This window comes from Diabrotica virgifera, chromosome 1 (assembly GCF_917563875.1).
Source record: "Diabrotica virgifera virgifera chromosome 1, PGI_DIABVI_V3a".
NCBI classification, from domain to species: Eukaryota; Metazoa; Arthropoda; class Insecta; order Coleoptera; family Chrysomelidae; genus Diabrotica; species Diabrotica virgifera.
Window position 1 is genome coordinate 290,907,057 of NC_065443.1, and position 576,716 is coordinate 291,483,772.

General features: G+C 33.4%; 8 protein-coding genes and 1 long non-coding RNA gene across 11 annotated transcripts; 4 read left to right on the forward strand and 5 right to left on the reverse strand.

Annotated features, from left to right (window-relative positions):
• Positions 1-1,042: 1,042 nt before the first annotated feature.
• On the reverse strand, positions 1,043-28,623 carry LOC114329755 (2-oxoisovalerate dehydrogenase subunit alpha, mitochondrial). Its single transcript, XM_028278963.2, has 6 exons — positions 28,398-28,623; positions 20,532-20,775; positions 16,196-16,471; positions 5,355-5,691; positions 4,816-5,082; positions 1,043-1,138 (listed from the first exon to the last, which is right to left on the reverse strand). Exons 1-6 carry the CDS (start codon positions 28,473-28,475, stop codon positions 1,060-1,062), a joined length of 1,281 nt encoding a protein of 426 aa, XP_028134764.1. The 5' UTR covers positions 28,476-28,623; the 3' UTR covers positions 1,043-1,059.
• A 2,673-nt stretch (positions 28,624-31,296) lies between these two features.
• On the forward strand, positions 31,297-33,288 carry LOC126879146 (uncharacterized). The gene is made up of 2 exons (XR_007695988.1): positions 31,297-32,233; positions 33,107-33,288. It is a non-coding gene; the product is annotated as an uncharacterized LOC126879146 (long non-coding RNA).
• A 28,067-nt stretch (positions 33,289-61,355) lies between these two features.
• Positions 61,356-113,062, reverse strand: LOC114329758 (ionotropic receptor 93a). Its single transcript, XM_028278965.2, has 15 exons — positions 112,772-113,062; positions 112,391-112,543; positions 112,236-112,331; positions 104,328-104,477; positions 101,774-102,144; positions 100,331-100,498; positions 89,083-89,307; positions 86,350-86,491; positions 84,370-84,614; positions 83,223-83,385; positions 81,829-82,049; positions 79,604-79,787; positions 79,466-79,544; positions 65,881-66,038; positions 61,356-61,580 (listed from the first exon to the last, which is right to left on the reverse strand). Exons 1-15 carry the CDS (start codon positions 112,869-112,871, stop codon positions 61,483-61,485), a joined length of 2,553 nt encoding a protein of 850 aa, XP_028134766.1. The 5' UTR covers positions 112,872-113,062; the 3' UTR covers positions 61,356-61,482.
• A 4,123-nt stretch (positions 113,063-117,185) lies between these two features.
• LOC114329759 (lysophospholipase-like protein 1) lies at positions 117,186-128,342 on the reverse strand. Its single transcript, XM_028278967.1, has 4 exons — positions 128,114-128,342; positions 127,705-127,826; positions 117,790-117,937; positions 117,186-117,554 (listed from the first exon to the last, which is right to left on the reverse strand). Exons 1-4 carry the CDS (start codon positions 128,190-128,192, stop codon positions 117,220-117,222), a joined length of 684 nt encoding a protein of 227 aa, XP_028134768.1. The 5' UTR covers positions 128,193-128,342; the 3' UTR covers positions 117,186-117,219.
• On the reverse strand, positions 121,627-127,002 carry LOC126879144 (uncharacterized). The gene is made up of 4 exons (XM_050642140.1): positions 126,768-127,002; positions 126,230-126,426; positions 125,875-126,058; positions 121,627-125,390 (listed from the first exon to the last, which is right to left on the reverse strand). The coding sequence occupies exon 4, from the start codon at positions 125,247-125,249 to the stop codon at positions 124,179-124,181; it is 1,071 nt and encodes a 356-aa protein (XP_050498097.1). The 5' UTR covers positions 125,250-125,390; positions 125,875-126,058; positions 126,230-126,426; positions 126,768-127,002; the 3' UTR covers positions 121,627-124,178.
• Positions 128,343-144,420: 16,078 nt separating the features above from the next.
• On the forward strand, positions 144,421-164,830 carry LOC114329760 (soma ferritin). 2 transcript variants are annotated; one of them, XM_028278969.2, is made up of 3 exons: positions 144,421-144,687; positions 159,272-159,496; positions 162,239-164,830. In XM_028278969.2, exons 1-3 carry the CDS (start codon positions 144,589-144,591, stop codon positions 162,437-162,439), a joined length of 525 nt encoding a protein of 174 aa, XP_028134770.1. In that variant the 5' UTR covers positions 144,421-144,588; the 3' UTR covers positions 162,440-164,830. The 2 variants fall into 2 exon arrangements, with proteins under 2 accessions (XP_028134770.1, XP_028134769.1); XM_028278968.2 differs by lacking the exon at positions 144,421-144,687 and adding an exon at positions 153,901-154,104.
• A 16,028-nt stretch (positions 164,831-180,858) lies between these two features.
• Positions 180,859-459,663, forward strand: LOC114329749 (uncharacterized). 2 transcript variants are annotated; one of them, XM_050642134.1, is made up of 7 exons: positions 180,859-181,135; positions 195,457-195,907; positions 401,021-401,264; positions 424,069-424,298; positions 447,470-447,645; positions 448,945-449,073; positions 453,247-459,663. In XM_050642134.1, exons 2-7 carry the CDS (start codon positions 195,527-195,529, stop codon positions 453,371-453,373), a joined length of 1,287 nt encoding a protein of 428 aa, XP_050498091.1. In that variant the 5' UTR covers positions 180,859-181,135; positions 195,457-195,526; the 3' UTR covers positions 453,374-459,663. The 2 variants fall into 2 exon arrangements, with proteins under 2 accessions (XP_050498091.1, XP_050498092.1); XM_050642135.1 differs by having other exon boundaries at positions 195,491-195,907.
• A 17,097-nt stretch (positions 459,664-476,760) lies between these two features.
• LOC114329764 (uncharacterized) lies at positions 476,761-486,518 on the reverse strand. The gene is made up of 4 exons (XM_028278974.2): positions 486,401-486,518; positions 481,950-482,120; positions 480,874-481,047; positions 476,761-476,999 (listed from the first exon to the last, which is right to left on the reverse strand). The coding sequence occupies exons 1-4, from the start codon at positions 486,461-486,463 to the stop codon at positions 476,838-476,840; spliced, it is 570 nt and encodes a 189-aa protein (XP_028134775.1). The 5' UTR covers positions 486,464-486,518; the 3' UTR covers positions 476,761-476,837.
• Positions 486,519-503,189: 16,671 nt separating this feature from the next.
• On the forward strand, positions 503,190-544,651 carry LOC114329765 (gamma-aminobutyric acid type B receptor subunit 2). The gene is made up of 10 exons (XM_050641198.1): positions 503,190-503,369; positions 506,803-506,992; positions 509,000-509,137; positions 509,401-509,676; positions 509,762-509,827; positions 516,364-516,582; positions 517,834-517,894; positions 525,407-525,798; positions 539,672-539,950; positions 543,534-544,651. The coding sequence occupies exons 1-10, from the start codon at positions 503,335-503,337 to the stop codon at positions 544,047-544,049; spliced, it is 2,172 nt and encodes a 723-aa protein (XP_050497155.1). The 5' UTR covers positions 503,190-503,334; the 3' UTR covers positions 544,050-544,651.
• The last annotated feature ends 32,065 nt before the right edge of the window (positions 544,652-576,716 follow it).

The window sequence follows — 576,716 nt, forward strand, 5'->3', positions numbered from 1 at the left end:
TAATAGAGAATTGAATTACCTATAAAATGAGCTATCACATGACCCCTATTCTCATTTAAAAAAATTCAAGATGACGTCATCACGCCCAGATGGGTGACGTCACTAGTATGATATATATGCCAAAAAGTCGCAATTTAAAAATAAAAATTGACCTTTTTCGGGATTTCTTTCCAAAATCGTCCATTCTCGAGAAAATGAATTTATTCCAACCTTTACGTGCTCACTGTATGTCTAATAAATAAAAATGATGTTCGGAATCGGTAATTTAGGAAAATTTCAGAAATTTTTTTTTAAGTAGAAGGCTGTTATTGCATATTTGAATATGGTTTTTAATTACAAATATCTTTTCATAATAAAATTTTTTGATATTTTGAAATATAAAGGTAGTTTGCTCTTGAGCGAAATTCATATTTTTTGACATACCTCGTATACTGTTGACAAAATTTGATATCTGATGATTGCATCTTAGGTTTTAGACTATGCAGAGCACTTTATGCCTTTTTTTTTTCGTAAAATTGATATTACAAAAGTTTCCCATATGGTTCCAAGTTACGCAGACACCCTGTATATATGCTATTTTAAATTATAAATAATATTAATAATACATACATAGATATTATATACATAATACTAAAATATAAAATATGTACTAACTCGATATGTTACTGACTTACTAATCGTGGTATTTTCTTTCTATTGACCTCTGAATTTTTTACTAAGCAACAACATATTTGTTTAATTTAGTATTATTTTGTATTTTGACGACGACACCCGACTTGGGCGTCGAAACGTTAATAAAATCATTTTTTTGGTAAATAGTTGATTATAATCAATACTTTATCATATATTTTTGTTCAGATAAAATTTCGTGATTAATCGTATTAGTAGAAAACTATAAGGCCATTAGATACTGATTCCATTGGTACTGTCACACACGTCAACGCATCTCTAAAAAAGTATCAAGGTTTTCACTGGAATGTGATCACATGAAGATATATAATCTTTTTGGTAATTTTTAGCAAGAAAATAGAAGACTACCTAGTTGTTTTATTTTACAATTTATTTGGATTCAAATTTGTCGAGGGGATAGTGTTGCTTGTAGATGCTCAGGTGCTGTTCCATTTCAGTCTTTTGTTTCCTAAAATGATAAATATATAAAAACATTGATACATAAGTCATCAACATCTTATAAAATTTATGTAAAATAATTACGAAAATTCATTAACGCTGTTTTACGTAAATACCCCGTAAATATGAAAACTAACAATATAATGTATTTTTTAATGGCACAGATATTAATGATTCAGCCAGTCGTAATCAGATTATAGTGTAGTGTGTGTTGAGTAAATGTCTTGTTACTTAGCAATGTCGACTTCATTATCTTTGCAAAGAGACACTAATTTTGTATCCGAACATTAGTGTTGCCCAAATGCAAGACCAAGACGAGACTAGAGAATCTTGGTCTTGGTCTTGCTGCAGTACACCTGGTCTTGGCCTTGATCTTGGCATTGCGCTCCAGGTCTTGGTCTTGGTCTTGGTCTTGCAGCAAGAATCTTGCAAGTCTCGCAGTTGCCCATTAGCCTATTACATATCTTAGAACAACGTAACAGAGTAGGTCAATTTTAAGCTTTAATATCACAGCCATAGTAAAGACTAGCCAAATTAATAAATATTAAACAACTGACACCGGGTGGGATTTGAACCTACGATCTAAGCGATCCGTGTCTATGTTCCAACTAACCAAAGTTTATTAGGAACTTACGTATTTTTTCGAGTATTTGCCATTGACAATGTGTGATTTGAAAAGCATTCAATTCGGTGACAGATGTGCACAATATGAAGGGTCAGAGGGGGAAAAGGATGAATGTCAATTTTTGGTCATTTTGAGATTTTGTGCAATCTGTTTGTGAGCTTAGAAAGAGTACTATCAACCTGTGAATGGACAAGGGGAAATAAATATAATAATCGTATTAAAATCACGTCACAAGATTGGACGCAAGGGGTAAAAACAATGAATATGTAACTTTGTTTCTTATTTTACCGAAAATGCTTGCAGATAGACATTCATCGTTCTTTCCCTTGGCCCTTCATATGTTAATGCCAGTTCTCATTTTGGTACCGAATACCAAACAGAGAATTATATACTTCTCCAAGAAATTAAGGCACCTCCTTAAAAATGGGACATTTTTGATATCTCGAATTTCCTAAACCTGTTGTCTGATTTAAGTGATTTTTTAATATTAGATATATATCCTTATTCGGTAACAATATCGCTGTAATAATATTGTTGCTAGAAGTTAAATTGTCGTTGTATAGGTACCGGATTCCTTATCGGTACTAATGAGTGTACCAATCAAACTGTGTTTTTTCTCAAAGTTAACATCATCCTGTGGAATATTCTAGCATTTATAAAATACTGAAATTAAAACCAACTACAGTCTGATATTTTTTTAACATTTAGTTTTTTCATTCCTTATGTTGGATAACAGTAAAGTTAGGTATTTTAACAACTAGCCATGTTTGTTTTTCATCAATACAGAGTGTTTTTAAATGGCAATAAAAGTATGGCAAATTTTAAGGGGTAATTCTAAACAAACGGGTCATGTTATCCGTATGCGCGCCAATTGTGAATATTAAATTCTTAATTGTATGTCAAAAATGCGTAATAACTACCTCTTAAAACCCACCAAATTTCATTTGCATATCTCAACCGGTTTTAGAGCAATAAATAAATAGTCAGTTTGTAAGATAAATTTTAACACTCCCTATTTTGGAAACGAAGCATTTGTGAACATACATTTATAAAGCAAACTGTCAAATTATTTTTAGTGCAGAATTACCCCTTAAAGTTTACCATACTTATTTAAAAACACCCTATATTGACGAAAAACATGGCTAGTTAAAAAAGTACCTAACTTTTTATTATCCAACATAAACGAATGAATCAAAAAACAAAATGTTAAGAAAATATGAGCCCAGAGTTGGGTTTTAATTTCAATATTTTGTATATGCTAGAATATTCCACAGGGTGATGCGAACTTTGAGAAAAAAAATACAGTTTGATTGGTACACCCGGTATACAATGACAATTTACCTGTCTAAAACAATACCTAAAACAATTTACCTGTTTTAGAAACAATATTATTACAGCGATATTTATACAGAATAAGGCTATATTATTATCAAACATCAAAATCAAATAAATAAAAAATCAAATTATCAACCACTTAAATCGGACAGCAAGTTTAGGAAATTCAAGACACCAAAAATGACCCGTTTTTAAGGTGGTGCGTTAATTTCTTGGAGTAGTGTATATCAAAGAGTAACAAAAGAACAGTCGATTGATAAAACAAATGAGCAATTTAATTTAACTACCTACAGAAAAAACTGCTATAAATGTCCTTTTTTTTTCATGTATTTCACTGTAAATATTTCTTTATTGAATGTCTCGTAGACAGTATATTGTTACTAAATATTTGGGCATTTGGTTACACGGTATAGCCGGCACGGCATTATCTGTTATTAATCTGTCTCGTTATCGTAATCACACTCAGCAGAAAAAATATACATAATAGTCTTATTTATTCTATATATCCATATGATTTTTGTGGTGTTTAAATTCCTAGAAAACTAATTAAGGAAAAAATGAGCTACTTATTAGGTATGGTATGTTTAACAGTAAATGGTTGAGTTCAATTAGTTACCACTATAAACATCCTGGATTAACCGATAATAGTATAAAAGGCCCGGTTTCAGGCAAAATTTATTTCAGGCTTTATTATGGGAGTACCGTCTAGTCAGTGTTAATTGCAAAAGACCAACTCTGTCTACCTCGGTGGCTTATCGCTACGGGTGGGTCTTAACAATGGGCCAGGTCAGATAAATTTAATAATATTTAAAACCGCACTAATTGAACTCAACCATTTACTGTTGAACAAACCATAGGTATATTTTTTATCAGCTAAGGTCTAAGGTGACATATTTTTAAAAAGTTTCGATACATTAATTTATGAATAGAGTGGCTATTCTCAAAACCTGGACAATTAAAAAGCGAAGAATGTATGTTTGTTTATGGTATTGTTCGTAAGGTGCATAAGTCCAATTTTACAAATTTTTTTGCTTCTCATAGAGTACCTAAGAATATACCCGAACTAATATACTTCATAAAACGACCCTCAGTTTTAATTGCAAGACGCAAGAGTCTTGCAGGCTTAGTCTTGTTCTTGCTCAAATCTTGCACGGTAAGTCTTGATCTTGGTCTTGCTCAAATTAGGCAGTCTTGGTCTTGGTCTTGGTCTTGCGAAGACGCAAGAACAAGACCAAGACTGCAAGACCAATACTGATTTTGGGCAACACTACCGAACATCTGCTGTTACACAGGAATATCGATCCCCCAAAGATATAAATTATTTTAATTTATTAAATTTTTGAAGTTATACTTCTTTAGGCACGAGGGTAAATTTTTACATTCCCTGGCGCATGCGCACACCGACAGTATGTTCTTAGTTGCTAAACCATCCAAGTTATGTATGTATCATCGCAACAAAGGTTTGAAAATAATATATTAGTGTTTTTAGTAAATATATTTATTATAATTTTTGTGTCTTTGGATTTGTCTTCCTTGGGAGTAGATAATAGGTAAGCATTTTAAACATTTTTATTTTTAATACTTCATTTGATCTATTTGTCACCGTCGTCTGTAATTACGTCCCAGAAGCAGTAAAAACAAAAAGATAGAATGCATTCCTGTTTGATGCCTCTTTGAATCTATGTTGTTATTAAAAATAATTGTTGTTAAAGATAATATATACTTACTTTAAGTGGTCGGGAATATATTTGTACACTTCAGTGAACATAACATCCCACTTGGGCTTCATTTTCTGCTCTCCAACCTTAAAAGCCTCCATAACACTCTTTCTAGCTGCCTCTAACCATTCTTTATCCTGCTTATCATCCCACAGTCCTTTCTTATTTAAGTAATACTTCAGTTTGTCTGTAGGGTAGTCATTTTTGGCCCACAGCTCTACTTCTTTGGGATCTCTATATTTAGTACTGTCATCGGAAGTGGTGTGGTGACCTACCCTGCAAAGCACAACAGAAGAAGCTAATCTATACATCATGTATGCGCAAAAGATGGAAGTAAGACTGTTTTAACTATTTTAGAAACTAATACCAACGAATAAAGACGCAAATGAGCGTCTATCTCTCTCTCTATATCCCTCTCTCTCTCGCTCTTGGACCATCACTGCTAGTGGAGAATTGGGTGCATCTGCGTTTCTTGGCCGGTGGTGTAAGACGGCCGGTGGCCAGCTTAGCGCTTCAAATGAGCGTCTATATTCGTTGCTAATACATACCTGTAGGTCATAGCTTCTACAAGAACGGGTTTGCTTTCTTTTAGAGCATACTCCTTCGCCATCTTGGTCACGTTGTACATAGCCAAAACGTCGTTACCATCCACTCTTAGTGTATTAATTCCATATCCTGGACCTCTAGCTGCAATTCCATCTCCTTGGTACTGTTCCTCAACTGGAGTTGAGATAGCGTAGCCATTGTTTCTGCAAATAAATATGACAGGGCAGTTTAGAGTAGCAGCGAAATTAAAGGCCGCATGCGCGTCTCCTTCTGATGCTCCACCATCACCGAAGTAGCATGCTACAACTCTGTTTTTTCCTCTAAGAGCGTACGCAGAACCTGGAAACAAAGCATTGTCAGTGGCGTAGCTGAAGATTGAGGGGCCCTCCCGCGACAATTTTTGTGGGCCCCCTTATTTTAAACATACCGACAACTAATAACAGTATAATAAAATATGTGTAAATGACAATTTTTCAATTCTATAATAAGTTTTCATCAGTTAGTGTTAATAGATTTTTTGGGAATAGACATGAAAACCTGTTGTAAAAATTGTACATGTCTCTTAATCCGACAAACCTATTAGTAAGTTGTTGCAATATTATAGCATATCTAAATCTTCATTGAAAACATTAACTTCAAATTTGTTTTTTATACAAGTAATTTTTTCGTCGCAGTATCGTAAAATTTTTTATACGTTTTATCCGTTTATTTTTAAATTCCGGTATAATACCCCACTATTCTGCAATTCCTACTGCTTCTGCTAAAGTTTCGGAAAACGAATTTCTCATTTCTCGAAGATTATCATGAGTTTTTTCAAAAAGTTGAAGAGCGACCGTTAACTCTGCCGTTTCAGATTGCAAAAGTTTTGATGGTAGATTAGGTAACCTAATAAAGTTAACTATTTTAGATTGTATAGTAATGTTAACGGCAAATTAAAAATTATTCATATTATGCTCTAATAATGTATTATTATTAGACCATTATGTAAAGATTTCATTATTTAAAAAATTGAAGAATCTCAGATGCAGAATCCACCAATTTAATAAATTAAAATGGTAGATAGTATTTTAAAACTGAGATTTTTCGTGTTTGAAAGTTCTTACTGGTACATCCTTAATCTGCGACTTTTTCAATTAATAAGACAGCAGACGACGAATATAGAAAACGAAAGGGAAACGATCACATTTCGCTTTCATTCGTCTAGGAAAAACGGACAGCAGAGGAACTTTCAGTACTCAAATCCGAGTAAAGGAAATAAAAATAATAAATGATGGTTTTGCTTGTTTTCGATTCAGAGGGTTGCACACCAGCTAGACAGGCACTGTTTCTACCCTTTCAGGCGTCATCAGTAGCTTTCGAAAGTGTGCCCACCTCTGAACCGAAAAATAGCTCCACCATCATTTTAAAGGGAATCTGAAAAATAATTCAAATTTCCCATCAGACGCGATACAGCGACATCTACTAAAAAATTGAAGAATCTCAGATGCAGAATCCACCAATTTAATAAATTAAAATGGTAGATAGTATTTTAAAACTGAGATTTTTCGTGTTTGAAAGTTCTTACTGGTACATCCTTAATCTGCGACTTTTTCAATTAATAAGACAGCAGACGACGAATATAGAAAACGAAAGGGAAACGATCACATTTCGCTTTCATTCGTCTAGGAAAAATGGACAGCAGAGGAACTTTCAGTACTCAAATCCGAGTAAAGGAAATAAAAATAATAAATGATGGTTTTGCTTGATGGGAAATTTGAATTATTTTTCAGATTCCCTTTAAAATGATGGTGGAGCTATTTTTCGGTTCAGAGGTGGGCACACTTTCGAAAGCTACTGATGACGCCTGAAAGGGTAGAACTGGTGCCTGTCTAGCTGGTGTGCAACCCTCTGAATCGAAAACAAGCAAAACCATCATTTATTATTTTTATTTCCTTTACTCGGATTTGAGTACTGAAAGTTCCTCTGCTGTCCGTTTTTCCTAGACGAATGAAAGCGAAATGTGATCGTTTCCCTTTCGTTTTCTATATTCGTCGTCTGCTGTCTTATTAATTGAAAAAGTCGCAGATTAAGGATGTACCAGTAAGAACTTTCAAACACGAAAAATCTCAGTTTTAAAATACTATCTACCATTTTAATTTATTAAATTGGTGGATTCTGCATCTGAGATTCTTCAATTTTTTAGTAGATGTCGCTGTATCGCGTCTGATGGGAAATTTGAATTATTTTTCAGATTCCCTTTAAAATGATGGTGGAGCTATTTTTCGGTTCAGAGGTGGGCACACTTTCGAAAGCTACTGATGACGCCTGAAAGGGTAGAAACAGTGCCTGTCTAGCTGGTGTTCAACCCTCTGAATCGAAAACAAGCAAAACCATCATTTATTATTTTTATTTCATTATTTGTCGGAAAACTCACGCAAAGCCATAACAGCATCATGTCTGGATGACCGCCGGGTTTCACATAACCTTTTAAGTGTTGGCAAACGCGATGAATCCAAAGTAGTAATAATACATCCCATATTTTATCCCATCTTTTAATACTTGTACTAAAAAAATTATATACTCTCTTAATTATATCGTAAAAAAATCAACTCCTGTACACCAACAACGGCATCATTCAACACTAGGTTCAGATTATGGGATGCACAATGAACATAGGAAGCTGTTTTTTCAATGTCAGTTATGCGCCATTGTACGCCTGAACATACACCACTCATAACGCCTGCCCCGTCATACCCCTTTCCTCTGCAGTTGTGTACGGAAAGGTCTTTGATTATATAAATTTTAAAAATTCATTTACAAGACCTTCTGCACTTTGGTCTAATATGCGAATAAATCCCAAAAACTTTCAACAACTTCTGCTTTGGAAGGTAAATTATTTTTATCGCTTTTTATTTTTACATATCAACAAATATTATTTTTACATACCGAAAAATATACTAAGCTGACCGTGTTTTGAAATATCTTGAGTGGTATCAAAAATTATTGAATAAAAACAACTTTTTTTAAATAAATTAAACAATTTATTTTCAGTTTCTTGAGCCAGCAAATTTATAACTTCGTTTTGTATTTGGGGGCTCAAGTAATTTGTTTTTGTTATTGTTTTTATCGATTAATTTAGCTAACACAACATCATATTTAGCTAGTAAAGGAGCCACCGACAAAAAAATTACCTTTTTGGAATTCACTTTCATCTAAACTACCAACATGTCCACGAAACGCTAAATTGCACCCGGAAAGACTAAGAGTTACGTCAATTACCAGTTTAATTACTCCCTTCCAAATTCCCCATTTTGATGCTTATTAGGAAAATATGTTTTGGTCCCCAATTTAAAGAAAGTAAGTATTAAGCTTATTAAAGGCTTTAATGGGCTGAGCAGGCTTTCTGTTGAATTCCTGTTTCCCTAATTATTTTACATCAAAAGACATTAAAAACTATTTGTAGAGGATTCAAATTTGTATTGAAAACAACTATTAAAATTGTTCTACGAATTAAACATATTCCAAAATTTTGTAAAAATGTGATACATTTTTCTGTTTTTCAGCCCAATACTAGGCCACACACAGTGCAATAATGTGTCACAATGAAGTTATTATTTTCACATTTTTGAACTATCAATATTTTTATTTTATCATTTATTGTTTAAAAACAATACAGTTGATAAGATACCCTCAGTTGCGGAGAAAGTATTATTAAATAAATATTTTTATTCAGTGAATGGTGTGAGCACTGTCAGTTAAATAGTAACGTATGACCTAACTTTTACACACATACCTACTGTGGCAAATGTATATTTTTCAAAATTTTGAAGTGCATTTAAATCGTAGAACAATTTTTATTGTTGATTTTAATACAGATTTCAATCCTCTACAAATATTCTCTCATGACTTTTGATGTAAAATAATTAGGGAAGCAGGAATTCAACAGTTTAGAATTTTACATTGAGTTTCCTACCCACATAACAATGATGTTCGTATCATGTTCTAAGCATATACTACCAACATTCGTCGGAGTATATTTTGTTTAATATATGCGTAGTACAAGCATAGCATGTACCTTAAAAAACATTCTAAATTTCATGTTCTTTGCATATACTTTAAGTATATTCTCGTACCGAATATACTGAGTACATTCGTGTACGTAGTAACTCGGAATATTCGTAAAAGTTTATTCTTAGAATATACCTTTATCGAATATTCTTAGCACATACTTATAAGTACATTCTTAACACATACTTATAAGTAGATACTATTCTTAGAATATACCTTTATCGAATATTCTTAGCACATACTTATAAGTACATTCTTAACACATACTTATAAGTAGATACTTTTAAAATATCTTAAAAATAATATGTATGTATAGTATAGGAAGTTTATCAACTTCGTTATATTTTAGAATAATTAATAAAATTTATGTATGTAGGTAGTATTGGACGAATTTCATTTCAAAATTGTTGTATAGTATAAAAGTTTAAACATTAATTGTATTAACGGTTACATAGATAGATACTATTAAAAATTCGTTTTCATAATTGAAATGACTTTACCATTTCGAGTTTATCATGAATCATGAGTATTTTTATATCCTTGGAATTTGAATTTAGGTACATTTCGCAGAACCAAAACGTGCCAAACTGCACAACCAAAGGCTTTGGCGTTGCCAACCGTCGAGTAAGCTTTTTCCGTCAACTTACCTTAAAAATTCCCACTTTTATAAAAAAAACTTCCCTCCTGTTTACAAAATCTGAGAAAATATGTTTAATTATTTTCAAATATCTTGATTTTTTCTTAATATTTTACAATTTGGAATGGATAAGTTACCTTTTGAGTTAACTTTTTCCTTTTATCACCTTGTTGAAAATTCCCGCAAAAAGGGAAATTTCTCTCCGTTTGGCAACACTGACCACCGATGTTATTCCACAATACATACATTCATATCCCCCATCTGACCATTTCTTACCTGAATGGATCAGGGATAGGAAAAAACCGTAAAATATGAAAAAGAAAACAGGCATTATTTCATTATTTGTATCATCTATGGATCTATGCAGTGTTGAGGATGAAGACGAATGATGTAGTACTAGGACTAAAGAACATACATACAATATCTTTATTGTAATATCTTTATTTTGTTTGCGGTGCTTCAAAATACATAAAATATAATCTATTTTGGTAACTCATTAAATAGGTAAGTACATATAAGTATTATATAAATTTTAGTTACTTATGCATAGTTTAGTTTAGCTAAATATATAATGATTTATATAAATGACTAAAATTTATAAATATGTACTTACTTTTTAAGTAATATTGTAGAGTGTAGGTACTAACTACATTCTCATTTGCAATTAAAATATGTAAATATAATAAGTATTTGGTAGAACCAGTAGAACCTAAGATGAGATTAGGTGATGCTGAAAACATACTTCTAAGCAATATAGCACTTGATAGCACTTTCTTAGAATATTCTTAAAAATATATATTCTTCCCATACAAAGATGTGCGGTAGTAGGTACGTTCTAAGTATATAGATAGAAGGTTTATATCACTTCCTTGGAATATTCTAAAAAGTACCTTCTTGGTATAAACTAAAAAGATGTGCGGTAGTATGTTCTAAGTATACACATAGAAGGTTTATAGCACGTCCTTGGAATGTTCTAAAAAGAACATTCTTGGTATATACTGAAAAGAAGTGCGGTAGTACATTCTAAGTATATACATAGAACGTTTAAGTACTGTAATGTAGTATATACTCAGTATGTGCTCTGAACATTCGCAATGGTAATTACGCATATTCTCAGTATATACTTTTTCTGAAAAGTATGTTCTATGAATCTACTAAGAACATGAAATTGTTATGTGGGTATGGCCCGTTTTACGATTCACCACCCGGTATAGCCTAATAAGATTATTATTAGATTTAAGATTATTATTAATTAGATTTAAGATTATTATTACAACCCTTGACAATTTGTGGACAACGTTTGAACCATCTAAGGTACGCTAATGACATCGTATCGATAACCGATAAAAATAAGAATTGTTTGAAATGATGAAAAGAACTGAACATAGAAGCTGGAAAGATAGGCCTTAATATGAATTACAGAAAGACCAAAATCATAACAAATACAAATGAGGACATCACAATGAGGATCGGACAAGATGAAATTGAACAAGTTCACGATTATATACAGGGTGATTGATTAGTAGGGTAAAGCTCAATAGCTCCGCTATAGTAATAGCAATAAAAGTTAATAACAAAAATTTTAGCCACCTTTGAGCTTCACATTACAAGACTAGTTAGAATGTTACAGGGTGTTCGATAACACAGTGGCAGACCTCACTTATGTTTTTTTAAATGGAACATCCAATATTTTATTTTATATTCGAAATCCTGTTAACTTCTCCATCACAAAAATATAAAGGTTTGTAATGTTATACAGGGTATTTACAAAAGTTATAACCAATTTTATATGAAAATCGTAACAAGTTCAACTCCCTGTATAAATAAAAATAAGCACAACAGCAATGGTTTATTAATGCCATATTTTTTTATTTATTGTCAAAATTTTTAAGAATTATTGATATTGCTAATTTTCTTTATATCAAATACAGGGTGAGTCAAAACGCAAGTACATTATTTTCTCAGTAATGTTAAATGGAACACCCTGTATTTTATATCATTATTGAAAAGTAACATTAACGTACTTTAATTTTTATATAACATTCCCTCTGCCCAAATTTATTAGTTTTCGAGATATTTTCATTTTTCAGAGCAAATTATTTTAGGTGTTTAAATTTATCTAAATTTTAAGTAAGCCATGTCTGAATTGACAATTGAAGATTACCGATTATCACTCCGGTAATCAATGTAATACTGTAGCAAATAAAGAAATAAAAATAATTTATTAGTAATACATTTTACAAACAAAAACCCAACCACTATATGCAACATTTTTGAAACAATTAAAAACTATCTTTTTATGTAAATGCAACAAATAAACAAAGAAAATTAGTAATAAATTTTACAAAAAAACACACAAACACAAAATACAACATTTTGTGAAGACATTTATACACTACTTATGTATGTAAATGTAACAATGTAAAAAATAAAGAACGACACATAATTTATCAGTAATACATTTTGCAAAAAAACATGTTTGAAAAAATTAGAAGCTACTTTTAATAAAATATTTTTAATATTTAATTACATAAGGTGTTCCAAATTATCTCCTAACACATTTATGTACGCCTAAAAACGATCATTGAATGAGCTACTTACTCTACGGAGCATTTGTAAATTAACACATCGAAGTACACTTTGTATTCTATTTTTCATCTCATCCCTTGTTGTTGGAGGTATTTTATAAACTTCATTATTAACGTAACCCCAAAAAAATCAGTCCAGTTTATTAAATTCTGGTGATTTGGGTGGCCACGCTACTGGTCCATTGAAAAATTAAAATATCTCGAAAACTAATAAATTTAGACATAGAGAATGTTATCTAAAAATTAAAGTACCGTAATGGTACTTTTCAATAGTGATATAAAATACAGGGTGTTCCATTTAAAATTACTGAGAAAATAATGTACTTGCGTTTTGACTCACCCTGTATTTGATATAAAGAAAATTAGCAATATCGACCATTCTTGAAAATTTTGATAATACGTTAAAAAATATGGCATTAATAAACCATTGTTGTTTTGCTTATTTTTATTTATACAGGGAGTTGAACTTGTTACGATTTTCATATAAAATTGGTTACCTATAACTTTGTAAATACCCTGTATAACATAACAAACCTTTATATTTTTGTGATGGAGAAGTTAACAGGATTTCGAATTTAAAATAAAATATAGGCTGTTCCATTTAAAAAAACATAAGTTTGGTCTGCCACTGTGTTATCGAACACCCTGTCACATTCTACCTAATTTTGTAATGTGAAGCTCAAAGGTAGCTAAAATTTTTGTTATTAACTTTTATTGCTATCTATTACTATAGCAAAGCTATTGAGCTTTACCCTACTAATCAATCACCCTGTATACCTGGGTCAAATTATAAAACTTAACAAGGAAAACCAAAAAGCAGATATCAAAAAAATGAGGTAGACTGGCATGAGCGGCATTTGGCAAACTAAGCTACATCCTTAAAAACAAAAGATATCCACAACATCTTAAGAGGATCGGTACGTATTTTCGGCTGCAATGCTATTCAAATGGGGATTCATTTTTTTCGAATCCTGAGAAAACTAATAAGTATTTTTGAAAAATTTAAACGCAGAATGAACGATTACGTTATTAGCGAGGGCCGAAAGTCCCTAAGAACTTCTATGATGTTTATTTTAATAAGTTACAGGGGTGAAAAACTAAGAGAAAATTTAGTGTGATTTTTAATTTCAAATATATCATTCAAAATAAACTTTTTATTTATTCTAAGGGACTTTCGGCCCTCTGTAATAATTTAGTCTTTCATGCTGCGTTTAAATTTTTCAAAAATATTTATTGGTTTTTTCAGGATTCGAAAAAAATGAACACAATGCCGTGGTAATATTTTTAAAATCTATCTTTGTCTTACAACGCACTCAGCCGAATATAATATTGTCAGCATATATTGTCAGTCAGACACTGACAATCAGTGACAATTTTAAATATTTGACATTGCATCGGGAATATGTTGAGTTATTGATTAAATATTATTGATATATAGTGTATTTGATAAATAATTGATTTAAGACGTGAACTTGATATAAAGTTATTTATTGTGTGTTATTTGTGGAAGATCCAAGCAGAAAATACATCAGGATAATATATTCTGTGATCCAAGTATTTTGTTGTTAAAGATGTTCAAAATTGTAAGCGTTCCATAACAATATATTATTAAAAAATCACTTTAACACTTTTCCTCTTTTCTCGATTGAGTATTAGTCTTTTCCGCAAATCGCCAGGAAATTTTGACATTCCTGTCAAAATTTCTTGAAGAAAAAGTCAGGACTTCCTTACTGTAAGGAAATGTCATTTCCTTACTGTAAGGAAATGATATTTCCGTACAGTTGTTAGTGTTCTACATAAATGATAGAAAACACCAGCAATTAAATTTATAAGCGTCAAGTTTGACAATTCAACCTCAATACGTTTCCATAGTAACCCAAGTAATTTTATTAGGAATTTCAAAGCACCATTTATTTGGGAATAAAATTATCGCGTGTTTTTTAAATCAATCAATATCTGTCGAATTTTAAACGATTTGCGGAAAAATAGTATGTTTACCTCGTAGGAAAAGCCACATTCCTGGACTCTGTGTTGCTAAGTCTCGGCTTGCGCCTCGACTTAGCAATCTTCACAGTCTTCCAGGAATGTTAAGCTTTTCCTACCCGGTAAACAATGTACTATTGTTGTACAAATAAATTATTACAATCACTGAATACATAGTTAGTGAAAAAATTATCACATTTATTAACTGAATTAATAATTTGCAATTATAAAAATAACAGTTATCCAAGAACATTCAAAACCTATCTCTTTAAAATAATGATGACATTTTCAAGTAGAATGACATTCTAGTAATGTTTACATATCCATACCAGTGTGAATTTTACTACACGTAATTTGCCGTGTAAAGACAGAAAAAGTAGGGATACACGTAAAATATTTGCGAATTATGTAACCATAGCCTTAAGACCAAGGTATACAATCAATGCGTACTCCTTTTTCTTACTAATGGTTTTCAAATGTGGACGTTTACAAAAGCAAACATGGACAAATTTATAAAAACGCAAAAAACAATGGAAAAACAAATGTTGCACATAAGACTAATGGATAAAAATCGAAATGAGTGGATAAGAGAGAAAACAAAAGTTAGAGATGTTAGACAAGAAGTTGCAAAATTGAAATGGAGATTTCCGGAGACAATATAAGACAAAAAGAAGACCGATGAAACAAAATTCCTATAAATTGGAGATCGTGTGAATGAATATAAATAAACGAAGCAGAGAAAGGCCCTAAATGGGATGGGCAGATGATATCAAGAAGCACGTGGGCTCTAGGTGGATGACTATAGCGACAGACAGAGAAGAATAGAAAATGATTGGGGAGGCCTATGTTCAAAGATGGACCGAAGAAAGCTAATTAGATAGATAGGTAGATAGATAGAAAGATAGTTAGAAAAGATATCACCAAAAATAAATTTCTTTCCTAATACGGCCCTAATATATTTCTTTATTAATATTACAGAGTACGCCTCTGTACCATTAGTTCTTTGTATTTTAAATCTATTTTCACCGCAAAAACGGTCGAAATTTCCATTAACTACCTTACCTCATAAATAAAACTTGTCATATATAAGAAAACGAATTTTTACATAATATTTATTATCTCTACCCTACTTGACATCTGCATTTCCGACTTCCTTTTTTGTACATAAAATTGAAGGGACTCTCTGGTAAAAATGGTAAAAAAACCCAAGGCGCTAATTTATACCTAGGTAATAACACTTAAATTTCCATTTATGGTCATTCGAGCCGTACCTATGCATTTTTTGTTTCTCTAATCCTACCAAAAGATTTTCAATGTCGACCACAAAAAACAATGAGTTGCTTCGAGACTTCAAATTACAAACCCATAAATAAGTTCAGTAAAAATATCCGTTGAAAGGTTATTTGTCCCCTTAAGATTTCCTATACAATGCTCTTTCCCGGTACACCATCATTCTCTAGTTCTCAGTTGGGACGACAACACCCTTCACGCGCTCTACGTACCTATAATTCATCGTTAGTTCTCACATACGTTCACTCTCAAAATATTTGATTACTGTTTTTTTAATCATTAAAAAACTTATTTTTACCTGCAGCTTGTGGGATTTGGGTACTCAAAGGACTGGAAATTGTTACAAAATTCAGCTCTTTGCTTCCATAATGTACAGGCATCTGCTTTCCCTGTCCAGGATCATCGATATTACCATAACACTGATCTACGAACTGTTGCAGAGAATACCCTCTCCACATCAACACTCCCACTTCTCTGTATTGTCCATAAACTACGTCACTGGTGTCTAAAGCTGCAGCGCTGCCAACCTGAGTTGCTTCTTCCCCGTAATTGGTCAGGTAGAAGGATATCCGTCCTAAAAATTTACGTTGTAAATTTTAATATCAGAAACAGTAAATACAGTGATTAGTAAAAAGTATCGAGTATGTGTAATGCTGAACGTGAGCCTTTGAGACCACATAACAAACCAACAAATCAGGCAAAGATCAGAAGTTCAAGAGGTCGTCTAAAGAGCTACACGACGCTTAAGTGGAACTGGGCAGGACACTTAGCTAGAACAGAAGATGGACGGTGGACACGACGAATCATGGAATGGACGACTAGATGAACCGACGACATAAAAAGGCATGATGATCGAGTATTGAAGGATCCGACATAGTTGTTGAACGTAATATAAGGATATCAGAAGAAGAGACTTACTGACCCCAAATTTACCTGTTTTTCTTACAGCAGGAACCATTAATCTACTTACTTACTTACTTAGTCCTAAGCCTTTCTACCTTTAGGTGTAAGGCTGGTGGAGTTGAGTTTGGCATTGTAGTCTCCATGCTTTCCGATCTTGCGTTGGGTTTCTTGCATTTTCCAATGTCAATCCCTTCTTCTCGACTTCTTTCCTGATTTCATCTACCCACATAACTCTTGGTCTTCCTCTTTTGTTTTTCCCCTGCACTCTTGTTTCGAACACTCGTTTTGTAAGCCTCTCGTTCGACATTCTACACACGTGCCCGAACCATCTAAGTTGTCCCTCCACTATTTTTTCATTGATTGGTTCCAGTTTTAGGTTTTGTCTAATTGTTTCGTTTCGTATTTTGTCTGTCCTCTTTCTGTTTGCTATTTTCCTCAGGAACCTCATTTCCATAGCATTGACTCTGGATTTTTGTCTCCCCGTCAATGTCCATGCCTCGTTGCGATACATGATTGTTGGTCTAACTACTGATTTAACGACTGCCGTTTTTACTTTCTCCGGTATCTCTTTTTCCCCAAAAATGTTGTTTTCATAGCGTTAAATAAGCTTCCTGTTCGTCCCATTCTCTCGTTTATTTCCATGTCTGGTTTACCATTTGCTTCGATTATTACTCCTAGGTATTTAAAATATTCCACTTGCTCTAGTTGTTTCCCGTCTAATTCTGTTGCGTGTGTCTTCTTCGTATTTGAAATTATCATTGTTTTTGTTTTCTCTGTATTAATTTTCATATTTATGTTTGATAGTTCTTCTTCTAGGATTTCAAGATTGTTCTGTAGGTCTTCTCTGTTTTCTGCTATCAATACCATGTCGTCTGCGAATAGTAGCTCCGATAGTTGAGTCCGTTTCATTTGCCAGTATCCTAATGTTAGTTTTCTCATTCTTCTCTTGGCTTTCTTTATCGCTTCATCCAGTACCACTGAGAATAGCAGTGGACTCAGCACGCATCCCTGTTTGACGCCTTGACTTGTAGTAAATTCTCTGGATTCCTCGTTATTGGTTCTTATTGTATTTGTATTATTTTTGTACATATCCTTTATTACTTCTATTATGTGTCTGTCGACTCCCCTTTCTTCTAGTGTCTTCCATACGTCCTTTCTTCGGATTCTGTCAAACGCCTTTTCCAGGTCAATTAAGCACACATGTATCTCTCTATTCTTCTTTGTATCTCTCTATTCTTCTTACCATTAATCTATCAAGTTTCAAATATCTAGAATTCCTTTAAGAAAAAGAAAAAGTATAAGAATATGAGAAGGTGAAGATATACATACTGGACCCAATTTAATTTAGTTCTTTCTTGCAACAAGTTTTACAATGTTTCAATTCTCTGGGACTTCTCTTTGAAGAAGATGATAATGCATAAGAATATAAAAGAAGACGAAAACCCTAACCCAAATTTAATAAGATTATTTTTTTGCTCAATAGAAACTCATGTACCACGATTTAAGTTTTTAGGATCGTATCTCATAGACGGGCAAAAGGACAGACATATGGGTAACAAACATGATATTATTCATAACCTGTCGGGTCCTTATAAATACAAAGTAATAAAAGAACAAAGAGCGAAAAATAGAAAGGGACTAAATTGTTAAAAAGAACGGTCAAAAATAATGGTCTGATTCTGCACACAACAATGGATTATAAAATAAAACAGCCGAAGTGTCCATCTGAGCTTTCAATTTGTATGTGTTTAGATATAATACTGTTATGCCAGCCCCTGCTACGCTCCTGCTCCGCCTCTGATCGAACATCAGCTCGGCGTTCGATCCAGATTTACAGCTTTTCTGACGTGACGACTGTTCTACTGAATTCTAGAAGTATTCCGACAAATAAAGCGACTATTTTAGTGTTAGTGTTGGAAGACTAAATAAGATAAACATTACATTTGTGCCAGAATGTGCCAGAAGCAAATGATACTGACTCTAGTCTCAAAAACATTGTATGTGGAGTACCACAAGGTTCAGTATTGGGTCCTCTAGTGTTCCTTATCTTTATAAATGACATCACTAATTTAAGAATCGATGGGAAAATTTTTGTTTTTGCTGCTGATACCAGTATCACTTGGAGCAACTCAACTATTGCATCTCTTCATGCAACTATAACTTCTGATTTGCTTACGATAAAAACCTGGTCTGACTCTAATTTACTCTCTTTTACCGTGGATAAGACAGTAGCATTATCCTATAAAAGTGCTCTTCAACCCCTGCTTGTTAATAACAGCTAGATCTCTACCGTTGTTTCTGTAAAATTTCTTGGTATTTTTTTAGGCAGCAACCTCAAATGGTCCCTTCATATCGATTTGTTAAGTAAGAAACTCGCCTCAGCCTGCTATGCTATAAGATCTGTTTCGAAAGAACTCAATTTAGTATGTTCTAAACTAACATATTTTTCCTTGTTCGAGTCTCATCTTCGGTATGGTCTTCCTTTTTGGGGTTCTAGTACAGCTGTCCAATTAGATGTTATTTTTAAATTACAAAAAATAGCAATAAGGTAACTGTTTGGCCTCAGAAGAACAACACATTGCAGAAGTTACTTCAAATATCACGGAATTTGAACCCTTTCATCTTTATATATTTTAGAAACTGTTTGCTTAATTCGTAAACACATGCATGTCTTTCCAGCAAGGCCTCATCATGACTACTCCATCAGAAATTCAACTTTTGATGTTTATTTACCGATCTCGTACTCTGAGTTAGTAAAGAAATCTGTATTATATTCGGCAAAAAAACTATACAACCATCTCCCTTTACAACTCAAATACTCAAATCTGCAACATCTTTCCCCAAGTTCCGTAAAATGATAAAAGCTCATCTATCTAAAAGACCATATTATTCAGTAGAAGAGTTTCTTAATGACTAACTAAGAAATTACAGTAATGTACAAGTAACCAAACTTATCTATATTTGGGTGTCACATGCAGCAGCTTAAACCTATTAATTCCTATGTCTGTATTTTACTTTGGTGTATGTTCACTTTGCAATTTCTATTAATTTTTGCAATACTTATATCGGTTTTGTTTTTTTTCTATAATTTATTAACTTGTATTTTTTTATATTGACGATTTATCAAATTTCAGAAAATTGTATTTGTTATTGTTATTATTTATTTTTTTCTTCTGACCTTATGTTAAGCTTTGTCCATAAAATTTGTATAATTTTCAGTGACAATAAGACCTATTTCTATTCTATTCTAATTGGATTATTTAAATAAATTTTGTGAAAAATAGCTACAAAACTTAGTGATTTAAAAGTGACTAATTTACGACTGGAATTGGAAGATAGAGAATCCAATTTTGCAGGAGTATATGCTGAAAAACTGAAAGTCATGGAACAACTTCCTGAAACAGTTAGAATCAGCTGCAGGAGCGAATGGATGGTCCGAGAAAGAAAATGCCGATTGTTGGTCTTCTGGCCTTAAATGTGCTTCAAACCATAGCAGTAAAGGAGACAGTTGATTTTGAACAACGTAAGAAGATACTCAACATGCGATATGGCCACGAACACTTGGAGTATGACTACCAGTCCCAGTTTAAAAATCTGCCCTTCACGAATATGGGGCAGATATTGCCAGTTTAGGTTAGGTTGACAAACATGGTGTCCAATCACCAGCGAGACTGTGATCCTGCGATAAAGATATACTATAAAGATAATAGAAAAAAAACGAAGGTACCCACCTTGTCTTTGGGCTTCGTATAATACTTTGTCCAATGCACCTAGTAGCGTCATATCTTTGTACATCTTTACCAGAATGTTGTCGGGCAACTTTGGATCATTTTCGGGGTTAATAACATTCCCCTGTCTATCCAGTACTCTGTAAACTGGAATGGGTTTGTAGGAATGAGATCCAGTGAACTCCAGATTTTCCGTCCATGTTGTTTTGGCCCCGGGAAAAAGAGGCCCTTCAGTAGAGTATTGTCTCTGTAAAGGTAAAAAACTTTAGAAAAAAACATATATACACCACGGTCGTTATAATATTATTGTACCTCGTTTTCTTCTATGAACTTTCTGTCATACTTTCACTTTTGTATTTTCTTGGTTTATTAATTATTATTCATTCTGGTTTTTCGTATGTACCATAAGACTTATTGACTTGCGTTTGACACTTGCGTCTACCACTTTCTGAAAATTTTCAGAGTGTAGATTGGACGCTTTTCCGCACGCACAACACCTTATCAGCGCAGTTATGTTTTGTTATTGCAAAACCATAATTTTTAATTTTAATCAAAACATTATACGTTAAAATAAAATAAATTATTTTTGTCGGACAAAAAAGAGGGAGCGATCGTCATGTTCGACACCCGCAAGATGTCATTCTAGCGCGGTGACAGATTGTGAATCTATAATCCGTTCTTTAACGGTAAAATATTGCAAAACCTCTAAATTTTAAAGAACCGCTTGGATTGACATGGAATTTGGCATACACATAGATAACAAGTCAAAGAAAAAAAATGATATTGTGCCGATATGTGCTTTTGCCCTGGGGATGGTTTTCACCCCCTCTTGGGGGTGAAAAAATATTCGTCCAAAGAAAGTCAGGAAATGGATAAACTGGCTAATTTTAAGTAACTTTTGTTCCATAGAGTTTTTTCACTAAGTAAATACTTTTCGAGTTATTTGGCAGTGAATATGTTCATTTTTTCAACAAAATAACCACGCTTTCAGACGGTTTTTCGCAAATAACTCAAATAGTAAGTATTTTGTTGAAAAAATATTCCTAGCAAAAATATAGCCTGTAAAAAATTTTAAAAAATGGTGTATATATCACGTCTCTACACCTAGTAGAAGCAGAGTTATAGCTAATGAAAAATAGGTTCATATTCATCAAATTCCAAATGGAATACTTTAACGTGAAATAACCAAAAATGAAGCACATTTCGGGGAAAACTCATTACAACTTATTTAAAGTGTTTAAAATAAGCTTCGTTTTTGTTTTATAAAATAAAATTCTAGCATCAAAATTAAATAAGTTACGCTCAAAATAAAGTTAGTCCCTTTTGGTTTTGGTAAAAAAATCGAGAAAATCACCCCCTAATTAGTATCTTAAATGAACTTAATCGTTACGACTTCACAAGTTTCTTGACTCGTGTATATATTGTTTATATGATCTGTAAGTTTCATCGGTTCAAAGTCCTTATTATTGAAAGGGCTGTAGTTAAAAGGGGTTGAACGAGTCACTGATCACGAATGTATGCAAATTTAGAAACACCAAATCTTAATCAATTTTTGTCTAACAGAAAAACAAAAAAATACATGATATTCAGAAAAGCAAATCTGACTTTTTTTGTTTTTCGAGATTTTTGGTATCTCTAACAATTTTTAAGTTATTTTGAAAAAAAAACATATTTTTCAAAATATAAATTTTTAAATATTTTACTTTGAAACCAATTTTTTTCAAAAGTAAGCACTTTTAAAGATTAATTTCATTTAAGTTGCTAATTAGGGGGTGGTCTTCCCGATTTTTTTTTCGCAAAAACATAAGGGACCAACTTTATTTTGAGCGTAACTTGGTTAAATTTAATGCTAGTAACTTTTTAAAAACAGAAATAAAGTTTTTTTTAAACACTTCAAAAAAGTTATAATGGGTTTTCCCCAAAAAGTGCTTAATTTTTTGGATATTTCACGTCGAAATATTCTATTTGAAATTTGGTGAATATGAATCTATTTTTCATTGGCTATAACTCTGGTTCTACGAGATCCAGAGACCTAACGCATACACCATTTTTTTTTTACTTTTTATAGGCTATATTTTTGCTAAGAACGTTTTTTCGACAAAATACTTACTTTTTGAGTTATTTGCGAAAAACCGTCTAAAAATGTGGTTATTTTGTTGAAAAATGAACATATTCACTCGCAAATAACTTGAAAAGTGTTGACTTGGCGAAAAAGCTCTATAGAACAAAAGTTACTTAAAATTAGTCAGTTTACCCATTTCCGGACTTATTTTGGACATATATTTTTTCACCCCCAATAGGGGGTGAAAGTCACCCCCAGGGCAAAAGCACACATCGACACAATATCACTTTTTTTCTTTGACATGTAAGCTATGCGTATGCCATATTTCATGTCAATCCAAGCGGTTCTTTAAAATTTAGAGCAAAAACCGTGAAAGAATGGACTACTATTGTCCGACAAATTTACAGCCTCGTTTGACAATGTAAATATGTTAATTATGGCAAGCTATACGCTCCCGAGGAAGCTAAAGCTCTTTTCACTTTCTTCTTGATGTGCCTATCCGTGACGAATGTTGGCGATCATCATGGCAATCTTCAGTTTATCTGCAGCAACGCGGAAAGCTGCACATATGTTGTATTGAACCAGGTTCTGAGGTTCTTTAACCAGGATGTTCTTTATCCAGGATGGCTTGTAGGAGAAAAGGGCATATCTGGATTCATTTCGGATAATGTGTCCAAAGTATTCCAACTTTCGAGATTTGATGGTGGTTAGTACTTCTCGGTTCTTCCCCATTCTTCTAAAAACCTCCTCATTTGTGACCCGATCAGTCCATGGGATTTTAATAATTCTCCGATATAGCCACATCTCAAATGCTTCCAATTTTCGGCACATATCCTCGTTCAAGGTCCATGATTCAACACCATAAAAAAGGACAGAGAAGACGTAACATCTCAGCATTCTTACTTTTATACCAAGAGAAAGGTTGTGGCTCTTGAAAAACGCCTCCATACGGTTGAAGATTGATCTAGCTTTTCCGATGCGCGCTCTTATTTCTTGGTTGTTGGTCCATTCTTCATTTATTATGGTGCCGAGGTAGTTGTAGTGCCTCACTCTTTCTACAGGGGTTTGGTTGATATGGAGTTGACCTTCTGTTATCTTTTTCTTGCTGACGATCATAAGCTTTTGGTAGGGGAGCAAAGTATGCTAAATGTGCAGTCACTCGAGCGCTTTGGAGACCTATTGTGTTGTGAAGAGTAGGTCCTAAAACCAAAAAAAGTTAAGTAACATTTTTCATTTTCGTGGGCGCTTGCCATTTTTTAATTTAAATTTCCATTTCCAACAATCGTTTTTTCCGATCATAACATATGCATAATTCGAAAAAATGTTTCGAATAAAAGTTACTTATTTTTTCATAAAGAATCCAAATCTGCAATAAAAAATGGGGGCTCCTATTTAATATTTTAAAGTAACCCCCACCCCTGCTCCGTGGGGAGTCGTGTTTGGTGTCATTCGATAGATTTTTTAAAAATATTAAATAAGTGTATTTTACAGTTTTTCGACCTGATGTTCATTTCGCGAAATATCGCGGGATTCGTATTTAAAATATTAAATTTACCCCCCACCCCTCTCCGTGGGAAGTCGTGTTTGGTATCATTCGATAGATTTTTAAAAAATATTGAGCACATATTTTTTAGTTTTTCGATCTGTCATTCATTTCGCGAAATATTCGCTTTTTTCTTGTGAAATTTTGTGACTCATCCATTTCCTTACGCCCGGCTCACATCGTCAGATTTTTGAAATATACACTCTTTTGCATGTACTTAACTTACCTTACCTTAATCTGACAATTTCGAGTTTTCTTAAGGATAGATTTTTTTTTTCGGGCCCCCTTAACGAACTCCCTTGTGTTAAGAGCCAATATATGGTAGAGGTACATATGCAGGGTACCAGGTTTCTCCCCATATGATAATCTGACGCGCTCGAGTAACTGCAAAAATCCCCGCTTGGGCTCCCCTACCATTTGTTTTCTTTACGTTTATATTGAGTCCATATTGTTGACTGTAATACGTGATTTTGTCCATGAGGACTTGTAGGTCTTCTAGGTTGTCCGCAAATACTATGGTGTCATCTGCATACTTAATATTATTTAGCCGGTACCCGTTTAGTAGAATACCTTTTTCAGTTTCTTGCAAAGCTTCTATAAATATTCTTTCAGAGTAAAGATTGAAAATTATGGGGGACAAAATGCAGCCTTGCCCAGCCGCGGCTCGTGGCCTAAAAAAGTGGTGAAGATGAGGAAAGTCTGCCGGACCCTAGAGAAATTTCGGTATACTTATACCTATGACGCGCCCAAATCTCATTAAAAATTCTTTAAAAAATGTTTAGAGTTTAGGGCCCTAACAACTTGAAAACTTTTTTATGGCACTTATATTAGAGACGAGGATAAAGAGATACTTAAATAAAAAAGCAGTATGTATTAGATAGATTAATAAAACTGACTTAATCAATTTTTATAAATCAAGTCGAGTCTTTGATCATTTATGGAAGCAAATCTATCAATTAATTATATCTTCATAGAAAGGATAAACTAAAAGTTTTTAGCCTTTTTAAGCACGAAAAACTTCTCTTTCTACAGATACGGTATTCGATGGAATTGTCAGAATTAAACAAAACAAATTATAGGCTTCTGTAACAATGTCTTTAGTTGGTTGTAATTTTATAACCATTTCTTGCAAATTGCCATTTTTTAAATTTCCGTCAGCATAAAAAAGGGAGAGCTCTCTTTTAAGTCTTTGAGTTTTAGTAAATATTTGCCAAAAACTCAAAATAAATTTTGAAAAGCGTCGGAAGGAATGATCAAACTGTATGACCCAAACTTTGTTGTATCTGCTAAGCTTATTCATCACAATCACAATTCATAAAGAATATTAATTCATCACAATCCTGAAAATGTAATCCATTTCCATTAAAATATATATATTAAATAAAAAAATTGGGTAGAATTTGCATTCGTGCTCATACCATCATCACACCTATAGATCTTTTCAAAGTATTAATAACGGTCATTGTGCTTGCTTTGTCAAAAACAGAATTAAAAAATTATTCACTTCTTTTATCACGTATTAATTGACGAGTCCTTTTTATCTAGTTTAAACAAAAATGAATATCTATAGGGACGTTTTTTTTAAGAACGTCATATAAAATATCTGTTATAATATGAAACATGTCGATAAAAACTGCTAAAAATGTAAACTCAAAATCATTTAAATCTCATAAAAAGCCTTTAGCCAGCTGAACTGATTTGCGGTCTTCCATCTTCCGAAAAAAAAACGAATACTGCCCATCATAGCACGCATCCAACTAAAATTTTACTTAGGTGAATACGGCGGACTTATTTTAAAATTCATCTGCACTTGCTAATTTGGGTACTACCAGTGCCGATATGATGACGTCACGTTGCCATGACAACCGTTGACGCTTGTGCAGCCGAGAGCCGAAATTTCAGCTACGTCTTCTCGAGTCATAGAAGTCAAATGACACAGGTCAGTATCTGACCGTCAAGGACCTACAGTTTTAATTTTTGGATTACATATTGAAATTTTTTTTTAATTTTTGGATTACATATTAAAATTCTTTTTTAATTTTTGGATTAATTAAAAAAACAGGTTTATAATTAATTTCAGTATTTAGATATAATAATGCTACTTATATTTTTTTATTTTTTTTTGTCTCAATTTGATTATATTTTTTGGTGAAGATCACCTTCACCTACTTCACCTGGCCGGCCGCCGCTGGCCTTGCCTCACTCCAGATATTATTAACTTTTACTTATAAATTATTAAAGTTAATAAATAAATACTCATTTTAAAAATATTCAATACTTATTTACCACATTGGAACGACCCAATTACTAATGACAAGGAAAATCCAGGTCCGGATTAAGAAAACAATACAAAGTAATTGTGACCTTGAACCAACACCCTGTATATTGAAATTTTAAAAATTTGTCTGCGCATTTTAAAAGAGCATGAAAAACTGTGATTAAAGGATTATTTTAATTTTTTCGCCGTTGATTTAATTACATCAATTTGAAATTATATTAAAATTTAAAAGAACTCTGAGATTAAAAACCAGGTATTGTTAACTTTTAATAATAATTTAATGTTAATGAATCAATACTTATTTTAAAAATACTTAATACTTATTTACTACGCTGGCTTCATATATTCTCTGGATTTGTAGCTATATGCACGTAATTAAAAATTAGAATTGAGAGAATTGGGATATTTTAATGATTTAGTAAAGAATTAGAAGAACTGCTATATCTAATAAAACAAAAATTCGTTACAATTCAACAGTTTAACATAAATTAAAATATTTTGAACTTTAACAGTTGCTCAAAATATCCGCCATTTTGTTCGATGCATTTTCTTGCTCGTTGTAAAATATTTCGAATCGATTTTCTAAGTACATTGGGATTGTTCTTCATTTTTCTGGTAGCTTCTTGTGACCTTGACAGAATTAATCAATATGATTTCAAAATTTCTGTAATTAAATTATCTGCGCAAAAACTTGACATGCACCTTTTAACGCAGATTTAATGCTCTTTTAAAATACATAAACAAATTTTCAAAATTTCAATATACAGGGTGTTGTTTGAAGGTCACAATTACTTTATATTTTTTTCTTAATCCGGACCTGGATTTTTCTTGTCATTAGTAATTGGGTCGTTCCAATGTGGTAAATAAGTATTGATTATTTTTAAAATGAGTATTTATTCATTAACTTTAATAATTTATAACTAAAAGTTAATAATATCTGCTTTTTAATGTCAAAGTTCTTAAAAAATTCAATATAATTTCAAAATTAAAGTCATAAAATTGTCTGGTCGAAAAATTGAAGCGAACCATTAGACTTACTTTTTTGTGCTCTTTTCAAATATGCAAACAGATTTTCAAAATTTCAATATACAGGGTGTTGTTTTTAGGTCATAATTACTTTATAATTTTTTGTTAATCCGCACCTGGATTTTTCTTATGGTTAGTATGTCGGTCGTTTGGGTTTTGAATGAGACATATGTGTACCAAATATCAAAAAAATATACAGGGTGGTTCTAAAGTTATGGCTTAGGAAAGAAATGGGCAAAATCGATAAAACACCCTGTAACTCGGTTATAAAAGTCTGTAGGGCAAAAAATGTACTATATCTAGAACCGGCTCGGTGACCTCTATTCACCATTAAAGTATTTCCGTTTCCCAATGAAACACCCTGTATGTTGCTCGACAATATTGATATGATATGCAATTATTAATGTGAATTTAATCAATGGTAGTTTGCTTGTAGTACAATGTTTACCTTTTAATAACATAGCCTCAATCTTACTTTTTCTTCTTATTCTTTTTTGGGCTATGGCCTTGACAATTATCCAGTAACCAGGACTAATATAATTGGAAAATATAATTAAATTAAAAGTGCTAAAAATGTGGCGAGCTATGAAACTAGGTGTCTCTCTTCCGAACTTGCACGGTCCCAATAGCTACAGGTTTAGGTGTTGTGCGTCCGGAAAGGCGTCCAATCTGCACACTGAAAATTTTTAGAAAGTGATAGACTCACTCAAACAAAGCAGTTATAAGTATTTAAGACTTTTGTAATCATTTTCAAAAAAGGACGGTGTACTGGGGACTATAACGTCTATGCCATTAAAAAAGCCTTATACGAGTTCATTTTACATATTATTTTGTACTTGCTGTTTCACTATGGTCATAAATTGATTAAGTAACAATAGTACCTATCGCAGATAACAGAGGGTACTTAACATACGAGATGAGTTTAAATTTTTTGCAGAAATTCTTTCTCTCACTACTTACCCCAATTACATCCACTTTGTGTTGAAATCTTCTCACCACGGTTTTCCCGAACAATAAGAAACTCCTATTCACAACCATTTTCTTAAACACAATGTAGTTTTTGTTTATCACGAACTTAGATAAGAAATTATGTATATAATATGTTAACTTAGCCTTGACACTTGTTTTGTAATATAGCTTTTTGACGTTGCTAATGGTAATGAGAAAGTACGAACAATGTTATCTTCGAAAAGGGGTTTAATGACGATTTTTAATGATAATTATAAGTTCATTATTGATAGATAATTATCAGTTAATGTAGAAATTCGTGAAATGCAAGTGATAAGCTAAGTCGCACTATAGGTACTTACCTATGTAGTTGTAACTTACACACCGGTTTATGAATATTTATTTATGGATTAATACAGTGTTTTTCAATCACTTTGATGTTGCGACGCCTTTACGTCTTAGGTTGAAATATTCTGGCGACTCCCTGGTGTCATAGAAAGCCAAAGAAATATTTTAATTAAAAACTAAATATCTACGTTAGGTAATATTTTTTCCTATTTTGGTACATTTATCTTTTATTCACGCGAGCCAAAAATTAAAGAACAGCCAACATTTTGCTTTGCAATTTGACGAATCTACAGGTGTTTCCGACTGTGCACAGTTTGCGGTATTTGTGCGCTTTGAAGCAGATGACAATATCATGGAAGAAATCTTATTTTGCAAAGCACTTCCTGCAAACAGTGGCGTAACAAAGTCCGTCGGGGCCCCCCCGCAGAATTTGAAATGGGGCCCCTTTTAATCCGGAAGCAATCGCGCCGTTAGAAAAAATGCAACTTTTTATCATTTTCCGTGATAACTTAATGAAAAATTTTGCAACATAACTTTCCACTTGTAAGTACCTCGAGGAAGATTGTAGTAAAGCGTAGGATTTTTTTTTAATATTTTTTAATTTCATTTTCATTTTTTTTGTGGAATTTATGGCTTTGGTGGGAACTAAAAAGCATTTTTTAAATTAGTCTATCTACCCAAATAAAAATAAAACCAGTTACCTGGAACTACAACGAGCGTAATTAATCTGCTCGACGTCTAACTCTATTTCTGGGTTTTCATTTTCATTTTGAGTAGGATTAGTAAATATTGTTTCCTGACCAAGACCAACTACATCTATTGATGTTTCACCAACTTCACTAGGCTGCTGTTTTAATTCACCAGTGGTCACAAAAAATGATGAAATTTTTAGTAATTTTTGTTTTTGCTCGGATTTTTGAGCACGTAACTTTTGTTTTTCTGCCCCACTTTTATATTCCCTCTTAGAACTCATTCTGTCTCCTGCAGATATATTACAATGACAGCGTTATTAAAAGTAGTGGAGTCAACGGAGTTTTTGCCCACCGAAAATATCAAACAAGATAAAACTTTTTATAATTTCATTAAGAAACGTACCTACTATAATTAATAAACAGCATATCAAAAAGTTCTACTCCAAAAGTGGATGCTTAATTTTTTATTAAACAAATTAACTGCGAAATTAGTTTTTTTAATATACACGAAAATATAAATTTTAGAAAAAACTGACTCGACCAGTGAAAATTCAGAAAATATTACATAACAAAAAATTAGAGGTTTTTCTAAAATTACATCTACAGCTTCTATATTTTTTTATTTATAACGCTCGAGTCACCCTTCCCACAAACATTGGCAGTGGCGCACTATATGGCAGCGTTCGTCGTAGCGAGCAGTTGAGTTAATTTAACATTACTTTTTAAAATTAGAAAATCTACGGATTCGTTTTTATTTAAATCTGTCTCCTGCCGAATCGAGTCGACACTCATTTCATTACTTTTTAACTAATCAATCAAATTAAATTTTACAAATTTTCAATGAAAGAAGAACGTTAACGATATCTTATAATTATATCACAAAGAAAAAAAATTATGTGCATAAGTATAGTGTGGGTGTAAAATGTGGTACTAATATAATTTTACCTATATAAATCTGAAACTTACACGAATTATTTTTTAAACATTGTACTAAACCATGTTTTATACATTCAAAGGGGGTGTAATGCAAGTTCGCGTCCGCAGGTAATACTGCACGTGCACCCTGGGTAAACTAAAGAGCTAGCACAAGAGGCGCCAGACAATCTTTCCTAAAGATCTCCTGGCAGATATCACAGTTATTTTGGAATAATTATTAAAGATGACACAGTTATTGAATGGAGTTTCCAAAGAAGAATTTACAAAAGAAATTGGACCCAATGTAAGAGTTTGCCAATTAAATATAGAAGGTATAAGTAGAGCCAAATGTCAAATTCTACACAAACTATTAAAAGATAACGATATTGATCTGGTAGCATTACAAGAAACGCATACAGAAAACGAATTTCAATTGAGTTCAAGAGGAAAAATCCCCGGCTATGATCTACTGGGTGCTACCTACGACAGAGCCTACGGTGTAGCAACTTACGTACGTACAGACATAGAAAATGCAGCCTTGATTTCTACTTCTACCAAGAACAACATCCACGAGGTAACTGTGAAATGTGATCTTTATTTTTATACAAAAACTGTGATAGAGCCATACGCTAAATAAATAAATAAATATTAAAAAAATATATCAAAACTTTTATTCAAATAATACAACGTCTCAAAAAATGTAATTTTTGAAATCTTCGTAGTTTTACAGAATAACTACCACTTTTAACTGGATATTACTTAAATGTAAACTCCCATATTACAATTATTGTATTGGTGTTTTTTTAAAGCCTAAGGTGTAATCACTAGTAATACCACTAGAGGTCAAATTATTTCCGGAAATTTTTTTGAGATCATGAATATTTTGAAAATTTCCCGAGTCGCAGACGAGGGAAATTTTCTAAAAATATTCATGATCAAAAAAAAATTTCCGGATATTAATTTGACTTCGCGTGGTATTCGGTAAGAAAATTCCACACCAAATTTGCATTTGAAAATCCAAAGCCGCATGAACAGATTAATAGCGCGCCATAGCTTTGTCAGCAATTATTTAGGCTTTCAAATTCGTAATTTCTACTCATGGAATACCATTTCAAGGCATGGGAATACCATTTCAAGATAGAAAATAGTATATTCTTCAATTTTACATAAGTTTTGAGTAACTACAAGTGATAGAAAATGAATCAAAACTAAATTATGTAAACAAATAGGCCGTTCCAAGATGCTGTCAAAATTAAATCAATATGGCTACCGGAAGGCAAACATTGAATATTATTCTATCAGGTTCTTATGGTTTTAGATCATTTTAGTTGTTGTACAAAGATTAATTTAACATTTTCTCTGGAAGTATTAATTTAGAAAGATAATATGCCTCATTGGTGTTGTGTTTTGAAGTGTGAAATGCAAAGTAATCGTGATAAAGTTAGCTTTTACCACTTACCATCAGTGCTACATTCTAAGCACAAAACTGAACCAATTTAACTAAATAAGTTATAGTTATCATCTGAGAGACAACAACAATGGTAAAATGCAATAAAATATTAAGGTTTTACTAGCAAAATGGAAATTCCCCTGTAATCATCTTATATCTGGTAAGTTACAACATTTGAACATTAACCATTTTTGAAGATGTTAACAGTCTAATCTTGTAGGAAAACCAGCCGACTTAACTGATAATAACAATCCAGATTGGGTTCCTTCAATAAATATGGGGTATATAAACACAATGAAATGAGTTCCCCAAAATCTAAAATGGGAATTAAGGTACCAAAGGAGAATTAAAAGAAAAGGGTACCTACAAGAAAAAATTGCTTTTTTATTCCTCTTGAAATGATTTATAAGACACTGGACTGTCTTATATTCTACAAATACTAGGTAGGTCTATGATTTTACACATTTTTCATTAATGATACATTACTGTTACTTTAGTAGATTTAGAAACAGTGGATAGTTAGTGGTAGATAGCAGTTATATGGTATAAAAGCTAGTTTAGTAGAAGACAAGATTTTGCCAAATAGTCAAACATATATTACAATGGAAAAATGAACAAATACATTTTATGTCATTAACATTAACACAGGATTTTAAATATCAGCTTAAGAAATTAGCTTTATCTTGTGAAAGTATAGAAAATGATGATGCCAAAACTAAAAATTATACTGGTTTAGCAAATTACAATGTTTTTAAAATAGCTTTAAAGTATATTACACCATTTATCAAATACCATCAAAATACTGTTTTGTCACCAAGTGATCAAGTATGGCTTACTTTAGCTAAACTAAGCTTAAACTTAGATTATAAAGATTTGGGATATAGGTTTAGTATTTCACCCTACCCGGTATCAACTTATTTCAAAAATACTTTGTATATAATGTGTCTTAGGTTAAAAAAATTTGTGTTCTGGCCTGATAGAGATATTTTAAAGAAAACTATGCAAAATTCACTTAAAGAATCTTTTCATGGAAATACTACAGGTATAATTGACTTTGGACGAATGTTGGTATGAAACGAATTATTTATTGTTCTGAAGCTAGTTATTTGAGGCATTTTTGTAATTAACTATTCTAATTGGGAAATAAGCCACAATTTAACTTAAAAAATAATTTTATTAATCTTTCGACTTCCAAATCAGACGTCATTGTCAAAATACAAAATATTATTATTTATGCATATTATTACCTGTAAATATTTCTTCTGATTGTTAATTGTAAAGGATAGAAAAATTACCATTTATTTTATTTTTTTTAGAATCAGCTGAGAGAAGTGGTCTATAAAAACCCAGGAAGGAAACGGAATATGTGGCTACGAAAGGCAAAAGAAAGGTTTACAAAGCAAATGTGACACATTTTTTTGAAATATTTAGGAATATCAGTAAATTGCATTAAAAAAATGTATGAAAAGATTTTGTTCAATAAAAATGTTTATATTTATCAAGGATGTATTAATTGGTATGGCCACATATCGTCAGTGATGTAATAATACATCCTATTTGTTTTTTCATGAGTTTCGTAAGAGAGACTAAAATCTTGTCTTAGGGTCACCTCCTGTTTTCATATGATATTTTTTGACTTGTTTTGTAGTAAATTAAACTATCTATGAACTACAAAACAAGTCAAAACTTACATATGAACACAGGAGGTGACCTTAAAACATGTTTTTCCATCTCTCCTACAAAACTCATGAAAAAACAGATAGGAGGTATTGTCACATCAGCAAGGATGTACAGTGATGAGTGCCCTAATAACCGGCAAAATAGCACAAAAGACTGGCAACATATTTAGTTGTGAGATAAAAAGAAATGAAACTGGGAGCTGGTCGAGCTGGGAAATTTAGCGAAATTAACCTTTAAATTTTATTTTATATTGATTGTTTCCCACCTTTACACATATCAGAGGAGTATGTCAACTAAAACTGTCACTGTGACAGTGGTAGTTTCCAAACTCGTCTGATACGTCTGAAGGTGGTACACAATCAATACAATCTAAATGTATAAGTTAATATCGCTAAATTTCTTAGCTCGACTAGTTTCATTTCTTTTTATCTCACTACTTAATACGTTTTCCATCTTTTGTGCTATTTTGCAGGTTATTAGAGCGCTCATCACTGTATTTCTGGTATATCCAGGGAATGTCTACAAAATATATTTTGAATGTCCAAAGAACATTCGTGGACATTCATGGAATGTTCCAATAAGACATTCAGGTAATGTTTAAAATGCTGACACAGGATTTTCCTGGCATGTTCAGGGAACGTGTTTTCGGGGATATTCCAGGAATTTTTCAATGTCTGTGTACCTTCTATGGAGATATATGGAATATTTTGGTGTTATTAGCACCGCATTCCACTTGCGATTTGTAATCAGGAAGATTGAACACATTGTTTCAAATACAAGTCAATCCATTTGTAACTAAATAATCATGGATTGACTTCTATTTGAAAGAATGTGTTCAATCTTCACGACTACAAATCGCAAGTGGAGTCCGGCGCTTAGAGCTACTTCCTCTTCGGTATTATGTATTATACTGCAGAAATTAGGAACTTTCCTTCTAAATATATGTATGCATCTTGGCCATCAAACATTTTTTTAAGGGGTTACATAGGTATTATGGGTAAAAAAAGTGACTTTTTAAAAAAATTATATCTCGAAAACTAAAATTTATTTTTATTTATAATTGGAACATGTAAAAGTATAGTACTTAAGGTAGTCTCAAAAAAAGGTTCAGCCAAAAATATTCATTTTTGTAGAGTTTAAGTTTTTTTGCGGTGGGCAGCATAACTAAGTCCAGTCTCATTTGAAATCAAAAAGTTTCTTGTAGTTTATACCTCTGGCTAGTAAATGATTGAAGGAATTAAAAAAAATGAAATTTGAAGATTTTACATAAGTTTAAACACATTTTTGACCCCAATTTTTCTCATTTTTAAAGTAGTTTTTTTTTGATAAAACAAAAATGACCTCATCTAATAAAAAAATCTTTGTTCATTCACTAACCAGAGGTATAAACTACAAGAAATTTCAGATGAGACTGGACTTGTTATGCTGCTCACCGCAAAAAAGGGCTGTTGTCGAAAAATTGCAGTCAACTCTACAAAAATGAATATATTTGGCTGAAATTTTTTTGAGTGTACTATACTTTTACATGTTCCAATTATAAATAAAAATAATTTTTAGTTTCCATGATATAATTTTTTTAAAAAGTCACTTTTTTTACCCGCAAGACCTATGTAACCCCTTAATAACTGCCTTTCCATGCTGTAGCAAACTTAACAAATTGTTGATTTCAAATTGTAACAGTTAAGTTTTGCAAAGTATGCTGCCCTCTTGTATCTTCTGTGTTATCTTCATCATACAATTACTTCATCTAAAAACTTTCTGCGATATATTCATTTTGTTGCTAAAATTATTTCCTGATCCATGGGTTGAATAAGCGATGTATTTTTTGGCAAAAACATACAACTAAAGTTGCCATGTTTTGATCATAGAATATTTTCAGAGGGATGAGCAGGAGCGTTGTCTAAAATCAAAAAACATTTCACCTCTTCCGGCAGATTCTCAGTTTCTTCTCTTGAAATTTTTTCACTGCAGGTACAGTCGGAGAAATGAAAGAGTACCCATGAACGATCACATATTATTAACATAATTAATATATCTCTATCGTTTGTTATTTATAGAAAAAGAACAGCAAATACAAAATATGTGATTGTACCTGTTTGACGTGACCGTTCATGGGTATTCTTTAATTTTTCCGACTGTACAAATTTTTTAAAAGGTCAATTTTTTAAGATATCTGGGGTGAACCACTATGATGAAATTATTTATTTTTATAGCTCCACAATTATATACAAATCCTACCTCAAAATATTTGTAAGAATTTAAACTCTTGAATGCCTTCATTTGTTGACCTGTGTAAAAACTATTACTAAGCTCCAAATACAAAAAAAACTATGTCCATGTAAGTAACTATATTTGTCCATGTTGTCACCCTTGAAAAACTTTTTCTACTGTAGGTTAACTCATACCCCTTGAGGGAAAATGGATCTATATACCAAAAGCTTTTGAAAATATTTACTTATGTTTATTTATTCACTGCTTACAACTAAATACAGTCGTTAAAGTACTTCTACAGCTAGAAGCTACAGAAGTCAACAGCAAAATGTTCGGAAAATACAACTATAAAAAACTATTATACAACGATTAAACTATTATATAAAAACAATTATATAAACCACTATTTTATAACAACAATAACTATTTTATAAAAAAACTATTAAACGTAAAAAACTTAAGAAACTCAATGCGGTACAAATATAAATAATTTCAATGTTTGCCTTCCAGCTTTCAATTAGTGTCATAAACGTCAAAGTCTTGAAATGGCCTATAAAAACACTGATAAAAACCAGTCTGTCAAAAATGTTCTGTTATTGTAAACGTCAAAAAATTTCCACTATAATTCGCTGTTGGGTACCCCACGAGCAAAAAATTTCCGATAAAATACCTCCGTTGCCATGGTGATCTGTCAAAATAACCTATTTTGATTGGTTCAAAATTACAGGTGTGGAATTTTCTTTAAAATGTAATTATTTTACTTTGAAAATGAAATAAACAACTTCTTTTGTTGTTTTCTGTACAACTTACCTACAATACATTTAATAACCAGCTTTAAAAATAGTAAATGTTAAAACAATTCTTTCTTGATATCTTATATTATACAGTGTGTTTGCGTAGCTTGGAACCTATGGGAAACTTGTTCATTATCTATATTACGAAAAAAAGTTATTCTTCATAAAATACTGTGCATGGTATAAAACCTAAGTTGCAATAATCAGATATTAAATTTTATTGATTTTATACGAGGTATATCAAAAAATATTAATTTCGCTCAATAGTACCTATACTACCTTTATATTTTATAATATTAAAAAATTTTATTATAAAAAGTTGTTCGCAATTAAAAACTATGTTTAAATATGCAATTATATCATTCCAGTTGAAATATTGTGAACTATAAAGGTACTTAACTCTTGAGAGAAATTCATATTTTTCGACATACCTCGTATAAAGTTGGTAAAATGTGATATATTGCGATTGAATCTTCGTTTTGAGATAATGCAGATGCAGAGCTTTTTATAAAGAATCTGATAAGAATTTTATAAATATTTTTTTCGTAAAATTAAAAAATTAATAATAAAATAGTTGTTATACTTGTAATAAAATGATGTTGGTTATCGGTAATTTGAGAAATATTTGGAAAAATTAATTTTTTATTTACAAAGATGTAATTACATATTAAAACAACATTACATATTAAAACAACATATTAAAATTAACATTGTATATTGTTAAATATAAAAGTACTTTATCCTTGAGTTAAATTTCTATTTTTTGACTTACCTCTAATAAAATTGATAAGCTTTGATATCTGATGGTTTATCTGGCTTATTTTGTATCTCAGATTTAAGACCATTCAGAGCATTTCATAAAGAATAACTTTTTTCGTAAAATTGATAATAAAATGTTTCCCATATGGTTCGAAGCCACGCAGACATACTGTATAAGTGCTCAAAAAAATTTATTTTGAATTTTCAAATTGTAATGTCTGACAGGGCCGTAACTACCATTGGGGCAACCGGGGCAATGTTTCGGGCCCCCGCGATTGTAATCGCGTTATACTGCCTATAGGCAATATAACGCGATTAAAAACCTACATTATAGCCGAAGAATGTAAGTAACATTATTATGTAGTATATTTTTGAAATGAAAACAGAAAAGATGTTAGTATATTGATGGTAAATATTTGCAAAGTATTTAGCTTAAAATAATGTGATTTCAAATATTTTTGTGTTGGTCAACTAAAATAGCAATATGTAGGTAGGTACAGGAAACTTCAGTCATGGAGTACATTAAAATGCGTTTTCAAGTGGTTAAATATCAATTTTCCCGGACTCCTTCTGCTGGGTGATTAACCCCAGATTGTAAAATAAAATCGATAATGTCAAACATATCCTGGACACGCTGTTTTCTTCATCGGCAGGCTCTAAGGTAGTACCTTCTGATATAAATAACGTGCTCAAGAAGGTATTAAAAATTGTAAATTCTATCAAAGGTAAAGCTTTGCAAACCCGGCTATTCAGAATCGTTTGTGAAGATATGGACTCTTTTCATCAAAATCTCCTTTATCACACAGAGGTCAGTTGGCTATCCAAAAGAAAGGTGTTGACAAGAGTTCTGGAACTGAGAGCTGAATTGTTAATGTTCTTACAAGATGCAAAATCTAAATATGCTTACGGTTTTTCTGACCCTATTGGCTCTTGAAATTAGCATTTTGGCAGATCTTTTTAGCCACCTTAACAATTTGAACAAGAACCTTCAAGAAAGAGAATATTTTAACAGCTAAAGATAAAGTAAAAGCATTTCACAAAAAACTTCGTTTGTAGTCAACCTCTCTGCAAAACAAAAATGTTTGAGTGTTTTCCATGTGTATAGAAGATTTGTGAAGATAATGCAACAGACCAAAGTTTTGTAGTATCGGCTCACATTTTTTTCATTATACGGAGCTTGCATAGTTTACAAGAGCAACTTTTGACATACTTTCCAGAGTTGCACTCTGAAGCTGACAATAGGCGTAGATGGATTCTAAACCCTTTGTTGGACACATCAATAGATCTGACTGATGTCAACAAAAAAATGAAAGAGTGTCTTCTGATTTAGTCGCTGATGGCATGCATAAAATGAAATTTTATTCGCAAAGTGTCGACGTATTTTGGATAAAAATAAAACACCAATACCCAGAGCTGGCAAGGGAAGCTCTTAAATTATTAGTGCAATTCGCCACTTCATACTTGTGTGAACTGACATTTTCTTCAATGGTAGACATTAAAATTAAAAAGAAAAATAGACTGCAATTAGAAAATGATTTGATTAAAAATAGTACCACAATTTGATAAACTTTTGAAAAAGAAACAAGCACATCCTTCCCACTAAAATTGTGTTTTAAGAACCTCAACTTTTTCTTTCAGTCGACGACCCCCGAGTAAGGCTTCGCGACCCACAGATTGAAAAACACTGGGTTAATAGAATTGAAAGCAGGTAGAACAGTTAATAAAGCTTATTGAATCTTTTTTATATTTCGGTCTATACTAAATTAGTTATAGATGAAGAAACGTTCATATAGGTATACGGATTAACATTTTATCTTACCAATGTTTACCCGGTTATCCTGAAAAGTAGCTTCAAAAAGTCTTCGATGATTGTTCCTCTTTGTACATTTCTAAAAAAATCTGTCACCTTATATTATTATAGTCTAATAATATGGTATTATTCGCACGTATTACCTATTTATTAAGGCAACGTGTAAAAGTCTTCTATTTTTAATATATACTAAGGATTTTGACAGTTTTCATTGTATTCCTTCACTCAACCACAGTATAAAGAGGGAACCTCTATATACTGTGACTCAACCGTTCTAGCCAGTTCTTTTTGTTTTGCCAGTCCACTTCGTGTAGATTTCTTTCACTTTATTGCTTCGTCCATTTCATCTCTGAAAGATATTCGGATACTGCCTCTCTTTCTTCTTCCTATCGGGCTCCACTCTGTTATTTTGTTTATCCAACGTTTTTTGCCCGCTCTTCTGACCTGTTCGTACCAGATTAATCTCTTTTGTCCTATGTAGTCTATTTTATTTGAGTCCATTCGCATTCTTTTCTTAATATCTATGTTATTTATTCTATCTCTTCTTGTTACTCTGCAGCTTCTCTTTAGGAAATACATCTCTATTGCTAATATTCTGTTTTTGGATTTCTTTGGATTTATAATCCAATTTTTACACCCACAAGTCAGGATACTTGTTGTCATGGTGTTATATATTCTTCGTTTTGTTTTTATACTGATGTTCTTATCCCACAGTAACGGGTTCAATTTTCGTATGCAGTCTCTTGTTTGTCCTAGTCTATTTTTTATATCTTCTTCAGTTGTTGTTCTTTGTTTCAGATTATAAAACCTAAATACGTGTACTTATCTGTTCCTCTAATTTGTTTACCTTCGTCTATTTCCAGTTGTTTTATTTCTGTATTCTCCGTTCTTAGATATTTAATTTTCTTTAGGTTAATTAAGTAATTAAGTAAGCGGTCAATTAAGGTAATTATCTCAGGTTTTAGGGTTGATTACAAGAAAATCACGATAATCGAACAAATAGTGTATTTTCGACTTTACGGTACAAAATCTCGATCCTAACTGACTAACTAAAACAGAAACTGAAAAATAGGGTCTTTTGTGTCTTTCTTCCATATGTTAAAAGAGGGCATCGGGCCCACATAAGTACCGTTTTCCGGAAAGGCATCTGCCCTCTGATTCCTTACCGACGCGTTCCTTACATAGACGGCGTAGAAGGGGTCGATTTGTTACAAGGTTTATTTCCATGTCATATAAAAGATCCGGGCCACTAGTTACGGTGTTTAAACAGTGATAGTCCACGCAAAGTCTTGTACCGCCATCCTTTTTCGGCACTAATACAACCGGCGCGGCCAAAACACTTCCGAATTATTCGACGATGTCTTCCTCCAAGGGTCTATCCAACTCGGTCCCAAGCACTTCTCTCTTGGCAGGTGACACCCGGTAAAGTGGTAATGAATTTGGTGCGCTATTTTCCGTAGTAGCATAGCGGGCAGGCTCTCCCCCCATTCTGAAGGTATTCTTCCATCTTCTTTCGTTGGGTCGAGCTCGTTCATAATTTAGAGCTATGTCTGCGGAAGAGAAATCTATCGCGGATGCTTCCGTATGCCTAAACTCTGGGCAGTTAGCCCTAATAAATCCCGGATTACCACAACCGTAACACTTTAACGGGGTGTTTAGGCTATTGCGCGGCGAATTCGAAGTAATTGCTCCGACGGTAGCACTGTCCGTACGCGAAGAACTCGCAATTTCTTTCGAAATCGTAGGTCGATCGGTGGATTGTCGATCACGTAATTTTCGACACTCATCCTCACAATGACCGGGAGCACCACAATAGCCACATCGCAGCCGTTTTTCGTACGATTCTCGATTGTGGGTGGCTTCGTTCTTGTTAGAACGAGGTTTCTCAAATGTATCTTCAACTTTCCGTGCTGCTGTAAGCAGCGCCGTAAAAGTGGAAACGGAATCTCTTGAAAACTTTTCTCGAATCCCCTTGTTTAATAATACATACACAATATCTAACTGGATCTCTTCTGTAAGGCTGCCTGGATCTAGTTGCGCAAGAACAGCCCTACAACGGCAAACACAGACGTCCACTGTCGTTTTTTCGTCTTGCTCCTCGGCGAATAACTCGCGGTACATGCGATATGCAGTTTTTTTTTCGGACCGAACGTAACTCTTAGCAAACTAACAAGTTCCTCCCATGTCTCAATAGTATCCTTGACGCCTTGATACCATTTTGCCGCGGAATCATCAAAAAGCATAGCGATTCCCCGAAATGCATTTTCGTTCGACACTAATGCGCAATCTTTATAAATTTCTACAATTCTAATGAAGGCAATTACGTCGGTGTCCTTGTGTCCGTTAAAGCGCGAATGGCATTCCGACAAGTTGCCACTTTGGACCGACTGCGACGGCGGAACGGGAGCTCTTGAAATTGTTCGTTGGTTAACACTACGTTTTGAGTCATGTCTGTAATGTTTATTGCCACAGATCTATTTGAACCAGATTCCGACTCAGAAGTAATTCTACTCGTACTCAAATGTTCAATGTTTTGCGTGGAACGCAAATTGTACAAATGATTGGTCATGTAAAAATTGGAAAGTACTTGCCAGTAAATAGCTGTGTCCACGCTTGGATAAGAATACCTCCAGCACCTTTCTGCACACCACCTGTACGCTCCTTGGAACAACTAGCACTAATCACTTTCGAGTTTGACAAAAACAGAAGGTTTTTACACGTAACCGAAGCAGTCAATTGTCTAATAAATAATAAAAATAGACAAAAGCGTCTGAATAACTAAAGAACTTTGAACAATATGTCGACTAATTATTATATACCGAAGCTGATGTCCAATACTATAATTACCGACTTTGTTACTTGTTATCACACAATAGGTCTACTAGTTTTTTTACCGAAACGAATTATGGTCCGAATATGAAAAGTAACTAGCGAAGCACTTAATTGTTTTTAACTTTTGAGTTAGCGATCTTCTTTTGAACACCGTTGCGAAAAGGGTCCACACTGAATAATTTAACAATTATTATTGCTGAAACGCACTTTTCTAAGGCGATTTTTCATTTAAACTACCGAAATATATTATTTATCGCGTAATTTTCATATAAGCCACAAGATGGGCGACAGTTTAAAGGTCAATTAAGGTAATCGAACAAATTGTGTATTTTCGACTTTACGGTACAAAATCTCGATCCTAACTGACTAACTAAAACAGAACCTGAAAAATAGGATCTTTTGTGTCTTTATTCCATATGTTAAAATAGGGCATCGGGCCCACATAAGTACCGGTTCCCGGAAAGGCATCTGCCCTCTGGTTCCTTACCGACGCGTTCCTTACATAGACGGCGTAGAAGGGGTCGATTTGTTACAAGGTTTATTTCCATTTCATTATTTGTATTTCCCTGTTCCAGTTTTGTCATCATAAAGCTGAGGTCATCTTCATCTTGTGCGATCACTATTTAGTCGTCAGCAAAACCTAGGGTGTATAGGTATTCGATTCTTACTGGTATGCCCACTCCTTCGCACTTTTTTTCCATGGTTTCAGAGTATTTTCCAGAAATATTTTGAACACGACAGGAGATATGGAGCAGTCCTGTAGTAGTCCCATATTCTATTGACCATTTTAATAGCTACTTTGTTATTCTTGTAGAGTGCTTTTAATGCTTTATTAATATTCGTGGAACTTCGATGCCTTCCATTGTTTCCCATAGCTTGGTTCTAGGTATCGGGTCATAGACCTTCTTAAGATCTACAAAAGCCAGATGGACGGGTCTATCTTTAAGTAGCCTTTATCTAAAATACCCTAAATTTTTAATTATGTAAGTAGTAAGTAAATAAAATAATTACAGGAGCATTTAACCTCAAAACAATCATCTCATGAAATATAAATATGACCTTATAGATACTGTCACTGATACTTATTTATTTTAAGAATGCGGCTCGTGTAATTCTTCTTTAATCTCTTTAAGATTTGTGCAACGTACGATAGTAATATCGCTGTTAGGTAATTAGTTCACATAATATACAGTGAGCACGTAAAGGTTGGAATAAATTCATTTTCTCGAGAATGGACGATTTTGAAAAAAATTCCTGAAACAGGTCAACTTTTATTTTTAAATTAGGACTTTTTGGCATATATATTGTACTAGTGATGTCACACATCTGGGCGTGATGACGTCATCGATGACTTTTTAAATGAAAATAGGGATCGTGTGATAGCTCATTTGAAAGGTAATTCAATTCTCTATTCGGTAATATAAACATTAACATAATTATTTATACAGGGTGCCCAAAAAAATTTTTTTTGAATTAAATTTATTGACATAAAAAGAAGAATGTGTGTAATTTATTTAATTCAAAATACATTTTACTGCTATCAGAAAACAGGAAAAAATATTTATTTGGCAAATAAATATTTTTTTTGATTGATTTCAATAATAAAGCAGCCACCCACAAGCCTCGTGACAGTTTGAACATTTAATTTAAGCGTAAAGCCATGATTATTTTTCAAATAAACATTTTTCTCTGTTTTCTGAGAGCAGTAAAATGTATTTTGAATTAAATAAATTACATACATTCTTCTTTTTATGTCAATAAATTTAATCCAAAAAAACTTTTTTTGGACACCCTGTATAAATAATTATGTTAATGTTTATATTACTGAATAGAGAATTGAATTACCTTTCAAATGAGGTATTACACGACTCCCATTCTTATTTAAAAAAATCATAAATGACGTCATCACGCCCAGATGGGTGACGTCACTAGTATGATATATATGCCAAAAAGTCGCAATTTAAAAATAAAAATTGACCTGTTTCGGGTTTTTTTCCAAAATCGTCCATTCTCGAGAAAATGAATTTATTCCAACCTTTACGTGCTCACTGTATAGTAAAGAACCAATCAAAATATAAAAACTTTTTATGCTAACGATTTGAGGTCTTAAATAAATTTACCTATCTGGGTACTCTCATAACAAGCGATAATGACACATATGAAGAAGTAAAACGAAGTATATTGCTAAGGAACAAATGTCATCTTGGACTAAGCAAGCAGCTAAAAAATATACATTTCAGTAAAAAAACCAAACTCATCATATAGAACACTCATCCTACCAATACTTACATATGAGTTGGAAACATGAACTATCTTCAAAACTGGCACAAATCGTCTGCTCGTCTTCAAAAGGAAGATACTAAGATACCAATGGGCGCAATCTGTGAGGATTATGTTTGGAGAAGTATAAAGAAATAAATGGTAAAGATGAAATGTGTTTCATAAAAATAGGTAGGCTTAGATGGGCTGGATTTCTGTCAAGAGAAATTGAAAATTATCCTCCCAGACAAACCCTCCCAAAAGTAGATCAAGAGAGAAGAGATGGAGGGTCAGTGTAGAGTGTAGACGAGAACGCGAGGACGATCGGCATACCAAATTGACAACAATTTCCGATAAACAAAAACGACTGGCTAAATAGTCTGGGGAAAGTCGAGGCTCAACTAGGGCTTTAGCAACACTGATGATGATGATTGAGCAGACAAAGAAAAAGGACATGAATACAAATAACTCGGGAAAATGAAGAAGAGAAAAGAAATTGCAAAAACTGAAATTTGAGGCATACCAAATAAAGTAAACAGCAAATGCAAAAACAAGAAAAAAAGATAAAGCAAAAGTAGGAACTTGTGACGTGAAAACCATGATATTAGTAGGGAAAATGCGGGAATTAGCCTAGCAGATGAAAAAATATGAGCTAGATATTTTATCACTGCAGAAAATAAGACGGAAAAAGAGAGGAAGATAAAAAAGGAAAAGCTCACACTCTATTATTTTGGAGAAATAAGCAGGGAAAAAAGAAACTGCATTTATGATCGGTAAAATATCTAAGAAACGTGAAGTCATGGATTTCAGAGCAATTAGTGGAAGAAATTCATACATCAAAATCAAGAACATACAAGCCAATACGTTAATAATAAACAAGTAAATTTAATAAAAAAAATATTTTTTGGTAAAAGGTATAGTAGTTTAAAAAGCGCCTATAGGGCTACAAACATAAAAACAAAACGTTTTCGCTCTGTAACAAGAGTATCATCAGTATTACAAGAACATGGTGAGCCACCCAAAAATACAAAGGTATTACCTTTTAAAAATTGACTAAAAGTCTTATATATGTGTAAACATCGTAAAATCCAAAGGATGGATATAAATCCTTTGGATATGGCCTTAGGACAACATATGACTCCCACACGTGGTAAGTGGGTTACTAGGTAACAATTAATTAGGTCATTATGTTAAAATAGTTGAAAGACGACTCAGGGGAGTAATGTGTAGTGTATGTGTTGAGTAAGTGTCTTGTTACTTTGCAAAGTCGAGGTCATTATCTTTACAAAGAGACGCTAATTGTATCCGAACGTCTGCGGTCCCTCCGGTGAGTACCGATCCCACAAGGGCACAAACTAATTTCATTTATTAATTTATAATAAACGAAAAATGTCTGACCCTGGTGAGATTCGAACTCACGACCATCCGGACCTTTCGATCCAAAGGTAGGTGCTCTTACCACTGAGCCACAGAGGGGGTAAAACTTCTGGTAAAATTTCTATTATACAATCAATGACAATGTCAAATATTTCACAGCCAACTATTAACTCGGGCTCAATATTATCAGTCACTACTAGGCCCAAGCAAATCATCAAAAAATCTCGCAGGCTTCTTGCGCCGTTTTCCTTAATTTGATGTAAATTCTGGATTTATTCAATAACTTATTTGGTCTGGTCGACGTCGAGCCCCTTACGACGTCGGGCCCCTTACATCGCCGGGCCCCCGTAAAATGTAACGTTTGTACCGCCCTCTCAGCGCACCTGTTCATGAGTCCATTTGGTGATCATTTTGAACTCGATATCTGCGGCTGTTTCAACAGTTTCTATGGTAAATTTTCTGGAGCGCAGTCAACTTTTTATTGCATTTTTTATTTAGTTATGTATCGACAGCGCCGTATTGTTTGGTGCGCAAAATTAAGCAGCACAATAAATAAGAGCTAAGCTAAGCCTGAAGACCTGATTGTGGATGCTGCTCTGAAAAGTGTGTAGCAGAGCTTGTGAATTATTATATTTCTAGTTTTTAGCTTCTCGACAACTGTTGTTTCATAAAGCTTAACGTTCTGTCCAAAATCACGGTTAGGTATTTTGGGTGTTTATAGTGTATTATCAAAGTGAATGTTAAGTCTTCTTGAAGTTAAATTGTTGTTTAGGTCGAAAGGTTACTTCGGTTTTAGAGGCGTTGGGTCGAAGTCTCCATTTTGGAAAGTAACTTCTCATAACTTTTACGTCTTCGGTCAAAATCTTCTAGGAATTTTGGCTTGAGTGTAATGCTGGTTCGCGTCCATAGTGCATATTTTATGTTCATCTTGGGAAATGCTAAATCGGCTAAGATAGACACTCGGTAAAAAATCTTAGTATCTTCTAACCTCGACACATAAAAACAAAAACATTTCTGAATTATTTGAAGACGAAAGGCTTAGTATCCTATACTGATGTAGGATACTGAACTAAACAAATAACTTTCATGTACATACGATATTGCCATATTGAAAGATATCCTCATCTTGAACCTGTTTTATTTTTTGGAAGAGTGCAAGAGTACAATAATATATACATTTATTTTTATAATATATTTTTGTATATATTTAAAAAACAGCTTAAAAATATTGCATATCTTCATATTGTCACGTCTTCACTTTGCAATCTATGCCCAATAATATTTTATCAAACACAGTAAACAAACGAGACCTCGCCTTGGCATGTCATGTTACAGTGATCAAACAAATGAAACGATCGACGCCATATTTTAACATTTTTGTATTTTTATCTTTTGTTTTTTTTAACTCTTTGCAAGTCAGGATTATTTGAAACCAAACAATACATTAAGATTTTTCAGAATCTTCAAAAAATCGGTTGCAAGAGGTTAATTCTTTCGACGAATGATCATCAATAATTTCAGATCAAAAAATCCCTTGCTATCAGGTTCTTTGCGTCACATATGCGCTTATAAAGCTAAAAAGAGAAGCAGTAAACAATAAACATGCAGAAGACATAGCAAAACACTTGAACCGGTTGAAACAGAAGATGTTGAAACTGGCTAGAACAACATCACAACAAACGGAATAGAGGCAGCAGAGAAAACAATAGAACCAAGGCAAAAGAATGAATCAAAGAGTGATCTGATGAAGAATTCAAAGCCAAGAATATAGAGAAGAAACAAGCATCAATGACATGGATAAAAATCGGAACAGATGAAAAACTACATGAATGCAAAAGAACAAAAGAGGAAGTGGCAAAAGGATATAAAAAGAAAAAACCTAAGAGATTAAAGAGCAAGCAAATGGAAGCAATAGAGATAAATAAAAACAATATAACAACAGGACCTTTTAAAAGACCTAAAATCAGCAAAGAGAACTGTAGGAAGCATTTCTATAACTTGTACAAAATCAAACAAACAAACATATGGCAGTAGAGGTGTGGAGGTGTAGAGGTGCAGAGGTGTAGAGGTGTAGAGGTGTAGAGGTGTAGAGGTGTAGAGGTGTAGAGGTGTAGAGGTGTAGAGAGGAGAGAGAGAGAGAGAGAGAGAGAGAGAGAGAGAGAGAGAGAGAGAGAGAGAGAGAGAGAGAGAGAGAGAGAGAGAGAGAGAGAGAGAGAGATTGTGAGAGATTGTTTAAGAATAAGTAATTCAGACTAGAAATAATATTTGTAGTCTGAATTATGAATTATATAATATTGAATATATTATGAATTATAAAATAACATACAATGTGTCCGTTACTGTTTTAAAGCTCGGCTCCAAACTATTTGAGAGCTCCGAGCTGACAAGAACCACGAGCTCAACCTGCAGCTAGAAGTGCAAGCCGAGCTTCTATCTCAAGCTCTCAAACTTGTCAACAGCTCGGCTCGAGTCCATCCCTAATGTTTTCTGTTTTATTAACCAGCTCATTGGTTTTGTTTTTGTTTTTTTTTTATAATATATTCTTGTAAATAAGAATTCTAATAACAACATATTAAAGATATTGTTTATCTTCACATTGTCACATTCTCATTTTACAATATCTGCCCAATAATATTTTAATTATAGTAAACAAACGAGACCTCGCCTTGGCATGTCATGTTGCAGTGATCAAACAATGAAGCGATCTACGCCATATTTTAACATTTTAATATGTTTATCTTTTCTTTTTTTAACTCTTCGTAAGTCATGGCTTATTTGACACTAAATAGTACATTAAGATTCTTCAGAATGTTCAAAAAGTTGGTTGCAAGAGGTTATCTCTGTCGCCCAATGATCATAAATTTCAGGTCAAAAAATCCCTCTTTATCAGTTTACGTCAGATATGCGCTTCTTATTATAAAACTCTTTGAAAGTCCTGAGAGTTCTCAGTTTTAGAATAATCGTCACAGAAGTGCAAGTGGAATTTTTGTGAAAGTTCCAAATATTTTTATGTGTCAATGAGAATTTTTGAGTTTTTATTAAACTCTAGAAACCAGGGAATAAGGTGAGTGGACAAAACTAAAACGAACATTATTATTTTAAAAGAAGCTTCTTGAAAGAAGATTTTTCCGTTTCAAACCACACGATTTTGTTACGTACAATAACTAAGTTCTTTTATTTCTCTATTTCTGCGTTTTCAAAACTTCTATTCACTAGTTTGTTGTCTACACATTTGGGTTTTATTTAATATATTTTAACACTACTAGCCTTTGGATTGCTCCATTAAGGCACGTATCCATTGCGTTGGTGCTCCGTGCTCCGTGTAACTGCTCCAATGGATGCGGCATGCGCTCCCCTACATGTAAACCTTCAATGATTGGAGCACCGAGGCGTATCGCGCACTGTTGCACCGAGTGAAAGTGCCAACGTAATGGATATGTGCCTTTAGAGGTTTTGTTTGTATGGCATATTACCAAATTTTTAGTAATGTTGCTTTTACAAATTTACCTTCTTTTACCTTTTACCTTTTGGTAACACGTAATTTGGGCCACATTACTAGAGGTTCGAAATGAGATATTAAGGCTCAGAATGCAGGGCAAAATTAATGGAGAAAGATCAATAGGTAGAAGAAGAATTTCCTGGCTGAGAAACTTACGAGAGTGGTATAGTTGCAGCTCAGTAGATCATTTCAGAGCAGCCACCAATAAGATATGGATAGCTGTGATGATAGCCAACCTCCGGTAGGAGAAGGAACTACAAGAAGAAGAAGATCTTTTACCTACCTTACTAAAGATGATTCATATGCATTTTCTATCTTGGTGAATGTCTGTTGTACAATAACAGACAGGGCTGCATTCTTTCCCCGCTGTTACAGGCTCTGCAAGATGAAAACTTTGGATCAAGATCAATGGTGAAATAATTAATAATTCTAGATACGCCCACAATACTGTTATCTTATAAGATAGTCTCCAGGTGCTTCAGAGTTGTTGGATTGGGTTAACACGACAGGAAGAGAAATGGGTCTAAAAATGACTGGTTCTGAGACAAAATTTATTATATGTAGTCACCAACCTCACCACAATGCTTCCCTACAGATAGATCAACAAAACATTGAGAAAGTTATTCACTTAAAACATCTGGAATACTGCATTACCTACATACCAACTAGACACAAGTAAATAGATCAAATGCAGAATTGAATTAGCTTGCATGTTTCTAAAAATGATATCATTATTCTGTAGCCACAGTTTAAGTATAAAATTATGTCAAAGAACGGTCAACTGCTATATCTGGCCAGTGTTGTTACATGGTTGCCGAACCTGGACTCTGAAGGCTGATACAATCAATCGTTTAGAAATGTTTGAGATGTGGTTGCATATAATAATGCTCCGAATACCTTGGACAGTGATGCAGACCAAGGAAGGTAGGTTAAATACAGCAAATGCTGTTCGTCAGTTATTGGAAACTATTAACATAAGAAAAATTTCATATCTAGGGGGCATGTTTTTAGAGGAAACCGATACACTCCTTTACCGGACTCCTTTAGCTTATCACGAAAGGAAAATCGAGGGCCGCAGAGCACTTGGAAAGAAGCAGATGGCTCAAGAACATTTGCGATGGGACGACAACACGCAGTGCCAAACAACTATTTCGATTAGCTGAAGACAACAAGAATAAACCACTTGCTAATGCAATTGCAATCCTTAGGGGCGACCTAATATGACACCAAGAGAAGAAGAAGACAACAAAAATATAGTATACTGGCTAAAATAATATGTTATCTTCATATATTTTCTAAATATCCCCTTATTAATTAAAGGTTGTCTAAACTATCGTTTGCTTATAAAAATACAAATTGTTTCTAAAAAGACTCTTGAAACTATTATGTCCAAGGATGCTATACGCTGTACATCATCGAAGAACGTGATATATATTATGACCTTTATTATCTTTTTACGCAGTTAATGTTTTATTATCATCACTAAGTACCGATTAAGCAGTTTATGAACACTGTTTTCTTAAAATTATTTTGACAAACACACAAAAAGTTTTGTTTATCAAAAAACGTTTGATAAATAACATCAAATGTATTAATTAAAATGTGCAAGTAGATATGCATTAAAAAAGAATGTGTGTGTACTTTGTACGCACGTAAGAAGTTGTAATTCTATTATTATGATTTCAACGAAATTAATATACTTAACAGGTTATTTGTATTTTATTTAAATATTAAACTAACTTTCTTTACCTACCACTTTTAAAAAATTTTTATTAAAACGATACCAACTCAAGAGTTGGTCTGTGCCCATTGAATTGGCAAGTACCTAGTATCTTCGAGCAGGGAACCATGGCACCCTTTTAGCATGTGTTCCACTTTATCCATTAACATCGACTTGTAGTCATAACATTTTAACATATTACATTATGTAAACCATATATGATGATGTTAACACTATTTACAGTGTGCTAGTTTCAAAATACTAAATATATTTACTAAAGACACTAATAATATATTAAAAAATCAATGGGAAAATCCCAATAGTTGGCTGTATACCATAGTTTAAAAAACCAATACAGAAGTAAAAACTTCGAGATGTATTCTGGTATAAAATCGTTTATTTAAAACTATAAAATGTCATCGATTGCAGAACGTTTTCGTTCTAAACAGAACATCTTCAGTGCATCCTGCCGAGTATTTTGAAACTAGCACACTGTAAATAGTGTTAACATCATCATATATGGTTTACATAATGGGCCAATTCAATGGGCACAGACCAACTCAAGAGTTGGTCTGTGCCCATTGAATTGGCAAGTACCTAGTATCTTCGAGCAGGGAACCATGGCACCCTTTTAGCATGTGTCCACTTTATCCATTAACATCGACTTGTAGTCATAACATTTTAACATATTACATTATGTAAACCATATATGATGATGTTAACACTATTTACAGTGTGCTAGTTTCAAAATACTCGGCAGGATGCACTGAAGATGTTCTGTTTAGAACGAAAACGTTCTGCAATCGATGACATTTTATAGTTTTAAATAAACGATTTTATACCAGAATACATCTCGAAGTTTTTACTTCTGTATTGGTTTTTTAAACTATGGTATACAGCCAACTATTGGGATTTTCCCATTGATTTTTTAATATATTATTAGTGTCTTTAGTAAATATATTTATTATAATTTTTATGTCTGTGGATTTGTTTTCCTCCTTATACGTATTATTGAAAATGTTTATTTTCAATTAATGTATCTGTCACCGTGATTGTAATTATGTCCGAGAAATGATCGACTGAATACAAACCGGTGGTAGCTGATCGGTAGAGCATTCGCCTAGGGATCGAGAGGTCCTCTGTTCAAATCCCGGACATTCATATCCTTTTTTTTTTAATTTTTGGTATTCCTTTTGTTCTTTTTAAAATTAGTTTAATATTTAAATACAATACAAAAAACTGTTTAAGTAGACAGGTATATTGATTTCGTTGAAATCATAATATGAAGTTAGATTATATTATAATAGAAGTATAACTTCTTACGTGCGTACAAAGTACACACACACATAGCAGCATAATAAAATGACATATGTACCTATTTTAAAATGACGATAACAAAAATTGATGCAAAAATTAAACTAAAAGTAAACTTAAATCTAAAAAGTGGTTGCGTTTGCATTTAATCAGCATAACGCAGTAAAATGTTCAAATTAAAATTTTCTCGTGTTATCCAAAAGCGTAGAATTATATTCAGATAATATTCTTTTAACACTCTCACACACTCCCAATGTTGATATAAGGAACAGGAACACTTTAACAAAAGCCTCGGCTACCAAACTGAAAAACACAGGGAGGAACGGAAGGGACACGGACCATGTTAGGAATAAACCTTCGAGATAAAATAAAAAACGAGGAGATCAGGAGAAGAACTAACGTGATTGACGCCATCGAAAGGATAGCCAGGCTAAAAGGGAGATGGACAGGATACATAGCAAGAATGACAGATGGGCGATGGACAAAGAGGTTATTGTAATGGAGACCAAGAGAAGACAAGAGAAGTGTCAGTCGGCCATCTACACGATCGACTGAAGATTTAAGAAGATAGATAGAGACGACTGCAGAGAAATTCTTGACGAGTAGAGGAGGTTCGGAGCCACACAGAGTTGTAAAGCCAGGATGATGGTGAGGTAGCAGCAATTGTCTAAGTACCCCATTCAGTAACAACAGAAACAGAAGGCAATGGAACTTTTTCCGCAATTGCCCTAAATGTTTCTACAGCGGAGACCGGTTTCTAGGCTTTGAACATTGATTGGTTGATAAATATTTGATTTTATAAAAATATTTAAATATTTCGCATAAATATCTAACATATTCTCTGATATACTATGGACTATGGAATAAAATAATTGGAAAATACCAGGCTCGGTTAACAGATGCTAAATCGACAATTCTTCAGATTTCTACCCTCGGACAAATTTTAGAAAAACACTTGAGTATGGCGTAGATATCCATCCATCCAATGGCCTTACAACCCAAACCGGGCTTGCGCTACTTTAACAAGCTTCTCCAATCATTTCGATTTACTGCTGTTCTTTTTCATGAACGCGTTTTTACGAAGTTTTTAGCAATCTCTTCTACTTCGTCATCCCATCTCTTTTTTGGTCTGCTAACAGATTTTTTCATTGCATTATTGCATTTAGCAATTTTCTGGGGATTCTGTTCTCGTGCATACGGAGTACGTGTCCTGTCCACCGTAAGCTCTGCAGTCTAGTGTATTGGGCTAGTGTTGCTTCGCTATGTTGTTCGTATATTTCTTTATTATATCTAGGCGTAGATATACTTATCACATATTTATTGACATTTTACGATCGATCGAATTTGCTACTCAGGTAGGAGTGAATCAGTGGCTTCACCTATCAGTTGAAGATAGTTGCAACAAGCTCATGATGCTGCAATTTGTGACCAAATGATGAGAAATAGATTACGCTTATGCAAATTAGTTGACGAGAGACGTCTGTACATACTAAGCTTATATCGCATCGCAATAGCTTTTAATTTTGACTAATTTGGTTTTGTTTTCTTTTTAGTTTGGATAGAAATTTAGGCACAAAAAAAGACAGCAAGAGAGGTAACTCCGGAAACTACAAGGAACAACAAATCCTTACCAGAATACATCACGTACCGTAGATTTTTGTTCCGCCGTTCTAACCTTAAGCGTATTCAAGATGGTAGTAACCATTTACTCAGCCCCTAAAAAAGCCTCTGACAGTTGGTGTGTCACCCCAAAGTAAGTGTATAGCATTAGGTTTATTTTTTAATGACTATAAACGTTACAATGCATTCATAACAGATTATTGGTATTTAAAGCTGCGATCCAACGGAACGTGGCATGGCATGCCTTGCGAAATAGAAAAAGATAAAAAATAAAAACTAAAGATGGGAATCAACCAGTGGCGGCTGGTCAGGGTCGGTAGGGTCGGCAGTGCCGACCCACACATTTATGGACACATTATAGATTTTTTTAAATATTTAATTTAATCAGAGTTGATGATATTCGTTTCTGTGAAATAAAAAAAATATCTGTGAGATAATACAGACTAAATTTTATTCATTGTTTTTAAAATAATTCGATCGATCGCATACGTTAAGTGATCTCTGTGTGCTGCACAGTGGTCCAAAACGATGAAAAAGTTGGCCAAAAATGAAGTTGTAGTTTGATTTCGATGAAATTTTAGGTAGTGGGGTTTGAGGGGTCGCTCATCATGAAAATAGAGTCAAATTTTAGGAAAACAAAATGGCGGATCAAAAATTAGAGGTTATGTTTGTGAAATTTGATAATATATCATTTTTCACTATATTTCAGAAATTTTCATTGTATTATCAATTAAAATTCAACTAAGTTATAGTTTAAAACCGAATGTATGGTTGTCTTAACCATAAAAATAGTTGATAAGTTTCGTATTTCGGTTGTTAGTGAAAATCAAAATCTGGTATATTTTGAGTTGGGATTTTGAAAAGCACATATGTTTAGAGTTGCAAATAACGAAATGACTGTGTAAAAAAATATTTATTCATTAATTAATATAATATTACAGTCGCTACTTAATACTTAAACTTAAAGTTTTTATTGTGTATTATATACATATCAAGATAGTTTTAAAAAGTACATGACATTAAAAATCGTAATCCAACTCGCATTCATCGTTATCAGAACGTTCACTGTCACTTTCTTTCGCAACATGAAATTTCGCAAATGTTTGAACAAATAAATCTCGAACTTCAGGCGGAAATGGTTTGCTCACTTTGCTTTCATAATTTTGCAAGCTGGAGATGAAGGGATCCGAAGATGCGAGTAGCCGCTGAAAAACATCTTCCATTGTCTTTTCTCGTGAATACTTACGAGAAAAGTTTTCACGATAACGTGTGATGTCTTTGTTTCTGACTTCCTGCGCATCTTCGGATAATCTTCCAATAGGTAATGGCAAAGCTTCGATTATGGCGTGACCATGAATAAGTTTTTTTCTTTTATTCTGCACGATTTCTTCCACTTCTTTTTGAATTTGGGCAGCAACTTTTTTACGTCGTTGATGGAATCCAAATGTATCGTGCAGGATGCGGGAAGTTTTTTATTGAAATGTTTTTCCAAAAGTATTATCTGCTCGTTTATTTCATTTGGCAGATCGTTTTTCACTACTTCAAAAATTTCCCTGCGAGTATAACACAAATTTCCCTGTAAGTCCCAGAGCAGGGTACTGGAAAGTAAAAGAAAAATTCTATCATATATTATCCTGAAAATCACAATTATGGAAATTTAGTGCGTTAAAAAGAACACCCTTTCTAGAGCATGTCTAGAGTCTAGAGCATTTTTCTGAGAGAACGCCAGGTATACAAGTACAGGCGCCGCCTGTACTTGTGATGACTCTCGCGGTCATCGTCGCTCGACGATTGGATAAACGCGTGCGGCGCGAAACAATTTCATGCTACACCCAAAGTAGCAAAAAGTAGCAAGAAATTTTGGATGATTTTGATTTCAAATAGCATTACTTTTACTAAAAACATAACTACAGCGTGGGATCTCGCGGGTTCATAACTATTTTGATGATTTTGTGAAGATAAATAAATAAATGTTAATTTATTACAGGTGCTTTTTAACGCTACTTTCTAAATAAAAAAAAATATACTTCAGATTTTTAAAGATTGAAATTTTTTAACATACCTTCAGGATTCCCCTCCATTTTACGGATTTACAATCCGACACACCGTTGAATTTTGCTCCCACCGACACTGTCGCGTAAAGATAGACAAATAGGCGCGTATGAGATGCACTCCGGCGGAGCCGGATTCTGACTGACACACAAGAGCGAGTTTTAAAGCTACCTGCCTATTTCTTTCAGGATAATACGTAGACCCTTTACAATAAAACAAGGTAAAACTAAAAAATAAAAAAAAAGTTTTATTTAGTTTTGGCCAGCTTTTTTGTCCCTTTGGACCACTGTGCGCTGTGCGTAAAAGACTTTTCAAAAATGATCCCATAGCCATGCACCCGATTGCGATTGTGTGTTTTCGGCAAGCCGTCCCCAGATTGAAGATTTGCTTGTAATAAGAAGCTATGGAATATTAGCCGATAGGCAACCGATTTAATACAGTAATTTAATATTATCTCTATAGAGATGTGTGGCGCTGGTCACAATACTTTGTTAGGAATTACCATTTAGGTGACAGGATGAATTGGAGGATTCGTTACATCAAGTTAATTATAGAGAACAAATAAAATTGTTTAAGAAATTTTCTAATTTACTTTCTGACTCGAAGACATTTAGCGACGTACCTAAAACAGCACAGAATGAAAGAATCAATTAGTAGTTACATAGTAACTACATTAGCAGCACATGGTATATTCCCTATTTAAAAATAAGGTGTTGGAGAAGTGGAAGGGTGGTGGTTGACAAATGACAGATGTATGTAAAGAGGTGTCCCCCTTAGAACACAAATCGACCTGTTACCTACTGCCAAATATCGAGGTGGACTGTTTTCTTTGGCCCACCCTTTATAGTATATACCTATAGAGGTCAAGAAGGTCAAGTCACCAGTTAAGTGTAATATTATACACTTTTCATGGTAGCAAACATAAATAATGACGTTATCATTATAAAAATCATATGAAATATGAGTAGCCTTTGGTGACGATATTCTGCTTTTTCCTACTAACCATTTGTTTTTTCTTGCAGCAACTTCGACGACAAGAAGGAAAAATCAAACTCTTTCCAATCCAAGAAAGATATCAAACCACAACCGAAGGCAAACTCCTACGGAGCTTGGGGACCAACTTTTAAAAATAAAGATCACTTTGCTAGCCTTCATTATTGTTAGTCTATAAGATTTTGTACGAAATTTAAATGTATGTGGTTGGATATGTAACTTAGAGGCTTAGTAATAAATATATTTTTCTAAATTTGTAAATTTCATTGATTTCAATTGGAATGTAAAGTTAATTAAAGTATTTGGGGACAAAATGTGTTTTTTTGTGAGTATAAATGAAATAAATGCTCTTTTATAATTACCTGTCATCTTTCGTATTGTTATATCATTTGCTATATGTTGTTATTAACTCTATGATTGAAGATGATAGCACCTACCAACGTACCAACTCTCGACCATAGAGCTGGAGTTTAAAACCTACAAAACTGACTGACCCGTCGTATTACAGATTACAGTTCTTATAAATGTTCTCGTCGAACAAGATTTTTTGTATTTCTACTTTTGTGATACAAAATATTGTTGAATTATTTCGATATTTAATCCCCTGTTATTCAGCACATTCTTATAAACTATTTCCTCCTAATCAAATCCTACTTATCAAATAGATATTTCTCTGTAAAATTCAAAGACCAACAATCCAGCCTCTGTCCTATTAACTTCGGAGTTCCGCAAGGTAGTGTTCTCGGCCGTTGCTTTTCTCACTCTACACAGCCGATATACTAGAGTCTCATAATACTACGATCGCTTCCTTTGCTGATGACGTAGCAGTACTAGCTGTAAATGAAGATCCCATACAAGCCTCACAAGACCTGCAACACCATCTGGACATACTCAGTGAATGGTACACAAAATGGCGAACAAAAGTAAACGAAACAGAATCAGCTCAGATAATGTTTACCAACCGCCACAACACATTGTAAGAATGGAAAATGTACGAATACCAACAGTAACAGACGCTAAATACCTTGGCCTCCATCTTGACCAACGTCTTACTTGGAAGAAACATATCCAGACCAAAAGAAGACAGCTAGACTTGAAATTTCGGCAAATGTATTGGCTCCTTGGGCGCAGATGAAAACTCAACATCAAAAACAAAATTCTTCTGTACAAAGCAATACTCAAACCTATTTGGTACTACGGACTACACCTCTGGCCTGGGGCTGTGCAAAGTCATTATCACTTAATATCAAGATTTCAGTCTAAAGTTCTAAGATCAATACTGAATGCACCATGGTACGTAAGTAATCAAACACTTCACGGAAACTTAAATATATCTTTCATCAGAGAAGAAATCCATCGAGCCACGGAGTCACCAAATGAGCGTACCATTCACCATGAAAATGAGTTAGTAAGGGAATTATTCCATAATGGCCCTGTCACAAGGAGACCAGATAGAACCTGGCCTCAGGAAATATTTTAAAACTTAAACATAAATAGAATAAGATGAGTAAGATGAGATAAAAATAGAACAAGTAAATTTGTTCCATGTTTTTGGGCATGAAGAAGAGTCTTCCAATGATGTCGACATCATTGTAAGTCTCTTCTTCATGCCCAAAAACATGGAACAAATTTACTTAATACTCTTTTAATGATGTAGATTGTAAATAAACATAATTACATAAAAAAAATCAGTACATAGTTTTGATCTTCCAGTTATTGAGTTGTGACAATAACTTTTTCAAAAGTTTATGGATCAAAATAACTGTACAGTAAGGTCTCTTTTTATGCGGATTATTTTAATTCGATTTTGAAGTTGTGCGGTTTGTACTTTTTCATACAAAATTTCTATTATTTACAACTAGTAAAATATTAATATCAACTATTCCCATCCAGATGCCAGTAATCTGAGAGTTTGCAATTCGGGTATTCCCCTTGTTACATGATGTAGCATGTAGCTATTAAATCAATCTGAGTTTCGCATTGAAATGTATAACCTGTAATTGTTTTGAAACTAAATTTAAATGTTTAAGTATTTAAGAGTTTAAAATGTCGCTGATTTCAAGTTTCAGTATAATAAACAGAACATTTTGATTTCTGGATTAAAACATTTAATAAGTGTCGTAAAGTTTTATGTTCCATTAGAAGAGGTTTTTGCAATGTCAATATCGTTAGTCTGCGTTTTTAATTTCTTCTTTAAGATTTTATTTGGCAAAATGGAGAAAAAAACATCAAAGACATAAAATACGGAACGTATCTCTACTTTTTCAATGCAAGTAAAGTCTTTTTTATGCGATTTTTCTATATGCGATTTTCTGTAGAACGTATCCACCGCATAAAACGAGACCTTACTGTATATTGTTTAATTTGTTTCAAAAATATTTCGTCTTAAAAAAATAAAAATTTTCGATAAAAATTTCACTTAATAACAAATAAAAAAAATTTAACACCACTAATGTTACACATTTTGATCCGTTTTTTGTGCGATTGTGAATCATTTATCGATTTATCCAAATATATACTCTATCTATCATAGCGAGTAACTGTGCTTTTCTAGTTTCCTCAGAACGGGAAGTAAAAACTTCGGGCTTAAAAAATATTCTCCCACATATAGGCTATTGATTATGTACTATAGAAAGGAACTACAACGTTAACGGGGTTTTATTATTTGATATGGTTAATGAATCTCTCTATATGAAAAAACCGCGGAGTGCTACCATTTAAAGGGGTGCGTTTTTGAGAAATGGGTGAATTAGTCCCTGGGCACAGGTTACATTAGGGTGAGTTCTATGCACTTTTGGTACAAACACGTCTACATACAAATTGTTCCTGATTAAATTTCCTATCTAAATATAACTTTTTAAAGTCAAAGATACTTTTTTTTTATAAAAATATATTCAAAAGAAAAAGCACAAAGAAACCCAAAAGAAAGAAATTTTGTTTTTTGTCCCATAACTTTTGTCCACGGGGATATAGGTATAGACATTGCTTCACAGAAAAAAAACTTACATAGGTATTTTCTCTTTAAAATGATGTTTGGTAGTTGTCATTAGGATTTACATTTTTCGAAATATGATTTTTCAAAGTTCGCCACTCACAGCAATTTTGGTCAATTTTCCTTGTTATTTCGCAAATATTGTTTTGTAACTTTTTTCTACGTAACTTTAGGCATATGCAATGGTACATGTAAGAGGAATAGAAATCAATTACCTTTCAAATGTTCTACTGTATAATGTTGTATGGCTTCTTTTAAAGAGGTTATCTTTTTCAAGATTTTATACTTATAACGAGTTTTTATATTTTTACGATTATTTTTTAAAATGCAAAGTGATGTTTTCTAAGACCAATGTTTATGTAATTTTTGTAATAGAAATAATTTTAAATAATACAGGTAAAAAAATATCAAAGAATCACTCGGTTTCCATTATTTAAATATAGATATGCACCATTTTAAAGAACAGAAAGTAAGCCCTCTTTATTGAGCAATATAATATATTATATTATAGTACATTCATGTACAAGAAAAAAAGTTATAATGAGATATTTAAAAAATAATCCTAAAATCAAAAATCGTTGCAAGTACTTATTACATTTTGAAAAATAATATCTTATTTAAAAATAATCGTAAAAAATGTAAAAAATAATATTTTTTTATATTAGGTATTATATAATATATTATATAATAATATTATTTTATTTTTATATATTATAAAAAATCGTTAAAAGTATAAAACCTTGAAAAACCATCATCTCTTTAAAAAAAGTCGTACAACGTTATACAGTAGACCATTTTAAAGGTAATTGATTTCTATTCCTATTACGTGTATCATTACATATACCTAAAGTTACGTAGAAAAAAGTTACAGAACAATATTTGCGAAATAACAAGGAAAATTGCCCAAAATTGCCGTGAGTGGCAAACTTTGAAAAATCATATTTCGAAAACTATAAATCCCAATTACCTCTACTAAACAACATTTTAAAGAAGACATGTAGGTTTTTTTTCTGTGAAGCAATGTCTATACCTATATCCTCGTGGACAAAAGTTATGGGACAAAAAACAAAATTTATTTCTTTTGGGTTTCTTTGTGCTTTTTATTTTGAATATATTTTTGTAAAAAAAAGTATCATTGACTTTAAAAAGTAATATTTAGATAGGAAATTTAACCAGGAACAATTTTATGTTTATATGTTTGTACCAAAAGTGCATAGAACTCACCCTAATGTAACCTGTGGCCAGGGACTAATTCACCCATTTCTCAAAAACGCACCCCTTTAAATGGTAGCACTCCGCGGTTTTTTCATATATAGATGTCCATTGACCATATAAAATAATAAAACCCCGTTAACGTTGTAGTTCCTTTTAGCTATCTTATTTTGAATATAATCAATAGCCTAATAACTTTTAAAGGTGAGTCCGAATCCGTCTTATTTTTTGTGTATATCTTACAGTTTTGGAGGTACAGTTTTGTACATACTAATTTTCTAACGGACAGATCAGACAGAAAACTAAAACATTTCTTAGTTTTAAGAAACTAAAAAAAAGGAAGTTTTTATAAATATTTATTTTTAATGAATAAGTAGGTACCCATCTTCATAAATAATCCTGTACATGATTTGCTTAGAAATAAAAGAAAAACAGACAATGTAGTTATTTCTGACATTTTACTATTCATATGATACAATATTTTTGTTTTAATCTTAATACATCTAAGTACACTAAAATACTCCACGAATTCAGTTGTGGACTGAAACTATTAAACTTTTCTACTAGTTTATGTCACAAATGGCTGAATAGTCTTTTGCTTGTGTTTGCCGAAATGTTTATTCCACAGTTTTTCGAACAACAGAATCAGTAGAGACGCTGTAAAACCTACAAAACACACAATGAGTTCGACAATTCACTTAACAAAGAAAACAAAATAAAAAATAGTTAGCTATACATTATTTTTACTCTAGTGTCAAAGCCAGCTCTTCACATAGAAAAGTACAGGTGGACCATCATATCTGTGCAGTCAAATTTTAGACAGATGCGCGTGACCTAAAGAGAGAAAGTATTCGGATAAAATGAGATATGTCGCTACTCTGTATTGTACCGATAATCGTAAATTTCAATATATGGACAGCTTATTGAAGAACAAATTATCTGCAAGTAAATGTAATAATAGACCAGGGCGCATCTGTAAAAGTATTAGTACATAATTTGGACGTTGAGAGGTGACTCAAATTTTTTTGCAGAAATTGCTTGAAAATAACTCAAATAATAATATTTGAGTTATCCTCCCTCTCAAAAAGGTCCGAAACATTGTTTAAATAATCAAAAAGTCAAAAAATTAAGAAAGTATTCGATTTTTTTCTTCGTTTTTTGATTATAATTTTAAAAGTATTCATTTCCGAGAAAAGTTGTACTGACATAAAAGTTGTGTAATTAAATTTCTTACAACAAAGAATTGGTTAAAAATTTCAAAAATAGTCACCCTTGTTGCAAAATAGCAATACTTGCGAAGCATTTTACGTTTTTCAACCATTTATGCTAGTCCACTTAGGACCTTCATATTTCACCCAGAAAAACTTTATGATACAGTAAAACAATACTGTAAATTTCAATAAGATCGGTTCAATAGATTTTGCAAAATAAATTTTTAAATCCAGCTTTCGCAAAAAAAATTCATTTTTTCAAAATGTTGCAGGACTGAAAATAAAGCAGATAGCAAGTTGAATTTTTTTTGCGTATAGAAGTGTACTGCACCTTTCATTTGCAATTTGCAAAATTAAAATCGATTAACTACCACGGCGTGAGACTTTTTTATAAATAAACATTAATTATTGGTGCTACGCGCAGGACAGCGGAGAGTTTGCTCTGATTGGGCATTCCAATGACCTTTGATAATGATTGATACATTTTAATTTTTATTACATTTCGATATAAATAAATAAATTTGTTTATTGCAAAATAAAAACACATACTATATCCTTTGAAATAAAACTTATTTTAGCAAAAACTTTCTTTGTTTTTTTTGTTTTTTTTATGGCATTGACTTGGGTGTCATTTAGCCAGTCACAACTTTTTTTTTTTGTTTTCTGTTCATACATAAGGAAGGCAATGAGGTCCTTAGAGTTCCATAGCAAACTCTTCTACAGCTCTCTACTCAGTTCAAAAGCTGGCCGCTATGGACTGTCCAAGTTGCTCACCACATTTTCCATTATGTATCTTCTTCTTCTTTTTAAGTTAGAGAATATTTTAAGTTAGAGAATAAAAGTTTATTATTTTTAAACATATGCAATTGTTTAAACAATATTTCACAAACAATAATAAAATTAGTTTGGCTTTTGTGGAATTAAAATTTTAAAATACAACAAAATATAGAGTAATAAAATAATATATTAGATAAAGATTGGAAGAAATTTTGCTGGAAATCAACTTGTGTGAATCGAACACCGCTGTCCTGCGCGTAGCACCAAAAATTAATGTTTATTTAAAAAATTTCCTGACGCCGTGTACAGTACACTTCTATAAGCAAAAAAAAAATTCAACTTGCTATCTGCTTCATTTTCAGTCGTGCAACATTTAAAAAAATGATTTTTTTTGCGAAAGCTAGATTGCAATAGCTATTTGTATAACAAGGGAGGAAAGTGCTACTTTTCCTCCCGAGAATGAAGTTTACTGCCCGACGCGTAGCGGAGGGCAGTAATCAGTCATGGGAGGAAAAGGCACTTTACTCCCATGTTATACATATGGTTTTTCCACCTTCCTCAAATAACAGTCATTTTTTCATTTTTACTTAATTTATTTATGTAACTAACCAACAAAATTTATTAGAATTAAAACTAACAAGTAGGTACAATATAACTGTCAACTGTCAAATATAAGTCAAATTATTAATGTAAACATTGTTAAATCAGAATAACAATTTACTGTTTTTTACCATTCTGCAAAATAGAGAATGTTTTTAAATAAACGTTAAAATGTATAGATACTTACGTAATAGAAAATAGATATTGTACAGGGCGCCAATAAGTTATATTTCATGAATGAAATACCATGACGTCACTTTTACTTTTCCTCCCTAGGGAGGAAAAGTACAACTCTGCTCCCTACAATCAGGTCCGGAAAACTATACTTTCGGTAGAGGTAGGTGGAAAAATCTATTTAACCGATCTTAATGAAATTTACAGTGTTGTTTTACTATATCATAAAGTTTTTCTTGGTAAAATATGAAGGCCCTAAGTGTAGTATAAATGTTTGAAAAACGTAAAATGCGAATACTGGTTTTTGTATGTTTTTTTTACAATTATTGCTATTTTACAACAAGGTTGACTATTTTTTAAATTTTTAATTAATTCTGTATTGTAGGAAATTTATTTACGCAACTTTTATGTCAGTACAACTTTTCTCAGAAATGAATAGTTTTAAAGTTATAATCAAAAAACCAATAAAATAATCGAATTTTTCCTTTATATTTTGACATTTTGATTATTTAAACAATGTTCAGGACTATTTTGAGTGGGAAGATAACTCAAATATTATTATTTGAGTTATTTTCAAGCAATTTCTGCAAAAAAATGAGTCACCTCTCAACGTCCATCTCAAAACAGATGCGCCCTGGACTATAAGGTGTATTACCCAGAGTGAAATTTGAAAAGTGATTATGTATACGCTGTGAGCTCGTACCTACGTAGAGGGGATATTTACAAATTCGCGAACGCTAGTAGTGACAAGTTTGTAAACGTTTACTGGAAATTTGACATAAATGTCAAAGTGATTAATTTAAAATTAAAATTAAAAACATTAATTATAAACAATATTAGTTGGTCAAAGCTGTGGTATATATTTTTACCTTAAATATACTTACGTTTTAAATACTGAATTTAAGTTTTTTTAATGTTTCGTAATATCTAATTATAAATAATCTATTATAATCTTAGCGCCATCTACACGATTATTGTCAAAGTGTCCGAAGTAAAAATTGATATTTTATCAATAGAACGTCAAAATGATTAGAAAAATCTTAAAAAAATCGATTACAATTTAATTACTTTTTTGCGTTGTAAATATTAAGCGATAACAATTAAATAATAAATTTAAAAATTACCGGTAAAAGTTGAATTAGTAACCACTAGGAGCGACACCAGCGAAGCTCAGAGCGTATACCTACATCATAAAAATAATACTATACGCTGTGAGCTCGTACGTAGAGGGGATATTTACAAAGTCGCGAGCGCCAGTAGTGACAAGTCTGTAAACGTTTACCGGAAATTTGACATATATGTATGTCAAAGTGATTAATTTAAAATTAAAATTAAAAACATTAATTATAAAAAATATTAGTTGGTCGAAGTTGTGGTATATATTTTTACCTTAAATATACGTTTTAAATACTGAATTTAAGGTTTTTTAATGTTCCGTAATATGTAATTATAAATTAATCTTAGCGCCATCTACACGATAATTGTGAAACTAAGAAATTCATATTTTATCAATAGAACGTCAAAATGATTGGCAAAATCTTAAAAAAATCTATTACAATTTAATTACTTTTTTGCGTTGTAAATATTAAGCGATAAAAATTAAATAATAAATTAAAAAATTACCGGTGAAAGTTGAATTAGTAACCGCTAGGATCGACACCAGCGAAGCTCAGAGCGTATATGTATATGTACGTCGGAATTGCAAAAAAACCTTAAAAAGGGATTAGCTGTTGAACAACAATCTATTTTTGTCTACTATTCCATCAATACGGTCTCGATCTGCGACAATGACGTCAAGCTGAAATAATTCTTCTTCTTCTTGATGTGCCTTGATGTTAGCTATCATCATGGCAATCTTTATCTTATCTGCAGCAGTGCGGGAAAGCTGCACAGATGTTGTGTTGAACCAGGATCTCATGTTCTTTTACCAGGATGTTCTTCTTCTTCATGAATCTCGCTTTCCAAATATTTTTCCTTGTAGGATGGCTTGTAGGAGGGCATATTTGCTTGTTACCCACATGCTATGTGTTATAAAATAAACATTATTAATAATAATTTACTTAATAATCGTCTAATCCATGTCATTGTACGAAACCGGCACCGGCCAAGGTTCACTTACTTAAGCGATAAAGACAAAAAATAGTCCCGAAAAAAGTATGTATATTTGAAATAAACTTATATAAAAATTGTATAATATTTCATACCCATAAACAGCACAAAAAAGCTTCCCTGCATATCATCCAGATTCACTGTATGGTTGTTTACTTCAATGAGATGCCTGTTCTTCCAACATCTGTCCCGCTTTGGCAAATAATCCTTTAGCCATTTCTCTATCAATCCCATTTGATGTAATTTTTTAATCCTAAAAATATAAGAGGTATACTTATACGTGTTCTCGTATAGTGGGTAGAAGTTTGAGAGACATGGTGCAGTCTTTTACAAGGCTTGTGGACGCGGCAAGTGAATTGGGACTTGTGTGTAAACGAGGAAAAAGCCAAATATATGTTGGTTTCTAAAAACTCCCAAAATATCCAATAGAGAATTCAAATCAACAACCATACCTTTGAGGAAGGCAAAGAATTCACATAGTATCTTGGTTCGCTAGTAAACGCAACAAACACGACAAGCGACGAAATAAAAAGACGCATAGCAATAGCAAACAGAACTGTTCACGGTCTCCAGAAACATTAAAAAAATAAAAATATAAAACGTGCATTAAGTACACTCAATATATACAAGACCTTTGTTCAATCTCAAATATTCATCATTCATATCCGATATTAAACAGTATATTTTTATCATCCCGTATATCACATCAACCAATTTGTTATTATATTTAAACATGTGCGGGCTATTTAATTTGTTTAGTTGTTGCAAATCATAAACAATATTTTGGCAATCGACAATAATTGTGCTGACTAAATAAAAACTTTTGTTCTTTTGGTAGTATGGGCTATGACCCAATTCATGTTGCCAACAAGAGAGAACATACGTTTAGATTCAGTCACTAGAGTCAACTCAACCAGGCAAGATGTAGTTTCATCAAGGTAGTCTCATTTAATTTTCATACGAATCACATATCGGTACAGCAACGTCTCCCGGGGGTTTAGGTACCCTAGTGTCGGCCTCTATCAATAAATTATCTAAGTGCATTTTGGTGTTTCAATAAGAGACGATAGATCTCCAACTGAGCCTGAAGATTAGACAACCTTAATAAGGCCGGTTTTGATATATGGGACTGAAACGCGGATCTTATCTCAAAATGATGAAAGACTTCTTGGTATTTTTGAGAGAAAAAATCTTAGAAAGGTTTTTGGAATCGTAAATGAAAATGGGCTACGGAGTCGAAGATACAACTTTGAACTATATCAGTTATACACCGATCCAGATATTGTAAAATTCGTTAAGGTGCAGAGACTTTGATGGGCTAGGCTAGACACATTGCTAGGATGTCAGATCCCAAATATACGAAGCAGTGGCGGATCTACGGGGAGGAGAAAAGGGAAATTCCCCCCTAACAAGTTCCAAAATTTAAAAAAAATTGAAACATAATAAAAATATATTAGCTGTCATGAGATTTAAACCACAGACAGACAAATTCAACCCACTAAACACGCTAGTTAGGAAAATTGAGGGAACTTAATGCACATAAATTGTTATTATTTATGTCTTTTATGTTGTTTGGGTTTATCTTTTTTATGTCTTTTGGTCATGTTTCATTGGAAGTTCCCCCCTAAGGTAAATTTCCCCTCCCAAGGCAAATGTCTAGATCCGCCACTGAATTATGAAGAGATTAGGATTTTCAAAACCAGAGGGCACAAGAAGTAGAGAACGACCACGAAGAAGATTGATTGATGATGTGGAAAAAGACCTAAAGATTCTAGGTGTCAGAAGTTGGAGGGAAGTTGCCAGGAACCGAGAGGAGTGACAAGTTGGTGAGCAGGTCAAGATCCACAACGTATTGTCGAGCCACTTATGATGATTCGTGTGTTTTATCTAAAGATCAGGGGCGTAACAGAGGCCCCCCAGCATGAAACCTGCGGAGGGCCTCAATATGTCAGGGGCCCATTTTGTCGTCTAATGTAAAAATGTGTTATTGATATTTTACGCAACGTTTTTTAAGCAATGCAGTATTGAAAATTAAGTTTCCCATCAGATAGATACAATGTATCGTATTTATGTATTATAGGTCTGGATCCCACGTATGAAAAAAAAGTTGATTAATAGCAAGCTGAAAATGTGTTATTAGCTTAAGGGTGTCTAGTCGGACAAACATTAATATATGGGAACACTGGAACAGGGGAAGTTTTAACTGTGGAACAGGTTAAAAATTTGGAACGGTCAGACCACGAAAACGGCACATGTATTTTGTCCGACAGAACAGACTTAAACTCTCCGAACACACCGAGAGAAAAAAATTCTTGACATAAAGAAACTTTATTAATATTTAAGAAAGATCGACTTGGCATATTGCCTAAGAAATATATCTTTGTATGTAAGATATAATTTTCTAAAATATTTCAAATAAATTCTATTATAGCCAAAGAAATATATCTTAAACATGATTGAACTATCACTTTCTGGCAAACTTCAAACCCATTTATCAGAAAGAAATTACACTTGATGTTAATTAATTTTATTAGTCATAAAAATATATTTTCTACACATTACAAAACTATTCTTTCTGAGCGATAATATTTCTTAGTAAGGAATATTATTATTTTACTATTAATAATTAATGTATTTAATGTTAAGAAATATATTTCACAGAGATAAACGTATATTTAGAGTTAAGTTAATATTTCTTGAAAATAAAGTGATATTACATACGGCGAAATAAATCATTGTGTTAAGGTAAAATCATTATTTATTAATAAAACAAGATATAAAACGTTATTATTACATACAAATATTTTCTCCACTCTTAAACCACTGGCTTCTACACAACAATAAAAGGATGGAGAGGCAAATCCAACTTCCTCAAATTTTCCTTCTTTTGTTAATAGCTCCTTGTGTATCAGCAATGCACTAAAACAAAATCGTTATGTAGAAAGAGTAAACTTACTTTAATAAAAATTTTTTTATAAAGATATAGATATTTATTTTGACAAATTTAGGAAATAAAAAAAAAATACACGGCCCCACATAAGAACTATTAATACTAATAATAATCAACCATATTTAGTTCAAACATGGCATTATTTAACCTACACATCTTTGATTATTTTTTTCTTTTTGTTAATGAAATATTAATTATTTATCTGTATAATATTAAGTCACACAATAAACATTGTTTAGCTAAAACATGAGGGAAAATACAACCAATGTAAAACATTGAAGCAGACATAATAATATGTAATTTTCTTAATTTTTATAATCTAAAAGAGACAGCATACCTAATCATTAAGAAATTTTATTACGGGAAAGTATTATTAGTTTACATCTAAGTCATTTAATACATATTAACTAATTCACGGTTTTCGGCAATAACATTTCTTAACCATAAACATATATTTCTTTTAGACTAACTGATTTCTTTATCTCAAATAAATTAACAGAAAACATCCTTAGCGTTGCACCCGCCATGTTTGATATAGCGTTGTATTGTATATTTTTATAGAAGACGATACATTCATGAAACCTATTATAGTTGATACTCATAAGTATACACATTTTTAAAAAGGTACTTACATGTATGAAGTTCTACCATTTCTGGAAGGCCCCGCAGTTGGTTAATAACTCCTTTCTTAATATTGTTCTGAAGCTATTTATTATATCATTCTGTCCCAGCTTTAAATTGTGGCATATTTCCCAGTTAGAATAATAAGCTCCTTTATTTCAGAGTCGTCCATCATTATACCTAAAAAGCATATAAAGATACTATTATGTTTCTTTTTAACCATTCGGATACGAAACAATATTATTATTACATCTTAAATTACTCAATTTACTTTTATTTAATACCTATATATGTACGTACCTTCAAAATATCCGTTAATTTTTAAAGAACACCAATAAATCAAAAACCCATCTATATGAACATGAACATATCACGCCATCTTGACAAACACTGACGACCAAATCATAAATAGTTAATCTGCGCAATTCATTTGTGGAAGAAAATCTCTTTGCAAGTAACATTTCGGTATTAATGACAAAGTTTTTATTTTATAACCACAGTTACTACAGAGGGTATTTCTGAAGAATTATTTCTTGTGGTTTAAAATATTTATTTGATTGCAAGAAAATTTCTTGTTCACAAATATAACTATGGATTAACTTAACATTATATTTCTTATACTGCAAAATATTTGTAGTTTTCAATTTAAGAAATAAAAACTTTAGGATAAAAAAATTAAATGTAACTATTAATGCATTTCTTAGTATTGAAGAAATTATCTGTAAGAAATTATTGAGTTGTGTTTAAAAAACTCGTTTCTTTATATGTGAACCGGTATCTTTAAGTTAATAGGATATGTTAACTTTTAAGAAATATTGCTCAAAGAAATCGGTGTTTTAGGAGAAAAGAAACTGTTCTCTCGGTGCAGAGATTAAACTCTCATGCAAAAATCAGGCTGCTATTTATCACCAAATTGGCGTTTTAATGAGTGGAACATGTAGAATATGTCAAATGACAGGAATTATGACAGGTGATAAATAGCAGTCTGATTTTTGCATGAGAGTTTAATCTCTGTTCGGAGAGTTTATGTCTGTTCTGTCGGACAAAATAAATGTGCCATTTTCGTGTTCTGACCGTTCCAAATTTTTAACCTGTTCCACAATTAAAACTGCCCCTGTTACAGTGTTCCCATATATCAAAGTTTATCCGACTAGACACCCTTAAGCTATTAACAAATTTTCAGCTTGCTATTAATCAACTTTTTTTTCATACGCGGGATCCAGACCTATTAATAAAATTAAAGTTGTTCATCTCATAAAATAATACTACCTATGTAATAATGTAGTCGTTTATTAATTTTGTTTCTATTTTATTCTATATTAATAAAGATGACAAATGTACCTAAGTTGTCGTAAACAGTGCATGAATACACTAATAGCCCAGTAAATGACTGCTTTGTAGCGTAATTATCAGCGTCACGATGTATTTGCTTGGCAATTTGAATTTAGATTCATATACTTATTCTCCACTTTAAAGTTGGACTTGTGCCGTTGGTCGCTTTTACTTGGGGGTGAAAGTCACCTTTTCTCGTGGGTGAAAAACATACGTTTAAAATAAGTACGTAAATGGACAAACTAACTAATTATAAGCAACTTTTGTTCTATAGAGCTTCTTTATCTAAGTCAATAAGTACTTTTCAAGTTACTTGCGAGTGAAAATGTTTATGTTTCAACAAAAAAAAACCACGTATTCGGTATATAGCTTATAAGAAACTAAAAAAAATTGTGTATCTATTCATGAAGTCTATCGAAACAGTAAAAGCAAAGTTGTAGCTTATGAAAAATTGTTCTTATTAGTTCAATCGAATATTTCAATGTGAAATAACCAACAAACGAAGCACTTATCGGGGAAAGCTTATTGAAACTATTCTTAATGTTTTTGTTACGTGCATGTCAAATTTCATGTCATTCCAAGTGGTTTTTTAAAAATTAGAGCAAAAACCGTGAGTAAACGTACTATAAACCGTTATTTTTGCAATAATTTATTAATAACAAAGTCGGAACAAGAAGTTTTCACCCTATTCGAGAACGGAGCCAAGGAAGTTGGTCTTAAGGTCAACGAGGACAAGACCAAGTACATGGTGGTTACGAAGAACCCAAGACCAAGGGTTAGACAAAACGTAACAATTAATGAATACAACTTTGAAGTCGTCAAAGAATTTAAGTACCTGGGAGCGATTATAACATCTGAAAATAAATATGAAAAGGACTTAGCAGCCAGGATCATTGCAGGAAACAGGGCATATCACTCATTAATGACCCTACTTAAATTAAAAATACTCTCAAGACCAGCAAAAATAAGAATATATAAGACAATAATTCGTCCCACAATAACGTATGGAAGCGAAACATGGACTCTGAATCAGCGGGAAACGACAAAATTACTGGTACTTGAAAGAAAGATACTGCGGACTATCTATGGGCCTTGCAGAGACGAGACAACAGGAGAATGGTGAAGAAGACACAATGATGAACTCCAGACAATATATGGAGATGAAAACATAGTACGCTACATTAAAGCAAACAGAATACGAGGGGCGGATCACGTGCTAAGATCAAGTGACGAAAGACTTCTGAATGCCACATTCTGGGAAAGGCCCGATGGAAAAAGGTCAGTTGGTCGCCCAAGAAAGAGATGGAAGGACGCAGTAGCCAGTGATCTACGCAAAATGGGAGTACAGCAATGGGAAATAGCTGCTCAGGACCGACAACAATGGAGGGAAATAGTAAACGCGGCCAAGACTCACATAGAGTTGTAGAGCCAAATGATGATGATGATGATGAAAGTCGGAACGTGGTTTAAGCTATCACGACTAGTGACAATGGACTTAGCTTATAAAAATGCTATGAAAAAGACTACAAACTTGCAGTACATACCGTATTTCGATCTTTTCGGCGAATAAACAATTATTTTGTTATTAACAAAATAACAACACATTTTGAGTAATCGCGACTAGTCGCATTCGATTCAGCGAACAAAAATACACCAGAGAAGACCTTAACACTATCAATTTATTTACAGGGCTTCTAATAATTCCTGAAAAATACCTAATTTTACCATAATTTGTTAATAATAATTAAACGCACCAAATTTGGGCTTCCAGACCACTTCCATTGGATTCAGCGACCCAAAAAACCTATAATATATATAATCGGTTTAAAACGTCCTCCGACGTCTTCCGATGCCCAATCTCCATGCATCTCTATCTTCCCAAAGGTCTTCGTCTAAACCTCTCTCTCGGATCTCTCTGTCTATTCCTTCTCTCCAGCTCTTTCTGGGTCGGCCTCTTTTTCTCTTACCATGTGGTGACCAATCTAGAATCTGTTTTGGCAAACGGTGTTCTGGCATTCTCTGCACATGTCCATACCACTTTAGTTGTTGTACTCTTATATCTTCGACAATCGTATGTGTGACTCCCATAATCTCTCGTATACGTTCGTTATTAATTCTTTCGAGTTTTGATTTTCCTGCGGCACGTCTCCAGTAGTCCATCTCAGTGGCTTGTAGTGTTCTTTCAGTAGTTGTCTTTAACTGCCACACGTCACTTCCATACATTACTATGCTCTTTATAATAGTGTTGTATATTCAATGTTTATTTTTTTTTTGGATATATGTTGATCCCAAATAATACTATTTAGTTGAGATATGGCCCTTCTACCTTGAGTGTTTCGTTTTTTTATAGCCTGATCTGATTTGCCGTCGTCCGTGATTTCTACTCCTAAATAAGAATATTTATTGTTGTACTTAATGTGTTGTCCGTCGTTTAAAACTAGATTCTGTTCGTTGCCACCGATGTTCATGTACATTGTTTTCTCTATGTTAACTTCTAATCCCCATTTTTTGTACTCTTCGATTAATTTCCGAGTCATGTATTCCAGATCGTCATAATCGTTGGCAATCACAATTTGATCATCAGCAAAACATAAAGTGTACAGGTTGTTATTATTTAATTGTATACCCATGCCGCTGCACTTCCGCTTCCAAAGTTTTAATGCTTGTTCCAGATATATTTTGAAAAGTGTCGGCGATAGGCAGCATCCCTGCTTCAGTCCTTTGTCTACTACAAAACCTTTGGAAACATTTGTTCCTATTTTAACTTTGGCGTTGGCGTTATCATATAGTTTTTCCACTGCTCTTATGAGATTTGAGTTGATGTTCGTTTGTTTTAGAGTGTTCCATAACTTGTTTTGGGGGATGCTATCGTAGGCCTTTTTTAGATCAACAAACAAAAAGTGGACTTCTTGATCTACAGCAACCTTTTTTTCTATAAGTTGAGTGATACAAAAAAGGTGGTCTATGGTCGATCTACCAGCTCTAAAACCCGCCTGTTCTTCTGCCTCCATATCAGTGTATTCTCTTTCTATTCTATTTTTGATCATTTTCCCATAGATTTTACTAATGGTACTAGTAACTGCTATTCCACGGTAATTGTCGCAGTTTTGTTTGTTTCCTTTTTTATGTAAAGTTGAAATGGTAGAGGTTTGAAATTCAGCTGGAACCTCTACTTTGTTTATGCAGTTTTGAAAGAGTATTGTCAGGTGTTCATATAGTTTTTCAGTTCCATATTTTATTAGTTCTGAGGGTATATTGCCAGGTCCGGGTGCTTTTTTGTTTTTGAGTGAAGTACAGATATCCTTTACTTCCTTTTTCGTGATTCTTATAGGAGATGCTTCGACGCGTATGTTTTGGTTATTTTCTTTTATTTTGAATTCTCTTCGATCTTCTTGCAACAGTTTACTGAAGTACATGTCCCATGTTTCTAACGAAATTGGTGAGATTAAATCTTTTTTCTTGTCGTTGGTCCTAAGAGATTTAATAAGTTTCCAGCTTTCTGTACTTCTGGTTCCTCCTATATATGTATTTATTTTTTGACAGTTTTGATCCCAGGATTCATTTTTTTTTCTGTCTTATCATTTGTCTTACCTTTGCTTGATGGTTTTTGTAATTAGACCAATTGGTATCTGTTTTTGCACTTAAATAGTATTCATACTTTTGTTTCTTTTGTTTTATCGCTGTGTCTATTTCTTCATCCCACCAGTATGGAGTATTTTTGTTTTTCTTTTTGTAATATCCAAGGGCTTCTTTTGCTGCAGAGTGAATACTTTCTTTAATGTAATTGTAGTGGTCTTCGATGTTATTGAAATTTATGTTTTCAAGCTTCTCGTTCAGTCTGTTTTGATACAATATTTTTACACTATCTTGTTCGAGGGTATTATAAAAACCTATAATACCACCATCAAATCGCGGCGACATAAAAATATACACGGGACCCCCTATGTTGCGGGACCCCTAGACTAAAATCTCTTGGTTAGGACCATTATCAATTAAAACGACATTTTTAATTTTAATCTGCTTGTCTTTTGTGCAGTGTGTGTTATATGTTAATTTCTGACATTACTTAATTTAAACAAATGTTACCACATTCAAGGATATACCCCTAATAGTCCAGGGTAACAAGGTTTTTCCCATGACACTTGAGCAGCCAGGGTACTGAAGCGTTTTTTCGACAGGTAATACCTATAAGAGCAAATTGTAATTATTTCCTGTATTTATTTATAAACAATTAAGTGTCAAAAAATGGCATTTTTCCCTTTTTTTTTCAAATCAATGGAAAACAGTGAAACTTACGGTTTTTTTAGTACAAATATCTTTGAGATTATGGAAAAAGCTTTAAAATGACGTATTACAAAGTTTGATATACTCATTTATTGTTAATATAATTGCGAAAAAAGGTTGGAATTGCAAAAAAAATTAATTTTGCAATATCTATTGTAAAAATTAGTGTACAGCTTTGAAATTTTTGTCATATAAGTTTTCTTTAGTGCTTAATATGTGATAAAAATTTCAAAGCGATTCATTTAATTGTTTAAATTTTATTCAATTTGTTTATCCCAGAGAGCATTTTTTTTGCAATAACATAAGTCAGAAAAAAATGACGTTAGAACCATTCCACAGGTGTCAAATGAAAGAGCATGAGCTATGTTTTCAACTTAATCTAAAAAAAGCGAATAAAAAATGCATTTATTAGTAATAAATAATTATGCAAAAGTACCGTAAATCTTTCCTTATAAACTTTTTATTTTGTTATATAAGAAATTATATATATTTATTACAATTTTTTATCAATTATGATATAAATAACATTACTTGGTAGTTGTGCACTTAAAACAGGGTAAAAAAGTTAATTTTTTTGGAAAAAGGTATCCAAAAAGTTTATAAGGAAAGATTTACGATACTTTTGCATAATTATTTATTACCAATAAATGCATTTTTTATTCGCTTTTTAAAACCAAGTTGAAAACATAGCTCATGCTCTTCCATTTGACACCTGTGGAATGGTTCTAACGTCATTTTTTTCTGACTTATGTTATTGCAAAAAAATGCTCTCTGGGATAAACAATTCGAATAAAATTTAAACAATTGAATGAATCGCTTTGAAATTTTTATCACATATTAAGCACCAAAGAACCCTCATTTGACAAAAATTTCAAACCTGTACACTAATTTTTACAACAGTTATTGCGAAAATATTTTTTGTTGCAATTCCGACCTTTTTTCGCAATTATATTAACAATAAATGAGTATATCAAACTTTGTAATATGTCATTTTAAAGCTTTTTCCATAATCTCAAAGATATTTGTACTAAAAAAATCATAAGTTTCACTGTTTTCCATTGATTTGAAAAAAAAGGGAAAAATGCCATTTTTTGACAGTTAATTGTTTATAAATAAAAATGGCCGCCAGATCCTAAGCAGGAAATACCTACGATTTATTCCTATAGATATTACTTGTCGAAAAAACGCTTCAGTACCCTGGCTGCTCAAGTGTCACGAACAGGGTATATTTTTGTCTTATTACCCTGGCCTATAATCTGACAAGACGCCCCTGATGATGCTCTAGGAGCGAAAGTAGGTATACTTGGACAATATTTAATAAATTCAGTTCTCGATATCTGCATTTCATTTTCATATTACATTTGGTTAATTCAACAATTAAAACCTATTATAGTACTACAAGAAAACAGCTTCAGAAAAATATGAAGCTTAAAAAAACGGTAATAGGTAGATATGATTAGTTGCTGATTAGGCGACTTGAGTACATTTCCATAAAATATTGCACAGACTATCATAATTTGTTGATAAAGCTACAAAAATAACAATTTTAGAAGGATAAACTCTAAAAATTTGAGATTTTTCTAAACAGCAAATCGGTATAAATAAAACAAAGATTGTAAAACCCAAGTTCTAACAGAGGTCAAGCTACTGTGATAAAATATAGACAGATGTAAAAATAACTTCTAAAAACAAACAAGTCATGCTACAGAATGTAATGCATATCCAGTTGTTTTCATATATAGAACAAAGCATTCCAAAGAATAACTGAACATAGATCAAAATGCCTTTTGCTTATGGTAGAGGAGCGCAAGCGGAGATTTTTGCAGTTACTCGAGCGCGTCAGATTATCATATGGGGAGAAACCTGGTACCCTGCAGATGTACCTCTACCATATATTGGCTAATATAATACATAATATAATACATAACAAAGGGGGTTCCTTAAGGGGGACCCGAACAAAAAAATCTATCCTTAAAAAAACTCGAAATTGTCAGATTATCGAATGATACTAAACACGACTTTCCACGGAGAGGGGTGGGGGGTAAATTTAATATTTTAAATACGAATCCCGCGATATTTCGCGAAATCAACATCAGATCGAAAAACTGTAAAATACACTTATTCAATATTTTTGAAAAATCTATCAAATGGCACCAAACACGACCCCACACGGAGGTGAGGTGGGGGGTTACTTTAAAATCTTAAATAGGAGCCCCCATGTTTTATTGCAGATTTGGATTTCTTACGTAAAAATAAGTAACTTTTATTCGAAACATTTTTTCGAATTATGAATAGATGGCATTATAATCGGAAAAACGATTGTTGGACATAAAAAATTAAATTAAAAAATGGCAAGCGCCCACTAAAATGGAAAACTTTACTTAACTTTTTTTGGTTTTAGGAACTACTCTTCACAACCCAATAGGTCCCCATAACGCTCGAGTGACTGCACATTTAGCATACTTTGCTCCCCTACTATTATGGGGAAATGCAGTGCGTCGGCTTCGCTTCCTACATTTCTTCATCAGTTTTTATTCTGGGTCATATCATCATATCAATAATAATTTCCTTCACAGATCATACCGTCTCTACCATCTCTTATTTGGAATTAATCTCCTAAACCGTCCAGTAATTTGAAATTTAGCGATTTTTCATATTAATATATGCTTAGGTATCATCAATGGCATTAATGATACCACACCCAGATATTTATCCTGTAGTATACTTATTTTTAATTTTCCTTTTTTGTAAGTTCACTCATCCAAATAGGGGTATTCTAATTTCTGCATCGTTGTTCTTTATTTTAATGGTGTACTCTGCCCCACCACAGTGTCCTCCTTCGTGCCATAGGCGTAACCAGGACAATCCTAAGGGGGTTACAACTACTGGTAAGGGGGGGGGGTTACAACTGCTGGAAGGTCTCCGAGGGGTATGGTGTTAAGCATATAGAGCTCAAAGTACATCCCAATGGGGGGTTATAATCCCCAAAACCCCCCCTGGTTACGCCTATGCTTCGTGCAACCTCAAGCAAATATCTCAGGGTTTGAAGGTAAGGTTAACATACAGACAGAGCGTTTAGTTTGATGTCAGAAGTGTCAAAACAAAAAGCTCTAGAATTAATGTGTTTCAAAGAGATTTCACCATTTGGCATTTCGCAATATCATCCTAACAAACCTGAACTTCGCGTTTTTTGCTCCTCTGTTAATAGCTTCAGAACAAACTTTGTAGCCACACGTTGTATGTTCAGTAGCTGGGTCAAAATTTCGTGGCATAAACCAAATGACATGTTGCATTTTTGCAAAAGATGGCATAACCCAGACATCTAAAGTAAAAGTTTTCCTCCAACACCAAATTGTTCTATATGGTCCACATATTGTTCAGTAAAAAGTTAGACCATTTTGAGTGTCCGGTTTGGGGGGAGATGGGGAAGAAGTCGGTAAATTAGTAGTTTTTTTACGTTTTTCGTCAATATTTCTAAAACTATGATTTAGCGTAAACAATTTTCTATTCAAAAATGTTCTACATAAAATTTAAAACAAAAAAGATCCTACACATAATTGTTATAAAATCAACGGTTCTAGAGTTACGGAGGGTGAAAAGTGGAGGTTTTCGATACTTTTTATATTTTTTGGGCAATTGATGATGATTTTGGGTGGTGAGGTTGACGTTTCATTAAGGGCTTATAACTAACATACCATCGGCCACTGAAAAAGAAAATTTTATTTACAAAACACAATCCTGTTAAAGAAAATTTATTTCATCAGTAATAACATTATAAATTGCCCAAAAAATATTAAAAGTATCAACAACCTCCACTTTTCACTCTCCGTAACTCTGGAACCGTTGATTTTATAACAATTATGTTTGGTAATTGATAGAAAACAAACGTTTTCAGTTTTTTATTGTTAGAATTATGTTTGGACCTTTTTTTGTTTTAAATTTTATGTAGAACATTTTTGTATAGAACATTGTTTACGCTAAAGCATAGTTTTAGAAATATTGACGAAAAACCTAAAAAACTACTAATTTACCGACTTCCCTATCCTCCATGCTATGGCATGCTGGACGAGCCATGCAGTCCATAGTAAACATCCCGAGGTATGATCGGGAACACTAAGTGTATTAATACCCATATGCTTATGAAACGTTCTTTTTAGTATTTTTCAACTTGTCTTGAGTGAAATGTTTTTAATCTTTCCTATCAGCCTCTCTTGGCTAACTGTTTCTTCCGACCCCGAATAGCTATTAGGTTTCCAAGGGCAAACGGGTCACTATATTTTCTTTTACTACACACTCTAAAACTCGCCAACACGCTTGCCAGAGTTTGAAGGTCCTGCCAGCAATTTCCCTGACCAAGGTGGCGCGGCGGTCAGAACAGTGTTGGAGCAGAGGGTGCTAAGAATCATCGGAAGAAACAAGGTCACCATAGCAAACGACAAATGCATATATTATGTTCCTATCTACAAACTCTATCAACAGAAACAATTACTTACTCTTCATTAATTTTAGGTAGATATGGAGATTCTGGAGCTACTACCAGAGATAATTTTTCATCAAAGAATTCCTCAAGACCTAGAATATAAAATTTTAGTAATACCAACGAAATTAAAGACCACAATCGACATATCTACCTAAAACAAAATCACAGCGACCTGTTTTCATGAACTGTTTTTTCATAATGAATTGTAGTTTCATCTTCCAATCGATATAAACATGTTTCCCGTCTTCTATATTTTGTATAATAGCATCATCATCGGTAGATGCATGCCTTGATCTTTCTTCGAAGATAGTTCTGTACCTATGTTCATTTGATGCCTGAAAACAAACAAAAAAAGAAAGAATCAGCAAATTGAAGATGATGAGAACAAAGGAAATAACGGAGAATTAATTAAAGAGAGAAATGAAAAGAAAGGTAATAAAAGCTAGACATAAATGTAAATGACCCATAACTTTCGTTAGCAGAGAACAATGAGATTAAAAATAAGTTTCCAAAAGCATAATGCAAAAATATGAGACCCCAGTACTAGAGGATTGAAGTGTGTTTTGGAAAATCAAGAGGAAATGTTGGGTACATTTCGATACCATCTTATACGCAGCAATCATAAGGGCAATTATGATTGAAAGGAATAGGCAAAGTAAGTTACAGCTGGATAGACTGCATGCTGAATAGCCGTGTGATATACGCAACAAACATTACTGAAGGAGGGGTGTACAGTGGCAGCATAGCTAGCCACAAGCTGTTATAGGGGAATCTTATCTCCTCTCTTGTAGAATCTGGTCATGAATAGATTGCTATCTAGACTCAGCAACTGCAGGTATCACGTCCTGGGCTATGCGGATGACCTGATCATCTAAGCCTACAACATTGGTGTGGTTGCCAACTGGTTTTGCACTTTGGTAAGCAAAGTGCAAAACTTGCTAACCGAAGAATTACAGAGACTCTGAGCGACACACCAGCAGCAGCTATGAAAGTCCTACTGGACCTCCTTTCTCTGCATAATATCATTATAAGGGGGAGACAACAATGATGTATTATAGAGTGCGGGAAAGCTAAGCAACCAATAAATAGTTAGATCATGACACAGTAACATTATAAATCATATCCCATTATGGATGATGACTTCTGAACATTAAGTTAGTATATTGGAATCATCATCATCATCATCATCATTCTCTTTGCCTTATCCCTATGCGGGGTCGGCTATATACCTATATTGGAATATAGACCCAATTACCTTTCCAGGTAGACATCTGCTTATGAGGGGGATGGGACAGAGGAGACACACCACCCAGGTCGCTTAGTTGTATCTGGTATAGAGATAGGCCTAAAACTGCAGAAGAGATGGGTGTAGGAATGTGCAGTAGGGGTGTAAATGTAAATATAATACATGGAAGACGTACAATAAGCCAATTGGGTGCATTACGAACGGTTTCTAGCAGACGACTATAAAGAAATAGAAGTAAATATCCTCAAAGGATTGCTAAGATAAGACATTAGGATAAAAGGAAGAAACGATAAGAACTAAGATATACATCGACTTAGGAATAAAACTATCATCGATAACAATGCAGAGAGAAACATATAAACCAATGAACAATTTTTTTAGCAGCTAACAATTTAACACCCCTGTATGGTTGCTAAATCCACTATCAGGCGCCTCCCCAGGTGGCGGATAGGGGAATGCCTCTCAGGTATGGGTGGTACCGAGGAAATGAAATACTCGAGGTGGACCAAAACTAGTACATGTAAATGGGAAGCAGCATTTTCATTACTGTTTTAAGCTGGAGAAAAAGTTTCGGAACAGTTTAATACTGACACTTTTAGGAGACAATTACCATATTAGATTGATATGTCTAAAACACTGCGATGGGAAAGGCAACAGAAGACCATCCCATTATAGTCACTCTAAAGTCATCATGGCATGGATTAGTGAAAATAATTGCTAAACAAATTAAAAGGATTCGAATTGTGGTGCTATCGAAGGATCCTAAAGATATCGTGGATTTCGCATACTTCCAATAAAGATGTTCTTCAAATGATGAATTCACAACGTCTGATCATAAACATCCTAAAGAGGAGAATAACAGAATACTTCGGTCATATAATTAGACGACCTAAATACCATCTACTTCGCTTTATAATATTAGGAAAAGTGGAGGAAAAGATATGGATTGATCGAAAGAAACTTTCATGGCTGCGTAATATTAGACAATGGTGTGGCTCCACAGTAGAAGAATTATTTCGCGCAGCAGCCGATAGAGAGAAGTTTCAGGAAATTGTAAACACGATGACCGCCAACGTCTGAATACCTAACATGGCACCTAAAGAAGAAGAAGAACAATTTTTTAATCTTACCCTCAATTCCCTTTCTAAGTAACTACCTTCCCTGAAACTCCAACTAACTGTATCTTTGTGTGCGATTAGATCTTCCAACGTAGTTATGGGGATGTCGATTTTGGGGAAAGTGAGGAAGGCTACCAGATTGCCGCAGTATGTGGTAGCCATTATAAGTACTACCAGCCACCAGGCTCCTACGAGTAATCGGGCACTGTCTGCGTATGGTAGGTGCATTCCGCCTGAAAATGAAATGCATTTCGTTAACGATACAGTTCGATATAACTTAAGAAATATCATTTTTTAAGGCTATATCAAAATTCAGTTAACTATGTCTCAATGGAGACCTATATGGATATGCCATTTCTTCTTCTTAACATGTCATACACCAAAGTGCGTAATATCTCATTACTAAGGTTCTGTTCTTGGCGGCGTGATACAGCTCGCCTGTGTTGTGTGTTCCTGTCCATTTCTTAATATTCCTTAACCAGGATAGTTGTTTGCAGTTTGACTGTGGTATTTCATATTTTGCTTCTCTTAATATGTGCCCAAGGTAACTGCTCTTGCGTTTCTTAATTAATTCAAAGAGTTCTCTTTCCACGCCGGCTCTCTTAAGGACGTCATCGTTTCGAAATCTATCCACCCACGGTATGCGCATCATTCTTCTCATTGACCACATTTCAAATGCTTCAAGTTTGTTGATTGATGTTCTTTTCAAAGTCCACGTTTCCATGCCATAAAGCAAGATGGACCATATGTAGCACTTGACCGATCTGTAGTGTATTTCGAAATTTAGGATTTGATTACATAGGAGCAGTTTGAATTTCATAAAAGCTTGTCTTGACATTTGTATTCGGGTTTTATTTCATGTTGTGGATCCCATTGGTCATTGATTGTGGTGCCAAGGTATTTAAAGGTTTTCAGGCATTTTATACCATCGTCACCTATGCATATTATCGGGGGTCTTCTGAAGGGTTTCTGCTAATGACCATATATTTCGTTTTCAAAATGTTGATCTTGAGGCAATACTTTTTACCTATGCTATTCACCCTATCTAATTGAAAATCTTTATACATTTTTAATGTTTAATTTATTTACTCTATTTGGAGTACGTAGGAAGCCTCCTCGTTGGAGCTTTTACCACGCTGAGCAGATGAGATGTGAATTATATATTGTAAAATTCCCTCATCTTCCTATAGTCTTGGCATCCGCATCGCTTGTATTTTTTAGAAGCCTCGGAGGTTGTTACCAGAGAAGGTTCCCACTATTTTCAATCTGATGGGATATAGAATAATATTTTAATATTGTTTTATGTGTTATTAGATTCAAAACTTAGTCTTATTAAACTTTGTGTTTTTCCACGAATACCAGCTAAGGTTTTTTATTTGTTGCCCCCTTCGTCACTTACTACTTACCTTGTTGTAGTAAAGCGCCATACATGTACCATATGCAGTTTTGGATCGATGCTAAACCTCCTTTCATAGCTATTCCTTTATATTCATAAACAGGACTATGACGATGGATAAAGTACAGTAGCGGCCCCATTGATACGATAGCAGTGGCTAGGCCCAACCATGTCTACAGAATATAACATAAACATAATATTTTTTTGAAAACACTTAGATTTGTAGTTCTAAAATAAAACATTTACCTGTAATGTAACATAACGTCAAAAGCCTATTTTTTATAAGATAAAATATCTCTGGATACTTTTAAAGAATATTAATAGCGCTTTAATTTGGGCTCAGATCTTTATGTTGTAGACGTTGGGGGCAAAATAATTGGACATTGAGACGCAAATCCCCACGTTGGGCGCCAAGACTGTAACCCACATTATTTTGCCTCTTGTATTAGCTCAGCCGTCAGAGGAAATTTGCGTCTGTTTCTGTATAAAGATAAACATTTACAGGGTAAAATGTAGAAAAAAAGTGTAAATGATAATACTCAAGTGATTTAACAAGTCCATTGGCTGGTTTCCCCCCCAGAACAATAGTATCACTTGTGAGGTGTGTTCAGGGTAAATAAAATTGCAATTTCCTGTTAAAATAATGAAATATATTATATCTAATCGACGTCTTTCCTAATTTGTGATATTTTAAGCTCTCGGCATTTGTATTGTAAATTTTTGGCTCTCAGCTTTTCTTTTTCATCAAATATTGTAACTTGAGACGAATTAAGAGGCGAAGCTTGTTTACAAGAACAAGGATCTTGTTTACAAGAACAAAGATCTTGTTTACAAGAACAAGGATCTTGTTATTGTAATTATATTGTAATTGTCTTTTATGTAACTAATACTTGTTTCTTACATTTTACATTGTATTTACCTCATAAAACAGCAGGTAAGAATTATATTTGAGATCTCAGTTAGTGCTAAAGACGAATTAACGAGAGCTATACGTAGCAAAAGTAAAATACATTTGTCAATAAAACTATATCTAAACTGGACTTACAATAATTTAAATAAAACTTACATTGGATAGAAGCTCTGTAATATCAAATACGATTTTATGATCATAAATCAGACAATTTTTACTAACAACACTGTTTTATATTGTAACTTACATCCATAGTGAACGGAGAAATAAAGAGCAAGGCTCTGCTGAGCTCTTTGGGCCTGGATACCAAAAACGTATAGGTCAAAATAGTGATCGGTCTGGTGAAGTTTACCATTAGCTTCATGTCGTCGGTGACTGTGACTGCGCATGCTCCCAAAGCTACCGTTTTGTTTTTTATTAAATCTACTAAAATTTTTGGCACTTTATTGGTCAAGTCGTTATTTGTATCGTAAGAAGTAGAGTTAGAACTTCCTAAAATTACACGAAATTAAATTACAGGTACTATGTTAAGTCACAATGACGACCTCTCGTGGATTTCGGCTGAACTAGCTTTGAGGGTGTTTTCAATGTCAAACGCTGAGCGCATATGCATTTGAAAGAAGTTGGTAATATTCATTATTTATTTTTACATGTTTTTTTTACAAATTTTATATACAAAATCGACGGCAACTTTTATTGTAACATGAAGATTCCACGTTAATCATTATACAGGGTGTCCCGAAAAGATTGGTCATAAATTATACCACACATTCTTGGGTCAAAAATAGTTCGACTGAACCTAACTTACTTTAGTACAAATGTGCTCATAAAAAAAGTTACAGCCCTTTAAAATTACAAAATGAAAATCGATTTTTTTCAATATATCGAAAACTATTAGAGATTTTTTATTGAAAATGGACGTGTATTATTCTTTTGACACGAACATCTTAAAACAAAATTATAGTGAAGTTTGTCCACCCCATAAAAAATTTATGGGGGTTTTGTTCCCTTAAACCCCGCCCCCCAAACTTTTGCGTTCCAATTAATTCATTATTGTGATACCATTAGTTAAACACAACGTTTTTAAAACTTTTTTGCCTCCTAGTATTTTTTCGATAATCCAGTTTTTATCGAGATGCGGCTTCTTTTGTAATATATTTACATAAAAATTTTATGGGGGTTTTGTTCCTTTAAATCCCCCAAACGTTTGTGTACGTTCCAATTAAACTATTATTGTGGTACCATTAGTTAAACACAGTGTTTTAAAACTTTTTTGCCTCTTAGTCTTTTTTTGACAAGTCACCTTTTATCGAGATCTTTTCTTTTATCGCTTCTTTTTTAAAATATACCTAGAAATGCAAATTATAAATAAATTTTCAGATTATTAACAGGTCTCTATAATCGTATTTAACCATATACAAATATGTGGTGGATTCGACAAATATTCAAAATATGTCGATAAACACTGGCTTATCGAAAAAGTACTAAGAGGCAAAAAAGTTTTAAAACATTGTATTTAACTAATGGTGCCACAATAATGATATAATTGGAACGTACACAAAAATTTGGGGGGTTTAAAGGAACAAAACCCCCATAAAATTTTTATGGGGTTCACAAATTTCACACTAATTTTTTTATAAGATGTTGCTGCCATAAGAATGCCACATGTCCTTTTTCAAAAAAAAAATCTCCAAGAGTTTTCGATATACGAAAAAAAATCGATTTTCATTTTGTAACTTCAAAGGGCTGTAACTTTTTTTGTGTGCACTATTGTATATAGGTAAGTGAGATTCAATCAACTTATTTTTGACTCCAGAATCTGTGGTATAATTTATGACCAATCTTTTCGGGACACCCTGTATACTAGGTCCCCAATAATTAATTTAAACCGTGTAAAAATAAATAATGAATATTACCAACTTATGGTTCAAACTTATGGTTAAAACACCCTCAAAGCTAGTTCAGTCGAAATCCACGAGAGGTCGTCATTGTGACTTAACATCGCGAATTGATAAGTAATCTATATAGTTTCCTACACATTTCCGTAATATTTTTTGTTGTTGATTATTTCAGTATTAAAAGATAATACAAGCTAAGACACATTTTTACATTCAATTAACTCATGCTGGATCAGAAAGTATTCAAAGATTCTAAAAAGTACTGAATATTTTTTGGATACAACAAAGATCTTCTAAATAATAAGAAAGCTGTTCTAATCTTTGCTCACCCGTATCAGTTTTGTTGACAATTTCAAGGCGGAATGTGAAGTTTAAGTTTCTGGACAACTCAAAAATCACATCAAAAATTAGTCCACTGTATTCTATAACATCACCACTTGAATTGAATTTTAGAATCTGCCATGGTGGATTCTGAAAAAAAGATAATACTAATTTAAATTTTCATATTATTAATGCAGGGACTGCAGCAGAGTCACTTTGAATAACTGTTTTTGATCTGAAATTTTTGATCTATAAAAACCGTAAATAATAATAAATAAAACGAAATCCAAAGAGCCGGAAATCTAAAGATTTCTTACGTTGGAAAACAAATTCTGGTCACGGCCTATATCCAAGCTTTCTACAAAGCAAACGAGTGGTAGATGAAAGATGTGGGAATCTACAATTTGCATTCCACGACATGTCTATTTATATTCGCCGTGTGCAAGTACTTGGAGGGGATACGAGAAACGATTGTGAGCGAGTAGCGGAGAAATCTTGCAACTTTCTTAAATAATTCATTGTCAAATAAAATTTTCAAATTGACGTATATTTCATATCTACTGTCAATGAAGAAGAAAAATTATATGTTCTCCACAATATTGATATATTGTGAAATTATTATATAAAAGTAAATTTAATTAATTGTATTTTGCTTGTAGTAGTGCATTTTAATAATTAATTTTAATATATACAATTGTTTACCTTTTAATAACATAACCTTAATATTACTTTTTCTTATTATAATTGTTTTGGGCTATGGCCTTAACAATTGTCCAGTAACCAGGGCCAATATGATTGGCCAGTATAATTAAAAGTGCGAAAAATGTTGCAGAGCTATGAAACCAGCTGTCGCTTTTCCGAACTTGCACGGTCACATTAGGAAAAATTCCACGAATTTGATTCTTAGTACTCAATTTGCGAGTAAACGAAGGTAAAGAAAGACACATTAACATAGAGACCACCACCATTCCAGCGACTCGTGGTGTGCTCTCTATAGATAAATACCATAATACGAGTGATGCGTTATCTGCACTACTTTTTAACCTTGTATTTGAGAAAACCATCAGGTCGGCCGAAATAAAAACAGAACTGCTATCGGTTCAAGGTCTCAAGCTATTACTAGCATACGCAGATGACATTCATCTCGTTGGAGACTCCATACTATCCATAAAAGACATTTTCAACAAGGTGAAAGGAGCAACAAGTGAAGTAGGGCTGAAGATTAATGAAGAGAAGACAAAATATATGTGTATAAATAGAACGACATGAAGAAACAGGCTAGGACAAAATGTGACAGTCAACACCTTCAATTTCGAAAGAGTATAACAATTTAAGTATTTGCGGGCGGCCGTAATCATAGCTGACAACGATGTTATTGAAGAAATAAAAGACAGAATCCAATCGGCAAATCGCTGTCTATTCGCACTGGATAAGCTTATAAAATCAAAAAATCTTACAAGAGGTTCCAAGATCAAAATCTATAAATCCATCGTCAGACCTGTACTAACATATGGATGCGAAACGTGGACCATGACCAAAGCAAACGAAGAAAAGCTCAGACGTTTTGAACGAATTATACTTAGAAAAATTTTCGGACCTCACTACGACATTAACACAAACCAGTATAGGATCAGAATATAGCAATAGACAACTATACTATTGAACGTGTGGATGCCTTCACATATTTGGGTACAGAAATCAATTAGAATAATTCCGTAAGTAGCGAAATTAAGGCAGTATTTTCAGTGGAAATCGTACATACTATGCTAATAAAAGATTGATGACATCGAAATTATTAGTCAAAAGAAACAAAATGACTATCTACGGAACCTTAATTAGACCCGTGGTGACCTACGGTTGTGAAACCTGGGTGTTGACGAAAAGGGATGAAGCCCAACTCAGGACATTCGAGAGAAAAATACTGAGAAAAGAATATGTCCCGGTGCAAGAGGAAGACGGCACATGGAGAATCAGGAGAAACGACGAGGTTAATGAACTGAATGAAGGGTATGATATTGTACGATTTAGATAAAACGGATATGAAGACAAGACAAGACAACACGACAGCAGTAAGACAAGAAAATAAGAAAACGATAAAGAAGATATTACAGTGGAAGCCGGTAGGAAGGCGAAAAAAAGGAAGGCCCAGGACGAGATAATTGGATGAAGTGGAGGACGACCTGAAAACCATGAATATAAGACAATGGAGGAGAAGGGCATAAGAGAGATATGAATAGAAGGACATAGTCAGAAAGGCAAAGACCCATCCATGGTTATGATGCCAAAAGAAAGAAGAAGTATAGGATCAGAACCAATATCGAATTAAAAGACAATGACAACGATATTGTCCAAGAAATTAAATCATAGCGACTAATATGGGCAGGTCACGTGCACAGACTTCATAACGAGAGACTTATAAGACTGATATGGGAGGAGATTCCTACAGGCAAAAGACCACTCGGCGGACGTCCCAGAATGCGATGGGGAGATAACATCCAAGCAGATCTCCGGAAAATGAACATTCCAGTTGACCCTAGGTTGATGGAAGACCGAACAAATTGGAAAAAGTTGTACAGTCAGCCAGGACCCAGAGTCAGCCAGAGTTGTAGCGCTACGTGATGATGATGATACTACGCGTCGCTCTGAGGAGTCTAAGAGGAGGAAATATGCATAAGCCAATGGTGGTGGTCTCCGTATAGAAATTAAATCTTAAACTGTTTTTCTTTAAAAAATATACTTGCATGAAATGTTATCATGGGCAGAACTTTTCCTCTAAATCCATGAGCAACGTGTAGAAATAACTCGTCAGTCATTTCAGCTCCGTCGCTTGGTCTCCATGTTCCCACAGAAAGCAGCCTTGGTTGAGCTTTTTGGTCGATAGTCTGGTATTCTACACCCCAAGTTTCACCTGTCTTCATTTGCCAGTAGGTACAATTGTCACATACTCCATTCTTAGAAAGGTAATTCTAAAAACAAAAAATTGCATAAGGGCACTTACTAATTTACTACTAACCAGAAGGTACAAAGAGACAAAGGGTAAGAAGGGAAATAGAAGATCTAGAAGTAAATTGGAAATATTAGGATAAGAGATAATAATAGTTCTGTACTGAAAGAAGACAGAAAATCTCGGAATTGATGCTGAAAATATGTGAAGAACATGTGTGGAGTGAGGCAAGGCTATATTTTGTCTCCTCTAATCTTCAATTGGCGATGTTAAGTCACAATGACGACCTCTCGTGGATTTCGGCGGAACTAAAATTGAGGCCTTTTTTCTTATTATTTCCCTGCTATAAAGGGGGTTTTTAATGTCAAATCGTTGTTAAAATCGTTGCCAGTATTTTCGAAAATCAATAAAGTGAAAAATTTAGTAGTCCCATCGATTAATCTACCAGCATCAGTAGAATCAAAAAGAACGTGTTCGTCCATAAATTTACTCCAAATATTCTGCAACACAACATACAAATAAGAACACTTTTGATAAAATGTTTGTAAGCTTTTAATTAAACCTTTTGTATTAAAATTTATTAATTATATTGATTTTCGAAAATACTGACAACGATTTTAACAACTATTTGACATTAAAAACCCCCATTATAGCAGGGCAATAAAAAGAAAAAAGGCCTCAATTTTAGTTTCGCCGAAATTCACGAGAGGTCGTCATTGTGACTTAACATCGCCAATTTATACTCTAAAAGAATATTTAGCGAAGCTTTACAAGAAACTGAAAAAGGTATTCTACTAAACGATACCGGATAAGCAACATTACATATGCAGAAAACACCCTGGTATTTGCGGACAACCTAGAAGACCTACAAGTCCTTATGAACAAAATCACAAAATGGCTCAATATAAAGAAAACAAAGCTCATGATAATTAGCAAGGAAAAGGGAACAGGAGGTTTACTCTATATACACCAAATCTCAGTAGAAAGAGTGAAGTACTACAACTACCTCGGCAAAATAAAAAATGAAGACTGGAGTGGACTGGACCAACAACCAAGGCATAACAGCGCATATCGGAAAAGCTAGCTCGACCTTTAACCGGAGGGGGGCTTTCATCAAGAGCCACAACTTCTCTGTTAGTATAAAAGTAAGTATGCTGGGATGATACGTCTATCTCTGTCCTTTTTTTATGATGTTTAATTGTGGACCTTTAACGAAGATATGTGCAGAAGATTACAAGCATTCGGGTTGTCGATATATCGGAAAATACATAATTAAAATGCTGTAGACTGACCGAGTCACAAATGAAGAATGAAAAAGTTCTTAGAAGAATGAAGAGGTACTGACTACCATCAAATCACGCAAACTACAATACTTCGGACACATTATGCAAAATGCATCCAGATATGCCCTGGAATGCGAGGTCCAGGAAGAAGAAGAACAGTCTGGTTAAAGAACCCCAGAACCCGGTTTAACACAACATCTGTGCAGTATTTCGGCGCTGCTGCAGAAAAGATAAAAATTGCCATGATGATCGTCAACATTCGTCACGGATAGGCACATCAAGAAGGAGAAGAATGGCTTAATCCTATATAAACATAGTATAGTCAGTCTAGAAAGTTTCCGGAAAAAAAGCAGAATTATAATTTTACGGTATTTATTTCTATCACTTGAAATATAAAATTTCAACAAATAATTCTCTCACATATATATAAAAATCTCATATACTTCCCTAATAGCACAAGGACGTCCAATGGACGTCCATTGGACGTCCTTCACGGACTTTAGGGACGTCCTTTGGACGTCCGTTTTCGTCCGAGGAACGTCCTTTATACGTCCTATTTTGGTCCAAATGTCGCGCTACCGAACGTCCATTGGACGTCCATCTAAGGTCCGAGGGGACGTATATTGGAACTTAATCGGACGCAAATTGGACCTTAATCGGACGTCCTAGGGGACGTAAATTGGACCTTAATCGGACGTAAATTGGACCTTAATCGGACATAAATTGGACCTTAATCGGACGTCCTAGGGGACGTAAATTGGACCTTAATCGGACGTAAATTGGACCTTAATCGGACCTAAATTGGACCTTAATCGGACATAAATTGGACCTTAATAGGACGTAAATTTGACCTTAATCGGACGTAAATTGGACCTTAATCGGACGTAAATTAGACCTTAATCGGACGTAAATTGGACCTTAATCGGACGTAAATTGGACTTTAATCGGACGTAAATGGGACCTTAAGCGGACGTAAATTGTACCTTAATCGGACGTAAATTGGACCTTAATCGGACGTCCTAGGGGACGTGAATTGGACCTTAATCGGACGTCCTAGGGGACGTGAATTGGACCTTAACAGGACGTCCAATTTTGGTCCAAAGGCCAAGTTGTTAAACGTCCAATGGAGGTCCACCTAACGTCGGAGGGGACGTTCGGTGGACGTCATTTGGGCATTCATAGGATGTCCCAGTTTGGTCCAATGTCTTGCTGCTGAACATCCATCTAACGTCCTGGAAGGTCATTCGGTGGACGTCTAGCGACGATATTTAGACCTGTGGAGAATGTATTGTGGGAAATAAAAAATATATTTTTTAAGGAACTTATATTTCATCTTATATCAAATTACAATTATTGGATATTACAGTATTTACATTAAATTACAATACACTTCTCCAAGAAATTAACGCACCACCTTAAATATGGGGTATATTTGATGTCTCGTATTTCCTAAACCTGTTGTCCCATCTAAGTGATGTTTTTATAATATTATAGCCTAGGCTATAGGTTACCTCCTTAAGCTTGTCATGCTGTAATATATGTATATTATATCATATCGCTCTCTATAGTAATGTGATATAATATATATTACAGTATAGCTCCCTGTGCATGACAAGCATAAGGAGGTAACATATTCTAGGGCCTAGGCTAGAATATTATAAAAAAAATCACCTAGATGCAACAACAGGTTTAGGAAATTCGAGACATCAAAAATGCCCAATTTTTAAGGTGGTGCGTAATGGGCTGTATATACAGGGTGTAACAAAAATACAGGTCATAAATTAAATCACATTATTCTGGGACCAAAAATAGTTCAAATGAACCTAACTTACCTTGTACAAATATGCACATAAAAAGTTACAGCCCTTTGAAATTACAAAATAAAAATGGATTTTTTCGATTATATCGAAAACTATTAGCGATTTTTTATTGAAAATGGACATGTGACATGTGGCATTATTATGGCAGGAATATCTTAAAGAAAAATTATGGTGAAATTTGTGCACCCCATAAAAATTTTATGGGGGTTTTGATCCCTTAAATCCTCCCAAACTTTTGTGTATGTTCCAATTCAATTTTATTATTGTGGTACCATTAGTTAAATTCAATATTTTTGTTTCTTAGTATTTTTCAGATAAGGCAGTTTTTATCGAGTTGCGACTTCTTTTTTAATATGTCCACGTAAAAATTTTATGGGGGTTTTGTTCCTTTAAACCCCCCAAATGTTGTATGTTCCAATTAAACTATTACTGAGGTACCATTAGTTAAACAGAGTGTTTTCAAAACTTTTTTGCCTCTTTGTATTTTTTCGATAAGGCACGTTTTATCGAGTCTGGCTTCTTTTTTAATATGGTTCAAAATATACCTAAAAATGTAAAGCATAAATAAGTTTGCATATTATTACCAAGTCTCCATAATCGTACTTAACCATATACAAATATGTGGTGGATTTGACAAATATTCACAATATTTCGATAAAAATTGACTTTTCGAAAAAGCAATAAGAGGCAAAAAAGTTTTTAAAACGTTGTTTAAATGGTAGGTACTACAATAATAATTAAATTGAAACGTGCACAAAAGCACATTGTTTTCGATACATTGGAAAAAATCACTTTTCATTTTGTAACTTCAAATGAGTGATAAAGGCACAGAGACTTAGATCACGAGGTCACATTGAAAGGATGCCAAAAACGAGGACTCCGAAAAGGGTACTAAACTACACTATAGCTTCAAGAAAGAGAAGAGGAAGACCGGAAAATAGATGGAAGCAAGAGGTCGAAAAAGATTTGGAAAGAATGGTGTTACAGGGTCAGAAAAGAAAAATGAATAAGAGGAAGGAATGGAGAAAAATCACATATCAAGCCAGAGAAGATCTCAGTACATAAAGAAACGTGAAAATGAAGAAAAAACAAACTTTTCAAGCCATGGGCCTCTAAGGCCCTTGGTGCTATTAATATATAACTTCAAAGGGCTGTAACTTTTCTTTTGTGCACATTTGTACTAAGGTAAGTTAGGTCCAATCAAACTATTTTTGGTCCCAGGATATGTGATTAAATTTATGACCTGTATTTTTGTTACACCCTGTATATATATAAAGGTTATATTTGGTTCTTGGGACATCAAAGTATATTTTTTAGACATTCCCTGGATATAGTCACTGATGTGACATACCTCCGATTTGTTTTTTCATGAGTTTTGTAAGAGAGACTAAAAACTTTTTTATGGTTACCTCCTGTTTTCATATATTTTTTGACATGTTTTGTAGTAAATTCAACTATCTATTTACTACAAGACATGTCAAAATTTACATGTGAAAGCAGGAGATGATCCTAAAAATGGTTTTTCGTCTCCTACAAAATTCATGAAAAATCAGATAGGAGAATTTGTACATTACAATTCTCTGATGTTTGGGAAAAAGGGCTTAAGTCAGAAATGCACATCGATAATGTTTTGATGATTTCTGGACCAGAAAAATCGGCTCTTTTTATTGGTACATACAGTTTACGTCTACAACAGTTTTTTGCTGGTCCAGAAATCATCAAAACATTAGCAATGTGCAATTCTGACTTACGCCCTTTTTGCCAAACATAAAAAAAGCAATCTGGTCATAACTGACCAATGAGCAATTTTAATTTAACCTAAATTACTAATGTTTCTTAAAATGAAGAGCTTACCCGATAGCGTCTCTTATCTAATCTAACAAGATCATGCACTATTCTAACATACACAGCCACATCACGCACTATGCTCTGCTTTTCACTATCACCTATCACTCAAACTAGTTCAAAAGGCTTTGTCCTCTTCAATCTTCTAGTTTGCCCAGTAGTATCGAGGAGGATTTCCTCAATATTCTTGTACTTATTTAAGTTGTTTGTCGGGATTCCTGCTATCTTCTTGATGATTATATCCAGGTTCCATTCCTAGGTATTAATATTTGTTTATAAAGTAATAACTTATTATGCATGGACAATGTTGTTTCTTCCAATTAGCCAATACACTTTTTATATCTTTATTTTGGTTATATCTGGTTTTTTGTAGACCACTTTCAGCTGATTCTAAAAAAAATTAAAATGAACGGTAATTTTTCTATTCTTTACAATTAAAAATCAAAATATTTACAGGTAATACATGCATAAATGATTCGTTTCATAAAGAAAATTGAAAACGGATTTTATAATACTTACATAATTGTTTAAGAGATCCAGCCATAGCCAAAACTAGCATACTAAACAGTACAGTTGAGTATAGCAAAAAAAGCCACTAATTTCCATTTTTCACCCCCTTATCGATGCATTTTTTTCCAATCAAAATTTTTACTAAATTTTTAGGTTATCTTATGATGAAAATGAAATAATTGATGACTTGATGACCAATGACCACGCGACGCTACATAGATACTCGCGCGGCAAATTTGAAAATGAACGCAAATTGAATAGTAAATGGCCTCTCTTTAGAGTATGGAAAATTTTACCCCTCCAGGAGGACATTGTACTCTTTTCATAGAATATCTTGTGGTAACTTTCCAGCCATAATTTAATCAGATGTTCACGGAATAGAACTTTGATAGTAGAATTCCTGGAATGTTTTGTTGTTAGGGGAAACTTTTATTTTATTTATTCTTGAATATTTCCTGTTGTTAAACATTGTAACCAATAATTTACAAATAAGATTTTCATTACATTACATGAAATCAAAACATGTTTTGGATATTAAACTATATAGTTTTATAATTGTAATAATTTAATATACAATTTTGAATTAAGATTTAATCTTTCGATCTAATCGATTTAAACTACAGTAAAACTTGTGTTACCGGCCCCCTGCCAACACCGGCCACCTGTACTAACGGCCAGTTTAAAAATTCCCCACACTAATTACAGTAAAACCTGTCAGTAACGGCCGCTAAAAATGAAAAAGCTATTGGCCGATATAGAAAGGTGACCGGTATTGCCAGTTTTTGTAGTCTAGATATAATTGGTTTGGGGAATTTTTAAACTGGCCGTTAGTACAGGTGGCCAGTAACACAGGTTGTACTGTATATCTAGGCTACAAAAACTGGCAATAACGACCACTTTTCTATATCGGCCAATAGTTCTTTCATTTTAGTGGCCGTTAGTGACAGGTTTGACTGTATTTCATTAACGTAAAGTTAACGCAAGTTAATATTTTATTGAATTATTTTGCTATTTGATCTCGTAATTGGTATAATGTGTCCAATATAAGCGTTCATAAAACGTCCGTATTTCGTCCAGTATGGACGTCCAAAGTCGGACGTCCAAAGGACGTCCATATTTATTCCGTCCGAAGGACGTCCATATTTATTCCTTCCGAAGGACGTCCAACATGGGACGTCCGTTTATAGTCCATGGACGTTAGGACCAAAAATGGACCTATTTTGGACGTCCAAATGACGTCGTGTGCTATTAGGGAATTGTCCGTATTTCGTCCAGTATATATACGTCCATATTTGTTCCATCCGAAGGACGTCCAACGTCGGACGTCCATTTTTATTCCGTCCGAAGAATGTCCAACGTCGGACGTCCAAAGGACGTCCATATTTATTCCTTCCGAAGGACGTCCAACGTCGGACGTCCATATTTATTCCTTCCGAAGGACGTCCAACGTCGGACGTCCAAAGGACGTCCATTTTTATTCCGTCCGAAGGACGTCCAACGTCGGACGTCCATATTTATTCCTTCCGAAGGACGTCCCACGTCGGACGTCCAAAGGACGTCCATTTTTATTCCGTCCGAAGGACGTCCAACGTCGGACGTCCAAAGGACGTCCATATTTATTCCTTCCGAAGGACGTCCAACGTCGGACGTCCAAAGGACGTCCATTTTTATTCCGTCCGAAGGACGTCCAACGTCGGACGTCCAAAGGACGTCCATATTTATTCCTTCCGAAGGACGTCCAACATGGGACGTCCAAAGGACGTCCATTTATAGTCCATGGACGTTAGGACCAAAAATGGACCTATTTTGGACGTCCATTGGACGTCGTGTGCTATTAGGGTTAGGGCCGGTTGTTCGAACGCTAATCAACAATGATCATTATCAAATATTTAATTACTGTCACCAACTGTCAATGTCAACTTTGTTTGGGTTGCTGAAAACATAATTAATTACAATAATTATGAGATTTATTAATCGATTATGTTAATAATTGGTATGTTAATTGATTAACTAGTCTCATAATTGTAATCAATTATGTTTTCAGCAACCCAAACAAAGTTGACATTGACAGTTGGTGACAGTAATTAAATATTTGATAATACTCATTGTTGATTAGCGTTCGAACAACCGGCCCTTATACAACCTCCATTTGAATCTAAGCACTTAACTAAACGTCCAGGTACACCCGAAACTAGGTCAAGGCCACAATTTTCGGTAATGGTGTTCCAGGCCTGTAAAACTGACCGAATCAAACCTTCTTTATCTCGTGGCGCTGCTCGTTCCACTGCAACCTTCATCAGTCCCCATATGTTTTCAATGGGGCTAAGATCTGGAGATGCTGCTGGCCACGGAATTGTTGCCAATTCGTGTTCTTGCATCCAAGCTTGAGTATAAGCAGAAGTATGGCATCTTGCATTATCTTGCTGAAAACGCCACCCCTCTGGATATAAAACATGAGCCGTTTTAAGAAGAAAACCAATTAGAATGTCACAATATCTCGCACTATCAACAGTATCATTAACTATACAGAGAGGTGTAGCACCACGCTGAGATATTGCTCCCCAAACCATTATTTTAGTGGGAAATTTGGAAATTTGGACGGTAACATTTTCTCTTGATAGGACTTTTAGATGATTTGCACCAAGCTGGAAACAACTTTCATCAGATATAAAGACATTATTAAAATTATCTTCTCGAAAACGTTGACAAAAATCTATTCTTCGTTGCCTTTGCAGAGGTGTCATTGTAGGGATTTTTTTGGATTCCTTGATATGTAGCCTTGCTTTTTCAGTGACATGCGGACAGTTTCTGGGCACGTTTTTATTCTTCGTTGATTTCCAAATCTGTTCGCTAATTTTCGAAACCTTAGGCGCGGATTTTGTCGTCCTAAAGCCACTAAAGCATTTAAATTGTTTCCGCGAATCTTACGCGGTCTACCCGAAACTGGTCTATGTCTCATATCTATGCCATTTTTTATCCTCTTTATTGTCTCATACACTACACTTTTTCCGAGTTCAGTCAATTGCACTAATTTTTTAACGTTTCGGACACCCTTTCTGTACAAATATTCCACCACTTTTCTTTTTTCTACTTGCGACATGATTTCACAAATCTTAAGGGCCGGTTGTTCGAACGCTAATCAACATTGATCACTATCAAATACTTAATTACTGTCACAACTGTCAATGTCAATTTGGTTGGGTTGCCGAAAACATAATTATTGATGACAATTATGAAATTAGTTAATCAATTATGTTAATAATTGTTATGTTAATTGACTAACTAATCTCATAATTATAATTAACTATGTTTTCAGCAACCCAACCAAAGTTGACATTGACAGTTGTGACAGTAATTAAATATTTGATAGTGATCAACGTTGATTAGCGTTCGAACAACCGGCCCTTAGTCTGTTTACAAACAATATTTGACAGATGGTGTTGTCATGCGATTTTGTCCATAACCTACTATCGGCACAACCTACTTGATGCATTACTTTTGTCTTAAAATGTTACAAAAAGGAAATCTATTAAAATTAGGAAAAATATAAAATTCCGGGTACTTTCTAGACGGACTATATTTAGACTCTCGATCCAGACTGCAGGGCTACACCTGGTATACGGACGGGTCTAAAACTGCAGAAGGTTCGGGCGCAGGAATATTCTGTAGTGGTGGAAATTTCAACATTTCTATTTTACTTGGAGAATATACTTCCGTATTTCAGGCAGAAATTTTTGTAATCCTTTAGTGTGCACTGCAGCGGGTTAACATATGCACAGATAGCCAAGCAGCCATTGGGGCTCTTATAAGCTCTAAGGTGAACTCTAGGCTAGTGTGGGAATGTCGACAAGAACTTGACAGACTGGCGCAACATAACAGTGTTATACTGGTATGGGTTCCAGGCCATCGGGTCATATACGGCAACGAAAGAGCTGATGCACTTGCCAGGAGAGCATCAGCTACAAAATACCTGGGTCCAGAGTCGGCCGTGGGAGTGCCAAAAAACACCGTCTGCGAACGTAAAAAAGTCTGGATCCGAAGCCAACACAACTCACACTGGGAGGGTATACCCGGTCAAAAACACATGGCAAGTGTATATTGGACGGACATGTGCTAGTAGGGCTGAATTACTGCTGAAAACAAGCAGGAATCAGCTCAGAGTCATAACAGGTTTCCTCACTGGGCATGCACCAGTTAAGGGTCACCGGCATACAATGGGGCTGTTTCATGGAGACTTGAGTTGCAGACTCTGTAACAGAGAACCTGAAACAGTCAACCATATATTGCATGAGTGTAAGGCATTAGATCGAAGGCGGCAAACACTTTTCGGAGACATCGAAATGACATTCGAACAATGGCGAAGAACTAACATCGCACCGTCCGCGTGTAAAAAACTTTTCAAAAATTCAATCATCGGCGTGATATAAAATAGCGTAAAAGTTGCTGAGTTAATGCATTTAAGTGTGCAAAGCTTGCTGGGGCCTCAGATTCGAAGAACACAACAAAAAACGTGAGTACCCAATCCCACAAAAACCCAAGTATGTGCTTTCCACCTTAGAAACAAGCATGCCCGAAACGAGACGCCAAAATACCTTGGCGTCCTTCTGGCTAGAACTCTGTCTTACCGATACCACTGTCAACATGTCAGAAGAAAGTAAGTGCCAGAAATAATATCATCCGCAAGCTAACTAATACAAAATGGGTAGCACAACCACACACTCTCCGCACTTCTGCCTTAGCATTATGTTTATCAGCCGCGGAGTTTGGAGCAACAGTATGGGCAAACTCTGCTCACGCAAAGAACGTCGACGTGGCTCTAAATGAAACGGTTCGTATAATATCGGGTTGCCTGAAACCGACACCTATCGAAGAGGTATACCCCATAGCTGGGATTGCTTCACCACCTATCAGAAGGAAGGTCACGTCAGAGGTAGAACGAAAAAAGCAGGAGACGGACCGAAGACACCCCTTATATGACCACCAAACTCGGCCAAGTAGATTAAGATCTCGGAAAAGCTTCCTGAAAACATCAATATCCATCCCCGAAGCGCCAGAGATGCGCCGAATACACCTATGGCAAGCGTCAGCTACCGCAACACATTTTCCTCCCTCAGAGGAAATGGCTGCTGGACACAATTTACCGTATCCGACTTGGAAAGCGCTAAACAGACTAAGAACCGGCGTTTCAAGTTGTTCTAGTAACCTGAAAAAATGGGGATACCAGGAGGACGATGCCTGCGACTGTGGCGCGGTTCAGACCAGCCGGCATCTACTATCATGCACATAGATGAGAGAGAGACCTGCACAGAAGAAGACTTAATTATAGCAAATGACAGGGCCATCTATGTGGCCAACCATTGGACATACAGAATTTAAAGTTGTTGGTGTTCCGTACACGGAAAGTAAGTAAGTACCCATTTTTTATATCAGTTGTATATCAGTTTTATATCAATTTATCTATTCATATTCAATTGGTATGTTAGTGCATGAAAATACATTAACAGACCTAAGACTACAGTCCACGAAGGAAACAATCAATCTAAATCCCGTGCGCTAACATCGTAGCATCTATTATGTATATTCTTACCTTCATATTCTTTAAAAGAAAATCTCGTCGTTCGCTTTTGACGGGTCTGATGGCCTCCCACTCCTCTTCAGAGACTTGACTCGCAGTGTCAAACTCTTCTTGAATTGCCAGATCTAAGGCTCTAGTAAAAGATTTAAACAGTTCCTCCATATGACATTTTCTACCTCCCTAAAATAAAACAATATTCTAATGGTACATTTTTCTAATTCTATTTTTATAGTTGCTATCCTTTTGAGTAGGTACCAAAAATTCATATGTTCCTGGAAGACATCTATTAAGGTACCTATTCCTTCAGTAGTTCACTGCTTTTTCGAATTTTTGGAAATTTTGATCTAAATTTATCTTTTTTGACATACCTCGTATAAAATTGATAAAATTTGATATAAGATGGTTGTATTTTAGCTTTTAGACCATCCAGAACTTTTTATTAAGAATCACTTTTTTTTGTAAAATTGATAATAAAAGAGTTATCAGAATTGAAATAAAGGAAAATAATGTTAGTTATCTATTATTTCTCAAAATATTTTTTTCAATTAGAAGGATTTAATTGCATATTAGAATATATTTTTTAATTCCAAACAACTTTTCATAATAGCAATTTTCAATATTGTGAAAAATAAAGCAACTTTACTCCTGAGTGAAATTCAAACTTTTTGACATACCTCGTATAACATTCATAAAATTTGATATATGATGGTTGAATCTTGGGTTTTGGACCATGCAGAACTTTTTATAAAGATTAACTTTTTTTCGGAAAATGAATAATAAAAAAGTTTTCCATACGGATACAACTTACAGGGACATCATGCAAATGCAACTAATTTTCAACAATGAACTGATTGCAAAACTTAACCATTTTAAATACCCCTACCTAGTACGTTGGATAAACGAGACACTAAATTCTGATGAAGAAATTAAAACTTGTATAGATATTGCAAGAGGAGCATTTTTATGAAACTTAGATCTATACTGTGCAATTATCGGTTGAACTTATAACAATTAAGTTCCTAACATATTATGTGTATCCTGTATTACTATATGGACATAAGGATGTGAAACTTGGATCATGAAGGTTTATATGATATATGATAAACAAATTAGAAGCCTTCGAGATGTGGTCATATCGTAGAATGATGCATTTAAAACACAGACGTCTTAAACAGAATAGGTCAAGTGGTCAATAGGTCAAGTAGGCGAAAGAGACTTAACTAAGATGATAAAAAAGAGAAAAGTTGAATATCTGGGGCATCTAATGAGAGGTAGTAGATAGTGGATACTGCAATAATTAATCCTCAACGGAAAGATCGAGGAAAAAAGAGGAATTGGTACGACGAAATGAAGAAAACACGAAGAGATGCAGTTTTGTTTTATTTGACACGAGTTTGTGTTTTGTTTTCGTTATGTCCTTTTAGTGGAAAACCGTCGTTAGAAAGATAAACTTACCACACATTTATTGGTAGTAAAACTAGCATTATACAGGTAAGCTATATTATCTCCTTCTTTCAGTAGACTCTCGAACATCTGAATGTCTTGGAAATTTCTGTTAGTATTTGAGATAATATACATCCACTGATTGGTAGTACTGGCCAGATTCAAAGACTTTGCATGCTCCATAACAATACCGACCAAGTAGTAGCTGGCGATCACTAAATAATTGTTACCGAGAACTTTTGGATTGATGGTCGACATAACTTCTCGTAGATCACTCCTAGACATGCTCACATCCAGTTTCATCAGGGATATACCAGTGGCTTTGGCATTACTGTTTCTGCTTTGAGTGATAGATTTTATGACGCGTGTGATCATATCTCTATCTAAAAAGTATGATTACGTGAAATTATCAATGGTAGGGGAGCAAATTATGCTAAATTTGCAGTCACTCGAGCGTTATTGGTACCTATTGGGTTGTGATTATTAGGTTCTAAAACAAAAAGAAGTTAAATAAAATTTTCCATTTTAGTGGGGACTTTTCATTTTTTAATTTAATTTTCCATTTCCAACAATGGTTTTTCCCGAATATAGCGCTATCTATACATCATTCGAAAAAATGTCTCGAATAAAAGTTGCTTATTTTAACGTAAATAATCCAAATCTGCAATAAAAACTTGGGGTTCTCATTTAAGATTTTAAAGTAACCCCCACCCTACGTCCGTGGGGGTCCGTGTTTGGTACCATTCGATAGATTTTTCAAAAACATTTTGAAAGTGTATTTTGCAGTTTTTCGATCTGATGTTCATTTTGCGAAATATCGCGGGGTTTGTATTTAAAATTTTAAATTTACCCCCCACCCCTCTCCATGGTGGGTCATGTTTAGTACCATTCGATAGATTTTTGAAAAATATTGAAGACGTATTTTTTAGTTTTTTGATCTGACGTTCATTTTGCGAAATATTCGTTTTTTTTTTGTGAAACTTTTTGACTCGCCCATTTCCTTACGCCTCGCTCAAATCGTCAGATTTTTGAAATATACACTCTTTTGCATGTACTTAACTTACCTCATCTTAATCTGAGAATTTCGAGTATTTTTAAGGATAGATTTTTTTCGGACCCCCCTTAACGAACTCCTCTGTGTTAAGAGCCAATATATGGTAGAGGTGCATCTTTCGTTATAAGGCAATTGATGGACAAATACAGGAGTAAAGAAACAAACGATCATATGGTATTCATTGATCTTGAGAAAGCATATGATAGAGTTCCTCGAGAGATTCTGTGGTGGACACTCAATAAGAAAGGAGTCCCTGGTGAATATGTAAAGATTGTGAGAGATATGTAAGAGGGAGTAACGACTAGTGTTAGGACAGGTGTGGGAGAGACTGATAAATTTCATGTGAAAGTAGGATTGCACCAAGGCTCTGTGCTTAGTCCGTATTTTTTTATTCTCATTAGTTTTGGACCAGATAACAGCGAAACTACAGGGTAACATTCCATTGTGCTTAATGTATGCTGATGATGTCGTGTTAGTAGGAAATAGTGAAAGAGACTTAGAAAAAAAACTGGAACAAGCTGGAGAAGACTTAGAACAAAAACTGGAGGCAAGCTCTGGAGGAAAAAGGTTTAAAACTTAGTAGGACAAAAACAGAGTATTTGGAATGTTCATTTAAATATGGAGTTACTACAAATAAAATGGTATCTTTGGATGGTGAACTGATTGCAAAAAGCAATAGTTTTAAGCACCTGGAATCGGTATTACATAGTAATGGAGAAATAGATGGAGATGCATGCAGTAGAATTAGGGCTGGATGGATGAAGTGGAAAGAAGCGAGTGGTGTGTTGTGTGACAGAAAAATTCCAATGAAGCTGCAGGGAAAATTCTATAAAACAGCCATAAGACCGGCTATGATGTACGGAACTGAATGTTGGGCAGTGAAGAAGAAAGAGGAACAACGAATGCATGTGGTGGAAATGAGAATGCTTAGATGGATGAGTGGAGTGACAAAGAAGGATAAAATTAGAAATGAGTATATTAGGGGAAGTCTAGATGTGGCACCAATTGATGCCAAAATGAGAGAGCAAAGGTTAAGATGGTTTGGTAATGTTCAACGTCGAGACGTTAATCACCCAATATGAAGAATAGCTGAAGTGCAGATTCCTGGAAGGAGTAGGAGAGGAAGACCAAAGAAGACCTGGGGGGAGACGATAAGGCAGGACATGTTGGTAAAGGGGATTGACTTTGATATGACCCAAGATAGAATTATGTGGAGAAATGCAATTAGTCGACCTGTCGACCCCGCATAGGGATAAGGCAAAGAGAATGATGATGATATGGTAGAGGTACATCTGCAGGGTACTAGGTTTCTGCCCATATGATAATCTGACGCGCTCGAGTAACTGCAAAAATCCCCGCTTGGGCTCCCCTACCACAAGAAGAACTGAAAGTTTAGTGCACATAAATCATGTGACCAGGGAAATTATCATGATGTATTGATTTTCATATGACAAAATACTCTGCTTTTGAATATATTATGTGAGGCGAGATTGTGAACCGATTCATACTTACTAACTGTAGAATCATATATAACTACTAATGTTTTCCATACATAAATATTAGATTCGCGTAGATCAAGAATAATCTGTGGTAGTTCTTCACCGCTCGTTATCAAAGGAATAGTCATTGCAGTATTTGGAGGTAGACGTGGGCAGTCAGGCTCTAAAAAAAATACAAAACAGCACTTTACATACATAGAAACATCATCTTAAGTGTACTACTACTACCATCACGAATGGAGCCAAGAAGTTTTGGGGGTACACATTACCCCGAAAAGTTAAGATATTAACGTTCCTAAAATTAAAGGGTTGAACAGACCATTTTAGTCAATGATAAATTTTCTTTTGAAAGAGACAGTAACAAGAAAATCGAGAGAAAGTAATCTCTACCGTAGTAGGAATCATTTTTTGCGGCAAGCACTTTAAAAGGACCACCTTAAAAAGGAAAGACTGATTCGGGAAGAATCCACATTACACCCGAATTTGAACAACCACCGCAGAATGATGATAATTTTCTAGCACCGTTGCGACCCGCAGCCGAATCTGTGGATAAAGATTTTTCAGAGAATTTGGTCATTTCTCAGAAGAGTGCTCTTTACACGAGCCCTCAAATCGAAAAAGAAATAATTTACATTTGTGGTGAAATTATTAAAGATAACACCATCGGCGAAGAAATGGAATCTAAATTTTTTGCGATTCTCGAAAGTGAAGAGACATTTATTCAAGCAGAACTTGAAGTGTGGAAATCAGCTATGCTCACCTACCCTACTCAAAAATCAGCTTTGGAATGCTTATATCAGTGCTACCAAAAAGTAGCACTACCAAAAGTAGTACCAAAATTTTCATTGTTGAAAATATTGGCTACCATACCTGTTTCCACTGTTACCCCAGAAGGGACTTTTTCAACCCCCCGAGAAGACTTGCGGAATACAACAACACAAAAACTACTTGTGGAACATAACGAGTGAAACCAGACTGAATGGCTTAGTCCTCATGAACATTCACTATGGGATAAAAATTGATGCGAATGAAGTAGTGAATATATTTAAAAAGAAAGACAGCACATGAATTCTGTAATGCGTAGATACCTATATAAAACAGAACTTTAATAATCCTAGATTGTAGAGTTCAAAAAAGTACTACCCCAATTTCTTCCAGGAGATTATTTCTATATATTATATTTTTTACATCTTTAATAATTTTTCTATGAATATACAGGGTGTCCAGAAACTCTACCGACAAACGAACACAGGAGATTCCCCAGATAATTTTAACCAAATTCACCTAGTCCGAAAATGCTTTCTAAGGGAGCTAGAGCTATTTGAAGATGGCGTCTTGTAATTAGTTTTTCTTAAATACCTCCAGAACGCTTCAAGTTAGAAAAACGAAAATTGGTACACTTATTTATCTTCTAGAGATAAATCGATTCCATCTATTGCGAATTTCTAGTATACTGAATTCGCTCTACCGAGATTCACTTTGACACATTCGGAATAGGAAACATACAACACAAAAATTCCTACCTCACACTATTAACTGCTAAAATCAACTTAATCTTTCATTAAAAAACGAAGAATTATTAGAAATAGTGGGAGTGTCTACTAATCTCATAAAATTTTGTGGAGTTTATTTCTACAAAATATTTTTATTTTGTACAATAAATAATTTTGTCATTTGTTATCAATACATTAAAATGGTGTAAATAAATAATTATTGATTGGCGTAAGGTTTATGTTATTTTTATGTCTGTTTACTATTAATAATATTGGCTATGAGCAGGTGCGTTGGTTGTGTAGTAATTTCCAGTCACTTCTGACAACTGAACTTCCCAAAAAAGAAATTACTAACGTCAGTGTCAAAGTGAATCTCGATAGAGCGAATTCAGTATACCAGTCATAGGCGTCCGTTTTGGGTCGGGCAACGGTTATTTTATCGCATAAATTTTTTGTCGTTAATTTTTAAGCATTTTTGATACTAGACTGAATTATTAAATTGTGAGGTATTCTAGTACTAAAATGTACTCTTATTTTAAGTCGGTAGGACACACCATTTTCTAGAAAAATCAATTTGAAAATTTTTCGTTTCCTGAATTTGAAAAAAAAAACAAATAAAAAAGATAAAAAAACGGTGTATTTTACCAACTTAACCCATTAACGCCCAAATAATTTTTTTTTGAATTTTTGGGTAATTCTTCTATATCTTAAAGATGTTGGTTAAAACTTACTAAAAATAATTTTTTTTTTGTATAATTTATGTACAGGGGTTAAAAAAAATGCTGACACCATATGGTATCAGTGGGCGTTTAGGTTCATTTTATTGCAAAAATTAAAACGATTATTTCATTCATAGGAGATTCTGACCAATAGAAAGCTACAGAAATGCAGATTAAGGTGATAATTTTTGATAATATCCCGTCGTCAAGTATATTACGTCAGATGCCCTTCGTTGCTACAAAAAAATACATTCCAGTGACATTAATGACAATTAAATGTTTTAAAAGTTATAAAAGTGATGACTTTCAACCGTAAAATATTTTATATCAACTGTGTAACAGTATTACTTTGTACTTACATAAATAAATTACAATAAAATTTTGGTTTTGAACAGTTTTATTCATAAAATAATCGCAACAAATTGCACTCGATCTCTAAAATTAATATAGAATTTTAGAGCTCTTGTGCATTTACTACTGATAATAACGTGTTTTTTTGGCACAGGCTTTTGCCATTCAGCCAGTCACAACTATAATTACGTGTTGGAAAATAAAAATTACAACATGTTCTATTATTCATTTTGTATGAAATGCTGCAAAACAATTAAACATGATCCCACGTTACATTTTTTGCACATTGTTCGGCGAAAAGGTTTACAACTGCACATTGTCTTCTTCGGCAAGAAACTCTTATATGAAATGATCTATAGCATATAGCATCAAACCGTACATCTGGAAAAATATTCTTGTAAGGAGCAGTTCCTCTAGCTCTTTTTGGAGCGGTACCATACTTGTTCAAATAAACTTGTACGATTTCCCGTCTAAAATCTAGATTTGATACATTACGATTTTTTTTTTCTGTATTAGTACCATGCGTTCTGTATAGCTACGTCTATAAGCCATCTATAATTCGGTAAGAAGCTACTCCTTGGTCCATGAGTTCAGTTCCCCCATCTATTGTTATAGACTTGCAATATGTTTCTTTTTTGTTTTGAGAATATCTCCGAACCTGTTGTAATGGTTGGACATCAGCATTTGTAGAACACATTGTCACTACTGAGTTGGCCATCCAACAAACTTGTAGAATACTATTATTTTTTTCGATCAGTTGTTCATACTCCCCTCGATCCTTTTTTTTTAACAAATTTTTGCTAGTCAAAATACATGATCGGGATATACGATTTTCTCGTATCGTGCCTACTGCTCCATATCCTAGATTACGAAGGAAGGAAAAACAAGTTTAGGCCGGTAAACGAGTTATTTGTATGTAAAAAATGGTAAATTTGGTTCTTTTAGTTCTTGTAACATCCCATATAGCACACAACGTCCGATGTACGTCCATATAACGTACATTTAAAGTCCAAACGTCCATGGACCAAAACTGGACGTACTATGTACGTACATTACGGGACGTCCATTGGACGTTGGATTTCAACGTACATTGGACATCCATTTGTGGTCCATGGATATTTTACACAAAACGCGACTATTATATTAAGTCCCAATACAAACTAAATGAGAATCTTCTTGACAACGTTGTCGCTCTTCGCGCTATCGGTCGTGAAAGTTAGTATTAGGCAGGACTTTTAGGGGATTATCGCTGTTAATTGTTGTGGAATACTGAAGGATGGTTTATTTATGATAATTCACAGAATGGCAAACGCGCTTGTAATATACAACAACGGTACTGACTCTAAAAATAGTTTGGAACAGAAACAGAACAGATTAAACCTCTTTTAATGTGCATGCTTCCTAGGGCGTCATTATCTGAATCTCGTTTTTATGAAAATACATCCTGTGATATACCTATTTGTGTTTTCTGTTTATCGTGCAAGTGCAGTCGTGCATTAATGAAGTTCCTAGTTCCTATAATAAAGTATATATTATAATGAAGTTATAGTAAAGAGAAATAAAAAGGTCTTTTGTGTAATATTTTTAAGTATAAGTTTAGTATTATAAGGAACTATTTCCTATAAAGGCTTTTTGCTATGTATTCACAAAATTATAGATACTAGATTTCTTTCTGAAAAGTGCCCTACAAATGTCCATAAGACGTACATTGAATGTACATAAGGTGTACACTGAAAGCTTCAATACAACGTACAATGTACGTTTGTAGCGGACGTTCTATGGACGTCCAATTTTGTGAACTCTGGACATTCGTTGGACGTCCATCGGATGTCCATTGTACCTTAGCGGGACGTCCATTGGACGTTCCAATGTACACAGATGTACGTCCATTGGATGTCCATAAAACGTACTTGTGCTATCTGGGATAAGCATCAATGGTGTCGACGCTTTGGCAAACAATTTCTCCTAAACGCCCACGGATACCATATGGTATCACGCTAATTTAGGGCTTCATATCAAAAGCAAATTAAAATTTATTCAAAATATTTATGCTCAAAATAAATATTTGATCTATTTACATTAGCGTTTATATCAAACTTTTACTAAAATATGCAATACTACTGCGAAAATAAACTTGCGCCCTTCGAACATCCATAATTTCGACTGAAAATAAAATCTGTTCAGGAAAAAAATTGCACACCAATAAAACATACAGCAATCGGCTTACAAATGAGATAGAATGAAAGTCTGTCATGTCTGCTAACCTTGAAACTGAAAATATTCGAATTCCGACTAAAACAATTCCAGTGGAGCCTCAATAATATTGAGAGGGATTTTGATACCATATGGTATCCGTGGGCGCTAATGGGTTAAAGCAAGAGTAACTTTTAGTACTAGAATACCTCATAACTTAATAATCTAGCGTCAAAAATTCTTAAAAATTAAAGACAAAAAAGTTATGCAATAAAATAACCGTTGACCTACCCAAAAGTACCAGTTTTCGTTTTTCTAAATAGTTTTTTTTTAATTATTTTTTGGTATTCAAAAAAAGAAAAATTTTAAAATCTATTTTTCTAGAAAACGGTGTATCCTTTCGACTTAAAATAAGAGTACTTTTTAGTATTATAATACCTTACAAAAAACAATAAGTTCCTTTATAAAAGGTATATATTTAAAATCCCTAAAAAGGCTACATCACAGAACTAGTTTGCGATTGGTTGACCAATCATGATCAGTGCTTACCTAAAATGAATATAACCTGATAAAACAATGCAAAGGTTTTAAAATTTTGACTACGGTTAAGAAAAAGTTGTAGGTGATCTAACATGCTAACCACTAAGATATAATATTACAAAAATATGTGGGTAAAAAACCTTTAAAGGTAATCCGTCACGGAAACATCGATTAAAAATGCTAACTTAAGCATAGATGTTTAAAATATTCCATTTAATACGCCCTATTTTAATATTTTAAACATCTATGCTTCAGTTAGCATTTTTAATCGATGTTTCCTTGACGGATTACTTTTAAAGGGTTTTTACCCACATATTTTTGTAATATTAGTATATCTTGGTGGTTAGCATGTTAGATCACGTGAGTATAACCCACAACTTTTCTTAACCGTAGTCAAAACTTTAAAAACTTTGCATTGTTTTATCTGGTTATATTCATTTTAGGTAAGCACTAATGATGATTAGTCAACCAATCGAAAACTAGTTCTGTGATGTAGCCCTTTTTAGAGATTTTAAATATATACTTTTTATAAAGGATTTTATTGTTTTTGAAGTTATACTTCTTTACGCGCGATATGAGGGTGCATTTTTATATGTTAAAACCTACGATCCCGGCGCATGCGCATTATAACTTTGTTCTGATTGAATGTTCAAATGACATGTCAAAAATTATCCAATATGGCAGCTGTAGCGCAGCTGTGGTTTGGACGGTTGACGGTTTGGTTATGTACGGCTGTTGCGTTTTAAAATTTGTGGGAAGAGAAACAACAAAGGTTAGTTAATAGTTATACTGCCTTTTTAAATAGTTTTCATATTATATTTTGGAAGTTATACTTCAAAATGTTTTAATTTATGTATGTATCAGTCCAGAAAAGGTGTGGAAAGAATATATTAGTGTTTTTAAATATATTTTTCTACAAACGTGTTAAAAATGCAATTTTTAGGACTCCATAGGAGCGTTCAAAAAGCTACTTTAAGGCACTAGTGCTTTAAAAATTTTAAGGCACTGCAGTTAAAAGTGAATTGTCAAATTGTGAAACGTCAAAATATTAATATTTCATTTATTAACATTAATATTAATAACACAACTTGCGCAATTTGAAAAAGGTGGTTTAAAAGGTTTTTTATTATAATTTTGTGTCTTTGGATTTGTCTTCCTTGGGCGTAAAATAATAAAACATCTATTTTTATATTTCACTTGTCACCGTGATGTATAATTATGTATATCTGAAAGGTAACTAGCATGCGGCTTAATGACCTTGTTGGTAGAGCATTGGACCAGAGATCAAAAAAACGCGAGATTGCGGGTTCAAATCCCATATGATTCATATGTATAAATTTCTTTTTTTTTTTTTAATATTTGGCATTGTTTGGCATAAGTTTTGGTTAATTTTTGGTAATTATTGTTAATTTTTTGTATTGTAACTGTTAAGTAGGTATATTTATTTCGTTGAAATTATATTATAATAGAAGTATAACTTCTTACGTGCGTACAAAGTACACACACACATTCTTTTTTGTATTATATGGTATACAGCCAACTACAGGAAAACTTTTTCCTTGTGGATTTTTATAACACCTTACGTTTTGAGAGTAAACAGTAGCAATCAACAGGTAGCAAAAACGCGTTCCAAGATTGCGGCTGTAATTTTGAATATTTTTTCGAGATATTTGGCACACGTATTCGTAATATAATAAAGAATGGCGGCACAGAGCCCAATTTGAAAAATATATTAATATGTGGAAATTACTCTGTAATTAAATACAATATTAAAAAAACGAGCCTGTACCGCCATTAAAAAGAACAAAAAAATACACTTTCTTCAAATAAACTTTTTTATCCGATGCGTAGATTTTGTGTCATTTTGGAACTACTAAATTTTTTTATTCCATTAGTAGTTCCAAAATGACACAAAATCTAGGCATCGGATAAAAAAGTTTATTTGAAGAAAGTGTATTTTTTTGTTCTTCTTAATGGCGGTACAGGCTCGTTTTTTTAATATTTTATTTAATCACAGAGTAATTTCCACATATTAATATATTTTTCAAATTGGGCTCTGTACCGCCATTCTTTATTATATCACGAATACGTGTGCCAAATATCTCGAAAAAATATTCAAAATTACAGCCGCAATCTTGGAACGCGTTTTCGGAACCTGTTGATCGCTATTGTTTCCTCTTAATAATCCAGACTCAAAAATGCTTAAAAATTAAAAACAAAAAAAGTTATGCGATAATATAACTGTTGCCCTACCCAAAACGGACGCATATGACCGGTACTAGAAATTCGCAATTAATGAAATCGATTCATCTCTGGAATATAAATAAACGTAACAGTTTTCGTTTTTCTAAATAGAAGTTTCTGGAGATATTTAAGAAAAACTAATTACCAGACATCAATTTTAAATAGCTCTACCTCCTTAAGAAGCATTTTCGGACTAGATGAATTGGGTTAAATTGTGTTAAAATTATCTGAGGAATCTCCTGTCTTCGTTTGCTGGTAGAGTTTCTGGACACTCTGTATAAGAGTTATGTCATGTACACTTTCAGTCGTTTTATTTTTTTCTTGAACCCCCGTGCTCAACTTCTCGAGGATGTTAAAGGTGCTAATATAGGCAAATATTACCTGAAATAGCCATGTGTACTAGATCTTCACCTTCCGTAGTTTTAAACAGCTTCCATGTGTCATAGCACGAGGCTATGCTAAATATTGCCGTCAAATCTACACGAAAAAAAGTTTATCAAAGACGTGTCAAATAATATTGAATATTGTCTACATACCTTTTCTAACATTAATAGCTGTCCATGAATAGAAGTAGACGTTCACACCTCCATGCTTTAGAATTTCTCTTTTAGCGTATACCAAAAACTCATCTATTTCTGCTTTGGCTTGGTCGTATTCTTCAGCAAGAAATTCTCGATCAATAACTATAGCTAAAAATAAACGAATCTTTTAAATAAAAGAATATCTGCAATATATTTTCAAAGCAATATTATCTCAAATAAAAGATCTATTAAATATCCCTGTTTTAAATATAAGAAAGATGAAAGATATTGACTTATTGTAGGTACATTTCAATGTAAAAACTTTAATATATTATAGCTTCAAGTGTAATTTAATGATAATATTTAGGTATTACTTAATGCTAAAGACTAACTCACCTATGGATGCGTTGGTAGTCAACAAAGAAGGAAAACTCTCACAAACCCCGTACCTCACCAAGGCAAACAAGGAAAACCATACATAGATCCCGACACCCATCTTGTTCGCCACCTTTTCTGAAAAGTTCCGACACACATATTCTTTTCCAAACCTTATTAGACCCTTTTCTTTGAATCCTAAATATTAATTTCTTTATCTTTGCAGGTGTCGATGTAGAACACTACTTATTTCTGTGGTAATGTACGATTTTTCTGATTTCCTAACAAGGGCACTGAAAGGTCAATGTGAATTTTTAATGATGCAGTGGCATAGACACGACATGATATTTTATGAAAGTAATCGGATTGGGCACTGGGTTAGTTATTTCTATGAAATTTGGGGCAGCTAAGAATACAGAGTGTTTATAAAAGACAGAAGAAAACGCAAATGACTCACATATGTATACTTCACTAATGAAACTGATCTCAGTACTATTTGTAATTAATATTATGTTAATATGAAAGTGGCATAAGTTAATTTAAGGTATGTCTATTGGTATGTTTTACCACCATAGAGAACAGGCAGGTTTTAGGAAAAACTTTGGCACTAACGACCACCTCCACTGCATAAAAGGGATTATCGAAAAATCTATCGAATACAACCGACCATTGGTCCTGGCTTTCGTAGATTTTCGCAAAGCATTTGATACGATAGAAATTAACAGCATAATAAGAGCGTTGGAGGAAAGTCGTACCTATAGATTATCGGTACTCCAAACTGAACATCTACAATAATGCAACTATGACCGCCCGACTACACAAATATAACAAATCTATAAAAATCAAAAAAGGAATTAGACAGAGAGACGTTATCTTCCAAACTCTTTACGGCAGTACCTGAACATGCTTTCAAACAATTGGAGTGGGACGCCAAAGGAATAAATGTCGACGGCGAAAGGCTCTTCCACCTACGATTCGTAGATGATATAGTTATTATAACAGACAACTTAAAAGAGATTAGAACTATGCTTACTGAGTTAGATGCCGCCTATAATAAAGTTGGCTTAAACATAAATTTTGGAAAGGCACAATACATGACAAGCCTAGTCCTTATTTCCTTTTGATAACTGTTCCCTTTTAACATAGTTTTTAGTGTATGAGTGTTTTCCCATACTGCTTGCTGAATATTGTTCACCGACAATTCTGCTTGCTTATCTAATTGCTCTGCGTTTCGTAGTGGAACTCTTACATTTATTTTCTCTTCAAGGCTCAGCTTAAAACTTGCCCAATCCGTCAATTTTGTTTGTTAATGTAGGGTTACTTTCTTTATTAATAATTTTGTCACTCATGACTAGAACTACGGGCGACGAATCAGAATTTAAGTCCTAACAGTCGTCAATGTCTAGAAAATTATTAGAAGTCTCTTTCAATAATAAACCTTTTTTTCTAAGAAAAAAATGTATACCATTTTTATTCAGTTGCAATGCGAAGCCAAAACTGTCTTAATTTTTTACTTAGTTCAGAGAGCGCAACCAGCACTCTTATAGACGATTTCACCACTTTTTAGTGGTTCTTCAGAGAATGCATAGGTTACTTATCTCTGTCCTAAGTAGAAATTTTCGACTCTATTAGTCCACGCATTGCAACTGACGAGATGGTAGCCCAGATAGCATGTAAACTTGTGGCAAGTTTGATTCTTCTTTGATTTTACATTGCTGCGTCAAATATGAGGAGGCAAGTTTGTGACAAGTTTGCTGCAATATTGTTATGACAAAGATGATGATTCAAGTTTGTAGCAACTTTGCTGCAAGCTTACCGCTGCTTACGTTCATTTCGGTTTGATTTTCGTTCGGTGCCGACTGATGTCACGCCCACGCTAACGAAAGTGTTGCCACCCGGAGGGAAATTTCCATTTTTGCGAGAATTTTCAACATAAAAGGGAAACAGTTAACTCAAAAGGGAATTTTTGCTCCAGTCCAAATTGTAATATATTTAAAAAAATCAAAATATTTGAAAATAATTGAACACATTTTCTCAGATTTTGTAAATAGGAGGGAATTTTTTCATAAAAGTGAAAATTTTTAAGGTAAGTTGAGAGAAAAAGCTTACTCGACGGCTGGCAACACGCAAAAAATAACCTGCTACGGCTACGCTGTGATAATTGGTGGTTATGTTCTATGTTGTTATATTTTTCTTCGAGTCTTTTACAAAACTTAAATTTACCGTGTAATTCTCCGAGACTATTACCTAAGCTGAAGCTTATTTTCTTCAGTTTTTCATAGACCAACCTGCTTATGGTGATTACATATTAGTATTCTTTTTGATTTGGTGGAATAGAGGATATTAGGGTAAGTTTTTTTAGCTTCTAGCTGTATTCACATAGTACTATCTAAAATAAATTATATAGGTATTATAATAAAACTATTTATAAAAAAAAATAGGTTTTATTGTAAAATTGTTACTTTAACATATTATGTTTACCTCTTTTAATATCATAGATTAATTCTGTTCACACAGCCAGAGTTTATATCAATTTCTTTTCTTTGTTTCAGAGCTGATAGGCAAAACCGAGCATCGAAATCTGAAGCTAGGTGGTTTAATGTAGGTTCCAATGAATGATTTTAGACAATAGATTGTATTTTTAGATTTTATTTGAGTGATTAATAAATAATTATATAAAATGGTACTGTATTTTTTATTCACGTTGTTTTATTCAAATTGTGGCTAATATGTCGAAACAAAACTTAAGCAAGTTTGTATGAAGTTTGAAAAAAACAAACTTCATACAACAAAATAAAACAAGCCTTCAGCAAGTTTGTTATATCAAGTTTGAAAAAACAAACTTCATGCAAGTTTGTCACACTGTAACTATAAAGTTTGATTTAAACTTGCTGCAAGTTTGCAGAGTTGCCATGGAAAACTTACAGCAAACTTTCATGTTTGATGTATCAAACTTGTTGCAAGTTTGAAACAAGTTTATATTGCTATCTGGGAGTAGGTGCGTAGCGGCATCTGCTAAATAAAAGTTAAAGTTTTCATCCTAATAAAAATATTTTTAAAAGATATTTAACTAAAAATTATTGGACCATTTTCCTGGTAACACCTCCATGGCTTCTAAAAATTGCAAGCCAGATGGATGCTGAAGCGAAGAAGACAAGAGGGAATTCTAAAACTTGCAATTCACGACCCCGTCTATTCAGCGTGGTAAATTCCAACGGAAAATGGACCTATATTACTCAAAGTAGTAAAACTAATATAAAATAAAAATGTATACCATTTTTATTCAGTTGCAATCCGAAGCCAAAACTGTTTTAATTGTTACTTAGTTCAGAGAGCGTAACCAGCACTCTTATCGACAATTTCACCACTTTGTAGTGGTTCTTTAGAGAATACATAGGTTGCTATATATCGTCGGCTTACTGCCAAAACCAAATAACTCCACTTTTTAAATTTTGGGAAGTCTACCTTTTAAACTTTAATTTAAAATGAAAAATCGTCTGAATTTAAAAAATGAAATATATTTTTGAATAATGAATGCAACATATTTTTCAGCTCTTAAATTATTTTTTAAATTCAGACGATTTTTCATTTTAAATTAAAGTTTTAAAGGTGGATTTCTCAAAACTTTGAAAAGTGGAGTTGGTTGGTTTTGGCAGTAAGCCGACGATATGTCCTAAGTAGAAATTTTCGACTCTATTAGTCCACGCATTGCAACTAACGAGATGGTAGTAGGTGCGTAGCGGCATCTGCTAAATAAAATTCAAAGTTTTCTTCCTAATAAAAATATTTAAAGATATTTTTAAAATATATTTGATTGAAAAATTGAATATACCCATGGACGTATAAACACATCTGTGTTTATAAGTCCATGAATATACCCCATTCCACGAATATACGACACTCTTGGATGATCGCGACAACGAATATTTTACTGTGCAAAATATGAAGAACGAAAGTAAATTGCAAATTATATTGTTATTTATTGGAGTAATTTTAGAGCAAAATACTTTCGTATTTATTATGTTGCACACTAAAATATTCGTTGTCGCGATAATCCAAAACGTCGTATATTCGTGGAATACACCATACATTTTTATTTTATATTAGTATTACTCCTTTGAGTAACATAGGTCCATTTTCCGTTGGAATTTACCACACTGAACAGACGGGGTCGTGCATTGCAAGTTTTAGAATTCCCTCTTGTCTTCTTCGCTTCAGCATCCATCTGGCTTGCAATTTTTTAGAAGCCATGGAGGTGTTACCAATGGTCCAATAAGTTTTCAATTAAATATCTTTTAAAAATATTTTTAAATATTTTTATTAGGATGAATTGACTTCATCACAAAGCTGTATAAGAACCAGTATATAAATGCTGCAAGATTTACTAAACTTATGGTAATAAGTAACCTAAAAAGAGGCCAAAATAATTGAATCATAATTTTAAAAGTATTTATTTATTCTAAAAAGTTTCAAATGTGTTCTTCTGGAAGTATCTTCTGAATCCATTCCAGTAGATGTAAAATTTCGTTTTTCTTTAACTCATGCATGGCGTTTTTAATCGGCATAAATTCGGCCTTTATACCGATCTTCTGAAGGTCCTGAAACGTTTTTTCACCCCAAGAAATCGGAACCATTGTGTCTTTATCACCGTGAAACATGTACAATGGAGTAGTTGTAGACTTGGGTTCTTTTAGTGTAACTGATCCATTGTTTAAGAAGGATGACATGGTAAAGGCACCAGCTAGACCGGGATTAAACCTGTAAGCTGTATGTAATGCTAGCGCTCCTCCCATAGAGAAGCCACCTGGAAAAGTATTATTAAAACGTTTAGAGATGAGATAGATACTTAATGGCTGCGGTGCATTATGGATAATACCAAAATTCCGTATCAGCTTTTATTCAACAAAACTTGAATAAAAGGCAAAAGTAAAAGCACAATAAGAAAATAGAAGGTTGTAATAGGTATAGGCGGAAACATTGAGTGAAACAATCCAAAAAGAAATTGTTAATGGCAATTTTATACTACCAACCAAACTCACCTATAATTATTCTATTTGGACTAACATTGTTATTTTTGCTTATTTTATTAATAAATTCTTTCATCACTTTGCCAATGGAATCCAAAGTTTCAGTATGTTCTGGTACATCCGGTGTTATACTGTGTCTATCAAACCAAACATTGCTCATCTAAAAGCATAAGAAGATGTTCTGAAGCTATTTCCTTGTGGCATTTTTATAATTACGTATTTTTTATGGGAAATAAGCCACAATTTTACTAAAAAATGAATTTATTAACTTTTTAATTTATTAACCCGATTTGCGCTTCGAAACGTTAATAAATTCATTTTTTAGTAAAATTGTGGCTTATTTCCCATAAAAAATACGTAAGCATAAGAAGAATATCAAAATATTTTTCCGTAAATATGAAATTTCATTTATTGAAGATGCTTGTCTGTCAGCTTTATCCTAGCGTTGATTGATAAATATATGTCCTTAAATTATCATTCAACGGTACTATGATCTGTTTTTAAACCAGGATGAGTACCTAATTCAAATTTACCGCGCCGTAATGCTTGTTTGTAATTGGTCCAACCTCAGGCAAGTTAATGAGTTTACTCCACTGTTATGAAATTTTGACACTATTGACATTTATGAAATTTTCACACTATTGGCATTTCATAGGTTAATTAAGTTATATCGGCTATTTTTTGCGTTTTCCGCGTTATTCCTTTAATTTTTAGATTTTTAGCCTGCTTTTATATAAAAAGCAGTTGATTTTCGAACTCTTTAGCGACGTATTAGCAGGGACCCCGCTACCATAAGTGCAAAGTGTGCAATGCACACGGGCGCCATCTTTTAGGGGCGCCAAAACCCGGGGCCAAAATTGCAAAATAATTTGAAAAAAAAAAGTTAAGTGATTTTAAAATAAAAGTTGAGAAATTAATTAGGATTAGGTATAAAGAGGAGAAAAAGAGGTGAAAAACAGAATACTTCGGCCACATAATTAGAGAACCTAAATACCATCTACTTCGCCTTTAATACAAGGAAAAGTGGAGGGAAAGAAATGGATTGGTCGAAAGAAATTTTCATGGTTGCGTAATATTAGACAATGGTGTGGAGCCACAGTAGAAAAATTTCGCGCAGCAGTCGATAGAGAGAGCTTTCGGGAACTTGTAAACATGATGACGGCCAACGTCTGAATACGGACACGGCATCTAAAGAAGAAGAAGGTATAAATACACACGAAATTTTATTAGTATAGTATTTTTACTACAAAAGCGATATTACGTAGGTCAAAATTTTTTTACGTAAGAGAACTGTCAAAACATTAGAATGAGACTTTTCATTATTGCCATGTATATATCATCCAGTTACTGCTGATTCCTATGTGAGGGAACATGTCAGAAGTCAGGCATTTTAATTTATTTTGTTATGATTTTATTCTGTTTGTTTTATTTTGATAGTTTAGTGTACAAAATAATAGTCCATTTACTCAGTGTTTGTTGTGAATTTTAAAGAACCGATTATATTGACGTGAAATTTGGCATACACACATAGCTAATATTCCAAAGAAAAAAAGTGATATTGAGCCCAGGGCTTTTGCCCTGGGGGTGAGTTTTACCCCTTCTCGGGAGTGAATAAACATACGTTCAAAATAAGTCCGAAATAGGATAAATTGACTAATTGTAAGCAACTTTGGTTCTATAGATTTTTCACTAAGTCATTACTTTTTGAGTTATTTGCTAGTGAATATGTTCATTTCTCAACAAAAAACCCCGTTTTTCGCAAATAACTTAAAAGTATGTATTTTATCGAAAAAAATGATCTCAGCAAAAATATAACTTACCAAAAAAGTGAATAAAATGGTGTACTTATATTTATGAAGTCTATAAACACAGTAGAAGCAGATCTGCAGCTAACGAAAAGTAGGTTCTTATTCGTAAAATTCCCAATCGAATATTTATTCGTGAAATAACAAAAAAAAAATGAAGCACTTTTCGGGTAAAACTCATTACAACTTTTTTAACGTGTTTAAATTATTTATTTTTGTTTTTTTTAAGTTTCTGGCATAAAAAAGTAAGTAAGCTACGGTCAAAATAAAGTTGTTCCCTTATTTTTTGGATAAAAAAAATCGTAAAAGTTTCATCGGTTCAAATTGCTCATTTTTGAAAAGATTTGGGTTTAAAGTAAAAATTTTTTAATCTTGAAAATAATTCCTTGTGTACAAAATAACTTAAAAATTATTATCTAGTGATACCCAAAATCTCAAGTAAAAAAAATGTAGGTTTTGCTTTTCTGAATAATTTGAATTTTTTGTTTTCCTCTAAGTCAAAACTTTGTTAAGATATGACTTCAAAAATTGAATATGTAGGTACCCTCGTGATTAGTGACGCATTTAAGCCCTTTTAACTACAGCCTTTTCAAAAATAAGCACTTTGAACCGATGAAACTTCATATCAATATAAACGATACATAAGTAAAGTAGCTTGTGGTAAAGAGGTAACGATTAATTTCATTTTAGATGCTAATTAGGGGCTAATTTTCACGATTTTTTTTACCAAATAAAAGTGTTAACATTATTTTGATTGTAACTTACTTTCGATGCTAGAAACTTAGAAAAAAGAAACACAAAGAAAGATCCTTTTAAATACTTTAAAAACGTTATAATGAGTTTTTCCCGATAAGTGCTTGATTTTTTGGTTATTTCACGTTGAAATCTTTGATTTGGAATTTGACGAATAAGAACCTACTTTTCATTAGCAACAACTCTGCTTCTACTGGGTGTACAGATTTCAAATATACACCATTTTTTTTTACATTTTTATAAGTTATATTTTTGCTAAGAATATTTTATTCGATAAAATACTTACTTTTTGAGTTATTTGTGAAAAACCATCTAAAAACTTGTTTTTTTTTTATTGAAAAATGAACATATTTACTCGCAAATAACCCGAAAAGTATCGAACTGGATAGAACGAAAGTTGCTTAAAATGAGATATTTTATCCAATTCCGGATTTTTTTGAACGTATGTTTTTTCATCCCCGACAAAGGGTGAAACTTACATCCAGGGCAAATCACATATCAGCACAATACCACTTTTTTCTTTGACATGTTAGATATGATAAAAAAAAATTTTATGACAATCCAAGCGGTTCTTTAAAATTCGGAGGTTTTACAATATTTGGCCGTGAATGAATGGACCATGAATATGACTTCTAAAGTTAATTTTTTTGCTTTATTTCAAGCACCTACCTACCTACCTACTGTACCTACCGTCAAAAAAATACATAAAAAACTTGATCCAAAATGCCTTTAAGGGGCGCTAAAATATTTTTTGCACACAGGCGCCAGTAACCCTTACGGGGGCCCTGCGTATTAGTATAATATAATATTTATTCATCGAAGGCAGACATGATCAATCAAAAAAGAAGATATTTGGTGATTTTTCTAGTGACTTTCTTGGGTGTGGATCTGTTTTCCTGGTTTAAAAACAACGCATACCCAAGCAGCAAGAGTCAGTCGAAGAGACGTCGAATGTATGTCACTACTCGACGTCGAAATACGTCGAAACAACGGTCGGTTCAACGTGAATTCGACGGCACAATGTCATAGTTGAAACGACGTCGACTTATGACGTCTAATCGACGACGAGATATACCTCACTGATAACGTTATATAGACGTACAATAGACGTTGGAAGTTATTTATCGCAGGTATAGTTTCTTTGAATGGCAGCTTTCAGTCGTCAATTGGATGTACATGCACTTCATTTTTAGCATTTTCAAGTTAAAAAATAAACAGGGCATGTGTCTTCCGATTAGCAACTGCTGCTCTAACAAACGTAACCTGTGTCAAATAGTAAAGAAATCAAAAACTCTGTCAAAACTTTTATTATATAAAATACAAAAAACTTTGTAAAATGACATATGGATATAAAATACAAGAAACTTTGTAAAGCAAATGGCAGGTAGGGTGGCTAAGATATACCTGGTGACGAGATCAGGTAACAGTGAATAACTTTTTTGTTTATAAACCGATTATTTTGAAATCACATAAATATTCAGCTTTTGGCGGTGCTTCAATTATTACTTCCGGTTTAACCGGAAATGAGATAATTTTTTTGTGACAATTTTGTTCTTCACAAAATTTCAAATCTAGTGATGTATCATACTTGACAATGTATCTTTTTGAAAATCTTGAATCGCATCCCCATGGCTATTTAAAAATATGTAATATTTGAATGGTCATAAATAAGTATTTTTTTTTTAATAAATATAACTTTTTAATAATAATCTTTTTCATAAAATTTGCAAAATATTGATGTGTAAAACATACTTTTTTAAATAGTCAAAAAATTTAATTCATTAAAAATTTGAACATAATCGAGAATATTTTTATTTTTAAATTTTTTGACTATTTTTAAATAAAGATGTTACATTTTATACATCAACATCTTGCAAATTTTATACTTATCCTTAAAAACTTGTGTTTATATTAAAAAAAAATACTTACGACCATTCGAATATTGGAATTTTTATTTTTGTTTTGTTTTTCAAATATTTTTTTATCGAAATAAAATTTTAAAACAAATATTCGGCAGAACACAAGATAATTATTAATTTTTTTATATGCAAGCTAATTTTTCAAAATAATATGTTTAAATAGTCATGGCGGGATGTGATTCAAAGGAAATGACAACTTTAACAATTAGTCATCAATAATTTAAGGATGCGTTTACGTTAAAAATGGGATGAAAACGAAAAATGCAAACCATTTAAATTCCTTTCATAAATTCTTAACCAAAATACTTCATAGAATACCTATCTTACTTAGTCCATGTTGCAATAAAATATCGTTCTTAAAAATTACTTTGTAAAGATAGTTATTGCGCTTCAGTGAAATATCACCAAATTTCATCAAAGTATTTTTTGACAATGATATTTTAATTCAACATGGAAAAATATGCGAGGTAGGTATTCTATGAAGTATTTTGGTTAAGAATTTATGAAAGTAATTTAACAGTTTACAATTTTGATTTTCCCACCATTTTAAATTTAAATGCACCCTTAAAAACCATATGTTGCCACTTTACAATTTTGACAATATCTGATAGAAGACTTTAATTTATTACTATTTATTTAATTTATTTTAGATTCGAAAAAATAAAAATGTACTTTTACATTGCTCATTTCTAAATGTTTGAAAGAATTTAATTTTTTTTCATAAATGGCCAAATGTCCCTCTCAAAAGTATACCCTCCTCCATTAAAAGTAAAATTTATTTTTGTAAAAGTCTGCTGAAGTTTGTTTTTTTCCATAATAATGCTAAAATATTTACTTTATAATAAAGGAAATGATAACCATTTACTGTTGTTGGGTGGATCAAGAGGGAATAACATACATTTTGTAATTATACTGTCGAGATTAAAAAGTTCCATATTTTGAAGTAGTTTACTTACGATGCAAATATTAAGTGATTTTGATTCAAAAGGGTAATTATAGAAAGATTCGTAAGATGTAAACTTTTGACCTATTAAAAAATATTCATTTTTAGCATTAACTATGTTATTAATTTTTATTACACAATATTGGTTGTTTAGACAATAACAGTTGACATTGGAATGTGCTTCTACAGTATACACAATATTATTATATTTAAGCTTATTATACTGTTTAGTAGAATTAAAAGATAAATGTAACAGTGGACCATTAAAATGTTGAATTTCACATTTCTCTGTGACACTATCATTAATTATGATATAGTATTAGCTTCTGTCAGGCGACAAAACAATTGTTCTAATGGTTTATTAGGTGATTTCACTGACTTTTTTATTTCATTTAAATAGTTTTCAAAAGGAAAAGCAGAAATCTGGTCCAATGGACCAAACAACCGAGCTTCTTCACTCAAGTGACACAATACATGAACATTATAAATTAAAAACTCTAATCCATACAGGTCTTTGGAATGGGTTATAAAGCAGTCCAGTAATTTTCTAGGAATATCACAACCAAAATTTGCTAAGTGCCTTTTAGATAACAGGATAGTAACAGAAGAATGCAATAGAAGAAAGTGTTCATACATAGCCTTATCAATATTTTTTAAAACTAGGACTCCTAAATAAAGCAAAAGAGTTCTAAATTCTGTTGCTTTAAAACGAGCTACCTCTGAAAGACTTCGAGGTTTTCTATTGAACTCTGAGACAACAAATTTTCCATAAAAAACTAAGTTTTCTGATATGTTTGTAACATCCCTACCACATAACCGAACACGCAAGTCACCACATATCCATGTGAGAAGAAGTTTTTTCATAACACCTAAGTATAAACAATGCATAGAGTCAATTGGAAATTTTGAAACCAATCCTATATTTAAGACTTCCAAAGGTGAAATTCCAGTATGATGATTCTGATCAGATTTTAGCAAAAATTACTGATCCGATCTCCTTGGTGCCAAAATGTTATTAAAAATCATCCTATGTTTAAAGTAGTCTCCTTCTTCAGTACATTTATCACACCCTGAATAACCGTTGTGCGATTTTATACATTTTATAAAGGCTCGAGCTGGAGCATCACAAATGAAACTATGAACATGTATCCTATATTCTTTATCTTTAAAGGTTAGACCATTCTCCAGTAAAAATTTAAGATCATTAATAAAGTCATTCAAATAATCAGCCAGTGGGCTAGGTTTAGAATTTCCACAAAAAACACCTATAGCGAATGTTTTCACTTTTATACTGCTATTTACAATTAAACCCAAGATAGGCCAAAACTGCACTGAAGAGCTTTTAAAAAGAGGTAAACCATCAATATTAAAAGATATTAGAATATCGTTTGAAATTATTGAATCATTTGTAGAAATATAGAATTTAAGATAATTTTCCAATCCAAAATGAACATAACTGCCTGAAGTTAGTTCTTTTTTTAAGGTAATAGTAGTTGGTGTGTTCAAAAGAGTCTTAGAACTCAGAGGTAATTCTGGATGAACTGGAACTAACACATGAAGAAGATCAGTTACTGTACTATGAGTGACTTTGTTACGAATTGCCCATCTCTTTAGTTCACCATGTAAGTCGTAAGAGTTTTTTTGAAATTTATTGGAGTTACTTGCATTATCTAAACAACTTATTAACTCTAAATCCATTTCAAAGTCAGATTCTATGCTCCTGTCATTTTCAATTTCACTAATATTATTACTATTAATTAAATTTTCAGAACTAACTTTAGAGTTGGTGACATCAGTACTAGAAATTATATTAACGGAATCACTATCTACTACTGTTTTACTAACAAGTGAAGAAGTCTGATTTAAATTACTTCTAGTGACATCAGTACTAGAAATTATATTAACGGTATCACTATGTACTACTGTTTTACTAACAAGGGAAGAAGCCTGATTTAAATTACTATTAAGACCTTCAATCGTATTTTTAAGTTCCTTAGCCACCCTCCTACACATTTGGCGTTCACCTACAGATTCTTTATAAAACCTTTGCATGTTTAATCAAATAAAAAACTAAAATTAAAACAATTCCAAATTAGTAATTTTTCTTGTTACGGTTAGGAGCATGTTTTAACCAGCGCTTAATAGCGTTCTCAACTTCATGAGTTGTAAAGTCAGTTCCTTGTTTTACTGCATCTATAATAAAAATAAAATTCAGTGTATCAAAAAATATACAATATATGGGTTGTTTCATTCAGAAACATAATTACACAATACGGACTAAAACTGTTTGTACTAAAAATGAGTTTTTTCACTCTGCAAATAATATTACAACCCATTCACATAAAATATAATTTCTTAACTTTTCTTTTAAATCTGGGTTTGGAAATTTAAAAAGATTAAGACCAAAAAAGATTAAAAAACAATATACAAGGCAGTTGGAAAGAAAAAACTGGGCAAAATAGATAAAATGCCCTATACCTCAAGTTATTAAAGGAGTACAACCCATTAAATATGAACCTTCTGCAAAACACCTAGGCATGCCCTATCTGTAGTTAAAGTATGTCTATTTTAGAATGAAACACCCCGTATAAACACCTTTCCTTATTTTCTTCACAATCCGTGTTTACAATCGAAGCAAGTTAATAAAAAACAAAAAAATTGAAACCACAAGACTCACCTAGAACCACTTTGTTTAAGCGCAGTTAATTAAATGGTCGCTTATTTGATACTCTGTCATGCCGCCAGTTGTTACCGAAGTAATTAAAATGCTTCGCAATATTATCTGTCAAAAGAGATCTTAATATCCTATTATTCTTCTGGGTAACATCTTTCAGGTTTGAAATTGAGGCGCAGTTTGATTTCTAAAAAAATATAAATTAAAAAAAAGTTATTTTACATTTAGGTGCAACTAATTTCTTTTAATTTATACAAAGAAAGTTTAATAAGGGAATAATTTTCTATTATAAACAAATCAGCAAAAAATTTAAATTTTCTTAATTTCTACAATTGGGTACAAGATGTATACAACTTACAAAAGTGTTGAAGTTCTCTTCTTCTGCCAAACATATTTCTAGTTCTTCCAGGTCTTGTAAGGATTCTATTGGCAATTTTATTTTGAAGTCATCAGGTAAATCTGAATTTTTAAATGGTTTTGATTTCTCCAAAATATTTAGAATTTTTCTGTTCTGTTCCTTAATTGTTAATATATGTTTAAGTAGAACCTTCAATCCTAGAAACAAAACATATTTACAACACATTGAATAAAGTACAGAAGGTTTTCCATTAGTTTTTTGCAATTATTCATTGATACTTATAAGGAATGCATGCTAACATTGTGTACCTATATCGTTGGTTGTACCTATGCCCATAAAAAATTGTAAGTTTGGGTAAAACACAATTTGACCATTTACATTAATAGTATCAGTAATAACTATAAAAATTAGATGATTTGTTACACTATTGGAAGCTTTTTCAAGTCAATTTTTACTGTGTGCTTTAAACCAACAATATTTTTGGCAAATCAATAAGGTAGTGTTGTGCAAAATTACTCCCATAAATAAAAGAACTTACCATTTGTATCCTGAAGACTATTATCAAAATTTAGAGACTCGTTCAGAGTCGGTGTTTGTATTTCAGTTGCTTCTTGCCTACCAAAAGACGATGAAATAAGAAATAATCCAAATATAAACTAATTTAATAAACGAGGAGCCAATGGATGGAAAAAAGCGAACTCCTTGAACACGATGGAAAAACAGGAAAACGTAAACTAACAGAAGACGGCATACACCACCATAACCAACAAAGCCATTTTGTTTGATTTGACATTTGACTGTCAAAAACGTCAATTGTCATCCAAAATACACAGATAGCGGCAAGACTTTTTTTAGCCAATCACTACATAGTATTTCAAAGTAATAATAATTTGATTGGTTAAAAAAATGAACTCGATATTTTGTGGACAGGACCTTTTTCGCCATTATGACAACTCAATGAGAAAGTTTCGCGCAAAATTTGAATTTATTTAATGATAAGTTTTTTGAAGATCGATGAGTGAAATCATTGTTATAGGTACTAATATTAAATTTATAGGTCTAACGATTAAAATAATGTTGTTTTGCTTTGTACCTCTGATGTTTTACTGTGTTTTTACTTTGAACTAAACTTTAGAATTGACGCGCGAAGTATTGGTACATTATAGAGTACCTACGCATTCGTTTGTCTAATGTCTATTTTCAGTTTGATTTATAGATATTTCTATATCAAATAACTATAATATTGATGGTTACTTTCATAACGTCTTTTCAACGTTCATTTTTGGTCGATAAATTCTACCGCCCTACAATCGACGTTAAATCAACGTCTATATTATGATGTCGAAAAGACGTCTACAAATCGACACCTAATCGATGTCGTTTTAAGGTCAATCGACGTCAAGGTCTACAAATGACTTAGTATCGACGTATATTCGACTAACTCTTGCTGCTTGGGTAATTACCAAATTGCTTACCTCTCCTCCCAGTGGTGTATAAGGTCGAAGGGGAGCTGTCGGAAAGTAAAATTTAATATGAGGCAATGAAAAATCTCCTACTAGAAACTTCATCCAGTCCAGAAACCCCTGACCAGTGTCACCTAAAAAATACAAAAAATTTCAATTTACTTTTCACCATAGGCAACCAGTTATACACAGCATTTAATAACTAATAGTCGATTTGAGAATTAAAATGTTCGATTATTATGACTTGACATTATTAATGTCATCGTGAGCAAAATGAAAATGTGAGGTTTTGAAAATGAAAGTACAATTCATGTGAAAAGTTTTTGAAAGTATGAAAGTTCCAACATATCAACTACAATTAAATTTCGGAAAATATATCCATTCCACTAAATATTTAATGTATATATATGCATGTACTTACCTGATCCATGTAAACATATCACAATTGCTGAGCATAGTTGTTTTTGTGGATTTATAACATGTACAGCTCCTAGGGACATTGTCACTATGTAGTATAAAATAATATTTTGCTTAAATCAATATGGTACAAACAAAGGCAGGTATTTTTCTGTTTTTGAGGCACATCGGCGAAGACAAATATTTTCTGATAACCTTTTACTTTTACCTATTTTTTTAAAGGAATTATTAGTAGGTATAATCGATTTTGACTTTCGATTTCGATTAAATTGAGTAGTTAGAAGTAGATAGATACTAATTCATCAATGGAAATAATAATAAAACTATTTTGAATATTTATAAAGATGCTGACATATTTAAATATGAAGGAGAAAGTTTTAGCTTAGCTTTAGTTTTACTTAGATTAAATTTTTAGCGAGATGTTTACTACTATTATTGTTTTAGTTTTAGATTTGTAATGTGGGTTGCCTAATAGTAGTAATAGTAATAAATGTTCGAGGTCATATTCTCCACATATTAATATCATGAGTTGTTTTGTTGGTCCGTATTTGGTGTCGGCTTCCTTAATTACCTTTTTCCATTTGTTATTATCTTATAAATAAACATCAACCCCTTTCAAAGACATGTTTTGTATAAGCATCTTTATCAGAACCGGTACTGTGCTTGGGATTAGGTCGAACTGCAAAATAAATAGGTACTCACGTTAAGAAAATAACAACGAGAAGAAAGAGAAACATATATTACAAGTAGGACTTGCAAAACCAAATTAGTACTTAAATAAATAATTATTTCGTTGTAAAACGAAACAAAAGCCGTCTTATATTTTAGTTTGTTCAGAGAGCATCAAAAGCACCCTAACCGGTTTCAAACTTTATTAGGTTATCATCAGAGAGTGCTTATTTGATTATCTTTGAACATTCTAAAATTCGGGCTGCCAGTATCGATTCACAACGAAATAACATGATGGTGTGGGTGTCGTAGCGACATCTGCTAAAAACAATCAAAAGTTTTGCTTTAATAAAATATTTAATTAATAAGTATTAAAAACAAACCTTTATTGGGACCAATTTTCTGGTAACACCGTCGTAGTTTCTAAAATTTGCAAACCAACGAATTACTGGAGCAAAGAAGGCCGAGGGAGATCTATCTCACTTCTCGCCTGTCCAGCGCGGTAAAATTCCAACGAAAAATGATCCCCCATACTCAAAAGAGGAGTAGCACTAATATAAATAAATAATCTTTTCGTTGAAAAACGAAACAAGGCCGTCCAAATTAGTACCTTTAAAACGAAGATAAAAGGATGAAATTGTGGAAATATAAACATCAGAAATTGTAAATAGTTTAAGATAGGATTGCTTTTTTAATGAAAACACAATTATCTACAGCCTTCGTATTGTGTCCAATAACAAAGCGTGAAACTATAAACATCAGAGATTGTAAATAGGTTTAAGATAGGATTGCTTTTATATTGAAAACACACTTACATCCTTCGTATTGTGTCCAATAACAAAACGTTAAACTTTCATGATCAAATTATCATGAAAGTAGACGATTGGGTTTCTTTTAAATTCGAGCTCCACCATTGTTCTACACGTGATTCGAGGCTACACTTCTAATCAGGAAGATTTGCGGTAGCTCGAACTGAAATGAAATGCTCTTCACCTATATGACGGTTATAGTTACATGGCACTCCTGAGTCACAGTATAAATAGGGACAGTAGAACTACTCTCCGAAAAATTGAAACTAAAATCTTTCAACGCGCATGGCGACCGCGCAAGGTTCCCAGTCGCTAGACCACCGCTCTTGCATTACTATTGCTAGTCGCGTAGAAACGTACGGGTTTTAACAGGGAGAACTCGCATCCACCACTGGTGAATTACCAATTGCGTACTGCCGGTATTACTTCTTGAGATCAAAGTGCCGACACAGAAGAGGTTTTACTGTTCCTGAGTAGTAGCGATCTCTATATGAACCAAGAAGAAATTAGGAAACTTTTTTTCGATGACTAATTAGTTGGTAGAAATCAATAATTGGTGGAAGCTATTGGATGATATTTTATAAATAACCTTTTATTTTGACCGACACCATCGAGTTACTTGGGACTACTAGAGTTACTTGGGGATAAAACAAATGAAGAAAATTGCTCCATGGGAAGCCCAGAAAATACATTTTTTTACCGTACACCGATTTTAAACCTTGAGATTCTATTTTCTTCAACCTAATTTTTGATTGGAATTTTGGTATTTTTGGTATTTTCACGCGTAATACCGATTGAAATAAAAAGGTAATGTTTCGAAAATTACCATCCTATTGTTTATAACTTCGTTGCATATGCCGGTCAACTTTCACTGGTTGTATCTCAGGAACCACTCATCGCAGTTAAACTGTTTTCCTTTTAAAACAAGTGTCTTGCTGCGTCCTTTCCAACGTCGTTTTCTTAATTTAATTTAGGCAGCTTAAATAGTCCAATTTCAACGGCGTCATCTGGATGATCCTAAGGGGCGGGGTACAACTACTGGAGGACTGCTGGGGGTATGGAATAGTATGGGTGTTAAGCGTATAGAGCTCAAAGTACATCCCAATGGGGGGAGGGAGGTTACAACCTCCAAAACCCCACCCCCCTGGTTACGCCACTGTCCAATTTCAATTCTGTAAAGTACGTTAGATAGGTATATTAGTGCTTTTTTATACAAAAATCATAATTGTTATGGTTATTATTGCGACCGTAAATTTTTAATTAAGAATTTAATTGTTGCTAAACTATTCATTCAATTTCCACCGGCTTCTAAAAATATAATTTATACCAAAAAAGCTTTTTTATTTTACCAAGTTATTTAATTATTGATAAGTAATTACTTACCTACCTAAAATTTTAGTTGAAAATAAAAGATTTTGTTGGGAAAACCCCCATTTTCCGAGGAAAATTTTCGTCGATTCAAATCGAAAAAAAAATATCTCTATACAGAATTTTGATCCCACGACATTTTTTTTTTTTTCGATAATATAACATTTTTTTGAATCCCCTTGTTGGACCTGGGTTAAATAGAAAAAATTCATTGTTATTTGACATAAAAAATTGAATTTTTAGCAAAAAGTAGGTGTACTCATACGAGTACAATGGGCTGATCAAGTGTCAAAATATAAAACATTATGTAAACATGAAAATATTTTATTTTCTTACAACATAGGTAGGTACCTACATACTTGGGTATATCTTGTATTATAATATAACTAGCATGAAATTGTACAAAACAATCATGTTTCAAACAAAGAGTAACTTCACACTTTATACAAGTCCAACATACTCTTTGGTGGCATAGGCGACATCAAAGTTGTTGGTCTATTTTCTTTGGAAAATGACCGCTTTCATCCATTTTTAGACTCATTGGTACAAACCCTGCTAGTCGTTTTTCAGAATAAGTTGATTTTTTAATGGAATTTTTAATTTCTTGGAAACCATTCCTTGAAATTCCATTAGTCACCAATACTTGCGCTCTCGTGCATATACGGTATCCAGTAAAAAGTAAAATAGCCATATAAGTATATACTTGTCTGTTCTGTAATATAGGTATTCAATAATTTCATTGTCGAAAAATTTATCGAACTAGTTCGATACGAGATTTACTTCGAAATTACTCTTTCATATCATCCAGAAGACCTTTTTAACCTGTTGTAGATGTCATACTAATATCAGTAATTTCTTCCGTCCGCTCAGACTCTTTGGTTTTATTTTGACCCTTCAGTAAATTTTCTCTTCTAATGGCAAGAGGAAGATTGTCTTCTTCGTCGTTGTCAGAGTCAACACTCATGTATTGAACTTATATTTCTACGGGAACACCATTCGGAAAGCTCTGGGTCTGAAGATCATCAGCATCTATGTCCTCATTTTCAGTTTGATTGTCAACCTTAGGAGGAATAAATACCACCGATACATCTTATGAGTGGAACTACTCGCTATGTCATCTGAAGCTAAAGCGATTTTATAACGTTTTCCATAAAATCCAATGGAACTCATAGGCGGAAATCTTTGAAAATCAACTCCAATAAAAATATTGAACATGAAAAAATAACAAACCAAATAAACATATTTGATCTCATATAAACCCACTGTACTCAAATGAGTACATGTCTATTTTGTAACATAAAAACAACAATAATAAAAAATTCTTATACCGTATAAATAAACATTACCAGTACTTACCCTTCCAACAATAAAAGTTAAAAAAAATGATAAATAATACCAAAATCACAAAATAGCAAACACTTCAACGATTTAACAGAAATATGGAGGTTAGCTTTTAATTACTGCGTCACAGGTTAGGAAGAGGAGCGTCACCGAGGGTATAATTTGTGAAAATCTAGTAGAACACGTCCTAATAGAATCGGATATATACATGGAGTACCACTCTTTTGCAAGATGTGTCATTACTAGGCCATTTGTCTGCTGTACTCGGATGAGTACAGTGGGACCAAATGGGTTAAATTACTTACAGTGAATTTTTGTTAGGGTGTTTTTGGTGTTAAGTTAAAATCTTCGGAGTTACAGAGCAATAATTGAAAAAGATTTCGGAGCGCTCATTTGTTTATAAAAAAATAGCACACTATCTGCGGACTTTGCATACTTATATTATTAAAAGATACAATCATAAGATTTCAAATTGCTGCTAAATAAATTTTCCCAAAAATGGTCTATTTTCCGGTAATCTGACCAGACTATATCTGAGTTTAGGTTTTCTTTGAAGTACAGTGGAACCCCGATAAGTCGGCCCCCGATAACCCGGAACTCCGGCTAACCCGGACCGATTTTTATCAGACAAACATTTCAACAATAAAAATGTATTGCTGTTACAAAATCTCGTGAACCTAATTCATTCATTTGGTGACGTCAATATACGAACGAAACGATTGAATCCGACATTACTGAAAATATCAGGGTGCAGATGGGATCCTGTCGCGCAATTTGCAGCAAATAAAATAGTCGTATGTTTTTGGCTTCATTTTATTTCGGTTATACATACGCATTTTCAAGGTTCACGAGGTTTTGTACCAACTCTATGTAATATAATATTTGAGAGATAATGTCCTGTTATCGAAAACAACAGGCACCTGTATTATCCTTTATTTATTTGAAACTCTCTTAGCACTGTTTAGAAAAGACTATTAAAATTATTTTTTTAACAATGGTCTTAGTCATCACTGTTATTAAATAACATAACATCAGAGACGGTATTGTGTGTAGTAAAGTCGTATTGTTCGCTTCTGTTCTGTAATCGTTCGTAAATCTATTCAGATTTTGTGTGCGTCTTTTGTCCATAAGGGCAACAAAACGTAAACATGTTGTAGTGACAACGGAAAAGAAACTAGAAGCATTAAGTAGAATTGATAAAGGTGAATCTTGCAGCATTATATGGTGTCGGTACATCTACAGTATCGGATTGGAAGAAAAATAGAACTAAAATCGAAGATTTTTTTTCAAAATGATAACAAAAGACAGTTTGGAAAATCGGTGCAAAGCTAATAAAGCTAAGAATGAGACTCTTGACGAAGCTTTGTATGTGTGGTTTTGTGTGGAATGCGAACGTGGTTTACCAGTGTCTGTGTGACAATTATAACGGAGTTTATCTGTAAGCATACCATATTTTATTAATTTTTACCATTTTCTCCGGCTAACCCGGATTTTCGATAACCCGGATCGGCCGCGGTCCCTATTAATCCGAGTTAACGGGTTTCCACTGTATTCATTCTAAATCTTAATAATTTTTTGATTTTCTTTTACTAGTTCTCAATATCGTCAATTTTGATCTGAATGACTGTATGCTTTCTATTATTCTTTTGTAGAATTTTCTACTTTCATGTTTGTTGTTATGATCTCGGATTTCTTGTACTTGTTTTTTCAAAGCCTCTCTTTTTTTTCATTTGCATATTCTATTCGCTTGCAGTGGCGGCTCGTGGCTTTAGGGACAGGGTCGGCAAGGTTTTGTCTCCTCAGATAGGTATGCCATCTAATTAAAAGGCTTCAATTTCATAGAAGATTTTTGGTTTTTGTTTTTTTTTATTTTTTTTTTTATTTTTTTTTTGTTTTTTTTTTGTAAACCTGTTTATAAATTAACTCTAGTCTATGTTGTTTCGAAGTAGCAAAATGGGTTATAACGTCATTGTAAAATTTATTACTGTTTTGGAGAGGTTTTAAAAGTTTTTTTCTATTGACATTTGAGACAAGTTTGACATTCTCTCTTGTTTCATGGTGTTTCGACAATACGTTTTGACTTTTTTGAGACAAGAGAAATCCCGTTCATTTGAGGCAGAATTTGCTCACATTTGAGAACAATAATTTATTAAATTCGGGAACAGTTTGTTGTACCTAATGAATTGCAGTATATAAAATTAAACATATTTTGTAACTTATCCCACCTTCCGAAAAATTTAGATCAGCATATAAAACTGTTAATCCATTTTCTTATTTTATTTGAATAAAGAATGATGGATAATTTTTAATGAACTTGTCTAATAGATATTTTAAAAATTCCTTGTAAATAATAATTGAGTTATCCTTCCTCTCAAAAAGTTCCGGAACGTTGTTTAAATAATCAAAATGTCAAAAAGTTAAGAAAAACTTCGATTTTTTCTTCGTTTTTTGATTTTAACTTTCAAAGTATTCACTTCTGAGAAAAGTTACACTGGCATAAAAGTTAAGTAACTAAATTTCCTACAATACCTATAGGATTGGTTAAAAATTTTAAAAAGTGTCATCCTTGTTGCAATACAGCAATAATTGCGAAAAAAAAATAAAATATAAGTATTCGCATTTTACATTTTTCAACCATTTATGCTAACACTTAAGACCTTTATATTTTAACCAGAAAACCTTTATGATATAATAAAACAATACTGTAAATTTCATTAAGATCGATTCAAAACATTTTGCAATCGAGCCTTTGCAAAATAAATTAATTTTTTCAAAATGTTGCAGTACTGACAATTAAATAAATAAAGCAGATAATAAATTAAATAAAGCAGATAGCAAGTTGAATTCTTTTACATATAGAAGAAAGGTACAGTATTCTTCTACACGTAAAAATAAATTCAACTTGCTGTCTGCTTTATTTTCAGTTCTGCAACATTTTGAAAAAATTAATTTTTTTGCGAAAGCTGGATTGCAAAATTTATCTTGCAAAATCTGTTGAACCGATCTTAATAAAATTCACAGTATTTTTTTACTATATGATATAGTTTTTTTGGGTAAAATTATGAAGGTCTTAGGTGTAGCATAAACGGTTGAAAAACGTAAAATGCGAATACTTGTTTTTTATGATTTTTTCGCATTTATTGCTATTTTGCAACAAGGGTGACAATTTTTAAAATTTTTAGCTAATCCTTTATTGTAGAAAATTTAATTACGCAACTTTTATGTCAGTGCAACTTTCTCGAAAATGAATACTTTTAAAGTTATAATCAAAAAAAGAAGAAAAAAATCGAATTTTTCCTTTATTTTTTTACATTTTGATTATTTAAACAATGTTCCGGACCTTTTTGAGTGGGAGGATAACTCAAATATTATTATATGAGTTATTTTCAAGGAATTTCTGCAAAAAAATATGAGTCACCTCTCAACGTCCAAATTAAATCTCAACGTCCAAGTACGTGTTTTGTTGCCGTTTGCAGATCACCGCTGTGCTCGGCAGATTGTTTTTCTGCCGTACTTGTCATTCAAATAAATACGGGGAATGTATAATTGGTTGCCTATCGGCTAATATTCCATAGCGTCTTATTACAAGCAAATGGTCAACTGGGTACGGCTAGCCGAAGCGGGCCATGAATTCACACAATCGCAGTCGGGTGTACGGCTGGCTAGGATCCTTAATTTGAAAAGTCTCTTACGCACAGCGCACAGGGATCACTTAACGTATCAGATCGTTCGAATTCTTTTAAAAACAATGAATAAAATTTAGTCTGTATTATCTCACAGATATTTTCTTTATTTCACAGAAACGAATATCATCAACTCTGATTAACTTATATATTTAAAATAAATCTATAATGTGTCCATAAATGTGTGGGTCGGCACTGCCGACCCTGCCGACCCTGACAAGCCGCCACTGTTCGCTTGTATTCTTTTCTAGAATTTCCCTGCTACTTCTGTTAGTTGATTGTCTGTGCATTGCTTGTGTTTCTTTGAAGTTGATTTAGTCTAGGTTGTGTCTCTTTGCTTTTCCGACAGTTTCCTCTTCTGCAGTATCTTCCTCTCTGGTTCCGTTAAGTTTTATTTGAAGAGAATTTTAGTTTTTTTGGTTGGGCTTTAAATCCGTCAACATTCCATTTCCTTTCCATTAAAATAAAAATACATTTTTGCTCCACGTAATACATATTCATATCAGCTTTTTGCTTTTTGTAGCCGGAATATTGTGTGCGCCACTCATTTTTATCGTGTTTAGCGGTTATTTTTTATTCTTGTACAAAATTATGCGTTGATTATATTAAATATATAAATGTTGTTTATTGTTACTTAATTATTTTAGACCAGGCCATTTAGCACAAAATAAATCGATTTTTAAATACAGCACCAGAGAGTTGCAACTTTTTGCATCGTGTTAGGATGTCAGGAAAAAAGTCTACTATAGAAAAATGCGTGGAAAAGCATATTTGCATAAAGTGCATAAAAAATGCATCCAAGAGTGCATAAAGATGTTCAAATAAGCGTATTAAAGGCCAGATTTTGTTACTCGGGGGGTTATTGGGGTCGCTGTAGATGAATACGTCATCAGAACCGACCACCGCAGCACCTGGTGCACTGCTAAGGCACGACATCTGAAGTTTCGAGGGATTTCGGTACTAAATTGATGCAAACAGATTAATCGGGGGTTTTTGGGGTCGGTGAATAAGAATACGTCATCAGAACAGACCACCTGGTGACCAAAAACCCTCCAAACTCCGGAAGATTAAATGTCTTTGCAGTGACCTTGACCACCAGGTAGTCCGGTGGTCGGTTCAGATGGCATATTCGTATTCAGCGACTCCAAAAACCGACTAGTAATCTATTTGCATCAATTTAGTGCTGAAATCACTCGAAACTCCAGAAGACGACACGCGACGTGACCTTAGACACCTGGTACTCCGGGGAAATTAACCACTATGCTATGAATTAATAAAACACCGAATTATGGTATGGATTAAAGTTATTTACATCTCTTCTTTGCTGAAGGTAACCTTGTATGCTGTGTTTTATGTTGATTGTTTGTGTAGATAAGTGATATTTGTCTATAATAATACAATATTTAATAATAAAATTATTACATTATAAGACTAGGTACCTTTCTAACATTTAAAAACTGGCTCTTTTCTATACTGTTTATTATTCATGTCTTCATTTTTTATTATTTTTTTCTTCCGAATCGATATCAAAAAATATCAAAACTTTTCGTTAACTAATATTAATAGCCTAGTAGCAAACTTACATTATAATAATATAATAATGGGTAGGCTTATCGTTCCATCTTATTCAAAAAGTCGAAAAATTTATGTATATTGATGTGATCTTGATTATTGATATGAGATAATATTCTTATATGTCATTTAATTTAATCAATGCATTAATAATAATCTAATTAATTTACCAGATCACATATCAATATGTTTTCAATCTCAGGGCGAATTATAAAATTAATTACTTACTTACGTGGCTTCTAAGTATTTCTCAATGGTTCCTAATCGGGATAGGAAAGAAAAGAGTAAAATAATACACACATATGGGTTACAATTGTAATCAAAATATTGTTTATTTTATTTAAATGGCAATCACTGCTTAATATTTGCTATATATTATTATGCTTAAACATAACATTTACACATGGGAATCTTATTTCCTTTTGGTTTCCAATTGAAAGTTTTTATTAACATTTAACTATTATGATTTATTAGCAACAATTCTATTTAAGTTTGATGAAGCTTTTCTGATATTATTGATTATGTTTCTTCAATTTTAAATGTGGTATTTAATACGAAAAACCCATACATTCATGTCCAAACAAATGAGACTGACCTTTTTCTGGTGAACTGAGAATGTCTTCACACAAGACCCGTTTCCTGCTATCCTTGGCTGCGATCAAAACCTCGTCCTGGCTTCCAGTAATGTTCTCCTTTGAAACTAGCTCGTATAGCTCTCGTTTCCTGCTTCTGTCGTGATGCTGTGTTCTACCTTTTTCGAAACTGCAATCAGCTACCAGGAACTCTTGGCTCAAGGAGGTTCTTTTACTCTCAACCTGGCCTACCTCTCGTTCCACGATAGATACTCCACACTCACGGAACTACACCGGCTTTCTCACTCTCCGTACACTACCGTCTATTACTGGACTTCACTTCTCGACAGCTCAAAACATTCTGATCTCTATTTGTCATTCATTCCCCTACTTTCTAAATATCCCTTCCAGATTCACAAATCAAACTTCCACCACCAACTCTCATTCGCAGTATTCCTCAAAACCAATTTTTAATCTTTCTAAATATGCTTAATGGATTTCAAAAGAAAAATAGTTAATTCCCATTCTAAAATTACTTTCTACTATTTACAAAATTTAATGATCTATTATCTACTTCAACTGAGTCTTATTTAGCATAAGCTAATGATCGAACCTTCCGCGAACAACGATAATGACCTATTATCGATTTCACTTGAGTTTTATTTATCATAGGCTAATGATCGAACCTTCCGCGAACAACGATAATGGTACGCGCCATTCACTTTGTTTGTTCTAAGCGCATTGTCCCGAGTTTCGTTTAATCACTTCTTAAAATTAAATATAACAATTTGTTGTATACAAGTTGTTCTAAATTTATATGCCCGTGGTTGAGAAAATTGAAAATATTTTATATTAAATTGAATTTTGTTTATAATTATCAAAATTTAATTTTCATATCAAATAGAAATATAACAATATGTATACGCATACTTACTTTGTAAAATTGTAAACAATAACAAAACAAACAGAAACTCTTTAAAAAATGTTATTATCTATTAGTAGATTTTCTTTTTTGTATATATTTTTTTTTCTTTCTTTTTTTCCGGGACATTAGTAACTACTTAGATAAAGTTAAATAGGCGGGTTGTGAGATAAAATTGAAAAATATGAAATATTTAGTTAGGGCACTTTTTTTAGTTATTAAAACTTTTTTAAATAATCTTTTGGGCAAAACTGAACTGTGTAATCTGGGAAGAGGTAATTTGACCTACATTGGTGCGGGGAGAGGAGCTATTATGGGATATGGCTAATTATTTGGGCACTCGACAGTTGGAAAATAATAACGACGATTTTTTAATAAGCAATTTGAGTAATTTTTCAGTAGGCCATTTAAATGTACGATCTTTAAATACTGGTTTTGACGAGTTTACAAACTATATGATGGAATTGGACATTGACATGTTGGGGTTGACTGAGACTTGGCTAAACTCCGACATGCCAAGTTTCACCTACAGACTTCCGGGATATAGGTTTGTAAGAAAGGACAGATTAGCAAGAGGGGGTGGCGTTGCACTTTATATTAAAAATAATATAAAATTTTCTTTGATTAATTTAAACTTTCCCTTTTTTGAACACATTGCCATAGAATTCACTGTAAAAAATAAAAACTATATACTTATTAATATTTACAGGCCACCTTCTGTAAGCGAATCTGTTTTTCTAGACCAGTTTGAGGATTTACTGGGTTATGTAACCGTTGCACATAAGAACATTATTATTGTCGGCGATTTAAATATCAACTTTTTAAGTAATACAACATATCCAAACAGACTAAAAAACTTGTTACAAACTTTACAATTTGATCAACATATTAAAGAGCCCACGAGGTTTAATTTTACAAATAACACATCTAGTTTAATCGATATAATTATTACTAGTCAAAACATACAATGCATAAAATCAGGATCATTGGCAATATCTCAATGTGTGACGGATCATAACCTGGTCTATACAATACTGAATCTACCTAAAATAACCTGCCACAAAAAAACTGTAACGTACAGAGACTATAGTAACATCATTTATGATTTATTAATGGAAGAAGGAAGAATGCTCGATTGGCAGCAGCTTTTCGTGACTGATAGTATTGAAGAAAAAGTGGAGATTTTCACGTCTCACATAAATAAAATTTTAAATAAGCATGCTCCAGTGAAAACCAAGAAAATTTCCGAAAAACCTTATTTGCCATGGATAACTACCAACATAAAGCAGTTGATTAAGCTTAGAGATAAAGCACATAAAAAATATATGAGAACAAAAACGGAAGGGTCTCTACAGTACTACAGACAATTGAGGAATTTTACCAAACATGCTATAATACGGGAGAAAATCACATTTTTTAATACATTTGGACAGAGTAAAGGGAAGGAATTTTGGAAAACAGCAAAAAAACTCAATCTTACTTATAACGAAAATCAATTCTATATACCAGATAATCTTAAAAATGCGACGAATATACACAACTTTTTTTCAGAAATCGATAACAAAAACAACACAGTTTCTACAGGTTTGATAGAATTTTATAAAAGCAACAGGCTTACAGACAACACTGACGAGTTTAATTTTACACTATTGGACAGGGAAAATTTAAATAAAATCGTCTCCAAAATATCGTCTAATGCAGCGGGTGATGATGGGTTAACAATAAAAGATATAAAATTATGCTACCCTTTTTGTGCAGATGCATTATTGAATATAATTAATTCGTGTATTTTGAATTCATTCTATCCATCTGGCTGGAAAAAAGCTATAATTAAACCATTACCTAAAATACCTGAACCAAAGGAGCTGAAAGATCTGAGACCAATAAGTATACTTCCTGTCTTATCTAAAATTTTTGAAAAGCACTTATATAATCAAATTGAGTCATTTGTTGAAATTAACAAAATAATACCTGATTGCCAGTAGGGTTTCCGGAAAAATTTTAGTACCACTACAACAATTGTCAGCATTTTTAATGACATCAGAGAAAATGAAGAAAAACAAAATAGTACTTGCATGACCCTTTTGGATTTTAGTAAAGCATTTGATACTATTGGTCACGAGATGCTGTTGGCCAAACTTCATTACTTTGGCTTTTCCAACAGTGCAGTCAATCTCATGCAAAACCTACTGACGAATAGATTTAGTTGTGTTCTTGTTAAAAAAGACTCAAGTGTTGATAAGTCAGAATTTAAATTAGTTAAAAATGGCGTCCCACAAGGTTCGGTAATTTCACCTCTGTTATTTTCCATTTATGTTGCTGACATGAAAAACTGCATTAAATTCTGCAAAGTTAAGTAGTTTGCTGATGACTCCCAGTTAAAAATACCTATAAATAGACACACTATAATAGACACTCAAAATAAATTAAATGCGGACCTTAAATGTATATCTTCATATGCAGAAAATCACAATTTACAATTAAATGCATCCAAATCGCAAATAATAATTATAAATAAAAATAAAAATGCCAGAGAGCTTATCGAAAATACATTACAAATTAACATTAATAACAATCCAATCCCCATTTTAAAACATGCAAAAAATTTGGGTATTATCTTTGATAATGAACTTTCTTTCCAAAAACATGTAAAGAAAAAGTTAACTGCAGGATATCTCAGATTAAAAAATTTATATAAAATAAAAAAATACTTAACATCTAAACAAAAATATTATCTTTGCAATACTCTTGTCTTGTCCCTGTTTGATTATGGTGACGTTGTTTATGGCGACTCTATATCTTGGTTACTTAAAAAGTCAATCCAAAAAATCCAAAATAGTTGTGTAAGATTTTCATATAGAATTCCGTATAATCGCCATATAACACCTTACCTTAATCAACATAACATCCTTAAAATGGTTTATCGAAGGAGGCAACATATGTATAATTTTATATACAAAATTGTTAAGACTGGGAAACCTCCATATTTAAATAAAAAATTTTCAGATTTGTCTAGAATACATACTACACGGAACACTGGAACATTTCTTCTTCCGCGTCACAGAACTGTGGCTTTCCAAAAATCATTTTCTTATCTAGCTGTCAAAATGTGGAACGGGCTGTCAAAAAGAACAAAAACTTGTCTCTGGTTAAATTTAGAAAGTATATAAGAAACATGTTATTACAAGAACAACTTAACTAAATTAAATTATTAACAACTATTTTTCTACCATCTATCCAGCTGTCGAGACTCTGCACACTGTCCGGCTTCTCGTCCTTGGCACTTTTTCGTTGGGTCTAGAAGTTATATTATAAATATTATCGTATTTGATTTGTTAATGCCTTTCTCCTTCAACACAGTTCAGTTTTGGTTTAGTTTTGGTTTAGTTTATTAATTTTTTCTTTTGTCTTATATTAAATATTACTTCTCATTGGGGTCTTTTCGCAAAGGTCTACCTTTGTGGTGGACTTTTTGTAATCGGTTTTATAATCGTGAGAAGATCCTTTTTTGTCTAAAAACGTTTTGTATATTCTCTGTTGTATATTGTAATATTCTGTTTTTTGGCAAAATAAACTTTTTGTATTGTATTCTATTGTGTCGCGTCGGTTCTGATGTCGTATTCGTTTTCGGCAACCTCAAAACCTCCCGAAAAATCTATTTGCATCAATTTAAAGCCGAAAATCCTCGAAATTCCAGGAGTTAGTTCTGATGGCGTATTCGTGATCAGTGACTCTAAAAATCCCCAGGTAATTTATGTTTGTATCAATTTTGTGCCGATAACCCTCAAACCTCCAGATGACGTGCCTTAACAGTGACCCTCGGCACTAGATCCTCCGGAAGTCGGCTCTGATAAGCGTAGTCATATTCAGCGACCCCAAAAATACCCGAGTGACAAAACCTGGCCCTTAATATATAAATATGGTTATTTTGACATGTTTATGCAATTTTCACTTTTGGATGCATTTTATGCACGTTAAAACGTAATTATGCATTTCCACCCATTTTTCTATAGTATACTTTTTTCCTGACATCATCCTGAACACAATGCAAAAAGTTCTAGGTGCTGTATTTAAAAATTGGTTTATTCGGGTATTTTTAGTTCTAATGCCCTGGTCTAATTTATAAAGTTGTATACTTCGTCTAATTTACTAACCGTTGCACGTCATCCGCGTCATAGCCTGTGACGTCACATGGTACCAACACGAAATATTTAGGCGGTAGGTGTGTTCTTTTTTAGAATCATTTTGCCTAGTACACTGGAATTACAACCACTAGACATATTTTATTATATACGCGTAGAAATAATATTTGACGATTTCTATTAATGTTAACCTTAAGCCCGGCCGCACATCAAAGAAACATGAAACGTAAATTACGTTTCATGGAAATAAACCACTGCTAAACAAATATATATCCGGCCATTTATGAGACTCTCCGAAAATAAAAATGTGTCATGAGCATGAATCACACTCGTTTCATTAGTAGGCGGACTTTGAGATGTTTTTAGCAGTGTTTTCTTTTCATGAAACATGTTTTTCGTTTCATGTTTCATGTTTTTCGTTTCATGTTTCTTTGGTGTGCGGCTTGGCTAAGAAATACACAATAATATGTTTCATTTAATTTGTATAAATGGATTATAAAGCGTTTTTATGAAGCAGATTTGTTCGGAACACACTGTAACTGTAATCGAACGACGGTGACATTTTAGAATAAATTGATAATATTTATTTGACAGTTGCGGTGATGACACTTCATACTTATTTGTTTATATTCTTTACTATAACTATCTGTTTTATTATATTTACAGTTTTTATTATTTACTTTACTATAAAAAGATCCTCTACTATAAAAATATAAATTTCACCTAATTTTATCACGACTTGGAATAATCGAGGTATCTGACAACTTTTTTAGTTGTTATTGTAGACATATACAAAGAAACCTACCGGCTTCATGCCAAGAGTTCGGAGCCGTTTTTTAATTATTAACAATGCAGTGCAAAAACGCTTGGACTGCAAATTTTAAAAGATTGTAACTTAATTCTTGTTCTCTATTTCTTAAGTTTTTACTTATTTACATTGAATATTAGTTTGTTTTGTTGTATAATCCACGTTTACAATAATTATGTGATATATTTGATTTAAAATGAATTCAGGATTTTTTTATACTTTGGCGACTATGTCAACTTAGATCTCTGGCGTAGATAATGACGTGCAACGGTAAGTAAATTAGATGGACTGTATATCCGTTGAAAAATACATTTCGACTAATTTTACTACGTTTCTTTTTTAAAATAATAAAACTGTCTAGAAAAATAGCAAATTTCATCATATCCAATTTATTTGCATACTCGTATAAAAAGACTGACATCGTTACCCAAATTCAAGTGTGTTCGAGTCTAGCCAACTGTTGTACGTGGCCTATCCCAATCTCACTCCAAAGTGCGCACTTGTCGATCGATCGACAAACAGTTTGTTTTCCGTCGAAACAGGAGTGAATGTTCCCAAGTTTTCCACCGATTTTTTGATATAAAAAGTGAAAAATGTCCCAAGTAAGGCAGAATTTCCACAAGGACTGTGAGGATACTATCAACAAACAAATCAACGTAGAGTTGAGTGCTAGTTATGTCTATATGACCATGGTGAGTTTTACGTTTCAAATTAGATTGATAAATATATTTTACAATGTAATTAGTATGTTTTGTTTATATATTTTGTCGTGGGTGTGTCGACGATAAACTCATTTTGAGTATATATAAATTGTAAAATAGGCTATATTATTTCACATTGTGTTGGATTATTTTCATTTTTGTGTATAACACTGATGTACCTACCAGTGGCGTGCTGGATCTTTTCAAGCGGCCCGGTGATTTTATAGAAAAGCGGCCTCCCATCCTCACTGTATCTTCTATTATCAGGATGTTTTTTTCGGTACTTATAAAATCAAAAGAACAAAAATATAAATTATTTTTAAATCAAACATAAAACTTTGAATTCAATGATTTTTTTTAATTTGCTATTTTTTTACTTAAGAACAAATCTTACAAATAATAAATGTCATGTATTACAATATTGTATGCAGCAAGGCAGAAACCATAATTTCCTGAAAAATTACATATAATATGAATTTGATGTAATTAAGACAAAAGTAAAATCAAATTTTGAGAATTTTTCAGGTATGTATTAAGTTGTAAGTCATATTTTTGAAATGAGATAAGCCTTGCTTTATAACCTTGATATATAGACCTCTTCAAAGAAAAAGTAATGCAAGTTTTTACTGTATTACTTACTGTATTACAATAAATACTTACACCACTTTTCCTGATTTTAGTGATGAAGAGAGGTCTATTTATTAAGGTTATAAAGCAAGACTTTCATCATTTCACAAATAATATGACTTACAACACTTTAGTCCAGAAAGTCACTGCGCATCCGCTAGGAAAAATATTCTAATTCTGATTTTTTGCACAATCTTACTCAAAAAGAACTCCTTTTAACAAATTTGCATGTTGCCAGGACCAAAAGGTGGTCAAAAATTTTTTAAACGTTTTTTTTTGTTTTTTTCCTAAAATTATTTTTTTTGCATGGAAAAAAGTTTTTTAGGTTTTTTGGATCATTCCAAACAGAAAAGGTATTTAGTGACTTTTCTCTAAAAATGATAGTTTTTGACATATAAGCGATCAAAAATTGAAAAATTGCGAAATCGGCCATTTTTAACACTCAAAAACTATGTGAAAAACTGAAAATTTGAATGTTGCCAAGGTAGGTATATATTTTTTAAACATCGAATAATGAAATCCCGAAGAGTTTTTTGCAATACAATTTTCAAAATTCCTTTGTTTTTTAATTGCTAATCAAGCGTACGCGACACTATTTTCCACCGACAGTATGGTGCAAATGAAAGGAATAAATTCGTTATTTCGTAAACCGGCGACTTTAAGGAAAAATCCCGAAACAGGTCGATTTTTATTTTTAAGTTATGCTATTGTGGCATATACGGTATACTAGTGACGTCATACATCTGGGCGTGATGACGTAATCGATGATTTTCTTAAATGAGAATAGGGGTTGCGTGCTAGCTCATTTGAAAGGTTCTTTAATTCTCTATTCAGTAATATAAACATTTATATAATTATTTATACAGAGTGTCCTTCTACGTCTTTTTTTGTCAAATAATTTAAGTTAATAAAAATTGTTTGGTCACCCTGTATAAATAATTATGTAAATGTTTATATTACTGAATAGAGAATTGAAGAACCTTTGAAATGAGCTACCACACGACCCCTATTCTCATTTAAAAAAATCATCGATTACGTCATCACGCCCAGACGGATGACGTCACTAGTATACGATACATGCCACAATAGCACAGCTTAAAAATAAAAATCGACCTGTTTCGGGATTTTTCCTGAAAGTCACCGGTTTATGAAATAACGAATTTATTCCTTTCATTTGCACCACACTGTCGGTGGAAAATAGTGTCGCGCACGCTTAATTAGCAATTAAAAAGCAAAGGAGTTTTGAATATTGTATTGCAAAAAACTCTTCGGTATTTCATCAATCGATGTTTAAAGAATATCTACTTGCCTTGGCAACATTCAAATTTTCAGTTTTTTACATAGTTTTTGAGGGTTAAAAATGGCCGATTTCGCAATTTTTCAATTTTGAATCGCTTATATGTCAAAAACTATCATTTTTAGAGAAACGTCACTAAAGACCTTTTCTGTTTGGAATAATCCAGAAAACCTAAAAAAACTTTTTTCCATGCAAAAAAAAAGAATTTTAGGAAAAAAACAAAAAAAAACGTTTAAAAAATTTTTGACCACCTTTTGGTCCTGGCAACATGCAAATTTGTTAAAAGGAGTCCTTTTTGAGTAAGATTGTGCAAAAAATCCGAATTAGAATATTTTTCCTAGCGGATGCGCAGTGGCTTTCTGGACTACTTGGGCTTTAACACCCTCAACAATGTATTTGTATGTATGAAAATAAATATTATTTGTAGCAATATATTTATGTATATATAGAGTCTTATTCATTTACTTAAAATGTATTTTACAATTAGAAAAAAATTCAATTATTTAATTAAAATTTTTTGAAATTTTTTTTGAAATGTTTTATTAATATTATTAGCAAAATTAACATTCGACTAGAAAAAAATATATTTTTTTACATTTAAAATTTTGTGTGAAAAACCTATTTGACCGGCCTCAAGAGGCCGCGGCCTCTCGGTGATTGCACCGATTCATTTATATGGCCAGTACGCCACTGATACCTACCTACACACAACCAAACTTATTTGGAATCATCTGATATCTCTTATTTCCAGCGAATTAAAAAAAAACAATATACGAAGGCAAACAATATTTATTTTAAAGCAATTTAATCACAAATCATCATTATCAACCCGTACGCGTCCACTGCTGGACATAGGTCAGGGCCGTAACTACCATTGGGGCAACCGAAGCAGTGTCCCGGGGCCCCCGGCCAAGGGGGGCCCCGCAGGTGCCCCTTTTTTGACCGGGCATAGAATTTAACGAGGAAAATAAAAATATGTATTTTAAAAGCCGATCCCAACGAAATATTTTCAAATGACACAATTTTAAAAAGATCTTACAGGGGCACCCTAGAACTGAACATAAAGTTTTAATTTTTCACTGGAGAAATTAGTAATTTCAACTAAAATGCATTTCGAACAGAACCCTTTGAAGGCCCTGAGGCATGATCTGAGCTGGGGCTTCCGAGAACTTAACAAAAAACATTAAATTAATATTTAGGAGATTAGTTATTTCGGAGTAATATAACCTAAAATGCCATTGGAAGAGGGGCCCGTTTCGATATCGTTTTCTAATATCCTCGTCAAATAGGATTCTGCTCTCATTAAAGCTGTATACAATTACTTCCCGACGGTCTCCTCCTTTTTGACATTTTCCTATCTCCGTCAATTTTCTTCCACTTTTTCCATATCGAATTTTACCGCATTCTTGAATTTTTCTTCCACCTTTTCAATTTTCTGTATCTCCTCAACAATCTGATTTACCTCTTCCTGCATTTTCTCTAAATAAACCTTCATATCTTCATATTTTTCCATTCGGTTTTTGAAGTTTCAAGAAATTTTCTTTTTATTTTTTTATTGTATTATCTAATTTTCTTTTACTATCTGTTCATTTTGTTGTTTTTCTTTTAAATTTTTTAAAGCGAATAAAAATAAGGCGATTTCAAAATTTTTTTGTGTTGTTCAACTTAAATAGCAATATGTAGTTGTAAGTTCAAGAAACTTCAGTCATAGAATCCATAGAATCAAGGGGTTAAATATCAAACATTTTTCCGGACCCCGCCTTCCGCTGGGGGACAAATCCCCAGACCCCCCGGCAGGGGGCCCCCAGATCACCTTTGCCCCGGGGCCTCTAACATCGTAGTTACGGCCCTCGTCTCCCTCAGCTCTTTCCATTTATCTCTATTTTGTGCGGCTTGCATCCAGTTACCGATAACATGCTTCAAATCATCGGCCCATCTGGTTAGTGGGCGTCCTCTGCTCCGTAGTGCTTCTTCTCGCGGCCTCCACTCGACAATACGTTTTGTCCATCGGTTGTCTGGCAATCTGGCGACGTGTCCTGCCCAATTCCACTTAAGCGACGCGATTTTTTCGACAGCGTCTGTTGTTTTTGTTCTACGGCGTATTTATTCGTTTGGGATTCGGTCTCTCAGGGAGACACCCAACATCTGGCGCTCCATAGCCCTCTGAGTTACGCGAATCTTGTTCACTACCTTTTTTGTTAGTGTTAATGTTTCGGCTCCATAAGTGAGTACAGGCAACACACACTGGTCAAAGATTTTCCTTTTGAGGCATATGGGCAAGTCCGATTTAAATACATAGTTCAGTTTACCAAACGCTGCCCAGGCTAATCCTATGCGACGTGGGAGTTCGCACGTCTGGTTATCTCGTCCCAACCGAATTTCATGTCCCAAGTACTTATAAGATGCAGTCTGCTCAATATCCATTCCATCAACAACAATATTACGATTTAGCACTGGATTAGTCATTATTTGCGTCTTGTTGATGTTAATCTTTAGTCCGACCTCTAAGCCAAGCCGCACACCAAAGAAACATGAAACGAAAAACATGAAACATGAAACGAAAAACATGTTTCATGAAACTAAAACACTGCTAAACAAATCTCAAAGTCCGCCTACCAATGAAACGAGTGTGATTCATGCTCATGACATATTTTTATTTTCGGAGAGTTTCATAAATGGCCGGACGTATATTTGTTTAGCAGTGGTTTATTTCCATGAAACGTAATTTACGTTTCATGTTTCTTTGATGTGCGGTCGGGCTAAGGAAGCGTAATATAATTTGTTCAACATTATTATTGCATCATCCATACGATCGGCTATAAGGACGATGTCATCTGCGAATCTCAAATGACTGAGCTTCTCTCCATTTATATTGATACCATATTCGTTTAGATCTGCCTTCTTAAATGTGTGTTCTAAAAGGGTTGTGATTAGCTTTGGTTAGATGGTGTCTCCCTGCCGTACTCCTCGCTGTAAGCAGAATGTATTTGTTTGTTGTTCAGACAGTCTTACGCTAGCCGTTGCCTTTTGGTAGATATATTTGATCATGTTAATGTAGCCATGGTCTATTCGGCATTCTGTTAATGCTTTTAACATTTTCTGCTGGCTTATGGTATCGAATTCTTTCTCGTAGTCCACGAATATCAGTGCCAATGGTTTGTTGTATTCCGCAGACTTCTCTATTAGGTTTTTTATTACCAGTAAGTGGTCGTTAGTGCTATATCCAGATCTAAATCCAGCTTGTTCTCTAGGCTGATAGAAGTCTAACTTAGCCTCCAGTCTTTTTTTGATAATTTTTATGAAAAGTTTATATATGTGTGATAGCAAACTGATATGACGGTAGTTTTTTAGATCTGTTATGTCACCCTTCTTGTGTAATAAAACAATGACTACATTGTTCAATTGAAAAGGAGTTTTTCCTTGGTAAATGCATTCGGTGAAAAGTTTGGCCAAAGCCTGGATAATTTTATTTCCACCTTGTTTGATTGCCTCGATTACTATTCCGTCATCGCCGGGGGATTTATTATTTTTCATTTCTGAAAGTGCCTTTTTAACTTCATGTGGTGTTACTTCTGGCAATAATTCTGATCCCTGGTTTGTGATTTTGGGCAGGGGCTGATCTTGCCTTTCGTTGGTGCTCTCATACTATTCTCATACATTTCGCGATAAAACGATTCGAAAACTTAGAGGATTTCGGCTTTATCCGTGGCAATGTTGCCATCTTTGTTTCTGATTTTGTACATATTTTTGTTACCGTATGTTATTCATATTTCGCCTCAAAACTTTTAAACCTTTGTTTTCTTGAATTATGTGAGTTATTTCTCTTGTGTTGTTTTCTCTTATGTCTTTTCGGATTGATCGGTGGATATCTTTATTTAATTTCTTCAGTGTTGTGTAGTTGGAGTCGTATTTTTCCGTCAACTGTCTTCTTTTACTTATTAACTCTTTGGTATTTTGGCTTAATTTTTCTTTATGGGTCACGGCAGTCGGGCAGCACTCCCTTTCTGTTTCTTTTAGTGCTTTCGTTATGACATTATTTGCTTGTTCAATGTATTCTATGCCGTTTTCAAGGTCTTGTATACGTCTGGTTAGTACATCTTCATAGAGGTTGTTGTTTTCTGGGGGAATCCATTTCGTCTTTCGTGTTTTGAAGATCATCTTGGTTCTTTCGAAATTGACATTCTAATCGTATCTTTGCTCAGATTAATCTGTGGTCGCTTCCTACCGAAAATTTGTTAAGGATTTCAATGTCTTTAATTATTTCTTTTCTGTTTGTTATGATAAAATCTATCTCATTTTTGACACTGCCATCTGGGCTTATCCATGTCCATTTACGCTGAGGCTTTTTACCTTACCTAACCTAATCACAAATACATAAAATAAAAATAAAAAAAGACAATAAAGGCTCGATATAACAAATTGAAACTTTTAAGAGCCTGGGCGTAAAATTTCGGGATAATGCTTTTTAAATGTATTATTTTTTTTCGAATCCTGAGATAACTAATAAGTATTTTTGAAAAATTTAAACGCAGAATGAGAGATTACATTATTTCCGAGGGCAGAAAGTCCCTGAAAACTTCTATAATGTTTATTTTAATAAGGGGATGAAAAAAAAAGAGAAAATTTAGTGTGATTTTTTTATTTTCAAATATCTCACTCAAAAGAAACTTTTTGTTTATTCTAAAGGCCTGTCGGCCCTCGGTAATAATGTAATCTTTCATTCTGCGTTTAAATTTTTCAAAAATATTTATTAGTTTTCCCTGGAATCGAAAAAGATGAATGAATTTAAAAAGCATTGGTCCAAAATTTTGTGCCTACCCTCTAATAGTCAATGTAAAACCAATACTGTTTAAATTGTTTTGATTTATTTATGTTTTTCTTAGTAGTCAGTGTTACCAACCCTTATGCAAGCTTCCAAGCTTCAAATTGCCTGGGCACGCTGCCAACCAAATTGTTAACAGTTTGTTGCAGTACGTTGTTCCATTCTTCAAGACAGTGGTGGATCTAGAATCTAGACATTTTTCTGGGGATGGGAAATTTTGCTTGGAGCGGGGACTTCCAATGAAACACCAACCAAAAAAAATACAAACCCAAATTATATAAATGACATAAATATAATAACTTATATGCAAAGTTCTTCTAATTTTCCTATCTGTCATGTCTATTGGGTTGAATGTGTCTGTCTGTGGTTTAGTTTCATGTCAGCTAATGTATTTTTATGTATCAACCATTTTTTCTTTAACTTTGGAAGCTTTTGAGAGCCACTACTCCAAGAGGAGCTTTGTACTAGTCCTGCGATGTTTTGGGCATTACCCCGGCGAGCTCTAAAGTGGGTGATCGACTTGCGAGCCATAATACCGCTGTTTTAAAGAACGACGGTTTTACTCGCGGCTCGTTGGTGCTGATCGACTAGCGAGCAAAACAGTCGTGTTAACCGTTCACAGCCAACATGTCGTAACCTTGTTACTTTCTTTCCTATAGGAAGGTCGAAATGATTGAATTTTTTCTTGACATCGGCTCTAGTTGAGTTTTGGGTTAATGTTTTTTATGATATGTAAGGGTTTAACATATCGATGGTGAAAGTTCCCAACCTCCCATGTCCATTTTTGGCTATTTTGTTTTGCTACCCTAAATTAAAGAGACATATATGCATTTTTACTGTTTACAAGCTCTTATGTCGTTATTTCATATGGCCATCTACAAACCAATTAATGAAATAACGACAAAGGAGCTTGTAAACGGTAAACATACATATTTCCTTAATTTAGGGTAACAAAACAAAATATCCAAAAATTGACATAGGAGGTTGAGAACTTTCACCATCTATATGCGGTAAGTCGAATTGCGTTGTTTTTGTACTCTGACGATTTACATTTCCATAAACAAGAACAGTCTCGTAATTAATCTATAAATTCCACTAAAAAGTCGTGGCTGAGAGTTCGCATATCCATGATTAAACTGGTATTTTCACTTCAACGGTCGCTGAAAACTGCCGGTTTGGCTCGCCAGCCGTGATACACGTGCGGTTTTGAACGACGAGCCGAGTAAAAAATAAAACAAACTGACGAGCCACAAGCCAGGCTCGTCGGTATATAAAACCGCGGTATTGCAATGATACACTGGCGAGCTTTACCGACGAGCCACAAAACTGCGGTTTTACTCGCCTGTCGATCAGGGCTTTAATGTTTTCTTTTAAGCTTATCCCACACATCATCTATTGGCGAGGAACCGCAAAGTGGGCGACGCCTGGTGGCGAAATTGAAAAGCATCAACTCAAGGAAAACATTGACTTTGCCATTAACTTGTGTACATATTTGCGGTCAGTTTATGTTGTAATTAACAATAATTTCGACTTAAAAAAACTATTGCAGTGTTCCTCAGTATTCATTCCTATTATACTCTACGTAATGACCTAAATTAACCAATGCCAAATCACACATTTTGTTAATTTAACGTTTGTATTAAACGTAGTATTTTTTAATGTTTAAGCGACTGCAAAATTAAATAAATGAATAAAATGTAGTATATATTATGTACATAGAACGTACATTGTTATGAAAAATATCCCGACCACTTCGTAATTTCCAGAACACAATTATTATAAAATAAATTCACCTACTTAGTTTCCAAAATTCCAGTTTTTATTTAATTAAAAATTGTTATCTGTCGGTGTAAAATAAACTGTAGTGCACCTATTAATTAAATTAAAAACAAAATTAGAAATCCTAAGATAGATTAATAATTTTTAGAACGCTGTGTGATTATCGGGGGCCAGATTTTTTTTATGAAAAAAAAGGTAAAAACAAATCAGTATTTAGCATCAAATTTTAATGAATGCATACAGATTAAACATAATTTTGAGTCGTCTTTAACTTATAAGATGTCTTAGTTGCAAAACTTAGTGGTTACTTTGGCAAAACACTCCTGTAAATGATTTTAATTTAACGTTTTAGAACTGTGAATTCAAATGACAAAATGAATTGTTTTCCTAGCGTTGTCGTCCATCTTTGACATTTTGAGCGCCCTCTGTTGGAATTTAATTTTGCGAATAGGTTTAAGGTCGGGTGAGCAAGAAGGCCACTCCAGAACAGTGATATATTCTGTTTCAACGAAGTCTGCAGTCACTCTGCTGGTGTGTGGCATGTTGAGGTGCATTATCATGCATGGAAATTAAATTTTCTCTTATTGAACCCCTTCAAAGCATAATTTCAAAGTTCAAAATTCAAGTGTGCTCGAGTCTAGTCAACTGTACGTGGCCTTTCCCAATCTCACTCCAAATTGCGCACATGTCGATCGATCGACAAACAGTTTGTTTTCCGTCGAAACAGGAGTGAATGTTCCCAAGTTTTCCACCGTTTTTTTGATCTTAAAAGTGAAAAATGTCCCAAGTGACGCATAATTTCCACAAGGACTGTGAGGATGCTATTAACAAACAAATCAACGTAGAGCTGAGTGTGAGTGCTAGTTATGTCTATATGACCATGGTGAGTTTTGCGTTTCGCTTGGTATTCAAATTATATTGATAAATATATTTACAATGTAATTACTATGTTTTGTATGTGGGTGTGCCGATGATAAACTCTATTTATATTTTAAAATGAAAAGCATATATCATATCTATATTTCACATTTTTTTGGATTATTTTCATTTTTTTTTATAATAATGTACAGACAACCAAACTTATATGGAATCATCTGATATTTTTTATTACTTCAAGCGAATTAAAAAAAAAAACAACATACGAAGCCAAACAATATTTACTTTAGAGAAATTGAATTACCAATACATACAAATCAAAGAAAACAATAAAGTATTGAAATAACAAATTAGAACTATGTATTTGTTTTAAAGAAAATAGCCAATGTAAAACGAATGATATTTAAATTGTTTTTATTTAGGTATTTATGTTTTTCTTAATAGTCAGTATTACCACCCTTAGCCCTTATGCTAACTTTAAATTGTGTAGGCGCGCTGCTAACCAAATTTTGTCAACAGTTTGTTGTGGTACGTTGTTGTTCCATTCTTCAAGAGCAGCTTGTACCTACTTATTAGCCGTGAGATGGTTTGTGTGTAGGGCTTTTCATTCACAGTCATTTGTTTCGAGCTTCTGTCATGTGTAACAGTGTCACATAATAATATATCTAAGTCATACGTTATTGGTATATATCAATGATACAAACCAAGGACGTATGGCGTAGATATATTAATAGTATGTGACACATGATAGACGCTCGAAACAAATGACAATCGATGAAAAGCCCTATTGTCCCGTCCCGTGCATTATTCTGCTTCAAGGAAGTCTGTAGTCACTCTGCTGGACGTAGAGGTGTATTTCACTTTTGCAGAGCTTTGGTCATTGGTCATGCTGATCAAAAGTTCTCATTGTCCCAAGACGAAATTAATGATCTCAAACAATTGCATTATTTTTGTGGGAATGTTAATAATGTTGAGTTGATAATGTTGAATGTTGAGGGACGTTTTGTTTTTTTTTTATATAAATTTGTTTGTTAAATAAACTGAAAGAAACAACATTGCAACGTGTTGGAAAATTTTTGTGTTTGTGATTTTAATTTCATTAGTAAACAACAGAACACAATCAAGGGTTATTAATAACCCTACTACACCTACTCAATGATATACACTAAATACTCGTATTTACCTACACTTATCCAAGAAATTAACGCAATATGTTAAAATTGGGACATTTTTGATTTCTCGAATTCCCTTAGCCTGTTGTCCGATTTGATTGATCTTTTAAATATGTTATAACCTTATTCTTTGAATATCGCTGTAATAATGTTGTTGCTGGACAGGCAAATTGTCATTGTATACCGGGTGTATCAATCAAACTATGTTTTTTTCTCAAAGTTCGTAACACACTGTGGAATAGTCTAGCATTTATAATATTATACTGAAATTGAAACCCAACTATAGCCTCAGGTTTTCTTAACATATTATTTTTTTGATGCATTCGCTTATGTTGGATAATTAAAAAGTTAGGTACCTACTTTAACAACTAGCCATGTTTTTCATCAATATATTCTTTATTTCTGCTTAGTTTAATAAACAAGTCTAAAGTAGGCTATGAGAAATTAACAATTTGATAAATGTCAAATTGTTAATTTGCTAAATAGTCAAATATCGGTTATTTACCTTTAACTGTTTAAAGAACTGCCACGTAAAGACACAAGATATGTCCGTGCTGTTAAAAAATTTGCCTCCCCAAACCATTATTTATAGACCCTCCATTAAATAAAATCGTTCTGTATGTTGCACTGGGCATAACATTCATTTGGTCTCGGATTGCTCTTAAACGTCGATCGGAACTATCGAGGTAAAATCTGGATTCATCCGTAAACAGAACGTTTTCCCAGTCGTCATTATCACAATTTAATGTGCTCTGGCAAATTGCAATCTAATGCTGCGGTGGTTTGCAGTTGGGCCTGTAGCTGGTCTTCGAATACGCAAGTCATGTTCTGCAAGACGTCTCCTCACGGTATCAATGGTGAGTTGGATATTATGAACCGCACTAAACCGGGGTTGAAAGATTTCTTGACGTGGTAAATCAAAGCGCATAATCTAAAAAAAGGGTCTTAAACGACCGCAGTAACTCGAGGTATACCTTGTCCGGGACGTCTGCTGTAATCGTTCATTCTTTTTAAAGCGTTGAACAATACGGGAAATTAATGTAGACCTATGCGAAACTCCCAACTTCCGACCGATAGCATGGTAGCTAAGTCCTTTACTATGTAAGGTTCCTTGTAGCTAGTGATGTAAGAAGAGAATATTCTCTTGAGAGTTGTTGCGTCCTTAATCGGGCTGCGAAACTCCCAACTTCCGACCGATAGCATGGTAGCTAAGTCATTTACTATGTAAGGTTCCTTGTAGCTAGTGATGTAAGAAGAGAATATTCTCTTGAGAGTTGTTGCGTCCTTAATCGGGCTAAGACGATACCTACATAAAAAAGAAAAATGAAAAACGGGAAATGTGGATACGGCTTTTCTAAGTAAACGCGAAACAATGAGGAATTTAACCATGGAAATAATGCTAGACAATTATTTGTTTCAGAATTTTATAAGAATGTCAAAAAGTGATTTCGAACTATTAATAAATATGATAGGGCCAAGAATAGAGAAGAAAGATCAAACATGAGAAACACAATACCAATCTCAACAAGATCAGCAATTGTTATTTATATATACTAACAGTTTTAGTTAAATGTATTTATTCAGGGTGCACTACTCTTCCATTTGTCTTATAGTTCCAGAAGTATGCCAAGTTCCACAACTCTGGACGTAAATGTATACTGCATTAATAAACCTTATTGTGATTTCATTTGACCACATATTCAATTTTTCTTTGTATGTTTTGACATAACCAAATTAAATTTCAGCAGAGTACAGGAAATAAAGACGAAATACAGAGCAACATGCAAAATTTTTCACAGCAGTTGGACTTTATCGGCAACGCATCAGGCACTGCAATAGTGTTCAAATACCAGTAACATTTCGGCCACATGGCTCAGCCAAACGGCGGTATTTTCATTAGATTGCTGTAATGTTGGCAGAAACATACCAAATAAATGCCCCTTTAGACGTAGACCAATCCATAACTGAGCAGGCGACTCGTGAAAAATAAAATCCCACAACTTCTCATCAGTACATTGAAATGCAGAATGTAGATGACCAGGATGATCTAATGATAGAAATAGATTATGAACCTGAGGCCTCATGTTTTTCTGATTAAATCATCACATCCATTACTTGCATTATTAATTTGTTGTTAAGAAGAAACTTTCATTTTTTTATCGTGTTCTGTTGTTTTTTTTGTTTATATATAAAGAACACTGTTGTTTAGTCTCATAATTTTGTATATAATTTCATGATTTTTAATACCCAATTATTTCGTCTTCAACAATATCCCTAAGTGCGTCATTCTCAGAAAATTCTCCATATCGAGAATATTCTCGAGAATATTCTCTGATTTATCATTCTCGAGAATTTTCCAACACTAGTTGTAGCGCGTTCCATTTCCACCAAACAACAAAAAAAATTACGGACTTAATTGAATCTTCAAATAATATCATCTACTAATTCCCCCAACAAACCAGACACTGTTTGACTATTAATAAATTGACATTTATCAAATTGTTAATTTCTCCTAGCCTATTTTAGGTTGTTTATTAAACTGTGCAGAAAATGAGGATATATTGATGAAAAACATGGCTAGTTGTTAAAGTACCTATCATTTTTATCATCCAACATATGCGAATGAATCAAAAAACAAAATGTTAAGACAACCTGATGCTATAGTTGGGTTTTAATTTCATTATTATATTAATAGAATATTCCACAGAGTGTTGCGAACTTTGAGAAAAAATACAGTTTGATTGTTACACCCGGTATACAATGACAATTTACCTGTCTATCAATAATATTATCATATGTATATATTATTACAGCGATATTGTTAATGAATAAGGCTATATCATATCGCTAAAAATCAACAAGTTTAGAAAATTCTAAACATTAAAAATTACCCATTTTTAAGGTGGTGCATTAATTTCTTGGTAGGGGTCGACAAGATAAGAATTCTTGTCTTGATAACAACTTCTTGTCTTGAGAAAAAATCAAGAAATTTAAAAAATATCTTGTCTTGACGTTTTCTTGACATGTTATATCTTGTCTTGACTCAAGAAATTTCAAGATCTTGAAATTTCTTGATTACCTGGTCCGGTGATTCCCCGGCGACCTTTTTATTGCGATGCGTGCTGACACGGCCTAATAAATCACAGAATGACCTACAGAATCTAATACCAAAGTCAAAAAATACTTAAATGAGCCTAGGTCAGAAGGTGCTGAGAATCTACTTGATTGGTAGAGAAGACACGGGAATGTCTACCCGTTATTATTGAAAATGGCCAAGGATTTTCTCAGAACGCCAGTAACATCTGTACCTGCGGAAAGGCTATTTTCAATAGCAGCTTTAACAATAACAAAGTCAAGAAATCGGCTAGACGTTAACTCAATAATGCTGGGGCCACAGTAACGTCTAATGCCTTTACTGTGGCCTCAGCATAAGAAGTATTATCTGCCTTAATTCATGACTTATCAATTCCGATTTAAAAATTTATGTTACATTTACATGATTTACATTTTGTAAATCGTTTTAGCAAAAAAAAGTGTTCAATACATTAAAATACGTTATTTTATGTTAAAATATGTTATCTTTTTCACAAATTAATACCTAGTCAAGATATTTCAAGATTTCTTGATTTCTTGACAAGAAATCTTGGTATTGACAAAAAATTTCTTGTCTTGTCTTGAAATCTAAAATTACTTCTTGTCTTGATCTTGTCTTGAAATCAAGACAAGATCTTGAAATTTTCAAGAACTTGGCGACCCCTATTTCTTGGAGAAGTGTAGTAGGGTTATCGTTGTGTAAATCTTTATATCTTCCAAGTTTTTGACTTCCATATTCTCTTCTGAATAATAAATTTGTTATCATTATTACCAGTGCATATTAAATAAAATAAGTATGAATTCCTGTCAGCTGTTATGCATTAGAACTATCTTAATTTTCAACTCTCTTGAATAGTAATATTTGTTTTAACACCTACATATATTTAACACCTATATTGTTGTTTGTAGGCCTATCACTTCCATAGAGATGACGTAGCTTTGATGGGATTCCACAAGTACTTCAAAGAATGTTCAGAGGAAGAACGCGAGCATGCCTACCGCTTAATGGAGTACATGAACAAGCGAGGAGGAAAAATTATCTTGAGCGAAATCAAAGCTCCAGAAAAGCAGGAGTGGACCTCGCCAGTCGAAGCGATGGTCGATGCTCTTAATCTAGAAAAGGGAGTCAATGAGGTACGTAATGTTTGAGCCATAAGTACTAAAAACAATTAAGAGACTTCATTAACAAAATAGCCCTCTGCCCTCTAACCATTTTTTCTTAAATGGTTCAAAATATCTGAGAGTTTCTGATTAGGGTAATTTATTTAATATAACAGCACTACAGGCCTTAGAGGAACATGGCTTCGATAGTCATGACTAAATTCTTCCACTTTTTACAGTCCATCACTTGTTCTCTCCAGCATCTTGTACTAATTTCTTCTATGCCAGTCCGGAAGGCATCAAACCACTTCCTTCGTGGTCTCCCTCTTCTTTTCTTCCCATGTTCGCCTGCTAACAAAACTCTTAGGATGTTTCTTTCATATGGCATTCGTGAAACATGTCCCACCCAACCATATAACTCTCTGTGCTCCGATTTTCTTTTTTATTTTAGGTCTCTTATAATACTGGATACGTTTTTGACTGCCCTGGATACGTTTTTTGCCCTCAACAGTGCATTTAATGATCCCGCTGCGTTGCTACCTTTCAACAATCGTTTATCAATTTCTCTCTCTTAGTCCCCACTATTTGTAACTGTTACTCCAAGGTACTTAAATTCAGTTAGGTACCTTCTTAAATTTATGATCTCTGTCATTTGTCCTTAGGGTGATCCATGTATTTTCTTCTGCACTTTCCCCTACCATTTCCATATACCTGTTTTTTCTTGGTTTATCTTCTTCTTGCAGTACCGTCTCCTATCGGAGGTTGGCTACCATCACAGCAATCTTAACTTTGTTGGCTGCAGCTCTGAACAACTGTATTGAACTGCACCCATACCACTCCCTTAAATTTCGCAACCAGGAAATCCTCCTACGTCCCACATTTCTCTTTCTCGAGATTTTTCCTTGGATTATGAGTCTTAGCAGAGAGTACATTTCTCCTCTCATTATGTGGCCTAGATATTCCAGTTTTTTCGTTTGTATGGTTTTTATGACTTCGCATTCCTTCCCCATCTTCAGCAAAACTGATATGATCTGTTACTCTTTCTGTCCATGGTATTTTCCACATTCTCCTGTAGCACCACATCTCGAATGCCTCAATCTTTTTTATGTTTATCTTTTTCAGTGTCCAAGCTTCCATGCCGTACAGCAGAACGAAGAAAACATAGCACCTTAACATTCTCGTTCTTAAGTTTATATTTATGTCCCGGCTGCATAGGAACTTTTTCATTTTGACAAACGATTGTCTCGCTATCTCTATTCGCCTCTTGATTTCTCTTGTCTGGTCATTAGTATCAGTGAACCAAACCCCTAAATATTTGTAGGACGTAACTCTTTCAACTGGCTGATTATTTATGGTTAAATTCACATTGGTGTATATTCTTTGCTACAATCATGAATTTAGTCTTTTTGATGTTCAGTTTTAGACCATACTTATTGGTATGAGTGTTTATGTTTTCCATCAAATACTGTAAATTTGCTAGCTTATCTGTTACTATTAGCGTGTCATCAGCGTATCGTATATTGTTAATTAACTCTCCGTTAATGTTCATACCAATGTTTTGCTCTAGGAGCAAAACATTGCTTCTTGGTTTATAGTCACACCATATTTTCTAGCTTCTTCTTCAAACTGTTTGAACATTTTTCGAAATTCTATTCTTGAACGTATCAGAAACACCAAATCATCTGCAAAACCTATGCATTGTTGTCTTTTGTTGAGAATCGTGCCGCTTGTCTGGATATTGGCTCCTCTGATTATCTTTTCTAGTACTAGGTTGAATAGGTCTGTTGACAGGGGGTCTCCTTGTTTTAATCCTATATTGAGGTTAAACTGATTTGAAAAACTTCCCTCTATCATGACTTTATTGACTGTATTGGTTAGCGTCATGTTCTCTAATCGTAACAATTTCTCTGGTATTCCTAGTGATCTCATTGCTAATAGGGTAATTTGGGTGGTACAGATATTTTAACATCTTCATCACGAGAGATAGACCCAAAATTCAGAAAACCGTCGTAGTTTACACCAGACACTTCTCAAGAAACACCTACTTTGACAAAAGTTTTCATAAGTAAGCGACGTGTCATGTCGCGATGCTATCTCGAGCATCCGACGCGACCTATGTCATATTTACAATGGCTGTCAAGTTTACAATGAATATTTTTCCCAAACTCTTCGAGACCTTACACCGGTCCCACTTGCGAATAAGATTCTCCCAGTAGGCTAATTTGGTTTTGCTTAGTGGCATTTGGCAATGTAAATAAACATAAGGATTATGTTTATTCTCTTCGAAAATTTTAAGATGCAATTTGAAATATTTATTAAAATCTTCTAGCAAACTTTTTTGAATACAGAGTTGAAAAACGCTACAAAGTTATTAAACAAGTTTGCTATTTATGCAAAATTATGTTTTAGTAATAAATCATGATTAGTTAGTTCTGAGAGCTGTCAAGTCAGATAACAAAATCGAATGCGAATGTCAACGAAAAAATTTTCTCATAACGAACGTTAGGTACATACGTTAATGATAATGCTCTTGTATGGTTTCTATAATCATGAGTTATGTTAATTCATAAAACTAAGTCATAATATAAAACATCTATGCTATAAACTAAAAGTAAAGATGATTCAGATTTTATTACAGAATCGGGTATCTACTATGTGCGTATATGTATTTCAAATTCAACTTATTCTCATCATAGCACCTGTGTAGAAGCACTTAACTTAATTCTTGTATTTAAAATTCCGCTTTCTAATTCTTCTGTTTTCCTTTTCTTCCAGAGCCTTTTACACTTGCACAATGTTGGTTCCGGTCACATGGACATTAACTTATGCGATTTCCTGGAGCAACATTATTTGCAGGAGCAAGTGGATGCTATCAAGGAAATAGGAGACCACATTACGAATCTGAAGAGGGTTGGAGAGGGTCTCGGCGTGTACATGTTTGACCAAAGGTTGGATAAGGAAGCTGCTTCCAATTAGAACAAGCTGAAATATTTAGTAACCAAAAATAATACTTATTGGAAAAGCGGATGTATTGTTTTTCTATCCATTTTTCATCAAATATTGAATATGTTTCATTTATTTTTTTCGTTATTGATGATTTTTCGTACAAATATGTTTATCAGTTTTTATCTTATTGGTACGATAACAAAACATTATGTCTATAGCAATTCATTTGTCTTATTTTGTTTCCGTTCAAAAGTTGTTTTCAAAATACAATAATACTGTTTACAATTATTAATTTTATACACTTTTATACCAATATTTGGAGGTAAAAGCATTTTTATCCGCTACTTTCATTAAAGCTAGACAGAAAAAAATGCAACCGTAAGAATAATCATACTGTTGAAGTGTACACTTAAAAGCTGCAAAGACGTTACAATGCACAATTATTTTAAAATTTAAAATAATCATACTGTTGAACTGTTGAAGTGTACACTTAAAAGCTGCAAATACGTTACAATGCACAATTATTTTAAAATTTACTTGTAATTTTAGCTTACATTCTTATGACAGTTGGCATATGACATATGACAACTCGAAGATGACATATGACTGGTAATAGATAATGCAAGGCAGACAACAATTGACAACAGATTTTATAATGACATAGCACATTGTCATGACTTTTTTAAACTTTTTAATATCTAGCAGCAATCTGTGGATAATTATTGACTGATATATTTGTGATATGTACACGTATATGTCTCTTAGTATAGTATAGTTGATCCAAAAGATGGCATAACCCAGACATCCAAAGCGAAAGTTATATTTTAACACCAAATTGTTCTATATGGTCCACACAATGTCCAGAAAAAAGTCACACCATTTTGAGCGTCGGGTTTGGGGGGGAGAGGGGAGAGAAATCGGTAAATTCGTAGTTTTTTAAGTTTTTAGCCAATATTTCTAAAACTATGCGGTTTAGCAAGAACAACCCTCTATACAAAATTGTTCTACATTAAATTTGAAATAAAAAAGGCCCTATGCATAATCTTTCTAAAATGAATGGTTCCAAAGTTACGGAGGTAGTATAGTATAACTGGTCCAAAAAAAGGCCTAACCCAAACATCCAAAGTAAAAGTTTTCCTTTAACACCAAAATGTTCTATATGGTCCACATATTGTTCAGTAAAAAGTTACACCATTTTGAGCGTCCGGTTTGGGAGGGAGATGGGAGAGAAACCGGTAAATTAGTAGTTTTTTTAAGTTTTTCGTCAATATTTCTAAAACTATGCTTTAGCGTAAACAATGTTATATAACAAAATGTTCTACATGAAGTTTAAAACAAAAAATGTTCTATACATAATTGTTATAGAATCAAAGGCTCCAGAGTTACGGAGGGTGAAAAGTCGAGGTTTTCGATACTTTTTATATTTTTTGGGCAATATTTATGATATAACTATACCAAAAACCCAGACATCCAAAGTGAAAGTTATCCTCCAACACCAAATTGTTTTATATGGTCCACATAATGTTCAGAAAAAAGTCACACCATTTTGAGCGTCGGGTTTGGGGGGGGGGGGAGACGGGGGGAAATCGGTATATATAAAAAGTATCGAAAACCTCCACTTTTCACCCTCCGTAACTCTGGAGCCTTTGATTTTATAACAATTATGTATACAACCTTTTTTGTTTTAAATTTTATGTAGAACATTTTTCTATAGAACATTCCTTACGTTAAAGCATAGTTTTAGAAATATTGACGAAAAACGTAAAAAACTATTAATTTACCGACTTCTCCCCCATCTCCCCCCCAAACCGGACGCTCAAAATGGTGTAACTTTTTACTGAACAATATGTGGACCATATAGAACAATTTGGTGTTGAAGGAAAACTTTTACTTTGGATGTCTGGGTTAGGCCTTTTTTGGACCAATTATACTATACTACCTCCGTAACTTTGGAACCGTTCATTTTAGAAGGGTTATGCATAGGGCCTTTTTTATTTCAAATTTAATGTAAAACAATTTTATGTAGAGGGTTGTTCATGCTAAACCGCTTAGTTTTAGAAATATTGACGAAAAACGTAAAAAACTAGGAATTTGCAGATTTCTCCCCCTCTCCCCCCTCAAACCCGACGCTCAAAATGGTGTGACTTTTTTCTGAACATTACGTGGACCATATAGAACAATTTGGTGTTGGAGGATAACTTTCACTTTGGATGTCTGGGTTTGGGTCTAACTATACCATACTATCTGTCTAGTTTTGATTAAGGTTGTTTTTATATAGAGGAAAAACTATATGATTGGTATCGAACTTATATAACAGATTGTCAATTGAGGATATTGTTTTAATAGCATATATTACAACGTGATATATAACTTTATATAGATAGGCTTAATATATTGTATAATAAAAAATTTCATTTCTCATTTTTATATTTGAATATTTTCCCTTAAATAATTCGAAATTTTGATTCTCTAATAGATGGAATACCAGCGGAGATTCTAAAAGCAATATACGAGATAAGCATAGGTGTAAAACTGGATATGTGCAACATATGAATCACAGGTAAATGGCCTGATGAGTGGTGTGAATCAACCTTTATCTTTATCCATAAAAAAGGATCACTAACTATATGCAACAATTACAGAACCATTGTCCTTATTCCTTATGCAAGCAAAATTCTACTGCATATAATCAATGAACTCCTAAAGAATTTTCTATTTCCAGAGATAGCCGAAGCACCGTGTGGATTCATATCAGGAAAGAGAACGCGTGAACAGATATGGGACAGATAATAGAAAAACAGGGAACGTAATAAAACAAGAAATCCAGTATACCAATGCTGCTATGTTTCGTAGATAATACAAAGGCTTTTACAGTAATGGTATCCCTCTGGAGTAGGTATAATGGGAAATATGGGAATGCCTAACCACCTAGTTAACCTAATACGAAATCTGTATGATAAAAACTCGGCGAAAGTGAAAATACACGGAATATTTTCAAATGTGTTCAAAACGAAAAAAGGAATTATAGTCTAAGAGCTAGTGAACCCTCCGACTAACGGTCGTCCTGTAAGGCTAGAAATTTGTATAGTGATAATTCATAGCACACCAAGGCTAAAAACCATGACCTGGCAGGCATCAACCCTGCACGTGTATCTACCAGGTGAATCGAAAAGTGCATAGTTTAGGGGAAAAATAAACTTTCTCCTGTAAAGTTTAAATTTAAGTATGTGTTTGAGTATGTCATTTAGAAGAAATGTGTACAATAACAGGCGATTCTGAACAGCACAAGACCTTGCCAAGCGAAGGGAAAGATTAGGGGTTTTTCCTAAAATTATTCTTTTTGCATCGAACAAAGTTTTTTTAGATTTTTTGAATCGTTCCAAACATAAAAGGCCTCTAGTGATTTTTCTCTTAGTCTAATAGTTTTTGTTATACAGTGCTAGTCAAAAGTCCGTACCCCCCCTCTTATCTTTTGAACGGTTTTACCTATAATAGTGAAATTTGGATGGAGGAAATTAACTGACGTAAGCTTCTTAACTAGTTATGACAGGTGACGTAATAGTGACAGATGACGTTACAGAGCCACTGTGACCGATAATTTTAAATGGGACCTTATGGCAAGTGATACCTCGTTTGAAAGGTATTCAAAATACCTACTCAGCCATACTAATTTTTTTGTGTTTTAGTTGATTTTGATTTTGGTGAATAAATTAAATAAATATAATATTGTAGCTTCGCATTTAATTAATAAAAATTCAAATGTACGCCTATGGTTTTTTTGTCAAAAAAGTTGACGTTTTTCGATTTTCTAGTAGTTTTTACGTCAACGTCAACCTTTTTGACAAGTAATCATAGGCGGAATTTTGAATTAATTAAATGAAACTACAATTTTATATTTATTTCATTAATTCGTCAAAATTAGCTTAAATTTAAACAATATTAGTATGACTGAATAGGTATTTTCAATACCTTTCAAACGAGGTGTCACTTGCCATAAGGTCCCATTTAAAATTATCTGTCACAGTGGCGCTGTAAAGTCATCTGTCACTATTACGTTACCTGTCATGACTAGTTAAGAAGCTTACGTCCGTTTATTTCCTATCTCCAAATTTCACTATTATAGGTATGACCGTTCAAAAGATACGAGGGGGGGTACGGACTTTTGACTAGCACTGTATAAGCGATTAAAAATTTTGAAAATTGCGAAATCAGTAATTTTTAACCCTAAATCGGACATTTAACTAAAAATTTCAATGTTGCCAAGGTAGGTAGGTAGATATTCTTTAAACATTGACTGATGAAATCCCGAAGAATTTTTTGCAATACAATATCGAAAACCCCTTTGTTTTTTTAATAGCTAATCAAGCGGGCGCGACACTGTAGTATAAGTGAGGACGTTTAAGTTTGCATAAATTCATTATCTCGAGAAAGGGCAAATTTGAAGAGAAATCCTCAGACAGGTCGATTTTTATTCTCAAATTAGGACTTTTTGGCATATATATAATACTAGTGACGTCATCCATCTGGGCGTGATGACGTAATCGATGATTTTTTTAAATAAGAGTAGGGGTTGTATGACAGCTCGTTTGAAAGGTTATTTAATTCTCTATTCAGTAATAAAAACATTAACATAGTTATTTATACAGGGTGTACAAAATTTTTTTTTATTAAATTAATTTAGACAAAAAGAAGAAAAAAATTTTTTGTACACCCTGTATCAATAAATATGTTAATGTTTATATTACTAAATAGAAAATTAAATAACCTTTCAAATGAGCTATCACACAATCCCTACTCTCATTTAAAAAATCATCGATTACGTCATCACGCCAGGTGGATGACGTCACTAGTATTATATATATGCCAAAAAGGCCTAATTTAAAAATAAAAATCGACCTGTCTGAGGATTTCTCTTCAAATTTGCCCATTCTCGAGATAATGAATTTATGCAAACTCAAACGTCCTCACTTATACTACAGTGTCGCGCCCGCTTGATTAGCAATTAAAAAACAAAGGGGTTCTCGATATTGCATTGCAAAAAACTCTTCGGGATTTCATCAATCAATATTTAAAGAACATCTACCTACCTTGGCAACATTGAAATTTTTAGTTAAATATCCGATTTAGGGTTAAAATGGCCGATTTCGCAATTTTCAAAATTTTTAATCGCTTATATAACAAAAACTATTAACCTAAGAGAAAAATCACTATAGACCTTTTCTGTATGGAATGATTCAAAAACCCTAAAAAAACTTTGTTCGATGCAAAAAAATAATTTTAGGCTAATCTTTCCCCTCGCCTGGCAAGGTCTTGTGCTGTTCAGAATCGCCTGTCATTGTACACATTTCTTCTAAATGACTTACTTAAACACTTTTTAATGATTTTTTTTTAATGAGAATAGGAGTCGTGTGCTTGTTAACATTAACATTAAAACATTACGCCCAGATGGATGTCGTCACTAGTATGGTATATTTCGGGATTTATTTCTAAAATGGCCCATTAAGGAAAAATTAATCCATTCCCAACATTTTTTGCACCATACTGTATGTACTCTGTTATTTACCACCCCAATGTCTAGAAATATTAAATAAAAACATTCCTTACTTCCTTGTATAATTATTGTGGCTAGCAGATGTCTTTACTTATAGACCAGGGCGCATCTGTAAAAATATTAGTACATTTGGACGTTGAGAGGTGACTCAAATTTTTTTGCAGAAATTGCTTGAAAATAAATCAAATAATAATATTTGAGTTATCCTCCCTCTCAAAAAGGTCCGGAACATTGTTTAAATAATCAAAATGTCAAAAAATTAAGGAAAAATTCGATTTTTTTCTTGGTTTTTTTATTATAACTTTAAAACTATTCATTTTCGAGAAAAGTTGTACTGACATAAAAGTTGCGTAATTAAATTTTCTACGATATAGAATTGATTAAAAATTTAAAAAATAGTCACCCTTGTTGAAAAATAGCAATAATTGTGAAAGAAACATACAAAAACAAGTATTTGCATTTTACGTTTTTCAACCATTTATGCTACACTTAGGACCTTCATATTTCACCCTAAAAAACTTTATGATACAGTAAAACAATACAGTAAATTTCATTAAGATCGGTTTAATATATTTTGCAAAATAAATTTTGCAATCCAGCTTTCGTAAAAAAAATTCATTTTTTCAAAATGTTACAGGACTGAAAATAAAGCAGATAACAAGTTGAAAATTTTTTTGCGTATAAAAGTGTACTGTATCTTTCATTTGCAATTTTGCAAAATTAAAATCGATTAACACCACGGCGTCAGGAATTTTTTTAAATAAACATTAATTATTGGTGCTACGCGCAGGACAGCGGATAGTTTGCTCTGATTGGGCATTCCAATGACCTTTGATAATTATTGATATATTTTAATTTTTATTACATTTCGATATAAATAAATAAATTTGTTTATTGCAAAATAAAAACACATACTCTATCCTTTGAAATAACACTTTTATTAGCAAAAACTTTCTTTGTTCATATATTTTAACTTAAATAATAAAAGTTTATTATTTTTAAACATATGCAATTTTTTAGACAATATTTCACAAACAATAATAAAATTAGTTTGATTTTTGTGGAATTAAAATATTAAAATACAACAAAATATAGAGTAAGAAAATAATATATTAGATAAAGATTGGAAGACATTTTGGTGGAAATCAACTTGTGTGAATCTAACACCGCTGTCCTGCGCGTAGCACCAAAAATTAATGTTTATTTCAAAAATTTTCTGACGCCGTGGTAATTAATCGATTTTAATTTTGAAAATTGCAAATGAAAGGTACAGTACACTTCTACAAGCAAAAAAATTTCAACTTGCTATCTGCTTTATTTTCAGTCCTGTAACATTTTGAAAAAATGAATTTTTTTTGCGAAAGCTGGATTGCAAAATTTATTTTGCAAAATCTATTAAACCGATCTTAATGAAATTTGCAGTATTGTTTTACTGTATCATAAAGTTTTTCTGGGTGAAACATGAAGGTCCTAAGTGTAGCATAAATGGTTGAAAAACGTAAAATGCGAATACTTGTTTTTGTATGGTTTTTTCGCAATTATTGCTATTTTGCAACTAGAGTGACTATTTTTAAAATTTTTAACCAGTTTTATATTGTAGGAAATTTAATTACGCAACTTTTATGTCAGTACAACCTTTCTCGGAAATGAATACTTTTAAAGTTATAATCAAAAAACGAAGAAAAAAATCGAATTTTTCCTTCAATTTTTGACATTTTGATTATTTAAACAATGTTCCGGACCTTTTTGAGAGGGAGGATAACTCAAATATTATTATTTGATTTATTTTCAAGCAATTTCTGTAAAAAAATTTGAGTCACCTCTCAACGTCCATCTCAAAACAGATGCGCCCTGGACTATTACTACTAAAGTTACATTCATTTTTTTCGGTCCGGGTTTCTTTTGATGTCGCATACAAGGCATTGTTGAGACGACAAAAAGGGGTGTTAGTATTTACCGTACGTGCGTGGGGATAAAAGAAACGATTAAATACATCTCACAGATGTATATCGCCGTGGATTAATAGTTGAATTAGGATTAGTCTTAACTGGAGTGCCACTGTTTACTTTATGCATACCTTAACCACGAAACTACGAAACTGTGGAAATGTGTAGAGGGTAATGTTCTTTAAAAAAGTGTACTTTTCAAATAGTGAGTACTACTTGTTCCGAAACAAAAAAAAGAAGAAAATGATATTATAAACTAAGTAGGGTACATAATAAGCATATAAAGGGTGTCCCAATTTATGCACAAGTTTTCAATTGAATCAAAAACACTGTTTTTTCAACGAAAACTTTTCGTTTATAAATTCGCAAAGTCTGTGTGTTATTGCGTTGCCGCTCCTGCAATACATAGAGCAGATTTATCGATGGTTTCTTATGTAGTTTTGTCTTCTGAATCCAAATCTGAAAACAGCATTTCGATATATCTAACCGTCTTCGAGATAATCGACCTCAAAGTCTAAAATGTGACGTCACAATCATTTTATTTTCTGCCAACACACTAACCGTCAGCTGAAATCGTTGCTAGTAAGTGGGCTAGTTTTTTAATCTGAATTTGTCAAGCAAATCATATGTTATTTACATTTGAGTTTGACATTTCGTGAATGTCAAACTAAATTTTAAATGAAGTATTAATAAAATATCAACGACATTTGATAGTGAATTTAATTATTATATAAAATAAATAAGATGTTCAAAAACACAATTTGAATATATTTTGAAAGCAATACTTTATTAAAAACTTTAAAAAGGTTTATACGAGTATACGGCCTCCCCTTGGGAGTACCTATGATAAATGGACTGTTCCATTTGTTATGAAATGAATATAGTCGGTTCGCTAAACTCAGACACAACTGGATAGTGATTTTAGTAGGTAACTTTTTAGTTTTTTGCCAATTTTACCAAAATTGGCAAAATTACTAATTATTTAGTAATTATTAACTATTTAGTAATTTTTTTTTGGCAAATTGACAAAATTACTGACTAAAATCACTAGCCAGTTGTGTCTGAGTTTAGCGAACCGACTATATGAAATGTTTGGAATAAAAAATTATGGTCTGATATGTGCATCCTTCTAATGGAAAAAAATATTTGAACATTTTTCTCAAATTATGTATGCCAACAACATTTTCATTTATAACTCTTTTATTTTTAATTTGGCAAAGAAAAGTTATTCTTCATAAAAAGCTCTTCATGATCTAAGATTTATGATACAACTATCATATATCAAATTTTATTAATTTTATATGAGGTATATAAAAAATATGAAATTCGATCAAGAGTAAAGCACCTTTATAGTTCAAAATATTTAAATTAGAATGATATAATTGCACATTAAAACATAATTTTTAATTCTAAACAACTTTTTATAATAGCAATTTTCCATATTATGAATTAAAATACGCAAATAATAGTATATTATGCAACGAGCATTTAATGATGGTCATTATGAAGCGAGTATGAGGGTTACGGAACGAGCCGAATGCGGCGAGTTTCGTATAGAGTACGAGCTTCATAATAATAATTAAATGCAATTTGTATGCACTATTTTTTCTATGATTATTCACAACAAAAGATATATTCAAATTTATTAATTTTGTAACACAAATAAATTCAGTAGTTTGTCAGTTTGACGGTTTGTTTACATATTGAGAACTGTCAAAGCGTATGTATTTGACTCGCCATTGGTCACTGCACGTGTACCACCTTTATCGCGAATGCCATATCGCGATTCTATTGGTTAAAAATCTGTATCTTAATGAAAATCTGTATCATAATGAAGTTCATTATGATACAGGTAGTGACATCATAATATGTAATTGATATATTGTAGTATGAGAATAGAAAAACAAAGTTTTCGTAATGATAATGGTCGCATTTTCAGCTTGTTTCTTATGTTGTCATTTTTTTTACTAAATCAAAGTATAGGATAAAGTTATGCATGGAATAGTACATCAGACAAACAGACGGCCTATACGGCTTTGCTAGCACATACGCACTCTTTTGTGCAAACAATAGTAATAAGGGCCAGTATAGAAATAACAAGAAATGCGTTTGTAAAAATGAAAACAATTTTCTTCAATAACGACCTTAGATTATAGAACTGTGAGTATGAGCTCTGAGAAGCTACGTGTTTTCGATACTACAATATGGACTTGAAAGCTGGACACTAAAAGAAAGAACACATACATAAGCTACAGTTATTTGAAATATTGCGTTACAGAAGGATGCTTAAAATAGGATGAACACAAAAGAGAACAAACACAGAAGTATTGCGAGAAAGAGTACGAAATACTAGATACAATACAAATTAGAACGTTACAATATCTGGAACACATAATGAGAGACCAGCGATATGAAATGCTAAGACTGATTAATACAGGGAAGTAAGAGCGGGAAGGCGCATAGGAAGAAGGAGAGCACTGCTTGGAGCAGCGGTAGATAGAGTACCTCCAATCTACGATTGGGATAGAGCACTTAAAGAAGTAGAAGGATTTGGGATTTTTCTTGTTCTCCATTATGTAATCGTTTTTCATTTGGATATAGTAATTGAGTCAATACTCGCAATCTTTAGTTTGTATTTTTTATTAGTTGTTATATAATCATGGGGCAACCGGTTTCGAGTCTTACAATATATGACTCATCATCAGGCCCAGTACAAAAAGTCTTCTCAATACAAACTACAAGCTAAAAAACACAAAACGAGAGACATGTACACACACACACACATATATATATATATATATAAACCACGAGCAGTAAGTTGTTATTTTTCTAGTTTTCATCTAAATTTAAACATTTGTATTTTTAGATTGTCTTGATAAAGGAAATAAATTGTCCGAAAGCTCGACAAAAGTTCAAAGTGTTTCTCTTCTAATCAGCCCAAAACACATTGACTGCATTCCCCAAAATTATTCATTTTATATATATATATATATATATATGTACCTATATATATATATATATATATATATATATATATATATATATAAAATCTTGTTAATTTTGAGGTTGCAGTCATAAATTTCAGGGGGCAGGATAAGTAAAACTCTTAGTTATTATCAAGCTTTCGCAAAATTTATTTGCTTCTTCAAGATATGCTAAAAAAGTTTTAGTAAATACAATGAAATTAAGATGATAAAAAATATTGTATATAAAAAGCATAAAAAACTTACAACGTGAGGTTAGTCCATTAAATTTTTGGCATACATAACAAAAAAATATTTCAAATTTGGCGCCACTTTATTGCTAAAACTAATATTTTACAAATTACTTATATCCATAAATTCTATAATAAGTACGCAGATAAGAAATAATAAAAAACTAGTTATTAGCAACTTAAAATAAAATATAATAAACAGATACAAATGTCTTTCTGACATACTAAATTTCAAATTAAATTGTCAAATTATTTTTCTCTTTTTAAATTAACTAAAATTAAGGCATTGTAGAAGATTAGGAATTAGATTAAGAATTTTATATATTTTTTTGTTATGTATGCCAAAAATTTAATGGATTAACCTCACGTTGTAAGTTTTTTATGCTTTTTATGTACAATATTTTTTATCATCTTAATTTCATTGTATTTACTAAAACTTTTTTAGCATATCTTGAAGAAGCAAATAAATTTTGCGAAAGCTTGATAATAACTAAGAGTTTTACTTATCCTGCCCCCTGAAATTTATGACTGCAACCTCAAAATTAACAAGATTTTACATAGTGTCAGTCAATATTACCTAACTGCTTTATATATATATATATATATATATATATATATATATAAAAATATATATATATATATATATATAAAACATGAAAAACAACTTTGTCTTGGTCTTAATCTCATACAATAAAGCCAAGCAACTGTTTAGTATTGAACTCAACAGTCTATATCATGTAAAAATGAGACATTATATCATTGGGAGCGACCAATCTGATGAAAAGTGCTTGGTATATAATTTGATATATATACTGCCATCAATCCTTAACTAGTCAAGGGTTGATGGAGTCCTGGTAAGATAGTATGCGATTAAAAGACATAATACAAAATTTTTTAGTAATCGGTATCTACTTACATAACAGCCATAGAAACTGTTCCACAGATAAAGATGTACCTGGAAGTCACCAGCCCCATAAGAAGAGTTGACCAATCAAACAGCCCTTAGTCTCTTAAATTGTTAGTTAAGTTCAATTTGGAATCTTGCAAGAAATTTTTTTACTGTGTTCCCAGTGGTGTGTGTTATTTATCTTAAACAGTTGTTCTTGTCCAATTAAGCAGTTGTTTTTATGTTTTGTGTTTTATGTTTTTATGTTTTATATAGAAGAAATGTAAAAACATTTAATAATTATTAAAATAATAGGACATCACACACAAAATTTCACATGCACAAAATTTAAAAATTGTTTTTCGGTTGCCAGAGACTTTTTGATATTTTTTATGATTTTCATTTGTTTTTTTTGTATTATTTTTTTGATTTATTATACCTATAATAAATCTTAACAGCCTCGATCAACATACAACTGTGTTGCAGGCTAAATGGTGTCCTACATTGATGACATCATAGGTGGAGTCTCTAAAGCTAAGAGAACCAACATTTACACATATAGCCAAGCGGCTATTCTGACAGTAAGGGACCCACTTACGAAATCACAACTGGTGACGAACTGCAAAGATCTCCTCTAAAACCTGGCAAAAGACAATAAAGTGTCTTTAATATTGGTGCCGGGTCATGAAGGGGTGCTAGAAAAACCAAAACAAGGCTCTAGAAAAACCTTTGAAGGCCCAGAACCTCACTTAAGATGCTAGGAAAAATGAGGTTCAGAAATGGCCGATATGGATTTATCAGAAGATATGGGGAGTTACTCAAGGGCAAATCCAGACTAAAAAAATAATCCAAGAATATTGATAAAAATCTCTTAAACAATTTGATGAGCCTCAATAAACGAGAGATCAAAACGGTCACAGAAATGGTGACTGGCCATTGTCATTTAAGAAACCACCTATACAAACTAGGTAAGGTGAACGAATGATGGTGCAGAAAGTGCGAAATGGAAGAAGAGACTGCAATACACGTACTATGTCATTGCAATGTGCTAAGTAATGTAAGGCAGGAATTCCCTGGTCAACTGAGTTTTGAACTAGAAGAGATCTTAAAACTCTCAATAAGGAAACTGTTCGCTTTCGTTGAGACGACAGAACTTATTAGAATTTAAGGAAAAAACAAGGTATGGTCCAAACGCATTACCTTAACCTATAACCATTAACAACTTGAAGAAGAAAAAAGATTTGAGCTTTTTTATTCTTCATATCGATGGCTTAGTCTGAAAACCTCGTATCTCATTTTACAGAAAATTTTACATGAGTGACTTTAAACGGAATTTCTGCATACTATAACAAAAAAATATATATGAAAAATATATGTGTAGTGTAATGATTTAAAGGTACTCAAAATCAAAAATATGTAAAGATTGTTTTTTTTTAAGTTATAGTATGCAGAAATTGAGTTTAAAGTCTTCCCTGTAAAATTTTCTGTGAAATGATATACGAGGTTTTCACACTAAACTATCGATAAGTCATCATTTTTCCTCAGTTTTTTGTATTCTTTAAACTTTTCAAATAGTTATGAGTCAATTGAAGGAATGTTAGCGTTTGCCCTGTAGGTTTATATCTTTATTCGCCCTGTGTGGGTAATGTGGGTAATGCATGCACACAAAACATGTCAACAGCTACATCCTCTTTTGTCACAACAAACAACAACGTGTGTGAATGTCAGCCGTTCATGAATGGACCAGATTTATGCAGCCTGAACAAAACAAAACAAAGCCTCAGTGTTGTCCGAACCGCGAGAGTGGTAATACGTCCAAAGTACTTCAATACTTGTGGAGAAAAGTCTTCAACCAGGGCATCCTTCCTATCATGACATGGATGTTCAACCTGGACCTTAATCAAGACAAATATGAATAAACTAGCAACAACAGAAAGGGCAATAGAAAGAGCAATGTTAGGTGTACGACTTTCAGATAGAAAAATGAATAACCGGGTAAGATCAAAAACAAAAGACGAGTATATCGCAACAAAAAATTTCCAAATTGAGGTGTATCTTTGCAGGTCACACTGCTAGACAAAACGAACCAACGTTTGGACCTTATCATGACCCGAATACTAACCAATACCAAATGAGAACAAATACCGAGGTGAAACAGATGTATAAAGTCAGAAACATATTTGTTTGACTTGATGCAATGCGACGCAATGCAGCCCGATGCGACGGATATCTGGCATACAGTTTTACATGTAAGTGGTTATATTTACGTCGGGCTGCATCTGGTAGGATGGCATAGTACTGCGTGCGGTAAATATAACCACTTACAGGTAAAACTGTATGCTAGATATCTCTCGCATCGGGCTGCATTGCGTCGCGTTGCATCGGGTCAGACAAATATGTTTCTGCCTTTTTGCTAGCGACGTAGTCCATACAATTAAATCCCAACGTCTAAGATGGGCAGGTCATATTCATAGACTCCCTAATAAGCGAAGCTAATCTGGGAGGAAGCCCCGGCAGGAAGAAGACCCTTAAGACGTCCACGAATCCGATGGAGAGATAACATATGGTCAGATTTAAGAACAATGGGTCTATCCACTGACCCAACTATCATGGACGACCGTTCTAGATGGAAGCGAGTTGTGTTGGGATACACGGCATCTCTTAGTAATCTTCTTATTAAAACAAATCCTTTTAATAATTAAAAATGTCTTTAGCAAAACAAACTACGTTTGTTGATAGTAAATACGATCGACCTACATTAGCACATATCGGTGTAACAGTTTAGGTTTGACCAAGGTCGGTTTGAAATAACAATAGTATTCATTATTTTTATAACCTAGTCGACTCAGCGCTTTTAACCACAACAATCTTACTTTCATTATATACCAAAACAATAAACAGGAGAAGACTAATTATTATTTTACAGTAAGTCATTAATATTTGAGATCTCAAAGGGAAAACATCACAGCTACGGAGAACTAACGTACCACCAGCTCTTTACCGTTAGCACTCTAACTTATCAAATAAATGCATCTACGGTGATACGAGTTATTTCATCAACCCTTATGGTAGGGGGTAACCAACCCTTAATTATCTAAGGTGGCTCAGAAGGTAGGAGCCACCATAGAGTTGTGCAGTCAGCCAAGACACACTCCGGGTTGTAGTGCTAAGTGCTACGAAAAGAAGAAGAAGAAGTTGGAAAGCTATAATAAAAAATGGAGTTCTACAAAGAAAGACGACCAAGAAGAAGACTACAGATGAGATGGGTAGGTGACATAAAAAGCATAGCCGGAACAAATTTGAAGTATGTTGCCCAGGAGCCCAGGATAAAGATCGATGGAAAGAGTGGGGAGAGCTCTATGTACAAAAATGGGTAATAGAAAGCTAAGAAGAGGAAGAAGATCTATTTTATTTGTTAACTGCGCTATTTTTGCGATGACAAATATATTGCCAAGGTTTGAACCATGTTCCCATCTTCCACTTCCACTATTGAAAGAACGTGGTTACTACTTCATAATTGACAATGTTGGAGAGGATCACCGACAGCTGGTTGGAATATATGTAATCTTAGCCCATTTCTAGTATACTAGCATACAGTTTTCCTTCTGTGCTTCCAAGTGTTACTCCTCTATAGTTTGAGCATTCTTTGCTATCTCCTTTTTTATACAATGGTGTTATAATGCCTATCTGCCAGTCTAGTGGCTTTTTCTTTTCATTTTTAGCTTGGTTCATTATGTTTAGTAATTCTTGTTGTCTTTCTTCTTTCATGTATTTGACCATTTTTGCAGTTATATCGTCATGTACCGGTGCTTTTCCCATTTGGATTTTGTTGATTACATTTGTTAATTCGTTTTGTGTTATATTTCCTATCTGTTCCTGTTGTTCTTGTGGAGCGTGTTGACTTTTATTTTGTTCTATCTTATCTCCTTCTACTTGTTACTAGGGATGGGAAAAACCTACCGGTTTAAACCTAAAACCGGTTTTTTTACTTTGCAATAACCGGTTTTACCGGTTGTTTTTTGGTCTCGGTTATAACCGGTTTTTTCTTTTTAAAGTAAAAACCGGTTATTAGGTTTTTACGGCGATTAGGATTAGGTTAGGTATTATTTAGGATCCCAATCATAATTATTATTCTAAAGTAATTATTCCAAACAAAACCATAATTCAAATTTTATTTTATTTTATAAAATACAGAAGCAAACTGAAAGTGCAATCTCACATCAGCCAGAAACATATATCAAGTCTTATTATAATATTTCCTTGAAAAGGTATGTGTAATCATAATATTTACATAAGAAGTGATCTGGTTGAATTAGACGCAAACATCATCTATTTTTCACACTTAACTCTTGACATTGAAAGTGGCTGAATGACTTTTTCTGATTACCAAAAATATTGCTCTGACTATGAATATCGAATTACTGATTACGAATACGAATCTCCAAGAATTTCGCTACGAGTATTAAATGAGTTAAAATGTACCTATTCTACAAATATACAAACGTGTTAAAAGTAATACATGTTCTTTCGATAGTGCTAATTTTGATCATATTGATATCGAGTCGAATGTGGTATCGCAAACTAAAGTGTATTGTAAATGTAACTTTGTAACCTATTGGATTAAAAAAACCGAAAACCGGTTTTTCCAAAAACCGGTTTTTTTGGCCGGTTATAACCGCCAGGTTAAACCGTAAGCAAAAAAAACCGGTATAACCGAAAACCGGTGTTTTGTCAAAAACCGCCATCCCTACTTGTTACACTTCCACGAGTTCCTAAAAGTATTCTCTCCACCTCTCCATAATCTCATTCTCTTCTATAAGTATGGTTCCGTTCTTTTCCTTCACGTTTTTCAATGTATTTGGTTTTGATTTTCTCATGCTCTTAAGTGTGCTATAGAACAATTTCTGGTTTTCACCGAATGCTTCTGTTAATTTATTACCAAATTCTACTTACGTTCTGTCCTTGTTATTTTTAACCATTTGTTTAACTTCTGTTATTTTTTCTTTGTACTGGTCATAGCTTTCTTGCTTTCTGTCTGTTAGGTATTTTTTCCACAATTGTTTCTTTTCTTGTACTATTTTTTCTTTGACTAGATAATGGTCACTTCCAATCTCTGCGCTCCTTTTTACCTCAATATTTTTGACTGCTTTCCATATAATACCTCGGAGTTAATTACGAAATAATCAATGATTGATCTCTCGCCTCTACCCCTCTCTTACCTTGTGTATTTGTGGACGTATTTGTGTGTAAACTTTGAATTCCCTATTATCAGATCATTTTCGATGCATAAATTTATAGTCCGTGTTCCATTATCGTTTCTCGTCTCTTCTCCCTCTTTTACTAGCCATTTTTCTATATCAGCATTTTGTTTTCCCACTCTTCCATTCATGTCGCCCATTATTATTAAATTGTTTTTCTCTGTCTTATCTATTATTTCTTGAAGTTTTTCAAAATACTAATTTTGGGGCGTATGTTATGATGTAACTATACTTTTCTTGTTTAATCTTTAGTTGAACTGTTAAAATCCTCTCGTTTGTGAATTGGACATCGATGATGTTCTTCATGTAGGACGGAGTTACAATTACTGCTACTCCTGCTTTCGCTGTGCTACTTTGGTCCACTCCTGACCACCATATATTGTATCCGTCTTTTATTTCTTTCATTCCTGTTCCTTTCTTCTTTGTTTCTGTGACTCCTAATATGTCAATTTTCAGTTTTTCCATTTCTTCGACTATTTCCTCTTCTTTGCCATTTATTCCTCTTGTGTTCCAAATACCTATTTCTATCGTTTCGGTATTTATTAGTTCACGCCCTTGCTGATTTCCGTTATTATTTTTTATTTTATTATCGTTCTCTGGTTTATTTGTCCTTATTCCTGTCATTGTCGTTCCCATTATTTCCGTCGTATTTTCGTAGGTATATCAGGTTATTGAATTTTTCATATTTCTGACTTCGAGTTCTCGTTTTTCTTTACTCCATATGCATTCTTCATTTTCTATTATAATTTTTTGGTATTTATTCTGTACTTGTTTACCCCTATTCTTCTCTGTTTGTGCCCTTTTTCTTATGTGGTAATCTATTTCCCTTTCTTTTGCGGTGAGATCATTGTTAACATAGACTGGATTTCTCTTTTTCTACATAAATTTTCTATTACTTTCGTTTTTCCTTCTGTATATAACAATTCCACTAGGCATTTGTTTTCGCTGATTTTCTTAACTTATTTTATGTCAAGATCTATTTTATTTGTTAACTGCGTTATTTTTGCGATGACAAATATATTTCCAAGGTTTGAACCATGTTCCCGTCTTCCACTTCCACTATTGAAAGTACGTGGTTACTACTTCATAATTGACAATGTTGTGATTATCAATTATCACCGACAGCTGGTTGGAATATATGGGAGATTGTTGAAGAAATACGGGTTGTTCGAATGATTTGAAAGACTTTTGCTGTTATACATTATGGAGTTCTTGAAATTGTTGGGTTGTTGAAAACATCTTTGTAATAAACGTAGTTAACAAGCTTTGATAATCTCTAAAGTTTTGAGCTTTCTTATTCTCTATCTGTCATCATGTTCCCTCAGTTTTTTTGTATGTTTAAACTTTTCAAATAGTTAGATTCAATAGCTAGAATAGTTAGTTCAATTAGAAGAATCTTAGCGATTGCCCTGTAGGTTTATATCTTTATTCGCCCCGTGTGGGTAATGTGGGTAATGCATGCACATACAAAACATGTCAACAGCTACACCCCCTTTTGTCACAACAAACAACAACGTGTGTAACACGAGCCAGGGATCCGTTCATGAATGGACCAGATTTATGCAGCCTGAACAAAACAAAACAAAGCGCTCACAGTGTTGTCCGAACCGCGAGAGTGGTGATACGACCGCGTGAGAATTCACGATCGAGCTTTTTACGCGTGCTGCTGAATATCATTTTCGGTTTATTTATATCGCTAGTGTGAAAATATGGATTTGAGTCCCAATTGAACTGAGAATATTCTGTGAATAAGTGAAACTGTGAACGTTAATCCCTTCAGGACGATATTTATAGAAATTTGAAAAAATAAAAATGTGTTTTGTGATGTAGGTTTGTCTAATAATGAAGTACTGTACATACATGTCAAAAAGGTATGCATTTGAATAAAATACCCAACAAAAATTAGCTCTTAGTAATCTTTAATTTTTTTTTGTTACCATTTTTGTCTTTTGGGCTCTCATTTCTTTTCTACTGTACCATAAAGTCAAAATAATACTCTTGCAAATCAATTGCCGCTAACCTAACAAATATTGCTCTTCAATCTGATGTTTATATACACATATTAACAAACATATTTCAATATTGCTCGTACCTACCCTTTTATTTTCTTGATTTGTGTAATATTCTTCTTGACACCCAAGTAGGATAGTTGGATAGACAAAATGGGGTAGATTAAGCAATGAGACTATTAGGAGACAGGAGAATGGCAAAATCAAGAACAAATAATGATAAAAATAGCAGACAAATGAACTGGTATGGGAATTTTATGAGGATGCAACCCAATAGAATTATAAGGTTTAGAATTACAAGAATTACAAGTCCCCGAAGCCAAGAACATCGTAAAAAAATAGAAGCAGGCCAAGAAAAAAAAAAGGATAGAGCAAGTAGTAAAGGCGGGAAAAGTTAAACAAAAATCACTCGAGGAATTGAAAGTAATGACAGGAAATAGAAAAGAATGGAAGATATGGGTGAATGGAAATTAAAGTAGCCAGCCAAAATCCGAGACCCTGCTTAGTCCTGTCGCCAGGGGGGGTACAACGGCCTCGTTAATTCAGATGGACTTACCCAAGTTTTTTTTATGTATTTTGACCCGTAGAATACGAATTTTTTGGGTAACAGTTGATCCGGATGTCGATAAGATTGTTATAGACCAAGAACTTGAGGAATCAAATAACAGCGATTTTTGGCAAAACAAAACAATATTTTGTATTTTTTGGGTCATTTTAAGCAAAAAATATTTCTACAAGTTTTTTAGTAGGATGCACAGTTTTCGAGATAAACGCGGTTGAACTTTCAAAAAATCGAAAAACTGCAATTTTTAAACCCGAATAACTTTTGATTAAAAAATAAAATAGCAATTCTGCTTAGCGCCTTTGAAAGTTCAAGTCAAATTATGTCGGTTTTGATTATTTGCATTGCTAAAAATTTATTGTGTTATTGTTAAACAAAGCTACAAACAACTAGTGCGTGAGTGATGTTTTTATGATTTCTCATTTAAAATCGAACGAGTAGGTAGAATAGGTACTAGTGCAATCAAGACTATTTCTACGTTACATGCGTTAAAACGCATGTAAAAGCACGGGAAACCCTACGTGTTTATAGCTTTGTTAAACAATAAAAAAATAAATTTTTACCAATGCAAATAATCAAAACCGATAAAATTTGACTTAAACTTTCAAATGCGGTAAGCAGACTTGCTATTTTATTTTTTAATCAAAAGTTATTCGGGTTCAAAAATTGCAATTTTTCGATTTTTTTAAAGTTCAACCGCGTTTATCTCGAAAACTGTGCATCCTACGAAAAAACTTGTAGAAATATTTTTTACTTAAAATGGCCCAAAAAATACAAAATATTGTTTTGTTTTGCCAAAAATCGCTGTTATTTTAATTCCTCAAGTTCTTGGTCTATAACAATCTTATCGACATCCGGATCAACTGTTACCCAAAAAATTCGTGTTCTACGGGTCAAAATACATAAAAAAAACTTGAGTAAGTCCATCTGAATTAACGAGGCCGTTGTACCCCCCCTGGCGACAGGACTATGCTAGGGTAAAAGGAAGGGGAGAAAGAAAAAATAAAATGTAACATTTTTGTCACTCTCTCGCCCCTTTTTCCCTTTTCACCCTTGTCTAACATTCTACAGCTCTTCTACAGTATTTCTTGTACATTATATTTTTTACTACTAGGCTTTCTTGTGTCCCCATGCTATTATATTTTTTACATCTAGTTTATATTTGATTTCTTTGTTATAATATATAGATACATATCTTCAATTTACTTTATTTTTTGATTTCTCATTTATTAATACTAGAATATGTCATAACTGAAGAAATTCATCATAAGGAATAAACTAAAAATCATATTTATCAGTTTTCTTAAATAATACAAACCGACCAAGAAGAAAGGCAAACATAAACTGTGGGTCATTCACGTAAAAATTTCTAAAAGGGTTATTCACGAACTTCGTAGAAAAATCCAGAATATTCGCGATCCCATCAGTTATAACATAATTGCTTTTCTTGAAAATTCTAATTGCAGAGCTTTTTACACGTGCTGCTGAATATCATTTTCGGTTTATTTATAACGCCAATGTGAATATGTATTTGAGTCCCAATTCCCAATTGAACTGAGAATATTGTGTGAATAAGTGAATCTGTGTACGTTAATCCCTTCAGGACGATATTTTATAGTAATTTGAAAAACTAAAAATGTGTTTGTGATGTAGGTTTGTAGGTCTAAAATGAAGCACTGTACATACATGTCCAAAAGGTATGAATATTTGAGGAAAATACCGAAAAAAATAATAATTTAATATTATTTTAATCTTTTTGTTGGTAATTTTAGCCTTTTGTGCTCTTATTGCTTTCCTATTGTACCACAAATTTCAAATATAATTCTTTGAAAATCAATTGCCGCTAAACTAACAAAAATGGCTTTTCAATATGATGTTTATATACACACACCTATTAAAAACATTCGTAATTGTCGCTCGTGCTCTTTCTTTTTTAACTTGTCTAATATACTTCCATTCTATCCCGTCTGACCCTTGTTAACATTCTACAGCTCTTTACCACTATTATTTCATTTATTATTTATCCTGTGTTTTTTATATTTTATTTTTCTCTCTTTCCTAATGTCTTTATCTTATTTTAAATGCATTTTGTCTAATATCTTTTCGTCTTTTTCTGGACCTTTGAGATTTGTCTTTTCAGGCGTCTTTAGGTAGGTATATGTTTTATTTTTGCTTGTATGGATAATGTTTTAGATTTTATATTTATGGTAGGGGAGCAAAGTATGCTAAATTTGCAGTCACTCAAGCGTTATGGGGACCTATTGGGTTGTGATTATTAGGTCCTAACACCAAAAAAAGTTAAGTAAAATTTACCATTTTAGTGGGGACTTTCCATTTTTTAATTTAATTTTCCATTTCCAAAATCGTTTTTTCGATTATAGCGCCATCTATCCATAATTCGAAAAAATGTCTCGAATAAAAGTTGCTTATTTTTACGTACAGAATCCAAATCTGCAATTAAAATTTGGGGTTCCATTTAAGATTTTAAAGAAACCCCCACCCACCTTCGTGGGGGGTCGTGTTTGGTACCATTCGATAGATTTTTCAAAAACATTTTGAAATTGTATTTTGCAGTTTTTCGATCTGATATTTATTTTGCGAAATATCGCGGGGCTTGTATTTAAAATTATAAATGTACCCCCCATCCCTCTCCGTGGGGGGTCATGTTTAGTACCATTCGATAAATTTTTGAAAAATATTAGAGACGTATTTTTTAGTTTTTCGATCTGACGATCGTTTCGCGAAATATTTGCTTTTATTTTGTGAAACTTTTTGACTCGCCCATTTCCTTACGCCCCACTCAAATCGTCAGATTTTTGAAATATACACTCTTTTGCATGTACTTACCTAACTTACATTATCTTAATATGACAATTTCGAGTATTTTTAAGCATAGTTTTTTTCGCGCCCACTTTAACGAACTCCCCTGTATTAAGATCCTGCATCAGACGCGCTCGAGTAACTGCAAAAATCCCCGCTTGGACTCCCCTACCATTATGTCCTACTTTGTTTTGTCTGCCCTTATTATATCATTTTACGGTCCTTTCAGTAACAATTGTTTCGCTAATATAAAAAGCTTATAGAAATTAGAAAATTTTCATAAGAACATTAATTTCATGGGCCAATTTATTGTTACTTTCATTTATTTATTCATTTTTTATCTCTTATTCTTTTTATCTGGATTTTTTTTACTACTAAATTTTTTATACCCCTAGACTATTCTATTTTTTTATCTAGTTGATATTTGATTTCTTATGTCATATGTTTCTTATTTTCCTTTAATTTTTTTATTTCCCATTTAAAAACCGATCAAAACTGGAATATGTTATAACCGGAGAAACTCCAATACGTAACAAACTAAAATTCATGCCAGTTTTTCTTAAATAATACAAAAACCAACCAAGGCGAAACGCAAACATATAAACCGCGATTCAATCACAACCGAAATGCCAAAAAGGATCATTAATACACTCTATAAAAAATTCCGAACATTTACGATCCAATTAGATAATATAATTGCCTTTCTTGAAAATTCTTATGCCAGTGGTGATATATACACAGAAACCGTAAAAATACCATATATCAAGCCTTCTTATCGTGGACCTTGAACGAAGATATGTGCAGAAAATTGGAAGCATTTGAGATGTGGCTATATCGGAGAAAACTTAAAATCCCATGGACTGACCGAGTCACAAATAAGGAGGTTCTTAGAAGAATAAAGAAGAACCGAGAGGTACTACCACCATCAAATCTCGAAAGTTACAATACTTCGGACACATTATGCGAAATGAATCCACATATGCCCTTCTACAAGCCATCCTGCAAGGAAAAATATTTGGAAAACGGGATCCAGGAAGAAGAAGAACATCCTGGTTGAAGAACCTCAGAACCTGGTTCAATACAACATTTGTGCAGCTTTTCCACGCTACGGCAGATAAGGTAAATATTGTCATGATGATCGCCAACATTCGTCACGGATAGGTACATCAAGAATATCAAGCCTTCTATTTCTACATTAAATCTAATCTACCCCAATATTAAACAAAAAGATCAATTAAATATGTTAAATTGTGAAAATAGCATGGCTCTCAATTTCATAGAATGAGTGAGATAATTGTAACTTTGTGCTCTAATATAAACCTTCTTATTTTAGTTTCATGATCCATTATATAATTTTTTTTCCAAGACAACGCTTGCCTTGGATATTTCCCAGCATGATGCAAAAGTTCATATCTTTCAGAGTGACTCATAATGTGACTAAAGTATCAAGATTGTGTCTTGTTATTGTTGTAATCAGTTGTATTCTTTGTTTCTGCAATCTAAGTTTCCTCAGTTCTGACACTGTTGACCTAGCTTAGTTTTACTCGCATATCTAATGTTGTTCACGGTTACGCTATCCTTTGTACTGATATACTTTCTCTAAATACAAGTTGAACACGTACCTAATTGTACTTCCGCAACAAGTTCCTAGTTTTCACTCAAAGTTGTCGGAAGTAAAAGCGGGATTTGATATTTGAACTCTTCGTGTAACTCTGCGTCGATTGATACAAGATTTCATTAATTTTTAGCCATTTTTGCCGAACTTCCGGTCATAACTTTTTAACCGGATGTGACATCAAAACCAGAACTAAATATACGAAATCGATTTTTCAATACTCGTCCATTGATCACATGTACTATGTCTACGACTATTGATGTGGCACTTCCGGTTACAACTTTTTTAACGAAAGCACTATGTAAACCGGAAGCATATATTTGTTCTCGCCTTACAAAGGTGCGTCGAATAATATATCGCTTGTACTATTTCGGTACTTTAAGCGAAAGGCCACACGGGCGATAATTTACGGCGTCATAAGAGCAGTAAACCTGACGAGGCATTGTTGTAGATAAAATAGGAGTTAGTCAACCAATGCCTCGTCAGATCTACTGCTCTTTACAGTTCTTCCGGTTGCAACTCTGAAACCGGCAGTTCGATGCCAAATTTCTTACATTTAATACCATTTTTGGGTTATAAACTGTCCTTTGTCACCTCATTTGACATTCTAGCTGCTCTAATAACGGAGGAGTCAACGGACGGACAGACAGACATGGATAATTCAAGGTTTTCACATTTTAATGTTGTTTCACTCCTTTTTATATTTATTTTCTCACCCTACTATACGTTTTGTCTTTTTAATTTCATTGGCCAAAACATTAAAAATATTTACTTACCTCATTGTATTTTTTGGTTCTTCCAGTCGTTGTATACCACTCACCTGGATTTTACATATTTAAACTACTATTTACTACTACTACAAGATACCGATAAACGTAAATTTGAATGACAAGGGACAAATAATAATAAAATGTTCGGGAGCAACTATCAACAGCCAGTGTAACCCAAAAAAATCTTATCAAGAACCGAACAACGACGAAGACACTCATGAACATGAAAACATTTTTTACAAGATCATACCATAGTCCAGAGCTCAGAATCCTAATGATTAGATGTTATATGTCTTCTCTGTCTTGCTGTATGGCTGTGAAACTTAGAGAATGGACTCTGAAATAGACAAAAGAATACATACCTTTGAGATGTATATATACAGACGGATACTGAGAATTCCATGGGTACAAAAAGTTACTAACAATGAGGTCCTTCGGATCACGAGTAAACAAAAACAGTTCCTCAGAACAATCAAATAGAGAAAAATACAATAAACTCATACAGAAGTAAAAACTTCAAACTGTATTCCGGTATAATATAATATGGTAAAAAGAGAATACTTGGGTCATGTGTTGAGACGTCATCATCATGCAACCTCTTCCGTCCAATCCTGGACGGCTTGTGCCGTGCTTCTGTGCGTCTTGTTGCCATTTCCTGGACATTCGTTTAATGTCGTCCATCCAGCGTGTTGGTGGTCGTCTTCTGCTACGTTTGATTTCTCTTGGGCGTACGTCAATTAGTTTTCTGGTCCATCTTGAGTCTTCTAGTCACGCTACGTGACCTGCCAAATTCCATTTCAGCTTGGCTACGTCCGACGACATATCGAACAGTGATACCTGTTCTTTTCCTTAGGTCTTGGTTTGTTATTTTGTCTTTTTTTGTCACGCCGAGAATTGATCTTTCCATGCGCGATGCGCCTTTGTGCCACTCTTTGTTTTTGTGAGCGTGAGAGTTTCTGTTCCGCATGTCATAATAGGAAGAACGCATTGGTCAAATGTCATCCGTTTGTGTCAGTGGCGTAGCCAGGAATTGGCTTTGGGGGGCCCACCGAGGGGTCTGGGGGTATGGAATACCTCCCAGGCAAAAGGGGGTCCACCCCCGGAAAATTTTTGAAAATTAGACCTTGAAATAGGCGTTTGGGACTCATTTAAGCATCAAAATCTTAGGTTACAAATAACTTTATTATAGTTTTCAATTCCTCTCGAAAAGGAAAAATCAACGACATTTTATTTTGTTGATTAAAACTTTAGGAAAGATGTAAAGTTGTATGTTAATGATCCTTGAGTCATAATTTGATTGATGCTCTGTCATACTGTATACTCTACCACTTTCTTATTGAAAAATACTCATATTTTAACAGATCAAAACCCATAAATATTACAAGTAATGTTCATAGAAAGGTTTCAAAACTCAATACAATTTTTTATCCGTTCATAACATTTATTATGTGCACAAAATTAGCAAGTTTACTTTCAATACAATCCTGAATTGGTAATACATATGAAGATGTGCCCTACTAATGGAACTGCAACCTTCTTGGAGTTCTTGTGTATTGGCAGATGATTTCTTCTGTCTTCACTTGCAAATCTCGATGTATGGATAAGAGTGCAAGGGAAGTGAGCCTTTCTTCACCTATTGAATTTCTTAAATAGGTCTTCAGTCTTTTCAGTGTTGAAAATGTTCTGGAAAATTAAAAAAAGCTGGAATCTTTTGAACTTTAAAGTGAGGTAATGAGTAATATTACTGACAAGCTGTCTAGTATTATTAAAAATTGTTACAACTTCAATAAATTACAATGAAGAAAACATATTACTAGAACAACTAAAAAGAACGATATTAACTATTTATAGTTCAAAGTAAACTCATCAAAGTTTATAGGAAATATTGTATAATAATTTACCTTTCAACTGATGCTGTTGTGACAGGGAGGACTGCCAATATACCAAGCAGAATCTTCATGTTAGGAAAAGAATCATCTTCGTCCTTCAAAGCCCCCCTTTCGGGAGGAGCCCGGCCCCCTTGGGCCCCTTCCCTGGCTACGCCACTGGTTTGTGTTATTCCGTAAAGCAAGTGTTATTCGTCGTAAAAGATAAAAGGAGGTAAAAAAATAAAAACTCGCTCATCCGCCAAAATCTTTCGTGCAATAGTTTTCAAAGCTACAATTACCATTTGGATCGACAACTTTCTACAGGAGACAGGGCAATAAGAAGAAGACTCATTCCTTCTTCTTCTTCTACGGCACTACAGTCCAAATTGAGCCTTGGCCTCCTTTATTTTTTGCCTCCACCCTTGCTTGTCTGTGGCTGCTCTTCTCCAGACACGGGCTCGTAAAACTGCTTGTGCGTCGCTGCTTACTGTGTCTTCCCAGCGCTTTCTTGGCTTTCCAACCGGTATCTACCCTGCATTCTAGCGTTCAGTGCTCTTTTTGGTAGCCTATCCTCTCCCATTCTTATCACATGTCCGGCCCATTGCAATCTTTGTATTCTAATGAAGTCTGACAGGGGCGTTTCCTTATAAAGTTGATAATGCTCGTTGTTGTATCGACGTCTGAAGATTCCGTTTTCTCTCATAGGTCCTAGTGTTCTCCTCAGTAATTTCTTTCGAATGTGTCGATCCAAAAACAAGGATGTTTCTTTCAGGACCCAGGCTTCACTGCCATAGCATGTTATTGGTCGAATTAAAGTTTGATAGATTCTCATCTTTGTATTTCGGTGGACACTTTTAGACCGAAATATATGGGAGAGGGCAAAATAAGCTCTGTTTGCCTGTGTTATTCTCTTCCGTCTCTTCTATACTCATAATATTAATATCATCGGCATAAGCGCCCAGTTGAACCGTTCAGTTGGTCAGTAGGTTTCCTCGTCCAGTTTGCATTTGCCTAACCGCATACTCCAGTGCCAGGTTAAACAATATTGGGGCCAGCCCATCTCCCTGCTTTAGTCCCTGCGAAATTTTGAAAAAGTCTGTCCGGTGGTTTTGTATTCGCCTGAGTTTCATCCTTTGTGGCTTGAATGAGTCTTATTAGCTTGTGTGGTATTGCCAATTCAGCCAATATATAGTATAGTTTGTTCCTTTTGACTCAGTCGTATGCCTGTTTGAAGTCTACAAACACGTTGTGAACATCAATATCGTGTTTCCATGATTTGCTCAAGATCTGTTTGACTGTAAATATTTGATTCAGTGTCGATCTTCCCCATCGGAAGCCCGTCTGATACTCTCCAATATTATTTTCTGCTAGTGGTTGGAGCCGCTGGTTTATAATATACGTGAGGACTTTATATGCTGTACATAGTAGAGAGATTCCACGGTAGTTTTTGCACTGGAGTTTGTCTCCTTTTTTTATAAATCGGGCATTCTATACTTTTCTTCCAGTCGTCGTGTATTTTCTCTTCTTGCCATATGTCTTTGATGAGCGCGTGGATGTGACTTGCTAGGTGGTCGTCACCTACCTTATACAGTTCTGCTGGTATTTCGTCAACTCCCGAAGCTTTATTGTTTTTCTGGGCCTTAATAACTTCGAGAACTTCCTCTATAGTTGGAGCTTCTACTCCATTATCTACTTCATTCTCTTCTACGTAGTTCATACCCATTTCATCTTCCATGTCTACTTGTGTTCCAAGTAGGGTCTGAAAATAATGCTTCCATGTTTCTGTGACTTTCTGTTGGTCACCGAATATTTGCCCACTTTCATCTTTACATAGACTTGTTTGAGGTTTATACCCACTTTTTATCTTTTTTAGTTATTCGTAAGCCTCTCTAATTTCGTTGTTTTTGAAATTTTCTTCCTACTCATTCCTCAAGACTCATTCCTACCTACTTGATATTTTGAGGTTTTTTTTGGCTTAAATATCGCATTTGCCTTGAGTGTTGACGAGTTGTTTGGAATTACTTTTCCGTAATTACCACCACACAGTGTCTAGCTTTTTGGGGGTTCTTCCGTCCAAACTCAGTCAGCAGATTTTTGACTCATATTAACTACTCGAGACCTACTCATATCTACAGAATTTGTTTGTAAACATTCAAAATTATCATTCCTTTTTTGGTTTTTAACTACGGTCGGAATACCCTTAATCAAAAATTGACCTATCGCTCGGAATTTCAAAAGTCATAGTTCTTAATTCGTTTTCGTCTCGCCACCCTGTATACTCACAATTTTATCATTTTTTCATATTTGACTGGCCAAAACATACCAAAAATATTTCCCCCCTTAATAAAATATGTTTTATGCTCTAATAACTTCACTATCCCAATTTTTATTTAGCTTAAACACAAATTTAATGTCACTGCATAGCAAAATCGCCATAGCAGTTTGACATTTCCAGTTAATATCACTGGGGCTATAAAACGGACTAAATGTTTTTAAAATCGTTTAAATATGCCTGCATGCAGTCAGAGTCGCTTATTAAGAGCTCTTAAATGTTTTGATGGATATTGAATCGGTATGTTCTTTTCTAATTATTAGCTGTTTTATGGTCCGCTAAATATTTTATTTGCATACTTCAACTAATAGTGTAATAACCTATAAAACTCGTTATACAGTATGTCACAAAAAGATTTATCATAAAATATACCACAATGTCATAGGATACAATAAAGTAGATATGGTCTAACTTACCTCAATAAATGAAAAGTTGTGGTTTAAAATGTACACTAGGAGACACAGAAAATAAATAAATATAGTCTGGGCAGATTACCGGAGAATAGGCCACTTTGGGAAAAGTTATTTACCAGCAATTTTATTGCTGGAATCGAATCTTATGATTGTATATATTAATAATATAGGTATGCAAAGTCCGCAGATAGTGTGCTACTTTTTTTATAAACAAAATGGGGCCCGAAAATCGTATTTTTTTCAATTTTTGCTATATAACTCCAAAGATTTTAACTTTACACCAAAAACAGTCAAATAAAAATTCACCGTAATTAAATTCTGCATAGAAACGTGTTTTTCCCGATTTACTTCGACGAAAATTTTCCTCGGAAAATGCGGGATTTTCCAATAAAATATTTAATTTTCAACTAAAATTTTAGATAAGTAATTGTTTATCAATAATTAAATAACTTGGCAATATAAAAGCTCTTTTCGTATAGATTATAATTCCAGTAGCCCATGGAAATTGAATGAACAGTTTAGTTATTATTATGTATTTTGTCATTCCACCTTGCTTGTCAAATAAATTAAACTATGGAAGAGAACAAACATGTTCGTTACAGTCAAAAACAAAAAAATGGAATCATTAGCCGTAGCCCTACATTTAAGAGGGACCAAAATAATACAACCAGAGAAGCATACAAATGTTAGTCCAAGAGAAAAAATCCATACAATAGATGGAGGGAGGAGAACCATAACTGGAGAACAGAAAAAATATGGGGGTAAGACAAAATCAGAGCAATAAGTAACGAATAATAGAAAGAAACTTATCGAATACAGGATACACTATCCATATTATCAATAATTACAAGAGATACAAAAAATAAATTAATAATAACTTCGTTTACTGCTATAGATCCAATTTTTAAGACGAAGAGTGTGTTAACATTTAAATCTACAATATTGGGCTGAATAACTTATTCACAATTATTGTTATATAAATGCCAGGTTTTGGTTTCTTCATTATTTTTCATTTATTTTTATTTCTTCTTCTTTTGGTGCCTATTCGTTTCGAATATTGGCGATCATTCTGGCTATAATTATTTTATTAAGTGATGCTTCAAATAGATTAGTTGTTGTTGTGGAGAACCATTTCCTCAGGTTCGTTAACCATGATATTCTTCTTCTCCTAATTCCTCGCTTTCCCAATACTTTACCTTGAATGATTACTTTTCATTTAATCTTTTTGTATTGTTTAGAGCTAGAGCTCATATTAACTAGGTTTACATTTAAACGAAGTTTATTGGGTTTGTTTCAGAAAGTGTGGTTGAAGAAAGCAATGCGATACCACTTCACCCACACCATATATTTTTTAAAACAATGTTTATGCAAATTGCATAGTGTTAGTAATTCAACCTTTAACAAAGCTCATGTATATTTAATATATTTTTGTGCTCTGCAAAGAATTTTGAAGGTCATTTTTAAACCACGTTTTTCTGACAATTCGACGAAATCTATAGTTAATTATTTATATGGGAAATAAGCCACAATTAAAATGAAAAAAATAATTTTATTAACGTTTCGACGCCCAAATCGGGTGCCGTTGTCAAAATACAAAATATTACTAAAATAAACTAAAGTGTTGTTGCTAAGCAAAAAAAATTCTTCTAATAATTTATTTAATCTCACTCATTTATATTGGCAATTCAGACATATATTATACATTTTAAAGTAGAAGACTTTAAAATGATATTGCCAATATTTATGAGTTGCGTTCCTGGGACGACTTACTGAAAGATAGTTCATTCGATTACATGAAATTAACCCCAACTCAAGAATATCCGTCATAAAAAATTATAGCATGTGATATGTCTTTAAAAAGACAACCAAATGCAACGACAGTAAAATTCTCGCGTTAGAGACTTCATAGTAAATCACAAGGGAAAACCAGGAAAAACCCTGTGATACTATCCCGACATTGTAAGTATTTGGTCTTACATTAATTTACTCTCAAAAAATAATACCAAATTCTGACTTGTAACATGTTTAAATTATAAATATTATTAATAATACTAGATATATAAGTAATACTAAAATATAAAATATGTACTAGCTCGATATTATTGACTTACTAATCTTGGTATTTTCTTTCTATTGACTTCCTCTTTCAGTATGGGTAACCACATCCTACTGCATTCTACCGAGGAATTTGCGACACAATTGGTTTCATTTAGCATAATTAGAGCCGCTTCTTTGATTTTTCTCTTTTTACTATCTGATTCTTTCAGGACTATACTTGAATCTCTCCACTGAACTCTATGTTCATTATCCCATGCGTGTTGACATATTTGAGATCTCTCAAATTCTCTATTTTTAATATAAGATTGATGTTCACTTATTCTAACGTCTAATGGTCAATATAAATGAGTGAGATTAAATAAATTATTAGAAGAATTTTTTTTGCTTAGCAACAACACTTTAGTTTATTTTAGTAATATTTTGTATTTTGACAACGGCACCCGATTTGGGCGTCGAAACGTTAATAAAATTATTTTTTTCATTTTAATTGTGGCTTATTTCCCATATAAATAATTAATCATAAAAATGCCACAAGGAAATAGCTTCAGAACGACATTAAGAAATCTATAGTATATTCAAACCACTTTTTGCCAACATTTCTACTCACATATTCATATTATTTCACCACAATAATTTAGTTCAAATGTGAATAATCTTTCTAAAACAAAAACGTTTGAACTGCAAAGATGTGCTATAATACTTAATTATCTGTATGTTTTCCGAGGAATGCACCCTTAGAAAAAATCGTTTTCAAGAAAAGGATAATCTTCAACCACTTTGTTCTACTAAGTGTGAGCATTTTTGTTACTTGTTTTAAGAAAATACTGCACATCGATTTATTGTGACCTTTTATCAAAAATAAATAATTTCTAAGAAGTCGGGATCTAAATAAAAATTTTAGAAATCAGTACCTTATAGGTATTTCCATTTTTTCTCTATACCTTCTCTTTTATTCATCCTGTCTGCTTTGTCTTGGTACCTAATTTCTTTTGCTTGTTGGGTATTTATTGTGTTTCTTTTCCATCTGCCTTAACCATCTTCTTTTTCTTGCCACTTTTCTCATTTTTTTTATGATTTTGTATTTCTACTCTGATCTTTTTTGTTACTTATGCTTCTCTTTTATTTTATGTTTATTATAGGTACCTACTTTGTTGGGAAAACACAAACGTATTTTATAGGTTTCTGTTTTCCCATTTTCTCAAACGATGTGAAGGTATTACACACTGAAGATATTACACACAAGAATATTACACAACCCATATAAAACTAATTTTTCATAAATATGCTATTAAATGTTTCTAAAATAGTTTAAGCATTCCATAAATTTGCCACACACTGTATAATATCTAAGGAATGTTATTTTTATATCTCCTAAAAATATCCCCTAAATCTCTCGCCTAGTTTATCTTGTTTTGTTCCTAATGTACTGCGACTGTTTTCCTGTATTTATATTTATGCTCTCGATTCTTTATTACTTTTTATTATTTGCCCTTTTCTGTCTTGTCACTATTGCATTTTTATCCATTTTCTTTGTGTCTTTAATTTGTCACTCACTTGGCTATCTTTATGCTTTTCTTTCTTTCATTCTTGACATTTGTATTGACACTTTTCACCATGTTCAACCTCATGATGCTATTTAACCTCCTGATTCTTTTAACTCCTTCGATTCCGTTGATTTTTTTTTAATTATTTTGACTCTTTGGATTTTCCTTGACCTTTTTTTATAACATTTTTTATTGTTAAAGCTTTTAAACTTTCGGAACCAACAATGTTATATAGTTGCCATAGGAAGAAATAAAGAGACTGCCACCGAAAATGTTAATCAATATAGTGAAAACAGTGATATGTTTCTACTTGTGCTTTTCCGTGACAACGTCTTACATATACAATAAAAACAGTGATCGAACTCAGAAAAAGCAATATCCGAAGACAATCGCGTCGTACCACGATAATAGTAACAATTACAAACAGTCTAGATATTCGAAATTCGATAAAGTGATGACTCGTATTAATAAACTAATCGTGGAAGACGACGTTTCGAACGATGGGGCGTACAGAATCAGGCACAAGGGGTGGGGTGGCCGAAAGGTGGTTAGTACCACGCCTAGCACCACCACTACCACGGAGATGGACTTGTTCGAGACCTATGGGGAGTTGGAGAATGAAGATGAGTTTGATGACTACGAAGACTCCTTGGTAAGTACTTTATTTTCAGTATCAAATTCAAATGAGTATCTAGAAGATTATTTTTGTTATTGATTTTATTGTCGCGTATGACGATAATTTAGGTTGCTATAAAATAGCGAATAGAGGTGCAGTTACAAACGATAGAATATTTTTGAATTAATACTTAAGTGGTACGTTTGGTTGTACACTAAATTTGTCTATAAAGTAGTTTATTTCGCTATTACTCAGCTGCATAATTATACGCAGCTCATAGTACTATACCGTGTTTTTAAACTAGGAGGAGTAATTCAAATTTCCATAATTCTTGTTTGTAATTGGTCCAACCTTAAACAAGTTTACTCCACTGTTAAGGCCGGTTTACATGAAGCCAGTAAGAAAGCAAGGGCACAAAGTAAACCTGTCACAAGTTACTTGTCTTTTGTAAACGTTTACTTGATTTATATTTTACTTTACTTGCCTTAAAATGTGACTTAAGTAAACGTTTATAAAAGGCAAGTGGCTTGTGGCAAGTAATCTGCCAACTTTACTTGCTTTTTTTATTGCCTTCATGTATACCGGCCTTTACTTGAGCCATATTTTAAGGCAAGAAAAGTAAAAGATTTCTCAAGTAAACGTTTATAAAAGGCAAGTAACCTGCCCACTTTACGTGCTTGCTTACTGGCTTCATGTATACCGGCGTTTATGAAATTTTGACACTATTGACATTTATGAAATTTTGACAGCATTGACATTTCATAGGATTATTAAGTAATATCGGCGATTTTTGTGTTTTCTGCGTTATTCATTTAAGTTTTAGAGATTTACTTTGTTTTTAATTAAAAAACAGGTGTATTTAGAACTCTTTAGCGATGTGTTAGTATAATATAATATTTATGATCAACCAAAAAAGAAGAAGTATTTGGTGATTTTTCTACTTACATTATTGAATGTGAATTGTGAATCTGTCTTTTGAGTTTAATCCTCCTGGTTTAAAAACAGGGTTTATAGTAGTAGAGGATCTGGTATATATAAGATATAAGGTGGATCTGCAACCGATCTGTTTAATGGATAAAAATTATTAGATTATGTAATTTAGTTATGTTAATTAAGAAATTAAGAAATTAAGAAATTAAGAAATTGAGAAATTAAGAAATTAAGAAATTAAGAAATTAAGAAATTAAGAAATTAAGAAATTAAGAAATTAAGAAATAAGAAATTAAAAAATCAAGAAATTAAGAAATTAAAAAATTAAGAAATTAAGACATATAAAAACAAGGGGTGCCGTATATAATTTTGTTATGACTATAATTAATTAATAATTGAACAATGACATTTTTTATACATAAAAAAATTCGACCCGAGCAGATATTATTTTAAATTTTTTGTATCATTCTAAAAAAAAGGTATTTTGTAATTTTTCTCCTAAGTTGATCGTTTTCGAATTTTTTAAAACTGAAAAAGAACGATTTTCAAGGGTTAAAAAAATAAAAATATTATTTTTGTAATCATCAAGTATCTAAATTCATGTTCAAACCTTCTATCAGGTCCTGGTAAGAAGTTTTGAGATGTTTTATTATAAAATATGTTTTTTTTTTAATTATAGTAAATGAGGAAGGTTCGTAAAAATTTCAACAACGCAATGAACAAGAATATTTGTTGGGATGAATACAGAAAGGCCCTAACTGAGTACAATAAAACTCTGAGGAAGCAGAAAAGAGAATCATGGAGAAGGTACTGTGAGGATATAGAAAGAACTCCAGAATACGCCAGACTCCATAAGATTCTCTCAAAAGGACCTCAGAGCCCGATATATACTCTCCAAACAGAAAACGGAGAGTACACAGAAACAGGGGAAGGAACTATTAGAGAACTGCTGAAAGTCCACTTCCCCGGTTCCCAAGTTACAGACTTAACTTTGGAGAACTGCCGGAAATCAGAACTAGATACCCCTCTGTGGGCATCCAAGGAGAAATGGCAGGCAGCAAAGAAAGTAGTAACTGGGGAAAAAGTAAAATGGGCATTACACTCATTCGAACCTTATAAATCGCCAGGATTAGATGGGATTTATCCAGTACTGTTGCAGAAGGGATCCCACCTTCTGGCAAATAGAATATGTACAGTGCTTCGGAGCAGTTTGGCTCTAGGATATATTCCAAAGGCATGGAGAATGATCAGAGTAACTTTTATACCAAAACCTGGAAAAACTGGACAGGATGGGGCAAAGTCTCTGAGACCAATAAGTCTTATGTCTTTTCTGCTTAAGACGCTAGAAAAACTGCTAGATAGGCATATACGGGATGGCGTATTGGAAAACAGACCGATACATAAGAACCAGTATGCATATAGAGCAGGAATGTCAACAGAGACAGCATTACATCAGCTTGTAGAAAAAGCTGAATATGCTCTCAAGCACAAAGAGGTACTATTAGCGACCTTTTTGGACATAGAAGGAGCGTTCAATAACATATCCTTAGAAACAATCTCAAGAGCATCGAGGAGAAAAGGGATCGATGAAATTTGTTTCAAGTGGATATACCACATGCTACAACAGAGACTCGTATATACGTCCATTCTAGGGGAGAGCATTATCGCCCAGGTCCGACGAGGGTGTCCGCAGGGAGGTGTTCTGTCCCCGCTAATATGGAACCTTGTCATGGACGATTTGCTTGAGTCCCTGGAATTGAACGGCCATGAAACCCTGGGCTATGCAGACGACTTGGTAGTCCTTGTCCAGGGAAAATTCCAAAACATAGTAAGGGAACGCATGCAGCAGGCCCTTAATATTGTCACCAAATGGACTGAGGAAGAAGGGCTGAGAGTCAGTCCTTCCAAAACAGTCACAATTGCGTTCACCAGAAGAAGGAAGCTGGAGGACTTAGGGCCTCTGATCCTTAATGGTGAACAATTGGAGCTGTCCAAAGAGGTAAAGTATCTAGGGGTTATACTGGACCCAGAACTTACCTGGAACCGACAGCTTGAAAGAGTAATTAAAAGAGCGGAGGCGACATTAATGCTGACAAGACGCACACATGGAAAAACATGGGGACTCTGTCCGAAAATGGCGTACTGGACATATACAACGATAGTGAGACCCATGATAACATATGCATCCTTGGTATGGTGGACAAAGATGCAGCAAAGAACCGCTATAAACAAGATAAGCAGGATACAAAGACTTGCATGCTTGGGAATAACGGGAGCAATAAAAACAACATCGACGGCGGCACTGGAAACCCTGTTAGACCTACCCCCTCTTAATATATTTATCAAAGGGGAAGCGAGGATGGGAGCATACAGGCTGCAAGGAAAACCAAGGTGATGTTTTGCAGAATTGCGTGGATGTTAATTAAACACCGAAGTACTTCTAGTCAGTTTTATTTTAAAAGAAAACTCAATAATTCTACAAATAACTTAAACATCAAAATCAACATTTATTTTTCCTTGACACTTATTTTTGCTTACAGTTGACATCTGACACTTATATAACATTGTTTCCAACTACATCATACAATAACAAAAATCCCCTAGATTTGCCGTTGCTTATTTTTACTGGGTATTCAACACCCCCCCTCAACGGTAAATCTCCTAGATCTAAATTAATTTTTTATTCTAAACCTAGCAACTCTCTAAATTTTTTAAACAGAGTTAAACCTAATGGTTTTGTACATATGTCAGCCTGTTGGTCACTTGTATTAAGATATTTTAATACAACAATATTTTCCTTAATTTTATCTCGTACAAAATGAAATCTAATATCAACATGTTTTAGTCTCTTATGAAATTCCGGATTTCTACTAACCCTTATAGCGCTTTGATTGTCTGCATGAATTAGAACCGCTACATAATCAGGTTTTATTTTTAAATCATACATTAAGTATCTTAGCCAACATGCTTCACTCACACATACACTTAGTGCAACATATTCAGCTTCAGTAGAGGACAAACTGACTGTAGACTGTTTCCGTGATGCCCATGACACCGTGCAATTAAAAACTTTGAATACATATCCTGATGTAGATTTTCTATCAGTACGGTCACCTGCCCAATCTGAATCTGAGTACCCTACTATCAAATTTTCCTGTTTATATTTATGTTTATAGTATATCAAACTCATAGTAACTGTGCTTTGAATATATCTCAATACTCTTTTTATTGCTACCCACAAATCGTTACTTGCACATGTTTGATACCTGCTTAATATACCTATAGCTATACACAAATCTGGTCTTGAGCATAACATTGCATACATCAAACATCCTATAGCAACTCTACATTTCTTTTCTATCTCTATGCTCTCAGATTTTTTTCGTTTGAGAAAATCGTGGTGAAAATTATTATCCATTGGTGTTGTTGATGGTTTGCAGCTTGACATGTCAAATTTCTTCAAAACATTTTTTAAGTAAACAGTTTGATTAATTTTTATTTTGCCTTCAGACAAATTTTGAGTTATGCACATACCCAAAAAATGTTTTATTTGACCTAAGTCGTTCATTTTGAAGTTTTTGTTTAAAATGTATTTTATTTTCTCAACTTCTTGATCATTTGTACCTGCCAACAGCAAATCATCAACATACAGCAAAATGTATATCCTACCTTTTTCATTTACTTTAATATAAAGACAATATTCATATTCAGATCTTGAAAAACTCAAATTTTGCATCAAATTATGAAATTTGTCATTCCAATTTTTAGGTGAACTTTTCAAACCATATAAGGATTTTCTTAATTTGCAAATAGTGCCCTCTTTTTCTTTAAATCCCTTTGGGAGTGAAATAAAAACATTTTCTTTAATATCCCCATTTAGAAATGCACTACAAACATCTACTTGATGAATTTTCATATCAAAAGTATTACACATGGCTAAGAAAATCCTTATTGATGGTAATTTTGCTACTGGACTATAAATATCATTAAAAAACATACCAATTTGTTGAAAACCTCTAGCTACCACACGAGCTTTATATTTCACTACTTTACCATTTTCATTTTTCTTTTTCTTGAACACCCACTTGCACTCAATGACTTTTTGACCATCACTACTTTGCACAAACTCCCATGTTTCATTTTCTAACAACGCATTTATTTCTGATTGCATAGCTTTCTTCCAATTTTTACACTCACTACTGGCCACTGCATCATCATACGTCTGGGGTTCTTCATCATCACTAAAAGTCAACAAACTCATTTCGTCATCATCCAGAACATAATCATCATATCTTGAGGGTCTTTTTATATGTCTTCTCAGGTCATATCCATGCTCCTGCTCTATTTCATTCACATCTTCAACACTGCTATCAGTTTCGAGGTCACTCTCACTGCTTTCTTCTCTATTATTTTGAGGTTCTTCTGCTTCACTGTCATCTTCTTCTGACTTTATCTCCTCACATATCATCTGTATGTTTTTATTCATGTCTGTCTCCCCATTTTTTATTTCTATGGTTTTCTCGGGCAAAAATATGACATCTCGATGAATTTCAACTTTATTTTTGTCTGGGACAAATATTTTGTAACCTTTTACATCCTCACTGTAGCCAATAAAGAAACCAAGCATATTTTTTGCATCCCATTTTAATCTCTTCTCTTTTGGGACATGCACTGATACTCTAGAACCAAAACTCTTGAGTGTAGAAATATTATTGACTTTCTTTTTGTACCATAATTCATAAGGTGTCACATTTTTTATGCTACTAGGGCCTGTTCGGTTTAAAACATACACTGCTGTATGTATGGCCTCTGCCCACAAGTTTTTATTCAACTTTTGCCCTTGTATCATAGTTCGGGCTGATTCAACTAGGGTTCTATTTTCCCTCTCAGCCCTACCGTTCTGCTGAGGCGTATACACTACTGATCTCTGATGTTTTATGCCTTGATAGTCAAGCATCTCCTTTATTTCTTGGTTCATAAACTCTAAACCGTTATCTGATCGTAAATTTTTCATCTTGCAGCCTGTCTCTCTCTCGGCTAATGATATAAAATTTTTAAGGTGTTTCTTAACTTCTGATTTATTTTTCATGAAATACGCGTACCTATAATTTGTATAGTCATCCTTTAACAACAGGAAATACCTATTTCCCCTTAAAGACTCTTCTTCCATAGGGCCACATACGTCTGTATGCACTAATTGTAATGGCTCACTTGCTCTTGATTCACTTAACTTGAATGGTATTCTGTGTTGTTTACCTGTTAAACACTGTTCACACACGAATTTTTCGTCTATAAAATCAATGTTATTTTGCCTTAAAAAGTTTCTCACATATGTAGTATTTTGATGTGCTAGTCTGCAGTGCCAAACTCTCAAACTTTCTGTTGTTTTTGCAGAATTACACTCTGATAAAAATACATCTACTAAACAGCTGTTTTCTTGAACTTGACCGTCAGACAAGTTTTCGTTAGGGGTGCGTTCCGAAATTAAAATATTTGCAAAGGTTTCAGTGTTTTGTTCTTGTGAGAATAACATTTTGTATAATTTGTTATCCCGTGTTGCCAATGCTCTTATTTCTCCTTTGTCATTATAAAATTCACATTTTTCATTGTTTGAAAACATCTTATAACCTTTATCTAAGGCACATCCAGCTGAGAATAAATTAAATTGTAAATCTGGCACAAATAATACATCTGACAGGGTTGACTTTATAAATTTCTTACCATTAAATGCCCATAGAGTTATTTTTCCAATACCTTTAACTGGTAATTTTTCTCCATTTCCGACTTTTACTTGTTTTTTATAGCTTATCTCTATCAATTCTTCAAACAGATCTTGATTCCAGCACATATGTTCGCTAGCTCCTGTGTCCAAGCACCATTCATTTTTATTTTTCTTACTCCCAGTATATACCATGAATGCATTACTGTCAATTTTATTTTCTTCTCTGCTTGTCTGTTGTTTTTCATTTTTATTTTTATTAAACCAACACTCTTGTAAGTTGTGTCCTCGTCTTTTACATTGACTGCATACTTTTATGTCTTTCTGGCTATTATTATCTCTCTCTTTCTTCTTGAAAAAGCAATTTTTCGCAATATGGCCACCTCTGCCACAAAAATGGCACTTTAATCTGGTTTTCTTTTGCCCTTTAAATTCTCTGCTTGTATCACTTTTCATCGCCAATGCTGTACTGCCCTGTGCTGACTTACTTCTTTCTTCTTCGATAAGTAGTCTTGATGTAAGTTCATCTAGGGTTTGTTTATCAGATGGTACGGATTCCCATGCGGATCGAAAATGCTTATATTCCTCTGGCAATGCCATAAGTATTTTTGTCATGATCATTTTATCGGACAGCTCTTCACCAGCTTGCTTTAGCTTATTTTTTATCTCTTCAAGCTGCGATATGAATGAGGCAACATTTTTACCTGATGAAAACTCCAAGAGAAAAAACTTTTGTTGCATTAAATGAATGCTCACCTCTGACTCTTTGTCGTAGACAGACTTCAACTTTGTCCACATATCTTTCGAGGTCTCACAGGATAAAATGTGTGTCATAGGGCCTTGCTCTATTCTGGTTACTATAAATTCTTGTGCTTTTGAATCACTAGCATCCCATTTCTTTTGGTCATCTCCAGTAGTGCTCGGTCTCACAGACTTTCCTATTACTATGTCATAATAACCACGGCTTTTTAGCACTACCCTTGTTTGAAATTTCCAGGCTACCCAGTTGTCACCACCACTAAGTTTCAACGCAGCCGATGAATTTTCCATTTTTCGGATTTATGTTTTTCTTTTTTTTATGTATATATATACTCGAGCTTCTTTTTCACCTTTTTTTCAGCTTTTCTTTTTTTTATTTTCGTTGGCCGCGGCAAACTACCGACACAGGCTCTTCAACACTGACTTTTTTACTGGCGAAATACTCACGAAACAAGTGATCTGGGCCATAACCTGATGTTTTGCAGAATTGCGTGGATGTTAATTAAACACCGAAGTACTTCTAGTCAGTTTTATTTTAAAAGAAAACTCAATAATTCTACAAATAACTTAAACATCAAAATCAACATTTATTTTTCCTTGACACTTATTTTTGCTTACAGTTGACATCTGACACTTATATAACATTGTTTCCAACTACATCATACAATAACAAAAATCCCCTAGATTTGCCGTTGCTTATTTTTACTGGGTATTCAACACAAGGGATAAATACGAGAACCTTGGGCATAATCAGATTTGGAACCATGCTGGGGTAAGTATATCTGATACATACACTGACCACATGGTACCAAAATACACATTTAATAGGAACTTCGGAATAGAAATCAATGACCGAAGGGAATGGAACAGCATCAGTAGCAAAATCAGGGGAACGATCTGGTATACAGACGGATCAAAAACCGATGCAGGCACTGGAGCCGGTATTTTTAGTGAAACAGAGAATGTAGAACTCAGTTTCTCACTAGGAATATACACAACTGTGTTTCAAGCGGAAATGTACGCAATTCTGCAGTGTGTCGCAATGAACAACTTGAGGGCCTATGAAAATAGACGGATCAATATACTCACGCACAGCCAAGCATCACTGAAGGCACTAATGAGCCCGAAAGTGACGTCAAGACTGGTATGGGAATGCCGGCAAGAACTGGAAGAACTGGCCGAAAGAAATAGTGTAACTCTATTCTGGGTGCCAGGACACACCGGGATAGACGGTAATGAGAAAGCAGATGAGCTGGCAAGGAACGGTTCATCAACTTTATATTTCGGCCCAGAACCTGCTCTAGGAGTACCTAAAACAATAATTAGGGGACAAGTCAGGGAATGGGTCAAAAACAAACACAAAGAATACTGGGGGAACGTACCTGGTCAGCGACACGGGAGGCCCTTAATAAGGGAACCCTCAAAACGGAGAGCTGAGGAACTAATAAAATTACATAGGAGTCAGCTCCGCATAATTACAGGTCTTCTCACGGGTCACTTTGCCCTGAAAGGACACCTGAATAGAATTGGGCTGTACGAAGGGAACCTTAACTGCAGACTGTGCAATAGGGGAATTGAAACAGCCTATCATGTACTGTACGAGTGTGAGGCTTTGGATCACAAAAGGCAGGCTATTTATGGACAACCAAAATTAAGTCCAGCAGAATATGCCACCCAACCCATGCTAGGGATGTACAATTTGGTACGTGGAACCAAGCTTGTGGATTGGGTGACATAAAAGGTAGGATGGTTGGCACAATAAGCCCATGAGGCTGCAGTGCCATCGGAGATATATGTCAGACGACCTCAAAAAAAAAAATGAGGAAGGTTCCTTATGGGAAGACAGGCGATTGGGTTGAATTAACAACTAAAAAACAATGTTTAAAATGAAATAAATCTAAAATACTTATCAAGAATTGATAGAATAAGGTTTGAACTTAAAATTAGGTACTTTGTAATTTCAAAAATGATATTTTACACTTCTTCGTTCTTTTTTTCAGTTTTAAATTGTTTATGACTGGAAATCGATAAACGCGAGAGAAAAAATAATACAACAGACCTTTTTCTGTTTTTAGAATGATCCAAAAAATCTAAAATAATATCTGCCCAGGCTGAATTTCCTTTAATCTCTAAAAATAGTTATTTATGAAACAATTCGTGAAGTATGCTTTTTGCGAACGCACGCGATATTTAGAGCACGAGCGACAACGGAGCGAGTGCTATACATCGCGTAAGTTCGCAAAAAGTACTTCACGCACAGTTTCATACAATATTTTATCTATGATGAACAAATAAAAAAACTGTAACTCTTCGTCACTGGAATTTATTTCTATCATACAATTTTTAGAACTTTGACATTTAAAAATTCTAACTTCTTTCAAACCACAAAACTGTCAAAACTTTTGTCGTAATTTATTGCTCATTATGTCATCACCATCACCATGGTAACGCGAAAGTTAAGGATATTCGATTATATGAAAGTGTGGCAAAAAACAGTGCGAAATAGTAAGTCCCATTTAAAATACATTGTTACTTCACGCACGCTTTAAACACTTCACGCACACTTTAAACACTTCACGCACTGCTATCTGTAATGACAGTTTTCACAAACTAAAAACTTATACATAATATGACATAGAGTAGATAAAAGTCATTTTTTCTTCATTATTTAATTATAGTCAGAACAAAATTAGCTTGGGCACCCCTTTTTTTATTATTAACATAGTCCAGAAAGCCACTGCGCATCCGCTAGGAAAAATATTCTGATTCGGATTTTCTGCACAATCTTACTCAAAAAGGACTTCTTTTAACAAATTTGCATGTTGCCAGGACCAAAAGGTGGTCAAAAATTTTTTAAACGTTTTTTTTTGTTTTTTTCCTAAAATTATTTTTTTTTGCATGGAAAAAAGTTTTTTTAGGTTTTTTGGATCATTCCAAACAGAAAAGGTCTTTAGTGACTTTTCTCTTAAAGTGATAGTTTTTGACATATAAGCGATTAAAAATTGAAAAATTGCGAAATCGGCCATTTTTAACCCTCAAAAACTATGTGAAAAACTGAAAATTTGAATGTTGCCAAGGTAGGTAGATATTCTTTAAACATCAATTGATGAAATCCCGAAGAGTTTTTTGCAATACAATATTCAAAACTCCTTTGTTTTTTAATTGCTAATCAAGCGTGCGCGACATTATTTTCCATCGACAGTATGGTGCAAATGAAAAGAATACATTCGTTATTTCGTAGACCGGCGACTTTAAGGAAAAATCCCGAAACAGGTCGATTTTTATTTTTAAGTTGTGCTATTGTGGCATATATGGTATACTAGTGACGTCATCCATCTGGACGCAATGACGTAATCGGTGATTTTTTAAATGAGAATAGGAGTCGTGTGCTAGCTCATTTGAAAGGTTCTTCAATTCTCTATTCAGTAATATAAACATTTACATAATTATTTATACAGGGTGTACACGGGTTTATTATTTATACAGGGGTTACATTACTAAATAGAGAATTGAAGAACCTTTCAAATGAGCTAGCACACGACCCCTATTCTCATTTTAAAAAATCATCGATTACGTCATCACGCCCAGACGGATGACGTCACTAGTATACCATATATGACACAATATCATAACTTAAAAATAAAAATCGACCTGTTTCGGTATTTTTCCTTATTTTTAACCGAGTTAAAAAAAGCCTTAAAAACCTTAAAAGCCTTAAAAACCCTTTAAAAAAACCGAGCCTTAAAAATGGCCATTTCCGCACTTTTCAAATTTTAAATCGCGTATAACTTGACAACAAGTAATTTTAGAGAAAAATCACTAGAAACCTTTTTTGCTCCGAATGACCCAAATGATCTAAAAACAATTTGTTCGAAGTGAAAAAAATTATTTTTGTGAATTTGTTAAAAAAAAATTGTTTAAACAATTTTTCGACCACGGTACCGCCTGTCACCTTGTGGATTTGTTATAAGGACCTCTTTTGAGTAAGTTTGTGCAAAACAATTTAATCGGATTAATTTAACTAACGGGGGTGATGATACAGCCTGGACTAAGTGTGCAGTGAATACATTCAAAATTCAACTCACGTACTGCTGAACCGCCAACGATCGCACGCAGCTTGCTCGCAGCGGACACGCAGCTTGAAAAGACGAAAATGTGCATCGAACCTAAGACATAAAACATACTTATTGCTCAAACCATTTCTTTTTCTTATTACCTACATACCTAGTATTTTATTCGAATTAATTTTATTTATGACTAAATAAAATTAATTATTACATTTACAGTCAAATTAAGTAACGATTCCAGTAACCTTGTTATTATGTAGTAAGAGTTAAAGATTCTTTTGAGAGTTTTTTAACTAAATACATACCAAATATAAAGTTAAAACCTGCAATTTGCTGTCATATGAAGCGAAATCTCTAATTAACCAAGTCATAACACCTTTTTGCAAAAACTATAAAATTTTGTACAATGGAAAGAGAAAATCGACACAGGTGATAATAAAATAACATGTACTTGCGTAAATGGTTACATAAATTTAAACGAGAAAATCAAAAAAATGTCTTACAAAATGGGATAAAGCTTTTTTGGAATAGATCGTTTGTTATGAATGTTTAGCTTTTGGGCATTTTATTATTTTGGTACGCGGTTTAACAATGTTAGGAAGTGAAAGTAACTATTACTGTCGATATATTATATACAATATGGACGGACGAAAATGAGACAAATGCATTTTTCAGGAACATTTTTAAAAAACCTAGCGACAGTCCATTCGTCAGTCCAATTTTTGATTCAAGCGGACACCTTTTTCCGACATTTCTGATTATTTCAGGCGAAAAAATAATGAACCTATGGAAGTTGCATTATTAATAGGGTGACCAACTCATAATCTTGAAAAACCGGGACATATCCAAGGGGTGTTTGGGGCCGATACACTTAAGCTTGAAGCGTTTAAAATGTTTGCTCAGATGGGGTTAGGGATAACATTAACTACATGAATACTGGGGGGTCGAAATGGGGCTAAAGAAGAAGAAACAGACACTTAAACAGTCTTTTGCGAACGGCGGCTCAGTGGTAGTTCGGTGGCAGGTCGTGGAATCGTTTGGAATGGGGGGGGGGGGTTTAAGAAGAATCTAACTACCATTACCAAATAAACAAAGGATACTTACACTGACTAGAGGACCTTTCTACTATTTAAACAAAATTGGACGCCGTTTGAAAAATCACCTGATTCATTACTGGGTAGGTACTTACTGGACATATTTCTTTACTTACGGGTACCAAATGGGGTGACATTCATATGAGATGACTCTTTTGGGTCTAATTGGGCAACTTTTAACTTCATTATTGGCTTTTATGCCACTTTCCCTTTTCTTTTTTACTAAATCTCAATTTCAGTTGCATTAGAAATCCGGTTAATAATTTTCCAAAGGGTTACAGAAATAAAAAATAGGTACATTGTTAAAATGTTTATTAAAACTTCGGACTTTATTTTTTTTTAGAAAAACATATTCTCAAACGGATATAAAACTAATGTTGTTTTTTTTTTCAAACGTTACAAGCTTAAGGGGGATCCGAGGGGCCTACATAGACGTAATCATTGGGATACGCTTTTTTAGGTAATTTCAGACCTATAAGTCTTTTTCAATTTGCCTATAAATATGATATTTAATTTACCTTCTTCTTCAATACCTTCTTCTTCTTGTTGTGCCGTCTTCTAACGAAGGTTGGCGATCACTTCTTTAAACGTTTCTCTATCTTTTGCAACGTGAAATATCGACTGTTCAACACTGAGGTTAGTCAACCTCTATATTTCTCTTTAAGTATTTAAGATTTCTTCTTTCTTCCCAAGCGTTTTTTACCCTCTACCCTCTACTCTTCCTTACACCATGACTTGTAGCATGATAGCGTATTTATCGTTACGAAGTATGTGGCCCAGATACGATGTTTTTATTATTTTAATTGTGTTCATAAACTTTCTGCCATGTCCAATTCGTCTTATCACTTCTTCGTTTGAGACTCTTGCAGTCCAAGGAATTTTCAGAATACGCCTATATAGCCACAATTCGAATGCCTCCAATAGAAGCTTCTACCCCATATATTAGTTGCGACCAAACATAACATTCGACAAACCTCAATCTAATGGCCATAAAATGTGAATACCTACTTATTTATTATAACATACTTCAAAACATAATTAAACAAGATACGAGTATCAAGTATCTAAAATTGTTAGCCAAGTTAAAATCCTTAGGAACCAAATAATCTTTAGGATTTGAATTGGGGATATTTTTCTTTCGTTCTAGCCAATTTTAAAACTTTTTTTTTTCAATATAAAGTTGTAAAAACTAGAACAGTCCATTTTTCAATTGTAGAGTAGGTAGGTACCTGCAAGATGGCAGAAAGGGTATCCACTCCCATCTTGTTCCTTTCCTCCATTGAATGTTCACAAGCGAAAAGATTCTTTCAGTAATATCACTATGAGCATGGATCACGAACGTATTATACTGGTATATCTTAAAAAATTCAAAGTAGGTACTGTTCTGGCATGATTTGGGTTTTAAAAAAACAAACCCATTTTTTGTGACACTGAGGTGGTTTTTTATCTTCATTAGTCCATTCTTTACACCCAACGCAAATACGGGACATTTTTAAGCGCTGGTTTCCTCGAAAGCGGCACCGAAAAACAGCGACCGTAGCACTGCGATGAATTACGTCAGATTACGGTGAAAAATTCAAGGTTCTTCACTCAGGCAATGGAATGTGCAAGCTCAGCAAGCGGTGGCTTCCAACGCATCCTTGGAAACCAACGCTATTATTTTGTATGGTACAGTTTTTTATGATGTCATTCATCGCAGTGTTACGATCGCAGGTTGTCAGCACCGCTTTCGAGGAAACCAGCGCTTTAGGCGACCCTAAAAATTTCGGGAACCCAGCTACTTCCCGGCTACTCTTCGGGATTGTTAAAAAACGGCAATGACCCGCTATATGAACGGTAATGGCTCCGAAATGTACCACAGTGCCACCAGTACCACAGTACCACATGCAACATGCTGTATTGCAGAAGCAGTGCTACATTAATCCACTCTCCAAGTTAAGAGGAAACAGTAGCGATCAACAGGTAGCGAAAACGCGTTCCAAGATTGCGGCTGTAATTTTGAATATTTTTTCGAGATATTTGGCACACGTATTCGTAATATAATAAAGAATGGCGGTACAGGGCCCAATTTAAAAAATATATTAATATGTGGAAATTACTCTGTAATTAAATACAATATTAAAAAAACTAGCCTGTACCGCCATTAAGAAGAACAAAAAAATACACTTTCTTAAAATAAACTTTTTTATCCGATGCCTAGATTTTGTATCATTTTGGAACTACTAATGAAATAAAAAATTTTAGTAGTTCCAAAATGACACAAAATCTAGGCATGGGATAAAAAAGTTTATTTGAAGAAAGTGTATTTTTTGTTCTTCTTAACGGCGGCACCGGCTCGTTTTTTAATATTATATTTAATTACACAGTAATTTCCACATATTAATATATTTTTCAAATTGGACTCTGTACCGCCATTCTTTATTATATTACGAATACGTGTGCCAAATATCTCGAAAAAATATTCAAAATTACAGCCGCAATCTTGGAACGCGTTTTTGCTACCTGTTGATCGCTACTGTATCACCTTAAGAATTTTAATATTCTTACTAAAAACTTAGCCAATACGATTCGTTTATAAGATAAAAATTGGTGACAAACGGTGCCAGATAGTGGAATATCAACCTGTCAGGTCAATAGTGTGACCAAATGATGGCTTCATCAAAAATATCCAAATGCCTTGCATTGTTACAAATGGTAAATAAAAAACGTTACATAAAAACGCTTTATAAAAGCTTTTACAAACATTTTTTGTTGGTCTGTCATTACATCAGATTAAGTTCCCCTTGCTTTTTCCTTTTTTTATTAAAACCCAAACAATTAAATGGTCGCACCTTTTGGTTCTAACAAAAGCTCCATTAACATTTATTACAATAAAGTAAAAAACCGTTTTATTGTGATCATTAAAGTGATGGATCTGGCGTCAAAAACATTGAATTGTTGGTAGTTATCATCGTACACAGCAATTAATGAGTGTCATGTTTTTCCGTTCTCGTTTTAGATATGTCTGTCCTATTGGGTCAATATGAAACAGTAAAACGTTTATTAAAAACTAGCGACGATGAATAATAGGTTTGTTATAAATGAACCATTATAAATAACGAAAACGTGCCAAAAATACGTAGTGGCCAAATTGAAATGATATTTCAAATGTTTAACAACATTATCAATAAGACAACGGGCGTGCCTAGGTATATAGAGAGGTTCAAAATGCTGGAATAAATTCATTTTTTCAAGAATAGGCCACTGGAGATAAATCCCGAAACAGGTCGGTTTTTATTTTTAAATTATAATTTTTGGGTATATATATCATATACACTAGGAAAAATGAAAGAATGCCCATGAACGAACATATAAAACACGCTGTATTTTCCTGTCACCGCGTCATACAAAAAATTGGCCAGCGCAAGTACATGTAATAATTATTATTACATGTACTTGCGCTGGAAAATTTTCTTTGTGACACGGTGACAGGAAAATACAGCGTGTTTTATATGTTCGTTCATGGGTATTCTTTCATTTTTCCGACTGTAAGTGACGTTATCCATCTGGGCGTGATGACCTAATCGATGATTTTTTAATGAGAATAGGGGTCGTGTGCTGGTTCATTTAAAAGGTTATTCAATTATCTATTTAGTAAAAAGGGATAATATTTTCAGGGGATCTGCACCTGTACGGGCGTCTTTCTGGAAGTTAAAACCAGGTTTTTGCGATGTTAGTCGTTTTCTTAGCAGAATTCGATTAGGATTTCACCTTTTGATTTCTCTCTCCTAAGTCAATATTTCTGGTTATGTTGTGCGTTGCTAGCACTCAACTTTAGCATTAAAATCTGCCATAAGTGGTAAATAGTGGTTTCATAGTGGCATTTTGATGGTAAAACCGTTGAGATCCTGACAATCTTTATTTGAAGTGGAAGCATAAACTTAAGGCAGTGGTCTCCAATACACGCTGTACGCAGCCTAGGGCGTCTATTTGTGAAAACCGGCTAAGTCGGTGGTCAATTCAATACACCCGGTAATTTGAATTTCTTTTAGAATAACTACTGTTTAACTATTTTCAGTTGTAAGATAGTTTTTATCCTTCAAAGTTTATTAAAAGTAACGAAAATGAACAATTTTCCTACGGCATGACGTTCTGCGCAACCTACGGCATTTATTGGAGACCACAGCCTTACACAATGTTTGTGCTGCCACTGAGGATGCCAATGTTATTTCGTAATTATTCTGCCTGGCCTGGTGATGTTTTGTTTAATACCTCGTCATATACACTCTGGACCAAAATTAACCGGCCACCTTAAAAATGGGTCAATTTTGATGTCTTATATCTCCTAAACCTGTTGTCCGATTTAAGTGATTTTTTTAATACGTTATAGCCTTATTCCTTGACAATATCGTTATAATAATCTTGCTGAACAGGTAAATTTTCATTGTATACAGGGTGTACGAATCAAACTGTGTTTTTTTCTTAAAGTTTGCATCACCCTGTGGATTATTCTAGGATTTGTAGAATACTGAAATTAAAACCTAACTATAGACTCATGCTTTCTCAACATTTTGTTTTTTGATTGATTCGCTTATGTTGGATAATAAAAAAAGTTAAGTGCTTTAACAACTAGACATATTTTTTATCAATACAGGTGTTTTTAAAAATTTTTGGCAAAGTTTAAGGGATAATTCTGCACGAAAAAATAATGACAGATTGCTATATAAACTTATGCACGCAAACGCTTCGTTTTCGAGGTAGGGGTGTTGAAATGTTTTTAACAAACTGACGATTTATTTATTGCTTTAAAACCGGTTAAGATATGCAAATGCAATTTGGTGGGTTTTATGACGCAGTTATTGCACATTTTTTGACATACAATTAAGAATTTAATATTCACCATTGGCTCGCATACGGGTAATATGAGCCATCATATTACCCGTATGCGCGCCAATGGTGAATATTAACTGCTTAATTGTATGCCAAAAAATGTGCAATACCTACGTCTTAAAACCCACCAAATTGCATTTGCATATCTTAACCGGTTTTAAAGCAATAAATAAATCGTCAGTTTGTCAGAAACATTTCAACACTCCTACCTCGAAAACGAAACGTTTGCGGACATAAGTTTATAAAACAATCTGTCATTATTTTTTCGTGCAGAATTATCCCTTAAACTTTGCCAAAAATTTTTAAAAACACCCTGTATTGATAAAAAATATGTCTAGTTGTTAAAGCACTTAACTTTTTTTATTATCCAACATAAGCGAATCAATCAAAAAACAAAATGTTGAGAAAGCATGAGTCTATAGTTAGGTTTTAATTTCAGTATTCTACAAATGCTAGAATATTTCACTTTAAGAAAACTTTAAGAAAAAAACACAGTTTGATGCGTACATCCGGTATACAATAAAAATTTACCTGTTTAGCAAGAATATTATTATAACGATATTGTCAAGGAATAAGGCTATAACATATTAAAAAAATCACTTAAATCTGACAACAGGTTTAGGAGACATCAAAAATGACCCATTTTTAAGGTGGCCGGTTAATTTTGGTCCAGAGTGTATTTCGCAGGACTTTGCAGGAAGTGGGTATACAAAAAGTAGAAGATATATTTTAAGACGATTAATAATATCTAGAATCATACTTATTCTTATTTACATGCAATTGTACCAGTTTATAGTTCCAGGAATCCCCTAGTCAAATAATATCAATATTAAATCAGCGAATTAAAGGTTATCAATAAGGTTCACTGCAATTCTGTTATGCATCTGCGAAAAATTGATTGTAACGAACTAAAATAATTTAAATTTTATTATTAGTTAATGCTTTAAATTTACTATTATGCTAATTTTTAGAATTGAAGTTTCTGTAATAAGCGGATGTTTAGTATAGTTCAGTATAGTCAGTTCAATTGAGTGGTCTTGACCTATCCGCCAATACAGCATACAAACTATTCGGACTTCTTGATTAGTTGTTGTTTATATGCTTCGTATGTTTTTGTATGATTACAATCTTAATATATTTAACTAATATTATAAGCGATTGGAGCTATTTTACGGAAATTTACTTCTTTTCTTCTTCTTTTACTTCTTGGAGGTATTTCGATCTGTTTAATTCTGAAGCTGCCTCTGGTTAATTTTCTGGGAGGTAGATTGCCAACTATCCCTCCATCTTTTAGATGGTCTTCCGGGGGTATCGAACCGGGCGTCTTGAACACCTAGTGTGTATAGCTGGTTTCTTAAAGGGCAATGTCCAGTCACCATTTCAGTGACAGTTTTGAGCTCTATTATATTGAGATTTATCAAATTGGCCGAAAGTGTTTTAGCAATATTCTTGATTATTGTTTTAGTTTGGATTTGCCTTTGAGTGGCTCTCCATTTCTTCTGATGATTCCTGAACGTATATTTGCATAAGCTGCCACAAGGAAATAACTTCAGAACAATATCAATTGGGGTATAAATATTTAGTTATGTGTGACACTATTAGTCCGCTCACGAATTGGCCTATTCCTTCCCGAAGCTTCTCGGCGTTACGAGACAATACCATTCCTATCCACGGCGTTCGGAGACGACCGCTGCCGAAGTATATATAGAACCGAGATTCGAACACAGGCCAGTCATTCATTCATCGAAGCGCGTCGCGTAATTTAATGTATTCGAATCAAAGATATGAAATGTATTTATTAGTTATCGGAATTATTATGTTTAGTTAATTAAATCATACATTTGAGTTTGTAAATAAATTAGATGTGTTAGTTGGTGTTATTTGTAATTATTAAAATAAATAAGTGATGTAAATAAAATAATATAAGTAAGTCTTCCTTTATTTAAATTAAACTTAGTGCCTAAAGATATAAATAAATAAAATAGTAGAGTCAACCGCGTAAAAAAAAACATTACATCACATATGTATTGATTATATCGTTCTTCGCTGTTTTCTTATTTCCGATCTAGTTAATCATTGCATAGGTTACTTTCCCTTATTGTCGTCTGACTCCGCCTCTCAGTAAGGTTTTTTTTTATTTAAGAATGAATTTGTATAAAATTATTATTCTCCTCGTATATATTAACATATTGTACTATTCCGCAACACTGCATGAAGCTAAACTTACATAAACTCTTGTCATATCAATTTCTTATATTTATGCAATGAATTCTACCCACTACCTGTACAGGATATCGACTAGCCAACGTACCGGAAGAAAAATCACCCGAATAAGAAGAAGAAGAAGACGACATCCAAATAGAATAAAATGATATCGAAACCAGTTTCGCCTTACAGCATTGTGCAAAGTGCGATGGTGTACACGTCCTCAAGGACAATTAATTTCTGATATATCGTTCGCCACAGAAATATGCAAGCAGAAGAAAAGTATGGAGTATGAAATTGTCTTAATGGTCAGCGCATAGGTGTGATATATGCAACAATAGTCACAGAAATACTTTGCTAATGAAAAGAATATAAAAAATTGGATAAACCCATACATCAAATAGTACAGGGTAGACCAAAAGTCTGGAAATGCCTAATTACCTCTTAAACAGATGGTCCTATTGTACAAAAACGGAAATACTCTTATTCTACAATATGAAGGTTTCAAATTTGATGCTTTCAATGTCGCCAGATTTCCTGTTTTTCTGATACAATTAGTCACTTTAGTTTTTTAAATACAACACTCTGTATACCTATTGCACTATTGGAATCCTCACATCAATACGACTTCAACCATATGTTACACTTGGTATTTTATCTAGTCACGAAGGTCGTAAATAAATAAAACCAGTGCCAAATATTAGTAAATATATAATAAAGGCTAGATAATCGTAGCTCTATCAAAAGAAGACAACTTGCTCACCTTTGGCATCCCATTATATTTATTAATGTTGATTTTTATAATTTTCAGACATCCCTCAAAAAAAATATACAAAAAACTTCAAAACGGCTTCAGCCACTAAACCAATCAATAAAATATTAACAATAGGCGAAAGCCACAAAAAAATATTAGTAACAAAACCCAAAAAACGGGCACGAGGGGCCCACATCCTCGAGCGCCGAGTCGCCGAACTGGACATAGCCCAGAGCGGGGACTCGGCGCCCGAGCAAGCAAAACAGATCGAAGATAAGTCACTAGAGATAGCGGGAATAGAGCGCCTCACGCTGGCCTGCATTGATCGGGGTAGGATTTCATATGGGAGTCCGTGTACCCAAGACTCCCATATGATAAGCACTTTGCTGATTGAGAGCTCCTATAGCGCATCAGAGTGCTATCGGGGGGTAAGTGGATGGTCTAGAGCATTGAAGCGGGGTGGAGTGATTCCTGATTACGGGAGTTAATCCTCCTCGCCCCAATGAATTGTATCACCCGAATGTCATTCTCTAGGGGTGAGCAAGTCTCTCAGGCTGGGTTAAATCACTATGCTTGCTTGCTTGCCAAATATTTTTGAAGTAATTCAGTAAAATATAAAATGCTGTAATGTTGACATTAATTAATAAAACTAATAGCTTGACGTTTATTGAAAAGTTTTGTAAAATAAATTGTATTACTAACTAAAGCTCTCAGTTGTTTTATGAGTTTTTAAAAGCTCTACAATAAATATGGTTTTTAATGAAAAAGAGCGAAATACTGTGTTACTGTGGCACAACGGTGATAAAAAACATCTTAAAGTGTTATAAATTACAATAAATCTTTAGATTTAATGCAGAGTTTCGTTGAAGATCCACGTACATTCTCACGCAGAGCTGCACGAATATGATGAAGGTAATTTTTCAGTCTGGGGTGTTTTACATAAAAATTCATTTAAATCCTACAAAATCCAGTTGTTACAAGAATTAAATGAAGATGACTATGACCGTAGATCATTGGTAAGTGAGATAATCATGAATAAAATTGTAACTATAAAATTTAAGATATTAGAGTAAAGTAAATCCACACTGAATTCTTGAAAACCATACTCAAAAACCACAAATACTAAATTTATGTTTAGGTATAGTTTATAGTGGACACTCAGTTAATTGGGCTGTTTTTTATTTAAGAAAACTTAAAATGTTATAATTATGCAATGCCACTTATGTAGATATTAAATTGTACCTGTTCTGAAACATACGTGTTTAGTCAGTTTTAACGGTTTTGCAAGACCATTCCAGCTCATTAAGCTTTTCGACAGACTTTACAAAACTGCCCGTTTTTAACCAACTATACATCCTACATTTACAGATAGTAAGAGTACATATATCTGGACCTCGGAGGTAAACTACACTATGTCGACATGGTGTTGTTTTGAATAAGTTATTTTAATCGGCTTATTTTATTAGTTGTTAGTTGGATTATACAAATTGGTTGTATATTATCATTAAAATATGGTCATATTGTCTTTCAACCAATTATGGGATATATCAGATTTTTATTAATATCCTAAGTGCTCTAAACTTTGTTGCAAACATACGCTAAACACAATTGCTCGAAATGACAGTCTAGTTTACCTCCGAGGTCCAGATATTATTTTTGTTTATTTCATTTCACTTTCGAAATGCAATCCAGAAAAATCTCGGAAATTTTCTGGAAAGAACTTGCCGGATTGATGTGTCGGCAGCGTTGCAATCTTAAGAACAGATTCCGCCATTACCATAATTTTTTCGCGAACCTCTACTAGGGTTTCCTAAGCGAACCACTGCTCGGGAAACACTGTTCCAGACTTCCAGTTTTAAGTGTACTTATGTCCTTTAAGTAGATGTATTACTTAAAAAATCAGGTTCCATACTTGGAGATTATCGTGAAGACTTGAATGTGGAAAATGACAAAAAATTGAAAAAGGTTCTTCCGGATTTGCCTGTGAGATCTGCTGTATTTTATATTGCTCCATTCAATGTTCAAATTAATAGAGCACCCACCAACATTTCTACAAAAGCGAATGTGATATCCTGGGTTGACAAAAAATATACCATCTGTAACATTTATGTTTAAACCGCAGTTATATAAAATTATCAGACACCTTAAGTTGCAGACTCTGTAGCCGAGAACTGAAACAGTAAACCATGTCTTGCATAACTACGAGGCACTAGATAGCATACGGCAAACACTTTTTGAAGAATATGACTCCAAAAACATATGGTGTAGCAATACAATAGATTTGTACCAGCTGGTAGTTACAGGGTTCCAGAATTCTGGAATGAGTATCATAAAAAATGGAAGATCCACAATAAGTCTATCGGCTACAGTTTTACCTCCAATTATCAGGTGGAATCAACAAGATTAGTTTGGGTGCAAATGAAAAAGTCAACTGTTAGCCACTATCGTGGCTATAGGTATCCGACAATGGACAGGGCTGACTTAATTTTCCATTGCGGACAGTTTTCCGCAATGTTTGCAATTATTTTCTTCAATTAAATTCATTATTTTAAATAAATGACTTGGATAGCCCGAATTTAATAGCGTAGAAGATTTATGGTGATTATTATTTACGTGGAGCTCTAAAACTCTTAAACGAAGTAGTGTGTGGATGTGGAATAAATGGTTGTAAAATGGTGTAGGTATGTATTTTGTATGGTTTGTTAAGGAGTAAATATTCTTTTGATCTTTCCATATCGATACTTGTTTTTTAATCGTAGTTGCATCTGATACACATAAAGGATAGGACAATAAAGTACCTGATGTTATACTGGTCAGCTAAGTAGTCTACATATTCATTATTAACTAGAATGTGTGTCTTAACCAAAATAAATTTTATATTGAAGCCAGAGTCTGCTAACTGCGTTCGTTAACTGATCCTTTATTAAAAATATGTAAGGATTACTAAATGTTAAAAAAGCATTATTGATCTTCTGTGGAACTGAAAAACAGACTGAAAAATTAATGATTTTTTAATATAATATGAGTTTTTATCATATTTTAATGCTTCGAGTTATGGTAACAGTCAGTTAACCGTTATGTCTGTCGCTATGATTTTCTCTGTTGTTGATCGAATATAGCAACACTCTGTATCTTGGTTGTGACATCACTTTTACAGTCGGGAATACCCTAACCCTAAAACATAAACTCACCTTTTAACAATTTTATATACTTAACCACAATACATACTCTTTTGAGGTTGTGGTCGATGAATCATTAAAGTAAGTACCATCCAAGACGCAGACGTGAAGAGGTACAACTTGTGGTTAGCAAAGGTATTCAAGATATTTCCGCGGCCAACTATACCAAAGAGATGACTCCACGTTGTAGAAAGGACTCTCTTGCACAATTTGTCATCGTTAAAGAGATTTAATCGGATTTTTTTGTGTATATCCACATTTTTAAACCTTCCGATGCATTAATGGGGTTAGGCATCCTGTTAAATGTTAATCTGTTAAGTAAATCGTGTCGTAGTTAACATTCTTGTATAGTCAGAAGTACCTATGCTTGTTATTTTGTATTACTCAATTAGTTACATAGCAGACTAAGGGTTGTAGATTAATATGTCATTTTATAGATTATGGATAGTGTTGTAGATTAATGGAATATATTATATAGTATGTATATCACATTTCTTACTGTCTGACGGCAGCATAGCCTGGTAACATATTCACAGGGGAAATTGTTTCTTACATAGTAAATCTAATAGTATTAGAAATATTCGATATAAATAATAAATTTCTAATTGAGGCGCTTAGAGCAACCGTGGCCTAACCCACAAACAACAATTTTACCAAAACGCTTTTATTACATTAAATTTATCCCTTACCTGAGTATTTTCAGATGCAGAGTTGCTCAAGCATTAGTTGCTTGAGCCACTCTGCATCTTAACGATCTACGTAAGATGGGAGTACAACAATGGGAGATTATTGCATAAAACTGGCAATAGTTAAGGAAAATAGTAAATGCGACCAAGGCTCATTTAGAGTTATACGAGTAGAGCTAAGAAAAAAAAAGAAAGGTGCCAGAACAGTAACAACAATGAATATTAGGAAAAATGCATAACTACCCCAATCTTTAAAAAAGTAATAGATTAAAAAAATATAGAGGGATAAACCTATTAAGCACAGCCTAAGCTATTTACGAAAATTTTGGTAGAAGTGTCACAGAGTGGCATCAACGAAGAACAGCAAGGATTGAAAGAAATAATTACATATACATCAAAATAAAACCAAATTCATGCGGATTTACATAAACACAAGATATGGAAATGTTGACGCAGATTTAATTGTCATTGATCAAAACTTCGAAGGTCAAAGAGTTCATATACTTAGGGACATCAGTTAACCCCAATAATAACACTTTTTCTTCTTCTTCTTTTACTTCTTGGAGATCTTTTGATCTGTTTAATTCTGAAGCTGCCTCTGGTTAATTTCCTGGGAGGTAGATTGCCAACTATCCCTTCATCTTTTAGGTGGTCTTCCGGGTCTTAAACCGGGCGGGTTGTGTTCTAGGGCAATTTTTGGGAGTCTATTCTCACCCATTCGTCTTACATGGTTGTACCACATCCTCTTGCGCTGCCTTCCCACATCTTACAATATCTTGAATTTTGCACTGCTCTCTAATGTCTGTATTTCTTACTCTGTCTCTTCTTGTTTTCCACACTATTGTTCTTAGGGTTTTTATTTCGGCAACTCTTAGCATCTGCTTCGTTTTGTTGGTGTCTTCGCGCACTTCTATGCCATATGTCATGATCGGTCGTATGCAAGTCTTGTAGATTCTATTTTACTATCTGTGCGCATATACGGATTTGGCCAGACTATCTCCCGCAGACATCCTGACAATGCAGATGCTTTGTTGATCTGACTCCTCAGCTCCTTTACTGGGTCGTGAGTGCTTGATATATCTATGCCCAGATACCTGAATTGCATCACCTGTTCTATGGAGTTGTTCTCAACCACTAACTTACATCTAAGCGGATCTTTTGCTATTGTCATACATTTAGTTTTGTTGGTAGAAATGTTCATATTTAGTTGGCGGCTTACTTGAAAGAACTGAAAGAGCTGTCTCTGCAGATCATCTTATGATTCAGCAATAATTGCTGCATCATCTTCGTAACACACCATACCAATTCTTTTGTTGTCCATTCTATATCCGAGATTAAGAGATGTTACTTTGTTTATAATTTTGCCCATGAGTAGGTTGAACAAGAAGGGGCTTAAACTGTCTCCTTGTCTAATTCCTACCGGTGTTGGAATATTTTCAGTGAACTAGCCTTCTGCTCTAAATTTGGTTACGTTGTTGTTATTTAGGTTTATGGATTATCTTTGTTATGCTGGTCGGTGTTTTATTTTCTATTAATATATTTAGAATGTCTCCCAGGCGAACTCTGTCAAACGCCTTCGTCAGATCAATGAAGCAAATATACGCTGGCATGCCGAACTCTATAGCTTTTTCTTTTATTTGTTTTATTATAAATACTGCGTCTGTTATAGATCGCCTCTTTGTAAAACCTTGTTGTTCTTCAGCATTAGTGATTTTTCTTTCCAGTTTGTCCTTAAGAAAGAATACCCGTGAAAAGTTTCATCGTTGTATTTAAGAGGGTTATTCCTCTGTAGTTTTGTGGGCAAGTTTTTGTCCTTTTTTAAATATGGGGATTGTGATGCTCTTATGCCATTCCTCTGGTGTTTCTGTTTCGTTTAAGATTTTTTTAAAGAGTTGTGACAGTTTACTTGTAAGTTCAGGGCATCCATATTTTAAAAGTTCATTTGGTATAACCATCACTTCCAGGTGATTTTCTGTTTTTAAGCTTCTTGATCTTTGCTTCTACCTCTTCGTCATTGATGGTAGCACTTATATGTGTTTCGTATTCATTTATATTCAGCGTTTCTTCAGCATCATATAGCTCTTTAAAATGCTGTTGCCATGTCCCTATAGGTACTCCCTTGGTCTGCACGAACTCGTTAACTGGTTTTTTCCTGTTCCGAAGCATTTTCCATACTTTCTTTTGGGCACCATATAGGACGTAGTCCATGTCAATAACACATCAAGAGAAGTAAAAACACGAATCATAATTGAGGCCATGAGAGGCAGAGTGGCCTAACTGATTTTGACATTACTTTACATAATCAAAGAAAATGATCAGAAGCTATCAATGTCCGACTGTTTTAGTAATTGTATCTTGACCAATAATGATTCTTGGTCAACATAAAGCTACTAAAACAATCGGACATTGTTAGCTTCTGATCATTTTCTTTGATTATGTAAAGTTATGTTAAAATCAGCTAGGCCACTCTGGCACTCATGGCCTCAATTGCGAACAGGTGTTATCATTGTCTGTCAAAGTATTGAGCTAGCAAACGTCTGTCTCAAAAAACTCCTAGAGGACTGTATAGAATACTGATAGTCCTCGTTCTGACAAATGCATCAGAGACACTATAGACCAGGGCGCACCTGTAAAAATATTAGTACATTTGGACGTTGAGAGGTGACGTCAATTTTTTTTGCAGAAATTGCTTAAAAATAACTCAAATAATAATATTTGAGTTATCCTCCCTTTCAAAAAGGTCCGGAACACTGTTTAAATAATTAAAATGACAAAAAATGAAGGTAAAAGTCGATTTTTTCTTGGTTTTTTGATAATAACTTTAAAAATATTCATTATATATTCAAAATATAGAGTAACAAAATAATATATTAGATAAAGATTGGAAGAAATTTTGGTGGAAATCAACTTGTGTGAATCGAACACCGCTGTCCTGCGCGTAGCACCAAAAATTAATGTTTATTTAAAAAAATTCCTGACGCCGTGGTAATCAATTTAATTTTGCAAATTGCAAATGAAATATACAGTACATTTCTATAAGCAAAAAAAAATTCAACTTGCTATCTGAATAATTTTCAGTCCTGCAACATTTTAAAAAAATGATTTTTTTTGCGAAAGCTGGATTGCAAAATCTATTAAACCGATCTTAATGAAATTTACAGTGTTGTTTTACTATATCATAAAGTTTTTCTGGGTATAATATGAAGGTCCTATGTGTAGCGTAAATGGTTGAAAAACGTAAAATGCGAATACTTGTTTTTGTATGGTTTTTTCGCAAATATTGCTATTTTGCAACAAGGGTGACTATTTTTTAAATTTTTAACCAATTCTGTGTTATAGGAAATTTAATTACCCAACTTTTATGTCAGTTGAACTTTTCTCAGAAATGAATAGTTTTAAAGTTATAATCAAAAAACCAATAAAAAAATCGAATTTTTCCTTCATATTTTGACATTTTGATTATTTAAACAATGTTCCAGACCATTTTGAGTGGGAGGATAACTCAAATATTATTATTTGAGTTATTTTCAAGCAATTTCTGCAAAAAAAATTGAGTCACCTCTCAACGTCCATCTCAAAACAGATGCGCCCTGGACTACTAACCAAAATAGATGAATCCCCTTCTATCGACTTTCGAAAGAATGGTACTACACAAGATATTCGGAGGGATATAAAAGAAGGGAATATGGAGGCGTAGGATATAATGAACTGCAAAATATCTACACCTACCGGCACAAGTTTGGTGGAAAAGATATTATCACTATAAATATATAATCAAGCAGACATGATAAAACATGTTTTAACAGCACAATTGAGCACAACAGATGATGATGATGATGATAAGTCGGGTAGACCAACGTTGGTATGGTAAGAGGGGGTAATAGAGGATGCTGCGAAGATCCATGCTGTCAACTGGAAACCCCAAGCAAAAGACAGAGCAAAATGGTGCAAAAATCTTGAGAATGTTGAGGCCCTTTAAGAGCTGTAGGACCACGATGATGATGATATGAGAATTTGTATTTCATTCGTTAATGTGTGGAAATAATTATCCCAAGTTTTTATTGTTATTGTTTTTGTATGTAGATATTCGTTAACTGTTTTTTTTGCGCTAATGAAACTAGTTTGAAAATAGTTAAAATTTAAACAGTTATTTTTTATACATTATTATTATATCCCATTACATAACCCTTTTATATCTACGCCAGTGTATTTAAGTCAAACCCCAGACGAGTTTGACGATGTCCAATTGCTGGATTATGTTCCACTTAAAGAGTTAATTTGTTCAGTGGATGACACGACATGACAGGTGAAGAGATCTGGACCGATCACGCGATGGACTTCTTTTTTTGTCCTTTTTTTATTAATCCATATTTTAAGTAACTCGAACCCGAACGAACACTCTGTCCATTTTGTCTTGTCGAAGTAAGAAGATAATAATCCCTAAATATTTTAAAATGTACATACACTCATCGACAAAATTATCGAATGTTTCGACACAATTTTATGAATTTTTGGTTGAATGATAAGTATAGAAATTTTATAGCTCGGTAAATTACCGTTTCGAAGAGTAATTTTCAGGGTCAACTCCAAATTGCATGAAAATTTGGATTTATTTTCTACTTACCATCCATTTCAAAGTTGAACTTGTGCCGTTGGTTGCTTTTACTTGGGGGGTAAAAGTCACCTCTTCTCGGGGGTGAAAAAAAAACATTAAAAAAACGCATATAAAAAATAAATAGCATACAGTGTGTCTGCGTAACTTGGAACCATATGGAAAACTTTTTTATTATCAATTTTACGAAAAAAAAGTTATTCTTCATAAAGTGCTCTGCATAGTCTAAAACCTAAGATGCAATCATCAGATATCAAATTTTATCAATAATATACGAGGTATTTCAAAAAATATGAATTTCGCTCAAGAGGAAAGTATATTTCACAATACCGAAAATTTTTATAAAGAAAAGTTATTTGGAATTAAAAATTATGTTATAATGTGCAATTACACTCTTCTAATTGAAAAAAAAAAAATTGAAATTTATTTCCAAATTACGGATACCCAACATTATTTTTATTACGATAACTCAGGTATTAGTAATTTTACGAAAAACAGTTATTCTTTATAAAAAGGTCTACGTAGTCTAACGACTAAGATGCAATTATAAGATATCAAATTTTATCAATTTTATACGAGGTATGTCAAAAAATATGAATTTCTCTCTAGAGTAAAGTACTTTTATTTTTCAAAATATTGAAAATTGTTATCATAAAAAGTTGTTCGTAATTTAAAACTATGTTTTAATATGCAATGACGTCCTTCTACTTGAAAAATAAAGGTTTTTACTCTTAGCGAAATTCATACCTTTTAAATACCTCGTATAAAATTGATAAAATTTGATATCTTATAATTGCATCTTAGTTGTTAGACCAACGTTAGATTATTCAGACCTTTTAATGAAGAATATCTTTTTTTTTGTAAAATTAATAATAACGGAGTTATCGTAATAAAAATGATGAGTATCCATAATTTGAAATTGTTTTTTTCAATTAGAAGAATGCAATTGCATATTATAACACAATTTTTAATTCCAAATAACTTTTCTTAATAAAAATTTTCGATATTGTGAAATATAAAGGTACTTTCCTCTTGAGCGAAATTCATATTTTTTGACATACCTCGTATACCGTTGATAAAATTTGATATCTTATGATTGAATCTTAGGTTTTAGACCATGCAGAGCATTTTATGAAGAATAACTTTTTTTCGTAAAATTGATAATAAAAAGTTTCCCATATGGTTTCAAGTTACGCAAAAACACTGTATAAAAAAAAACGAAAAAATAAAAATGGTGTAATCATGAAGTCTATAGACTCAGTAAAAACACAGTTTTTATGAAAATAATAGTACGAAAATCATAGTAAGTTCATGAAAAGTTACCTTTTTTTTCGTCAAATTAGAAATTGAATATTTCAACGTAAAATAACCCAAAAATGAAGCACTTTTTGGGGTAAACTTATAAAATCTTTTTTAAAGTGTTTAAATTTATTTTTATTTTTTATAACTCGTTTTAAAACTCGTACAACTTTTTTTTCTATTCGCATACTTTAATATATCAATATTATGATTTCACTACCTGCATCATAATAAGCTTCATTATGATACAGATTTTCCTTACGATTCAGATTTTTAGCCAATATAATCGCGATATGGCATTTGCGATGAAGGTGGCCAGGGATGGGCGGTGTCGATAATGTCATGTCGACAATTCGATTGTCGACATGTCGACAATCATGTCGATGTCGAGTGATTTAAAGTTGTTGCCAATGTCGACAATGTCGAGTATGTCGACAATTAGCAAACGATCAGAATGACGTTCCGTGCGCACTAATTTGAAATTTTAGGTTAATCTGGCTGCGCTGACTTATTGAAAAAGTATGCATTAATGTTTCAACAAGTTGCAAAGAGACCAAATAATCTCAAACTTTTGAAACTTTTAACCTCACTATTAACTTGCGATTGTCAAATTCATAGAATATTCCAAAAGTTCCCCCCAAAATTTTTTCTAGATACGCCCCTGCTAAATATGTAATAAATACTCACTTGTGGATTAACTGTAGGTGTAAAACCTGTGTCTGAGCCAGTATTTTCGTATATCGAAACATGCGACATTTCATTATTGGATTGATTACCATTGCCACGATCTAACTTGCAGACGTTTCTTAAAATGAAAGTACGGGACGGGGTTAGTTATCAGCCGATACAAATATCAATTTCAGAGAATAAATCTCTATAGCTATCCAGCTAAAATTAATTAAAATATTTCTTCTTACCTGTGACTTTGCAATCTTGCTGCAGCTTTATTTTTTATCACATTTCCACATACACAACATTTAGCCGCGTGCTTTCCTTCTATCTTTAATACTTTGAATGATAATTTATCATAGTTTTTATTCAGTTTTCTGCCACTCATTTTGATTCTGATCAGATCAGATCACATTCAAAGTTTACAACTGAATAATTTCATAACATAACCTCACTTTTTTCCATTATGGACACGTTGCTGACATTGTCGACATTGTCGACATTGTTGACACGTTCTCGACATTGTCGACACGTCTGTGTCGACAATTAAAGTCGACGTGTCGATGCCCATCTCTGAAGGTGGCACATACGCTTTGACAGTTCTCAATATGTAAACAAACTGACTAATTTAGAAATTAAATATTTTTAAAAAAATTACTGAAAATAATAGGGATATTAAAAATTTATCATCAAATCCATTTTAATAATTATTGTAATATTGAAAATATAAATGTATTAACAAAATAATTAATTTAACCATTTTTACACACGTTTTTGGCATTACAAAATTAATAAAATTGAATACCCATATTTTTTGTTGTGCATGATCATAGAAAAAATCGTGAATACAACTTGCATTTCATACGAAAACTCTTATTCTATACGAAACTCACCGCTAGGCGGCTGGTTTCGTATCCGTCATACTCGCATTATTAAATGCCCGTTGCATAATATACTATTATAACTAAACATTTATAGTTTCTACCATCAAAAGTAAACAAGCTACGCTTAAAATAAAGCCCCTTTATTTTTGGTAAAAAAAAATCGTGAACATCTTCCCTATTTATCACCCTAAATGCAATTAATCATTACGCGCTTTACCATTTACTTTATAGGTATATGTATTGTTTATAATGATCTGTAAGTTTGACCGGTTTGAAGCTTATTTTTGAAAAAAAATTGGTTTTATATCAAATAAAATGTTTACTAAAAGTTTGGAAAAATGCCCTTTTTTCAATATAACTTAAAAAGTAGGTATTAGCTATACGAAAAACCTTAGAGTAAAAAAATGAGGTTTTTGTTTTTAAATTAATTTAGTTTTAGGTTGTTTTTCTGTAAGACTAAGTTGGTTATGGTTGTTCAAAGTTTCCATACACTTGTAATTAGTGACTCATTGAAGCTCTTTAAACTACAACCATTTCAAAAATAGTCATTTTGAACGGGTGGAACTTACAGATCATATAAAAAATACATAAGGGGGAGATTTTCACGATTTTTTTTTACCAAAATAAACGGGCCAACTTTATTTTGAGCGTAGCTTGCCTAGTTTTGATGCTAGAACATTTTATAAAGCTTTTTTTAAATACTTTATATAGGTTTTAATAAGATTTCTCTGAAAATACAGTAGACTCCCCTCTATTGTTGGCAATCATCATGGCTATTCTGATCTTAAATGCTGCTGCTCTGAATAGTTCGGTTGATGTGCATCCGTACCATTCCCTCAAGTTACGCAACCATGAGATTCTTCTCCTTCATACACTTCTCTTGCCCTGGATTTTCCCTTGTATAATTAATTGAAGTATGTTGTATCTCTCATTACGCATAACATGCCCCAGGTATTGCAGCTTTCGTATCTTGATGGTTTCCAATATTTCCATTGTTTTGTTGACTCTTCTCATGACTTCGTTGTTTGTTTGTTACATGCTCGGTCCATGATATCTTCAGGATTCTTCTACACATCTACAGTTCGAATGCTTCCAACATTTTAGTAGTCGACGCGTTAAGTGTCCATGCTTTTATCCCGTAAAGCAGAGCCGAGAAAATATAACACCTTGCTAGCCTAACTTTCAAGTCTGATTTCAGTTCTCTTGCACAAAGTAGGTACCTTTCTCATTTTATTGAAGTTTGTTCTCGCTTTCTCTATTCGAACTTTGATTTCTTTGGAGTAATCGTTTGTGTGATTAATTATTGTGCCAAGGTAGTGTAGTTTTCAACTTGTTCTAAAGTTTTACCTTTAATCGTCAGGCTTTCATCATTATTTTGGGTTTTTGATATCCTCATTAATTTAGTTTTCTTGATGTTTATTGATAATACATATTCTTCTCCATCGTTATATCAGACAACAATAATATTGTGCATATGTTATAGTCAAAGCCCGAATTTCAGGCACTCCTAGGTTTGACTAGGCAATCCTCAGTTTTGACTGATGGTCTTAGTCAAAGCCCGAAATAAATTACAATTTCGGCCTTTGACTACACAAACCTAGGAGAGACTAAGTTGGTCAGGCAAAGGTCGAAATTTAATTTTATGAATTCGGGGTTTGACTAGTCAAACCCCGATCAGCTATTAAAATGTCGTAATTTGTTAGATTAGGTTTAATAAAGCATCATTTTTTAATTTTAATGTTAATTATTTTTATGCTGTCGTAATTAAAATAAAAAAAATAGTGTTTATTCTCACATGTTAAGGCATTATTACATTTAGAGTTGCACAATACGTTAGGCCTTTTACACTTATATTATATTTAAAGAGCATTTCTTATTGCAGTAGCATTTTATTAAGCCTTTTCCGCCAAATTTAGATTCTTTTCTACTAAATTCTCTTAGAGACAGCTTAACGGCTGGAGCATCTTCGAATTTAAGAAAATTCTCTTTGCATTCTCTTATTTGATTTCTTGAAAAAAAGTGTGTTTATTCTTCCGTATTTCGTACCAACTCTATATAAACAGTCAATTATTTTATCTTGTATGATACACAAAATATTTCGAGCATCTCCTTTGGCTCTATCAAAGCTGGGGATAGGTATTGTTACAGTTTTTCCGATCGAAATTGGAGGAAATTCTTTTTCACTTAATTGTTTCATAGCATTAGCCTGGGCATGAAGACCGTTAATCGCCTTTCCTTTATTTATTTTAATCTTTTCTGTTTGTGCACAGTTTGTCATTAGCGTGGGCACAGACAGAAAAGGTTAAAGTAAATAAAGGAAAGGCGATTAAAGGTCTATGCCCACGCTAACGCTATAAAACAATTAGGTAAAAAAAAACTTTCCTCCAATTTTGATCGGAAAAACTGTAACAATACCTATCCCCAGCTTTGATAGAGCCAAAGGAGATGCTCAAAATATTCTGGGTATCATACAAGATAAAATAATTGACGGTTTGTATAGAGTTGGTACAATAAACACACTTTTTTCGAGAAATCAAATAAGAGAATGCAAAGAGAATTTTCTTAAGTTCGAAGATGTTCCAGACGTTAAGCTGTCTCTAAGAGAAATTAGTAGAAAAGATTCTAAATTTGGAGGACAAGGCTTTATAAAATGCTACTGCAATAAGAAATGCTCTTTAAATGTAATGTAAGTGTAAAAGGCCTAACGTATTGTGCAACTCTAAATGCTATAATGCCTTAACATGTGAGAATGAAAACCAATTTTTTAATTTTAATTACGACAATATAAAAATAGTAAATATTAAAATTAAAAAATGACGTTTTATTAAACCTAATCTAACAAATTACGACATTTAAATAGCTGATCGGGGTTTGACTAGTCAATCCCCGATTTCATAAAATTAAATTTCGACCTTTGCCTGACCAACTTAGTCTCTTCTAGGTTTGACTAGTCAAAGGCCGAAACTGTAATTTATTTCGGGCTTTGACTAAGACTGTCAGTCAGACCTGAGGATTGCCTAGTCAAACCCAGGAGTGCCTGAAATTCGGGCTTTGACTATAACACATACATATGAATATACCTACATATTATAGTTTTCTAAAACATTAACTTCCTATAGTGAAGCAATTCCGATATAAGCCAATATAAGATGCTAAATATTGTTTCCTCAACAATATTGTTTTCAATTTGCAATTTATATAAATTTTGCAATATATTGTTTTTGTTTTTGCTTTACTATAATACTCTTATATACTGTATATTGACAATTTATCTAATTTTAGTTTAGTCTGATATTTTTTGACTGTATGTAAGCTTTGTCCATAAAATTGTAAAATTTTCTATTACAAAAAAGCATATTTCTATTCTATTCTATAAGACTTCGCCATCATAAATTGTAAATTTCCTACAATATTCAATCAGAAGTTTATTATAGGCGGTGGAGTTTATTACAGCACTGGCCTCGATAACCACACATATGTTGGGGATTTCTGTATACAGGCAGTTGGGGTATTTATTTATAGCCATTACTGCGCTAAAAACAGGTAACAATATTCTTCGATTTAATTTTTCCTCGTTATAACCAAATAAGCCTAGTTATAGAGGTGTTATAGTTCAAGAGGAATTTCATGGGACATCTAGTGTACCCCGTTATAAGCGAAACCTCGTAATAACCGTGTTCGTTATAGAGAGAGCCTACCATAGCATGATTTTTGGGTTATTTCACGTTGGCATATATTCGACTTGAAATTTGACGAATAAGAACGTACTTTTCATGAGATACAACTTGGCTCTTACTGGGTCTATAGGCTTTAAGAATACAAATTGTTTTCGATAAAATACTTAGTTTTTGTGTTATTTGCAAAAACGGCCTTAAAACGGTTTTTTTTATGTAAATAGACATTTTCATTCGCAAATAACTCGAAATGTATTCGCCAAAAGTATTGACTTTTTTTTTCACCCCCGAGAAGGGGTGATATTCACCCCCAAATAAATGCAACCAACGGCACAAGTTCAGCTTTGAAGTGGAGGGTAAATAAAACCTAAATCCAAATTTTCATGCAATTCAGAGTTGACCCTGAAAATTACACGGTATCGCCGTATTTGACGTTCATTTACTGGGCTATTAAATTAAACATTTATTTAAACAAATAATTTAAAAAAAGATAATTCTGCAAAAAATATGTAATAAAAGGTATCGGCCTAATGCATTCGGAGAATCGGCCCGCCCACTAAGACTGCGTGTGTCCATTCTAACACTGCAAGCAATTTGATTTAACCCGACCTGTGGGATTTGTTCACCCTCTCGAAGGAGTACATTCGGGTGTAACAAGTCATTGGGGCGAGGTGTTTTGACCCGAGTTATACAGGGATCACCCCACCTCGCTCCAATGCCCCAGGCCATCCCTTTCCCCCCCATAGCACGCTGATGCGCGATGGAGGCACAACTATCGTAGCCAAATGCTCTTCACAATGGAACCCTGGGTAATAAGATTCCACTGTGGTATCCTAATCGAATGCAAAAAACTAGGCCCAGCGTGATGCGCTCTATGCCTTTATCTTCTTAATAACTTATCCGCGGTACTAAAAATTGCTTGCTTGGGCCCCGAGTCATCGTGCCGAGCCGCACTGAGCCCTGTTGGGCCCTGCTGGGCCCCGCCCGATGACTCGATGCTCTAATTTTTTTGTGTTTTTGGTTTTTTTTTAATTTTTTTGGGGGCTTTCGCCATTTTTTTATTTTATATGAATTTTTTTGGGGGCTTAAGGCCCTTCTAATTTTCTAATATTTGCTTACCTTGGAGGTGGTCGTGGTACTTGGACTTCGTGGGTAACGCTATCTTCGGCACTTGTTTCGAGCTACGAACACACTACTATCACTTATCACTTTTAGTTTATCCTATAATTTGTTGTTTCGGGCGTCTGTGCTTCCATCGGTGGAACTCGTCGTATCTTAGCGTCTCTCGCAGTATGTAATTTGGGTGATGTTCTAATTCTGCGAATTTGACCCTTGCCTTGTCTGTCATGGTTTCTGTGACTCTCACCTGTTGGAGTTCTCTGAACAGGAATCTTTCAGCTACATATCTTGGGACTCTGACGGCCTCCCTCAAGCTGTTGTTATGGACTGCTTGGATCTTCTTCTTGTGTGTATTACATACGTGTCCCCATGCGAGAGACGCATAAGTTAATACCGGTAGGATTATACTATTTATCAATCTTAACCTTGTTTTGAGTGTTAGTTTACTTTTTCTGCCTGTGAGTCCTCTTAGATTCGCTCTTGCTATGTTGGCCTTCTGGACTGTGGCTTCTACGTGTTTTTGGAAGGTTAATCCTTTATCCATAATGACTCCTAGGTATTTGGCTTCGTTTTTCCACTCGATGGGCCTGTTCTGCACCCTCAATTGTTCCTCTGGCTGCTGTCTCCCTTTCTTGTATAGAACCGCTTGTGTTTTCTCTGAATTTATGGCTATCTTCCATTTGATACACCATGCTTCAATTTCTTCTAGTGCAGTTTGTAGGTTGGTCACTGCTATATCTGCGTTTCTATGCTTGGCCGCTATTGCTGTATCGTCGGCGTAGAGGCTCATGAGGGTACCTGGTGTTCTAGGTACATCTGCGGTGTATATCGTGTACAGCAGGGGTGACAAGACCGCTCCCTGTGGTACTCCAGCCTCCGGGATTCCGAGTTCGGACAGGACTTGTCCTATCCGAATCCTGAACCTCCGGCCGCCCAAGTACGACGAGATTAGCCTCGTCATCGCTCCGCTGTACCCGTAATCCCGCATTTTGAATAGGAGCCCCTTGTGCCAGACTCTGTCGAATGCCTTGCTTACATCCAGGAACGCTGCTCCAGTGTACTGCTTATCATTGAAACCGGCTGCTATGTACTCGGTTAGCCTGAGGACTTGTAGTTCGCTGGAGTGCTCTGCTCTAAATCCGAATTGAGCCTCTGGGATGATATTTAGTCGGGTTGTTTCCGCTTGCAGTCTGCTGAGGATGACTCTTTCCACTATCTTGCTGATCGCTGGAAGTAAGCTGATTGGCCTGTAGTTCTGTGGGAATGTGTGATTCTTGCCAGGTTTTGGAATCATGATGACACGGGCCTCTTTCCATCTGTTTGGGAATGTCTTGAATCTTAATATTGCGTTTATAATATTTGTGAAATACACTATAGCTTTTCTGGGCAAATATTTTAGGGCTCTGTTGGTTATTTCGTCGAGGCCAGGCGCTTTTCTCGGTGAACTATTTTTGATATGTTCATTGATTTCTTCCGGTGATGTTGGGGGGATGAATTCCTCTGGGTCTTCTGGTCCTTCTTCTTGTTCTTCGACTTCTTCCAGGAAGTCGTCGTCTTCATCTTGGTGGAAGTTCAGTCTGCATTCATCTTCGAGTGTAGTCCTCATTGCCTCTGCTTTGTCTTCTATGGTGTATACCATGCCGTATCTTCCATGTAGTGGGGGGATGGGTTTCCTGTCGCTTCTCAACATTTTCTGGAGCTTCCAGACATTTCTCATGTTTGAGTCTTGTTCTTCCATCTCTTGTACAAAGTTGTCCCATTTTTCGCTACGGTGGAGTTTTAGGGCCGTTTGGACCTCCCTATTTAAAATATTTGCCCAGGATTTATCTACTCTGTTTCTTGTTCTTTTTGCTGTTTTCTTTGCTCTATTTTTTTCCCTTATCAACTCTTGTGTTTCTTGTGGTATGTCTTTGAACCTTCCCATGAATATCTCGACATCTTCCTCTGTTGTGCTGTTTCTAATTGCCTCTTGGATGATATTTTCGAACTCTAGGACTTTTCCTTCTATTTCTTCTGGATTGTTTATTACTGGCACTATGTTTATTCCTTCACTTACTAACCTTTTGTAGTTAGTCCACTTTATTTTCTTTTTTGTTCTTTTTGGCGGGTTTGTCTCTTCCCATGTTCCGATTTCTAATAGGATGGGGTGGTGGTCAGTTGATCCTTCGTCCAGCGTGATTAATTCTGATTGCAGTCCTAGGTTTTTGGCTACAACTAAGTCGATGTGTGTCGGAAGTGCGTTTCCTGGGTAGTGGGTAGGTTCTTCTGGGCCCATTGCCATTGTGTCTTCGTTGTTTTCTATGTATCTGTTTAGTAGTCGTCCATTCCTGTTCGTAGCTCTGTCGTTCCAGTTGGGGGATCTTGCATTCAGGTCTCCTATTATGATGGATGGTTCGGCGATGTTTAGGAACGCATCTAGGTCATCGTCCATTAAAGGGTCTTGTGGTCTTACGTAGGCTGATGTGATCCTTATTGCGCCTTGCCTCATGTTAACTTCTATTGTTGTGGCTTCCATGTTGACCAGTGGTGGAGTAGTGTAACTGGTGTGTCTAATACCCTTCTTTACTAGGATGGCCGTTCCTCCTGATCTTCTAGTGAGGTCGTTCCTATATACGTCGTATCCAGGAAACTTTAGGTTGAAGTTGTTGGTCAGTTTTGTTTCCTGAATTGCTACGATGTCCATCTCGTATCTGTTGGCGAGTTCATCTAGTATGTTCTGATTTGTGGTTATACCGCCCGGGTTCCAGGAGCCTATCCTCAAGTATCCCCTCTCTGCCATTAGTTCTGTGCCTGCCTGGTGCTGAGTATCACCTCTTGGACTACCTTAGTCACGATGTTTGTGACCATCCTGACTAGGTACTCTTCGTCTGGGAGGGTTGGTCGGTTGGACGATGTGTTGTTCTGCGCTGGTTGGTCTCCCTGCGTGGCTTGCGCGTAGGATACCCCGGTTGCCTGCTGTCTTCGGTTTGGTGGTGGTCGCTGTTGTGACCTCTGTGGTGGAGGCCTCCCCCAGGTTGGGCACCTAGGACATCCTCTGTAGTTGGCTGGGTGGCTCCCATTGCAGTTGGCACACGTTGCCTTGACTTCTCTGGCTCTCTGGCACTGCTTTGAGTGGTGTTCTTCGCCGCACTTCACACATCTCGGGTCCTTGTGACACGAGTTCTGGGCGTGATGGTACCCTTGGCAGTTGAAGCACTGCGTCGGTCCTGCTGCCTTGTGTAGGTCCTCTACCACAACTTTCATGTGGCACAGGTTCGTTACCCGCTTTGCTTTTTCCACGTCTTCCTGATCCAGTGTCATGACAAACATGGGTAGTGGCCTCCTTTTCCCTACTCTCGTAGACATGTTACGTGCTGTGTGGCAGGTTATTCCATATTGGTTTGCCATGTCTTCTTGGATTGCCTTCTCGGTGGTATTCGTGGGCAATCCTCGTAACACTAATTTTGGTTTCCTGTCTTCGTCGAGTGGAAAGGCTATCCATTGTAGCCTCTTTTTCTCTTTGGCGGCGTATGCTTCTGCATATTCCTCCACTATCCTTGTCATCTTTCTGTAGTCATCCGGGCTTTTAGCCTGGATGAGCGTCTCTCTGCCACTTCTGGAGATTTTGTTTGTGGTGATGATGCCTTTGCCCTGGGCTATGGTAAGAATAGCCCCTGTCTCGCTGACACTCTGTAACTTAATTACAGGCGGTTTTCTGTATGGTGCTACCTGGTTTTCAGGTAACACGGCTTCTTCGGCGTCTTCTTCGTTTTGGTTTGTTTCCATTGACACTGTATCAGTTTGACTGGAAGCGGCAAGCGCGTCCCTATCTGTGCTCGTGGATGGCACTGGTTCCTCGGGGAGGGGTAGCTGTACCTGGGGAGCTAGTTTCATGGCTTTTTCTTGGTTGGACGTCCATGTGGCGTCTTCCTCGTCGGTTAGTGGAAGGTGTGTCACCAGGGGTGGAAACTCTTCCTTTCTCTTTTTCCTCTGTTGGGTGGACGCCTCCTTCGTCGAGGTGGTAGCCTTCTGGATGGGTGGTCGAGTCTGCTCGGTGGTCATCTTTTTGGTGGCAGGCTGCTCTACTGGTGGCTTTTTGTCCGTCTTTTCGGGGTTTTTCTTCTCCGGTTTCTTTGCGAGTTGTTTCTGGAGAGCTATCAACTCGTCGAATCTGGCATCCATCTTTTCGCTCATTCGTCGAATCTCCGTATTCAGCTCTTTGATCTCTGCCTTCTGTTGTGCGATCACCTCTTCGTATTTTTTGTTGTTTGCATCAACGTTTGCTGCAAATTCTTTCATCAGGGTTCTGAGTCGGTTGATTTCTTCGTTGGCCCTTGTCAGCTCGTCTTCGCTGGCGGCATCCTCTTCAACCCGCTGACGTTTGGTAGTGCCCCCGCCTTCGGCGCCTGGGACGTCTTCGTCCATGTCCTCGACTTCCTGGGTGGCCTCGATGTTCTGGGAATCCTCGACTTCCTGGGTGGCTTCGGTGACGTTCTCGGTGGTCTCGACGTTCTGCGTGGAGTCCTTGCCTTTTGACTTCTTTTTCTTTTTTCTTATTCTACGATTTTGGATCGTAAAACCGTCTTTTCCATCTTCCTGGTCGCTCGAGTGGTCATCGCTGCTCTCTTCAGGGTGCTGTAACATGAGGGACTCTTTAGAGTCTGCATATCTTGGCGGGGAAAGCGCCTTGGATCTGGGGGGTGACCGAGATCTGACTCGTGTCATCTTTGGTTGGGAGCGGTAACCTAACTTTTAGAAGAAGCCTTTTTTTCAGCCGATTGGCCCGACACCACATCGACTTCAGGGTTGGCTCCCTGCACAACAGCGCGGTAGTTCTCGTACCTAGACAGAACTAGGTACGGGATCCTCTTGATTTTCTCAACTCTCTGACCTTAGGGGCCGGGGCTGCAAGATGTATTCTAAATAACTACACCTTGCAGTGTCGAGGCACAGTGTTTTAAACTGTACCCATTCCTAACGGAGGCACAGAGAGTATCCCGTAGCGGGCTCACGTCGAGCCCGCTATTGCTTATTCTGCTTTCCAACCCTTGTTTGCAATGTCTCAGAAAATTCAATGAAATCAAACTTCCTGAGTTTCACCACATCCAAGAGGTTGGCTTTTGCCTCTGCTTCCACGTCTTCGCGTCTAGCGAGAGCGAGCGCTCTAGTGTTGCTGTGCTTACATTCACAGCCGTACTAAGAAGTACGTTACACTAAAGCACTTCCCTCTCCTCGACTTGTTGCGCTGCTACTGCTGCTCGTCCGCACTCTGCACGTCTTGTCTCTTCGGCGGCTACCGAGAGACTTGTATACTTACTAATATGCCATTCTAACACTAATAAAATACCTAATAATTTATAGTTGAATATATTCTAACAATATCAGCCAAGAGTTAAGGCAATTAACTAGGGAGGAAAACAAAGCAAAGAAAAGAGCCAGACGAAAAACAGCCCAAGGAGACAAAAACAGCAAACTAACTAAATAGACAGATCAAAGACGAACTCCAAAAACACGCAAGCAAGATTGGCATATGGGAAGAAGTCCACCCCTCAGCTTACAAAAAGAAGAAGATACAATAGCCAACCTTTAAAAGATTAGTCAGCGAAGGAATCGGAAACATCACAACCATAAACATTCCAGAAGAATTAGAGATAAGAGTCCTATACTTCGAAAGCATCATAAGAGAAGTCATAAACAATAGCACTACCGAAGAGGAACATACCAGCAACAGAGGTAGATTCGGTGATATCAGCCAAGAGTTAAGGCAATTAATTAGGGAGAAGAACAAAAAAAAGCAAACTGACTAAATAGACAGATCGAAGAAGAGCTCCAAAAACACGGAAGCGAGAAATAGGACAAAAATGTGAAGAAACAAGAAGAAAACCGTAAAATTATGAAACACGTGTGGAAACTATAGAAAATCTTAAGAACTGACAGGAAACCAATACCACCTCTTTATGGAGAAAACGGCATAGTATACACCACCGAAGATAAGACCGAGGTCATGACCGAGTCCACCCAGATAAAGACTCAAAAAAAAGCAGAAGACTACCAAAGAAAACCGGCAGAAGCAGAATATTCACCACTGAAACACACATTCCCAAAAGAAGTGAGCGATCTGATCCGGAAAACCTGGAAGAGAGCACCTTGGATCTGGATTAATTAAAAGGTTAATTCAGAAAATCTTATCGATGGAAGGAAGCCCATGTGATCATAATCAACAAACCAGAAAATTTTTTCCATTTTTTTCCACAGAACAACAGGCCAAATTAAGCTTACTACCAGCAGTCATCAAGATTGCCGAAAGAGTGATACTATCAAAGCTCCATCAAGAGGAAACAGAAATACTACAGGTTTTACCAGAAGCCCAATTAGTCTAGTAAAATAAAATTACACTACATGTAAATCAAAATGTAAATTCGTACAGGTTAAAACAAATTTTATATCAAAGTTTAGGTGGGTACAAAATATATTTTCAAGAAAGTATCCAAATCATACAAGGGGATCATTGTTTAAATAATTAAAAAGGGGTCATTTTTGCAAAAAAATTACTTTTTATACTGCTGAGGTCATTTAATTACTAATGAAGGTCTATAGGATTGTTTTCTGCAAAGTTGAAGGGCAAATCTTTCACATAAGACTTACTAAATTAAATTTGACCCCCAATTTATTTAAATAATTATACATAAACTTTAAAAACAAATTTGCAAAAAATTATTTTTAGCTTTTTAAATAAGCACTATAAAATATCGTATTTTACAGGAAAAGTTGCACTATGTTATCAGTATTAATAAAAAAAATTGGTCCAAAAATAGTTAATATTTCTTGAGATATTGAATTTGTTTATTAAATGTTACTCTATTTTCAATTGCAAAAACGCGGTTGTTGCCAAAGAAATATTCACCTGTATTAAATCTTATTATTTTTATGTATATTTTTGATAAATATATTGATCAATTCAAATTTCAATTAAACATCCCCCTAAAAAGGCAATTGAATATTATTCAAATTTGTTTATAATTTGTTTTATTAATAACGTCGCAGGGATTAAACATTTTGAAATGCCGTTTCGATAATTGGGTTCCTGGGAATTTTTCACTAATTAACAAATTTTTTTGTCTTTTTTTCCTCTTCTTTTTTTTTCTTGGAGTTATATTACTACGGGCCCTTTTTGTGTTAAGTTTGATTAAGAATGTCGAATCTCTAAGTTGTAGATTCCAGACCTAAAAATATTAAGATTAGTCTAAAATCACTTAAATAAAATGTGGCTACTTACTGAGTTACAGGGTGTTTTATTTAAAAATTTAAAAATTATTTTTACCAAGTACTGTCAAACTATTTGACGTATCCTTATCATACTCGGCAGAAAGTGTGGGTACTATACAGTCTGCTAAATTGTGATAAATAAAAGTTTCTAGCTACTACCAGAGGCGTACGACAGGGGATAGTTAATGGTTGACCCTTCCCAAATTCTACGCCACTGAGGGAATTACTATTTTAGAGAAATTTTTCGATTCTCCAATACTTTCTATGTAAATAATGTACTCTTTACTGGTAACGATTAAGTCATTAGTTTTCGAGATATTGGACGTTAAAAATGAAACGGCATAGTTATTTTGATTCATTCATTCATTCATTTTAAACTTCCAATATATCTCAAACTGATGACTTTATCGATACCTATAAAGTTATTTACATACAAGGTATTGGAGAATCGAAAAATTTCGCTAAAATAGTAATTCACTCAGTGGCGTAGAATTTGGGAAGGGTCAATCATTCACTATGCGCTATCGTACGCCTCTGGCACTAGCTAGAAACGTTTATTAATCATAATTTAATAGCGTGTATAATAGCCACACTTTCTGCCAAGTATGATAAGGAAACATCAAATAGTTTTAAAGTACTTGGTAACAATAATTTTTAAATTTTTAAATAAAACACCCCGTAACTCAGTAAGTAGCCACATTTTATTAAAGAAATTTTAGTTAAATCTTAATATTTTTAGGTCTAGAATCTACAACTCAGAGATTCGACATTCTTAAAAAAATTTAACCCTAAAAGGGCCCGTAGTAATATAACTCCAAAAAAAAAGAAGAAGAAAAAACGACAAAAAAATTTTGTTAATTAGTAAAAAATTCCCAGAAACCCAATTATCGAAACGGTATTTCAAAATACTTAATCCCCGCGATGGTATTAAAAAAACAAATTATAAACAAACTGGAATAATTTTCAAATTCCCTTTTAGGGGGGAGTTTAATTGAAATTTGAATTTATCAATACATTTATCGAAAATATACATAAAAATAAAAATAATGAGATCTTAAGCAGGTGAATATTTTTTTGGCAACAACCGCGTTTTTGCAATTGAAATATAGTAACATTTAATAAACAAATTATCTCAAAAAATATTAAATATTTTTCGACCAATTTTTTTTTTGGTTAATACTGGTAACATAGCGCAACTTATTCTGTAAAATAAGATATTTTATAGTGCTTATTTAAAACGCTAAAAATATTTTTTTGCAAATTTGTTTTTAAAGTTTTATATACAATTATTTAAATAAATAGGGGGTCAAATTTAATTTAGTAAGTCTTATGTGAAAGATTTAGCCTTCAACTTTGCAGAAAAAAATCCCATAGACCTTTATTAATAAGTGAATTACCTCAGCAGTTAAAAAAGTATTTTTTTTGCAAAAACGACCCCTTTTTAATTATTTAAACAATGATCCCCTTATATGATTTGGATACTTTCTTGAAAATATCTTTTGTACCCATCTAAACTGTGATATAAAATTTGTTTTAACCTGTACGAATTTACATTTTGACTTTTTTTATATTTTATTAGGCTAAATTTGGATTCAGATCAATTAGGAAGAACGTGTCACCTGGTAAAATTGAAGTTTATTTATTGAACGGATATTTTAAAAGTTTTATAACTTATCAAATAAATACCAACACCAGAAATAAAACATAAAAGTTGTTATATAAAAGTAATATTGCTAAAACAACTAACACAATTCAAGCACTTAAATAAACATCCTATCAGTGACTGAGACGACTTCAGAAGACCTCTGAAACCACTGACGATGTTTACAAAACTATAAATTTTATAATTGTTTTGATAGCTCGATATATTATGTAAGCAGATGTTTAATGACTTTTTTAACATGCCTATAAGCTATTTGTGATCGAACACGAAGTTTATTTATGTCAAAATACCCATAAACGATTTTCACTTATCTTTTGCTAGTTTGTCTTATCTTAAAAATCCTATCTTTAAGCTTTAAGCGGGCTTTAAGAAGAATATTATAAATATTATAAGTATAAGTAATTTTGACACATTTATGTTCAAATTCGTGTTAAACTACTTACCGAGGTTAATATAATGATGTATTAAAAGCAAAAAAAAAGACTTTTGTTTTGGTTATTATAAGAAGAAAATATTATTCTTGTGATTTTTTCGTAAAAATGAACAAGAACAATTAAAAATGCCGAAGAAAGCCAATTTTAGCATTTTTTTAAAGGTAATTTTTCAATATTTTGGACATGCAAGCTTTAGGTCTTGGCCCACTATTAAAATACGTTATTTTTTATTCAGTTATTTATGTCGTAGAGGTTTCTAAACTTTCTAAACTTGACGCGTCCGACAATTGGAGTACCTTTACAAATTTGTCGGATAATAATAATTATTAGTTACCAGTTAATTGTAAATATTTTTATCAAACAAGCATGCAAAAATTAGCTGTTGGGGTATAAGTTTTATGGGGTATTATATATTTGTTCTTTTTCTTCTAAGAGCCACCGTTTTTGAGATATAACGATTCAAAAAGTTGTAATCGTCATAATATGCACACGTTTCCACACCACCTTTGAGGTAGTGTACTTAGCGCGTTTTTTAACGTGGTTTCCCAGTAGCTATATCCCACGATCTGTTATGATTCTGTTTAATTTGAAGCTATTGAATAGTTGATGTTGGTAAAGGTTAAATATAATAAAAGTTATAAAAAGCTGTATGAATTAAAAAAAGGGAAATTTATACCGGTTCATAATTTTCTAATACTTCTGCTTCCTCTGCTACTTATTCTTCTTCTTCTTCACCTTCTATTTCTTCTTCTTCTTGTTCATCCTGGGCGCAAGTAAATTACCCCAATAGTGACACATCGCATGGCTCCTCGATAGAATCAAATGAATCCTCAATTGTTGGTGATTCAACATTGGAGCACGACCGGTTTTGACAATTAGTACATGCTACCGAACAAAATAGTCCAACTTTTTTGCAACCACATTTAGCCCTACATCCCTTTTTACGCTTGCAAAAAATTGTGTTCAGGAGTTTTTCCGGCGCAGGTGGAAGTAAAGTTTGAATTGGTTCTAATGAACTGTCGACTAATTTCTATCCCCAGTCTTTTGGATCTAGCTAATAACCAAGCCGCACTTGAACTTAGTAATATACCGAAAAAGATGTTGATGAGCAGCCGCTGAGGTTGGAGGAAGACAAGATAACTGCAGTTGTTGTTAATTTCAAATATTTTTAAAGAAACATGCATATCGAAACTTATCTAAGCACGTAGTTTTTTTAGGCGCTCCATACATAGAGAGAAGAAAGCTAATTCCGTTGAAAATAACTTCTTGTCGAGTTGAATTAGTTTTTTAAAGACTTCAGCACATTCAAGTAAATCTAGTTTTTCAAACATTTTAAAAACAGTCGTTTTACCCCTCCTGAAAAATGCAGATGTCGTATCACAGCCAGTTATTGCGTGTAAAAATAGTATATATGATTTTGACACTTTCCAAAAGAAGAAAAACTTTTTGATGAATATATTTCAAGATGAAGAATTTCGCCATCCAGGAAGATTACGGTGCAATTTGCATAATAGTAAACAAACTAAATTTGCATAAAGTTTATTTTATATTGTAATATTTATAAGTACTTAGCAATAAACATTTTGCCTAGAAAGTTGGCTTTCATTATTATGTTGAAACCCTTCTGAGAAAAGAGTAGGTAGGGTGATTAGATTAGCCGACGTACCGATAGAACGTGTTTAGTCCGACAAAACCCATCTTTACAAATTGAACAAGAACGCATAAGTAAGAAGAATTATTTTAAGTTAATACTTTGTCATATCAATTTACTATTTTTGTTGGGAATAACCCGTAAAATTAAAATAATAATTCTTATTATTTTCGCGTTATATTCACTTTACAAAGATTTTTTTGTTGGCACTGTAATATAATATAGCTTATACATCGCATCCATCGGTAGACCGCAAGCTGTATAGTAGAAACATTATCATATTTATAATATCTTATATTATTATTTGTAATAAATATAAGTTAAGCTGACCGATAGAATATTATGTTTACTTGTATTACAGCTTCAGTGATGTATATACGTGTTGTACTAATACAGTAGGAAAAATGAAAGAATACCCATGAACGAACATATAAAACACGCTGTATTTTCCTGTCATCGTGTCACACAAAAAATTGGCCAGCGCAAGTACATGTAATAATTATTGTTACATGTACTTGCACTGGACAATTTTCTTTGTGACACGGTGACAGGAAAATACAGCGTGTTTTATATGTTCGTTCATGGGTATTCTTTCATTTTTCCAACTGTACATATTATTATGACGATTAGAACTTTTTCAACTCTTTCAATCGTTGTATCTCAAAAACGGTGGATCTTAGGAAAAAAGTATTAAGACATTTTTTATAGATAATTATCTAATCTACATTTTTTATTAGAACTAATTTTATGATAAAACTGGTGACCTTTGACTCCGCGTAAATTTTTTAGCTCGGGTCGAATTTATGAGGACTTTTTAGATTTCATTTATGATGGTATTTTGAACAATCCTGCCAATTTTCAGCTCGATGGTAATTATTGTAACCTCACTCCTATTTTTGAGTCTAAGTACACCGGTCTAAGTTGCGACATCGTACGTTGTTGTTTTGGGTACGGTGCCGGCGTACTGCTTTCATGTAACCATAACCAATGTTACCCGAACGGATTCCCGCCCGTAATAAGAACGTGCATTAAAAATATTTTCACTGTTTCATTTTCATTATTTCACTATAATATAATCAAAATTTAATCAAATTTATATTTGTAATCTTTCTTACCATCTATTATTGATAATTTTATTTCTATAAAAAATTAAACAATTTTTTTCTCTCTTCACTTTTTTTTGCCGTGGGCCCGCTCTTCACTTCTTACCGGGGCCCGCTCATCCCTCTCGGAGGCCCTGGCTGTCTGGTTCCAATACAGATTGTGATCAATCTCGTATTTTTTTTTTAAATTTTCATCAAACATAATTTGCTAATTTCGTCATCCATTATTACCCGACTATATTGCTCCTTTACATGTCATACAGCTGCTGACAATGTTTAGTCCAGAGAAATAAGATTTTTCTCGTGACACATCCCCCTCCAGGCCGAAACCTAATTTTTTGAGTAGTATGGACATCTATAATAATAACTTATATGTTTCCTGCAGCCGATTTTGACGATATACATAGTTATAAACAAATGAAGATAAAAAAACGGTAAATTTTCGCTTTTTTCATCTATTACCAAAAAGTTAAGCATTTTAAACAAATTTGAGAGTAAGAAACTCATAAATCGCATAAAAAAAACTTCAATATGGCGTTCGCTGAATATGCCTATCCTTATTGGTCGCTTAGAAAATAGCAAAATAAATCATAAATTTTGAGTTTTTATAAATATTCATAACTTGTGTAAAAATTAACTTATAACCTTCTTATTACACGGAATGCTGAGACTTCTGGTGCTTAAATTATACCCTAAATTTTAAAGCAATTGGTAAAATAGTTTAAAAGTTATTTAATTTGTTTATCCCAAATTCATTTTTTTTGCAACACTATAAGTCAGAAAATTATGAGGTTACAGTAATACTTCGGACAGTTTATGAAAGAAGAACATTTATACTATTAACTTAATTAAAAAAAATGACAAAAAGTAATTTTAAACAGTGTAAAATTATTTTGCAAAAACATGTCGATTTTTTGCTTACTTATAAACAATTAGAATAACTTTTTAACCGTTACCTGTAGAAAAATTATTTTTTCATATTTAGAAAGACTAAATTTTTATACACCTTTAGAAAGAAAACCAATTGTCCTAGGACAATTAGGGACAAAGTTAGCCCCCCTTTTTAATTCACATGTTCTTGCAAAATAATTTTGCAATCTTTAGAATTATGTAATTTTTTTTAAATCAAATTAATAGTGTAAATCTTTTTCTTTCATAAACTGTCCAAAATATTACTGTACAGCACCTGGCCAAATTATTAGGCCAAGCAAGGAAAAATTTACTATATGAAGTTATTTCTCTCATGATTATGAATATATTTGAAAACATATTGCTTTGTTCATTTTTTGTGAATATTAACTGTTAAGGTGCGTATCCATTAGGTTCGCTGCTCCGCGCTCGCTGCAACTGTTCCAATCGATACGGTATGGGCTCCTTTACATATAAAGGTGCGTATCCATGAGGTTCGCCGCCCCGCGCTCCTGCAACTGCTCCACATAGTGAATACGTTGGCGCTCCTTTACCATGCAACAATGCGCGCTCCGCCTCGACGCTCCAATCGGTGGCGGTTTATATGTAGAGGAGTGCATGCCGTATCGATTAGAGCATTTGCAGGGAGCGCGGAGCAGCAAACCTAATGGATACGCACCTTAAAGTTAATACATATTCACAAAAAAGGAACAAAACGGTATTTTTTCAAATATTCATAATCATGAAAAAATAACTTCGTATAGTAAATTTTTCTTTGCTTGGCCTAATAATTTGGCCAGGTACTGTAACTTCATCATTTTCTGACTTATAGTGTTGCAAAAAAAACTAATTTGGGATTAACAAATTAAATAACTTTTAAACTATCTTACCAATTGCTTTGAAATTTAGGGTACAATTTAAGCACCATTTAAATTATGAATATTTATAAAAACCCAAAATTTATTATCTATTTTGCAATTTTCTAAGCAACCAATAAGGATAGACATATTCAGCGAACGCCATATTGAAGTTGTTTATACGATTTATGAATTTCTTACTCTTAAATTTGTTTAAAATGCTTAACTTTTTGGTAATAGACGAAAAAAGCGAAAATTTACCGTTTTTGATCTTCATTTGTTTATTTATAACTATGTATATCATCAAAATCGGCTGCAGGAAACATATAGGTTATTATTATAGATGTCCATATTACTCAAAAAAACTGGTTTCGGCCTGGAGGGGGCTGTGTCACCAACAGGATATTTTTTTCCTTATTTCTCTGAACTAGTTGGTGATATATGTATTACCGAGCCATCTGTTGCATTCAATGTTGTCATAAATAGCTGGGCCATTGTTGCCCGTATTGGGGCAACATATTGCAGTAAAAATATGCTCGTTTATTTAGTTTAGAAGCACCTTCACTTATATGAAGTTTCCTAACTTGTTTGACTGGTAGATAAGAAAAAATATAAATAAAATCAAGACACATGCTAAAACGGTTTGTACATTAAAATTAAAATTTTTTAATTCCAGAGATGAAAATAGCATCCCGGCAATCATATTTTTTCCACGTCTCCGTTAAGTAGTAATCTGTTTGATACCACATGCATTTTGCGGCGTGATATCATCAATAACTGAAAGCAGTATTTTCCTCTTTCCTGAAACGACCAATTCAAATATTATATTGACCAGATGGTTTACTGCTCTCTTAAAATTCCCCATGGCATGTGCGGTTTTTGTAGCAGTGCGATAAAATATCAATTGGTAAAGGTAGTTAAGAATAGAGATGGGTCGAAGTGAATCAGTCAATTTGATCACTGGAACAATAGTTTTTCGGCGAAGAATGAACTAGGATAAAATATGATATGAATGCTGTCTATGATACAAAAAACTCTCAATATTACAAGTTATTTTTAAGGTAATAAAAAAATGAAAATGACTAATAAAAATTCGGCATTTATCTTGGTCAAATTCATTATGATCTTAATTAAAATTTCCTTGCATTTATTTTTACACTACTAGATATACAAAGAAAACAAAAAATAATCCCTGTAATAATGATGTGTATCCCTTAAAACATTTCAGTTACCACTGCTTTTTTGGTTGTTTCACGATACACTTGGAATGTAAATTTGTCGGTTCTTTTAATACAAAATAACTGGAGAAATTGCTTCCCAGCGAACAAGTTGATGAATTATGAACACTGCTTCAGCTCTACTCCCATACGCAGGCAGCTGGACATATTTTATCATCATGTGACCAAGAGATAAATCAGAAATTGAGGAAATACTAATAGGTTTCTCAAAAATAAAATTACAAAAATTTCTAATTCCACTCCTATTTCTGGCGGACGAACCAGACCAAAATTTTTACTTGACTCAGACGGCCAGACGGGCTAAGTTGAAATGTGTAGTACTGGGACATTCCAACACTACTTGACTAGCGAAGTGCTAGGCCATGATTTTGACTTCACTCCTTGTCGGTGTAACTGGGGCCCATTAAAAAATTCGTCGCTGCGATGCTAATTCTCCTAACATTGGATCTGAAGTTGCATCGGCCCGCTTAACGGCTTTTGACAATGTAAATAAACAAATGGATTTCGTTTATTCTAGAAAAAGAGACACTAAAATCTTGTACAGAGTGGAAGAAAAAAATGCAACAATATCTAACCGTTTTAAAATGTATCCTTGATAGTGATTCCGAGAGTTGATTTTTCTCTTCTTCTCTGGGAGATTCTCAATTTGTTTTCTAATGTCTTATCAATGGTAAGGCCTCGCCCATATCGCATTATAAAGCTTGTTCCAGGATAGCTGTAATAGTTTTGGTAACACGATGTCCATTTGCCTGCCACCTCTTCTCCAGTTTTGTGTCTTATTGTCTGTGTGGAGTTTTATGGTATGGTACGTTTAGCAGTAAATGGTTGACTTCAATGGTCAATACTTGTATTGGCACTTCAATAGTATAAAAGGCCCGGTTTCAGGTAAAATGCAAATATGTTTGAATGTTTGTTTTCTATAATCGTAGCGATTAAAATAGATTTAATTTATTTTTTCTACAACCGTGTTAAAAATGCAATTTTTAGCACTCCATACGAGCGTTAAAAATGATACTTTAAGGCACTAGTGCTTTAAAAAAATTTTATGGCACTGCAATTCGTATTGATCGTATAGACAATTTTGATGTAATGTCAAAAAAATATAAAAATGGAATGTCAGTCAAGTTCAAGTAAAAGTTTTTGTAGATATTGTCTTGTAATTACGTTTGTAGAAAAAATATTGTATGATATGCGTGTTAAAAAGTACATTTTTAAGGCACTCATGTGAATTGCAGAACTCGCTATCGCTCATTCTGCAAACTTTCACATGCGTGCCTTAAACGTGTACTTTTAACACTTATATCATAAATAACTATTAGGTAAAACTCATTTGAAAACATTAATTTCGGGTATATAAGGCAAAGCAAAATATATTACATCCGTTTTTATTGTTTTTGTCGTCGTTATTATTGTAAATTTTGTGAATTCTTTGCTTTATTATAGGATTACCGTCTAGTCAGTGTTAATTGTCAAAAGACCAACTCTGTCTACCTCGGTTGCTTATCGCTCCGGGTGGGTCTTAACAATGGGCCAAATCAGATAAATTTAATAATATTTACGACCGCACTAATTGAAGTCAACCATTTACTGCTAAACAAACCATACTGGTTGTACTGGTTGACTAACCAAAAGCTCTGATGATCCGAGCTTAAAAATAACTTTTAAAAATCTACCAAAAATTAGTATTAAGAGTTTATTATATTACATAGCTTGTTCAATCATGAGCTACATCTATTATAAATGATCTTGTATGTTTGTTCCATACAGTGTGCTAGGTATTTTTTTGTGGTTTATATATAATATATATAGTATATATTTATATAATTTATTTATAATATAATAATAATTTATATAATTTATATATATTTATATATAATATATAATATATAGTCTACTAATATATTTGAACAATACACACCACTTATGATTATTGATAGGTTCACAAGTTCTGAATCACTGTCTAGCTTCGATCTGGACCATCTCTAGTCCTAAATATGTATTTTTGTATATATTATGCAGACGATATTTAATTATAGAAAGAAATAATAACATATTGATTCGGCGAATACAAAGTAAATTAGTATTAATCGATTTGGCACACTTTATATTATAAATCTTATATTGGAATTGGACCAATTTTATAGTAGGTACCTACATGTTTAGTCACTCTACTTAAATAAAATTAAGTAATGTTGATGTTTTAAATCACTCTGTTTTTAAAGAAAGTGCAACAACTAGTATCGTGTCAGAAAAAGCTGAAAATATCACTATGATGAAGGAATAATGCCATTTATTTCTAAATAATCTTGAGTGATCCAGTTATTGGAGCAAACTGGTAAAACGCAATTATTGTTTGTTTTAAACACCTCATGTTCAAATTTTGAGAATATTATATAAGTACATATCTACATTTATAAGACGAACACGCGGTAAAGAGTTTTCTTTTTTGGTGCATGTCTGGTTATAATTGACTGAGTCGATGATAACTTGTTTCTTTATAGCCCATCAAACCTATTATATCTACACAAGCTGTAAGCCTATTTTGGTAGGGGAACAAAGTATGCTAAATTTGCAGTCACTCGAGCGTTATGGGGACCTACTGGGTTGTGATTATTAGGTCCTAAAACCAAAAAAAGTTAAGTTGCATTTTCCATTTTAGTGGAGACTTTCCATTTTTTGATTTAATTTTCCATTTTCAACAATCGTTTTTTCCGATTATAGCGCCATCTATCAATAATTCGAAAAAATGTCTCGAATAAAATTTACTTATTTTTACGTAAAGAATCTAAATCTGCAACAAAAATTTGGGGGTCCCATTTAATATTTTATAGTAACCCCCACCCCACCCCCGTGGGGCGTCGTGTTTGGTACCATTAGATAGATTTTTCAAAAAAAATTTGAAAGTGTATTTTGCAGTTTTTCGATCTGATGTTCATTTTGTGAAATATCGCGGGGTTTGTATTTAAAATTTTAAATTTACCCCCACCCATCTCCGTGGAGGATCATGTTTAGTACCATTCGATAGATTTTTGAAAAATATTTTTTTTTATTTACATTAACGTGCTCGGCAACTATGGCCACTCGCACGGGACGATTACAAACAAGATTACAAGAGGTATAATTAAAGAGCATTAACAAGTTATGTCATAAAAAAAATTAAAGTTTATGATACAATGATATTTTTTTAAAAAACTGAAGAACTCTGTCTAACTGGTTGGTATCACTTAGAATGTCACATAGCTGCGCTTTGAGTTTGAGCTGTTGTCTTACTACACTGAACTGATGACATTCGGTAATAATGTGGTTCACGGTAAGATGGCACTGGCATGTTAAACAGATAGGCCGGATATCTGATGACATCAGGAAGCCGTGAGTAAGTTTGGTGTGGCCTATACGGATTCTTCTTATAATTCTAAGGTCTTGTCTAGAGAGTCCTGTGGGGCCAGTGTAAAGTGGCTTATATACTGAGGGCTGGATTGCACGTAAATATGTATTTAAGGAACTCCAGTGGGCTTGCCATAATCTCCATGTGAATCTGTACGCTTCTGTTTTCAAATCTTTACAAATTTGGATGTGGGTTGTTGACGTGGTAACTGTTGAAGCCGTTTTAGCATGCTGATCTGCAAGTTCATTGCCAGGTATACCAATGTGAGACGGAATCCATATAAATGTAATCTTAGTGTTTAAGATAGAAAGGTGGTGGTAAAAATGATGGATATTTTGGACAAGAGGATGATCGGTAAATAATTCCTGAATGCATAAAATGGAAGCTAAAGAGTCTGTACAAATGGCAACATTTATGTTCGAGAGGTTTATATTCTTAACAGCCTGTAAGATACTACATATATAATTCTCCAGTATGTACGCTGCACAGAAGAGGAATAAAAGAAACACAAATGAGATTGTTTTGAGAGGTGACTGAACAGCCAACCCCCAAATCACTTTTGGAAGCATCGGTGTATATTACTTGATCAAAGTGGTTATTGTGTATAATTTCAAAAAAAGCTTTTATCATGGGTTCTTTAGGTGTTTCATATTTATTGAATTTTGTTAAATTTGTGTTAGTTTGAGGGGTCTGCATAATCCAAGGAGGAATTCGATGAAAGGGGATGGGATTTGTCAGTCTAAAATTGATGTCGCTTGTTATTGTGGACAATATAGAAAATATAGGTTTTATTATTGGTGAGGGGGTGGTATAGGTTGTTGTGAATAAACGGTATACAGGATTAAGGGGGTTAGAAGAGACAGAAAAATATTGAAGACGTATTTTTTAGTTTTTCGATTTGATGTTCATTTCGCCAAATATTCGCCTTTTTTTTGTGAAACTTTTTGACTCACCCATTTCCTTACCCCCGCTCAAATCGTCAGATAAACTCTTTTGCATGTACTTAACTTACCTTATCTTAATCTGACAATTTCGAGTATTTTTAAGGATAGATTTTTTTTCGGGTCCCCCTTAACGAACTTCTCTGTGTTAAAAGCCAATGTATTGTAGAGGTACATCTGCAGGGTACCAGGTTTCTCCCCTATGATAATCTGGCGCGCTCGAGTAACTGCAAAAATCCCCGCTTGGGCTCTTCTACCATTTTTATTTATTCTAATAAAACCATTCCAAAACAAGATAGATTCAATTTACTACTAAATATCTATACTTTATTTCACGTTAATCTAGAACATTGCGAAGATAGCCTCATGCATTTCTTATGAACGATAGAAGCGCGCTGATGCCACGCCGTACTGATAAAAATGAATCGTATATCGGCAGTTGAGTAGCCACCCGTACTCGAGAGGTTTATCAACACTGATCTCCATAAGCGTAACGTTCTATTCTTAACGTGAAATAAAGTATAACTCTTTTCCGTGCTAGTCTTCTATCAAGATCTAATAAGAGCATGGTAACAAGAAAGTGAATATTTCATATTTATAAGATTTTAACACCAATATTGGTAAAAGAGCAAGGTGGTGTTAAATATTTAATGTAATATGTTTTGGGAACAAAATTTAAAAAAATAATAACTCAAAAAATATGTTTTTGTAACATGGATGTTTATAAAGCCATTATTTTCTTCACTGAGTGAGTTTCTATGACTAATTTTAATTTTTTCATGTCTAAATTTTAGCTCAAAAACAAAAAATGTGTAAAGAACCTGAAAAATGTGTTTCTTTCTTCACACCTTTGATAATTATTAATGTATATTGTCTGAAGTATTCCAAAATACCTTCCTACGGCGTGGACACTTTGACAAATTATTTATGTAGATATTTAAGCAACAGCTCCTTTGTGAATCCACCGTCGCCATCGGCGTCGGCGTCGGTTGCTTAATGTGGAATACCACGATTTGTCAATATTTTGACTTTTACTTTTTCTTCTGATAATATTTTTGTCCATGTAACGCAGGATTCTGGTGTCACAGAAACGATTGAAACCTGAATGAATATAACCCGTATTAGTCTAAAGGCCGGTTATCACTTGTCAGTTTAGCTGACGCAGTCTAACTGATTCAGTGATACTTAACAAATAATGAACATGAGAACACATTTTTATTTTAAATGATCAGTACATTCATACTTTCAGTTAAAGCGTTGATTGAGGTATTGGAGGGTTAAACGGTTAAAGTGAAAAGCAGTTCTACTTTTTATCATTTTTGACTGATCATGATCGCATAATAAGACTTTTCATTCACATTCACAGTGTATATTAATATTATACACAGATTATATAACATACAGCAGCTCGAAACAAATGACAATCGATGAAAAACCCTATTGTAAACATACTTAGCGAACCAGCTGGTCTCAATTTTTTTTAACCATTTTCATTACCACGATGTAAAATCTTTGGACTGATTTCGTACTGAATGTAGCAAACCATGAAACGTATGAATGCAAACGTCGCTTTTTATTTTTCATTACTAATGAATAGAGACTGGAAAATATGCACTAAAAAATGTCTAAAATATGCATGCAATATGCATTTTAAAACAAGCTGAATATGCACAATTAACATGCAAATATGCATTTATATATGCACTTATTTTTATATGAATAATTTTATGGTTTACGTTAAATACATAAATAAATAAAAAATAATAAAAATAAATAAATAGGTTTGAATTTAAACCAAATTGTATTATTATTTCTTAATATATTTTTTTAACTTCAGGTTTTGTGACAAATAAAACGGCAAAATATTTTATTTTGACCACAAGATAAATAAGAGTACAATAAAATAAATGTACATATTTTTATTGTTACAATATTGATTCATATTTTCTAAACTAATATTATAAAAAGAGTACAATAAAACAAATTTACATATTTTTATTGTTACAATAAATAATCATATATTGATTCATATTTTCTAAACTAATATTATGTCTTCTATCTGTTAATATTTGTTTATAGGCAGAAAAAGATCTCTCAACGTCACAAGATGTAATTGGGGCATATTTAAACTTTGCTATTAGAGACGGATCCATATTAATATTTTCATCGAAGTTTCCAAAATTGATTATATTATTTATTGAACGCAATAAAGTGAAACCCTCATTTTTGTTTAAAACGTCATCAAGTTTATCTTTAATTTTTACTCCAATTTCCCCATTCAGATTTGTTATTTTCTGTTTAACCGAATCAACAATAGACATACTATTGTGAAGACATAAATTTTGAGCCTCTAATTTTGTAATTGAACTTTCAATGATATCGAAATTCGATTTTATATACAACAATTGATTTTTAATAGACTTTTCTTTAAAAATATTTTGACAGTTATCAATAGCGGTACAAGTCGGATCAAAACTTGAAATAACGCTTTTGATGTCGTCGTAGTGTTCAGATAAAAATATAGCACTTTTAAGCCAAGTTCCCCATCTGGTTAATACTGGTTCTGGTGGTAAAGGAATATCGGGAAGCATCTCCCTATATACCTGTACACGTAGTGGTGCTTTCAGAAATACTTTTTTTACATTATTTATTAAGGTGTTTACATTGGGAAATTCAATTCTAACTTTCTCTGCAACTCTGTTTAGGCCGTGCGCCAAACATGTACAGTGAATTAAATTAGGGAAAAAGATTTTAAGATTGGATGCAGCTTTCATCATATATGAGGCGGCATCACTAAGCATTAATAATATTTTTTCAAATGGTACTTGATCAGGTAAAAAAAAATTTGTTAGGGATTCGTTAACAAATCTAGCTATTGTAGCATAGTTTGTTTTTTCCAAACATTTTACACTAATTAAGTATGAGTTTTTAAAATCGCCAGAGTCGTTAAGAACTCCAACAATTAGATTCGCAATTTGTCGACCCTTTGTATCCGTTGTTTCGTCGACGGAAATCCAAAGATATTCGGCTTTTAACTGATTTTTAATACTCGTCATCACATCTTTGTAACATGCACTGACATATTTTTTCCGAAGAGTTGAAGAACTTGGTATTTGAGCTGGTTTATCTTTAATCTTGCAATAAGTTTTTAAAAAGTTTTGACACGATTTATGTTCTAACTTGTGCAGAGGGATATTGCAGTTCAAAAAAAAATGGCATAAATCCTTTGCAAAGGTTTCTTGCCCAACTGACGTATTCTGAATCTGCAAACTGTTCTGTAGAATCTGCTGGCGAGGTTTATTATCATTTTTTGATAGCTTAGTTTGGTGAAGTGAAGTTTTTATGTGTTGAACTACTTGGAATTTCTTTTGACATGGAATCTGGAATATAATGATAATGATGTTTTAGATGTTTTCGTAAATAGATACCTACATTAAAATGATCAAACTTTTTAAACCTCCCCCAATTTTTTTTTATTTCTCAAAGTGAAATTGAAATCGTCAAACAATAAAGTACAGTCAGTGTACCGTAGTATACAGGGTGGGCCACTCTCAACACCTCGCTCTGTATAAGCCAAACCGTTGCGAACTTTAAAAAACAGTTTTTGAAGAAATGGGACGGTTTGTCATTTTAGAATAGACAGACACATAGATGTGCAAAGAAGTTTGATAAGTTTAAAAATCTATTGAAGTGGAGAACTTACCTTTTTATCACAAATGGTGCAAAACATACTTTCACTGTCGATAACTTTTAGATGATTGTTACTTCCAATCCAACTTCTGAGAAGACTTGATTTTTCCCTTGCTACTTTAGGCATTTTCACAATAATAATAAAATGATTTTTTTACACAGTATAGTCAATAACTTGCAATCACAAAAGTTGAATAATCGGCGATTGATTTAAGACTAACCATTCATAAAATAAAATAATCTATCCTACCCTTAAAATGCTTAAAATTTCGTTTTGGTTGGTTTTCCCAGAATAATTCATAGTTGGCCGACACCAGCAGAAAGTACAGGTAATATTTGTAATGTTATTCAAAATATAATCGGTATTTACTTAGGTAATTTGTAAATTCTGAGAAGTCTATAAATCTTAAATATCCGGATAATGATACCTGCAGCTATAAATAACGCCCATTATGTTTATGGGTACAACAACAAAGGAGCTTAACAGCAAAATATTTACTTTCACATTTTATTTTAATGGATGTTGATGTTACTAATATATACCTTATTTTTAAATGGGGTAGAGTAAATTCCCATCAAAATATGCATTTATATGCTCTTAAATCTCCAAATATGCAAGGCATATGCATTTATGAAAAACATGAGAAATATGCAGCATATATATGCATATGCATTTTGCATATAATCCAGTCTTTACTAATGAATCAGTCAGACTGCGTCAGCGAAACTGACAAGTGAGAACCCGCCTTAAGATCCGATATAAGATCGACCTTCACCCATCTGTTTAATGGATAAAAATTATTTTATATGTAATTTAGTATGTTAAGCATTATAAAAAAGAAGGGGGGACCGAGGTAATTGTGTCCACACTATAATTAATTAATAAATTAAAAAATGCTTTTTTTTTTATAAATTCTACTAAAAGTTTTTCGGCCCCAGCAGATATTATTTTAGATTTTTTGGATCATTCGAAACAAAAAAGGTTTTTTTTAATTTTTTTTTCTAAGTTGATCTATTTTGACTTATAAATAATTTAAAACGAAAGATAACGATTTTCAAAGTTCAAAAACATAAGTAAAAATATCATTTTTGAAATTATAAAATACCTATTATTATTCAATCAACTATTTTCAATGGAAAATAAGCCACAATTTTACCAAAAAAATGATTTTTATTAATGTTTCGATACCCAAGTCGAGTGTCGTTGTCAAAATACAAAATAATACTAAATTAAAAAAAAAATGTTGTTGCTAAGTAAACAATTCTTCTAATAATTTATTTAATCTGACTCATTTATATCGGCAATTCAGACATGTATTATACATTTTAAAGTAGAAGACTTTAAAATGATATTGCCAATATTGATGAGTTGCGTTCCTGGGACGACTTTACTAAAAGATAGTTCATTTGATTACACGAAATCAACCCAACTCAAGAATATCCGCCACAAAAAATCATAGCATGTGATTTGTCTTTAAAAAGACAACCAAATGTAACGGTGGCAGTTGCTATTCTCACGCTAGAGACTCCATAGTAAATCACGAGGGAAAACCAGGAAAAACCTCGTGATACTATCCCGACATCGTAACTATTTGGGCTTACATTTAGTTTACTTACAAATCTAATACCAAATTCCGACTTTAATATACATATGCTATTTTAAATTATAAATAATATTAATAATACATAGATATTATATACATAATACTAAAATATAAAATATGTACTAACTCGATATGTTACTGACTTACTGATCGTGGTATTTTATTTCTATTGACTTCCTCTTTTAGTTTATGTAACCACATAACACAAACACAAATTCTTATCAGAACCTGATAGAACAAGGTTTGTACTTGAATTAATGTACTTGATAATTACAAAAATCCATCTGGGGCATATTAGTAAAATACTTTAAACATCCATGCTTAACTTAGCATTTTCAACCGATGTTTCCTTGAAGTATTAATTGTACAGGGTTTTGACCAACATATTTTTGTAAAATTATATTATCTTGGTGGTTAGCATGTAAATTGCACGTGAGTATAACCTACAACTTTTCTTAACCGTAGTCAAAATTTTAAAATTTTTGCATTATTTTACCAGGTTATATTCATTTTAGGTAAGCACTGATGATGATTTTTAAACCAATCGAAAACTAGTTATGTGATTGTGATGTAGCCCTTTTTAGGGATTTTAAATATATACCTTTTATAAATGATTTTACTGTTTTTTGAATTACAAAAATAATATTTTTTACTTGTATTTTATATCCTTGACAATCATAATTCTATTTCCAGTTTTTCTATTTTGTTTAAAACTCGAAAACGATTAACTTAAGAAATATATTACAGACCTTTTTTGTTGAGAATGATCCAAAAAATCTACTGCCCTGGCCGAAAAAATTCTAGTAGAATTTATAAAATAAGTAATTTTTTAATTATTATTATCTAATTAATTATAGTCTGGACAAAATTATATCTGGCACCCCTTGTGTTTTATAATTTTTAACATACTAAATTACACATTAAATAACTTTTGGTGAAGATTTATTATATCAAATCCTCTACTATATTGCATCTACACATGATACAGACATAAGCAGATATATCAGAATTAAAAATATTCTGACATAATATTTTTAAATGTCTACTGCTAGTACCTATTTCCCCAAAGTAATAAACTGTTAAAATGAAACTCGAAAACGATTAACTTAAGAAATATATTACAGACCTTTTTTTGTTGAAAATGATCCAAAAAATCTAAAATAATATCTGCCCGGGCCGAAAAAATTCTAGTAGAATTTATAAAATAAGTCATTTTTTAATTATTATTATTTAATTAATTATAGTCTGGACAAAATTATATCTGGCACCCCTTGTGTTTTATAATTTTTAACATACTAAATTACACATCAAATAATTTTTGGTGAAGATTTCTTATATCAAATCCTCTACTTACTCTACTATATTGCATCTACACATGATACAGACATAAGCAGAGATATCAGAATTAAAAATATTCTGACATATTTTTAAATGTCTACTGCTAGTATTTCCCCAAAATAATAAACTGATAAAATGAAGTAAATATTGATAAGAAAATACAATTTCGCTGCCCAGTCTTCAACACTAGTTTAAAATACTCTGCAACATAAAAATATTTAGAGAAAATCTCGGAATTTCCACCGCACAAATTTCGTAACTTCCCCTCGCATAAGAAGAGTATTAAATAAAATATACACATCATAATAATATTAAAAGTCGTGTTTACGATGTAATGTAAATGGTATCCATAAAAACAAACAAACTCAATATTGTTAATAGGTCATAAAGATAGATTATACGAATTAATATAATCATAATCTTGTGAAACTCTTCGTTTTTATTCAACGAGTAGATGCAATTGTCCAATTATTTGTGCATTTATAGTCATTTATAGATAACAGCAACACATAATTAATCAATTTCTCGATAATAGAGAGTCTCGTTTCAATCAGTTTGATTTGTTTGGTGCAATAAGAGCATATATTAATGATACCAATTGAATAAATGGCCTTAAGTCCATGTCACGACATCTTTTACTATTTGTTACAGTCTGCTAAAAATAAAATAAAACTCAGTTCCACCCTCCACCACTTTCTCTGTAAACACGCGCAGACAGCCACACACATACACACTATATCTATTCTTATTAACTAACTTGACATACTTTGGTGTATTCATTCATTCTAATATATTATAGCTAACGCCATTGTGTTCAAAATCCTATTATTGGATGAGGTGGATTACTCCTCCATGTCATTTATAGGTTGCTGTGTATCTTTGTTGCTTTTGTGACTCTTTTCCATTTCTTCCTGTCCTTGTACTGAACTTTCCAGTCTTTAACGTTCATTGTTCTTATGTCTTCTTCTACATCATTCAACCACCTTCGTATAGTTCTTCCTCTACACCTGGGCCATAGTGGTGTCCAGTTAGTTATCCTTCTCAACATATGAGTGTGGGCGTTTCTGTATATGTCCTGTCCATTCTAAGCGAAGAGATTTTATGTATCTGACTATATTTTCTCCCTTTAATAATTCTTCTTCAATTTTGGTTTTTGTTTTCATTCTTATTACATTGTGGCCTAGTAACGTTCTCATTTTTTTTCTCAAATTTCAGAAGGCTATCTTCCTCTTTCTTGTTATTCGTCGTTGTTTCCATCCCAACAGGTCTTATTAATAAGGTCTCATATAGGTCAGAGGCGGATCCAGCATCGTCAAGAGAGGGGGCCGATTGGCTAAATTTCTATGAAAAATAAATGAATAAACTGAAAATTCTCAGATGCAGAATTCACCAATATAATAATAATTAAAATGGTAAATAGTTATTTTCTTGTTTGAAGTTCTTTCTAAAACATCCTTAATCTGCGACTTTTACAATTTATAAGACAGCAGACGACGAATATAGAAAACAAAAAGGACTCTACTATATGCAGTCTATAGTAAGTGAATGTTTTTATAATCTTTATATATAACTTGGTTTGAGAGGGGGGCCGATCGCCCCCATCGTCCTCCCCTGGATCCTCCACTGATATAGGTTCATCTTTGTTCTCTTACTTAGAGTCTTGCTTCTCAGCAGATTTCTATTCATTCCATATGTTTTTTTCAAAAGATCTTTCAAATAAGCTCTGAAAAAAGTTTTTTGCATAAAAACTGACTTGACTGACTTATGACGAAAATAAAGTCGCTCTCTGCTTTTTTCTTTTTGAAATGTAAAAATTAAACCCTCGTCGTTACAATCCTAATAAAAATGAATAGCTTATTACTTGAAATTAACTTTATTTAGGTATAGTTGATACGATCCATGTGATTCGACCGGTTTGGCATGCTTAGTTTAGAAAAATAGTTGGTTAAATCGAAAATGACATTATTATAATTTAAAAAAAGTGCATTTTTCTTAAATAAACCTAAAAGTATTCATGATACAAAAACAAAAAAAAATCAAAATTTTCGGTAAAAGAAATTCTACAATTAATATTTGAAACATTTGTTCATATTATGAATACTTTTACATTTATTTAAGAAAAATTCACTTTTTTTAATTTCAAAAATGTCATTTTCGATTTAATCAACTATTTTTTTTAAACTAAGCATTTCAAACCAGTCAAATAACATGGATCGTATCAAATATACCTAAATAAAGTCAATTTCAAGTGAGAAGCTATTCATTTCTATTAGGATTGTAACGACGAGGGTTTAATTTTTACGTTTCAAAAAGAAAAAAAGCAGAGAGCGACTTTATTTTCGTCATAAGTCGGTCAGTTCTTATACAAAAAACTTTTCTCAGAGCTTATTTGAAAGGTTTTTTAATGAACTTTAAAAGATGTCTCTTAAGTTTTCCCAAAAAATTGCACCATATTCAAGTTATTTGAGATTAAAAGTTCTCCATTTCGATGTTCTTCGAAAATAACCATCCTTTAAAGAGCAATAACTCAGTAGTTGTTGGATTTACCTAGGTCTTTCCAACATGAATAGCTTTGCTTTTTTATTAGCCACAATTTTATTCTTAATGATTTTTTCTATAAAATTAAATTTTTTAAATTTATTCATGAAAAACGGTTATAAAACGTGAGTTTTTCCAATGAAAAATGCATAGTTTCAATCGCAAATAACTTGGAAAGTGTCAATTTTGCAAAAAAATTTTATAGAACAAAATTTACTCAGAATTGGCCCCTCTATCGATTTCCATAGTTATTTTGATTAAAAAATGTTCATCCCCTAGATGGGGTTGTTTTCACCCCCAGGGCAAAAGCGGAGTTTGGCATAGGGTAGATTTTGACAAAGGTTATAATTACTACCTAAATCCAAATTTTCAAGGAAATCGATCTTGGTTTTCTAAATTCCACGAGAAAATGGCTGTTGATTAGACTAAACTAGGTACTGGTTTCTATGCTGCAGTACTGCAGAATTGATATCATCGGCAATTTTGTCGAACGACACAGCAGTACCGTGAGTAGCCAGCTTTAAGCTTATTTCTATGGACTAATAGCTAGATAATTAAAAACACACGCATTTTATAGTTCCATGTAATATGTCTCCAGTTTTTTTCATATTCGTGTTGGCTCTTAATTATGAATGCCAATAAAATGTTTAATCTAAAATCTTCTTTAACAAACTTTTATTATTGTGTTCAATGTTATTAAGTTACATATTATCAAAGCTTATAACAATATTAATAACATCTAAAACATTCTTCATATAATATCTCAATAAATCGCTTAAGATGTTTTTGTCATAAAACTCGAGTCTCGAGAGTATTGGTGGGTGTTGCCATATTATATAACAATGCAAAAAATGTGATATGGTCTCAGTAATTAGTTTTTGCAGTAAATATCGTAAGGTCAATATCCTGAAAGCATTACTGCTATCTTTTAATTACTAGGAAATATTTTATTACACTGCTATCTATCTTCGAATAGGTGAATGAAACAATTATAGTACTTTTATCAGGGTATGAAAGTCTGACGTTATTTTTAATTGCCAGGACCTTGTCTATTCGTATTACAAATATAGTATTTCATTTTACACGTTCACATTGTTGAATATGTCATAGGACAGTTAATCGCCTGAAGAGCTAATCTCCGAACAAACACATTAGTAAAGCTTGCTCTCTACGGTGCGCCGATGATAACATCAAGTTCTGCAGAGTGAAGAAGGCGGAAGATAAGGTGGGTCACAGTCACAGGTCGTCACAGCTGACAAGATAATCGACAAAAATAATGAGAAATAAGTAAACATCGAACAAAGACACCGAAACAAAGAAAAAAGGCCAAGGAAGTGAAGATATAGGAGGTTTTATCTATATTTATAGTGGAGTAGAGAAAGACAAGAGAGCACAAGCAGGGGTATCAATATTGATAAAAAAAGACTTAAAAGGAAACCTGAAAAGCTGGGAAGAGATCAATGAGAGAATTATTAGAGTATCTCTATTACGTGGTAAGGGCACGACCTCGAGACCATTTTAATATATGCTCCGTCAGAAAATGCATCAAAAACAGATAAACAAATATTCTACGAGACCTTATCAGAACTTATAGAAAATATAAATAGCCGCAAAGAAATTGTGCTGTTGGGAGACAGGCTTGGACAGGCAAAAAAAATGACAAAGTTGTGGGAAAATACGGTGATGCTAAAACAAATGAAAATGGGGAACATTTAATCGAATTCTGCGAACAGCACTCTCTGAAAATTCTAAACGGATTCTACCAACATAAAAACATACATAAGTATACCTGGGTCCAACCAACGAGAAATACTAAGTCAATTATAGATTATGTTATCACCAAACAAGAAACACACATACAAGTTGAACTGACCACTATATGGTAAGATCAAAATGTTTTCTACAGTATCGACCGCGACTACTACATCAAAATGACAACCAACCAGCCAATCAAAATCACTGGACACGGATCTACCTAAATACAATATTGATGCACTGCAAAACGACTCAACATCATTTTTATATAAGCTGCGGCTTAGCCAAAAATTGTCAAACCTGATCTACTCCTCAGCCCAGAATACCTATAACGAGATAATAAATAAAATCAATGAAGCAGCTTATGAGTCGCTCGGTACAATCCAAAGGAACAAAAAGAATACTCCATTGTGGTGGACAGATGACATTGCTAATGCAGTACATAACAAGAAACAAGCGTAGCAAAAATGGCTGCAAACAAATAACCCAGATGATAGACGAACGTATGCAAGATCAAACAGAGAAGTAAAAAATCTAGTAACGAAAGCAAAAAATATTTCCTGGGAAAGTAAATGCGAAGAGCTCAACAAATATATAGGGTCAACAAGATCAAGAGAAGCATGGAAAACGGTAAAAAATCTGAGAACAAACAGAAAAGAAACTAGTAGAATAGATTTAATAGAAGAAATATCTTGGATCGAACATTACTCGCAACTTTTGACTGAAAGAGACCGCAATTCACGAACATCAGTACAACAACATATGAAGTAGAATACGATGAAGACGATGAAATAACAGTACAGGAAGTCGATAATGCAATACGAACTCTAAAAAATCGAAAGTCATGCGGACCACAAGGAATACCGAAGGAATTACTAAAACACAGCCCACAAGTATTACGAGAATTACTTGCGTATGTTTTCACCTTATTCTATAAAGGTCATGATTTACCACCTGAGTAGACAAAAGCACATAATACAAAAAAGGAGATAGAAAAAATTGTTCAAACTACAGGGGGCTTAGTGTCACTCTCGAGATTCTATGGAAAAATAATATAAAATAAAATTGAAAAAGAGATGACAGATGTAGAAGAACAAAATGGCTTTCGTGCAGGCAGATCCTGTATGGACAGCATATTTTCTCTAAAGCAGGTTATTGAGAAAAGATTAGCCCACAACCTTTCCACAGTTTCCACCCATATAATTTTTATTGATCTGACAAAGGCATACGATAGTGTACCACTTTCAATGCTCTGGGTAGCAATGGAAAAACAAGAAACAAGCAAAAAAAATATACAAGCAGTACAACAGCTTTGATGACAATAGATTGTACACAATACACTTCGCTGACAACCAAGCCATTCTAGCTGAAGACAAGAGTGATATAGACTATATGCTCAGAAAACTGGAAGAGGAGTACACTAAGTGGGGCCTTACAATTAATATATAAAAAACCGAGTACTTAGTTGTAGGAAAAAGACCAGAACGCCTACAAATTGAAATGGAAACTATAAACCCAACAGAAGTCTTCAAATACTTAGGAGTCCAATTAACTTCAAAAGCAGGGAGTAACGACGAAATACATTCCAGGATTGGCCAAGCAAGATCAGCCACCAGACAGCTACACGGACTATTGTGGAGTAATAAAATATCAAAAGAAAATAAAAGAAGAATGTATAAAACAATAATAGAAAGTATTGGGTTGTACAGCGCTGAACTCTGGGAAATTAACCAAAGAAACAAGTAAAAAATTACGGCATTGGAAATGAACTATTGGAGACGATGTTGCCGACTCACTAGACTTGATAGGGTGAATAACGAAGATATCAGGAAAGAAATGCAAATTGATCTAGATATAATAGACACAATCGAAGCCAAAAGACTTAACTGGTATGGACACATTCAGAGAATGCCTGAAAGTAGATGGCCGAAAAAGATGGAAAAAATGGACTCCACCCACTAGAAGAAAACGAGGTAGACCAAGATGATCCTGGAGAGAAGAGGTCGAAGATGCAATGACCGCCAGAGATCTAAAAACTGAAGATTGCTTTGACAGAAAACGCTGGAAACTAGGATGCGAGAAGCGGCGACAGCTGTAGAAAGACTTCATATGTTTAGCAGTAGAATATAAATACAGCGGAAAAAGCAGCACAGGATAGACGGGGTTGGAAATAAGAGGGGGAAGCCTATGTTCAGCAGTGGACTTTTGAGGCTGGATGATGACAGCGGAAATAGAAGACGAAATACGAAAAAAAATGAGGTGCCACAAAGAATATTCTTCACTGACTCACAAATTTCGCTCCAAAACTTATGCCGGAAATCGCAGAATAAAATCTTTAAAATCATCATAATATAGACGAGAATGATGTAAGAATTTAACCGCCACATAAAGAAGAAACATAGAACATAATTAAGCAGTTAAAAACAGTATTGCACTATTGCACGCAATATTGCATCATCTTCAGTGGTATCATAGTTCGTTATGAGCCAATACGTTCGTCAGATCTCTCCTCTATTCATCCCTGTATATAGCAACTCGTCCGCATGCTCTAATTACAATGGATTTTAACCCTCTAGGACACTCTAGGTCGTTTAGATAACTAAGCCTCAGTCTTTCTCTGGCTCGTTTTCCTATCGGCCCTCTTTGGTCAAAAACTTTTCTGACTGTTGCATTTTTCTCTCGCCTGAATACAAGGCCTGCCAAATCTAAGGCCTGCTACCTTAATGAATTTTACGGCAGATTCACCAAAAACTTCTATACAACTCTTACAACGCATGCGCCACAAACCTTGCTCTTTGATTTCTCTATATTATATTTTTAGGATTTTTCGCTCGAAATATTTAAGCAGTTCTTGGTCTTTCTGTGTGCTGTGACCACGTTCCTGTCCCATATTGGTCTTATTAATATTTTATAAACGATCACCTTAATTTTTCAAAATAGTTTGTCTGTCTTCTTAAGCCGTCTGTCTTCTCAAGCCATAGTAACACTTACTAGCAACCAATATTCTTCTTTTAATTTCTTCGCTAACGTTGATATCTCTGGTCAACAGCGAGCCTAGGTATATGAAGGTGTCCTTTCAGTTCTAAATCGTCAATAATTATTATTCTTCTAGGTGTCTGGTTGCTTGACCTAATGCAACACGTATATTTGGTCTTTTGGGCATTTATAGTTTCATTCTATGTACAGATACCCTTAACGACAGGAATGCATCCGAATGCAATTGATTTTTCGACAAAAAAAACTACGTTTTCAGACAGTTTTTCGCCAATAACTCAAAAAGTAAATAGTTTATCGAAAAAAATATTTTTAGCAAAAGTGTAGTCTATAAAAAAAAACGAAAAAAATGGTGTACCACTAAAGTCTACAAATTGAGTAGAAGCAGAGTTGTAGCTCATGAAAAATACGTTCTTATTCGTCTAATTCCAAATCGAATAATTCAACGCGAAATCACCGAAAAATTTTTCTAAAAATTTTGGAAAAATTTAATTTTTGCAAAATAACTTAAAAAGTATTAGTGATAAGAAAAATTTTAAAGAGTAAAAAATGTAGTTTTTGCTATTATAAATATGCTAGTTTCATTTTGTTTCTCCGTAAGACAAAAATTGGTTAAGACAGCGTTTCTCAACCTTTTACCCTTTGCGACCCAATCTTCCATAATTATTTTCGTCGCGCCGCCCCTCGTTCAATAATTTTGACAAAAAACAGTAAAATCTTACTTTTTAGTATTGAGTGCTCTTTATGATTATAACTCCTATTCAGTGTTCATGTGTATTTTATTTTTTTTTGTCAGAGTTTTGTTTTGCTTCGATTTTAGTAAATTAGTTAATGATGTTAGTGTATTTTTTTTATATGCTCACGCCCCCCATTACTAAAAGCGCGTCCCCCTAGGGGGGCGCGCCCCACAGGTTGAGAAACGCTGGGTTAAGATATGGCTGTTCAAAATTTGCATACGCTCGTGATTAGTGACCCATTCAAGCTTTCTCAATTATAACTCTTTCAAAAATAAACACTTCAAACCGGTGAGACTGACAGATCATATAAAAAATAGATAGGTAAGTAAATTGTTTGTAAAGCGGTAGCGATTAATTTCATTTGGGGAGCTAAACACGGCGAGATTTTCATGATTTTTACAAAAAAAGAGGGCTAACTTTATTTTGAGCGCAACTCGCTTATTTTTAATGCTAAAACTTTTGTTAACAATTAAAACACAGCTTTTTATAAACACTTTAAAAAAGTTTAAATGGGTTTTTCCTGAAAAGTGCTTAATTTTTCGGTGATTTCACCTTGAAATATTCGATTTGGAATTAGACGAATAGGAACGTATTTTTCATGAGCTACAACTTTGTTTTTATTTGATTGATAGACTTTACTGATACCCCATTTTTTATAAGCTACACTTTTGCTAAGGATACTTTTTTCGATAAAATATTTAATTTTTGAGTTATTTGCGAAAAACCGTCTGAAAGCGTAGTTTTTTTGTCGAAAAATCAACATTTTCAATGGCAAATAACTCGAAAAGTATTGACTTACGTAAAAAACTCTATAGAACAAAAGTTGCTGAAAATCAGTCAATTTATCCATTTCCGGTCTTATCATGAACGTATGTTTTTTTACCCCCGAGAAGGGTGACTGTCACCCCCCAAGTAAAAGCAACCAACTGCACAATTTCAACTTTGAAGTGGAGGGTAAGTAGAACCTAAATCCAAATTTTCATGCAATTCAGAGTTGCCCCTGAAAATTACACGGTATCGCCGAATTTCCCGTTCATTTACTGGGCTATATAGACTAAGAGCCGCTATAGGTGAAATTTCTTAATCATTTTAGGCACGATGGGACCCTATAACTTAAATAGTAGAACCTAATAGAAAATGTTTGAACACTGTGCCGTCACTTTTCAGTGGCACATGCGTCGACAGTGGCGCATCAAACTTTCCACTTATGGACGGGATAAATAAATTAAAAGTTAACAGAACTTACTAACAGAATTTAATTTTTTTTATTTTTTTAAGTTCTATGTGATTAACACATAGGATTCATCGTGATTTTAACCCACCACCCCCTTCCCCCTGCCCCCACCATCAAAAACTTCATTTTTCGTTTTTATTTTTTTTTGGTGGGATGCAATAAATTTTAAAATTTCAAAAAATTCACACGCATAGTTGAGGCTTTTATAAAATATGCCTATTTTTTATAGATCCAAAGGTAGAGTGTACATAACCTCAAAAAATTAAAAGACTTTTTTTTTCAAAAAAGCGTATAACTTTTTTTGAGGAATAGCTGCCGGTCTAATTTTTTCTTAATCTTGTGTGTTTTATCAAACACTATATTTTAAATTTTTTTCAGATTTTTCCGTAAATCTCCCCACCTTCAAAAATCCGAAAAACTGTTTTTTGGGGGGTTTTGGGGGATTTTCCCTATTTTATAGACTTCATAATATATCAAATCAATTTTGTTTTTATAGGTTATATGTAACGTGAAGTAACTGAGTTCTTTAGAATATTTAAAAATCAGAAAAACGCGTTCAAACCCCCCAAAACCCCCTTAAAAACAGTTTTTTGGATTTTTGAAGGTGACCAACGTTACATAAAAATCTGAAAAAAATTAGAAATATAGTGTTTGATAAAATACACAAGACTAAGAAAAAATTAGATCTGCAACTATCCCCAAAAAAAAGTTATATACTTTTTTTCAAAAAAAAAAATTTTAAAATTTTTTTGAGGTTATGTACACTCAACCTACAGGTCTATAAAAAATAGACGTGTTTTATAAAACCCTTAACTATGCGTGTAAATTTTTTGAAATTTTAAAATTGATTGCATCCCACCAAAAAAAATAAAATCGAAAAATAAAGTTTTTGATGGTGGGGACAGGGAGAAGGGGGTGGTGGGTTAAAATTACGATGAATCTTATGTCTTAATCACATAAAACTTAAAAAAATGAAAAAAATATTAAATTCTGGTAATTAGGGAGGGTATTTTTTAATTTATGTATCCCGTCCATAAGTGGAAAGTTTGATGCGCCACTGTAGACGCATGTGCCACTGAAAAGTGACGGCACAGTGTTCAAACGTTTTCTTTTAGGTTCTACTATTTAAGTTATAGGGTCCCGTCGTGCCTAAAATGATTAAGAATTTTCACCTATAGCGGCTCTTAGTCTAATATGCTATCTATCTTCGGATAGGTGAATGGAACAATTATTATAGTAGGTACTTTGTCGGGGTTCGCATGAAATTCGGACTTTATTTTTAATTGCCAGGACCTTTTCTATTCGTGTATTTGTATAACAAAGATAGTATTTCATGTAACACGTTCATATTGTTGAATATGTCACAGGAGCTAATCGTCTGAAGAGCTAATCTCCAAATAAACACATTAGTACAACTTGCTCTCTACGGTGCGCCGATGAGAACATCATCTTTCCAGAATGGAGGAGACGGGCCATAACTGAGATGATAACAGGCACGAACAACAAGAAATAGAACGCAAATTAGAGTAGGGGACGATGTTAAAACAGTCAGAAGAAAAAATTTCATACATTAAGGGGCCCAATTTCAAATACAGCGGGAAATAGAAGAAGACATACAAAAAAAATAATGAAGTGCCACAAAGAATATTTCTCATTGAATCACAAATTTGGCTAGTAAAACTTATTCCGAAAATCTATTAATTCACCATATAAAAATGTAAGAATTTAACAGCCAAATGAAGAAGAAATATCGGACATAATCCAGCTGCTAAGAAATAATATTGCACCAAAAGAAAATTCGATAAGCTTAAAAGAAGAGGAGAAAATTTATATCAAAGACCATATGAACTTAAGTTCTAGGAGAAAGAAGTAATGACAGATGAACATCCAAAGGCCCTGTTGTGTCCCATACATAAAGGAGATAAAAGTACTATGTGTGAAAGTTACAATGATATCTAAGTATTTATTGGATACAATCTATGAAATATTGTTTTGTCATCATTAGTATTAGCGAACTGTTTTTAAGCGATATCATTGACAAGCGATAATTATGTAATGTAATTGCTGCCTTACCAGAAGATCCGTCTTATTTATCTTGGCTTAGGACAGAGGAGGTGTCGGAAGTAACTTCTGAGCTACTCCATCTACTCATTTGTCGCTCCCTTCTTCTTCTTAGTCTTCTATTGTCCATTTATGGACATAGGACATAGGCCTCTCCCAACTTCCTCCATCGATCTCTATCCTGAGCAATATACTTCCAATTTGTTCCGGCTATTGTTTTTATGTCATCTACTCATCTCATCTGCGGTCTTCCTTTTGGTCGTATACCTTCGTAAGGTCTCCAAAATTCTATTGTAGCATTCCAACGTTGGCCTTTTTGTCTAGCAGTGTGGCCTGTGAAGCTCCCCTTGAGTTTGGAAAATTTTTTTTAATATTTTCGACTTTTGCTTTTATCTTACCCAGTCGTTCCTCTTTTTATCCCATTAATTTATTTAACTCTTCTTCTTCTGCTTCTTCTTCTTCTTTTATATAGGCAGTACTGCCTGTTTTTCTTCAACGGTGCCTTTCATTCTGCCCCTAAGTTGTCATTCCATCTGTTCCTTGGGCGTCCTATACTTCTCCTGCCTAACGGTGACTTGTCCCTCGCTATTCTTACTATCCTTGATTCAGACATCCTGCTTATGTGCTCATTCCACTCTTCTTTTCTGTTCTTTACCCAGGTATTTATATTGTCTACCCCACATATGCGTCTGATTTCCTCACTTCTTACCCTATCCTGTAGTCCTTTTCCAGCAATCCTTCTTAAGATCTTCACTTCGTTGGTTTCCAGATGTCTTCGTGTTTTGCTTGTATCTGGTCTTGTTTCGGCCGTGTAAGTCATAACTGGCCTAATAACTGACTTATATATTCGGGCCTTTGTTTCCAATCTTAGGTGTTTGTTTTTCCAAATTGTGTCGTTTAGGCATCCGGCCGTTCTACTGGCTTTAATTATTTGGTCTTTTACCTCTTCTTCGATATTGTTATCGGCTGATAGATTAATTCCCAGATATTTGAAAGTCATTACTTGTTGTATAATTTGATTGTCTAACTCCAATTTGCATCTTATTGGTTCTTTGGCAATTACTAAGCTTTTTGTTTTTTTTGGGCTGATATTTTCATATTCATTTCTTTTGCGTTAATGTTGAACTCGTGCAATAATCTTTGTAGGTAGTCTTCGCACTCTGCTACTAACACGGTGTCATCAGCGTAACAGAGTATTTTTATCTCTCCATTACCCATTTTGTACCCTCTTTTTTTCTTCACTTGTTTTATTATTGCATCCAATATTATGTTAAACAGTAGAGAGCTTAGTGAATCTCCTTGCCTGATTCCTGTGTTTGTTTCTATGGGTTCTGTTATTATTCCATTGACTTTCATTTCTATTTTATTTCTTACATATATGTTTTCCATCAGTTTTATGATATCCAGTGGTAAATTTTTCTCATATAGTAGGTGTATCACATCTTTCAATTGGATTCTATTAAACGCTTTCTCTAGGTCTATGAAACAGAAAAAGGCTGGTTTGTTATATTCTAATGATCTCTCCGCTATTTGCCTTATCACAAAAACTGCATCGTTACATGATCTTCTACTTCGAAATCCTTGTTGTTCATCCGATATATTTATGCACGCCATTATTTTATCCAGTATTTTTGTTGTGAGTTTCAGTATAGTGCTCAGTAAATTTATCCCTCTATAGTTACTGGGGTCTGCCCTATCACCTTTCTTAAATAACGCTATCATTTGAGTGGTTCTCCATTCTTCTGGAATTCTTCCAGTATTTATTATTTTACTTATAAGGATATTCAGTCCTTTGTGAAGTCTATCTCCTCCGTATTTTAAAAGTTCATTAGCTATTCCATCTTTCCCAGGAGCTTTTCGATTTTTCTGTTTTTTTAAGGCGTTCTTTATATCTTCCTCTTTAATTTCTGTTTTTTCATCCGATTCTAATCCTGGTGTTTCCAGTTCTTTGTGATTAGCTGTTTGATAGAGGTTTTTTAGGTAAGTTGTCCATGTATTTGTATCAATATGTTTTACTTCTATCAATTCCTTCATCTCTGCTCTTTGACTTCTTATCATTTTCCACATTTCCTTTTGCATCCCATAAAAGTCGTGCTCCATCTCTTTTGAAAATGCTTCCCAATGTTCTGTTTTCTTCCTTCTAACTATTGAGTTTAATTCATTTCGTACTTTTTTGTATTCTTCATATGTTTTTCTCGTTCTTTTGGACTTGTGTTCTAGGTAGATTTTCTTTTTTTCTTGGCATTTTATTTTTATTTCTTCACAGAACCATGGAGTTCTTCTTTTCTTTCGTATATGTTTACTTATCTTACGTTCTCCAAGTGCCTCCGTTGCTGCCATTTTGATATTATCTCTGATCTTCCTCCAACTTTCTTCTATGTCTTCATCCGGTGTAATGTAGTTTTCATTCAGTATTTTTGCAGTCTTCTCTGGTATAGATCTCGTGTTGACAAGTCTCGTAGCTGTTCTACCTTTATTCTTGTCTCACATTCAACAGGGTCTTCTTTCCTGTTTCTTTGTAGCTCTATTCTGATTTTTCCAAGTACTAGGTTCAAAGTTACTAGTTACTAGGTTACTAGTATAATTCAAAATACATTTTACTACTGTCATAAATCAGACAAACATGTTTATATCACAAATAAACATTCATTTTCGCTCAAATTAAATGTTCAAACTTCCAAGAGGCAGATAGCTGGCGGGAGCTGGCTTGAACATTGAATTTAATCGAAGAGCAGAACACATTTAATCGAAACAGAAGACAGGGTTTGAGTTCTCTGAAAAGACCATTTTTATTTAATGTGATTAAGATAAACATCTGAATAGAGGATAATTACCATTTCAGAAAAAATGTATTTTTAAGGGATTATTTCATGATGAATTATGAAGGGAGCTTTTTTGTCGGGACTATTTCGTCGGGACTATTTTGTGGGCGAACTATTATTCCGCGGCTATTTTGTCTGCAGGCTATTTTGTCGGAGCTATTTTGTGTGCGGGATATTATGTCGGAGCTTTTTCGACGGGGCTACTTTGATGGGGTACCCTTTTTATCTCATAGTCGTATACCTAGCATTGCTCTTTACATTGTTCTTTCTGTTGTGGCTAGTTTATTCATATTGGCCTTGGTGAGGGTCCATATTTGACATGTCACAAACTCTCGAGAACCTGGATACAACTGCAAAATGTAATCAATATGACATTGACCAATACTAGGAACAAAGTTAAATGAAGAGGGAGTAACTCAGGTAAATTTTTAATAAACAGAGGTCTTAGAGAATTACAAAGCTTCACTCAACAACCAACTAAAGGACAACTACCGATTGCTAAAAAAACGAACAATTTTTACAATTTCGTCAAAATGTAAAACTTTACTTACCTAGGTTGTAATAGAAAAAACGATAAAGGGCCTCCTAGTGACAAAGAAACTTGGTTGTGGAAAGATGAAGTGTAGCCGAAGGTTAGAAAGAAGAAAGAGGCTAGGAAGTAGTATGGCAGGTCTAAAAGAAAGAACGATAAGGATATACGAGTATTTTAAAAGGTAGCAAAGAGGTGAGCACCATACGCTGTAGCTACTGTAGGTAAATATCGTCTGCACAGCTTTGTGAAGAGTTGGAAAAACCCGAGGGGATGAAAAGTTTATACAGCATTGCTAAAGCACGGGACAAATCATCAAAGGACTTGACTGAAAATAAAAAAAGGTTAGACACTGTGCGAGAGGACTCGAGAAAGGTTAATGCCACGAACTAAAAATAGAAAGCGCGCGACAAGGAAGAAAGGAATGTGAGACTCTATATTATTATAGAGATGAAAATGTCAAATGGAAAAAATAACAAACAAACAGAATAGTGCTAAATCCAGAGTGTTTGAAAACTGAGCAAGTCGGATTAGGTAAAACAACTTTCGATGACAAATTCGGGACGTATTAAACCGACAGAGGAAGGAGAACATGGATGACTTTTTGGAACTAAACATGACGCTGTGCATAGTATGCTGGAATTATTAGCAGAGCTATTAATACTGTTAATACATTTTTTTCAGAGAGAAAATCATTTTACACATAAAGGAGCATAAAATGGGTGGCGGAAAAATTTTAATAGAACTGAGAGGTACTGTATGTAGTCTTAAGATAAGCTATAATCTACGGCACGGCACTGAATATTGAATGCACTATGAAGGCAGTTAAAAAGAAAGAAAAATTACCTATAAACAAAAGCCTCCTAGTACTTAGATTTCGTCTTCCCGCCATTTCTCTTTCAACAGAAACCGCACTATAACCATTGTAAAATATAAAATATTTCAATTTAAATTATACAATCATTGCAATGTTTTACGATGCAACAAAAGATAATGACTTGTTAGCATTTTAAAAGATGAGTACTTAGAAAAACGTGAACCACTAAATGTACACAACAATACAAAGAGTTGTAGAGTTCATTGTTACGTCGTTTTGTAGGTAAATAAAAATAGAAATGCGCCGTCTAAACTACAGCTTTTTGATTCGCGTACTGTCATTGTCCTAGAATTCCACGAGTTGCCTTGAGTTTTTTCTTTTGAATCTATTAAAACAGTGGAGTATACAACCTATCCAAAACATGGTTAATAAAACCGTGAATCGGTATAAATCAGTATAAAAAGTAATAGAGCATTTAGTAGTAAATGCTCTATTAGTAGCAAAGCGCACTTAGTAGTAAAGTAATAAAGTTGTTTATTGTACTTTCGGCAAAGGTCTACAACAGGGGTGGGCAAACTTTTTTTTAGAAAGGGCCACAAAATGTTCTTGGTCTATTACCTAGAGCCGCAATATTTGTTACCCTTAACATGTTCGAATTTTTAACTTTTTACTAATTTTGTTAAAGGGGGGGGGGGTATGGTTTGAAATCAACAATTCAAGCACCTTTTCTTGAATTTTATTTGAAACTATGGTAGAATTATTTTATTTTTAAATTAAATAAACATATTTAGTATAGTTCAAAGAATATTCAAAAAAAATTCAAGACTATTTAAAAATAAGCCAACGGTGGCAAATTTTTACACCTCAAAAAAAATTTGCAATAAACATAAGAACTCGTAATTGGATCATATGAAACAAAAAATTCAAAAATACTTTATTAGCATGAGTTTCTTCTTGAGGTAACGCTCTCGAGTTTTTTAGTTTTAACGATTTTTGAGATTTCTAAATCACACAGAAGTCAAAATAACGAAATTTTTTGTAAAAAAGGGTAAAAATCAATATTTATTATCGTTAAACAAAAAATAAGCCTAAAAAAATATCTCGACAGAGTTACCTCACGAAATGCCTAAAGAAAATTTATGAAAAATTGCAGGTGGATTTGTCAAGTAGGTAGTGTCTTTTGAGTTACAATGTCCACCGCCTTTGAAAAAAGTAGTTTTAGAAAATCGCGTTTAAAGTTTTGACAACTTTTTTTTGTCTGTCAAAGCGTAAAGTGATGCACATCGGAATATGTTTTTGAATCGCAGAGTAATTTACAAAAGAGAAAGTAACGAGTTTGTTTTTTTGGTGCATGCTTAAATCGGTGTAGTCAACTTGAAATAACAGAGAAACGGTCGATTTTAGGTGTATAATGCTACAAATACCTTTTGTAGTTCTTGAAAAGACCTTTAAAATGAGCAATATTAAATGTCGATTACATTCAAACTAAGCGAGATATGCTGCAAAAAATTGATGACTAATGTAGTTCAAGAAAAAAATGAGAAGTATATTTAACCCCTCATCAACCAGAATTTAAATCCATCGTTTTTTTTTGTACATACAATTTTATTATAGTGTTACTTCTATGTTCAAAAAGTTGGACGGGTTTAAAATGAATGGTTTAAAAAAAATAGATCAAATTATAGAGCGCATTTTTAAATTTTTTTAAAAATCTTCTTTTTCTCCATATAACTCGAAAATGATAATAAGTGATACGAAAACAAGATACTTTGCAAAAATGTAGGGTTATAAAAAATTAGATAGGTAGATAAAAATTTTGTTTTTATTTTTCATTACTGTATCTCTTATCATTTATAAGTTACATGGAAAAAAATGAAGATTTTTAAGAAAATTTCAAAATGCACTCTATAATTTGATCTTGTTTTTCAAAAACCATTTATTTTAAACTCGTCCAACTTTTTGAACATAGAAATAACACTGTAATAAAAGGTATTGTATAAGGAAAACAATGCATTTAAATTATGGTGGATGAGGGGTATATACTTCTCATTTTTTCTTAAAATACATTAGTCATAAATTTTTTGCAGCCTATCTCACTTAGGTTGAATGTAATCGACATTTAATATTGCTCATTTTAAAGATCTTTTCAAGCACTACAATAGGTATTGGTAGCATTATACACATAAAATCGACCGTTTCTCTGTTATTTCAAGTTGAATACACTGATTTGAGCATGCACCAAAAAAACAAACTCTATTCACCAACCATATTCTCTTTTTGTATTATAACTAGAAGATTTATGCAGGAGTCTCTTCTTTTTCTTATAAGCTACAAAAATGTTTTATATAGTTATTCTAGTTAGATGCATAGTTTTTAAAGTATTCGCAAAAAACCGCCCGAAAAGGTATCATTTTTCAATGAAAATGGCCAATTTTCAACCACGAAAAACGTCATAGGGTAGACTTTGAATTAGGAGGTAAGTAGAGGCTATTCCCAAAATTTCCATAAAATCCATGCAGTGGGATATAATTCGGAGGTAATATTCTGTTCTTGCTCTCATTGACTGGCGTATAAAGCAATTTCCTCCCCTAATTCACAACATCTTTTAAGAACCTTTTCTGAACTTAACCATCGAAGACGATTGTGGTATAAGACATCAGTATGTTCTGTTTTTAACTCTTCCAAAAATGCTATAAATGCACGATGATTTAATCATTTTGAATGAATACAATTAACAATATTAGTTATAATTGAAATGACGTTGTCTACTTGCAAAACACCTGTTCTGGAAATTGTTTATGAACGTAACCTTTATAGTATAAGAGCTGTGAGACATTTTTGAGTAGGTATTTTAGGCAACCTGAAAATTTTTCAGGTGACTCTTCTATGATAGCCTAATACAAAAATGCCGGTCTGGCTGGAGGGTAGCGGTTATTTTCCCCAAAAATCCCCCCCAAATTTAAAAAAAGAGTAAAAATTTTTTTACAAAAAAATATCATTGATATGACTTGAAAGTAAATTTAAATATTCAAATATAAAGAAAATAAACAGACAAGGCGATTTGAGGGCGATTTTAACTCTGCAAGATACTTGCATGGGCGCCCCAGGATTATTTTCAGGGGGTGCATCTGAACTTCAGAAGATTTCATCTGAATCTGTACATACTATTAATGAGTATAAAATATACAATTATACATGCATACCTATGTACATTCCTTCCGGACAGGGAGGTGCAATTGTTATTTTGGCAGGGTATTTTTTAATTTTAAATATAAATATTCTAAAAAAGACACGTTTTTTTTGGTGACATTATCCAATTGCCATGTGATCAAACAAATTACGCGTGCATATAAATGAAACCACTATAGGTAAGCAGCAGTGTGAGAAAGAGCTTATACCGATAGCTGTTTGCGTCCTCTGTTGTAGCTGAGCGAGTCCGTTCGCTCGAGAAAAATCACATAACCTGGCGATATCCATGTTGTTGTTTCTCGAAACGTTAGAGTAATTATTATATATTATAGTTTTTCAAGTAACTTTTTCTTAATTAAAGAAAAATAATACGTACTATACAATAGATTTTGCAAATATGATAGAAAAAGACAAATTTATTATTATAAATATATAGGTAGAAAAGTATAAAACTATAAACTAAATTAATTCTGTGTCCGAATCTTGTACTTCTTCTTCAAATTTCTAATTGGAGCTTAAATGTTCATTCTCGTCTTCTTCGTCAGACTCTCCTCGAGACTCAGATTCCTCTTCTACATGATCTGTAAATACTTGTAATATGTATTTAGAATTAATTAAAAATAATCTGTGATTAATTAATTAAGTTGCTACGTATTCTCTGTCCTTTTATACAGAGTCGAAGCCTGGACAATCACGGGCGCATCTGAAGAAAGACTTGCCATTGTTGAGATGTGGTGTTATCGAATAATGTAAAAAATATCATGCACACAACACTTAACACACAGGGAAACATTAAGAAAGATGAAAAAGGCAAAATAAGAAATACTCAACACTATGAAGGAAAGAAAAATGAGCTAAAATAAATATACATTCTCTTCTTCTTCATCAGACTCCCCTCGATACTTAGATTCTTCTACCTGATCTGTAAATAGTTGTAATATGTATTTAGAATTAATGAAAAATTAATTAGTGGTTAATTGATTGAGTTGCTACGTATTCTTACTTATATAACCAATGCTTAATACTTTTCCTTATATAACCAATCACATCACGTTTTTTATTTCTTAGTATATGACCAAAGTAGCTCATGTTTCTTTCCTTCATAGTGTTGAGTATTTCTTTTGCCTTTTTCATCTTTCTTAATGTTTCCGTGTTTGTTACGTATTCGATAACTCCACATCTCAACAACGGTAAGTCTTTCTTCAGATGAGCATGTGATTGTCCAGGCTTCGACTCCGTATAAAAGGACGGAGAATACGTAGCAACTAAACTAATTAATGATACAACTATTTACAGATCATGTAGAAGAGGAATCTGAGTCTCGAGGGGAGTCTGACGAAGAGGAAGATAATGAATATTAAGGCTCAGATGAGGAGTTTGAAGAAGAAGTACAAGACTCGGCCACAGAAATAATTTAGTTTATAGTTTTATACTTTTCTACCTATATATTTATAATAATAAATTTGTCTTTTTCTATCATATTTGAAAAGTCTATTGTAAAATACGTATTATTTTTCTTTAATTAAGAAAAAGTTACTTAAAAAACTATAATATATAATAATTACTCTAACGTTTCGAGAAACAACAACATGGATATGGCCAGGTTATGTGATTTTTCTCCTGCGAACGGACTCGCTCAGCTACAACAGAGGACGCAAACAGCTATCGGTATACGATCTTTCTCACACTGCTGCTGACCTATAGCGCTTTTCATTTATATTCACGCGTAATTTTTTTGATCACCTGACAATTGGAAAATTTCACCAAAAAAAAACCTGTCTTTTTTAGAATATTTATTTTTATTATTAAAAAATACCCTGTCAAATAACAATTGCACCTTCCTGTCCGGAAGGAATGTACATACATAGCTATGCATGTATAGTTGTATATTATATACTTCTTAATAGTATGTACAGATTCAGATGAAATCTTCTGAAGCAGATGCATCCCCTGAAAATAATCCTGGGGCGCCCATGCAAGTATCTTGCAGAGTTAAAATCGCCCTTAAATCGCATGGCCTGTTTATTTTCTTTATATTTGAATATATAAATTTACTTTAAAGTCACGTCAATGATATTTTTTGTAATAACAATTTTTACCCTTTTGTTTAACTTTGGGGGGGATTTTTGGGGAAAATAACCGCTACCCTCCAGCCAGACCGGCATTTTTGTATTAGGCTATCATGGAATAGTCAGCTGAAAAATTTTCAGGTTGCCTAAAATACCTACTCAAAAATGTCTCACAGCTCTTGGACCATTAAGTTTTCTCAACATTACAATATTTGCTCCTCTTAAATTTGGTGCTCCGTCGTCGGTTGTTACACTTACTAGGTGGTTACTGGTTAATTTAAAATTTTTCAAACAGTTCCTGATTAGTTCAAAAATATCGTTTCCATTTGTTGAAATTTCATGTATTTCATTGAGGGAGCCAACAAAATTCTGTGCCGGAAACTCAAATAATTGCCCGGTTATGTTGAAAATTTGCGAAAAACTCACCCGCTGCGAAAGTGTCAATTAATAGCTGCATTATCTATATTTATTTATTAATCTTAGCAATAATTTAAAAAAATCTTTAAATGAAAATAATTTACTTTTTTCCGCGGGCCGCAAAAAAATGTATAAAGGGCCGCATGCGGCCCGCGGGCCGCACTTTGCCCACCCCTGGTCTACAATATATTTATCAATATGTTAGTAGTCTAGTTTTTGAAACTAGAAAATATGAAACTGTACGAAAAATTTCTTACCACAAAAAAACGCCTCTTAATTTTCAAGTTCCATACGCTTGCAGCGTGTAGATGGTTGTCTGTCATTTATTCATAAATCTTCTTCATTTGGCATCAGAATCCTGGATTGATTTTTTCCTGTCTGGCTACGTGCTTCAATTCAGACCTCTTTTGTGCCCTTATATATACCTATATGTGTTACAGCCCAGTACATAAACATAAAATATGGCGATACTATGTAATTTTCAGTGTCAAATAGTCAAAGAGTAAATATTTGATCGAAAAAAATATTGTTAGCAAAAATGTAACATAAAAAAATAAAACAAAAAGTCTATCGACCCAGTAAAAGAAAAGTTGTAGCTCATGAAAAGTTTTTGTTATTCGTTAAATTCCAAATCGAATATTTCAACGTGAAATAACTAAAAAATGAAATACTTTTCGGGGAAAGCTCATTAGAACTTTTTAAAGTGTTTAAAAAAGCTTTATTTCTATTTTTTACAAAAGTTTATAGCATCAAAACTAAGCCAGTTACGCTCAAAATACAGTTAATTCCATTTTTTGATAAAAAAATTGTGAAAATCTCTCACTATTTAGCACCCCAAATGAAACTAATCATTATCGCTTTACAAATTACTTATTTTTTTTTATATGACCTCTAAGTTTCACCGGTCCAAAAGCGCTTATTTTTGAAAGGGTTCTAGTTGAAAGGGCTTGAACGAGTCACTAATCACGAGTATATGCAAATTTTAAACAGCCATATCTTAGACCAAGTTTTGTCTTAAAAATTTTCACTCACAAATAACTTGAAAAGTATTAACATAGATAAAGAAACTCTTCATCATCATCCTGGTGCTACAGCCCTTAGAGGGCCTCGACCTTCTCAAGCGTTCTACGCCATTCTGTTCTGTCCCTTGCCTGCACTTTCCAGTTGCAGATAAAGAAACTCTATAGGACAAAATTTGCTTATAATTAGTCAATTTATACATTTCCGAACTTGTTTTAAACGTATGTTTTTCACCCCAGGAAGGCGTGTCACCCCCGAAGTAAAAACAACCAACGGCATAAGTCCAAATTTGAAGTGACGCTGATAACCGCACGTCCGTCGTGACGCTGATAATTATTTCACTTCAAAACTGTCACTTACTGAGTTACTATACGAATACATCATGCATTATGACGACTTACATTTTTCAGCTTTATTGGTATAGAATAAAAGAGAACAAAAATTACTAACTAATTACATTAGTATGCAGTATTACACTATTATTCTATGAGATAAACAACTTTCTTCGTGCACTACTATCAGCGAATATATCTACAATTTTATTAATTCGGATGGGCAACTTCATTTTCAATACTGCACTGCTTAAAAAACGTATGTACGCGAATAATATAACAACACATTTTTACACATATAAGACGACAAGATGGGGGCCCTGACATATTGGGGTCATGCTGCGGGGCCCTCTGTTACGCTTCTGGATAATTGTATCGAAATACTTAACGTAGGTAAAGAAAAGAGAAAACCCATTTCTAGATTTAGAAATATTGTTCTAAAATTCGGCAAATTGCAATTCTCAAATCTTTTAATAATCACGTACAAAGCATTATAGTTTATTGTCGTCACCATAAAAATTCGGGAGACCGGAAAGGATTAAGTTTCTAGATATGACATGATTCACTTGCCGAATAAGCCTATTTAGAAATTTACGTTTTTAAATTTAAACACACAACGTAAAATAATATAACAATAACAGGTTTTTACGTAATATCAGACGACAAGATGGGGCACCTGATCGATTGCCCCCCGCAAGCTTCATGCTGCGGGGGCCTCTGTTACGCCCCCGATTTTGGTTCTTTTGCCTAATAATTTCGATCTCATCAATCTTTTATTATGTACGATTTCGCTACTCACGGATTTCTGTGCCCAGATTATGTGAAAATATCATCGATGATAATATAGTTGTTTATTACGATATTATTTTCATTGCCAGGTGTTTTTTTGATGGCCAAATACTTGATTTTGTTAATTTTAAGCTCCCTTTTTTGTGCCTTAGGATCAATTTTCTTGAACACTCCCATTATTCTTTGCTTGCTCCTACTAATGATACCTACATCATCTGCATATGCAGTGATTGCAGTGGCGGCTCGTCAGAGGAGGCAAGGGAGGCTCAGCCTCCCCATAAATTTTTTACACACTCTATACTGTTTTGTTTATCATGAATCGCGAAAACAACAATTACTCTCACTATTATACAACGTGTAAATCCCATATTATCACTAATTATCCATACGTACTGAGCATTAGCATTAGAACGCATGATCGCGTCTCAGTTTTATTACATATTATTGTAGGCAGGACCCTGGGTTATCCCGAGATGCATGAACGGAGCCGAGAAGCCCAGCATTCTCCGTTACTAATGCTCCGTGCAGCGCAGCAGGCGTTTAAGGAGACCCGGTCTCCTAACAGTGGCATCTACGGCGGCATCACACGCTGCCCGGAGATACACCAAGGGAGGCAGAGTACTTTCTCAGCTCCGTTGGGTGGTTGGGTGCGTCTCGGGACAACGAATTTTAGGGTCCTGACTAAAAATAATGAAAAATCTAAAAGTGCGAATTTTGTTATGAAATTTGGTATGTGGGGTTATAATAATATTTGGAACAACTTGCTCAAATAACTTTTTCCGATATCTCTAACTCAAAGCAAAATATCGGTAATTTATCGTGTTTTTGAATTCTCAGTAGGCCGCGTTTAGAATTAAAAAAATTCAGTTGAGTACCTTAAAAAATTTGAAGCTTCATTATGTATGGACTGCAAAACTTCAAATATGTAGGTATTTATTTTGATATGCATAGGTATCTTTTACTTTTTACTTTTACTATTAGACTAACTATTTTTAAAATGATGATATCATGAAATTATGAATTAGGATGATATTATGAAATGTAAATAAAAAATGGTCAAAAGATGGGGCCTTAAATTACATTTTTTGGCGCATTTTTTTGCTAGTACAAATTTGTCTAGATATTTTACAGTTAGGTATAGCCTCCCCTATTGTAAAAATCACGAGCCGCCACTGAGTGATTGGTACTGATTTGTTCATAATAGGGCTTTTCATCGATTGTCATTTGTTTCGAGCTTCTGTCATGTGTTACATAATATTAATATATCTACGTCATACGTCTTTGGTTTGTATCATTGGTTATATCAATAACGTATGACGTAGATATATTAATATTTTGTGACACATGACAGGAGCTCGAAACAAATGAATGTGAATGAAAAGCCCTATTATCAATTGCTAAGTGTAAAAATTTCACCTGCATTTAGAATTCCGCACTAAAGTCTTATTATTTCGTAGCCCCAAATACTGCTTTCTCCATTCTTCTTCTTTCTGCCTTACCCATTAAAGTCAATCTTAATATCTCTTTATCACCTCTAATGATATGTTTCAAATAGAAAACTTGCTTTTTAACTATTTAGAATGGGAAAATTTAGAAAACTTGCGTTGTAACAAGTTCTGCTCAGCTTTGTAACAGATTCGGTTTCAGCTCTTTTTAACATTTTATTGTTCATATTGATCAACCCATGAGATAGTAGTATAAGGCAATATCCACATTTTGAATGCCTTTATGGGGCTCATTAATTTTCATTTAAAAGGCCAAGTTTCAGTGCCGTATGTTATTATGATCCATTTGTATATATTTACATTATACGAAGTCTTAATCTTAGGGAAACCTTCCTCCAGCAAGTATTTTTGGAATCTAACCATTGTAGATCTCTCTATGGCTGTTTTAATATTGGGTCTATTGAATAAAAATAAGTATTTGCTTTTACTTACAAGTATTTAAGTATTTACTTAATACTAATTGAATAAAGTCATGTCTTTAATGCTTTATTCAATTACTATTAAGTAAATACTTAAATACGAGGAAGTAAAAGCAAATACTTCTTTTTATTCAATAGACCCTTTATTCTTGCACCACTATCTAGTTTTCCATTTATAATGCGTCCAACATATTTGATTTTTCCAAAGATTTGATATCTACTAATATTTGGGCCTGGTTTTGTCCTTGTCTGCTATCCATTATAAACTTTGTTTTATCAATATTAATTCTTAGGCCAAATACTTTTCCTATTCTGTCAACGTCATTAAGAAATTATTGTAAATCCTCTAACTTATATGCGATTATAACAGTTGTATCGTTATAATGTATGTTGATAGATGTTCTGTTTATTCAGATGTCTTTTGCTTCAAGCTCCAAGTAGACGAGTATCAATAATTTGCCTTCCTAGCCATACGAGACATGTTGGAGAAGTACGAAGACATCTTAGACGTAAAACTCAAACAACCTAACACACGAGATCTGATGGTGGAAATCAGGCTGATGGTCAAATCATCTTATTCTTCTTAGTCTTTTTCTTGCAAGGCATGGTCTTGTTCGTATGATGTTGATGTCCAGCTGATGTTGGGAGTCTTTCTAGTGGTCGTTTTGTATTGGGTTTATGTGTTTTTCCCCATTTCGCGATGCTTCCTGGGTCCATTCTGTCGACACTTGCACTGTCCTAGTTATGTCCATCTTACCACATATTAACAAGGAAACAAGGAAATATACAGTTCTAAAGCCAGCATAAACATACCAATAATATATTCGCAAGAAACATATCAACACCAAACTCTTCCTCGGATCTCTTCCAACGTAATTCCCTCTCTCATGTAATTCTTCGCATCTTATGATGATTTTACACCTGCCCACGACCGTTGTTCTCTTCAACTTTTCTTGACGTATTGGGAATTGGAATTGGAATTACCAGAAGTAGGATTAGTTGGATAGTTACCCCTTGCTTTCCCAAATATGATTCCAGTCGCTCCTGATATTGAGTACTGCCTTCGGTTCCAGGTTCCAGGTCGACTCTGAGACAGACGCTGCTGTGCTTCTCTACTAGGCCATATACTAGTCATATCCCTGGGCAGGATTTCACTTTATACTTCATAATAACATGCCCAAATGTAAAAAAATGCCGAATGTTTAAAATACTTCTAAAAACTGGCGCATCTTCTTCTTCTACGCTGTCACCACTGTTGTGATCATCATTCATATCTCTAACCAGGGTCACGTGTTTATACCTCATGACAACATGTTCAAATTAAAAAAAAAAACGCTTAAAGAAGCCCAGTGAATAATAACCCAGATTTAAGGCAGAAGTATTTATGTGTTACAATAAAATATCATTAAACAATAAATGTAAACATAAAAATACTCACTCAAACCTGAAATAAAAGATAAAAAGTGTAGAAAGAAAAAAATATAAAATAAATGAATAGCCAAGTGGTAAGCATTACTTGAAATTAGAATTTGTTTTCAAGTTTTCTTATACATAATTTTCTTATTCTTCTTTATGAGCCATAACGTTTTTCATCGTTTCTTCTTCATGTGCAACAGTTGCACCAGTTTCCTCTGGTAACGTACATTTTCTTCTAAATCATGAACTCATTACCCATAATAAATTATAAAACCTTCAGTTATAATTCGTGGGTTCCCCTTACCGATCCTTATAAACTTTATTGTGTCATTTTCGTTCCTTGAGACGTTGAGGTATCGTACTTTAAGAAGTATTCATTGCATCAGTACCTGTTTTGAATACCCACAGAGAATAACATAACATTTTTAATTCATATTTAATGAAAGCTACGCCCACTAAATGTTATAAACAGCTATAAAGTAAAGTTGGCTTTTCGGTGATATGATCTTGCACGTGAAATGTACCTAGCACTCCTAGCAGGGTCATTGTCTACCGTGATTGTCTACATTATCTTCACTTCACTTCACAGAAAAAGAAAGGATCCCTCGAGGAAACTAAACTGTGAAATAAATTTGGGTCGATTGCTTTAATATGAGACGTTAATAACTACAAGAATAAATATAAAATATACATACATACATACATATCCACAAACATTTTCCCCTTTTTAAATAAAAATTGGGTCCTAATATTTCTGAGCTCGGTAACTTTTGAATGGTATAACCGATTTTCAAAATTAAACATGCGTTGGAAAGTTAATGATCAGTACTATTAGAAGCCGCAAAGATCGGACTTAAATTTTTGAAATTTTTGAGAGTTTTGGGGACGAGAACGAAAAACAGACCCTAAATGGGAAGGGCCGTAAAATCCACACCCTTGGACCCAAATGGAGAGATGACATATGGATGGGCGAGTCTTTTCCTAAACTTTAAGATGGGATTTGGCCCAATTTTCAATTCAGTCAGATTTAGAAAATCGAAAATTTCGTGTATATATGTATAGTGTCGCAAAATGTTTAACAAAATGATAAACCAGATCATTGAAAATTACATGTAAGTTAAGATGAATTAATACGATTTTGTATAAATAATACGCTCCTCCAAAAAGTTTCCCATTATCCAAAAAATAATCAACAATCCTAGCAACATGAACGCTAACGGAGTTTTATTATCAATCTTCTTATGGTGGTTTTCTGTGTAGGCACCCATCGTAATCAGCATTCAACATTGAATCGTTTTATTATTAACAACATTGCGCATAATTATGATATCCGAATCCACTAATGGATGATGTTCGTCCATTGGCGAATATCGGCGCAGCCATGACATTTTTATATCATAGACCTCTCTCATCCTTATTTTAATTATTCAGTCTTTTTACTTGTTAAATCAAAAAGTTCTTTATCTTTGCCGGCTTTTGACTTTGTTAAGTACTACATAAGATTTCCTTATTTCTGACTCTGTCTAACCATGATATTCTACTCATTAGATTTCAAAAGCTTTAAGTTTGTTAACGAATCTGGCGCGTAACGTCCATGCTTCAATTCTATATAGTGAAACAGACAAATTTTAATTAAGCATCCTGTATTTCAAAATGATATCCAATATGAGATCTGTTAGAAGCTGGCAAAGTTTTAATAAAGCTGCCTCGCTTGCTCTACGCTGCTCTTTATATCAGTTCCAGGGTCTAACTATTGCTTAGCAGACAACTCAAGTATTTGACTTGCTCATTTTTTTCTCTACCTGCGTATATCTTTGTAGTTTAAACTCTATTTTTATTTAAACTCCATCACTTGTTCTATTATCTGACCTTCCAGCTCCAATTTACATCTTATTGGACTGTTATAACCATGCATTTTGTCTTTTTTGAGGAAATTAACATGTTAAAATTTTCTGGCGGTTATGTTAAATTTGTGCAGCATACGTTGTAAATCATCTTCACTTTGCAGCTATATAACAATTTTGCAGTTTTTTTAACAGTGATAGTTTATTATTCAAGTATTTCACAATTATACCATCGATCCAATTATCGATTATTGAGATTAAAAAAAGACACTGTGACAGATCTATGTTCAACAGTGAACACATCAGACATTGATAATGATGAGACGGAACACCGCAAGACTTTATTTTACTTTTATTGCATTCAACAACGCAGTAAAAGGCAACAATATTTGATTAACTAAGATATTATGAAAAGTCACACTCGTTGTTACGCCACAGCAATTTCTTAAAAAAACGCTCGCGTTCCATCAACGCCATAAACGCTGATCTCTCACCCGCGACAGGTTTATCTTCATAAATCCAAAAACAAACGATTTGAGCCGTTTCCTAGAAGCAACGTTTTCCCAAAGGAGGAAATGTGTAATGTAAATTTATTTTGTCACACGAGAATCCAAAAACAAACAAGTTCCGCTGATAATTAACCGAAAACGAGTGTGTATGTGTGTCATCTGCTGCCGTAATTGTTACAGTTTGATTAGGGATTTGATGTAGATGTGAAATGATGGATTATAATACGGACAAATTTGGCGAAAAAATGTTCACTTGTCTAGATATCCCTTTTTTTTATTTCCTATCTACTTATTTCTCTACACATACCTATAGGTAAGTAACAGGAAATATCTACACATACCTACATGTTTCAATAGTGTGTGATTGTCAAGGATTGTAGGTTTTTACGACTAGTGTTTAGAAACGAATTATTGGATTCCAAAGAAACTATCCTTTAAATGTTAGGATATAAAGAACGGTTTCGGCATTTACAATTTGTACGCCATCATCAGGCCCTTCAGAAACTGAACAAAGTTAAAAAATTAATGAAATTGTGTGTTAAAATACAGTTGCCCTAGGTTAAGTTTTAGGTTTAAGTTTAACACAAGGTAATAGAACACAGAAGGTGCCAAAAAGGTGTTCGAAGAGACCTTTTCTATTCTAGTGTCTCTTCGAACACCTTTGTGCCACCTTCTCTGTTCTATTACCTTTTGTTAAACTTAAACCTAAAACATTTGAGTTTTCTTTGTAAATAAACTCAAATTAGAGGAATTTTTAAAATTCTTAAAAATCGAAAAGAAATAAGATGTAGTAGTACACAGATTGCTTTCCTCATCAAAAATTCCCAAACTCCTGTTATGTCCATCTCCTTTGTGTGCGTTCGAGAATCTGTTATGTGTTATTTATCGACTTTAAAACAAAAAAATATTTCAAAAACCTTTTTTAACTTTACAAAGAAACCATATAATTCAGCTCAACCAGGTAACTTTTTCAAAGATCTTTTGAGATTAATTTTCAATCTAATCAACTATTTATTACATTCAACAGATATTAACATAAATGAATGATTTTTTCATATTTGCCTTTTTCTACCTTTTTCTAACTTTTTTAGTAATATCTCATAAAATCTCATTGCTGCACAAATAATCATAACTTTATATTACTATAAATTTAATTTCATGTACATTACCTTTACACTTGACTTTAATTCTGAATTATTTATTAATGATTTTATTGTTTGACACTTTGAATATTAAAAAATTTTAGCAAAATTTTTGCCTAATTACTATTGTTCAACTTAATTTCAATATCTCCAACAAATCAAATTTAAACATTTTCACAATCACACCACAACTAATACACAACTGACCAATTCTGGTTTAGGAAAATTGCACAACCAATCTTACATCTATTAGTTTTTGAACATCCAGAACAACATCTAATAATCCCAAATAAATTAAAATATACACTATTATTTAAAAATATAAAAATAACATCACTTTATATATAACTAACAATTTTTTGGTTTCACGGTTTAATGTCGTGTTTCCTTACTAATCCCCTCAAGATCCTGCCAATTATTTTGGTTTTGTTAATGCATTACATTCAAATCTGTCCCTCTACCATCTCTCCCTTTAGCATAATATAGAGAAAAAGTATGATATTGAATACTACTATATTCTTCCCTTATACCGGAAACATTTAATTTTACTTTTACCGTGACCTGAAGATGCTGTGAATATTGTAGACAGCGAAACCGGTCGTCAGTTGTAAAATAAATTGTTTGTGAGAACGTCTCTCTTTTCTTTACTACAATAGTATGGACTCACACATGCAACCCATTCATTTTTTTTAAACCTAAAACTTAACCTAGGGCAACTGCATTTTAACACAGCTTCATTAATTTTTTAGCTTTGTTCAGTTTCTGAAGGGCCTGATGATGCCGTACAAATTGTAAACGCCGAAACCTGTCACGCACAAACTGTTGTAAATAAAACCTTCAATATGATTATGAGCATTAGACTCGTTATATCCTAACATTTACACAATGTGCTCATACCAGCAACTAGTTCATCACTTGAAAACTATCCTTTGTTTTCTTTCCGTATCCAATACAGGGCTTATATCTTTTATTTTTATCCCAAATAAATTACATTTTCCCTAGTGGTGGGATACGGGCAATACATTGCCTTACACGCCAGTCCTTACAGTAGATACTTTTGCACTTTGGCTGTATTGGTGATGTGTAGGCTATATCATGCAGGACATGATCCATACTGATAGAAAAAATATTCATGCGCCAAATGTTCGAAAATCTTTTCAGATCACAATAATAACAAGAACAATAAACATTTACGATCATTATGATCTTTATCTTATCTGCCAGTACCTCTCGGCTCTTCTTCATTTTTCTGAGGACCTCCTCACTTGTGACTTGGTTAGTCCAACGGGATTTCAAGCATTCTCCGATATAGCCACATCTCAAATGCTTCCAAGGTTTAGTCCAGCTTCCCAGGTTCAGTCCAGTTTCCAAGTTTTAGTTCAAGGTCCATGATTCAACAACATAAAAAAGGACAGAGAAGATGTTGAATCGTAGCTTTTATACCAAGAAAGAGGATTTGGCTTTTGAAGAATGTCCTCATCTGGATCTGGATATCTAGAATGCCTTTCCAGTTTCGTGCAAAGTTTCTATAAATATTCTTTCAGAGTAGATATTAAAGATTAGAGGAGAGAAAATACAGCCTTGCCTCACTCCATGCATGATTTTCACATATTCGGCGTGTTCTTGCTTGAGATTTGAGGTCTGATGTGTAGTAAAGGTTTCTAATTATTTTCAGGTCTTGGTTGTTAATTCCTGCTTCTTTTAGTATTTGCATCATCTTGGTGTGCTTTCATAGTTTGCAAACGCTTTCTCGTTCAACTTGTAATAAACTAGATGTGCATATATGTCGCAATTGACGTATCTGCATCTCTGGAATAAGACTTATATTGAGAACAAAGCCTTTCTCGTACCAACAGCATTTATAAACCCGAACTGGTTGGAGGAAATTTGATTTTCACCCAACGTGTAAATTCTCTTATTTTTAGGAGATGTATCATGGTGCTTATCGTACGGTATTCTTCGCATTTTTGGCTCCCGGTGTTTTAGAAGTGCAATAAACTCGAACTTCAGCCATTCTGTTGGTATTTCTCCAGAGTTGTATGTGTTGTTGAGTACCTTTGCGAATATTGCTATTGATCCGCTGTCAATTACTTTGAGTAGTTATGCTTGTGCTTATATATTATTGGGGGGGCCTGCTGCTTTGTCATTCTTTAGCTGTGTTTTTCTTCTTCTTGTTAAAGTGCCTATCCATTCCAGATGTTGGCGATCATCATGGCTATCTTGACTTTGTTTACCGCAGCGCGGAACAGTTCAGTGGTAGCCGTGTTATATCACTTTCGTAAATTTTGAAGCCAGGAAATGCGTCTTCTTCCCGGTCCTGTTTTACCATTTACCTTCCCTTGGAGAATCAGTTGGAGAAGGCCGTAACGTTCTTGATTTGTCATTACATGTCCTAGATATTCTAATTTTTTTGTTTTGATGGTTATGAGAATTTCACTTCACACTCTTTTCCTATTCTACGCAGGACTTCCACATTAGTAATTCGGTCAACCCAGGATATAGCTGTGTTATTTCAGAATAAACTAATATTCTTGGTTCATTATTTACCTCTTCTTCTAGCTCAAATATGTTATGTCTTTGGTCTTCAAATAGTTTCTCTAGGTATTTTCTTCAAGTTCTTATTTTACTCTGTCTGTCCAAGATAATGTTTCCATCAGAATCAGTTAGACTTCCTTTCTGTTTCCGTCTTTGTCCATCCGTGAGTCCTTTAATTTTCCTTTCTTTTAAGTAATAAATATATAAATATAATAGACTGTTTTCAATCTAATAGCACATAAACAACACCAAAAAATGTTGTTCCACATTCTACCAGACTGAAAACAATGGGAACCTTCTCTGGTAACACCTCCGAGGCTTCTACAATTTGCAAGCCATAACGAATGCTGAGGCTAAGGAAGATGAGGGAATTTTACAATTTATAATTCACGTCCCATCTGCTCAGCGTGGTAAAGTTCCAACGAGAATGGTTCCCTTCGTACTCCAATCTCCAATCAGAGTAAACATGTAAATAAAAAATGAATACCCATTTTCAATTTCGTTGCAACACGAAACTAGAGCCGCATCATTATTCCAGTTCAATCAGAGAGTGCAGCAAGCACCTCTACCGGTTTCGAAACTTATTAGTCTCTCATTAGGAGGCGCATATGCTGCTCTCTTTGACCCAACTATAGGACAAACCCCGGCGTGCAATCACAGATTGCAACGAACGAAATGACAGGGATGCCCTAGCAGCAACTACTAGCAAAAGACTAAGTTTTCAATCTAATAGCACATAAAGCAACACCAAAAAATGTTGTTCTACATTCTACCAGACTGAAAACAATGGGAACCTTCTCTGGTAACACCTCCGAGGCGTCTACAGTTTGCAAGCCATCAATGCCATTTCGTTCGTTGCAGTCCGTGACTGCACGCCAGGGTTTGTCCTAATTGGGTCAGAGAGAGCAGAATATGTGATATGTGCCTCCTGATGAGAAAATAATAAGTTTCGAAACGGGTAGAGGTGCTTGCTGCACTCTCTGATTGAACTGGAATAATGATGCGCCTGTAGTTTCGTGTTGCAACGAAATTGAAAGTGGTTATTCATTTTTTATTAATAAATACATTTTTGAATATATAATTTAATACAGATACATATACCTACTAATTTTTTTGAATAACTTATATTCCTGCATTATAACAATGTTAGATAGGTACACTATCAAAAATCCTGTGGCTGGGCGTTAAAACTTTTTTTTATATATAATTAGGATGTCAATTTCCGCGTCTGGTATACTACGAAATTTATGTATTTTTTATTGATGAAATGACCTATTTCTGATGGATTTTATGGTCCATGTTTTAACAGAGAGTGACAACTACATAAACTAGAAACTATTAATTAACGACTACAACAAGAAACCAGTTAAGAATGAGGAAATGTTGATGTAATGCCGTATCGAATTTATTTGCTAGTTGTTTTTATGCCTTCATTCCAATAAAGAGCTGTTGTTCCGCGAAAAAGAATTAATACATAGTTAGTTAAATACATGCCCTTAGGGAGGATTGTAAATTAATAGACAATACATTTAGACATTCGTGTCCAAGGTATCATTACTTTCTCTTCTTGGATAACAAAAGGAATTTCTTCATAATTTACATTTGCTTTTATTTGCCTTCTGTTCCCTAGTTTTACCACTGTTAAATACGGATCATTGTTCTTTGTGTATACTTAAACGCTTTAATTCCCTTTACTGTAACCACATATAGCTTCCAGAACTCTTATTTGCACAACCAAAAGAGAAAGCATAGTAACACGAAAAAATCCAAAATTCCGGATACAAACCATCATTTGCCAGTTTACTCTCCATAAAAAACTGCCATCTCTAGTCCGATCAGTCAAAGACATCTTCCCAAATGAGCAACACGGAGTTTATGAAATTCCCTGTTCAGACTGCCCCCGATCTTACGTAGGCCAAACCAACTGTAGAATCCAAAATAGCATTTATGAACATTCCATATCTGTTCGCAATTCCGATTAGTTTCAGCTCTAGGCCAACACCATCTTCATACAGGTCACAAAAGACTTTGAACACTCCAAAGCCATAGCCGCATTAGCTTCTATAAACCAAGAATTATCTGAGAAACCATAGAGATTGAAAATCGGCCAAATTTTCTAAATAAAAGAGATGATGGCATCCGGTTGCCTTCGATATGGAGATCTCTACTATAGAAAACATAACTAAAAACTATAACTAGTACGAAAAACATATTTCCGCATTGACATTTTTTGTATTTAAATTTTGCTATTTATATGAGAACAACTTTGGGCTGGGCAGGTCACCTTATAAGAATGGACAATGACAGAACACGTAGTAGAACGCCTAGCAGACACATGGTGGGACGTCGGCCAGTAGGAAGACCGAGGAAGAGGTGGATAGACGAAGTGAGAACCAATGCTAAAGAGGAGAGCAGCCAGGGACAGAGGCGGATGCTGGGAGAGGCCAGATCCCAACTTGGGGTGTAGCGCCATAAGAGAGAGGGAACAACTTTAAACTTGTATAAGAAAAGAATTCATAAAATTGGTAAACATCTTTGTATCTTTAGTAATGATGCAGGCCCAAGTAGCACCATTTTAGTTTTATTTAAGGTTTATAAAGGTTTTATTATGGTAAATAAAAAGATAATGGTTTTAAAGTTAGCTTGTAGATGTACTGCCAGAACTTTAACACTGTTAAGCATTTGTCACTAGTTGTAAAGAATCTAATAAGAGTATGAAAAAAGACTAATTAATCTTAATAGATAATTTGTCTTATTGTAGTTTTAAAATGGTTTATTCTCAATTCACTTTAAAACTGATCAGTTTTATAAAGAACTTCCGGACTGTTTGGTTTTATTAGATTCTAGTTTGTGACCTTTTAGTTTTATTGCAGTTTTAAAGATTCTCCTAATATGACTAATAAAACCTATTATTAAAACTACTTGATCTCAAGACTATTATGTCAGTAAAACATATGCCTTAAAACTATTTTTTTAGTTTTCTTTAAAGTTGCTTTCTTAAAAGCAATTAGTAGGCTATATTAAAACTAAACACTCTTAACTGAATCAATTTGGTTATCGTAAAGACTAAATTATGCTTCTTGTTCGAAACAATAAAATTAAACTTATCCCCTCTTCTTTCATGACCAAAAGGGTCGGCCATTTGTTTTAGAGCGAAACAGGGGTGTAAATTTAATTTTTTTTTATTTTTATTTGTTAATCGCCAAAAGTCAGACATTTTAGGGCGCGTGAGTTATTTATACCTATTTTTGTTAACCATTATTAATAAAGTTATGTGCGCAAGTGTTTTTCTACCTTGACAGTCCGAAATAGCCAAGTACTGTTTATTATTTTATGGTTACAAATACGTATATCTACCTATCATAAAACATGTAAACATTTTTTGGCCTATATGTAGTATATGGGATTAAATAATCATTTAATATGGTAAATTGTCTTTAAATGTGTCCATTTAAGAAACCTTTTTAAGTTTGCTATAAAACTGCCTGCACTTAAAGTGTCTTTTAACATGGTTTTAAAAGCACCTTCACAGCATAAATAAATAATCACCTTCAAAGCCATAAATAACCAGTTGCTTAAGAAAACAAAGTTTTTTTTTTGGTTTTATTGACCTCTTTCAGAGTGGGCCCTTTTATGCGAAAACCATTTTATTGCAACCTTGGTTTACTTAAAAACCAAATGGTTTTAATTTTAGTTTTATTCTACAGTTTTAAAGCATCCTTAAAAGACTTAATAAACCCGTTCAGTGCTACTTGGGGAGTTTTTAATCTGTTTATTTTTGCAAAAATGGCCCACGCACTTTATTTTGATTTTTGCTCTCAATTGATTTTAGTGGAGGTTATGAAGTTTGGTAGCTTGTGATTTGAAAATTATTAAACGATGGTTTACTCTTATTATATATTTCATAAAAACTCTCACCTGCACGTTCAATTACATTCGCAACCTCCTTTGCATTATACAAACATCTTAGTACTTATTAACAACTATTTTTATCCACGAACAAAATGTCAATGAATTGTAAGTCCAATAGTGATTACGTTATGTAAAATTCGTCTTTTGTTTATTCATATTTACATAGAAGGGTTAGGCCTGAAGACAGACAGGTGGAATGGAAGTTTCAAAATGGCCATAAATAAATCTTGATAGATATTACATACGAAAGTGTCAAATGAAAAACGCATAATATATGCTTAATTAATATTTATGAAACAGTGATTCATCGAGTAGGTGAGATTTCCTCACACATAGTTGTATTATAAAGTCAGTGGTTAACTGTATATTATATTTTATAAGAGGATATGTTTGCTAACAACTGAAGATGAAAAAATGTATAAAAATACAAGAGAACTATAACCACGTATTCCTGACATGACATTACTCAGTACAAAGCATCCAAGTGAAAAAAGGTAAAATTAACTGGGAAAAGATAATCCTCCTTGGATATACAGGGTGTATATATGGAAAAGTAACATACGTTAATTGTAATAAAAGAGGACACTTCAGTCCAGGAACCAAAGATTTTCAGCTCGCAATTTTTACAGAATGAATCGATTTGCTTGAAAATTTAAGAATAAGTAGTGAATAGTCCAAGGATCAAAATCTATATGATGCCAAAAGGCGCTTTTACCAAGGGGGTGGTTGCCACCCCACCTTGAGGGTGGAAATTTTTTATTATATTTTGACCGCAAAAATTGATAAAACTTTCATTTTAAGCAAAAAATGTTCTATACATTTTTTTGATAAAATTAATATTTTTCGATTTATTCGCTATCCAAAGTGATAGTTTTATATCGAAAAAATCAATGTTTTTCGATATTTTACTTATAGGTCTGGATCCCGCGTATGAAAAAAAAGTTGATTAATAGCAAGCTGAAAATTTGGTAATAGCTTAAGGGTGTCTAGTCGAATAAACTTTGATATATGTGAACACTGGAACAGGGGCAGTTTTAATTTTGGAACAGGTTAAAAATTTGGAACGGTCACAGCACGAAAACGGCACATTTATTTTGTCCGACAGAACAGACTTAAACTCTTCGAACAGAGATTAAACTCTCATGCAAAAATCAGACTGCTATTTATCACCAAATGGGCGTTTTAATGAGTGGAACATGTAGAATATGTCAAATGACAGGAATTGTGACAGGTAATAAATAGCAGTCTGATTTTTTCACGAGAGTTTAATCTCTGTTCGGAGAGTTTAAGTCTGTTCTGTCGGACAAAATAAATGTGCCGTTTTCGTGCTGTGACCGTTCCAAATTTTTAACCTGTTCCACATTTAAAACTTCCCCTGTTCCAATGTTCCCATATATCAAAGTTTGTCCGACTAGACACCCTTAAGCTATTAACAAATTTTCAGCTTGCTATTAATCAACTTTTTTTTCATACGCGGGATCCAGACCTATTATTTACGATTCACTCAATTTTTGCCGTAGAACATTTTTTTTAAACCATGCTCTTGGGATTTAAATAAGCTAGAATTTCATATTTAAACGTTTTTTTCTACGAGCGTGCAAAAATGTCTACTTTCGCGCACGCGTTTTAGTTTAGAAAGTTTCAGTTTTCCGCACGCGTTTTACTTTTCCGCACGCGTGTAGATATTATAATATGGCCTTAAAATAATTATAATACATGCAATAAACTAATATTTAGATATTATTTACTATTTTATTTCAAACGTATCTTATTGTGTTCCTGTTTTAATGAAATTAACGCGACAATTCGATGAAATAAAATTATTTTGACATAATATTCGAAAGTCAAATCGGTAGACAATAACAGTCGTTTTGAATCATCGTCATCAAAACCAAGATCGTCGTCATGCTAACTAATTATATTGAAAGTTTGGTTTTGACAACCTTGCCAAAGAATTAATTTGTGTATGTATTTTCATATTAATTAAATTGATTGATTAAGATTTGGTCATTTTTTAAAGGCTTGTAGAAAAAATATTGTTCCTAACTCTTGCAGAAAGTCTCTTTTCCGCACTCGACTGCTTGCCGAACTCCCGCTTCGCGTCGTTCGGCAAACTGCAGTCGCGTGCGGAAAAGTATGACTTTCTGCCCTTGTTAGGAAAATAACTATTTCGTATCTCTGATGCTAATCTTTCTATTCTGAAGAAAATGGCATTTTTTACCAAAATTTTTTTAAAACTAATCATTCTAAGCCAGTCAAACTTCTGGAATCTATTACTAATACATAAATAAAGAAGTATGAATAAGACCAATGACTAAAACCACCTCTAACTTACATTATTAAGCTTCCAATTGAATTTTTACTCTTTTTTTTTCAAAAAAATATATTGATTTTTGACCGTAACTTTTTTACTTTTCATCCTAGAAAGTTTGTTAAAAAAGAATTTTGTAGATCTCTACAAGATCTATAAGGCTATTAATATTAAATCCTTTTAAAATCCTAAGTCGCAAAAAGATGTGACTGTAAAAGGGTTGGTAAAGATGGTTTTTGCATGTTATTACAAATTTTAATTGCCAGAAGCTCACTCAGTTTTTTTCATAGAAAAAAATTTTGCTAACCCCTTTCTTGTGAATTAAATAAACTACAATTTTCGATTTACATATTTTTCGTATCTCTGATGCTAATCTTTCTATTCTGAAGAAAAAGGCATTTTTTACCAAACTACAAAAATTCGTTATTCGATTTTAACTCCATTTTTTTTAAATTAATCATTCTCGCTCAAACCTCTAGAACCTATTAACAATACATAAATATAGAAGACCAAATAAGGTCAATGACTAATTTTAATTAGGGTTGTAAGTAGGGGGAAGTTTCCGATCACTTTTTCGCTGAAAAAAATAGGGACTGAAGGCCCCGTCTCACCATCAAATAATTGACAGTTAATTTGATCAAACTTGACAGTCAAACTTGACTAGTGACACAAACTATACATACTAACTGTCACTTTGTGTCACTAACTGTCAAGTTTGATCAAACTAACTGTCAATTATTTGATGGTGAGACGGGGCCTTGACATTCTTTTCATAATAAGTCACTTTGATTTTTGAGCTGGAGACTTTTTTTATTTCTTTAGATAGATATTTTTAAATACTTTAAATTAGTTTGAACAAGTTATCCTCGAAAAATGCACAGTTTTCCCGTCTTTTGAGTTTGAAACTACAATATTTAGCATTTGACGAAGCAGAGCTAACATATAATAAAGTATAGCTCGATTACTATTGGTCTTAAAGAAAATAAGAAAAAACAGTTTTGTTTATTTTTTCAAAAGGTACATTTTTGTTAAGCCAAGTTGTTTTGATAAAACGAAAACTTTTGAGTTATTAGCAGAAAACTGATTAAAAACATTGATTTTTTCGATATAAAACTAACACTTTTGATAGCGAATAAATCAATAATTATTAATTTTATCAAAAAAATGTATAGAACGTTTTTTGCTTAGAATGAATGTTTTTACGAACTTTTGCGATTGAAATAAAATAAAAAATTTCCACCCCCGAGATGGGGTGGCAACCACCCCCATGGTAAAAGCGCCTTTCGGCCTCATATAGATTTTGATCCTTGGACTATCTACTACTTATTCTCAAATTTTCAAGCAAATCGACCTGTTCTGTAAAAATTGCGAGGTTTTGTCCTATTTTAAGCTTCATTACTTGGACTACTTAGGCGACCTCCAAATCTCATACTACTTAGTGGTTGGATCCCATACTTAAATTTGGTTCACAACTTTTTAACCACACTGTATATTTTCTCTATGTTTGGTTCCTGTCATGGACACCGCTCACTAAGTTAATGAAATTTGAAAACATTAAGGAATATTCATTGTACTTTTCGGATTATAGCTTCTATAACTGTAACTCCGGACATATTTCAAAAATTACGAAGTTTTTGGTGGTAGTCATTTTGAATAATTACTTTAGTTTTGAATACCTAATGATTTTTCTGCAAATTTTCACTGTTTTTTTTTAATACTTCGTTGATTAAAGTCATGTATCTTTTGTAGACTCTTTATTAATAATTCATTAATAATTAAAGATGAATATTTGTGATGAATTATTTATCGCACATTTGCGATGAATAGTAAAAACACTGGAGAATGTTAACATTTTTCCAATTTAGATTAAATAATGGTATTAATTAAAATTAAGTCGCATTTAATTTTTTTCCACTTCGAGTTCTCGCCATTCACATAATTTCGGAATTCAAGTTAGGATACAATTAGCGTCTCTTTGTAAAGACAATGAAGTCGACTTTACTAAGTAACAACATTTTACTGAACACACATACACTCCACATTACACTATGATCTGATTGCGAAATCAACTGTACCAGTACCAGTTGTCTCTTAGTTGTCGAGGCATATACACAGTAATTTTAATGTTGTTCTGAAGCTATTTCCTTGTGGCATTTTTATAATTAAGTATTTAGTTGGGAAATAAGCCACAATTAAATTGAAAAAATATGTTGTTGCTTAGTAAAAAAATTCTTCTAATAATTTATTTATTCTGACTCATTTATATCGGCAATTCACATAATATTATACATTTTAAAGTAAAAGTCTTTAAAATGATATTCCCAATATTATGAGTTACGTTCCTGGGACGACTTTACTGAAAGATAGTTCATTCGATTATATGAAATCAACCCCAACTCAAGAATGTCCGCCACAAAAAAAATCATAGCACGTGATCTGTCTTTAAAAAGACAACCAAATGCAACGGTGACAGTAAAATTTTCGCGTTAGAGATTTCATAGTAAATTAACTAAATAGTTAATTATATACACAGTAAGTTCACTATGGCCCGGTTGTTCAAACGCTAATCAAGAAGTTGATTATAATTAAGTCCCCTTAACAACCCACGGTCAAAAAAAAATAAATAAAAAAAATAAAAAAAAACTTCATTTTTTTGTTAATTGTCATTTTTGACCTGGGGTCATTCCCCCCCCCCCACCTTGGTCATCCGTGTAACAAAAAAAGGTTGGTCGTCGGAAAGTTAAAATAGATCTTTCATTTTCAATAATCTAATTTTTTCTTCAAAATTATACAAGGAGAATTAATTTTCAAGTGGTTACACGCTGATTACGCAGCGAGACTCATCCATGTTAACTGCACGCACACGCACCCTTTTTATAGGTATTGTAACCAAATTTAAATCTGGTAACACGGCTACTGATATACACAGCGCGCTTACGGGCTTACGCCGTCGGTCCTTCAAAATTTTCAGACACTAGCCGGTCCCGAGCGATAGCGAGGATATAACCATTGTAACCACAAATGAGATTAGTAACAGAGTTTAATAAAGTGCAATTGAGTCACATAAACTCGCCAATATTTTCATGTGTCTACGAGTAGTTGGCTATTTACTGAATTAGGTATTATTAACACATAATATAATAATATATTTCTATTGGTAAAAATATTGGTAAATGGAATTACAGTTGAGTCCGGGAATCTTTACCCGTGCGTCATCATTTAAAGCATACGAAATAAGTCGATGATGAGTAGGAAATTAACATTTACTAAACGCAACAGCAAGTGACAGTAAGTGACTTGTTGCGTTTAGTAAATTTCAATTTCCGACTTATCATAGCCTTATTTCGTATGCTTTAAATGATGACGCACGGGTAAAGATTCCCGGACTCAACTGTATTCATAAAATATTTATTTGCAAGATTTTTAACTGTTACCAATGGTAACAGTGGTTACATGGACGCTTCGCCAGTGGCAGAGTACCAGTTTTCTCCCCCCATATGATAATCTGACGCGCTCGAGTAACTGCAAAAATCCCTGCTTGGGCTCCCCTACCATTGATCATTTTCAGTAATATCAGTCAAGACAGAAGTAATCATTTCTTCCAGTAATAAGATAGTAATAAGATAGTAATAATATATAATTGTAAATAGATTTCGCCAGTCAAATTTCCAGGTAAAAAAATAATGGTACCTACCACCAGTCATCACCAAAAACACCAGTCCATACAATTAACTTTTTCGGTTGCTGTGTATGCATCTCTTGGAAAATCCTAGGGATTTAATCAGACCAATAACGGCAATAGTGACGATTTACAGTTTCATTTATGAAGAAAGTACATTTGTCGTAGAAAAAAATATTAAAGGGATTATTTTTTGATGATTTTAACTTCCAATCGTATAGTAAAATATTTGATCACGTGTTTAATTCTGTCCAATCAGATTAAAATTATACTGAGAATTATCTACTGTAGAAAATTACCGATAGAATTTTTTTAAGTAGATTGTTTCTGTTTAATGGCAACCAGTTTCCTAGTTTTGACAACTGTCACATTTAAGAAAATATCCATAATATACGTATTAAAAAATAATCTTACGAATATCACACGACAGTAAGAATAAAAGAGAAAATAATGCTTCATTTTTACTCAAATTTGTTGTCATTGGGCATTAGCCACTCGAGCCCTGCGGGCTCTCGTGTCTATTGCCAGACAACAAGTTTTCTAAAAACTGTCGCATTATTTTCAATTTATTCTCACTCGCTTGTGATATTATACCCGAAAATTTGGATCGGTCAGTGCTCGCTTACTGGTAATTTCACAAAAGTGTAAACAGCGCGCGCGGCTGTCATAATCAGCGAATACGGTAACCGACTGATACAACATTTGCCGAGAAGCTTGTTGATGGTCCATGGTAATAAGATTTTTTCCATGACACTTCAACAGCCAGGGTACTGAAGGGTTTTTTCGACAGGTAATACCCATAAGAACAAATTGTAACTATTTCCTACTTAGGAACTGGCGGCCATTTTTATTTATAAACAATTTACTGTCAAAACGGCCTTTTTTCTTTTTTTTTCAAATTAATGAAAAACAGTAACACTTATGGTTTTCTTAGTACAAACATCTTCGAGAGAATGGAAAAAGCTTTAAAATGGCGTATTACAAAGTTTAATATACTCATTTATTGTTAATATCATTGCGAAAAAAGGTCGAAATTTCAAAAAAATTAATTTCGCAATAACTATTTTAGAAATAAGTGTACAGCTTTGTCAAATGAGGGTTCTTTGGTGCTTAATATGTGTAAATAATGTTAGAACCATTCTACAGGTATTAAATGAAAGAGCATGAGAAAAATTTTCAAATTGGTGTAAAAAAAAGTGAATAAAAAATGCATTTATTAGTAATAAATAATTATGCAAAAGTATGGTCACAAGTTACATATATTTATTCCAATTTTTCATCAATTATCATATACATAACATTACTTGTATTGGTAGTTGTGCACCTAAAACACGGTAAAAAATAGATTTTTTTGAAAAAAGTATTCAAATAATTTATAAGGAACAATTGACGTTACTTTTGCATAATTATTTATTGCTAATAAATGCATTTTTATTTACTTTTTTTTAAACTAATTTGAAAGCTTAACTCATGCTTTTTCATTTGACACCTGTAGAATGGTTCTTACATTATTTTTTTTTGACTTATGTTATTGCAAAAAAAGGTCTCTGGGATAAACAATTTGAATAAAATTTAAACAATTAAAAGAATCGCTTTGAAAATTTTATCACGTATTAAGCACCAAAGAGCCTTCATTTGACAAAAATTTCAAAGCTGTACACTTATTTTTATAATAGTTATTGCGAAATATTTTTTTTGCTATTTATACCTTTTTTCGCAATTATATTAACAATAAATGAGTATATCAAACTTTGTAATACGTCATTTTAAAGCTTTTTCCATAATCTCAAGATATTTGCACTAAATAAACCATAAGTTTCTCTGTTTTCCATTGATTTGAAAAAAAATTGAAAAATGTCATTTTTTGACACTAAATTGTTTATAAATAAAAATGGCCTCCAGATCCTAAGCAGGAAATAGTTACAATTTGTTCTTATAGGTATTACCCGTCGAAAAAACGCTTCAGTACCCTGGCTGTTGAAGTGTCACGAACAGGGTAAATTTTTGTCTTATTAACCTGGCCCATTAACCATCGCATCGTATCGAGAAGAGACCTGATGCTAGGAACAACCGAGAGTCTCATTCAAATGAATGTGACGGTGACGAGATTCGCTGGTAAAATTTTAGCTAAAAATACAACCGAGGACGAATGCTGGAAGGAGATGGAATTGCAGAATCGGAGGACAAAGATGCTGAAGTGGAAAACCAATGTAGTTACGGATCAACGGGGTTTGGGTGTTAGGGTTGAAAAACGAGACAGACTATTTTCTCGTCGAGCGGAGAGACAGGACGACTTTATTCCCTATTATACAAAGGGGAGTTGCAGAAGGTTCCGTCATCCATTCTGATGAATGGTCTGCTTATGCAAACATCGGACGGTGGACCACCAAAGACACTACACAGATCCTGCATTAGGAGTGCACACACTGGGATCGAGAGGTCGTGGTTAGCAAAGATCAGCATCATGAAGAAAATACGAGGAGTACCACGTCAACATCTCCACTCTCACTTAGACTACTACTGCTATGCATGATTCTGCAGCATCTCGGGCAGCCAATTTTATGTTTTATGGTCCTGGCTACAAATAATGAACAAACTAGAAGTGCGAATTTTGTCATGAAATTTGGTATGTGGAGTTAAAATAATATTTGGAACAACTTTTTAAAATACAGCCAGCTACAGGAAATTCTTTCTTGTGATTTTTAAAATAACTTTTTCCGGTATCTCTAACGCTGAGCAAAATATCTACAATTTACCCTGTTTGGTAAAATCATCATCATGAGTTGTTACACTCATTTTGATTTATACATAGTTCCCTCCAGTTTATTGGGGCATACTATAGTGGCACTTAATTTCGCTTTAGATTTAATTTTTTAATTAAATCTAAACAGTTTTTTCAATAGTCGTGTAAAATGCCACTGTGTAAAATATTTTGTTAGTCATATCCTTTCAATCAAGCGGTTTCTCATAAATCTATGGTAGTTTCTATTAACGAGTTCCCTGTACACTAATTCTACACAAACACTTCGGAGTCAGACAGAAGAACGTGCCAAAGTTTCAAATGAAGGAATTAACCTATAAATAACCTTTCTGTGGCTTCGTCGCTTTTTTCAAAAGACCATGTAATCGACCACATCAAGACGTGATTTGTAGTATTTTTGTCTGCGAGATTCTTGTTAAGGACATGTTCAATGATCTAATGTTTCCCCAGACTCACGAATACTGTTTTCCAACATCGAAATAATTTTTAAAATGATAGTTTTCAAAAATTTGGAAAAAAGTACTTTGAAAACTGAAAACTATCTTTCTAGACTGGAAGTTAAAATGTGAAATAAAATATTTTTATTTGAGATTTTATTACAATTATGGTTGTGTTTTTGGCATAAATGTTCAAGTTATACGAATAAAATCAAAACATTTAAGTCAAACGTATTCAACATTGATATCACAAGATTTAATGGTCCCTCCACAGAGGTTTAATGGAATAAATGGTCCCTCCACAGAGGTACTGGTACCTGCTCCGTAGTTTATATCTTGTGCATCGTCAGAACTACGTTTTCTTTTAATAAGGAATTTGTCCATTGCTGCAATGCGAAACAAATTTTATTTTAAAAGGTGATTAGTTACAAAAGTAAATTAACAATATTCATCGTTGTTGTTAGCTCTAAGTAACCTTATTTTTATTTGAACTTGCTGTTAAATCTTAAACAAACTAACCTAAATTACTTACCTATCAACTGGAACTTAAAACTCAATAAAAATAGTGCGTCGTTTTCGGCGAGAAACGGTTGCGTGCACGTGACAAATAGGGCGTATTCAAGCAAAACAAATGAGCAATCTTAAGCTTGGAGTTCGCACCACTACCGAAGACCGAGACCAGCAGTGTTGCCAGGTACACCAGAAAACAGGTAACCAGGTAACTGCGACAATAAATACACGCATAGCATATGCCGACGAGATCGTAAAGAGAATTTTTCATTCTTCCCGATCTCTTGGAAGCGACACAATTTCACGTCGGTCTGCGAGATTAACGTATATTTTTCGCGGAACACTTGCAACACATTCGCGGAATACCTGTGTTCCGCGGAACACCGGTTAAGAATTACTGCACTAGAGAATGCTGTAATAACGGACTTAGCATACATACAACAAAGACAAGACGTCTGCCCTATGCAACTAATTGTCAGTAATGAACCGAAAACAAAAATTAACCATTTTAAATACCTAGGATGTTGGATAAACGAGACACAAAATCCGGATGAAGAAATTAAAACTCGTATAGAAATTGCAAGAGGAGCATTTAAGAAACTTAGATCTAGTCTGAGCAAGCAATTCTCAGGTGAACTATCAACTAAGAATTAAGTTCCTAAAATGTTATGTATATCCTGTGTTACTATGTGGATGTGAAACCTGGATTATGAAGGTTAACATGATGAAGCAAATTAGAAGCCTTAGAGATGTGGTCATATCGTAGAATGCTCAGAATATCATGGGTTGAACCCATTCAAACAGAGAAGTCTTTAACAGAGTAGGTCAAGGCGAAGGTGACTTAATGAAGATGATAAAAAACAGAAAATTTGAATATCTGGGGCATATAATGATAGGTGGTTGATACAGGATACTGCAGTTAATACTTAACGAAAGATTGATGGAAAAAGTGGAATTGGTAGGAAAAAATATTCATGGCTCCCAAACCTTCGTCATTGGACTGGCTTATCAGCTGATAAATTATTACACGCCGCGCAAGATCGAGAACGATATTGGCAAATTGTCATAGAAGCTACCCACTCCTAAAATATAGGTACAATACTTAAAGAAGATGAACACCTTTTGGTTATGCATCTTCATAGAATTTTTTAAAATAGTCGTTTGAGAACGATTTCCGGAAAAGAAATCGAAACGTCAAACATTCAGTTATTTAAAATAGTTTTTTATGTACCAAGTCAGTAAAGTGACTCTTTATCGAACGAGCAGAGGGAGCGAAGCGAGCGAGGCGAGTAACAGACGAGTTCGATAAAGAGTCTTTACTGACGTGGTGCATACAAAATTTTATCGCCAATCATAAAAAACATGACCACTTACTTAATTACATCCTTCTAATGAAAAAAGAGTGTGTGTACTTTGTACGCACGTAAGAAGTTATACTTCTATTATTATGATTTCAACGAAATAAATATATTTTAAACAGTTTTATCGTATTTTTATTTAAATAATATACTAATTTTAATAACAGTAAAATACCAAAAATTAAAAATACCGCTAATAGTTACGTCATTGTTTATGAAGTGTAGCCTCCCGTAGCGAAGTTGCTTTTCCCGTGATGAATAGTAGAAAATCTAAATAAATATATTTGCTAACAAATTATCAGTACCTACATATCTATCACAGTCCTATATCCTATATATAATCGAATTAACAAAAACACCATTTCATACTATATTCGCATTAATACGAACCTTAAAAGATTTAAGAATTCTTTTACTTTTACACGAAATAAAAATTTCGTATGACAGTAATGACAGAAGGCTCTAGGATGATGGCCGATTTCGATGTTTAATCGATTGTTGTTAGGTATCAATATTGAATAAGTAATTACTAAATCTGTAAAGTTTTGATTTATGTTTTATAAATATAATGGCAAAATACTACAGAATTTCATTTTCTGACTTAAATTTAATTAATAATAACGTAAATTTTGTACAATATTTTTAATAATTAAAGTAAATAAATTTTAAGTTCACTCAAATATATAATCGATTACTGCCATCGACCACTTACATTCAATCTCAGTTAATTTGATTAATCGCGGCAGGTAAAGTAAAATTCTTCTTTCAGTACAATAAAGTGTTACTTTACTGCCGCAAATGGCGGCAAATGAGTACAATAATGAATGACTTTAGTGACGGTTGGCGATAAATGTAATTTTCATTACACCAATAATTTGTGGCTTAATCCCATATAAACATAATATACAGGGTGTCCAGAAACTCTACCGACAAACGAAAACAGGAGATTCCTCAGATAATTTTAAGATAATTTAACCCAATTCACCTAGTCCGAAAATGCTTCCTAAGGAAGCTAGAGCTCTTTGAAGATGGCGTCATGTAATTAGTTTTTCTTAAATACCTCCAGAACGCTTCTATTTAGAAAAACGAAAATTGGTGTACATATTTACTTTCCAGAAATGAATCGATTCCATCCATTACGAATTTCAAGTACCGGTCATAGGCGTCCTTTTTGGGTAGGGCAACGGTTATGTTATCGCCTAACTTTTTTGTCTTTAACTTTTAAACATTTTTGATACTGGATTATTAAATTGTGAGGTATTCTAGTACTAAAAGATACTCTTACTTTAAGTCGATAGGATACACCGTTTTCTAGAAAAATCAATTTGAAAATTTTTCGTTCTTTGAATTTCAAAAAAGAAGATTCAAAAAAAATTATTTAGAAAGATGAAAACTGGTACATTTATTTGTATTCCAGAGATTAATTGATTTCATTAATGGCGAATTTCTAGTTCCGGTCATAGCCGTCCGTTTTGGGTAGGTCAACAGTCATTTTATAGCATAACTTTATTATCTTTAATTTTTAAGTATTTTTGACACTAGATTATTCAATTATGAGATATTCGAGTACTAAAAGTTACTCTTGCTTTAAGTTGGTAAAATACATCGTTTTTTTTTTAATTTTTCAACTTTTTTTTTCAAATTCCCAAAACCAAAAACTTTCAATTTGATTTTTCTAGAAAACGGTGTGTCCTACCGACTTAAAGTAAGAGTACCTTTTAGTACTAGAATACCTCACAATTTAATAATCCAGTATCAAAAATACTTAAAAGTTAAAGACAAAAAAGTTATGCGATAAAATAACCGTTGCTCTACCTAAAACGGACGCCTATGACCGGTACTAGAAATTCGCAATGGATGGAATCGACTCATTTCTGGAAAGTAAATACGTATACAAATTTTCGTTTTTCTAAATAGAAGCGTTCTGGAGGTATTTAAGAAAAACTAATTACATGGCGCCATCTTCAAAGAGCTCTAGCTCCCTTAGGAAGCATTTTCGGACTAGTTGAATTGGGTTAAATTGTCTTAAAATTAGATGAGGAATCTCCTGTCTTCGTTTGTCGGTAGAGTTTCTGGACACCCTGTATGGATACGAGGAATTAATATTAAGCCAAATAATCATTTGTATGTTGCTCATATAAGTGATTACCCTCTTTCCAGTGAAATGACGACGCTCTTTTCCGAATCGCACGTTCCTCAATGAACTCTTTATGTTCACTACAGTTCTGGTTAATTCTTTCATGAAGAAAGTACAGTTATATCATTTCTTGTAACTTTTTGCCATGGTCATTCATATGCATATCACTTTTAAAATATGTAAGGAAAATCATCGAGTACATGCCAAAGTGCTTTAGGTTTTTTCTTTTTTGTTGGAGTGCATCTGATAGACCAGTCAACAAATGTGTATCTATGAAGAAGTAAAATTTTAAAAATGTCCAGATCATGTATTTTCCTTACTTTCTAACTACGTATTGTACCTTATACTATTAATTTTTTGTCATAGACTGTTGTATCATTCACTAGTCTCTATATAGTGCTGTTTCTCATTATTATCTTATTGTATCCATTTTTGATTTTAGGTAGATTTAGGATTAAGAAAAGGTTATAGCAAAAGAATCGAAAGCATCGAAAAATCAAGCGAATACAATATAACATTCTGGAGAGCTATAGTAGATTACAAGAAGGCATTTGACTCAATATAAATTTGAGCAATCCTGAATGCCTTAAGCAATAATAGAGTTGATGACCGATATACAAAAAATCATTAAGTATATCAAAATGCAACATCGCAAATAAAAATAGAAGGAAAAACAGAAAAGATAAAACTAGAGATAGGGGTTAGACAAGGTGATTCTATCTCACCCAAACTATTTACTTTAGCTCTAAAAGATAGGTTTCGAACTTGGGAATGGGCAAATAAAGGAATTACGATAGACGGCGAAAACCTAAACCGAAAACCTATCTGAGATTTGCCAATGATGTTACGCTAATTAGCAAAAGACAGAGAAGAATTGGAGGAAATGCTAAATCAAAAGAAATAGGGTTAAAAATAAATCTAGTAACAACTAAATAGATATCCAACGAATCTCTAGATATAACTGAGAATATAACTCTGGACAATAATGGTATAGAAAAGGTTGAGTCGTATAATATACAGGGTGTAACAAAAATACAGGTCATAAATTAAATCACATATTCTGGGACCAAAAATAAATCGAATTAACCTAACTTACCTTAGTACTAATATGCACATAAAAAAAGTTACAGCCCTTTGAAGTTACAAAATGAAAATCGATTTTTTCGAATATATCGAAAACTATTAAAGATTTTTTATTGAAAATGGACATGTGGCATTCGTATGGCAGAAGCATCTTAAATAAAAATTATAGTGAAATTTGTGCACCCCATAAAAATTTTATGGGGGTTTGGTTCCCTTAAACCCCCCCAAACTTTTGTGTACGTTCCAATTAAATTATTATTGTGATACCATTAGTTAAACTCAGTATTTTTAAAACTTTTTGGCTCTTAGTATTTTTTCGATAAGGCAGTTTTTATCGAGTTTCGGCTTCATTTTTAATATGTTTACATAAAAATTTTATGGGGGTTTTGTTCCTTTAAACCCCCCAAATGTTTGTGTACGTTCCAATTAAACTATTACTGCGATAACATTAGTTAAACACAATGTTTTTAAAACATTTTTGCCTCTTTGTATTTTTTCGATGAGGCACCTTTTATCGAGATGTGGCTTCTTTTTTCATATGGTTCAAAGTATACCTAAAAAATGTAAATCATAAATAAATTTTCATATTATTACTAAATCTCCATAACCGTACTTAACCATATACAAATATGTGGTGGATTTGACAAATATTCAAAATATCTCGATAAAAACTCGACTTTTCGAAAAAGTACTAAGAGGAAAAAAAGTTTTTAAAACACTGTGTTTAACTGAGGGTACTACAATAATAATTAAATTAGAACTTACACAAAAGTTTGGGGGGGGGGGAGGTTTAAAGGAACAAAACCCCCATAAAATTTTTATAGGGTGTCTAAATTTCACTATAATTTTTTCTTAAGATACTACTGCCAGAAGAATATCACATGTCCATTTTCAATAAAATATCTCAAATAGTTTTCGATATATTGGAAAAAATCGATTTTTATTTTGTAACTTAAAAGGGCTGTAACTTTTTTTATATGCACATTTGTACTAAGGTAAGTTAGGTTCAATCGAACTATTTTTGGTCCCAGAATATGTGATTAAATTTATGACCTGTATTTTTGTTACACCCTGTATAATTAGGACAAAAAATCGAACTCTCAATTCTTAACCTGAAGACTGATTTAAATAGAACATATTCTTTAGCATGGGCAGCATTTGATCGATTACAAACAGTATTTAAATCAAACTTACCAAACACTTAATTTCTCCAGTCCTAGATGTTTCTTAGCATAAATGGACATACTAGTTTCTAAGCCTATTATGATAAAAATACTTCAGCTTATTGCCTTTTACTACGAAGCAGGTATTGATACCTACCAATAATTCTACTCATAATCCTATAAACATTAATTTGTACCCTAATGTTTTCACGATCATTTTATATTTTCTCATATACATATAGTAATGAGCGTGCTAATAACCGGCAAAATAACGCAAAAGATGGAAAACATACTACTTTGTGAAATAAAACTAAATGAAACTAGTAGAGGTGGAAAATTTAGCGATAGAAACCGATAAATTGACATTATGTTGATAGGTTCCCACCTTTAGATGTATCGGACTAGTTTGGCAAATACTACTGTGACGGTGACAGTTTTAGTTAACAAACTCCTCCGATAGGTCTAAAGGTGGGAAACTATCAATATAATGTCAATTTATCGGTTTATGTCGCTGAATTTCCCACCTCTACTAATTTCATCTCGTTTTATTTCACAAAGTACTATGTTTTCCATCTTTTGCGATATTTTTCCAGTTATTAGCGAGCTCATGCGCGCTGTATTTTGTTATTATTGCTATATTTTAAACATAATAGTTATTTATGATATTAGTGTTAAAGGTACAATTTTAAGGCACGCATGTGAAGGTTTGCAGAATGAGCGAAGCGAGTTCTGCAATTCACATGAGTGTCTTAAAATGTACTTTTAACACGTATATCATACAATATTTTTTCTACAAACCTACAAACGTTATAAATTCATAAAATACAATATTTTTGTTAATTGCTGAAACCATGAAACCTATGACCCGTAAAAGGTAGAACTGGTTGTCTACACTCGAAGGGAATGTCTAAAAATTCGTAGCGAAAATATTATACCGTTACATAAACTTGTTTTTTCTACAAACGTCTTAAAAATGCAATGATACAGTTTAAATAAAATTTTAAAAAACCTTTTTCAAATTGCGCAAGTTGTACTATTAGACCTGGATCCCGCGTACCAAAACAAAGTTGATTAATAGCAAGCTCTAAATTTGTTAATAGCTTATCGGTGTCTAGTTGGACAAACTTTGATATATGGGAGCACTGTAACAGGGGAAGTTTTAATTGTGGAACAGTTTAAAAATTTGGAACGTCAGATGACGAAAACGTTCCATGTATTTTGTCGGACAGAACATTAAATTGATTTGTTATCCTTTCATTACACTCTCATGCAAAAATCAGACTGCTATTACTAACCAACATGATTCTTGTCATTTGATATGTTCTTCGTGTTCCACTCATTAAAATGTTCAGTTGGTGATAAACATCAGTCTGATTTTTGCACGAGAGTTTAATGAAGTGGTAACAAATCAATTGGAAGTTCTGTCCGACAAAATACATGAAACGCTTTAGTAATCTGACGTTCCAAATTTTTAAACTGTTCCACAATTAAAACTTCCCCTGTTCCAGTGTTCCCGTACATTAAAGTTTGTCCGACTAGAGACCGGTAAGCTATTAACAAATTTTAAGCTTGCTATTAATCAACTTTTTTTGGTACGCGGGATCCAGGTCTATATTAATATTAATGTTAATAAATGAAATACCTATAAATATTTTGACGTTTGTTTTAAAGCACCCAGTGCTATAAAGTAACATTTTTAAGGCTTTTATAGAGTGCTAAAAATTGCATTTTTAACACGTTTGTAGAACAATAATTATTAAAATTGTTGGCTAGAGTTACACAAGATAAATTCACAAAACTTTATGTTACATTGATAGTCTCGTTCTGATATAAATCGGAAATGCTATTTAAATTCTATTCAGTTGCCAGCCATCGTCCGTAATGTAAGGACATATCCTTCAGATCAGCAACCCACGTGTCGACTGGGGTCATGCGATACATAAGGGCCATATCTAGGAATTATACATAATGTAAATTTAACATATTTTTAAAACATTTAAAGGGTACCCTAGCATTTTTTAAATGGCTCTACATGTGGCTCACCACATTTCTTAATGTCGCACAGTTTATTCTTCTATGGATATCTTTACTTGTACCACCTATTCTGTATCCCTATCTGGGGCTTGTTTGATCCCTGGTACCTACTTTTGTGTATTGGATTTTTATCGACCGGTCTATATATGTTCAAGAAATCGCCTTGCAAGTTTTTAAGGAATAAAAAAGATACACTTATTAGTATTATCTTCAAGTAGCCATATGGAGGTCTGTAAGGAAATCGTATTAAATCGATTATTTCTTTGACCGGCTTTGAGAAGAAGTCCACTATTTTATGTAAATTATATGAACGCGACATGGGAACCACTTCGACGATTGCATCATAGTCATGCAGTTCTTTTTTCAAAAAGAGACCGGAATAAGACCTCGTCTTCTGGAGTTTTCGGCAAATTCATTAAAAAATTAGTCAAAAATCAGTACTCGGGGGGTTTATTGGGTTTCTGACGACGAATATGACATCGGGAGTGATCTCCGGAGTACCTGGTGACCAGGGTACCTACTGTTTATCTCGTGAATAATGATTTTTGACTAATTGTTTAATGAATTTGCCGAAAACTCCAGAAGAAGAGGTAAAAAGAAGGTACCCTGGGTACCAGATACTCCGGAGATCTCTTCCGATGCCATATTCGTCGTTAGCGACCTCAAAAAACCCCCGAGTAATGATTTTTGACAATTTTTTTAACAATTTTTTGCCGAAAACTCCACAACACGAGGTAAACAGTAGGTACCCTGGGCACCAGGTACTCAGGAGTTCACTTACGACATCATACTCGTTTTCAGCGACCCCAAAAGCCTCCGAGTAACAAAATTGAACTCATTTCCGCTTTAAGCAAGAAACCCATTATGAACAGCCAGCACGGCACAGCCCGGCACAGCCCGGCACGGCACAGGACAGTCCAAATTCATTTGTATAGTTTTAAATGCAACGTAACCCATTATGAGCAGCCAGCCCGGCCCGGCACAGGCCAGCACGCAAACGGAACGGCCGAAATTCTCCGAGTAGAATAAAATCCGTTGGAGTCGAACGGCCTCAACGGCCAGTCGGCGCCAGTGTGTCATAATTGTTATAAAATATTATATTGTTGATTTTTTAATTGAAAGCGCGTTGTTTCTTTTGAAATAATATGGACGAACTTTTAATTGAGTGTGTCAGAAAATACCCATTTTTGTATGATGCATCGGACCCAGGTTATCACGATAGCAAGAAAAAGGACAATGCATGGGTACAAATATCCGAACATTTTGATCAATGGACAGGTACGTGCATTATCTTTTAACCATGAATTCGTTTTTTTAACATGATGCATATTCATTAAAATTGTGTAGTTTATGTCTTTTAAAAACTTTTATTTTACGATAGTTTTTAAAATATATCATAGATGACATGATGCGTTTCTAAAATAAAATTAAAACATTACATAACATTTTTCTCCTATATAAAGATGGGCTAAATTATGGAATAAATTCATTTTCTCTAAAATGGACGGCTTTGGAGAAAAATCCCGAAACACGTCGATTTTTATTTTTAAATTACAATTTTTTGGCATATGTTTCATACTAGTGACGTTATCCATCTGAGCGTGATGACGTAATCTATGATTATTTTAAATGGGAATATGGGTCGTGTGGCATCTCATTTGTGGCCAAAAAATACTTTTTTAATTAAATTAATTGACGAAAAAAGAAGAATGTATGCAATTTATTTAACTCAAAATACTTTCTAATGATGTCAGAAAATAGAAAAAAATGTTTATTTGGCAAAAAAACATTGCTTTTCGCTTAAATTAAATGTTCAAACTGTCAAGAGGTAGGTGGGAGGCTGTTTGTGATTTAATTTAAGTAAAACGAAATGTTTATTTGTGAAATAAACATTTTTTTCTATTTACTGACAGCAGTACAATGTATTTTGAGTTAAATAAATTACATACATTCTTCCTTTTTCGTCAATTAATGTCATTTAAAAATTATTGTTTTGGCCACCCTGTATAAATAATGATATTATTGTTTATATTACTGAATAGAGGATTGAACACCCTTTCAAATGAGATGCCACACAACCCCTATTCCTATTTAAAAAAATCATCGATTACATCATTAAGCTCAGATGAATGACGTCTCTAGTATGAAATACAGTGGAACCTCGATTATCCGTCAGGGCACCGGACCAAGGGTATGACGGATAATCGAGAATACGGTTAACAGAACATTAAAAAAATAAAAATCATACTGTTATGGTGACACACAGATATTAACTAATAATTTGTGTGATGTACATTTTTATTTTCGGCTTGCGATTCTAAAAATAGAACTCTAAAAGTATGGTATCATTTATCATTACCTATTTAAATTGAAATTTAATCCAGAGCCCTGAATAAGAACAAAAATTATTTACATAAAAAAATGCGGTGATGGCATAACTGCACGTGTACATTTCAATGAATTTCGTTTGGCTTATCGCAATGCTCAAACAAAATGAATTGATGACTCAATTTTTACTTGTGTATACAATATAACTTAATGGACCCTGACGGTTAACAGAGGTGACGGATAATCGAGGTTTCACTGTATATGCCAAGAAATTGTAATTTAAAAGTAAAAATCGACCTGTTTTGTTATTTTCTTCCAAAGCCGTCCATTTTAGAGAAAATGAATTTATTCGATAATTTAGCCCCTCTCTGTATATATTTTATTAATAAAAATACATTATCATTTATGGCAAATGATCATTTTTCCGGTGCCGTGCCGCGCTGGCCGTTACAAATGGGTTTTTGGACGGGCCGGCCTGTGCTGTGCCGTGCCGGGCTGTGCCGTGCTGGCCGTTCATAATGGGTTTCTTGCTTTACACTTTAAGAATGCATTTTTTGTATGCAGTTTTTCAATACTATCTCATCGCTGGGGTCACAAAGTTTTCTGGCGCATTCACGAATCGAATGCAAAAAGAATTATTAAGATCCGTCTTGTCGTTTTTTTTTCGAAGGTAAGGCCGATTTTAGTGTTTTCTTGCTTCGCCTACTAAGGAAGGTCCATTATATCACTCCTATCATACGGACAAGGTCCATAAGAACCTGGTCTTCGGCGTTTCTGGGGCCCAGGCTGCACTTAGCTCCCATGTCTGTCAGAATCAGCAGGGTCTGCAAATCTGAGCTCCTCCTATCCATGCCACTCCTAAGAACTAATCCTCCAGAAACATTATGCCCTCACAGAAAGCCACAAGTCTCTTAAAATGCAACTCCGTCAGTTGGTTCGGCTGCATAGATGCCGATCCCAGGAAATTCCACCTTTGACAAGCCAATGCCGAGCATCCCAGAGGACATGTAAGGAGGTTTTCTTCTCCTCATTACATAGATGGCACCGTGAGCCATCAGTCCAAACAGAAGAAGGTTCCGTCGGTGTCTACAGTGGCCGGTGAGCATACTGACCACCAGAGAGCATCTTCTACGATCTAGAAGAAGTAGTTGGACTGTGAGACTTTTAGATGACACCTCTATGTGGAGCCTAGCCTGTCTCAAACCTCCAAAACTGGCACAGGAGTCCTGGAACCTTCGCAGAAGAAGTTCCCTGAGACTACCCCGACCAGTACTGAAGGGCATCCAAATTATAGGTTCGGGTCCCACAGGTAGAGTGGATGAGCCCAGTCTTGCGAGGGCGTCAGCTCGTTCGTTGCCTTCCACACCTGTGTGTCCAGGTACCCATACCAACCTAACTTTGTTGGTCAGAGCAACATCATCCAGTGTTCTCTTGCATTCAAGAACCATCTTAGAGCTGATCTTGGGCGCTTCCAAAGCTCTTAGCGCTGCCTGGCTATCAGAGCAGATAGAGATGGTCCTGCCTGAGAAAACTCTGTCTGTAATCTCTTGAACACATACCAGGATCGCAAAGATCTTGGCCTGAAAGAGTGATGCATGAGAGCCGAGAGCCTGGCTAGCCTAAAATCCGACTCCATCACCATACACTCCAGTACCTGCCCGCTCGTCCATTCTGGACCCATCTGTAAACCAGGTTAGCCCATTCCGACAGATTAGTGTGAGTTCTCGTTCTATCTACTCATTTCAGTCAGGAAATTTGAACCAAGAAGGAGGATGAGAACTCAAATTGAGGGGTCCATGCTGTCCTGTACCATATACAGCAAAGGACATCACTCGATAGCCTGTCTCCTAATGTCACAATGGCCCATCCACCCATTCAATCCCAACCAGTGTCCAGAGCAGTTGAGTCGATAGGCTGCCATCATGGCTTCGTGCTCTGCAATGAGATGTAGAGGAGGTAAATCCAGCAGAACCTCAAGAGCTGCTGTGAGAGTGGTCGTCATGGCTCCTGAGATGCCAAGGCATGCCAAACACTGTAGGTGAGCCAACTGGACCTTGACTGAAGGCAGACTAGCCCGGGGGACACCACACGATGGCCGCATACGTCAGTATAGACTTTATCATGAACTGGTATATCCAGTGTATAATTTTCGGCTGCAGACCCCATTTGGCTCCGAAAGCTCTTCTGCACGCCCAGTAAGCTGCATCGACCTTCTTAAACTTGACGTCCAGATGTTCATTTCACGTCAGTTTAGAATACTGGATCAGTCCTAGGTACTTCACTGACTTAAAAATCGATAATGCTTTGCCATAGAAGCTAAGGTCTCTAAGGATCCGATGACCGTTCTCTGAGTAAACAGAACCACAGCAGTCTTCTCAAGATTAACCCCGAGTGACTGCCCTCGGCATCATTCCTCAACTCACGACGAGCTCACCAAACAAAAACATTTTGGTGGATCGTGGATCAGGCATGCACACTATTGGTTTTTTAACACCGATGATGGATTTTTTAATCCGACAACTCTATAATATAACTTTTACAAGATACAAACGATCTAGTATTTTTGGATATTTTTAAGTTAAAGTTGATTTTATGTAATCGAATGAATTATCTTTCAATAAGATCTTCCCATGAACGCCACTCATAAATATTGGCAATATCATTTTAAAGTCATCTACTTTAAAATGTATATGTCTGAATTATCAATATGAATGAGTCAGATAAAATTAAATTGTTAGAAGGTATTTTACCAAGCAACAAAATCAAAATTTGTAGTCCAAGTAATGAAGCTTAAAATAGGACAAAACCTCGCAATTTTTACAGAATGGATCGATTTGCTTGAAAATTCGATAAAAAGTTGTGGATAGTCCAAGGATCAAAATCTATATCGTGCCCAAAGGCGCTCTTACCATGAGGGTGGTTGTCGTCCCATCTCGGGTGTGGAAATTTTTCATTATATTTTAGTCGCAAAAGTTGGTAAAAACATTCATTCTAAGCAAAAAACGTTCTATACATTTTTTTGATAAAATTGATAACTAGTTTTCGATTTATTCGCTATCGAAAATGTTAGTTTTATATAGAAAAAATCAATGTTTTTAATAAGTTTTCTGCTAATAACTCCAAAAGTTTTCGTTTTATCAAAACAACTACCTAACAAAAATGTACCTTTTGAAAAATAATCAAAACCGTTTTTTTTTTATTTTTCTTTAAGACCAATAGTAATCGAGCTATACTTTATTATAGTTGGCTCTTCCTCGTCAAATGCTAAATATTGTAGTTTGAAAGTCAAAATACGGGAAAACTATGCATTTTTAGAGGACAACGTGTTCAAACTAATTTAAAGTACTTAAACATTTCTATCTTCAGAAATAAAAAAATGTCTCTTAATGTCAGTCCCTATTTTTTTTTTCAGCGAAAAAGTGATCGCACGCAACCCCCTAATCACCACTCTAATTAAAATAAGTCATTCACCTTATTTGGTATTTTTTATTTATGTATTATTAATAGGTTCTAGAAGTTTGATCGCCTTAGAATGATTAGTTTTAAAATAAATGGAGTTAAAAGCGAATAATGAGGTTTTGTAGTTTGGTAAAAAATGCCCTTTTATTCAGAATAGAAAGATTAGCATCAGAGATCCGAAAAAATGTTTAAATATGAAATTTTAGCATATTTAATTCTCAAGAACCTGATTTGCAAAAATTTTTTCTACGGCAGAAATTGAGTGAGCTATTGACAATTAAAACTTGTAATAACATGCTAAAACCACCTTTACCAACCCTTTCAAAGTCACCTCTTCTTGCGACTGAGGATTTTAAGAATATTTATTATTATGTAATAAGCTTATATATCTTGTAAAAAACTACAAAATTATTTTTTACCAAACTTTCTAAGATAAAAAATAAAAAAGTTACGGTTAAAAAAATCAATATATTTTTTTGAAAAAAAAAAGGGGATAAATCCAATTGGAAGCATAATAATGTAAGTTAGCGGTATTTTTAGTCATTGAACTTTCACATTGATTCTTATTTATTGATTGAACATTGATTCTTATTTATTTGTGTATTATTAATAGATTGTAGAAGTTTGACTGGCTTAGAATAATTAGTTTTAAAAAAACGGGAGTTAAAAAGCCAATAACAAATTTTCGTTCTTCTTCTTTAAGTACCGTGCCCAAATTTTTAGGTGTGGGTAGCTTCCATAACAATTTGCTGATATCGTTCTCGATCTTGTGCGGCATGTAACAATTGATCTGCTGATAAGCCAGTCCATTGACGAAGGTTTCGGAGCCATGAATATTTCTTTCGACCAATTCCTCTTTTTCCGTCGATCTTTCCATTGAGTATCAACTGCAGCATCCTGTATCTGCTACCTCTCATTATATGCCCCAGATATTCAAGTTTTCTCTTTTTTATCATCTTCATTAAGTCACCTTCGCCTTGACCTACTCTGTTTAAGACTTCTCTGTTTGAAATTCGTTGAACCCAAGATATTCTGAGCATTCTACGATACGACCACATCTCAAAGGCTTCTAATTTTTCATCATGTTAACCTTCATGATCCAGGTTTCATATCCATATAGTAATACAGGATACACATAACATTTTAGGAGCTTGATTCTTAGTTGTAAGTTCAGCTGAGAGTTGCTCAGAATAGATCTAAGTTTCATAAATGCTCCTCTTGCAATTTCTATACGAATTTTAATTTCTTCATCCGGATTTAGTGTCTCGTTTATCCAACATCCTAGGTATTTAAAATGGTTAACTTTGGTTATTGATTCATCACTGACAATTAGTTGCATAGGGCCGACGTCTTGTTTACTAACCACAAGTAACTTTGTCTTTGTTGCATTTATGTTAAGTCCGTTATTGGAGCATTCTCTAGTGACTCGATCTATAAAGAAATGAAAATCTTCGATATTTTCAGCCATGATCGCGGTGTCGTCTGCATATCTGATGTTGTTAATAGTTTCTCCCCCCATTCGAACTCCACATTGTCCTTCCAAGGCTTCATTAAAAATTATTTCTGAGTATATGTTAAACAAAGTTGGGGATAACACACAACCCTGTCTGACACCTCTTTGAATGCAAATTTTGTCTGTTTCTTTGCCGTCTACCAGAATAGAAGCTTCTTGATTCCAATATAGATGTTGTAAAAGTCTCAGATCTTTATCATCTATTCCAATCATTTCTAGATATTCAAACAACCTATCATGTTGAACTCTATCAAACGCCTTCTCAAAATCTATAAAGCAGACGTAAATTGGTAATAAAGCTTCCCTTGTTCCCAATCCTTCTCTGAAACCGAATTTTTTGTTTCCCATTGTCTCTTCACATTTCTGCTTGATTCTATTAAGAATTATCTTAAGAAATAGCTTGAGAGAGTGGCTTATGAGACTAATTAGTCTAAAGTCTTTAGTAGTCTAAAGTAGACTCTAACCACATCTATGGCATCATTCCAAACTCGTATATATGGTTATAAATGTTTGTTAGTTGTGAGACATTGTCGTCATCCAGAAGTTTGAGCCAGTCTGATGGTATTTGGTCAGGGCCTGGAGATTTCCCATTTTTGCTCTGTTTGATGGCTTTCTCTACTTCCGCTTTTAAAATACTAGGACCAGTATTCGTATACTTTGTGGTGTTAAGTGGTTAAAGTGGTGGCCTCGTATCCAGGAAGAGCTCTTTTATATAGTTAGTCCATTCTTCCTTTTTTTCATCCAAGTCGAGAATTAATTTACCTTTGGAGTTTCTCATATAGTAAGGAGTTCTTTTTCTCTGAGTGTAGGTAATTTCTTTAAGCTTTTTATGTATATTAAACTCGTCATGTTTCCTTTGTAGTTCTTCCATTTCAAGACGTCGTGAAATGGAATTTTCGTAGTTTGATAAAAAATGCCATTTTCTTCAGAATAGAAAGATTAGCATCAGAGATACGAAAAAATGTTTTTATATAAAATTGTAGGCAATTTAATTCCCAAGAAAGTGGTTTGAAAAAATTTTTTCTACGGCAAAAATTGAGTGAATCGTAAATGAGTATATCGAAAAACATTGATTTTTTCTATACAAAACTAACTCTTTCGATAGCGAATACATCAAAAACTATTAATTTTATCAAAACAATTTATAAAACATTTTTTGCTTAAAATGAATGTTTTTATCAACTTTTGCAGTCAAAATATAATAGAAATTTCCACCCCGAGATGGGGTGGCAACCACCCCCATGGTAAAAGCGCCTTTCGGAATCGTATAGATTTTGATCCTTGGACGATTCACTATTTATTCTCAAATTTTTAAGCAAATCGATCCATTCTGTAAAAATCGCGAGATGAAAAGCTTTGGTTCCTGGCCTATTAATGTTTTGTATTTTGATAACGATTTCCGAAGCGGTTATCGAAACGTTAAATAAACTTAATTTTAAAATAAAATTGTGGCTTATTTCCAACGAAAATAGTAAATTTTCTGATACATATTTGCTAATAAATTAGATAAATTAGCAAAACAAGTACAAGGAAACAGGTTGAATATTTTATGGAACTGGAACATTATAATTATCATATTAGTTTTCATATATTCGTCTAATAGGCCTGAATCCCGCGTACCAAAAAAAGTTTATCAATAGCAAGCTAATAATTTGTTAGTAGCTTACTGGTGTCTAGTCGGACAAACTTTGATGTATGGGAACACTGGAACAGGGGAACTTTTAATTGTAGAATAGGTTACAAGTTTCGAACGTCAGACTATGAAAACGTCCCATGTATTTTGTCGGACAGAACTTCCAATTGTTTTGTTATCCTTTCACTAAAGGATAACACTTTTGACACTAATTTCACTAAAGGATTGTTTTTGTCACTTTTTAGTCCCTTCGGGACTAAACTCTTATTATCAGCAATATAATTCCCGTCATTTGACATTATTTGTTCTACGTGTCGGACTTACTAAAAAGCCCAAAATATTTGTCGGACAAACATTATTTCATATATTATATAAAATTTGCTATTGAATAAGCTTAAAAACAATATGCTAGTTTTTAAAATCAAAACTTGTCAGGATGACACGTTCCACAATTAAAACTTCCCCTGTTCCAGTGTTCCCATGCATCAAAGTTTGTCCGACTAGACACTATTAAGCTATTAACACATTTTCAGTTTGTTATTAATAAACTTTTTTTTGGTACGCGCGATCCGGGTCTATTATAATTATCATATTAGTTTTCATATTCGCCTAAGTCTAAGATATGTTATGCGCACTATTTCATTGTCTCGTAAATGTTGCATAAATCTATTTTTAACATAATTTAAATGCAAATTAAACTAGAAATAACCAAACAATCCTTTTGTAATTTGCAAGATATTGTCGATGACAGCGTGGTCAAGGTGAACAAGGCCATATTATTATTTTGGAAGCTTTAAATTTTGTCAAGCATTATATTGTATGTAGAACAAAATAAAGATGACAATAAAAAATTTAAGGAAATCTACACAGAGACCAAAATAAATAATTATCGCAAGCAAAAGTTTTACTTTTAATAAAAATAAAATAATATGAAACGAATAAGACAATAGACTACCCCAGCTAATTGAAATAATATTCGAAAATAACATCTCAACCAACTAAGATAGCTATCGCTTAGAGTAATATTGTTTCAGATTCTTATTTTAATTACACCTTTCCAATTATAGTACTTTTTGTTCTAATTCGTTAGCAGGGTTCCTTGTTAGAATCATGCCAATGTTTTCACTGACCAGTTGAATGTTTGCCAGTTTGTTTCCTTCTTCTGGTATATATGGAGTGGATTTTTTCCTATCCCTTTATAGTTAATATTGTATTGTGGTTTCCATACCCTTCTGATACTGATTGAATATCATACAGTATATCTAGGTTGTGCAGAATTGATATGCCCACATGAGTTGAAAGTATGTCTCCTCCGGAGAAGGCCAGTTCTTCCGGTCCAAATACTATTATTGTGCTACCATTATCTTCTAGGTAGTCACATAGTATTCTGTTGTTCTTCTGCCTTGCATTTAGGTCAGCTATTATTATTGTGGGTATTTCTGCGTCCAGGATAATATTTAAATCTGTGCTTGAGCATATGATCTTCTTTTTGGGACCTTTGGAAACCCTGTGTAGCTTACTGGGTGTTCACCTTGGCAGTTTGCAAAAGTTGCCTTTGTTCTCTTTTTCTAGTTTGCACGCATTACTTCTGTGACTCTTACCGTGTTTACATACATCTTGTGTTTAAATGAAATGACCTCTAGTGGTGGTAAAAGCCCCAGCATGGGCTTAACTGGATGGGGTTCAGCTCTCTTCTTTTAATACCTAGTACATTATTTATGGACATGTAGCATAGATGGGTTTTTCTCAGAGCTGCTTTATCGTTTTTGGGCCCGGTAATCATGAACAGCGGTAACTCCTTTTTATCTTTCCTCGTTGAGATCATTTTCGTAACTTTGACTGCTTCGATGATTGATGCGCGTCGGGTAGTTGTGCTCATCAATGTTTCTAATCTCCTGTTTATAATAAAATTGCAAGAACTATATTGTCGGGCCATCCAGTAGCAACTGCCATATATCTATCCGACACAAACGAACATCGGGAGATACTTTACCGGTTGGCAATTATCGTTTACATATTTTCGCGTGGTTTGATATTGTTTGTGTATCTGAGAAAATAAGCGATAACTTTTTTTCTTGGCAGAAATATAGTTTAAATAGTACTTATATCCTTTATTTATTTATCATTTGAAACACTGATATAGTTAGTTTTGCTCGATTATTTTTTGTTTTCATCGAATTTTGCATTATGTGGTAAAGTGTAACGTCGTCTAATGGTGCTCATTGCGCACCATTAGCCGGCAAGGTATATAAGGTATATAAACGCATTTTTTACGTTTTGTGACTGCGTCATTAAACGTAAACAAGCGTTAAACAACCGTCAAAGTAGAGAAAGGGGCAAAGAGAAAACCACGAAATTAAAAAAAGGTACAAAAAGGAAAATTTTTGAACACAACAGCTCCGAAGTTATTTCAGAAAGTGAACTGTGATATGATGATGAGTTGGACGATCTCGTGTCAGATCAAGATGACTTCTGTGTATTGTGGTAATGATAGCAAACAGACGAGGTATGGTGCAAGTGTTCGATATATTGTCAATTTGTCTCATGCCATGTGTATATGACAGGATAGTCCAGAAGGATAATATTTGTGACTTCTGCAAACCCTAGATTTTTTTTAAAATATCTGTAACTTGGTTTCTTATCTTTTTCCGTGTATTTGTTTGTTCCTTTAATATTTATGTTCAATAAGCTACATTTTCGAAGGTCATTTTTAAGTTCTACTATTGCGCACAGTTATCCGACATATGCCGACCATTAGCCGAATAGGTCGGGAAATTGTGCGCATTACACTAATTGGAAATTTCGCCTCTCACTCTTCTACTGTTCAACCATTCATTAAAATCGGTCCCTACCAATATACCTAAGCCTTTGAAGTATATGTTCAAAAAATTTGGAAACTGAAATGTTTCAAGTTTGTGAAATATCCTGAATTTGCCTTAGGTGCGCACCAATAGGCGACTCTCCCCTAAGCAAGAAATAGACTCTGTTTAAATTTATTATTCCTTTTAGAATTTCAACTTTTTCTGTTACCTCTGTAGTTAATTCAACTCCTAGATATTAACATTTTGTAGATATTGATCTTCTGTATTAGTTTTTAGCATATCTCTCCTACTAAGCCACGCACTTCAACATCTTCCCCGGGTCGTCGTCCACATTATTTCGGTTGATGAATGCAACCAAAGCAATTACTGTTTTGATTAATATCATGATGCAAATTACCAAATCGAGTAAATCGACCACAGTAGCAGTTAATGTATCTTGACATTCCTTTGTTACTTAGTCACAACTCTGTCGTGGCCACCCGGTGGATGGTGGACGTTATCTCGCGAGATCGAATCTCATATTTAGACTACCAGACTGTCGAATCGGCGAAAATTTCCTCCACAAACAAGACTGTTAAGTTACAATGTAAGAACAATGTAGACAAGTTGTTTTGTCTTTAATAATAATTAATCAATAAAAGTCTCTTGTTTCGGACTACCTACTTGTTTTTAGTATTTTTTTAAGAAGTAAGATGTGTTTATACTCTTCACAGATACAGCTTTACTCATGGATATTTTTGCCATATTTATGAAATTGAAATAAAGTTCGTAAAAAAATTATGTTTTATACCTACTAAGACTGAATTAAAAAAAAATCTTATAATATGCAGAGTGGTCGAGAGTTATTAGCGGGCACCAGTAAAAAGTGAAGAGCGGGGCCTGGCAAAAAGTGAAAAGCGCGTCTCACCAAAAAGCGAAGTGCATAAAAATCGGGAAACGTTTACGTTATGCCTATATAGGGAATTAAATCACAAATTCTGGGACCCAAAATAGATCTATTGAACCTAACTTACAACTTACCTTAGTACAAATGTGCACATAAAAAAATTTACAGCCACAAAATGCAAATCGTTTTTTTTTTCAATATATCGAAAACTATTAGGTATAGATTTTTTATTAAAAATAGACATGTGGCATTCTTATTCTTCCCTTTTAAAATAATAATACAGTGAAATTTGTGCACCCCATAAACATTTTATGGAGGTTTTTTCCCTTACACCCCCCAAACTTTTGTGTACGTTCCAATTAAATTATTATTATGCTATCATTGATTAAATGATAGCATAATAATTTAATTGGAACTTTTAATTGGAATTTTTAAAACTTTTTTGCCTCCTAGTAATTTTTCGATAAACCAGTTTTTATCGGGATATTTTGATCATTTCTAAAATCTACCACATATTTGTAAATCGATACCTAAGTAAGATGGGTTCCAGAGAAGGTTCCCATTGTTTCCAGTCTGGTGGAATGTAGAATAACATTATGTTGTTTTATATGCCATTGGATTGAAAACTTAGTCTTTTGCTAGCAGTTTCCGCTAGGGCATCTAGGCCATTTCGTCCGTTGCAATCCGTGACTACACGCCGGGGTTTGTTTTGGTTGGATCAGAGAGAGCAGCATATGTATATGTGCCTTCTGATGAGAGACTAATAAGTTTCGAAACCGGTAGAGGTGCTTGCTGCACTCTCTGATTGGACTAGAATATGATGCGGCTGTATTTTCGTTTTGCAACGAAATTGAAAATGGTTATTCATTTTTGATTTACATGTTTACTCAGATTAGAGTACGAAGGGAACCATTCTCGTTGGAACTTTACCGCGCTGAGCAGATGGGACGTAAATTATAAATTGTAAAATTACCTCATCTTCCTTAGTCTCAGCATCAGCATCCGTTATGGCTTGCAAATTGTAGAAGCCTCGGAGGTGTAACCAGAGAAGGTTCCCATTGTTTTCAGTCTGGTGGAATGTAGAATAACATTATGTTGTTTTATATACCATTGGATTGAAAACTTAGTCTTTTTATTTTTCTATTGTCATACTATAATATATTAACTACCTGTATCATAATGAACTTCATTATGATACAGATTTTCATTACGATACAGATTTTTAACCGATAGAATCGCGATATGGCATTCGCGATGAAGATGGCACACGCGCAGTGACCAATGGCGGGTCAAATACACGCTTTCACAGTTATCAATATGTAAACAAACTGACAAACTACCTACTTTGTCAAAATTTGTGTTCGTTACAAAATTAATAAATTTGACTATATTTTTTATTGTGAATGATCATAGAAAAAAATCGTGTATTTAATGCATTTGTAATTTTAACAACTTGCATTTAATTATCATTATGAAGCTCGTACTCTATACGAAACTCGCCACTACGCGGCTCGTTTCGTATCCCTCATACTCACTTCATAATGATCATCATTAAAATGCTCGTTGCATTATGCTCGTAGTATTATAGCGCTAAAATGTTGCAAACCACGGACTGAATCGTTGACGCGTTATTGGATTTAATCGTGAACAAATGTGGCACCCAATATAACTTTAATCTGTAGATCCAAATACTTTATAGAAAACGTGTAAAAATTAGTATTATATAAATTTAAGAAAAATATGTACAGTAGAACCCCGCGAATCCGAACCCCGGTAATCCGAACGTTCGGCAAATCCGAACCGACAGAAAGTGAAAAAAATTTAAAAATTCAAGAAAAAACTTAAAAATATGTTTATTATACAGAGTAGAATTAGAAAATTGAATAATGTAGGGTTAATTAATAGGACTTTGAAATTTAAAATTTCTTAAAAATGAATACATACTTTATACGTAGTGCCAATAAAGATTAAATAAAAACTTACTTCGGTTCTCTTGCAGTCAACTTGAGTCCAAAAATATTGTGCACACTCTTGCTAGAACGTTTTACGAGTCAAAATCAACGACAATGAAAGCTTTGAATTATTAGTTAGGCTAACTTTCGGATAATCCGAACTTTTTGGAATCCGAACAGGCTGTCCTCCCAATTAGTTCGGATTTGCCGGGTTCTACTGTAGTTAGAAATTTTTATTGCTGTTAAGTGTTACTATACGATTCAAAATTTAGTCGAATGCACGCACAACAACTGATACTATGCAATTTAAGTCCAACTTATCTTAATTTTTCTAATCAAACCTCTTTTACCTACATTATAATCACATAATGATGCTAAATATCATACGCGTTTCATTCCATTTTTGGTAAAACCAGTGGAAGTGATAGGTAGCGTAATAGTACTTATATTTCGATATAATCTTCGAAATGGATCTCCAAGCAGCGCATTAGCACCCAAGAAACAAAAATTATGAATGCACCGGCATTCTCGCTTTTGATTATGTATATTTAATTTTAAACATAATGTGAGATGTGAGAAGTTAATGACTTGCCTGAGGCTCTTTTGTACCAGACCAGAAAGAAAAGTTACTTGCACTTATACACAAATTCTGTTAGGATACATCTAATAGGCTGAAAAGATTAAATAAGCTGAAAAAAAGGTAAATTAACATCATTTACTAAAATTTGAAGGAAAATAATTATATTATTATAATTATTATTATTATGAACTTAAAAGTCAACTTGCGTAATAACTTAAAGTCATTTATAAGTGACGTTATAAAAGAGGATAAACGGCACACATTTATACTATCTAACGACCTATAAATTTTGCAAAAAGAATTTTTGTAGATATCACAAAAATATCGAAGTTCGAAGAATATGTAAAACGAATAAAAGATACTAAAAGAAGTATACGAATAGACAACAGAGGAAATATTTTTAATAAATCATCCCAAATTTTGGCATATGCAGATGACGTGGACCTAGCTGCCCACACAACACGCAAGCTAGAAGAAATGTATAGCACCTTTTCAAATGCCTCAAAAAATATGGGCCTGCAAGTAAACGAGGAGAAAACTAAGATGATGGCATCAACACCCAACAATAGAGCCAGAAACAAATTCACATACTTAGGCTCCCTGATCACCAAGGAGAACGTCATGACGGAAGAAATCAAGCGAAGAATAATCCTAGCAAACAAATGCTATTTTGGACTAACTAAACATAAGAGAAGCAGAAACTTCTTCTCCTTTTATATAGGCAGTATTTTTCTTCAACGGTGCCTTTCATTCTGCCCCTAAGTTGTCATTCCATCTTTTTCTTGGGCGTCCTATACTTCTCCTGTCTAACGGTGACTTGTCCCTGGCTATTCTTACTATCCTTGATTCAGACATCCTGCTTATATGCTCATTCCACTCTTCTTTTCTGTTCTTTACCCAGGTATTTATATTGTCTACTCCACATATGCGTCTGATTTCCTCACTTCTTACCCTATCCTGTAGTCCTTTTCCAGCAATCCTTCTTAAGATCTTCATTTCGTTGGTTTCCAGATGTCTTCGTGTTTTGCTTGTATCTGGTCTTGTTTCGGCCGTGTAAGTCATAACTGGCCTAATAACTGACTTATATATTCGGGCCTTTGTTTCCAATCTTAGGTGTTTGTTTTTCCAAATTGTGTCGTTTAGGCATCCGGCCGTTCTACTGGCTTTAATTATTTGGTCTTTTACCTCTTCTTCGATATTGTTGCCGGCTGATAGATTAATTCCCAGATATTTGAAAGTCATTACTTGTTGTATAATTTGATTGTCTAACTCCAATTTGCATCTTATTGGTTCTTTGGCAATTACTAAGCTTTTTGTTTTTAAGTCATTACTTGTTGTATAATTTGATTGTCTAACTCCAATTTGCATCTTATTGGTTCTTTGGCAATTACTAAGCTTTTTGTTTTTTGGGCTGGTATTTTCATATTCATTTCTTTTGCGTTAATGTTGAACTCGTGCAATAATCTTTGTAGGTCGTCTTCGCACTCTGCTACTAACACGGTGTCATCAGCGTAACAGATTATTTTTATCTCTCTATTGCCCATTTTGTATCCTCTTTTTTTCTTCACTTGTTTTATTATTGCATCCAATATTATGTTAAACAGTAGAGGGCTTAGTGAATCTCCTTGCCTGATTCCTGTGTTTGTTTCTATGGGTTCTGTTAAGAAGAAACTTAAGCCAAAAAATAAAAATAATCATATACAAAACCTAGTTAGCTACACAATCAGTGTTGACATATGGATCAGAGGCATGGACCATTTCCAAGGCAGATGAAAACCTTCTGCTTATATTTGAACGAAGGATCCTGAGAGAAATATTCGGTGGCATCTGTGAAAATGGTGTTTTGAGGAGGAGGTACAACTACGAGGTATACCACAGATATTAACATAAAATTGGTGGTAAAGACGTAGTATCTCTTATAAGAATAGGGAGACTAAGGTGGCCAGGACATCTAGCAAGATCACAGCAGAACAACCCTCCTAAAAGAATCCTTATGTCACAACATGTGGGAAGTAGAAATAGGGGTAGGCCAAAACTCAGATAGAAGGATGGTGTGGATGAGGATGGGAGAAAAATAGGCGCAGCAAACTGACAACGGTTGACAATGGATAGGACTGACTGGCGTAATATACTTGGGAAGGTCGAGGCTCTTTCATAGGGTTGTAACACCATTGATGATGATGATGAAAAGAAGTAGACGTACCATAACACTTAATTTCGCTTACAACTGAACTAAACGAACCCACTACTGGAATAGTTAAAGCTCTTGAAACACTCTCAAATGAATTCCACCCAGAAATAGGTGTCAGACAAGGACGTATACTGTCTCCACAATTAGCATATTGACACAGTCCATGACTGGTTGAAAATAAAAGTCAAATGTTTGGTCTGCGGTTAACATATCAAAGAAATATCATTATAGTAGATAGACTACATAACAATCATCCACACATAACCACGATTGGCCGGTTTGAAGTTGTGAGCTCATACATATATCTGGGATCATTGATCTCAAACACAGCGTTACTATAGGAAGAAACAAAACGTAGATATTATGATCTAAATCTAGAGCAAAGTTCGCCTTAGGAAAGATGGCTATCAAGGTTGATCAACTGCTTAATATTTCCAATACTGACATACAGATGTGAATTTAGGATCCCAAGACAAATGGAAAGAAGAAAGATAGACGCCACTAAAATGTGCTGATGGAGAAGAATATTATGAATTCCGTGGACAAATACCATAGGACATACCATCTTATTCTTCTAGTACCGTCTCCACTAATGAAGGAGCTATAACCATTGCAAATTCGTCTCTATCTTCTGCTTTTGTATGCAGCGTACATGTGTTTAACCCGATCTCCCGGTCCAGTAGCGAATGTTTTTCAGCCAGGATATTTGTCATCTACCAGAACCCATTTTTTCTTCTATTTTAACCTTCATAATCGAAGAAATAATACCGAGTACTATATTTTTATAAATTGTACTTCAGTTTTCATACTGCTTCTACGAATATTATTATTATTATTATTATTATAAATCAAATAAGGGCAGAGGAGCGAGCTCCTATTATGCCCAAAAACAAAGAGAAATATAATTTTACAACTAATACAAATTAAGAATAAAGTTAAAAATTAACAAACATCAAATAAAAATATTGAAACAATAAAACAATGTCGCCCTAAAACAATTCAATCCTGTAAAGCTCCCATAATGTTCAAAACAAAGAAAAATATCGTTATAAAACTAATAAAAATTTTAAAGATTACAATTTCAAACAAAATTTTGAAACAATAAATAATGCCGTCCTAAAATTATTCAGTCTTGCAAAGAAAATAAAGAATTATCAAGTCTATTTTTAAAAATGTTAACACTAGTTGCCGATATGGTGTCTTCATCTAAGTTATTCCAGATGTTAAATATTCTGTTTGGTAAAAAGTTCATTCTGGATCTTGTTGTCGTCTGTTCCCTCTTTAATTTATAACGATGACCTCTTAATCGTTCGTCTAGATTTAGCGTAAATATTGTGTTAAGGTTTCCAAAATTATATTTTAAAATACGGAAGGATATGATTAGGTCACCTCGAAGACGCCGATGTTCAAATGTGGTTAGATGAGCCAAGGATAGTCTGTCTTCATAATTAGGTCTTAATCTTCTTAATTTACTTATAAATAGTACTATTTCATCTGCAAATATTCATGTATCTGCATTCATCATTTGCATTCTAGGCTTTCTTTCATTCTTTCTGCTTTCACTATGTCATCTATTAAAAAGTACTGGTTTTTATAGGGAATAAGCACAATTTTAGTTTCTTCTTCTTTTGGTGGCTATTTGTTTCTAATAATGTCGATCATTCTGGTTATAATTATTTTATCAACTGATGCTTTAAATAGGTTAGTTGTTGTTGTGGAGAACCATTTCCTCAGGTTTTTAACCATGGTATTCTTCTTCTCCCAATTCATCGCTTTCCGAATACTTTGCCTTAAAGAATTACCTTCAGTAATCTGTATTTAGTGCCGTTTCTCATTATGTGTCCGAGATATTCTAACTTTCTCCTTTTAATGGGCTCTTCATCACCTCTCTTTCTTTCCCCATTATTCCTGATAATACGGTCTTGTTGGTTATCTTGTCCGTTCATAATATCCTTGGGATTTGCCTGTATAGCCACTTCTCGAAGTCTTCAAGTTTTTTCTCCATCGCTTCAGTGAGTTTCCAGGATTCAACTCCGTAGTATAATTTTGAGAGGATATAACATCGTAGGAGCCTTACTTGTATCTCCAGATTAAGGTTGTGGCTTCTAAAGAGTTTGGCCATGCTATTGATTTCACTCATAGCCTTCTCTATTCTACATTTTATTTCTTGTGAGTGATCCCATTGTTCGGTTACTATTGTTCCAAGATAGGTATATTCGTATACTGTTTTACCCGTCTACTGGTGTATTATTGATAAGCAGTTGGGTGTCTCTAATTTTATTTTTGCTGATGACCATAAATTTAATTCTTGATATATTTACTTGTAGTCCAAATCTTTCACTTACTTCATTTAATTTGTTTATAAGTTGCTGTAAACTGTTCAAACTGTCTGCAAAAATAATGGTACCGTTTGCATAGCGGATGTTGTTTACGCGTTCTCCATTTAGGAGTATTCCTATATTTTACTATCAAATAAGATTACTTTGACGTTTAGATTTCCACTTCGGAAGTCGTTCTCAAAATATAAAATGTTTTAACTGAAATGTTTTTTTTTTGCACAAATGCTTTGTTTATCTTTTTCGTACTACATATATTGGTATAGTAAAGTGTAAGATCAGGTTCATATGACAAGCCTTTAACGCAAATTAAACGCGCGGTATATTTTTGTATAGTTTAGTGTTCACATCTTGCGCGTTTGTCAGAATGTCTCGATGATCATATCATTTACAGAATATGTGAATACGTTCTTTTCAAGGTTTTCAAGGTTTCAAGGAATAATAAAAATAAGTTTAGTACTATGCTTCACTATTTATGAGCATATCTATTCATATAGCAACCAATGATTGCTTAGCTTAGTTGGTAGTGTAAATATAGAAAATGCTTATGATTTTTTACTTTTTATAAAAATTAGCAAATTGCTTCTTATTTAAACTTTTGCTTATTTAACTATTGCTTTTATTAATAAATAATGATTGCTTCATTGCTTGTAATAATGGGTAAGTTTTTAATTCATAACTCTTATTACATTTTTATGGACGATTTCCCAACATATTCAATTTATTAAGCAATAATGAAGCACAATATGTACATTAGTCATGTCTCTATTTTTAATCGTGACATTAATTGATTAAAGAAATACAAGTATGTGTAAGTAAAAATAGAAATAATTGAAATAATTAAATACATATAAACCGATTTTAAATTCAAACGAAGGCTACATTCACTTTTAATTGTTATTTTTACGTTACTATCTCTCTGTAGAACTCACGACATAACATTACTGATGATGAAATCCACATACCTCAAATGAACGAGTTAATTAGTAAATTATGTTTTAAGATTTTTATACTTGTTAGTTGTCTTCCATACCATTTTTAATGTTGTTCTGAAGCTATTTCCTTGTGGCATTTTTCTAATTAAGTATTTCGATGGGAAATAAGCGACAATTTTACCAAAAAAATGAATTTATTAACGTTTCGATGCCCAAGTCGGGTGTCGTTGTCAAAATACAAAATAATACCATAATACTAAATAAACAAAAATGTTGTTGCTTAGTAAAAAATTCTTCTAATAATTTATTTAATCTGACTCATTTATATCGGCAATTCAGGCATGTATTATACATTTTAAAGTAAAAGACTTTAAAATGATATCGCCAATATTTATGAGTTGCGTTCCTGGGACAACTTTACTAAAAGATAGTTCATTTGATTACATGAAATCAACCCCAACTCAAGAATATCCTCCACAAAATTTTTTCCTGGTTTTCCCTCGTGATTTACTATGGAATCTCTAGCGCGAGAATTTTACTGCCATCGTTGCATTTGGTTGTCTTTTTAAAGACAGATCACATGCTATGATTTTTTGTGGCGGATATTCTTGAGTTGGGGTTGATTTCATGTAGTCGAATGAACTATCTTTTAATAAAGTCGTCCCAGGGACGCAACTCATAAATATTGGCGATATCATTTTAAAGTCTTCTACTTTAAAATGTATAATTCATGCCTGAATTGCCGATATAAATGAGTCAGATTAAATAAATTATTAGAAGAATTTTTTACTAAGCAACAACATTTTTGTTTATTTAGTATTATTTTGTATTTTGACAACGACACCCGACTTGGGCATCGAAACGCTAATAAATTCATTTTTTTGGTAAAATTGTGGCTTATTTCCCATCGAAAATACTTAATCATACCATTTTTCTTAAAAACGCATTGACGGCAGAATAAGTTATCGTAACTATGTTTTGGGAATTACTTAGACCAGTGGTTTTCAATCTTTTTGAGTCATGTAAGTACCACAAAATACTTTAGTTACTTATTTTTGGTACTTATCTAGCTAGATAATCTAATTAACTTCTTCTTTGTCAATCCATATTCATCCACTAGTGTACATAGGCTACATTATAGTTTTCTCGACTGATCTTTAATGTGATTTGCGTATCCACTGTTTTCCTGTTGTAGATATTATAGAATATTATTTATCCATCTTTCTTGGAGCCGATGATATACGTCTCTTAGTACATAAAAAAACAGGTGGGAGATGCAACTCCAAGTCAAGATATTACAAGTAGAATCAAGGTTGGTCTGGGAATAAACATCAACAAGCCAAAGAAATTCGATTTGGCTGTAGAAACAACCTATTGTGCTAAAAAAATCACGAAAATTGAGAGAGTGGTTTAATTTATAATTGACTGGACAGTATAATTACCTGTAACGGTGGTACAGACAGTCTAAACAAGCCGTTCACAATCAGTGGTACATGTACCACATGTATAATACATATCATTATTTGCGGTGGTACACAAACGCAAAAACACAGCCAAAATGAGCAGGCTTTGATGTTCCGAAATGGGAAGTATTCATGATAGTTTGCTCCTACATACAAGTTAGGTCAGGTGGCTTTCAGGAAAAGTGCTATCTCGATTATTTGAGCTTCGTTGCTAAGTTCAAATATTCTTAGCTAAACAAAATCATGGACCGAAAAACAGAGACACATTTAATACAAACCTACTGTTTGTATTAAAAAAATTTAACTCTTGCTGAATTTGATGTTATCCATTCCTTAAAGTTCCAGTATATAAATTATAGTTAATTAGATTATATAGCCAGATAGGTATTTCAGTTGGTGGTACCAAAAATAGTAAAAAGAATTTGGTGGTACATGACTCAAAAAGGTTGAGAACCACTGGTCTAGACAATGCATTTTGAAAACAATTTTCCTAACAATAAATCCACACATATAAAAAATGGTACAATTCTTTAATTTATGTACATATATTTCTTATCTCCCCCAACACAATGTTATACTTTTCCGGACAAAAATTATAAATGAAGATGATATTTTTTACTTATGTTTTTGAGCCTTGAAATTCGTCATTGTTCGTATTTTTTTTTCAGTTTTAAATTGTGTATAACTCGAAAACCATCATCTCAAGAAAAAAATATTACAAAACACCCTTTTTTATTTCGAATGATCCAAAAAATCTAAAATAATATCTGTCCGGACCGAAAAAATTTTAGTAGAATTTGTAAAAGTAATTTTTTAATTATTAATTAATTATAGTCTGGACAAAATTATATTGGTCAAACCGGCAAACAGGTGTAAGTTCTCAAAACAATTGATCGTATGTAAAAAAAATTTATTAATTAGCTAAGTACTTTCAGCACAGTGACATCATCAGATGTACCTACTAAAAGTACTTAGCTAATTAATAAAAAAAATTTTACACACTATCAATTTTTTTGAGAACATTCACCTGTTTGCCGGTTTGACCTACTTAGAAGTGTGTCTTACACTCATAGGCTTTTTCAATTCAAAATTATATTGGGCAAACTAAATTACACATAAAATAATTTTTTTCTACGAGCGTGCAAAAATGTCTACTTTCGCGCACGCATTTTAGTTTAGAAAGTTTCACTTTTCCGCACGCGTGTTACTTTTCCGTACGCGGTTTTTACTTTTCCGCACGCGTGTTAATTTAGATATGTTAATATGACCTTAAAGTAATTATAATACATGTAATAAACTAATATTTAGATATTATTTACTAATTTATTTCAAATATATCTTATTGTGTTCCTGTTTTAAAGAAATTAACGCGACAATTCGATGAAATAAAATTATTTTGACATAATATTCGAAAGTCAAATCGGTAAAAACCAAAGATCGTCGTCATGCTAACTAATTATATTGAAAGTTTGGTTTTGACAACCTTGTCAAAGAATTAATTTGTGTATGTATTTTCATATTAATTAAATTAATTGATTAAGATTTGGTAATTTTTTAAAGACTCTTAGAAAAAATATTGTTCCTAACTCTTGCAGAAAGTTTCTTTTCCGCACTCGACTGCTTGCCGAACTCCCGCTTCACGTCGTTCGGCAAACTGCTGTCGCGTGCGGAAAAGAATGACTTTCTGCACTTGTTAGGAAAATAACTATTATCAAATAGATCCGTGAGGGCCGTTCTTATCTATATCGGATCTTAGACTATATGCTTACTACTTGCCCACCAAAATACATGTTCTTTCTTAGAATTTCTGATAGTACAATTTTATACAAGTCTTTTATACAATTATTCTAGACCACAAACCCAAAGATTAACCAATACCTATATATTACAAAAACTATATCTCTAATCTAATTATGATTAAAAATACACATATATAAATAAAAATGATTACTTTTCGACCAGGAGATTATCTTACTTAAAACCACTCACACAAAAGTCCATGTAATTATCACAGGAAACAACTTAAATTTCAAAAAATGTTTACATTTTCTTATTTGTGTCCACCTAGCGGACAACACGCACACTAAAATAAAATCAGCTTCACTTATTTTTCTCCAGTTCTACATGTAGGTTATTATTACCAGTTTATTATCCAGATTTAGGTATTCGGTTCTAACTCCCTCTAACGGGAAAATTCACTCATCCCAGATATTTATGGTATCAAAAGGATTGAGCTCTGGTGGAACTCTTTCCGTGTTACCGAGACCTAGGTGACTTAGTATGCTGGAGTATTTCCCAAAAATTTTCGTACGCATTTGGCTGTCAGAGTAGTGCGGCTCTCTGCATGGTCTTATAAAGGTGTTCATTTAGACCCAGTTTTTTATGTTTTCGAGGAGGATCTTCGGAATAACTCCAGTAGTAGACATAATAATAGGTGTCGTTTAGGTACTTTGCATTATCAATTATTGTCTTCGTACTTGAATTTCCAGATCTCTGTACTTGACGATCTTTTCAGTAAATTTAGTACGTAGATTATTATTGTTAAGGAATCGCCACATCAATAATTGATGTTAATCACTAATTATTAGTGTTGTTTGTCTTGTTAATTTATTAACTAGTACGAGATATGGTCTATTATGTGCCACTGTTTGGTCTGTGAGCACAGTGCGGTCCCAGTATAGCTTGTAGTTGCCATCCTCAACCATACTCTCAGGTACGTATTGATAATATGGGAAATCTTACGTTTGGAGCAGTCCCAGCTTGATAGATCTCTTGAAGAATCTTTCCTACTGAGTCATGCTGTTTCTTGTATTCAGTTGCAGCAAATGCCTGGCAGCCCCCGGTAAGATGTTGGATGGTTTCTTGGGTTTGACATCCATATCGCAATTTGTCGTTTTAAATTTTCAGTTCATTATACTAGTTTATTATCATCCAGTTAATAATATTCTTAATATAAACAAGTAATTGGACTTCGTAAGTCCTAGATTTTCACCCAAAAAAATCGAAAGTAGAACTGAAAGTCGATATTTGAACTCTTCGTGTAACTTTGCGTCGATTGATATACAATTTTGCTAATTTTGAGTAATTTTTACTAAACTTTGGGTCATCATTGTTTAAACAGAAATGACTTCAAATCTAGAACTAAAGATTCAAACTCAACTTTTCAACACGCTTCGATTGATGTGTTACATGTCCTATTTCTGCGACTATAATGGCACTACTGGTTATAACTTTTAACCGGAAATGATATAAAAACCAAAATTTTACATCTGTTCTCATCTTGCCGAAGCACGTCGAATGATATACCGCTTATACTATTTCGGTGACTTTAAAACAGTACTTCCGGTTGCAACTCGAAAACCGGAAGTCCGATGTCAAATTTCTCATCTTTAATACCATCCTTGGATTATAAGCTTTCATTTGACACCTCATTTGTCATTCTACCTGGTATAATGACGGAGGAGTTGTGTTCACGGACAGACGAACGTGGATAATTCAAAGTTTTCACATGTTTTCAAAATTGGGTGAAAACAAAACACGCCAATAAACAATAATTGTCTACACTCGATATTGGTGGAATATTTAGGATTACCAAGTACTCCTATAAAACACTTCAATATGATTCCCTCAATTGAAATCTCTTTTACACTTTTACTTTCAAAGCACATGGCAATTTCGCTTCGGCTAATTGTTGCCAATGAATCTTCATTCAAATGAAATGGTTAGACAAACAATGAATTGAATGGAGTTTTCTAAAAACAGATACATCTGTGGGTGAATATGTAAGAGTGATTTTAATTTAAAGCTTCGTTGTGACATTCTGCAATAAAGACAATGTTTATTTCGGTAATATTTCACTCCGGACGTTTAGTTGATGACAAAATTAAATTGAATGGGAAATTGCTAAAATTAGTCGGTTATTTTTTTCGTAGATTGTTTTGTAATCAAATAAACAAAAACCTCCAAGTCATATTTACTCTTTTTGGATTTATGTATTTGCGGGATATTATTCCTTAATTATATTTCCTCATAAGTTTCTATCTTGCGTCGTAATAATATTAATTCGTTTCATAAATACCTATGTGTTGTCTAATCGTCTCCTGACATGTCATTTTTGACTTCATGTCTTCCTCATTCCAGGAATAGGGATGTTCACTAATTTTTAAATATAGTTAAATTCAATAGATTACAAGGTATATAATAACGTAACAATCATAAAACTGTTTAAAAATGTATATTTTTTAAGATAAATGAGTTCATAATGTTGATTTTCTTGGAGGCTAGAAAAACGGTACCCTGCAGCGAGGCTACGGTCTGTGACGTCAGCAGTCGTAACGTCTTTGATCGACGACTAGTTTTGTATACTTATTTACTCAGTGTATTTGAATGTGCGCAGTTTTTTACGTATTTCATTATTAAAAATAAAGCCAAATAAGTGGTGTTTTGTTCCTGGGTGTGTAAATACATCAAAAAACAGTTCTGACAAGATTTTTATTACCGTTACAGCCAATTTAAAACAGAAAAAGAAATGGTTTGTTGCAGCTAGAACTTAAAATAACTAACTTAAAGAACTAACTTAATAAAATAAACATTATAGAAGTTTTCCAGAGACTTTCGGCCCTTGGTAATAATGTAATTGTTCTTTCTGCATTTACATTTTTCAAAAATACTTATTAGTTTTCTCAGGATTCGAAAAAAATGAATGAATTTAAATAGCATTGGACCAAGATTTTGCACCTACCCCCTTAAAGAGTAAATGAAAAAGTTTCGGGACCTCAAATTTGTATTCCTTAAACTGGGATATTCCTAAAAACGGGATTCTAATAATACATACAGTAAAAGTAAACCTTGAAATAACTACATGTGGATGTAGGTATGACTTTATATTATATTAAAATCATTAATAATTTGGTGAAAAGATTGGTTGAAATGAAAATGTATAATACCCAAGTTCAAAAATATTTTTTAACTTGGAACAGTTGTCAACTCGAAATACGAAACAACCGAAATAAGATCTAGAGTTGAAAAGGACATAGCAACATTTAACAACATGCATGAGAAATATTTTCACCCATTGCGACATAATATCTCTCCCACTAAAAATGCGGCTGCTAAAATGTTATTATTTCCGGTCTTGCTATATGGCGCAGAGGCCTGGACAATAATTGAAACATTAATGAAAAAGCTAGAGGCACTCGAGATGTGGGTGTACCTACGTATCCTCAAAATATCCTGGGCGACCCACACCAACGTACAGGTATTGCGTCGAATGGGAAAACAAAAAGAAATCTCTTTTACAATTAAGAAACGAAATCTTAATTATTTCGGTCATATCATGAGGCATGATAAATATCGTATACTCCAACTGATAACGCAAGGTAAAATAGAGAGCAAACGCGGACCGGGAAGAAAAGACACTCATGACTTAAAAACTTACGCCAATGATTTGGACAAAAATCGATCGAGTTATTCAGAAACGCCTCAAATGAAATTAAAATTGCCATGATGATAGCCAACGTCCACAACGGACAAGGCACATGAAGAAGAATAAAAATATTTTTAATACACCTAACCAAGGTAAAGTAATAACCAGCCAATGTATGTATACAATATGCATGCGTACAATGCAAGCATACAACTTTCTCTATTTTTTTTGTGGAGTATTAAGCATTTATTTTTTTAGCTTAAAGAAGACATGGAAAATTATATGGAATATACACTCAGTAAAGTTGTGGTAGATTTATTTTTTTACAAGATGCCAATAAATCATACACCATTGTTACATCTACACTACAGTCGGTAGTTTATACGAATCGGCTTTCTGAAAACCTTCTTCCATTTTATTTGTTTATTTTTGTAAAACCCAAAATATGTCCTTACAAACAGTCTATCCACTTTAAACTAAACAAATTCACTATAAAACTCCATTTTAACCCTGATAAAACAAGAAGAGAACAAAATAAAATGACCTGAAACGTGAAACAGGTAAACAGTAACACTATGAGAATGGCGCGCGCTTGGGGTATGCAACTAGTGACGTCAGGCCAATAGAGAAGCGTTCTTGAAATTGAAAATAATGCTAGATTTCTAATAAAGATTTTTTATAGAAAGACTTTTTCAATTTTGTTGAAATTTTGGACAATTATTCCTAGGGTGTTTCTTAATCGTTTTACATGTTTGAAATGACTTTTTAATTTTTTGTGAACATCCCTATTGTGATACTCAGACATTCTTTGTATATGTTACAGTTCAAGTCGATTCTCAGTTAGAGTTGACTATTCCTAGTTCCAGTACTAGTTCCTAGTTCCAGTTGACTATTCCTAAAACAAGCAGTAAGAGTTGATTTGAAAAATTTAACTCAACTTTTACTAATTGAAGTAGACTCTTCGTAACTCTTGTTAGTGAACGTACATCGCGGGAAAAACAGAATCAACTCTTACTAGTTTAAATTGACTATTCCTGGATCGATTCAGTAAATGTAAAATATCACGTTCTATTTTGATAAGTGCCATAGCCACCTTTACTTTACAAGCCATGAAGAGAAAAAGGCAACGTCGCAATTGATGACGTCGGTAGTCTGATTTTCGGATTACCGCTTTCGAAACTACGATTTTAAAGTACAAATTCTGGTAAAATTTATAGTATTTTTTGAGTCGAACAAGAAAATATTATTAATTAGAAGTTTGTACAAAATAATATTAAAAGTAATTCCTTGTAAGTAACGTTCATTATACAAAAAAAACCAATAACAAGAATATAAACGGGATTCATTTTTTTCGAATCCTAAGAAAACTAATAAGTATTTTTCAAAAATTTAAACGCAGAATAAAAGATTACGTTAGGACCGAGGGCAAAAAGTCCCTAAAAACTTCTATGTTTATTTTAATAAGTTACAGGGGTGAAAAACTAAGAAAATTTAGTGTGATTTTTAGTTTCAAATATGTCATTAAAAAAACTTTTTATTCATTCTAAGGGACTTTCGGCCCTCGGTAATAAAGTAATCTTTCATTCTGCGTTTAAATTTTTCAAAAATACTAATTAGTTTTCTCAGGATTCGAAAAAAATGATTACATTTAAAATACAGGCGTCAAAATTTTACATTTTGTTCCTTTCCGCTTAAAGTTTGTCGCACTTATTTAGAAACACCCTGAATTGATAAAGAACAAATCTAGTTGTTAAACATAAGCGAATTAATCAAAAAAACAGAATGTTAAGAAAACCGGATTCTATAGTTGGGTTTTAATTTCGGTATTTTCTAAATGCCCGGTACACCATAAAAATTCAACTGCTTCGCAACAATATTATTACAGCGGTATTATAAAAGAATTAGGCTATAACATATTAAAAAAATCACTTAAATCTGCCAACAGGTTTAGGAAATATAATGTCTTAAAAATGACAAAATTTTTAAGGTGACGGATTTCTATATGCACGCAAGTTTATATAAAAATATATTATATTGAACTAAAATCATCTTAATAACATACCTTTTAATGTTCTTTTTTAATTTGGAGCACAAAATATTGTAAAATATTTCAGTTTCTCTGTAAATACAGTGAAAATTATTTAAAAACAAATGAGAACTGTCAGAATTAATCGGTCTACCAATAGATGTTGCCAAATTTCAACTTCATGGCTTGTTAAGTAAAGGTGGCTATGTAAGTGCGCATCTCTTTGTTTTACTGTTTCAACTATACTTATCACGAAAACTTAATAAAACTAGCCGTTTGAGTTGACTCAAACTGAGAATAGTGAACTCCAACTCGATAGTCAACTTACTGTAACATATAAATCATTCGTCGTCTTCTTTTTTTAACTTCCTTCTTCTTCTTCTTCTTCTTCTTCTCCTTCTTCTTCTTATATTTGTTGTAGATCTGTCGATCTGTTAATTCTGACGTTGAAGTATTTCTTGAGAGGTAGACTGCCAGCTATCTCTCCTTCTTTTTGGTGGTCTCCCCGGTGGACGCTTGCCTGCTGGTTTTCCATCTAGCGCAATTCTTGGTAGTCTGTGCTCCTACATTCTTTTCACATGACTGAACCATTCTCTTCGTCTTTGCCTGTCCCATCTGACTACATCTTGCACGCCACATTGTTCCCTGATGATGTTTTCCCAAGTTTTATAAATTCTAACTTTGCTATCCATTCTCATATATTGGTTATTCCAGACCACATCTCTAAAACATCCGGACAAGACAGTGGCCTTGTTAATTTGTCCTCTTAGGTCTCTGACTGGGTCATGATAACTTGATAACTCTACACCTAGATATTTGAACTGGTTTAGCTGTTCTATGGGTTTCCCCTCTACCACGAGCTTGCATCTAATTGTTTAAGATTTTTAACTTCCTAAAATGTCGATACCTCAGTTCAACAGTGTAATAAGTATAAAATTGCGATAGTCCAGAAAGTGAAGGAAAAGAAATGGTTTAAAATTAGGTATTTAATGACTTCAAATAATAAATATGCCCAGTGCAGGTTTTATTCACACTGTAAGCCACTTGTTCTTTGCATATTGAGAATAGTGCCCAACGTGCAGGAATACCTATACATTGGAGTAATTTTAACAACAGCGATTTTTTCTATTGTGTCGTACATGCTAACAATTATTTCATTCTGAATGTGCCCATTTCTAAGAATGTACGTGTAATTGTTTTTGTTTTATTGTCATTATCATCATCATCAATGGCATATAACTGTTCGTGAATCTTTCCTACGTTTACTATTACCTTCCATGTTTGTCGGTCCTGTGCCACTATTTCGCATTGTCCCACTCCCATTTTCTCCAGATTTTTTCTGACTGCATCTTTCCATCTTTTTCTAGGCCGTCCTACAGACCTTTGGCCGATTCTCTTTACTGCGTGTTACATGTCCTGACCATCTTAGTCTATCGGCCTTTATATATCTCATTAAATTTCCCTTTCTGAAGAGAAACTCTAACTCGATGCATTTGCGGCTCCATTCGTTTGTTAAGCTATCTCTGCAAGGGTCTTGTAACACTCGAAGGATTTTACGTTCCCAGACCAGCAATTTATTTACTTCGTTTCGTTTTGATTCAGCGGCAGGCACGCAGCGACACTGAAGATGTTGTAAACAGAAACAGCTGTCTGTAGATTATGCACCTCTGAATCTAAATGAAATATAAATTGTCTTTCACTTCACTTATTTACTTCTGTTTTTGTTAGCGTCCATGTTTCGCTTCCATACGCGACTGCTGGTCGTATTTACATAATTCAATCTTCGCTTGTCCACCGCTAGACATAGATATCCCTCATAATTTTCCATCTGTTTCGATCTTGGGCCTCTTTCATCCAATTCCTATGGCAAGGTTTTAGATCATCAGTTCAACGTGTTTTCGGACGACCTCTGCTTCGGTAGGCATCATCTCTTGCTTTCCATTCCAGTAATCTACTGCCAAGAGAGCGGAGAGTATGGATCTAAAGATAAATGTCATGAAAATTAAGTATCTGAAAAACCTTTTGAGCGAGAATGACAAATAGAGGAACCATACAGAAATACCAAACTACATAGATGCTGATTAACTCGAACTCTACTTCAGTTTCAAATACTTGCATCCCCGAAATATAATAACAGTTCCGTCGAAGAGGCAAACTTTCGGATAGTAAGACTTCCGGGGGTCTACGATGCAGAAACTTGGACCCTTACAAAGACGTAAGAGTCAGCTACGTAGATGGAAACAAAACGTTTGAGAAATTTGCAAGGAACCTTTCCCTACATCGTCAATGAATAAGCTTACATTACGATCTAATATTAAAGACATCCTGTATATTGACCTACCTACATATCTATTTAAAATCCCATTCACATTCACGTGCAACAAAATCATCATACCTCTGCTATTTTTAACGATTTTTAAGAAATTCTAATGGATTTTCAATAAAAAATGCAAATGAACGTTGTGGGTGCATCGGTAACTAACGTTGGGAAATTAATTCCCATAGACATGGAGGCGTTTGTAAAACATGCGAAGAGTACCGAATTAGCATTGCTAATGCAGCTATCATGTGTTCATTTGAGTTGTCGACTATGTGGATTGAGTGCCTGATGGTAATCGGTGTGATGACAAGCGGCTTTGAACAAAAAATAAAGAGGTATGGTAAAGAAGTCAATCAATTGTCGTGGGTAGTAACCTGGTTTAAAAAATGATCTTATTACATGAAACTTCACGCATGTATCTAATTTGTTTGGCAATTTAGATCGAAAATAACTAAATTTAGTTCTACTATAGTATGTGGTCTACCGTCGAGTTTATAAACCCATAAATTAGAAAAAATATTATTTTAATTTTACAAATAATCCTTTGTTATATCTTTATTTACTATTTTAGCTGGAAATAAGCCAATTTTGTGGCTTATTCCCAATTAAAGTAATAAATTGATATGACAAAATATTAGTTTGTAGAATTATGATGGTAATTCTTTTGATTTATGCGTTTTATTCAACCAAAAAAAAAAAAAATAGAAGAACAGCTTGGTGATACACAGTTTGGATTCCGCAATAACCTTGGGACCAGAGAAGCACTGTTTAGTATTCAGGTTATGGTACAGAGATGCAGAGATGTCGGACATCCAGTTTATATGTGTTTCATTGACTTTGAGAAGGCCTTTGATCGGGTAAAACATACGGAAATGATTGCTATTCTTCAGAAAGTGGGTATTGATGATAAAGACCTACGCATTATCAAAAATCTTTACTGGCATCAACGTGCAAACATCAGGATTGGCTGGGAGACGTCTGAAGAACTTCAAATACGAAGAGGAGTAAGGCAGGGCTGCATTTTGTCCCCACTAATATTTAACATCTATTCTGAGTTTGTTTTCAATAAAGCAGTGGATAATGCTCAATGTGGTATCAAAATGAATGGCGTCAATATTAATAATTTGAGATATGCGGATGACACGGTGTTAATTGCGACCAATTATGAAGAACTTCAACATCTGATAAATAGGATTACCACAACGTGTGATGAATATGGACTCAAGCTAAACACCGCAAAGACCAAGGTGATGGTTGTCAGTAAGACGCCAATACAACCGGAAGTAGTAACAGCTTATGGTGAACAATTAGAAAGAACTAACAGTATCACCTACCTTGGTTGTAATCTAAATGAGAACTGGGACATGAGCAAAGAAATTAGAATACGTATTGAGAAGGCCAGAGCTGCATTCTTTAAGATAAAGAAACTTTTATGTGGAAACAACATTACTTTGAATCTTAAAATTAGATTAGTGAGATGTTATGTGTTCTCTAGTCTTTTGTACGGTGTCGAAGGTTGGACTTTAACAGATACTCTTCTCAAGAAATTGGAAGCCTTTGAAATTTGGGTATACCGAAGAATCCTACGAATAATTTGGGTGGATAGAGTTCGTAACGAAGTTGTTTTGCACCGGATGGGAAAAGTCACAGAAGTCGTCAGAACAGTTAAAAATCGAAAACTTGAATATTTTGGCCATGTTATGCGACACCCAGAGAGATATAATATACTCCATTTAATAATACAAGGCAAGGTAGACGGAAGAAGAGGGCCAGGTCGAAGAAGAACGTCATGGCTTAAAAACCTGAGAGAATGGTATAACAGATCCTCTGCATCCCTTTTCCGAGCTGCCGTCAACAAAATTACTATAGCCAATTTGATAGCCAACGTTCGATAATCGAGCACGGCACATGAAGAAGAAGAAGTTTTATTCACTTTGTAAAGATTTTCATTATACAGTGCGTCCATAAAGTAACGCATAAATTCATTATTTCGTAAACCGGCGATTTTAAGGAAAAATCCCGAAACAGGGAGATTTTTAATTTTAAATTAAGATTTTTTGGCGTATATATCATACTAGTGACGTCATACATCTGGGTGTGATGACGTAATCGATGATTTTTTTAAATGAGAATAGGGGTCATGTGATAGCTCCTTTGAAAGGGTATTTAATTCTCTATTCACTAATATAAACATTAACATAATTATTCATGGAGTATCCAAAACATTTTTTTTAAATTAAATTAATTGACACAAAAAGATGAATGTATGTAATTTATGTAATTCTAAATACATTTGACTGCTCTAGGAAAATAAATTTGACTTTTATTTGAAAAACAAACATTGATTTCCGTTTAAACAAAATGTTCAAACAGCCAAGAGGCAGGTGGGTTGCGGATTTAACATTGAATTTAAGCGAAAAACAATATTTATTTGTTAAATAAACATTTTTTCCTATTTTGTGACCACAGTAAAACGTATTTTTATTGAGTTAAATAAATTAAATGCATTGTTCTTTTTGTCTCAATTAATTTAATTTAATTTTTTTTTGAGTAGCCTGTATAAATAATTATATTAATGTTTAAATTAGTGAACAGATAATTGAATCCCCTGTCAAATGAGCTATCACACGACCCCTATTTTTATTTAAAAAAATAATTGATTACGTCACCACACCCAGATAGATGACGTCACTAGTATGATATATATACCGAAAAATCATAATTTAAAAATAAAAATCGACCAGTTTCGGGATTTTTCCTTAAATTTGTCGGTTTACGAAATAATGATTTTATGCGTTACCTTATGGACGCACTGTAGTGTACAAACTCTTCTGAGAAAAGATTAAAACGATTATGGTATTGTTTAGGACAAAGGTATACTGTGCCAGAAAAAAATCTTTACAAAGTGAATAAAGCGCATAAATCAGAAAAATTTAAGTTTTAATTTTGCAAATTTATACTTTGTCATATCAATTTACTATTTTAGTTGGGAGTAAGCCACAAAATCAGTTTATTTTTCACACTATACAGTAAGGTCTCGTTTTATGCGGTGGATACGTTCTTCAGAAAACCGCATATAAAAAAATCGCATAAAAAAAGACTTTACTTGCATTGAAAAAGTAGGGAGACGTTCCGTGATTTTCTAAAATCCCATAAAGTGGTGGACGTTTGTCCACCAAAAATTATATGCCTTTGATGTTTTTTTTTCTTCATTGGGCCAAATAAAATCTTAAAGAAGAAATTAAAAACGCAGACTAACGATATTGAGATTGCAAAAACCTCTTCTATATGTAACATAAAACTTTACGACACTTAATTAAATGTTTCAATCCAGAAATCAAAATGTGCTGTTTATTATACTGCAACTTGAAATCAACAACATTTAAATTTAATTTCAAAACATTTATTACAGGTTATATAGGTCTGGATCCCGCGTATAAAAAAAGTTGATTAATAGCAAGCTGAAAATTTGTTAATAGCTTAAGGGTGTCTAGTCGGACAAACTTTGATATATGGGAACACTGAAACATGGGAAGTTTTAATTGTGGAACAGGTTAAAAATTTGGAACGGTCAGACCACGAAAACGTCACATGTATTTTGTCCGACAGAACTTCCAATTGATTTGTTACCCTTTCATTAAACTCTCATGCAAAAATCAGACTGCTATTTATCACCTGTCATAATGCCTGTTATTTGACATATTCTACGTGTTCCACTCATTAAAATGCTTATTGGTGATAAATAGCATTCTGATTTTTGCATTAGAGTTTAATTAAAGGGTAACAAATCAATTGGAAGTTCTATCTGACAAAATACATGTGACGTTTTCGTGGTATGACCGTTCCAAATTTTTAACCTCTTCCACAATTAAAACTTCCCCTGTTCCAGTGTTCCCATATATCAAAGTTTGTCCGACTAGACGCCCTTAAGCTATTAAATTTTCAGCTTGATATTAGTCAACTTTTTTTATACGCGGGATCCAGACCTAATACCTTTCAATGCGAAATTCAGATTGATATAATAGCTGCATGGTACATCACGTAACAAGGGGAATACCCGAATTGCAAACTCTCAGACTACTGGATGGGAATAGTTAATATTAATTATACTAATTGATAATAAAACACATTTTTGGATGAAATACCAACCGCACAACTTCAAAATCGCATAAAAAATCCGCATAAAAAGAGACCTTACTGTAATAGATAGGGATACGTAGACCGCATACTATAGTAGCACCCAAAATTTTGTTTGGCAATATTATTCGCATTATTATTTCTTATTTTCTTTCTTTTTATACTGTATTTGAAAATGTGGTAAAGATTAAAGTAAATGTAAATGTAACAAATAAAAAAGAACATTTGGAAAAATAAAACCTACTACCATCACGTTAGTTGCAATGCGGGGAATAGCTGGCTGAAAATTTTCAATTGGGTCAGAGATAGCAAACCTATGCCTCTCTGATGATGCCTCTAATTAGAAGCGAAATCGTCGATTAGAGTGCTGGTTTGCGTTCTTTGAACTATGTGAAAATTAAGACAGTTTTGATTTCTCATTGCAACTGAATGAAAATGGTATACATTTTTAAACGCTTTTCTTTACTTCAATAGTTTGCATCAAATTTTTAGACGTTAATTTGACTGACTTTTCTTCAATGCAAATGAATGAAAATTTGCACACATATGCATTCGCGGGAACAATACACGAATAGTCAATAAAATTTTTTTTTATGTTTATTAATTGTTTAAATATAAAAAAGACGATTTTATTGGAAAATGCTTAAATTCTCTTGTCTTTTACAATGTAGAAACTTGAAACTTTTACGGATTGTAGCTAATGATATGAACTATACATTAGGGTGGTGCGAAAAAAGTCAAGTTAATAATTCCGTGCCGCTATAGTGCGGAAAAGTTGCGATTGGTAATTACAAGAAAAACAAAAAAATAATTATTCAAATCGGACTTTATCTTCCGATCCCGCAACGGACCTAAAGATTATGAAAAAAGTTAAATTTTACCTTTTTTCAAAAAAATTTATTTATCCTTCGTGTAAGTTTTATTTATTACTAGAGTAAAATTTATATAGAGTTGGCATCGTTGAGTAATAAAAAAATAGTTTTACGCATTTAACGAATATCTTCCGATCCCGCAAGATCAATCAAAATCTATAAAAATTTGAAATTTTTGATGATTTTGATAAATTAAAAAACATTTAGTTATCTCATTTTTCTGTTATATTGTGAAGATTTTCGCTTGTTAAGATATTGTGTGACAATATTTAAACAACCCAGAACTCAAAACGAGGGGGTGGTTGCACTTCTAGCTCCACACGCACCCTTGTCTCCAACCAACCAATGATTGTGTTTTTTTCATTATTTACATATGTACATTTCTTACAACAGCAACAAATTACAACTTAACACAAAAAAATGTAAAGTAGTCACTTTTTCTAGGAAATCAAGTTTATTTGTATTTAACTATACAGTGGAACCCCGTTAACTCGGATTAATCGGGACCGCGGCCGATTCGGGTTATCGAAAATCCGGGTTAGCCGGAGAAAATGGTAAAAATTAATAAAATATGGTATGCTTACAGATAAACTCCGTTATAATTGTCACACAGACACTGGTAAACCACGTTCGCATTCCACACAAAACCACACATACAAAGCGTCGCCAAGAGTCTCATTCTTAGCTTTATTAGCTTTGCACCGATTGTCCAAACTGTCTTTTGTTATCATTTTGAAAAAAAATTCTTCCATTTTAGTTCTATTTTTCTTCCATCCGATACTGTAGATGTACCGACACCATATAATGCTGCAAGATTCACCTATATCAATTCTACTTAATGCTTCCAGTTTCTTTTCCATTGTCACTACATACAACATTTTTACGTTTTGTTGCCCTTATAGACAAAAAACACGCACACAAAATCTGAGTAGATTTACGAACGATTACAGAACGGAAGCGAACAATAGGTACGACTTTACTATTATACACACAATACCGTCTCTGATGTTATGTTATTTAATAACAGTGATGACTAAGACCATTGTTAAAAAAAGAATTTTAATAGTCTTTTCTAAACAATGCTAAGATAGTGTCAAATAAATAACGGATAATACAGGTGCCTGTTGTTTTCGATAACACGACAATGGATGTGGTGTGCCATGAGTCATTTTTACTATGGTATATGTAGTTCAAATTACACAAATACCCATTATCTCTCAAATATTATATTACATAGAAAAAAAAGTACATTTGAGATAAAATGTATTTATCTCAAATACATTTTTATTGTTGAAATGTTTGTCTGATAAAAATCGGTCCGGGTTAGCCGGAGTTCCGGGTTATCGGGGGCCGACTTATCGGGGTTCCACTGTAGTTGTCACGATAGAATATTAGAAAGGCAGAACACGGTTAAGGATTTGGGTGTAATTTTTGACACAAAACTCACTTTTGTGGAACATATGTGTGTTAAAGTTTCTGAAGCGTTGAAGGCTTATGGGTTTTTAATTCGCAATTGTAAGTCATTTAATAATATAAAGTCATTAACATTGCTATATTATACTTATGTCCGCTCTAAACTTGAATATGCCAGTATTGTATGGAGTCCTTTCTATGATTGTCATAACATTGCAATTGAAAGCGTTCAGAGAAAATTTCTAAAATTTTTAATGTTTAAAGTAAATGGTCTTTATCCGGCTAGAGGTATAGATAATAATTACTTGTGTGATCGTTTTAGTATGTGTAGTTTAGAATTAAGAAGAAAAGTTGCATCTTTAATTTTTTTGTACAAACTTGTTAATAATGCAATTGATTGTATTTCAATATTACAAAACATTAATTTTAATATTCCAAGGTCAAATTTAAGAACAAATGTATTATTTAGGTGTACAAGAGCTCGTACAAATATTCTATGTAAGGCTCCTATTAATGTAATGTGTAGAAATTTTAATGTTATTGGTAAGCATTGTGACATTTTTTCATGTTCTCAAAGGAACTTTATAAAAGTAGCTATTGAGTGTCTGAAATAAGCACTAATTTTTTATTTTATTTTTTTTATTAATTTATTTTCTTTTTCGGTTTGAATTTATATTAATTTTAGTCTAACTTGTAATGTTATTTTTTTGGTACTACTGCTTAAATCTTACTTATAGGTGTTATAAATTATGTAATATTTTTATCATTGTCCTGTAAATGGGAAACTGTTGGGCAATAAAGCTATTATTATTATTATTATTATTATTATTATTATTTCTTTTTCATCTGTTTGTGTCCAGCTCTTAAACACCAACTTTGTATTGTGATTTCTTGATAAAATCTGGCAGCATGGACCTTTATTTAAGTGTTGTCCTAATGAATCCATCTCTCGATTGGGGCCCACATAATTAGCATTAGAGGATACTTCCGTGATCAACTTTAGACATCGCTTGTCAGCTTGCGTGTGGCAGGGATAGTTTTGTACATTCCAGTCTGTCATGTCGCCCGATGTAATGCAAGAAGTTATATCTTTATTTGAAACTCTTCGAGGAAGTGATGGAGAAGGTAGTTTTGTAACATTCCAGTCTATTATTTTAGTTAAGTCTTATGCTTCAAAATTTCAAGTAGTAGGGAGTAAGGAAACACATTAGAGAGCTAGGACTAAGAAGAGTGTTAAAAGCCAGACAGACTAAAGCCAAGGGCAAAAGTATTAGAAATTTCATCCCTCCTACTTTAAATTTTCAAGCACAGGACTACACTGAAATAATAAACTAGAATGTTACAAAACTAAACTTCTCCATCAGTTCTTCGAAGAGTTTCAAATGAAGATATAACTTCCTGCATTACATCAGACTACATGCCAGACAGGAATGTAAAAAACTATCGGTGCCACACGCCAGCTGTCGAGCGGTGCGTAAAGTTTTTCATGGAAGCATCGTCTAATGTATGTGGGCCTCAATAAAGGGATGGATTCATCAGGGAAACACTTAAATCAAGGTCCATGCTGCCAGATTTTACAACCAAATCACAATATAAAGTTGGCGTTTAAGAGCTGGACATAAACAGATGAAAAAGAAATATACATATATAAATAATGTAAAAAAAAAGCCACTCATTGGTTGGTTGGAGAAAAGGGTGTGTGTGGAGCTAGAAGTGCAACCACCCCCTCGTTTTGAGTTCTGGGTTGTTTTAATATTGTCACACAATATCTAAAAACAAGCGAAGAGCTTTACAATGTAACAGAAAAATGAGATAATTAAATGCTTTTTAATTTATCAAAATCATCAAAAATTTCAAATTTTTATAGATTTTGATTGACCTTGCGGGATCGGAAGATATTCGTTAAATGCGTAAAATTATTTTTTTATCACTCAACCATGTAAACTGTATATAAATTTTACTATAGCGATAAATAAAACGTGCATGGAGGTTATATAAAAAATTTTGAAAAAAAGGTAACATTTCATTTTTTTCATAATCTTTAGGCCCGTTGCGGGATCGAAAGATAAAGTCCGATTTGAATAATTGTTCTTTTGTTTTTCTTGTAATTACCAATCGCAACTTTTCCGCACTATAGCGACACGGAATTATCAACTTGACTTTTTTCGCACCATCCTATTATACATAATTTCACCCTTACGTTAGTTGTTTACGTTATGCTTCATAAATACCTAAACAATAAAGTTTCAAATTTTTTGCCGATTCCGACTACTTTTTATGTTTGTACATCATATATGTTCTATACATATTTTAATAAACATGACGATATATTTTAATGTTTGAAAAGTGTAAGACTAAAAAGTAAAAAATAAAAAAATATGAAAACAAATTTTTTTAAGAAACGCTTTTCTTTAATAGCCAGCTGAAAATTTGTAAATAGCTTAAGGGTACTGGGAATTTGTAAATAGCTGGGATAAACTTTGATATATGGGAACACTGGAACAGGGGCAGTTTTAATTGTGGAACAGGTTAAAAATTTGGAACGGTCAGACCACGAAAACGGCACATTTATTTTGTCCGACAGAACAGACTTAAACTCTCCGAACAGAGATTAAACTCTCATGCAAAAATCAGACTGCTATTTATCACCTGTCATAATTCCTGTCATTTGTCATATTCTACATGTTCCACTCATTAAAACGCCCATTTGATGCTAAATAGCAGTCTGATTTTTGCATGAGAGTTTAATCTCTGCTCGGAGAGTTTAAATCTGTTCTGTCGGACAAAATAAATGTGCCGTTTTCGTGGTCTGACCATTCCAAATTTTTAACCTGTTCAACAAGTAAAACTGCCCCTGTTCCAGTGTTCCCATATATCAAAGTTTGTGCGACTAGACACCCTTAAGCTATTAACAAATTTTCAGCTTGCTATTAATCAACTTTTTTTTTCATACGCGGGATCCAGACCTATAAAATTAAACATATTATGAACAAATCAACCAAAAAGCAAAAAATAAAAAAAATAAAAAAATCTAACACATTCGTTAAAAAAAAAGCGTGGTGCGAAAGCCGTTCATTCGATGAAGACGCGCCACGCTTTTCTTTGACGAATGTGTTAGATTTTTTAATTTTTTAAAATTTTTGCTTTTTGTTTGATTTTTTTATATGTTAAATTTAGTCACTCGTAACTAAAGAAAAGCGTTTCTTAAAAATATTTTTTTCATATTTTTTATTATTTTAATTATGTTAATATTTATATTACTGAATAGAGAACTGAATAACCTTTCAAATGAACTAGCACACGACCCCTATTTTTATTTAAAAAAACATTTACTACGTCATCACGCCCAGATGGATGACGTCACTAGTATGATATATATGTCAAAAAATCATCATAATTTAAAAATAAAAATCATGATTTATGAATTTTCCCTAAGTCGCTGGTTTACGAAATAATGAATTTATTCCTTTCATTTGCACCATACTGTAGAATAAAAAATATTATATGTCACGTGACACATACTTCAGATTCATATTCATATTTTGTGTTAGAGTAGCGGTCATACCCAATTCATGGACATCTCATTTGAAGAGGGTTTTGATAGATTATAACTTTGACATTTTGATCCGTTAGTTTACGCGTTTAAATTTAACTCCCATTTTTATTGAGGAAAACTTTCTGGGGAAAATTTTTAGAGATAGAAATGATGGAATTTGGGTACGAATAGACAGTCCATTCATTTAAAACATATCCCTGCAACTGTCTTTAGGTCACTAAATTTGGAATAGTTTTCTCTTAAAATCATATTTGGTTTATTTAGATAGCGGGAGAATGATATCGTGTTGGCAAAAGTGCCGCTTCATGTTATTTATAGACAAAACATGTTCGGAGTGCACTGAAAATATGCAGAGACATTTCAGTTGCACTTTCTTCCGTGTATCATCTCAAATGATGCTTAAAATTTAAATATGTTATAATCATAAAACGGTAACAGCGGAAAGATAAACATCGTTAATGATGCTGTTATTTTGGTTATTTTAGACAGAAAATTTGGCAAGTTTGGTGATATATTTCGAATTATTTGAGAGAAGAATACCTGAAGCCTATGCGAGGAGTTTTATATTGTAAAAATATTTCTAAAGTCAGAGGCAAATTGATATTGTTACCAATTTCGCAATCATCGATTTTTTTCAATGAGTATATTAACCCGCGAGCAGCCGCGCTATCCTTTTTAGCGATAACTTGATCAAAAATTTTGCAACATAGCTTTCCACTCGTAAATGCCTCGAGGAAAGGTGTGGTAATGCGTAGTTTTTTTTCTTCTTCTTTTTGTGGAATTTATGGCTTTGGGGAGAGCCAATTAGCTTTAATAATTGTTAGAAATAATATTTCTAACATAGCAAGTAAATAAAAATACTATAAAATAAAAAATTGTTGTAAATTAGTATTTAAATTCGTATTGTGAGATAAAATCTAACACGCGACTGTTCACTTACAGAAGTGAGCGCGACTGCTCCCGGGTTAAAAAAATATGATTCTTATTATACAGTCTTTATGGCAAAACTTTTTCGTGAAAAACCAATTTGTACTTATTTATTGACTAAAAATTGCGGAACATAACTATAAAAGCGCTATATCTCTCCACAGTCTGGAGGTTTTTATTATTAATTCCAATCCGTTGATGAAATCTCTGTCTATCCTCCTAAGATTTTTGCTCATCCATCTTCTTATTCCTACCGATTCGTATTCTTCTTATGCCAGCACTGTTAAATTTTTTTTACCATGTTTGTACAGGACATGTTGACCGTAGACATGTACTGTCCACTGCACAGACGGTTTAGCTTGGTTATGGTGGTAATATCTATTGTACCTAAACCTATGCTACATCACATGAGAAAATGACATAATTCTCCTTCGCTTGGTTTGCGGCACTCGCCTCGTACCTCGGCTCGTGCCAACAAACTTCTGCGCTCGTGAGAAATATGTCTTTTTTCTCACTTGTTGTACAATATACTATTTATATTACTAAAAAGTTTTGTAATAGTTAAAACATGTGTAGACGTGCTATTTCTTAATTTTATAACATGCCGGACAATGATAATTCTTTCGCTTCTTTATCGACAAAAACTACACCTAAAACTTAATCTTCTATTAAATTTCTTGGTGGTTTGATGAATAAAGATTTAAATCCTATTACTAATTTCTTAATCCCTAATGTTAGTGTTTATTGCCCAATAACTGTCTTTCTGGATTATACCATTTTTCTAAAGAGAGAAAGTTTCATTCATAAGTCGCCACAATAGTAATATATCTGGATGGTTTATTGGACGTAACGAAATAAGGCTTATTAGAGATGTGCGTGTGATATTGTTGTGTGTAACGGCTATTTTGGAATCTTCTTCTTTTTATGTACACATGATTGAGTCTGGTTTTCAATGTGCCTCCAGCAAGTTTCATCGTTTTCGTTGTCTTTCCACTGATCGTCTTCTTATTGGGGAACCGTCTCTGGCCGTCTGTACTTCTTTATTTGTTGTTATTCGGCTTATATAATCGTTCCATTTTCCTCTTTTCTTTCTTACCCAGTCCTCGATGTTTTCCACCTTGCATCTGTCGTATATCTGTACTTCTATTACGGTTGAAAATTTAGTAGTAACGTTTGTTGAGTTTTGGTTGTTTATAACCGATTATTTTGTCCTTGGAGGATGTATAATTTGTATGTTTGGATGTATATGCTTTTTGTGTGAGTCAGTGAGAGAAGATTTTTGTTGTAGAGTTTTTTGTTTCGAACGCCTTGTTAGCAAATCAACAACGTTCATTCTTTTTCAATAAACATTTTTGAGAAAGCACTTGAAGCCTGGTCGGCGATTTGGATTCCCAGTTTTTTTAATTGAAATGGTACTTTTTCAATCCTTTGGTGGGATGTACTGGGAATTCTCTCATTGAGGTATCCGTTGGTGTGCTGGAAATTTGGGGCACGTAAAGATTTGTCTTGGAAAATCCTCTAGAGATTAATTCGATGTTTATTGATGGCCAGGCTGAGAGTCGTGTAATAGACCCTTTTGTATGTTAAAGGTAAGCTGAAGTCATTTTTGTTCAGTTTATTGGTTCTCAGTTTTAAGAAGTTAGTTCAGTTATTTTTATTTTCTTTTTCTTTTGCTAGGGTGTTCTGGTAGTACAAAATTGTATGTATTTATCGATCCTGTTTAAAGAAGTAATAGAAGTACATTTATTTACCAGATTTACATTTATTCAGTATATTGGAAATAATAAATTTGGCAGATTTATTTAGAAGTTCGATATTTGACGTGACATTTTGACAAAATTTAAGGAAGATTGCAGTGTGTTTATCCAGGCAAATGATTTTTTTTATTGAAGGAAATAAGGACGGTAATAGATTTTATTAGAAGGAGAAAACAAGAAAGAACAAGGTACAATTTAGATTGGGTTAAGGGGTCTAAAAAGGGGACTAAAATACAATGATTTTTATATTTATGTGAAGGAAACAGCTGGTTCTGGTTTATTTTTTTAATTAATGACTTACTTTTGTTCTTATAAACTATTGAAATTAAAATTAATATTTGTATGTAAAAAGGGACTTAAAATTTTGTTGACATTATATTCTCTATAGTTATCTAGTGTTTTATTTGAACTGTCATGTCTCATGCTCATCTAAATCAAACCAACTAATTAAAAATAATAATTCCGACTGAGAAATAGCTGTGGTACTTCTAGCTCTGTTCCATAGTGTCTTACCATCCATTTTGCTCTGAGTTTTCATCTCTGCTGCTTCTGGCATTCTTCTTGATCCCTCTGTGTTACGTCGTATACATATATGCCACCTAACTCATTGTTAGTCTTATGACTGTTTTGGAAATTCTGCAGCTTTCATTTCTTTCCCGATATTTTTATTTCTTCATATTGTTTCATTCAGGCATCCTGCGACTCTGTTTACTCTATTTACTTGATCTCTGTACCACAAAGTAAACTTTGGGAAGCCCTCGAAAAAACTAACATCAGTCTGAACCTCATTAAAGCTGTAAAAAATCTATACCAACATAATATAGCAAAAGTTAAGCTAGGCAAGGAAATCTCGTCAGGATTTGAAGTGAATAAGGGTCTTAAACAGGGCTGCTGTCTATCGCCGACACTATTTAAAATATATTTAGAGCAAGTTTTGAAATCCTGGAAAAGGAAATGTAAGAATATGGGTATACCGCTAAATGATGATAACATGCTATACACTCTATGTTTTGCGGATGATCAGATTCTTATGGCCCAGGATTATCACGATATTGAATATATGACCCGAAAAATCATAGAAGAGTACCGGAACTGGGGTTTAGAAGTGAATACCAAGAAAACGGAATATATGTGCGTTGGAGGTATACAGCAGGATCTAGCGTTGGAAAATGAAATAACTATTAATCACTGTCAGGAATATAAATACTTGGGTCTTACAATTACACAAGATGGAACGTTGGACAAGAATATCCAAGAAAGGTGCACACAAGGAAGGAAAGCTATCGCATTATTGAACAAAATCCTATGGGACCAAAGTATCTCCAAAGAAAATAAACGTAACATCTATAACAGCATTGTTAAGAGCATTATAACATACAGCAGCGAAGTTTGGCCACTTAAAGAAAAATCCGAAAATATGATCAGAACAACTGAAATGGACTTCTGGAGAAGATCTGCTGGTATATCAAGAATACAAAAAATCAGAAATACAAGAATATTGGAGATAATGGATGTAAAGCATACAATAATGGACGATATAAAAACAAAGCAACTAAGATGGTTTGGCCACGTACAACGTATGGAAGAAGACAGATTACCCAAGCAAGTGCTACGATGGGCACCAAAAGGACGGCGGAAGAGAGGAAGACCTAGGAAAAGCTGGATAGAAGGAATCCATAGGGAAATCGGAGAAAGAGGCTTGAACGAAGACATGTGCTACGATCGAGAGCAATGGCGATTGGGAATCGGAAGACGTCGTAGAACGTTATAAACCGATTATATATATATATACTTGATCTCTCACTCCTGTTTGGAGCTTTCCGTAGCTAGATTATGTGATGCCTAGATACCGTATGTTTACTTTTAAATTAGATACCTACATGAGTTCACCCAATATATGACAACACTGCTTCTCCGCTTCCCACACTCGAGTCACGCGGAATTAGTCAGTCATTCGGCGATTCTACAGTGCGCTCAAAAAAATTTAGTTCGTAATATTGATTAACAGTGATTATTGAATATTATTTCGTTGTAACAACAATTTAATTTTTTGTTTCAACGAACTTTTAGACATTAATGCATTTATTTGGTTATTGTCACAATGATTGAATAATAATTGTCAAAATAACTAGAGTACATTAATCAATAACACTATATTTATTCAGCCAATAAATTAGTTTCGTATATTTAATAAATAATAGTAATTCTGGAAGCAAAACACTTTCTTGATTTCGTAGATGATAAGCAATTATCTTGGTTTATCGTGACAATGTACAGATTTCATTAAAACAATGTACAAATGTTGTTAATATAGAGTAATATATGATTATTCCATATATTTAAACTGATTGTTATGACAACGAATGTATTAATCAATCTACTACTGCGTTTAATATCCACAAACAATGCGCTCATGGTTACAATAAACGCAGTTGTTGAAACAATAAATGTTTTACTTGACCATTTGAAATGTAACGGCTTTACCTTATGGTGATACCCCGAGCTTCTCTGTGTTACCATTGTAGCCGAATAATTTCATTTCGTTTCCAAGTGTAGTCCGTACTGGAAGGAAGTTTTCGTGTGTCTATTATCGTATTCATTTTTTTTGAATCCTGAGAAAACTAATTAGTATTTTTGAAAAATTTAAATGCAGAATAAAATATTACAGTATTATCGAGGATATGAAGTCTCTGAGAACTTCTATAATGATTATTTTAATAAGTCACAAGGGTGAAAAAGAGAAAGTTTAGTATAATTTTTAATTTCAAATGTACCATTTAAAAGAAACTTTTTGTTTATTCTAAGGGACTTTCGGCCCTCGGTAATAATGTAATATTCTATTCTGCGTTTAAATTTTTCAAAAACACTTATTAGATTTCTCAGGATTCCAAAAAAATGAATGCGTTTATAAAGAATTCGATCGAAATTTTGCACCTGCGCTCTCAGAAGGGATTAAAGTGTTATACATTTTTGGCATCACTTTTTCAAACGCTTTTAAATGAGCTGTCACATGATGTACTTTTTTCCCATTTAAAAAAATTAAAATTGTGCCTGTCTCCTGAAGAGGGATCGCGTAAAGTTCGAAACATTGATGTTATAATATATTTTGATTATATTTTAAATATCGACCTATCCGAGCGTGTTGCTTATGTGCTAAATATAAATAAGTTAATAAGGTGGGGGGTAACACTTATTCCAACGCACTGTATAAGTGAAACCATATGAGAAATCACACAGTGTAGAGTCCATTAGGTTTAGGACAAAAAAGGGGATTTGCAAAATTATTATTAATCAATTATTAATAGCATACATTGAGCTAATGCATTCAATGCTGTCAGCACATTCAAAGATTTGACTTTCAAATACTGTTTCCCGTTCCTCATTTGCTATAGGATCCTTAGTATCTAACTAAGGACTAAACTGACCTGTTTCGCTTCCTTTTCCAATGCTAGGAAATATTGTTTAACATTTCACTTGCTACGTCTGATTATGTTAATGTTATCAGCGTATGTAAAAATGTGTAACGCTCTATTATAAATAGTACCGCCATTGCTAATTCGTGTGTCTCGGACTCCCTTTTCCAAAGCAATATTAAATAGAGCCAAGCCATGGCATCCCCTTTTCTGAGTCCATCGTTAATCAAAAAGTTATATAATTCTTTATCTGCATCCTAACACTTGCTTTTAAGTTAGATATTGCCATTCTTGTTAATCGGATAAATTTTTCTGGTAAACCAAACTCACGCAGTGATTGGTATATCTTTCAATGTTAAATTGAAATGTTTTCTCGAGGATTTGTCTTATTAAACGAATCTTATCAATTTTTGATTTTTCTAGAATCCGCTCTGGTATTGTCCTATGTATATTATGCTACTTGTGAAAAGGGACTAGAAATGTTGTTCTGAAGCTATTTTTTTTTTTTTTTTTTTTTTTTTTTTTTTTGAAAAAAATAAGGGACTAGAAAATAAAAAATGCACAAATTAAACAGAGAACATCGTTAGAAAGACGAATAGTAAACACATAATGGCACAGAAAATATTGAATGATACGGACATCTAAGAAGAGCCAATGATACAGGTGGATAAAAATATCATAATGGAACCCTACAGCTAGAAGGAAGAGAGGTCGATGTAAAAAAATCCTAGAGTAACAAAGTAGACGAATACATGTTAAAACGAGATGTGGAAAACGGGGAATGAACGACAGAGAAAAATTAAAGGGTTTGAGAACAGAAATGTGAGAAATGTGAAAGGTAGAGACATTTGTGATATTCTTGAATATTTAAAAAAAAAATCAATGCATCTCTACTTCGATAATAATCCTTGTGACTAAACGTAATGCAATTAAAAAATTTAAAAGAAATACCTTATTTTTATTAGTCAATTCATTACATTAATGGGACATTTGGTAATTTTATTACTAATTGCAATACATGTACCAACGTTGTTAGTTTTAAGGTGTGAATTTCTGAGGTGGATGTGTCGGTAGGAAATCTTTCGTTAGTACCAGTACCAGTACCGATATTATTTCGTAAGTGATACTAACACAGGCGTACCAAAGTGGGAAGACGTAAAAATTGATACGAATAAACTCAGACCAACTATTTAACAGCTATACTTATTAGTACGCGTTACAGTTCAAAAGTCAGGCGCGGATCCAAGGGGGGTCAATGGGGTCAATTGCCCCCTACTTGAGACTTCACCTGGTGTCGCCTTTTTTTTAAGAAAGAGATAATTACGATTGAAAATAAATAGTGAGTTTTGTGTCCTGTTGACAACTGAATAACGGAATGAAACATAAAATATAATTCTTTCTCCAAAGTACGTGTGTCGGTCTTACTGTATGGTGTCGAGTCTTGTACTGTGAATAAAATCGATCTACTTACCTAAGTAGAATCGCCTTGAGGCTTTCGAAATGTGGTTGTGGTTCTATAGAAGAATTTTAAAGTATCTTTGGTGAAGAAGATTCGAAACTCCACAATACTAGAACGTCTCAGAAAGACTACCGAGATTATAGCAGGCATCAAGAAGAGAAAAGTGGACTATTTTGGACATGCAATGAGAAGTTTCAAATATAGGTTGCTACAAAATATTATGCAAGTGAAAATAGAAGGCAAATGCAGTCCAGGATGAAAAAGCACTTCGTGGTTGATTTAGAGGGCAGTGAATATAATTAGGATAGCTATGATAGTAACCTACGGTCTGAAAGGACATAGTACATGAAGAAAAATAAAGTAACAGCCCATACCGAAAAAGAATCCTGCGTACGCGAGAGACGAGAAAATTTTTATTTCATTGCCCCCTCCTTGCAAGTTTGCTGGATCCGCCGTTGTCAAAAGTGAAAGTAAAATTAATAATTATGGAAAAATACTTGCTTTTAAAAGTAAAACCTCCATTAACCGAAATATTTGGGAGGAGACCGTTTCGGATAACAAGAATTTCGGTTAAAAACAACGAATTTTTGTAATTTGGTGAAAAATGCAATTTTCTTCAGAATAGAAAGATTAGCATCAGAGATACGAAAAAATGTTTAAATATGAAATTGTAGGTTATTTAATTCCCAAGAACTTGGTTTGAAAAAAATTTTTCTACGGTAAAAATTTAGTGAATCGTAAATGAGTAGGTACCTATATCGAAAAATACCGATTTTTTCGATATAAAACTAACACTTTCCATATCGAATAAATCGAAAACTGTTAATTTTACCAAAAAAATGAATAAAACAGTTTTTGCTTAGAATGAATGTTTTTATCAACTTTTGTTGTCAAAATATAATAGAAAAAGAATGTGTGTGTACTTTGTACGCACGTAATAAGTTATATTTCTATTATATGATTTCAACGAAATAAAATACTTTAAACAGTTTATTTTTATTTTATTAAACTAATTTTAATACTTACCACTTTCTAAAAATCCAAAAATTAAAAAAAAGAGACAGCGATTGTCCGCATTTGAACCCGGGACCTCTCGATCTCTAGTCGAATGCTGTAGCAATGACGCTACGAAGGCATTGTTTTGACGGCTTCTCGGACATTATGACAAATCACGGTAACAAATAGACGAAGTGAAGAATTAAATAAAAATGTTTTAATAAAGCGTTTTACTCCGGAAGAAGACAAATCCAAAGACACAAAAATTATAATATATATATTTACTAAAAACATTAATATACTTTTTCCACACCTTTTTTGGACTGTTACATATAGGCTATTGATTATGTACTATAGAAAGGAACTACAACGTTAACGGGGTTTTATTATTTCATATGGTCAATGAACCGCGGAGTGCTACCATTTAAAGGGGTGCGTTTTTGAGAAATGTGTGAAATAGTCCCTGGGCACAGGTTACATTAGGGTGAGTTCTATGAACTTTTGGTACAAACACGTCTACATAAAAATTGTTCCTGGCTAAATTTACTATCTAAATATAACTTTTTAAAGTCAAGGATACTTTTTTTTACAAAAATATATTGAAAAGAAAAAGCACAAAGAAACCCAAAAGAAAAAAATTTTGTTTTTTGTCCCATAACTTTTGTCCACGGAGATATAGGTATAGACATTGCTTCACAGAAAAAAAACTTGCACATTTTCTCTTTAAAATGATGTTTGGTAGAGGTCATTAGGATTTACAGTTTTCAAAATATGTTTTTTCAAAGTTTGCCACTCACAGCAATTTTGGGCAATGTTCCTTGTTATTTCGCAAATATTGTTCTGTAACTTTTTTCTACGCAACTTTAGGTATATGTAGTGTGACCAACTCCAATTCAGTCGAATTCGGGACAAGGCTGAAAAAAATACTTGAAATCCGGGACTTTTCAGTGAAAAACGGGCCATTTTCCAAAAACAAAAAAAAACATTTATCAGCCATCATTATATTGTTGTATGCGGCATGCCTCGGACAGCTGATTCATCTATACATGAATTGATATTGTTTTTGAATCGTCTTTTCAGGACGATATTTAAAATACAGAAACAAAAAAAGTCCACAGTTTGAGTTTTCGTAGAACTATAATACCACGATATAAAATGGATGCGTTTTAAATGTGGTATTAGGATCACATCTAGAAATTGTCAACTTTTTTTAGTCCCACCAATTTCTTAGAAGAAGAACGTATTCAAAATTTCAAAATAGAATGTTACTAAAATGTCGAAAATTCGGATGGCCCGGAAGCCTTGTCCGGGACGCCGGGACACGACTTCGTAATTCGGGCCATGTCCCGGATTTTTCGGGCTAGTTGGTCACACTAGGTATATGCAATGCTACATGTAAGAGGAATAGAAATCGTTATAGGAAACCTTTAAAATGTTCTACTGTATAATGTTGTAGGACTTCTTTTAAAGAGGTTATCTTTTTCAAGATTTTATACTTTTAACGAGTTTTTATATTTTTTACGATTATTTTTTAAATTTCCAATTATAATTCTTTTTTCCACATTTAGGTATATATTATATTATAATAAAAAAGAACGCTGTTTACTTTAAAATGGTGTATTATAAAAATTCTAGGATTATTTTTGAATAAGATATGGTTTTTCAAAATGTAATAATTACTTGCATCGATTTTTGATTTTAGGATTATTTTTTAAATTTCTCATTACAACTTTTTTATGTGATTGTGTGTTATGATTGAATCTTATTTTTTATAGGTAATACTTAGGATCCACTTGACTCGGCCGGGCAAACTTCAGAATATGGATTAATTCCAGTATTTACTGTCAAAGCTCCTGCACCACAAGCTTTGATTGAAAAAATAGCATGTAAATGTACCAAAGGATGTACAAAAAACTGCGGTTGTAGGAAGATAGGAATTAGTTTTTCAATATTCTGCAAAGGGTGCATGTGCATGGGTACTAATTGTGGGAACTCTAAGATAACTGAGGTGTCAGAGGAAGATATTGAAGCTAATGCTAACGAAGAGATAGACTTTGGTTTTGAAAATTTTTTAAATGTCAACGTTTAAATAATTCTAACAAAAGTGATGTTTTCTAAGACTATTGTTTATGTAATTTTTGTAAAAGAAACCATTTAAATAATACAGGTAAAAAATATCAAAGAATCACTCGGTTTCCATTATTTAAATATAGATGATACACCATTTTAAAGAACAGAAAATAAGCTCTCTTTATTGAGCAATATATTTATAGTATATTCATGTACAAGAAAAAAAAAGTTATAATGAGAAATTTAAAAAATAATCCTAAAATCAAAAATCGTTGCAAGTACTTATTAAATTTTGGAAAATAATATCTTATTCAAAAATAATCCTAGAATTTTTTGTAATATACCATTTTAAAGTAAACAAAATAAGCTTTGTTTATTATATAATGTAATATATACCTAAATGTAGAAGAACAAAAGTTATAATGAGAAATTTCAAAAATAATCGTAAAAAATGTAAAAAATAATATTTTTTTATATTAGGTATTATATAATATATAATTTAATATTATATTATATAATACTATATATAATATAATATTACATAATATATTATATAATAATATTTTATTTTTATATTATATTATAAAAAATCGTTAAAAGTATAAAACCTTGAAAAACCATAATCTCTTTCGAAAAGAAAAAGTCATACAGTGTTACACAGTAGACCATTTTAAAGGTAATCGATTTCTGTTCCTATTACGTGTAACATTGCATATACCTAAAGTTACGTAGAAAAAAGTTACAGAGCAATATTTGCGAAATATCAAGGAAAATTGCCCAAAATTGCTGTGAGTGGCGAAATTTAAAAAATCATATTTCGAAAACTATAAATCCTAATTACCTCTACTAAACAACATTTTAAAGAAGAAATATGTAGCTTTTTTTCTGTAAAGCAATGTCTATATACCTATATCCTCGTGGACAAAAGTTATGGGACAAAAAACAAAATTTCTTTCTTTTGGGTTTCTTTGTGCCTTTTCTTTTGAATATATTTTTGTAAAAAAAAGTATCATTGACTTTAAAAAGTGATATGTAGATAGGAAATTTAACCAGGAACAATATTTATATAGGTATGTTTGTACCAAAAGTGCATAGAACTCACCCTAATGTAACCTGTGCCCAGGGACTAATTCACCCATTTCTAAAAAACGCACCCCATTAAATGGTAGCACTCCGCGGTTTTTTCATATATAGATGTCCATTGACCATATGAAATAATAAAACCCCGTTAACGTTGTAGTTCCTTTTAGCTATCTTATTTTGAATATAATCAATAGCAACAATCAATAATATAATCAAATATTTAGCAACGAATAACATACTGTCTCTGTGCGCATGCGTGCAGAATAATAAAAATTCACTCTCTATCGCGCCTAAAGAAGTATAACTTCAAAAATTTCCACCCCCGAGATGGGGTGGCGGTGGCAACCACTTCCATAATAAAAGCGCCTTTCGGCATCATATAGATTTTGATCCCTGGACTGTCCACTACTTATTCTCAAATTTTCAAGTAAATCGATACATTCTGTAAAAATTTGGAGGTGAAAATTTCGGTTCCTGAACTATCTACGCCTCTGGATATTGTTGATGACACCTGCGGTTCTTTGTCTAATATTTGTTCCTATAGTGAAAAATTCTTTTTGTGTGTAACGTTTCAATCGATGCCGATGTCTTGAATTCACATCAGTATCATTGTGTATTAAGCAAATTAGCTTTGAATCATTTTTTAACTATTCTGTACAAGTGGGGCGTTGGCTTGAAGTGATCTTGACAGTAGAACTGAGTGTAGGAAGTGAATTTATCCACTGAGCATTACAGATTTATGATTTTAGTACGTAATGCTATAAATCTCTATGTATTTCAATATATTTCAAAGACAGGGTTATGATACAGAAAATAAATGTAAAGCATGCCAAAAACACTTAAGATTTTTCAAAAAATATAAAGTGTGAAAGATGATTTGTGCGTCATTATTTTTCAGCATGCAACTAAAATCAAACTTTTTTAGTCAAAGCAAAGTCTGTTAGCTATCCTATCACTAATTCAAAAATAATTTATAGTAATTTATAGAGTTTAGACTTCTGAGCTTCACTGATGAGGCATAAGGATGCTGAAATAGCTATATGGAGATGGTGGTCCAACTCTGAATCAGATATAAACAAAACCTGCCTTGATCTTTTTTTATCTAATTTATAGTCCATTTACTCACGGTTTTTGCTGTAAATTTTAAAGAACCGCTTGTATTGACATTAAATTTGGCATATAAATATTAGTCTAGTAAAATAAAATTATACTACATATAAATCAAAATGTAAATTCGTACAGGTTGAAACAAATTTTATATCAAAGTTTAGGTGAGTACAAAAGATATTTTCAAGAAAGTATCCAAATCATACAAGGGGATCATTGTTTAAATAATTAAACTGGGGTCATTTTTGCAAAAAAAAAAATTACTTTTTTAACTGCTAAGGTCATTCAATTACTAATGAAGGTCTATAGGATTATTTTCTGCAAAGTTGAAGGGTAAATCTTTCACATAAGACTTACTAAATTAAATTTGACCCCCTATTTATTTAACTAATTATACATAAATCTTTAAAAACAAATTTGCAAAAAATTATTTTTAGCGTTTTAAATAAGCACTATAAAATATCTTATTTTACAGGAGAAGTTGCGCTATGTTATCAGTATTAACCAAAAAAAAATTGGTCCAAAAACATTTAATATTTTTTGAGATATTGAATTTGTTTATTAAATGTTACTCTATTTTCAATTGCAAAAACGCGGTTGTTGCCAAATAAACATTCACCTGCATTAAATCTTATTATTTTTATTTTTATGTACGTTTTCGATAAATGTATTGATGAATTCAAATTTCAATTATACTTCCCCCTAAAATGGCATTTGAAAATTATTCAAATTTGTTTATAATTTTTTTTAATAACGTCGCGGGGATTAAATATTTTGAAATGCCGTTTCGATAATTGGGTTCTTGGGAATTTTTCACTAATTAACAAATTTTTTTATCTTTTTTTCCTCTTCTCTTTTTTTCTTGGAGTTATATTACTACGGGCCCTTTTAGGGTTAAGTTTCATTAAGAATGTCAAATCTCTAAGCTGTAGATTCTAGACCTAAAAATATTAACATTGGTCTAAAATTACTTAAATAAAATGTGGCTACTTACTGAGTTACAGGGTGTTTTAATTAAAATTTTAAAAACTATTTCTACCAAGTACTTTAAAACTATTTGACGTATCCTTATCATACTTGGCAGAAAGTGTGGGTACTATACAGTCTACTAAATTATGATAAACAAAAGTTTCTAGCTACTACCAGAGACGTACGACAGGGGATAGTTAATGGTTGACCCTTCCCAAATTCTACGCCACTGAGGGAATTACTATTTTAGCGAAATTTTTCGTTTCTCCAATAATTTCTATGTAAATAAAATACTCTTTACTGGTAACGATTAAGTCATTAGTTTTCGAGAAATTGGACGTTAAAAATGGAACGGCATAGTTATTTTGATTCATTCGTTCATTCATATTAAACTTCCAATATCTCTCAAACTGATGACTTTATCGATACCAATAAAGTTATTTACATACAAAGTATTGTAGAATCGAAAAATTTCGCTAAAATAGTAATTCACTCAGTGGCGTAGAATTTGGGAAGGGTCAATCATTCACTATCCCCTGTCGTACGCCTCTGGGACTAGCTAGAAACGTTTATTAATCACAATTTAGTAGGGTGTATAATAGCCACACTTTCTGCCAAGTATGATAAGGATACGTCAAATAGTTTTAAAGTACTTGGTAACAATAATTCCTAAATTTTTAAATAAAACACCCTGTAACTCAGTAAGTAGCCACATTTTATTTAAGAGATTTTAGTTAAATCTTAATATTTTTAGGTCTAGAATCTACAACTCAGAGATTCAACATTCTTAATAAAATTTAACTCTAAAAGGGCCCGTAGTAATATAACTCCAAGGAAAAAAAGAAGAAGAAAAAACGACAAAAAGTTTTGTTAATTAGTAAAAAATTCCCAGGAGCCCAATTATCGAAACGGCGTTTCAAAATACTTAATCCCCGCGACGTTATTAAAAAAACAAATTATAAACCAATTTGAATAATTTTCAAATGCCATTTTAGGGGGGAGTTTAATTGAAATTTGAATTTATCAATACATTTGTCGAAAACATGCATAAAAATAAAAATAATGAGATTTTAAGCAGGTGAATATTTCTTTGGCAACAACCGCGTTCTTGAAATTAAAAATATAGTAACATTTAATAAACAAATTAAATATTTTAAAAAATATTAAATATTTTTCAACCAATTTTTTTTTTTACTTAATACTGGTAGCATAGCGCAACTTAGTCTGTAAAATAAGATATTTTGTAGTGCTTATTTAAAACGCTAAAAATAATTTTTTGCAAATTTGTTTTTAAAGTTTTATATACAATTATTTAAATAAATAGGGGGTCAAATTTAATTTAGTAAGTCTTATGTGAAAGATTTACCCTTAAACTTTGCAGAAAAAATCCCATAGATCTTCATTAATTAAGTGAATTACCACAGCAGTTAAAAAAGTATTTTTTTTGCAAGAATGACCCCTTTTTAATTATTTAAACAATGATCCCCTTGTATGATTTGGATACTTTCTTGAAAATATCTTTTGTACCCACCTAAACTTTGATATAAAATGTGTTTTAACCTGTACGAATTTACATTTTGACTTTTTTTTATTTTATTAGGCTATATAGTCCAGAAAGCCACTGCGCATCCGCTAGGAAAAATATTCCGATTCGGATTTTTTGCACAATCTTACTCAAAAAGGACCCCTTTTAACAAATTTGCATGTTGCCAGGACCAAAAGTGGGTCAAAATTTTTTTAAACGTTTTTTTTTTGTTTTTTTCCTAAAATTATTTTTTTTGCATGGAACAAAGTTTTTTAGGTTTTTTGGATCATTCCAAACAGAAAAGGTCTTTAGTGACTTTTCTCTAAAGTTGATAGTTTTTGATATATAAGAGATTAAAAATTGAAAAATTGCGAAATCGGCCATTTTTAACCTTCAAAAACTATGTGAAAAACTTAAAATTTAAATGTTGCCAAGGTAGGTAGATATTCTATAAACATCGATTGATGGAATCCCGAAGAGTTTTTTGCAATACAGTATTCAAAACTCCTTTGTTTTTTAATTTCTAATCACGCGTGGGCGACACTATTTTCCACCGTTGCATGTGTATAGAGTATGGTGCAAATGAAAGGATTAAATTCGTTATTTCGTAAACAGGCGACTTTAAGGAAAAAACTCGAAACAGGTCGATTTTTATTTTGAAGTTATGATATTGTGGCATATATGGTATACTAGTGACGTCATCCGTCTGGGAGTGATACGTAATCGATGATTTTTTTAAATGAGAATAGTGGTCGTGTGGTAGCTCATTTGAAAGGTTCTTCAATTCTCTATTCAGTATTGTAAACATTTACATAATTATTTATACAGGGTGTCCAAAAATTTTTTATTAAATTAAATTATTTGACAAAAAAAGAAGTAGAAGGACACCCTGTATAAATAATTATATAAATGTTTATATTACTGAATAGAGAATTAAAGAACCTTTAAAATGAGCTAGCACACGACCCCCATTCTTATTTAAAAAAATCATCAATTACGTCATCACGCCCAGATGGATGATGTCACTAGTATACCATATATGCCACAATATCATAACTTAAAAATAAAAATCGACCTGTTTCGAGATTTTTCCTTATAGTCGCCGGTTTACGAAATAACGAATTTATTCCTTTCATTTGCACCATACGGTCGGTGGAAAATAGTGTCGCGCACGCTTGATTAACAATTAAAAGACAAAGGAGTTATGAACATTGTATTGCAAAAAACTCTTCGGGATTTCATCAATCGATGTTTAAAGAATATATACCTACCTTGGCAACATTCAAATTTTCAGTTTTTCACATAGTTTTTGAGGGTTAAAAATGGCCAATTTCGCAATTTTTCAATTTTGAATCGCTTATAAATATGTTAAAAACTATTAACTTTAGAGAAATGTCACTAAAGACCTTTTCTATTTGGAATGATCCAAAAAACCTAAAAAAAACTTTGTTTCCATGCATAAAAATAGTTGTAGGAAAAAAACAAAAAAAAAACGTTTAAAAAATTTTTGACCCACTTTTGGTCCTGGCAACATGCAAATTTGTTAAAATGGGATTTTTGAGTAAGATTGTGCAAAAAATCCGAATCAGAATATTTTTCCTAGCGGATGCGCAGTGGCTTTCTGGACTAATATATCAAAGAAAAAAAGTGATATTGTGCCGATATGTTCTTTTGCCCTGGGGGGTGAGATTCACCTCTTCTCGTGGGTGAAAAAACATAGGTACGTTCAAAATAAGTTTGAAATTGGATAAACCGACTTGCAACTTTTGTTCCATGAAGTTTTTTCACTAAGTCAATTAAAAGAGTATCCGATATAAGATAGACCGGAACCGAGCTGTTTAATGGATAAAAAATATTGGATATGTAATTTAGCATGTCAACAAATACAAAAAACAAGGAGTGTCTACATCTAATTTTGTTCTGACTATAATTTATTAAAAATATTTAAAAAATTACTTTTTTTTATATAAATTAAAATAAAAATCGACACGTGCACTTATTATTTCAGATTTTTTGGATCACTCTGAATCGTTTAGTTAGATCGTTTTCGAGTTATAAACAATTTAAAACTTAAAAAAGAACGAAACATGGGGATTTTCAAGGCTCAAAAAAACACAATTAAAAAATATTATTTTTTTAATCATCAAATACCTAAATTCAAGTTCAAACCTTCGTCTATCAGGTCCCGATGAGAATTTTTGCCATGTTTTATTCTAAAATATATTTTTTTAATTGTTAATGAAGAAGGTTTCTTATAGACTAAGAGCCGCTATAGGTGAAAATTATTAATAATTTTAGGCACGACGGGACCCTATAACTTAAATAGTAGAACCTAAAAGAAAACGTTTGAGCACTGTGCCGTCACTTTTCAGTGGCACATGCGTCTACAGTGGCGCATCAAACTTTCCACTTATGGACGGGATACATAAATTAAAAAATACCCTCCCTCATTAGCAGAATTTAATTTTTTTCATTTTTTTAAGTTTTATGTGATTAAGACATAAGATTCATCGTAATTTTAACCCACCACCCCCTTCTCCCTGCCCCCACCATCAAAAACTTTATTTTTCGATTTTATTTTTTTTTGGTGGGATGCAATCAATTTTAAAATTTCAAAAAATTTACACGCATAGTTAAGGCTTTTACAAAACACGTCTATTTTTTATAGACCTGTAGGTTGAATGTACATAACCTCAAAAAAATTTTAAAATTTTTTTTTTGAAAAAAAGTATATAACTTTTTTTTGGGCATAGCTGCAGATCTAATTTTTTCTTAGTCTTGTGTATTTTATTAAACACTATATTTCTAATTGTTTCAAATTTTTCTGTAACGTTAGTCACCTTCAGAAATCCAAAAAAATGTTTTTTAAGGGGGTTTTGGGGGGTTTGAACGTGTTTTTCTGATTTTTAAATATTCTAAAGAACTCAGTTACTTCAAGTTACATATAACCTATAAAAACAAAATTGATTTGATATATTATGAAGTCTATAAAATAGAGAAAATCCCCCAAAACCCCCCAAAAAATAGTTTTTCGGATTTTTGAAGGTGGGGAGACTTGCGGAAAAATCTGAAAAAAATTAAAAATATAGTGTTTGATAAAACACACAAGATTAAGAAAAAATTAGACCTGCAGCTATTCCTCAAAAAAAGTTATACGCTTTTTTGAAAAAAAAAATTCTTTTAATTTTTTGAGGTTATGTACACTCTACCTATGGGTCTATAAAAAATAGGCATGTTTTATAAAAGCCTCAACTATGCGTGTGAATTTTTTTAAATTTTAAAATTGATTGCATCCCATCAAAAAAAATAAAAACGAAAAATGAGGTTTTTGATGGTGGGGGCAGGGGGAAGGGGGTGGTGGGTTAAAATCACGATGAATCCTATGTGTTAATCACATAGAGCTTAAAAAAATAATAAAAAAAATTAATTCTGTTAGTAAGATCTGTTAACTTTTAATTTATTTATCTCGTCCATAAGTGGAAAGTTTGATGCGCCACTGTCGACGCATGTGCCACTGAAAAGTGACGGCACAGTGTTCAAACGTTTTCTTTTAGATTCTACTATTTAAGTTATAGGGTCCCACCGTGCCTAAAATGATTAAGAAATTTCACCTATAGCGGCTCTTAGTCTATTATGGGAAGACGGGCATTTACAACTAAAAAACAATATTTCAGAATGAAAGAAGTCCAAAATACTTAAAAAACTGATAGAATCAGGTTTGGACTTGAATTTAGATACTTCGTAAAATCAGAAATGATATTTTTTACTTATGTTTTTGTTTAATTTTTAGTTTAGTTTAGTTCAGTTTTAAATTGTTTATAACTCGAAAACGATCAAGCTCTTTTTGTTTAGAATGATCCAAAAAATCTAAAATAATATCTGCCCGGGTCGAAAATATTTTTTTTTAATTTATAGGAAAAGTCATGTTTTAATTATTAATTAATTATAGTCAGAACAAAATTAGATCTGGCACCCTTTGTTTTTTGTATTTGTTAACATACTAAATTGCATCCAATAATTTTTATTCATTAAACAGCTTGGTCCCTATCGACCTTTTATTGTATCTTAAAGGGGTGATACACACGCGAGTAAGTACGCGAACTTATGGCTCGCGACCTTTTTCGCGCACCCGTGTTGAGCTGGCCCCCCCCACTTGCAAAAATTAAAAAACAAATAGCCCTGATTTATGAGCTATTTATGAGCTTTCATATTCCGCAAACTAAAAATTTTGAGCTCGTTCCACTGAGCAGGAATTTGTTACTTTAGTGGGGGGGGGGCTGAGTCAGCCCCCCCACTACTTAAAATAGGAATATTGAATCGGTTTTTGCGGCAGAATTACGAGCTATTTATGAGCTCTCGAAATTATATAGTTTCGATTTTTGAGCTCATCCCCTTCACCCCCAAACAAACCTTTAATTGATTTAACTTAAGAGAAAAGTGCTGAGAAAACTTAAAATATATCGTATTGCGGATATAATTCCTATAGCGTATATACGTGCATATATATTCCTATAGCGTATATTAAATCACGTGCATTTCGATTATTGAGCTACAACCCCTTCGCAAGAAAACCACCCTATCTTCCCGGCTTAAGAGAAAGTTGTACTTAAAATGCATTAAATTCATTATTTGGCGACTACATATCATTTATTAATTTATAAGCTTCCAAATTACGCGTATTTAAATCAGTAAATTGCAATTTATTTTGTATAGTGCAGTCACTGAAAGTAAAAAATCAACGATTACCTTCAATTTCGGTGAACCTTCATCGATTTTCACGAAAATTGGTCAGTGGTTAGAGGATACCTCAAGAAACAAAGGTGACATGGTACCACCTTGCGCCTTTACCCTGAGGGTGGATACCGCCCCTTCTCGGGGGTGAAAATTATTTTATAAAAAATAACTGCACAAATCTATTAAAGAACAAATTATCAGCAAAATTTATTATATAAAATTATTAAAATAAGTCAACAAATTTAAGTTATTAAAGATCAAAAATTTTAATTATTCGTGAAGAAAATGCATGGTTTGAAGCGGTTTTTCCTAAATAACAGAAAAACTGTAAGTTTTTACAAAAAAGTTAATAGTAGTTTTATTCGTATAGCTTATATTCTAAGAATAAACTCCTTAATCACGCGCCTTTCGATTATTGAGCTACAACCCCTTCGCAAGAAAACCATCCCATATTCCTGGCTTAAGAGAGAGTTGTACTTAAAATAATTTAAATTAATTATTTGGCGACTAGATATCGTTTAATAATTTATGAGCTCGCAAAATATACGCATCTCAATTATTGAATTGCCATTGTCTTTCTATAGTGCAGTCACTGAAGGTAAAAATCAACTATGACCTTCGATTTCGGTAAATCTTGGCCTTCGGTAAATTGGTGAGCGGATTTTGATGCTATCAACTTTTTCTGGAGCTCATTTTTGATAGGTATTTCTAAGTACTTTGACAAGTATTTAGTACCTAAGTGTTATAAAATGCATCTCTTTCCCGTTATTTAAGCTTGAATCCTTAGATTTGAACAGTCACAGAAAAAAATATACATTTAATTACCAATAACTTACTTTAAATTAACATTAAAGGGTTTTTCAAGTAAGCAATTTATTATATATTTTATTAGCTTCAATTTTAGTGATGGACACTTTTTTGTAAAAACTTTCAGTTTTTGAGTTATTTATGAAAAATCGCTTTAAAGCATGCATTTTCTTTCACAAAAATTAAAATATTTGATCTTTAATAACTCAAAAAGTATTGATTTATTTTAATCACATTATAAAACAAATTTTGCTTACAATTTGCCCCTCTCTCGATTTGTGGGGTTATTTTTAATAAAGTAATTTTCACCCCCGAGAAGGGGTGACATATACCCCAGGTTCAAACCCCAAGTTGTTATTGTTAATTCGTGAAAATTAATGGAGATTTACCGAAATCGAAGGTCATAGTTGATTTTTACCTTCAGTGACTGCACTATAGAAAGAAAATGGCAATTCAATAATTGAGATGCGTATATTTTGCAAGATCATAAATTATTAAACGATATGTAGTCGCCAAATAATTAATTTAAATTATTTTAAGTACAACTCTCTCTTAAGCCGGGAATATGGGATGGTTTTCTTGCGAAGGGGTTGTAGCTCTATAATCGAAAGGCGCGTGATTTAAGAGTTTATTCTTAGAATATAAGCTATAGGAATTAAACAACTATTAACTTTTTTGTAAAAACTTACAGTTTTTCAGTGATTTACGAAAAAACCGCTTCATAACATGCATTTTTTTCACGAATAATTAAAATCTTTGATCTTTAATAACTTAAAAAGTATTGACTTATTTTTATTAACTTTATAAAATAAATTTTGCTTTTAATTTGTTCTTTTATTGATTTGTGCAGTTATTTTTAATAAAATAATTTTCACCCCCGAGAAGGGGCGGTATCCACCCTCAGGGTAAAGGCGCAAGGTGGTACCATGTCACCTTTGTTTCTTGACGTATCCTCTAACCACTGACCAATTTTCGTGAAAATCGATGAAGGTTCACCGAAATTGAAGGTAATCGTTGATTTTTACCTTCAGTGACTGCACTATACAAAATAAATTGCAATTTACTGATCTAAATGCGCGTAATTTGGAAGCTTATAAATTATTCAATGATATGTATAGTCGCTAAATAATTAGTTTAATGCATTTTAAGTACAGCTTTCTCTTAAGCCGGGAAGATAGGGTGGTTTTCTTGCGAAGGGGTTGTAGCTCAATAATCGAAATGCTCGTGATTTAATAGTTTATTCTTAGAGTATATAAGCTATAGGAATTATATCCGTAATACGATATATTTTAAGTTTTCTCAGCATTTTTCTCTTAAGTTAAATGAATTAAAGGGTGTTTGGGGGTGAAGGGGATGAGCTCAAAAATCGAAACTATATAATTTCAAGAGCTCATAAATAGCTTGTAATTCTGCCGCAAAAACCGATTCAACATTCCTATTTTTAAGTAGTGGGGGGGGGGCTGACTCAGCCCCCCCACTAAAGTATCAAATTCCTGCTCAGTGGAACGAGCTCAAAATTTTTAGTTTGCGGAATATGAGAGCTCATAAATAGCTCATAAATCAGGGCTATTTGTTGTTTGATTTTTGTAAGTGGGGGGGGGGGGGGGCAGCTCAACACGGGTTTTTCGCGCGTGTATCACCGCAAGTACGCGTACTTTAAGTACGCCGTCGATCCAACAAGTTTGAAATCTTACTCGTAACCCGTACGTGTATCACTTCCACGAGCCGCGAGCCTCGAGCCATCATGTTATTGCGTTTAAAGTTACACTTATATTTTCACTAATTAAGCAAATTGCCTAGAAATAATTCAATCGTTTATTGTTGAAAGGAGACAAGTTACATTTTATATGTTTTGAGAAAACCGTAAAACACTATTTTAAGCTATACTACTTTACTTACTTTACTTAATCAGTAGACCCATTAGTACCTTTCGGTGTAGGGCTAAGCTATACTAAATTATTTTAATTATTTGTTTTTGAGTAAACCTAATTATTTATAGGCTGTTTTATCCTCCAGATGAAAATATTACCATCTTATCTATTATATTTTGTTTGTTTATGCCTACCTTGTATTAAATTAAAATAGATAAAAAACAAGTGCTATACTTCATCATGATTTTGACAGTTTACCAAACTTATAAAAAATCAAATTATTCTTCTATTTAACAAAACCTGATCAAAAAATAATCAAACTCTACTGAAAAACATAAGATTTCAGCAAAATTAGGTACACAGAAAATAAAAAATTTAACCACGAGGACAGTTTCTAAATTTTTTGCTACCGACGGCGACCGCGATCTTTAAAACCGCGTACTTTAAGTCTGCCGTGTATCACCGGCGGCGAGCCGAGTAAGTCCGCGATCTTTAAACCCGCGTACTTAAAGATTGCGTGTGTATCACGCGCTTTAGACTAAATACTTTTCGAGTTATTTGCAAGAGAAAATGTTCAGTTTTCAAAAACAAACACGTTTTTAGAAGGTTTTTCGTAAATAACTCAAAAAGTATCTCAAAATCTCTCCCACGTAGTAACACCCACAAAAACAACACGTTCTGACAGGCATTCAAAATACATACCTAATAATAATATATTTTTCCGCAAATCGCCAGGAAATTTTGACATTCCTGTCAAAATTTCTTGAAGAAAAAGTCAGGACTTCCTTACTGTAAGGAAATGATATTTCCGTACAGTTGTTAGTGTTCTATTTATAAGCGTCAAGTTTGACAATTCAACCTCAATACGTTTCCATAGTAACCCAAGTAATTTTATTAGGAATTTCAAAGCACCATTTATTTGGGAATAAAATTATCACGTTTTTTTTAAATCAATCAATATCTGTCGAATTTTAAACGGAAAAATAGTATGTTTACCTCGTAGGAAAAGCCACATTCCTGGACTCTGTGTTGCTAAGTCTCGGCTTGCGCCTCGACGTAGCAATCTTCACAGTCGTCCAGGAATGTTAAGCTTTTCCTACCCGGTAAACAATGCACTAATATTCTCTCTTTACTGTATTAATGTTTTACTCAATTAGTTAAGGCCATCTTTACATAATTATCAAATATTTTACGGCTATCTCTACTTTTTCTGTCTTTACGCGGCAAATTACGTGTAGTAAAATTCTTACTGGTATGGATATGCAAACATTACTACTTGACAATGTCATCATTAACTTTAAAGATATGGCTTTTGAATGTTCTTGGATAATTGTTACGTGTATAATTGTCAATTATTAATTCAGTTAATAAATATGATTATTTAACTCATTTAAATCATAGGAGATCCTGACCAATAGAAAGCTACAGAAATAAAAATTAAACTGATTGTTTTTTGATGATTTAAACTTCCAATCGTATAGTAAGATATTTGATCACATGTTTAATTCTGTCCAATCAGATTAAAATTATACTGAGAATTATCTACTGTAGAAAATTACCGATAGAATTTTTTTAACTAGATTGTTTCTGTTTAATGGCAACCAATTTCCTAGTTTTGACAACTGCCACATTTAAAGAAAATATCCATAATATACGTATTAAAAAATAATCTTACGAATATCACACGACAGTAAGAACAAATAAGAAAATAATGCTTCATTTTTACTGAAATTTGTTGTCATTGGGCAATAGCCAATCAAGCCCTGCTGGCTCTCGTGTCTATTGCCAGACAACAAATTTTCGAAAAACTGTCACATTATTGTCAATTTATTCTCACTCTCTTGTGATATTATACCTGATAATTTTTGATAATATCCTGTCGTCAAATATATTAGGTCAGATGCCCTTCGTTGCTACGAAAAAATACATTCAGTGACATAAATAACAATTAATGTTTTAAAAATTATAAAAGTGATGACTTTCAACCGTCAAATATTTATAACAACTGTGTGTTTAATTGTACTAATTTGTACTTACATAAATAAATTACAATAACATTTTGGTTTTGAACAGTTTTATTCATGAAATAATCGCAACAAATTGCACTCGATCTCTAAAATTATTATCGAATTTTTGCCCTCGTGACACTTTGACATAATTTCACTCCCATTCGGGTCAAAATTCGGGTGAATTCGGGGGAATTCGGGTGAAATTAAAACTGTCAAAGTGTCACTCGGGAAAAATTCTATAATTTTAGAGCTCTTGTGCAATTACTACTGATAATTTTTTCACTAATTATGTACTCAGTGATTGTAATAATTTATATACTGTACAACAAAAACTAATACTCAATCGAGAAAAGAGGAAAAGTGTTTTTTTAATAATATATTGTTACTATGGAACGCTTACAATTTTGAACATCTTTAACAACAAAATACTTGGATCACAGAATCCTGGTCAATTCTCTGCTTGGATCGTCCATAAATAACAAACAATTAAATTTTATTAAGTTCACGTCTTAAATCAATTATTTATCAAATACACTATCAGTAGTAATTGCACAAGAGCTCTTAAATTCGATATGAATTTTAGAGATCGAGTGCAATTTGTTGCGATTATTTCATGAATAAAACTGTTCAAAACCAAAATTTTATTGTAATTAATTTATGTAAGTACAAATTAGTACAATTAAACAAACAGTTGTTATATTAATTTGACGGTTGAAAGTCATCACTTTTATAATTTTTAAAACATTAATTGTCATTAATGTCACTGAATGTATTTTTTCGTAGCAACGAAGGGCATCGGACGTAATATACTTGATGACGGGAAATTATCAAAAATTATCGGGTATAATATCACAAGAGAGTGAGAATAAATTGAAAATAATGCGACAGTTTTTCTAAAATTTGTTGTCTGGCAATAGATACGAGAGCCCGCAGGGCTCGACTGGCTACTGCCCAATGACAACAAATTTGAGTAAAAATGAAGCATTATTTTCTTATTTATTCTTACTGTCGTGTGATATTCGTAAGATTATTTTTTAATACGTATATTATGGATATTTTCTTAAATATGACAGTTGTCAAAACTAGGAAACTGGTTGCCATTAAACAGAAACAATCTACTTAAAAAAATTCTATCGGTAGTTTTCTACAGTAGATAATTCTCAGTATAATTTTAATCTGATTGGACAGAATTATACACGTGATCAAATATCTTACTATACGACTGGAGGTTAAAATCATCAAAAAATAATCGATTTAATTTAGATTTCTGTAGCTTTCTATTGGTCAGAATCTCCTATGAATGAAATAATCAATATTATTTAATCAACAACTCAAAATATTCCCGATGCCATGCCATGTCAAATATTTAAAATTGTCACTGTCTTGTCATCATATTCTATTTGACTCAGTGCGTTGTATGACAAAGATAGCGAATGTTCGATTTGGAAAATATCACCACGGACATGGTGTCCATTTTTTTTCAAATCCTGAAAAAACTAATAAATATTTTTAAAAAGTTTAAACGCAGAATGAAAGACTAAATTATTATCGAGGGCTGAAAGTCCCTTAGAATAAATAAAAAGTTTTTTTTTAACGAGATATTTGAAATTAAAAATCACACTACATTTTCTCTTAGTTTTTCACCCCTGTAACTTATTAAAAACATTACAGAAGTTTTCGGGGACTTTCGGCCCTCGGTAAGAACGTAACCTTTCACTCTGCGTTTAAATTTTTCAAAAATACTTATTAGTTTTCTCAGTATTTAAAAAAAATTAATCCCATTTAAATAGCATCAGAGCCGAAACTACGTAGCCATCCCCTTAAATGTAAAAATAAAATATAAACAGTTATAAAATATTGAAATCAAGCTAAAATAAATCCCACTCAAACTAATGGACGAATCGTGTTCCAATATCCTGCTCCATCAGATATTTACACTTTTGGTTTCACACATCAATGAGGCTGCAAAATACTGGTCCAACCGACCAGTAAACAAATCGATGAAGCCGACGAAAATAAAAAAAAATAATTGAAATAGCTACATAAAAAACATCTCGGGTTAAAAAAAATAGTCTAAAAAAACGCAAATGCACCTCATCAATCGTTGTTTTCGGCTTCCAGCACATTTTTTTCTGTCATCACATCCTCAGTTTATATTTAGGTGAATAAATATACAGTGGCATTTGAAAATAAATTACGCTAGGAGATTTATTTTTATGAGAGCTTTTATGCGTGATTTAGGTATAACGATGCTATAAAATTTAAATGAATAGAAAACAGGGTGAACATGGTTTAGAATTATTAAATATACACATCACAATGGTCTAGACTAGACCTAGACTAGAGTCTAGGGAACAAAGCAATCAACGAATAATTAAATGGAAATTTAACAACTTATTTGGAAAATTTAAAAATAAATTCGTAGGCTCTTGTTAGTAGAGTGTATGACCACCTCTGTTAGTGATGACAGCTCGACATCGATCTGGCATACTCAACTGGCATACTTCTTATCAAATTGTCAAGACCGTCTTGCTCAATTTGTTGCTATTGCTTTGGCATACACGCATACAGTTTAGCAGCTCCTCCCTTGTCTGAAACACTAATAGTGCAGTCATTGAAGCGTAAAATAGGTTTTTACCTCCGAAATTTTTTACTATAAAACGATTTACATGAGATTTTTGGAATTAGGGTTATCTTACCCTTAACTTCAATAGTAATATTGACCCGAACTCCGTTTTCTATTTTTAAGGGATGAAAACAACCCCTTAATGGAAAAATTGACATTGAGACATTTTATCGCCAGAAAACGTGTTTAATAATAAAGAGTGACATTGTGAAGTATTTTCTAACACAATAACCTCATGTTAAATCATGTTAAACTCATTTTCATCCCATTGAACCGTACAACCCTTGCAAACAACCCATAAATCGGAAAAATTTACAAAAAATTAATTTAGTATGACATAAAAGATTTAAACATAGAGTAAATGATATTTTACGTTCTCTATCTTAATTATCATATTGTTAACCCCATTTCAACCCTTAAAAACACCCCTAAATAGAAAAAAATTACAAAAAATTAATTTGGTTTGACAAGAAGACTTAAATATAGAGTAAATAATTTTAACGTTCTCTATCTTAATTATTTAATTGTTAACCCCTTTCAACCCTTAAAATCAACCCCTCGACTAAAAATTGTATAAAAAAATTTCTTTTGATAAACTAAAAAGGATTTAAATATCGTTCCACGTTCTCGAAAAAGCTATGCTGGAAAATCATATGCTCAAGTTCTTTAACCCTTAAAACTACCCCTAAATTAAAACATTTAATATGTATTATTTAGTTTTTGGACCATAACTACTTCAATTTTGAAGCTATCACAACTTATAAATAACCATTTTGAAGGTAATTAAAAGAGCTACAACTTTTTTCTGTATAATATGTATTGAAAAACCTTTTATTTTGAAACGGTAAAGGGTCAAAGGGCTCGAGAGACACTGTGGTTGCGCTACCGCTCGCTCTTTTATCAACCATATCTTTGTCAATTTTTGTGTGATAGGAAAAACAAATACACCAAAATTTTTGTCAAAATAAAACTTATTTTTTTATTATTGCACTTTTTTAAGTATATTCTATTATTTTTGAGATATTATGAAAAGAAGGTGGTTTTTTAAAAACTCGAAAAATTTTTTTTTCTTAAAATCGTGATTTTTTTTTTAAAAATCTGTGTTCCAAAGCAGCGGTACTGCTAGAATCCATCAAACTCTTTTCACAGCCATCAAACTCTTTTCCGGACCGAGTAATCAAGAAATTTCAAGATTGAAATTTCTTGAGTCAAGACAAGATATAGGATGTCAAGAAAATGTCAAGAAAAGATTTTTTAAATTTCTTGATTTTTTCTTAAGACAGGACAAGAAGTTGTTATCAATACAATGTCGAGCCCTACTTGCGGCTTCTTTTTGTTTCCAAACTTGAAGAAGTCACTCACGAAGCACACATTTGAGTCGAATGAGGAGGTTCGCCACAAAAATCGCCACCTTTCCAAAACATCCGTTTTTCTTTTGTTGATATCCGTTCTTTTCCAAATTGATAATGTTAAATTGAAAAAGACGAAGTAGTTTTCAATCCTAATAGTAAATTATTAATATTGAAAATATTAAAAATATTACTAAAAAATTTTTAAATTGAATACTTATTGGTACACTTTCCTGGTGACATCTTCAAGACTTCTACAATTTGCAAGTCAAATGGATGCTGCAGTGAAGACGAGAGGGAAGGAATTCTACACTATGCAATTCACATCCCCCGTCTGCAGCTGGTAAAGTTCCAACGGAAAAATGCACCTAGTTACTCTACGGAGTAATACGACTATATAGACGGGTGTGAATTGCATAGTGTAGAATTCCTTCCCTCTCGTCTTCACTGCAGTATCCATTTGACTTGCAAATTGTAGAAGTCTTGGAGGTGTCACCAGGAAAGTGTACCAATAAGTTTTCAATTTAAAAATCTTTTAGTAATATTTTTAATATTTTCAATATTAATAATTTACTATTACGATTGAAAACTACTTCGTCTTTCAATGCCAGATGGCGCTAGCCACCTACTATCATCACTTCAGTTGCAATGGGTGGGAAAACCTCTCGATACGAATCAGTTGAAATATGGAGAACAGTGCCTACGTTCCTTCCGATGAAGGCTCCAATAAGAGCCGAAAATCGCGATTCAAGGGACTGGACTGCACTCCGTATTCTAATTGAAAAGTAAGATTGTTTTGCCTTCGCATTGCAACTGAATAAAAATGGTATACATTTTTATTAAATTGAAAAGTTAACAAATGACGGGAACGAATGTTGTCGGAAAACAATGATACATAACCATTTTTGTAATTCATTTTTCAAAAGATAACATGCAGATGAATGAACTTGCTCTAATAATTTTTTAATTCCTATCGAAAATAGGATGAGAACTAATTTGCATATCGCTATCACACTTAATAAATGTTATTTATTGCCTCATCAATTTCAGTTGACAGATTAAAACATTAGTTTTACTTTTCGCCACGCATACAGTGTGTTTCTAGGAAATGAATGGTGACAAATAGCTACAAATTAATAACCTACATGCGAGACAGATGTGCGTAGGCCATGCGTCAGATTAAGCTATTATTTATTAGATTTTAAGTGTCTAATACCTATTGTCTTAATGAGTCTAATGTTTTTTAACACAGCTGCATGCTGGTTTGATTTCTTACGACCATCCGCAATGTCAATCCATGTAATCATCGTTCGTTTTTCTCTGTTAAAGAATTAGCTGTTTTTTATATCGACTATTATATTATTATGTTTTAATATATTCTTCTTTCGACTTTTTTATGGTTATCCAGGGAAGTTTGATCATTATCTTCTTCCTGTTTAACGGTGACTGTTTCTTTGTAATTCTTTTTATTCAAGCTGACACTGACCTGTAATTCGTTCAAAGCATCTTGATCTTGCAATCATTGAAACTGCTTTCTGGTTACATCCTGAATCTCCGGCTTTAACAATTTATAAGCACGGAGATGACGAATATAGAATAAAGCAGAAAGGACAACGGTCACGTATCTACTTTCTTTTCGTCTAGGAATAGGGCCGAAAGACAGTTTCAAGTACTCAAAAATCTGAGTCAAGATGAAAAACGAGGAAAGGCAGTTTTTGTTTTCATTTGATTCAAAGTTGGACCACCATCTCCAGATAGCTATTTCTGCCTCTCAGGCGTTATCAATGGAGCTATGCAGTCACAACTTTGAACTAAATATCAACAGAATGCCTTATTTAAGGAAAATTACCGCGAATGCAATAATTCCAACTTTGAGACGCAAATCAGCGACATCTCTTGTAAAACGAAGAAGACGAAAGGTCTCAGATACAAAGTTTACTGCAATAAAACAATTAAAATAATGAAACAAAATAATAAACAATATTTTAAATCTAAGACTTTTCGTTAAAAGAAGCTGCTTTCTGGTTACATCCTGAATCTCCGGCTTTAACAATTTATAAGCACGGAGACGACGAATATAGAAGAAAGCAGAATGGAAAACGGTCACGTATCTACTTTCTTTTAAACTAGGAATAGGGCAGAAAGACAGTTTCAAGTACTCGAAAATCTGAGTCAAGATGAAAAACGAGGAAAGGTAGTTTTTGTTTTCATTTGATTCAAAGTTGTACCACCATCTCCAGATAGATATTTCTGCCTCTCAGGCGTTATCAATAGAGCTATGCAGTCACAACTCTGAAACAAATATCAACAGATTACCTTATTTAGGGGAAATTACCGCGAATGCAATAATTCCACCTTTGAGACGCAAATCAGCGGCATCTCTTGTAAAACGAAGAAGACGAAAGGTCTCAGATACAAAGTTTACTGCAATAAAACAATTAAAATAATTGAAACAAAATAATAAACAATATTTTAAATCTACTGAATCTCCGGTTTTAACAACTTATAAGCACGGAGACGACGAATATAGAAGAAAGCAGAAAGGATAACAGTCACGTATCTACTTTTTTTGTCTAGGAATAAGGCCAAAAGACAGTTCAAGTACTCGAAAATCTGAGTCAAGATGAAAAACGAAAAAAGGTAGTTTTTGTTTTCATTTGATTCAAAGTTGGACCACCATCTCCAGATAACTATTTCTGCCCCTTATGCGTTATCAATGGAGCTATGCAGTCACAACTGTGAACCAAATATCAACAGACTGCCTTATTTAAGGGAAATGATCGCGAATGCAATAATTCCACCTTTGAGACGTAAATCAGCGACATCTCTTGTAAAACGAAGAAGACGAAAGGTCTCAGATACAAAGTTTACTGCAATAAAACGATTAAAATAATTGAAACAAAATAATAAACAATATTTTAAATCTAAGACTTTTCGTTAAAAGAAGCTGCTTTCTGGTTACATCCTGAATCTCTGGCTTTAACAATTTATAAGCACGGAGACGACGAATATAGAAGAAAGCAGAAAGGACAACGGTCACGTATCTACCTTCTTTTCGTCTAGGAAAAGGGCCGAAAGACAGTTTCAAGTACTCAAAAATCTGAGTAAAGTTCTATTGTTGTTTTTCCACTCCACTGATTTAAAATTTTCAATATTATTACTAGCGGTACTTTGGGATGGTCTTTTGGATGATTGAGTCTAGTTTAGTTTTCTTCTTTAATTTTTTAGGTGACCACCGGACCTCATTCTTTGATTCTTGTTCCCTAGCATGGGATTGGCTTCTGCAATTATTTTCATCATTCAATCTTTGCTTGTCCGCTGCTGGGCATAGATCTCCCTCATAATTTTCTACCTGTTTCGATCTTGTGCATCTTGCATCCAATTCCTATGACAACGTTTTAGATTGTCAGTCCAAAGTGTTGGGTGGACGACCTCCGCTTCGGTCGGCATCATATCTTGGCCTCCATTTCACTTTGCAATTATTTTACAAATGTCTTTTTCTTCCACAATTAAAACATCTTCTGTTTTCAGTTTGATTCTATTCTTGAAGATTTTGCAGTAAAAAGTTGGGGAAAATAGTTTTGTTGGGTATTATGCTGCAGTGGCTTTGCCATTTTCTCGAAATCCTATGTCCTTTTACTGCCCGCCGAAAATTACAATCCTATGTAATTTTAGGCGAAATCTGGAAATACGTTTTGCCGCTTCATACTCCTTGGCTAAAATTAGTATCCCATTTAGTGCTTCAGATTTTTAATGTTATAATCGAAGACCTTGTTGCCTTTCAACATCGTGTAGTTCATATGAATGCCTGAGTACCAATTTGTTTCTGAAAATCTTTAGGTGCCTGAAGGGTACCCATAAAATCACCTTTTAATCGGCTTCAATGTCTTAGACGCTTTCGTTATGATTTAGATATCTAATTTTCAGCTGAGTTTAGAAAACCTGCTCTAGACGCTGCTGGCCATGTCTTGACTCTAAAGCTTGAATGAGTGAGGTATAACTAAGTGCACCGTGGGGAAGAAATTGCACGGCCATTGCTGCGTCTCCTCGAAGCGCCACTACCAAGGAAGCTGCCATTTCTTTCTCAGTCATTCAGTCCAATCGAATTGAAAACGATTAGTTTACTATGCTGTATGACATTGACGGTCGAATGTGGGTGATTTTAAAATGGTACTAGTTCTAATTGTACCAGTTCAACTATGAAAGATGATGAGGCTGCTTGTTCAGATTCTACATTAGTCACTGAAACAATATTAGATATAGAAGCTTGGGTACCAATTTTTCTTTTTAACTCATCTGTCTGTCTTCCTAAATTATATTTTAAATCGTTTTCTTTTACCTTTTTATTTTCTAAATCGGTTTTTCTATCATTCTGTTGGTTCCCTAATTTGTCTATTCTACCAGTAATTTATATGGAGAGCATATTATGAGAAGAGCACTTGAAGGATGGGAAAAAGGCATCTCAATAAATGGTCATCAAATAAACAACCTACGTTTCGCAGATGACCCACCCTTTTTGCAAATAGTCAAGGACAGCTGATTGATCTTATACGACTGGTTGAAAACGAAAGTCAAATATTTGGTCTGCAATTAAACATATCAAAAACAAAGATCATGATAGTGGATAGACTACATAACAATCATCCACACATAACCACAATTGATCGGTTTGAGGTTGTGATTTCATACTTATATCTGGGATCATTAATCACAAACACAGGGTCACTACAGGAAGAAATAAAACCTAGATGTGATCTAGCAAAAGTCGCCACAGCAAAAATGACCACAATATGGAAGGACTGTCAAATTTCAAGAGCGTTAAAGATGAGGTTGATCAACTGCTTAATATTCCCAATACTGACCTACGGATGTGAATCTTGGACCCTGAGAAATTCGGAAAGAAGAAAGATAGACGCCACTGAAATGTTCTGTTGGAGACGAATGATACGAATTCCTTGGACCGACCATAGAACAAATAATTCAATTTTAAGAAAGCTAAAAGTTAGCCAACGACTCTCCAGTAAAGTCCATCTCCAACAATTAAAATACTTTGGACATGTTATGAGAGCAAACACAGAAAACATGGAAAGAGTCATTATACAAGGAAAGATGGAAGGCTGAAGATCACGAGGAAGATCCCCAACAAGATGGATAGATCAAATTACGGGAATATGTAGAAGACTTATGCATGAGTTAAAAGAAATGACCAGAGACAGAGATCTTTGGAGACGGACAATACACGACATCACGTCGACCACTACACTCCCTAAGGGGGCCAGGATTGAAGACAGAGACCAGTAATTTGCTAGGAAGCAAAATAAGTGGAGCCATACCTCAAACAAGATGTACTGATGATATCAAGCGAATAGCTGGCCATGAATGGATGCAAAAAACAGCAAACAGATATGAATGGACACACCTAAGGGAGGTTTACATTCGACGATGGAATAGCTATTGATGATGACTAGTAATTTGACTTGTCTCTAACTTAAACTTTTCATGAGGTTGAGACAAACTATTTATAATTTCTACCTCTACTTTTCTACACCTCGCCTTCCACCTCTTTTTGTTCTTGCCTACGCTTCTTATTTTTTTTCCTCTTGTCTAAAAATTATTCTTCAGATCTTTCTTTTGTATACGCTTGTTCTTTTTCTCTTTCGTTTCTTGTTTACGCTTCTTCTCTCCTCTTCCTCTTCTTGCTAACGCTTCTCCTGTTCCTATTCAATTTTAGAAACCATGCGGGCGTCCAAACGCATCGCATTTCTTTATCAAATTCGAAAGATCTTGTATTAGCTATTAACACTTACTTAAAATTTCTTTGATCCCGGCGCTGTCACCAAATACATCAATATTACACTTCATTAAAATCACTTTTATTGAAGCAGCAATAATACAATAGATACTTAATACCAACTTCAACTTACTGACAGTAGCTAGTCAATTCTTATTCTATTCTTAACTCCTTGTATACTTTTAGCCATTGGGCTCTTTTTAAAAACATATTTATTCTTTTAATTTAGCATTTTGGTGGAATGCTTTTTGAGCTAAATCTAAACACTTAATCAAGTTGAATACACTAAACGAGTAGGTTTCCAACATGACGAAACTGTTCAATCGTTTTTCCAGTGCGTTTTTTATATTAGCAAATGGTGAATAAACATAAAAGAAAAATATAGACTTTCACTCTCCTCTAGTATCACTTCCAGCATGATTAATGTGAATAATAATTTCTGAATGCTAAGTGGACTTAGCATATAGCCGTAGTATTTATCTTTATTTTGCTTAATATGGCGTGAATAGTGTCAGGTTTAACCAGATATTTGGTCAAGTATGTCATAGTTACGGTATTAATATAATATAAATATTTTATTGCGTAAATGATGTTTACAGAGGTTGCATAAACTTATAAATCATAAGAAGAATTTTAGCACTTCAACTGACACAAATTCAACATTAACTATATAACTATATCAAATGCTGAAATTTGTGTAACGATATTTTTGGTGACAGGCTTGATGGCCACTCATATCGGCAGATTTCACGACAATTGACTTTATTTATCAGACAATACGTTATTTGGCCAGTACCAAAAAAAATTGTGGCCTTATGTGATAAATTTTTAAAATCACTTGTGATTTAATGATTTACTCAGTGAATCAGTCACATAGCACGTGTCTCGATATTTCGATTGCCTCGATGTTTCGGCCATCTTGCATATCGAAACCTCCGAACTGAACCTTTCCTCTGACTATATCTACTACAAAGCACTTGTCTAGTCCGACGTTCATACCAACTGATATCATTTGCGAAAGTTTCTACAGTTTTTAGCATCTGATATAGATTTCGAGTGGAAGCCCTTAATTTCAAATCATCTATATACAACAGATGCTTCACCACAGCAGTATTGTTGTTTTGATGCTAAAACCTGAGCCAGTGGAATTCGGGTTTGAACTCCACTGAAAGTTTCAGGTTCGCTGAAAGTCAGGTTAGCTGAAATAGTGGGTTCGCCGTTAGACAGAACCAAGGTGGACTCAACGACTTTCCCTGGAGAAGACCCCGGTTAAATGGATATCTTTGGTTTCGATATCGTTTCCACCTGGTTTTTAAAGGTGAATTTTAGTCTTCCACTTCGTCATTATATGCTTTATATAGGTTACTACATATTTTCAATATATGTATAAGTCATTCATGCGTCACTCAATCAAAAACCTTATTGTAGTCAATGAAGGTAGTAAAAAGGTTCCTTTAAAACAGACTGTAGATATTTTTACAACTCATGGAACCCTTAGCGCATCTTTTCTTTTCAGGTTAGATGATATTGTTTAGAGCAAATAAACCTATTATTATTATTATTATTGATCATTCTATTGATCTGCAATCTGCATACGTTACTTTATTCTATGTACTTGTTAAAAAAGAAGATATGTGTCAATATCTGAAAAGTGTAAAAGACGAAAGCAACATACCTAAATTCATTAGTATTAACTTCAAAATAACAGAAGGAACAGAAATAACAGTATAAATAATTTAATTTACAGATTCGTTTTGCTGATCCTTTGCTACACATTGGTCTGAGATTCCTCTTCTTCCGATGTAAATCCACCAATGGATGTTAGCGATCACATTTTCCATTAACTTTCTCTTTCTTGCAATATGTATCAGAGACTGAATGTCGCTAATCCCTGTCCATTGCCTTTTATGTTTCGGAGCCGAGACATTTTCTCGCGTTCCATTCCTTCCTTGCCTTTAATTTTACCTCCGTCATAAGTTGGAGGAACTTGTATATTTCGTTTCGCATGGTGTAGCTCAGATAAAATACGCCGTTTTCCATTTCTGGATGGTTTCAGTAGGCGTTCTTGATTGATTCTTTTAAGGACATCTACATTTGTGACTTTCGCCGTCATTGGTATCTTTTGAATACGGCGATAAAGCCACATTTCAAAAGCTTCTTATCTGTTTATATCCCTCGTTTTGAGTGTCCAGCCCTCTACGCCATATAGCAGCATTGATCATACCTAGCACTCAGTAAACCTTAATCTTAGTTGAAGATCGAATTCTGAAAAGGTCAGTAGTACCTTTCTCAATTTTACGATGGCTTGTCCATGCGACATTTTACTTTCCTGTCCGATGTCCAGTTTTCAAAAAGCCACGTTCCCAGGCATTTAAATTAAAATGATAAAATCACTCTTTCAATGGATTTGAGATTCAGTGTTACGGTGGAGTTTTCAAGTGCATCAAGTTTTTGGAGATGATCATGAATTTTATCTTTTTGGTATTATTCTCTAATCCCATCCGCTTACTGTATTCTCCGATTATACTGACAAGTTGTTGATAATTGACTATGTTGTCACAAATTAAGATACCATCATCAGCATATCGTATGTTGTTGATCAATACTCCATTCACTTTGATTCCTATCTCTGTATCTTCCAAAGAATCTTAATATATGGCGTTCGAATAAATGTTAAATAAAAGAGGGGAAAGCACACATCCCTGTAGTATTCTTATATGTATGGGTTTGGAAATAGAATTGTCTAATTTTAATTGTGCCGTTTGATACCAATACATTTTCAATCCATCTTATGTCTTTTTGTCTGATGTTTGGAGGTGTTTGGCCAGTGGCGTAACAAAATCTGTCGGGGCCCCCCGCAGAATTGGAAATGGGGCCCCCTTGAAAAAATTACTAAATACGACATGTGTCACAAAAACTTATATGTGTTATAGCCCAGTAAATGAACGTGAAATACGGCGATATCATGTAATTTTCAATGTCACCACCGAAGTGGTCCAGTCAATACTACTTTTCCAGTTATTTACGAGTAAAAATGTTCAACATTGTTCAACAAAAAGTAAGTATTCGTAAGTAAGTAGCAAAAATGTAGCTTATACAAAAATGAAGTCTATCGACAAAGTAAATGCAAATTTGTAGCTCATGAAGAATTATTCTTATTTATCAAATTCCAAATCGAATATTTCAACATGAAATAACCAAAAAATGGAGCACTTTTCAGGGAAAACTCATTAAAACTTTTTAGTCTTTAATATAAGTTTTAGGTATTTTTACTTTTTATAAAAATTTCTATCATCAAAACTAAGCGAGTTACGCTCAAAATACAGTTCAAGTCTTTTTTGGTAAACAATAATTATGAAAATCTCCCCATATTTAGCACCTCAAATAAAACTAATCATTACCGCTTTAAAAATTACTTAACTTTTTTTTTAATGACCTGTAAGTTTCACTGGTTTAAAGTGCTTATTTTTGAATGGGTATTATTTGAAAGGGCTCTAACGAATCACTAATTACGAGTGTATGCAAATTGTGAACAACCATATCTTAAGCAATTTTTTTTTACAGAAAAACAAAATAAAACTAAAATATTTATAAAAGAGCAAAACCTAAATTTCTTTATTTTTTGAGATTTTTCGTATCACTAATACAGAGCAGATCCAAGAACGAATTTCAGGGGGGTGGCATGAACTTTTTTATGATATATGCATAGCTTAGCTTACCTAACACTTTACCTCGTTCAGCACAACCTTCACTACCCTTCAGCACAAAGATAAAAATATTTTTCTCGTAGGAAGCGAGATATGTGTTTAAAACAAAAACATTTTAACTGCAAATTTTAAATTTATATACTTGTAAATTCTCGAGGGGGCTCTCTGGATCCTCCCTCGCTAATACTTTTTAAGCTTAATATCATAAAACCAATTTTGTTTCAAAAATAAGAACTTCAAGTTACGGGGCGATTTCCACGTCTTTTTTAGCAAAAAAGAGGCCAACTTTGAGCGTAACTCGCTTAGTTTTGATGCTAGAAGCTTGCTATAAAATGCGATAAAGATGCTATAAAAATAGAGATAAAGCTCATTTTTAAACACTAAAAAAAGTTTTAATGAGTTTGCCACAAAATGTGCTTCGTTTCTTGGTTATTTCACGTTGAAATATTCGATTTAAAATTGAACGTATATTTTCATGAGCTACAACTTTCCTTTTACTGTGTCGATAGACTTCATGAATAGGTACACCATTTTTTTTTGTTTTTTATAAGCTACATTTTTGCTAAAAATTATTTTCGATAATATTTAATTCGATAAAATACTTATTTTTTGAGTTATTTGCGAAAAACCGCCTAAATACGTGGTTTTTTTTGTTGAAAAATAAACATTTGCACTCGCAAGTCACTTGAAAAGATTTGACTTAGATAAACAAGCTCTATAGAACAAAAGCTGCTCATAATTAGTCAATTTATCCATTTCCGGACTTATTTCAAACGTATATTTTTCACCCCCGAGAAGGGGTGACTTTCACCCCCCAAGTAAAAGCAACCAAGCACAACTCCAACTTTGAAGTGGAGGATAAGTAGAATCTAAATCCAAATTGCCTAGCAAATACGTCGTGACGCTGATAATTACACTCCAAAACAGTCATTTACTGGGCTATTAGTGTATTCATGAACTGTTTAGGACAACTTACATTTTTCATCTTTATTGGTATAGAATAAAATAGGAAGAACATTAATAAACGACTACATTATTACATAGTATTATTATATGAGATGAACAATTTTTTTCGTGCACTACTATCAGCGAATATATCTACAATTTTATTAATAGATACATACGATACGATGCATTATATCTATCTGATGGGCAACTTGATTAATTTTCAATACTGCATTGCTTAAAAACGTTGTAAATAACATAACAATAATATAACAATAACACATTTTTACATATATTTATTAGACAACAAGATGGGGCCCCTGACATATTGGCCCCCCCCCCCCCCGCGCAAGCATCATGCTGCGGGGGCCTCTGTTACGCCCCTGCGTTTGGCTATGGGATTAATAAATAAAATTACATAACGAATGATTAAAAGATCTGGAAATTAAGAAAAACATAAAATAATATTCAGACAAAATTTATTTTAAAAGTTGATAAAGTATCACTTAATCTTCTCACATAGGTATACGTACATAGAGTACAACCCTGGTATGCAAATCAGATTATATTTAGATTTTATTGTTGTGTAGCATAAAATTGAACCCTTGACCTTACTCAAAAATACCGCTATAATGCATAATTTTCCATTCTCCCAAGGCACTTGTTTCCACTCGTATTCCTTACATTGGCATTTGTCACGGTAGATTCCTACTACAACCACGTACTTAAAATTTTATGTGAGAAGTAGAGGTCTTCGGATCGATGTCTGATACGGTTCCGAATCTAGTGAATTGTGATTTCACTGTAATTCACAGTTCTTGTTAATTCCTACTTTATCGTATTACTGTATAACACAATTATAACGTCTCAATTTAAGCTGTTATTTCATCCGTAAATTTCTGTCTTGGGTTATACGAATATGCAATCCTCTCCTGCGACATGTCTTGTCGCACTGTCTTAAGCGTCTCTCAATAGGTTGTGTATAAAACCCCTGTTGAGCTGCCCCCCTCCACCACTTGCAAAAATTATAAAAACGAATAACGCTGATTTATGAGCTATTTATGAGCTTTCATACTCCGCAAATTAAAAATTTTGAGCTCATTACACTGAGGGGGGGGGCTGAGTCAGCCCCCTCCCTCACTACTTAAAAATAGGGCTATTGAATCAATCTTTGAGGTAGAATTACGAGCTACTTATGAGCTCTTGAAATGATATAGCTTCGATTTTTGAGCTTATCCCCTTCACCCCCAAACAACCCTTAACTGATTTAACTTAAGAGAAACATGCTGAAAAAAAAAAAGAATGTGTGTGTACTTTGTACCCACGTAAGAAGTTATACTTCTACTATATATTATGTGATTTTTAAAACAATACCAAAAATTTAAAAAAATAAAAGAATAAAACGCACACAAACACATTGAAAAATGCCACAAAGAAAAAATTATTTCTGAACGATAATAATTGTTGGCAAAAATTTTAAATACGCATTTTCTGAAAAAAAAATTATATAACAAATATACTTACAATCATAAAATGTATTAAAAAATAAAAAAATAAAAACTTGCATCGGGAATCGAACCCGTGAACTTCGGGGCGCTTTGATTCGTAATCGAAGCCTAGACTCACTTGTCCAATTCCACATTATTTGTCATGTGGAAAAATAGGGTAACTGAACGTTTTACTGTTTGACACTTGTTTTAAATATAATTAAATTATGTAGTTTAAATTTTGTGGAAGAAAATATTAAAATCTAACAAAACAGTAAGAAAACAATATATTAGATGAAGATTGCTAGAACTTTTGTTGGTAATCAAATTAAGTATGTAAATCAAAGCATTACATACCTACCTACTAGATAAATAAATCTACGTAAAAAAATCATAATTTAAAAATAAAAATCGGACCTAATTTGGGATTTCTCTCTAAAATCCCCATTCTTTAGAAAATAAATGTATGTATTCCAACCTAATCCAAATGTATAATTACAATATGATTATAATAAAAACTACTTACCAAATTAGAATGAGTTTTCCTTGTCCAAAATAGTCCAAAAGTCCAAAAATATAGGTATATGAAAACTATTTAAAAAGGCAGTATAACTATTAACTAACTTTGTTTCTTTTCCCACAAATTTCAAAACGCAACAACCATAAATAATCAAACTACGTACAGCTGTGCCACAGCCGCCATATTGAATAATTTTTGACATGTCATTTGAACATCCAATCAGAACAAAGTTATAATATGCATGCGCCGGGATTATAGGTTTTAACATATAAAAAGTCACCCTCATATCGCCGGTAAAGAAGTATAACTTCAAAAATTAAAATATATCGCATCGCGGATATAATTCCTATAGCTTATATATTCTAAGAATAAACTCTTAGATCACGCGCATTTCGATTATTGAGCTACAACCCCTTCGCAAGAAAACCACCTCATCTGCCCGGCTAAAGAGGTTAAGTTGTACTTAAAATTAATTAAATTAATTTTTTGGCAAATACATATCGTTTAATAATTTATGAGTTCCCAAAATACGCGTATTCAGATAATTACATTGCAATTTCTTTTGTATAGTGCAGTCACTGAAGGTAAAAAAAATCAACTATTACCTTCAATTTCGGTGAACCTTCATCGACTTTCACGAAAATTGGTAAGTGGTTAAAGGATACCCCAAGAAACAAAGGTGACATGGTGCCACCTTGCGCATTTACCCAGAGGGTGGATACCTCCCCTTCTCGGGGGTAAAAATTATTCTATTAAAAATAACTCCACAAATCCATAGAAGGGAAAATTATAAGCAGAATTTGTTATTAAAGTTATTAAAATAAATTAACACTTTTTGAGTTATTAAAGATCACAGATTTTAATTTTTCGTTAAAAATGCATGTTTTAAAGAGATTTTTCCTAAATTACTTAAAAATTGTAAGTTTTTACAAAAAAGTTATCATTACGAAAATTAAAGTTTGGAAAAACCTTTTATTATTAATTCAAAGTGAGTTATAGGTAGTTAATTAAATGTATTTTTTTTTTTCGGCGAGTAGGTACTTAAATCTAATTGTCAAAGTACTCAGAAATACCTATTAAATGAGCACCGAAAGAAGTTGATATCAAAATTAAGCAAGTAAACATGAAAATAATAGTACCCTTTCGAATTTTTTATTAAAAAGTGAAAAATAAAACGAACGCCATTTCCAAAATCTTTATTAAAATTAAAATCTTTATTAATCCCCATAAGACCTTTTTAACTTTAGCATAAGTAATGACCTTAAGCATTTTGACCGATTTAGAATGCATATATTTTCAAAAATATATATACACATAATATGTTTATGATTAAAAAAAATCAAAATTTTTCAAATTTTTGTAAATTATTTGCTTTTGATAATAACTCCAATACTCGATACACGTAAAAAATGATAGATAACGAAATTTGAGATTTTTTATTATCAAAGATTTTACTTGTCTTTTGATTTCTATATGAATTAAAATAACCAGGATAGAAATGTTTAAGCCTAAATTTTAATGCGAGAACAATGTAACTGAGGCCCTTTAACCGATTATCCTAAAAAAATAAAGTATTTGAAAGATTAAATGTAATACAGTTTGATATATAGCTTTTTGAAATTACTTATTAAATAGTTAAATAGCTTTAAAAAACAATATCATTTTTTTGGAAAAATTCTTGGAGTATAAAGTTTAATGCTATCAACTTCTGGAGCTCATTTGATAGGTATTTCTAAGTACTTTGACAAGTATTTAGTAAGTGTTATAAAATACATCTCTTTCTCGTTATTTAAGCTTGGATCCTTAGATTTGAATAGGTACTTGCTGAAAAAAAGTATACATTCAATTATTACTTACTTTAAATTAACATTAAATGTTTTTTCAAATAAGGATTTTATTATAATTTTTTATTAGCTTCAATTTTAGTAATAAAAACTTTTTTGTAAAAACTTACAGGTTTTGAGTTATTTATGAAAAAAACGCTTTGAAGCATGCATTTTTTTTCACAAAATTAAAATATTTGATCTTTAATAACTCAAAAACTATTCATATATTTTAATATCATTAATTATAACAAATTTTGCTTAGAATTTGTCCCTCTATCGATTTGTGGGGTTATTTTTAATAAAGTAATTTTCACCCCCGGGAAGGGGTGACATCTACCCCAGGCTAAAACCGCAAGTCGGTACCATGTTACTTTTGTTTCTTAAGGTATCCTCTATCCACTCACCAATTTTCGTGAAAATCGATGAAGGTTCACCGCAATTGAAGGTAATAGTTAATTTTACCTTCACTGACTGCACTGTACAAAACCAATTGCAATTTAATTATCTAAATGTGCGTATTTTGGGAGCTCATAAATTATTAAATGATATGTAGTCGCCAAATACTTAATTTAATGAATTTTAAGTACAACTCTCTCTTAATCCGGGAAGATGGGATGATTTTCTTTCGAAGGGGTTGTAGCTAAATAATTGAAATGCGCGTGATTTAAGGTGATACAGCAGCGATCAACAGGTAGCCAAAACGCGTTCCAAGATTGCGGCTGTAATTTTGAATATTTTTTCGAGATATTTGGCACACGTATTTGTAATATAATAAAGAATGGCGGTACAGAGCCAAATTTGAAAAATATATTAATATGTGGAAATTACTCTGTAATTAAAAACAATATTAAAAAAACGAGCCTGTACCGCCATTAAGAAGAACAAAAAAATACACTTTCTTCATATTAACTTTATTATCCGATGCCTGGATTTTGTGTCATTTTGGAACTACTAATGAAATAAAAAATTTTAGTAGTTCCAAAATTACACAGAATCTAGGCATTGGATAAAAAAGTTTATTTAAAGAAAGTGTATTTTTTTGTTCTTCTTAATGGCGGTACAGGCTCGTTTTTTTAATATTGTATTTATTTACAGAGTAATTTCCACGTACTAATATATTTTTCAAATTGGGCTCTGTACCGCCATTCTTTATTATATTACGAATACGTGTGCCAAATATCTCGAAAAAATATTAAAAATTACAGCCGCAATCTTGGAACGCGTTTTGGCTACCTGTTGATCGCTACTGTTTCCTCTTAAGAGTTTATTCTTAGAATATATAAGCTATATGAATTATATCAGCGAAACGATATATTTTAATTTTTTTCAGCATGTTTCGCTTAACCTAAATCAATTAAAGGGTTATTTGGGAGTGAAGTGGATGAGTTCAAAAATCAAAACTATATCATTTCAAGAGCTCATAAATACCTCGTAATTCTGCCGCAAAGACCGATTCAATATCCCTATTTTTAAGTAGTGGGGGGCTGACTCAGCCCCCCACTAAAATATTAAATTCCTGCTCAGTGTAACGAGCTCAAAATTTTTAATTTGCGGAATATGTAAGCTCATAAATCAGCGTGATTTGTTTTTTATTATTGGCAAGTGGGGGGGTGGTCAGCTCAACACGGGTGTGTATAAATAGAATGAGTGACTTTTGAAGCAAGGCTGTCCATAAATAAATCAAAAACAAAGTTTATGATTAATGAGTTAATAATTTTACTTTAATTTTTAAAACATTTTTTATTTAAAAACTAATTTCAAAACTAAACTGTTTTCTCATTCCCTTATGCCAAAAATATTCAGCTACTACATCATATTTTGACGTTTATTTGTGTCAGTCGAAATGAGTTTTGAATTTTAAGGTTAATGCCCCTTAATGCTAATAACCATATTGTCATCGAGAGAGCTCAGTTGCCACAAGTATCTCAATATAATACAATGTATGTCAAACAAACTGGAACATGAAGTAAAAACCACTTCTATGTAAAAGGTATATTTACTAAAATTTTTTAGAATCCCAACGGATTCAATAAAATGAGTTCATCAGAACGTTTTCAAACCTATCGGTCCATCATCAGTGAATTTGAATACTTGCAAAATAGCCCCAGAACCAAACAATGGTTGTGATTATAAATAAATCTACATTATGTTGAAATAAATTTAAAATGGCTAAACGCCGATGTTCAGGGATTAAACCTCTGGGAACATGGTGAAACTCTACCCGAGGACCCAATCAACCATCTTCGGTCAACGATGACTACTCTTGGAGTAGTTGTGGGAGATGATGAGAAAGCGGATTGTTGAAGTAACTTAAGTTCTCTTTTCTGTTGAAGTTTATGGATGATGTCTGGGTCATAACCATTGTTAACTGCAATTTGTTTGATGATGTTCAGTTCTTTGTTAAATTCAGTTGTAGATAGAGGAATAGAGTTTAATCTATGTATAAAACTACGAAATGCAGAAAGTTTATGTGAAAGAGGATGGTTAGAAGTGGAATGGATAACGTGATCAGTCTGTGTAAGTTTACGGTAGATACCAAAGTTAAAGTGGTCATATAGTCTGGTAATAGATATGTCCAGGAAGTTAATGGAGTTAGAAGATTCTAGTTCCATGGTAAAAGTGATTTTAGGATGGATTTGATTGATTTTATGAAGTAAGTTGTGAGCTGAGTCGGAGTTACCAGATATGAGGACTAAAATGTCATCTACATAACGAAACCAATGTAATATCTCTGGATTTTTTGTGATATGATTGGATTCTAAATGATCCATGAAGACATCAGCTAAGAAAGGGGATAAGCAACTTCCCATTGCTAAACCATCTGGTTGTTGATAAAAGTTGTTGTTGAAGACAAAGTAATCTTGAGATTACTTTGAGGCAGATTTTGAGAATGTTTATAATAGACGAAGTGGTAGTGGAGGTCACCGAATTATTTAAAAGAAGCGAGTTGACCAGACTAATCGATTCATTTTTTGGGACTGAAGTGAATAAATTGCTAACATCAAAAGAAAGCATGACAATATTCGGATTAAGATTGACAAGTTGAAGTTTTTCAACTAATTGGCGAGAATTCAAAACAGTAAACTGTGGGGTGAAGTTAATAAATTTTTAGTAGTCATCGTTGACCGAAGATGGTTGATTGGGTCCTCGGGTAGAGGACCCATTCACCATTCACCATGTTCCCAGAGGTTTAATCCCTGAACATCGGCGTTTAGCCATTTTAAATTTATTTCAACATAATGTAGATTTATTTATAATCACAACCATTGTTTGGTTCTGGGGCTATTTTGCAAGTATTCATATTCACTGATGATGGACCGATAGGTTTGAAAACGTTCTGATGAACTCATTTTATTGAATCCATTGGGATTCTAAAAATTTTTAGTAAATATACCTTTTACATAGAAGTGGTTTTTACTTCATGTTCCAGTTTGTTTAACTATAAGGTATACAGCCAATCCAGGGAACTACCCCTTTTTAGGACAATGTATGTATTTATGTATCTAAATATATACAATCTATGTTCCCTATGTCCAGCTGAACAATTTACGTACTGTATAATTAACTTATAGAATTACCAACAGTTTGGTATTATCGATTAATGAAATAAATCCTTCAAACAAAGCACTTGATCGCGCGTTAAAATAACAAGCAAACATATGTCACTATTAATGAATTTTTTTTTTCAGGATGATGAGGATGACGAATTAGATTACGCAGATGAAGACGGTGATCCCGATTCGGATCCTTTCTTCGACTCTTTAGATGAAGACGTCCAAGCAGAAGAACCTACGGAGAAACCATCCAGTACTTTACCGCCAGTAGTAAGACCAGTCTCCAGGTTGACAGAATGGAAATGGAACACCTTGGGTACGAGGGAGAAGGTTCAGGAGTCCATGAGGCAGCAGCTGAATTTAAAACCATCAAAAGAACGTAAGTTTTTTGTTTCAGTTATTTTTCATTTTTCTTATATATTTTGTAACAATATAAACAACCAATATACATAACTGTGGAGTCACTAGCTATATCATTGGATGCTAATTTTTGTGGCTTCGACGAACACTGTCTCTCAGGTATACATAGGTATGTCTTATCTTAAATGGAAATCTACATAGAGAAAGATAGAGGGACAAATACAAGATTATATTATTAACTAGTCATATATTGTGCATAAAGTAATGAATTGTAATATTAATTAGAAAGAAGCAGAACATAACCTGCCTTAATTAACAAATTTACGTTGTCTGACTAAAGAAACGAGGCTGTAAATTTGTCGGACAAAAGATCTAGTCCGTTCTTTAACGGTAAAATATTGCAAAACCTCTAAATTTTAAAGAACCTCTTGGATTGACATGAAATTTGGCATACACGTAGCTAACACGTCAAAGAAAAAAAGTGATATTGTGCCGATATGTGCTTTTGCCCTGGGGGTGGTTTTCATCCCCTCTTGGGGGTGAAAAAATATTCGTCCAAAAAAGTCAGGAAATGGATAAACTGGCTAATTTTAAGTAACTTTTATTCTATAGAGTTTTTTCACTAAGTCAATACTTTTCGAGTTATTTAACAGTGAATATGTTCATTTTTTCAACAAAATAACCACGCTTTTAGACGGTTTTTCGTAAATAACTCAAATAGTAAGTATTTTGTCGAAAAAATATTCATAGCAAAAAGATAGCCTGTAAAAAATTTTAAAAAATGGTGTATATATCACGTCTCTACACCTAGTAAAAGCAGAGTTATAGCTAATGAAAAATAGGTTCATATTCGTCAAATTCCAAATGGAGTACTTTAACGTGAAATAATCAAAAATTAAGCACATTTCGGGGAAAATTCATTAAAACTTATTTAAAGTGTTTAAAAAAAGCTTCATTTTTGTTTTATAAAAAAAATTTCTAACATCAAAATTAAACAAGTTACGCTCAAAATAAAGTTAGTCCCTTTTGGTTTTGGTAAAAAAATCGAGAAAATCACCCCCTAATTAGTATCTTAAATGAACTGAATCGTTACTTCACAAGTTTCTTGACTCGTGTATATATTGTTTATATGATCTGTAAGTTTCATCGGTTTAAAGTCCTTATTATTGAAAGGGCTGTAGTTAAAAGGGGTTGAACGAGTCACTGATCACGAATGTATGCAAATTTAGAAACACCAAATCTTAATCAATTTTTGTCTAACAGAAAAAGAAAAAAATACATGATATTCAGAAAAGCAAATCTGACTTTTTTTGTTTTTCGAGATTTTTGGTATCTCTAACAATTTTTAAGGTATTTTAAGAAAAAGCATATTTTTCAAAATTTAAATTTTTAAAAATTTTACTTTGAAACCAAATTTTTTCAAAAATAAGCACTTTGAATCGATGAAACTTACAGATCATATAAACACAACATAAGTAAAATAATTTGTGGAGCGGTAACGATTAATTTAATTTAAGTTGCTAATTAGGGGGTGGTCTTCCCGATTTTTTTTTGCAAAAACAAAATGGACCAACTTTATTTTGAGCGTAACTTGCTTAAATTTAATGCTAGAAACTTTTTGGGGAAAATCTATTTTAACTTTTTTAAAGTATTTAAAAAAAGCTTTATCCACAGAGAACGGCAGTTCTCACCAGTGGCGTACAACACCCCTACATGCGACACTATATATACACGAAATTTTCGATTTTCTAAACCTGACTGAATTGAAAATTGGGACAAATTCCATCTTAAAGTTTAGGAAAAGACTCGTCCATTTATATGTCAACCATCAATTTTGGTCCAAGGGTGTGGATTTTACGGCCCTTCCCATTTAAAGCCTGTTTTTCGTTCTCGTCCCCAAAACTCCCAAAAATTTCAAAAATTTAAGCCCGACCTTTGCCGCTTCTGATAGCACAGATAATTGCCTTTTCAACGCATGTTAAATTTTGAAAATCGGTTATACCATTCAAAAGATATCGAGCTCAGAAATATGACTCAATTTTTATTTAAAAAATGGAAAATGTTTGTGGATATGTATGTATGTATGTATGTATGTATGTGTGTGGAAAAGTTACACCGATTTGAATGTTTTTTTCTGTGTTTCAAGAAGGTGTGAGGGCCGATTCAGGACCGGTCTAATTTTTGACTTCTGACTACCCTTAAGCCAGCTAGAGTGCTGGGTAGATACAAAATAGCATATTTTTTGGGCGTATATATCTTAGGTTCAAGGAAAGACAGGAAAACCGCAAATACACCAAATCAATAGGGTTGAGTTAAGCTTTCAAATGGCGCCTAAGCGATCAAGCTAAGACATACACACTGCTCACCATAGCCAAAAAACTGAAAAATTAAACTTTGAAAATTTTGGTTTTTCGACAATTACTCAAAATTTCAACCTACGAATTGCGCCAATAGCTGAGCGTTTGTAGAAGGACTCAGGACGCGCCTAACGGTGTATACCTCATATCTGGGAAAATTCGAATTTTTAAGTTATAGGCTTCATAAATATGATCAAATCTATTTCTTATGGGAAAAACGGTTTTTCAAGCTCAATAAGTCTTGTAATACGTTCAGTTATCACACTCGATCTTGAATGCATCAGATACTACTTGTCAATACGTTTCAAATTCATGTTTAGTGATCAACATCAGTTAAGCCGTTCAGAAGTTATAGAGCTCCAAATGTATAATTAGTCCAGGAACTGAAATTTTTCACTTCGCAATTTTTACAGAATGGATAGATTTGCTTGAAAATTTGACAATAAGTAGTGGATAGTCCAAGGATGAAAATCTATATGATGCAGAAATACGCTTTTACCATGGGGTGGTTCCCACCTCATCTCGAGGGTGGAAATTTTTTATTATATTTTGACCGCAAATGCTGGTAAAAATATTAATTATAAGCAAAAAATGTTCATTATACATTTTTTTGATAAAATTAATAGTTTTCGATTTCGTGGTTATCGAAGCTGTTAGTTTTATATCGAAAAAATTACCAGAGAACGGCAGTTCTCGCCAGTGGCGCAGAAATACACCCCCCAATACGTGACACTATTATATGCACGAAATTTTCAATTTTCTAAATCTGACTGAATTGAAAATTGTGCCAACTCCCATCTTCAAGTTCAGAAAAAGACTTACCCATTCATATGTCAACCATCCATTTTGGTCCAAGGGTGTCGATTTTACGGCCCGTCCTATTTAGGGTCTGTTTTTCGTTCTGGTCCCCAAAACTTCCAAAAACTTCGAAAATTTAAGTCCGACCTTTGCGGCTTCTAACAATACTGATCATTACCTTTCCAACTCATATCTAATTTTGAACATTACCAGAGACCGGCAGTTCTCGCCAGTGGCGCACACCCACACCCCCTACACGCGACACTATATATTATATACACGAAATTTTCGATTTTCTAAATCTGACTGAATTGAAAATTGGGCCAACTCCCATCTTAAAGTTGAGAAAAAGGCTCACCGATTTATATGTTAACCATCGATTTTGGTCCAAGGGTGTAGATTTTACGGCCCTTCCTATTTAGGGTCTGTTTTTCGTTCTCGTCCCCAAAACTCTCAAAAACTTTAAAAATTAAGTCCAACCATTACGGCTTCTAATAGAACTGATCATTACCTTTCCAATGCATGTCTAATTTTGAAAATCTGTTATACCATTAAAAAGTTATAGAGCTTAGAAATGTGACTCAATTTTTATTTAAAAAAGGGAATATGTTTGTGGATACGTATGTATGTGTGTTTGAAAGTTAAACAGATTTGATATGTTTTCTCTGTGTTTGAAGAGGGGGTCAGGGCTGATTTAGAACCGGTGTAGTTTGTGACTTTTGACCACCCATAAGCCAGCTACAGGACTTGGTAGGTACAAAACGGCATACTTTTTGGGGGTATATATATTCGGACCAAGACGAGGCAGGAGAACTGCAAATACATCAAATCAATAGTGTTGACCTAAGCTTTCAAATGGTGTTTAAGCCGTCAGGATCAGACATACACACAGCTCAGTATAGCCGAAAAACTGAAAAACTAAACTTTGAAAATTTTGGTTTTTCGACAATTACTCAACATTTCAACCTACGAATTGCGCCAACAACTTAGCGTTTGTAGGACTCAAGACGAATCTAACGGTGTATACCTTATATCCGATAATATTCGAATTTTTAGGTTATAGGCTTCATAAGTATGATAAAATCTATTTCCTGTGGGAAAAACGGTTTCTCAAGCTCAATAATTTCTGTAATAGCTTCATTTATCATACTTGACCTTAGATCCATCAGATACTACTGGCCAATACGTTTCAAACTCATGTTTACTGATCAAAATCGGTTAAACCGTTTAGAAGTTATTAAGCTACAAAAGTATAATCCAATTAACGATTATTCCCGAAATGGTTTATGTAGTTGTAGTGGTTACGACGCTAAATTTAATCTGGCAACGGGCAATCCGACTTCATTTACCGGCCATCTCAATATTTTTGTTTTAATCTATTTCGAATAGAAAAAAATCTAGTGTACATTCTAGTGTACACTAGATCATTTGGGATATAATGCAACAAAGGTGACCATTTATAAAGCTTGACGTGTAATAGGGGAACATTGCATTCAACTTCATACATTTAATTTATAAATAACTTTAAAAACTCCTGATACAAGAATAAAAAACCGCTAAACGCCGTAAAAATGAGTGGCGCATAAAATATTCCAGCTACAAAAGATCTGATATGAATATTACGTGGCGCGAAAATGGATTTTCATTTGATGCAAAACAAAATTCTAGTTTTATTTTAAAAGATTTTTCCATAATATTTGCTAAATTTAAAGTAAACGCGCCACAAAAGAGTTTCAAAATTCAAACTGTATCAAAGTTACTGTTTGTAAAAACAGAAATAAAGCTTTTTTTAAATACTTTAAAAAAGTTAAAATAGATTTTCCCCAAAAAGTGCTTAATTTTTTGGATATTTCACGTCGAAATATTCTATTTGAAATTTGGTGAATATGAATCTATTTTTCATTGGCTATAACTCTGGTTCTACGAGATCCAGAGACCTAAAGTGTACACCATTTTTTTACCTTTTTATAGGCTATATTTTTGCTAGGAACGTTTTTTTCGACAAAATAGTTACTTTTTGAGTTATTTGCGAAAAACCGTCTAAAAATGACATATGAACGAAAAATGAACATATTCACTTGCAAATAACTCGAAAAGTGTTGACTTGGCGAAAAAGCTCTATAGAACAAAAGTTACTTAGTCAGTTTACCCATTTCCGGACTTATTTTGGACATATATTTTTTCACCCCCAGGGCAAAAGGACACATCGGCACAATATCACTTTTTTTCTTTGACCTGTAAGCTATACGTATACCAAATTTCATGTCAATCCAAGCGGTTCTTTAAAATTTAGAGCAAAAACCGTGAAAGAATGGACTAATCACTAATCTTTAGTAATTAATTATTATCAATACTTTCAATTGAAAATTAAGAGTTTTATAATAACAAAACTGTACCTGGCTATAGTGACATCTTGCGGGTGTCGGACTCGTCTTTTTTGTCCGACAAAAATAATTTATTTTAATCTAACGCATAATCTCTTGATTAAAATTAAACATTATAATTCAGGCGTTTATTTGAAAACCAACACATGTCCATTTTTCGCAAATTCGACTTTAGGTATTCTTCTTATAGAGTAGTAGTTTCTTTATCCATCTGACACATTCAGTTGTGTAAAAATCTCAGATGTCCGGAGTAAACTAGGTACATAGAACGTTTGAATAGTTTTAGACAAACAACATATGTCTGGGAAGTTTTTCTTGATTTGCCAAAATTTTAATTTTTTGACAAGTATTGTTTTTCAAATAAACGTTTTTCAAAACCTCTACCGGTTTCGAAACTTATTAGTCTCTCATCAGGAGGCACACATGCTGCTCTCTCTGATCCAACCAAAACAAACGCCGACGTGCAGTCACCGATTGCAACGAACGAAATGTAGTATGTACATTCTTTCACGGTTTTTGGTCTAAATTTTAAAGAACCGCTTGGATTGACATGAAATTTGGCATACGCATAGCTTACATGTCAAAGAAAAAAAGTGATATTGTGCCGATGTGTGCTTTTGCCCTGGGGTGATTTTCACCCCCACTTGGGAGGGGGGATATATGTCCAAAATAACACCGGAAATGGATAAACTGACTAATTTTAAGTAACTTTTGTTCTAGAGAGCTTTTTCGCCAAGTCAACACTTTTCGAGTTATTTGCGAGTGAATATGTTCATTTTTCAACAAAATAGCTACATGTTTAGACGGTTTTTGGCAAATAACTCAAAAAAGTAAGTATTTTCTCGAAAAAAAAGTCCTTAGCAAAAATATAGCCTGTAAAATATTAAAAAAAAATGGTGTACGCGTTAGGTCTCTGGATCTCGTAGAACCAGATTTATAGCCAATGAAAAATATATTCAGATTCAGCAAATTTCAAATAGAATATTTCGAAGTGAAATATCTAAAAAATTAAGCACTCTTTGGGGAAAATCCATTATAACTTTTTTAAAGTGTTTAAAAAATGCTTTATTTCTGTTTTTATAAAAAGTTTCTAGCATTAAATTTAAGCAAGTTACTCTCAAAATAAAGTTGGTCACTTTTATTTTGCCAAAAAAATCGGGAAGGCCACCCCCTAATTAGCAACTTAAATGGAATTAATCGTTACCGCTCCACAAATTATTTGATTTATGTTGTGTTTATATGATCTGTAAGTTTCATCGATACAAAGTGCTTATTTTTGAAAAAATTTGGTTTTAAATAAAATTTTAAAAAAATTTTATTTTGAAAAATATGCTTTTTTTCAAAATAACTTAAAAATTGTTAGAGATACCAAAAATCTCGAAAAACAAAAAAAGTCAGCATTGCTTTTCTGAGTATCATGTATTTTTTTGTTTTTCTGTTAGACAAAAATTGATTAAGATTTGGTGTTTCTAAATTTGCATACATTCGTGATCAGCGACTCGTTCAACTCCTTGTAACTACAGCCCTTTCAAAAATAAGGACTTTGAACCGATGAAACTTACAGATCATATAAACAATACATACACGAGTCAAGAAACTTGTGAAGTCGTAACGATTAAGTTCATTTGAGATACTAATTAGGGGGTGATTTTTCCGGATTTTTTTACCAAAAAAGGGACTAACTTTATTTTGAGCGTAATTTGTTTACTTTTGATGCTAGAAATTTTTTTTATAAAACAAAAATGAAGCTTTTTTTAAACACTAAATAAGTTATCATGAGTTTTCCCCGAATTGTGCTTCATTTTTGGTTATTTCACGTTAAAGTATTTCATTTGGAATTTGACGAATATGAACCTATTTTCAATTAGCTATAACTCTGCTTCTACTAGGTATAGAGACGTAATGTATACACCATTTTTTAAATTTTTTACAGGCTATATTTTTGCTAAAAATGTTTTTTCGACAAAATACTTACTATTTGAGTTATTTGCGAAAAACCGTCTAAAAGCGTGGTTATTTTGTTGAAAAAAATGAACATATTCACTGGCAAATAACTCGAGAAGTATTGACTTGAAAAAAACTCTTGTGAAAATACTCTATAGAACAAAATTACTTAAAATTAGTCAGTTTATCCAATTCCGGACTTATTTTGGACGAATATTTTTTCACCCCCAAGAGGGGGTGAAAACAACCCCCGGGGCAAAACCACATATCGGCACAATATCTCTTTTTTTCTTTTACTTGTTAGCTATGTGTTTGCCAAATTTCATGTCAATCCAAGCGGTTCTTTAAAATTTAGAGGTTTTGCAATATTTTACCGTTAAAGAATGTACTAATGGCATAGATGCCCTAGCGGCAACTGCTAGCAAAAGACTAATTTTTCACTCTAATGGCATATAAAACAACGTAATGTAACTCTACATCCCACCAGACTGAAAACAATGGTGTCACATGCTCGGGATCACTTGGTTAACAAAGATAGATAGACCACCGATCGACTGTTTCCGCTTTACGCTTTTTTGCTCAATATGCCTTGTCTACGGTTAATATGTCTATGTTATTAGCGCGCTCATCACTGTATATAGTCATTAAAAGTCTGCCAAATCACTTGGCAGACGTCAGTTGACCAAGGTGGTTGTCTAAGATATCGGGGAGGGTTTCGTGATATTCCCGGAAAGTATCCGCTAATATCGGCTTTAAGCCTTTACAATTTTACGATTTAAGAATGTAAATGGAATTCTACATACAACCACTGGGGCTATTTTGCAAGTATTTACCTACATGAGTTCACTGATGATGGACTGATAGGTCCGAAAACGTTCGTTCTGAACAATTATTATTCTAATCCATTTGGATTTTAAAGATTTTTAATTAAATTATACCTACTATTAAGGAGTTTTTAATTCGATGTTAGAGTTTTTTAACTACATGGTATACAGCCAAGTTCCGGGAACTTCACCATTTTAGTTTGAATGATTATTGTCCACTACCATAAGGGAGATGACAGTTAAAGAAGAACTAAATCCTACTAGATTATACTACTTCATTTCGTTTACACATTTATTTCATTGACTGAAAGAATCCTGTAGGTGCAATATTAAAGAAAATACAGTTAATTTCAGTTAAATATAAATAAAAATAAAAAACCGCTAAACGCCGTAAAAATAAGCATACAATATTCCAGCTACAAAAGATCTGATATGAATATTATGTGGCGCGAAAATGTATTTTCATTTTGATGCAAAATAAAATTTTTGTTTTATTTTAAAAGATTTTTCCATAATATTTACTAAATTTGAGGTAAACGCGCCACAAAAGAGTAACTTTGATACAGTTTGAATTTTGAAACTCTTTTGTGGCGCGTTTATTTCAAATTTTGCAAATATTATGGAAAAATCTTTTAAAATAAAACTAAAATTTTATTTTGCATCAAAATTAAAATATATTTTCGCGCCACGTAATATTAATATCAGATCTTTTGTAGCTGGAATATTGTATGCGCCGCTCATTTTTAAGGCGTTTACGGGTTTTTATTCTTGTATCAGGAGTTTTTCAAAGTTTTTTTTATAAATTAAATGTTTGAAGTTGAATGCAATTTTTCTCGATTACACGTTAAGCTTTATAAATAGTCGCCTCTGTCGCATTATCTAACAAATGATCTAGTGCGCATCGAATGTACAATAGATTTTTTTCTATTCGAAATAGATTGAAAAAAATTATTGGGATGGCCGGTTAATGAACTCGGATTGCCCGTTGTCAGATCAAGTTTAGCGTCGTAACCACTACAACTACAACTTTTGTAGCTTAATAACTTCTAAACGGCTTAACCGATTTTGGTCACTAAACATGAGTTTGAAACGTATTGAGAAGTAGTATCTGATGCATCTAAGGTCAAGTATGATAACTGAAGCTATTACAGGAATTATTGAGCTTGAAAAACCGTTTTTCCCATATGAAATAGATTTGATCATGCTTATGAAGCCTATAAAAATTCGAATTTTCCCGGATATCAGGTATCACCGTAAGATTCGTCTAGAGTCCTTCTACAAACGCTCAGTTATTGGCGCCATTCGTAGGTTGAAATTTTGAGTAATTGTCGAAAAACTAAAATTTTTAAAAATTAGTTTTTCAGTTTTTCGGCAATACTGAGCCGTGTGTATGTCTGATCCTGACGGCTTAAACACCATTTGAAAGCTTAACTCAACACCATTGATTTGGTGTATTTGCGGTTCTCCTGTCTCTTCCTGAACCGAAGATATATACCCCCAAAAAATATGCCGTTTTGTTCTTACCAAGTCCTATAGCTGGCTTATGGGTGATCAAAAGTCACAAACACCACCGGTTCTGAATCGGCCCTGATCCCCTCTTCAAACACAGAAAAAAAAAATTCAGATCGGAACTTTTCCAGCCACATACATATCCACAAACATTTTCCCTTTTTTAAATAGAAATTTAGTCATATTTCTGAGCTCGGTAACTTTTGAATGGTATAACAGATTTTCAAAATTAGACATGCGTTGGAAAGGTAATGATCATTAGAAGCCGCAGAGGTCGGACTTAAATTTTCGAAGTTTTTGGGAGTTTTGGAGACGAGAACGAAAAACAGGCCCTAAATAGGAAGTGCCGTAAAATCCACACCCTTGGACCAAAATGGATGGTTGATATATGAATGCGTGAGTCTTTTCCTGAACTTTAAGATGGGAGTTGGCAAAATTTTCAATTCCGTCAGATTTAGAAAATCGAAAATTTCGTGTATATAATTTCGTGTATAGTGTCGCGTGTAGGGAGGTGTGGGTGTGCGCCACTGGCGAGAACTGCCGTTCTCTGGTAAAGAAGAACTAAATCCTACTAGATTATACTACTTCATTTCGTATACACATTTTTTTCATTGACTGAAAGAAGCCTGTAGGCAGGGCCGGCGATAACGGGCCTGCAAGGGATGCACTGCAGGCGGGCGCCCCTGTTTGGGGTTCGCCAAAATGACGTTTTTTCTGTCGGTACTATACAAAATACTAATTTAAAAGACACCGAAGGGCGCCTATGCTTCTTTTGCAGTCGGGCGCCTTATACCCTAGCGCCGGTACTGCCTGTAGGTGCAATATTAAAGAAAATACAGAACTTCAGTTAAATAATCTGAACCACCGGCGATTGAGTTATGTTAACCTTGACATGTTGTCGAAACTGACGACTACAAAATAAATAATAAAAATAACCTGAATGATCAGATCCCGATGCCAAATGGTAGGTAGCGGTAGCGGTATAAAATGTTTAGGTCAGGAAACTATGCAATCCAAGCTAATCTCATTATACACGTTAATGTCACTACCAGAGCCAACATCTGTTCATAAATCAGGCTGATATAATACCAGGATTTGATGTTCTCGTTTGCGGTACGTGGTAATTTGGTTAATAAGGTGTATTTATAGATTGAAAATTACGAAAAGCGTCAACCATGCAATATCTAGCGGTGTCCATTTTATGATTACACTACTACACATTGTGTTCACGTGGAATTAAAAGACAACTCAAAAAGAATCCACAAAGAAGTATATTCGGAGTAACTTATATTGTGGAACGGCTTTAAAGGCGGTGAAATTTGATCCCCTCTTGTTTACAATTGACCAACACCAACATCGTTTTATTAGAACAATTTTTACAAGATGGTGACTCATTGTCACTTTGTCATTAGATCGATGCCTCAGAAGCCAATCGGTGTAAGTCAATAAGTGTTTAAAATAAGATACTAAGATGTTTCTGACAACAGTTGCAGAAATATAAGTAGTTATTAAAAGCAAATAAACTGTCTCTATTTGTCATACTATGGGTAACATATTCATAAATACAAACAAGGAAATAATAAGTAAAACACATGATGACACAAAATAATGACAGTAAAACCTGTCAATAACGGTCACTAAAAATGACAGAACTATTGGCCGATATAAAAAGGTGGCCGCTAATACCAGGTTTTGTAGTCCACAAATTTTGGTTTGGGGAACTTTGAAACTGGCCGGCTAGTTCAGGTTTCCGGTTTTGACAGGTGGCCGTTAACACAGGTTTTACTGTATACATATATAATAATAAGTGTTGTATCTCATAAGACATTTTTATGGAAAATGTGACTTACACCGTTCGACTTCTGAGGCATCCAGATATTGGTCAAAAAATTATACCAGGTACAGTTTATATATTAAGCAACAGGAAATATTATCCTATTGGGACCTTGCAAGTTCAGAAGAGCGACACCTGGTTTCATAGCTCAGCAACATTTTTAGCACTTTTAATTATATTGGCCAATTATATTCAGGGCCCCCGCTACCATATGTGCAAAGTGTGCAATGCACACGGGCGCCATCCTTTAGGGGCGCCAAAACCCAGGGTCAAAAATTACAAAAAATTAAAAAAAAAACACAAAAAACATAAATTAATTTTAAAATAAAAGTTGAGAAATTAAATAGAATTAGGTATAAATACACCCGAAATTTTATTAGTATATCATCCAGGTTTCTTGATTTTTTCTGTGTTCGTAATCCCGCTGCTGTTCTTGAAGAACGACTGACGATCAGGATAATTAGGATATCGACTCCAATGATTTGTTTAATAAAATTAAAACGTTAAAGTTGTTTTTCTGTCTCTAATTTCCTAAACCTGTTGTCCGATGTAAGTGATTTTTTTAATACGTTATACCCGTTATAGCCTTATTCTTTAACAATATCGCTGTAATAATATTGTTGCTAGACAGGTAAATTGTCATTGTATACCGGGTGTACCAATTAAACTGTGATTTTTTCTCAAAGTTCGCGTGACCCTGTGGAATATTCTAGAATTAATAAAATACTGAAATTAAAACCCTATTACCTCATGTTTTCTTAACATTCTGTTTTTGATTCATTCGCTTGTTAGATAATAAAAAAGTTAGGTACTCTAACAACTAGCCTTGATTTTCGTCAATACAGTATGTTTTTAAATAAGTATGGCAAACTTTACGTTGTAATTCTGCATGAAAAAATAATGACAGTTTGCTTTATAAATGTTTGTCCGTAAATACTTCGTTTTCGAGGTACGTGGTATTGAAATTTTTCGTACAAACTGACGATTTATTCATTGCTCTAAAACGGATAAGATATGCAAATGAAATTTGGTTGGTTTTAAGAGGTAGTTATTGCACATTTTTTGATATACAGTTAGGAATTTAATATTCACTATTGGCGCGCATACGGTAATATGAGTACCACCTACCCTACACCTACCACCTACAATACCTACCTATCTTAAAAAAAATTAATAGGAAAACATGATCTAAAATGCCTTAAGGGGCGCAAAATCCCTTTTTGCACAAAGGCGCCAGTAGCCCATACGGGGGCCCTGATTATATTAGTCGTGGTTACTGGATAATTGTCAAGGACATAACCCAAAAAAGAATAAGAAGAAAAGGTAAGATTCAGGTTATGTTATTAAAACGTAAACATTGTAGGTATGTATAGTAAATAACAACAGTAACATACTACAAACAAAATACAATTAATTAAATTCGCTTTAATAATTGCATATCATATCAATATTGTCGAGCAACATGTAATTTTTACAATTTATAACACAGCATTTGCGAAATTCCATTTTCTACAATGACAGAACGTCAATTTGACAATAGAGAGATTTTGCACCTCTTAAAATAACCGCTGATTTTGGCTCCGCTATGGTTAACTTTATTAAGCATAACGATTACGGTAACGTTAAAAAGCAGAGTTTTTGCAGCCTGTCAAGTAGGTTTTTCGTGTCATCGTTATTGTTATTTAAACATAGCCTCACTTCACAACGTTATTGTAATTTTAAGCATATACTTGAACAGTTTTTGATATTTTAATTTATAGGTAATCCAAATTAGAATCTATGTAAATGTAATTTTACTGATTTTTTTACATTCTGGCAACAAAGCAATTTAACCATTACTATAACGATAACGATAAGCACTACTTTAAACCTCCGTAAATTACGGAATCCCTTATGTTTAATAACGATAACGGATCATATATTCGCTACTGCGCAGACGTAGTATAACGATAACCATAACGGAATTGCAAAATAAGAGGTGCAAAATCTCTAATATGAAATATTTAAGAAATATGTTAGAAAGTTGCAAGGTTTCTCCGTGACTCGCGCACTATCGTTTCTCGTATTCCCTCCAAGTACTTGCACACAGCGAATAGTTTCGCTGGTATCCAACACCAATAAGAATAATAAATTAGGACTATCACCGAGCTCTGGCGCAATCCTAGTTTTACATGAAATTTATCGGCCTCTTCCACACCTGTTCTAATATTAGTTGTTACTCCTTTATACCTATCTCCCACAATCTTTACATATCCACTGGAAACACTTTCTTATTCAAGATGAACACACAATCTCTCGAGGAATTCTATCATGCATATTCAGCAAGACCATACGAGCGTATGTTTCTTTATTTTTGTATTTTGCAGATTTAAACTTATGTTTAGAAGATACTATTAAAGGAAGAATCATATTATCCGTTCCAGCACGTAGCGTTTCGTTTCCGAAAAATATTGATTTTAATGGTTTTAAATATGAACAATTTATACTGTTTGGAGGGTATAGTATCAGACAACTCTTTGTAAAATCAGGTTTTTCGGAGACTACGCTACGTACCGGAACAGTGCGGGCATGATAATATGATTCTTGCTTAAGAGTTGTAAGACTTTTAAGTATTTTGGGTCAATGATAAGCCGAGATGGTACTTGTATGAAAGATATAGAAATGAAAATAGCACGGGGAAACAAGCGACGAAAGCACTCCATGGAACAACACTCTAACCGAAGAAAACAGAAAAACGATCTTTCAGAGCATATAGTTGAATATTACCCTGCCTCGTATCGTCGATTGAATAGCCAGGAATATTCGGGTATTCAATCAACGCTTATAAGGAGTTGAAGTATGACCAATAGGGTGGAGCGAAAAATTCAATTTTCGAAATTTGAAGTGGGGTAGTGTGCAAAAGTTGTCTATCGGTATACAAAATAACGTGTTAAAAGCACAAATAAATTAAAAATATTTCAGAGGTTCCCCGAACGCTTCGAATTTTACAATAATAAGGTATATTACATATATGGTATTTTTATGGTTTACAACATCAATTTGATTCTCCACGGTCAAAAGTCAACAAGTGTATGAGTTCTGGGAAATTATTTGCGCGCGGGTCTGTGTCTGTAGCACGTGACATCACATCACAAGTTTCAGAAGACTGAGTCAGTTCTCTTCTCTGTGTACCGTGGGACGCCGTGGGTCAGTACGTGTTTAGTTACGGTATCGAGCGCGTCGCTTTGTTTTGTTTTCTGTGTTACGTATTTGGATTTTGTGTATTTTATTATTAATCGCGCCATGCCAACAACAAGAAAAGAGACCTTTTGTGCAGTGTTTGGAGCGTCAAAAAAACTAAATGAACTAATGTTACCGACTTTTAGTGATGTAATGAGACATTTTTTATGGATTAGATTTCAGTTAAAACAAACTTCTAAAAAGGAACCAAATGTTTCTGAAATAATAGCACTAGTGACAACAGATTTGGAAGGACTTTGGACCAAAGCTTCGTTACCTGTTTTGTCACACAAAAGGATTACCGATATGTTAAACGGATATTATAAGAAATATCAAAATTTGAAGAAACCATTAAAAAGCAGAAAAACAACTGCCATGTCACTAAAACTAAAAAGCTTTCAAGATCATGCTAGTAGTACCCTTTTTGATATTACTTCATGTAAATGTGCCGATTTTGCTTTATGCAAGTGTAAAATAAAAGTTCCCTTAACAGAGAGGACTTTCTTATTAGACCAGCGAAGCCAACGTAAAATGTCAATCAGTTCCATAGATAAAATTGAAAGTAAAAAAATAGAAAAGAGAATGGCAAGGAAATTAAAAGATAGACCTAAAATCACCGAAGAACCAAGACAAACAGAAACTTTCATACAAGGTGTTACTTTACGAGAATCCGATTCTTCTGATAGTGTTTCAGAAACGTCAGAAACAAATTACCAATCGATTGCTTCAAGTTCCCAGTCATGTGAAAATATTGGACAAATGAGAATTTCCTTGCCAAAATTGGCGAAAGCGTGTGACAGAACAGGTGTCTATGACAGAGCTGCAGCAATAATAGCTACTGCAGTTTTAGAGGATTTTAAAATAGTTACTCCATGCGATACTTCTAAAATAATCGATAGAAGTAAAATACGTCGTGCTAGAAAAAGGAAGAGAACTGATTATGAGAGCACAAGTAAGGAAGTGATAACGGGCTTATTTTTTGACGGTCGAAAAGACAAAACACTGTCGCAATGTATGAAGGGAAACAAACTTTATAGAAACACCGTCGTTGAAGAACATGTTGTATTAGTGTCAGAACCGGGCTCAAAGTTTATAGGACATGTGGCGCCGCAGTCTGGAACTGCATCTCATATAAAACAAGCAATCGTAAAGTTCTTAGAGACAAAGGTGGACTTTTCCCATTTAAATGCTATCGGATGTGACGGAACAGTTGTGAACACTGGAAATAAAAATGGTGCCATAAGAATGATGGAACTATATCTTAAACGCCCCGTTCAGTGGTTGATCTGCCTTTTTCACGCAAATGAATTACCCCTAAGGCACTTACTTCAAAAGTTAGATGGACCTTCAACAGGACCTAGCGGATATTCTGGTACCATTGGAAAAGCTTTAGAAACCTGTGAAAATTTGCCAGTTGTGTCATTTACTCCAATACAGAGTGGAAACTTTCCAGTGCTTGTTCCTGATGATCTAAGTACCGATCAAAAATATTTGTGGGATATATGTCAAACTGTTACTTCTGGCATTTGCACGGAGAGCCTAGCCAATCGAAACCCGGGCAAATTATCCCATTCCCGTTGGCTAACAGCTGCAAATAGGATACTTAGACTTTATATATCCTCAAATGAAGTCTCAAGTAATCTTCAAATTCTCAGCGAATACGTACTAAAGGTGTACGCACCTTTATGGTTCCATATTAAGCTAAAGCCGTCATGTAAGGACGGTCCTCGTCATCTGTTAAATATGATTAGATGGTCCAGAAATTTTGACAAGAAACTTTTGGAAATTATTGATCCCGTCATTCAGAGAAATGGTTTCTATGCTCATCCAGAAAATCTGTTACTTGCGATGGTAACAGATGAAACCAAGTCCATAAGGGAGCTAGGTTATCGTCGTCTCTTAAAAATTCGTCAGCAAAATCAAAATAATCAATATATACGATTTTTTACTATTCCAAAAATTAATTTTAATGCCACAGACTTTGTGGAACTCATCGATTGGCAGTCTTGCACGCTGACGGAACCTCCATTACTAGCTAATATTTCTAACAAAGACATTTTAGCTATGATAGAAGTGCCAGATCAAATGGAAATTGTTAAATATCCATGTAATACTCAAGCAGTTGAACGATGTGTCAGACTGGTTACCGAAGCATCTATGGCGGTCTGTGGGGAGGACAACAGGGATGGATTTATCAAATCAAGATTAGACTCACGACAACAGATGCCGCATTTTAATACAAAACGTGAGTATTCACTAGACACTACATAATACCATATTCACATTATGAGTTAGGGGGTGAAAATAATTTTTGGGGGTGGAGGGCGGTGGCGGAGGACGGTGGTGGTGGAACTCGTTTAGCAGCCACCTCCTCGTGGTGAGTTCTGGGTTGTATTTTAATGCTAAAGTATAAAATACAAGCGAAGAGCTGCTATTAATGTATACAACGTTATAGGCAAATTTCAAGTCCCGGGGGGAACCTCTAAATTACAACACAGGGGGTTGATTTTTTTTCCCAATAATATACTACCTAATAGACAACTTTTGGGTACTAGCCCATTTCAAAAAAAGAAAAATGAAAAATATCGGTCAACTTCGCTCCACCCTAATGACCAATAACTACAACAATACGAAATAAAATAAAAATAGTTAAATTGGAGTTTATGAGAAGATGTCTACAAATCACCAGAAAGGATAGAATAAGAACAAAGGAAATATGAAACAGAATGGTGTAGCACTAGCGAATGGGCACCAAGGCGCCATTTGTATATAACAGCCCCATAAATGGAAGCCATTATAACAGTATAACACCATTATTATTAACACGTTAAATGCCAAATTTAACAAAATATAAAAATATAGTTGGTGCTACTTAACTTTTTGATGTACCTCGGTAGCTCTAAGTCTTCAGAGACCTAGGGGTGTGGATTCTTAATAGATATTAGATATAATTGAAACTCAAATGCTCGGGGGCGCCATATTAAAAAAAAGAAAATATAATATATGTTTAGTTAAAAAAAAATATTAAACTAAGAATGCCGGTTACTTGAAATATCTGTACTTACCGTAGGCTATTTTCGTGCGTGATTACTTTATAAGAAGGATAGAGATCGGTAAAGAAAATCTAATAATTAAACATAATTCTTACTTTATTGAAACAAATAAAAATTTAGTAAAGTTGTTATCAAAAAAAGTCTTTAATCATTTTACCAATTTGCGAGAAAAGGTAAGAGTTCAACAATTAGAAAATAGCGCAAGTACCTTGTTGTGTTCTTTATCCGTGGGTGATCCATAGTCCATCCAAGAGACAAAAAAGTTTTAAAAATACTTTCTTCAACTAATGGATCACAATAAAAATTTAATTGGAACGTACACAAATATATGGGGGGATTTAAGGGAACAAAACCACCATAAAATTTTAATGACGTGCACAAATTTCACTTTTTTTTAAATTGTTCCTGACATAGTAATGCCACATGTCCATCTTGAATAAAAATTTTCTAATAGTTTTCAATATATTTGAAAAAATCGATATTTATTTTGTAACTTTAAGGGGCTATAAGTTTTTTTGTGTGCACATTTGTACTAAGGTAAGTTAGGTTCAATCGAACTATTATTGGTCTGAGAATATGTGATTTAATTTATGACCTGTATTTTTGTTACACCCTGTAAATGAGATTTCTTAAAATTTTTTTATAATATGCAGTGTTAAGTGTAATTTTGAAATTCTTGTCCCCTTATTTTTTTTAGCCGAAAAATAGAGCCCTCTAGCGCTTTAATTGTGTTTTATACGATCATAGGGAGTTCACCTCTAGATACTTTAATAGAAATCTGTGCATAGAATCTAAACAGCTTTATAAATAAACTCTCGATACATAAATCCTAATTATTTTTCAATTGGATCTAATATCTCGTAAACAATGCACTTACTGACCACTTTGTAGTTTAAAACCACAACAAACAAAATAAGAACTGTTTCATTCGCAAATAGGTCGACATTATAATAATCTAAGATCACAAAGCAGACCCCACACACGAAACTACTCCTTTTTTTGTGTCTGCTCGACAGTGACTTCATTCCAGATAAAGATCCTGTGTGCGTACGCTTCAATCGATCATTGAAATGACTAAATAATGAGCACTAATTATGTTCCACGATTTCTTTTAGGAGGGTGGTTGAAATGCCGAAGTACTCACGGCTATTAAAGTAATAGAGTAATTTGTCATCGACTGTGAGTGATCGGAATGTTGATTGTTGAATAGTAGATGTTGACTTTCTTTGCTCACAGCGCAATAGAATTGATCTCTAGTCGACGGTTTTTACGTGGATGCGGTCTTTAATGAAGTGAAGCCTCACGTGTGAAAATTTTTTTATAGTCATGGGAATAAAGTTCTATTCTTTTAAATATAATTCTAAATCTTTTAGTAATAGGCCTGGATCCCGCGTCCAAAGAAAAATTTTATTAATAGCAAGCTGAAAATTTGTTAACAGCTTAACGGTGTCTAGTTGGACAAGCTTTGATGTATCGGAACACTGGAACAGAAAACAGAAAACGTCCCATGTATTTTGTCGTACAGGACTTCCAATTGATTTGTTACCTTTTCATTAAACTCTCATGCAAAAATCAGACTACTATTTATCACCAACATAATTCCTGTCATTTGAAATGTATGTATTTTCTACGTGTGAGACTTGTTAAAACGCCCAATATATTTGTCAGACAAAAATTTTTTCATTTATTATGTAAAGTTTGCTATTATTGAATAAACTTAAAAACAACCTGCTAGTTTTCACAATCATAAACTTGTCAGGATGACACTTCCACAATTAAAACTTCCCCTGTTCCAGTATTTCCATACATCAAAGTTTGTCCGACTCCGACTAAACACCGTTAAGCTATTAACAAATTTTCAGTTTGCTATTAATCAACTTTTATTTGGTATGCGGGATCCAGGTCTATAAATGTAATATTCTAGATCGTCTAATCTTCACTAGATTTTGTTTTATTTTGATTTATCCCTTTCAGTCACGAAATAATACACATAAAAATCTGAAACTTACCAACTTTTTAACGAAAATTGTTTTCGTTTATAAATTCGAAAAGTTTGTTAGAATAGAATAGAATAGAAATATGCTTTATTGTCACTGAAAATTTTTACAATTTTATGGACAAAGCTTACATACAGTCAAAAGAAAGACATAATATAAATAACAAATAACAACTACAATTTACTAAAATTAGATAAATCGTCAATAATGTACAGTATAAGATATAAAAGTCAAGACAAAAACAATTTATTGCAAAATATATATATATATATAAATTGCAAATTGAACATACAACAAATAAAATAAAATAGGTACAATATAAGGAACTGACAAGTTTATTCTACTGCGTATGGAACCCAATTTTCTTAGTTATTCATTAATAAATTCTTCTATTGAATAATATGGCCTTTTGGATAGATAGGCTTTTGTCATTTTACGGACCCTTTGGGAAAGATGTTGCAGATTTAAGTTGTAACGGAAGATGATTGTACAGTTTCTTTGCGGAATATAATATAGATCTCTTTACTAACTCAGTGGATGGAATCGGTAAATAAATATTAAAGACTGAATTTCTGGTGGAGTAAAGATGATTGGGCCTTGATGGAAAGACATGAAGGTGTTTACGAATTAAACAAACCGTTTCTAGAATATATAAAGATGGAAGTGTTAAAATTTCGTGATCTCTGAAGTAACTTCTGCAATGTGTAGATCTTCTGAGGCCAAACAGATATCTTATTGTTCTTTTTTGCAATCTAAAAATGACATCAAATTGAGCAGCTGTACTAGAACCCCAAAAAGGAAGACCATATCGAAGATGAGACTCGAACAACGAAAAATATGTTATTTTAGAAGATGCTAAATTGAGTTCCCTTGAGACAGATCGTACTGCATAGCAAGCTGAGGCGAGTTTCTTACTTAACAAATCGATATGAAGGGACCATTTGAGGTTGCTGTCTAAAAAAATACCAAAAAATTTTACAGAATCAACGGTACTGATCTGGCTGTTATTAAGAGGCAAAGGTTGAAGAGCTCCTTTATAGGATAATGCTACTGTTTTATTCACGTTAAAAGAGAGTAAATTAGAGTCAGACCAGGTCTTTATCGTCAGTAGATCCGAAGTTATAGTTTCATGAAGAGATGCAATAGTTGAGTTGCTCCAAGTGATACTGGAATCATCAGCAAAAAGAAAAATTTTCCCATTGATTTTTAAATTAGTGATGCCATTTATAAAGATAAGGAACAGTATAGGACCCAATACTGAACCTTGTGGTACTCCACATACGATGTTTTTGAGACTAGAGTCAGTATCATTTGCTCTAACTAGTTGTTTCCGATTATTCAAGTAGGATTGGAACCAAATGTTCGTTCGTTCGTTTGTGCGTCGACGCCTCTGCAATACTTGGAGCCGACCTACCAATGGATTCTAATCTAGTTTTGTACCTGAATCCAAATCTGACAACGGCGTTTTGATATCTCGAACCATCTTTGAGAGAACCGACCTGAACATATTGTCAGTTCAAAATCTCGAACCAAATTCGATATCTCGATACTCGAACGTTCTCAAAATCGAAAAATTTAATTTTTGACTTAAGGAATATTATATATCATGTAAATTCAGGTTATATATTGTATAAATATAGTAATATAGAAATGATGCTAACCGTTTAACCAATATTCGTTATGCTGCTCATCCTTCTTTGTATATTTTTTTTTGAAGATTTTTAAATTAGCCCTTTTGGTTTTTGACTTATTGAATATCGTTATACAAGGATAAAGTTACTTTATGGTAGGGGAGCCCAAGCAGGGATTTTGCGCATTACTCAAGCACGCCATAAAAGCATATCTGACGATTTGAGCGGAGCGTAAGAGAATGGGTGTCACCAAGTTTCACAAAAAAATGAACATCAGATCGCAAAACTGAACAATACGTGTTCAATATTTTTCAAAAATGTATCGAATGATACCAACCCCCCCCCCCCTCCACGAAGGTGGGTGGGAGTAACTTTAAAATCTGAAATAGGAGCCCTGCGATATTTCGCGAAATGAGCATCAGATCGAAAAACTGAAAAATAAGTGTTCAATATTTTCCAAATAACTATCGAATGTCACCAAACACGACTTTCCGCGGAGGTGGGGTGGGAGGTTACTTTAAAATCATAAATAGGAACCCCATTTTTGAATACACATTTGGATTCCTTACGTAGAAATATGTAACTTGTTTTTGAGACATTTTTTCGAATTATGGATAGATGGTGATATAATCGGAAAAATCGATTTTTGAAAATTTGTGCCCCACTAAAATGGAAAACCTCCATGACGCTTTAGTAACTGCAAATTTAGCAAGCAAAGCTCCACTACTAATACGTAGTCACAATAAAACCTAAAGAAAAAAGTTAAAAACTGAAATAGATTGAATTATCTCTAAAAGTATATCTGATTTGAAAATATTATCTGATTTGTAACTGATCTGTTTTGTCTGTAGCCTACTTGGTGTTAGCAGAGTATAAAGAGGGACAGTAGAACCACTCCGAAAAATTGGAAGTAAAATCTGTAGTCGCGCATGGCGACCGCGCAATGTTCTTAGTCGCTTTTGCCCCACTCTCGCATTGCTAGTTGCATAGAAACGTACGGATTTTAACAGGGAAAACTCGCATCCACCACTGGTGAATTACTAATTGCGTACTGCCGGTATTACTTCTTGAGATCAAAGCGCCGACAGAGAAGTGGTTTTACTGTGGAACCTCTATATACTGTGGTGTTAGCTTAACAAGTTTTTAGCATAGTCATTCATCCTACTTCTTAAGCATTAAGCTAATATTTTATGACCAATTTCCAGCAATGCTCATCCTCTACAATACTCTGTTTACAATAAGCTAGTCATCTAACCTTTGATTTTCTTTTCAGAGTTGAAAGTGAAAGCCGTCATAGAACACTATGCGCGAGTGAACCAGCAGTCAAAATGTCTTACACCGTTGCCCAGAGTCATCTCTGTCCAACAAGAGCACCCAGATCCAACCAGGACTTACATCCCGGCTTGTACAGTCCTTCATAGGTGCGCAGAAGACTCTGGGTGTTGCAAGAGGGACACCAGGTGTCAGTATAAGACAAGGGTCTTAGTTTCTCTATATTTTTATGTAAGTATAATAACAAAATTCAACTTCTATAAAGGAATAAAATACGTACGATCTGACCAAAAATTCGAATCCTTGGCGTCTGAACGGGCTGTTATATATTTTACAGTTACCTACAAACTAAGATATAGCAGTTCTTCTTGAATGAGCTCTGTAGTCGTTCCTGTAGACACAATATCCCGGAAACTTTATGTTTATTTTGTTTATACGTTTCGTTTCCTAAATTGCTACGACATCTGTTTCTTGTCCGTTTTGTTCTGTCAAAACAGAACAAAGAACCGAACAGAGAATACAACAGAGAACAGATCACAGAACAGAACAGAGGGCAGAATATTGTGCATAGTACAGAACAACGAGCAGAAAAGGATAAAAAACTGATAATAGAAAAATAAAAACTGAGCAGAGGATAAAACAGAGAACAAAACTTCGAACAGAATAGAACATTTTGGAAAAGCATACATAAACATAAAATATTTTGGGAAATAATAACAAGGAATTATGTATTGACTGACTGACACTCAGTGAGCGATATATATTACGTATTTCATAAATCCATATGTTAATAAAAAAGTTTCTATTAAAAACACATCATTAAAGGATGTTCTTAATAAACAAATATCCTTCATTTATTTATAATCCATCATAGGCTTGGATCCCGCGTACCAAAAAAGTTTATTAATAGCAAGATGAAAATTTGTTAATAGCTTAACGGTGTCTAGTCGGACAAACTTTGATGTATGGGAACACTGGGACAGGGGAAGTTTTAATTGTAGAACGTGTCATCCTGACAAGTTTATGATTTTAAAAACTAGCAGATTGTTTTTAAGTTTCTTCTTCTTAAAGTTCCATCTCCAGTTCCAGAGAAGTGCATTCATAAAAGAAAAAACAGAATTTATGAAAATAGAATACTGGAAGAACTTGAGGCATTAAAACAGGAAAATCAAACAAGAAAATTCTATAAAACTCTGAATAATGCAAGAAAGGAATTCAAACCAAGGCTAAGACTATGTAAGGATAAGGAGGGGCACATACTCAATACAAAAGAAGAAATATTGAAAAGGTGGGTGGAACGCTATAAAGAACTACTTACCATCGAAGTAGAAGATCCAAATCAACCAAACTCAAGAGCAACCAACAATACACCATTAGAGCCTCCATCAATTCAAGAAGTACGGGATGCAATAAAACACCTAAAAAATAATAAATCTCCAGGAAGTGATGGTATATCCGCAGAACTTATTAAATATGGAGGTGCTACCCTGACTAATAAAATATATAAAATAATACTGAGAGCCTGGAATGAGGAACAAATCCCGGAAGAGTGGTGTATTGGAATCGTTTGCCCGCTACACAAAAAGGGTGATCATTTGGAATGTAGAAACTATAAGGGAATAACCCTCCTTAATACAGCTTACAAAATATTTTCGAGTATCTTATATGGTCGCCTAAGTGCACATTCAGAGGAGCTTCTTGGAGAATATCAAAGTGGTTTTAGGCCTGGTCGATCAACAACAGACCAGATCTTTGTTCTAAGGCAAATACTGGAAAAAACCAATGAATTCAATATCGACACATACCATCTTTTCGTAGATTTTAAATCGGCCTATGATAGTGTCCTAAGAAATAAATTGTATGAAGCCATGGATGAATTCCACATCCCTGATAAACTGATAAGATTGGTTAAGGCTACAATGCGTAAAGTCGTTTGCAAAGTCGAAATACAGGGCGAACAATCACAGGCGTTTTAAACGAAAGTTGGGCTGCGACCATGGTACAAAGACGCCAGGTACGATATTGCGCATGCGACTATCAGCTGATCGCGTTCTGTCGACGTCACAATGAGAGTAGCCGTTGTTGGAATACATACGTTTATATGGGAGTTTTATCGATTTTTTACCTTTTGGGGAGATTTTTGTGACATCTAAGTTGATTAGTGGGCTTGTTAGAGTGAAATAATTATTATATACCCCTTAATGTATTGTCTCCAAAATTAGTTTATTTAAAAAACAACTGAAGGGTATCTTAAAAAAGTTTGTTGTAGATTAATATTCTGAGATGTTTGATAGTTTAAAATTTATTGTTTATAAAGTAGAGCTTTTTTAAAACTTTTGTAAATGGATGCCGTTAATAAATAAATAATGTACAAATTAGTTTTTAAATTTCATTCGGTCGACAAATTATTGAATTTTACAGAAATGATTGAAATTTAAAGATGGATAACTATATTAATTATGTATAACATTGGTGATTTGATGATTTGATTATAATATACATTTATACAGTATGGTGCAAATGAAAGGAATAAATTCGTTATTTCGTAAACCGGCGACATTAAGGAAAAGTCCAGAAAGAGGTCGATTTTTATTTTTAGATTATGATATTTTAGTATATATATCACAAGTGTGACGTCATCTATCTGGGCGTGATGACGTAATCTATAATTTTTTAAAATGAGAATAGGGGTCGTATGCTAGCTCATTTGAAAGGTTATACAATTCTCTATTCATCAGTGTAAACATTAACATAATTATTTATACAGGGTGTCCAAAACAATTTTTTAAATTAAAATAATTAACAAAAAAAGAACAGTGTGTGTAATTTATTTAATAGAAAATACTTTTTGATATTATCAGAAAACGGAAAAAAATGTTTATTTTAAAAATAAATATTGCTTTTCGCTTAAATTCAATGTTTAAGCCAGCTCCCGCTAGGCACTTGCTTTTTAGAAATTTGAACAATTAATATAAGCGAAAAGCAATGTCAATTTTTCTATTAAACATTTTTTTTCCTGTTTTCTGACAGTAGTAAATGTATTTTGAATAAAATAAATTACATACATTCTTCTTTTTTTGTCAATTAATTTAATATAAAAAAATTTTTTTTGGACACCCTGTATAAATAATGTTGTTAATGTTTATATTACTGAATAGAGAATTGAATAAGCTTTCAAATGAGCTAGCACACGACCACTATTCTCATTTAAAGAAATCATCGATTACGTCATCATGACGTCACTTGTGTGATATATATGCCAAAATATCATAATTTAAAAATAAAAATCGACCTGTTTCGGGATTTTTCAGTAAAGTCGCCGGTTTACGATATAACGAATTTATTCCTTTCATTTTGCACCATACTGTATAAATTATATCCAATGTTCCTAATTACAATTTACACTATATATGTCGGTATATACCTACTCAATATTTTTCCTATGCTAAATAGTTCAAATTTTAAAATTGCTGTGGTAAATATTTTATATTGAAGAGTAAGTAGATGAAGACCATCTAAACCAAGATGTACTTGAGAATTTTTTTGGCAACATGAGGAGTGCTGGTGGCTTACATGACCATCCCGATGAGGTGGAATTTCGCTATCTCGTAAAAAACCATATTTTGGGAAGGAATGAAAGGAGTTTATCCGAAGCTGGTAACACAGAAGCTGATGAGGTCTGGAATGGTCCAATCGATAATTTAGGTGAAGTTTTGTTATGCAAAACATACTTCTCAGATTTATCTGACGATGCAGAAAAAGAAGAAGTGGATGCAGACGTCGAAGAATTAAACCAATTACAATATGATGCATTGGAATATGTCAGTGGGTATATCTGCAAGAAGTTAGATTTGCCTGAAAGTACGGATACTTCCACTTACACGTGGATTGACCAAGTCTCCGAAGGGGGCCCAAAGAAACCTCCAGAAGAATTGGTGGTAAAAATGCATCAACTGGATACTGTATTTAATAATTTCAATGGGTCTGGACTGATTGATTTGTCTGAAAAGATTGAATGTGATTACAAATCCAAACACCTGTTCTTTCGATCGCGCATGTATTTTAGGGTTAAGAAACTAAACTTAACACTTAAAGAAAATATTAGAAATAAGAGAACATTAAAGAAAATTGTAACTTACAGTCTTGTGTTTTATTTGTTGTGTGATTTTGTTTCAGACCATTAATAATCAATTATTTTCATGTTTACGTGCAACTAAACGAAGGCTCGATTCATAGGCGCCCATACATATGGGTAGGGGGACCGTGGACCCCCATGTCTTTTCGGGTGCTTTAAACTATATATTGTCATCCAAAGTATATAATATGTAATGTGCAACATCTTCACGTCTAGCCCCCTACAAATTTTTATATGTACGCCCATGGCTCGAACCCCTTCTTTACCTTTAACTACCCGCGCATCAAGTTATAACATAACTACACGCGTGGCGTACTTTATACGCCACAAGAAAATACACTTAAAAACAGCGGATTTGTTTATTTTTTTTTTTTTGAAAAAATACACTTAGTTGTTTGTTATAAATCTTATTCGGCATTAGTGAATACTTGGAGTTCCTTCTCAGTAAGCCAATTGGGATTTATAACTGGAATCATGGAATAACTGGATTTCATGATAAATAAAACTGCTAATAAAAATTTTTTTGAAATGAGATTTTTTACAGGAGAAAAAGTATTGTTTATAAAGAAAAATATATTTTGTGCCATAATGACTAAAAAACAAATGAAATATGTACTCATATTACGACTTATATCAATATAATCGTGGCGTATATTGTCCACCACCGGAAACAACAAATAATAAACTGTAAATTACGATCTTCCCAGAACGCCGATTATAACGAAACTAAAACCAAATTGTAAAGCACATTCCAGTGATAGGTTAGAGAGATAAACAAGGTCAAAAATTAAATTTTTAAATATATTTGCAGTAGAATTCTTATATCTGGCGTACAAAATACGCCAGCGCGTGTAGTTAAAGGTTAAAACTGGCGCCAAATAAGACAAGCCAATCAAAAACAAGCTCGTAAAATTTATTTAAAAAGCGACGAAAACAATTTTTTTTAAATATAACTCACTAATTTATTTTATAAATTTATTTTTATTCATTGTATTGTTAATTAATTTTTTAAATCAAAATAGTAAAACACCTACATTCCAATAAATCCGAAATAGGTAAACAGAAATTGCATTAATCTATTAAAATGACTCTTTATGACCAATTTAAAACTAATTGTGTTCCGAGCGCTAATGTTTTAAATGGGGAATATTTAAAATCACTCTCATTGTGACGTCATGCGCCAACTCATACGAATTTCGGATATTCCGGCTATCGTACCTGGCGTCTTTGTACCATGGGCTGCGACAGGGAAATGCGCTGGCGTGTCTCCTCTTCAACATAGCTCTGGAAAAGGCGGTCAGAGATGCCCGACTAGACAACAGAGAAAATATTTTTAATAAATCATCCCAAATTTTGGCATATGCCGATGACGTGGACCTAGTTGCCCGCACAACACGCAAACTAGAAGAAATGTATAGCACCTTCTCAAATGCCTCAAAAAATATGGGCCTAAAAGTAAACGAGGAGAAAACTTAGATGATGGCATCGACACCCAACAATAGAGCCAGAAACATCGGTCACCAATTCTCTGTTGATAACTCTACCTTTGAAGTGGTGGACAAATTCACATACTTAGGCTCCCTGATCCAGTGGCGGCTCGTATCACTTTAAGTAGGTAGTGCCAGAAATTTTTAGTGACGGGTTCACGATTTTGTCAAAAAAGGTATAAAATAGAAATTTAAAAAAATAGGTACGGATACTTTTACTTTATGTAGGTATATACCATTTCTGGGGTGTCAAGAAATTTAAACATTTAAAATGCATTCAGTGATTGATTTGACATCATGTCCGTCCAGCAAGTAAAATCTCCAAAATCTCTCAACTTATCGCGCTTTACACAAATATCAAAAAACTATAACTAACTGAAATTCACCAGCGACGCGACGTCTGTCGTTTCATCGGCAATCACTGCAACACAAAGATAATTTTCAATTTCTTTCCTTATTCCCTCGTGATAAACATCCAAGATGCACTGAAGGAGTTCATTTTGTGTTGTTTTGAGGTACATGCTTTTAAAGATTTGGAACTTTGAATATGAACCTAAGTCGTTGTCTAATGCCCTGATCACCAAGGAGAACGTCATGACGGAAGAAATCAAGCGAAGGATAATCCTAGCGAACAAATGCTATTTTGGACTGAGTAGACATATGAGAAGCAGAAACTTAAGCCAAAAAACAAAAATAACCCTATGCAAAACCCTTATACAACCAGTGTTGATATATGGATCGGAGACATGGACTATCTCCAAGGCAGATGAAAACCTTCTGCTTATATTTGAACGAAGGATTGAGAGGCATATTCCGTGGCATCTGTGAAAATGGTATTTGGAGGAGGAGGTACAACTACGCAGTATACCACAGATATAAACGTAGTAAAGACGTAGTATCTCTTATAAGAATAGGAAGACTAAGATGGGCAGGACATCTAGCAAGATCACAGCATAACAACCCTCCTAGAAAAATCCTTATGTCACAACCTGTGGGAACTAGAAATAGGGGTAGGCCAAAACTTAGATGGGATGGAAGAATGGTGTAGATGAGGATGGGAGAAAAATAGGCGCAGCAAACTGGCAACGGTTGGAAATGGATAGGACTGACTGGCGTAATAGACTTGGGAAGGTCGAGGCTCTTTCATAGGGCTGTAGCACTATTGATGATGATGACGAGTCATCATGACAAGTTTATGATTGTGAAAACTAGCAGGTTGTTTTTAAGTTTATTCAATAGCAAACTTTATATATAATATATGAAAAAATGTTTGTCCGACAAATATGTTGGGCATATTAATAAGTTCGACACGTAGAACATGTCAAATGGCAGGAATTATGTTGGTGGTACAGTCGAACCCGCTTATTAGAATACCGGTTAAAGGAATATTCCGGCTAAAGGAATAAAAATTTGAGGTCCCAAAACGTTTTTACTATGCACATATGATCGGTTATTAGAATATCCCTGTTATAGGAATACTTTTGCTTGGCACGAAGGCTATTCCAATAAGCGGGTTCGACTGTAATTAGCAGTCTGTTTTGTGTATGAGAGTTTAATGAAAGGTTAGCAAATCAATTGGAAGTTCTGTCCGACAAAATACATGGGACGTTTTCATAGTCTGACGTTCGAAACCTGTAACCTGTTCCACAATTAAAACTTCCCGTGTTCCAGTGTTCCCGTACATCAAAGTTTGTCCGACTAGACACCGTTAAGCTATTTTCAAATTTTCAGCTTGCTATTAATAAACTTTTTTTTGGTACACAGGATCCAGGCCTATCAGGAGAGAAACGGAAACAAAGAGACACAAGAGATGCCATAGATCTCAGCTGAATGTTTCGTTTTAAATAATATGTACATAAATATGTGTATACATACTGCATTTCTGTTCCCTGCACCAGATTTACATAATTGTTACACATTTAATGGCTAATCTTAATAGTAAAATGTTTAAAAATAATTCGATAACATTTACAGAGAAAACACATTATCTGTTAACAAAAACATAAACAACGTATCGTTGTTCTTTGAGTTTTCTACTTCGGTTTATTTGTTTTCGAAAAACGTCTTTCGATTCGATACACACAACCATTCAGGCCGTTACGAATCTCATCAGATGCTAAAGGCGCGCAAATATTTGCCAAGAATCTCTTTGCGGATTGTTTTGGTAGCTGGAAGATTAGGTTTCACATAATTCAAAAGTCAAAAAGTAGGTGCAAGTGTTTGAAAATGCAAAACAAAATTGGAGAATAATGAGCTTAGTCTTTTGCCAACTGCACTTTGTAAACACTTCCTAGAACTAATTTCGTTTTGGGGGCAGGAGTGGACTTTTTAACATTTCGTATTAAACCTCGATACCCAACCAAAAATACATAAATAGAGCATAAGCAAATTACGTAATGTTTAAGAGATAAACTAAGATACCTAACCGCCTTGAATAATGAATTTACTTAAGCTTCAATATAGGCCGAATCGAATCTAAAATCCAACATTTCTCAAATTTTATTTTTGGTTATTTGTCTTACCTATAATAAAATATATATTGTTTGTGTATTTTTGAGTATTTGCCAGAACAGACTTAACAAAATCTACTACAAAATAAAGAACTGATTAAATGAGGAGTAATCGCCCAGGAGCATCGATATGGCGTTTATTGTTACAATGCTGGCTTCTATTTTTATCCCTAACGGTTCGAATTTCTTTATCGTAAGTTAATCCCCAAATTTCAACCCTTTCTACAGTTGCGTCATTCTTCATCTAAAAATTTTTAAATAAACAGTAACCGTCCGGAGCATCGGTATGGCGTTTATTCTTACAATTATGGCTTTTAGTTTCATCCCTATTAGTTCCAATTTCATTATCTCAATTTAATCCCCCCATTTTCAACGCTATATACAGTTGCGTCATTCTTGATCTGAAAATTTTTCTGTACAAAAAAAAACTATTTTTAAATATTTATTATGTCGTTTATTCTTACAGCTTTTATTTTCATCCCTATTCTTCCGAATTTCATTATCTTAATTTATTCCCCCATTTTCAACCCTATTTACAGTTGCGTCATTCTGAATCTGAAACAAGGTCTACAATGGTGCGTATTTCAATAACGACGCAACTACCCTGTGGTCGGTTCAGTCTCTGATATTTCTAAGCCATAAAATCTGGCGCCTACCGAGACCCCGTTTTCCTTTAATATTACCCTGGATGATCAGTTGCGCGAGGCGGTACTTTTCGTTTCTCATTATGTGTCCCAGGTAGATAACTTTTCTGGTTTTGATTGTCCAGGCCTCCGTTCCATACAAAAGTATTGACCACACGTAGCAATGCAGAAAACGACGTATAAGGCTGATATTAATGCTATTTAACAGTATGTGAAGACTGTGGTCCGAATCGGTCATTAAAACCATGTCATCTGCATACCGGATGTTATTAACCGTTTGACCGTTTATCCTGATTCCTTTTGAAGAGTGCGATAAAGCGTTCATAAATATTACCTTAACTATTAGACGTTAAACAGCATTGGTGATAGCACCCAACCCTGTCTGACCCCTTGTTGTATTTCATTTGGTCATGACGTGTTACCATTTGTCTTTATAACAACTGTCCACCTCACTGTATAAGTGGTGTATAAATTGTTTTATGATTCATAATCATCAACAGCTATTCCATCCATCCAAGCCTCCCTATGGATGTAAGGTGTTTCCATTCAGTTCTATTTTGTTCTATGATTCATCATCATCAGGGGTGCTATGGCCCTAGTTAAGCCGCAGTCTCTTTCGTCAGTCGTTTCTCTTCATCGCCAACCGTTGCCAATTTGTTGCGCCGATCTTCCTCGCGTCCTCGTCCAGACCGTTCCTCTATCTCTGTCTTGCTCTACTCGTATTTCCTCTTGGCACTGCTAATAGGATTCAGCTGGATGGGTAATTTTCATTCACTGTTGACACATGTCCAGCCCATCTAAGTCCACGTATTTTTATGAAAGACATTATATCACTATCATTTACTATTTCTTTGTACTTCTCCTAAGTACAATTCGAAATTATATCGCCTTCTTAAAATAAACTTCTAACAGATTGTGTCCATTACTATTCTTAGTATCATCCTTTCGAAGACGAGTAGACGAGCTGCGTCTGTTTTGGACATCGTCCATGTTTCTGATCCATATAGCCTTATATTCATTAGAAGAGTAAGCTGTAGAGGAATTTGGGCAAGAACTATCCCTTTAGACAACCAATTTTAATGTGGTTGGTCAAGGAAAGTACTAGATTATAGTAGAGTAGAGCAGGTAGAGTAAAACGGCTACTCTAGCAAGTAGACTAGTTCGGGCTAAAAAGCATGCTAATGTACTTGACCGCTAACTCTACTAATAAAAACAAGGCTTTAGTCAGTACTGGTTAGATGTGTATTCTATATTATATTGTTAGTTTGGTTTTTTCGCTTAAATTTCTATTTTTTAGCTGCTTGTTTCCTACACGCTCAACGCTATCCTTTGTCATACCCTCAAAATGTTTATGAAAATATTGAATTGTCGCATATTATAATCTTTGTGAGGGGATAACTGGTGATTAACAGTCTAGTTTCCGAAACGGTATGGGTACTCGGGAAGCTCTTTTTTGCATGCGAATACTCCTACAAAAGCAGTGCCGGATTTAGGGTACTTGCGACTCTAGGCCAAATTACCCTGAGTGGCCCCCGATAACTTCACGATATAGAGCAGCGGTTTTCAACCTTTTTTAGCTCATGGCACACTAACTTAAAAACTGGTTCAGCCACGGCACACTTGGGTAAATAATCTCTATCATGATAGTGAGTATAATCAAATTTCGCGGCTCACTTACAGGGACTTCAGGGCACACCAGTGTGCCGCGGCACACTGGTTGGGAACCTCTGATTTAGAGACTCACAATACGACTCCTTTAGAGATTTGTATATGTTGCAAGTCAGATTCAAGTCTGTAGTAGTCTTTTGCAAGGTTTTGCTACTCTTGTCAAAACATTGTAAAATATCGTACCACATGTTTAGAAGATTAGAATTCTCTAATTTAATTTATAATCCTATATTTATAATTATAATCGATAATCTCTTATCGATTTACAGTAGCGGTAATTATTAATTAATTTTGAAAAATAAAAATTCAATTTTTTTACTAAAAAAGTTTTTTTTACAAAACTTTGCGGCCCTCTTTTGCTTGCGGCCCTAGGCCGCGGCCTAGTCGGCCTAGTGGTAAATCCGGCACTGACAAAAGAGCATTGAGTTTAGGAAAATATTTACGTCTGCTTTATAGAATTTGAAAAAGCCTTTGATAGAGTCCCACATACATTACTATTTCAATGCTTGGACTTAGTTGGTCTGGACACGTACGACATTAGATTGCTCAAAAAGCTTTACTTACAATCATACTGCTTGTATTAAGGTGGATCCAAAAGTTTCAGCTAAAGTTTCTATTAAGCGTGGTGTCAGACAATTGCTCACCTATTTTCATGTCCTGTTTCTTTTAGATACCGCAGTGAAAAGTAGGTGAGCAGCCTGACTCTAATATTATTATTACTTTGGAATGGTATAAGCAGATAAGGAATATATTGGTTTGCATCATTTACGTGCCAAACGAATTTGAGATATTTGTAAGTCTTTAATGTCTGGTTGCACCAACAGATCTTAAGCTTAAGGCGTGCCTTAAGCTCAGCTTACTAAACATACGCGTTGCACCATTGAGTCTTAGAACAATTTTAATACAATAGATAACAATAGAAATTACTCTATAACTAAATAAAATATTGCAAAAAGGAGGCTGTACCGCCATTAAGAAAAAAAAATATACTTTCTTCAAATAAACTTTTTCATCCCATGCCTAGATTTTGTGTCACATTGGATCTACTAAGCTATAACAAAAAATCGAACGTAACTGACTCAGAAACATTTCGCATCTATGAGTCAATGTCGAATTGCCGACGCACTATTGCCTCGCTGTTGAAAGTTCGCAGAACTTTCGAAAAACAAACATATTGATGACGCGCTACTGTTTACTCTTAAACTTCGTCTCAGTTAAGACACAGTATATAGAGGTTCCACAGTAAAATCACTCTTCTGTCGGCGCTTTGATCTCAGGAAGTAATACCGGCAGTACGCAATTGGTAATTCACCAGTGGTGGATGCGGGTTTTACCTGTTAAAAGCCGTACGTTTCTATGCGAATAGCAATGCGAGAGTGGGGCGAAAGCGACTGCCAACATTGCGCGGTCGCCATGCGCGTCTACAGATTTTACTTCCAATTTTTCGGAGAGTGGTTCTACTGTCCCTCTTTATACTGTGGTTAAGACGTGCTTAGATAAAATCGAAAATTATGGATCTATAAGCTGAGCTGGGCTAAGCTGGAGCTTAACACTATTTGTTGGTGCAACCAGGCATTATATTTATATTTAAGCTTAAGGCACGTCTTAAGCTTAAGATCTGTTGGTGCAACCAGGCATAAAATATATAGATAACGCTCTAAAACTAAATACACCTCAAGCTACAATATGTCAAAACACTTGTAATATTATATGCTTCTGGAGAGCCTGATCTGAAGAAAAACAGGCAATTCCAGAAAATTTAATTTTCTTTATTTCTTGCGACATTCTGCTTAAAATATTATTCTAATTCGGTCCTGGCATTATGACCTAACATGACCCATCTCCAAGTTATGTGGTCGCCATTATTTAATCTTTTTTAGACGAACCTTTTCTTTGTAAACGCGGTTTGAAATAGTACGTGCTCCGTTTCTAGAAGACTGACTTTCTTTTCAAAAGCATATATACTGCATCAGAACAAAAGGAGTTTTGTAAAAAGGGTGTTGGTTGTACTTTTGTCTTATGCTCAATAATAAACACAGTAAACTGCAATATAATTAATGGAACTATAAACATAAATAATCGAAAGCGATGAGTCACACGCATTTACATGAAATTGGCAATCCAATATTAGTCCGGGTAGTATGGGTGCACTGACGATGACGAGGAAAAATAATCTTGTTCCATATTTTTAAACATTCTTACTATTTTATGCGGTCTACCTGTCTCTATCTATTATAGTGTGTAAAATATGCCAATTATGTGGCCATAACGTTATCAACGGCGGATCTAGTAACCTTGCAAGGTGGGGGCAATGAAATAAAAATGTTCTCGTCACTGGCATACGAAAAATTCTTTTACGGGATGGACTGCCACCCTAACCAACCATGAAGTTCTTCTTCATCCTGCACTGCGTTTGCCTGCTATTCTCACTTGCATAATATTTTGTAGCAACCTATATTTGGGACCTCTCATTACATGTCCGAAATCCTCCAACTTTCTCTCCTTGATGCTTTTTATAATCGCAGTAGTCTTGCTAAGAGGTTCTAGTATTGTGGATTTTTGAATCTTTTCTTCCCATCATCATCATCATCATCTTGGTGCTACAGCCCTTAGAGGGCCTCGACCAGCTTTCTACGCCATTATATTCTTCTCCTATCAAGAAATTCTTAAAATTCTTCTATAGCACCACATCTCATGAGCCACAAGGCGATTTAGATCGATTTTATTCACAGTCCAAGACTCGAGACCACACAGTAACCCCGAGAAACGTAGGTGGATCCTTAATGCCAATTTTAAGTCTCTGTTACATGATACTTTGGACATCCTTCTAAAAGTGCGTCTTATTAGGGTTCTTTGTTTTAGAATTACAATTTTAGAAAATAAGATAGTTTTTGTCCTTCAAAGTTTATTAAAAGTAACGAAAATGAATAATTTTCCTACGGCGTGACGCTGTACGCAGGCTACAGCGTCTATTGGAGACCACCGGCTTACTTTATTGCAGTCAACAATAAAAACCGTTCTAGAAAACAAATTACCATAACCTAGCAGCGGCAATTACTATTTTTATCTGGTCTATGGCATTGAATAGATGGTAAACAGATTTATTGTGTGAAATTTTTCATTTGTTATGTTCCAAAGGCTTTTAATAATTTTCGATTCCAAGGAATTCTGCCATATTTAAGTATGTTTCAGTTATTCAGTTATCAACAGGACACAAAACTCACTATTTTTTTTCAACCTTAAAATCTTTCTTAAAAAAAGTGTCACTAGACACCAGGCGAGGTCTCAAGGAGGGGGCAATTGACTCCATTGACCCCCCCTTGGATCCGCTTCTGCAATAGCACTACAGCCCAAACCGGGCCTTGGCCTCCTTCAGCAAGCTTCTCCAATCTAAACATACATTTTATTTCTTTTCCGTATTTTTGGAAAATCAAGTAAAACCGTAAAGATATCGCGTTCAAAACTCCAAATTTTTTTTTTGGAATATTGAACGCCAAATTGATTTTTGAAGTTATACTTCTTTAGGTGCGTTGGGAGTAAATTTATATGTGCGCGAATTCATCAAAAGTCTTGGTCCTGGGCGCAGCTGAAACGTTAAACGTTCTCTGATTGGGTAATTACAAATGAGCTGTCAATAATTGTTCAATATGTCGGTTATGGGTAAACACATGTTTTACATATTAGTTTTTATTGTTGTGAGGGCAGAGAAAAAAGCAAGATTACATTTGAAGTGACTTTTTAAATAGTTTTTAAAAGCAGCAGGTACGTAATTAATTGTAAATGTTTCAGTATCGTAATAAAAAATTACATAGGTACCTACCTATTTGAAAAATGTAAAATAAACCTACCTATAAGTATGTAATGCTTTGATTTACATAATTTGATTACCAACAAAATTTCTACCAATATTCATGTAATATTGTTTTATTACTCTATGTTTTGTTGTATTTTAATATTTCAATCCCACAAAAATTGAACTAATTTGGTTAAATACAGAACTGTCAAAAGTTTAAAACGTTCAGTTGGCCAACATCATGCATATTGCATATGTAGTTTGACCAACTAGCCCGATTCTTCCTTTTTTGAGAACGATTTCCGGATTGGAAGTCGAAACGTCAAAAACTAACAAAAATGTAATTTATGTAAATCATTACAATCCATCCCATCAAAAAAAAATTCATCAACATAAAAATGTTAAAGAATCAATAAAATGATTATATTAAATTCTATATTAAAAAAAAATAGCCGGATTTTCATCGAAAAGTCCCGGATTTTGGGTATTTTTTTCGGCCTTGTCCAGAATTCGACTGAATTGGAGTTGGTCACACTATGCATATGTCTCCGTAGCCAAAATCTAAAGATGCTTGAATTTAAAAACTAACCGCGCCAATGTACGCGGGTTCAATCCCCAAATACAAACTTTTATTTTTTATTTTTTTTATACATTTTATGATTGTAAGTATATTATTATATTTGTTTTTTCAGAAAATACGTATTTAGTTAAAATTTTTCCAACGATTATTGTTCAGAAATCATTTGTGGCATTTTCAATGTGTTGGTGTGTTTTATTCTTTTATTTTTTCAATTTTTGCTATTGTTTTAATAAAAATTTTTGAAAAGTAGGAAGTATTAAAATTAGTTTAATATTTAAATAAAATATAAATAAACTGTTTAAAGTATATTAATTTCGTTGAAATCATATTAATAGAAGTATAACTTCTTACGTGCGTACAAAGTACACACACACACATTCTTTTTTTTTCGAGTATTGGAGTATTTTGAGCACTTTTTAAAGTATTTTTTAAAAAATCAATTAAAACCGTAAATATATTAGGTGTGAGTTCAGAACGCCAAAGTTTTTTGGGAGTATATAGTCCAAGATTTATCCAAAAGTACTGAAATGAAATATAATGTATGTGATATTTTTGAAAAGATAGTTGACCTTTAAAATGAGGTATCACTCAACCCCCTTTCTATTAAATAAATTTTGGAGGTTATGTCCGCCCCCGCTAGAGGGTTGATGTAATTTTATTTGAAAACTGATCTACAAAATGTCCCGCTCACAAATCAATTTGACCTGTTTTTGCATATTTTTTTTTTTTGGTTTTTCTATAGGGACCAAAATATAGAGGGACCTGATGGAAGAAGGTTTGAATTTGAATTTAGGTACTTAGTGATTACAAAAATAATATTTTCTACTTATATTTTATCATTAGGATCAACCATGAAAACGACCATCTTGAGAGAAAAATTACAAAAGACCTTTTTTGTTTAGAATAATCCAAAAAATCTAAAATATCTGCCTGGGTCGATTTTTTTTAATTTATAAAAAAACGGCATTTTTAATTCTTGATTGGTCAGAACAAAATTAGATCGGGCACCCCTTGTTTTTTATTTTTAGAATTACTTTCGGGAACTATCCCGTTTTATTCAATCATTTTTATCCATTAAATCGATCGGTGGACATGACGATCGACCTTAGGAAAAATATTTAGAAGATCCTCTAGCAAATATTTGTCCTGGCCAGTGTGCCTTTACTACCCGGACTATATAAATTATACTCTGTGATGACTGATCCACTAAAACTTGCAATTTTGTTTTTAGAAGATTTTCATTCTGTCTTTGATCAATCATCATAACTTTCATTTTTGCACATTTTCCAAGTTTTGTTTTTCACTTTCAAGCTATTGCGGATCACTGAATTATGTGATATCCAATCTTTCGACTACAAAAACAACCCGCAACGAGATTCTTGGCAAATATTTGCGTGATTTCAGAATCTGATGAGATTCGTAACGGCCTGAATGGCTGTGCGTACCAAATTGAAAGATGTTTTTAGAAAATAAATAAACCGGGGCGGAAAATTCAAAGAAAAGCGATATATTGGTTATGTTTTTTGTTTATAGACAATGTACTTTCTCTGTAAATAATACTTTTGATTGTTTGACATTATTTATATACATCTTATCTTACGATAGCGGTTGGATAATAAGTGCAGAACGATTACATAAATCTGCAAGAAGTAACAATAATGTATTATTTATTTACAGTAAGCAGTAAGCATTATTGATCAATAACTGACGAGATTTATAGCATATTTTAACTGTATTGTCTTCCACTTTTAACTAAAAGTATGGTTAATAACAATAATAATGAACTAAAGAAAGTAATTAACCAAAAAGATAATGCAAGGAAGGCAATATACTACATAAAGCAATGCAATTTGCTAATTTTTCTACCATTCTCCTCTTTCTTTTCCTTTTCCAACTTAATATGCCGTCAACATCTAGGGCAACAAACAATAAAGATTTTCCTTTGCGACCTAATAATGCTGACGAAGAGACAATAGAGACCAGCGAAAACACTAATCAACTATTGTAATGATAAAGAAGGTAACTTACCAACAAAGAGGATATCCTGTTACGATGGGTAGGGCACTTTCGAGAGTTGCTGGAAGGGGAACCTTCTAACAACATAGAGCTGGAATACCGAAATGAGGAACTTGTGGAACCCCCCTCGGCAGAAGAAGTAAAAATATCTATAGAAAAACTAAGGGACCACAAATCCCCAGGCAGCGATGGCATCCCAGCAGAGCTATTTAAGCACGGTGGAGAGTAGATCACCAATGTGATGCGAGAAATTGTAAAATTTGGTCTGAGGAGCCAATGCCTGAAGAATGCAGTTTAGGCTTAATATGCCCGTTACACAAAAAGGGAAACCAACTTTATAACTCTCCTAAATACAGCATACAAGATATTATCAAACATTTTACAGGAGAGAAAGTCTTATACCGAAACGTTTCTAGTAGAATATCAGGCAGGATTCAGGCGTGGACGTGCAACCATTAACCAGATTTTTACACTACGACAGATCCTCGAAAAAGCTCAAGAGTTTAACATAGATATGTACCATATCTTTGTCGATTTTAAAGCGGCATATGACAGTGTCTTAAGACCAAGTCTTTACAACGCTATGAATGAGTTAGAAATTCCAAAAAAACTCAGATGTTATCAGCAGTAAAAATTCAAAACGACTCGTCAATCCCATTTGAAATACATAGGGGTTAAGGCAGGGAGATGCGCTGGCGTGTCAGCTTTTTAATGTAGCCTTAGAGAAAGTTGAACTCTTGAAATGTGATCAACTCAATTTGGATCCCACGTGTTGGGAAACCTGTATACTTTACCTTAGGGCATTATCCTGTTTGCCATGTGACCATCACAGGTCTTTTTATTGAAGTATGCACTTTTAAGGCATCTATATTTTATGTAAAGGGTTTTTACCCAGATATTTTTCTTTTGTGGCTCAGCTAGCATCCAGTTTATCGAACACTGATGATGATTTTTTATAAAAATCGAAAACGTTTTGTTGTGATGTAGCCCTTTTAAGGGATTTTTAATAAAAAAATTTTATACCTTTTACAAAGGATTTCTTTCCAATTTTAATAAGAAACAATCAAGATTTCCCTTAATTGCCGAATATGGTTGGTGAAGAGACAATGGAGACCAGCGAAAACACTAGCAACTAAAGTACAGAAGATAAAAACCAAAGAAATAATGCAAAGACACAACAACAAAAACACCGATTATATATTTTTTATTTAGCTAAAAAAATACCATTGGCGTGGTACATTAGGCAACTAAAAATTCAGTTGCCTAATAGCGTCCGATATGTGAGGTTTTATTCCTCTGGACATTGCAATAACCTGGAAGAGTCCTGTGTTGCCCTGGGTCAAATCCAGAAATATTTTCAACGTTACATTTTAACAACATTTTGTAGCAAATTTTAAAACTTCTTATCATTTAAAGGGTTTTTACCCAAAAAATTTTGGTGACTCAAGCAAGTATAGGTACTGTTGGATATTACACTCAAAAAAATTTTGTTCGTAATATTGATTAACAGTGATTATTGAATAGTACTTCGTTGTAACAATTTAATTTTTTGTTTCAATGAACTTTCAGACATTGATCAATGTATTTGGTTATTGTCACAATGATTGCATAATAATTGTGAAAATAACTAGAGTACATTAATCATCAACACTCAATTTATTCAGCCAATAAGTTAGTTTCGTATATTTAATAAATAATTGTAATTCTGGCAGCAAAACACTTTCTTGATTTCGTAGATAATAATCAATTACCTTGGTTTATCGTGACAACGTACAGATTTCATTAAAACAAGGTACAAATGTTGTTAATATAGAGTAATATTCGATTATTCCATAGATGTAAACTGATTTTTATGACAACGAATGCACTAATCAAACTGCGTTTAATAACCACAATTAATGCGTTCATGGTAACAATAAACGCAGTTTTTAAAACAATAAATGTTTTACTCGACTATTTGAAATGTAACGGCTTTTCCTTATCGTGATAACTCGAGCTTTTTTGTGTTACCATTGTTTAAAAAATAATTATTTGTTAAAGAATGCTGTTACCTCTGCCGAACTGCCGAATAATTTCATTTCGTTTCTAAGTGTAGTCCGTACTGGAAGGAAGTTTTCGTGTGTCTATTATCGTATTCATTTTTTTAATCCTTAGAAAACTAATTAGTATTTTTGAAAAATTTAAACGCAGAATAAAATATTACAGTATTATCGAGGGTCTGAAGTTCCTGAGAACCTCTATAATAATTATTTTAATAAGTCACAGGGGTGAAAAAGAGAAAATTTAGTATGATTTTTAATTTCAAATATACCATTCAAAAGAAACTTTTTGTTTATTCTAAGGGACTTTCAGCCCTCGGTAATAATGTAATCTTTTATTCTGCGTTTACATTTTTCAAAAATACTTACCAGTTTTCTCAGGATTCTGAAAAAAAATTAATGCGTTTAAAAAGAATTCGATCGAAATTTTGCACCTGCGCTCTCAAAAAGGATTAAAGTGTTATACATTTTTGGAATCACTATTTCAGACGCTTTTATTTGAGCTGTCACATGTTGTACTTTCCCATTTAAAAAAATCAAAGCTGTGCCTCTCACCTCAACAGGGATCGCGTAAAGTTCGAAGCATTGATGTTATAATATACTTTGATTATTTTAAAAATCGACCTGTCCGAGCGTTTTGCTTATGTGCTAAAAATAAATAAGTTAATAAGGGGGGGTAACACTTATTCCAGCGCACTGTACAACTGAAATCATATGAGAAATCACACAGTGTAAAGTCCATTAGGTTTAGGACAAAAAAGGGGGATTTTCAAAATTATTATTAATCAATTAATATCATACATTGAGCTAATGCATTCAGTAATTATTAATATAAAATACGTTCATAGTAGGAATAAACGAAACTGACTGTAGGAATTAATAGAATTGCTTGTCATAATAACCGTATTTATTATGGTAATGAACGGAATTAATTGTAAGAATAAACGGAATTAATTGTAGAAATAAAGGAAATTTATTGAATGCATAAAGCAGTATACGTTAGGAGAAATAACACTCTTATTGACACAACCAATAGTCTTCGTCGGTCAATTAACGACGTTGTTGTTTCAATAGTGTTCGTTGACTCGGTGAACAGTGTTCGTAATATCAATAAAGTGATACTATGGTATACATAATGAAAATATTATATATTAATAAATGAATGTTCATCCATTCAATAGACGTAATACATTGGATCAACTAACGAAAATAATGAATTGATGAACATCACTTTATTGTTCCAATAAAACCAAGAATTGGACAAATTTTAAGTATTGCTTTTGTTGTCTGAATTAACATTTTTATTAATATTACGTATCTTTTTCACATATAACACAATGTATACACGAAGCCGCATATGAGGCATTGGGGGAGTACAAAGACAACATAAGAAGTAAACCATACTGGTGGGACTTAGAAATAGCCACCGAAATAGACGATAAGAGAGAAAAGTACCGGAAATATATGAGTACACAGAAAGATTCCGATAAGGTTTTATACAAAGAAGCACAAGCAAGAGTGCGGAAAAAAATCACACAGAAGAAAAACGAAACGTGGACAAAAAAAATGCAATCAACTTAACGCCTATATAGGGGGGACAAGAAACACAGAGAGCTGAAAATTCCTTAAAACGTTGAGAACAGATACCAAAAGGGATATAATAACACCGATTACTCTGGAAAAGTGGGATGGCTATTTTAAGCAGTTACTAGTAGAAAATAGAGAAGATTTTATTAAAAACGAAGATCACGAAAGTTTCAATGTAATTGTCAGTGGCTCACCGATTCGGTTAAGACTGGAAGAAGTACGAAATGCATGCAAATCCCTAAACAATAGAAAAGCGTCAGGGCCTGGCGACATAGCACCAGAACTGCTCAAATACGGTAGCAACACCCTGTATGAATACCTAAGAGATCTATTTAATAGATGTATGAATGGCGAAGTGATACCAAAAGAATGGCAATTGTCTGTAATTTCTACAATACACAAGAAAGGCAGTAAAAATGTATGCGATAATTACCGGGGAATATCTGTCACAAGCACCATCAGCAGAGTTTACGGAAAAATTATCAAAAATAAAATAGAAGAAGAATACAAGGACTTAGAGGCCGAAGAGCAAGCCGGTTTCCGCGCTGGCAGATACACCACTGACCACCTATATTGTGTAACACAGTTAATAGACAAACAAATAGCCTACAATCAAGAACTGCATTTAGTGTACATAGACTTAAAAAAAGCATACAATACTGTACCACAAAGTAAACTTTGGGAAGCCCTCGAAAAAACTAACATCAGTCTGAACCTCATTAAAACTGTAAAAAATCTATACCAACATAATATAGCAAAAGTTAAGCTAGGCAAGGAAATCTCGTCAGGATTTGAAGTGAATAAGGGTCTTAAACAGGGCTGCTGTCTATCGCCGACACTATTTAAAATATATTTAGAGCAAGTTTTGAGATCCTGGAAAAGGAAATGTAAGAATATGGGTATACCGCTAAATGATGATAACATGCTATACACTCTATGTTTTGCGGATGATCAGATTCTTATGGCCCAGGATTATCACGATATTGAATATATGACCCGAAAAATCATAGAAGAGTACCGGAACTGGGGTTTAGAAGTGAATACCAAGAAAACGGAATATATGTGCGTTGGAGGTATACAGCAGGATCTAGCGTTGGAAAATGAAATAACTATTAATCACGGTCAGGAATATAAATACTTGGGTCTTAAAATTACACAAGATGGAACGTTGGACAAGAATATCCAAGAAAGGTGCACACAAGGAAGGAAAGCTATCGCATTATTGAACAAAATCCTATGGGACCAAAGTATCTCCAAAGAAAATAAACGTAACATCTATAACAGCATTGTTAAGAGCATTATAACATACAGCAGCGAAGTTTGGCCACTTAAAGAAAAATCCGACAATATGCTCAGAACAACTGAAATGGACTTCTGGAGAAGATCTGCTGGTATATCAAGAATACAAAAAATCGGAAATACAAGAATATTGGAGATAATGGATGTAAAGCATACAATAATGGACGATATAAAAACAAAGCAACTAAGATGGTTTGGCCACGTACAACGTATGGAAGAAGACAGATTACCCAAACAAGTGCTACGATGGGCACCAAAAGGACGGCGGAAAAGAGAAAGACCTAGGAAAAGCTGGATAGAAGGAATCCATAGGGAAATCAGAGAAAGAGGCTTGAACGAAGACATGTGCTACGATCGAGAGCAATGGCGACTGGGAATCGGAAGACGTCGTAGAACGTTATGAACCGATTATATATATATATATATATATATATATATATATATATATATATATATATATATATATACGTATCTTTTTCGTTGAGTGTAACACTGATGATGGATTTAGTAATCCGAAAACGTTCTGTGACGTAATGTAATCCTTATTTAGGGAATTTTAAATATACCTTTTACAAAGGAATGTAGTATCTTTTTAATCATAGACACAATTAAGGCTCCTCAGCTACTCGATAGTACGGTTTTAACAAGAAGGCTCCAAATAATCTAAGCCTTATTTTTAAACCAAGGGGAGTAAACTAAAAAGACAGATTCACACCCAAGAAAGTTACTAGAAATATCACCAGATACATCTTTTTTTTTGGTTGATCATATCGGCCTTTGACGGTAATCCATAAATATTATATTACACTGATACGTCGCCAAAGAGTTCTAAAATTAACTGTTTTTATATAAAAACAGACTAAAACTCTAAAAATTAAAGAAATAACTCGGAAAATACAAAAAATTTGAATTGCTCCTCTTGGTTTAAAAACAGACTATAGTTGAGTTAAGTACAGAGTTAAGAAATAACTCGGAAAATACAAAAAATTTGAATTGCTCCTCTTGGTTTAAAAACAGACTATAGTTGAGTTAAGTACAGAGTTAAGAAATAACTCGGAAAATACAAAAAATCTGAATTGCTCCTCTTGGTTTAAAAACAGACTATAGTTGAGTATTAGATGAGGAAGCAGAGTAGCGTAGTTAACATTGTACATGTCATTGACTAATGTAAAAATTGTTTATTGGTCTAAGATGATCAAATTTTAATAATATGTACCAAATGCTTGGTAAAAAAAAATAAACTCAACATAGTCTCTAAATAAGAGAGTCTGAAAGTATTTTTGCGTAAAAAGAATGCCAGCTTCCTTAAAAGGGATAAATTGTAAATGTCCTTTATGTTTAATAATTATCAATATCTACTTATATATCCCTTATTCGAATTTATTCGAGATCAATTCAGTAAAACAGTATTATCAACGAACCCCAAGATATTTTAGTTTTATTTTTTTATAATACTGTTCCGTGAAATAATCCAAATATTTCTCTGGTTTACAATAAGTATTTATTTCTACCAAATACATATTTTAGTGAAAATCTTCGGCTATAAACATACTTTCACCAATACTAAATTACTCATGGTAATTCATTTATTTTTTATTGCTATTTTTTATTACTATTTTTAATTGTTGGAAATCGTTTTTTTAGGCGAAATATGTAGGCCAGGATCACAATACCATCGAAAGGTTGGATTTCTATAACCACACAGAGTGCGAATGTAAGGACAAGACCGAATACATTCCCCTGGAGAGTGAAAAAGATCCTGATTTCGGTGCCAAATCCCTCATAGAATATAATCTCACGGCGGAATCCACTAACACAAGGTAAAATGTTTAGTTTTTATTATATGATATATTTTTTTTTCAAAATTGCCAAGTTATCCAAAAATTTGTTAGACCATGTTAAAGGGTCTATACAATCCCATAGAATGGAAGTTCTCGCCAGTGGCGTACAATCCTCCTACATGTGACACTATATATACGCGAATTTTTCGATTCTGTCAAGCTGACTGAAGGAAAAATGGTCCAAATCTAAAAAGACCCGCCAGTCCATATGTTAAGCATCCATTTTGGTAAAGGGTATGGGTTTAACGGTCCTCCCCATTTGGGATCTGTTTTTCTTTCGCGTCCTTAAAACTCCAAAAAAATTGTAAGATCTCTGCGGCTTATACTGTAACAGTACCCTTGGAAAGTTTGCAGCTTGAGGCTCTTTTGCAGCGCGTTTTACTTCAAATTTAGCAAATATTATGAAAAAATCTTTGGAAATAAAACTGTAATTTTATTTTCCATCAAAATGAAAATACATTTTTGCGCTACGTAGGGTAAGGAAAGGTATGTTGGTAATAAAAATGAAAAATACCAATAAAATAGGAATTTGACAACTAAGCAAGAAATAAGTTTTGCTTTATGTTACACTTATTATTTGAAATAAATGTTTAGAAGAGTTACTTTAACAAAAAATTAATAATAATGATAGTAATTGTCAAATTGACATATATAAACTTACGTTAGGTAAGTTGGTGACACGGTAAGGTATATTGGTGATAGTGGTTAGAAAATTTGGTGAAACAACCGCAATTTAAGTAATTTAACTTACCTTGGCTAAATCACGAATTCAGTGCAGCTTTTTTCATTGATAATTAGTTTATTGAATGGTTTTATAAAATTTTATAAAGAAAACAGTAATTATCCTAATAAATATGTAACCGTCTCTCACATTCAACAAGAAATGGCTCCATTGTCGACTGTCGCACAACGCAACGGATAAAGCAGTATGTTTACTAAAAGCGGGTGCGCGCATTGCGAAATCGTAATATATGTTTGTCCTGCTTACACTCGTAACAACGTTCTACCGCTGTGTCATTAATGTGCTTGCATAGGGAACTGTGTGGCGATCTGATTAAAAATTATCACCAAATTACTTGTATCACCAATATACCTTTTCTTACCCTACCTATTATTCATATAAGCTCTTTCGTAGCTGGAATATTGTGTGTGCCACTTAGTTTTACTGCGTTTAGCCGTTTTTATTCTTGTATCTAATAACTAAGACAATAACTAATAAACTATACAATATTTTGAAAATATAGTTTGTAATATTTGTGTGTTTTGGTTCATTTTTAGGTGCAACTGCCCGAAGCCGTTCCAATCATTTTTATCATTACAAAAGTGCAGTTGTGACTGCGACAAATCCGACCAAGACTGTATTACACTCAAAAAAGGAAAAGAGCATTTCAGCATGACGAACAGAATGTAAGTACCACTTATCGCACGTAAGTGCCACCTATCTTATTTGCCATTCATTCTCCATAGTTCCTTTTCAGTTGCTAACATTGGTCAGCGTATACCGGTCGCATCTAAACATTCCGTATATGTATTTGGACCATAGGAGTTTTCTATTGGTTCGTTGCAGCACGCGGTAATATTTTAACCAATAGACGGCGAGGTTCCAGATGCATATACGGAATGTCAGTCGGTCCCAAATTCATATACGGAATGTTAAATATCGTACACCGAAAAAGATAAGTTTTTTTAGAGTCTTTTAAAAGGAGATTGATTTTAAAATACTTGTTACTGTATTATTAAATAAAAATAAAACAATTATAGTATTTCGAATGTTATTTGGTGCGAAATTCATATGCGGAATGTTAATTATTCGTAGACCAAAAAATGGGACTTTTTATTAATCAGTTAAAGGAGACTGATTTTAGAATACCTATTTTATTAATGTATTATTAAAGAAAAATAAAACAATGATTAGGTACCTATTTGGTGCGAAATTCATAAATGGGAGGGTATAGATTTGAGAGACATATTTCTTTATTTGACTAAGGTTTCGCTTTCTCAGAATTTTTAATGACTTGCACGTGTTTCATTCACAGTCATTTGTTTCGAGTTTCTGTCATGTGTCACATAATATTAATATGTACGACATACGTTATTGGTATATACAATAATACAAAACAAAAACGTATGACGTAGATATGTTAATATTATGTGACACATGACAGAGGCTCGAAACAAATGACAATCGATGAAAAGCCCTATATATCAATTATGATGTCACTACCTGTATTATAATGAACTTTATTATGATACAGATTTCCATTAAGATACAAATTTTTAACTAATAGGGCATTTCATCGATTGTCATTTGTTTCGAGCTTCTGTCATATGTTTTAGAATCTTTGTAATATAATTAAGATAAAGATTTTTAACTAATAGGGCTTTTCATCGATTGCCATTTGTTTCGAGCTTCTGTCATATGTTTTATAATCTTTGTAATATAATAAATATACACGGATTATACGACATATGACAGAAGCTCAAAACAACTGACTGTGAATGAAAAGCCCTATAGAATCGCGATATGACATTCGCGATAAAGGTGGCACACGCGCAGTAACCAATGGCGAGTTCTCAATATGTAAACAAACTGTCAGACTGACAAACTACTTAATTTGTTTGCGTTACAAAATTAATAAATTTGAATATATTTTTTTTGTGAATGATCATAGAACAAAAATCGTGTATACAACTTGCATTTAATTATCATTATGACGCTCGTACTCTATACGAAACTCGTTTCGTATCCTTTATACTCGCTTCATAATGACCATCATTAAATGCTCGTTGCATAATATACTATTAAAAACCAGTCTCATTTTAACTGGGTTTAATAAAAATCGTCTTTTTGTTCTACGGCTAAATATTCGTTTGAGAGTGGCGTCTGTTTCATACATTCCGTTACTATCCTGCATGTCCAATTTAGCGCAGTATCAACTTGTTTGGTAAGGACGGGTCTATTAACGCATATTCAGGAGTTAAAAAACACAGTGCCTGTCACGTTGTTTTTAAGGCGAATTTAGACTTATTCACTTTACATGTACACTGCGGATGATAGATGAATAGTGAAAGTGTAGATTGAAAAGGTCAGCAATTTACATTTTCACTGACGGAATTCATTTCACAGTCTTTTCAAAATGACGAATAGTCCTGGCGTGGAGTTAATAAGTAAAGCATTACTAGAAGAATGTCGAAAATTACAAAAAAATCAGGGAGTTTGCCTCTTTCAACCACAATAAACGAGGAGTGTAAACATCAGCGCTTTCTGCTCCACTCTTTTCTGACTTCCTAATTTTTGCTAACTCAACAATAATAGCGTGTGTGAATAGTTTTTATTTTTGATATTATGTCGCCTATATTTAATCCAGATAAATGTAGCTGTTTTAGTAGGGACCGGTTTGCATTTTCACAGAAAATATTTATTTTACGGTAGTCCTCAGATTTATTATTCCACAGGCACTCATGATTACGATACATTTGTAGAAATATATGCATATGTTCATCTTTCCACTGAAAAGTCATTTTACGTAGGTATCAAAATATAAATTTATGACAAAAATACATTCATTCAAATAGTTCACTGTTTACTTTGGGTGTGTATCTTGCATGAAATGTAGATGAAGAGTATGTTTATACCTTTCATTGCAGATGAATCATCCACAGTGTACATCTAAAGTCAATAGTCTAAATTCGCCTTTAGACGCTAGAGCATGCACCCCATTTACTTCATGTCTGCTTTCTGAGTATGCTATTCCTAGTTGTTACTTTCCCTCTCGTTTTTACGCAGTGTTGTGTGTAGGTGAGGGACCTATCCAGAGTTACTTCAAGGTATTTAGTTCCAATGTACAGTATGCGGCAAAATAAACAGTATTGAAATGAATATTGAAATGTATATATTATATATTTAGTATACATGATATGGTCTTGCAAACATTATTAACGACGACATTCCCGATAAAACAGATGTTAAAGATACTCTCTAGTACGAAAAATATCTTTAATTCCGGAATCTCAGACGGTGGATCGGTCTGCCTCCTTCACCGTTCCCCATATGTACGCATCAGGTCGCGTTAGGTCTGTACTGGGACCTTGTGGAAATCGTAAACGAATGCTGCGAGAAAGTGAACAGGTGGATGGAAAATAATGATCTTGAACTTGCAGGTCACAAGACAGAAGTGGTCATCCTTAAAGCTCCAAGAAATGGGCCGGACTTGACCTTCCAAATAGGTAGTAGTCAACTAGAGCCGACGAACTGTGCGAGGTATTTGGGCATCGACCTGGACAGAGGCCTAATATACACGAAACACTTATTAAGAGTTGTTAAGAAGGCAGACGAACGGACGGCAGCTATCCAGAGAATAATACGTAACATTGGAGGTCCCAGCAGCAACAAGAGAAGTTTGTACCTCCAAGTGGTGCAGTCGACCCTTCTATATGGAACCCCCGTCTGGATCAACGTACTAAAATACCAGAAGTACAAAGATATCATAACAAGAGCCCAAAGGAAGCCTCTTTTAAAAGTGGTGAGCGCGTACCGTACCACTTCTACGTTGGCCTTATAGGTGATAGCGGGCACGCTTCCTATTCACCTGTTAGCCAAATAGAGACAAATGCTGTATGAAGCCCACGATGGCCACTTACCACAGGTGAGAAGGACCATACGAGTAAACATGCTAATGGAATGGCAAAGGGAATGGGAGGTACAGACCACGAAGGCTCGCTGGACCAAAACGTTGATCCCCGATGTTGTAGCTTGGTACAACTGTAAATTTAAACGGGTAAATTGCTACCTTACTCAGTTCATGACGGGTCATGGGTCTTTTAGGTCTTACACATATGGCATCAAAAAAACCAACGATGACATATGCACCACGTGTCATGAGAGGGACGATGCCGAACATTGCATCTTCCGGTGTAATGTTTTCGTCGTAGAACAACAAAGGCAGCAGAATAGGTTTGGCGCTATCTCGTCCAACAACATCATGCAGATTGCAATGACCAGCAAAGAGAATTTCGAGTGTATAATCGACCATATAACAAGCATCATGAAAAGGAAGTCTATAATAGAAACAGTAGAACAAGCTGGGTGAGCGAGTCTACCTCCTTCATAGCGGTCAATTGTAAAAAAAATAAAAAATAAAAAAAAATCTTCTTTATTTCTTTCTCCTTATGGTATAAAAATGTATCGAGTTACCTTCTCTTTTTTTTTCTCAATGTTCCCAAGTTCCTTCGGCAGTTTCGAGTTTCTCTTCTACTTCTTCAAAACTCATTCCTTGAGCACATGCATAGGCGGTCCAATACGTACTTACACTCACCGCGCCACTATTTTGTTTCAAGGGAAATCGTGCAAAGAAGTGGCGTATTTGCAAATTTTGAGTTACTACTAAGTGTTAAGTAATAGTGAGTTTCGTCTGATAGTCAGAGAGACTTATGCCTACCATTGAATTTAAAATTTAAAATGCTTTAAAATTTATTTAATCGACTAAAACCTACATTAATCTTACCTGGACATAAGTTATTAACCAAACATAACCTTATCTAACCTACATTACTAATCAAACTTTATATTTTTCCTTGTAGATGTATCCAAGACAACCAATGCGGCTTGCCAGCGTGCGAATACGGAGCCTACATGTATACAGAGGGCAAATGCCCTTCTAAGCAGGATCGACTAGAAGAATTTCGTAATATTAGGTTCGAAAACTAAATCAATGGATCCATATAGGTCATTTAAGAAGCTACTACCGTTTATAATCTAGGCAAACTTAGCGAATGGTTTATTTAATTTATATTTTAGAGTGTCTAGTCTACTATATGTATATCTTCTTTTGTACTGTTATCTTTTAGAAAATTTGTACAACTACAATCAATGTTACTTCAAAAATGTATAGTTAAGAAGAAATAGCAATAATTTGAATATATATTTTTTATAAACCCCAGATGCAAAACCTAGCAAATCACTCATCTAGGACAAGGTTAGAACAGGAAAACTATTGGTTTTTAAAGATTCTCTAGTATGTTGACCCCCCTAGCTTATCTTCCTATTACTCTTTTCCTAAACATTCAATTAAACAAACAATAGGTACTTGTCTTAAATGCTTAAGAAATATCATACGTGTCATCCACAAGATAAATAGACTTTTATTAAACAAACCATAGACATGAGTCTTTCTTCTTTTGGCATCAAAACCATGGATGGGTATTTACCTGTCTGGATATGTTATTCTATTCAGACCTCTCTTGTGCTCTTCTCCTCCATTGTCTTGTATTGATAGTTTTTAGGTCGTCTTTCACATCATCCAACAATCCCGTTCTGGACCTTTCTTTTTTTCGTCTTTCTATCGGCTTCCATTGTAATTGTTGTTTTTGTATTTTCTTGTCTCTGGACATGTGCCATCCATCACTTCTTTAAATTTTCACAAATCTTACAACATAGATAAACAGGATTATAATAATTATAGACGAAGAGCTAGAGCCGAAAAATCATCGTCATAAGTAATATGGAGTTTGGCATGTGAAATGTGTCTATTGTATATTAATAATTATGACCCGTTTCAGGCTGACACCTCAGTTGATACAGGAAGTAGCAATAAGGGATGAAAGGGGAAAGTTAGTGCAGTGATTAAAGGTTTTCATAAACGTAAACCTCCATCGATTTGCATGAAAATTGGTGATTAGTTAGAGCATACTTCAAGAAACAAAACTAATTTGGTAATAACTTGCGCTTTTACCCTGGAGGTGGATGCCTCCCATAGGCGTAACCAGGATGATCCTAAGGGGGGGGGTTACAACTACCTGAAAGGGGGGGTTACAACTACTGGAAGGTCTCTGAGGGCTATGGTGTTAAGCGTATAGAGCTCAAAGTACATCCCAATGGGGGGGGGGTTACAACCCCCAAAACCCTCCCCTGGTTACGCCTATGATGCCTCCCCTTCTCGGGAGTAACAACTATATTATTAAAAATATCCGAATTAATCGATAGAGGGACAAAGTTTTAGCAAAATTTGTAATATCAAGTTATTAAAATAAATCAATACTTTTTGAGTTATTAAAGATCAAAAATTTGAATTTTTCGTAAAGCGGTTTTTCATAAAAAATTCAAAAAATGTAAGTTTTAACAAAATAGTTATAATTACCAAAATTGAAGTTAATAAAAAATCGAATAGATTCTTTACGTGAAAGACCTTTTAGAATTAATTAAAAGTGAGTTATAATTGATTGAATATATATTTTTTTCGGCTAGTATTGAAATCTAAGTATTCATGCTTAAATAACGGGAAAAATATGCATTTTATAAAATACACTTACTAAATACTTGTCAAAGTACTCAAGAATACCTATCAAGTGAGCTCCAGGTGAAGTTGATAACATCAAAGCTAAGCAAGTGATGATGAAAATAAGAGAACCCTCTCGAATTTTTTAGGAAAAAGTGAAAATTAAAACATGTTTATATATTTATTTTGAAATTAGTTAACAGAATAATTCTTAAAGGAATTTCGGGAATGAAGTTAGGATTATAATTTAATAATTAAAATAACAAGTTTTTTTATTACAATTCAAATATAACAAGCTAAAAATGCGAGCATTATTATAAGGAAAACTTCGTTTATTTATGTATTTAAATTCCTAATATGGATAAATGCTATAATGAAAAGTTGTTTAGAATTAAAAGTTATGTTTTAATGTGCAATTATATCCTTCTATTTATATATTGTGAGCTATAAAGGTACTTTACTGAGCGAATTTCTTGAGCAAAATTCATATTTTTTTACATACCTCGACTAAAATCGATACAATTTTATATAGATAATAGTATATATGATTGCATCTTGGATTTTAGACCATGCAGATCTTTTTAGGAAAAATTATTTTTGTGCGTAAAATTAAACAAAAGATTTATAAATGAAAACGATGATGGATATCTGTAATTTGAGAAAAAATATAAATATTTTTTTTCATTAGAAGAATGTAATAATTACATTATTATAATAATTATTAATTAATTAATTAGGATGATTACAATTATTGCATATATTAGAACATAGTTTTTAATTCCAAACAATTTTTCGTAATAACAATAATTTACGATATTGTGAAAAATAAAGGTAGTTTACTCTTGAACTAAATTCATATTTTTTAAAATACCTAGTATAATATAGATAAAATTTGCTATCTGATGGTTGACTCGTAGGTTTTAGACGATGCAGAACTTTTTATGAATTATAACTTTATTTCGTAAAATTAAAAATAAAAAAGTGTCCCGTAATATATGTGTCCAACTTAAGTAGACACACTGTATATAATATACAATATAATATATCTACATATTTGTAAACTAAAACAAAATTTTCGTTGAAAATACTATTAATTTTTCACTTTCGCTGTACCATTCACTAAAATCGTTATCATACTTATTTTCATCAGATAGTTATGCTCAGATTGTGGTTTTTGAGATATTTATGAAAAACCGCAAATTTTTTATCTTTAATAACTCAAAAAGTATTGATTTATTTTAATAACATGATATAACAAATTTTACTTAAAATTTATCCCTCTATCGATTTGTGGGGTTGTTTTTAATAAAATAGTTTTCACCCCCGAGAAAGGGTGGTATCCACCCCCAGGGTAAAAGTGCAAGTTGGCGTCAAATCAATTTTGTTTCTTGAGGTATGCCCTAACTAGTCACCAATTTTCATGCAAATCGATGGAGGTTTAAGAAAATAGGGAGGTGAAAACCTTTAATGACTGCACTAACTTTCCCCTTTCATCCCTTATTGCTACTTGCTGTATCCACTGAGGTGTCAGCCTGAAAGGGGTCATAATTATCAATATACAATATACACATTTCACGTGCCAAACTCCATATTACTTATGACGATGATTTTTCGGCTCTAGCTCTTAGACTATTAGTAAATTAGTGCGTTACTGATGTAAATGGTAGAGTTATTACTGTATGACGGATGCTCTATGATTTTGATAAGTTTCACCACCAGTCAAATCGTGAGTGGATTTTTTTCTCGTTAATTTGTTATACAGAAACAAATACACTCAGAATTGTAATACATTGTCGATTACATGTTTCATTACCATTTCTTCTCATTTTTTCTTACAGCCGATTGCTTTTCGGCACATAATCAAGTTTCATCGAATGTATTTATAGTACATAAGTCTCTTTTATTCAAACAAAAGTCTTATATTTCAATCATTAATATCATTTTATCGATTACACGTAGCTAGTTCTAGATGACTATATATTTAACATTTTACTGATTGTTCTACAGTGATATCTCTTACTTAAGAAATGTTAAATAGGTACGTTTGTGGATTTTTGGTATTTTGTTCAAAGGTATTTAATTTTTAAATGACTCATCATCATGCAGTGGCGTGTGGGGTGTAAAGGAAATGCCATGTAAATAATTTTAAAACTAAACTAAATTTACAATTAACATGCAGTAGAAATAAACAAACCAGGACACGTTAAATGTTACAAGGAGCACTCCTGAATCATATTTTCCATTTTAAACTTTGTAAACCATAATTTGGGATTAACAATGTACATACATTGCAAATTATGATTTGGGAGTGCTCCTAGTAACATTTAACATGTCTTGGTTTGTTTATTTCTACTGCATCTTGATTGTGAATTTAGAGTAGACGGTTGTAGGTTCTTCGAATTATTTTAGAAATGTATAAAATATTTATTAGTGTCCTTAGGATTATAAAATGCCCAACTAAATAGAATTAATTAGTTGGGCACGGCCAAAATGACTCTATCGTCTGAAGATTAGTGCGTTATTATTATTACCATTCCTCTTCTTCAAGTACCTTCTCCGTAGCGAATGTTGGCAATTTTGATTTTGCTTACGGCTCTTCTGAATAGTTCTACCGATGTGAACCCGAACCATTTCTGCAGATTTTGGCGCTACGGCTCATCATGGCTATGGCTCATCATCATCATCATCAATGGCGCTACGGTCCTATGAAAGAGCCTCGACCTTTTCAAGTCTATTACGCCAGTCAGTCCTATCCATTGCCAACCGTAGCCAGTTGGCTGCGTCTATTTTTCTCCCATCCTCATCTACACCATCTTTCCATCTGAGTTTTGGCCTACCCTTTTTCTGCTTCCCACAGGTTGTGACAAGGATTCTTCTAGGAGGGTTGTTCTGCTGTGATCTTGCTAGATGTCCTGCCCATCTCAGTCTTCCTAATCTTATAAGAGATACTACGTCTTTACCACTAAATATATATGTTTGTATCTGTGATATACCTCGTAGTTGTACCTCCTCCTCCAAACGCCATTTTCACAGATGCCACCGAATATTCATCTCAGGATCCTTCGTTCAAATATGAGCAGAAGGTTTTCATCTCCTTGGAGATGGTCCATGTCTCCGATCCATATGTCAACTCTGGTTGTATAAGGGTTTTGTATATGGTTATTTTTATTCTTTGGCTTAAGTTTCTGCTTCTCATATGTTTACTCAGTCCAAAATGGCATTTGTTTGCTAGGATTATACTTCGCTTGATTTCTTTCGTCATGACGTTCTCCTTGGTGATCAGGGAGCCTAAGTATGTGAATTTGTCCACCACTTCAAAGGTAGAGTTATCAACCGTGAATTGGTGACCGATGTTTCTGGCTCTATTGATGGGTGTTGATGCCATCATATCAGTTTTCTCCTCGTTTATTCGCAGGCCCATATTTTTTGAGGCATTTGAGAAGGTGGTATACATTTCTTCTAGCTTGCGTGTTGTGCGGGCAACTAGGTCCACGTCATCTGCATATGCCAAAATTTGGGATGGTGTATTGAAAATATTTCCTCTGTTGTCTATCTCTGACCGCCTTTTCCAGAGCTATGTTGAAAAGGAGACAGCCAGTGCACATTCCTGTCGCAGCCCAACATGCGTTTCAAACGCCTGTGATTATTCGTTCTGTATTTCGATTTTGCAAATAATTTTACGTTTTGTAGCATTAACCAATCTTCTCAGTCTTATCCTCATCTACTGTCTATTTTTTCCCCATTTGAAGTATGCATTACTTGTCGTGTCTGAATAGGTGGCCTTGATATTCAACTACATGTCAATCTTTATTTATCTTTATTAATATAAAAATCTATCTTCCCATTTTTTCATGGGACGTGCCGTTTTTACGTAAAAAATAAAACACAATGTATTGAAACTTATTCGGAATACTTTGTAAGCGTTAACTTGTTTTATTTTTTACATAAAAACGACGCGTAGTATGTAAAAAGGTCAGATAGGTATATATGTTTTGTCACATATTAACCGAGGAAATCAAAAATGATTTTTAATTTGAAATATGTAGGTATCTCAAAAAATATCTTTATTTTTCCTTTAAAAAATTCAGACCATGACAAGTATGCACGTCAATGATTAATATTAAATTCTTAATTATATGTCAAAAATTCCCAATAACTACCTCTAAAAACCCACCAAATTTCATTTCCACATCTCAACCGGTTTTAGAGCAATAAATAAATCATCAGTTTGTAAGAAAAAATTCAACACCTGGTACCTACATATCCAGGAAACGAAGCATTTGCGGACATAGGTTTCTAGAGCAAATGATTATTTTTTCATGCAGAATTACCCTTTAAAGTTTGTAATACCTATTTAGAAACACCCTGTATATCGCCCTTAACGATGATTCATGTTCCATAAAATAACAACTAAACTAGAGTGAAAAGTCTTCAGCATTGTCATACACCATCTCATACATAACTACGTTTATTCGAAAATTTTCGGTAGTATATAATATAGAAGTTTATTTTTTAGTATCAGCCAAAAATCCACAAACTTTTTTACTGCTAATATTGATAAGACAAGTTTTATTGTACTTATATTATCTCCGTAGATTTTTTTTAATTTTCGTATCCAAAAACTAGTCTTTAGAATAAAATACATAGGTGCTGAAGTATATTGAATTATAGCTACATAATAATAATGTAAATACCATAGAACAATAAAAGTAATGTAGACATATTTTCTTTTTAATTTTTAATCCCTATATTTTACACTTTTTAAAATTGTCCATGCATAGCATAACATAAAAAAATGAGTGTGTTCGTTTTAACTTTAGATTTTACCATTGAGTATACAGTCTCAAAATTCGAAAAAATGATAATCAAATAGCTATTTGGAACATTAGAAGTCTGTATGCACCAGGAAAACTGAACAATTCGATACCCGAATGTAAAACAGAAAATAAAACACTGTGCTACTTTCGAATCCCTGATAAAATCACTAAATAGGGATGTTCACAAAAAATTAAAAAGTCATTTCAAACATGTAAAACGATTAAGAAACACCCTAGGAATAATTGTCCAAAATTTCAACAAAATTGAAAAAGCCTTTCTATAAAAAATCTTTATTAGAAATCTAGCATTATTTTAAATTTCAAGAACGCTTCTCTATTGGCTTGACGTCACTAGTTGCCTACCCCAAGCGCGCGCCATTCTCATAGTGTTATTGTTTACCTGTTTGACGTTTCAGGTCATTTTATTTTGTTCTCTTCTTGTTTTATCAGGGTTAAAGTGGAGTTTTATAGTGAATTTGTTTAGTTCAAAGTGGATAGACTGTTTGTAAGGACATATGTTGGGTGGTACAAAAATAAACAAATAAAATGGAAGAAGGTTTTCAGAAAGCCGATTCGTATAAACTACCGACTGTAGTGTAGATGTAACAATGGTGTATGATTTATTGGCATCTTGTAAAAAAATAAATCTACCACATCTTTACTGAGTATATATTCCTTATAATTTTCCATGTCTTCTTTAAGCTAAAAAAATAAATGCTTAATACTCCACAAAAAAAAATAGAGAAAGTTGTATGCATGCATTGTATACAACTTCTTTTCTTCCGGGTCCGCGTTTGCTCTCTATTTCACCTTGCGTTATCAGTTGGAGTATACGATATTTATCAAGCCTTATGAGACGACCGAAATATTTAAGATTTCGTTTCTTAATTGTAAAAGAGATTTCTTTTTGTTTTCCCATTCGACGCAATACCTGTACGTTGGTGTGGGTCGCCAGGATATTTTGAGGATACGTGGGTACACACACATCTCGAATGCCTCTAGCTTTATCATTAATGTTTCCATTATTGTCCAGGCCTCTGCGCCGTATAGCAAGACCGGAAATAATAACATTTTAGCAGCCGCATTTTTAGTGAGAGAGATATTATGTCGCAATGGGTGAAAATATTTCTCATGCATGTTGTTAAATGTTGCTCTGTCCTTTTCAACTCTAGATCTTATTTCGGTTGTTTCGTATTTCGAGTTGACAACTGTTCCAAGGTAAAAAATATTTTTGAACTTGGGTATTACACATTTTCATTTCAACCAATATTTTCGGTAAATAATGATTTTAATATAATATAAAGTCATACCTACATCCACATGTAGTTATTTCAAGGTTTACTTTTACTGTATGTATTATTAGAGTCCCGTTTTTAGGAATATCCCAGTTTAAGGAATACAAATTTGAGGTCCCGAAACTTTTTCATTTACTCCTTAAGGGGGTAGGTGCAAAATCTTTGTCTAATGCTATTTAAATTCATTAATTTTTTTCGAATTCTTCTTCTTCTTCTTCTTCTTCTTCTTTTATATAGGCAGTACTGCCTGTTTTTCTTCAACGGTGCCTTTCATTCTGCCCCTAAGTTGTCATTCCATCTTTTCCTTGGGTGTCCTATATACTTCTCCTGCCTAACGGTGACTTGTCCCTGGCTATTCTTACTATCCTTGATTCAGACATCCTGCTTATGTGCTCATTCCACTCTTCTTTTCTGTTCTTTACCCAGGTATTTATATTGTCTACTCCACATATGCGTCTGATTTCCTCACTTCTTACCCTATCCTGTAGTCCTTTTCCAGCAATCCTTCTTAAGATTTTCATTTCGTTGGTTTCCAGATGTCTTCGTGTTTTGCTTGTATCTGGTCTTGTTTCGGCCGTGTAAGTCATAACTGGCCTAATAACTGACATATATTCGGGCCTTTGTTTCCAATCTTAGGTGTTTGTTTTTCCAAATTGTGTCGTTTAGGCATCCGGCCGTTCTACTGGCTTTAATTATTTGGTCTTTTACCTCTTCTTCGATGTTGTTGTCGGCTGATAGATTAATTCCCAGTTTTCGAATTCTGAGAAAACTAATAAGTACCTATTTTTGAAAAATGTAAATGCAGAAAGAACAATTACCTACATTATTACCAAGGGCCGAAAGTCTCCGGAAAACTTCTATAATGTTTATTTTATTAAGTTAGTTCTTTAAGTTAGTTATTTTAAGTTCTAGCTGCAACAAACTATTTCTTTTTCTGTTTTAAATTGGCTGGAACGGTCATAAAAATCTTGTCAGAACTGTTTTTAGATGTATTTACACACCCAGAAACAAAACACCACTTATTTGGCTTCATTTTTAATAATCAAATACGTAAAAAACTGCGCACATTCAAATGCACTTCGTAAATAAGTATACAAAACTAGTCGTCGATCAAAGACGTTACGACTGCTGACGTCACAGACCGTAGCCTCGCTGCAAGGTACCGTTTTTCTAGCCTCCAAGAAAATCAACATTATGAACTCATTTATCTTAAAAAATATACATTTTTAAACAGTTTTATGATTGTTACGTTTTTATATACCTTGTAATCTATTGAATTTACCTATATTTAAAAATTAGTGAACATCCCTAAAACTCAAACTCAACTTACGTATTCGCGGTGTGCAAGTACTTGGAAAGGGAAACGAGAAACGACCGTGCGCGAGTCGCGGAGAAATATTGCAACTATCTTAAATAATTCATATTGTTAATTGAAATTGTCAAATTGACGTATATTTCATACCTTCTGTCATTGACGCAGAAAAATTATATATTGCTCCACAATATTGATAACCCCATACTCATAGAAATAGGTACATGGGAAGAAGATAACAGAACAACAAAGAAAAGAAAGAAAACCAAGTGGTCTAACTTCAAACGCCTAGTGAGCATAGGAATTGGAAACATTCCTACAATTGACAATCCACAAGAAATAGAGGAAAAAGTCCTAGAGCTCGAAAACATCATAAAAGAAGCACTAAGAAATAGCACTACTGAAGAAGAATATGAAATTCATATGGGAAGATTTAGAGACATAAATCAGGAAATAAAAGAAATGATAAGGGAAAAGAACAGAGCCAAAAAGAGAGCCAGAAGAACAAGAAACCAGGAAGATAAAAATAGGGCAAATCGACTGAATCGACAAGTCAAACAGGCACTAATAGACCATAGAAGCCAAAAGTGGGAAAACTACATAAAAGAAATGGAGGAAAGGAGCCAAAATATGCAAGAAATATGGAGGCTCCAAAGAACTTTAAGAAACGATAGAAAACCCATTCCCCCACTACATGGAGAAAATGGGATCGTCTACACAGAAGAAGATAAAGCCGAGGTGATGAGAAGGACACTTGAAAGAGAGTGTACACTGAATTATCACCAAGACGAAGATATAGACTTTATCGAAGAAGTCGAAGAAACAGAACTAGAAACGCCCGAAGAACAAGAAGAAATAATAAATCCCACATCACCAAGAGAAATAAGTGAACTGATTCGAAAAAGTTCACCAAAGAAAGCACCTGGTCCAGACGAAATCACTAACAGAGCTCTGAAGTATCTTCCCTCGAAAGCAGTTGTGTATTTGACAAATATAACAAACGCAATACTAAGATACAGGCTCTTCCCAAATCGATGGAAGGAAGCCCATGTAATTATGATACCCAAGCCAGGAAAGAACCACATATTTCCTCAAAATTACAGGCCGATTAGCTTACTTCCAGCAGTCAGTAAGATAGTGGAACGGGTCATCCAAACCAGGCTCCAATCAGAGACAGACAGGCTAGGCATAATCCCAGAATCACAGTTTGGATTCAGAGCTCAACATTCCAGCGAACTTCAAATATTAAGACTTACCGAATATATAGTAGCTGGATTCAATGACCAACAATATACGGGAGCAGCCTTTCTGGATGTAAGCAAAGCCTTTGATAGAGTGTGGCATGAAGGACTGACATACAAAATGAGAGATTATGGATACAGCGGGGCCATGACGAAACTCATCTCCTCGTACCTAAGCGACCGGAAGTTCAGGGTCCGGATAGGACCAGTTCTATCAGAACACGGAATGCCGGAAGCTGGAGTACCACAGGGGGCAGTTTTATCACCCCTTCTGTATACCATATATACAGCAGATGTTCCAAGAACACCCGGAACATTGATCAGCCTTTATGCAGACGACACTGCAATTGCTGCAAAACACATGAACCTAGATATAGCTGTAAGAAATCTACAGACGGCATTGGATACAATAGAAGAATGGAGTATCCAATGGAAAATAGCAATAAATCCAGATAAGACCCAAGCGGTTATCTTCAAAAAGAGAAGAGATAACCCAGAAGAACAGCTAACATTGCAAGACAGACCCATCGAATGGCAAAACGAAGTTAAATATTTAGGAGTCACAATGGACCAAGGTCTTACATTCACATCACATGTCAACGCAACAGTCCAGAAAACAGCAGCGGCCAGATCAGCAATAAGAGGACTCACAGGAAGAAGAAGCAAATTAGCTATGAAAACAAAATTAAGACTGATAAATAGCATTATACTGCCAATAATTACATACGCATCTCTTGCATGGGGTCACATAAGTCAAAGTAACAAAAAGAAGATACAAGCGGCACACAACAACTGCCTCAGAGAAGCTGCAAACGTGCCCAGATACGTCTCCGAACGGTTCTTATTTAGAGACCTAAAACAAATAAGAGTACTGGATATTATGGAGGAAAAAGCCAGAACAAAATTTGCTGAGCTAGAAGACCACCCAAACCGGATCTTGCAAGAGATATTAAGGTATGATGTGTACCATAGATGGAAACATAGGAGACCCAAACAACAAATATTAGTAAATATATAATAAAGGCTAGATAATCGTAGCTCTATCAAAAGAAGACAACTTGCTCACCTTTGGCATCTCATTATATTTATTAATGTTGATTTTTATAATTTTCAGACATCCCTCAAAAAAATATACAAAAAACTTCAAATCGGCTTCAGCCACTAAAAAAATCAATAAAATATTAACAATAGGCGAAAGCCACAAAAAAAAAATATTAGTAACAAAACCCAAAAAAGGGCATGAGGGGCCCACATCCTCGAGCGCCGAGTCGCCGAACTGGACAGAGCCCAGAGCGGGGACTCGGCGCCCGAGCAAGCAAAACAGATCGAAGATAAGTCACTAGAGATAGCGGGAATAGAGCGCCTCACGCTGGCCTGCATTGATCGGGGTAGGATTTCATATGGGAGTCCGTGTACCCAAGACTCCCATATGATAAGCACTTTGCTGATTGAGAGCCTCTATAGCGCATCAGAGTGCTATCGGGGGGTAAGTGGATGGTCTGGAGCATTGAAGCGGGGTGGAGTGATTCCTGCTTACGGGAGTTAATCCTCCTCGCCCCAATGAATTGTATCACCCGAATGTCATTCTCTAGGGGTGAGCAAGTCTCTCAGGCTGGGTTAAATCACTATGCTTGCTTGCTTACAATATTGATATGATATGCAATTATTATATAAAGGTAAATTTAATTAATTGTATTTTGCTTGCAGTACTGCATTTTAATAACTGATTTTATTTACTACATACAATTGTTTACGTTTGCTAAACATAACCTGCATCTTATTTTTTCTTCTTATTATTTTTTTGGACTATGGTCTTGACAATTATCCAGCAACCAGGACTAATATAATTGGCCAATATAATTAAAAGTGCGAATAAAAGTACAGAGCGTAGAAATAGAGGTCGCTTTGCCGAACTTGCACGGTCCCAATATAGGTATAGGGCACGCCAGGTTTTCTCAACACGACTCTACCTTATCCGCAGAGTCTACGAGAAGTGTACGGTAAATTGAAGCTGTAATTACAAAGAAGAAATATGTATGTCTTTGTACTCACTTTAAAACGCTCAAAAAATTACGGGATCTGGATTTCAATGCATATTTTTTTTTATAATTCTCGTATCAAAGTTAGTCGTATTGATGACAGTTGAGAAAACGTGGGCGACCCATAGGTATACGTCCCACCACTGACAAACGAGGAAGAAATCGAAGCATTATACCAACAACTACAAGATGTGTGAAATTATGAAAATCGGCTAAGGACGTTACGGGCAGTATACATTAACCCTTAAACGCCCAAGGGTGGGTAAAAAATGTCCACCTAATGCGTATTCCCTTGTAACATATTTATTACGTATTTAATTTTTTTTTAATTATTTATTGTTGAAAAGACAGCCCATTATCGAATGTTAATTTGGTTTTACCAATATTTTTGAAAATAAAAGCAGCATCTTGAGTTAAATATGGATGGGCATAAAAAGTACACCCTTGGCAAAACTTGTTACTAAAGGTTTCTATATAATTTCTCGTTGGTAGGAAGATAATCCATATAATTATCGATGTATAATTACATAATCTACATAATTATCCGCCAATGAGGAGGCTGAAAGAAAGAATATGGAGAAAATCGACAAATCTGAATTACTGGTATGTTAATTTTGATGTACATTGTAATTTTGTTGTAAGGTTTGTAAATTGTTTATATTAATATTTTAGAAGATGCTGTGTTTATTAAGCATAAGATTCTTAAGTTTAATCCATTTTCAACAACTCTCAATAAATATATTAACTATTTTCGAGGTGGACATTTACCCACCCTTGGGCGTACATGGAACCTAAAAAAGGTTGGGCGTTTAAGGGTTAAGAATTTAGATTAGGCGGGAAAAACCAAAGAGAAGACAGACTATTGCAAGTTTTTATAGAAGAATAAAAATGGTATAGAGCATCTAAAGAAAAGGGTATTCAACAGTTGTAATCTACCGATTATGACCTACGGAATGGAGACCATGACACTTACAGAGTCATCAACCATTAGATTGAGAACGACACAGAGGGCGATCGAAGAAGTTATGTTAAGAGTATCTCTGAGGGAACATATACGAAATGAGGACGTGTGAAGCAGGACAAAGGTGAAATATGTAGTTGAAAGAATTGCGCGAATGAAATGGAACTGGCTAGGACACGTGGCATGGCAAAACAACGAAAGGTGGACGAGAAACATTGTACATTGGATACCAGCAAGCACAGTCGTAGTAGACGAAAAAATAAAATCGATGGCTAGATGACATCAAAGCAAAAATGGGGAAAACTGATACCAAATAGCTCAAAACAGAGAAGAATGGAGAACTCATGGGGGTGCCTTTGTCCAGAAGTGGATGCGAACAGACTGAAGAAGCAATGGTAGAGAGCAACATCTTATTTGAGCTGCAAAAGAGAAGATTCTATACATGAAAAGCAGCAGGAAACAAGTTGGAAACATGGAAACAAATCATCCGAAATCAAATTGATTACATTCTCGTCAATAAAGAGTTTACAAATGGGATAAAATCAGTAAATAGTTACCCATGCAGCAAGGTTGCATCATGGATGCGATCATAATCCTGCTGTCATGTACATGAAGATACGACTAAGAAAAAAACGGTAACAACGTAATTTCCCCAAATATTCTATTCTATTACAATGCATACTACAACTCAGCTATTTAATCAAAAATTTGCATGACCCAAAAGAAGAAGAAACAAATAAGTTCCATATATGTAATGGTCAAAAATTAAAGAAATATTAATGGTGGGGGGAGCCCAAGCGGAGATTTTTGCAGTTACTCGAGCGCGTCAGATTATAACATGGGGAGAAACCTTGTACCCTGTAAATGTAACTCTACCATATTTATATTATCTCTTAATACAGGGGAGTTCGTTAAGGGGGTCCGAAAAAAAAATCTATCCTTAGAAAAACTCGAAATTATCAGATTAAGATAAGGTAAGTTAATAAGTTAATTACATGCAAAACAGTGTATATTTCAAAAATCTGACGATTTGGTCGTAAGGAAATGGGTGAGTCACAAAATTTAACAAAAAAAGCGAATATTGTTCAATATTTATTATAATACGTGTTCAATATTTTTCAAAAATCTATCGAATGATACCAAACACGACCCCCCACACGAAGAGGGGGGGTAAATTTAAAATTTTAAATACGAACCCCACGATATTTTGCGAAATGAACATCAGATCGAAAACTGAAAAATACGAAAAAAAGGTATTCAATATTTTTGAAAAATCTATCGAATGGCACCAAACAAGACCCCCCACGGAGGTGGGGTTGGGGGCTACTTTAAAATCTTAAATGGGTGCCCCAATTTTTTATTGCAGATTTGGATTCTTTACGTAAAAATAAGTAACTTTTTTTCGAGACATTTTTTCGAATTATGGATAGTTGCGCTATAATCGGAAAAAACGATTGTTGGAAATGGAAAATGAATTTAAAAAATGAAAAGTCCCCCACTTTATGGAAATCTTAACTTTTTTTGATTTTAGGACCTAATCTTCACAATCCAATAGGTCCCCGTAACGCTCGAGTAACTGCAAATTTAGCATACTTTCCTCTCCTACTAGGACTCAAACCTTTAAGTAGAAATGAAAATTAAGGAATTTGTCGGTCTTGGATTCAAACAATAAGAAACCTGACATATTAAGAAATAATCACAGATTTAAAAGAAAAGCCTATATACTGGTATAATTACATATCTTATTAAAAACATATATTCTTCAAAAAAGTTTCACAAATTTTTTGGAGCGTATTTAAAAAAATTTCTACTACTGGCTTGTCTTTTGAATGGTTTTAAAACTTTATTGATCTCACAATTTTTTTCATTTTGTCTGCTGTAGATAACGTATGTTTAATGTTCCTTGAAAAAATACATTAACAAAAAGAATTACACAATTTGTATACAATTAAAAAAATATTATCTCAATAACAAAAGTAAAATCAAAATTACTGCAAATTGTTTAAAACAAACTTTAGTTTATTACTAAACTTTAAAAGGCCAACAGTGTTGTAGAAAAATTAAAACTTGAAGATAAAAAGTAGCTTAGATATCTACATATAATTTGTATAATACGCAAGTATGTGTATTACATTTATGGTTATTACTCATAGCGGACACATTATGCGAAATGAATCCGGATATGCCCTCCTACAAGCTATCCTGCAAGGAAATAGATTTGGAAAGCGAGGTCCAGGAAGAAGAAGAAGAACATCCTGGTTAAAAAACCTGGTTCAACACAACATATGTGTAGCTTTTGCGCGTTGCTGCAAATAAGATAACGATTGCCATGATGATCGCCAACATTCGTCACGGATAGACACATCAAGAAGAAGACTCATAGCGAGCCAAGATGACTATTATACATTTCAGGTTTGATCTCTACCAAACATATTTTTTTGCACATATAAATTTACATTGAAGAGTACAGGGGAAAAAAAGAAATGTTACTTTTTCATGAATTTTGGATTTTCTCGCCATGTGGTAGCAAAAACTGAGTAAGTACTATCGACCAGACTATCGATTCAGAACAATAACCAGAAAGATCAGTCAATATAAATTTTTTAAGAATTTGTATCCGGGCGAAGGACCAGGATTTTCGGCACGCCACTGGACAAAAATAACCAATGTTAGCAGTTTTTTGGTGCATTATTAAATTAATAAGTTAATACAGATTATTATCATATTAAGATTATAGACTAATAATTGCTAGAATTCTGCTAAGATTCTCCTAAGTAGTTTTTAGATATCATAAGAATTAAACCCTTATTGGTGTTTTTCTCAATATGAATAAAATATGACATTCCTTGTTTTTCCCCTGTACTCTTCAATTTGATTTCGTTGTTTTGGCACTTCCAGTTAGATCCTGATAAGTTAAGTCGTGTTTTGCAATCCCACCTTTGTTTGTTGAATTATTATTCAGAGTGTCCCAAAAGTAGAGGGACGGTCTAATATTTAGCAAAATGAACATCCGATCGAAAAACTAAAAAATACGTGTTCAATATTTTTCAAAAATCTATCTAATGATATCAAACACGGCCCCCCACTTCCCAACCTGGAGGTGGGGGGGTAACTTTAAAATCTTAAATAGGAATCCCCATTTTTTATTGCAGATTTGGATTCTTTACGTAAAATAAACAATTTTATTCGAAACATTTTTTCGAATTGTGGATAGATGGCGCTATAATCGGAAAAAACGATTTATCCTGATACACTAAGTAGTATACAATAGAAACGGTCTAATATCTCAAGAAATACACTTTCAAGTGAAAAAGCAAAAAACCCCAGTTTAATATTTTTCAAAAACCTATCGACTATCACTAAACACGACCCCCCACTCCATTCCATGGAGGTGGAATGGGGGTAATTTTAAAATATTAAATAGGAATCCCCATTTTTTATTGCAGATTTGGATTCCTCATAAAAAATAAGGAATTTTTGTTTGAGACATTTTTTAGAATTGTTGATAGATGACGCTTTAATTGGAAAAATACGATTTATTAGCGCTATCTATCAACGAATCTAAAAAATGTCTCGAATAAATGTTACTTACTTTTTTATGACCACCACCTCTATGGGATGAAGTGGGGGAGGGGGGTCGTGTTTAGTGTTATTCGATAGGTTTTTGAAAATATTAAACACGTGTTTTTTGGTTTTTCATTTGAAGTGTATTTCTCGAGATATTAGACCGTTTCTATAATTTACCTAGGGTATCAGGATAAATAGTTTTTCCGATTTTAGCGCCATCTATCCACAATATTTAGAAAAAATATCTCGAAAAAAGTTACTTATTTTTGCGTAAGCAATTCGAACCTGCAATAAAAATTGTGAGTTCCTATTTAAGGTTTTAAAGTTACCCACTACCCCACCTCGAGGTTTTGGAGGCGGTGTCGTGTTTGGTGTCATTCGATAGATTTTTGAAAAATATTAAAAACGTATTTTCAGTTTTTTGATCTGATATATACAGTAATAAGCGCGCTAATAACCGGCCAAATACCACAAAAGATGGAAAACATATTATTAAGTTGTGAGATAAAAAGAAATGGAACTAGTAGAGTTGGGAAATTTAGCGATAAAAACCTATACATTTATATTCTATACAGGGTGATTGATTAGTAGGGTAAAGCTCAATAGCTCCGCTATAGTAATAGATAGCAATAAAAGTTAATAACAAAAATTTTAGCCACCTTTGAGCTTCATATCACAAAATTAGTTAGAATGTTACAGGGTGTTCGATAACACAGTGGCAGACCTAACTTTTTTTTAAATAGAACACCCTATATTTTATTTTATATTCGAAATCCTGTTAACTTCTCCATCACAAAAATATAAAGGTTTGTAATGTTATACAGGGTATTTACAAAGTTATAACCAATTTTGTATGAAAATCGTAACAAGTTCAACACCCTGTATAAATAAAAATAAGCACAACAGCAATGGTTTATTAATGCCATATTTTTTTAAGTATTGTCAAAATTTTTAAGAGTTATTGATATTGCTAATTTTCTTTATATCAAATACAGGGTGAGTCAAAACGCAAGTACATTATTTTCTCAGTAATGTTGAATGGAACACCCTATATTTTATATCATTATTGAAAAGTAACATTAACGTACTTTAATTTTTATATAACATTCCCTATGCCCAAATTTATTTGTTTTCGAGATATTTTCATTTTTCACAGCAAATTATTTTAGGTGTTTAAATTTATCTAAATTTTAAGTAAGCCATGACTGAATTGACAATTGAAGATTACCGATTATCAATCCGGTAATGAATGTAACACTGTAGCAAATAAATAAATAAAAATAATTTATTAGTAATACATTTTACAAACAAAAACACAACCACTACATGCAACATTTTTGAAACAATTAAAAACTATCTTTTTATGTAAATGCAACAAATAAACAAAGAAAATTGGTAATAAATTTTACAAAAAAACACACAAACACAAAATACAATATTTTGTGAAGACAATTAAACACTACTTTTTTATGTAAATGTAACAATGTAACAAATAAAGAACGAAACATAATTTAACAGTAATACATTTTGCAAAAAAACATGTTTGAAAAAATTAGAAGCTACTTTTAATAAAATATTTTTAATATTTAATTACATAAGGTGTTCAAAATTATCTCCTAACACATTTATGTACGCCTAAAAACGTTCATTGGATGAGCTACTTACTCTACCGAGCATTTGTGAATTAACACATCGAAATACACTTTGTATTCTATTTTTCATCTCATCCCTTGTTGTTGGAGGTATTTTATAAACTTCATTATTAAGTAACCCCAAAAAAATCAGTCCAGTTTATTAAACTATGGTGATTTGGGTGGCCACGCTACTGGTCCATTGAAAAATGAAAATATCTCGAAAACTAATAAATTTAGACAAAGGGAATGTTGTCTAAAAATTAAAGTACGGTAATGGTTCTTTTCAATAGTGATATAAAATACAGGGTGTTCCATTTAAAATTACTGAGAAAATAATGTACTTGCGTTTTGACTCACCCTGTATTTGATATAAAGAAAATTAGCAATATCGACCATTCTTGAAAATTTTGACAATACGTTAAAAAATATGGCATTAATAAACCATTGTTGTTTTGCTTATCTTTATTTATACAGGGAGTTGAATTTGTTACAATTTTCATATAAAATTGGTTATAACTTGGTAAATACCCTGTATAACATAACAAACCTTTATATTTTTGTGATGGAGAAGTTAACAGGATTTCGAATTTAAAATAAAATATAGGGTACTCCATTTAAAAAAACATAAGTTTGGTCTGCCACTGTGTTATCGAACACCCTGTAACATTCTAACTAATTTTGTAATGTGAAGCTCAAAGGTGGCTAAAATTTTTGTTAACAACTTTTATTGTTATCTATTACTATAGCGGAGCTATTGAGCTTTACCCTACTAATCAATCACCCTGTATATTGTTTCCCACCTTTAGGCGTATCAGAGGAGTATGTCAACTAAAATTGTCACTGTCAGAGGGGCAGTTGCTAAACTCGTCCGATACGTCTAAAGGTGGAAAGCAATAAATAGAATGTATATATAATTTATAGATTTTTATCGCTAAATTTCTCAACTCTACTAGTTTCATTTCTTTTTATCTCACAACTTAATATGTATTTCACGAGATATTCGACCGTCCCTCTACTTTTGGGACACCCTATATATGAACACCCACTAAGTGACTAAGTTATCTTTTATTTATTTTAGATATCTATTTTTATTTTATTGAGCTTGTCAGGTGTCCTGTTCATACTTACAGGGTTCGTTATGGATTCTTTATGGACGGGTCTGTAAATCCCTAACCGCTCAAATGACTTAAAATAGTATATAGTATGATAGAATTGATCCAAAAGATGGCATAACCCAGACATCCAAAGTGAAAGTTATCCTCCTACACCAAGTTGTTCTATATGGTCCACATAATGTTCAGAAAAAAGTCACACTATTTTGAGCGTCGCTTTTGGGGGGAGAGGGGGGAGAAATCGGTAAATTCGTAGTTTTTTTAGGTTTTTCGTCAATACTTCTAAAACTGTGCGTCTTATCATGAATAACCCTCTATACAAAAATGTTCTACATTAAATTTGAAATAAAAAATATCGTATGCATAATCTTTCTAAAATAAACGGTTCCAAAGTTACGGAGGTAGTATAGTATAATTGGTCCAAAAAAGGCCTAACCCAGACATCTAAAATACAAGTTTTCCTCCTACACCAAATTGTTCTATATGGTCCACATATGGTTCAGTAAAAAGTTACACCATTTTGATCAATATTTCTAAAACTATACTTTATCGTAAACAATGTTCTATACAGAAATGTTCTACATCCAATTTAAAACAAAAAAGGTACTATACATAATTGTTATAAAATCATTGGTTCCAGAGTCACGGAGGGTGAAAAGGGGAGGTTTTCGATATTTTTTATATTTTTTGGGGCAATTGATGATACTTTTGGGTGGTGAGGTTGACGTTTCTTCAAGGGCTTATCACTAACATACCATCGGCCACTAAAATAGCAAATTTGATTTATAAAACATAATCCTGTTATGGTACTGTCCAGAATATCAGTAGGGAATTGTCCAAAAAAAAATTGGAAAGAAATCCTTTGTAAAAGGTATAAAATTTTTTTTATTCAAAATCCCTTAAAAGGGCTACATCACAACAAAACGTTTTCGATTTTTATAAAAAATCATCATCAGTGTTCGATCTAAAAATAAGTATAACCGATTTAATGAATATAAAGTTATTATTTAAATTTTGACAAAGGTTAGAGCAAGTTGGTTATACTTACAAACTGGATGCTAGCTGAGCCACAAAAGAAAAATATTTGGGTAAAAACCCTTTACATAAAATATAGATGCCTTAAAAGTGCATACTTCAGTAAAAAGGCCTGTGATGGTCACATGGCAAACAGGATAATGCCCTAAGGTAAGGTATACAGGTTTCCCAACACGTGGGATCCAAATTGAGTAGATCACATTTCAATGACTTAATGGCAACTGAATGCAAAATGAGTGATGTTTCTGAAAGGTGTCAAAAGACAGATGGACAACGTGACGTGGAATTTACCCTGTATTCCGACAGCCAACTAATTGTTAGTAAAATATTTAATGAAAATTTACCTAGTAATAACAAACATCAACAAAGTTGTGGCTATAATTACATTTAAGTAAGTACTTTGAATATGTAAGATGAACGTGAAGTATGAAATGATTTTTATAATGAGAAATAGCCAGAATCTATGCAGCCATCTATACATGTTCCTATTCAAATTGAAGTAAGTCCAACTGTGCTGTTGAAAATTTGATTTACTATGAATTAAAAGGAGTGTTTGGTTTAATTGTACCAATGGCAGAGTAAATTAGAGAGTCTATAGTAAAAGGAAGTCTGATATTAAAGTAGTGTTGAAATTAAGATAAGTTGTATGAGTCACAGGAGGAAACTGATATGATATTATAATGATATGTGAATTAATTGGTTAAGGTACCTGAGTGTTGATATTGGAAGTGAAGAAGAATATCAAATGAACTAATAACCTGGCAAAAGTATGAGGTCCTTTTATGTAACATAGCATCTAGGACTAAACATGTTTATGAAATAGGGATTTTTTCTATTTTTTATTTTTTATACCAAGTTATCGAGTTGAATTGAAAAGGTTTAAAACAGGATGGATGTATGTAGGTGTATTGGAAAACAAGCAATATGTGTAAAATTAGAAGGTAGTGAATAATTTGTGATTTGATATCAGAATTGTTTACTGTAATGAGGTGTGATGAAAAAGGCTGGGCGCCCCAGAAACCAGACCCCACATCCCATGGATAAGAGAGTGGAAGAATTAGTATAAAAACCTTTTATAAATATTTTTCTGAAGTTTAGTTGGACCTATAACGAAAACCTGATCAAATGGCAATAAGTTATGAAAATTGGGTGGAAGAGATCAAATAGTGTTAGAGTTGTGACTGGTCGATTTAGTAAAACTAAATCGACCTGGATTTTTAGGTTTGGCCTTTTTATGGACAAATTATACTATACTACCTCAGTAACTTTGAGACAGTTCATTTTAGAAGGATTATGCATAGGACCTTTTTATTTCAAATTTAATGTAGAACATTTTTGTATAGAAGGTTGTTTATGCTAAATCGTATAGTTTTAAAAATATTTACGAAAAACATAAAAAACTACGAATTTACCGATTTTTCCCCCCTCTCCCCCCAAACCCGACGCTCAAAATGGTGTGACTTTTTCTGGACATTATTTGGACCATATAGAATAATTTGGTGTTGGAGGATAACTTTCACTTTGGATGTCTGGGTTTGGGTCTAGTTATACCATACTAATAATTCTATACAAAATTCCTATAGGAAATCCGTATCTAGAATTGTAAATTACTTACGCTCTTATAGAAAGTGTAAATCAATTAGGATCAGGCCCGACCAGAGGGGGGGGCAGAGGGGGCAAAATCCCCGGGGCCCGGGGCCCAAGGGGGCCCGGGCCCGGCCGTTAGCAAATTTAAAAAAATTCCTTTTATTAAAATATTTTACAACAAATTGAATTTGCTTGCGGTTTTAATTATGAAATTATGAAATTTTCACGATGAAACAGCTACAGAAGATGTAATGTTAAATTTATCCCCGGAAGAACGCTTCAAAACAGAAGTTTTTTACACAATAATTGATGTTTTGTTGGCCAACCTGAAAACGAGGTTCACAGCACTGAGAGAAATCGAAATGAAATTTTCATTTTTATGGAAGTATAACGAAATGGACGAGAATACGATCTCAGAAAGTTGTGTAAGATTCGCCGAAGAGTACAATTCAGATGTAAGCAGGGATCTAGTTGATGAAATGATTTAAGTACTTGAAAACTGTTAGTAAATCAAACATCTCAGATACGTCGCTGAAACCAGCAAAACTTTTGAACAAGCTCGTGTCCCTTAATGTGACAAATCTTTTCCCCAATGTGTGCATTGCTCTTCGCATATTCTGTTGCCTACCAGTATCCGTTGCTCAGGCCGAGAGATCAACGATTATCCGAAGAGAGGTCAACAACGATTATCTGATTTGAAACTGTTAAGCATAGAGTCGGAACTTGCAAAAACTCTTGATTTCGACCACGTGATCCAAAACTTTGCGGATATGAAAGCAAGAAAAGTTATGTTGTAACTAACAGTTCTATTGCAAATAATTAAAAACAAAATTTAATTGTTAAAACTGTTTTAATTTTCTTCCTTCCTGTGTCAATAGCATGAGTGTTCACTATTACATATCCCAGTTTATGAGTTATCAGATTTTTGGGAATTTTCGTTCAACTGGGTTTGGGGGGGGGGGGTGGGGGCCCGGCCGGGTCTCATCCCCGGGGCCCGGCCTGGCTCTGGGCGGCCCTGATTAGGATACCATTGCACAAGAAGAACTTACCTACAAATTTTAGCAACTACAGAATATTAGCTCTTATTTCGTATGCAAGTAAGATTTAACTCCCGCAGATACCTGTTAAACAAACGGGGTAAATGCCTGGAAAAGGAACGAAAATGCAATTTTTAAATGTAGGACAAATAATAGAAAAGCCATAGAATTTTCTGTTAAAACGTTTAATGTTACACTTGTATATTTGTAAAATCTAATTCAATAGACTTCTGTATATTGAACTTTATTAATATTAAAATTTACAATTTAGCATGTTCTGTAATCGTTTCTACGCATGTAATAATTTTTTTGGTTTTTAGGTCTATAATCGTAGTCCTATAGAGGAATCGTCCGACAATAGGAAACGAATTTTGCTGCGAGTACTCCGTATTAAACACCAAATTCTTTAAACTGTAGTTACCCTGAAAAAAAAAAACGAAATAAATCAAAATTTCTGGATATTAGCAGAACGCTAAGGAGGAAGAATACAAAAGCTGTGTAAAACGTACAGATTTTTGTTAAGTTTGCATTCTAGTTTGTAATCTAGAACCGTCCACAATAGCTGGTAAAATATCGCGAATTGCTTTTAGTTGCTAAATGTTGTAACTTCGTTTTTAGCCTAATAAAATAAAAAAAAGTCAAAATGTAAATTCGTACAGTTTAAAACAAATTTTATATCAAAGTTTAGGTGGGTACAAAAGATATTTTCAAGAAAGTATCCAAATCATACAAGGGGATCATTGTTTAAATAATTAAAAAGGGGTCATTTTTGCAAAAAAAATACTTTTTTAACTGCTGAGGTAACTAACTTATTAATGAAGGTCTGCGGGATTTTTTTCTGCAAAGTTGAAGAGTAAGTCTTTTACATAAGACTTACTAAATTAAATTTGACCCCCTATTTATTTAAATAATTGTATATAAAACTTTAAAAACAAATTTTGCAAAAATTATTTTTAGCGTTTTAAATAAACGCTACAAAATATCTTATTTTACAGACTAAGTTGCGCTATGTTACCAGTATTAAGTAAAAAAAAATTGGTCGAAAAATATTTAATATTTTTTGAAATATTGAATTTAATTATTAAATGTTACTATATTTTTAATTGCCAAAACGCGGTTGTCTCCAAAGAAATATTCACCTGCTTAAGATCTCATTATTTTTATTTTTATATATATTTTCGATAAATGTATTGATAAATTAAAATTTCAATTAAACTCCCCCCTAAAATGGCATTTGAAAATTATTCAAATTTGTTTATAATTTGTTTTTTTAATAACGTCGCGGGGATTAAGTATTTTGAAATACCGTTTCTATAATTGGGCTCCTGGGAATTTTTTACTAATTAACAAAATTTTTTTTGTCGTTTTTTCTTCTTTTTTTTTTCTTGGAGTTATATTACTACGGGCCCTTTTAGGGTTAAATTTTATTAAGAATGTCGAATCTCTGAGTTGTAGATTCTAGACCTAAAAATATTAAGATTGAACTAAAATCTCTTAAATAAAATGTGGCTACTTACTGAGTTACAGGGTGTTTTATTTAAAAATTTAAAAATTATTGTTACCAACTACGTTAAAACTATTTGACGTGTCCTTATTATACTTGGCAGAAAATGTGGCTATTATACACCCCACTAAATTGTGAGTAAAAAAAGTTTCTAGCTAGTGCCAGAGGCGTACGACAGGGGTAGTGAATGATTGACCCTTCCCAAATTCTACGCCACTGAGTGAATTACTATTTTAGCGAAATTTTTCGATTCTGTAATACCTTGTGTGTAAATAACTTTATTGGTATCGATAAAGTCATCAGTTTGAGAGATATTGGAAGTTTAAAATGAATGAATGGATGAATCAAAATAACTATGCCGTTTCATTTTTAACGTCCAATATCTCGAAAACTAATGACTTAATCGTTACCACTAAAGAGTATATTATTTACATAGAAAGTATTGGAGAATCGAAAAATTTCGCTAAAATAGTAATTCCCTCAGTGGCGTAGAATTTGGGAAGGATCAACCATTAACTATCCCCTGTCGTAAGCCTCTGGTAGTAACTAGAAACTTTTATTAATCATAATTTAGTAGACTGTATAGTACCCACACTTTCTGTCAAGTATGATAAGGCTACGTCAAATAGTTTGAAAGTACTTGGTAAAAATAATTTTTAAATTTTTAAATAAAACACCCTGTAACTCAGTAAGTAGCCACATTTTATTTAAGTAATTTCAGACCAATCTTAATATTTTTAGGTCTAGAATCTGCAACTTAGAGATTCAACATTCTTAATGAAACTTAACCCTAAAAGGGTCCGTAGTAATGTAACTCCAAGAAAAAAAAAGAAGAGGAAAAAAGGACAAAAAATTTGTTAATTAGTGAAAAATTCCCAGAAATCCAATTATCGAAACGGCATTTCAAAATATTTAATCCCCGCGACGTTATTAAAAAAACAAATTATTAACAAATTTGAATAATTTTCAAATGCCATTTTAGGGGGAAGTTTAATGGTTTTTTGAATTTATCAATAAATTTATCGAAAATATACATAAAAATAAAAATAATAAGATTTAATACAGGTGAATATTTCTTTGGCAACAACCGCGTTTTTGCAATTGAAAATAGAGTAACATTTAGTAAACAAATTCAATATCTTAAAAAATATTAAATATTTTTGGACCAATTTTTTTTTGTTTAATACTAATAACATACTACAACTTCTGCTGTAAAATAAGTTATTTTATAGTGCTTATTTAAAACGCTAAAAATAATTTTTTGCAAATTTGTTTTTAAAGATTTACGTATGATTATTTAAATAAATAGGGAGTCAAATTTAATTTAGTAAGTTTTATGTGAAAGATTTACCCTTCAGCTTTGCAGAAAACAATCCTATAGACCTTAATTAGTAATTGAATGACCTCAGCATTTGACATAATGACATAAACTTTGATATAAAATTTGTTTCAACCTGTACGAATTTACATTTTGATTTACATGTAGTGTAATTTTATTTTACTAGACTATTTAACAAGGTAACTAATTCTTTATATATTTGAATGATCTGATTTTCTATAGTCCTGCAGTAACAACCTTTAAAAAATTGAAATCCCAGTGAAAGAAGATGATTTTGTCTTTAAGTTAATCCCTTCAAAATTATTTATCAATTCTCAAAGAAATGATATTATTCCTTCTTTTCAGAATCCCACTACTTGTGCCCATTTTGGCTATTTCAAAGCTAAGCATGATTTAAAAAAGCAAACTACGAAAAGATGTATGTATATACAGTGGAACCTCGATAACTCGGATTAATCGGCACCGCGACCGATCCGGGTTATCGAAAATCCGAGATAGCCGGAGAATATGGTAAAAATTAATAAAATACGGTATACTTACAGATAAACTCCGTTAGAATTGAAATAACATGAAATATATTTATAAATATGCACAGTACCTACTCATTAAAATTACCAAAAAAAAAACACCGAACACAAACTTAAGCAAATGGAAGCGAACAATACAAGACACACAATACAGTCACAATGATGTAATGTTATTATTTAAGAACAGTGAAACGTAAAGACCATTGTTTATAAAAGAATATTTTAAATAGTCTTTCCTAAACAATGCTGACAGTTTGAAATAAAAAGGCATAGATACTACAGACAGGTGGCTGTTGTTTCTGCGGCGTGTGCTATGAGTCATTTTTAATATCGTATAGTTCAAATTACACACATACACATTATCTCTCAAATATTATATTACATACATTTTTATTGTTGAAAGGTTTGTCTGATAATTAATTATTTTGATGGGAAATAAGCCACAAATAAATTGAAAAATACAAAATATTGAAAATCAAAATGTTTATCTGATGAAAATCGGTCCGGGTTAGCCGGACTTCCGGGTTATCGGGGGCCGACTTATCGGGGTTCCACTGTACTTCATTTTGTCAAGTCTTGTAAAACTTGTGGAGCACAAAAGATGCAGCCTTTAGTTCTCATGGGTTTGACGGGACGACAAAAATCTGCTAGGTTTTCTTGACAAATAATTGCCTTAGATACATTACCATTGAACAGTATAGAGATGTGGATAAATAATATTTCCTAGTACACTTTTTAAGCGAGAAAGGAGCATACCTAGAATAAAATATTAAAAGCTTTATCAAACATCCCAATAATATTGTTATTACTTTCGGTTTTACTCTGTCTCCAAATGTATTACATTTTAAAGAAATCTCAGTTTTTCACATGTGCCATTCTCCTAAACAAAAACACAAAAGAGAGAAAGTATGACACAATATACTTACAGGTGGTATTGGACATTTTTCAGGCTCAGGCACTCCCATATTTGTAGTGAAGTCTACCCAGTGGTTTCTGAAATTCTTTAATAATATATTACATGGATCTACCATCAAGGGAATAAATGGAACAGCCATATGTCCTCCTCCACCATTACTAAGTTTTTCTGCCTTTAGTGTAGCCTAAAATCAATTGTGAAAACAACAAACCCAGACATTCGCAAAATAAAAAGTGTTAAGAAATATTTGATGATATATGTATTATTAATTTTAACGATCATCATCATTACTGGTGCTACAGTTCTAAAGTAGAGCTTCAACCTTCTCAAATTATATTCTACATTCAGTCCCATTCTTTAACATCCGATGCCAGCTTGTCATGTTGTCATATCAATTTTTCTTGCAATATACCTATATATTGGACTATACATCTAGTATTTCGTTCAGATTTATAGCGTTCCTGAACATTTCGTGTACGATTTTGTGCAGTATCTCTGTTGCCCACTTTAATTAGTTCCGGTTCCACCTGGTCCCCCTGTTTTTTTTCTTCAGATTTCTTATGGTATTATTTCCTTCGCATAATATTAGTTCAATCCATTCTTCGTTTTTGAGTCCGATGTTACTCATACTGTACGTCTGTCTCTATGAAATCTAGGCGGTTGAGTGGTAATAGTTGTAGTATTTTATAGTATTCTTCTCACTCTTCTTTTGAGCCGTAATTTATTTGGAATTTTCGTTGGTATTTTTCCTTAAAGATTTAAATATTTTCCAGTATTCAGACTTTCTTATACCTCCTTAGTATTGGTTAATTTGGAAGAAAGTTCCTTCCCATTCTTCATTCTTTACTGTTTGCCCTTCTTCGTTTTGCTTGTCCTTTTTTCTATTTGTACTTCTGTATGTCTTCTGGGGATTAGGTTTTATACTTTTTATATGTAGAATGTTCGTTTCTCATTAACGAAGAAGAAAAACGAATTATGTAAATTAAAAAATAGATAAAATAACACTAAATTAAGCTAGACAAAATACTGGAAAGAACTGAGTTAAATTAGAGCCTAAAGAAAAATTAACGTTAAAGGTAATCTTACCCCCAAAGTATTGTCTATGGGCCTTTTCCATTCTAAGTCAAAGCTTATAGTCTGTGTTGTCCGGTTGATTTTCTTAAACACCACATTTTTTAATGGCGATTCAGAGTCAGCGTATTCTGGACCGGAACAACCTGCCATGCTCTGCATGATATATTTGTATGTTCCCATGCCCTACAACAAACATTTTTTCTGGTATTTCTGTTCGTATTATACAGGGTGTAACAAAAATACAGGTCATAAATTAAATCACATATTCTGGGACCAAAAATAGTTCGATTGAACCTAACTTACCTTAGTCCAAATGAGCATACAAATAAAGTTATAGCCCTTTGAAGTTACAAGATAAAAATCGATTTTTTCCGATATATCGAAAACTATTAGAGATTTTTTAATGAAAATGGACATGTGGCATTCTTATAGCAGGAACATTTGAAAAATAAATTATAGTTAAATTTCTGCACCCCATAAAAATTTTATGGGGTTTTGTTCCCTTAAATCCCCCCAAACTGTTTTGTACGTTCCAATTAAATTATTGTTGTGGTACCATTAATTAAACACAATGTTTTTTAAACTTTTTTGCCTCTTAATACTTTTTGGAAAAGCTAGTTTTTATCGAGATATTTTGAATATTTGTCAAATCCACCACATATTTGTATACTGTTACGTACGATTGTAGAGACCTGGTAATAATATAATTTTTTTTTATAAATTATAGCTTGAGGTATATTTTAAACCATATTAGAAAAGAAGCCACAACTCGATAAAAGGTGCCTCATCGGAAAAATACTAAGAGGCAAAAAAGTTTTAAAAACATCCTGTTTAACTAATGGTATTGCAATAATAGTTTAATTGGAACTTACACAAACATTTGGGGGGGTTTAAAGGCACAGAACCCCCATAAAATTTTTATGTAAATATATTAAAAAAGAAGCCGCATCTCGATTAAAACTGGTTTATCGAAAAAATATTAAGAGGCAAAAAAGTTTTAAAAACATTGTGTTTAACTAAGGATACCACAATAATAATTTAATTGGAACGAACAAAAAAGTTTGGGGGGTTTAAGGGAACAAAACCTCCATAAAATTTTTATGGGGTGCACAAATTTAACTATAATTTATTTTTAAAATGTTCCTGCCATAAGATGGCAAAAGAGTGTACATTTTCATTAAAAAATCTCTAATAGTTCTCGATATATCGGAAAAAATCGATTTTTATCGTGTAACTTCAAAGGGCTGTAACTTTTTTTGCGTGCATATTTGTACTAAGGTAAGTTAGGTTCAATCGAACTATTTTTCGTCCCAGAATATGTGATTTAATTGATGACCTGTATTTTTGTTACACCTTGTATATTCTGTTCGTAATTGCTGCTTGTGTTACATTAATTACATTTTCTTTTGATAGTAATAAATACAACTTTTTTTGCAGACGTCCGCTAAGGAAGCTTTCTCCGGAACGAGACGAAGATAGAATACTATTTTATTGTATTATTTTAATTTTAAACTGTACATACATATACTCAACATTTTTTTTTTTATTTAAACCTGTGTTCTAATGAGTCTTTTAGGGTCGGATTTAAGGGGGGGCAGGCTGGGCAGCTGCCCGTGGCCCCCACTACAGGGGCCCCCACAAAATCCCAAACTTAAAATCAGCACATTATTCACATATAATAATTTTTGTCAATCAATTAACTGTGATATTTCGTTACATGGAAGGTTTCTCTCATGTTGAAAATGTATCTTTGCCAAATCACGGTCATCATAAAGCAGAAGATATATTTAATTCTCTACTGACATTCTTGCAAGAAGATGATATCGATTTGAAAAACTACAGGGGACAGTCTTACCATAACGCATCATTTATGAGTGGAAAATACAATGGTGTTCAGGCTGGAATCAGATAACATAATATCTTGGCGTTGTGGATTTCGTGTGCCGCCCACTCTCTAAATTTAGTTGCAAAAGCTGCAGCTGAGTGTCCTGCTGCCATAGCATTCTTTGATTTCTTGGAGGGACTATATGAACTATATGTATTTTTCCTCTATATATAGATACAACTTGCTAATCGAATGTTTAAAAGCGTCTTTAAGCGAGAGCAACGCCGATCGTGGCAGAAATATTGTTGTTCCTAAAAGAGTAAATACTACTAGATGGTCATCTAGAAGTGACTCCAAAAAAGAACTAGTTAAAGGTTATAATCAGATTAAAGGAGCATTATCCAAAATTTCATAAGACGATGAGCAACAATTTCAAACTCGTAGGTATGCAAATGGTTTGTGTAATCGAATGTGTTTACTGGAAATAGGAATATTTGCAATATTTCGGAATGAAATCTTAGAGAGGACAAACAGCACAAGTCGTATTCTCCAAGATCCAAATATTGACCTTAATTCAGGAGTGGCGGCACTTAGATCACTTAGAGAATTTATATTCTTTCAAGGAATATTTCAGATACTGAAATGGCAACATCAGAGAAATTTAGGACTCAAAATTATATCGCTGTTATAGTTCACTTCATTCCCTCTTTAAGTCAGAGACTTTCTGCATGTGTATCCATTCATTCCAATTATGGATTTTTACATTATTTGGAAAATTTAACTTCCACTGAAATTGAAGCTCACTCACTGAAGCTTACCGACATTGATAGCAATGATTTAGATGAAAATCTATTTGTCAAACTAGTACAATTTGTAGAATTTTTCAATTCATTTAAAGAGGAAAAGAACTTCAAATGTAAAGGACCGGCGTAGCCGAGTGGTAGTGTGCTAGACTAGCGTGCCGGTGGTCCGGAGTTCAAATCCTACCGCCGGCAAGAACAACTAGACATTTTTAAAATGTTTATAGGCCCCAGGTCGACTCAGCCTGAATAAAATGAGTACCTTGGGTAAAACCAGGGGTAATAATAGGCGGTTGAAGCGTAGCACTGGCCCTGTTACCTTCCTTGTATACCGTAGGCCCTAGATATAGCAGACTACCCTGCTATAATACTCCCAAAGCCACGTGAGCGGTATAAAACCGGAGACTATTATTATTAAGAACTTCAAATGTGTTAAAAGAAAAGAATGTGAATGACGCGTTTCCAAACGTTTTGGTGACACTTGGTTTGTTTAGTTCTGATGCTAACTAAATGCAGTGCAGAGAGATCATTCTTAAAATTTAAGTTAATTTAAATCGACTTTGGTTTATGGTGATTGATGGGCCAAGTGCGTTTGAATCATCTCTCTATAATGAGCACTGAACACGATGTCTTAAAGCAACCAGACATGTCCGACATAATCAAGGAATTTTCAATTAAAAAATATCGAAAAGTATCTGAACTTAAATATATTTATAAAAGTAGATCAACATTTTTTTTTAAATTTCTAAACGGGAAAACCCTGTAGCTGGCTGTATACCATAGTTACAACAACAATTTTTTAATGGTAGGAGGTAGGGTCCCACATCAATTCTGCCTAGGGGCCCCCACTGCCTTAAATCCGGCTCTGTCTATTGTCCTGAAAGAACTACCCATCACAAACTGGCGCCCGAGCAGAAGTGAGGAAATACTCAAGTAAACGTCACAAATTGACGCCCGAAAATTAATAAAATGGTGACAGACAATGACTCAGTAACAGGTGCCACGATAGGTACGTCGTGGATAAATCGCCTTTCCAAAGAGGAATTACAGCACGAAGCCGACAAATTTGGCTTAGATTCCAAAGGAACCGTCTACGAGTTAAAATTAAGACTCGAACCTTTTTTATAGATCGCGGGGAAGCGACATTAACAATCCCAAAAGTCAAAACTTTCAAGGAAGCTGAATCCGACATACTGACCCAGGAAATTTCGGTCATCAGAAGACTTACCGGACTTAATAATACCGAAACAAATGGGGCAATCAGAATTGCTAAATCAAGTACGGAAGTGGAACACGCACTTCGACAAGAAACATTCGGATGCAATAGAATTCAAACATTCGTCGAAACGTTAATAAAATTATTTTTTTCATTTTAATTGTGGCTTATTTCCCATATAAATAATTAATCATAAAAATGCCACAAGGAAATAGCTTCAGAACAACAATAGAATTCATAGAGAGGATAGACGAGTTAAGCTTGGCCTACAAAATCGATAAGCAAGATCAGCAAGACCATGCATTCTTATGGTACTGAAACAATAACTAAAATTGGAAGTCGTGGACAGACTTCAGCGAAGATTTTAAAAAAGCTTTCTATCTCAGAGTGTATTTGCTACAACTAGAGGGGCAAACTAGAAACAGTGACAAAACGAACCAGTGGATAAATATATCACGGATATTCAACATTAATCAGAGGAGAAGGATCTTTTTCCAAAAACCAAGAACTCGAACCGAATTACAAGATATTTAGCCCAAGAATACGAAACATATGTGCAAGTATAAATCATTGTTGGAAAATTGTGAGTGTAATTCTTTAATCATAATCTTTCATAACTTACTTGAATCATATCTGAACACCATAAACTAATTACGATAAACGCAAATAGGAGTCTAGCAATCATGTTAACTCAAAGTCTAAACTCTTTTACACGTTTAGAAGAACTAATATGTACCCTTTTACAATAGTCGTAAAAATACCATTTAGTGAATGATAAGAATCAGCAATTTTTTATTTAGTATCATTTAGTACGTTTCTATTTGCAAAATGATTGGATTAATGAATTTTTGATGACAGTTTTCGTTTATTCGTACATTTTTGGTAATTTTATGGTAAATTACTGTTCACATATTGTTCCTTTATAATATAATAGTATGATATAATTGATCCAAACAATGGCATAACCCAGACATCCAAAGTGAAAGTTATCCTCCAACACCAAATTTTTCTATATGGTCCACATAATATTCAGAAAAAAGTCACACCATTTTGAGCGTCGGGTTTGGGGGGAGAGGGGGGCGGAGAAATCGGTAAATTCGTGGTTTTTTAGGTTTTTCGTCAATATTTCTAAAACTTTGCGGTTTAGCATGATCAACCTTTGGTCCAAAAAAGGCCTAACCCAGACATCTAAAGTAAAAGTTTTCCTTGAACATCAAATTGTTATATATGGTCCACATATTGTTTAGTAAAAAGTTACACCATTTTGAGCGTCCGGTTTGGGGGGAGATGGGGAAAAGTCGGTAAATTAGTAGATTTTTTTAAGTTTTTCGTCAATATTTCTAAAACAATGCTTTAGCAAAAACAATTTTCTATACAAAAATGTTCTACATAAAATTTAAAACAAAGAAGGTCCGTACATAATTGTTATAAAATCAACGGTTCCAGAGTTACGGAGGGTGAAAAGTGGAGATTTTCGGTACTTTTTATATTATCTGTGCAATTGATGATGATTTTGGGTGGTGAGGTTGACGTTTCTTCAAGGGCTTATCACTAACATATCATCGGCCACTGATATAGCAAATTTTATTTACAAACACAATCCTGTTAAAAAAAATTTCTATAAATTGCCCAAAGAATATACAAAGTATCGAAAACCTCCAATTTTTACCCTCCGTAACTCTGGAACCGTTGATTTTATAACAATTATGTATAGTACCTTTTTTGTTTTAAATTTCACGTAGAACATTTTTGTATAGAACATTATTTTTGCTAAAGCATAGTTTTAGAAATATTGACGAAAAACGTAAAAAAACAACTAATTTACCGACTTTTCCCCCATCTCCCCCCCAAACTGGACGCTCAAAATGGTGTAACTTTTTACTGAACAATATGTGGACCATATAGAATAATTTGGTGTTGAAGGAAAACTTTTCATTTGGATGTCTGGATTAGCCCTTTTTTGGACCAATTATACTATACTACCTCCGTAACTTTTGAACCGTTCATTTTAGAAGGATTATGCATAGGACCTTTTTTATTTCAAATTTAATGTAGAACATTTTTGTATAGAAGGTTATTCATGCTAAACCGCACAGTTTTAAAAATATTGACGAAAAACATAAAAAACTACGAATTTACCGATTTCTCCCTCCTCTCCCCCCAAACCCGACGCTCAAAATGATGTGACTTTTTTCTGAACATTATGTGGACCATAAGTATAGAACAATTTGGTGTTGGAGGATAACTTTCACTTTGGATGTCTGGGTTTGGGTCTAGTTATACCATACTATAAAAGATACTGTTTAAATTTGGGTATTGGGCAAGTTTATATGACTTGTCGTATCAATATTTAAATTGTTTAAAAATGGGATTGAGTTATTAAAACATAGATAGAAAGTAAAGAAATATTAAGTAAAAATAATAAAATGTAATGATAAACCGCGTTCTGTGTGAGAACATCGACATAACTGGAACAACTATAGAACAAACATCAGCATACAAATATCTGGGTCACGAAATTCGTTTAAAAAGAGATAACCAGATCAATGAACTAATACGTAGAATGGGGATGACTTGGGCGGCTTCTATAAAGCTAAGGGATGTTTTCAAAGACGCTATCTGCCTAAAAAGAAAAGTCTTTGATCAATGTGTGCTACTGGTTCTATCCTACGGTGCAGAAATGCTAACGCTCACTATAGTCGAGGAAATAAAGCTGAAAAAATGGCAAAACCTCGCAATTGTTTCGTCCAGCATCGATTTGTAGAAAAATTTGGGATTAGGCTCATTACACCCTTTACTTCATTTTCTATATTGAGCCGTTGTACGCTTGTACAGGACTTATATTATCATTCCAAAATAAAAGCAACTCATATTCATTTAATTTTTAAATATCTTAAAACAAACATTGCCTGTTGTTGTAAATAACTAGGTGACACAAATTTCCCAATATAATGCACTTGTTTCAAGATCACCTTAGTCAGCTATTTTGATATAATTATTTCATTAGGTCGAATCGTGTCAACAATCATAATAAACAATTGGGATTGATTATAGATACGTAACAAGTAAAGAAAGAGATCATTCATTATTCAGCATTCATTATTCAACCATCAAGGTAGTTATAATATAGACTTTCGTCCACCAACTTGTTACTGATAATAAGTAGTAGTGTTCAATAAATAAGGTATGAACAAATAGTGTATTCCTAACAACCAACCCTCTTCTCAGAGTAACTACCCCATTACGAAACGTATTCTATTATATGGCGACCTGGAGAGACGAACTGGACTTCTGAGGTAGGGAACAGGAAAGATGGCGAGCTTCTATAATTGGAAGAGAAGGAAAAAAATGGTAGATGGAGTATGAGATGGATTTGGAGAGACCTAGCCGCAGGGTAGAAATGGTAGATGTCGGCAGGAATGAAGTTCGGAGACTTGGGACCACGCCCAGCTTCAAGAGGACTTGGAAACCAAATAGACAGTAGTGGACAATGACAATAGTGAATGTGAGTAACTCTTAACTATTTTTTTAAATTGCATACAGTCTCACAGACACGTACAAATTTTCTTTTAGTAAATAGAATGCATAATATATAATTATTATGGAAGTATTAGGGTAATTATTTTTTATTACAATTGGTAAATTAGGTCTAGTTTTCATAATATTCGTTTCAAGAAACATTTACTTGACAAGTTACTTGATATTTTAACTACATAAGTGATGTTACATTTTATTTTTTTTTGAAAATAGATGAACTTTGATTTAAATACCTAGATAGAACTTTTAAAAAGTGTTTACGATTTTTATTTACATAATAACTATTTGCGAGTACATATATACATAAATCTATTTTTAACTTGAACGGATCAAAATGCTATATCAGGCTTTTATTTGGCATAAAGTATATTACATTGTGGTTACCTGATCCTGAAATTACGAGTCAGAAATACATACATCAGGAATTTGCTGAATAGAGTTTTACGCATTACATAAGACATAAAAAAATGACTGAAATTACACACTAGGAAAGGTGAATTAGAATTTAATGGAATTACGATAATGAAGAATTTTGAGAATATATTGAAATAATATTATTGAAAATATATAAGAAACGGCAAAGAAATAAACGTTTTAAAGAAGAAGAAAGGAAAATACAAACATGATGGACAAGAATAAGTTTCACGGAAAATATGAGTTCCGATATTATGGGATCGATGAATCAAGATTTAGAGAATTTTTTTACAAAGGACAAGACAAAGAGAAGAATCCTAAAAAGGAAAATAAAAAAACATGAAGATGACAAAGAAAATAAAATTATTTATGTACAACGATATACAAGAATTTATATACAATTATTTTAAGAAGAAAAGAAAGTAATGATGTAAGAAGAAAATAAAGACATACAAGTTATAATGACGTAAGGAAGATATATTATATGACAAGGAAACCCCATTGGAGGAAAAAGACAAAAGAATATGGACAAATAAGCCTTAAAAATTATCATAACGAAGGACAAGTTTTAAGGATAATTTAAAGAAGATTTGACTACAAAAGATTAGGAAACCGAATAATTAAAAAGAATTTTATACAGTAAAAAGTACTATTTAAGAAGAATACGTTTTATTGCTTCAAGTACATGTAGATATTTAGTATAATATTAAGTTACTTTAATTTTTTTTTAAGGTAAACTAACTTTAAATTCTATAATATAAATATACTTATTTAAGCCAAATGAAGTCATGTAAGACTGTATCTCAATTAGAGAAATAGAGACTATTTTTTATGACGTAAAAGTGACTATTCGTGCGAAGAAACTGAACTTATATTTAATTAGTGTCAAAAAAAAAAGATAAACTATTTTTAGCTATTGTAAGTTTTTCTCGTTCGTAATTTTTATGTAAATATTTTGTGGGTACCCGGGCCCAGAAACAGATTTAGAATTAGGATTTAAATTTTTCCTTATGGTCAGGAGATTTTAATCGATTTTTTTTTAACAGTATATAGTCTATTTTTATTAACACTTTCTTTCGGATTTTTTTTTCTCATAATTGAATGCTTCAAGTTTTTTGATACCGATAAATATCGTTTGATACGATTAAGATCGTTGATTTTAACTTTTTTAATATCGGTCGAATTCTAATATAAATATGATTTTTAAATGTTTTATGATGATTAATTAATGAGATAACTGATTTTTTTAATATATTAAAAGCATAATTAATATGAGACAATCTAGACAAAATAAAAAAAAAACACACTCTTGTGAAGAAAATAGGTACAAAATGAAGATCAGAAGATTTTAGCATACCCAATTTTTGTTTTGAAGTAATCCTATTTTCAACTAAGGGTGAGCAGTAGGTTCAAATAGGAATTTAGGGATGCGAGACGTAGAAGAAGATTTTTAAGCGCACAACTATCCATTTTGTCTTTTTGGAACAAACCTTCTCACGACTAAGGACGTGCAAAAGGACCGGAAGCAAATTCAAGGGTATAAAGTTGCGAAAAACTACCCATCAAGTAGGTAGGGGTTAGAAAATGAAGAATTATGAAATAATACGAATATAGGAAGGAAGATACATGATATATAAAGTAAGTCATAAAGAAATCATGAAGAAATATGAAGAAGAAGATTTTTGTTTATTATTACACGACGAAGAAAGTACTAAGTATAAAGAAAATGAAAATATGTATTAGTAAAGTACCAGACAAGAAGAAGAGGAAGAAAACGGAGAAATTTTTTTAATTGAAGAGTATGTAAAAGGTCAGAAAATCAAATAATTATTTTAAAAGTGAAAGAAGTATAATTAAAAAGTAAGTTCAAATGTAAGAATTAAAGTTATAATTTTATTTTAAGTAGGGAAAAGGTAAAATATACATTACAATTTCTGAGTGTAGAATTTCGCGAGATATAAGGAAGCAATAAGTAAGAATAGACGATGTTTGAGGACTAATTTTTTTTATAGGGTAATAAGTTGTATATTTGTATATATTATATTTGTATTTTATATTTGTATATATTTGGATAAATCTTTAACACAGTAATGAGTTGGTGACGTTGTTTAGAAAAATTTTCTTCTTTGTCGGAAAGGCAGAGAAAATAAGGTACATCTCTCAGAAAAATTTTCTTGTAAGGGTAGGGGATGTACAGGACTTATATTATCATTCCAAAATAAAAGCAACTCATATTCATTTAATTTTTAAATATCTTAAAACAAACATTGCCTGTTGTTGTAAATAACTAGGTGACACAAATTTCCCAATATAATGCACTTGTTTCAAGATCACCTTAGTCAGCTATTTTGATATAATTATTTCATTAGGTCGAATCGTGTCAACAATCATAATAAACAATTGGGATTGATTATAGATACGTAACAAGTAAAGAAAGAGATCATTCATTATTCAGCATTCATTATTCAACCATCAAGGTAGTTATAATATAGACTTTCGTCCACCAACTTGTTACTGATAATAAGTAGTAGTGTTCAATAAATAAAGTATGAACAAATAGTGTATTCCTAACAACCAACCCTCTTCTCAGAGTAACTACCCCATTACGAAACGTATTCTTTTATACGCTTTTGGTTTTTTAAGGGTGAAAACTACCCCTAATTCTAAAAAATTATAAAATAACATTTTAAACTTTAATATTGTCAACATTTGGTTCTTATTAGTTACATAATGATTGTTTTATGGTTTAAGATATACTATCCTAATATTTCAACCCTTAAAACCACCCTTGTTGGAGCTATATATAAAAAATTTACTTATCCTAAAAGAATAATTTCGGCTTGCATCGATTTACATAAAAATTTGAGATTAGGATGATCTCACCCTGTACTTTATATTCTATATCATGCTTAAGGACGTTGATTATTTTTAGGGGTGTAAACTACCCCTTATTGTCAAAAATTATATAAAAACATTGTAAATTTTAATATGGGTAAAATTTGGTTTTAATTGGTTAAATAATGATTATTTTACACTTTGGGATATATCATAATATGTTAACCCTTAAAAACCACCCTTAATAACATTACAGTTTTTATAAGTAGATATTTTAATAGATCTATACAGAAAAAAAAGTAGAATTAAAGAATTACAAAAACATTTATTTACACAAAAATACGAATTTACAAATATTATAATATGTACAAATACAAATAGTTTTTTAGTTTTTAGTTTAGTTTTTATATGTACAAGAAATGTTGAATTTATTTCCTATTGTTTTAAGTTTCTCGGATAGTCCTTTTATATATGGCATTGTTATTTTCCTCGTATTATTTCTTGTGAATGTTGCATTTGGTTGTCTTTTTAAAGACAGATCACATGCTATGATTTTTTTGCGACGGATATTCTTGAGTTGGGATTGATTTCATGTAATCGAATGAACTATCTTTTAGTAAAGTCGTCCCAGGAACGCAACTCATAAATATTGGCGATATCATTTTAAAGTCTTCTACTTTAAAATGTATAATATACGTCTGAATTGCCAATATAAATGAGTCAGATTAAATAAATTATTAGAAGAATTTTTTTACTTAGCAACAACATTTTTTTTTATTTTAATAGTATTTTGTATTTTGACAACGAAACCCGATTTGGGCTTCGAAACGTAATAAATTCATTTTTTAGTAAAATTGTGGCTTATTTCCCATAGAAAATACTTAATTATAAAAATGCCACAAGGAAATAGCTTCAGAACAACATTAAATATTAGTTTTACGAAGAAAAGGTAAAAAACATTTTTTTCTTAGAATTACATTTTACATTGATTTGCATGGTTAAAATGTTATAAAAAATTCCCGCCCCCGAGATGGGGTGGCAACCACCCCCAAGGTTTTAGCGCACAGCGGCATGATATAGAAAATGATCCTTGGACTATTCCCTACCTTCTGTGAAAATTTCAAGTAAATCCATGCTAGACGAAAAAATTGCGAGCCAAAATGTTTCATTTCCTCGACTACTAAGACGTCCGCAAACAAAATTCGAACAAAACAGAGGGCAATAGAACAGTCCATGTTGGATTAACCCTGAGAGACCAAATAGCTAGCACATAATTGAAGAGCTTATTTCCAAAGTGTCTTAAATCCATGTAATAGTAAAACTCAGAAATTACAGATTTTCAGTAGTAATTGCACAAGAGCTCTAAAATTCTATATTAATTTTAGAGATCGAGTGCAATTTGTTGCGATTAATTCATGAATAAAGCTGTTCAAAACCAAAATTTTATTGTAATTTATTTATGTAAGTGCAAATTAGTACAATTAAACACAAAGTTGTTATAAATATTTGACGATTGAAAGTCAGCACTTTTATAATTTTTAAAACATTAATTGTCATTAATGTCACTGAATGTATTTTTTCATAGCAACGAAGGGCATCTGACGTAATATACTTAACGACGGGAAATTATCAGTAGTAATTGCACATGAGCTCTAAAATTATTGAATATTTCCCGAGTGACATTTTTACAGTTTTAATTTAATTTATTTATGTCAAAGTGTAACGAGGGCAAAAATTCTATATTAATTTTAGAGATCGAGTGCAATTTGTTGCGATTATTTCATGAATAAAACTGTTCAAAACTAAAATTTTATTGTAATTTATTTATGTAAGTACAAATTACTACAATTAAACACACAGTTGTTAAAAATATATTTGACGGTTGAAAGTCATGACTTTTATAATTTTTAAAACATTTGTCATTAATGTTACTGAATGTATTTTTTCGTAGCAACGAAGGGCATCTGACGTAATATGCTTGACGACGGGCAATTATTAAAAAAGTTATCAGTTTAATTTAGATTTCTGTAGCTTTCTATTGGTCAGAATCTATAATGAATGAAATAATCAGTAGTAATTGCACAAGAGCTCTAAAAGTATTGAATTTTTCCCGAGTGACACTTTGACAGTTTTAATTTCACGAGCCGAAGGCGAGTGAAATTATGTCAAAAGTGTCACGAGGGCAAAAATTCTATATTAATTTTAGAGATCGAGTGTAATTTGTTGCGATTATTTCATGAATAAAACTATTCAAAAGGAAAATTTTATTGTTATTTATTTATGTAAGTACAAATTAGTACAATTAAACACACAGTTGTTATAAATATTTGACGATTGAAAGTCAGCACTTATATAATTTTTAAAACATTAATTGTCATTAATGCCACTGAATGTATATTTTCGTAGCAACGAAGGGCATCTGACGTAATACACTTGACGACGGGAAATTATCAAAAATCGATTTAATTTAGATTTATATAGCTTTCTACTGGTCAGAATCTCCTATGAATGAAATAATCAGTAGTAATTGCACAAGAGCTCTAAAATTATTGAATTTTTCCCGAGTGACACTTTGACAGTTTTAATTTCACGGGCCGAAGGCGAGTGAAATTACGTCAAAGTGTCACGAGGGTAAAAATTCTATATTAATTTCAGAGATCGAGTGCAATTTGTTGCGATTATTTCATGAATAAAACTGTTCAAAACCAAAATTTTATTGTAATTTATTTATGTAAGTACAAATTACTACAATTAAACACACAGTTGTTATAAATATGTATTTGACGGTTGAAAGTCATGACTTTTATAATTTTTAAAACATTTGTCATTAATGTTACTGAATGTATTTTTTCGTAGCAACGAAGGGCATCTGACGTAATATGCTTGACGAGGGGCAATTATCACTAGTAATACCACTAGAGGTCAAATTATTTCCGGAAATTTTTTTGAGATCATGAATATTTTGAAAATTTCCCGAGTCGCAGACGAGGGAAATTTTCTAAAAATATTCATGATCAAAAAAAAATTTCCGGATATTAATTTGACTTCGCGTGGTATTCGGTAAGAAAATTCCACACCAAATTTGCATTTGAAAATCCAAAGCTGCATGAACAGATTAATAGCGCGCCATAGCTTTGTCAGCAATTATTTAGGCTTTCAAATTCGTAATTTCTACTCATTGTAGTTGCATGGGAATACCATTTCAAGATAGAAAATAGTATATTCTTCAATTTTACATAAGTTTTGAGTAACTACAAGTGATAGAAAATTATTTTTTGGCGTTTTTAAAACTAAACTACGCAAAATTGAAAGTACTGAATGGGAAAAAGGTAAATAAATTAGTGTCTAAATATTATATATATTTTATTAGACATAGAAACTTAATTGAAAACATTCAAAGTCCTGCATTTTCGCCATTAAGAAGAGAGGAGGTGTCCGAAGAATATAGAAAACATCTTAGCTTTGTAACTAAAATGAATCAAAACTAAATTATGTAAACAAATAAAAACCAGTCTGTCAAAAATGTTCTGTTATTGTAAACGTCAAAAAATTTCCACTATAATTCGCTGTTGGGTACCCCACGAGCAAAAAATTTCCGATAAAATACCTCCGTTGCCATGGTGATCTGTCAAAATAACGTATTTTGATTGGTTCAAAATTACAGGTGTGGAATTTTCAAAAAAATTATCAGTCTAATTTAGATTTCTGTAGCTTTCTGTTAGTCAGAATCTCCTATAAATGAAATAATCAAAAATTATCAGTGAGTAGACCGGCCCTGGCAAGGTATGGTGAAGTTGTACTGATATTGTACTCCTAGTTTTTACTAAAAACAAGTGGTATTATTAAATAGTTTTTTAAAATTAAAGTGTTTATCTACTAGATACTACTACGTAAGTTATCTATACGTAATTATTACTTTATTATTGTGAAAAGAAATCGTCAAATAATAAATATACACCAACGTTCAATCATTTTGTGAGGTTAGCTAGCATGCGGTTGGTTTGTCACTTACCAGAGCCGGACTGAAGCTTTCGCCACCGCAGCTAAAATGACTTCACACAATGTAAACACACCTTCCGATCTAACCAGTCCAGTAAATCAACGTTCGAATATCACAAACAGTTATGCATCAGCCGCTTCAAACTCTTTTCCGAGTAAGACCCAAGCAATTGTATTTAGTTGTATCGATAATGCTAAACTGCAGGATTATTTAATTCCGTTGGGCACAATAATCAACCCAAAAAATATTATTTTTTCATCTAGATTATCTCATAATAGAATCTGCATGTATTTGGCAAACAAAACCGTAGTAGATAATTTCATGCAACAACATGGCTCTATAGAAGTACTCGGCGAAATTGTAACAGCACGGAGACTTGTCTCTCCAGCAGAAAGACTAGTCTTGTCTGGTGTCTGCCCGTCAATTCCTCATCAAGTATTAGTTGAAGAATTACAGAATATTGGTTTAAAGCTTATTTCCCCAATAACATTTCTGAAAATCAGCACAACTCTTCCCGAATATAGTCACATATTGAGCTTTCGGAGGCAAGTTTATGTAAGCCCTATAACATCACCAATTCCAGATTCTATTCTAATAAATTTCGACCAAACACCTTACCGCATATTTTTGTCACAAGGTACACTCACCTGCTTTATTTGCAAAAATACAGGACACATATCATCCCAATGCAATAACAGTTCAGTAACGGAATCAACTCATATTGATTCAAACAATGAAGTACCAAATCAAACAGACCCAACAAGTATATTACACAAGTTACCAAACACTCAGCAGTCATCAAGTTATGCATTATCAAATCCGAGCATATCACCTACACCTACAAATCTCCATGACCAAGAAATTACTAACACTCCTACTCATAGCAACACTTTCAGTCATCCACATTCAGCGGCAATACCGTTTTCACAAACTCCTAAAGCAATATCCTCCAATCTATCAGCACCTCTTCCATTAGATACAACTGCAGAAAACTCCAATAAAACTGATACATCACCACAATTTTCCGAAACAACCATTTCAAACAATCTTACAATCAAAACTTCAAGCTCGACTTCTGTCATTACCAATGAGTCTGCTCCAGTACTTCCAAAGGTAATAAAGCCACAACATCCAAGTGAAAACTCTAATAGCACTTGCGAAAATGCAAGTTCTTCCATAAAACGCAGTATTGGTGAGATCGATACTCCTCCTTCAGACTCAGCAATTTCATCACAAAATCTGTTTGCAAAACCCAAATCTTCTAAACCAAAAAAACCGCGCTCATCTAAAGTCCCATCTACACGGGAAACTCTTGAACATTTTATTGATAATCGTACCCCACCATTCGTTTTAAATTACCACCAATTGTCCTTACTGATTGATAATGTCCAAGGCTCCCCCGACACTATTAGCGTCGTTAAAGAATTTACAACTGATATGCCTGGTTTACTCTATCTTTTACAAAGCAGCTATCAATATGCAAATGATAGATCTACAAAAACTAAGTTTACAAAACTTCAAAAGAAACTTAATAAACATTTAGGGAAAGAGATTTCTGACTTAGACAGTGACTCTTCTGTAGATAATTGCTCAGTATCATCTAACTCCGAATCTGTTAACAACATTCAACTCGATACTTCAATGGAACATTGATGGATTTTTCCATCGTCTCCCTATGCTACAGCTTCTTTTATCTGAATATTCTCCAGATATTATTTGTCTACAGGAGACAAACTTAAAGGCCAATCAGTTGTACAATTCAAAACATTTCACTTGTTTCCGCAAAGACCGTACAGATGCAAGTCGTGCAAGCGGTGGTGTAGCGATACTAGTAAACAAATCCATCGAGGCGGTACAAATTCCAATAGTCAGTGATTTGGAGGCCGTTGCTATCAGAATCACATCTACCAGTTTAGTATCTATTTGCAATGTTTACCTTTCTTGCGACATACAAGTAAGTTCTGATAGCCTTTGCAGGTTATTAGAGCAACTGCCACGTCCTCGTATAATTCTAGGCGACTTTAATGCTCACAACATAATTTGGGGTTCAGATCACACATCTGCCAGAGGTTCAAGTATTGCCGATATCTTAGATCAACTTAATATAAATTTTCTTAATGATGGTAGCCCTACAAGGTTCAATATTTCAACAGGGTATTCCTCATGCATCGATTTAACTCTTTGCGACCCAAATTTAGCTCATTGTTTCAGTTGGGATGCTCAAACCTATACATATGGTAGTGACCACTTTCCAATCCTAATTAGAAACCATAATTATCCCTCATCAGGTCCCATATTCATATCTAAGTGGAGAATAAAAAATGCAAATTGGCAAAAATTCTCCGAATATATCGATAATAATATTTCCAGTTTGGATATAACAGACGATGTGAACTCGAATGTAGAGCAGTTTAATCAACTTATCTTAAGCGCCGCCCACAAATTTATTGGTAAATCTAAATCTGTTAAAGGCCGATGTCCTGTACCATGGTGGAATGACAGTTGTGCTACAGCAATCCGTGAAAGTAAATCAGCCCTAAACCGATACAAAAAACATAAAACACCCGAAAATAAATTAAAATTCAAAATGCTAAAAGTAAGGGCACAGCTAACTGTCAAAACTGCTAAACGATCTTCATGGAACAAATACACATCGGAAATTAATAGCAATACCCCCCTCTCTGATGTCTGGAACAAAGTTAGGAAAATATCTGGTTTACACACTTCATATAACTTCACGGGGCTAAAAGAAAATAATAATTTCATAACATCGAGCAGCGATATTGCAAACATTTTTGGAAGAATCTATCAAGGCCACTCATCGAATCAACAGTATACCGCCAATTTTCTCAAAGCCAAAGAATTCGCCGAACAAAATCCCATTTATCCGTTTGAAGCACAAAATAATTCATTAAACCATCCCATCTCTCTTCAAGAGATAAACTCATCTATTCTTAACTTGAAGGACTCTAGTCCTGGGCCTGATGATATTTCTTCAGCATTTCTGAAACATCTCCCTGCTTCAGCCATAACGTATCTCTTAAACATATTCAACAGAATTTGGCTTCACCACCAATGGCCAGCTATTTGGTCAAATGCAATAGTCATTCCTCTCCTAAAAACTAATAAACCTAAATATGACCCAGAATCATATCGACCCATATCTCTGACATCAACAATCTGCAAATTACTAGAAAATATTGTTAACTCCAGGCTCTCATGGGTTTTAGAAAATTCTAATTTCTTAATCTCCGAACAAAATGGCTTTAGAAAAGATCGGTCAACCACAGACAACATTTTAGACTTGGAAAGTGAAATACATGAAGCTCTTGCTACAAACCAAAAATGTGTTGCTATATTTTTTGATTTAGAACGTGCATTTAATAAAGCTTGGAAGTACAACATTTTGAGACAACTTCATAAATGGAATATTCAAGGTCACTGCCTTGCTTTCATCCAAAACTTTTTAAATAACAGATCTTTTCAAGTAAAAATAAATAATATCTTTTCAAATATTTATAGTTTGGAAAATGGTACACCCCAAGGATCCATACTCAGTCCAACACTATTTCTGGTAGCAATAAATGACATCATCAAAAACATTCAAGCACCCTTACAGGCTCGTTTATACGCTGATGACCTAGTGGTATCTATTAAAGGTAAAAATATTTCCTCAATGTCGTCAATTCTTCAAAACTTTTTAGATACTCTCGAAAATTGGTCCAACTTTACAGGTTTTCAATTTTCAATAGAAAAATCAATAGGAGTTGTATTCTCTTCAAGCCCCTTGCCACAACCTCCTAACCTAAGAATGTATGAGAAACAGCTGGAGTTTAGAGATCACCACAAATTCTTGGGTTTAATCTTCGATTCAAAGTTAACATGGAAAAATCACATCTCACAACTCATCCTTTCCTGTAATAAAAGATTAAATGTATTAAGATCTCTCTGTAATAAAAACTGGGGCTCAGACCAATCCACTCTACTCCTCCTGTATAAATCTTTAATACGTTCTAAGCTAGATTATGGAGCAATTGCCTATTCCACTGCTAATCAATCTCTACTGAAATCATTAGATATTATTCATAATAAAAGTCTTAGATTAATCCTAGGGGCTTTCCCAACTACGCCTGTATCCAGCATTTATGCTCTTTTAGGAGAACCATCGCTACATCACCGCCGCATGTACCTCGCTCTATCACATGCAGCCTCAGTTGCTTGCAATATTTCAAAGCCAATATATCAAAACACTTTTACAAACAAATATGTAAACATATTCCAAGATATTCGCTATACTAAAAAACCATATTACGAAAGAATTAAATCCATACTTCAAAACCTAAACATTAATTTTCCGGAGGTTTTCTCCTCGGATATTAAATACCCCGAGCCTTGGCTGATCGATTTACCAACCTGTGATGCATCTCTGGAGTATTTCGATAAATCTAATACACACCATTCTCTGATTCGTTCCAAGTTCGAGGACCTCATAAATAAGTACCCCGACTACCATAAAATCTACACAGATGCGTCTAAGTTCGAAGACGGTGTGGGGGCATCAATCGTTTCTTCAGAAAACAATCTTCTTTTTCGTTTACCCCCAGCATGTAGCACATTTTCAGCTGAACTCTACGCCATATACCGTGCTGTGAAACTTCTTAACGAGCTTACACTCACCAAAGCCCTGATCATAACAGATTCCCTTAGCTCTCTAAACTCATTAAAACACATTTTTCCGAAACATCCTTTTGAAAAGTTGCTAAAATACCAGCTTTCCCAAGCTCATGAACATGGAAGAAGCGTTCAATTTGTATGGGTTCCCTCACACGTCGGAATAACAGGAAATGAAGAAGCTGACAGGACTGCACGAGAGGCAATTTTAAGTGATTTTTCGGAGCCGATAGACAAGTGTGTTTCCAGTGACTTAAAAGCTTATTTTAAAAATAAAGTATTGTGTTTGTGGCGAAATGAGTGGTCTCAATCTAATTCTAAGTTAAATAAAATAAAAAATAATGTGTCTCAGTGGTTTCCATCGTCGCGCAATAGACGAGAACAAATCGCGGTTGCGCGTTTACGTCTAGGACATACCAGGTTAACGCACTCTTACCTTTTCACAAAGAGTAATCCACCTATATGCGATCAGTGTAATGTCCGATTAACAGTCGAACACTTTTTAATAGTTTGTAGTAAATATGACCAAGAAAGACAGCGCTACAAGATCCCAAACGCTCTACCACAGGCTCTAGGTCAAAACTATTCCTGCGACAATATAGTTAATTATCTAAAATCCATAAACATTCTGTACAACCTGTAGTTGTTTACTTTTGTTATTTATATTTTGTTCCGTCGCTAATAACCTTTTGGTGGATGCGACTTCTTTTTCTAATAAAAAAAAAAAAAAAAAAAAAAAATTATCAGTTTAATATTTATTTCTGTAGCTTTCTATTGGTCAGAATCTCCTATGAATGAAGTAAACATACAAATTTAACATACAAATTATACAATTTTACAATTTTCATATTATGCACTTTTAAATGGTAAATAAGTCGTTTTGGTACATAAAACTTTATTCTAGACCTGAAGAAATCTATAAAGATTTTAAAAAAATTAAAATATCGAAATTTTGGATTTAAGACACTTTGGAAATAAGCTCTTCAATTGCGCCGTAAATCAGGAGTAACCGACGCAATCGAAAGAATATCGACCTTAAAATGGAAGTGGGCAGGACACGTCGCGAGAACGAAGGACGGCAGATGGACAAAACGTATTCTTGAGTGGAGACCCAGACAATACACCTTTCGAAATAGAGGACGACCACCAACAAGATGGACAGATAACCTGAAACGGACATACCAAAATTTGATGCAAGCGGCTCAAGACAAGAATTTGTTGGGTGAACTATGGGAGGCCTACATTCAGCAGTGGAGAAGTATAGGCTGAATGATGATGAATAGTTAACATAATTTGGTCTTTTCCCTTTTTGTTTTTCTCTTGAACTGCACATATATCAATATTCTTCTTTTAAGTTCTTTGGTTATTTCTTGTTTTCTTCTGGTTAGTGATTTTCTATTCCACGTACCGACACATATGAAGAATATTTTTCGGTTTCCTTTTTCTCAGATTGGCTGTCTTCGTTGAATCCGTCCTATTCCTGGGCATATTCCTGTCTCCCTAAGAAAATATTTATAGTCCATCAATAGGGTGCTAACCTTCTTGAAGACTCCCTCCTCCTTTATCCGGACTTAGGACCGGTGACAGTACTGTTAAGTTACTCGGCTCATCCAACAGCACTGCTGGAGGATTAAATTAAACAAGTGAAATAAAAAATATAAAATAAAACGAAAGGGCATGAGAAACGCATTTAATCGTCAAAGTTATTCCCATAATTTTTCAAAAACACTTTTCATTTACTTTTCACTCTGTATATCTCACCTTAACCACATTACATGTAACTCTTATTCCCTGCATTGCGCTTGTTGGCTAAAATTTCCGATTCATCATTTTTAAAAAGACAAAGCATATCCCCTAGCACTTGTCCGGATTGAAGCACCACTTGTCTATATTCGAAGGCCTCGTATAATAGGAGTATTCAGTTCGTAATTATTATCAATATGAATCACTTGCACCCCGTGTACAAATCGTTTCTCGTCGTATTTTTTTCGCTGGCTTTATTCAGTCTCAACTCCATAAGGAAGCAGGTATGGAATAAAGGGGAGGTTTGTGGAAATGTCAGTGGGGTGGTATTGCGGAAATATGGTGAGAGTTTGGACATGGATTGGTATCTTGAATCTGGTACTAACGAAAGGTAAGTATATGTATGAGTGTTAAAAATACTATTTTTTATCAATAACTTCTATCTATCTACGGTGGTCCAATAATGCCCTACAGCCTCTGCAGCATCCCGCATTTCGATCTCCACCTTTTTCGGTCGGTTAATTCCTCCCCATTTATGGCTCCATCTCTGATTATTCCTCTGATTCCTTCTCTCTATTCTAATGCTGGTCTTCCTCTTCTTCTTCTACTTCATGCAACATAGTTTAAGGTCTGTTTTGGCCATCGTTCATCATTCATTCGCATTACATTCCCGTATCGTAAAAGTTGTTTGGATTCTATTGTATCTACGGTATTGTACATTCTTCCTGTTCTTCTTCTTATTTCTTCATTTGGGATATGATGAAGTCCGGATATCTAATACGCTCTTCTTAGATATTCCATTTCTACTACTTCCAGTTTTTTATTCTCTTTCATCGTCATTTGCCAATATTCAGATCCGTACGTCGTACGTCAAAATTGGTTCTACAACTGGACTCGTCATTTTTGTTAGTAAAATAATTTTAGGAGACCAAAGTAATGAGTTTAGTATTTGTGCCTCATTTCAGCCCTGTTATATTTTTATCTGGATGTCTCGTTGCTATGTCCCTTCCTTCACTATCACTGTCCCTATGTATTTAAATTCTTCGTATTTTTTTATATCCTTAATCGAGAGTTGTAGATCTCTTCTTTGTCCTTTATTCTAAGTTATTCCGTTTTGTTTATGTTGATTGTGATTCCCCAATTTTGGTATTTTACGATTAACCTTCGAATCGTATAATCCATGTCTTCCTCATCGTTAGCCTTAATCACTTATCGTCTGCGAAGGAAAAATTTGTTATAAAGTTCAAAAAGTTGTTCTCAATTTCCATTCCCATCTCTGTGCAATTTCTCCTTCAGTTGTTTAATGCTCCCTGAATATAGATTTTGAATAGAGTTGGTGGCAAAAACATCCTTGTCTTAAGCATGTTGTGACAGGAAATGCGTCTGAAATTTTATTCTCCATTTTGAAGGCATATTTTTCATTTATACAGGGTGTCCCGAAAAGATTGGTCATAAATTATACCACACATTGTGGGGTCAAAAATAGTTCGATTGAACCTAACTTACCTTAGTACAAATGTGCTCATAAAAAAAGTTACAGCCCTTTGAAGTTACAAAATGAAAATCGATTGTTGTCAATATATCGAAAACTATTAGAGATTTTTTATTGAAAATGGACACGTATCATTCTTATAGCAGGAACATCTTTAAACCAAATTATCGTGAAATTTGTCCACCCCATAAAAAATTTAAGGGGATTTTGTTCCCTTAAACCCCCCAAACTTTTGTGTACGTTCCAGTTAATTCATTATTGTGGTACCATTAGTTAAACACAACGTTTTTAAAACTTTTTGCCTCCTAGTATTTTTTCGATAAGCCAGTTTTTATCGAGATGCGGCTTCTTTTTCAATACATTTACGTAAAAATTGTATGGGGGTTTTGTTCCTTTAAACCCCCGAAATGTTGTGTACGTTCCAATTAAACTATTATTGTGGTACCATTAGTTAAACACAGTGTTTTTAAGACTTTTGCCTCTTAGTCTTTTTTTTATAAGTCACCTTTTATCGAGATGTAGCTTCTTTTTCAAAATATACCTAAAAATGTAAATTATAAATAAATTTTCAGATTATTAACAGGTCTTTCTAACCGTACATAACCATATACAAATATGTGGTGGATTCGACAAATATTCAAAATATCTCGATAAACACTGACTTATCGAAAAATTACTAGGATGGAAATAAGTTTTAGAAACATTGTGGTTAACTAATGGTTCCACAATAATAATTCAATTGGAACGTACACAAAAGACTGGGGGGGTTTAAGGGAACAATACCCCAAAAAAGTTTTATGGGGTGCACAAATTTCACTTTAATTTTTTTTAAAGATGTTGCTACCATAAAAATGCCACATGTCCATTTTCAATAAAAAATCTCTGAGAGTTTTCGATATATGAAAAAAAATTGATTTTCATTTTGTAATTTCAAAGGGCTGTAACTTTTTTTTGTGTGCACTATTGTATATAGGTAAGTGAGGTTCAATCAATCTATTTTTGACCCCAGAATCTGTGGTATAATTTATGACCAATCTTTTCGGGACACCCTGTATACATGTTCGCAATAGCGTTGATGTGTGCATTACTTAGGTCTGCCTTTGTCAATATTTCAAACAATTTTTTACGGGTACTGTATCATAGGCCTTCTCTAAGTCAACAAGTTAACGAACATTAAATGAGTTGGTAAATTTCTGGCTGTTGTTTCCTCTATAATTTGTTAAAGTACAAATATATTATCAACACAAGATCTGTCAGCACGGAATCAGCTCTGACCTTCTATTTCCTTTCTTCTATTTCCTTATTAGTTTTTGATCTGTTCTTTTACCAATCTCGGACTCAATCAAACCGAGTTTTATTAATTGAATTATTTCCCTTAAGGTTCGTCTTATCTCGTCCACACTGATTCTTCTTCTTCTTGTACCACTCCTATCGGAGATTGGAAATCATCAAGGCTGTCCTGACCTTGTTTACAGCTGACCTAAAAAGTTCATTAGTGGTGCAGCCAAACCACTCTCTTAAATTCCGCAACCATGACATTCTTCTACGGCCTGGATTGCGTTTTCCTTCTATTTTTCCTTGCATTATATTTTGAAGTAATGCGCATTTACGTCCCCTCATCAGGTGACCCAAATATTATAGCTTTCTTCGTTGACAAAATTTCTGGGTCTATTCCTATCCTTCGTAATACTTCAAGGTTTGTGACTCTTTCAACCCAACTTATCTTCAGCATTCGACGGTAGCACCACATCTCGAAACTTTCAATATTGTTTATGTTGTTTTGTTTGAGAGTCCAGGCCTCGAGACCGTATAATAGCTTGTTAAATACGTAACCTGATTAAATACTAATTGGCTGTACCAAATTCATCTTCGACCATTGGATATGTTCTGAAGTATCTATAATTTTAATATTCTGCCCATTCTGACATAGTTATGGAGTTTAATATCCCTATTTATTTGTGATTTTTTTTTCTGAGGTGTCCTATAAACTTCCATGCTTCAGATACTCGAGTTCCACCCATATATCTGTTTATCTCTTCACATTTTTTGTCCCACGTTTAGTTTTTCTTTGATCACAGTTTTCTTAACTTCTCTCTGGATTTTGTGTTTCAAGCCAGATTCAATAGGGTTTCTTTTTGGTATCTACCAACTCTCTCATTTATTGTGACCACCACTCCTGATTTTGGTTTCGCACATTTATCAATATTACAGACTTAATTTAGTTTTGAATGGATTGTTCTATACCTTACAATGTTTGCTTGTTCTCTTTTAACCAATTTTATCTTCTAGAAGCTATACTAAAAATTTTAGATAAACTAAACTTTATTTTTAGTTACATTACAACCAACGACAATGACACTCAAAAATTGTACATTCTGGGACTGTTTGAGCTCTCTACCAAATGGGGGAAACGATTAGAAGGAAGCCATGAGATGCTTGGAGCTCAACTAGCTGTCAAACACATCAACTCCTTAAATATGTTGGGAAACTATAAGTTAGAATTGCTTGTAAATGACACTATGGTAAATTTCAATATAAATTTTTAACCTTAAGGTCGTAGGCGCAAAATTTCGCACCAATGAGTTTTAAATACATTCTTTTTTTTTCGAATGCTGAGAAAACTAATAAGATAAGTATTATTGCCGATTATTAACCCATTAACGCCCAAGTTTTTTCTTATTTAAAAATCTTTACTTTTAGGGTTAATTTGATGAAAATGTTAATAATTTAATCCAAAAAAAAAGTTTTTCGGTTTCCTGTCTTTTTTAAAAAAATTATATGGTGTTACCATATGGTAACGTTGGGCGCTTAAGGAATTTTTAGGATCGTTGAAACCATATTTTTTAATTTTTTTTAAATATTTATTTAAGAATATTTTCATCGTCTGGTGTAGTATCCTATAAAACAATGAGCACACAAACCAACGTTGCATTTTTTACACATTGTTCATCCAGATGTTGTACATCTTTTTTTTGGACTGAGGCGGAACGCTCTTAGCTGACTAGGGAAGATGTCCCTAGTACTGTTGGACTCGGACAGGAGAGGAGAACACGCCAGGGCACAGAGACCAGAGTATGACCCATGTGTCCCGCGTGCCTCCCATAACCAGCCGCCTACCAACTAAAACCACCCCCTCTTCCGACCCAGAATATCCCTGAACGTGTTCAGTGGATGAACGAAACATGGGGATATTCCGCGCAGTCTAAAAAGGATGTCTGGAGATATCTTACGTGTTAAGAACTCCTATTATGTTTGTCTAGAAGCGGCAGGCACATAACAGGAAGTCTGTATCTGAAGTTTGAATAACTGAACCCAAAGCACCTGCCTAAAAGCGGCAAACGCTTGTGGAATAGGTTCTGGCTCAAAAAGTTTCACCAGTTTCATGTTGTCATCTGTCTCCAGCACATCGCCTTGTATTGTTTGATATAACAAATGGTTGAAGCGATCAAAACGAAGATCTGGCAAGTTCTGTCTATGTAGATTAGGTCTTCCTGTATATAAGGGACGACTTCCATATCTTATGAGAAGAACTTGGGCCAATTGTCTCCTAAACGATAGCAAGGATATATTTTTTTAATTTTTTTTATATAAATGCCATGAATTATGGACTGCAACATCCAACAACCATGTTACCAAATTGCTACTCGGTAGGTTGAAACAGCTTGATCCATCCAGTCGGTACCCACTATATTTTGTTGTATTTAGCAATATAGTGAGGCCGACTTACTTGAATGTGGCCTTTTTCTTCACGAGAAAATCTTTTTACCGTGCCCAATGCTGAACCACCACAACTCGTAGATGTTATTGTAACAACAGAGTTATCTTTCCATCGCACCAGTAACACTATCGCTTCTGCTAACAAAAATCCACGACTGAAAAATAATAAGATTATGACTCCGTAAGCGCCCACCGCAACCATATGGTAACGGCGTACTTTGACTATTCCTACCGAATTCGCTACATTTAATTGTTGATAAAATACAACAATTTATAATAAGTTGGGGTATAATAAACTTAGTTTTTTTTTTAAATATGCAAATATATTTACTAGAAGACTATCAGAAATTGCTAACGCAAAACGGACCTTCATCTTTTTCTATAAATTTAAACCACACTGTCATATGATTATCTCTCGACGGTTGAGAAAAGGCTAAAATACGAATCCGTTAGGTTTTATGGGTGCCTGAAGTATTCCTAGAAACGATAGTTCTCAAAATATGTGGGTGACTAATTCCATGCGCATACCGCAGAATTTTTAAAAATCATGTGTTTTACGTTACCATATGGTAACGCTGGGCGCTAATGGGTTAATTTGCTCTTTTTTTCACCCCTGTAACTTATTAAAATAAACAATATAGAAGTTTTCAGTGATTTTCGGCCCTCGGTAATAATGTAATCTTTCATTAGGCGTTTAAATTTTTCAAAAATACTTATTAGTTCTCTCAGGATTCGAAAAAATTAATGCATTTAAAACACACTGTTGCGAAATTTTGCGCCTACCTCCTTAATATAATGAACAAATTTTCTAGTGCGATCCAGGAGTGGGAATGGACCGACTTTTCCATGCATTATATTCAAAACATGCCATATTTATGGTCCTGGGGTCTAGATGTTCCAATGTTACTGAAAAGCTAGCACATATTGTATCTTATTGGAACATCATTCAGGTAATTCTACAATTTTGTGAAAATTCTACTTATGTGCTTGTTTTGATTAATTAGGCCGGCTACACACTATCAGGTACACCTGACAGGTAAACGTGAACAATTAGACCTGATAGGTGTTGATGGTAAGTGGCCGGCATTAGGGGCCGCATGTTGATCATGTATTTCGATCATGTATTTTGAACTAGTATTTCTCCATAACTGGAGAAATTAAACTTAGAGCTAAAGTAGATAAACCTCAGGTAGACCATTTCCTTAATTTTTAGATATCTTTTGGATCAACTTCGCCATCTTTAAGTGATAGGAATAAATTTCCCCTATTTTTTCGCACAGCAACGACAGATTCATCTCACAATACAGCAAAAGTTCAGTTTGTGAAGGAGTTTGGTTGGAAAGTTGTGGCGACGTTCACTGAGAACGAAAATGCATTTTTGCTACCAGTCAATCATTTGATAGCAGATCTGGAACGAGCTGATGTGCAGTGTATTGCGTCGCTAACATTTTCTCTTGATAATTATAGGGAACAACTAGAAGTACTGAAAGTAAGTTCGAACTAGTATAGGTCCTTTTTAATTGTTAATCCATCCATTATGTGTTACAATACTAACAACTCTTTTATTTTTGTAGAATTTGAATGTGAGGATTATATTTGGAAGCTTCTCTGCAGAAATGAACCATAAAATTATTTGTGCTGTAAGCATTTTAAATTTTTTTAACTTAAGAATTTATACTAATATAAACGAAATAAAACTTATCTAATTTTAAATAACTTATGGAAAATTAGCATGTGTATAAGCCCCAAAAGAACTTTATTTTAACCTAACATAACCAGAAAAAAGAAAAATGATACGCACAAAGAAAAGAAACTATGAACAACAAAAATATGAAGCTATGGAGAGAGACCGACCCAAACCAGGCTCGAGAGAATTCTATAAAGCAATCTCCACTGAGAAAAGAGGATATAGAACCAATTCTATCCATACACAATACATTGAGAGACAATCAAGGCCATATGATAATCGACGATAAAGAACTAACAGAAGAATGGAAAGGGTATTTGAGGGTGAGGGAACTTCTAAACATCATACAGGAAGAACAGCACAAAGAAGAGATCTATATAACAGCAGACATGCCCGTCGAAAATCCCTCTTTTGAAGAAACCCGAAAGGCCTTAAATAAGCTGAAAAATCACAAAGCGCCGGGTACGGACGAAATACCAGCAGAATTTCTGAAATATGGTGCAGAAACACTACATCGCCAAATCCACCAATTAATAACACAGATATGGTTAGAAGAAAGGATACATAATTCTTAGTAGACTAACCCCTTATGCTGAAAATGTCACAATAGATCAACTATTCACGCTGAGATAGCTTCTAGAAAAGGAATGGGAGTATAACAGACCCATACATAACCTCTTCATAGACTTTCGACAGGTATATGACAGCGTAGAAAGAAGCCAAGTATGGAATGCCATGGCGGAGTTCTCAATACCAAAGAAACTCATTCGGATGACTAAAGTCTGTATGGAGGGTGGAACATCAAAAGTACGTGTAAATAATAAACTATCTGACAGCTTCGAAATCAACAGTGGACTCAAACAGGGTGATGCGTTATCTCCACTACTTTTTAACCTTGTACTAGAGAAAGCCATGACTCCATCCTATCAACAAAAGCCATTTTCAACAAGGTGGAAGGAGCAACAAGCGAAGTATGGCTGAGGATTAATGAAGAGAAGACGAAATATATGTGTATAAATAGAACGACACGAAGAGACAGGACAAAACAAAATGTGACGGTCAACACCTTCAATTTCGAAAGAGTACAACATTTTAAGTATCTGGGGGCCGTAATCACAGCTGACAACGATGTTACTGAAGAAATAAAAGACAGAATTTAATCAGCAAATCGCTGTCTATTCGCACTGGATAAGCTAATCAAATCAAAAAATCTTACAAGAAGTTCCAAGATCAAAATCTATAAATCCATCGTCAGACCTGTACTAACATATGGTTGCGAAACGTGGACCATGACCAAATCAAACGAAGAAAAGCTCAGACGTTTTGAACGAAAAATACTTAGAAAAATTTTCGGACCTCACCATGACATTAACACAAATCAGTATAGGATCAGAAACAACTTCGAATTAAAAGCACTATACAACGACACCGATATTGTCCAAGAAATTTAATCACAGCGACTAAGATGGGCAGGCCAGGCAGGGCCTATTTTACCACTAGGCCCATGAGGCCCCTGCCTCGGGCCCGCATTTTAATGGGGCCCGAAAACATCACTAAAAGAAAATTTTTATTGAAAAAACAAAATAAATTTTCAAAATTATTTCATTTTACGAACAGGAAATGATAAATTAATGATAACAAATTAGGTTAGAGTTGATATTCATAAACCATAAGTCCGTAAACTATTCTTAAACCATGAACCATCATAAAACTGCAATAAGAGTAGGTATAATAGATTGCCTTGTCGGCACCAATAACAATAAGCAAAAATACACCACTCCGAAGGAATAACAAGATGTAGGATTAAAAATAACTATCGTCACGTATTGTCATATTTATTTAAAATGCACTTTTAAATTTAATATTTAGTTTGATGTTTAATGCCGTTTTATGCAAAGATAAGGTATTGCTTGCTTGTATGTATTTAGTTTTCAGTCCTGTGCTTTTTAAGTTAGTTCAACTAATCTATTCATTAATCATTAGTCGTTTTATTAAATTATTTTTCTTATCTAAGTAATCGTTTCGTTATTATCATGAGTGACAATCATTTAAGTGACAGTGAAAAACGAAAAAAGCAAAAATTAAGAGAACAGAAACGGCAGGCACAAAAAGATGCAATATTATCTTATTTTACACCTCAAAACAGTGCGCAAAAAGGAAGTTGGTCCTCCCATTATGCTGTTCTTCTTCTTGCTCTATGGCACTACAACCCAAATTTAGCCTTGGCCTACTTTATTTTTTGCCTCCACAATTTTTTATCTGTGGCTCTTATCCATACACGGACTTATAAAAATGCTTATGCATCGCTGGTTACTGTGTCTTCCCAGCACTTTCTAGGCTTTTCAACCTGTCTCTTTCCCTGCATCCTAGCGTTCATTGCTTTTTTTGGTAGCCTATCCACTCCCATTCTTATCACATGTCCAGCCCATTGCAATATTTGTATTCTAATGAAGTCTGACAGGGGTGTTTCCTTATAAAGTTGATAAAGCTCGTTGTTGTATCGAATTGTGAGATTCCGTTTTCCCTCACAGGTCCTAGTATTCTCCTTAGTACTTTCCTTTCGAATGTGTCGAGTTTGTTTTTGGATGTTTCTTTCAGTTCTATTAGTCGAATTAAGGTTTTATAGATTCCCATCTTTGTATTTCAGTAGACACTTTTAGATCGAAGGAGAGAACTAAATAAGCTATGTTTGCCTGCGGTATTATTTTCCGTATTTCTCCATCTTCTGATCTGTCGGCATATATTTCTACTCCCAGGTATGTAAACTTTCCAACCGTTTCAATGTCATCTTCAGATATAATATTTTGTGGGACTATATTTTTTCATCATGTATCATTATTTTTGTTTTTTTTCTATGTTAATTTCTAGACCTAGCCTTGTCGTTTGCTTTTTTAACTTTGCACATGTTTCCTTTACTCCTGTTCATGTTCTACTCATAATATTAATATCATCGGCATAAGAGGCCAGTTAAACGGTTCTGTTGATCAGGAGGTTTCCTCGTCCAGTTTGCATTTGCCTAACCGCATACTCCAGTGCCAGGTTATACAATGTTGAGGCCAGCCCATCTCCTTGCTTCAATCCCTGCGAGACTTTGAAAAAGTCTGTCCGGTGGTTTTGTACTCGTACACATGCCTGAGTTTCATACATTGTGGCTTTAATGAGTCTAATTAGCTTGTGTGATATTGCCAATTCAGCCAATATATGAACAGCTTATTTCAGAAAGGGACCTAAGTCGGTCTTTTGTTATTTTTTGTTAAGAGTGGATTCATTCACTATGATGGTAGACATATAGTTTATTGTAGAAAGGAACCAAGTTAAATATATTATAATAATAGACAAATCGTATGGCGTACTTTTCGTTTACTACAGAATAACAGTTTATATCCAGACATATACATTTCTCGAAAGTTAGTTAACATGACTAGAGTCCCTTTCTGAAATAAGCTGTTCATATAGTATAGTCTGTTCCTTATGACTGAGTCGTATGCCTGTTTAAAGTCTACAAACATGTTGTGAACATGAATGCCGTGTCCCATGATTTGCTCAAGACCTGCTTGACTAAATATTTGATCCATTGTCGATCTTCCCCGTCTGCAGCCCGTCTGATACTCTCCAATTAATATTTTCTACTAGTGGTTGGAAGCCGCTGACTTATAATATACTTACGTGAGGACTTTATAATAATATGCTGTACATAGTAGAGAAATTCGACGGTAGTTTTTGTACTTTAAACAATTCAACAATGTTAAATATAAATTTTATTTATTGTTAATAAAAATTTAAATTTCTGGTGCAACTATATTTCTATTAAATAATTAATACATTTAAAAAATTATTATTATTACATACTATTAAATTTTTCTTAGGGGCCCGAAAATTATGTAGTGCCTCGGGCCTGATTTGAAGTAAAATAGGCTCTGAGGCCAGGTTCAAAGACTTCATAACGAGAGACTTATAAGACTGGTATGGGAGGAGATTCCTACAGGCAAAAGAACACTCAGACCTTCCAGAATGCGATGGAGAGATAACATCCAAGCAGATCTCCCAAAAATGAACATTCCATTTGACGCTAGGTTGATGGAAGACAAAACAAATTGGAAGAAAGTTGTACAGTCAGCCAGGACCCACCCAGGGTTGTAGCGCTACGTGATGATGATGAACATAACCTCTAATAACATATCCCAACATAATCTAATTATTTATGTATTAACATGTATTAGTTATGTACTTTAGAAAGGAACTACAACATTAACAGGGTTTAATTGTTTCATATGCTCAATGAACCCCAAAATATGAAAAACCACTTAATGGGGTACGTCTTTGATAAAATAGTGCTACCACTTACTTCACCTACTATAAAGTATCACACAATTTGAGTTAAAAATAAAAACCAAAAATGGACTAATTCACCCCTTTCTCAAAAACTCACCCCTTTTTCATATTTGGGGGTCCTTTGACCGTATAAAACAATAAAACCTCTGTAACGTTTTAGTTCCTTTCAGCCCTATTTTTTTATATATATAATAAATAGCTTATACCCCTACTAGACCAGGGCGCATCTGTAAAAATATTAGTAAATTTGGACGTTGAGAGGTGACTCAAATTTTTTTGCAGAAATTGCTTGAAATTAACTCAAATAATAATATTTGGGTTATCCTCCCTCTCAAAAAGGCCCGGAGCATTGTTTAAATAATCAAAATGTCAAAAAATGAAGGAAAAATTAGATTTTTTTCTTAGTTTTTTTTATGTTAACTTTAAAAGTATTCATTTACGAGAAAAGTTGTACTTAAAAAATAGTCACCGTTGTTGCAAAATAGCAATAATTGCAAAAAATACATACAAAAACAAGTATTCGCATTTTACGTTTTTCAACCATTTATGCTACACTTAGGACCTTCATGCTTCACCCAGAAAAACTTTATGATGCAGTAAAACAATGCTGTAAATTTCATTAAGATCGGTTTAACAGATTTTGCAAAATAAATTTTGCAATCCAGCTTTCGCAAAAAAAATTAATTTTCTCAAAATGTTACAGGACTGAAAATAAAGCAGATAGCAAGTTGAATTTTTTTTTCTTATAGAAGTGTACTGTACCTTTCATTTGCAATTTGCAAAATTAAAATCGAGTAACTACCACGGCGTCAGGAATTTTTTTAAATAAACATTAATTATTGGTGCTACGCGCAGGACAGCGGACAGTTTGCTCTGATTGGGTATTCCAATGACCTTTGATAATGATTGATACATTTGAATTTTTATTACATTTCGATATAAATAAATAAAATTTGTTTATTGCAAAAGAAAAACACATACTCTATCATTTGAAATAACTTTGAATTTTTTAGCAAAAGCTTTCTTTCTTCATATGTTTTAACTTAGAGAATAAAATGTTATTATTTTTAAACATATGCAATTGTTTAAACAATATTTCACAAACAATAATAAAATTAGTTTGATTTTTGTGGAATTAAAATATTAAAATACAACAAAATATGGAGTAAGAAAATAATATATTAGATAAAGATTGAAAGAAATTTTGGTGGAAATCAACTTGTGTGAATCGAACACCGCTGTCCTGCGCGTAGCACCAAAAATTAATGTTTAGTTAAAAAAATTCCTGATGCCGTGGTAATTAATCGATTTTAATTTTGCAAATTGCAAATGAAAGGTACAGTACACTTCTATAAGCAAAAAAATTCAACTTGCTATCTGCTTTATTTTCAGTCCTTCAACATTTTAAAAAATTGAATTTTTTTGCGAAAGCTGGATTGCAAAATTTATTTTGCAAAATTTATTAAACCTATCTTAATAAAATTTACAGTGTTGTTTTACTATATCATGAAGTTTTTCCGGGTAAAATATAAAGGTCCTAAGTCCAGGATAAATGATTAAAAGACGTAAAATGCGAATACTTGTTTTTGTATGGTTTTTTTTCGCAATTATTGCTATTTTGCAACAAGGTTAACGATGTTTTAAATTTCTAACCAATTCTATATTGTAGGAAATTTAATTACGTAACTTTTATGTTAGTACGACTTTTCTCAGAAGTGAATAGTTTTAAAGTTATAATCAAAAAATCAATAAAAAAATCGAATTTTTCCTTCATATTTTGACATTTTGATTATTTAAACAATGTTCCGCACCATTTTGGGAGAATAACTCAGATATTATTATTTAAGCTATTTGCAAGCAATTTCTGCAAAAAAATTTGAGTCACCTCTCAACGTCCATCTCAAAACAGATGCGCCCTTGACTATACTGATGTTTTAGGTACAAGAAATGGGAATGCTAGACAAGTACGTGTGGATTTTGCAACAAAGAAAAACATTTAACTTGAATATCTCACAATCTTGTGTTTTACAAGAAGATACAAGTGGTATCATTACAATGTCCAATTATGATCATACAGACGACTGTTTATCAATTTCAACGGTAGGGCATTCGAACAAATCCTTTTTGAGACCTTATAAAATATATCTATGTTTTTAGAAAGATCCAGAATTTCTTAAAGAAATAGAAATGTTAAGAAGATTCAAATCTCCGTTCCCCAGATTAACCTACGACGCAGTGACTGCGATATTTCATGCTTTGGAGGGTCTTGAAATTAATGATTGGTTTGAGGTAAAAGATGGTCTTTATTACTTAAAGAAAGCAGTGGTTAAACAGTTGGTTCAAAATATGAATTCGCTGACTTTTGTTGGTTTATCGGTAAGTACCAAATTTTAAACATATCTATATATACGAGATACCTCAGATATATCTGTAAAGGCGGATTATGGCGTAGATGCTATAATTTTGAGCTTTGAACCTTATATTGAGCCTAGGCAGTATTGGTAGATCTATTAAAATAAACACGCTGCGGTGGCTAGGCCACTTAGAGAGGATGAATGAGGCGGAGCCGTCGAAGCACATTTATAGCCAGAGACCAGATGGAATAAGGAGAAAAGGCAGGCCCACCGCACGATTTAAGGTGGAAGACGACTTGTGAGTGTTACGACCGAGAAGTTGGAAAACTAAGGCAAAGGATAGGAAGGAATGGAAGCTGATTCTGGAACAGGCTAAGATCCACCATGGGTTGTAGAGCCAATGATGATGATGATGATAATGACCAAATTTGAACATGTAGTCAGGTATAAAAACTAAAAAAGGAACCATTCTCGTTGGAACTTTACCGGACTGAGCAGATGGGACGTGAATTATAAATTGTAAAATTCCCTCATCTTTAGTCTCAGCATCCGTTATTGCATGCAAATTTTGGAAGCCTCGGTGGTGTAACCAGATAATGTTACCATTGTTTTCAATCTGGTGGGATGCAGAGTAATATTTTTAGTGTTATTTTATGTGCTATTAGACTGAAAACTTAGTCTTTTTTTAAATATTTTTTTCATAAATACACATATAACTGAGCGATCTTTTATTCAAGTATTTAATGAAGAGAAGGAAAGTATATATTTAAATTAAATCAATAAGATTATAACCTAAATATTCGTGATGTATTCTACCGTTACTTGATGGAAGTTCATTTTATATATAACAATAAATACAACAGAATACACAGGATCATGTCATACAACAAAAAGAAGAAGCAACATAGGTTATCTACGTCTTATAAATGGAGAAAAACGTGAGAGAAAAAACCTAGGAATACGAAAATGGTCAATGTTAAAATATGTAAGAGAATGGATAGGAATGTCAACACATTTACTAATATGAGCAGCACAAATAAAGAGTATAAAGAAGAAGACAGCGGGTAGACCGCGAAGGCCGTGAAATGAGATCGTCAGGAGATCGATGTATGACCGCAATTTACAAGAAAACGATGTCTTGGACAGAGAGGTTTGGCAAAGAATTGTACCCGTAAATAGATAGATAGAAGTTAGGTCTTTTATTAAAAAAAATAAGATATTAAAGAAACAATAACTTTCTTTAGTTTTTATCATGAACACCATATTATTTCAGGGAGCAGTGAGGTTAAGTGGTGGTGAGAGAATAGCAAACTCAATGATTCGACAGTTTCAAGGTAAAATCAAGTCTCAGTACTTAGTACCATGATACTACGACAACCAGAGATAAAGCCACGCGCATGAATAAGCCTGTCTCTCTCTCTCTTCTATGCCTACGTCACTGACCGACAATCGCCAGGCCAATTGTTCGATTTTTAACTTGGGTTTGTTATTTTTATGCAGATTGCGAAAGTTTTCGGAAAGCATAAAGCTATATTTTCGGGATAAAATTCTTAAATATAATTGGAAATAGTCATTACTGCCCTTTCAGCATGGTATTATTGTTAGTATTAAATATTTGCGACTACTATTTCTAGATTTAAAAAAAAAGATTTCAACATCAATTATATAACAACATATAATTTAAATCAAGATTGCTTAGAAGGACTATTCTCAGTAATACGTGCGATTGGAGGTTTACTTGATCATCCGTCTCCTTTGCAATTTAAATACCGTCTTCGTAATTTTTTTATGGGTCGGAACGATGAAGTTATTTCACTCTCAGCTAATGTAAGTAACCTACCAGAAACAACAAACATGTCGCTTCAACACATGAAAGCAGGAAGCTCTTTGAATCTTGATTGTTACAACAATGACGTAGTAGATTCAGTGATGATAACCGAACCACTCTTTAGTCAATTAAATCTTCCAGTAACTTCAGAAAATGAAAACCATCAAACAGATTTTGAAATGGAAGAGTTGTATCATGATGGATGGACTAGAAAATTTAGCTGGTTTCATAGCTTTCAAGCTACGACATGAAGAGAGTTTGGGCAGTTCTACAAATAGTAACACTTCTTCCTCGTGGGTAAATCATCTCTCAGAAGGGGGTTTGGTGAAGCCTTCAGAAATATTACTTACGAACTGTCGTGAACTAGAAAATATTTTTCGCCAATTCAATGGGGACACTATTAAAGTTGGCATCAAAAATTATCAAAAATCTTTATTGGAAAGATCCGTTCATGTTAAAATACCTGGTGATGTGAAAAAACTATTTTTTAGATGTCTGATGTATTTTCGAATGCGAGTTTGCAAAGAACAAAGAAACAAATCGCCAACTGCACCCAAAGGACAGCACTAGAAGGCTTAAAACTACCGGTGCTGGGAGGAACAGAGATTTAATTTGCCAAAAAACAAAATACCTTGGAGTTTATACTGATCATAGGCTGAAATGGAATACTCACATGTGCGGTGAGAATTGGGGCTTATTAGACGTTTTAAAAAGAGCCACATTAAAGAATGTAATCTAGAATTAGAGGACCACAATAGATCTGAAAAGCGAAAAGGTAGCAGTGGATTAGGCTAAACGGCCACCTCTTTAAATCCATCTAAATCTATCTCTGAATTTTGTTTTTATAATTTTAATACTTCTTTGAATTTTTAGTTTTTTTTATTATTTGTTAATAAACCATCTTTTATTTGACGCGGTTTGTTTAAAGTTTTCTGCATGTCAAGAAACCTCTTAAATTTTTGCAGTGAAAAAACTATTACGTTTTTTAGTACAGTACCTACATAATATATTGTATTAGTTTACTGGTATGATTATAATAATTCATCAAAGTATAAATTAAACAGTGTAACAGAACAGACGAACGGCAATTTCAGTTATTTAATAACACGAGAATGTATAAAACCGTATAGTATGCTTTCTCATAAGTCTCCGTACAAGTTTGTCGGGCGCTGACGTCATGCGCGCACCGGTTAAAAGTTGTTCTCGAAGTGGCTTTATCTCTGGTTGCCATAGTATCATGCTTAGTACCTACATACATTTATATATTTTTGAAAAAATCTTTCATTTAAATGTGGAAGCATAAACACTTTTACTGTACAATTTTTAATACAAAAAATTACAGATTTAACGTTGACCACTTAATATCTTACTAATATTATTGTTATTAAGACTTAATCATTTACTTATAATAATATAATAATATAATATACATTAATATTATAATATAATAATATAATAATATTATAATAATATAATAATATGTATACACTCTGGGCCGAAATAAAGGAGTACAGTTTTTGGTTAAAAATAACTTTTTTGTTTTTTGGGCGATTTAATTCATTTTTGCAGGGCTAATAACACGCCCTCAACATGACTGCAAATTTGGAAGCAAAAATAACGTAGAGGGTCGGACTTATAAAAAAATTTATGTAACGGTGCATTTGAGCTAGTTGCAAATGAAAATTGTCTTAGCTAAAATTGAACTAATATATGCTCTTTTGGTTGGTCCACTATCCAGAACACTTCAGTAAATAGGAAATTTTTCAAAATTACCGGATTCGCAAAATACCTTTTTTTTATTTAAGTCATGTTCATAACGCGCCTTCACCATAAAATTTGAAAAAATCCCGAATTTGTAAAATATTATTTTTTACTTAAATTAGGAAATCTTATTCGAGTACTTTTCTAATATATTATATGTTCACCAAAACGAAACCGTCTTAACACTAAATTACATCTTTTCCATCGTTTTTGCCTAATATTAGCAGTAGTTTTGTTAAATGTCTTAAGAATTTCTCAAACGCTCAAATATGTCAATTTTACTTAGTAAGCCATGATTGCTTAGGTTGCCATGTTTGTTTTTTTTTTAGTTAAATAAGTAAATTGGCCAGTTCATAAGGCCACTTTTAAGCTCGGAGGACAGAATATTCAGTGGCGACGCTTGACTTTTTCTAAAGTGTTACCAAAACAAGATGTAAAAAATCTTATTATTTAAAAAATATTTTGAACCTCCCAAATATAAGTTTTTGTTTATTTGCAAAAATGTTAATAACAGAATTGTATAAAGAGGATTTTGTCATTAAGCCATTTGAAAAGCGTTTCTCAATGGAAATTAAAGAAAATGAGGACATTCAATCTTGCAATTGGGTATTTCTTTGACAGGTTTTAACCCGCTTCATTGCTGAAAAACTACTGCCAACGGATGCACTTGTAGCCAAAACTGTTAAAAATAGGTTTGCCAATTTAAAATCTTCCTGAAATGCATTATCAAGTTATCGATATAATCTGAATTTTTAAAAATAACTGTCAATTCTCTTATTAACTTAACTCTGTCAAATTTTTGTCCATATAGCTTTACAAATTGATGAAAGGCACCTGGGTTTTTTGTGTTATTTTTAAAATTGTCAAAATCATAATATATTGCCAAACACTCGAGATGCTTTATATTAGAAAACCTATTTTTAAGTTGAATAATTAAATCATAGTGTCAACAATTTCAAAAAAAAATTGTCAACGACACTAATTCATGTTTAATTGCACGCACACTGTAATAGGTAAGTCACCATTGTAACCATTTTAAAAAGTGGAAAAAGAGTTCTATTATCATAGTCCACAGCACCATTCATAGCGCACCCACGTCTTCGCCTTTCAAAATTTTCAGACACGAGCCGTTTCAGCCCGTCCGACCGATTTCGTTACCACAAACAAAAGTGGTAACAAAATACAGTGGCGGCTCGTGGCTTTAGAGAAAGGGTCGGCAAGGTTTTGTCTCCTCAGATAGGTATGCCACCTAATTAAAAGGCTTCAATTTCATAGGAGATTTTTGGTTTTGGTTTTTTTATTTTTTTTTTTTGTTTTTTTTTTGTTTTTTCCTATAAATTTAGAACCTAAACCTGTTTATAAATTAAGTCTATTTAGTCTACATTGTTTCGAAGTAGCAAAATGGGTTATAACGTCATTGTAAAATTTATTATTGATTTGGGGGGAATTTAAAAGTTTTTTTCTATTGACATTTGAAATTTGAGACAAGTTTGACATTCTCTCTTGTTTCATGGTGTTTCGACAATACGTTTTGACTCTTTTGAGACAACAGTGATCCCGTTTATTTGAGGCAGAACTTGCCCACCTTTGAGCACAATAATTTATTAATTTCGGGAACAGTTTTCTGGTAATTATACATATTTTGTAACTTATCCCACCTTCCGAAAATATTTGGATCAGCATATAAACCTGTTAATCCATTTTCTTATTTTATTTGACTAAAGAATGATGGATAATTTTTAATGAACTTGTCTAATAGATATTTTGAAAATTCTTTGGCGTAACTTATAAATTTTGAATCGTCAAAGATGTCAATGACTTATAACATAACAGTGAGTAAATAATCGTTTTGCCTGGTGCAAGATTTTAACTTTTGCCTGGAGACCATACAATTCACCGGACATCAAGGCAGCGCCGTCATAAATTTGCCTTACCAATTTATTTTTTATATAAAAAATTTTTAATATCCTTTAAAACACCAAAAATATATTCTGTCTTATGGCTTCTACACACTTCTGAAAACCTAAAAACCTCTCATAAATATTAGACGTAACGCGTATCGAAGAAAAAATGATACTTGTGAATGACATGTTACCTCTATCAGTAGTTTCGTCTACCGAAAAGCATCAAAATGTAACTACTAATTGATTCTTTCATTCTGTGCTGTTTTAGGTACGCCGATAAATGTCTTCGAGTCAGAAAGTAAATTAGAAAATTTGTTAAACAATTTTATTTTTTCTCTATAATTAACTTGATGTAACGAATCCTCCGATTCATCCTGTCACCTAAATGGTAATTCCTAACAATTTAAAAAATTACAATATCAATCATTAAACGACTTAAAACTACCTACTAATACTAAACTAAACTACCTATTTCATAATTTTATCCCGGACGCGATAGCAAGGTACGTGGCTGTACGTGCCTTGCTACCGTTTGCAGATCACCGCTAGGCAGATTGGTTTCTGCCGTACTTGCCATTCAAATAGTATGGAAAATGTATAATTGGTTGCCTATCGGTTAATATTCCATAGTTTCTCATTACAAGCAAATCTTCAATCTGGGGACGGCTTGCCGAGCCGGACTTTATAATAAGAATTCACACAATCGCAATCGGGTGCATGGCTATAGGATCATTTTTGAAAAGTCTCTTACACACAGTGCACAGGGATCACTTAACGTATGGGATCGATCGAATTATTTTAAAAACAATGAATAAAATTTAGTCTGTATTATTTCACAGATATATTTTTTATTTCACAGAAACGAATATCATCAACTCTGATTAAATTAAATATTTAAAAAAATCTATAATGTGTCCATAAATTTGTGGGTCGGCACTGCCGACCCTGACCAGCCGCCACTGACAAAATAACCTGCAACTGAGTCGCATAAACTCGTCAATATTTTCGTGCGTCTAGTTGGCTTTTTACTGAATTACTATTAATTAACACTCATATTTCTATTGTAAAAAAAATTAAATGGAATTATTTTACAGTAGTGATAAAATATTTTTGTTTGCAAGATTCTTAATTGTTACCAATGATAACAGTAGTTACGTGGATGCTTCGCCAGTGAGAGTATTAATGAAATATTACCGTGAAAAATATAATTATGGTGCAAGAAAAATTGTAAATGCATATCCTAAAAAAATTGACATATTGGAACGATAGGAATGTTCTTAAGACATCTAAAGGAAACCCATGGGTCTATTGAACACAAAAGTGGAAGAGGAAGGAAGCGAAGCTCAAGAACTGAAGAAAATATTGCTAGAGTAAGGGTTGTTATAGGAAATTTGCAACCTTGGCACATCAGTTCGAAGAATCATTAAAGAAGATGGCCATCTTAAAGTATTTAAAAAAGTAATACTGCAAAGATGTAATTTACTACTAAGAAGATTCCGCTCTCATAAAGACATTAGAAAAATATGGTTTTCAGATGAAAAATGTTTTATTTACGGTCTCCTAAAAATACCCAAAATAATAGGGTGTATTCCGACGTACAATTTAAGAGAGAAATGCCTCTAGAGCATCTTTTAATTGAAAAAAGTAATTTCCCAAAAGGTGTAATGGTCTCTGTTGCAGTATCCATTTTGTGAAAATCTCGTCTGATTTTTGTTGATGCCAGGGGTGAAACTTAATTCAGAATAATATCGAGAACAAAAAATCTTGCAGCACCTATTACCTGAAATTGAAGAAGTATGTTATGATTACACTTTCCAGCAGGATGGTGCGCCTTCGCACATTTACCACGATACAAGGATATCCTTGAGTGAAAATTGCCCGGACTATATTGAGCCAGGAATGTGGCCACCTAACAGCCCAGAATTAAATCCGGTTGGCTATTCAATTTGTGGAATTTTCGAACAAAATTTGTATGACGGACAACAATTTGAAACCGTCGAACAGCTCAAAGAAAGAATGCAGTTTATTTGTAACAATTTTGAACAGGGTGTAAATGGGGCTATAAATTATGGAGCAGACGACTTCAAGAAGTGGTAAACAATAATGGTGGCCACATTCATAATATTTTATTCTTAGTTTTAAAATTATTAAGCTGTTTTAATAAACAAAATGTGTTATTTGTTAAAATGTTATATTCTCCTAGTTTAATAAAAAATTATATTTTGCGAATCCGGCAATTTTGAAAAATTTCTTTTTTACTGAAGTGTTCTGGATAGTTAACCTACCAAAAGAGCATATCAGTTCAATTTTAGCTAAGACAGTTTTCATTTTCAACGAGCTTAAATGCACCGTTACGTAAATTTTTTTATAAGTCCGACCCTGTACGTTATTTTTGCTTTAAAATTTGCAGTCATGTTGAGGAAATGTTAGGCTATTAGCCCTACAAAAAGAAATTAAATCGCCTAAAAAATAAAAAAGGTATTTTTAACTAAAAAATGTACTCCTTTATTTCGGCCCACAGTGTATATCTTCTTCTTTATGTGCCGTCTTCTACCGAAGGTTGGCGACCATCAAACGATAGGTTTCTCTGTTTTGTGCCGCATGTATTATGTTCGCAGCTTCTGGTATTTGAAACCATTCTCTCAAGTTTCTCAGCCAGGATTTCTTCTTCCTGCCCAAACCTCTTCTACCTTCAATCTTGCCTTCGACACACAGTGTATATAAGGTTATTTAGTAGTTGTTTATGATATAAGTGTTAAAAGTACACGTTTAAGGCACGCATGTGAAAGTTTGCAGATTCTGCAATTCACATGAGTGCCTTAAAAATGTACTTTTTAACATGCATATCATACAATATTTTTTCTACAAACGTAATTACAGGACAATATCTACAAAAACTTTTACTTGAACTTGACTGACATTCCATTTTTATATTTTTTACCATTACGTCAAAATTGCCTATACGGTCAATACGAACTGCAGTGCCTTAAAAATTTTAAAGCACTAGTGCCTTAAAGTAACATTTTTAACGCTCGTATGGAGTGCTAAAAATTGCGTTTTTAACACGGTTGTAGAAAAAATAAAATATAATGTTATTTAAAATATCGTTTACTTATAAAATGATAAATTTTGTTGATTTACGAGACAAGCGGTAGTTAACGACCATTTTTTTTGCTGTCCAGATACATTTAAGAGCATGGAACTAATGGTACAGAGGCGTACTCTGTATTATTAATAAATAAATATATTAGCGCCGTATTACGAAAGAAATATGTTTTTGACGATATGTTACAAGGTTGAAACAAACACTTATTGTCTTTACTGATATTACTATTGTATATCACACTGTTATATTTATTATTTTTTAGGTGGGGCTTTGAAGATTGTAGCAATTTTTGACTCCATCAAGAATCAACTCAACTTTTCCTGCGACCAATGCAGGAAGATGATTTGGAAGAACAACGAAGTACCTCTAGCACGGCGCACACTCAGAGTTTCCAAAATAAAAATTCCGAACGTTGTCTTCATCGCCATTATACTATTTTCTGTCTTCGGTATTGCAGCGTCCATCAGCTTCTTATACTTCAACCTAAGATTTAAAAGAAAAAAGTTTGTCAAACTGTCGAGCCCAAATTTGACTAATATTACTGTGCTTGGGTGTATATTAGTTTATTTGTCTGTCGTGGTCTTGGGATTTAATAACTCTTCGACGTATTTGAGCCGATACTTTGATACATTTTGTTCTGTAAGTATTAATTTAGCCCGATCAGGAACACAAAATTTTACGAAAACCTCCAAAAAATTAAAGGAAGGATTAAAATTTGGAAATAGGTAGTTGAAATTGTCTATTATTATATAAGAAAAAGTTTACAATTCTACATCCCCTCCATTTTACAAAAATTGAGAAATACGGGGTGAAAAACATTTTCTCGTGAGTGAAAAAAATATACGTTCAAAATAGGCCCGGAATTGGTTAACCCGCGAGTAGTCGCGCGGTGAGATAGAATCTCAATTTTTAACCTTTTTCGCGATAACTTGATGAAAAATTTTGCAATTTTGAAAAAATTTCGTAAGTGCCTCGAGGAAGGGTGTAGTAATGCGTAGGAATTTTTTTTCTTCTTCTTTTTGTGGAATTTATGGCTTTGGGGAGAGCCAATTATAGCTTTAACCCGCGAGTAGTCGCGCCGTTAGATAGAATCTCACATTTGATCCTTTTTCGTAATATAGTAAAACCTGTCAGTAACGGCCACTAAAATTGAAAGAACTATTGGCCGATATAGAAAGGTGGACGGTATTGCCAGTTTTTGTAGTCTACATATAATTGGTTTGGGAAATTTTTAAACTGGCCGTTAGGACAGGTGGCCGATGTTGGCAGGTGGCCGTTAACACAGGTTTTTTTAATAAAATTGCTAGAAATATATATTTTCAATATAAAAAGTAGATAAAAATAGTACAAAATACAAATTTGTTTTAAATTCGTATTTTGAGATAGAATCTCACACGCGACTATTGACGTTACAGAAGTGAGCGCGACTACACCCGGGTTAAAATGACTAATTATAAGCAACTTCTGTTTTATAAAGTTTTTTCACTAAGTTCGAGTTATTTGCGAGTAAATATGTTCATTTTTAACAAAAAAAAAACATGTTTATTGACGGTTTTCCGCAGATAACTCAAAAAGTAAGTACTCTAGCGAAAAAAATATTCTTAGTAAAAATATAGCTTATAAAAAATTGAAAAAAATGGTGTACGTGTGAGGACTGCAAACCCAGTATAATCAGAGTGGTTGCTAATGAAAAGTAGGTTATTCTTCGTCAAATTCCAAATCGAATATTTTAATGTGAAATAATCAAACAGAGCAATTTTCGGGGAAAATTCATTACAACTTTTTTAAAGTGTTTAAAAAAGGTTTATTTTTGTTGTCTAAAAAAATTTGTAGCATTAAAATAAAGTGAGTTACGCTCAAAATATTGTTGGTTCCTTTTATTTTTTGGTACAAAAATCGCGAAAATCACCCCATAATTAGCTTCCCAAATAAAATTAATCGTAACCGCTTCACAAGTTGCTTTACTTATGTATTGTTTATATTATCTATAAGTTTAATTGGTTCAAAGTGCTCAGTTTTAAAAAAAAATTGGGTTTGGGTCATTCCATTTCAAATCACTCAATTTTGGAGCAAAAAAAAATTTGGACCTCCGATTTGTCTGAAAATTGGTATATAGCTTCTGCGCGACGTAAAAATAAGATATTTAAGGTCAAAAATCTTCTTATTTTTTTCTCAAAATGTTATTTTATGCGATTTTACATTGATTTGGTGTTTATTTATACAAATTTGCATTTTCTATCGTAAAGTATCAGTGGAAATCATAATATTTTAATAGAATGGACTCAAAAATGTCATTATATGGCATTATAACAAGTTATTTTGATTCAAAACAAGCTATTGATCAAATTTTATAGTGTAGAAAACGTTAAAATACCGTTTTTACATTTTTCTCCATTCCCAAAATACATCATAATCAATTTGGCTGAAGATTTGCCCACAGATAGACAAAACATAGGACTTTAAGTGGTGAGAAGGATTTGAATTATATTATCATACCAAAAAAGTTACATGCAATATTATTGTCAAAAATATAGGCGTCTACTGTAAGTACAAATTAACTCGAAAATATCGACCTCACGACAAAAATTGTTAAAAAAAAAATTGTAATAATTGTAAATACGATTTATTTGGAACAATTTCAGTTCCTACCATTTTTGTCGAAAAGTTAAAAATGGCGGAGATATTGAGCAAAACAGGTTCTCCTTTAAAATCAAGATGGAGGCTAACGTAACGGAGGAATTCATTCGTGATTTTAAATTTAGGCTACTATTGACTTCCCTAAAGATCAGAAAAATAAAATTTTGGGCAGCTCTGCATTCAAGGTCAAATGCTATCCCGACTGGACTAATATATACTTTTGAGTCTGATATTACTGCATGTAACTTTTTTGGTATTGTAATATAATTCAAATCCTTCTAACCACTTAAAGTCCTATCTTTTGGCTATCTGTGGGCAAATTTTCAGCCAAATCGATGATGATGTACTTTGGGAATGGAGGAAAATGTAAAAAACGGTATTTTAACGTTTTTTACACTACCTACAAAATTTGATCAAAAACTTGTTTTGATTCAAAATAACTTGTTATAATGCCATATAATGACATTTTTGAGTCCTTTCTATTAAAATATTATGTTTTTCATTGATACTTTACGACAGAAAATGCAAATTTGTTTAAATGAACACCAAATCACTGTAAAATCGCGTAAAATAACATTTTGAGAAAAAAAGAAGAAGATTTTTTGACCTTAAATATCTTATTTTTACGTCCCGCAGAAGCTATATACCAATTTTCAGACAAATCGGAGATCCAAAATTTTTTGCCTGAGTGATTTGACATGGAATGTACCGTTTAAAATAAAACATTTCTTTTATGTTGAAAAAAAAATGGAATTGTTCATGGAATTAACTTAAAAATTATTAGTGATACAAAAAATATTAAAGAGTAATAAAATGTACGTTTTGCTTTCCTGAATATTTTTCCTTTTTTGTTTTCTTGTTATACTAAAATTGATTATGCTATGGCTGTTCAAAATTTGCCTAAACTCGTGATTAGTTACTCGTTCAAGCCATATTAACCACAGTTTTTTCAAAAATAAGCACTTTGAACGGATGAAACTTACAGATCATATAAATACATAAGCAAATTAACTTACGAAGTGGTAATGATAAAATTTATTTGTGTTGCTAATTAGGGGGTGATTTTCGCGATTTTTCTTACCAAAAAATAAAAGGGACCAACAATATTTTAAGCGTAACTCACTTACTTTTATTGTTACAAGTTTTTTTTTCAAAAACAAAAATAATCCTTTTTTTAAACACTTCAAAAAACTTGAAATGAATTTCCCCAAAAAGTGCTCTGTTTTTGGGTTATTTCACATTGAAATATTCGATTTGGAATTTGATGAAGAAGAACCTACTTTCCATTAGCTACAACTCTGCTTCTGCTGGGTCTATAGACCTCAAGCATACATCTTTTTTTCAGTTTTTTATTAGCTATATTTTTATTAAGAATATTTTTTTCGCTGAAATACTTACTTTTTGAGTTATCTCCGAAAAACCGTCCACAAACATGTTTTTTTCTGTTAAAAATGAACATATTCACTTGCAAATAACTCGAAAAGTATTGACTTAGGGAAAAAACTCTATAGAACAAAAGTTGCTTAGAATTTTTGTAAAATGGTCTACAGATTTAACATAAGAACAAAAGAATTCAATATGACAATTTCATCTCAAAAAACTAAAACAATAGTAATCAGTAAAGAACCAATCAGATGTAAAGTAGAAATTGATGGTAGCAGTATTGAACAAGTAATGGAAGGAAAATACCTTGGAATTACATTGTCAAGTTACGGAGACCTGGACAAAGCAGTGAGAAATCAAGTACAAAAAGCAAATAGAGTGGCAGGATGCCTTAATAACACTATATGGCAAAACCGACATATTAACACTGAGATGAAGTCAAGAATTTATAAAGCCAGTGTAAGGGTAACAACAGAACAAGTGGGTCGCGGTGGAGGTGGAGGTGGAGGTCGCGGTCGATGTCGATATCCATGTAACACAAACACATTGTAGTGAATGCAAGAGAACAGAGCAGGTAAGTCGCGGTGGAGGTTTAGCGCGATGCCATCCAGGAGGTTTACATCGATGCTTTTGAAAATAAAATAAGTTTGTTTTACATGGATGTCTACTGCGCGGCCTACAAGGATGCTTCCCTGTGATTGGTCCGTTCGAAGCCAAGTTGTAATTACCTGCACTATCTGAGTTGATCCTTTTTATATAATCCTTTATTTGTATTCAGTCTATTTTTGAATTTCTAAAGTATTTAAATTCAGTAAATTTTTTGAAATATGAAGGAGGATCTGATTATTTACAACTGACATTTCATTACTATCATCACTTGACTGACACAACATCGCAAAAGCACAGTCTTTTTGTCATTCAAATTTCATTAAACTACTTCACTTGATAGTGGTTCTAGCTCGACTGACAGCGCAGGTGACCTCCTTGCTATGTGTTGTCGACATCGACCGAGACTTAACTAGTGGCACCCACCGCGACCTACACCTCCACCTCGACCTACTTGTTCTGTTCTTACCCTAAAACTAACAATTACATATGCATCAGAAACAATACCCGATACAGCCACAACACAAAGACTACCTGAAACGGCGGAGATAATAGTACTGAGAAGAATTACAAGAAATACGCTGTGACAATGTAATGTACAGTGTAAAAACGAATGGACTCTAAATTTTCAAAACCACCGCAGATTTTCAAATACCTTACAAACTTTTCTAAAAACTTTAAGACAAAATTTTGAAACAAGTGTTATTGACAGTGGTAATATGAAAAAAGTCTACAAATACATAAGGTCCTCATTGACGTCTAAAGTTTCCATTCCTCTACTTCAAAAACCTAATCAGACTTTATGCTCTTCTGACAAAGATTCTTCTGAAACTCTATCTTTAGCATTTTCACAGGTTTTTACTAAAGAATCGAATGATGGTAATCTACCTCCTATTAGGTGTAACCGTGTCGGTGCATCCTTACGGCAAGTCGAATTTACAGTGGATCATGTCAAACAACACTTAATGAAACTTCGCACATCCGCTTCACCTGGTTTAGATGGTTTAACACCAAAACTATTAAAAAGATGCGCAGATACACTTGCAATACCTTTAACGTTAATTATGCAGACTTCTTTTATCCAGAATTCCTTACCCCCTAATTGGAAATTAGCATCGGTCACTCCTATTTTTAAAAAAGGTAACAAACTCGATCCCAACAATTATCGTCCGATTAGCTTACTACCAGTAGTTAGCAAAGTCATGGAAGCCATTATTTCCGAGGAGATGACTAAATTCCTTCTCCAAGAAAATGTTATTCCAACACAACAACATGGATTTGTTTCTGGTCGCTCTACTCTAACCAATCTCCTACATTGTGTTAACGACTGGACGTCATCTATTAACAGTTCACAGCCGGTCGACGTTGTTTATCTAGATTTCTCTAAAGCCTTTGACCGTGTTCCTAAGCGCAGACTTCTACATAAGCTAGAACATTTCGGAGTTCGCGGTACTTTATTATGTTGGATTGATGATTTCCTGACAGATCGACATTACAAAGTTAGAGTTGGCGAATTTTTCTCACAGGACAGGTTAGTGGAAAGTGGAGTGCCGCAGGGTTCTGTCCTTGGACCTCTGCTTTTTACGGTTTATACCAGCGATGTTCCTTCCTATGTTTCAAGTAAAATATCGTTATATGCTGATGACACAAAAATATATGCCAATCCTATCACAAACCAGTTAGCCCTCCAAAGAGACTTGGACTCTATTTTTACTTGGTGTTCCCAGTGGTTACTACCCTTAAACACAGAAAAATGTGTAGTGCTTAGAATTGGTAAAAACAATCCACTTGTGCCGTACTTCGTTAACGGACAACCATTAGATTCAGTGTTCTCGTATAACGACCTCGGTGTTATTGTAAACAGCAGCCTAACGTGGTCCGACCATATTCAGTCTATTTGTAAACGTGCGAACTCGAGACTATATCTTATTCGGAGGTGTTTTTCGAGAGCTTCAATGCAGTCATTCTATAAACTTTACACTATTTACATAAGACCGATTCTTGAATATGCTGGCCCAACGTGGTATCCTGATTTGGTTCGAGACAAAATTTTGTTGGAAAACGTCCAAAGAAAAGCCACTCGAATTCCATTGGGACTGAGAAGACCTTCCTATGAAGAAAGGCTCAGTATGGCCCACCTAACTTCTTTTGGACTTCGCCGACAACGCGGCGACTTAATAACCACATTTAAAATATTAAAATTTAATTTCGGAAACATCGACGAAATCTTTACAATCAATCAAGATGAACGCCTTAGAGGTCACCAATTTAAACTGAAAAAAGAGAACTTTTCTACGAGACCAAGACAGAATTTTTTACCAAATAGAGTTTTCGATATTTGGAATAACCTGGATGATAACATTGTCTCAGCCCCCTCTACCAACACATTTAAAAACAGACTTGACAGTTTTCTATTATAGTTAAAATATTTTTTTATGTAAACCCAAATTGTATCTTTTTTTTGTTGTTGTTGTTTTTTTTTTATTGTATTTACTAGTAGGTTACTTATGAAATTTCTTTGTTTTTGGGCATAATAGGGACTTGTCCCTCTGCCCTTGTTTATGTATAATAATAATAATAATAATAATAATAATAATAATAATAATAACCTGTGGGAGTTTTTTGTCAGTTCTTCTATCAGGCGCGGCCCCCTGCGAATGGGGGATACTTTCTGGGTATTCGTAGCGCCAGTACCCAGAGAGTAGCAGGGATACTTGCCGTGGAACAAAAACTGACACCTGGCAGTAGGTATAAAATGCACACCCATTGATATGGAGAATTATGGTTTATGTTTAGGATCGCTGCCTGGGGATCGCCAGGGCACGTCTGGAGCCGGCGCTGGACGTGACAGCATGCGGGACGTCGGTGGCAGGGTGTTGAGGAGGCGGGCCCCTGTCACACAAACAGCTACAGCCCAACAACAAGAACAACAACCACAAGCGAGCCAAACAACAGCAAGAGCTCCACTCGCTGAAGGTGCTGCGCTGGAACATCAGCCGGCGCTCACTCAAGCGGGACGACCGAGGCAGCGCATGAAATGGACTGTGTCCATCAACGAAAGCATTTTGCGCTTCTATTATAAGGTGACCAACCTCGGTCAAGAAACGATCGGCTACAGACAACAGCTGTATGCCGAATTTTGCAGGGAGTACCCAGATATTCAAGTATCGGAGCAAAGAGTATCAGATCAATACCGGGTAATCATAAGAAACAACCTTATCCCAGAGACTAGACGCAATACGATCAAAAGCGAAGTCGAACGGGAGATTAATAACCAAGAGCTAGTTTTAGATCAAGTCCCTAATGAAATCCTTGATGAGCAGATTCCTGAGATTCCCATACCAGAAACTCAACCTGACAATACACAGCAGGAAAACAACGAGTTGCGCGATAGTCTAGAAAGCGAAATGGCTCGTGCCGTACAAGAGTTTAATGGAACAAATCCACTTAGCAGACCACCGCTACCACGAATAAACTCTTGTAAGAAACTAGGTGCGCTGTTACAAATTGTGAATACTGAAGTCCTACCCAATTATGTCGTAGAAGCCCACACATTGGAGTATCTGCATATGCTAATCTACTGTGCAGCAACAGCAATTGCCAATGTAATGGGCGTTAAGATCAGAACACGTCGGGGTACTAATAACGGAAGGACTGGTAACAGAATTGCACCCTGGGAAAAAAGACTTCTCGGAAAAATTGAATTACTGCGTAGGGATATTGGTCAAGTCACAGAATATATAAGAGGTGTAACAAGTAGAAAAGTCATTAAGAGAGCTGAAGAAATAATGCGGAGCACTGCAAGACACTCGAGATACGATCCAGAAAATAACACAGCTCAACAGTGTTTGGATACATTAAAACAAAAACTCTCCGTCTATTCAGGACGATTAAGAAGGTATAAAGTTAGTAACAACCGAAAATGTGACAATGCACTTTTTGAGAACTCTGAGAAGGCGTTTTACCGAAAACTCAATTCAACCGTAGAAAGTGTCGACAAGTCTTACCCAAGCCAAGAAGAAATTCATGAGTTTTGGGGAAATCAACTTTCCACGCCAGCTGCTCTTAACAGCAATGCTGGCTGGATAGAAGATACGACGCACAACTGTCACCACTACGTCACTGCTAACTACGAACCATTCACGACTGAAGAAGTCTCAAATGTCATCAAAGAGCTTCATAACTGGAAATCTCCTGGACCAGACAGAGTTCAGAACTTTTGGCTTAAAAAGTTTTGGAGTATTCATGAGTGCTTATCAACATTAATTAATCATGTTATTTCTAATCCGCAGGAATTACCATCATTTCTAACTCAGGGAACTACTTATTTAATACCCAAGGATCAAAATAACACCCAAGATCCATCCAAGTACCGTCCAATTACTTGTCTTCCAACTTTGTATAAATTGGTCACATCCTGTGTAACCCGGCGTATCTACCAACACTGTGCTCTAAACAATATCATAGAGCCTCAACAGAAAGGATGCGCTAAGGGTTCCATGGGTTGCAAAGAACAGCTTATCATCGACTCAGTCATTTCTAACCAGGCATTCACTAAAAAAAGGAACCTTTTTACTGCTTTTATTGACTATAAAAAGGCCTTTGATTCAGTACCGCATGAATGGCTAATAGATATATTGAAAATATACAAAGTCGATGATAACATAGTGACCTTTTTAAGGCATATAATGAGAGATTGGAAGACTAAAATTCACCTCCAAATACCTGGTGAAAACAATATCGAAACCGAAAATATCGCAATCAACCGGGGTCTGTTTCAAGGAGACTCGTTGAGTCCACTGTGGTTCTGTTTAGCTTTGAACCCCCTTTCCCAACTATTAAACTCCACTGACTCAGGTTTTAGCATTAAAAACAATAATACTGTAGTAGCGAAGCTCAATCATCTGTTGTATATGGATGATTTGAAATTAATGGCTTCCACTCGAGAACACCTAGAAGAGATGCTAAAAACTGTAGAAACATTCTCTAATGATATTAGTATGCAGTTCGGTCTAGACAAGTGCCGTGTTTTGAATATAGTCAGAGGAAAGGTACAGCCCGGTGGATTCGATATGCAAAATGGCCAGAACATCGAGGCCATGGGCGATAACGATATGTACAAATATCTTGGAGTAAAGCAGGCGCGGAAAATTGACCATAAGCAAATGAAAACTGAGATAACAACTGAGTTTATAAGAAGGGTAAAACAACTGCTTCGTTCACAGCTTAACAGTAAAAATTTGTTTAAGGCACTGAACACCTACGCTTGTTCCGCGCTTAGCTATTCATTTGGTATTGTTAAGTGGACAAAAACGGATATAGAAAATCTTCAGCGAAAAGTACGAACACACCTCACAAAGGCACAAAAACACCACCCTAAAAGTGCAGTAGAACGAACGACATTACCCCGGTATTTAGGAGGAAGAGGACTTATGGATATAGGTGAGCAATTAGATAAACAGATTGCTAATTTAAGAACTTATTTTCAGATGCAGGCTGAGACATCTACTCTACACCGCGCAATCTGCGCAGTAGATGACACAACACCGATCAAACTGAGGGAACCAGAAATGCGCATAAACCACCTTACTAAGGACGAAAAACTGCGCACCTGGATGGGTAAACCTCTGCACGGGCGACATCCCAATGAGGTTAGCCAAGACTATGTCGACAATACAGCGTCGAACTATTGGTTGACATCAGGAAAGATGTTCCCTGAAACGGAGGGTTCATTACTGGCCATCCAGGATCAGGTTATACCAACCAGAAATTACCTGAAATATATCGTCAAAGACCCTCAGGTTCAAAACGACAGATGCCGATATGGATGTCAAGCCCAAGAAACCATCCAACATATTACAGGGGGCTGCCAGGCATTTGCTGCAACTGAATACAAGGAACGGCATGACGCAGTGGGAAAAATCCTTCATCAAGAGATAGCTAATAAGCTGGGACTTCTCCAAACGGACTATCTCCCATATTATCAATACGTTCCTGAGAGTATGCTTGAGGATGGCAACTACAAGCTATACTGGGACCGCAGTGTGCTCACAGACCAAACAGTGGCACATAATAGACCAGATCTCGTACTAGTTAATAAATTAACAAGACAAACAACACTAATTGATGTGGCGATACCTAACAACAATAATCTACGTAGTAAATTTACTGAAAAGATCGCCAAGTATAGAGATCTGGAAATTCAAATACGGAGACAATGGAGAATGCAAAGTACCCAGACGATACCTATTGTTATGTCTACTACTGGAGTCATTCCGAAGACCCTCCTCGAAAGCATAAAAAAGCTGGGTCTCAATGAACATATTTATAAGACCATGCAGAAAGCTGTACTACTTGCGACGGCCAGAAGTGTAAGAAAATTTTTGGGAGATACACCTGCATTCCAAGTCACCTAGGGCTCGATAACACGGAAAGAGTCCCACCAGAGCTCAATCCTTTTGATACCGTAGGTATCTGGGATGAGTCAATTTTCCCCTCAGAGGGAGTGTGAGCCGTATGGCTAAATCTGGATAATAATAATAATAAATAGAAAAAAGAATGGAATAACCACATAACCAGAATGGGGGAGACACGTGTGGTCAAAATAGCACAAGATAAATCACCAATCGGTAGAAGACGTATCGGCCGACCGCGCAAAAGATGGAGTGACAACCTTCCACAGAGGTACCAATCCGCCAATGAACAAGCAGAATTGCTTATAAAGAGAAAGAAGAAGAAAAAAGCTTTTAGTTATCCATGTCTATCTGTACGTCCGTACAAAAATGTGGTATCAATGGTGAGGAATTTGACCTCAAACTTCCGGTTTCAGAGTTGTAACCGAAAGTACTGTCTTAAAGTCACCGAAATAGTACAAACGATAATTATATAAAAAGTATCCAAATCTAAGTTGTTATATTACCATACAATTAGATCCAGATAAAGAGATAAAATATACAGGGTGTCCAGAAACTCTACCGACAAACGAAGACAGAAGATTCTTCAGATAATTTTAAGACAATTTAACCCAATTCGCTTAGTCCGAAAATGCTTCCTAAGGGAGATAGAGCTCTTTGAAGATGGCGTCTTGTAATAAGTTTTTCTTAAATACCTCCAGAACGCCTCTATTTAGAAAAACAAAAATTGGTACGCTTATTTATCTTCTAGAGATAACTCTATTACATTGATTGCGAATTTCTAGTACCGATCATAGGCGTCCGTTTTGGGTAGGGCAACGGTTATTTTATCGCCCAACTTTTTTGTCTTTACTTTTTAAGCATTTTTGACTCTGAATTATTAAATTGTAAGGTATTCTAGTACTAAAAGGTACTCTTGCTTTAAGTCGGTAGAGTACACGGTTTTCAAGAAAAATCGATTTGAAAATTTTTCGTTTTTTTAATCTAAAAAAAATTTTCAAAAAAAAAAAACTATTTAGAAAGACGAAAACGGGTACATTTATTTATATTCCAGAGATAAATCGATTTCATTAATTGCGAATTTCTAGTACCGGTCATAGGCGTCCGTTTTGGGTAGGTCAACAGTTATTTTATTGCATACCTTTTTTGTCTTTAATTTTTAAGCATTTTTGGCACTAGAATATTCAATTATAAGGTATTCGAGTACTAAACGTTACTCTTGCTTCAAGTTGGTAAAATACATCGTTTCTTTTTGAAAATTTTTTTCAATTTTTTTTCAAATTTCCAGAACGAAAAACTTTCAAATCGATTTTTCTAGAAAACGGTGCGTCCTACCGACTTAAAACAAGAGTACCTTTTAGTACTAGAATACCTCACGATTTAACAATCCAGTATCAAAAATGCTTAAAAGTTAAAGACAAAAAAGTTATGCGATAAAATACCCGTTGCCCTACCCAAAACGGACGTCTATGACCAATACTAGAAATTCGCAATGGATGAAATCGATTCGTTTCTGGAAAATAAATACGCATACCAATTTTCGTTTTTCTAAATAGAAGCGTTCTGGAGGTATTTAAGAAAAACTAATTACATGACGCCATCTTCAAAGAGCTCTAGCTCCCTTAGGAAGCATTTTCGGACTAGGTGAATTGGGTTAAATTATCTTTAAATTTTCCGGGGAATCTCCTGTCTTCGTTTGTCGGTAGAGTTTCTGGACACCCTGTATAACTGAGATTGTGCAGCTCTTTTTGAAAATATGGTCACTCTTCGTGATTTCAAAAATAATATTGTTTACTTGTGTTTTTAAACATAGAAAATCGTCATTTTTCGATTTTTTTTTCAGTTTTAAATTGTTATAACTCGGAAACGATTAACTCTAGAGAAAAATTACAAAAGACCTTTTTTGTTCCCAATGATCCAAATAACCTAAAATAATCTCTACCCGAGCCAAAAAAATTGATTTTCATAATTTGTAATTCTTTTTTATAAATTTAGCCATAACTCCGAAGTTATCCGAAATTTAGGTATAGGAAATATAACATAAAAAATAATCACTATTTCTTAAGGACGTCAAAACGCAAAAAAGTATTCAGGGTGTTCTATTTGAAATAAGAAAGTTCTTTATATTTCCAGAAAAACGGAAGATTTGACAACAATGTAATTACCACTATAATATCCTTACGCATTAGCAGATCCTTACCCACCAAAATTTATAAAAATCGTTTTAGCGGTTTTCGAGAAATTATCGTGTTTCCATACTTTCTCGCTACCCTGTAGAACGGCTAAGCAGACAAATGAAGCAGTTGTCAAAAGAGCAGAAGATACAAAATAACACATCCATGATATTTATAATGTGGGGAAAATAGTGTAATATTCTTTGACTAATTGTGATAAGTAAAATCAAAAGACGCAGAGGAAGTGGTAGAAAACAAGGCTCATAGTTGAATAATGTTAGAGAATGAATTGGGATACGTAGAGTAGAACAACGTTTTGTCTGCAAAATATACACAAAAAGTTGTCTGCATAATATACATAAAATCAAAATGTTTGAAAATCTTAGTTCAATAACACAGGCCTAACAAAAAAAAATTATTAATCGTTTCTTACAAATGTATGTAAATCCTACGTATTTTTTGGCGCTAAAAAAGAATCTGAAATTAGATTTTACATACTTATCACCCATAGTTTTCCCACAATATGACACTGGTTAATTATACATTATAATAATTTGAAAAAGACAAAATACCGAAATACATTAAAATGATACATTATTAGAATAAAACCTTTTATCTAATTCTTATCTTGTAATCGGATAGGTATGTGCAATCATTTCAGGATCCAATACTTTTATATTTTCTTTCTTTTTTATGTAAAACTTCTGAAGTAGCTTTTTCTCCTATGCGAGGCACTCTGTTGTTCCCGATGATGAAGTGACCAACAGTAATCACCCATCACATTGGTGTTCCAACGTCTCTGGTAAAGTTTCTCCATCATCTTGATATCCTTGGAATCGATCGCCTTGTTCTTCATTGACGTCACCCAGATTTTCAGGAAAAAAGTAAAGATGGTTATGCAAAAGGTGGATTTTGAGGCTGATTTGACATCCCAAATCTTAAATCTTATTTAATAATATGTTAAAAAACTTATCTAATAAATTAGCTAATATAAGGTCGTAGTTAGGGTCTTTCACATTACCTAAAAACTTGGTTACAACTTTTTTGAATGCAATACAAGCTTCTTTTTCCTTAGTAGTCATCTTGCTTTCAAAGGTAATTATGCAATTTTAAATGTTAAATTGTGAAAGAATGGGGGTGATACAGAATTTTTAGTATGCTTTTCGGATTCAGCACACTAAAATACATAAGATAGAGGTAATCTTTTCAAAAAAGTTTTTTCATAGTTGGCCTGTGTAATTTACTCTTACTTGATTTATTATTCCACTTCAATTTAGGTGTGGTGTGTATTTGTTTCAGGTTAGGGTATTCCTTTTATCCACGGGGTTTTCCCTTACGTTCGGATCAATAATGGCGAAAACTTACCGAGTCCACAGACTTTTTACTTTTCTCGAATCTGGTTTGCTCAGAGATAAACTGTTAAAAGACAAACAACTTATTGCTCTCATCTTCGTGCCAATCATATTCGATGGTTTTATTTTGACATTATGGCTCACGATAGATCCTTTGAGAAGAGATGTTTATAATCTAACTAAGGAGATATCATTTGGAGAAAAAGGAGTCGACTATCAACCTCAGGTAAGTAGTTTCACATTCGTTGAGTAGAAGAGATATGACTAGACTTGGGCAAATATGCAAATTGCATATTTTGCATATTATGCATAAAAATGCAAAAATATCAAATTTTACATATTTTTCTAAAAGTGTGCATAAAGTGCATATAATTTGATATTTTGGTCGTAACTATATATTTTTATATTCAAACTTACAGATAGCATGCAAATGCCAATATTTAATTTTGTTTTTTAATCACTTGGTATTCAAATTCTTGGTATCCGAATATATTACTTAACTAATAAAAGACAGCGGCTTATAGGTTTGTCACGTTTTGTCCTGGAATTAAGGGTTTGTGTCTGCCAGTTTATGTCTCTAGGTAAAAATTTTTTTCTGCAGCCGTCCCGAAAATAAAACTTTCGGTATGATTTATTAAATCGAAAGTACCATTTTACACAACTTATACCGAAAGTAACTACTTTCGAGACTAATTTTTTCACTTTCGGGACGCTTTTTTACTTTCGGGACCATTTTGGGTAGCTAGGTAACGGCTTTGTCAATAACATCAACTTTGTATTTTATTATGACAACGCTTTTCATTTAAGATTCGTGTGTGTTTTCGCTCAGTTTTTCGTTTTTCAATTCCCAGAAATGGAAATCATTAGTCAAAGTGAAGCCGAAATGATTCCAGATGAAATTAGGGAAACTGCTAAAGCCGCTATTTATGAATAATTGTTATAATTGTGTTACTAATATTTATAAGTAGATTTTTCTAATGTTGAATTCACGGGAGTAACTTTAAAGTGTTTAATAAAAGTTCATAAGTAAAGTTTATCCATATATCCTTTTTAACATACAAAACGGCTGCAGAAAAAATATTGTACGTAACACGATCAAGTGATTTTACGAGACTCGCGGGATTCCAGGACTCACCTACGGCTCGCCCTGGAAACTTCCTACTCGTTTCGTAAAATATCACTTTCCGAACTTGTTACGTAAATTACTATTATTTTGACGGTCGGTTTCACTTGGTTTCACTTTTGTTGTAAAATTGAAGGCATGATCAACGTGTATTTGTAATTGAATAATTATTGTGCTTTGAAAATACCGAAAATAAGTAATCTTTCAACTTGTATAAAACCTTGCAAAGAGCTATCTATGGATATGGATAAAGTTTATTTCTCATGTTGTGGCAAAACCGTAAGTACGTACGTAATATTTTTTATTATTTTTTAAAAATTTACACGGTGATACAAACAAAGATTTTAAAATTGGAGATTATGTTTAATAAAAGTACCGACACAAAACTTTTTCTTCCTGCAGCTGTGCCTAATAATAAATTATTGCCTATTTTATCTGATGCCGCACGATATATGGTAAAAGCAGGACAAAATTTAAAAATATTTTATCCAAAACTAATACATGTCACTTGTTTAGAGCATAGAATAAACAGAGTTGCAGAGGAAATAAAAAAAAATTCCACTAGTTAACAGTTTAGTAGCAAGCTTAAAAAAGGTATTCCTGAAATCACCTGTAAGAATACAATGTTACAAAGGTATGCTTCCTGCTGCTGTTCCACTGCCACCGCAACCCATTTTAACACGATGGGGAACATGGTTGGAAGCAGCTAATTTCTATGCTGATCATTTGGTTGTGTTAAAAAAAATAATTAACCTTTTAACGGATTATAGTTGCCAATCTTTATTGGAAGCTAAGCAACCCTTTTAAAATAACATCCTTCAACAGCAACTGCCTTCATAAAATCAAATTATAGTTTTGTTCAGAAAACTATAACCCAATTAGAATCCTCCAAACTATCATTGTTAGAGAGTACAGTTTTAATTTGAGTCATTGTGTCAAAACGTTAAAGGTACATTGGAAAAGAAATTTTTCAAAAATTTAAAGCAACCATGGAAAAAACAGTGGTTACCAGGTTCTTTCTGAAGTGGTTTAAGTACTAGCTGGGACATTTTCCGAACCACTTAATTTAGAACCATCTATTATAGTGAATTTAAAAAATGCCCTAATTACATCAGTTGATGTGGAAAGAAGTTTTTCTATTTGCAAATATATGTATCCAGATAGAAGCCATAAGTTTTTATTAGAAAATTTTGAACAGCATTTGATAATTTATTTTTACCACAATTCGAAATAATATTTATATGTTAAAATAATTGTATATAAACTTGTAATATTGTAAATATTTTTGTAAATAAAAAGATATTGTAAATATTCTTGGTTAGGTATATTAAATGCATATTTTCTAGATAAATATGCATATTTCTGCATAAAATACTGCATATGTATGAGCATATTTCATACTTTTTTATTTGCATATTTGCCTAAGTCTAGACATGACGTTTGACTGGAATATTCGGATCTTTGTCTTTGTAGTATACTGGCCAGACTTCCAAACAGGGTTGAGCATGAGCATGCTGAATCTGAATGCTTTTTCGATTTTGGTATACTCATACGAATATCGTCTTCTGCGCCTGCGCTTTCTCTTATGACACTTTCAAGATACGTAAAATTTTCCACATTTTCAATCCTCATGTTGTTAATAGTAAATAGTATGTTGCTTCTTGCACTTATTCTCATAGATTTGGTTTTACTAATATGGATTGTCAAACCTATTTTAGTGGTTCCAATGGAAAGTATTTCCAATTGGTCAGACACATTTTGGGACCTTTGTCCTAATAGACAGATATCGTTGGCTATTCCAGATCGCTTAGGCGTGTAGTTAACGTCCATTGCATCTCTCCTGTGTTGGGGTCTAGTTTGGAGAGAAGATACTCTACAGCTATGTTAAAAAGAAACGAAGAAATCACGCATCCCTGCCTTACTCCAGTAAGCAGATCAAATAATATATGGTATAATAGAAAAATAAATGGTATAATCGGATTTAAATTTGATATGGGCTAAATGGTGGCCAATATAATTTCTAGATTGAATCTCATCAAAGTAAGCATTCACTATTCTACCGAGATGACGACCTGCGTCATGGTGCATTAACACGAATTTGTTATCCAATATGGCTGGCAAATGGCAAAACATGATCTTATAAAATATTTTTAATGTACATATCAGCTTCTATTTAACCAATCACTTCCACATGTTAGGTATCTCCTTTCCAAGAAACACCACTCCAAATTAGCACTCATCATAATATGGAAGCAAGATTTACAAAACTTCGTCTACAGAAGAGTTGGCGAACAGTATGTCAGTTGTAACCTCATACAGAGCATTAGTTTTGGTGGTGGCGGCATAGGGCTACGGAGCAGTATCTATTGTTTTGAAAGGACATACCGAACACATGGAGGTGATTAGGGGAAGGCCAACTGATATGTACTTTGAAAACATTTAAGTCGCTAGCAGATTGAAGACTTACTTGATGAGATTCAATTTCAAAATTATACTGGCCAGCATAAGTCCAGATCAGATTTAAATCCGATTATAGCATTTATATGATACTTTACAACAGCGCATTCGGAAAAGAAATCCTATTGCTATAATACAGGGTGGCTAAGAATAACAGCCCAAACAAATTTCATTACACATGCATATTATGCAATATTTTTGTCCGTGAGTACATACACATTTTTTTTAGGTTGAGATGTGTAATTCTCACAATATCACCGGCTGGTACATGGCACTTTTAGGCTACAAGACAATGTTCATCCTCATGGGCACCTACATGGCGTGGAAGACAAGACACATCAAAATCCCAATCCTAAACGACTCGCAGTATATAGGCATCTGCATATACATAACAGTTTTTAGTACCATTATTGTCATTGTCTCCAGTTTTGTATCAAACCAAAACATCATACTCACTTATATTATACAATCCGTCAGTATTTTAACCGCTACCACTGTTATTATGTTCTTAATGTTTTTACCCATCATCAAATCTGTTTTCGGCAAGCTGGATAATACAGATCCTATAATGCAGAGCATGGGACTAACCAGCGTGAGCAACACACGAAGATTTATTTTCAACGACAGTAAAGAAGTGTTAAATAGACTTGAAATTCAAAACAAGGTTCATAGATGTCGCTTGATGAAACTCGATAGTGAGATTCTATATTTAGAGAATGTCTTAAGGAGTTCAGATAAGCTTTAGAAGCAACTGGACTTGTTTTAGAAACTTTTTAATCATGGGATAAAAATATTCAGAAGACACCATACAACGCTGTAACTCTGAGCACCAGGTGCTCTTTGAGGTCGATTTTGATGGCGTATTCGTGTTTAGCAACCCCAAAAACACCCCAAGAAATCTGCTTGCATCAATTTAGTGCCGAAAATTCTCGAAACTCCAGAAGATGACGTGCCATGGCAGTGGATTCTATAGAATAGAATAGAAATATGCTTTATTGTCATGAAAAATTGTACAATTTTACCGACAAAGCTTACAAAAAGTCAAGAAAACAAAACAATAACAATTCAATTTACTACAATTACATAAATCGTCAGTATAAATTAAAGAAATAATAATAATGAAGTTAAACAGTTAATCAATTGCAAAATTTAAAAATTTAAATAAATTGCAAATTGCATATAATTATAATTGCATATAATTGATAGTCTACCTATAGTCCAGAAAGCCACTGCGCATCCGCTAGGAAAAATATTCTAATTCGGATTTTTTGCACAATCTTAATCAAAAAGGACCCCTTTTAACAAATTTGCATGTTGCCAGGACCAAAAGTTGGTCAAAAAATTTTTAAACGTTTTTTGTTTTTGTTTTTATCCTAAAATTATTTTTTTTGCATGGAACAATTTTTTTTAGGTTTTTTGGATCATTCCAAACAGAAAAGGTCTTTAGTGACTTTCCTCTAAAGTTGATAGTTTTTTCAAAAACCCATTTTTTTTAATTGCCAATCAAGCGTGCACGACACTATTTTCCACCATTGCATGTGTATACAGTATGGTGCAAATGAAAGGAATATATTCGTTATTTCGTAAACCGGTGACTTAAAGGAAAAATCCCAAAACAGGTCGGTTTTTATTTTCAAGTTATGATATTGTGGCATATATAGTATACTAGTGACGTCATCCATCTGGGCGTGATGACGTAATCGATGATTTTTTTAAATGAGAATACGGGTCGTGTGCTGGCTCGTTTGAAAGGTTCTTCAATTCTCTATTCAGTAATATAAACATGTTATATAATTATGTATACAGGGTGCCAAAAAATTTTTATTAAATTAAATAATTTGGCAAATTGATAAAAAAAATTAAATTATTGGACACCCTGTGTAAATAATTATGTAAATGTTTATATTACTAAATAGAGAATTGAAGAACCTTTCAAATGAGCTAGTACACGACCCCTATTCTCATTTAAAAAAATCATCGATTACGTCATCACGCCCAGATGGATGACGTCACTAGTATACCATATATGTCACAATATCATAACTTAAAAATAAAAATCGACCTGTTTCGGGATTTTTCCTTAAAGTCGCCGGTTTACGAAATAACGAATTTATTCCTTTCATTTGCACCTGCATACACATGCAACGGTGGAAAATAGTGTCGCGTACGCTTGAGTGGCAATTAAAAAACAAAGGGGTTTTTGATATTGTATTGCAAAAAACTCTTCGGGATTTCATCAATCGATGTTTAAAAAATATCTACTTACCTTGGTAACATTCAAATTTTCAGTTTTTCACATAGCTTTTGAGGGTTAAAAATGGCCGATTTCGCAATTTTTTAATTTTTAATCGATTATATGTCAAAAACTATCAACTTTAGAGAAAAGTCACTAAATACATTTTCTGTTTGGAATGATCCAAAATACCTAAAAAAATTTTGTTCCATGCAAAAAAAAATAATTTTAGGAAAAAAACCAAAAAAAACGTTTAAAAAATTTTTGACCAACTTTTGGTCCTGGCAACATGCAAATTTGTTAAAAGGGGTCCTTTTTGAGTAAGATTGTGCAAAAAATCCGAATTAGAATATTTTTCCTAGCGGATGCGCAGTGGCTTTCTGGACTACTAGTAATTAAGTTTAAAAGTTCAGCTGCTGCATATGACACCCAAATACAGATGAAAAATAATAATAAAAATACTACTTGTGCAAAGGGTACTGTAATTTCTTAGTTATTGATTAAGGAAATCTTCTACTGCATAATATGGTCTTTCGGATAGGTAGGCTTTTGTCAGTTTACGGAATTTGGGGAAAGATGCTGCAGATTTAAGTTGTAGAGGGAGATGGTTGTAAATTTTTTTTTGCGGAATATAATATAGATTTCTTTACTAACTCAGATGACGGGGTCGGTAAACAGACGTCAAAGGTAGAATTTCTCGTGAAGTAATCATGATTAGGTCTTGGTGGAAAGACATGTAGATGTTTACGAATTAAGCAAACAGTTTCTAAAATATATAAAGATGGAAGGGTTAAAATTCTGTGATCTTTGAAGTAACTTCTACAATGTGTTGTTCTTCTGAGGCCAAACAGATATCTTATTGCTCTTTTTTGTAATTTGAAAATAACATCGAATTGGGCAGCTGTACCAGGACCCCAAAAAGGAAGACCATAACGAAGATGTGACTCGAACAAAGAAAAATATGTTATTTTGGAAGATGCTAAATTGAGTTCATTCGAAACAGATCTTATAGCATAGCAAGCTGAAGATAGTTTCTTCCTTAACAAATTAATATGGAGGGACCATTATTTAAGGTTGCTGTCTAAAGAAATACCAAGAAATTTTACAGAATCAGCAGTACTGATCTGGCTGTTATTAAGAGGTAAGGGTTGGAGAGCTCCTTTATAAGATAATGCTACTGTTTTTTCTACATTAAACGAGAATGAATTAGAGTCAGACCAGGTTTTTATTGTAAGTAGATCAGAAGTTATAGTAGCATGAAGAGTTACAATATTTGAGTTGCTCCAAGTGATACTGGTATCATCAGCAAAAAGAAAGATTTTTCCACCGATTTTTAAACTAGTGATGTCATTAATAAAGATAAGGAAAAGTAGAGGACCCAATACTGATCTTTGAGGTACCCCACATACAATGTTTTTGAGACTAAAGTCTGTATCATTTGCTCTAACCAGTTGTTTCCTATCATCCAAGTAAGATTGGAAACAATTCAAAGAAATACGTCGAATTCCGTAGAAATTTAGTTTTGTTATCAAAATGTTGTGATATACACAATCAAAAGCTTTGGCGTAGTCACAAAAAATGGTGGCAGTGTGAAGATTATTGATCAGTGCTTGATAAACCTCGTGTAGTACAGAAAACATGACATCAGTGGTGCATTTATTATTTAAAAAGCCGAACTGATTTTGAGATAAAATGTTGTTTTCAACAAGAAAGGACATAAGTCGGGCTTTTATGAGTCTCTCAATAATTTTGGAGAGTACCGGTAGTAGTGCAATAGGTCTATAATTGCAGGTATTAGATATTTCACCACCCTTATAAAGAGGAACAATAATGGCAGTCTTTAGACACTCCGGAAATTTGCCTTTTTCAAAATAATCATTAATCAGTGAGATGAGGACTTCCAACACATTTTCTGGGAGATTAGAAAACATTTTTTTCGATAGACCATCAGTACTACAGGAAGATTTGCTTTTGATACTATTGATTGTTTGGATCAGTTCAGATTTATCGACTGGTTTTATAAAGAATGAATTCGAGACCTTTCCTGAATTAGGGAGATAGTAAATGGGATCTTTTTGTGGCAAAATAGTTGATGTAATATTTTTACTCACATTAACAAAGTATTCATTTAGATTTTCAGGGTCTGGAAGGGAAAATGTTTGAGCAGTGTGAGTTTTATTTCGAAGATCGTTTAGTATGGACCAAGTTTCTTTTGCAACACTTTTAGAGCTTCCCAGACGGTTTTGGTAGTAGACTTTTTTAGCTGATTTTATAAGTTTGAGATAGGTTGCCTTGTACCTACTTGGTGATATATTCAGTGATAGAGACGTTGGTAGTAAATTTCTTGATGTAGAGTAGAGAACGCATATTCTTGGAAGATATTCGGATACCTTTAGTAGTCCAGGGTTTGCGATATTTTAGCTTAATTGGAATTAAAGGAAATGCTTTATTGAAGATACAGACAAGCTTATCTAAAAAATCACTGAAATTATTATCCACGTCCATAGCAGGAAAGCGCCACTCAGAGGTTAAGCATAAATTTTGGAAATTACGAAAGTTCCGGGTAGAAAAAATCCTGCTAAACGTCGAGTTTTCGAGGAGGGTTTGCTAAAGATATTAAACTTCGTATAAACTGCATCATGATCAGATAGTTCAGCATTAATAATTGTAGAGTGGACATCAAGGGGTGAGAAATCTGAGACAGTATAATCCATTATGGTAGATGAAGTTTTTGTAATCCTTGTAAGAGAATCAACGTGCATTGTTAGACCATACGATTCAAATATGTTGATCAAGGATATTTGTGTAGCACAAGCAGCAGCATAATCAATGTTAAAGTACCCACATAAAATTTTTCTACTTTTATGGGGTAGGTCATCTAACAAATTTAGCAGGTTCTGAAAAAATAGTTCCAAGGAAGAGTCAGGTCATCTATAAATGCAAATAATATAAAGATTGAGATTCTTATGGTAAACTAAGGAAAACTTAAAGAAGGCTTCACTTAACAGAAAGTCATATTTTGTTACCAAAGAAAAATCATTGCTCGTAGAAAGAATCAGGGTGCCACCATGAGCTGAGCTTGGACGATCATACCTAGCAATTGTGGTGTATTTTTCTACAAAAAAAGGCTCGGCACCAGGTGTTCCGAGTGTCAGTTCTGACGTCGTACTCATTTTCAGTACATATCTCCAAAAACCAACCAAGTAATCTGTTTGCGTCAATTTAGCGTCAAAAGCCCTCGAAAATCCAGGTAACGTGTCTTAACAGTGACCGTGGGCATCAGGTGCTCCGGGGGGTCGGTTCTGAAGGCGTAATCCTGTTCAGTGATCCCAAAAATCCCCCGAATAACAAAATCTGGCCCTTAATATACTTATTTTGACATTTTTATGAACTTTAAAATAAGTACAATTATTCATTTCCACCCATTTTTCTATTGTAGACTTTGTACCTGGTCTATTAGAGAGCTTAAAGGCAGCTAGGTTAGTTTTTACATCTATGGACGAATCTAACGTGCATCTTTTACGTACCTTACCTAAAGTAGGTAAACTGGTATCTTTTTGTTTTTTGCCTACTCTATTTTATGTTTTAAGAACTTTATGGTACTTGCCATTATAGCTTTATTTAATAATAACTTTTGTTGCTTGTGTAAAATAATAATTATCTAAGCTCTTGTTTCGTTTTACGACGAAATGATTATTTGTTTCTATTAGTTTTATTCCTAACTGAGTATGCAGGACCATTTTTAGTTGGAATTTTACCGCGCTGGACAGGCGAGAAGTGAGATGCAACTTTTAGATCTCCCTCAGTCTTCTTTGTTTTAGCATGCGTTGGATTGCAAATTTTAGAAACCACGAAGGTGTTACCAGAAAACTTGGTCCAAATAAAGTTTTACTTAGGTATGCTTGTTTTAAGCAGATGTCGCAACGACACCCGTATCACGTTGTTTTGTTGCAATTCGATACTAGTAGCCCGATTTGTTTCAGTTTGTTGAGTTTAGTCATGCACTTTCTGATGAGGACTTAATGAGGTTCAAAACCGGTTAGAATGCTTACGGCACTCTCTGAGCGAACTGAAATTTAAGACGGCTCTTGCTTCGTTTTACAATGAAATGATTATTTAATAATAATTATCTGTTTATTTGTTGGCCATCTAATATTGATAATATTAGTAATTTGACATTTTATATTACATGTTAGTCTATGATAATAATATTAACCTTAACAAATAATCGTAATACAATTAGTTTTATAAAGTAATATGTTTCATTTCCTGCTCCTCTACTCAAATACATATACCCCAATTTCCTTTCAGAATTTTGTACTAAAATCAGCTCCTCATCATACATAAGTTAAATCTCAAGGAGTACTCTCTTAAAACTTCTTTTAGCAGGAAAAATGTAGGACTTAACATCCAACAAGCTCCTACAAGTCCAAAATCATGAAATTTACTAATAGTCCAGGGCGCATCTGTTTTGAGATGGACGTTGAGAGGTGACTCATATTTTTTTGCAGAAATTTCTTGGAATTAACTGCTATAATAATAATTGGGTTATCCTCCCACTCAAAAATGTCCGGAACATTGTTTAAATAATCAAAATGTCAAAAAATTAAGGAAAAATTCGACTATTTTCTTCGGTTTTTGATTATAACTTTCAAAGTATTCACTTTCGAGAAAAGTTGTACTGATATAAAAGTTGCGTAATTCAATTTTCTACAATATAAGATTGGTTACAAATTTTAAAAATTGTCACCCTTGTTGCAAAATAGAATAATTGCGAAAAAAGCATAAAAAACAAGTATTTGCATTTTACGTTCTTAAACCATTTATGCTAAGGACCTCCATATTTTACTCAGAAAAACTATATGATATAGTAAAACAATACTGTAAATTTCATTAATATCGGTGCAACAGATTTTGCAAAATAAATTTTGCAATCCAGCTTTCACAAGAAAAATTCATTTTTTCAAAATGTTTCAGGACTGAAAATAAAGCAGATAGCAAGTTGAAATTTTTTTACGTATATAAGAGCACCGTACCTTTAATTTTCAATGTTTTAAATTAAAATATATTAACTACTACGGCGTCAGGAATTTTTTTAAATAAATATTAATTTTTGATGCTACGCGCAGGACAGCGGTGTTCGATTTATACAAGTTGATTTCCACCAAAATTTCTTCCAATCTTTATGGTAGGGGAGCCCAAGCGGGGATTTCTGCAGTTACTCGAGCGCGTCAGATTATCATATGGGGAGAAACCTGGTACACTGCAGATGTACCTTTACCATATATTGGCTCTTAACACAGGGGAGTTCGTTAAGGGGGGCCCGAAAAAAAAAATATATCCGTAAAAAAATTCGAAATTGTCAGATTAAGATAAGGTAAGTTAAGTACATGCAAAAGAGTGTATATTTCAAAAATCTGACGATTTGAGCCGGGCGTAAGGAAATGGGTGAGCCCCAAAGTTTCACAAGAAAAAAACGTATATTTCGCGAAATTAATGACAGATCGAAAAACTAAAAAATATGTGCTCAATATTTTTTAAAAATCTATCGAATGATACCAAACACGACATCCCACGAAGAGGAGTGGGGGTAAATTTAATATTTTAAATACGAATCCCGCGATATTTCGCGAAATGAACATCAAATCGAAAAACTGTAAAATACACTTATTCAATATTTTTGAAAAATCTATCGGATGGCACCAAACACGACCCCCACGGAGGTGGGGGGGGGGGGTTACTTTAAAATCTTAAATAGGAGCCCCCATTTTTTATTGCAGATTTGGATTCCTTACGTAAAAATAAGTAACTTTTATTCGAATCATTTTTTCGAATTATGGACAGATGGCGTTATAATCGGAAAAAACGATTGTTGGAAATGAAAAATTAAATTAAAAAATGGCAAGCGCCCACTAAAATGGAAAACTTTACTTAACTTTTTTTGGTTTTAGGACCAACTCTTCACAACCCAATAGGTCCCCAAAGCGCTCGAGTGACTACACATTTAGCGTACTTTGCTCCCCTACCAGTATAATATATTATTTTCTTACACTATATTTTGTTGTAGTTTAGTATTTTAATTCCACAAAAATCAAACTAATTTGATTATTGTTTGTGAAATATTGTTTAAACAGTTGCATATTATGTTTAAAAATAATAAACTTTTATTCTGTAACTTAAAATATATGAACAAAGAAAGTTTTTGCTAATAAAAGTGTTATTTCAAAGGATAGAGCATGTTTTTATTTTGCAATAAACAAATTTATTTATTTATATCGAAATGTACTAAACATTAAAATTTGTCAATCATTATCAAAGGTCATTGGAATGCCCAATCAGAGCAAACTATCCGCTGTCCTGCGCGTAGCACCAAAGAAAATGTGTATTTAAAAAAAATTCCTGACGCCGTAGTGGTTAACCGATTTTAATTTTGCAAATTGCAAATAAAAGGTGCGGTGTTCTTCCATATGTAAAAAAAATTAAACTTGCTGTCTGCTTTATATTCAGTCCTGCAAGATTTTGAAAAAATTAATATTTTTTGCGAAAGCTGGATTGCAAAATTTATTTGGCAAAATCTATTCAACCGATTTTAATGAGTGTTTAATGAGTGTTGTTTTCTTATATCATAAAGTTATTCTTGGTAAAATATAAATGTCCTAAGTGTAGCATAAATGGTTCAAAAACGTAAAATGCGAATACTTGTTTTTTTATCGTTTTTTCGCAAATTTTTCGCAATATTATTGCTATTTTGCAACAAGCGTGACAATTTTTAAAATTTTTAACGAATTCTATATTTTAAAAAATTTGATTGCGCAACTTTAATGTCAGTACGACTTTTCTCAGAAATTAATACTTTCAAAGTTATAATCAAAAAACGAAGAAAAAAATCGAATTTTTCCTTAATTTTTTGACATTTTGATTATTTAAACAATTAAACAATGTTCCGGACCTTTTTGAGTGGGAGGATAACTCAAATAATATAAGTTATTTTCAAGCAATTTCTGCAAAAAAATATGAGTCGCCTCTCAACGTCCAAATTTACTAATATTTTTACAGATGCGCCCTGGTCTATAAAGGATTGGAAATTAAAGGGATTGGATCTTCTAATTCTGAATGGTGCACATTTAAATCTGGTGATTGAGATAAAGTATCTGGGGGGACTTGAGGATTATTTGTAATCAGCAGATAGAACGAATGACCAAGATGGTTACGTTAATAGAAGCCCGACGCACTCAGCATAAAATGTGGGGTGTAAGGCCAGACATGTTATATTAGATTTACAACATGGTGATAAAACCCACAATAAATGCATCACAGGAGCATACTAACCCTAATAACACAAAACATTCCAAGAATGTTCCTAGAAGGTACACACAGGACATTGAAAACATTCCTGGAATGTCCCCAAAAGCACACGAACGTCCCTGGAAAGTCCCAGGAAAGTGATGTGTCAGCCTTTTAAACATTCCTTGAATGTCTTGTTGGAACATTCCATGAATGTCTACGAATGTTCTTTGAACATTCACAGTATATTGTTTAGACTGAATGTCTTGTTGAAACATTCCATGAATGTTCTTAGGACATTCAAAGTATATTTTTTAGACATTCTCTGAAATATGTCGTCAGTGATGTGACAATACCTCCTATATGTTTTTTCATGAGTTTTGCAGGAGACGAAAAACATTTTTTACGGTCACCTCCTGTTTTCATACTGTTTTGACTTGTTTTGTAGTAAATAGATAGTTGAATTTACTACAAAACCAATCAAAAAATATATGAAAACACGAGGTGGCCCAAACAAGCTTTTCATCTCCTACAAAATTCATGAAAAAGCAGATAGGAGGTATTGTCACATCACCGACGATATACCAGAAGTACAGTAGGAAAAATGAAAGAATACCCATGAACGAACATATAAAACACGCTGTGTTTTCCTGTCACCGTGTCACACAAAAAACTGGTCAGCACAAGTACATGTAATAATTATTGTTACTTGCACTGGACAATTTTCTTTGTGACACGGTGACAGGAAAATACAGCGTGTTTTATATGTTCATTCATGGGTATTCTTTCATTTTTCCGACTGTATATGTAGCCATACCAAATAATACATCCTTGATAAATATAAACATTTTTATTGCACAAAATCTTGTCATATATTTTTTTCCATAATCATCACTACGATGACGATTCATTGTATTGAATTGTTCATTAGAATTACAATCTGGTCATAACTCTGACCAATGAGCAATTTAAATTTAACCTAAATTACTACTGTTCCTTAAAATGAAGAGCTTACCCATAGCGTCTCTTATCTAATCTAACAGGCACACAAGCACTATGCTCTGCTTTTCTAACCGCACTATTCTAACATACACATGCACACAAGCATTATGCTCTGCTTTTCACTATCACTCAAACTAGTTCAAAAGGCTTTGTTCTCTTCAATCTTCTAGTTTGCCCAGTAGTATCCAGGAGCTGGATTTCCTCAATATTCTTGTAGGTACTTACGAAGTTGTTGCTTGTGACTTCCAACTTTACTCCAACTTTAAAAACAAATCCAGCTGTAAAATATTTATGTGCCTGAAGACTTTTGTATGCTTTCATCTATAATATCTATAATAGTAATTTGGTGGAATGCACTTTATGGTAAAATCAAATTCTGACTGAATTGTATATGGATCTAAATCCCCAATTATTTTCAGCTTCAATAAATATCTAAAACAATAAAAGAAATAATGTTATTGCTTGCAAAATTCATCAATATTGATAAATATCAGAGAAAAATGAACATTGATAAAAATTGTTTGCCCTACCTTTCTCCAAACATCTGGTGTCTCCAATAATAATTTCCTTAAATAATCACTTTGCAGTGTGGTAAAGTTTATAAAGTTCACAAAATACAGCAAACGAAATCCAAATGAATCCAAAATATGACGATAAACAGTGAAATGATGAAATGAAATGATATTACAAACATAACCTCTGTAACCTGTATGCCATGCCAACCAGAACCAGCAGTCACGTGGTTTGGATTGCCTAAATACATATACACGCGCAGCAAATTTGAAAATCAATGCAAATTGAATAGTAAATGGCCTCTCTTAAAATATAGGACATTGGTAGTATGTTCATAGAATGTCTTGTAGTAACATTCCACGAATAACTTAATCAGATATTCACCGAATGTTCCTTGAATGTCCAGTACATTCAAACATTAATAGAACTTTGATAGTACATTCCTGGAATGTTTTGTGTTGTTAGTGAATGAGAGCTATGAAGACCCTTCTAGGTCTCCCTCCTTTACTTGTAATTATAAGAGAAGAAGCGAGGATGCTGTACATGTAATTATAGAATCTAGAAAACCTGTCCAAAGTGCCAGTTAGCCGGAATAAATACTAGCTAGATCGGAACATATGGCACCCAGATAAAAGGCTGGGTTATAAACTTACTCACGAGAAAATGATACAGAGATTGGACCATTGGACCCCAGGATTGTACCTTGGATAGAAATGGGTCTAAAACTGCAGATACGTCGGGTGCAGGAATATTCGGTAGATCTCTATTCTACTAGAAGGATATACTATACTCCAGGCAAATATTTTTGCAATCTTACAGTATGAAAGAGAAGTTATCATGAATACACACCAACTCGAAAGAGTGGCGAAACATAACAGAGCTATACTGTTATGGGTTCCAGGTTATCGGGGAATATATGGCAATGAAAGACCATATGCACTTGCCCTAAGAGCACCAGCTACAAAACACTTCGATCTAGAGCTGGCTGTGGGAGACCGGAATCATTCGAGACCGGTAAAAAGCCTGGATACGAAAAAATCCAATACAACTCACATTGGGACAATATACCCAGTCAAACACATGGCAAGATATATATTGGACAAACATATGCTAATAGGGCTAAAGTACTGCGGAAAATAAGCAGGAATCAGCTTAGAGTAAAAGCAGGCTTCCTTACTGGACATTCCCTATTAAGAGACACCTGCATACAATGGAACTGTTTCATGGAGACTTGAGCTGCAAACTCTATAGCAGAAAACCTAAAACAGTTAACCATATCTTGCATAACTGCGATGAATTGGATCGTATAGGCGACAAACATTTTTTACAGATAACGAAGTGACTCAAATATATGAGGCGCTCAGAGCAAAAGTGGCCATATCCACAAATTAAGCATTTTTAGATTAATGTATCAATAAAAGCAGCAACATTAAATCTTCCTATTAACAACGGTCTACACAACCTACCTCTATATTTGGCTAAATGGCGCTACATAATTTGTAGCGCCATCCCATAAGTACAATGTAAATATTAATGCAAAGGTTGCATTTATCTCAAAACTTCATTTTTGGGGTTAGGCCACTGTTGCCCTGAACGCCTCCCATATGGTACCCATATATACACACACACCCAAACTTATATGAAATCATCTGATATTTCTTACTATTTCGTGCGAATTTAAAAAAACGAACACACGAAGTCAAACAATATTTTTTTTAAAGCAATTTAATAACAAATACATAACAATTAAATAAAACAATAAAGTACTTAGCAAACAAATTAAAAGTAGTTGTTTTAAGAGGATGGGTACGTATTTTCAAGGTATTTTTGGCTGCAATGCTATTCAAATGGGGATTCATTTTTTTCGAATCCTGAGAAAACTAATAAGTATTTTTGAATAATTTAAACGCAAAATGAAAGACTACTTTATTGGCGAGGGCGGAAAGTCCCTGAGAACTTCTATAATGTTTATTTTAATAAGTTACAGGGGTGAAAAACTGAGTTTAAATTTTTCAAAAATATTTATTGGTTTTTTCAGGATTCTAAAACAATGAACACAATGTCCGTGGTAATATTTCAAAATCTATCTTTGTCATACAACGCACTCAGTCGAATAGAATATTGTCAGCATACTGTCAGTCAGACAGTGACAATCAGTGACAATTTTAAATATTTGACATGGCATCGGGAATATTTTGAGTTGTTGATTAAATAATAATGATATATGGTGTATTTATTGTGTATTATTTGTGGAAGATCCAAGCAGAGAATATATCAGGATAATATATTATGTGATCCAAGTATTTTGTTGTTAAAGATGTTCAAAATTGTAAGCGTTCCATAGTAACAATATATTATTAAAAAATCACTTTAACACTTCTCATCTGTTCTCGATTGAGTATTAGTTTTTGTTGTAAATATAAATTATTACAATCACTGAATACATAGTGAAAAATTATCACATTTATTAACTGAATTAATAATTTGCAATTATAAAAATAACAGTTATCCAAGAACATTCAAAAGCCACCTCTTTAAAATAATGATGACATTTTCAAGTAGAATGATATTCTAGTAATGTTTACATATCCATACCAGTGTGAATTTTACTACACGTAATTTGCCGTGTAAAGACAGAAAAAGTAGGGATACCCGTAAAATATTTTCGAATTATGTACCGATGGCCTTAAAGTCAAAAGCTTAAAAAATTTCAATGTAAAACGAATAATTGTTTTTATTTTTTTTTTTGTTGTATTTTGTGGTAGTCAGTGTTATCACCTCTAGTCCTTATGCAAGCTTCAGTTTGCGTGGGTACGCTCATAATCAAATTATCAACATTTTGTTGTGGTAGGTTGCTCCATCCTTTAAGAGCAGCTTGTACTAGCCGTGCGCTGTTTTGTGGATTATCCCAGCGAGCTCTAATTTTTTCTTTTGCATATCCCACAAATACTCTATAGGATTAAGCTCGGGTGAGCAAGCAGGCCACTCCAAACAAGGGATACCTTCTGCTTCAATGATGTCTGTAGTCACTCTAATGGTATGTGGAGGTCCATTATCATGCAATAAAATTAAATTTTCTCCTGTTGCACCTCTCCAGAGCGTGACTACAGATTATAAACATACCTGTGAGCAGTTGAAGTTGATTGGATGAAAATTAAAGGAGTTTTTTTCGGATCACAATTCCTCTCCAGAACATTACACTTCCCCTTGTATATTTGTGAACAGATCTGACAGTTTTCGTTCTTGCTTGTCTTCCTCGACCTCTAAGTACACGATTTCGTGGGTCATCTGATTTTACACAAATCATGGCTTTTTTTGAAAATAGCACATTTTGTCAATTCTCAATGTTCCAGTTTTGGTGGTGAAGACACCAATTTAGGTGATCAATCTTGTGCTGCGTGGAACCCATAACTGTCTCCTGCTGTATACTTCTTGGTACGAACTCTTCTTCTTATCGTTTCAACTGAAACAGTTACACCTGTAGCTTCCAAAAGCTGCTTTTGGAGCTGCAGGTGAGAAATGGTTGGGTGTCTTTCAGCTGATTGGACAATTAAACGATCGTGGAGAGCCGTTATTACTTTTGGCGACTTTCCCTTACTTTATTTTTGAGCTTTCCTAGTTCCTGTTACCTAGCATAGGTTTTGGAGGGAACGCCCTGTATTACGCCTAGCTCTACAGCTATTTCCCTCTGAGAACGTTACTTTCTCCACAAGACCAATAATATTTCCTCGTTGTAAGTTCTATAACCCCACATGAGGCATATTTGCGTTTTTGGGCGCTAAAGTTAGTTTATTTATTTTCGTTCAATTTGCAACTCAGCAAATAACATATACCGTTCCGAGCTGTAGTATCTGATTGTCTTATCGATTTGTTTATTTTCAATAAAAACCTTTATTCTTCGCAACAATAACAAGTTTTTTCAAAATAAATAAATATTACCTAGTTGGTCAACCCAATAGGAAAATTTGTTTGATTCAAATTGAGACAGTCACCAGATGTCCCCACAATTTCTGTCAGGGTCGTAACGTCAAAATGCATAGACACCAAGTTAGATACGATCCTATTCATAACACCCTAACTCGCATACATATTAAGAAAAATAAATATATATGGAAGAATATATTTAGAAATTGAATTCTACTATACATTATATAGCATGACATCATTAATTCAATTTCTACATATTATACTCTTCTATATATTTATTTTTCTTAATATGTATGCGAGTTGGGGTGTTATGAATAGGATCGTATCCAACTTGGTGTCTATGCATTTTGACATTGCGACCCTGACATAAATTGTGAAGACACCTGGGCCCGGATTACGTACACTCGATACGCATCGTATCAGCCATGTTTTACTGTAGCGCCTTATGGGAAAACATGGCGGATACGATGCGTATCGAGTGTACATAATCCGGGCCCTGGTGGCTGGCTCAATTTGAATCAAACATATTTTCCTATTGGGCTGACCAACTATCTCCCTATATAAACAATGATATTACTTTGAAATACATGGTGATACTTACTGCAGAGAAACAATAACGGATAAATTCCAGACGAACGTCTATACGCTGGAAGAGTATAGCACTTGAAGAAGTCAAACAAAGGTTAGAGTATTATTATGAATTGCAACACATTTTTGCTACTATACAAACAATTTTTTTGTATTTTCATAACTTTGGGTGTCATTTTTCACGTCGTCCACGATTTTACGATTCGTCCACGATTGCGTCAGACATTATTCATTATTCGAAGTCGAAGCAATTCGGCTATTTTTATGTATATGATAAACCAGTAACCAGTCCATTACATTCCATGGATGGATTTCAGTCTGACTGAAATCGTTACAAAACACAAAACACCGGACGTGAAAGCCTTACACACCTTGATTTTTGACATTGCTCGCGCACCATGAAATGTATCTTAATCAAATTTTAATGGTATACCAAAAACAGTATTTAAATCGTTTTTCGGTCGATGATGTCTAATTGTGCATGAATTGATAATGTTTATTTTACTGGTTCAGCATGTTATGAAATGAGTAATATGGTATAATTTATTATCAAAATTCAAAAGCTTCAATTTCATGGATGCCAGCAAACGGCAAAAAAATTTTCACTAGTAATACCACTAGAGGTCAAATTATTTCCGGAAATTTTTTTGAGATCATGAATATTTTGAAAATTTTCTAAAAATATTCATGATCAAAAAAAAATTCCGGATATTAATTTGACTTCGCGTGGTATTCGGTAAGAAAATTCCACACCAAATTTGCATTTGAAAATCCAAAGCTGTATGAACAGATTAATAGCGCGCCATAGCTTTGTCAGCAATTATTTAGGCTTTCAAATTCGTAATTTCTACTCATTGCAGTTGCATGGGAATACCATTTCAAGATAGAAAATAGTATATTCTTCAATTTTACATAAGTTTTGAGTAACTACAAGTGATAGAAAATTATTTTTTGGCGTTTTATTTTAAATTATGTAAACAAATAAAAACCAGTCTGTCAAAAATGTTCTGTTATTGTAAACGTCAAAAAATTTCCACTATAATTCGCTGTTGGGTACCCCACGAGCAAAAAAATTTCCGATAAAATACCTCCGTTGCCATGGTGATCTGTCAAAATAACGTATTTTGATTGGTTCAAAATTACAGGTGTGGAATTTTCACATGAATTGTCCCGACTATTAAACATTAAATAATAAGAGAAATGAAGGGAGTATATAATACAGGACAATTCGTGCGAATATAAGACCGTATAACACATAAAACAAAATGATAACGAAACAAAAAAACAACAGTCCTCCTCCATCTTCTACGTGGTCGTCCTCCATTTCTAGTGCTCTCTGGGTGTGAGAATGTCAATCTTTTAGTGTAGTTATTATCTAACATCCTAGCAATGTGTCCAGCTCATCTTAGTCTCTGCACCCTTATAAATAGAGTCCGGATTTTTAAGCATAATGCTTATGGTAAATAATACAAGCAATACTATTCTCTTTTTAAATATGAACGAAATATGCAAAAATAAGTCATTTTTAAACCACTTTTTTATGCCTTTTTTGCTTTTTTCTTAATTTTTATGCCTTTTTTGAATTTTTTTGCTTATTTGGTGCTTTTTTAAATACTATTATCATTTTTGCATTTGCGAACAGCAGCAATTTAATTTTGCTATATGCAGTGCAATGGTGGACTCTGATCTCCCACTAAATAAATTTCAAAATGAAAGTTTTAAATCATTTTTGGAAAAGTACTGTCAAAGACATGTGCCGGGTGAAAGTACTCTGCGAAAAAATATGTGAACTGCGTTTACAAGGAAACCAGAAAAAAAGTAAAAACGAAGAAATCTTGACGAAGAGTTATTTAGTGTGTTTAAAAGAACGAGAAGCAACAAATAACAATACAGTTTCAAGATTCGTAAATGAAGCTTTAACAAATTTTTATCTTCCCGAGGCTGTGCCCACCAACAAAATAGTATTCTACTACTATTCTAATGCTTTCCCACGCTGAACCAGATATGATTAAAACAGCATCAAATCTTAAAGTGTTTTATCCAAATCCAAATTATTTTGGAACAATAAACAATAAAATATTTGGAGAAACAGCAAATGTCATTGGTTGAGTCGATCCAAAAAATAAACAATTAAAAAAAAGATTCCTGGAAAATTTTTTCAGACAGTATTAACAAAAGTCAAAGATGTACTAACAAAAAACGAAGGGTTTCAAAATATGAAGAAAATATTTTCAGTTTTAAATGGATAACACGTTGAAGATATAAATACGGATCCGACAGTAGTGGCAAAGTATAAATGGTATGCACCGATTACCAGTGTGGACGTTGAAAGGAGCTTTACTACTACTACTATCGGTTTACAGCGTTCTCCGACGCCTTCCGACTTCTAACCGCCATTCTTCTCTGTTTAACCATAGACCTGGAGGGATTTCTCTTTCCTCTAGTTCTTTTTCAATTCCCTCCCTCCAGCTTCTTCTCGGCCTTCCTCTTTTTCTTCTCCCTTGTGGTGTCCATGCCAAAATCTGTTTAGGGATCCTGTCGTCTGGCATTCTCTGTACATGGCCGTACCACACCAGTTGTTTTGTTTTTATGTCATCAATTATTGTATGTGTTACTCCCATCATTTCTCGTATTCTCTCGTTCGGTATCCGATCTCTTCTTGATTTGCCTGCTGCTCTTCTCCAGAAGTCCATTTCTGTTACTAGTAACATTTTCTGAGCTCTTTGTTTCAGTGGCCAAACTTCACTGCCATATGTGTTTATACTTTTAAGTATGCTATTGTATATGAGCTGTTTGTTCGCTTTAGATATTGTCTGGTCCCACAGAATGCCGTTCATCATGGATATGGCTTTTCTTCCCTGTATGTTTCTGTCTTTTATAGCAGCGTCGAGTGTTCCATCTTGAGTTATCTTCATGCCCAGGTACTTGTATTCATCGCAGTGTTTAATTTCTACCCCATCGTCTAATTGTAATGGACTGCTTTGTTCCTCCAATACACATGGCTTCAGTTTTCTTAATGTTGACTTCGAGACCCCATTTGTTATATTCTTCTATTAGCTTCCGCGTCATGTAACTTAAGTCGTCATGATCTTGAGCAATCAGAATTTGGTCATCAGCGAAACATAAAGTGTACAGTGTTGTGTCGTCATTGAGAGGGATTCCCATGCCATTACATTTTCTTTTCCACAGCTTGAGTGCTTGTTCCAGATAAATTTTAAAAAGGGTAGGCGAAATACAACAACCCTGCTTCAATCCTTTCGTGACCTTAAATCCCTCAGACATCCTTAATCCAGTTTTAATTTTTGCAGTCGTTCCATTATACAGACTTTGGATTACTTTGATAAGACCATGTTTAATGTTGGTTTGATGTAGGGTCGACCATAGTTTCCTGAGGGGCACACTGTCATATGCTTTTTGTAAGTCTACGTATACCAGGTGAACTTCTTTATTGACGGCTGTTTTTTTCTCAATAACTTGCGTAATAGAGTACAGGTGGTCTACTGTGGACCGCCCAGCTCTAAAGCCAGCTTGCTCCTCTGCTTCGTAATCTCTATAGTCATTTTCTATCTTGTTCTTAATAAGTTTCCCATACATCCTACTTATTGTGCTGTTTACCGCAATTCCTCTGTAATTTTCACATTGATCCTTGCTGCCCTTTTTGTGGATTGTTGACATGATAGATAATTTCCATTCTTTTGGTAATATTGGTGAAAGGAGCTTTTCGATATACAAAAATGTTTTGAGTGATAGGTCTCAAAACAATTATATAAATTTTTTCTTATATAAATTTTCTTAAAAAATGGTTTGTCAAAATTTAAATGCTTATTTTCATGCTTTTTTTTTGTATAACAAAATGCTGTTTTTCATAAAATCGTTATGCTTTTTAAGCGCTTTTTTTGCGTTTCTTTATGCTTTTAATTCCGAACTCTACTAATAAAAAACTCATTATCTGAAACTGTGTGCAGCCGGTAAAATTCAAAGTTGTATCTTTGACGCCATAAACCATTTTGATTTACGTCCCAAAAATATTTCGAAGCATTTTCCCCTCAAAGATACCAAGTACTCTCCCGTTGTTTTGGGATAAACTTTACGTTTTAGCCCCATATATCAAAACCGGGCTATCGATCGTCTACTTAAGACCATTTCTCATAAATAAAAAACCAAGAATTTGATGTTGCATGGACTGAGCAGTTGTTCCAGAAATAACTCCAAATAATAGGTACATAATAAGTTTCAAAAATTCACTAATTAGGGCATGAAATCTACATTTTTTACCTACAGCTTTGGCCATAAAACAAATCAGTACCTAATCATAAGAAACTTGTGTCTTCATTATAGGGCTTTTCACTTACAGGCATTTGTTTCGAGCTTCTGTCATATGTCGTATAATCCGTGTATATTAATATTATACATATATTATACAACATATGACAGAAGCTCGAAACAAATGACAATCGATGAAAAGCCCTATTTAGGACAACTGAAATTACTAAAGCCTTGTTTTCATTAGTAGAGTTAGCGGTCGAGTAATCTGGGCAAGTACTAACTATCCCCCAATGAAAACGTAATTACATACTAGATTATAGTAGAGTAGGGTAGTAGAGTGAAACGCCTACTCTAGCAAGTAAGCCTTGTTTTCATTAGTAGAGTTAGCGGTCGAGTAATTAGTCCATTGAAATATTACATTTTTTAGGCCATAGCTTGCATTTGTTGGAGGAGTCACTTTTATGGGTTTAATGTGTAGTGGGGCTTAGAAGAAGCTTAAGTTCAGTTTTTTGGGGTCGCTACAGACTATATAATAAAATGTAGCAAATTAATTTTTCTACAATTTTGTATCTACTACTTTTTATCGTCAAGTGACCAACAAAAAAGATAGAACAAAAATAAGTGAATATTTTTTAACAAGTTTCCTTTTGGAGGTTAACCCTTTTTTCGTTCATTTCACAATAAAATACCATCATAGGAATTTTGTAGAAGATTTTTTAACGAACAATTTTCGCTATAAACTTGTTTAATTTTATTTATTTATCTAGGTTTTACAGCGCTCCACACTTAACCAGATTCTCGAATGCTCATAGGAATACAATACAAACAAAACGTTAGGCTTACTTTTTTATCTATATATTTTTTTATTTATACAATTTATTATGATTTTAAAATTCCTATGCTATTACTAATCTATTTTTGACCTTTCTCCCCACTAAAAACTAGAACCCTAAGCATATAGAAAAGGCCCAAGTAATTGTTTGGGGACAAATTCGCCGGTCCAGAAGAAGAATGGCGCAACCTCAAAATGCAATATTCTTCAGAAGAGCAAAAAAAAACGATTTTTCAATATTTAAAATAGGGATTAAATGAAGAGTAATCGTCCAGGAGCATCAGTATGACTTTTTATTTGATAACGATGGCTTTTATTTTCATCGCTATTGGTTCGAATTTCATTATCTTAATTAAATCCCTCTCCATTTTCAACCCTAACTACAGTTGCGTCACTATGCATCTGAAACAAGGTCTAACGTAGCTCGTGTTTCAATAACGACTCAGCTACCCTATAATAGTGGCTCAGCACATTGTTATAGTTCTGTCGATTTTGTATTATAGGCTATTGATTATGTTCAAAATAAGAGAGCTAAAAGGAACTACAACGTTAACGGGATTTTATTGTCTCGTATGGTCAATGGACATCTATATTTGAAAAAACCGCGGAGTGCTACCATTTAAATGGGTGCGTTTTTGAGAAAGGGGTGAATTAGTCCCTAGGCACAAGGTGAATTAAGGTGAGTTCCATTCATTTTTGGTACAAACACTTCTACAGGAAAATTGTTTCAGGATAAATTTACTATCAAAATATCATATTTTAAAGTCAAAAGTATTTTTTTTACAAAAATACATTCAAAAGAAAAGCAAGAAAAAAACTCGAAAGAAAGCAATTTTGTTTTTAGCCCCATAACTTTTTTCCGCAGGGATATAGGTATAGGTATTGCTTCAACGAAAAATAACTTCCATCCTTTCTCTTTAAAATGACGATTGGTAGATGACTCTAGGATTTATAGTTTCCAAAATATAATTTTTCAAAGTTTGCCGCTCACAGAATTTTTGAGCCATTTTCCCCATTATTTCGCAAACATTGTTCTGTAACTTTTTTCTACGCATTTCTAGGTATATTCAATGGTACATTTAGTAGAAAGAGAAGTCAATTACCTTTAAAGCGGTCTACAGTATAAGGTCGTACGACTATTTTTAAACAAGTAATGCTTTTTCAAGGTTTTATGCTTTTAATGATTTTTGATATTTTTTATGATTATTTCTTAAATTTCTCAATATGACTTTTTTCTTGTACATTTAAGTATATATATTCTGGAATAAAAAATGCTTATTTTCTTTACTTTAAAATGGTGTATTGGAATCGCCTCTAGGACTATTTTTAAACAAGATATCCGTAGGATATCCAAGGGTATCCGTAATTTGAGAAAAAATTTAAAAATTTTTATTTTTTCAATTACAAGAATATAATTGCATATTGTACCATAATTTTTAATTCCAAATAACTTTTCTTAATAACACTTTTCGATATTGTGAAATATAAGGGTACTTTACTCTTGAGTGAAATTCATATTTTTTAACATACCTCGTACACTATTGATAAAATTTTATATCTGATGATTACATCTTAGGGTTTAGACTATGCAGAGAATTTTATAAAGAATAATTTTTTTCATAAAGTTAATAATAAAAAGTTTTCCATATGGTTCCAACTTAGTGTGACCTATTGCATGTGTATATGTCAAACTTTGAAAAAGCATATCTTGTTTAAAAATAGACCTAGAATTTTTTACAATACATACACCATTTTAAAGCAAAGAAAATAATCTTTCGTTTTTATTGCACAATGTGTATACGTAAATATACAATAAAAAAGTTATAATGAGAAATTTAAAAATAATCTTAAAATATATCAAAAATCATTAAAAGTGTAAGACTTTGAAAAACCATATCTTACTTAAAAATAGTTATACAGCCTTCTACGATAGACCATTTTAAAGCTAATTTACTTTTCTTCCTACTAAATGTAACATTGCATATACCTAAAGCTGCGTAAAAAAAAGTTACAGAACAATGTTTGCGAAGTAACAAGGAAAATCGCCCAAAATTGTTGTGAGTGGCGAAATTTGAAAAATAATATTTTGGAAACTATAAATCATACAGACTTACACCAAACTCCATTTTAAATAGCAAGGATGGAAGTTTTTTTTCTGTGAAGCAATGCCTATACCTATATCCCCGTGGAAAAAAGTTATAGGGCAAGAAACAAAAATGCTACCTTTCCTGTTTTTTTCTTGCTTTTCTTTTGAATATATTTTTGTAAAAAAAATATTTTTGACTTTAAAATGTGATATTTCGATATTAAATTTAACCTGGAACAATTTTCCTGCAGACATGTTTGTACCAAAGGTGAATAGAACTCACTCTAATTCGCCCTGTGCCTATGGACTAATTCACCCCTTTCTTAAAAACGCACCCATTTAAATGGTAGCACTCCGCGGTTTTTTCATTCATAGAGATCCATTGACTCTATAATACAATAAAACCCCGTTAACGTTGTAGTTCCTTTCTTAAATACATAATCAATAGCCTATTACCTGTACATAGTATTGTAGAAGTTAATTACGCAATAAACAGGAATTGACAAAATTTGCAGTTACGTCATTCTTCTTCCGTACCGGACTGAACATCTGCCTGCTATTACTGTTATTATTATAATTTATCCTAGGTGTCACAGTAGTCGGTTCCCCTTTACTTAACTTATTCTTACAGTTGTGCTACCTATTTTGCCACTTGCAGTCGTATTAAAAATTGTGAAAAGTATTTTGAGTTTTATAGATAATAATATTAAGAGTCTTGTGGGTAGAATTTATATTTTTGTGATTAGATAAGCACTTTGACTTTTTTGTAAGCGTGCATTATGAGAGGTGGTTATTTTATTTGTAAGAAACCTCTGGGGAAAATCATTAGTTGTCAGTGGAAAAGTCAAGTCATCTTTACTCAGTGTTGTTTGCGAACGTTTTTTCGTCTCTTTATATGGCGGAACTAAATACGATTCTCTGGAAACCCTGAGATACAAACGATTCGCTAAAACAGTGACAAAAAATGCATTTATCTCTTCTCACTTCCTCCATCACAAGATGCAGCCCGTTTCCACAAACTACGAGTGTATCACGACCAGATTCAGTCATGGCTCAGTAAACATTGTGATCCAGACGATTGAAGATGGAAAAAGCATGGAAAATTTTGGATAGCAATCCAAACTTTCAAGCCTCCAGTACCCCCCCGAGCTTATTAAATTCATCTTTTGCAGATGCAATGGAAACTGGAAGTGCGTTTGGTTGCCGAAAAGCAGACCTCAAATGTTTAGCAGTGTGCCTCCATTGTGGTGGTGAAAACCGCAGCAACATCGTGGACATATCAACATTAATTATTGAAGAAAATGAATGTCAAGATAAATTACCGATAATGACGACAAAGCTAACTCTAATTATACCACAAAAATTCACCTCGGATACTGATTTAGATCTTGACTCACAGCCTGAACCATAGAAAAAAATGAAAAAATAATAACTATGATAGATCTTTTTCAACATATATAATAATAAATAATATTATTTTGTCTAGAAATTGTCTGTGGATTAGGCTTATTGGTGATACCACACAAAAAACACGCCGCCAGACTCTGCCTCATAGGTGGCGCAAAAAGGGTAAAAAATAGCTTAATAACAGCATAGGAATCTTAAAATTATAATAAAGAAATATATAGATAAAAAAAGTAAGCCTAACGTTTTGTTTTTATTGTATTCCTATGAGCATTTGAGAATCTGGTCAAGTTTGGAGCGCTGTAAAGCCTAGACAAATAAATAAAATTAAACAACTTTAAAGCGGAAATTGTTTGTTAAAAAATCGTCTACAAAATTGATATGAAACTGTGAAATATGTTATTTTATTGTGGAATGAACGAAAAAAAAGTTATAACTTCCAAAAGGAAACTTGGTACAAAATTTTCTCTTATTTTTGTTTATAACTTTTTTGTTGGTCACTTGACGATGAAAAGTAATGAAAATAAAATTGTAGAAAATTTAGTTTGCTACCTTTTATGTGTAATTCAATTTTCTGTGGGGTTGCTAGTTTACGAGATACAGTGCGAAACCCCTTTGCACCCCTTATTCCAAGATGGCGTCCGGGGACAAGGGGGGCGATCCCAAAAACTTGAACTTAAGCTTCTATTAAGCCCCCTACAAATTTAAAAAATAAAATTGACTCCTCTACGAAATGCAAACCTAAATGTAACATTTCTAAGACTAAATCTAGGCAAGTACACTATCCTTGCAGTTCTACCAATGAAAACGTAAATACTTGTTTACACGGGTAGAGTTTTGAGGAGAGTAGAGTAGCGAGGAGAGTAGACTCTACTCGCTACTCTACCAAAAATGGCTTGATACCGTTCACACGAAGAGAGTACAAGAAGTATAGTACTGATACTAGTATAGTGAACCCGATTGTTTTATTTTTGTATTTTTAACCACTCTTGATTATAAGTGCACCTTAAATTCTTAATTTTTTGCTTGAGCTCGTTTACTCCAAAGTCCTCCTTTGCCATTCTTTAGACGATTTTATCCTCCGCAGCTTGCCTCATACTTTTATTTCTGTAGTGTACACTACCTAAATTCTATAAACACAGGTATTCGCCATACAGCTCTACAAGTTTTAAAGTTTCATCTTCGGTGAACTTCGTTTTCACTATTTACACAAAACACAATTCCAGCCGGAATGAGAGCGTCCCTATGTACTCTCCTACCTACTCTACTCTACCAGAATTGAGCACGTTCCATGGGTAGAGTGAGCAGGCGGGTGGACATTTTTTCGGTGGTGGTGGTGGTGGTGGTGGTGGTGGTGGTGGTGGTAGTAGAGTAGAGTTACTTTGCCACATGTTGCTAGTCACTCTACTTTACTACCTACTATACACTCTACTTGCTACTCTACTGTGCTGAGCGTTTTTACGGGTAGAGTTACTGTACTCTATCAAGTACTTGCATAATTACTCTACCCGTGTAAACAAGTCTTAAGCACTATATTATAGTAGAGTAGAGTACGTAGAGTAAAACACCTACTCTAGCAAGTAAGCCTTGTTTTCATTAGTAGAATTAGCGGTCGTGTAATGTGGGCAAGTACTAACTATCCCTGCAGTTCTACCAATAAAAACATAATTGGTCGACCAAGTACTAGATTATAGAAGAGTAGAGTACGTAGAGTTAAACGGCTACTCTAGCAAGTAGACCAGTTCTGCTAAAAAGCATGCTAGTGTACTCGACCGCTAACGCTATTAATGAAAACAAGGCTGTAGACTAGCTTGGCTAATGCTAGTGTACTTGACCCCTAACTCTGCTAATGAAAACAAGTCTTAACAGCTGTGCTAGATGCTATGAGATACAAATATATAATTATTATTATAAATCCTTGTTTTCGGCCATTGTTTATTTCAAATGATTCTGAAAGTTTGTTATCTATCCATACGCTGGATCTACATACATTTACACGTATTTTAACGAGCTGGATGATAAGTTTTTTTGGAGCTGAAAGTTCTGCCGTTGCTGCTCATTAGGTAATAGTAGGGGAAGGTAAGGGGATACCGCGTGCTGGGGAATACCGCGCACCATGTTTCTCGCTCTCTGATATAAAATTTCGGCTAGTGCTGATCTCTAGCGGTCAACCAACCAAATAATGTCGATTATTGCAAATCCTGTAAAGTTCACACCCGTGGCGCTAATATGCATTTATCTGTTTGCAACGTGGCCGTTATAATATTTTGCTACGACAAAATAAGCAAAGTAAGCCAAAATGTTTAACTTATTTAGTTGTTTTTGAGTTTGTGTAAATCTATGGTGTTTTAGCTTTTGTTTAACCATAATTTATCTTACATTAATTGCCTCACTTTTTTATATTTATTATTGTTTGGAAAATATACGTGAGGGGTAATACCGCGCGGTTTTTACCCGTGTTGAGTTATGTGGTAAAATATTTATAATACTTTATTTTTTTTTATTTTTTACTTTACAAAGATTTTGTTGATTAATGGCTTTTATTTGGGCCTTTTTAGCTTATGTGATTAATTTATTTTTTATATTACCAATAATTGTTTATCAAAATAGACAATAAGTTTGTTGCGCAGTTGTAATAAAAAGTGTTTTGTTTGTTTAAAAAATTTGTTTAAACAGTTTGCAAATATTTTGTGTTTTTTTAATACGTATTTACATAAATATCATAGAATCTATAATAAATTTTGAACGCGCGATATTGCGCCACTCTGTGCGCGAAATTACCCCACTGGGTGGGGAATATCGCGCAAATGCACTAGTGTAGAAAAAATATTATTATTATTTAACTGTTTGAATAGAACGAAATTGAGCATAGCCAAGTTTTGGCCAATACCATACCCAACAGGCCAATGCAAATTTTGTTTTCAAAATCAGTTTTAGTTGCTCGTAATCACCTTTTCCGCTTAAGTGCGCGATAGTCCCCCACCTTACCCTATCCACATTCCACATCTTGTCCCCTGACGCATTTTACATCCAGAACATTACTTCCATGTCTAGCATCCACAATTACGTGGTCAATTATTTTTTGTATAGAGTTGTCATTAGTGACCCAAGTCTGTTTATAAATGTTTTTATGTTGGAAAATAGTAGACTTTACTGGCATATTGCTAGCCGATACTAGGCTCCACGAGCCTTTGACCATTATCGTCTGATGTATCGTGGAGACTGTGTTTTTTTTTGGAGGCTTCGTGAGAAAATATTATTACTAAAAGTATAAAATTTGAATAAATTTTATAGTAAATTTTTTAAGTGAATAACTTTAGAAATTGCAACTAACAACTCTGTTATAAATTTCAACAATATATAGGTACATTTGCTGTTAAAATAACTTTTCTAGTCTTACAGTACTGTTTGTAGGGTAGTACTTTCAATACAAAAAATTATTTCTTTGGTTGCTATTTTTCTCAAAATAATTCTAAACATGAATCTTCCATTTATTGGTATCAAACTGTCGACTTCAAATTTCGTAACCATCGGATAGTTGTGTAGTGTATGGTTACCCTAAAAACATGAGTATTTTATCGCAACCAATCTGCATTATTTTGTGTTAAATATAGAAGAAAACATAATAAAAATAAAAACACTAAACGTGGTAAAAATAAGTGGCGCAGACAATTTTCCAGCTACAAAAGAGCTGATATGAATATTACGTGGCACAAAAATGTGTTTTCATTTTGATATAAAATAAAATTTAAGTTTTCTTTTGAACGATTTTCCATAATATTTGCTAAATTTGAATTAAAACACACCACAAAAACGCGTCAAACTGCAAACTTTTTCAAAGGTTTGTGGTCAAAGGTTTTGTGGTCCGTTTTACTTCAAATTTAGCAAATAATATAGAAAAATCTTTTAAATCAAAACTAGAATTTTCTTTTCCATCAAAATAAAAATACATTTTTGTGCCACGCAATAGTTATATCAGCTCTGTTGTAGCTGGAATATTGTGTGCGCCACTCATATTTACCGCGTTTAGAGGTTTTGTATTATTAGGCTATTGATTATATTCAAAATAAGATAGCTAAAAGGAACTACAACGTTAACGGGGTTTTATTATTTCATATGGTCAATGGACATCTATATATGAAAAAACCGCGGAGTGCTACCATTTATAGGGGTGCGTTTTTGAGAAATGGGTGAATTAGTCCCTGGGCACAGGTTACATTAGGGTGAGATCTATGCACTTTTGGTACAAACATAGCTACATAAAAATTGTTCCTGGTTAAATTTTCTATCTAATTATCACTTTTTAAAGTCAATGGTACTTTTTTTTACAAAAATATATTCAAAAGAAAAAGCACAAAGAAACCCAAAAGAAAGAAATTTTGTTTGTTGTCACATAACTTTTGTCCACGAATATATAGGTATATACATTGCTTTACAGAAAAAAAGCCTACATATTTCTTCTTTAAAATGTTGTTTAGTAGAGGCAATTAGGATTTATAGTTTTCGAAATATGATTTTTCACAGTTCGCCACTCACAGCAATTTTGGGCAATTTTCCTTGTTATTTCGCAAATATTGTTCTGTAACTTTTTTCTACGTAACTTTAGGTATATGCAATGGTACTCGTAATAGGAATAGAAATCAATTACCTTTAAAACGGTCTACTGTATAACGTTGTACGACTTTTTTTTAAGAGATTATGGTTTTTCAAGGTTTTATACTTTTAATGATTTTTTATAATATAATATAAAATAAAATATTATTATATATGTATAATATAATATTATATTATATATTATATATTATATATTATATATTATATATTATATATTATATATTATATATTATATATTATATATTATATATTATATATTATATATTATATATTATATATTATATATTATACAGCGTGTCTACTTGAGTTGGAAACATATGGGAAACTTTTTTAATATTAATTTTACGAAAAAAAGTTATTCTTTATAAAAAGTTCTGCATGCCCCAAAACCTAAGATTCAATTATCAGATATCAAATTTTCTCAATATTATACGAGGTATGTCAAAAAATATGAATTTCGGCTAAGGGTAAAGTACCTTTATTTCTCTCAATATCGAAAATTCTTATTATGAAAAGTTGTTTGGAAATAAAAACCAAGCTCAAATATGTAATTACATGCTTCTAATTGGAAAAAAATATTTTCCAAAGTTTTCTCAAATTTATTGATACTAACTTCGTTTTTATTCATTACACATACGATAACTCTTTTATTATTACTTTTACGAAAAAAAGGTATTCTTTATAAAAATCTCTGTATGTCCTAAGACCGAAGATTCAACCAACAGATATGACATTTTATTAATTTTATACGAGTTATGTCAAAAAATATGAATTTCACTCAAGAGTAAAGTACCTTTATTTTTCACAATATTGAAAACGGTTATTAAAAAAGTTGTTTAGAATTAAAAACTATGTGTCAATATGCAATTACATCCTTCTAATTGAAATACTGTGAAATATAAAGGTGCTATAATATTGAGCGAATTTCATATTTTTTGACACACCTCGTATAAAATTAATAAAATTTGATATATCATGGTTGTGTCTTAGATTTTAGACCATGCAAAGTTTTTTATGAAGAATAACTTTTTTTCGTAAAATGAATAATAAACGAGTTATGATATTTGTAATAATTAAAAACGATGTTGGGTATCCATAAATTTGAGAAAAATATTTTTTTTTCAATAAGAAGCATGTAATTGCATATTTCATCTTAGTTTTTAATTCTAAACAACTTTTTATCATAAGAATTTTCGATATTGAGAGAAATAAAGGTACTTTACCCTTAGCCGAAATTCATATTTTTTGATATACCTCGTATAATATTGAGAAAATTTGATATCTGATAATTGAATCTTAGGTTTTGGGGCATGCAGAACTTTTTATAAAGAATAACTTTTTTTCGTAAAATTAATAATAAAAAAGTTTCCCATATGTTTCCAACTCAAGTAGACACGCTGTATATTATATAATACCCAATATAAAAAAATATTATTCTCTACATTTTTTTAAGATTATTTTTGAAATTTTTCATTATAACTCTTTTTTTCTTGTTCATGAATATACTATATATTGCTCAATAAAGAGGGCTTACTTTCTGTTCTTTAAAATGGTGTATCATCTATATTTAAATAATATGTAATGGAAGCCGAGTGATTCTTTGATATTTTTGTACCTGTATTATTTAAAATTATTTCTTTTACAAAAATTACATAAACATTAGTCTTAGAAAACATCACTTCAGTTAAAATTATTTAAACGTTGACATTTAAAAATTTTTCAAAATCAAAGTCCATCTCTTCGTTAGCATTAGCTTCAGTATCTTCCTCTGACACCTCAGTTATCTTAGAGTTCCCACAATTAGTACCCATGCACACGCACCCTTTGCAGAATATTGAACAACTAATTCCTATCTTCCTACAACCGCAGTTTTTGTACACTCTTTGGTACATTTACATGCTATTTTTTCAAGCAAAGCTTGTGGTGCAAGTGCTTTGACAGTAAATATTGGAATTAATCCATATTTTGAAGTTTGCCCGGCCGAGTCAAGTGGATCCAAAGTATTACCTATAAAAAATAAGATTCAATCATAACACACAATCACATAAAAAAGTTATAATGAGGAATTTAAAAAAATAATCCTATAATCAAAAGTCGTTGCAAGTACTTATTACATTTTGAAAAAGCATATTATCTTATTCAAAAATAATCCTAGAATTTTTTATAATACACCATTTTAAAGTAAACAGAATAAGCTTTCTTTGTTTATTATATAATATATACCTAAATGTAGAAAAAAAAAGTTATAATGGGAACTTTAAAAAATAATCGTAAAAAATATAAAAACTCGTTAAAAGTATAAAGTCTTGAAAAAGATAACCTCTTTAAAAGAAGTGGTATAACATTATACAATAGAACATTTTAAAGGTAACTGATTTCTATTCCTCTTAAATGTACCATTGCATATGTCTATAGTCACGTAGAAAAAAGTTACAGAACAATATTTGCGAAATAACAAGGAAAATTGCCCAAAATTGCTGTGAGTGGCGAATTTTGAAAAATCATATTTCGAAAACTGTAAATCCTAATGACCTCTACTGAACATCATTCTAAAGAGAAAATATGTAAGTTTTTTTTCTGTGAAGCAATGTCTATACCTATTCGCGGTGTGCAAGTACTTGGAAAGGGAAACGAGAAACGACCGTGCGCGAGTCGCGGAGAAATATTGCAACTATCTTAAATAATTCATATTGTCAATTGAAATTGTCAAATTGACCTATATTTCATACTTTCTGTCATTGACTCAGAAAAATTATATATTGCTCCACAATATTGAAATGATATGCAATTATTATATAAAGGTAAATTTAATTAATTGTATTTTGCTTGCAGTATTGCATTTTAATAACTGATTTTATTTACTACATACAATTGTTTACGTTTGCTAAACATAACCTGCATCTTATTTTTTCTTCTTATTATTTTTTTGGACTATGGTCTTGACAATTATCCAGCAACCAGGACTAATATAATTGGCCAATATAATTAAAAGTGCGAATAAAAGTACAGAGCGTAGAAATAGAGGTCGCTTTGCCGAACTTGCACGGTCCCAATATCCCCGCGGACAAAAGTTATGGGACAAAAAACAAAATTTTTTTCTTTTGGGTTTCTTTGTGCTTTTTCTTTTGAATATATTTTTGTTAAAAAAAGTACGTTTGACTTTAAAAAGTTATATTTAGATAGGAAATTTAACCAGGAACACTTTTTATGTAGACGTGTTTGTACCAAAAGTGCATAGAACTCACCCTTATGTAACATGTGCCCAGGGACTAATTCACCCATTTCTCAAAAACGCACCCCTTTAAATGGTAGCACTCCGCGGTTTTTTCATATATAGAGATTCATTGACCATATCAAATAATAAAACCCCGTTAACGTTGTAGTTCCTTTCTATAGTACATAATCAATAGCCTATATTGTACCAGAAGTTTTTCAAAGTTATTTATAAATTAAATGTATGAAGTTGAATCTAATATTTCTCAATTACACGTCAAGCGTTACATTTAATTACTATAATACTGCTCACTAGACAAATAAATCTAAAGATTCTAGGTGTCATTACATTGGCCTTTGTAACATTATAAATTTGTTACTATGGTTTTGAATCAGCATCATAAAAAGGAATCTAACCAATTTCCAATTTGAAGCAATAAGCATGATTACATTTTCAGGGCAAATTTGGGTAAATTTTGGAGTTTAACCGGCTTTGATCCGGAAGACTTCTAAACGGTTTAACCGGTTTTGATCACTAAGCACGCGTTTTAAAAGTATTGATAAGTAGTATCTGATGAAGCCAAAAGCAAATATGATATATGGAGGTATTTGAGAATTTAATGAGCTTGAAAAATCATTTTTTCCCATAGCCAATGGATTTGATCACATTAGGGAGGCCTATATAACTTAAAAATTCAAAATTTGCCAGATATGATCATTTTTGTTAGACGCATCTGGAGTCACACAAAAGGTCAGTTATTGCTTAATTCGTAGGTGGAAATTTTGAGTACAGTGGAACCCCGATAAGTCGACCTACGATAGCCCGGAAGTCCAGCTAACCCGGACCGATTTTCATCAGACAAAACAAACATGTTTTCACTTTGACTGAGTTTTTTACCAAGAAATAAACAATACTGTATACAACTGTACGTAATTTAGATGTAGGTACTGTGCAAATGTATTTCATGTTTTTGCAAGTGTAATGGAGTTTCAATTTTTCAGTTTTTCGGCTATACTATACCAGGTATGTATGCAATCCTGACCACTTAGGCACCATTTGAAAGTTGGACTTAAACGCTGCCGATTTGGTACATTTCCGGTTTTCGGTTTTTGGAAGAAATAAAAATATCGGGAAAGATATGTAAGGCCAAATTTACAAAGCATTCATCAGACCAATAATGATATTTAATATGACAATAACGACTAATTCATTTCTGCTAATTTGTAGGAAAGCTCTCTTTTTTTTGGTTAGATTGTATCTATAAGTTGTTGACCATGTTAATTAATTTTCTGTATGTAAAACCCCACGACGTGTTAGCTGTATAATCAAATGCAACATCCGTATAGAAATAAACGTTAAAAGCTCCTGACACAAACTAAAAACTTAAATAATTATAAGCTACTGAAAGAGAGGAAACTAAAATGATAAGTAGAAAGCATAAATTGCATA

Coding starts and splice junctions, on each gene's coding strand:
- LOC126879144 (XM_050642140.1), bottom strand. CDS start 125,249: ATGCAAAGGTTTTATAAAGAATCTGTAGGTGAACGCCAAATGTGTAGG.
- LOC114329759 (XM_028278967.1), bottom strand. CDS start 128,192: ATGTCCCTAGGAGCTGTACATGTTATAAATCCACAAAAACAACTATGC. Junction 127,827..128,113: donor GATATGTTTACATGGATCAG/GTAAGTACATGC, acceptor TGTATTTTTTAG/GTGACACTGGTCAGGGGTTT. Junction 117,938..127,704: donor ATACACCACTGGGAGGAGAG/GTAAGCAATTTG, acceptor TTATGCTTTTAG/ATGAGCAATGTTTGGTTTGA.
- LOC114329764 (XM_028278974.2), bottom strand. CDS start 486,463: ATGATTGCTAGACTCCTATTTGCGTTTATCGTAATTAGTTTATGGTGT. Junction 481,048..481,949: donor CCATAGACAATACTTTGGGG/GTAAGATTACCT, acceptor AATTGATTTTAG/GCTACACTAAAGGCAGAAAA. Junction 477,000..480,873: donor AAAAATGTCCAATACCACCT/GTAAGTATATTG, acceptor TTTTTTTTTCAG/GGTAACTACAGTTTAAAGAA.
- LOC114329758 (XM_028278965.2), bottom strand. CDS start 112,871: ATGGGTGTCGGGATCTATGTATGGTTTTCCTTGTTTGCCTTGGTGAGG. Junction 100,499..101,773: donor TTACTACCAATAAATGTGTG/GTAAGTTTATCT, acceptor GTTTTATTTTAG/GGAGGTAGAAAATGTCATAT. Junction 89,308..100,330: donor TTCTTTTAAAGAATATGAAG/GTAAGAATATAC, acceptor TTTTGTTTTTAG/AATTACCTTTCTAAGAATGG.
- LOC114329760 (XM_028278968.2), top strand. CDS start 154,000: ATGTCCCAAGTGACGCATAATTTCCACAAGGACTGTGAGGATGCTATT. Junction 154,105..159,271: donor GTTATGTCTATATGACCATG/GTGAGTTTTGCG, acceptor TGTTGTTTGTAG/GCCTATCACTTCCATAGAGA. Junction 159,497..162,238: donor TAGAAAAGGGAGTCAATGAG/GTACGTAATGTT, acceptor CTTTTCTTCCAG/AGCCTTTTACACTTGCACAA.
- LOC114329755 (XM_028278963.2), bottom strand. CDS start 28,475: ATGGTTGTGAATAGGAGTTTCTTATTGTTCGGGAAAACCGTGGTGAGA. Junction 16,472..20,531: donor ATACGAAGCCCAAAGACAAG/GTGGGTACCTTC, acceptor GTAAATTTTTAG/GACGGATATCCTTCTACCTG. Junction 5,692..16,195: donor CCAAATCCCACAAGCTGCAG/GTAAAAATAAGT, acceptor CTTTGTTTCCAG/GTTCTGCGTACGCTCTTAGA.
- LOC114329749 (XM_050642134.1), top strand. CDS start 195,527: ATGTTAATCAATATAGTGAAAACAGTGATATGTTTCTACTTGTGCTTT. Junction 424,299..447,469: donor TAGTTTCTCTATATTTTTAT/GTAAGTATAATA, acceptor TCGTTTTTTTAG/GCGAAATATGTAGGCCAGGA. Junction 449,074..453,246: donor TTCAGCATGACGAACAGAAT/GTAAGTACCACT, acceptor TTTTCCTTGTAG/ATGTATCCAAGACAACCAAT.
- LOC114329765 (XM_050641198.1), top strand. CDS start 503,335: ATGGATTGGTATCTTGAATCTGGTACTAACGAAAG. Junction 506,993..508,999: donor TGCTTGTAAATGACACTATG/GTAAATTTCAAT, acceptor CAAATTTTCTAG/TGCGATCCAGGAGTGGGAAT. Junction 509,677..509,761: donor AACAACTAGAAGTACTGAAA/GTAAGTTCGAAC, acceptor TTATTTTTGTAG/AATTTGAATGTGAGGATTAT.